The sequence below is a fragment of the Pseudorasbora parva genome, chromosome 3 (assembly GCF_024679245.1).
Source record: "Pseudorasbora parva isolate DD20220531a chromosome 3, ASM2467924v1, whole genome shotgun sequence".
Taxonomy (NCBI): domain Eukaryota; kingdom Metazoa; phylum Chordata; class Actinopteri; order Cypriniformes; family Gobionidae; genus Pseudorasbora; species Pseudorasbora parva.
In genome coordinates this window covers 32,090,663-32,642,372 of record NC_090174.1, presented here as the reverse complement: position 1 = coordinate 32,642,372, position 551,710 = coordinate 32,090,663, and the positions used below count along the sequence as shown (strand labels likewise).

Below are 551,710 nucleotides of genomic sequence, written 5' to 3'. Positions count from 1 at the left end.
CTCTGAGTAGGTACTTCTTTTAAATAAGTAATTACTTTGTAACTGCTAAGAAAACAGTACATTTGATATAGTATGTAATCTGGACATACTACATTCACCACGTTGTCATTTTCATGTGACTTACAGCATTGTTTGTGTTGCTTCACTGCCATTCACAACTCCAGTCCTCTCCCGTGGCCTCATGGTACAATAAAGTGTCCCTTAGATGTGCACTTTAGAATTTTGACGGAAGTAGTTGGTCATTTGGGCACTTTTCACCAACACTCTAAAAATGCTGGGTTGTTTTAACCCAATGTTGTGTCAAATATGGACTAACCCAGCAATTGGGTTGTTTTAACCCAGCGATTGGGTTGTTTTAATCCTCCGGTTGGGTTAAATATTTGCATAAGACAACCCAATCACTGGGTTAAAACAACCCAACTGCTGGGTTAGTCCATATTTGACCCAACATTGGGTTGTTTTTAACCCCTTCACCTATTGGACATGTGAAGTGGCAGAATGATGCTGTAGCATTAGTACATTGTGAAATCCATCCATGAGTTCGGCAAGGATGTTTCTGTTGTGCAAAGAAAAATCTGGCAATGGCTGGTACAAATGTTGTAAAAACAAGTATATGTCACCACCAAATCTTTCTTGAGAGAGGAGAACCTTTCAGAAGAACAACCATCTCTGCAGCTCTATCATACGCGGATCGGTCCACGCAGGGCCGATGCATCTCGAACAAGCCTGGTGTGTTTGTATTTCCCGCTGCCTCGCTAGCATTGCTAAAACGCTAGCGAGAAAGATGAGATGTATACAATGACCTATAGCTCTGTAGGCCTATCGCGATAGTCGATAAATCAATTAATCGCACGATAAAAAAAAATGAGCTCAATCATTTTTCTGGCCGCGATAATTGCCATTTGCATGCTTTTTTGCTTTCCTCGTCTCTCTCGTTGACTGCGCGCGCCTCGTCCGTTTGGGGAGGTGCCAGATGTGGGCCAGTTCTGCTTCATGCGTTTTGTTCATGGCTGACATGCGGCATTGTTATGGCTTGATTGTGGCCTAAATCTGACAAACGGGAGTGGACCGCCCAAGTGCCATCATTCCACGCGGGTAGTGGGCCAGATGAAAGTGTAAAGTGTGGGCCGGATCTGGGCCAGAGCAATTTTGCTATCTGGGCCAGATGTGGGCCAGTTCTGCTTCATGCGTTTTGTTCATGGCTGACATGCGGCGTTGTTATGGCTTGATTGTGGCCTAAATCTGACAAACGGGAGTGGACCGCCCAAGTGCCATCATTCCACGCGGGTAGTGGGCCAGATGAAAGTGTAAAGTGTGGGCCGGATCTGGGCCAGAGCAATTTTGCTATCTGGGCCAGATATGGGCCAGTTCTGCTTCATGCGTTTTGTTCATGGCTGACATGCGGCGTTGCTATGGCTTGATTGCGGCCTAAATCTGGCAAACGGGAGCGGACCGCCCAAGTGCCATCATTCCACGCGGGTAGTGGGCCAGATGAAAGTGTAAAGTGTGGGCCGGATCTGGGCCAGAGCAATTTTGCTATCTGGGTATACTCGATGCGCAGACCGGGTGCGGCGTGATGAGACATTCTCTGCCAGCACATTCGTCTGGAACTCGTGGCTCTTCGGTTGCGGAGCCAAACGCAAAGTTACGAAATTTGACATGCACAACGGCAAGCGAAATGGGGTCTCGCTAAGTCGACGTCATTTTTGCCGCGCGCACCCTCGCGCTCGAGCGGACGCGTCGTGTATAAACGAGGCTTAAAGCTACACTGAAGTTTGATAAACGCAAGTTAATTCTTCAGTTCAATCTTTGTGTGCTAAAAAGGCACATAAGTTCCTGTAGAGAGAGTAATACACATTCTCCTTTTTTTGCCAAATAAATGAAACAAAAGCATGTCATCAATAGCTGTGTCTCATTTCAGAAGGCTGCGTCCTCCGGAGGTCGCATTTGAAGGGTGCATATGTCATAAGGCCTTCTCATTTCAAAAAAGTGAGTAGGACACTCCAAATACGACCTTCGAATGTGTCCTTCTTTCACAGGAATTCGAAGTGTGCATGAGGTGTAGCCTTCGCAGCTAGAGATAACCACAATTCTTTACGTCTCCGTTAACAACCGTCTTTTAAAAAATATATATATTATATGAAAAAACGGCACCACCGCCAGATATACATGCGAGCGTAGATGTGGTGTTTAAAATAAGTCGTTCAAGCTTTTTTTTTTTTTTTTTTAAGCTCTATTACCTCAAACAGATAGTTTTGGTAAACAGGATTACAACTGTTTAGTGCATTTTAAACGTTTAGAACAGTACATTGCTGTCAAGACAAGAAACATTTCATAGTCATTTTCAAGTTATAAATCATTTTCATTCATATAACTTGAGAGCACAACGAGGCTGAACTTGTTGGCATAGCAACGTGATACTTCCTGCCTGTGTGTCCTACGATGGACGTCTCGTTTAATTCTGATTGAGGACACTCCTTATACTGCATCCTGCACAGGACGTGTCCTCCGGAGGATGCAGGCTTCGAAATTAAGCGAAATGAGACACAAATGTCTTCTCTCTTGCTGCATCAAAATATCACTTTCCTCAGAGATGGTCAAGTTTAGTCTGTGCATGATTAGGCTAGGATATAACAATGTTTTTAATACTGTATCCTAAATTGTGTATAATTAATAAATGCTGAAGTACATTTCTGAAAAAAAGAAACAAAAACCGCACAGAACGAAAAACCATGACCCGAGCCGAACCGTAGGTTTTGTGAACCATGCCGCCCCTAATATGCTCCTAAAACACAATCATCCGTTGCAGTTTTCATCCATTTTATTTATTGTTTTTGGTACTTATTTAAATGCATTTTTTAAACAGACTGAGAGTCCAGTGCTTTTATTGTTTTGTTCATTTATTGTGGTTATTTAAAATGTTTTCTGTTTTATGTGTTAAATAGTCTTTAGACATTAAAGTTTATTGATCTTTGAAAATGTGTACCTGCATTTTTATGCCTTTATCGTTATTTTAGATGAAAATGGTCTCAGAACGACAATATTATCGTTTATCGTAATAATTTCTTGGCCAATTTAGCATTCAGCAAAATTTGTTATCGTGACAGGCCTATAGCTCTGTGGTGGCTCTCAGCATGTGGAAAACCAAACAAAAAAGGCTCTCAATTCGAACCAACTTAGAACTGACACTAGCACTGGCTCTGAACTAGCACCCGGTTCATTCTGGTAGAAAAGGGGTATGAGTGTTTGGCGTGGTGGATATGACAATGTTGATATGTTTGGTCTTGGAGGAATAGATTTGCTACTCTGCTGCAGAGTACGGTACTTTTGTTCCAGCCAATACATATATATGACCAAGAAGCTGATTGTCATTCAAGTTGAGCTCCATGATCATATATGGTGACTGGAGAAACGTACAGAAGGACGATCTGGGCTTTTTTAGTGCAGAGTTGCCAGACTCAAGCCTCTCCTCAGTGAAGACATATGAAAACCTTGAATGAATTTGCACCTAAAAATAAAGCACCTAAAAGGACTTTCAGACTGTGAGAAACAAGATTTTGTGGTCTGATCAACCTCAGTTCCAAGCATCATGTATGGAGGAAACCAGTAACTACTCATCACCTGCTTAATACCATCCCAAAAGTAAAGTGTGGTGGTCACAGCATCATGCTGTTTCTTGTTGTTGTTGTTTTTCTCAGCAGGGACGGGGGAACTCGTCGGGGTAGAAAGAAAAGGTCAAGTAAATGATAGAGATAGCTTTAGTGAAAACCTACACTGTAAAAAAAAGGCAAATTTTGAACTTTTGCAGTAGAATCGACTTGGATGTTTAAGTTATTTCAACTTAAATTATGTTAAACTGACTTTAAAAAATGAGTTACATCTTGTACAAATAATAAAAACAAGTTTAACATTTCTTAACTTATATTGATGAGTTAAAACAATGTAAAAACATATGTTGTCATAACTAATTGAACATATCATTTTTTACAGTGTAGGCCAGAGCACTCAGAACCTTGGACAGGGCAGAAGGTTCACCTTCCCACAGGACATTGACCCTAAGCACAGCTAAGACAAATGCAAGAGTGGCTTATTGACATATCTACCAATGTCCTTGAATGGCCCAGCCAGAGCCCAGACTTTAACTGAATCAAACATGAGGAAACCTGAAAATCTCAATAATGTGCACTGATCATCCCTTAGATGTTTCTACAACATAATACAGTCAGTTGATTGGACATGATTTGGAAAGGCACACACCTGTCTATATAAGGTTCAACAGTTAACAGTGCATGTCACAGTAAAAACTAAGCCATGAAGTCCAAGGAATTGTCTGTAGACCTCTCAGACAGGATTGTATTGAGGCACAGATCTAGGGAAGGGTACAGGAAACATTCTGCAGCATTGAAGGTCCCATTGAGCACAGTGCCCTCCGTCATCTGTAAATGAAGAAGTTTGGAACCACCAAGACTCTTCCTAGAGCTGGTCACCCGGCCAAACTGAGCGACTGGGGGAGAAGGGTGTTAGTCAGGGAGGTGACAAAGAATCTGATGGTCACTCTGACTGAGCTCCAGCATTTCTCTGTGGAGAGAGGAGAACCTTTCAGAAGAACAACCATCTCTGCAGCTCTCCACCAATCAGACCTGTATGGTAGAGTGGCCAGACGGAAGCCTATCCTCAGTAAAAGGCACCTGAAGGACTCTCAGACCACAAGAAGACTAAATTCTCTGGTCTGATGTAACAAAAGCCCCGTTTCCACCACAGGAACTTTACCCAGGAACTAGGAACTTTGGGTGGTACTTCGTGTGTTTAGACCGCAGGAACCAGGGTAAAATTGAAGTTCCGGGTAAATATTTCCCCCTCCAAACGGCCCTGCTCGCGAGGTAGTACTTTTTCAAAGTTCAGGAACTTTCGAGGGCGGGACTTGGGCGCTGAACATGCTGATTGGTTGAGCTCACGCAGTTCAACCGGCATTTTTAAAAGTCTTTTGCGAGGTTCGTTCTGCGTTCAGTAAATATCAGTCTTTGCTCTCTGTCTGGTGGCGCGCGGTCGTCTCAGCCATCTCACGTTCAATGTCCGTAATAGCTGATAATAATATACATTGTCATTTTAAATCTAGCTTTACAAGCTTTCTGAATATGCTGCAGCTGCATGCTGCTGAATCTGCATATTAGTGCTCTTTTCTGTCGTTGTTAATTACCTCTTTAGTAAACCTATACATAACCAGCAAAAGCAGCAAAGCTTGAATCTCTTCCATACTCGTTATTAATTTTTTTTCACCATGTAAACGACCTGACCGATTACTTTTAAGTGTGTGTCCTTACATGACGTGACGGCGCGCGCCGCGCTCATGTTGACAAGAGAAGAAAGCTAATTTTTCTGAGGGGTAAACTTTTTATTTCGTAAGTTATGAAGATAATGTTGGAGTAATGACACAGCGTATATTGCCCCAGGCAGTTTTTACTTTAACTGCGCCTGACAGAAGATTTTTTTTTCTGAGATGATTATTACACTTTACAACAAATAGCTATAAATAATACTGTATTAGTCCTGGTGGCCGTTAAGAGTTGCTATGGCTACAGTTAACACACTCCAGCTGCTGGAGAAAACAGCGTTGACATTTTTGGTGCGGCAGACAAACTGCATGTGACAAAATGATTGCGATTGAAAGTCATCACATGTAAACACCAGATCGGTTTAGATAACGTCTCATGTAAACAGTTCACTAAATCTTTCAATCGGTACACACAAAAATGATTACTGTCCTTCACTGATTTTGGAGGAGCAGATCGCGCGCAGTCCTACATCACCGGACTAATTTGCCTAATCTTCTCGGAACTTTATCGCGGTCGAAATTGCAGACAGCTGCAGGTCTGGGGGGGGAGAAAAGTTCCTGTAAAAAAGTTCCTGGTACAAATTGTTCCGGGTAATTTTGGTGGAAACGGGGCTAAAGATTAAACTATTCGGCCTGAATAGAGTGTGCTGTGTGTGGAGAAAACCAGGCTGTGTGAACAACTACGGTGAAGCACGGTGGTGGCAGCATCATGCTGTGGGGATGTTTTTTTGGTGGCAGGAACTGGGAGACTAGTCAGGATCAAGGGAAAGGTTTTTCCTTGATGAAAACCTGCTCTGGACCTCAGACTGGGGTGAATGTTTATCTTCCAACAGGACAATGACCCTAAGCACACAGACTAAATAACAAGTGAGTGGATATGGGACAACTCAATAAAAGTCATTGAGTGGCAAAGCCAGAGCCCAGACTTGAATTGATTGAACATCTCTGGAGAGATCTGAAAATGGCTGTGAACCAACGCTCCCAATCCAACCTGATGGAGCTTGAGAGGTCCTGCAAAGAAGAATTAGAGAAACTGGCCCAAAATAGGTGTGCTAACCTTGTAGCATCATACTCAAAAACACTTGAGGCTGTAATTGGTACCAAAAGTGCTAAAACAAAGTACTGAGCAAAGACTGTGAATACCTATAATATGTACATGATCATCTTTCTTTTTAATAAATCTGCAAAGATTTTAAACAAACTTCTTTCATGTTGTCATTATAGGGTATTGTTTGTAGAATTTTGAGCATTGTGTCATATTGATTTTCACATGAACTAACCTTATACATTATTGAAAAGTGAGAGGTAAAAAAAATTATCCATTACTGATAACTTTATAACTGAACAGCGGGACTGTGCAGGTGTGTGTGTGCGCGCGCGTTTCTGAGATCCGTTTTGAGGCTGCTCTGCAGCGCTGTGCTGCACTGAGTGTGGCAAGGTTTTTTTTTTTTTTTTTTTTTTTTGCCTTTCTGGACCAGTTCCCACCAATGCTGCATTTCTTCCTCATCAAACACACACACACGCACACACACACACACACAGAGAGAGAGAGAGAGAGAGAGAGAGAGAGAGGGAGAGGTGTCCTCTGCTGGTGCAGCAAAGAGTCTGGCAGGGGACGAGCCTCTTTCAGCACTATGGTATACCGCAGTGAGTGAGCAAACACACGCACAGTCAGGTTCTTTATTTGGTTGAAACAATTGAAAATCTATAAAATTAAATTACTCCTTTTAAGTCTACGGCTCGTCAGCTCCTCATATATCTCAATCCCCCCCCCCCCCCTTCACACACACACACACACACACACACACGTTTATAATAAACAGGCTCATGACTGACCTCAGATCAATGTAATTTAACACAAGCAGTGATATACTGTCTCTCTCTGTCTCGCAAACACATGCTTTTAGTCTAAATGCTTTATGCGCTAAATAAGCTTTGCTACAACAACAAACACACATGCTTGAGTTGATTACAGCCTCAAAAAAAATGTTTAAATAAAAAAACCAGGAGCATGTGCAAAGATTATCCATTTGTGGGAGAAGGATCTGTTAAGTGTATTGAATGAAACGAATTTGCGTTATCAACATTTTATTACAGACTTGTACATCCACCAGAGGGTGCTTTTCCACCCATCATAATTAACACTGCTAACTGAAAAAACCTAGAATGTTAGGTGTGGTGCATTTCCTTTTGGAAAACAAACACTATAATGGAGTAGTTAAACGTGTTATCTCATCCTCCTTTTCATAGATCTAAACTTAAATGTTTGTAATTCAAGAAAGCTTTGGAATACAGACCTATGTTTTTTGTTTGTTTAAAGACACTCAGAGTCAGCAGATTGTTGCAGAAGTGAAAACAGCTTGAAAAATGAACGTGGACAAAACTATAGATGTTTAAGTGTACTGTAAAGTAATTGCAAGAAAACTTTTTATTTTATACAAAATATATTTTACTAAATAAGTTGGACTTTAAAATTGCTAGAAAAATCAAAGCCATGTCAAACCAAGTGTAAGACATTTGATATCACAAAAATGTTTGCTAAAAGGTAAAAGTATTGTTTTTATGGTCAAGCACTGTCCAATTTTGACAAGTATCGGTCCTTCTTTAATTTTTTTTATTATTATTATTATTTTTTACCATGATTAGATCGGTCTACTTTAAAGCTACACTGTGTGATATTTCCCCCCCATCTAGTGGTGAAAAGGTATATGACCATCCAGTGAATATTAGTTTCTGTTCCTCTCAATTCTGATTTTGTTTTAATTCCTACGGTGGCCGATTTAGTCCAAGATTAACATGGCAACCCCCCTCTTCACATTCGACACGGTGCCATCGAGTGTTAAAACGCGAAAGGCGAAGCTTGAATTTATGGGTATGTCCCTCTTTGGCTAATGTACTTTCAAGATGGAGGGGCAACATGGCGACCGGCATTCAAACCCCTCACCCGTATGTATTTTCAATGGCATATTATAAACTTACGAGAATACTTTATTACTTGAAAAAAGTAAATATACATTAATGAGCACATATATGTTTGAAAGAAGTAATTGTTTTTAGCTAAGAATAAACTAAAAAAGTTACACAGTGTAGCTTTAAATAAAGCATAATAAAATCTGGAAATGTATTGAAAGCCCAAACAAATACTAGGAGAGCTAAAGTTAGAAGTCCAGCATAAACTGGCACACAACCAGATTGATTGGCAGCACAGTTGCTTATAAAACCGGCTTTACAATGTCAAAATTTCAAAAGAGAATGTAACATCCACAAAAAACATTTTTTTTAAAAAATGTGTCAATAAAATCTATCAACATTTTGGTAAAATGTAACAAATCCAACATGAAAATAAAAGCCTATTTGTGGTCAACATAAATTACAGTATTTCATTTTAAACGAGGAATAATGGATGGATTTACTCATTTGAAAGGAATGTTATAAATATCAAAATCTTACTCAGCAGCATTGATGAACAGAGAACCCCAAAACACTAAAGATTTAAGTCTCAGGCAATGATACGGGCAGTAAAAAGAACCATCAGTGTCCAATTAATGTCCAATTTGTTCAATAATTTTTCATGCAGATTATTTTTCATCCATCCATTACATTTATATTTAATTTTTTTTTTTTAATTGAATTGCTCTTTTGAATGAAGAGGGTTTTTTCCGCACAGGTTTGTGATCCACATATAAATGTGTTCATACACAAATGCACACATGTATATATGAATATTAAATACATGCGTGACTATACAAACTGCTATAAAACACACAGAAAGTAGAGTGACAAATTCTCAATCATACCTATAGGCAGCAAGTCCACAGAGTCTGGTTCTGTATACATATTTGAACTGGTATTTCATATCTTTAAACATACAAAGATTTCACTTTATGCATTAAAAGGCAAAAAAATACCTTTTCCCCATTCTGTTTTCATACATTAAAAAAGTCAACAAATACAATGTATAAAAAAAATATGGTATGTAAAGATTACTAAAAATTTGTCTGTAAAATTCTAGATAGTGGAGAATACTGTGGCTTAATGTTATTTCATGCATTACTTCTCACTAAAAGCCCAAGTCAGGCGTTCTCTCTCAACATTTGGTCCTTTGATCTGTGGTCCTCCATCTCAACATCCATGTCATTGTCCCGTCTCCTGAATACACGCACAATGATATAGATGATGAGGATGAGGAGAACGATGCCAATGGATCCACCCACAGCTACAGCCAGAATTCCAATTTCAGAGAATGTAACTAGAAGAAGAAGAAAAGAGAGAGTATTCTTTATACTCATTGCAGTTTATTTTAGTACATTGTAAATTGTATGATGTTGATATTATTACCAGTAATAGCATCTTATTTTCTTTATTTATTTCTGTCACCAATTTTGTCGTATATACTAATGCTTTGACAAAATTGGAAGTAAAATAATCTTGCAAATAATGTACTTTAAAACTAAAACGGATGAGGATGAGACATTTTTTTCAAATAACAGATGTGGAAAACGTGGTCAGCAAACTGAATACCACTCACTATTGTTACTTTTATACTCTTCTTGTCTGTATCATTACACTCTCAGAGAAGTATGTCTGCTATTCTAGCCCAGTTGATTAGATACTCCTGTCCTTCAGCTGCTGGGATCAAAGAAAGAACACAACATCCTGCTTATGTAACCTTCACCTCTACTGCTATACTTGTGGGTGAGCAAATGAATGATTTTTCGAGCTCATTTTTCAAGTCACAGCATCTACTCTCACCTTTTTGAACAACTCTGAGGCTGATCTCGCCTGAGAAGCCCTGGATGTCAGGCGGATTTCGCACTTGGCAGCTGTAGGTACCATTAAAGCTGAACTGCACATTCTGCAGCGTGATGGATGCGTCACCCTTCATTACATCACCAGACCATACAGCATGATCCTTAAACAGGCCTTCTGTTGGGGGATATGCAGCTATCTGGTAGTGAAAAAACTATGAGAGAGAAATGTTGAAAGTTAAATGAGAAGAACGAAATATAGCCCACTGAAATGAGGTTAGAACTGGGGAACTAAATTGAAGAGAGGAACAAGGGGCAGAAGGAAAAGGGGATAGAAGATTTTTGAGGAGAACAAGGATTTAGGAGCACATGTGCTGTACACACCTAGTGAGAAAATATTTCTGATATATTAACCCTATAAAGCCTACTGTAACTCAAAATGATCAACATGATCAAAATATTACTGAAAAACATTTTGCACCTCATAAAACTTGTCCCTCGACAAAACTGCTGATTTGTCATTAAAAAAAAGCATTCAAAAATCATCTAAGACATTATTAGGAGATATAGAGTGGCTGATATTTATATGCAATTTATTAAGTAGTCTGTTATTATAAAAATCTCATTGATTTAGATTAGATCATTTAGCAGATGCTTTTATCCAAAGCGACTAACAAATGAGGACAGCAATAGAAGCAATCAGGCAAACAAGGGGGAACAGCATGCAAGTGCAGTAACAAGTCTCATCTAGTCTAGCACAGTAGTTGTTGTTTTTTGTTTTTATTTTTTTAATAAACAGAAAAATGAATAGAATAGTTAAGATGCTAGAACATTAGAAGCTATCAGACTTTCATCTTAGTTTGACTAAAATGTAGGTATTTTTTCCAACTCAGATGTGAGCTCCATATTCTTCTATATCATACTTGATGAGCCATAAACAGTCGGATGCATCACATTTGATACAACAAAACACCTTCGCACTATGTAACAAATCCTTGCCTTATAGGAAATTTTACAGCACAAAATTGAATCTACCAACATGTCATATGCCTTCTTAGGATGTAACAAAATGTACTGCGCAGGAATAAACTTTACAGGCAAAAACACTTTTCAGACTGGATAGCCATCTCAATGTCAAACTGAGATGTAATGTTATGTCATAATGTACTTCATTCTAACGTGTTTTATATAAAATGAACTTGTGAAAAAAAAGGTAATGCCACCTATATTATTATATTATACAGGTCCTTCTTAAAAAATTAGCATATTGTGATAAAGTTCATTATTTTTCATAATGTAATGATAAAAATTAAACTTTCAAATATTTTAGATTCATTGCACACCAACTGAAATATTTCAGGTCTTTTATTGTTTTAATACTGATGATTTTGGCATACAGCTCACGAAAACCCAAAAGTCCTCAAAAAGAAAATGTGCATATTTCATCCGACCAATAAAAGAAAAGTGTTTTTAATACAACAAAAGTCCACCTTCAAATAATTATGTTCAGTTATGCACTCAATACTTGGTCGGGAATCCTTTTGCAGAAATGACTGCTTCAATGCGGCGTGGCATGGAGGCGATCAGCCTGTGGCACTGCTGAGGTGTTATGGAGGCCCAGGATGCTTCGATAGCGGCCTTAAGCTCATCCAGAGTGTTGGGTCTTGCGTCTCTCAACTTTCTCTTCACAATATCCCACAGATTGGGGGGTTCAGGTCAGGAGAGTTGGCAGGCCAGTTGAGCACAGTAATACCATGGTCAGTAAACCATTTACCAGTGGTTTTGGCACTGTGAGCAGGTGCCAGGTCGTGCTGAAAAACGAAATCTTCATCTCCATAAAGCTTTTCAGCAGATGGAAGCATGAAGTGCTGCAAAATCTCCTGATAGCTAGCTGCATTGACCCTGCCCTTGATAAAACACAGTGGACCAACACCAGCAGCTGACATGGCACCCCAGACCATCACTGACTGTGGGTACTTGACACTGGACTTCAGGCATTTTGGCATTTGCTTCTCCTCAGTCTTCCTCCAGACTCTGGCACCTTGATTTCCGAATGACATGCAAAATTAGCTTTCATCCGAAAAAAGGACTTTCGACCACTGAGCAACAGTCCAGTGCTGCTTCTCTGTAGCCCAAAGTGGCTTGACCTGGGGAATGCGGCACCTGTAGCCCATTTCCTGCACACGCCTGTACACGGTGGCTCTGGATGTTTCTACTCCAGACTCAGTCCACTGCTTCCGCAGGTCCCTCAAGATCTGGAATCGGTCCTTCTCCACAATCTTCCTCAGGGTCCGGTCAGCTCTTCTCGTTATGCAGCGTTTTTTGCCACACTTTTTCCTTCCCACAGACTTCCCACTGAGGTGCCTTGATACAGCACTCTGGGAACAGCCTATTCATTCAGAAATTTCTTTCTGTGTCTTACCCTCTCGCTTGAGGGTGTCAATGATGGCCTTCTGGATAGGGTCGGGTCAGCAGTCTTACCCATGATTGCGGTTTTGAGTAATGAACCAGGCTGGGAGTTTTTAAAAGCCTCAGGAATCTTTTGCAGGTGTTTAGAGTTAATTAGTTGATTCAGATGATTAGGTTAATAGCTCGTTTAGAGAACCTTTTCATGATATGCTAATTTTTTGAGACAGGATGTCTCTTGTTTTGAAACATATTTCATGACTTCTATGGCCTTATAGCTAGCCTATAGCTCTAGCAAACAAGCTGTCCCGCTGTGTCCTAAAGTCATTTTCTCTTCTGTATGCATCCAGATGCTAGACTGACGTGGTCATACTCAATTCTAGTCAGAATATGAGTCTGAAACTGCTCCATTGAGCTGTAATTATGGGGCGTTTCAACCGAACCAGGAAAGACCTCAATTGGATAGACCTACAACCAATCAGAGCAACGAAGAGACGCAAGGTTAGTTGTCAAATGTCAACAGAACTTAACTGCACTGTGTTGCCAAGTCTGTGGTTTTCCCGAGGGTTGTTTTCCATGTCCGCGGGTTGAAGTGAAGTGACCTCAATTGTGTGATATTTAGACCCAGGAATTTAAAAATAGCTGCCAAAATAACACACATTTTACACACCAAGCGCCATTTTTTTCTGGAGAACGCTCCAGAAAAGCTATTGTTTTGGGCTAGTAGTTGGCGGGTTTTGTTGTAAAAACTTCTTAAACCCTGTCTGCACACATGCTGGAATAAACAATCTTTTGCCGGTGTTGTAGAAAAGAAGAATTTAAGGATACACAGAGTAAACTTACCAACATGATCATCCTTTCTGAGAGAAATAGTGAAGGTGAATGCATACGAACAAGTTCTCCGTTTAGGATTAGAACATATTCAACCAAGCGCCTTTGATGACATGGATGTTTATCATCTGTCCATCATCGTCTAAAGCCCACCCTGACAATTTCATTGGTCCAAACAGTTTTTGTTCGGGGCATAATCCCTCCTCTATGGATCAAGTCCAGACCGAACTGCCCGAGCTCAAATGTTGTGAGCGGGGCTGAGTGCGGCTGGCTTCCAGGCTATCCAGATGCACATGTAGACATTATAAAATATTTTTTGGTCAAGGTTTAGCATTTTTAGTTTGAATTTTGAGCATCTTTAGGTTGTTTTGTCTACTAAAGCATTCCTCGCAATTCATTCATTTATGGATGTCAAATTGACCGGCTAGTGAATAATTTGTCACTTTGTTTTTCCTTTGTTCCACAAAACTCCTTGAATCCAGTCAATGTGTGTTTGTGGTTCAAGTGTGACAAAAGTCATAGGGTCTTGGACCACTCAGATTAAAAATTTTTTTGGGTCATAATGACCTGTCGGAAAGGTGTGGTTAATATGTTAGACGTTACAAAGTTAACTCATTAACTTAGTCTCACCGATTGTGATGTTTTCGTTCCGAGTGGCTGGAAGCTCCACGATACAGAGACTGATTCTTCAGAGAGCGGAATGGTAGATTTAAATGTACATTTGAGCCGTACATTTGTCCCATTGACTGCCTCCAAATCTGAAGATGTAACCACCTCCATTCCCTCCACCTGATATACACCTGGTAACCATGGATGAATATGTTACTAAGAGAAGAATATAACTAACAATTAAACATACAAAAAAACTTATTTCCAACTAAATTTACATTCTCTAACCCTAATTTGCCACCAAAATCTAAATTCTATGTCACCTTCTACCAAACATAGAAAAGGAGCTATATCAAACGAACATGACAGACAGATAGGTAGACATGTAAGTAGACAGACGGACATATACGTTCATTCAATGAGTACAGATAGCTGACACATTCATGCCATAACTCTCTTATTTCTTGATTCAATCTACTGAGAGTTTTAACTTTTAAACAGCTGATCTTCAGTAATTCCCGCTAAAAATGCACCATCTAAATAATTCATGCAGTATTAAATGATGGCAATAGTTAATCCAAATCTACATCATTCAGTCACATTATGGGACATATTCTGCTCTAACTACCCAGAACTATTTATTAAGCATTAAGGCAAAGCTTTCACGGGTCCTGCTGTGATCAGGATGTTTAACTCTGCTTAAGCTGAGACTGCAGCTATTCAATCACTAGGTCACTCTCACACTGCAGTTATAGTAGATTGTTTGTTAATACATTTCAATATGTTTTAAAATATAGTATATTTTATGTCTACTACATTTTAGATTTAATTTTTATATAAAAAAAAAATACAGCATTTCTTCAAATTGTTACCTATGGTTAATCTTCCTTATTCCACCTGCTGTCCACTTCAGCTGCTGTAATACCAGCATTAACTCCCCGAGGATCAATCTAATCTCGTATAATCGTATTTTACCAACGACAGCACCGTGTAAATCTTATAAGCGTGTAATAGGAGCCGCAGAAAGACTAAAAATGAGTCATTGTTAAACCATACCTGCTTGCGACTGGTTTACGTAACTACAGTGCCATGTATAAAGTGATCACACTAATTACAAATTGACACAAAAAAAGAAGGCAGCGAATCTAAAACCACAAATAATTACTTGACAAAATAATTATTTATTCACATTAAGCTAATCAAACATATTATATTTTTTTCTGAAACCAAAGGTGAATCCAGGAAGTAATTTAGGCTAAACTCACCTGACAAGACAAGCGCACACAGTGCGGAAAACAGGTAAATCCAGATTCGACTCATAAGAAAAGTAAACGAGAGCTGAGGTCCTTTGTATATATTAGTCTACCGTTCGCCTAACTATATAGCAACTTACTGTATTACCCCAAATCTCTAAATATTTATTTGAACTTCGGAACTCCTGCGTACAGCGGCCATGCTAAACCGCTCACACAGCACTATATGCGTGAGTGAAAGAGGAGGAGTTCTCAAATTTAAAAGGCGTAACGTTAAACAAACCCTGTGAGACACAGTGCACAGACTGACAGTTTCCCACAAGTACAAGTAATCGGCCCTCTTTTATGTACGCCTATCCAGTGCATGTCACTGCATGTTTCTCAAAGGCAGTAAGACATGTGGCAACATCTACTCGAAAGGTTAATTGGCAGGGATTTGCTTTAGTTTCATTTGTACAAACAGTTGTCGGTCACATGCAGTTTATTAAACGAGAATAAGATATTTCTTCTTTCTCGACTTGTCTTACATAGCCTTCTACTAAAATCATACAGTGACAGTCACAGAAAGCATAGCCTACTAAAATCAGGTGTGACATGCATTGGCTCTGCTGCCATCTTGTGGAATATTGAAGAAGTGCAGCTTCAGCTAAGTGACGTCATTATTAAAATTATAGTCTATGTCAATTATTTAGGCACATACAAGCATTTTCATCTTGTAGTTTTAAATGTTGTAAATATATCTGGCCTTTTTTCATGCACAGACAAAAAAAAGAAGTACTATTTGTATTCACTTTTTTTTAAAATTGTATTTGCAATAAGCACACACATAATAATTCAGATAACTCCTTTCCATACAAGAGTAAAGCCTTAATCACACTAGACTAGACCAGTGTTTCCCAACCTTTTTTCAGTCATCATGGCAACCTTTGAAAGTTTTCTAAATTTTGTGGCACCCCCTCACATATGTTACGCTAGGGGGGCATACATTTTGCTAGAGCAGATAGCTCATGGTTCTGTTTCTATCACAGTTTTAGGTTCACGGTTTCGGTAAAGTTCGATATTTGCTATGTTCAGGTAGCCTGACAAGCCAGACCCACATCAAGATGTTTGGTCTGGAAACTCACCATAGACAGGGCTCAATCCGACGGGCGGGATAAACGGTTGTCTTTCAAACTCCCTCTGCACGCGATAGGATAGCAATACAACCAACCAGAGCAACGAAGGTGAAGCAGAGCTCGCTGACTGATTAAACATTCGCCGTATCCGGTCGGCTAAACTCCGAACACATCTTCCCTTTTTAAGAATGACTTCAGTGCCGCTCTTGGTTCTTTTCTCAGAGAAAAGCTTAACTCCAAGTCTTCCAGGATCGCGGTCAGAGCTGATTCGAAAGACCGCCGCCGTTCACCAGTTTCTGTGTTTACTAGAAGCACGCAAACTCAACTCGGCCGTCGTCATTATGGCCCCGCCTGCCGACTCTATACACGATGTGATTGGGCCGTCCAGATTCTGAGGAATAGCCTACAGCTCAGAAGGGTATTGAGAGTTCCTATGACACTTGCGGGAACAGAGGTCGGAGCCAGCTGCAAATGGGTGGGTCAGCAGCAAGTGGGTGGAGCTTTAGCTTAGAGGATTTTAATTGGTTATTGAGTAACCTGTGTATAGCTATTGGTTGGTGGCGGTAAGGTAAGTTTTGTTGCGATCCATCAGAAAACAAAGAAAGAAGAAAACACTTTCACGTGTTCATCATCGTTAAATTGAAGGGGTAAGCTTGTTGTTAATTTTTTTAGTTTAGTAAAAATGCATTATAAGTTGTGAAAAAGTATATAATGGTGTTTGTACACTGTTTTTAGTCTTTAAAAAGAATAAGGGTAAAGTGTATCCAAATTATTTCTGTAGTTTTTTTAGTAGCACACATAAATTACAAAATCTGTAACATCCATTTCTACAATTTGCTCTCGATCATGGATTTTGAAGACCATAAGAAGGTATTATTGTGTGTTTATGGAGGTATTAAGCAGTGTAATGTTTGTAATTTTGTAGTTAATTCAATTTTTTGTATTGACTAGTCTTTACTGTAATTTGTGATCAATTTAATGCATTCTTGTATTCAATTAATTTTTATATTGTACTGCTAATAATTAATTAAATAATTAATTAAAAAGTAATGGATAATTGTATCTTTTTTTTTATTCTAATCCAATTTCAGAAGAAGAATGCTCTGGACTTCTCCCTGAAACCTGTGGCAATACAAAAATACACTATGCTGGGTTTCTAATTATGGAACTATAATATTGCTCAGCTAATTTTAAATTACTTAATTTTTACTAGATAAAATTAGCAAGGTATGCATAATCAACTTTAATAATGATTTAAAATGTGTATAATATTACAACTTGAATCCACTTTTTCTTTAAGGATGAGGTGTTAAGAAATGATGAACCTTCGTCATGCTTCATCTTCAAGTAGTTGAATAATGTTATATAATGTGCTTTTTTAATGGCCTGTGCTAACTGTTGCTATCTTTTCAGTTATCAGGAGCGTTGCTTAAGAACATATTGCTTGAAATTGTTCTTGAAGAAAGAGATGCTGCCTACAAGCCCGGCATTGGTTTGCTCTATAGGTTCAGGGACATAGTTGGGGAATAAAAACTGAAAAATCAGGCACACTTCTTATGGCTAGAAATGAAATATTGACATTAAAAAATAAAACCCATAACAAGAACAACACTGATAAAGTTAAATGTTATGTTACTTTTTTTTTTAATTATTTGTAAAATATTTTTCCCTCTGATGTTGCATGTAGGAAAAATAAATCTTCACACTACAAACAGCTCTTATGGAAAATGTACTCCATCTCCACTTGTTTGGAGTGCCAGTTTGAGTACAAATGCTGAACACTTGGTACATTTTGTGTAAATTGGTGATGAATAAACTAGTTGTTAGTCTAGGTGTGGCATTTAAAAGGAATACTAAAAATAGTAATAAAGTCTGATTTACTTATGTCATCGCTTGGAGTTCTGGACACCATTCACTTGCATGGCATGGACCTACAGAGCTGAGAAATTATTCTTAATGTTTGTAATTGTTCAATGTCAACATAAACCCTAGTGCTTTATTGCGCTTCTTGTGTCTCCACCAGGTTATGCTGGGAAGGGAAAGCGAGGCGAGCTCCAGGGCATTTATTCAGAAACATTCCACCCTGGATTTTGCTGTGTTTACTGCATGTAGATGAATTCCAATGTGCTGCAATAGTGTTTATACAAATAATAAAAAAACACTAAAAATAATACAATTGAGGGACTTGTACATGATTTTATTCATTAAAAAATAATTTATCCACCCTGAGATTTCAATTTAATATGTGTAATCTTAGTCTGCTATTTAAAAAAAAATGCAGTAAAGATGAATGGTAACAACAACAAAAGTTTACATTAGCCAACTGTTTTTCATGCATTTACAAATTCACTTCGCTGAGTGCAATTGCATCTCATTGTGATATTGTAGATTGTGTAGCTAATATTGAGAAATAGGCTTGAGGAAGGCCTATTACAGCCTTGAATTTAAAACAGCATCACTTTAAGTATGGCAAAAGGTGTAAGTGACTTCATCGTTTACATTGAGTGGTAGCCATACTGTTCAGTACCACTCAATGTAAACGATGAAGTCACGTCGAAAGCCAGTCTGGACACACGATAATAACAAAGACGTAAGAAATTAAACCATGATATAGAACCTGATATTTAATGGTCTCATTTCATTACTGTCGTTACTTCCTGCCTCTCTCATTCCTCTCACAATGAGGTCCTCGGCCTCAATGACGCTTGGGGATTTCTCATAGACTGAAAAGGATTTCCACATACGTTTGTGAAATCCCTCCTACTTGCGGCATAAGCCCCTCCCACTTGCACATTTGTCAAAATCCCTCCTACTTGCGGCATAAGCTCCACCCACTTGCAGCGTAAGCTCCTCCCACCTGCAGGTCTCCTGGCTGCAGCGAAACATACATGGAGTTGCGGGCAAATTAAATTTGCTGCCGCTAGGGTGCGTCTAGATTTCTAGGCTAATGTTCAGGGGGGAAAAGGACTACTTTCAAATAAAGATAAAGAAAATAAGATCAAATAACTTAAATACAAGCAACACAAATAAATACTATCGAGCAAAGATACTAATAAAATAAACAATGCTTTTTATGTTTTTCAGGTAGGTCTAACATTAGTTTTCAGGTACAGAAATTGAATAAAGTAATCAAATGTAAAATAACTGCATATTTAACTGTTTCAATTAAAGATTAATCCTTATTTAACTTACAAAATCTATGCAATCAAGAGCAGTGAGTGATTTTGTTTGACATTAAATAGACAGCAGTAAAGGCTACTGCCCCTTTAAGACCTAATGCACGGATATGCGTCTTTTTCGACTGCAAAGTTCACTTAAGACATACAGACTGCTGGTCTGCTCTGCGTGGATAGTCATGGATAGGTTGACATACTTGTTGTGTGAGTTTGTCCGTTCACATGCAAGACTTGAAAAAGAACTCAATATTTGCTCGCTGTGAGACGTGTGTGGGCTTTCGGATGAGTGCACAGAGACAGATCTTCTCACAGCGCGCGTAAGTTTTCATTCGCGTTTTCTGGCACTACACCCGGGTTATGACGGCAAAATTGACTTCTCATTTGAACATAAGGCAGCACTCGCATGCATTGAACAAAGTTTACAAAGAGAGACAGTTTTGCCCACGTTTTTATTTTATTATCACTGTTGTAATGTATCACTGAGGAGCCAGCACGTGTATCCATCGACAGAAACAAGTGTTATTTTCAAGTTACAACCCATATTAAAGATTCGTTACACGGCACCCCTGCTCTCGTCAGACGGCACCCCGGTTGGAAAACACTGGACTAGACAAATTCATTCCCAATGTGTCAATACTGTACTCTCTCTCACCAATACTGCATACAAACCTGCGGCTTAAAAAAAAAGAAAAAAGTGTTATTTGAATAATGGTCAAATGTTTCTGCACTATGCAAATATGTATTTTACAGAATTTGGAAAAGTTTTGTTGTTGTGTTTGGAATTAGAAACATGTTGAAAATTCCTCTGCTCACATATGAGGCCCCAATTTACTTTTGCGTTGCTTGGTAACACACAAAGCTTGATGCTTTAGATTCGATTGACTATTGAGATGATTTTTGCTGGCAGAGAAAAAAAACACAAGGTGCATCCCAATTTAAAATTCAAAAAATTAAATGTGGCAATTTTTGGAAATTCTCCGATGTTGAATGACAAAATAACCTCAACAAATGAGCACAATACAGCAGGTCTATATAGTAGGCTAGAGTTTGAATACACCTTCTGGTGCTACTTGGACACGTCATCAGTGAAAAACCCGGGGTCATGGGGTGTTTCGGGTCTTAAATCTTCATACACCCTCACCCGGGCGACCCAACCGGGGGTGATCAGTCCCCGGCTTGTGTCCAAGTGGCATGTTGCTCCACGGATCCCCCCTGCGGATCCACAGCCACCGGGAAGCCCTCTCTGCGGCCTCTAAGATGTTCGTGGTGGCTTTTTTCAATTGCAGTCCTTTCACCCCAAGGAGTTTGAGGGTTCGCAGGAGTGAGTGGCCAGCGAAGCCTCGGCACCCGACCTCGACTGGCTCACAGTGAGTTTTCCAGCCGTTGTAACGGCACTCCGAGCTGAGCCCTGCGTACTTAGCCCTCTTGCGCTCGTGGGCCTCTTCAATACGGTCTTCCCAGGGGACAGTTAGTTCCAGGATAACCACTTGCTTGGTAGATTCAGATGTTAGCACCATGTCTGGGCGGAGAGAAGTGACTGTGATGTTGCCTGGGAACTTAAGCTGTCTTCCAAGGTCAACCTGAAGCTGCCAATCACGAGCAGTGGAGAGGAGCCCCCCCGTAGAGCTATGCCGATGGAATTGTTCTTTCTGCCCAGCTCTAATGAAGGTGATTGTCTGTTTGGGGGCTGCCTGGGTCTTACTGAGCTGGATAGCTGTGCAGATGGAGTCCGCCAAGGCCTTTAGCACCTGGTCGTGGCGCCAGCGATACCGCCCTTCCCCTAGCGCTCTTGAGCAGCTGCTCAAAATGTGCTCCAGTGTGCCCCTCTTCTGGCACAGCTTGCACTCGGGAGTGTCTACCAGGCCCCAGGTGTGCAGGTTGGCTGGGCTTGGGAGGACGTCATAGACGGATTGGACAAGAAACTTGATCCGAAATGGCTCTGCTTTCCAGAGCTCTGCCCAGGTTATTCTGCGTGGATCTGCATGTTCCCACCTGGTCCACGCTCCTTGTTTGGACATACTGGCCATTTTGGTATAGCGTTCTTCCTCCACCTCTGCTCGTATCTCGTCCTGAATCAGTCTGCGCCTCTCTTTTCCACGAGCCAGATCGTAACGTGGCTTGGGAAAACAACCAAGACCTGCTCTTCCCATTGCCACGGAGCCCAGCAGCGTTTTGTGCCTTAGTCGTGCCTCAGCTTTAGTGACGGCTTCTTGCGCCTGCCACTTTCTCCCGGTCTTCACAAGGATTCCTGCTGCTGCTACTTTTGTGTCTTTTGAGTCCCTGTACATCAATACCTCTCTGGACCGGGTGACTTTAAACTCCTCTGCTAGTCCACTCAAAGGAAGATGCAACTTGGTCGTCCATGAAGGCTCTTATGGGGGGCTGACGGGTCCCAGATTTTGACTTGGGACCTCTGCATTCCACCTCGGCCGACTTGACAATCATGTTCATGGCCAATGAGAAGAGAGATACCGAGATTGTGCAGCCAGTGATTATCCCCTTTTCAAGTTGATGCCAGGAGGATGTTACTTGGCCTGAAGAGACTCGTGCACTAAAGTTGTTGTAATAGTCCATGATGAGGATGCGGATCTTGACAGGAACATGATGTTTTACCAGTGCGGTTTCAACGAGCTTGTGTGGAATAGACCCGTAGGCATTGGCCAGGTCAAGCCAGAGAGTTGCCAGATCTCCTTTGCTCTCCTTAGCCTCCCGGATCAGCTGTGTCACCACCCCTGTATGCTCCAGACATCCAGGTACTCCTGGAACTCCTCCCTTCTGGACTGAGGTGTCAATGTAGGAGTTCTTCAGGAGGAAGTCTGTCAAACGTTGGGACACGATTTTGAAAAAAATCTTGCTCTCAACACTGAGCAGCGAGATGATGCGAAACTGATCGATGTTGCAAGAGCCCTCCTCCTTCGGGATCCAGACTCCCTCAGCATACCTCCAGTGCGCAGCGACTTTCCCTCTCCGCCAGATCACCTTCAGGATCTTCCAGAGACGTCTGAGGAGCTGCGGGCACTGCTTGTAGACCTTATAGGGGATCCCGCTGGGACCGGGAGCAGAGCTGGATCTTGCCGCTCTAACGGCTTCTTTCACCTCTTTCAGCGTGGGTTCAGCACTGTCAAATTGGATCCCTGGTTCAGGTGGCGCCACCAAATCCCTGCAAGGTTCAAGGTCATGGTCCCTCAAGGTGTCACTAAAAGTGGTGTGGAGATGGTTGTCAATCTCCTCTACCGGGAGAGTGAGGTGGCCACTTCGCTTCTGACCCAGTAGTTCCTTGATAAAGCTGAAGGGATTGCCAATGAACGCACTACGTTTCCGAGCCCTTTCCTTGCCCTTCCTTCGGTGCCGTTCCGCTCTCCTCAGTGAGATGAGTCTCTTCCTTATGATGTTTGTGAGTTCTGACAAGGCAGTCCTTTCCTCTTCCTTGGCCATCTTGAACTGACGTCTCAGGGATTTTAGTTCTTGTCTCAGCTGACTGATCATGGCTTCTCGCCTGTTGAGCTTCGCTGGATTCCTATCTCCTCTTTTTTCCTGGACACCAAACCGCTCTACCCCCATGTTCATTATGATGGTACACATGGTCTGGAGTTTCTGGTCGACACTGCCCTTTGAGATGGATTCCAGACACTTGTCTACATCCTCGTCCAACTTAAGCCACTCCTTATTATTTGCGGCAGGCCACTTCACCCTGCGATGTTCCGATTTCCTGCTTGGTGGGGGGATTTGTGTAGCTTGGAGGTTCCAGGTACTGTGGGGAGATTCCGGACCCGGATCCTCCTCCGTCTCACCAGGTTCAGCCGCCGGCGCGACAGTAACTGCTGCCCCAGCTGCCGTACCTGAGCGTAGCTTCACTTGATCCCTCCTGAGACAGGCCATCTTTGCCTGGTGGATCTTCAGGCCCTTCAGGTTTTTGCAGACCTTGCCGCAAATACAGACTGCGCTCGTATTCCGTTGTCCATTTGCTTGGGTCATTACCGGTAATTCCGTCCGATTGGGATGCTCATTCTCCCCCCCTCTCGGGTATCCCTGGGGGTATATTTCTGTGGGGTTCTTCGTAGCTTGTTGTGGGTGCTCCCTCTCAGGAGCTGCAGGTCGGGGGGCTAGCCCTCCCTGCCCCGGTTGCCGTCTTTCCGAGCTGTCTGCTGTCTCTCCAGCCGTCACCACTCTATTCGTGGATGTCATCCAGACTTTCCTGGAGGTCACTGGCTGTGCCAGATGGGATAGAGTTTGAATACACCTTCTGGTGCTACTTGGACACGTCATCAGTTTATAGTGCGTCCTTTGGGACACAACAGACACAGGCCAAATTTTATGTTTGATATCAGGCTTTTATGGCCCATATATTTAGAATTTGGAGCTCACATTTGAGGAGGGAAAAAACACCTTCATTTTATCCAGAGGACCAAACTAAACAAATTATGTTTCGTGCAGATGTTGTTTATTAATGGCCAAAACGGAAGATGAAATTCTTATAGATTATATTGTAGTCTACTTTATAACCTAAATCAATGTAATTTTTTAATAGTGTAACACACTGCTTAGATTACATAGCCTACAATGTGGTTATAATTGTAACATTACTAAAATAACATTTCTACACATAAGTCTATTTAATAAGTTATGTTTATATATTTAAAAAAATAAATAAGTTGGGCTTATCAGAGTTGTTTATTTGCACATTACATGGCAATTGGGTTTGTTAGAAAAGTAAAGTAGCCTATACTAGGCCTACTATAATAAAACTTACACTTAAAATAAAATATAGCCTAACTTATAATAAAACTTACACTTAAAAACTGTTCCTAGTTTGTTTAGTCACAGTGTTGATACGATTTGGAATTATTTTTAGAATTACATTTTTCATTAATAAGTTAAGCAAACCCAATGTGTTTGTCTGAGATTCATTTTAGCATTGAATTCTGGCAAAACACATGACACACTGTACTGTAAGATATTTTGACTTTAGAATGCTTCCCCCCCCCCCCCTTGTTTTCCTATAAATCACCAACATTCCTTTCTTTTGTTTAAGTTGGCAAACTCTAGCGATATTATAGCGGTTTTCATTCAGATCAGACCGTGCATATTTCCCTTCATCATGAGGCGGTACGGCGCTGAATGGGAAGTGCGTGACGATGGCTGCAGGCGGAAGTGAGGCTTCCAGAAAGTGCGAGGGCGGTTGCGCAGGGAAGTGGGGAGGCGGTTTGGTTGGATGCTATTCGGTTTACATAACCCAAACATTTACTGTGATTTATTTAATAGTCCACGCGCTATATACCCACAGAATTAAAACAATAAACATTATTATTATTATTGTGTGGACTAAGTCAGTTAAGGTTGCATTGCTTTCAAAGGGAGAGCTGGATAAGCAAAGTCGAGGTGCGCGGCTGCAGAAACAGTCATCTGCATCTTCCCCGGACAGTCAGTCAGTCGATTGCGGTGCTGCTGTACGTGATTGAGGGAGCCCTGCCCTGCTGCACACACACCCGCAGCTTACTCACTGCAGACGGGATTTGCAAACCCTGTAGCCAGGTTAGTCAAGAGGAGGTGTGCATAGAGAAGGACGTGTGTGTGCGTGATGCACCCAGGAATGTTTTCCTTTTGTCCCGGCAGTTGATTCATTCTTCTTCGGTAGCTATACCGTCCAGCTAATCATTACTGGGATCATCATCACTGGCCCTGTCAGTAGCAGTCACTAAAGCACTTCTATGAAGCGTTAATCTTTACTGCACAACATCTGCTGTGTTTTGGCTTCATCCGGGGTCCATTATCTTCATCCTCCTCATCCTCCTCAGGACTAAAAGCAAAACGCGCCCTTTGTGCCGCTTTACTTAGCGTTTTGATATGCGTGCTTGGCACGCGCGAAACTTCCCTTTCCATTAGGCTATCTATATTTGCTCGGAGAGAATATTATTACAGTTACGATATTTGGACTCAGTTTGAACTAGTCAACAATTGCCATTCATTTCCATTACGTCAGCACAGCTGCTCATCAGTTTTGTTGGTTTACAACCTGTGTTTGTGTTGTAGAGAATGAGCGCTGAGGAGAATCCCGCTGCTGAACCTGCGCCTGTCATCGACGTGCAGGGAGACGGACGCTGGATGTCACAGGTGTGCTCTATTGCGAAAGACTAGTCTTCTGTAGTCATTGTGCATACTTGGTACATCTCAGATCTACATCTTTCATAACACCTCAGTCCGATTAAGGATTAGTGTAACATGCTCGGATTTGTTCTGTGTTGTTGCAGCACAACCGTTTTGTGCAGGAGTGCAAGGATGCGGAGCCTGATGTTCTGTTTGTGGGAGACTCAATGGTGCAGCTTATGCAACAGTACGAGGTGATTGTTATCTCGTTAATGAGTCGATCCATAATAGAGGAGAACTATTCGGATGCGATTCCATTTGCTCAGTAAGACTTCCAAATACAAATCAGAATAGCAGAAGCAGTGAATCCAAGATAGAACAAACTATTACTGTTCCCATACTTAGGCTATCTTACAAAAATCTTCCAAAAGTAGAACAGTGCGCTAGAGCAGAAGTGTATAAAATGTTAAAAATGCACTGTGTAATGGTATTGGGCTAAGTGGTTTGCAAGCTGAAATATAATTAACATTTGCAATTATGAACATATATAAAAATATTTTATATAAAACTAGTGTGTTTTTGTTGTTGTTGAAATATTTGGAAGCGCTATATGACATTTCACATGTATTTATATCCAGTTTTTTACTATAACAGAACTATGGTTCATTTTCGTAAGGGTTTGTTTGTGCTTTATGTGGAAAAAAAGTTTCTAAGAAAAATAAGTTTTAATCCATACATTAAAATTATATTAAATAAAAACAAAAACACAAATCAGTGTTAGCAGATTAGAGGAATGTTCTGTTGGAACTGCTGGACACAGTTACTGTCATTGTTTCATCCTGTAGAAACGTCTTAAATTTATATTCCAGTTACATGCTGTTGCCCCTTTACAGTTACTACTCTCATAAAATATTTGAATTGCATGTTGACTTGAACTAAATTAAGCGTCCAACAGCAAATATTTACAGCACAGGGTATGTTAAACTCTCGCTTGAAGCTTAAAATAAACAATTCTCATGTTTTGTGCGTTTTGATCATGTACCTTTCCTACTCCACTGTTTCTAGATGCACATTTTGTTTATAAAAATGCATTATTCAGTGCTGTCATTTGGCGTGACTGGTGGAAGCTTATTCTGCACAGAGGGCAGACCTGACTAATCGATAATGAGTGTTATTGATTTTTATTATTAGTTATTATCGATTTTATCAACTGGTTGTTGCAGCCCTAGAATAAATTAAATAAATATTTCCTCTAAAATATATGTGGCAAAATTATTTAAAAATAAATAAATAATAAAAAACACAAATAATGTACTGGCGGAAAATTCCATTAAGCCTAAAACACAACACAATTAAGTTCAAAATAAAGGTAAAACCCCCGTGGAAAATAAATACAGAAAATTTGGACCTCATCAGAAGTTATTAAATACATACACCAGTCAGGACTTCATCAGACACATACTGGATAAGAACATACTGTTCAAACCTGCCAGATCCAACAAAAAATACAAGTTGAATTTGCACTTAATTTGGTAAAAGGCATTTAATGTTTGCGAAGTCTAATAAAGAGAAATAAACTATTATCATTGTTGGAATACTTGCTTCCACTATATGGGCAATAATTAAGAAGCTCAAACTGTATTCAGACCTCACCTATATAACCACAACTTGTTTGGGACAGTTGCAATAAAAAAGCTTTTGGTGACATCAAACAGCAATCTCATGCCCGCATTCGCCAAACGTTATTAGATAATGAGACTGGGTTTTATGGTCAGATGACATAAAGCTTTTTGGCAAAATAAAGTTTTTTGGGAAAACACCAGAGGTGGGTTTAAAATAGACAAGAACAAAATAGGCCCGTTTCCACCAAAATGATCTAGAACAATTTGTCCCAGGATCTTTTTTCCCTGGAACATTTTCCCCCAGACTTGTCGCAGTCTGTGTTTCCATCGCAGTCTAAAGTACCGTGGAGATTAGTCCAGTGTCATAGGACTGCACAAAATTTGTCCTCTGCATATAAGCGTAATAATGCCTGAACCTCTTTGTTGGTCCATAAACTTCATTGTTGATTTAAATAGAAAACTTTTAGACTTTTAAAAATGACTTTTAAATAAGACTTTTAAAAATGGTGGTTGAAATAAAATGCTGCGTGAACTCAACCAATCAGCATATTTACCGCCCAAGTCCCACCCCCAAAAGTTCCTGAACTTTAAAAAAGTACTACCTCACAAGCAGAGACTTTTTGAGGGGGAAATGTTAACCCAGAACTTAATTTAGACCCTGGTCCCTGCAGTAGATACACACCTAGTACCACCCCAAAGTAACTAGTTCCTAGGGGAAGGTTCCTGCAGTGAAAACACAGCTAGACATGTAAAAGTGCCTCATCCCCACTGTGAAGTATGGTAGGGGATCTTAAATGGTATGGGGCTAATTTTCTTCCAAACACTCTGGACAACTTGTTAGGATACACAGTATCATAAACTCCAAGTACCAACGGATATTTAATCAACACCTAACTGGGCCGTGGTTGGGTCTTCCAGCATGTCAGTGATCCAAAGCACATATCAAAATAATCAACAGAACAATTCACTGACCACAGAATGAAGGTTTTGCCTTTGACATAGCAGACCCCTGACCCAAACAAACCCCATAAAAACATGAGCGGAAGAAAAGATTCCACAAGAATGGACTTCTGAATCTGAAGAGATCCAGACATCCTGTATGGAGGAATATTTCTTGCCATATGTAAATAAAACTTATTACACATTTTAGGAGAAGATCCAGAGCTGTTATCTTGGCAAAGGGAGGCTGCACAAAGTACTAAATGAAGGGGTGCCAATACAATAAGGGGTGCCAATACTACAATACAGAACTTTTTTACAGGAACTTTTCTCCCCCCCCCAGCAGAACTGCAGCTGTCTGCGTTTCCACCGCGATAAAGTTCCATGAAGATTAGGCAAATTAGTCCGGTGATGTAGGACTGCCCGCGACTGCTCCTCCAAGTCAGTGACAGACAATAATAATTTTTGTGTGTACCGATTGAAAGATTTAGTGGACTGTTTACATGAGACGTTATCTAAACCGATCGGGTGTTTACATGTGATGACTTTCAATCGCAATCATTTTGTCACACGCAGTTTGTCTGCCGCATCAAAAATGTCGCCGCTGTTTTCTCCAGCAGCTGGAATGTGTTAACTGTAGCCATAGCAACTCTTAACGGCCACCAGGACTAATACAGTATTATATAAGCTATTTATTTGTTGTAAAGTGTAATAATCATCTCAGAGAAAAAAAAAATCTTCTGTCAGGCGCAGTTAAAGTAAAAACTGCCTGGGGCAATATACGCTGTGTCATTATTCCAACATTATCTTCATAACTTACAAAATAAAAAGTTTACCCCTCAGAAAAATTAGCTTTCCTCTCTTGTCAACATGAGCACGGCGCGCTGTCACGTAATGTAAGGACGCACACTTAAAAGTAATCGGTCAGGTCGTTTACATGGTGAAAAAAAAATTAATTACGAGTATGGAAGAGATTCAAGCTGTGCTGCTTTAGCTGGTTATGTATAGGTTTACTAAGAGGTAATTAACAACGACAGAAAAGAGCACTAATATGCAGATTCAGCAGCATGCAGCATATTCAGAAAGCTTGTAAAGCTAGATTTAAAATGAGAATGTATATTATTATCAGCTATTACGGACATTGCAGGTGAGATGGCTGAGACGAACGCGCGCCATCAGACAGAGAGCAAGACTGATATTTACTGAACGTAGACCGAACCTCGCAAAAGACTTTTTAAAATGGCGGTTGAAATAAAATGCTGCGTGAGCTAAACCAATCAGCATGTTCAGCGCCCAAGTCCCGCCCTCGAAAGTTCCTAAACTTTGAAAAAGTACTACCTCGCGAGCAGGGCCGTTTGGAGGGGGAAATATTTACCCAGAACTTCATTTAGACCCTGGTTCCTGCGGTCAAAACACACCAAGTACCACCCAAAGTTCCTGGTTCCTGGGTAAAGTTCCTGTGGTGGAAACGCGGCTATATATTTCAGAAGAATTTTTTTCCCTTTGAATTATTTAATTTAATTAAAATTTAGGATTTTTTGTAAATATTTTGAATGAATAAAGAAATATTTGAAGGGAAATGGCAAAAACAAATGTACAGTCAATTTAGCAAATATTTGTGGAGCCCACTGTATGTACAGTAACTATAGTAGTCTCTAAGCTGCTAAAAAATAAACTCATGTCATGTTTATTTATTTATTTTTGTAATTATCCATACGTGTAATAGTATATCATTGCAATAATGACGCTTAAATACAAATTTTACCTTTCCAAAATGAAAAAGGTATGACTCTTTTGCTTATACACGTTGTACATATTGTATACCTGTTTTGTGTCTGTTGCAGGTTATTGTTTGCTATAAATAATAATCAGCATTTAATTGTTTCAAATAAATGTACATATTTTGGTTTACATTTGGTTTGCACCTTTTATTGGTGCTGGTCTCAGGTGTGGAGGGAACTCTTCTCACCTCTTCATGCTCTGAACTTTGGGATTGGTGGAGACACAACCTGTAATGTGCTGTGGAGACTACAGAATGGAGAACTGGAGAACATCAGTCCCAAGGTGCGGAAGAGTTTTTGTTTTTTTGTAAATAGCTTTAACAACATCTACCATAAAGCGAAATGTGTTCACCAGTACACCATTTTGTTTTCCACAGGTGGTGGTTTTATGGGTAGGTACCAATAATCATGAGCACACTGCAGATCAAGTTGCAGGAGGAATACTGGCCATTGCCCAGTTACTTTTGACTCACCTCCCCAAGTCCAAAATTATTGTTTTGGTGAGTTACCTGAATCGCCATGTCTATTGTGCTGTTGTAATGAATGTGTATGCAAAGTATAAACTCTCAGCAATTCAGCTTTAGATAATTTATTTCTCAAAGCTGATTAGTCGTAATTCCTGTTATTCAGGGCCTGTTGCCAAGGGGAGAGTTTCCTAATCCCCTGAGGGAGAAAAATGCATCAGTGAACAATTTACTCCGTGTGTCTCTTCCTCAACTCGGCCCTGTTCAGTTACTTGATGTGGGAAGTAGTTTTGTCCACTCAGATGGGACTATTTCCTCTCGAGACATGTTCGACTTCCTGCATCTTACCGCTGGTGCATACAGGACCATATCGACAACTCTCCATGAGCTGCTGCTTCAACTGTTGGAGGAAACACCTCAGGAGAGGCGGGCCTCACTGGTTTAAAAAGGGCACAATGTTGGTCAATCACTGGAGAGGCAGGGTTAAGACCAGTAAGACATTGGCCAATTTTATATGAAAAGTATAAACTGTGTATATGTATCTAAAATGCATAATAGACAACAGTAAGAGAATGAAGAATAGATAAGAAATATTTGACAAGAAATAGTTTTTCTTAGGACGCGTTGCTTAGCGGGACTGGAATCTCTTCAAAATCCCATTGTCACAGTCTGAACAACCTTTAATAGTAGCACTTACTCTGCCAGCTTCTCTGTGCCTTCATACATGCACTCAGTCACACTCACAGCTGTTTTATAATGACAGCTACATGATTCAGTTCACACAAGAGAAATCATGCCTTTGAAATATATGCTTATGTCTTACTCCCATTTTAAATTTTGGTTGTTTATTTTTTGGCACAGAAGCATCTAAAACCTCCTCTTTCACCCTTTATTCACAGTAACACACATATGATATATTAATGTAAGACTGGAGTGATCAAACCATATCATTCCTTGTGTGTGGGGTTTGAGAAAGCTCCTCCTCTTAAGGGTCTAATGCACAAAGGTTTTCAGTGTTAATTTTTATCTCACTTGCATCCATGTTTTTGTGTACATGTCCAAGCAATCTGTAAAATATTATGTGAAGAGTTGAGTATGAGTAAGTATGGTAGAGCAATATAGTGATATATACATTTTGTGTGTGTGTGTGTGTGTGTGTGCGTGCGCATCTATCTGTGTGTGTATGTATATATGTGTATATATATATATATATATATATATATATATATATATATATATATATATATATATATAATCTGTTAGTATTGATGTACTCTGTGCAAGTGCTTATTAAGCTGGTGCTAGTGTATGTGAATGTTTTTGTGTTCGAGTGTAAGAAACCAACATCCATAATTATTTGTATGGTCCGCAAAGCGTGCACTATTACTGCGGCACAACTGCCACATGCTTCAGATCCAAGCATTCCAATAAATTAACAGGGATCTAAGCTCATGTGTACACTTTCTTTCACATTCACATGCTGTTAATATGTGATACTCATTTCACTTTCTTCTGCAGCGTCAGAATGCTATCATACATTTAACCAAAGCTTTAATTCAGATTCACAGAAAAACGACTTTCTGCATCCAAATTCAATGTTATTTTGAGAGTCTGCTTGAATATTCAGCAACTGATCTTTCTCAAATAATAGAATGTGAGCACACATGCACTATACAACAAGAAAAGTCAGGAGGACCATGTATCATACTGGAGGCAAATAGTTGATAGATATTCCAACCTGTTCCAGCATGCAACAACAAAAAAATTAGTAACCTCATTTGACATGTAGAGGGAGACATAGCACAGCAACCTGTAAAAATAACCTACTGCAGAACTATGCAGATAACCTAATATGGTTTATATTCTTTTACTGTTATCTGAAAGGATATATTAAATGATGGGCAATAAATGAAAAGTCTGCAAAATGAGAAAACAAAAAATGGTTTATTGAGAAGCAGCTCTTGAAAACAGTTCACAAAGTAGGCTACTACAGGGCAAAGGCATGCTCTGCTTGAAATACATTTTGGGTTTTGATAATGACAGGGATTCCTACAGGTTGCATGAACTCTAAGTGATAAGTTACTGCTGATGATGACAAGCTCATTGAGCTCTGTTCTGATGATACAGACTTAAGCCACTTAGATAACATCTTTCTCTGTATGTTAGCATACAATGCTCTCATAACCCATGTTTGACCCTCTCTGTAAAGAGAGAAGGTGGTAAGTCTACAAAAAAAGTTAAAAGCTACACTGGGTTGACATATTCATAGAGTTTTTCAAAGACGTGCACATGCACTTTGTCAAAAAAAAAAAAAAAGTTTTTAAATTATACATATTAAAGTTGTTTTAGGTGTATTTTTTGATTTATTTAAATAATCATTATTTAAAATTTACGTCCAGCACATGTGTAGTGTAGCAGGAAGTTAGTCATTGTATATACACTGTAAAAAATAAAAAATAAAAAGTTGTTTTTTGTTAGTTTAACTTTAAAAAGTAAGTAACCTGGTTGCCTTAAAATTTTGAGTTTATTGAAATAAAAAAATTGGGGACATTTGTTTAATAAATAGAAACTCAAAATATTATTGTATCTGAACCACATAAAAAATTTTTATAAATCATGAAAACGCACTATTTGGCATGTTTCACCGTGTCATCAGAAATAAAACACATAATTACCCAATACGCTTACAAAATCTTTTAATAATATTTTAATAAAGGTTGTCGAATCTCAAAAAATGTTCATTGTATTAACTCAAAATTTTAATTTCAATGAACTCAAAGTTTTAAGGCAACCAGGTAACTTTTTTTCTAAATAATTTTTTACAGTGTATATATATATATATATATTTCTAGTTACATTTCTGTAACTAGATATCAGTTTTATGGTTAATGTCCTTAGTTTTCAGTCAAAATGCCACTTAGCATAAGCTAATAAAGGTAACTTTACTTGAGAATGTGTACAGTTGAGTAAATCAAGGGACAAAGATAACGCATTGATCAATGACCCCTGACTGGTGATGGACTTTTTCCCATGACAACAGTTGATAAAATTTGATTTGGAGCAGAAGGAGGTGGAGATCAAGGTTTGCTACACGTTGCCAAACCTGTTATGACACTGAGATGTAATCACATAGATTTGTTCTGTTCAATAACAAATTGCTTAATCACAAGCTAATAAATGCCATGTTCTGCAACAAGCATAACAAAATCTAATTGTCAAAATCTATTTTTAATTGCTGAATCACATTGACATTACTGAATTTACAGTTTCCTGCCCCAATGCTGCTGTATTAGGGAAGAATAAATTAAATACTTGTCCTCAGAATCATTGTTTAGATGCAATTTAACATCTAATTCACAGTGGATTATCAAAGCAATGTCTGAAAAATGACTTTCAGAAGATTGTTTACTAAATTCAAGTTAAAAGATTTTATCTGACAGAAATAATATCATAGAATACTTCACATGTAATTTGTTTGGAGTCTAACAGTACATTAACGTGTCTAGATATCTAGGCGTCTCTTATTGCACCTACCCTTTGAACCTCTGATGTGTAAGAGGACAGGGTTCCAACTCCACATGCACCGTTCCTGCCCTATATAAGACCTCTGCCTCTGCTGTCTGTCCTCGAACATTCAGAGCAGCACCACTCAGGTAAGAGCTCAAACCAGCAGGAGAGGAGGATTGGGGCAAGACTATTCAGAATACAGAGGGCAGGAGTAAATATAGAAACAAAGAGAACATAGATATTAGCAAAGACACAGTTGATAATATTATAATATTGCTCTTTTCTATTTTTTTTATTACATAGACCTTGGACAAAATTCATTTGATGGTAGAATATGTGTATTCTCTTTCAGAGCGCAACCATGAAATTCGTGGCTCTTGCACTGACTCTCCTCTTGGCCGTGGGTAAGTAACATGCCTTGCTTCACATTTCGCTTAAATGTCATCTCAGTTTTCTTTAGAGTTAAAAGTTCAAACTATTGAATTTAATGCTTTGGTTTTTGGTGGTGACAGTTGTTTTTACATCATATGCATTTTCACAAAAAGTTTGAGATAGTCTTTACTGTGGTTTATGAAGCTTTTCCTGTCTCCATAGGTTCCCAGGCCCGTTTCATGCAGGCTGATGCTCCCTCCCAGCTGGAGCACTACAAGTCAGCAGCCTTGGTGTACCTGACCCAGGTCAAGGATCAGGCTCAGAAGGTTCTCGACAATTTGGATGGAACTGACTATGAGCAATACAAGTAAGAGACACGTGAGCATGATAACCTCTACGTTTTCATGTCTCTCACTCTTTTGTCCTTTGCTCTGTCATGTCATTTTTTACTGTCTGTCTTCTGCATCTGATTTTTTCAAATCAAATCAGTTATGTATATAGTGCTTTATACAATACAGAATGTTTTCCAAGCAGCTTCACACACTCAGGGAAATAAGAGTGAATGTAAAGTTAATTCATTACGAAACAAATTTCATTTCAGCTGTAATGTTAATTAAATAACTCTGTCAGTGCTGCATAGCTAATTCATTATGAAACAAGTTCAATTAAGCTATAAGCAGCTCTTCAAAGGCAACAGTAACAAGAACCCAAGGAATCAAAGCTTCATTAGGTGACAGTATACTACAGAGTAAAGCTTTGGGAGAAACCAGGTTCAGTCAGGAAGCCAGTTCTCCTCTGGCTTTCGTGAATGAGCACAGTGTGATTTATGATTCCTGGCATTCACCTCCAGCTTTATCTAAAGCAGTTTGTGTTTGAGTATTCTAAATTTATGTTCCGTTTTCTTCAGGGTGCAACTTTCAGAGAGCCTGACTAAGCTTCAGGAATATGCCCAAACCACCTCCCAGACTCTGACCCCCTACGCTGAGACCTTCTCCACCCAGTTCCAGGAGAACACCAAGCAGCTGCGTGAGCGCGTCATGACCGACATCGAAGACATCCGATCCAAGCTGGAGCCCCACCGCGCTGAGCTTTACCAGGTGCTGCAGAAGCACTTTGATGAGTACCGTGACAAGCTGGAGCCCCTCTACCAGGAGTATGCCACCCTGAACCGTGAAAATGCTGAGCAGATGCGTGCCAAGCTGCAGCCCCTGTTGGATGACATGAGGCAGATGATTCAGAGCAACGTTGAGGAGACCAAGTCCAAGCTTGTGCCGATGGTCGAGGCCGTACGCACTAAGCTGACCGAGCGTTTGGAGGAGCTGAGGACCATGGCCGCCCCCTATGCTGAGGAATACAAGGAACAGCTGGTGAAGGCTGTCGAGGAGGCCAGAGAGAAGATCACCCCACACACCCAGGACCTCCAAGCCCGCATGGAGCCTTACATGGAGAATGTGAGGGCCAGGTTTGAACAGGTGTATGAGACCATCTCCAAGGCTGTCCAGGCATAAAAATGCACAAGGACTTTGCACACTCGGATCCTCAGACAACAGCAAAGAATAGATTTTCTAGTGTTTGGTGACAAGGATTGTAGGTGCAAGGGTTGTGTGATGAATGTTTATGTTCCTTCAAGATAAATTATCTTTGATGTAACAATGCAAATAAAATGCACAAAAATGATTTCTTTGAGTAAGTGTTTTCTTCTTTTCTGAAACGTATATTATGCTAATACAGTTTTTATTTTCAACATTATAATTTTAATCTTAATAAATCTTAAAAAAGGATGACTACAAGTGATTACACAATATATATGAATCAATTATTTTGTTCCTCTTTAATGTGTATAACTCTCCACATAAAGGCCTCTGTTGATCCTTGGTTTAATAAAATACAGCAAAATTGCCAGCAACATTTTCCAGTTAAGAAGTTTTATATAACTTAGAAAAACTGAAATGACAGAAACATTTTATTCTGTTTTGTATTTTGTGTGCATATTACATGACCCTTAGAAAAGCTTACATAATGAGGATTATACTTCAGGTTAAAGTTTAAATCTTTGGAATAACAAGGAATACTGAAAATGTACAATTCATATAGCAAGGATTTCCATTGATAAGCAAAGTTACAAATTAGTGTAATAACATACTGTCCTTTATAAGAATAATCAATTCTGACCAGGAATGGACCAATTTGTATTCTAACATTAACCAGATAGTTATTATGGAATTATAATACTTAATTCACTTAATTTTTTGCAGGTACTGGCTCAACTATAGGTGTGATTGTTTTCTCAGTCCTCATTTGGATGGGCAGAAAGGACAAGAGTTATTCTTGCTGGACTTGAGCCAAACACTGACACACTAAATGAAAGCAGAAACGACAACTTATTAGAACACAGACAAAGCAAAAAATGTGCTTACATTTGTATTTTGTGATGTTCACACTCACTTCTTTGTGCATTGTATGGGAGCAGTTTGTGTTGTACTGACTTCCAGTTTCTACAGGATTCTGACACATCAAACAAAACTTCCGCATAGCAGACTGACAGAGAGAGACAGAAGAAAGGTTTGTTTATATGGTTCCAAAAATAATGAAACCTGTTTCAATACATTCAAATAATCTGATTACTGATTGTTTCCTGGTTTGTTTATGGATACATTTTAGGAAGTAAAATATAGTAGGGCTTTAAGATTTCAAAAGAGTAATTTTTTCTTTCAAAAATAAAAAAATTATGTGCATATTTTTATTCAAACTGCAAAAACTTCCACATATAACGTGGGGCAATTTGTCTCACTTTTTACCCAAGTCTTATTATTATGACTCTGCTTTCTTATTTAAGGTCATAGCAGACATCCTGCATTAAGTATATTAGGTTTTATCTTTGTATCATTCCTCCTTGAAGGAATTAAGGGACAGTAAAATATGGCACAGCTTACCCCACTTTCCCTTATAGTCCAGTGTATTTTGTTAAATGTGATTTAAGAAAAAGGGTTCTACCTGTGGGGGTCTTGTGTGGAAAACCTGAGCAACCGGGGGACGGAAATGATGCCGCATGGGATGCTGTGGCTGGGCTATGGGACGCTGGATTGGGCCAACTGAAGCAGGAAAGGCTCTAGATCCAGACGGAGGTGCTATAGGTCCTGGTGGCTAAATCAATAAAGTAAAGAAATTATTCAAACGATGCAAAGGAGGAAAGTAACAACAAAAACACAATGAGGAAGAGTGAGAGGAGTGTGCCGCCGCACCGGTCTTTGGTTCTGCGCAAGTCTCTGTGCAACTTGCTGAGTAAGATCATCCATCGACATGCCAGCCATAGTACCGCGCTCACTCTTGATTTGCTGTAGAACACGCGTTAACTGATCTCTAATACAGACAGAAACAGAGAGGCCACTTTAAGAAAGCAATCCTTAATCTTTGGCAACTTCAGAATCAACAAACTGTCAACAGGACAAAAACAAAACAAAAAAATTCTACTAAAATTATATTGTCTGCTAAAAATTTATTGTAAAGTAACCAAGCTTATGATTACAGTGAGTGTATAATCTCAGTACCTTGTGCATTGTGGGAAATGCGAGCCCAGTCTCTCCAGAAGCTTGTCTAATTTGCCTGCAGGTGCAGAACTGGAGGGTAGGGGCTGGGGGGAGGAGTTACGTGTAGACGTGGTTTGCATGACTGTTTGGGGAAGGCGCACTGCAGCTTGGGGATGAAAACTGGCTCCTTGATTATTTGGTAATCCAACAAAGGTGCCTGCCAAAGCAACTGAGGGTGCAAGGGAGACGCCTCCATGTGTCTGTGGAAGGATATGTGGGGCTGGCGTGACAGGAGCATAGGATGAAGTTTGAGGCCTGCAGATGGTTTGCATAGGGATTTGAGGGGCAGGTGCATGAGTTGTCATAGGGACATAAATGTTTGGGACGTGTGCAGATTGTGTACCTATAGTAATGGGTGCATATTGTGTGTTTTGAGGAGACGGGGCTGAAAGTGGCGGTGTGCCTCTTTGCGGTGGTGTGACCGAGGGGTGGAATTGGGGATGAACTATAGGAGGAGAATTTGTGGTAGTTGGTGGACCACTGCTGAAAACTGGATGAGAAGCAGGATTCTGAAGTGGATTGATTATCATCTCCAACTTCGGAAACCGAAAGATAAAAGAAAATGTCACAAAAATATACATTACATTCTTCAGTTTTAAACTATGAAAAATAATTATAATACAATTAAACTGTATTCTATCCTAAGCAGCAACTCTACAGAGCATGCAGTTCTGTTTTAAAAGATGACGCACCACCATATTAGAGGTAATTGGCATGTTATATTTACATAATCATACAGAAATGCTTATTTTTAATAAACCAGTATATTCTACAAATATAAAGATAAAGAACTTAATTAGGAATTTGACTAACGCAAACCAAAAGATATATATTACAAACCCGATTACAAAAAAGTTGGGACACTGTACAAACTGTGAATAAAAAAAGGAATGCAAATTTCATAAACTTATATTTTATTCACAATAGAATATAGACAACATATCAAATGATAAAAGCGAGACATTTTTAAATTTCATGCCAAATATTGGTTTATTTTGGATTTCATGATTTTGCTGGACGAAAAATTGGCCAAGAAATTATTGTGATAAACGATAATATTGTCGTTCTGAGACCATTTTCATCTAAAATAATGATAATGGCATAATAATGCAGGTACACCTTTTCAAAGATCAATTAACTTTTATTTCTAAAGACTATTTAACACTGAAAACGGAAAAAAATAATAATATCCACAATAAATGAGCAAAACAACCAAAAACAAAAAACATTATCGTGGGTGGAAAAGTTATCACGCTCATTTTTTTTTGATTATCGCGACAGGCCTAAAGGACACCCCCCCCCCCAAAAAAATGGCCAGCCTGCAGTCCAGATATTTTCCCCATTGAAACAAAAAACATTTGCCGCAACAAAGAGGAATATGCGACAAAGAAGACCTAAGGCAGTTGAGCAACTAGAAGCCTGTATTTGACAAGAATGGGACAACATTCCTATTCCTAAACATGAGCAACTTGTCTCCTCAGTCCCCAGACGTTTGCAGACTGTTTTAAAAAGAAGATGGGATGCCAAACAGTGGTAAAAATGGCCTTGTCCCAACTTTTTTGAGATGTGTTGATGCCATGAAGTTTAAAATCAACTTATATTTCCCTTAAAATTATACATTTTCTCAGTTTAAACATTTTATATGTCATCTATGTTGTATTCTGAAGAAAATATTGAAATTTGAACCCTTGACATCATTGCATTCTGTTTTTATTCACAATTTGTAGAGTGTCCCAACTTTTTTGGAATCGGGTTTGTAGATACAAGATATATATATACAATTAATCAAGAGTCACATTATATTCACAAAACATATTCTATATATAAATTAGACAGGATGGGCGATGTTTGAACTAGGGCTGGACCAGAATAATTGAATATTGGAATATTCGTTCGGTGGGTTGGTATTCGATTTACAATTTTGGGATTCAATTTTTTTTTTTTCCGCAAACTCAGCATCCCCCTCAACACGGACAGTTAAATAGGAAACCAACCTCGTTATGTTTAATAAATATATTTGCTTTTTATTTGTGTTCCGAGTAGTTTCTGTCTAGAGTGCACAACTGCATGAGCTTATATAGAAGAAGTGCATGCCTGAGCTTGCATTTTGAGTTACCATATTTTCCGGACTATAAGTCACTCCGGAGTATAAGTCGCATCAGTCAAAAAATGCGTCATGAAGAGGAAAAAAACATATATAACTCGCACAGGACTATAAGTCGCATTAGGGCAGAAGCAGAGCGGGAGCCGCGTGCGCATGCATGCATGCACCCACTCGCCTGCACTCGCTCACACCCGCTCACTGTGCATAACCGAGCAGAAGAAAGAAAGTGTGAAGTGAGTGAGAAACTTGTGAGGGACCGGCGAAAAGCAGAGGCTACTTTAACTGTAATGAAGAAAACAAAGAAAGCGAATCGCGGACAGTAAGCAAGATGGCCAGAGCTGAAGGAACGAGTCCAGAGATGCTTGAACTCTCTGCCGGGAGACGCGTGAGACGAACGCTGTGTAAATCGATCTCCGCTGCATATTTTACAACATGCAGTTTGTATTTTGTAGAATAAGATTTTCTTTATGGGGGCATTTTGTTTGTTTTCAGTCTTTCTAAATTGTTGTCGTTAAGTTAATATTTCAGTTAAGAGTTTTTTTCTGTTTTCAGTCATTTTTTTCAGGGGTCGGCTACAGAAGCAGCATAGAGCGCCCTCTCGCGGCTATATGTTTATTTTTGTCAGTCAGTATGAATTAAATTTGATATACAAGTCGCACCTGACTAAAAGTCGCAGGACCAGCCAAACTATGAAAAAAAGTGTGACTTATAGTCCGGAAAATACGGTAAGTTGCGTTCGTTTGTCATTGTGGAAAATAGACTAATAGAATCAAAATGTATTAGCGTTTTTACCCGTTAGGAATGTGACGGTAAGAAATTTTTCCCTCAACGTAACATTACATTGCTTGTGCACTGAGCGGCCGTGAACGAATGAGAGTGCGGTCATGCCCTTTTTAGTTTCGGTTTAGAATTAGCGCCAATTCAGTGGCGGGTTGCTTGAATGGTGGGTTCTTTAGCCTATTATTCTTAATGAAAAACATAACAACAAAACAGTACAATGACAAACTCCTTAAATCTGTGCTTTTACATTTCACATTGTTGAAAAAAAGGTCTTCAACATTGATGCTAATAAGAAATGTTTCTTGATCACCGAATCAACATAGATTTATTTCTGAAGAATCTTGTGACACAGAGGACTAAAAGTCTTAAAACCCCCACACTTTTGAATGGTAGTGCACCGCTATCCCTAGGCCATATATAAATAAATTGTAAACACTTACTGTAGGCACTGCTGGAAGTAATGGGAGCGGGATTGAGGGCAAACTGTCCAACTGTTCACCTCTCTGCAGGAGTTGATGGTTTTCATTAAACTTATTCTATGAAAGAAAAAAAACGAAAGACAGAGTAAGAGAAGCTGCAAACTCCATACACCTGTAATCCCACTGGATCATCCCCTCACCTTTAGTCCAACTAGACTGCCACGGACCATTGCTACATTGTGCTCCCACTTCTGCTGCCGGTGCAGGTGCTGCTGGGAAGGATTCAATCTGTCCAGAATAAGCACAAATCCCTAAGAAATCATATCACCTTCATGCATGTGGACATACTGCATTTGCATACCCGTCAACAAACATTAATTCACACACAGTACCTGAGAAAATTAAGATATTTTTCAGCGTCTACAATCCAGTCCTCCACTTGAGAAAGCGCAAGATCTTTCTGCATCTCAAGTGCAGCTATCTGCTCACACATGAACCAATACACAGTCAGACAATAACATACATGATTCATTACACTATCTGTGAGTTTTCTAGAAGAGATGTGCTGTGAAGATTTACCTCATCCTGAAGAACGGTCTGACTGGCTTGCTCTGCCTGTCTGCAGAGTGTTTCCATTTCCACCCTCAAGTCAGCTATTTCCTGCTCCCAGGAGAGCCTGCACAAACAAGCACAAAAAAACAGATAAACACACAGCTCCAGAGGTATTTGGGTGTTTCTCACTTTACGTTTTGAATATTTTACTTCTCTTGACTCTGTTCCTCGATCAGCATCTTGAGTTTCTTTTCTGTGTCCTCCAGCTCCTGAGCCAATCTAAAACACGTAAATATCTTTTAAAATTCAATAAATAAGATCTATCCAATATTATATAATATTGTTTAAAAGTTTATGGTCAGTACAATCAATGCTTTATTAAGCTAGAATTCATAAAATTGACAGTAATGACATCTTTTGAACTATCTATACATCAAAGAATCAACTGGGGAGAAAAAAATCAGTTTTCAACATTGATAAGAAATATTTCTTGAGCACCAAATCAGCAAAATAGTGATTTCTGGAGGATCATGTGACACTGAAGATTGGAGTAATAATGCTGAAAATTCAGATGTGTCATCACAGGAATAAATTACATATTAAAATATAATAACTTAATAGATTTCACAATATTACTATTTTTACGGATTTTAAATTAAATAAATGCAGCATGAGCCTAAATGGTGAGCCTAAAAGTCTTCCTTCAAAAACATATTACAGACATTTGAAATATTTCCTATGTTCTGCCCACAGCAGACAGCTGAATTTAATTAATATAACATATATGTTAGTAGTATACCTTGTTTTCTCCTCTTCCATTCGATCCTTCTCTGCAGTAAGCTCTTGCCGTTTTACCATGAAATTTTTTCGTGTGGTCTTGCTACTATTCAACTCCAATTTAATTTGCAAAGACTCAATTTTTTCAATAAAACCCTGTACAAAGGATAAAAAGCTACATTTGAATACCAATTAAAATGTTGGCTTAAAAAGTACAGTAATAACAAAAAAAATTAAAAGGGCACTGCACAAAGTATTACCATTACATATCAAATCAGATTCTAAAAACTTTTCTTGCTATTCAAATGACCATGTGTAGATATCAGAACCTATATACATTATATGTATACAATATTGTTGTTTTTGTGATGTTTAGATGTGATGCTAAACCTGGTACTGATGATTTCTGTCATCTCTTGTCTTTTCCAGACTGTGGACACAGATGTTATGCTCCTCCTGCTCTGCTGCATGCTGCTTCACAAGAGCCTCATACTGCTCATTCAACTCAACACTGCAGTCTTCTAAAGCACGCTAAAGAAAGGAAAATATATAAAGATATGTAAGAAATATATACACTAAGTCTGAGATTATTAACTGACAATTAAAATCAGAAAAATCATACTTTATAAAGTATATTCAAGTATTTTTCCTATTTCAAGGTATCTAATTTAGCTAGTTTAAGGCATTGTCTATTTATACTCTATACAAAATGATACTCTTACTTGGATTAAAAGGATGCTCTTTAAAATTGTGTAAATTCATGCAAATGTATTAACGTTTGTTTTGTTAATATTATGTAATGAAACATTTGAATTAAAGTAAGATTAGAAAAATACAAAAAAGAAACACTTTCCAAAAACATTTGTAAGACATTTATAAACTCCACGAACAATAAAAAAGTGCAGGAAGCCAAGGCTGAATTGTTTTCTATTTCATATTTGCTAGAAAAATAGATAGTATGACATTTGTGCAACAAATGCCTTTTGTGACATTAGCCTTGTACTGTTGGACAGAACAAACTTGTTATTGTTCTGTCCAGCAGTATAAGACTAATGTCACACACACACACACACACACACACACACACACACACACACACACACACACACACACACACACACACACGTTGGTTTCAAGTTCAACATCAACATTCTAAGCCAATCCTGTGTAAAATGTAAAGCAAATCATGATTTTAGCATTTCAAATAGCAAAATCCCTTTTTAAACACATTTCACTATATTTGTGAGTAAACTTTGTGCTTACTAGTATAACTTGTACCCACATCGTGGTCATGAAGAAAACCTGCTAAGGTACTGAAAACTTACCATATCTGATTCCCAGTCCTCATTCGTGTTTGTAGATCTTTCCTCTGTCCAGTCCTCGGTCTATGGTGGACATAACTCCATTTAATAAATAAACTACATTTAGATGATCACTTTTGTGAAATATATCATTAGGAGGTTTTTCAGACCTGTACGTTTTGGCTCTGTGTTTCATTACTGTGTGTAAAAGTGCTGCAATCTTGCTCTTCAGCATACTGGTTGAATACTGTTGGGAAGCTGCTCTCAGTGGCCCAGGGCCCGGCCGATGAGCTCCATAGTGAAGGATCCGGCGGAATCACTACAGACACGGGGTCCCTGCCAAAAGAACAAGTGATGATGAACCATCCCACCTAGAAACACTTTCAAATTCACTTTAAGATGTTTTGTACTTACTGAAGCAAGTTTTCGTCTAAAGCTGAACTCCACTCGCTGTGTATTTCACTTTCCATTTAACGTTACAGGCAAAGTCAGCGACAAAAGACTCTGAAAACATTATTCAGATTTTAAACGTTAGTGTAAGTATTTTATATACTTAATTTACACATGACAACACACTGATTTTAAATGACGAAAGTTATATTTCCAGTGAAATATAAGCGCCAAAAGCAAAGTTAACGAAAGAGCACATGAAACCAAAACTCACACTAAACATTAAAAGAGCTGGTCGTGATGGTCAAATACGTAACAGAATACGCATAGTATATGTGATGTAAATAAATTAAGAGAATAATGGTCTTTTTTAAAAGGCAGAGACAACTGGCGCATTTTTCATGACGTCATCTAAACCGGTTTTACTTCCGGTGTTACAATCTATATAGTTCGTGAAATATTTGGTTCCATGTTCAGTTCCCGTTAATAATATACTTTTAGATTAGGGTATCTTGGAGATGAGTCTAAAATCAAATTGTGCAGATTTGCACTCTACAACAGAATGAACTGATCAGAAAAATCTGATCCTTCTTATGTGAGCATGGATTGGTAATTAATGAATTAATAATTATTTAAATACAAACAATATGCAAGTTATTTATTTACTATTATTTACAAATGCAGGAAACCAGCCCAAGTAGGCAGCATAATCGTGTTAGCTGCGACTGAGTGTCTGCTCACTCTTGGCCGTGTTCTATAGCGTAACGTTACCCCAGTCAGGAGTATATTGAAAGATTTTAATGTTGCTGTGCAACAAAGACATGTGACATAAAAGTAAGTGTGCATTTACTTGAATGATAATTCGTCATAAATATCAATAATAAAAGAAAACATTTGTAGTTTGGTGTTGATAAAGGGTAACATTACGTGATTGGGGGCTATGTTCTGTTATCAGCATGCTCACAGGTGTTTTTTTTTCTTTTCTTTTCTTCTTCTTTTAGGCCTATCTATATTGGAGAATTATATTTACTGGCCCACACTGCATGAATATGGTAAAGTTGACTGAAGCAGGAACGTAATTCACCAGTGCATACACTGTAAAAAAATATTTAGAAAAAAAGTTACCTGGTTTCCTTAATTTTGAGTTCATTGAAATTAAAATTTTAAGTTAATACAATGAACATTTTTTGAGATTCGAAAACCTTTATTAAAAGATTTTGTAAGCATATTGGGTAATTATGTGTGTGTTATTTCTGATGATGCAGTGAAACATGCAAAATAGTGCTATTTTCATGATTTATCAAATGTTTTATGTGGTTCAACTTCAGATACAAAATATTTTGAGTTTATATTTATTAAACTAATTTCCTTCATTGTATCAACTCAAATTTTTAATTTCAATAAACTCAAAATTTTAAGGCAATCAGGTTACTTACTTTTTTATAGTTAAACCAACAAAAACTACCACAAATTTTTTACAGTGTAGGAACACTAAACACATAGGAAAAGCCGTTCACTTATATTTATTTATTTTCAGGCGTATAATTTTGTACTCAAAATGTGCCTTTGTGCCATTTATATTGTTAACTATTTTCTAAATAAACTTGTCATTGAAAAGGGTCATGAAACATTTTTCTTTCAGTAGGCTAAAGCATTGATTTTATCTGGCATCCAATGATTTTTTCTTGGTAGATTATATGTCTCACATTCTTTCTTTTCTTACCTGAAATGCTCATTATGTGGCTCTTTAGAGAATCACAGCATTATTCAGGATTATTCATAACCCAACACATTGTATTTCTAAACAAAAAAAAGTGTCTGTTGTTTCATGTGAATCATGATTTTAACATAATTTTGAAGCAAAAACATCTTGATTAAAAATTATCAAAATATTTTCAGTTTTTTGGGCTTCTGTGTTTTCATCAGCATGATATCAGAGCAAGTCGGACACATTTGGGTGGGGATCGGTTCTGCACAGATTTTGCTCATCTTAAACAACCCTACCCAGCTAGCAATAGCCATCAGCCTAGACATCAAATTTTATCCGTGTTTGGTATGTTTAGATCGAATAATTATTTGTCAGAAATATAATAACATAATCCGATACTTTTTATGCTGTCAAAATTAGTTGTCTCATGGTCCGTAATCTGGACGAATGTGGCTAAAGCTGAGGACACACTTAACGTCATCTAGCTGAAACACTCTGTGACTGAATTCAACACGCATAAAGACTGTTCCCACTCAACTAGAGCAGATTGTAGTCTTTGACAGTCAGAGAAGTGGACTAATCTAACGACTGAGTCAGTCTTTACACAACACAATTAACGATTGGTGAGTCATCATGGAACATTCTGCCGAACTCAACTGTGCAAGATCTTGTACCGAAACAAACACTCCCAACAATACTGGTAGTTTTATTTATTAATTGGCAAACAAAACTTGAATGAAATACATTTAACAAAGTCCTATTTTTCTCTTTTAAGTTTTCTTTTTGCCATATTGCCTGAGATGCATTGCATTATGCATTTCTAGTGCTGTTTTTTTAAAACCTATAATTAAGCAACAATGAAAAATCTGCACATCGAAGGCCTAGCCAAACCTGGTTACCATACTGGGCCGGAGCTGGCTCACTTTTGGTGAGCCGCTCCCAGAACACGGCCAAGAGTGAGCAGACACTCAGTCGCAGCTAACCCGATTATGCTGGCTACTTGGGCTGGTTTCCTGCATTTGTAAATAATAGTAAATAAATAACTTGCATATTGTTTGTATTTAAATAATTATTAATTCATTAATTACCAATCCATGCTCACATAAGAAGGATCAGATTTTTCTGATCAGTTCATTCTGTTGTAGAGTGTAAATCTGCATGATTTGATTTTAGACTCAACTCTAAGATACCCTGAAGGGCTAGTTTTATATAATCAAAACAGCAAAGTGCAGTTCCCATCTATCTATCTATCTATCTATCTATCTATCTATCTATCTATCTATCTATCTATCTATCTATCTATCTATCTATCTATCTATCTATCTATCTATCTATCTATCTATCTGTCTATCTGTCTGTCTGTCTGTCTGTCTGTCTGTCTGTCTGTCTGTCTGTCTGTCTGTCTCTCTCTCTCTCTGTCTGTCTGTCTGTCTGTCTGTGAAGGAATAGTTCTCTAGTCTATAGCATTGTACTTCAATGTAAATGAGGTGCAACTCAGTGGGAGTTCAGATAGTAATGCTGCCTGATACTGATGGAAAGTTTAGAGTAGAAAAACCCTATAGAAATCAATAATACAGTGACCTGCAAAGATTTAATTGCTGTCCGTGTGAACAGAGCTCTTCTGGACACTAAGTAAATGCAATTAAGGAAGACTGATTTTGGTTTCTCATCTGCTTTATTTTATATTTTTCAGAGTATGCAACATGTTTTTTAATGGTCATCAAGTTATGGTTATACCTCTTCCCACTGCTTCCTGTTTGCGCCTATTCTGAGACTTAAACTGCATAGCTTTCAAACCATCATCAACTGATGTCGAGAAATGTGGTCTGACTTTGGACAGAAAAGGAAGTGCTTAAGAGAAAAGAAAAAGCAACACTATCATTTTAACACGATCAACACAACCACATTCAGTATTTTTAAGTATCGTCACTAGTTTTTCAGTCTCTGGGGGTCTGATACATGATTCTTGTTACTGCGCGTATGTGCCGTTAAGTGGTTGAGAGTGATGGAGCTGCAGGAGCGTTTTTCTGTGTGCATAAATGAATATGAGTTAGGTGATGGAGATGCAGAAAACAGAGAGACACAGAAAAATGATGCTGTTAAAACAGAAGACATTTATCAAACTCTTCAGAGCCCACCTGCAGACCAAGGACCTAACGGTACGGCACTGATCTCAGGTGAGACAGATGAAATTCTTGGAGCCAAACGTTCATGTAGTTTACAATCAGTATTTCTGTGTTAACCTTTATTCATCTCTGTTTAACAGAGTGTCATCAAAGGAAGTATGTGTTTTTACTGTTTGCTGTGAACATTCTTATCTCAACCATCACCCTTACCATTGTGGGTCTAAATTGTAAGTTTCATGGCACAGCATTTGAAATGTATTAATGATTGACAAAATAAATGTTTGTGACAGCAGTAGGCTAATGAGTACATTTAAATGTAGTTTGACCAAATATTTATGAATAACATATTTTTCTCCCACCTTAGACTCTCACAACAAAGAAACACAACCAATGAAAGGACAAAAAGGTTATTTTACATTTTTTTTAGCTGTTGAGAACTAATTTTACTCACTTTACTCATTCTTCACTGTGTCAGATGGGTTATATGTAAGTGTGTAAATGCTCACACATTTAATTGATCTTAATTTTGGCTATTGTGTGCATCATCTGAGCTAAAACTGAACTGTTAAAATTGCTCTTGTTTTGCTCTAAAACTATCCTGGCAGAATAGTAATACAAGGCATTTTCTGTTAACTAACAGATACGTAATACTGAATGTTCTTTGTTTGTCTTTCAGAAGTCTGGCTTCTCTATAACAATGCGTTTTATTTGTTCTGGAGTGTCAAGAGTGACTGCCACACTGCTGAGAGCTTCTGCTCTAAGAGGAATGCCAGCCTTGCCGTGTTATCTGCACATAACAAGGTACAGCATCTATTCATCCGCTTCTCTTTTTTTTCTGCATGACAGCATGAATACACAATATTGGTTTAATTTTGCTTATTTAGGAGAAAAAAGCATCAAACAATACCAGCAGTACAACATACCTGCATTTAAGACATGTTCAACAAATTCCAACATGAAATAATAAAGTAAAAATTACTTTACATAAGGAGCCAAATTTATTAAGCAAATTTAGCCAGACCACATCAGGCTACATGAGAGTAAAATTATTAATTAAGATCAGGGTAATTCTACCTCATGAATTCATTATTATTTATTATATGGTTAAAGGTGCCATGTGTAAACATTGAGGTAAAAATATCCAAAAAAAATGACCTACACGCATCAAAAGAATGAGAAGAAATAAGGGCGTTGATGTCATTAAAAAAATGTCAAGTTATAGTGCTGCAGAGATATCAACCTTAATTAGCAGTAGCATTACTATCCCCAGCCCGACAGGTGTCGTAATACCAGTCTCGGCCATGGGAGGCGGTATGTGGGCAACATTACCACCAGCCAACCTGCAATACACGAATAACTCGCACGGCTTGTGGGTGTGTACTTGAACCTGATGTCAGTCGTGTGGAAAGTACAGCCCACTACTTCAGTTCAGGGAAGAGAGCGGACGGATGGCCGAAGCCCTTGGTCCCTTAAATGTATCTGATATGATAAAAATACAAGGGGGTAATCTAGAGCTCGGAAAGCGTTCCACCCCTAGGGGCTGCCATTGCTAACCAAGCCATCACCTGCTGTTAGCATCCCATTCATTTTTGAGTCACTTTGACAGTGAATAACTTTACATCTGAGACGTTTAAAGACTCCATTTGTCCATTGTTTATTTCTAAAGAAGCACGACAATGCATAAAAGGCTCCATTACCTTGTATCTTACACTATCGCCCCGCAGAAGCTGTTTTTGTAAAAATAGGCTAACGATTGCGTCATAACCAACGCGACTCTGTCGCACAGTTGAGAAATTACCGTATAGACCTAAGGAGACGCTCGCAGGCAATCTTCTACTGTCTATGAGACAGTCGGGGGGACGTGGAGACATAAAGTCTGATAAAGTCAAGGGGGAAGAATGGGGAGAAGCCCATAGTGAGCCAAAAGCAACGGGAGAAAATATTTAAACAACGTGATTCAGCTTTCACTTTCCACAACTACTAGAAGACCTACAGCTGTCAGACAGGAGGCTCACGTCACATCTACGTCCTCAAGCTCAGTCTGAGCCTGTGCAGTTCAGTCAGCCATTAGGAAGTGAGTGCCCCTAGGTTGACTTCATTATTTCGCCATTGACGTCAATGGGATCGCTCTTTTACTGTCTATGTAAAAATAGAAAGTGCGGGCGACTGTGTCCCGTCCCGTCATAATAAAAGTCCCAGTACTCGCGAGCCGTTTAGAATAGGCGCCCTCCAGTGGACGAAAAGTTGCATAGTGCACCTTTAAGACAAAGTTTTGAAAGTGATTTGGTTCAGGAAATGTGCGACCAGGATGGTGTGTCCATTAACACAGTTGATCCAGTACTCAATCTATACACATGTATTGTACACATCAGCATGGGAATCAGGCCATAGTCACAGGGAATCAGACAGAATCGGATATTGCATGTTTTCTAAACAAATTAACAAACAATCTTAAAGGTGCCCTAGAATGATTTGAAACAATATGTTAAGTTGTTCTCTGGTATCTACATAGAGGGTATGTGGCTTATTTAAGGGCAAAAATTGTCCAGATACAGTTTTACAGGTACATTTATAAACCTATAAATTGTCCCTAGGATGTAATGCTCTGTTTTTGCTTTATTTGGAAGGGTCATGAATATTAATGTTGAGCTCTGCTCTGATTGGCTTATTTCAGCAGCTCACAACAGTTTAGCTGTTCAGCTCGTGAGTCCTGACCTTCCTGACACACTTTAAGCAAAACATCTCAAATGGAGACTGAGATATTGCAGCTTACGAGAGAGCGCGCGGTTTGTGCGGTTGCCAGCTTTCAGTAATTAAATGCCCCAAACAGAGCTTTTCTGTGAAAAAACCCGTAGGATATACAGTGTTATAAACATGTACAATCTGGCAACCATATGCACGCGAGCTCTCTCTCTCTCTCGCGTGCCGGTGAACGGAAAATACCAAACAAGTAAGCTGCATTTTATCAATCTCCATTTGAGATGTTCTGCTTAAAGTGTGTGTCGTTCAACTGTCACAATGTCTAACGTTACGCAGTGACTGTGATATAGCCTAATCTGAAATACAAATAGGCAAAAACATCATAGGAAACACCATACTTCAGTTCTCAAAAATATAAATATATAACTTATATTTTTACAAAATGAATAGCCTTTTCAAATGACTTTTTAACGTAGCCTAAGTTATGTTGGAAAAGGTGACGTTTTCTAGAAAGATCCAGTGAACGATCTAAGCAAATAAGGTTGTACTTTGTAATAGCTACAAAATTACCCTTTCATTAGACACACTGCTACTTGGTGTTTCCTATTGTTACTGTACTAGCATCTTTCGTTATCTAGACAATGCTGTCTCTCTAAGAAACTTTCAATTTAATCAGAAATTGTTTAAACAGTCAATAAGGGGATAAATCGCTACTGCTTGCAGGAATATAGTTGCCACTTTCTTCAGTTTAAGACGCTGAGTGAAACTTGCTTAATGGGCCGAACAAACGAACGATCTTGAATTAAATTGTTGTGGTATCTATCGATTTGGATTATAAACATAAACCATATGACTGTTGACATTTTTTATCTGTGGGAAGGGACAAGTCTCCTGCACAGCCTGGAACATGACGTGTGTCCATGCGAGCAGCTTGTTTTGATGATTCGCTCCATTTCCGCCTGACAATGCACATGTTTGGACGGATGCAAATGTTGGTGGCATGCATATAAATGATCCCCAACGCTTGCGTCATGGTTGGGTTTATGTTGAGAAGCACCTTTTCCCCCTTGTGTTATGGATTCACGAGATTTACATAAGAAGTAGGGGGCAATGATGTTTGAATGTTTGAGACTCACAGTATGTGATCTCCATGTACAACACATTCTCACACCCAACTCGTCACATATGGACGCTTGACCAGGACCCCTTGTCGTCACTTTTCAACGAACTGGGCGTACCTTTATCGTCAATTTTTGACGCGCTGGGTGCTCCATTCATTTCAATGAGAAACCTTTGGCGTCATACACAGACGCACTGGGAATGGGAATATTATCGTCATGGTGAAATTTAATTTTGATTTATTTATTGAAATTATTTATTGGTTTATAATTTTGCCATTATAACATGTTGGAGTGTGATTCTCAATTAAATCAGAAAGCATAATTTCATTTAAATTTATTTTATTTACGCTATTTAGACACATTTTAACATGATTTCATTTACATTTATTTTATTTACGCTATTTAGACACATTTTAACATGTAACCCAACCCCACCCCATCCCTTAACCTACCAATTTGTGTGAACATGATATAAAACACAGGATATAACATACGACTGCATCCACGAGTTATTCAAAAAAGTTAAATAATCCAAGTTTTCTGAGGCCAAACGATTGATTTGCATGAAGAAAATCCCCAAAAGCGATCAGCATCTCCATCCGCCGAAGATCATGAACAAACACATCAAATTTCAAATATTGCCGCTGTCATGACCATAGACAGTAAAAGAAATGGACAGAGCTATCCCATTGACTTCTACAGCGTTAAGTGATGTCAGTATAGGAGCACCTTACTTCCTGATGGCTGAGCGAGCTGCGCAGGCTCAGACTGAGCTTGAGGACGTAGATGTGACGTGAGCCTCCTGTCTGACAGCTGTAGGTCTTCTAGTAGTTGTGGAAAGTGAAAGCTGAATCACGTTGTTTAAATATTTTCTCCCGTTGCTTTTGGCTCACTATGGGCTTCTCCCCATTCTTCCCCCTTGACTTTATCAGACTTTATGTCTCCACGTCCCCCCGACTGTCTCATAGACAGTAAAAGTTTGCTGCGAGCGTCTCCTTAGGTCTATGCGGTAATTTCTCAACTGTGCGACAGAGTCGCGTTGGTTATGACGCAATCGTTAGCCTATTTTTACAAAAACAGCTTCTGCGGGGCGATAGTGTAAGATACAAGGTAACGGAGCCTTTTATGCATTGTCGTGCTTCTTTAGAAATAAACAATGGACAAATGGAGTCTTTAAACGTCTCAGATGTAAAGTTTTTCACTGTCAAAGTGACTCAAAAATGAATGGGAGTCAATGGGATGCTAACAGCAGGTGATGGCTTGGTTAGCAATGGCAGCCCCTAGGGGTGGAACGCTTTCCGAGCGCTAGATTACCCCCTTGGTCATGACTAATCCTGTCCCCCTGTGAAATCGTGTCCGCAAGGACCCCAAGAGCGATTCTATTGGCTGAAAGAAATTTGAATAGGTAATCTGTTCAGAGCCTGACTACAATTCTTACACAATCGCGTTTTGATTTTTGCTGTTTAAATTGTGTTAAAATAGACTTTAATGTCGTACAAAGCATATGTTTCATATATTAGTATTATATAACTGAAGCTATAAGTGCTTATATAAGTATATAATTCAGAACATGTTTTTGCTCCCATTATAGCAATCAATTAAATATTTTAAATAAATGTTTTGCTTGTGTACTTATTATGGCAATGAATTCATGGTTTATTAGTTTATTATTTAGTTATTTTTAAACAATTAATTGTCCAGAACCATGTATAACAACTTTTGATCAGGCATTTAAAACCGCTACCAGCGGACACGATTTCACAGGGGGACAGGATTTGTCATGACACCGCCCGTACTTCAGATTTCATAGTGAAATTGCATTGGCTCTCATATGTCTTGTGATCAATTGCGTCATTACGTCAGCATTGATTGTAAAATGTCATTGGCTCTCCTGTGTCTTGTGACCGATTGCGTCATGCTCAGGAGTCTTTTGAATTATTTGAATGAGATATGAATGAGTTTGTTCACGGGGCAGCGGGATCATCATTTCAGCGATTAAAACATCAAGATCAACTCTGTTCTTCACATGAAGACATCTTATGACTTCAGAAGACTTGGAATGCAACATGAGTAGGGCTGGGATAAACGATTATTTTTTAAACGATTAATCTAGCGATTATTTTTTCGATGCATCGGTTAATCTAACGATTAATTTTTCCTGTCCGATTCGGTTACGATTCGATTCGATTACCGATTATCTCCCCATTAATTGCCTAATAGCAATTTATACATGTTGATTTAATTATCTGAATGAAAAAACGAATTCCTTAACATTGCAATATATGTTTATTGCTCTTAAAATTCCAAAGTAAGACTATACAAGAGCAATGCATTCAATAAAACCTTGAAAACATAAAGTAGGCTACACACACACACACACACACACACACACACACACACACACACACACACACACACACACACACACACACAAATAAATAAGTATAAACCTACAACAAAGAAACATATTATACGATTTTTCTATGCATGCAACTCAGCCTACAGGCTATGCCCATCGATTAAATATCAACAAGTTGGTTAATCAAATCCAGGGACACACTGCAAGCGTGAGCGTCTCGGCTGCGTGGCGTGTCCGTTTTTGTTTCGGCTCCCATGTTAACAGGTTGGAGTTTACACACTGACTTTGACGCGCGGAAAACGCGTGCATGCTAGAAATAGAAGAGCGCCTATTTTTCACGTGTTGGGAGCGTCTCCAGGCAAAATAGAATAGGAAAAGATGTTTATATATCATTTTGACACGAATACATATTATTAAATTACATTTTCATGTTTGAAAGTCTGTAGGTTTACATTGTAATAATAAAAAACGTCAATTATCGATTTTGAAATATTGCAACTGTCAATAAAGAACGAAATATTCTGTAGCCTATTTTGCCGTCAATACCAGATATGTGGCTACTGCCAACGTTTTCTTTGCTGTATCAGTAGGCTATTTATGTTTAAAATTAGGAATAGGGCTTCCCTCCGCATCAATAGCAGCAGCAGCGCCGCGTCAGACACGTTTCTAGTGTGCAAAGGCAGAGAAAACGCCACGCAGCCCAGTGGCTGACCCGCAACAGAAACCCACGCGCATCCGCGGCATGACAGTGAAAACAGTTACATGTAGCGTGCATTATGGGCGCCAATATTCCGTTTAAAACCGGAATAGTCCTGGGATGAAACTGCTCACTTAGAGGATGGATACCCTCGGTCACATCAGCGCGATTAGACATTGAACATTTTAAATTTAAAACAGCTTATTATGTAGGTAGCCAATGTGTCCGATGCTTTCACTTGATGCAAACGTTTGTTTTTGTGATTAAAATACATCAAATATTACCAAAACATCTGTCTTCCTGTGTGCAGAAATTTGTTTATGTAGCCGTGACAACAAAACGCGTGCGCGCATGCCTGTGATGCTCCCTGCGCACCGCGCGCCAACCCCATAGACTGGCCAACCCGCAAGCCTTGCACTTCTGAAAGTCCGAGGAGCCACTCGAGTTGCTACCATAGATATACATAATAAATAATATACTTAATTACATAATATACTTTATTATGTACATCTATGGTTGCTACTACTCTCCGGCGCCGCCATCTTTATTTTGAATCTGACGAATCGACGCGCATATTTTGCGTCGACGTATTTTTTGCGTTGTCCCAGCCCTAAACATGAGCTAATACTTTTATACTCTTTTGGTCAGATTTTGCAATAAATCCATGTGACTGTACATTTATTTGCCTGGTATGTGTTTTATATTGTTAAGATGTGGGTAGGTTTAGGGTAGGAGTGGGGTTAGTTGCTCCAAAATATAAAAGTAGCCTTTAAATATTAATAAAATCATGTCTGCTTTTACAAACGCAAATAATTAAATGCGTTTGTGTATGACGCCAAAGGGTTCTCATTGAAATGAATGGAGCACCCGGCGCATCGAAAATTGACGATAAAGGTAGGCTACACCCAGTTCGTTGAAAAGTGACGACAAGGGGTCCTGGTCAAGCGTCCATATGTGACGAGTTGGGTGTGAGAATGTGTTGCCATGTACTGAACTCTTATTATTTCACCATGGCAAGGTTAAATCAATTTCATTCTAGGGCACCTTTAAATACAATATAACACCATAGAAATGCAACCAATAAGTTATCAATCACATAATGCTCTACAGAAAGCAAACCCCCCCCCCCCCCCCCACACACACACACACACACACCGATCAAAGGTAATTTTTTGTTGTGTGTTCATGGGCAGGTCTGGTTGATGTCTAGAACCAAATTAAAGCAATTTCTGGTGTCAAAAGGCTCATCAGAGGGATCTGGAGGAAGTGCTTTTGAATTTAAGGTATTATTTATCTTTTTAACTTTTTAAACCATTAAGATATTTGTGAATTTTTTTCCTGAACAAAACAATTCCCAGTTGAAAAGGTTTAAGTTGAAAGGTTGTAAAATTCTAGATCTTGAAAAAAAATGGCTGTATGTATATGTGATGAAAGTATCTACGGTTTATCTGTGTGTGTGAATTAAAAAAGTATGTGTAAATAAAATATTCAAATTGTAATAAAATAGAAAATAAAACAATCTGTCCATAATGTTTTTAATTTTTGTTCAAATTAATTTGCAAGTATTATTATGTAATTTTTAAGTATTCTAATATGAATTATTCAATTCAGACTCAACATGAACATCATTTTGATACATTTCTGTAAAAATAAATTTCTGACTGTTTTGGTTGTGTCTCAGGATGCTGAAGATGATTATGAGTGTGGCATCATTACATCTGATGTTGATATGGATCATGGAGATGGGTTTGTGTGTGAGAGAGTAGTGAGGTAACTCACTTCTTCACTGACAATGGCCTGAGAGCCAAATTGTTTGTGCTTTTCTGCTTGTATAAATTAAAACAACAGAAAAAAAACCTCTGAATTCTGAGTGCAAATTAGTTGAATTTTTGAGTAGTGAGTATATTTTGAGACTCGAGATTCATGTTGTCTTTTTCTTCAAGCAGCACTTGTCTTCATAACTCCAGCAGTTTGCAGTGATCTAGATCTGTGTGCTATTAATGTTAATATATGTTGTATAGGACAGTTCATGGGTCACAGTTCAGTGTCCAAAGAGCAAATATTAAAATATTTTGTTATACTTGATCCATATATTATATATATATATATATATATATATATATATATATATATATATATATATATATATATATATATATATATATATATATATATATATATATATATATATATATATATATATATATATATATATATATATATATATATATATATATATATATATATATATATATATATATATATATATATATAATATATATATATATATATATATATATATATATATATATATATATATATATATATATATATATATATATATATATATATATATATATATATATATATATATATATATATATATATATATATATATATATATATATATATATATATATATATATATATATATATATATATATATATATATATATATATATATATATATATATATATATATATACAATAATGTGGTTTTGTTTCATTAATAGTGTATAGCCTACTTTTTTCTTGATTTACCCCAAAAGAATAGAAGTGAAATGTGACAACATGCCCCATGGGTGGGGCACATTGTAATATGACCAAGTGACATAATCTGATATTATAATAAAAAATATGTACAAGACAAATTAAAATATTTGATCAATAAAATGCAATTATCACCTTTTTCATTTAAAATATGTGCATTTTTAAAAAATGAAAAATAAACTTTTTTTTTGTTTGACAATAAACACTGCTATACAACATAGTTCAAAACATAATATCAGATGTCTAATTATAAATAAACACAAAAAAACTGAAATAACGTGTTTTTTTTTTTTTCTAAAAAAATGTGCATTTTTTCCCCCCATTTTCTCTCTCTTGGCTATATACCCAGTGTTGATATGTTAACTGGCAAATACAGGTTTTGTCATGCTGGCATATGTAGGAAGGTTTCAGGGTTCTCCCCCAGAATTTTTTTTTATTTCGTAGATGTTATTTCCTGCATTGTGGTGCATTTGAGGCCATGTCCCTTGCCTATACCAATAAAAGAATTTAAACCAGTCAATACCAATAGTATAATAAAAAAGACTGCTGCCATAGAAATCAACAGTTTCACAGGTAATGATAATGAACAAGTTGCTTGTTTATTATGCTCCATGTCCAGATAGAAAAAGTGCAAACGCATTATGATAAATGATATTAGAGATATGTTTCAGGTCTGTGTCCACGAGCTATCACACTTGTTTTAAACGGTAAGAAAGGGAAGCAAAAGATTGCCTTGACAGCTAGTTAGCCAAGCCTTTCAATCGAGCCAACCTTGGAAAAAGCTTCTACAAACGTATGTAGAAATCCTTTTCAGTCTATGAGAAATGCCCAAGCGTCATTGAGGCCGAGGACCGCGGTGAATGAGTGAGGCAAGAAGTAGCGACAGTCTCAAAAGAGACCATTAAATATCAGGTTCTATATCATGGTTTAATTTCTTACGTGTTGTTATTATCATGTGTCCAGACTGGCTTTCGACGTCACTCCATCATTTACATTGAGTGGTACTGAACAGTAGGCTACCACTCAATGTAAACGATGAAGTCACCTTTTGCCATACTTAAAGTGATGCTGTTTTAAATTCAAGGCTGTAATGTAGGCCTTACTCAAGCCTATTTTTCAGTATTAGCTAGCCTACTTATTCTACAGTATAAAAATTTTTTTGTAATGTTTCTGAATAAATGCCCTGGAGCTCGCCTTGCTTTCCCTTAGCATAACCTGATGGATACACAAGAAGCGCAATAAAGCACTAGGGTTTATGTTGACATTGAACAATTACAAACATTAAGAATAATGTCTCAGCTCTGTAGGGCCATGCCATGCAAGTGAATGGTGTCCAGAACTCCAAGCGATGACATAAGTAAATCAGACTTTATTACTATTTTTAGTATTCCTTTTAAATGCCACAACTAGACTAACAACTAGTTTATTCATCACCAATTTACACAAAACATACCAATGTTCAGCATTTGTAAAAAATGGCACTCCAACAAGTGGAGATGGAGTACATTTTCCATTAGAGTTGTTTGTAGTGTGAAGATGTATTTTTCCAACATGCTACACCAGAGAGAAAAATATTAATAATAATGAAATAAAAAAAGACTGTTTTTGTTATGGATTTTACTTTTTAATGTCAGTATTTCATTTCTAGCCATAAGAAGTGTGCCTGATTTTTAAGTTTTCATCCCCCAACTATGTCCCTGAACCATAGATAGCAACAGTTAGCACAGGCCGTTAAAAAAGTTAAACAGCACATTATATAACATTTTTCAACTACTTGAAGATGAAGAATGATGGAGGGTCATCATCTCTTAACAGCTCATCCTTAAAGAAAAAATATAAGTGGATTCAAGTTTTTCTATTATACACATTTTAATTCATTAAAATTGATTATGCATACCTTGCTAAAAGGGGGGGGGGGCACAACTGGGGTTTTATATAAAAATTAAGTAATTTAAAATTAGCTGAGCAATATTATAGTTCCATAATTAGAAACCCAGCATAGTATATGTATTTGTGTATTGCCACAGGTTTCAGGGAGAAAAGCAGAACATTCTTCTTCTGAAATTGGATTAGAATAAAAGATACAATTATCCATTACTTTTAAATTTGACTCTCTATATAGCCTATATAGAGTCCCAAGAAATGGGAGCAAGAGGAAACGGGTGATGTATGTATCAGCAGCCCATTTATCAGCAACAAAAACAAATTAAAGCTGCAAGCAGCATTTAGCAGGGTTCAAGCATTTAAGGCCTTTAAACAGTTACAGTCTTTTGCATTTAAAGCCTTTCAGCGGCAAAATAATTAGAGACAGAGTAATAAAGAGACAGAGACGGACAGACAGACAGACACACTTCTGTTTTACATAAAGATATTTTAAATAAATTATTAGTAACAAAATGCTTACTCCTAGTCTTGTAGTAATTTTTACACATTAATCATACCATCATTTTGGCAGAATTGTCAATACCACTGCTTAAATAAAAATGAATTGATCAAATTTGACAAAATGTAATTGTACATCTTATAATAGTGGTTTTATAATTTCCAAATATGAATTATAGAGCAACAAGATGACAAAATGACTTTTTTTAACCAGCAGGTGGCAGCAGAGAACCACTCATTAGCTCATTTGAAATGGTTGTTTATCATTAATGGGCACATTTTCCAAGTGAATGCCCTCAAACATGTTAACTCACAAACACATTTTGTTGCAGATATAGATATTTGAAATACATGATAGGTAACAAGTTGCTTATTCCAAGTGCCTCCGAACTGTCCTATGAATACTTCGACCTCATCTAACATGGCGTTAGACAAAGTCTCCACCACAATACTGTCGCTGCGATCGCGGAGAGGTCCACGGTCAGAAGACGCGTGCTTCATGGTGAGCGCGGTAAAAATCTCTCCCGGTGTAGTGCCGAATTCTGACCCTGCCAGATTATTACCCCCCTACTATTGGTAGGTTTAGGGTTAGTTGTGGGGGAGGGGTTAGGATTAGGGGTGGGGTTAGTATTAGGCAATCAGTGACTTCAATGAGAGGGGTAATAATTTGTCAAGGGGTCAAAATTCGGCACAACACCGGCTGTGCCTCGTTCCACATAACACTAATACACCTGCTAACTTCGCGATGAACACTCCGACCAAGGGAAACATTGTTCCCACCACTGACATTGGGCAAAGGACAATCTACATTGGGCAAAGGATTCACCGTTTGTGCTTAGTACACTCTAAAAACTCCAATTAATAAAATGTTGGAAGAGCAAAAAAATATATGTTGAACAAATTTTCTTACTTGTGCTTAGTTAAGAAGACTAATTATATTAAGTCTGCAGAAATATATTTGAAAAACATTAAATGAATTGATGTTTTCAAATCCAGTTAACATTTAGAATTGCAAATGTTGACTGGACTAAAAAACGCGAATCCAGTCAACATTTTATAAAAGTAGGCTATATGGCCAACACAATATTTTACTATGGTAAATAGATTTTGGTTTGTGCTGTTGAAATGGGCTGTTAGAAACATTTGATAAAATAGCCTATATCAGAACAATATTTGTGAAATTAGATATATAGTATTTTCAATGTTTCTGCATTATAATGAGAAGATGGATCCTACAACACTTACATATTACATATTTAATATACATATATAATTCATGAACATATGTAGTTAATTGTGGCATTTAATCTGCCTAATTTTAATTAATAGCCTACGTACAAGAGCTTGTCTGACTACGCGAAAGGATCTGTATTGCTCGTTTGATTTCGCGGACGCATCTCTGGAGTACTTTGATTTCGCGAAAGGATTGAGATCAAAGGACTTTGCGAGGTTCACCGAGAGGCAGCAGCAGCAATTTTGAGGATGCAGTTCACGCGTCAGGTAGGCTAAGTGTTAATGATTAAACTGCAGACAAATATGTCGAACATATTAGGCTTGTGTGGATATTTAACGTTAGAAGTGAAGTAAGAAGTAAATTAGAAGTAAATATATCCAAGGGAAATAGGGATTATTTAGGCCTAAGTGATGTCTACGTCAAGTTCACTCCTCATCGAATAAATGATTTACGTTAGGTTAATGTGGTCTTTAACCATGTTTAAGTAATAATACATAATTTTGTTTTAAACTATAATACTATATAATGTATTTTAGATTTAATCTAAGCGTGTTGTGTGCTATTTTTGTGTCAGACAAACTTTCTCTCATTAACGTTAGCTATATGCTGTGGTGATATTTATACGTGCAAATTTACTGAAACATGTCAAACGTGTAACTTAATGTAGGCCAAATAATGTACGCTATTTAGTGTTACGTCTTACGTGGTTGTGTTGAATGTGATTTTTTTCGCGTTCCAACTTTTGAAATTGTCCCGTAAATTAAGGGAACAACACAACCATGAATACTATGATAAAATGGCGCTCATTTCATCGTCCTCACAAGTGGGACGAATTTTAAACTTTAGTTTAGTCACACATGGAAGTAAATTCTTAATATTGATAAAATGTATAAAGAATATAATTTTTATTATTATTATTATTATTTTTTCTGTTTCTTTCTCCAACAGGGTGTGACCAAGATATCCATTGATGCTGACTCGTTGCAAAGTTTCTCATCCAAGCCAGTCAGTTCTTCTTAAAGGGATAGTTAACCCAAAAATGAAAATTCTGTCATTTACCCTCATATTGTTCCAAACCTGTATGAGTTTCTTTGATCTGCTGAACACAAAATAAGATATTTGGAAGAATGTTTGTAACCAAGCAGATAGAGCAACCAATCACTACCATAGTAGGGGGGAAAATACTATGGTAGTAAATGGTTGCTCTATCTGCTTTGTTACAAACATTCTTCCAAATATCTTATTTTGTGTTCAGCAGAACAAAGAAAATTATACAGTATTTGAACAACATGAGGGCGAATAAATGAAGACAGAATTTTCATTTTTGGTGAACTATCCCTTTTCCAGCTGAAACACTGACAAGTAGCAAGAATGCTCCACTGTATCTACTTTGACTGTGTGTGTAGTTTCAAAACTAAAGGTGCATTAAAGACATTAAAGAAAAGTGACACGGGCTTTGGTCATTTTTTATTATTTAAAGAAATTTGAAATTAATTCTTATGAAAATGTATTGTTTGTATCCCAAATGTTATAAATGCAGATGATACAATGTGCTTTAATTTGTTTTTATCCTTGCTATAACATGTTGTAACTAGTTCCACCACTGCAATTTCTAGTAACAATTAAAACCATTTAAAAATGAAACCCCCAATTAAAACGTTTTAGTTGAATTAATTATAAAAACAGGTTGAGTAAACGTACATTTTAAAGTTGAAGTCAAGTTTGAGCCAACTAAAAATTATTAATTCAATTAACTTTAAAAATAATTGAGCAAACATACATTTTAATGTTGGAGTCAAGTTTGAGCCAATTAAAAAATATTAATTCAGGTAACAATTTCTAGAACAAAATTGAGTGAACGTAAAATATCTGTGGAACTAGTTACTAAATAATAATTAGTTGAAAGCACTAGAAATTTTTTACAGTGTATAACGTGAGGGTTAGTTTCACTTTCAAAATCACTGTCATCTGATATTCCACTTCAGAATCAGGGTCCGCGAATGGAAGACCCAACACTTCATTGCGGTTAAGCTTTATTGATGCCATTAGAAAATAATAATAGTAATAGGCTAATAATCTAATGCAAATACTCGCTGACGTTGACAATGCTCTGATAAAACAGCTCACTCGCACACCAGCTCCGCTTTTGTTCGCACTGATTCAATGTGCTCTTGCTCGAAGATTTTGTGTAGAATCATGATGTTTGTTTGAGTCGGGGATGAAGTATGACATGTCTAGCATCTAGTGGAGGGGAGGGGAGGAAATTTGACACCCTATTTGACAAAATCGGCTGTTTTATTTAGTGCGGCATCTTGTCGAGTAAACTCGGCTGTGGCGCAGAGGGTTAAAACATATTTTCAGGTGTTATTTTTATTGTCATGTAATATTATTGTAAAAAATAAATTAACAAATGAATTGTAAATTTTGACAAAATGGGATTTGCAATGTTATTATATAATTTTATAATGTTTATATATGCTTAGTGAGCAGAATGAACCAATGAGTGGTCTTCTGCTGCCCTCTGGTGGCTTTATGGCAATTTTAGGTATAAAGCTTTGGCACATTGAGATTGAAACCTTTTTACCTGTTATAGAGGCATCTAATAGCCCGATCTCCATGAAATGTTGCATGCTTGTTTAGAGTCATATGTCACATGTACTTACCTTTTTTCGAGAAGATCTAAACATTAATTGAGGAGTTAAAGGCTTTCAGGGACACTTGGTCAAAATCACATATTGCTATGAACCTATTATAGCCATCCAATTGCAAAAGTTTTTTTGTTGTTGATAATTATTGACCTAGAGTGTCAGAATGAGCAGATCTAAAAAATAATTTGAACATTATAATGGATGGAAAAGACCATTTACAGCTAATACAGGAAATTTACCCTAGGAAATACATTGCTTTAAAGCTTTTTTACAGTTATAGCGCCACCTATTGTCTGATCTCCATAAAATGCTTGCATGCTTCTTTGGCATGTTATGTCACCAAACAATTTTAGAGTTTTTCTGAAGTTTTTGAAAAGTTTTGAAATTTATGAGTTTTTCCTAAGTATTAATAGGCTTTTGAGTGTATTTTGCCAAACCTCTTTTGTAAATGAACCTGTTATAGCCATGCAAATGCAAAAGTTCAACTTTTTTTTTTGATAATTATTGATCTAGAGAGGCCAGAGACTGATTTGGTTCAGATCGGGCAAAAAACCAGGGACCAGTTTGCAAAAGTACATTTTTAACATAATCGCGAACATTTAATGAACGATTTGATTGACAGCAATGGTTCGAGACGCAAAGTTGTTCAGTATTAGGGGGATCTATCAAATGATATGCATATTTTGTGGAAGGGTGCAACACCATGTGATTACAGAGCCATAAAACTTGTTAGCGCCAGCTAGTGGCCGATTTCATTCAAAGTTTTTACAGCCCTCTAGGATCATGAGTCAAACATGCCCGTCAACTTTCCCCAAAATAAACCTAGGGAGGTTCTCACAAAGCGTGCTTCGTCATTCAAATGCGCTAACGGACTCCATTGTTGTTCTATGTATAACGTTACACTAGTCTGACGTGCAAAACCGTTTTGCTTGCTACTGCTAAGGTCTAGTCGCATAACGTACAATAGTCCATAAACCGAATCATGTCCTCATAAACTGCGAGTAAACACACACAAATGTTGACAGGCCACTAAATACAGTACATACCACAGAGACAGACGTCCTGCTGTTGTTGCTTCCCCTGTTCAATTTATTTCAGCCTCCGGATCTGATTCTGGATCATATCTGTATTAGTTAAATCTGGGTAGCGTTTTCTTCTCCACGCTTGAGGACGTCACTGCCTTGTGTGCGCTTGTCATTCTTTAGCTCCGCCCACACGATACGCCTCCAGGCGCTCGTTTTTTTCCAGAAAGACTCGGTACAGCCTATATTTATTTTATAAATATAATAAGACTAAAGACTAAAGACTTTTCGGAGATGCATGAAGGATGCAATACTACTGTACTCAAGATTGATATGAGATTGACTGAAACAATCATGATTGACATGAGATTGCCCCTTAAAGATAAAGATACTTACTAAATGTTTATTTAACATCTGACAGGAATTTTTGTTAAGTATTGCAGATGAGCACATCACAACATAAAACTGTTGTCAACTCTGCTTACATGAACCTGAGCAATGTGAATAAACGGATCTACATAACCTAACTAAACATAAGTTATCAATTTAATTTGTCCATTAGGACTGTTGATAAACTGAGGAACATTAACACATCAGCAACTACATTTAAATGTAGTATTGAACATAAATCACAGGTGTGTGTGTGTGTGTGTGTGTTTATCTGGTGGAGAGCTGCTGATGAAGGAATGCTGTCATCAAAGGCTTTGAGTCAGTATCCTACAGAATAAAACGTCTATTTAAATCTTAAGTTGTATTTTATTTCAAACAGAGTTATTTCAGCACTTTTCTGATTCTTGATTGCTTTGCATTTGCTGCAGAAATTTGTGGTGGAGCAGGGCCTGCAAGACATGGGTGGAATGTGTGGGGAAAACCTGAAATAAAAATATAAAGTAAGATAATTTAGTTACTTCTAAAACAGAAATCAAATGACCATTGTGCTATTTAAATGAGTGCTTTTGTATTATGTTTGTGCATTTTTGTAGGATCTGAGATGTTGGCAGATGGGCTTGAGCACTGAGGATCCTAGACCCTCCATCACTTCACCTGCCCTTAGTGCCTCATCTGGGCCAGATGTTGCTGTGGTCTCTTCATCCTCAGTTAACTCAGAGCCAGTGAATCATCAAGAAAAAGACCAAAAGCGACTAACAGTGCACTTATTACAAGGAATGATCCCCCTGGAGCTAAGAGCCTTGCTCAAGGACACACTTGTGGTGACGGCTATCAAACCAGAAAGCCCACTACACCGCAAAAGTCAAAACGCTATGAGGGACACAATGGATTGCTAGGACAGGTGAAGGTGTTCGCGGTGGACTGTTTCATTAATATAAAGCTGCAGAACTGGCACAGCTGTGTTGAGACGGCAGCAGATGTGGCATTCACCAACTGTAAATGTGTGAGAACAATTTGAATAAAGCTTTGTTTCACTTGTTGACTTTTATTCATTTATTGTGATGTTTACTTTTATTAATTATTTTACTGATTCATTCATTTGTCCAATTTTTGTCAGTAAATACAATTACAATATGTTAGGCTATCGTAGATGGTCTATTTCCCTGTTATCTAGCGAAAAAGGCTATGATCGTTTTCTGTTGCTCGGTCGGGGTCAGATCAGATGGCACAGACTTCTGACGGTCAGAAGGATAGCGTGCTGTAGACTATAGCGCTACTCCGCTAACGTTAGGCATTCACTCAAACTAAACTCCGTGATGATGAAGCCAATGTGGTACACGCATCAATCATCCATCAGCCTACAACTATGTTTTGCAGTTTGTTTTGAATTTTTTCCATTGAATTCGAACAGTAGCCTATGACACGTTCAGACTACTTTTACTTCAGGCATGCAGTAACTGGCAATAATTTCGATCTTTAAAAGAGATCTAAAGTTTACTAATATTAGTCTTGAATTTTCCCAGCTGAAGATAATTATGCTCTGCTATGATTTTGTAGATGGACCGTTTTGAGAATACTTCTCTGTAGCGCCACTTTTGACGACGTCCACTCGCTTTATAGCCTCCTCACCCACAGGTTTTGCTGGATATATTTACTTTTTTTCTGAAGGAAATCGATACAATCCTACACCTTTTGCTGTATATCTGACGGGGCAACCCAAAACACGTTTTCGTCATAGTTTCAACTTTAATCAACAACGATGTTTTTACTAGGCCTAAGTTAACTGTTTACAGTAGCCGGCTGGATCTCTTCAGTTTGTCAGTAGAAGATATCTTGGTGCCCGATTGTTTTCAAACATTCTGAAATGCCGTAGGCCTATATGAAATGAATATAAACGGATCTAAAATATCTGAAATATAAACGGATTAGACCAACTGGCTGCTGTAGCCTATAAACACCCTGGAAAAAATCAGCAAGTCCTAAAGGAAAATGAGTTTTATCCTGGGTTTTAGCGCCCTCTTCCGGTAATGTTTTGAAGTGCACTGTTTTAACCGTTGTTGCAACCTCTTGTTGTTGAAAAATAACAAAACGTAAATCTAACTAGTAACATCAAGCTAGTATTCTCACTTTTGTATTTATTTAATTAAAATAATGTTATTATATAGCCACAATCTTTTTTACCGTCTTCATCCATGACTGAGTAGCCTACGTTAACTGGTGATCAGAAGGATCAAACAGACCATCATTCAGGTAGAATATGCTACATCAAAGAAACGTCTTAGCCTACTTTATAAAAATATCCTTGTAACTCAAATGTAAAATATTTGTTTAGTTGTTCTGTTTCGTTGCACTACAAAACACACATTTGTTATTTCATAAGAAGTAAAAGTTGTAGGCTACAAGCTGGCTGGCAGCGCTAATCAAACAATTACCAGCATTTATAATGTCTAACGTTTAGTTATTGGTTATTAGTTATTGATCAAACAGTTAGGCCTAAACTTTTAGTCTTTGCGCTGTAGGGATGGACTCAGGAGATTCTCTGTCAAGGTGGCTGAGCTCTGATATTTTCATCGTGTTTGTGGTGTTGCTGTTGCTCCTGTTGCTGGTCATCTTTGCTGTATGCTGGCTAATGAGACGACATCGCACAAGACCCACGGAGTACTAAAACATACACAAACTCATATGCCTTAGATATGATTACCATAAACACAATATCAATCCCACGCACACTGTAGCTATCTGGGGTAGCCTAGGCCTACTCATTCCTGTTCTTGATAATGCAGAGGTCAGAGCCCTGGTCCAGCTAATTGTAGCTAATTGTCAAGTGTTCCTTAAAGCCCTCATGAAATCAAAATCTTATTTACTTTGTTAGCACATATTACAGGTCTTAGGGTGAACAATTAATGTGTGCAAGTTAATACACAGAAAAAAAAATTGTTTGCCGTAGACCCTGATGTGCCTTGAAACGCGCAACATAGTTTCCTCCTAATCTCTAACATTTTATTATCATAGCCTCCTCCATATAGCTTTGAAAAATTGAAAAACACCATTCTGTGCAGAATTTAAATGTGCCCTATTTAGTTTTGTTGTCTCCGCCGACTCGCGCACAATCCGCGCGGCGCTCGTGTCTCTTTAATCAAAGGATCTGGCCTAGATGCGTGAGGAGTGTAGCATAGAAATCTAGACGCACCCTAGCGGCAGCAAATTTAAACTGCCCGCAAGTGTCGTCTAAGATCTCTCATTACCCTTCTGAGCTGTATTCCCCTAACTCTTGCCGGACCAATCACATCGTGTATAGAGTCGGTGGGCGGGGCCATAATGACGACCGCCGAGTTGCGTTTGCGTGCTCCTAGTAAACACAGAAACTGGCGAACGGCGGTGGTCTTTCGAATCAGCTTTGACTGCGACTCTGGAAGACTTGGAGTTAAGCTTTTCTCTTAAGAACAAAGAACGGCACTGAAGTCATTCTTATAAAAGGGGTGTGTTCAGGGTTTTGCTGACCGGATACGACGAATGTTTAATCTATCAACAAGCTCCGTTTCACCTTCGTTGCTCTGGTTGGTGGTAGCGCTATCCTATCGCGTGCAGAGGGAGTTTGAAAGACAACCGTTTATCCCGCCTCTCGGATTGAGCCCTGTCAATGGTGAGTTTCCAGACCAAACAACTTGATGTGGGTCTGGCTTGTCAGGCTATGAGGAGTGCGCTGCGGCGGGGCGCGTGAAAGCAGAACTCGTTTGGTTCAATTTAAACATATATTTTTACACTGTCTGAATAATTTCCTATTGCATATATATTGGGCAATCTGCCTCTCACCATGTAGAAAATAGTAAATGTGTGAACATAACAGCTGATTTCAGCTACAGCTTCAGCAGTAGGCCGCGGGACGATTCAGATTAGTGATGCAAAGTCCAATTCATTTCACCGAACCGGTTCTTCTCGGACAGTTCGGCTCAATGACCCGGTTCAAAAAGCCGATTTATAGGTTCCTGACGTAATCATGCAATGATGTCACTATGCATTTATTTTATGCTTTTTAAAACATTTCGCTGTTTCATGTTATATCAAGAGAACATTCAAATTAAGTATGTAGCCTTATAATCTGTATCAATGCATATTGAAACAATTGAATAGTTATTGCCTTTCATTCACTTAATTGTGTTTGTGTTGTGTTCAGTTAATTAATTTACCAATCGCGTCAGATTCAACTGAAAATTGAGCAACTACAGTAGTCTACACATAGCCTATCAACAAACACGGATATGTTAGTATATAGAAAGAATAAACCAGTCTTATAAACTTATAGGCTACATTTCGCTTAAAGGGTTACTTCAGCGATTAGCATATGGCTTTGTATCAGTAGAAACCCTGGAGTATAATCAAATTATTGTGCTTTCCCCCCTCTCCCTGAGACAAGAGATTTATGCATTTTATTTCTGGAAAAATTCCTCCTATGATGCAAATTGACGATTTTTGCATCATAGGAGGAATGTTTGCCCAAAGGCTAAAGACTACAGCCAGCAGAGGGAGCCATTTCCGCATGTTTTGAATCCGCGCTTGGGGGATGGGAGATAACACTCGGCTCACAGGGAGAGCTCAGCTCAGCTACAGGCACTCATTTAAACGGAGCTATGGTGTGCAATGTAAGTCTTTTAACTTCTCAAATTAATTTCTATGAAAGTTAAACTTGTAAAGGCACGAACTAAAACGCGCCAGACTGAACTCGCGTTGTGAATGTATGCCGCGAGTGTAGTCGCGATTACCTCAGCTCTCATCACGAGAGCTCATTCAGCTCATTTATCTCACTCCTGCAGTTAGTGCTCAGTGCTGTGAGACTCGCGCGGTGACTCACTCATTATATTGAAGAGACACGTTGAGTTTTTAATTGTAGTGTCTTCTCTAACTCAGTCACTGTAATCAAGTTGGTGGCGTTGGGAATGGCACGGGGCAGCGAAGCATTCTGGGAATTGTAGTCTTTCATCCCCATGGGACAAAAATACATTTTCTGTCTTTTCTCAGTCTAGAAGACACCAAATTCAAAAATAATTTCACATTTCTACTATATTGATGACCCAGTTTAAATACAGATTCATCTTCCCAGCGCTGAAGTACCCCTTTAATAATAATCTGCATGCACAATAAATTACAGTAAAATGTAGGCCTATGTTTTTTTTGCATGTTTTAATAAAATGTTATTTAATAACAGCTGGTCATCATAAGCATATTTCCAGTAGTCTACGTGCCTCAGTCACAAACTCAGTCACCCTCGGAAATCCTCAGTAAACTTCGACAGATGTTTGAACCGCCTCAATTCGTTCTTTTTCAGTCAGACGTGCGTCATCATCAAGTGTGTGATATTTTCCCCCATCTAGCGGTGAAAAGGTATATGACCATGCAGTGAATAATAGTTTCTGTTCCTCTCAATTCTGATTTCGTTTTAACACCTACGGTGGCCGATTTAGTCCAAGATTAACATGGCAATCCTCCTCTTCACATTCGACACGGTGCCATCGAGTGTTAAAACACGAAAGGCGAAGCTTGAATTTATGAGTATGTCACTCTTTGGCTAATGTACTTTCAAGATGGAGGGGCAGCATGGCGACCGGCATTCAAACCCCTCACCCGTATGTATTTTCAATGGTATATTATAAATTTACGAGAATATTTTTTACTTGAAAGAAGTAAATATGCATTAACGAGCACTGTTTTTAGTGCTCGTTAATGCATATTTGCATTAACGATGTTTGTTTTTGTTTTGTTTTTAAACTCTGATGTTTGTTTTTAAAACTCTGATATCATGTTTTTGAAAAATGTTTGTTTTTAAAACTCTGATATCATGTTTTTATGTGTATAAATTATGTGTGAATATTACCAAACTCTCGGACAGTGCGATCTCTCTGTGGGTTATGTAATTGTTGTCATATCTATAAAAACTTGTATGTAATTAAAGTAAAAATGCTTGATAAACAAGTCTTTCGAATGGAAATAAATAACAAAAAATGTGTGTGTCTTCATTATATTTATTTTCATATAGGCCCAAAAAAAAAAAACCTGAGCTTAAATTACATCCAGTTTATCCGCAACAGTGCACAGGAGTGTGAATCCCGCGATATCCGCAACTGATCTCGTAGGTGTCTGATCCACTACGAGATGAGAGAACTGTCCTGCACTTTTTTCACCCCTCCCCTCACTGTAGCTGCCTAGTCTTGCCTTTATTTCAGGCGAGGCAAGGCGCATCTCAAACAAGCCTATTTTAACGGAAGTGAGAGGCTGTAAGTTTTGAATGCTTATATCCCCTGCAAATGTTGTCATTTTTTGGAACACATCAGCGTATTCCTAACCTTAAGGCTAACATAGTCATACTAAAAGCTAAAAAAAATTGATTTCAGGGGGCCTTTGAGAGCCCAATCAGCTAATTCAATGTATTTGAATATTACTGGAGCTAAAATTTTAAGTAAGGTAGATTTTCAGGAACAGGATTGAGCACCCCAGCTATATCATGACAATATTCTTTGACCTATATGTCTGACCTCGCTTTCTACTTCTCAAGGAAAATGGCTGAAATAGAGATTATTCCAGTTGATGCTGCAGACTTGGGGAACTCAGCCAGATTTACCCTGAAGATTGTGACTGAGCAGACACATGCAACGGAGCTTGTGGAGATGTTAACTCTTAGAGGTCACTCTGTTGAGGCTTCAGATCGCCATTGTAACCCCTCTGTCTCTGCTGTTACAGAAGACGATGACGACAATCAAGATTACACCGATGCGCAACAAAATATATAAATCTGTAGTTTTTTGGTTTTTTCAATCATAACGTTTAGTTTTCTTTAATTTTTTAAATTATAAATATCTATAGAACTATATAAACAAGTTAATTTGTTATTTTGTATGCAACAAGAACTTCGACTGAAAGAAATATTATTTTTTTATTTACAAGACACTTGAGTTTACCCATGGGCTCCATGCATCCCTGCCGCCCTAGGACAAGCGGTTTGGAGAATGGAAGGATAAATCTATACTGTATGTATGTAGTAGGCCTATCTGTAACTTAAAAATGACAAAATGAGGCTGTAAAATGTACAATGTAAAATTTAGTTGGAGGATTTAATTGGCTATGAATACACACACATTCCAAACAAAATGAAAAACTAAATTGGCCTTCACAACTGACATTGGTGAAGATCAGGAAAGTACATGTAAAATATGAATATATATAAAATTAATCTGTGCTTTTTAGAAGATTGTACATGTCTTTGATATTTTTTTCCGTTTCGGTGGCTTCTGTTCATGAGTCATCAGTTCCTTTTTTTGCACTCGTTTCTGAAGATTAAATGTAAAACAGTTATCTAATCTGGCTTTTATAATAGTATTGTTATCATATCAAATTAGTAACAAACTAATTAGTAACCAGAAATAAATAAAAAATGTGAACCAAATGTTTGAGTTCTTGAATGTTAAATCTCACAAACAAAATTAATGTATAAATAAATAAATAAATTAAATAAATGCACAGGCTAATGTGGTTGCCCCCATGCATGCATTAATGTAGAAAGTGGAAACTTTTAAAAGGGTATTTTAGCGCTGGGAAGATGAATGTGCATTTAAACTGGATCATTTATGTAATAGAAATGTGAAATAATTTTTGAATTTGGTGCCTTCTAGGCTGAGAAAAGCCAGAAACTGTATTTTTGGCTCATTTGGATGAAAGACAACAACTCCCAGAATGCACTTGCTTTGCTGCCCTACGGGGCCACTCCCAAAGCCACTGCTACTGGATCACTTGCCGACAGCTGCAATGGTATAAATAGTATGAATGTAACCTAATCATTATGCCATTATCATTTGACCTACTAGCTTCCATTCACGGCCATTCACAATTTTTTCTCCTGGAAGTAGGTCATTCAGGTACATTTAGTCTACTCTTTAATGAGTACTGTGAATTCAAACATACTTCTTTTGTCACATATAGTACTTTTTCACCTTCTGTATAGTAGGAAGTATACGATTTCAGATGCAATTGTAACGACAATGACTAATGAGTTTAATGTCTCGGGGAATAATTAACTCAAAAGGGATTTAATATTCAATATTCATGAATTTATGAATATAATTTGCTAGTCGTTCATTACGTATTAAAATTTTCCGATAGGGAAATTTTTTTAATTAAATACAAGTAACCCTTTACGGAATTGCTTGAAATTATCCTACTAAGTTTGTCCTGCAAATTAGTTATAGACTTTTCAAATCAATTCTCAATAAGGGATTACTGCTTTACGAGCACATAAGAAACATTAACTTTACTGATCAGGACAAGTTCAATATTTCAAATGGTCATACAGTTTACTTTACTAACATAGTAGCATAAGCAGTTAGGTAACATTAGATCGTAAGTTTCATTGACTTTGTGTATGTGGGAGAACAACAGACTCAACTCATTAAATGTCTTTTGGAGGTTTAATAAACACAGACTAAAAATAACACTACGATTCACACAGAAAGTACACACTAAATATGCATCAAGAGAGTAGAAATATAGATATTAACGAAAGAATACAGAAAAGAGGATAATGAATAGACTGAAATTAGAGAGAGATAAAAGAGAGAGAGAGATGGGACAAAGAATTAGGGATAAGAAGCAGCTTTCCTTCAGTTTATCAAATACAACCTTCACGGAGTTAACTTGTCCCAACGGGAAAATAACACACCCTCTTTACAGCAGTTTGAATCTGGAAGATAAGAATACTTGCTCTAGTTGTGGCTTCTCGCGTGTGTGCGTGTGTTCCGAGTTCAAATGCCCTGCGTGTCCGGCGGTTCTTTCCGAGGTCGAGAGGGAGCGGCTGGTTGCTTTCTAGAGACGCTCCGTGTCCTCCTTCTGAAGAATGCCCTTGGGGCTAGTAAGTTGATGAGGCAGTAGGGAGGCGAGGAGAAGAGGATTGTTGAAGATCGGATTGTAGAAGAGAAGATTTCGGAAGAGTGTTGGGGCCTGCTTGGAGGGCCTGCATTGGTGGCCTGGCTCAATGGCCAGGCACCGTGGCGTTGGTTCCGCCAGAGAGAGCAGAGAAAGAGAGTTGGAGAAGTAAGAGAGGAAGGAGGGCATCTGAGCACATCCCTTTTAAGGGTCTGGAAGTAGTCCCACCCTCCAGGGTTAGACTTAACCAATGAGATTGTTGGGATTTCCAGGCAGGAAATTCCTCAGCAGATTTTATGGCTCTTTGTTTCAAAGCTCGACTCAGTGGGTCTCTGACCATTCATACTCTAATTAATGCAACAAACACACACTGCATTTTCTGAATAAGTGATATACATGGAAGTGTAAGTCGTGAAGTGAGCATTAATTTGATAGGAGACATGACATATATGAGGTTATCTGAACTAGTAATTTGTTAAGACAAAGACAAAAAGATGCAAAATACCATACAGAAGAAACATTTTACAAGACAGTTATGTGTTTACATATAATGTCCTGGGGTGCATGTTCATTTATAGATGGTTGTCTATAATTTGAGGCAAACGCGTGTGTTTTACAAGCCTCGTGTCTTAAAGTCTTTGTGTCTAAGACACTTTTCTGTGGCCAAATTCTTTTGGGCCATAAAACATCTTATCAGATGGTTTCCAGGGTAACGAAGAATCTTTCTCTGTTGTGTTGGGGGAAGGTCTGTTCCTAAGCACAAAGCATTCAAAACATATTTGTTAAATGTAACTGGCGATTGTGTGTTTGATTCGCCTGAGTCGCTACACAATCAATCTCTGGTATGGATCTGCACTTTGGATTCTAACAGGAAAAAGGTAGACCATCCTGGTATCCTTAGAATACTAATTTCAACATTATACGATTTGGGACAGACACGATTCTGACAGATTGTAACCCACCTTGTTTGCATACAAATTGTCATATTCGTTACATTTTCCCTACGTTTGTTCTGTTGAATGTTGTTGCTCATAAAATCTTTAAGGGCAAAATATCACAACTAAATGCTGAAACCGCCCAGTGAATGCTTTGGCAGAATGCAAAAGTGAAAGTGTTTAAAATGTCAAAGTCATATTTGAAGTGACACAAACCAAATTAACCAGACAACAAGTAAGAAAGAAAGCTAGATAACCTTCATAGGGCTATTAATATAAATGCATGTGACTTGACTTGATTTAATGTATATAAGGTTACACATTATATTTTTGACAGTTTATTGTATGGATCTAAGGTCTTGTTCAAAATAATAGCAGTACGATGTGACTAACCAAAATAATCAAGGTTTTTAGTATATTTTTTATTGCCACGTGGCAAACAAGTTACCAGTAGGTTCAGTAGATTCTCAGAAAACAAATGAGACCAAGCATTCATGATATGCACGCTCTTAAGGCTGTGCAATTGGGCAATTAGTTGAATTAGTTGAAAGGGGTGTGTTCAAAAAAATAGCAGTGTGGCATTCAATCACTGAGGTCATCAATTTTGTGAAGAAACAGGTGTGAATCAGGTGGCCCCTATTTAAGGATGAAGCCAACACTTGTTGAACATGCATTTGAAAGCTGAGGAAAATGGGTCGTTCAAGACATTGTTCAGAAGAACAGCGTACTTTGATTAAAAAGTTGATTAGAGAGGGGAAAACCTATAAAGAGGTGCAAAAAATGATAGGCTGTTCAGCTAAAATGATCTCCAATGCCTTAAAATGGAGAGCAAAACCAGAGAGACGTGGAAGAAAACGGAAGACAACCATCAAAATGGATAGAAGAATAACCAGAATGGCAAAGGCTCAGCCAATGATCACCTCCAGGATGATCAAAGACCGTCTGGAGTTACCTGTAAGTACTGTGACAGTTAGAAGACGTCTGTGTGAAGCTAATCTATTTTCAAGAATCCCCTGCAAAGTCCCTCTGTTAAAAAAAAGGCATGTGCAGAAGAGGTTACAATTTGCCAAGGAACACATCAACTGGCCTAAGGAGAAATGGAGGAACATTTTGTGGACTGATGAGAGTAAAATTGTTCTTTTTGGGTCCAAGGGCCACAGGCAGTTTGTGAGACGACCCCCAAACTCTGAATTCAAGCCACAGTACACAGTGAAGACAGTGAAGCATGGAGGTGCAAGCATCATGATATGGGCATGTTTCTCCTACTATGGTGTTGGGCCTATTTATCGCATACCAGGGATCATGGATCAGTTTGCATATGTTAAAATACTTGAAGAGGTCATGTTGCCCTATGCTGAAGAGGACATGCCCTTGAAATGGTTGTTTCAACAAGACAATGACCCAAAAGACACTAGTAAACGGGCAAAGTCTTGGTTCCAAACCAACAAAATTAATGTTATGGAGTGGCCAGCCCAATCTCCAGACCTTAATCCAATTAAGAACTTGTAGGGTGATATCAAAAATGCTGTTTCTGAAGCAAAACCAAGAAATGTGAATGAATTGTGGAATGTTGTTAAAGAATCATGGAGTGGAATAACAGCTGAGAGGTGCCACAAGTTGGTTGACTCCATGCCACACAGATGTCAAGCAGTTTTAAAAAACTGTGGTCATACAACTAAATATTAGTTTAGTGATTCACAGGATTGCTAAATCCCAGAAGAAAAAAAATGTACAAAATAGTTTTGAGTTTGTACAGTCAAAGGTAAACACTGCTATTTTTTTGAACACACCCCTTTCAACTAATTGCCCAATTGCACAGCCTTAAGAGCGTGTATATCATGAATGCTGGGTCTTGTTTGTTTTCTGACAATCTACTGAACCTACTGGTAACTTGTTTGCCACGTAGCAATAAAAAATATACTAAAAACCTTGATTATTCTGGTTAGTCACATTGTACTGCTATTATTTTGAACAAGACTGTATGTATTCAAATGAATCATGTGGGCCATGGGACTTGCAGGTAGAATTAGCAGATGAGGAGCTGGAGATGGGTGGTTGAGCCCTTTCTCTCGCCCTTTATACCGACTCTTTGGACCTCATTCTGAATCCTGAAACAGTCTAAACTAAATGACTGCTATATCAACTGACCGGGAGCAACCTCCTCACTACCATCTCCCGCTCTTTCTGAATCTTCACAGGGCACAAGGGCCACTTGAGTATACTCTATGGTGCTCAAGGCTCTCCTCCAGAACTCCCCAATCTCACCTTCTGGCCTATTCGACAACGCAATCAACACTATCATTGACAGATACCAGGAGTCATCCCAGGAGAGACAGATGCTTACCCTAAAGTTTCTCAGGTTCGATTTCATGGATGAAGCATAACAATATTGAGTTCTTCCCTTTTGGCTTAGCTCTATCCCCACACACATTCACCAAGTGCATGGATGCTGTTCTTGCTCCTTTGTGACTCTCTAGGGCATCCATGTGCTCAACTTACTTAGATGATTGGTTGAGCAATACTTTGCATGTTAACCATATCATCAGAAGAAATGTATTTTTTCCCCAAAAAATCTTTATATCTCTGGAACACCGGTGCGCTGTGTTCAAACTTCCCACCTTCAGGGCATGCTGTCAATAATCCGTACCTGATTTTGTGCCGATATGTCAAATATATTGCATATTCCTCAGATTTGCATTGACACAAAGGTATATAGACATGATTTTCTGACAAACTGACAATTTTGATATCTCATGAGCTGAAGGAGGCAGTGTTCCCAACTGTTTCATGTCCCATCAGATCATGGTTCTGATAAATAATACCAATTTTCATTTTGACTGATCAAAGTTTGGTGATACAGCCTCTGTCTGAACCAATTTGGGTCAACATATTTAAGTTCACATCATCATAACTTTTAAACAAAGATGAATAAAAAATAGTTTATTGACTGTTTATTACAATTTATAAAAGTTACAACCTTTTCAACTGAATTTTTTAACTGGTGGTGGCACTATAGAGCTGGTCACAGAGAACCCAAAGTTGGTCAGATTACTATTCATTACCATCACTAAGTGTGCCAAATGTAATAATTTTACTACTTACATTTCTCAGGACTGCAATAGACTCCCTTTGGGGAGAGAGAATAATAAGAAAACTAACAGACACAATAGAGGCCAAGCCCCTATCTCTCTTTAATAAAGTGAAATGAAATACATAAAGTATAATTGTATTATTTAACCGTTTAATTATTTGCAGGTTTGCATAGGCTGCTACAATTTTTTGGGAAGTTGCGTAGGCTACAGCTTCCGTTTCACTGTTTTTACTGAATATAGGAAAACTGAATAGGCCTACTGTTTTTTTGTTGTTGTTGTTTTTTGGCATGCTCACATTTAGTCAAGAACTACTACTTTAGAAAGCGCACACACTTACTCTCGATGTATCATGGGGTCAGGAGAGTCAGTTAATAAATGGTAAAAAATTAACTCAGTAAATTTAAAATGCATTGCTTTATTAATTTATTAAAAGTAGGTTTTCTAAAACGTAGACATAACTCGAGTTACTTGTAATGCGTAAATCCCTGAATATCACACATCTGAGACTGTCACATGTCGTTGCGGCATTTAGATTCTATTGAAAAGAAAAACAGTTGATGTTTTTCTCCACACTATCCACGCGGTGTCCTCATAGGCCTTACATTGGCACACAGACTTCCTGAACGCATGTGAACGTTCCTGTCTTTCCGTGCAAGGGATAATGTTGTTGTTGGTTTTTTCATGGGGTAATGGCCGCCTCGAGTCTCTGAAACGCGGACCTTGCTTGTATGTCCACAAACGCGCACGCACGCGCGCTCACGTTCACACTCATACCTATTATGAACATGCGTATTGGCAGGTGGTTTATCCTTGAAAGTCATTTCAGAGGCTGGTGTCTGTCTAGACTTCAGCCACACAAGCACATGCTCTCGCGCGCGCGCACACACACGAACCTTTTTCAATATGGACGACAATCTGATAATAAAAAAAGACACGGGACACTTATTTCAGTTCTCTCATTCTTTTTTCATTTTTCCATAAATTGGAGTGACATTGTCTTAATCACAGGCAATAATCATTGAGGAATTTCTGAATTTAACAGACATTTCTACTATATCCATACCATACAGTCTCCCATGCCCACCCGAGCCCAGTATTTCCCCTTATTCACAGAACTATACAGTAGCCCACAGCCTAATAACTCTCTTATTAAAACCCCTTTATACACAATTGTCATTTAATTTTTCATAGATATACAGAAAAACAGATCAACGTTGTAACTTTACACATACCCCTGATTGTGCATATCAGACCCTTTTTCCCAATAACTTGCAGGTATTATTATAGACAATAAAGGATTACTTTTTCTTTCTTTTTTAGTTTCTTTTTTCTAGACTTTATAGATAGTCCTTACCTACAGTATACATATGACCTTGGCTGTATTTCTACATCACTTAATACCATGTTAATGTTTTCTGGAAAGAAAGTTTGCAGGGACATACAATTTTATACACCAAACCACTCTATAAAATTGTCAGTCTGAAGAAAGAAAAAAATCCCACTGCTAGAATGCAGAATCTTGAAACTTCCCACTGATCTAGAATAAAAAGCATCTTTTACAGCTGCCGTGTTTTAAATAAGACATAATAAAGACAATAAGGCAATCAAAATATCGGAAAGAAAATACATGGAGTAAAACAGAATAGCCAAACACACTTTGCAGTTGGACTGGACCGACAGAAACAGACAAACACGCACACACAAACACAGTTTGATGCGTTCTTTGTTTTTGTAATGGTCTAGCCATGAGGTGGATTTAAAAAGGCATATGTCCTGCTCAGGATTAGACGTAAACACAGAGGTTTAAACTCTTAAGGGGACGTTATTAAGCCCACCTCACATTATAATCACCACCTGTTGTTGTTCTGTTTTAATCCTTAGTACATATTTTGAAGTATGTGAACATTTCAGGTGAGAGGTATGCATGTTATCTGTAATCATTGACAACCACTGTATAAGTGATGTGGATGATGAATATTAACACTGTAAGGAAATGTCACCTCTATTTAACAATTAGAAACACTGCACTGAATGTCACGTCTCACGTATAAATGAACCTGTATATAATAAGCATAACCTAAGGAGGCTTTTATTTGTACATGATAGAAAAGGCATTCATAAGCACTATAAGGCTTCATGTTTTGATTCCTGGTAACTGAAGGCAGCTGTTCTGTACTATGTGAGATATGAGTTTACATTAGCAAACAAGTGATAAAAAATATGCAGATTGTGCAGGCAAAAGAGAAAATTATTGGTTACTAAAAATCTGGTATTAAAAAGCATGTTTCGCGTATTTTCCTCAGTGCTTGAACAATAGTTAGTTAGGAATTTGGCACTAAAACAGGATCATTTCCACACACACACACACACACACACACACACACACACACACACACACACACACACACACACACACACACACACACACACACACACATATATATAGTGAGGAAAATGGAAAATAAGTATTTGAACACCCTGCTTTTTTGCAAGTTCTCCCACTTGGAAAACATGGAGGGGTCTGAAATTGTCATTGTAGGTGCATGTCCACTGTGAGAGACATAATCTAAAAAATAATAATCCAGAAATCACAATATATAATTTTTTAACTATTTATTTGTATGATACAGCTGCAAATAAGTATTTGAACACCAGTTTATCAGCTAGAATTCTGACCCTCAAAGACCTGTTAGTCTGCGTTTAAAATGTCCACCTCCACTCCATTTATTATCCTAAATTAGATGCACCTGTTTGAGGTCGTTAGCTGCATAAAGACACCTGTCCACCCCATACAATCGGTAAGAATCCAACTACTAACATGGCCAAGACCAAAGAGCTGTCCAAAGACACTAGAGACAAAATTGTACACCTCCACAAGGCTGGAAAGGGCTACGGGGAAATTGCCAAGCAGCTTGGTGAAACAAGGTCCACTGTTTCCATTAGAAAATGGAAGAAGCAAAACATGACTGTCAATCTCCCTCGGACTGGGGCTCCATGAAAGATCTCACCTCGTGGGGTCTCAGTGATATTTTGGAGGTGTTTTTCTGCACATGGGATAGGGCGACTGCACTGCACAGAGGATGACTGTGGCCATGTATTGCGAGATTTTGGGGAACAACCTCCTTCCCTCAGTTAGAGCATTGAATATGTGGAGTGGCTCTGTAAGAATCATATCAAGGTTCTGGCGTGCCCTAGCCAGTCTCCAGACCTAAACCCAATAGAGAATTCTTGGAGGAAGCTCAACTCAGTGTTTCTCAGCGACAGGCCAGAAACCTGACTGATCTAGAGAAGATCTGAGTGGAGGAGTGGGCCAAAATCCGTCCTGCAGTGTGTGCAAACCTGGTGAAAAACTACAGGAAACGTTTGACCTCTGTAATTGCAAACAAAGGCTACTGTACCAAATATTAACATTGATTTTCTCAGGTTCAAATACTTATTTGTAGCTGTATCATACAAATAAATAGTTAAAAAATCATACATTGTGATTTCTGGATTTTCTTTTTTAGATTATGTCTCTCGCAGTGGATCTACGATGACCATTTCAGACCCCTCCATGATGTCTAAGTTGGCTAACTTGCAAAACAGCAGGGTTTTCAAATACCTATTTACCTCACTGTGTATGTGTGTGTATATATATATATATATATATATATATATATATATATATATATATATATATATATATATATATATATATATATATATATATATAAACATGCTACGTTAAGACAGGCACCACTGTCCAGATGGTATGAAAAGACCCTGTTCCCTTGTAACTGAACAAAACAATCAAAAGAACACTAGAGCACGTGCACTATTACAGGGCTAGTGTATGTGTGTGTAAAAAGTAAGTCGCAGAACTGTAAAAAAGTGTAAAACAGTATTGTATATGTAGTATAGTTAACATGTCAGACAGAGAACTTTGATGGGTATCTACTGTTTGGTGTGTGTGTATGTTAAATTTATATAGCAGTTCAGTCTACTAATAATAACAGAGCTGCATTTGAGAGAGGCACAGTTTGAAATCTTAATGTAAGTGTGTGATGGTAGTAAACTGGGGATGATAAATACTACAGTAATACACTACCTGGTCATATGAATAAGGACAATGGACACACACACACACACACACAAAAGCAGTTTCAGATATATTGATCAAACTCCCATATCAGTCATCATATTTTGTTCTCCCAGCCATCTGATGCCATCGTACCCAGATTAATAGAAGTAAATATGGATGATATAAATGTGTAAGTGTTTATCTGTGTTGAGGAGCAGATGCATTCACTAAAATTTAAATCACATAGTGCTATGCAATCTGTGGTGTGTGTGCGTGCGTGCGTGTGTGTGTGTCCAAATCTTTTTTTTGCGTGTGTGTGAACTGAGGCGCAGTATGGCTGAGGCTGGGATGACTGATTACACACACACACACACACACACACACACACACGTACACAAATACAGCACAGTAAGGCAATCTGAATACACAAACCATAGCAAATAAAGCTCTTCCATCTCCAATAGTTTTTCTTCACTCTCTTATACTGTAACTGTTTTTCAGCTTTGTTCAGCATAGCGAACACAAAGGAATGGAAAAGCAAAACAAACAAACGAAAAAAAAAATATATAAAGCATTTTTCTTTTACAAAGCACATTGAAACCTGTGTAAAAATGGCTACAATCAAAAATGAGGCACTTTTATAAAAAACGTTGTATTGATAGATAGATAGATAGATAGATAGATAGATAGATAGATAGATAGATAGATAGATAGATAGATAGATAGATAGATAGATAGATAGATAGATAGATAGATAGATAGATAGAATTTATTCTCAGTAATATTATGTCTGCTATATATTTTTCATCTATCATTATACTATTTAACATCTCTCTTAGAATGATTTAAAGTTTGTGGTAAAGGAAAAAAGGAATTTATCATTGGCTCCTGGTTGGCAGTGGCCCTTCATAAGTGATTGAAGGACACGTCCATTTCAGTGATCTCTGACGGAAATGACCATTAGTCTTTTGGCACAAATTTTATTTTGACTGAACCAATGGCAACTAATGAGAGTAAATGTTGTTATGAGGCAAGGGCAGTTGAGTGTCCACTGCTGAGGGATGTGGGTTAACGCACCGTTTTTCAGATCACATCAGGTGTACAGACAGACAAACGCATTCACGCAGGAAGGACAAGTGCTGACTGGACTGAATGCAGGAGCATATTAACAATCTGCAAAAAAGAAAAAGAGATACTCGATTAAGCACCATAAATGTGTGTGTATATATATATATATATATATATATATATATATATATATATATATATATATATATATATATATACTGCTTTGTTGAGGAAACATAATTATCAATGACCTTACATAAAAAATGCAAATATAACATTCATTGTAGATAAGCAATAAACAAATCAATAAAAATAAACATACTACTACCATTATATACTACTGTTCAAAAGTTTGGGGTCAAGATTTGTTTTCTAAGAAACTAATGCTTTTATTCAGCAAGGATGCACTGATTAAAACGGACAGTAAAGACAATTATAATACAACAACAGATTTCTACTATATTTCAAACAGTTTATATTCATCAAAGAATCCTGATCCTTTTTTTTTTTCTACAAAAATATTAAAACACCGTTTTCAACATTGAGAATAATAATAAATGTTTCTTGAGCAGAAAATCAGCATATTATAGTGATTTCTGAAGGATCATGAGACACTGAAGACTGGAGTAATGTTGCTGAAAATGCAGCTTTGCCAATATATATATATATATATACATACAAAGAACGGTGTGAAAAATTCCTTGTCGATTCTAGAGGTCAGAGGAGAATTGGCCGACTGATTCAAGCTAATAGAAGAGCAACTTTGACTGAAATAACCACCCGTTACAACTGAGGTATGCAGCAAAGCATTTGTGAAGCCACAACACGCACAACCTTGAGGCAGATGGGCTACAACAGCAGGAGAACCCACAAATGCTTTGCTGCATACCTCAGTTGTAATGAGTGGTTATTTCAGTCAAAGTTGCTCTTCTATCAGCTTGAATCAGTCGGCCCATTCTCTGACCTCTAGAATCGACAAGGAATTTTTCACACCATTCTTTGTAAAGCCTAGAAATGGTTGTGCATAAAAATCCCAGTAACTGAGCAGATTGTGAAATACTCAGACCGGCCCGTCTGGCACCAACAACCACTCCACCTTCAAAATTGCATAAATCACCTTTCTTTCCCACATTCAGTTTGGAGTTCAGGAGATGGTCTTGAGCAGGACCACACCCCTAAATGCATTGGAGCAACTGCCATGTGATTGGTTGATTAGATAATTGCATTAATGAGTAATTGAACTGGTGTTCCTAGTAATCCTTTAGGTGAGTATATATATATATATATATATATATATATATATATATATATATATATAATGTAATGAAGTAAATATATATATATATATAATGAACTTTTATCACATATTTATAGTTAAATTCATAGTTAATTTTTTGAGAAGGACCTGTATATATATATATATATATATATATATATATATATAGGTCCTTCTCAAAAAATTAACTATGAATTTAACTATAAATATGTGATAAAAATTCATTATTTTCCATAATGTAATGATAAAAAATAAACTTTCACATATTTTAGATTCATTGCACACCAACTGAAATATTTCAGGTCTTTTATTGTTTTAATACTGATGATTTTGGCATACAGCTCATGAAAACCCAATGTAGCGGCAAAACAAGCTTCAAATTTCCAGTTTTGTCTCTTGTTTCTTGGCCACTGTGAAAGGTGATGATGCAATATTTCGGGCGCGTGCAAAGTAGTATGAATTGAACCCAAGAGGCGTGTTGATGTTTCTTAACGATAACTGAGGTTTATTAAATCAAAATAAAGATGCATTGTAGCATAAAACAAACAAACAACTGCAAGGCCGCTTTCAGGCTTTCTCCATGTGCACGGTCAAAAGACCCCCCTCCTGTCAGGGGTGGCCTATCCTCTTAAAAATTTACGTCACCTATAGAGGGCACACACTCAAAGAAATAAACAATTAATAATACAACAACAAAATTATATTTAAATAAAAAAATTGATAAAAAATTAAATAAACTAGTAACTATGGCTCCTACACCCAAAATTCCTATCTCAAAAAATTAGCATATAATGAAAAGGTTCTCTAAACGAGCTATTAACCTAATCATCTGAATCAACTAATTAACTCTAAACACCTGCAAAAGATTCCTGAGGCTTTTAAAAACTCTCAGCCTGGTTCATTACTCAAAACCGCAATCATGGGTAAGACTGCCGACCTGACTGCTGTCCAGAAGGCCATCATTGACACTCTCAAGCGAGAGCGTAAGACACAGAAAGAAATTTCTGAACTAATAGGCGGTTCCCAGAGTGATGTATCAAGGCACCTCAGTGGGAAGTCTGTGGGAAGGAAAAAGTGTGGCAAAAAACGCTGCACAACGAGAAGAGGTGACCGGACCCTGAGGAAGATTGTGGAGAAGGACCGATTCCAGACCTTGGGGGACCTGCGGAAGCAGTGGACTGAGTCTGGACTGGAGTAATGGGCTACAGGTGCCTTATTCCCCAAATCAAGTCACTTTTGGGCTACAGAGAAGCAGCACTGGACTGTTGCTCAGTGGTCCAAAGTACTTTTTTCGGATGAAAGCAAATTTTGCATGTCATTCGGAAATCGAGGTGCCAGAGTCTGGAGGAAAACTGGGGAGAAGGAAATGCCAAAATGCCTGAAGTCCAGTGTCAAGTACCCACAGTCAGTGATGGTCTGGGGTGCCATGTCAGCTGCTGGTGTTGGTCCACTGTGTTTTATCAAGGGCAGGGTCAATGCAGCTAGCTATCAGGAGATTTTGGAGCACTTCATGCTTCCATCTGCTGAAAAGCTTTATGGAGATGAAGATTTCGTTTTTCAGCACGACCTGGCACCTGCTCACAGTGCCAAAACCACTGGTAAATGGTTTACTGACCATGGTATTACTGTGCTCAACTGGCCTGCCAACTCTCCTGACCTGAACCCCATAGAGAATCTGTGGGATATTGTGAAGAGAAAGTTGAGAGACGCAAGACCCAACACTCTGGATGAGCTTAAGGCCGCTATCGAAGCATCCTGGGCCTCCATAACACCTCAGCAGTGCCACAGGCTGATCGCCTCCATGCCACGCCGCATTGAAGCAGTCATTTCTGCAAAAGGATTCCCGACCAAGTATTGGGTGCATAACTGAACAAAATTATTTGAAGGTTGACTTTTTTTGTATTAAAAACACTTTTCCTTTATTGGTCGGATTAAATATGCAATTTTTTTTAGATGAGCTGTATGCCAAAATCATCAGTATTAAAACAATAAAAGACCTGAAATATTTCAGCTGGTGTGCAATGAATCTAAAATATATGAAAGTTTAATTTTTATCATTACATTATGGAAAATAATGAACTTTTATCACATATGCTAATTTTCTGAGAAGGGACCTGTATACTGTACAAATTTTGAATTCTATCCCTTAAACCTAACCCTTACTGAAAACATTCAGTGTTTTTACATTTTCATATATATATATATATATATATATATATATATATATATATATATATATATATATATATATATATATATATATATATATATATATATATATATATAGTCATAATGTATGACTATTTAAAATCTCAAGGCAGCGAACACAAAATCATGTGTTTTCTCAGAGTTGCCTTCAGATTTAAGGTGTCTTGGTCATTGGAGGACACTGGTGCCAGATCATCTCAATGTTATAACAAACAGCATACCAGAGGATAACACAGTCACAGAGGCACCAAACCACTTTCAGTTTAGTCTACAGACAGGACACAGTGAGAAAAGACTCAGATACACACACACTTGAACAATTTTCAAAGTAAACTGAATAGACTGTAAAGATAATAGTATCACTAGAACCGGATCATCACTTAGTTTTATTTTGTTTTCTCAAGAGTCTCTGTTCTTTCTGTATTTTTCTCTATTCTCCATATGAAAACATCACTGAACAGGTTCCATGGGATATCCTTTTTTTTTTTTTTTTACTGCACGTTTAAAAAAAACATCAAAGTACTCTATTTCTGTACTTTTTACTGTACTGCAATGTGTGCATTTACACATATCCCGTCCGGCGCCCACATGCACAGACATTTGTCTATATGCACAAATAGGCCAGACAGGGTCACAGTCAAATAAGTAGTGCAGCATGTGAACGGCCAACACTCCACTGAGAGGCAAATCACACACAATCGACACGCTGAATATGCAATACACTATGCTCACACTGCAAACATTCTTCCCTATGAAAGTCAGTGTAAAACTCACATACACGTCAATGATTCCACCCTGTCTAAATGTGCATGAGTGCATACTGCATTGAAATTCTCAGGAAACTGAGAAACGGCTGAAACTGTCCTTGAGAGTTCAGGAAAAGTTTTATTTTTAATTGCAATTCCATTTGAAGAGTTTAATGCAAGTTTAAAGATTCAAGAAGGTTTAATATTGTATCTCATATCTGACAAAGTACCAGGTCTGTAACCCCAATAATGTGACATACCCCACTGGTCATTTTTTTTTTTTTCAAGGGCTGATTCTTAAGCTATTTCCTCCAATATAAATGTGTGGTCTTGCAACATACAAACTATCATTTATCATCACTTACTTAGCTCTAAGCATCGCATTATTTAAATCCGTAAAGGTCTTTAGATTCTAGTATATATTTACACCCTAATGCACCTCTAGTTATTAACAATTTCATTTGATGTAATTCAAGAAATAATAGTGACAATTACAAGTTTTTAATTATTCACTTTCGTGCCTATGATACATTTAGAATTCTTATGAAAAAATCAAATGAATGCAATCATACAAGTTTCTGAACATTGTCTCTACTTGCTATCAAAATTTGAACTGAATCATCATGAATTTTTAAAAACTTTTTAATTGATTTAACTGAAAACCAAAACTTGCTGATTTAATGGCATTTGATCATTTAAAAAGTAATGGTGATGAATGTTTTTTTTTACCATATAATTTACCATAAAAAAAATAGTAGCAATAGTTTAGGTTTTATGGCACTGAATGTAAATTTATTGTAAAAACTACCAGCTGTGGTTGGTTATTTTAGTTTGCAAAATATATGGATGTAATTTTTTTATGTTAATTTAAAAACACAAACACTGATCACCATAATAGTGACTCAAATAAAATATTTTCAGTAAAACATCAACAAGAACTGTTAAAATATTTCATAGACATATGACAAAAAAATAAAGTCAAACTGGTTTGTAAGAAGTGAAGCTGGTAATGCTTTTTGTGGAGCTGTTTAATCATCCTCCGTTGAGATCTTGAGACATTTGATGTCTTCTTTTATCTTCAGTTGAATTCAACTAAGGCTGTGGCTGGAATCAGTTGTGTGTCTGCTCGTCTCTTCTCTTTTTTCAGTTATTTTTCTTCCTCTAAATGGACATTCACAGAATTCTATGAGTTGCAATGAGCACATTTTCAAAAATTAGTTATTTTCTCTATTACGCATCAAATGATTTTCCCAACAGTTTACGAAACATATGCTGAAGAGTAAATTCTCAATTCTAAATTCTTAAATTCTTTTATACAAAAGTCAATTCTGTATAAAAAATATGCACACAGTGTGACTCCCTGTGCCTCATAAAACAACTTGGAACAGGAAACACATCCATTTGATTAGGCCATTTTACTCTGATCTGGATTACAACATCCCATTTTCTCTGCTTCCCGATTGGTGGCTCCCTACTCTTCTCTCAAACAGACAGCATCGTCATTGCCAAAGAGAGAGAACATACGAGAGAGACACATTCAAAGGGAGAGGGTGTGTGTGTGTATGCTAGTAGAGGAGAGAGAGAGAGAGAGAGAGAGAGAGAGAGAGAGAGAGAGAGAGAGAGAGAGAGAGAGAGAGAGAGAGAGAGAGAGAGAGAGAGAGAGAGAGAGAGAGAGAGAGAGAGAGAGAGAGAGAGAGAGAGAGAGAGAGAGAGAGAGGAGAGAGAGAGAGAGTCATTGAGTCTGCTTGAGTACATGTGCATTAAGCAAACTATTATGGCTAGGTGTTTACAGCAGCTGCAATTAAAATGCTTATTCACATTTAGAAGTTCGGGGTCAGTAAGATTTTTAAAAAATAAATTCTTAATACTTAAAACTTTTATTCACCAAGGGTGCATTGAACTGAGCAAGTAGGAACATTTGTTTCAAATATGTAACATTTAAAATAAATCTCAAATAAACACTGTTCATCAACGAATCCTAAAAAATGTTTAATGGTTTTCACAAAAATGTTAAGCAGCCCAACTTTTCAACATCATAATAAATGTTTCTTGAGCACCAAATCGTCATATTAGAATGATTTCTGAAGGATGTCACACTGAAGACTGGAGTAATAATGCTGAAAATTCAGCTTTGCCATCACAAGAACAAATTATATTTTAAAATATATTCAAACAGAAAACAGTTAATTTACAATATTACAGTAAAAACAGTAAAACATGATGCAAAAACACTGGCCCGAAACTTGTGGACAGTAGTAGACAGTGTGTTTAGGAGAGACACTTTTATGCCACACAGAGGCACAATTACAAGAAAATGATGCATCACACACACTTGATTCTACAATACTGATATATAATATCAGTAGTCTAAACACATGCATTACAATTCTTACTTTCTCATCCTCTTAAACTATCAGGCTAACTATGCCTATACCCACTCCTGCTCTGAGTGCATACACATGAGTGAGTGTTTGTGTGTGACTGTGTGTGTGTGTGACTGTGTGTGTGTGTGTGTGTGTGTGTGTGTGTGTGTGTGTGTGTGTGTGTGTGTGTGTGTGTGTGTTGTGTGTGTGTGTGTGGATGGTTTGTTAACAGCAGACAGATCAATTGGCTCTGCTCTTGGTACACCCACTTGAGTTAACCATAATCTCCCAGCAGACAAGCACCTACCCACACACACACACACACACACACACACACACACACACACACACACACACAACACACACACACACAATAACATAAATAGCAACATATTTTCCTCTGTTGATCTCTTATGATCTTATCACTGAGTGTCTAGACTGAAATCTTTCAGAAGGTGAGTTCACAAATTCAACGGCAAATTTGTTGGTCCATCATGGAAGGCAAAAGCACAAACTCTAAAATCTTCCTAGATAACGTACTTAAATTATTTATTCACTAGAACAATATATTACTCGAATATTTACACATTTACAACCTGGCTTTTACAAACCTGTCAGTAACTTTCAAATAAGTCTAAACCCTGCTGAAAACTCCACCAGCATAAGGTATGTTTTAAATGCAGGGACCAGCATGGGATGCTGGCTTGCTGGTTATCACTGTGGGAATGCTGGTGGACCAGCTACACCAGTTCAGCATAGCTTGAGAACTTCATGACTATGGTGGTCCACCAGCTAGACCAGCGATACCAGCTCTAACCAGCGTAAACCAGCCTGGACCGATTTGGAATTCATGCTGGTCTGTGCTGGATTTTTCAAGCAGGGAAGACCTTGATCAGCTGGTTTAGTTGTTTGATAAGGTAAATTGTATGATTTTCCCCCATCCAAACCAGTTAAGTGCAAACCCTTGATCGGAACTCAATCATACACACAAGAAACGTTCAGACTTTATGAAGTACAAAGTTTAGAAATATCATGAATGGCTGCAACAAACAGTAATGGTGTATCAGGATGTCCTACTAATGCTAATTGTGTAGGCACTGTGATTGTCATGACTAAAAGAATCTTTAAAATCAGCCCTAGGCGGGGTTTGCGCTAGTGTTTGCAGGTGAAGTTGAAAGATTTTGAGGAGCAGGAGCTTCATACATGATCAACATGCATATTTTTAACAAAAATATTTAAAATGGTGTATTATAACTATAATTAACTAAGTATTAAAACCAATTTATTTAATTAAAACAGCTGGCATAGCAGTCCTAGAGCTGCAGCAGAAGCAATTGTTTGGTTAAGGGCCTGTGACTGTCACTCTGGATTTTACACCTTTGCAGACCTAATGAGTGTGTGTGTGTGTGTGTGTGTGTGTGTGTGTGTGTGTGTGTGTGTGTGTGTGTGTGTGTGTGTGTGTGATACTATTAAAGGCTTGGAGAGGACAGGGACTGAGCTTTGGCTGACATGCAGAGACAGAGAGAAAGAAAGACAAGTGGGGGGGAGAAAACGAACAACAGTCTCATTAGTATCACTAAGGAAACGAAACGGATGAGTCTTCCTTTGACGTAGGACAAATCAAAAGTCCAAAATAAGCATCAAATCTTCTCTTACTTGATTTGGAATAAAGCTGGCTTAAAACTTCAAACTATATCCTTTAAATGGTCAAGCATGTATATTAATAGTAGACTCAAAAACAACTGTCTCAGAGTGAGTCGCAGACTGTTAGTCAGTGGATCATTTTGGGCAGCGGCTATTTGCACCAAGTGTTAAGAGCAACTAGATTGTATTTACACTCAGTGAAAATAACATTTTCTTAGCTATAGATGATATTTACACTAAGTGCAATAGCTGTAGAAGCTATTTACAAGGTGAAAGTTATTATTCTATTTACACCATATAAAAGAAGCAGCTCTTTTGCAATATGTAAATAACAATTACATGTAATTTATACTTTATATTGACAGATACATACTATTTGTACCTCAGTTGTTGTACATTAACAGGATGCAATAATAACAGAGTGTAAATTATTTTCATTTCAATTATTAAATGGATGCTGCCTTAAAGAAACACAAAAAGTCCTCCCTACCACCCTTACAGAAAAACCACATGAATTTCACATATGATCACATGTGACCTTCTATGATCACATGTGAACAACATTTCACCACATGTGAACAACATTTACCACATGTGAATAACATTCACCATATGTGAACAACATTCACCACATGTGAACATGTCAGCACATGTGAATGTCACCATATGTGATTTTAACACGTGAATGTCAGCACATGTAAAGATTTTAACACATGTGAATGTCACCATATGTGTTTTAACACATGTGAATGTCAGCACGTGAAGATTTTAGCACGTGAAGATTTTAACACATGTGAATGTCACCATGTGTTTTTAACACATGTGAATGTCAGCACATGTGAAGATTTTAACACATGTGAATGTCATCACGTGAAGATTGACACATGTGAACATGTCACCACATGTGAAAATTAACGTCATCACATGAACGTCAATGTTGGAATATATTTGCACATGCTGTAATAGGTTTCCTATTTCCCATGTAAAACACATGTGATCCACATATTTCACATGTGCTTTTACCATGTTAAATTCCACATGTGCATGTGTTCACATGTGATCCACGTGTGCTTCTAACATGTTTTTACATGTTAAATTTCACATGTGAAAATTCACATGTACATTTAGTCACATGTGGCCACATGTGTTTTTTCACATGTGAAGTTCATGTGGTTTTTTTTGTAAGGGCATAACCCTTCCCAATAGATGCTTTTATTATTATTATTAAACAATTTGTTTGGTACTTTTTTTTCTTAATTTTTATAGAAAGTAAATGCCTTTCTGATGGGATTTGTGATGAGAAAAGAGAAAAGTGAGCGCTGCAAAAGCCAGATTCGAACCTGTGTTGATCACGTCAAAACAATGATCCATTAGCCATAGGCTTTACTGATTGCACCACTGAAGACATTAAACCACAAGCATTTTAAAAAAAAATGTTGTTTGGCACAACCAGGCATTGTTCGTCGGAGCAATTACAAATAGCACATGCCAACAAAGCACGCTATTTTTGCACTTGGTGTGAATATACACACTTTAATATGCAGGAAAACAAAGACATTCTCACGATAATGGCAGCAGCGATGTCCAGGATGATTTATTGTTACGACCCAAAATAGGGACCAACATAAGAGCCATTCACAAAGGTATATAAACCCAAAAATCGCAAAGGCCATGGTAGTTAAAAGATTATTTATTTACAAATTAACAAAACAAACAAACATACAAAACTTAAAGTAAGGACTGGTGAGCTAACTAACTAATCTAAACTACAACTCAGAGTTAATGCTTTCTTAACTCCCGAGAAACAAAAGAAAATACACAAGCAATCTTCCGGGTCAGCTTCCTTACCTATGCTTTCCCGCTAACCTAATATAACTAGACAAACAAAACTCACCATCCTGTACAAAAGAAACCAGGAACACAAACTTCAATGTCACAAACAACAGGTTTCCTGAGGTAGGCTTCTCCACCAAAAACTGACCCTGCGTCTCAATCAGCTCCCTAGTTCACTAGTCAGGGCACTGATCAGGACATAAGTCAATGGGTTGAAACCCTGATCAGTGCCCTGACAACTGAATTAGGGAGCTGATTGAGACGCACCCTGAAGTTTCACCAGCAGCTCTTAAATAGGCAGAGGCCTCAGGTGTTAGGCATAATCAGGCTCCACCCCCATCCAATTGGCAGCCTTCCTCAGACAGGAAATATATATATAAGCAGGGAATGATGGGAGTTGTAATCTTGACACTGCCAATGCAAATCAATCCGACGGGGGCTCACAAATCAAACAAATGAAATCTTTATTTCATTTCATGAAATAAAGTGTTTATGTCATTCTAATCAATTAAATGCGAGTAATCTAATGCTTAATTCTTAACTACTACATGCAACTTTATTTGTCAGATGAAATTGGGGTTATGCAGCATAGATTAAAAAGGTTACTTCAGCGATTAGCATATGGCTTTCTATCAGTAGAAACCCTGGAGTATATTCGAATGTTCATGCTCCCCCCTCTCATATCCCCCTGAGCAGAGAGATTTGTGCATTTTATTTCTGAAAAAATTACTCCGGTGACGCAAATATTGTCGATTTGTGCCATCGGTAAAATGTTTGGCCAGACGCTGAAGACTACAGCCAGCAGAGGGAGCCATTTCTCGCATGTTTTCAACTCACACATGGGGTCGAAATCACAGCTCTCAGCTTGGCTAAGGCATTCATGGAAACGGTGCACTTGGTGGAGCAAAGTGAGTATTTTATCTTTTCAAGTTAATTCCTATGAAAGTTAATCTTCTGGTGCGGAGATGTGCGTGGAGCTGAGGTGACGCAATGACTATAGACGGCGGATAAATGGCTATCCACCAGTCACCAAAGTAACCACGCCCTTAATTATGCATAACTTTAAAGGGTTAGTTCACCCAAAAATGAAAATTATTTCATTAATTACTCGCCCTCATGTCCTTGGACACCTGTAACACCTTCGTTCATCTTCAGAACACAAAGATATTTTTGTTGAAAGCTGATGGCTGAGAAAGGCTTCAGAAAGGCCTCCACTGGCATTCAGTACATTTCCACTCACAAGACCCATAAAAGGCACTAAAGACTTTGGTACAAAGTCCATCTCACTACAGCGGCTGTACAATAATTGTATCAAGCGGCGAGAACAAAATCGGCCAATCGAAATAATGACTTTATCTGCCAAGATATTGTCTTCCGTGTAGGTCTCGGACGTGAAATCACGCGATAGCAGCGCTCCTCCTCTTCCGGGTCATGTATTCGCTATGATTTGAACGGCGGAGCTGCGTCATATTTTCACACATGCGTCGAGTTCACGTCAATAATTTGGTGGATTATATCGTTATTTTGATTTTTGTGCGCACTAGGGCTGGGCGATATGGCCAAAATTTCATATCCCGATATAGCTCATTTGATATCCCGATAACGATATACATAACGATATAGCAACCTTTCTATTAATTCAGTTTATGAATAGTCTATACAAAATTGCAATGTGGAAATGCAGTTTGAAATGATATACAAAACAAATAAAGGTAGTATGGACTACATTTTTATTTTATTTAGAACCTTTTTTTAAAGCAAGACTGTTAGTAAAGTTAACACCTGCCTAGGGATGTTAACCGATGACCGTTTGACCGATGGTTGACCGTATCAACGTTAACCGATCAAAGTTGTCGGTTAAAATAAATAAAAAAGTGATCTCTAAATTAGGCTATTATAGACAGTGGACTAAACGCTACTACAGGTGGCCGTCTCATTCCAAAATCTTTTTGTGTGATTGAACATATCCCTCGCGCTCAATTTTTCATAACTCGCCTGTTTGTACTTAATAAACCAATAAAAACATTTGGCGCGAGGTCACAGCGTTTGGGTTTGCGCGCTCACAAGGTTTGCAAAAAGTAAACACTCGAGGTTAGAGCCAGGGCAGACGACAGTATGAAGCGTGCATTTCGCTTAAGATGGGCTTACATTTGGAAATATATTACATCTTCATTTCAGTGGTAACACATAAGGTGTTGATCGTCTTTCTTTATTATTGTTAGCAGTAACGTTACCTCAAACTAAAGCGGCGTCTCTTCGGAGCTGTCATTTTCTTAAATGAGCCGCAGCAATGATTCAAATGAGCTTCTAAGGCTGGACAAACGCCTTTATTTTCAACGCATCACCTTGTACCCAAACCATTTCGAAACTAAGGAGCCATTTGTCCTCTGATTACAAACAAGCTCCTCTGCGGCGCGTTTGCGGGACTCGTGTTTCGCGCTGTGGGGGATTTTAAAAAAGTGACGTGAGTGGAAGGGAGGCTGCAGCGCGTGTGTGTGTGTGAGTGAGAGAGCGAGAGAGAGACAGAGGGAGCGCGTTATGTATTGCATGGGCATGCCGTGGCGTGAGGTGCATCTTGACATAAAATTCTGCCATAAACGCCTTATCGTGGCGTAAGCGATAGAGCCTTATATAAAACGATAGACATTTTCTATCGTCCAGACGATATATTTCGTCATATCGCCCAGCCCTAGTGCGCACAATAACTATTTTCGTTGCATTGTAAAATTATTGTACAGCCACTGTATTGAGATGGACTTTGTAACGAAGTCTTTAGTGCCTTTATGGGTCTTGTGAGTGGGTCAGTGGAAATGTACTGAATGCCAGTGGAGGCCTTTTTGAAGCCTTTCTCAGCCATCAGATTTCAACAAAAATATCTTCATTTGTGTTCTGAAGATGAACGAAGGTGTTACAGGTGTCCAACGACATGAGGGTGAGTAATTAATGAAACCATTTTCATTTTTGGGTGAAATAACCCTTTAAGGCTTGATATAACGTAAACGAATGAGTCATACATTTTTTTTTACCCCCCTCACAGTTGTCATGAAGGTCAAAATAAAGTCCTTTAGCCGTATAGGCCAAAACCACAATTTGTACCAGGCTGTAAAAATGTTTTTGCAGTAAAGTTGAGAATTTTAACATGGGGCTCAATGAGATTCTGCTCCATTCTGGACCCTGTCCCTAGTGGCAGGTTGAGGAATTACAGTTTAAATTACTTCCGTATTGGCTTCATAAGAGATTGTGGGAGGTTGCCACTTGAGCTCATCATGATGCGTGTAATCTGACAACTGCTGCGTTTGTGCTGACACTTCCTCACCGGCTAAATCACAAAATATTGAACAAACACGTTCAGTTTTTAATTGTAGTGTCTGTTCTCTAACTGAACTGATTTTTATGAAGATGAACCAGGTTGTGGGAAAGTAAAAGTGATCCAGTAATCTAGTAGTGGTGACTTTGTGAGTGGCCTCACAGGGCAGTGAAGCATTCTGGGAATTTTAGTCTTTCATCCCCATTAGACAAAAAAAAACATTTTCTGTCATTTCTCAGGCTAGAAAGCACCAAATTCAAAAATAATTTCACATTTCTACTATATTAATGACCCAGTTTAAATACAGATTAATCTTCCCAGCACTGAAGTACCCCTTTAAGTGTTCAAAACATTCATATTAAAGGTATATTTGAATGTACCCACAACATTTGCAAAAAGGCTGACTGACTATTCAGGGCTCTAGACCAGATATACCCAAAATAGGGCCTGCGGGCCAAAGTTGGCCCATGATGTACTTTGATTTGGCCCTCCATGTCATGAGGGAAAAATATATTTAAAATTATATTTTTTTGTTTGTTTGTTTGTTTATCATGTGTTATCTGCATTCAGCAACAATCCTAAATCCAATCGAGAATCTGTGGAAAGAACTGAAAACTGCTGTTCACAAACGCTCTCCATCCAACCTCACTGAGCTCGAGCTGTTCTGCAAGGAGGAATGGGCAAAAATTTCAGTCTCTCGATGTGCAAAACTGATAGAGACATACTCCAAGCGACTTACAGCTGTAATCGCAGCAAAAGTTGGCACTAAAAGTAACTTAACTTAAGGGGGCCGAATAATTTTGCACGCCCAATTTTTCAGTTTTTGATTTGTTAAAAAAGTTTGAAATATCCAATAAATTTCGTTCCACTTCATGATTGTGTCCCACTTGTTGTTGATTCTTCACAAAAACGTAGTTTCATATCTTTATGTTTGAAGCCTGAAATGTGGCAAAAGGTTTAGTTCAAGGGGGCCGAATACTTTCGCAAGGCACTGTATATATATTATAAATAAAGACCTAATACTGAAAAAAAATATATTATAAATTGATCTAAAATATTATTAGGAAAATATTTTCTATTGAGCAACATTATTATGTTTTTTTCTACTCATAGAACTGTACTGTTAGATGCACTATTTTCTGGCCTAATTTATTATAGTAATTTTATTTATTTAATTTTTACATTTTAAACACTTTCTTTAAACTCTTTTAAAAAGTGTTAAAATTGACTAAATAAGTCATGAAAGTTTTCTCAGAATTCTAAAACTTTTTATTTAAATGTAAAAATGATGACAAGGTAGTTCATAATAACTACACTATATTTGTATTAAGAAGCAGAATAGGCCTTTGAATAAAATTACACTGTTCCTTTATTCAGTGGATTTTGCTTCATCGGGTCCAGTTAGGTTGCAGGATCAAACTACAAAACCCTCTAATGCAGTTCATATAATGAAACAAAACAACAACAAAAAGAAACCACAAGACGCAAAATCAACACAGAAGCAGCTTACAAAAGGAGAGCAATTTGAGAGATTTGAGCTTTAACAACAAATATGCATGCAGACAAAATATAGCGACTCTAAACTGTATCCCCATGAGAGGTGTTTTACTGGGAAACGGTACACTTGAGGACAAAGTGGATTTTTGTTCCCAATTTTTTTTTTTACTAATGATAATTCCACTTGGGTACTGTAATGAATCACTGCACATACACAAAAAGACACACATTGCCATGCAATAATGCTGGTGTGAGTAAATGCCCTCCTTCAGGTCCACTGTAAAGGAATGTATTCTCCTCAGGGCTGCTGATGGGTCAGCTAGATTAGAGCTACTCTGACCTACAACAACCTGCTTGTCTAGACAGCTTTGGGTTGGAGCAGATTCCCCTCTTATTAGCACCACTGTGGTGACTGGGTTTGTATGAGGTAAAGCCTTCAGAATGTCACTTTGAGTCACACAATACCTGCATTGACGCTCTGACTCTTTATCTGTCTCTGTTAATCTTTCTCTCTCAATCTAGTCTTAACCTTACTGTCTTTCTGAGGCCACATACTCTCTGTTAGTCGATTCATTTGTTCTCTGGTGTCATCTTTCTTTTAACCACTAAAAACAATTCTTGGTCTTTCATACTACTCGTCTTATACAATTTCCTGCCCTCGTATTTAAATCACCCCAGCTCACTTTCAAGTAGTTTACATAAAATGGTTTTAAGGATGCTCATCAAGCATAGACTGAACTCAATTGCACAGTCAAGGATCTGCCTTTTTCGTTTTGTTTTTAACATTTTGGATTAGGATAAATCAAATCTGAGGTATGTGAGTTATGGAAGATTGGACTCAAAATAATTAGTAGTGCATGCACTGCAAAACACACTCAGAACACTTTAGAAACCCCATAGAAATGCCCAAGTAACGCCCTAGCATGGTGATAGTGCTTGCAAACTACTGCATGGACAAGCACCACTCACTTTTTCTACAGAAAACATAAAAATCTAATTGTAGTGAGCCATTTCTTTGCCACTTGCAGCAGCACCAAATGGAATTTCAAATGAAATAGCTGTTTACAAAACACGTCCTGCTATTGTTTGGGGGGGAAAGATAATCCTGTCCTAAAACCATTGGTTGAGTCAATGTTGCCATGGTTGGCTCCTCAAACAATCAGAGCAATGATGAACACATCACAGAGCCATAGTATTTAAACGTTCTGAGAAAATCAATACAATCAGCTATAATAGGAGACAGCATGACACATTAAATCTCTGCATACAGCAGCCTAATTGAGAGAACAGTAAACTCTATGCAGACAGCGATCAAGAGAGTGCAGGGTTGAGATGAGAACTACTGGATTACACTGACCTGAAGCATGTCATAAGAGCAAAAGAAGCAAATCATCTGACTAGTTGTTTTAAGACAGTTATATGCACCCCTTCTGTAGTAAATTACGTCGCACAGCGTAACATGAACTACAAAAATCATATCCTTAGTCCCAATTTATAGTTGAAACATTTTATAAAGGTTAGCTGTTAAGAGTAGTCCATTCTTGCAGAGACAGTCTATATGTTACCAAGAGAGGGATATAGAAGGTCAAGATAAATAACTTAAAAGAAAGAAAGGAGAAAGAAAATGTGAAGAGAGGAGCGAGATGAGTAGAAGCAGAACCACATTCAGGAACATTTTCAGCAAGACTGAAGTTAAATAGCCATAATTATCTACAATCACAGCGAGTTAAATATATATATGCGGATACAGGGCTGCTCAGAGGTATCCCTTATAAACACTTAGATAAGCCACAAATATGCTATATTCTCAATCCACACAGATCACAGGCACACACACACACACACACACACACACACACACACGTATATGTCTGTTCTCACACTGCCCTTATCATGCATTCATAAACTGTAACAAACACATACTCAAAACTAAACCTAAATGATCTGTGGTTATTACTACAATCCAAAAGCTGTCAGGTTCTTCTTTACTCTACTTCACCAACACTTCACAAATGGAAACAGGCAGAGAGCAGTCCAAATACAGAACGAGCCATTTTACAATATTTACTATTGTTCTATAACAAAAGAAAGAGAGGAGTGAGGCCCAAAAATAACCCTTGATAAGCCATTACCATCACTGTGAGCCTCAGAAGGAAAGATTATCATTTCCAGTACAAATACAGTGAATGACAAATGATTACATGAGTCTAGAATGAATGTATGTTAGAAGCATATGTTCGTACAGAATATTGTAACCATATAATCACTGTTATTCTATTAAGGTGATATAAAAAATATGTTAGATGTGCGACCACTGATTATGTGCAGCAGTCACATTGGTAAGGATAGAAAACTAGAGATTAATACTTAAAAACTAAACGAAAAACCAAATGGAACATTATGAAAAGGCAAACATGTGAATTGGGCTTCAGTAATGTAGGTAGCAAATAAAATTTAGTAGTGTACAATGCTTTTACCTTTGCTGTCCTTCCTGCTGCTCTGATGGATTCTCAATTCATCTGATTTGATAAAATCAATGCTGGCATATGTGTTGATGCTGGAGGTGGTGTTTCCTCCTGTGCCACCCAATCCCCCAGTCAACCCTCCTACTACAGGAGAGAAAAATGAGTGAGGGCCAGAAGGTCCATCCACACTGGTTTGATTCTCCTTACTGACCAAGTCCAAATCAATGTAGTTCAAGCCTTGCTCAAGGGTTAAGGAAGATGCCTGAGCAGCAGGAAGAGTTGCCACTCCAGGACTGGCACACTGTGGAGAGGGTGGCTGATTATTAGACCAAAGGTTGCTCTCTAATCCTTGCTGTCGCGGTGGACCGCAATGTGGTGTTTCAGGAAAAGGAGAAGCAGAGGGGGAGAGAGGGAGAGTTGGAGGTGCTATGAATGTCTCAGAGCGATGTCGCCTTCTTGCTGATGATTCCACCCTTACTAAACGGGCACCCTGATCCACATTTGAAAAAGCTTTGGGTGAAGGATAATTCATGTTATGCTCCTGTTCCATGGAGGATGGCAGAGGTGTTTGGCCAGTTTTAGGGGACATGGATTTTTTATCTGTATCCAATCCATATTTCATCTCAGTATAGTCTGTAAAAGGAGCAGCAGTGACATCTGTAGATGTCAAGCCTGTCATGCTGCTCTTCCTGAGTCCTATTTCCAATTCTTGTTTTACTTGAGGAGCTCTGCTGATCTCCTCTCTGACCTTTGGGGCAGGTTTAAAAGAAGAGAGAGGAGTGAGAGAAGAGGGTGAGTTACCCAAATCCATGTTCACATATTCGGAGGATAAAGAGATAGAGGTGGAGAGGGGTGCTGAGAAGCTCCGGGGAAGGTTGGCAGATCCACCTTGACACGGTTGTGGTCGGTGAAAGGCTCTTTGATGTCCATGTGCCATGGAGTTCCCTGGCTCAGCTGTAGTCCTCCCCTTGTTATGTCCTCCTCGCTCACCCTGATAAACAATGCTTACATACTCTCCAGGGCTCTGGGATGCTGTCGGGAGCAAAGTCTCCCTGACTCTCGGCAACGTATTGGCTTTGGACATATCCACAAAAAAGTTGGACAACTTGTCCTTTCTTGGCTGTAAATGACCCTGTTTCTGAAAACCTGGCCCACGCTTCTGCTGGTGATGGTGTTGGGCTGAAACTTTGGGGTGAGCTCCCCCTACCCTGTGTACTGCAGACAGTCTGGTTGCTCTTCCCACTCCACCAACAGACAGAGACAATGATCTGTCTTCAAGGCTTTCACTGCTAGCTGAACTAGAGGAGAAAGACGAGGAGGACAAAGAGAGTTGTCCACCACCACCTGAGCCCACAGGTGTGTCCCCTCCACAATGGTAACCAACTTTTCCTCCCGCTTCACCTCTTCCCATACAAACCCTGTCCAGATCATCTTCAAAACGGGTTGAGAGGGCAGTGTGTTTATATGAACGTGGCAGCGAAAAATAAGAATAGACCATCTTTGGCTGCAGTGGTTGCTGCTCTGGGTGTGATGGAGGAGTACTGCAAGCTGACCTGGCACTAATAGGTGACATGTTCATGTAGTCGCTGCCTGCCCGACTCTCCATGCTGCCCCTGCTCCCCCAAATGCATCCACTAAGGCCATGTAAGTCTGGTGAACAGCTACTGTTCGGAGACATCATCATGTAGCCCTCATTAATGGGTAGGCGGATGTGCTGGGGGGGTGAGACACTACTATTGGGGGTCATGGCCATGTATTCATCTCCCCCTTTTGGCACTACATCTGAACCAGCAACTGATAGTGACAATGAAGCAGGAGGAGCTGTAACACCTGGTAACATAGACATGTAGCCACTGTCAATTGAGGAGTCTTCAGGCCCCCCTTTAGTACTGACACCTTTATCTGCTGAGTTTTCCTGCACCAATGATGTTGTAGCTGAACCTCCCGAGCCTCGTCGTGAAGTGAAAGACTCTCTACTTGCACTGCGTGACATCACTGCATAGTCTTCTTCATCCTCTTCTTCCTCCTCTCTGCGGTGTGGGACCAAACGCTCCTGGGTAGAGGTGGGAGGTAAGGAAGCCCGCTTGCTGAGCAGCCTGCGGTCAGCCTCACACTCGCGACTAGATGAACGACGAAGAACCCTGCGTCCATGAACACGTTTGTGACACCCTTCTCTGTGACCCATCAATATATAACTGGCTCTACCTTCAACAATGGCACCAGAAAGCCCTCCAGCTAGCAGGGAGTGCTCTCCGGGGCTGGAGCCATACTCATCTGAAGAACCATAATCACTGGGTGATCCTGACATGGACACTCTCTGAGGAATTCGAGCATAAGTGCAGATAGGAACTGTCCCAAAGGCAGCTCCACCTAACCCACATTCTGACCCATGACCAGAACTAGATGAGAGGCTGGGAGCTGGGGAAGGTGCAGGGTTAGGGGTGTATCGTGCAAGGCTGAGGGTGATCTTCGCTGGAGTTGGTGCTCGTGTGGGTTTAGGTCTCAAGGTTGGGGTAGTTGAGCAGGATGAGCCATTGAGACTCGGACTTGTGCTGAGTGCCGTTGCTCTGCCCCCTCCATCCTCTGTACGAGCACCAATGCTGGCTGTCCGTGACCTAGAGAATCCATGCCGTGGAGTAGGAGACGTGTTGGTGTTCGAGACTCCAGGGGTTTCCGTTCTAGCACGTCTGGAAAAACCAACCTGGGAAGGGGGAAGATTTGGGTGGTGTCGTCTAGAAGGTACACTGATAGGGTTAGAGGCAGTTCCTCCTCCACAGCTCACACCAACAGTTTGGGATTTGCTTCTTTGACGAAATTCTTCACTCAGAGCCTTCATGGCCTCAAGAAGGGTCTCATGCATGTTCTGTGCCACCACTGAATCCTCTACTTGCATCCAGAATTCTCCAGGGCCTGTCATGGCAGAACGACCAACTTCAATGAAAAAAAAGTTTTCAGAGTGGCCACAGCGTCGAACATTCATCAGCTGGAGGACCACAGCTGCAACATCAGAATTGAGTTTGACAAAGTTGACTGTTTTGTCTGTCAAGCAAAGTCTGTAGATTCCAACTAGATTCCTGGCCTGACCAAGACCTTTTGGCCAGACTTTAACTTGCCAGACCTCCTTAAAGGCAGGGCCAGGGGAAGGCAGTCCACAGTCTCCTCCACTGCCACACTCATCAGGAGTCTTACCTACAGATACAAAAGAAAATATAAGAACACAGTTGAAAAGTAAAATTAAATATACATAGATTTAAAGTATGGTATTTTGTTGATAGTGTCTATATACATAATTCAAATTCGATAATTTCCAATCAAAATTGTCACAAAAAAGTATACGTCCCCACACAGCAAGTCTTGTTAAGCCACACTCATTTAAAAAAGGTTTGGGGAAGAATTTTATAAGTGGAAAAAGGTATTTTTATAAAATTAGAGTCAAAGTTGTGAAAGACACCATATTTTCACCATATTTAGAGCAAAATGTTAAGATGACGTTGCTTTTCTAAGCTAATGTCATCATAAAAGAATGTCATGAATAGGCTACATACGCAATTCACAAATTATTTTGTGTGTGTGTGTGTGTGTGTGTGTGTGTGTGTGCCCTTGTTTATATTTGATTGTGGGGACCAAACGTACATAAAGATAGTAAAACCTGAGATCACCTACATTGTGGGGACCAGCCAGCAGTCCCCACTTTTCAAAAGGCTTATAAATCATACAGGATGAGTTTTTGTTTTGTTTTGAGATAGTAAAAATGCAGAATGTTTCCTGTGATGGGCAAGGGCGTAGGTTTGGTCTCAGCTTTGGTGGGGACATCCCACCAGGTTTGCCCAGATTATATAGCCTATTATTTATTACTGAGTATGGAAATGCACCATAGTTTAGGAATGAATACGATTATTAATTTATGAGGCTTTTCAGCCCAATTTAGTACCATTATAATAATAAAACAAAATACTCTTTAATTGTCAGGTTTATAAATGATTTTAAAAACTGATTTGGAAAAAAACACAGCATGCACACAAAATTACTTATTTTCAATATAAAAAATGATTGTGGACTGGATTTTTTTTTTTTTTTTTTACCTCTTATCACATTATTGAGCATGTCAAAGATTAGTAAGATCTTTAGATTTGATGCATTGTTAGGTTTTGTTACTGTTCGTGGCTCTTTTTGCCCCACTGACTTCCATTAAAACCACATTTTTTGATTGTAAAGCCATAATGCTTTGTAATCATGCACAATCACTTTTTATATTAAAAATAAGTTATTTTGTGTGTAGGTTTTTTTTCCAAATCAGTTTTGAATCAGTTTTTGAAAATCATTTATGAACTTGGCATTTAAAGAGTGATAGTAGTGATAAGAGTGACAATTAAACGATGACAACAGCTCGACAATAAACATGGAATCAAGTAGGCCTATGCAAACTTGCAACAGAACACATTTTATATTATTTTACATTTGATTATTTTATTTATTTCTAAACAACTCTTTAGTAGCCTATATTGGTGCACTTTAAAGGGACATAAATAAATACCCAAAAATAAAGATTCTGTCATCATTTACTCGCCCTCATGATGTTCCAAACCTGTATGAGTTTCTTTGTTCTGCTGAACACAAAAAAAGATATTTTGAAGAAAGTTTGTAACCAGACTGCTTTGGGGGCACCATTTCCTTCCATGGTAGGAATTCAACATAACAAAGAAATGTATACAGCTTTGGAAAAACTTGAAGGTGAGGAAATTGACAGATTTTTAATTTTTTGGTGCACTGTCTCTTTAAGCAGTCATTTTGAACCACTAACCACTTTACTGACAAAAATGTTCTGAAATTCAAAAATTAAATAAAAAATTATTTATTAATTTATTATTATGACTATATTATTATGCAATTATTTGTCCCATTTCTATCTAAATATTTTTTTAGATGTCAAACTTTATATGACAGGATTTTCATTATTAATATAGCCTATAGCTAAATGATAAATTAATAACATTAATCAGGCTATAATCTATTAATTAACCAGACTAATGTCTAGAAAAATACGTCTGCCAAGCTTTGATAATGTATGGGTTATTATATTATTATATTATCCATTAAAAAAAAACAATAGGCCTACCTAGAAGCACGGATGTGTCCGTCATCGCTACTGCTTTCAGTCAGACAGTCTGAGACACTAAAATGCTTCTCTGCAAAGGGTGCAGTTTGTCTTTGGTTCATCGTAAGTTACTGGACAGACCCACTGATACCTTTTTTCTATTCAGCCCTATATCTGGAAATCCTCTTGCGTTTAAACGGTGGACGCGAGCTCGACATTTTTTTTAAAAAACCGCGCAACGCGGTGCAAGTGTACAGCGCATGTTCTCGAGACTCCGTCGCTATGGCAGCAAAGTCGCTAAAGCAATCTTGTGCATGTGCGTCGACCCGTATTGGTTTGATATGGCGGGACGCGTCATTTTGCTTGTAAATACGGGACGAAACGGAATCGATCCATATAGCAGCACGAAGGAGTTTGCTAAAATATTGGTGGGGACAATTTTGCCATCTTAAAATATTGATTGGGACTAGTACCTAGCGTCCCCCCCTAAACCTACGCCCATGGTGATGGGTAGGTTTAGGGGCAGGGGCAGTTTGTACAGTATAAAAACCATTACGTCTATGGAGAGTCCCCACAAAGATAGTGAACCAGTCAACCAGACGTGTGTGTGTGTGTGTGTGTGCGTGCGTGCGTGCGTGCGTGTGTGTGTGTGAGCCTGTTTATGTGGTTAATGAGGACACAAATTTGTATAACTACATGGGTATTACACTATAAATGTGGTTTATGAGGACAATAGCTTAAAAAACATACTAAGTTATGTTTTTTTGAGAAAGTAAAAAAATGCTGAATGTTTCCTGTGATGGGTAGATTTAGGGGCAGGGGCAGTGTAAGGTGATAGAAAATACGGTTTGTACAGTATAAAAACCATTACGCCTATGGAGAGTCCCTGTAAACCACATAGACCAACATGTGTGTGTGTGATCTTCAAGGGCAATATTAATTTGTTAAATTTACGTGACAGCTTTTAGTTACCCTGAAAGCAACATAGTATCGGCTCACATTCGGCCCACATATGTGTGGAATTCACATGTAGCCTACCAGAAGTGGCCCGGGTTCGGGCCGACACTGTCTATGACTGTCTGGGTAATAACTAAATTAGCCCTGTGCCGATAAAACCAGCCCAGGTCGGACAACACTTTTTTGACTGCTTAGTGAATGGTTGTACAAAATTAGTGTAGTATAATATCACACTGATTTTACTGCTGTTCGCCATTTATCTGACAAATGTTGCACATTTCGTAGCGTAGCCTACGTGCTTTTAAAAATGGAGCAAGATGCTCTCCGTGCAGTTGCTGGATACAAACAGTAGCTACAGCCAAGTGAATTAATTATAGCCTTTAAATACGGACCCGAAATAAACCGAGGAAGGCTTATAGAATCGCTTGCTCGGCAACTAATGTCTCCATATCATCACACTGGTGGCCTGCTGTTCAACCCGGTGATCGGTTCATTCAGCGGTGGGGTGGGGGGATCATGTTTTACCAAAACACGAGGGATGGGGCAAGAGAATACCCGTATTCCAATAAACACGCACGGCGGCCGCGGCTCCCCTCCCCGGCAGAAACGCTATGACAGAAATGTAGGTTACACGTACATGCACAAATGTGTAGAAAAACAAAAACAGTCCTGAGCGCTGCAGCAGCACTGCACAATGCGCCACTCTCGCACTACGCACTATAGTAGTTCTGTCTGGTGATAAGAGCATTTGAATATTTTATATGTTACACCTCAAAATTCTATTAATTATTCAATGAAAATCAAATTATGAATTCGTCTATTTGTGGGTGCATTGTAGGTTTCTACAAAGCATGCAATCTGGTCATTTTAATAATACCGCGTGCGTCCACATTTCCAGGTGTGGTGGCTACATTAAACAGACGGGTGGGGTAGAACGTGCATTTGAATGCAAACAGCTTTGCAAATATAGATCCGCTGAAGCCAAGGGGACTCCCCATCATCAACACGCATGCTGATGGGCAGGTTAAGAAACTACAACCACCAAGCGGTCTATATGCTGCAGCATATGAAAGACAGGTCATCCACGAATTCGACTCAAGGGTGCAACATAATTTCTGACTTACAGTTAGATTGTAGATCCAGCATGGCCTGGTACCATTCGTTTTGGACCTCCTCAGTGTCCGCGGCAATGGCAAAGCTCTCCCCGCGGGTATACAGCACTATCATGTGCTTGTTCTTTGAATCTGCCCGTTTGTTGATGTTGAAGCAAGAGTCTAGGTTCACTGCTTTCTTTGGGACTGGTGATTTGCTTCGGAATTTCTTTTCGTTTTCATAATATTCGAGTCTGGCCGGGCCCTGCTCCGATGCAGCCCGGAGAACGAAAAAGCGCCGGTGCATAGATTTCTGCTTGCGGAGATAACCGCTTTTCCGCACGTCCTCGTAGCTCTGCTGCTCCATCGCCGCCTGGTTCTCCATTGCTGGGCGAGTTGCTTGTTTGTTTGTTTTTATCCAGCAAAGCCTGCCTAAAATCGGTGGTACGTTTTGCATTCGTCCATGATAGCATCGGTTCTCTTCTCTCTCATCATGCAATCACGCGCCCTCGAGGAGAGCCCAAATAAGCGCTTGAGATTGTTTTCCTCCTGGTCCAGCTTGTATGGTTGTGTGCACCCAGGCTCCACTGACAGGCGTGCACATGCGGCATGCGACGTCTGCACTAGCATGCAGTTCTAGCTTGCAGTTCTGCTGTGTATCATCATTGCAAGCGTACCAAAATTGTTTACTGTACAGCTCTACCTCGCACACTCGGATGCCACCCTCTGCCTTGCACGTCTATGAGACTCTTGGTAAACCCGTTATGCCAGTGCATGTGGTGTAGCCTACACAGAGCGGAACTGACTGCACTGATTTCAGTGTTTTCTGGATAGGGATTCGTTAAAAGATACAGTAAAACATCCTTTAGGTTTAACTTATTAACACATTTCTTGTGCCAGATTTTCAATTCCACATTGAACGGTTTCATTTAAATTGTCAGTTTGGATATGGAAGTTTAGGGTGAATGCATGTCGGAATTATTTTTCAGAACTATTTCGAAAGGGTAGTAAATATTCACATGATTCTGCTTTTCACGTAGTATTGCATTTTTTTTAATTATTAAATGCGGAATCCCCCTCTCTACTGTCATTGGCAAGTCTCTTGCGCTAGTGCACCATTCATGGTTAGGCGTTTGCGACACCTGTTGGTTGCCTTTTGCAATGTTTTTGTGTCAGTGTAATAAGGCAAAATTCATTTGACAGTTTTCACCTGTATCAAAAATTAGATTAGCCTAATTCAGAAATCTGAAATACAATCTATTTACAACAGAAAGGGTGAAGTCAGCTAAAATGGACCACGCTTTGGTAAATGACTTATAATACCATCAAAGCTATGCATGAGATCTAATTATATTTTATAAATAAGCATGCGTTGTGACTCAACACTTAAATGTGTTTACATTTTAAATGTGAAAAAGTATTGTTTTAAAATTATGAGAGTTAGAGTATTAGCAGGTACCTTCTCAAGCCACGGCATAACATTCAGGTAAAATGGGCCAGCTGTTCAGGTAAAATGGGCCAATATAAAAAGAGAACAAAACAGATAATTTCAGCGGAAATAATTTTATTTTTAACAGTAAAGTTACACTATTGTCTTTAGTGTGCCACAAAAGCACCATAAATGTATTTCATCAAACAGAAAGTTGAACAAATATTTAATTAAAAAAATGCAATTTAAAGGGGGGGTGAAACACTCAGTTTCAGTCAATCTCATATCAATCTTGAGTACCTATATAGTAGTATTGCATCCTTCATATCTCCGAAAAGTCTTTAGTTTTATCATATTTATAAAAGAAATATAGGCTGTTCCGAGTCTTTCCGAGCGCCTGGAGGCGTATCGTGTGGGCGGAGCTAAAGAATGATGAATGCGCACAAAGCGGTGACGTCCTCAAGCGTGGAGAAACCCATCGCTATCTCAGCTAATACAGATAATGATCCACAATCAAATCTGAGGCTGAAATAAATTGAACACGAGAAACGGCAACATCAGGACGTCCATCTCTGTGGTATGTACTGTATTTAGGGGCCTCTGTGTGTCTTTACTCGCAGTTTATGAGGACATGATTCGGTTTATGGACTATTGTATGTGACTAAGTTAGACCTTAAAAGTAGCAAGCAAAACGGTTTTGCACGTCAGAGTCAGACTAGTGTAAAGTTATACAGAACAACAATGGAGTAACCGTTAGCGCATTTGAATGACGAAGCACGCGATCGTGTCGTTTACTGATGTTTACTCACACGACAAGCCAACAGCACAGACATTTGAAGCAGTTTTACTCACCGGCTGCTTCCAAAGCAGGACCGAACCTTTATCGCTGGGACCGCTCTGTCAAAAACACACTTCTTTGGTATGATTTGGTGAAGTCCTGTGACAGCAGTGGCGTGGAAATCCACTGTGAGACGCGACTGAAGTGATGCCTTGAAGCTTCCCGTCATTTCTGCGTTCAAATCGGTTCAAATGCAGCTCTGCCTTCCCGGAATGCTGTGCTGAAGCGTTGAAGTCGCTCGACGTCACCCATAGGAATTAAATTGGAGCGCGGCGCGCGACATAAGTGTTCACGGACGACTGGATCTGCAGCTGAGAGACTGTTTTCGGCGTGCATTTCCTCTCTCTCGATCTAGTCACGCGCGCGCGCACCCTACCGGGGGAAGAGCCCGTACGGCCCATACAAGGACCTTCTGCTCTTATTAACGTCAAGCCGAGCCATACTCGAAAAAAACTCTCCGAAACTTGTGAGAAACCGGAAGGAATATTTTTGACACAAAAATACTCTATCAAACGTCCAACATTAGTTTTTGAAATTTTGTCTATGTTTAGGATGGGAATCCAAGTCTTTAACAGTGTAAAAAGCTCAGTATGCATGATACAGCATTTCACCCCCCCTTTAAAATGAATTGATCATGTGTTTATGTAATTCGGAATGCTCTTTTAAGCCTTTGGCTTTTTGGTCTCTTTATTTTTCTCCGTCCTCTATTATTTTTAGGGCGCCGACGCGATAAACCTCCAAACCATAGATAGACGTAAACAAAACAAAAAAAAGTGTTCATGTACAGTGCCTTGCGAAAGTATTCGGCCCCCTTGAACTTTGCGACCTTTTGCCACATTTCAGGTGTCAAACATAAAGATATGAAACTGTAATTTTTTGTGAAGAATCAACAACAAGTGGGACACAATCATGAAGTGGAACTAAATTTATTGGATATTTCAAACTTTTTTAACAAATCAAAAAATGAAAAATTGGGCATGAAAACTTTATTTTCAGTGCAGCAAACTCTCTCCAGAAGTTCAGTGAGGATCTCTGAATGATCCATTGTTGACCTAAATGACTAATGATGATAAATAGAATCCACCTGTGTGTAATCAAGTCTCCGTATAAATGCACCTGCACTGTGATAGTCTCAGAGGTCCGTTTAAAGCGCAGAGAGCATCATGAAGAACAAGGAACACACCAGGCAGGTCAGAGATACTGTTGTGGAGAAGTTTAAAGCTGGATTTGGATACAAAAAGATTTCCCAAGCTTTAAACATCCCAAGGAGCACTGTGCAAGCGATAATATTGAAATGGAAGGAGTATCAGACCACTGCAAATCTACCAAGACCTGGCCGTCCCTCTGAACTTTCAGCTCATACAAGGAGAAGACTGATCAGAGATGCAGATGTCAGATGAAACCAAAATTGAACTTTTTGGCAACAATGCAAAACGTTATGTTTGGCGTAAAAGCAACACAGCTCATCACCCTGAACACACCATCCCCACTGTCAAACATGGTGGTGCATCATGGTTTAGGCCTGCTTTTCTTCAGCAGGGACAGGGAAGATGGTTAAAATTGATGGGAAGATGGATGGAGCCAAATACAGGACCATTCTGAAAGAAAACCTGATGGACTCTGCAAAAGACCTGAGACTGGGACGGAGATTTGTCTTCCAACAAGACAATGATCCAAAACATAAAGCAAAATCTACAATGAAATGGTTCAAAAATAAACATATCCAGGTGTTAGAATGGCCAAGTCAAAGTCCAGACCTGAATCCAATCGAGAATCTGTGGAAAGAACTGAAAACTGCTGTTCACAAACGCTCTCCATCCAACCTCACTGAGCTCGAGCTGTTCTGCAAGGAGGAATAGGCAAAAATGTCAGTCTCTCGATGTGCAAAAATGATAGAGACATACCCCAAGCGACTTACAGCTGTAATCGCAGTAGAAGGTGGAGCTACAAAGGGGGCCAAAGTTTTTTCAGTTTTTGATTTGTTAAAAAAGTTTGAAATATCCAATAAATTTCGTTCCACTTCATGATTGTGTCCCACTTGTTGATTCTTCACAAAAAATTACAGTTTCATATCATTATGTTTGAAGCCTGAAATGTGGCAAAAGGTCGCAAAGTTCAAGGGGGTCAAATACTTTTGCAAGGCACTGTATGGCGCACTCAGCTTCCGGCTTCCCATATATGGACTTGTAAACTGTGAACGTACAAAAGACAGAACCATATGTATACGTATAGGGGAGAGCAGGGTTGGTTGGCACATTTTTCACTCTCTGTAATATTTCTCAGTCATGCTGGCTGTTAAAAAAGTTTAACCAGTAACAACTGAAAGGTTAAGATCTCAGCTAATCAACAGATACATTTAATGTTCACAAATGATTCCTTTTTTTAATTATTCATCATTAAAGTCATGTTGTGCACTTGTGCCAACCAGCCCAAGTATGGGGGTAAGTTGGCACATGCAACGAGGTTGGTTGGCACAGAGTTACAAAGAATGAGGTGACGAATATAAAGAACTTGAGCATTTAATTCACACATTTAAGCTAAATATTTGCTTAGTGTGCTGAATGGTATTTTGATGTCCTTTGCTATGCTCCTAATACTTTTGTTTTGAGTCTTCATCTGTTTGGCATAATCTGTGCTGGTGTCTTTCCTTCCATCTATTGTTCTTAAATATTTTCTGACCGTTTTGACTTCTAAAAGAAAATTATTTAATACATAAGTTTATGTTCATGATAATTTAACATTCATTCTCGATAAAAATGTAAAGTATAATTATATTTATAAACATACACCATATAATATATGTTTGGCACATGTGTTAAACATATCGAAAGTCTTTAGACGTGCTGGAGGAGACTTTACAGAGTGCTGGGCATAGACCGTAAAAAAATAGGTGCTGGGTGTCAACCAACCCCACCCATATTAGGACACACCTCTTTACTCAAATGATGTTAGCCTCATAGCATAGCTCATCAGAATCTTTTAAATGTCAGATGATTCCTATCTCTATAACTGAAATCCTTACATTTTCTAATATCTTAATTATATAATTTATTTAGTGGGGGACGTTTTTTTTTTTTTTGATACCGTAAAATAGAAAAGTTGTCCTCACCTTAATAGTGACAGTTGGATGATTTTAGTAAAAGGATGTGTTAAGATCAAGATGCCAGTCACTATAATGTTATATTTTTGTGGCAACACCCTTAGTTTATTGGAATTTAACTGCGTGCCAACCAACCCCCCTGACACAACCAGCCCCACTCTCCCCTATACGTCGTAGGCTACTTATACATATCTATGGACAGAACGCTTTCTGATTGATTGAACGATACATCTGACAGGCAGCAGTCACTTTTGATTTTACTGTTTTCAGAGACTGTCATGGAAATCCCAGGGCAGTTTTTAGAATTATGTTTTCTGCAAGGCTTGCTTATAGCTACTACTTTTTCTGAGGCCCCCTAGTGGACTCCGGTCCCTCGGTTGTTGATTATAATTATGATAATGTCCATAAACAAAAAAAAAATTTTTTAAACTTAGCTAGCTATAAAAATCAGCTAAATGCAATTTATCGCGTTTGTATAGCCTACCTATAACACATGTAAATTGAAGAAATGTATACCCTCCTTTACATTAAAAAAAAACAACAAAAAAAACACGGACAACTGTGTCTTATTCCGGAGTTTGTTCAATTCGGTTATATTGGACATTTTGCCAATGTTAACAATAGTGAATTATGTTTTAAAATGTTTTTTGTTTTTGTTTGATTGTTTGTATTTTGATTTTTTTGAAGGGTTAAACTGACTTGATTAAAAATAAGTGCAAATGTTCAGTTGTTTAAAAGCATCCAACGAAGGGAATCATTTGGTTGGCCAGCTACTAAAGGTTCACCACTTCAGGGTTATCCAGAGAACAGTGCGCTTCGTCTCCTCTTAAGATACTGGAATATAGTCGAAAAGTTGTTTTAAACGAGAAAGGAAATGGAGGTAAACGGTGGTCCTGCAAACCCCTCAGTGATTGCTGAGGTATCGTTCTCGTTTCAAGATGAACTGACTTCGACCCTTCAAAACGCGCTCGGTGTTGCGGTAGAGATCGCCGTTGCGGAGATCACCAGACTGCTTGACAGAGCGCTCAGAGATGTGCAGGGGAAGATTCAAGAAGCTCTGCGGGACAACAGCGTGCTCAAGTTTAGGCTGAAAAGAGCTGAAACGCAACTTTCTACTGTGCGTGGTCGCCTGGAGCAACAGCCACATAGACTAGAAGATTTCCCCATTGGTTGTAGCAATCAATTGGTCGGCTGCAGCAAGGTTCAACGTCGGGATCGGCAGTTAAATAACGTTACCCTTAACGTCGGACAACCAACCGAGTCCACTGTAGACTCGGAACATGATTATGAGGTATGTGGATCCAAGGAAACTAATATATTCCAGCGAGGATCAATCTGTGGGAACTCAAATGGAGGCGCACTCGCTCAGACTATAAACTCGGATTCACTTGAGGAATCAACCCACTATAGATTAGATGAAACAAATGGTAAGCTATGTAAGTTTTAAAGACAAATGCATGAATTAAAGTCTTAAATCACTAAAATTACCGACTGTCAATAGGACAAAAACTTTGACTTCAGGTTACCCTCTCCTTTTTTCATGTAAACCCACGTGGGTTGTTATTAGCCATAACAGTGTTGCAGTTTCAGTAGTGGCACTCATGTACACCTTATGACAGTGTTCAAGTTTTACACACACACACATACACACGTCTGGTTCACTATCTTTGTGGGGACTCACCATAGGTAATGGTTTTTATGCCGAACAAATTGTATATTCTATCCCCCTACACTGCCCCTGAACCTACCCATCACAGGAAACATTCTGCATTTTTGCTGCATCCTGTATGATTTATAAGCCTTTTGAAAAGTGAGGACCGCTGGCTGGTTCCCACAATGTAGGTGATCTCAGGTTGTAATAAACAAGGACACACACACACGAACATTTATATATATATATATATATATATATATATATATATATATATATATATATATATATATATATATATATATATATATAAAATATATATTTATGTATATGTATATATGTGTGTGATTTTTGTTTCTTTTTTTTTTTGTTAATAGTAATGCACATTAGGTACATAATGTTAATGGCATTTTTTGTTTTTTGTTTTATGGACAGTTAACTAAAAAAAACAAATTTTGATACTGGTTTATTAACATATTGCTTAATGAAATGTACTGTTATACAGGCACCAATATGTCATCCCTTAGTACCTCAAACATTGGCAGTATTTTTTTGTGGTCAATTTCTGGCAACCACAGCTACCCATTTTTTTTACCATAAACCTCACAATATATTTTTTGTACAGTGTATACATCTATTATTGCTACTGTGTAGTTTGGACAGGATTGATTACATTTAATGAGTCGCTCCCTTTTCAGACATCAAGAATGATCAACACAATATGAACAAAACAGACCAGGCATGTGCTGGGACAGTTACAAGTGAGGGGTCATTCCTTGAAGTGGCTGTAAAGGTGGAGAAAGAAGAGAGTTATGACGACCCTATCCCAGTGTCCCTCTCTGTAGTGGAGGAACCCAACTCAGATAGCCTTTCACTGGCTCAGTCTAGACTATTGGAAGACTGGAGACCTGAGCCATTGTACTCAGAGAGCTGCCAATCAAACATGCACTGCCAGTCCACCAACCAACACCTAGGTTTGTACTACTGTATATATGTAATATATGGCATGTGTCATATATATGTCACTAGCTGTGCCATGCTAGTAGGGTGATATTAATTTGCACTGACTGAGAACAATTATAACATGGGTATACGCCATACTACAAGATTTTTACATGTAGTTTTCCCTTTTCTCTGCCTAGACCTAGATTTCCTGTCATCCTCAAGCTCAGGCCAACACACCCTCTTCCCAAAGCACCACAACAACCATTATAAGATTCCCGGGCACCATGCGTTTCCCCCCGGTCGGAGCCCTTATCATTGTAGCCTATGCGGGCGAGACTTCAACCGTAAACACCATCTCAAGATCCATCAGAGGATCCATACAGGAGAGAGGCCATACACTTGCTCAATCTGCAGCGCACGCTTCCGTCATGCATTGACACTCAAGCGTCACTTCCGCCTTCATACAGGAGAGAAACCTTATGTTTGCGGTCAGTGTGGAAAAAAGTTTCGAAATGATGGTGGATTGAAGGTTCATCAATGCTCATGACAACAGTTTTATAAATGCATTATTTATGGTTGTCTTGTGTTGAAGGATGAATAACCAAAAGGTTATTAAAGGGACAGTTCTCCTAAAAATGTACATTCTGTGAACATTCTCTCACCCATGGTGGCAGGGCCGTTTCTAGCCACTTCGATGCCCTAGGCGAAATCTTTATTGGTGCCCCCAGTCAAATTTTAAAGGTCCCGTTCTTCGCGATTTCATCTTTCAAACTTTAGTTAGTGTGAAATGTTGCTGTTAGAGCATTAATAATACCTGTAAAATTATAAAGCTCAAAGTTCAATGCCAAGCGAGATATTTTATTTAACAGAAGTTCCCTTTCAAAGCCTACAGCGAAAGGCTGCTTTGGACCACACCTCTGCACTTCATGCCAGGAATGACGTCACTAGAACAGTTTGTTGACTAACCCTCCGCCCACAAGAACACGCAAAAAGGGGGCGTGGTCTTGTTGCTCTCCCACGTGGAGAAGAGCGTGCATTCAGCGCTTGCATCTCCCCGTTATGGTAAGAGGCGGGACCTTTCCGGGCAAAGTGCGCTGAGCTGCTGTCCAATCACAACATGGGAAGCACTGGCCCAATCAGAACTCGTTACGTATTTCTGAAGGAGAGACTTCATAGAACAAGGAAATCATCAGGCCGTTTTTAGGACAGAGAAAACAGCGCTGTACAGATAAGTTAATTGTGTGAAAAATACAGTTTTTTTACACGCGAAACATGAACTCATGTTATATTGCACACTGTAAACATAATCAAAGCTTCAAAAACGCGCGAAGAACGGGACCTTTAAAAAGCAACATTGGTATTACTGATATTAATTAATAAATACATACATACATTCCAAACTATATTTGTTAATAAGGATTAAAATTAATACCAGTAATGCCATTGTGTACCTAGATGCCTCTATAGCCCATAGGTCTATGTATATAATAATAATAATATATGTGCAATTCTTAGCAACCCAGTTGCTAAGAAATTGTTCTCAGACATAACTACATCATTATTACATGTTATTATTACATTTCACATGAACGTTATAAGAATAAATACTGATTCAGTGCAATTTTTTAGTCATTGATGCTTGAACTTCTTCTTTTAACGTAACTTGCGTTAAGCACTACTAGAACTGAATAAATCGATTCAGCATTTAAAACTGCAGTAGGTATCTTTTGTAAAAATGTATTTTTTACATATTTGTTAAACCTGTCATTATGTCCTGACAGTAGAATATGAGACAGATAATCTGTGAAAAAATCAAGCTCCTCTGGTTCCTCCCAGTGGTCCTATTGCCATTTGCAGAAATGCACTGCTCCCGGTAAGAAACAACCAATCAGAGCCAGGAGGAGTGTCTTAGCAGTGTCAATCATGCTTGTGTGCGCTGATCACAACACAATCCTCTAATGCACAGCGCAAACAGGAGTGCTTGCTCTAGTAGTGAAAACAATGAGGACAAAATCATATGTGGATACTGGGAGATGTACCATACATCTTCATACTTTACAGGCCGGCAACACACTGCAAGCGTGGCATGTGCCGTTTTTTTTTCGGCTCCCATGTCAACAGCTTAGAGCTTGCACACTGCCCACGTGACGCACGTCGCGCCGAAAACGTGTGCATGCTATAAATAGAAACAACGCCTATTTTTCATGCGACACGCAATCGTGTTTGAAGCGTTTCCAGGCAAAATAGAATAGGAAAATATGTTTATATGTAATTTTGACACTAATATATATTAATAAATTACATTTTGATGTTTGAAAGTCTCTTAAGGCCAGAGACGTGCTGTGAGCGTGGTCTTTCTGTTGTGTGGCGTTTTCTATTAGCCTGAGTGATGTGGTCATACTCAATTCTAGTCCGAATATGAGTCTGATACTGCTCCATTGGGCTGTGTTTATGGGGCGTATTTCAACCGAACCAGGAAAGACCTCAATTGGATAGACCTACAACTAGTCAGAGCAACGGAGCGAAGCATTGTCAAATATCAACAGAACTCAACTGCACTGTGTTGCCAAGTCCGTGTTTTTTTCTGTGGGTTGTTTTCCATGTCCACTTGTTGAAGTGACTATTATTTAGGGGTAGTAGTTGGCGGGTTTTGCTGTAAAAATTTGGCAACCCTGTCTGCACGCGTACTGGAATAAACAATCTTTTCCGGTGTTGTAAAAAAAGAAAGAATTTAAGGATACACAGAGTACTTACCAACATGATCATCATTTCAGAGAGAAATAGTGAAGGTGAATGCATATACAAACAAGCTTTCTGTTTAGTATTTGAACAAATATAATCCAAGCGCATTTGATGACATGCATGTCTAAAGACCACACTGATCATTTCAGTGGTCCGAACTGTTTCTGTTCGGGGATAATTACTCCTCTATTGATCAAGTCCAGACTGAACTGCCTGACCTAAAAATGTTGTGGGTGGGGCTGAGTTCGTCTGGCATCCATTCTAGTTTTCTATGCCTTTGCAGACCAGGAGCGTGTCTGACACGGCACTGCTGCTGCTAGTTGACATACAGGGAAGGCCTATAGTTCATATTAAACATAAATATATAGCCTACTACAGCAGACAACGTCAGCAGTAATTATAAAGAAACTATTGAAGCCTACTAATTCATTGGCTTGTCATGTTGCTGAAATAATGCACTAGCAAACCTTATTTAGCATTACATCAATAGAATAAGTACTTGCATACTGTAACGTTAGTTACTGTTAAATTATCTTACTAGCTTTTTATTACTTAAGTAGTGCAGTGTCATATAGTTATTTTACATGTATTGCAAAATACGTAATGTTTTGAGGACCAAGTTTTGAGGCCATAGTCAATGTTAATCATATTGTTGATGTTTCGCCCGTACCAGTGAATGTGCCATAATGTTTCCTTACTAGCCTGCGTGTTCACGGCCGGCTCCGTTGTGATGGGGAGGAGCTGTGGAGGGAGGCCTATGGAGTGATTTTTGTGCCATAATTAAACAAACCCAGCATTTTGCAAACAAGAGATCAAAATCTTGAAAAGATTAGTATTCTCTGCTCTTAAACGCTGGGGGCGTGTCCGCTGGCTGCGCCGAAACCACCCCCACTCGCGGGAAAGCTACCTCCACCTCACTCAAAATCAAATGCCATACATGTTTGAGTCTCCAAAGCCCGAAACAAACTTAGAGGACATTAACATATTCGAAAACCAACATCATCCCCCTCGATCTGCAACAGAATGGTCCGTGCTTTTTATGCAATTTAGCTAGTTATTGTAACTAGCATAAACATAGCCAAATAAAGTTAGGCTAGCAATATATAACATAGAATTTTGCCACTTTATAGTCACATATCAAACTAAAATATATAATACAGATATTACAGATATAATATATACAGGTTTACAGATATAATAGTTAAAATCATTTGTCTAAGGAATCATATTGATGTAACTTATATAAACAAAACAAAATCACGTTAGAGGGTTGCAGGATTTAGTTACTCTGGACTAATGTTACCTGCTGTAATTATAACACAATAACACAAGGAAACTTGAATCATACTAGAGTTCGTTTCCCTCTTTGGTGCGGTTCGTTTGGTCAGGTCTGAAAGCAGCAATCGCACTCGGGTGCGCACCAAAAGCGGACCAAACAAGCGTACCGAGACCTCCTTGAAGAGGTCTATATTTTTCACCATGTAACGACCTGACCGATTACTTTTAAGTGTGCATCCTTACATGACGTGACAGCGCGCCGCCGCGCTCATGTTGACAAGAGAGGAAAGTTCATTCTGAGGGGTAAACTTTTTATTTTGTAAGTTATGAAGATAATGTTGGAATAATGACACAGCGTATATTGCCCCAGGCAGTTTTTACTTTAACTGCGCCTAACAGAAGATTTTTTTTTTTCTGAGATGATTATTACACTTTACAACAAATAAATAGCTTATATAATACTGTATTAGTCCTGGTGGCCGTTAAGAGCTGCTATGGCTACAGTTAACACATTCCAGCTGCTGGAGAAAACAGCGTTGACATTTTTGATGCGGCAGACAAACTGCGTGTGACAAAATGATTGCGATTGAAAGTCATCACATGTAAACACCCGAGCGGTTTAGATAACGTCTCATGTAAACAGTCCACTAAATCTTTCAATCGGTACACACAAAAATGATTACTGTCCGTCACTGACTTGGAGGAGCAGTCACGCGCAGTCCTACATCACCGGACTAATTTGCCTAATCTTCACGGAACTTTAGATCGCGGTGGAAACGCAGACAGTTGCAGATCTGGGGGGGAGAAAAGTTCCTGTAAAAAAGTTCCTGGTACAAATTGTTCCGGTTAATTTTGGTGGAAACGGGGCTTAAGTTGAAACGATAGTCATTTGACAAGGCTTCTAGTCAATTTGTTAAATAAATAAACATTTTTGAGAACTGAAGTATGATTATTTTGCAGCGGGTGAGTAGTAAACATGACACTGACTGACACTGATTTTGAGTGGCTTCTACATTACTTTGTTTGGCTAAAGAAATCGACTTTTAAATCAGTACTCTACTGTCAAACTATACGTTACTGTACAAACAACATATTTACGCGCTACCCAGTTCGTGATTCAAAATTAAGAAGCTATCATTGTCAAATCATTGCCATGATGGATGGTATAGATGTGTTAGCTGTCATTGAGCAGCAGTGCAGTGAAACAGCCAATCAGAGCAGAACTCTGCATTAATATTAACGACTCTTCCAAATAAGGCAAAAACAGAGCATTACATCCTAGGGACAATTTCTAGGGTTGTAAATGGACCTGTAAAACTGTATCTGGACAATTTTTGACCTTAAATAAGCCACATACCCTCTACTTAGATATTAAAGAACAATTTAACATATTGTTTCAAATCATTCTAGGGCACCTTTAAGATATTTTAAATGAAACCTATTTCTGTCCCTCCATTGAACTTCCTGGTCACCAAAACTTAGAAGATTATAAAAAATTGAATCCATTGCTTTTTATATGATGAACAGATTTAATTTGGTGGAATTTCAGCGCAAGTAAATTTTTTTAGTTGAATTATCCCTTTAAAATAATTTTCCTGCATTCTTCCCTTATCAAATGAATATCCATTGTACCATACAGATTTAAAGTGCCTGACAACAGGGCCCTGAATCTGGGCAGTACTTTAGTCTTTAATATGAACAGATTGAATCTCAACTCCAGAAATATTGGATTTACCAGATTCCATCAGAAGACGTCTGTTCTGTTTTTCTGATACCCAAACCAGCTAACAGAGAATCTTATCTGATACCCCAAATCAGTTAACAAATCTGTATTTTTTCTGGTCCACAAAACTGTATTAACTAAAAGTCTGTCTGAGAGATTGACAGAGGTGTGAAATAGCAATAAGAAGGAGACGATGTGAGGATTAAATACATTTTTGTTTATTGAATAAACTAATTTGCCTATGTTTCAATGCTCAGACTTCCAGACTTCCTCTGAACTTTATCCTGTACTTTGTCTGACCCGCACAAATTATACCAAACTAAAAGAAACGGAAATTACTGCTTTACATCATTGTTCTGTAATGTTAAAAACCTTGAAACAGAGACAACCTAAACTATACTGTACAAATATTGAAACCACACAATCATAAAATTAACAGTAAAAAGCAGTTTTAAACAATGTAGTATAAAATGACATTTGATTAAATGGAATAATAAAACGAGCAGGAAGGTGGCTGGCCGTGCACTGGATTCAATACAGATTAAAAAAGTCTGATAGATAAACATATTTTGATAGACTTTATAGTTTGTATTGAATCCGCCTTGGTTGTTTATTCTCGTCTCTACACACCTGAGGAAAAAATTACTTTTTTTTTTTTGTCAATTCAGAGTGCAACAGTTTTTTCCAGTTTACATTAAATGGATTTATTAAATTATGAAAAAAAAAAAAAAAAATGTATGGTCGCTCTTTTAAAGCTACACACACAGGTTGCCATTAATAATCTTAAATACTTGAAAATCACATATATATCAGTATAATATATATTGTACCATGAGCTGTCATTTTAAATAATAATATTGCAGCATTTTCAGGTATAAAAGAAGTAGTGGCACAGTGGTAAGAGGTAATGTACAGTTAGTAATAACAATATTTTACACAGACACAAGTCCGCTAGTTTCAACCAGTGTTACTTTGTTGAAGTTGTATTCAATATATGGGATATGCTGTTTAAATGTTAATTTCCATACTTAAGTTGTTACACCTGCTAACCAAATATCAGATAAATGTAAGGAAAGGCATATATATTCAAAGCACAGGGAAATGGGGTCAATACTATATATTATATTTCTTTTATAGTCTGAATCAGTTTGTGAAATGAATTCATTTATTTTTTACTTCTGGGAATCTGCACTCTTAGAAGAAAAGGTTCTACGACGCTACGTATATGGAACCCCTAAAAGGTTCTACATAGAAGTATAGTTGAGTACTCAAAAGAATCTATTTATTATGCTAAAAAGGTTCTAAAATGAAAAGAAAGAACCTGTTGGCACTTAAAAAGGGTTCTATAACACTGCAAAACATGAATTTCTTATTTTGTATTTTTGTCTTGTGTCTAATTATCTAAACATTCTCACATAAACAATTACTAGACAATTAAAAATAATTGTCTTTTTTGGGGGGAAATAACTAAAAATAATTAAGAGTTTTTGCTTAAAATAAGCAAAATAATCTGTCAATGGGGTACTTAAAATAATGTTGTTTTAAGATTATTTTACATACCCGACTGGCAGATTATTTTGTTTATTTTAAGCAAAAACTAGTTATTTTTGTTATTTTTTCCCCCAAAAAGACAATAATTTTTACTTGTATAGTAAGTACTTCTTGTTTTAAGATTTTTTAGATGTTTGGACTAGAAACAAGACAAAAAAACTAAATAAGAAATGCATTTTTTGCAGTGAAATTTTAAGGGATCCAAATAGATATAGTGTCGATGGAACCTTTTAAGGTTCTATAGAACCTTTTCTTCTAAGAGTGTGGGATCTGCGTTTAGCAAAATTTTTCCAACTCTGAATGAATCTCTTTTCAGGATTGTGGTGATAAAAATCTCTGTCTTTCTGCTCTCCTCTTTGTGCAAGTTAGTGACCAGTACTTTGCTTGATTCATTCTACAATCATCCTGTAAGCAGATGAAACAGAAACTGTAACAGCATGACGGGCATGTTACAAACTTGCATCCTTTTTCATGCATAATCAGATTGTGACACTTGGGACAGGCTCTGAACATCGGACAACCAAACACTTTACTCTTTGGATCTGATACCACTTCACAGGTTAGCAGTGTGAAGACGAGGGGGCACAGCTTGTTGGTGCAGGCAGCAGACGTGCAGGGGTAGAGGCAGGAGCCACACAGGAGCTGAGTGCTCAGGCATTGAGTACACTGAAGCAGTTCACTAGCAGCACACCCTTTTATACATGCAGGTTTCAGTGCCGAGGAACAAATCGGGCACTTTGGAAAAAATGCAAAACATGAGTGCTTATTAATAAACATTTGCAACTTCTTGACATTGATGGGTTTGGTGCAGTCTGTATTAATGCCAATTCAATGAAGTTAATATGCAGTGCTCACTGTGTTTGTGGGGTCTGGGTTTTTTCCTTCTTTTTGAGAAGTGTTGACGGTTTGGCTATCCATTACTGATAGTGACTGAGAGGGAGGATAAAACACCTTCACAGACCAGAGAGAAGATACAATGACATATGATCAGTTTAATCCAGTAACTTAACCAAAGCCATTACTAGTGTTGCCATTACTGCTTTTAAGGACATTTCTTTCCGACTGGTATAATGCAACATCATAGTTATAAGCTCACAACAGAATGTCTTAAACATAAAAGTGTTCTCACCTTTAAAATATTTCCCTCCTTGGCAAGCTCATCAGTCAGATTGTACACCTGTGATTTTCCTACAGAAGAGCGAGTGGCAATTTTTGACAACATCTGAAATATTATATGATTGACTGAAGCATTGGTTAGGCATTCGTTGTTACATCATACTTTTCTCAGGTGAAAGTGAAAGTGAAATTAATTTTTTTCGATGAATGTGAATATATTTATAAACAAACTTGCTCATAATCAGTTATACATTTTGAATGATAAAGTAATAAACAAAACAATTACCAGCTCCCATCGTGGTCTTTCTTTTTGCACCCCAAATTATAACCGTTTGTCTCACATGTATAGGTTCTTCCTTGTTTGTGTTTATACCTGTGTTTTTCACACAGTTTTTCCTGGTTCTTCTTTTCATCTGATCTTTTTGAGTAAGATTATTAAAAAAAGAATTCTCACTGTAAATATAAATGCTGTGCTGTCGATCCGTTGTTCTGTGTAGAAATGAAAGTGTTTTTCGTTTACAAGACCAACCCACAGCTGAGTTCTGGAAAGTACTGGGGTTACTAATGAAGGTTTATGGCATGATAATCATATCTTTAGTTCTTTGAAATATTTTCTCTATTTGTTAATTAAAGAGGGTCAATAATAAATTCCATAATTTGTGTGAACTGATTCATGAAAGACAATTATTTTTACCATTTCTGTTTAACATGCTGACCAGCTTTAAAGGGGTGATGATTGATGAATTTCCCTTGAGCTTCAGAGCTGAAAACGTCCTTGTTAGTCAAAGAAAAGCTTTTATAGACACCAGGCCCAGAGTGTGCCGCATCTTGACGTCATTGGGTGGCAAAACACAGCCTCTACAGAATAATAAGCATATGTAGTTCAGTAGCCCCGCCCACCGACTCATGGAGCTGTTCGGATCACCGAAGATAGCAAGCTATTCCTGGTTGTGGAAGAACACAGACACTACATACGCTTCATTCAGATCCTAACATTAGGAATGTGTGATACTTAATTTATTTTCCAGCTTGCGCATGCTTACTTTATTTAACTGCGGAATTATTTGTAAACAAGTCTCTGGTCTAGCTGGATTTGCAGACATTGAGTTTAAACCACAATGCTGTACCTTCTATATTGGATCTGACAGGAATGGTGCAACACACTTACGTGAGTAAAACATCTTTTCTATATGTAATAGTAGTCCCGGGCTATGTGTTTTCCAGATGGGCTACTAAAACCAACACGATCTCATGGTAATGCGTATCAATAGTACGAGAGTGAGATCTCGTAGAATGGATACGCCAAAATTAGTTTTCACGTGCATATGATACGCAGTTTATGGCGTGCATGTGACACGCTCTTGGGTAGGATTAGGGTGGTGGGTTCGTATGTATAATACGCCATAAAGTGCGTATCATATGCACGTGAAAAACCACGTAGGCCTACCATATGCACGCCAAAACAAATATTAAATCTTAATTAAATATGCAAATCTAGTCCAATCTTAGCCGTGAGTGTTTACTCCAATGTCTCCAATGCGGCTTGGCCATCAAAACCCAGCATTCAGGAGATTGCCTCAAAACCAGTGTAGAAAATTGCCTATTTCTGATTAGTTATGATGTTTTTGAATGTAAAAACCACACAATAAAATGTAAATTAATTGACTTAAACTATGAATTAAAAATGTATAGTTTATAATAACAAACATAAGTTTTTAGCTGGTCAGAACTTAACTATAAATGTAAATACATAAAAAAATTCTCACATTTTTTTTATACTATTTTAAAAAAACACATTTAGACTATGCTTTAAACTGTAAATAGGGAGTTTTGTTGCTGTCGTTGTTTAGCTCTTTTGTTTATATAAAGATTTAAACTTAAACCCGAGAGATAACCCGCCAAACAGGTTCTTTGCACAGGGCATATACCTGTACTGAAAAGTCAAACATTTGTTTCTGTATGAAAAATTCTTTACTCACACAATTAAACACTTGAAAACAAGCAGTACATTTGTTTAATATTTACCAGCTCGAAGCCACTAGACATTAATTTCCAAAAAAGTATACAAAACAATAAAAAGCTAATGTAACCAATTATAAACAAGCCTGTTTGTTTGTGCATCATTAACAATAGCCAATATTTTGTAGGCACCGAAAGCTAAATATTTGGCCTGCCACCATGCACACAGTGTGGGGAACACGTATGTAATAAAATTCATCCTCTTATGCACCAGTTCATCAAGCTTCACCCACCCCTGTAAACACTGATATATGCATGGAGGAGACTACAAATCTGGTTATAATCCCCTGTCTTGAGCTGAAACCCCATATGTCTGATGGTCCTATGTGGGGAAGTAAGTATTGACCTCTTCTAAATCATAAATAGGACACACTTCTCTCTCGCACGCTCTCTGTGTTTGTATCGGCACCATTGCGATGTGTATGCACCCGGGTGTGTGCAAACAAGCAAGTATGCTTGTGTTTCTGTCTGTCAATTCCTGCCTTTTTAGATTTCACACTACAAATCACGACAAAGGCTTAGAGTCTCCCTAAGGTCTGAACCCAAACTGTCTATTGTGTTCAGCGTGTCTTTGATCTCCCTATAGTCCTGCCAGCGAGCACCGCTATAGCCAGTCAAAACACAAGAAGGCCTCAGATGATAAGATTCCATATGATGTGGCATTAACCGTTTGCAAAGGCAGCTCTCAGTACTCCTGCACATCAATTTGGTCTCTGTGAAGATAAGAAGACACTGTGATTAATTGGAAATAATTTTAACAAACAATTTAAGGAACAAAAGAACGGAAGGTTTACCCAAAAAATGACAAATCTGTCATAATTTACCATTTATGTTGTTACATTTGGCCCCAGTTCCTTTATTGTATGGACACATTTTATTTTTAAAAATCTTATTTTGTGTGGGTGAGTAAAGGATATCATTTTCAGGTGATCCATCTCTTTAAGAGACTATAGTTGTGTATGTCATAAAAGAAAGTTAGTTGGATATGTTTCACAGTTAGCATTAGTCACCTTATCTTTATGGCTCCTCTGGTGAGCCCTGAAGTGCTCAGGGTTTGTGAACATCTTTTGGCAGAATGGGCAGACTAAATCTGGAACCCGTCCGACTGAATTTGGAGAGTTCAGTTGTTCTTCCAGGTGATCTGCCTTTGTCCAGTGCATCTGCTTATCTGTGTGCACCATGCTAATAACCGACGGCCTGGTGCTTCTCACCACCGCTGTGTTGCTCTGAGATCCAGAACCAGATTCTAACCTGGAACCGCAATCTGATCGTAAACCAGCTTCGGGTTTCATAGCACAGGACCTTAAGTTACCTTCCTCTAACCTCTGTGGCGCCTCTGAGGTGTAGGTGTATTGAGGCCTTTCCTCCTTGCCTGAGACTGAGGTGTGTGTGTCTCTTGGGAAAGAAAATGCTGTAACTCTACCCCTGTCTTCGTTGTTTCGACCTCCTGCCTCAATCCTCTGGTTTTTCCTCACGTTCCCAGGTTGAGAGGGCCTTTTCTGCAACCCAGACCCTTCCCGTCTCCCCTCTGCGTTAAAGCTCACCAGCCCTGCACTCCAGCTTTCTAATGGAGGCACGGACAGCTGCTGAATGCAGTGGTGGAGAGAAGGGTAGTCCACATATTTAAACTTGGGCTTTTCCTCCACCTTTTCCTTAGGACTGGCGGGTCTATAGTTTGGTGCCTTTGCCAACGAGCAGGATCCCAGCCAACCATTCAGTGGAGGCACAGAAAGCTGTTGGATGCACTGGTGCAGGGAAGGGAAATCCACATACTGGAAACGAGGCACCTTGCGAGGAACATCACAGAGATCGTCTTTTCTCACACGCATTTGTGTGGAGGTCTCAGGGTCACTCTGCTCCTTCCTGACTGCTTTATCCTTGGTGTCACACTCTGCCGAGGCAGAGCACTTGGGATTTCCACCTCCATCTAGAGGCAGGTGCCTCCTTTCCTCCATTCCTCTGTTAGCACAATGGTGATTTCCTCTCCTGTGACCATAAAGAGATATAAAATGTTGTTACGGTCTTATAAAATATATGTCTCCAAATCAGTTGTGTAATATTGGAGGTATTCCTCATTAAAGGAATATTCCGGCTTCAATACAAGTTAAGATGAGTCGACAGCATTTATGGCATGTGCAGTCACTAGCAAAATTTCAGCATTAGGTTTCAAAAAAGGTGTTTTTATTGACAATATTGCAGTAATGCATGCACACAGATAAGTCACTTTGTGTGGGGAACTTTTCTGCATTTAGGTGAAAGTCCTGATTGCTTGGCTTACCATTGAAATGACTGGATTTCGCCAAATTGAACAGAGCAATGGCAAATGTGACCACACTTAACATTAAAGTTTGATTACCACAAACATTGAATGTTAATGTAGCTTAGAATGAATAATAAAGCTAAGAATTGTATTTTAAAAACCCACTTCTTAAAACTTGCTCATTATTTAAACTGTTAAATGTAGGAATCTAGGGCAGTTATTGAAACAGTTTTCAAACATTGGAAATAACATTCCAAATAATGTTCACAAAATCATGATAACATGCAGTTTATTTATGTTTTGTGGCTGTTCTATTGATTTTTTTGTGTGGATTTTAACGGATTACAAAATGATTCACACCATTCATTTCCATTGTAACGTAAGTGCCTTGCTGTAACTTAGATGTCTTTTAGAAGAAAAAAAAGGAAATGCTCAGTTGAAGCACCTTTTGTTCACTTAACAACTCAGCAAGAATCAACATGACTTTTTCTTTCGTGATAAGTAACCCAGTAATCTGTTCAACAAAAGTAATTCAGTCTCCAAACAGTCTGTGACAAACAAATAATTACAGATGTGGGTTGATCCTTATTACATAGATTAAACAGAAAAGCATTCATTAGGCATGCATGCTTTGATATGTGAAACAGGCTTCCACATGCATACTGGGACCAGACCCTTTAAAAGAATACAGCTCACCTTCACTGCACTCCTGAGGGGGTGTGGATTTCACGCTGTGTGGGTGGGTGGGATTGCTTTCCAAAGGCCAGGCTGGGAAAATTATAATAAAAAAACATATTAAAAAAAAACTGAGATGACAGGAGATGTGTACACATACTGAATGTGTGTGAGTTGAAAGTGTGCATTTGTGAAAGGAGAGATGGTCTGAGTTGCTCCTGTAGCCCTGTGCCATGGGTATAAATAGCTCTGCAGGTATGGAGTAAAGGAGAAAAGTAGGTCAGCTTCAGACTGATCGCCTTCTCCAGGGGGCCCAAAACAAAATATCTGTCACACACACAAACACACCACTACAATCTTCTCCTTCTGTATTCACAATGGTCAAAACCACACAAAACCCTACAAGAGCAGCCCAGCCTGACTTCAGATCACAACACACAACTATTGAAATCGACACTGGCTCACTCTCCATGTGTAATCAACAGGTGAAGAGTTACGCATAGCCTGTGGTCAGCCCACAGGCTATGCGTAAATGGAAATTTGATTTTTGTCCCCTCTTTCTAATCTCTTACAACCACACCCCAATAATTATCTATCTATCTATCTATCTATCTATCTATCTATCTATCTATCTATCTATCTATCTATCTATCTATCTATCTATCTATATATATATATATATATATATATATATATATATATATAGCCCGCTGATTGAAATTGAGTTTATTTAGAGCTGTGGTCAATATAGAGATTGAATCTTATTTGTAGGTTTCAGACAAGTACGTGTGTGCGTGTATGTGTGACAAATGATAAAATAAGTGAGGTAAGTTTTTCAAAACACGTTATATACATAGAAAATGGTCAAAACATAAGCATACCTATTTACCAATTTCTTATTGCATTTGTGTCAATACAGGGAGAAAAAAAATGTAGTGACATGTAAAAAGAGACATCTTAAAAACGTTCGATACCAAGTTACCTACTTAAAAAGCAATTGGATACATTTAACATTTCTTTTTTCTCTCTCTCTTTCATGTGTCTAAAAGGCTCCGAACATTGCTTGGCACAAAGACAAAAACACACAGAGTAGAACCCGCCCTGGAACCGTGCCGGGCGTGGGGGATAATAACCGTGCTCCACATTCACACTCGCTGTGTTGTTCACGAGGAACTGGGTCACGCGCCGTGGCCTACATTTTTAAGGTTTGTTGTCTTCGTTTTTTCCCCTCCCCACATTTATTTGGGCTGGCCCCGCCCTCGCTGGCTGAGCAGTGCAACGGGGGTTGGGGAAGAGCGACGGCTCGCAGAGTTTGAAGCTGGGATCCCGAGCGCTGCCAAGCAGTAGATGCGCCCTCGCAACATGTAGACAAACAGAGCATTCACACGCGCGTGACAGCAGAACAGAGCGCGAGCCAACGAGAAATATGCGCGAGCAGATAATACTACAGAAAGAAGGGCCTGTCTGTCTTGCATATTATCAGGACTTATTATTAAGCCACATATCCCCCTGTACAATATTACACCTGTCATGGATAGCACAAAATAAAATAAGCTCGATACAGCTGTTATTAGCCTAATACGAGGTGACGCAACAATTCAGATATGAGCAAATATCAGGTTTAATCTAATAATTGAATGTATAAGATATAATTCACAGGGTTTACCTTATGTTACTCCGTGGAAGTCCGTGAAGTGCATGTCAAGTGAGTTCTCCGTCGATTTAATCGGAATTGTTTTGGTCTTATTTCAAAGAAGAAAGACCTTTATTATTTACACATTACTTCAAATAAAACAAGGAAATTAGTGCTCTAATGTCAAATTAAGGCGTTTGGTTTCCTCACGGACCATTTAAACTTCTTCCATTTGAAAACAATGACCAAGACAGCACAATCTTATTTATCCTGTGCTCGTATCAGCGACACTTTAGCAAAGACAGTTCCTTAATGTGTAAAATGTGGTTTGGCTGAGGGAGCCGCTATTCGGATTCTGATAGAGGGAGACGAAGGCCAATCATAGTTTGGTCACGTTTCATGACACACCCATGGACTCCGCCTCATTTACGTTTCTTTGTCCAATCAACAAGGGTGTTTTTGATACATGGGCGGAGCTAACATGTCCTAGTTCTAGGCGAATTATAATTCAGCTCAGACTCCGTTTACTCGAGTCACCCGAGCGCGAGTTGACACCCAATCCTCCGTGCGTCTTTATCAATCAGTCATATTAGCCTTGACATATGCACGCAAAACAGAGATGTCTTTCCTTCTTTTATCACCGCACGGATATACAACTTGTTTAAAATAATAATAATCCACCCATAGGCACAATTAACAGGTTCTTTTGTTTCTTGTGTGTTGACATCATGGTTGACATCCATTATACCTGTAACTCTTGACATCATTATACCTGTAACTCTTGTTTAGTGTGGGAGAAACATCCGTGTTTTTACATTATTGCTACTCTCGTGTGCTGGAAGACATGTTATCTGAGACTGTCCACACACACATGAACAAAATATGTGACGACTGAAGAAATCTTACATTTTTAAAATTCCAATACCCGGTACTTTAGTTACTTGTGTAATTCAAAGATACACATTTTATAATTCTATGAAGGTAAAGGTTACTACATAGATTGAGGATTCACTTACAGATATAGAGCTAAATAAGCACATGCACTAGAAAGAATCTGCACACTCACTAAAACCAGCTTTTATTTACATAAGCACAGACAAGAAGATAAAATGGTGAGATTTGCAATTGAAATTCAGCTACATCCTGCTGTGACTGTAGCTCCCCTGATTGTGGTTTAGGTTTCAGGTGACAGAACGTCATCCTGGACAGCCACAGGCGCCAGAACCCTCCTATCTTAATGAAGATATCCAGACCACACATTTAAAATTCTCTCAGTCATGGTAATCTTTCAAATAATGCCCCTTTTGGGGCACATCTATTTACTGAGTGTATGAGCAGGCAAAATAGTGTTGAGAAGATCTTTGGATAAATCTCTGATATGTTTTCTCTTTGGTAATATTTCAGGACTCTAAAGTGGGGTTTGATATCAAGATATTATGCATGGAATGTCCTAAGTATGGAGATAATGTGCCATTCTATTATAAACCTGACAATTTGTGTCTCAGCTCACGAGTTTCCTTTTTAAAGTATCTCTTACTCTTTCTCAAAACTCAAAGAAGACAATTGAGGTAAGCTAGATACCAAGTAACTGTCTGCCATATTATCTTGGGTTTGAAAGATGTTTTCTTGGCCATGAAAACTGCTCTGGATGCATTTGACTTTCTATAAAGGCCAAACAGAGCCACATGAAATGAAATTGAATGAAAGCATTTTCAAAAAGAAAATGTGAAGAATGTGAAGAAGATTGAACTAACACCTATTGTTATTAAAGCCTGATATTCCTAGCAAATAAATTCAACACAGTATTTTAAATAATTTCAACACATGAATATTATTACTGTTATTTCCACTGAATTATAACTAAATTGCCAGGCGCCATTATAGACAAGCACCATCAATTTGTTGTTTAGCTTGTTTCACTTGTGTTTCATAAACAATGAAATAAAGAACAGAAAGTTCTTTGTAGAAGTGGATTGACTGGAGGGATCACATAACTGCAGAGATGAATGAGGCATGTACTGCTGTTCTCATTTTCATGTCTTGATGAGCTGTGATCTCAGCAGTGTCTTTCATTTAGTATTGGATGAACTGCAGTATAAATGCATTTCAGTTTAGAAAAAAAAGTTCTTTGTGACCATCCATAGCAGTTGGTACAGGCCATCTTGTTGGTTTAGATGGACTGGAGTTCAGAGGTCAAGTGTTTTTGCTTCTTGTCAGATGTCCTAGTGAGGTTTTCCACTCTTTTTTAGGTATGAATCGAGTAGAAAAAGGGTAGTAGAGGGGGTTTTGAACACCTCAATCCACTCCTTTCACCCCCTTGCCCCACTTTCTCCTAAATTCAATAGGCTGGTGCAGAAACATGATCATCACAACCTGTTGGAAGGCACAGAAACAGAACTGCATGAGTACAAAAGTTTGAACAACCTTAAGTTGCAGGGCTTAAAGGGACAGACACCTAAAAAAATCCTCTCATCATTTAATCACACTCATGCTTCCAATACTGTATGATTTTAATTCTTTTGTATCCTACTAGTCTCCTACGGCTACTAGTCTCAAATAAATTAGACACAAAACATTGTCTTGAGATTAAATATTTTATTAGCTCTTACGCAAAGCTTCCGCGAAGAAAAACAGTTCCAAACTGCTTTAAGCCTTTATTTATTACTGCTAAATGTTGAAAATGAATGCTAAAAGGGTTAGTTCACCCATAAATGAAACCAAACCTATGATTTACTCACCCTCAATTTATCATAGGTGTATATGGCATTCTTCTTTCAGATAAATACAATCAGAGTTATATTTAAAAAAGTCCAGGCTAACGTTAATCCCAGCAGTAGTTTTAGCTGTTTTTGAAGTCCATAAAAAATGCAGCTGTCCATCAAATAATGTGCTCCACGTGGCTCCGATGGGTTAGAGCTTTCTGATTCGAATCGATGCGTTTGTGTAAGAAAAATATCCATAATTAAAACTTTATAAAGGAAACCCGCCTTGAAGTCTTCCATTGTAGCCATGGCTGTTTAAGTATTTAACAGCTACAAGATGGCGCCAGCGTTAAGCATTGAAGTAGTACCGGTCAAGATAACTCGTAGTACCCGGATGAGCGGTTGTTATCTGGATATATATATATATTAAATCTTCCATAGAAGAAAGCAAATCATGCAGGTTTGAAATGACATCAAGGTGAGTAAATGAATTTTAATTTTTGGGTTAACTATCCATTCAAGTTGCTCTTACAGGACATGTACTGTATAGTTGTTACATCAACTACATTAGAGAATATTGGTGAACCGTAAACACTTTATTCATTCATTAGGCAGAAAATGAAATCATCCAAACAAAGAAATAAACCAAATGTGACTGAAATCCCGGAAATGTCTCTGTTCTCTACCTCAGTACCTCTCTACCTCTACCCCATTTTCTTCTGTCGATCCAGGAATTTCTGCCGCCTGTCAGTTGGAATCTCATCCAAACTGATACCATGGTTACTCGCCCTGTTTGGCACAATACATCAGAACATTAATTTTAGATTATTACTAACATCATAGACATTATCTTTAAGATGTAAATTAAGACAGAAGTGGTTTCTTTTTTACCCAGGAGTAAGGTCTGGCGGTATAGGTAGTGCCTTGTTAAATCCATCTCTTCCAACCAACCAATATGTTTCTTCTACACCTTTACCCTGAAAGAGAACAACAAAAGCTCATATTATAGGCTTCAAGAGGCAATTAGTACAGTACTGTATAATGTAGTGTATGTCCCAGGGTATTTCTGTAGTATATCTCAGGGTATTGAGTTGTTAAAAAACTCTCTTCAAACACATTTTCACCCCTTATATTATTTTATGGCAGACATACATGCAACATTGAAGAATTGTTATTTTTGTCTGAACTTTTATAATTAATTTTCCATCCCATGTCAAATTATGTAATCTGTGTAATAATGTTATGTGGTTAAAATGGCAGTGATGGAAATTGTAAAATTTTTGTTCATTTTATTTTTAGCATTCATAGTGGTATTTGCCTTGCTTTTGTTTCTGTGTTCAAAAAAAATCTTTAAAAACAAGTAAAACTTCTGATAAATCTGTATTAGAGACAAATTTGTCTGATGTGGCAGAAATGGCAGCAGAACTTTGGGACAAATATAATTGTGGATATATTTATTATTTCACACAACAAATATTGAACTGATGATTATTTTACTGCCTGTTTAGATCTTAGTTACCAATATAGTCATTTTAATTATTATATTACATATTTTAGAATATATAAAATTACTACATTCTATATTATATACTATATTTTAATAAAAATCAACTGACACATGAAAATGCATGAACTGAAGAAACACTTGTCTCTGTGTGTGTGTTCATGTTTTTCTATCCTGGTGGGAACAACCTGAAAACATAGTAAACTAGACATACGTGTGTGTGTGTGTGTGTGTGTGTGTGTGTGTGTGTGTGTGTGTGTGTGTGTGTGTGTGTGTGTGTGTGTGTGTGTGTGTGTGTGTGTGTGTGTGCGTGCGTGCGTGCGTGTGTATACCTTGAGCTCTGTCCTGCCTCTAGAATCTATTTTATAGCCAAGTTTGAGGCTGTTCAGGACATCAACTGTACTCTGGTTGACATGAATTCTGTAAGCTGTAGAACCAGGGAGAGCAAAAATATATATGTTTAATTTATTTAATTCATTAAATAATAAATCAAAATAAATAGTTAGAAAAGCATCACTTGATCATTGCCCACACTGGTTTCTTGTGAGTTTATAAAGACTCATGACATCAAGAACATTATGCAGAGTTCCACATGAAGGTAATGTGTTCCCTGAGAAACCACTAGATGGCAGTATGTCTCTAACTGTTCCTTTCGTGAATCCTCTAACTGAATTCATGGTTCACTTTCAGTCTGATGCACTGAACATGTTACATCACTCGAGAAGCTCTGTCACTCTTCTGTTCCTTTCATATTATCAGGGCAACTGAGTCCTAGTCATTTTATTGTGTAGGTGAAATCACACAGCACTAAACGTGTGGCCTTTGTGGCCTAATCTATGATGAAAACATCTTTAATCTTTTCAAACAACCTGATTTTCAAACAAAGCCTTTTTGTATAATGATAATATTTAAAATAATTGTGGTAGCCTAATTTAACTCTAAAATTCAAAAGTTTGAAAAAAGCCAATTTATTTAATAAAAATGCAGTAAAATCAGTGATATTGTGAAATAATATTGAAATATTATGTTATTTATTATTTTTGCTGTTTTTATTTGATTCCTGTGATGGGAATCAGAATTTTCTGCATCATTCCTCCATCAGTCTTCAGTGTCACATGATCCTTCAGAAATCATTCTTATATGCTGATTTGCAGCTCAAGAAACATTTATTATTAGTAAGCAATGTTTTTAATTTTGAAAACAGTTATTCTCCTCAACATTTCGGTAGAATCTGTAATACATTTTTGCAGGATTTAAATAAATATTTTATAATATTATAAATGTTTTTGCTTTCACTTCTGATCAGTTAAATGCATCTTTTCTTGATAAAAGTATTGATTTTTTTTCTTTTCTTGTAAATAAAAGTAGTAAATATTTCATCATATTTCACACATTTCTTCCATGTTCTTCAGCATGAAACGAGAAGTAAATGTTATTGGATAAATGTGACAGAAGGTCTGATTAAAGGTGAGACAGTTCAGGGTGATAGCAGAGGCTGAGTTCTAAGAGGACATTAGCTTTAAAGCAGAATTTTCTTTCTAATTTGGCTTATACTCTTAAGAGATTACAGGGAACTCTGCACTTTAAGCCCTCTGAGCTTCTCACTGACATGCACTCACTGATCAGCACACACACACAAGGTACTAACAACTGATCCTTAGCCAAAGACAAATTCGTGGAATAACCATTTCAGAGACAGTCACAAAAGCTTAAATTGTTACTATCAGACACATGCTGATGTATATACATATACAACTCAAAAGTTTTAGGTGTACTCACGCAACCCTGTGGATTCCATTCGGGAAGCTGTGTTTACTGTGTCCCCAAACAGACAGTACCGAGGCATCTTCAACCCAACTACACCCGCCACCACTGGACCTGTCGAACACACATAAATACCAAGTTAGCACATTAGCGACCAGAGCTGGGTAGATTACTAACAAATTCGAATCAGTTACCGATTCCAAATTACATTACAAAAATTGTAGCTAGTAACGTGATCCATTATATTACATATTTAAGGTTATAAATTCAGACTACTTATAGATTACCGGTATTTATAGATTACTTTTGACCTAACTTGTACCACATTGATATAAAAGAAAGCATTCTTTGTTATCAACAAATGCACAAGTGCACATTTTTGACATTATTTTAGGGGTTTGTGAGTTTAAAGCTGCAGTTCATAACTTTTTGAGCTCTAGTGAACACAAAAAAAGGTTACGGACAGCAGCTTTAGTGAAAAGCTATCAATTGATTAAATTGTACAAATGCTAAATTAAAATAAATACATTTAAAATAAAAACAACAATAATAAAACACTTACTAAAACATATTGTATTTGATTACCTGCATGTCATGTGGCCAGTAACCAATATCAGAGAACCGTGAATAGTGGACTTAATTTTTTGTATCAACCTAATTTAAAAATGAAAATCTCAGGGGATACTTCAGGTAAATATTTTAGAAAATTTCAAACAAAATTTCTGAAAAAAAGTTGAGGAATTCCTGCATTGCATATGAAATGATGTGAATTTGTACATTTTAATTACATTTTAAGACAAAAACCTTCCAAAGACATTAATACATGGTTAAATAACTTACTCAAACTGAGTGATAATTCAAATAAGTATTAATGTGTTAATAAGGAGTTGATTAGATATGCACTTTTGCAATGCTGAGAAAACGCTTGTTAAAAGTGAAATGATTTCTGTAAATCCAGTGATCAACTGCTGTTTGTGCCAGTAACAGGCACATGACTAGTGACTAGGGAAGACCCTCTGAACGTATACAAAAAGTAGACGTTTTTATAAAAGTAAAAATTAAAAGATAAAAAAAAGTAGTTAGGAGAATCAATGATTTGTAGTCTGTATAAGAGTATTTTAAAAAGTAATATAATTTAATTACATTCATTAATTTTTGGAATATGATTATGTAATCCAAACGACGTAATCAGGCACTGTGCAAGCCCCATGTGATCTCTGTTGAGTTGTGGGGTGGGGGAAAGGGCCAGCTCTGTGCTTACTAATTGGATGAATCTGTTAATTGGATGATGCCTGGGATTTACATTTCACTTGTTCTAGGAATACACAGCCATCAGAGGATCAAGTGTAAAACGTATTTACATTTAGCACTAGTTCAGTTTGGTGAAGAATCAATGAAAATTAGAGCTGAGGAAAATTATATGGTTGATTTTTAACTTTGTGAGAAGGGCATAAAGTGCTAGTTAAGTGCTTTACAGTAAAAAATAAAAATCATTTTAAATGTGTAATAATATTTCACAATATTGCTGTTTGAACTGTGTTTTTAATCAAAAACAATGCACTCTTGAGACTTCTCACAAGAACATAAAAAAAAAAAAGTCCCATTGGAGCTGATAGCCTTGTGGCAGCACTCCGACATGTAGAGTCCTGGCTCGGGTATCTTTCCTGATCCTATTCCCCACTGTCTCCCACTTAGCTTGCTGTCAATTCTCTTCTATCCTATCTCATTAAAGGCAACAACAGCCACAACAACAAAAAAAACAACTCTTTGGAACATTATTTGTGTAGGTGTTTGTATGCATTGTGCTTTTCTTACCAGAATGTAGTCCAATGCGTATTTTGACTTTAACGTCTGGCATGTGCCTCATTTGAAATGTTCCGATGCAGTGCAGAATGTCCAGAGACATGTTGGCCATCTCTGCAGCATGGCGGTTACCATTACGGTTCGGCACCCCTGATGCCACCATGTACGCATCACCAATTGTCTCTACCTGTTGATATATGTCATATAAAATGTTCCTTGTAAAAATTATGTTAAACTGTTTGTATGTGCTATAGATATGACCTCAAATTATATCATGTTATATAATAGTTTAATGAAATGTATTCCGTCAAAAGATTCAAATCATTAAAATAATATCATACCAAGGAAAAATATTACATTTTCTCCTTTTTTTATTTTTATTTTTTTACCACAACCTATAAATATGGGCATACATTTTTAAAAATGTACATATGTACACTTTAGGCACTTATATGTACCTTTAGAAGCTAAATAAGGTACAAATGTGTATTTTTTTAAAGGGAACTGCCCCAGTGACATCTTTTGTATCTTTTTTCTAAGAGTGTGCTGAAAAGGATCTCCAGCAAAAACATTCTAAATCTGATATTATGAGATCAGCCTTGTGAAATAATCTACTCAATTTCCACAACAGTATAACATTAAAAAAAAGCTCATGCAGACCTTGTAGACATCGTGGATAGCGATGATTCCATCGAAGAGTGTGTAGAGGTCGTTAAGCAGATCGACCACTTCGATAGGTTCACTCAGAGCAGAGATAGTAGTGAAACCCACAATATCACTGAAATACAGTGTGACATCTGAAAAGTGCTCTGGTTTCACTGGCTTCCCTGTCTTTAATGCCAAGGCCACAGACCTGAAAGACAGAATGACATTATAAGAAACAAGAATAGATTGGGAAAATAATGGTAAAATATAAGCATCTGAAGTGGGACTCACTTGGGCAGCATCTGGGCTAGGAGAGCATCCGTTTTCTGACGCTCTACCTCTAGTTCTTCAGTCCTCTCTCGGATCAGATCCTCCAGGTTTGAGGAGTACTGCTCCAGCATCCTTAACATTGAGTCAATTATATTGGTCTTCTTCCCTTTGTTCACATTCTTAAACTGCAAGTTAGAAAAAAAGAGACAGTACTTTTTTTTGTTTTCTCCCATGTTTTATATGGTGAATATTTTTTGGAGAAAAAAAGGACTGCTTCTTTGTTAGCTTTCTTTTTTAATGTCATGACAGCTTCTTGGAAAAAAATATTTTACAATTTTACCTTTTAAATGTATATCTGCTACATTTTAAAATCATTTAGTAGTATACTAGCATATATGTGACCTCAAAACTAATACATGGAATACAAAACACAAATCTCTTTAATCACATTAATCACATTCATTTCAAATATATATATATACAGCTCTTGAAAAAAATTAAGAGACCACTGCAAATTTATCAGTTTCTCTGGTTTCACTATTTATAGGTATGTGTTTGGGTACAATTAACATTTTTGTTTTATTCTATAAACTACTGACAACATTTTTCCCAAATTCCAAATAAAAATATTGTAATTTAGAACATTTATTTGCCGAAAGCAACAACTAATCAAAATATCAAAATAGATGTAGTGTTGTCAGACCTCGAATAATGGTAAGAAAATAAGTTCATATTCATTTTAAAAAAAAACACAATACTCATTTTTTAACTTAGGAAGAGTTCAGAAATCAATGTTTGGTGGAATAACCCTGATTTTGAATCACAGTTTTTATGCGTCTTGGCATGCTCTCCACCAGTCTTTCACATTGACGTTCAGTGATTTTATGCCAGTCATGGTGCAAAAATTCACGCAGCTCGGATTAGTTTGATGTTTTATGACCATCCATCTTCCTTTTGATCACATTCCAGAGGTTTTCAATGGGGTTCAGGTCTGGAGATTGGGCTGGCCATGACAGGGTCTTGATCTGATGGTCCTCCGTCCACACCTTGATTGACCTGGCTGTGTGTCAGAGCAGAAGCAAGTTTTCTTTCAGGACAACCTTGTACGTGGTTTGATTCATGCGACCTTCACAAAGACAAATCCGCCTGATTCCAGCCTTGCGTAAGCACCCCCAGATCTTTACCGATCCTCCACGAAATTTCACAGTGGTTGCGAGACACTGTGGCTTTTAGGCCTCTCTAGGCCTCCGTCTAACCATTAGACGACCAGGTGTTGGACAAAGCTGAAAATTGGACTCATCCGAGAAGATGACCTTACTCCAGTCCTCTACAGTTCAATATTTATGGTCTCTTGCAAACCTCAGCCTGGCTCTTCTTAGCTTCTCATTGATGAAGGGCTATGTTCTAGCTTTGCATGACTTCAGCCCTGCCAGGAGCCTGTTTCGAACTGTCCTCGCTGTGCACTTCACCCCAGGTGCCTTTTGCCATTCTTTTTGTAGGTCACTTGATGTCATCCTATGGTTGTTGAGTGGCATTTGAATGAGTTGTCGATCGTTCCGGTCAGTGGAGAGTAATTTTCGCCCTCTGCCGGTCTTTAGCTTTGTTGTCCCCAATGTCTGCTGCTTGACCTTGTTCTTATGAACCACTCTCTTTGAAACCAGTAAAGGCACAAAAATCCTTCTTTTTCTCACTAAAACTTCAACTTCAACATTCAGCTGGTCCTACTGCAAGAGGATAGTGATGACCACAGAAGAGTTATTTTATTTTATTTTCCTTTTTAAATAAGATTTGGTTCAGGTGATCACCTAATCAGCACCTCATTCAGTAGAAATACTAAGTTTTTACACATTCGAATCAGAATTGTCGAATCTCTCTATGGTCGACCGATAGTCGAGTCATCTATGTGTGTGTGAATGGGTTGTGAGGGGCACGACACTACTCAGCAGGAGGGTCAAACTATTTTATTTTCCTTTACACACTGCACACAGCAACAACTTTTAAAAAAATGACCAAAAATGCCTGTCATCTGACAGACGAACTGACAGACGAACTTCTTATTTAGGTTTAAATAAAAGGTAATGTGGTGGATAAACATTTTGTAAAACTATAATGTTATAAAACATTTTAAAGCCGCGCTCGAAATATAGAACATCACACAAATATATAAAAGAACATTTTGATAAATAAACCTAAAAAAAAAAAACCTGCCTAGAGAGGAAAATAACACTTTGAGTGTGTTTACATGCACGTTCTTAAGCCGAGGATTATGCCTAAAGAGGGTCGCACACCGGACGCAATCAAACTCAGCGCCGCGTCTCAAGGCATCTCGCACCAGACGCGCACATTATATATGCACAAGCTAAATTTTTAATCGACTTTTGACAGAAGAGCTGCACGATGGATGTATCTTGTAGCACAGGGTGAAATCAGTAAGTAGGCCTACATTGACGATTTAAAGGAAATATAATATACATTTTATATAAAACCTTGAAATGGTGCTCTGTGGCACGGCAGGATATGAGCAACCCCATATTGTCAAAATGGTGAGATTGTGGCAAAGAGTGAGATTGTGAGATTGGTGGTCGAATCCGGCTCCACAGATCGATGCATCGAATCTTCGACTATTGTTTTTTTATGAATGAAAAGCTCCTCAGCCACATCTGAGTTAAGAATGTCTTTGTGTGTGTCTCCTTATAAACCCTACATTGTGGGGACAAAATGTCCCCACAAAGATGGGAATATCCAAAATTCTTGTGTGTGTGAGTATCTTCAATTTGGAGATCTTCAGACACAGGTCTCATTAGAATGTATGCGTGCACGGCATGAGAGAGATAAAGAAGGTGTACCTGTCTGAAGATCTCCTCAAATGTGGGTCTCTTGTCAGGCTCCTCACTCCAGCACTGCTTCATGATCTGAATCACCTCCAGTGGCGCTTCATCCACAGACACAGTGGGTCTGCACAGTGGTGGAGGAGAGCGCACCTTATCTATGATTTCTGCACACAGAGACAGACAACCGAATTGCTCCAAACAAGCTCAGTTAAATCATTGCTATCTTTACCTTTTTATTAATTAGATAAACATGAAAATCGACATGTAAGTGAATATGCAGTGGTACTTGATGGTGTCTGACCTTCAGGAGGCATGTCCAACATGCAAAAGGGTGCGCAGCGAGAGATCACCTCCTGCATGATAATGGCAAAGCTGTATACATCTGCTGCAAACGTCCCCTTCTTCTTCAGATTAGGATTCCGTAGGATCTCTGGAGCCGTCCAAAATTGATCTGTAGATACAGAAAGAAACAGAAATCAGAGTCAATCAGAAAGATTGAATACATAAAAGCAAGTAAAAAACTATATCTTGCTTCTCGTTGCATTTCATTTGTATTATACATACCCTCTGGTTTGCTGTCCTCCAAGATGATGTTTTGACAATTTATAATTTTGTTGAAGCCATAGTCTGTAACCTTCAGAACAAACCGGCCATCTACCACACAGTTTCTTGATTTCAGGCGTCCATGAATCACCTCACGATTATGCAAATACTTCATTCCCTGACAGTATAAAGAGGTAAAGAAGGAATTGAGAGGAAAGTGACAGATAGATGCATGAGAAGATGGAAGCAGATGACATCTTTGACAGTTGATTACTTTACAGCCAGAATTTCTTTAACACATGTCCATCCATATCTTCATATTTTATTTGTTCATCTGTGCAATTATTCAAACTTTTCCTTCCATTGCTACAAGTCCTCACCCTGATCAGATCAAGAAGGAGAGATGATTTGAACATCCAGTCCAGTCTCATTTCCTCGTTGTTGAGCAGGTCTTCCAGGCTACCTCTGGTGCAGTGCTCCGTAACAATGCCAAATATGCCAGTATCCAAGAACAAACCCAGAAACAAGTTCAGATTCTCATGCCGCATGTCTCTCAGCTAGAGAGAGAGAGAGAGGAAGAGAGAAGGAAAACAGAAGCAAAAAGAGGGTACATAAGGCAAGTAGCATTCAGTGTTCCTTTCAAAACCTGTCCACAACGTATTACCGAACTTTTTAGCTAATTTTCATTTCATTTTCGATCACTTTCTCTCTCTTACCTTGATGAAGGTGGCCTGTGTGCTCTCATTGATTTCTGAAATAGAATCTTCATAGGGGCATTTCTTCAACCAGACCCAGTCACCCTGACAACACAGAATAATACAATTTAGTGTCAATACACACAATACAATACAATCTCCTGACTTTTTTTGTTGCATTTTCTAGAATAAATGTCGAGTGTATAATTCTATGGAATTAATTTAAATAAGTTACTGTAAATGGGTTAAATTGGCTATTACAATGACTTTTATTCATTATATAATATTTTAATGCAATATAATTAACATAGTATAATGGACAGTTTGATAAACACACAAGTGATGTGTAGAATTTTGTGAAACAGGTATTTATAAAATTTTACTGTGGAGTTTTCAGTAGATTCTGCAGACTACTAATACATTTCTACAACATCTAATTTACAAAAAAATGCTGTATGTTGTTTATAATAATATACCGGCTACTTTATTCCACAGTCCTCTAATTTGACTGTAAAATTAGTTTGCCTGCAATGATGTACAGATTTTTGAAAATTATAACATTAGCGCTTGCTTTAATCACAGAGCAACCTGATGTAAAATCCAGCATTTCTGGGGCCAGTTGCATAAACTTAGCTGTGCCTTAAAGGAATAGTTAACCCAAAAAGGAAAATTCTGTCATCATTTACTCACCCTCATGTTGTTCCAAACCTGTATGAGTTTCTTTGTTCTGCTAAACACAAAATTAAACAAAGCAGATAGAACAACCATTCACTACCATAGTATTTTTTTACTATGATAGATGCTTTCTTCTAGGACAAAAGGTTCTAAATAGAACCTTAAAAAGGTTCTATCAGCATTTGGAACACCTAAATGTTTCTATATAGAACCCTTTTAAGTGCCAAAACGGTTCTTTCTTGTCATTATAGAACCTTTTTAGCATAAAAGGTTCTTTGTAGTTCAAATCAAAAGAAGCTTTTTATGCTAAAAAGTTTTAAAAAATAGCATTTAGAGTCAACTCCTGAGAACCTTTTATGCTAAAAAGGTTCTATAATGACAAGAAAGAACCCTTTTTGCACTTAAAAATGGTTCTATATAGAACTTTTTAGGGGTTCCAAATACATAGCGCCGATAGAACCTTTTAAGGTTCTATATAGAACCTTTTCTTCTAAGACTATAGTGAATGGTTGTTCTATCTGCTCAGTTACAAACATTCTTTCAAATATCTTCTTTTGTGTTCAGCAGAAAAAAGAAACCCATACAGGTTTGGAACAACATGAGGGGTAAATGATGACAGAATTTTCATTTTTGGGTGAACTATCCCTTTAAGAACTGGAATGACTAACTAGCAGTTAGTGAGGGGTAATCAATCTTACTTTTTTGTTTTAAATTAAATCAATTTTTTTATGTATCTGACTTGAAATACTAATGAGCAGTCACAAAGAAAAAAACTGATGATGAACCAAGTTTTACCAGTTTATGCAACCAGTGCCTGGCTAGTCAGCAGCATAAGGTATGTTTTGAATGCTGGGAACTGTATACTGGTTTGCTGGTCACCAGGATGATCAGTTTTAATTTCCACCAGCAAGACCAGCGCTATACCAGCTCTAACCAGCATAAACCAGCCTGAACCAACATGCTGGTTTATGCTGGATTTTTCAGCAGGGCGTGGAGTAGGAAATGTAAAACCTGAAGGATAACTTCACACTTGTAGCTGCTGAAGAACTCCTTTCAAATTGCTGTTCCATTTTTATGTATTAGGCTTCCTTTTGAACTATTTTCATTGGTAGAGAAATATATACAAACTAACAGGTCAAATTGTTTCTGAAACATTGGTTACCTTCTGGTATTCCATATAAATTTATCTTGTTTGTTTAAGTTTGCTTTAATATAGAATTAAAACACTCTGCTAATCACTATGACAGTACACAAAAATACACAGATTTCACACACCTCAAATACAGCAATGTTGGATGTTTCAGGAGTTGAAGTAATGTAACTGCGACCTGAAACTGAGTGGTGTGGGGTTTTAACATCTAGTTGACTCTTCACCATACTATCCTCATTCAGCTTCTACAGAGAGAATGGAGAAAAATGGATATTTAGTTCATTAAAAATAATGAACGCGCGAGGGAGAATGAGAGACGTTTCATCTATGAAAAGATTTACTCCTGTCTTATTACTCCTATTTATTACAATCCCAATCTCATTTACAATCCCATTTATATTACAATCCCACTTGCAGCAGAGCACACACTAAAAGTATACACACACACAGAAAGAGAAAAATGGAAAGTGAGCGAGACATAGACAAAGTCTATGAGCAAGGCAGACATAGCGAGAGAGAGGGCATTTGTGACTGACCCTCCTGCTGAGCGTGGTGTTGATGAAGACCAAGTCATCCAGTGTCAGCACTATTTTAGTGGGGCTTCCACCTCCAAATGCTCCTAATATCCCCACCTGACCGTTTTTCCTGGACATACACAGTCATATTTGCTTATTTGTTTATCAGTAATACTATAAACTTGTTCAAACCCAAGCAAGTCAGTTCATACCTTACATGGAGAAAAAGTAAACCTCCACCTATCAACACAATGAACAACAAGAAGAGGAAAAAAAGGGTTACTCCATCCATGCCTGAAACAAAAAGAAAGAATGAGAAACAGAATCAGTCATGATGATGATGTCATAAAATGTAATGTAAAGAAATGTGACATAATTCGTTCTACTTCCTCACCTCCACTACAAGCGATATAAGGGCTGAACCAGCAGTTTGAGTCAGTGCTCGGAGACGCCCCAGCAAAATGAATCGCTTTCCCCAAGTACTTCAACCCTCCATATTTTCCATATGTGTGTGGTGCTTCGAGGGCGTGCGTGCGGTGTAGGCTGGAGCCAGAGCCATCTGTATCCAGGACAGCATAACGTGCCTGCATTCCTTCTCCGTCAGTACCTGCTGATATCCGTTGGTTAAAGCCATTGAATTCAAATCCGCCGGCGTTTTTAGCCAGTGCATCACCCGATACCCAGCGCCCACTCGCAGCACGGCTCTGCTCTGCAGCCATGGCTGTATAATAGAGCATGTTATAGATGCTCCCAAAAAATGGAGAAACCTGCCAAGAAAGGAAAAATCCACACAAAAAAATAACACATGAGTATTATTATGGTTCTAATCAATTTCTCATATAAAGTAAAACTTAATAAGTGTATGTTGTTCAATTGATGAAAGTGTTATTTTAGTATCACTATAATAGTTTTTATTAATATTTTGAATTTGTTTTTATATTTATATTCTCCAATTCACGATCATTTTAGTTAAAGTTTTAGTCATTAAGTTGTTTTTATTTGTCAATTTTTGTAAGGATTTGTCTATAGTTGTATTCCTTTATTTAAGTACATCAAGTTAAATAAAAAGAAGTGTTGCATAGACAACTAACTGAAATAACATGTTTTCATTATATTTTATTTTATTTCAGGTAACTTTTATTTTACATACAAATAACAAAAATGTTTTTTTTTTTTGTGTTAACTATCATGATGAGAATCCTTTAGAGACAAAACACCAACCTGCAAATATTTTAGCATACACAAATTATGTACATATTAAATATATAACGCTAAAAGGCTTTTTTCAGTGATAAAAAACATGCAAGATGTCACAAATGTGGCAAAGATTCTTTTTAATAATTATAGCAACTATAGCATTTGCTTTAGCTATCCCTGTTCCTACACTGCTCAATGATACCATTAGGTCTAAAACCATTTGGTAAGGCAAGTTCAAACTCTGTGTGTTACCTCTTCAGCGGGTGTGCTGCTGCGGATGTCATAGGATTCCTGAGCTGTATTAAAGGCCTCATAGAAGTTTTGTTCCCCTTGGTCCATAGTAATTGTTAAGACCCCGTCATATGCTCTTCGCAGTTTGGTGTCATTTGCCAGGACTGGATAGTTCACATTTTTATATGGCAGTGAATACAGCAGTGTGTCATATGGGATGAAGATATATCCTCGGTCAATCATTCTCATGTCCATTGCTGTGGTTAGCAACTGATATTGTTCGTCTCCACCAATCAGAACAGAGTGCATGCACATGATGACAACTGCACACCGACAATGAAGAGGGAGGGAAAAGTATTTAGCCCTATTGTTAATAATTATTAAGACACAGAACGATATAACAAACGTTTTCCCCATTAAAGTAACTGTATGTATGATATGTATTTCAATTAATCATAAAATGGCCCACTAGACATTAAGAAATCATGTTAATTTCAAATACTTATATCAAATATCAATGACAACAGTAGTCCGGACAGAATATTTAAAAGTTGTTGTTGCAGCCCTCAACTGATTTTGATGTTGACATGTTGTGTTTTGGCCTGAAGCTCAATCCTCCAACTATCAACCAATCACAAAGTCAGTAGTGTTTCTGCATCTGGGTTGCCAGATCTGCTCTAGTTACCACAGCTGCAGCTACAAACTGCTGGATCCTGGAGCCAACTGGCAACCTCGAGTCAGGGGGGAGAGGGAAAGGGGATACACCGCTCTACAGTCATTTGAAAGGGATTGCAGTAGCAGTTTTGGCCACAATCTTACATAAACTCCCTTTAATATTTATAAAGTGTCTGTCTTAACTAATTGAAATATTTGTGTACAGACATATGGATAATATATTCAATCCTTAAAGGGTTTGTAAAATTCTGTCATCATTTACTCACCCTCAAACCTGTATCAGTTTTTTGGTTCTGCTTAACACAAAATAAGTTATTTGGAAGAATGTTCAGAAAGCAGAGAGAGCAACTATTGACTACCATAGTAGGGAAAAAATACTATGATGGTCAATGGTTGCTCTATCTGCTCGGTTTTCCGAATAACTTATTTTGTGTTCAGCAGAACTAAGAAACTCATACAGGTTTTGAACAACTTGAGGGTGAGTAAATAATGACAGAATTTAAATTTTTTGGGTGAACTATCCCTTTAAATCCTCAAACCAAACACTACTCACTATTTTAACTGAAGTTCTAAAAACTTTTAAGAGTTACTTGCTGAGCATTTGAAATATACATTTTTAAACATAATTCAAATATAACTCAGAACTCACCCCTCAATCGATCTGTCTCTCGTATTGCCTTTAGGGCTCGTCGTGGTCCCTCCTTGTCCCCTTCCATGGTAACAACCGCGCCAACTGGTAGACCAAGAGCACGCAGGGATGCTGCAAGTTCATGCCCGGTCGCTTCCCACATGTCGCTCTCCGCTGTTATAATCCCAACATGTGCCCAGCGGAAAAAGCGAAGCACAGAGAAGAGCACACGAGAAGACAACGGGAGTGGCCGAAGAAAAGTGGGATACATTTCCTCATTCATGTCAGCCTTCAGGCAAGCCCAGGACAGGATGCCCTTGTTCCAATTCTTTGACAGCAGTGCAGCAGCAGTGCAATAGCCAGGGTTTGCTGGTCCAAGAAAGGCCGAACCGTAACCCTCCAGCTCGGCAAAGCGTGCCAGACCTCTCGAGCTCAAGCAATCCTCATTAATTAGTGTGTAATCATACCAGTAGCCTTTGTTGAGGTTGGGGTCTTTGTTGATGCGGCTAATGGCTAATCGGGCAGCTAGGTCTGGCAGGGCTTTGGAGTACATAGGGTCACATGCCCATGGTCCTACAATTGCAATTTTAAAGGTGGTGCCCCAGGCCTCACAGGGCAAGTATGATAGCATGACTAAAGGAAAGAGTAAACAGTTCCCCCACCAGCTGTGGTGGCGTAGTACTGGGGTCGAGGACGCTAAACTCACTGGACCATGAGGGTTTGTTGCTTTTTGCTTTGAGGTTGGTTTTTGTCGTCGCTTTTCTGCTGAAGACTGTGGTTGCCATCGTGGGTGATGGGACTGGCAAAGAAAGCTAGAGTTTCTGTGGTCATCCAATCCCATTTTTTTGTACTGTTAAATGTCCAGGACAATGAGAAAAGAGGTGGCACTGAGAGATGTTTTAGGTTTATGTGAATATTTTGTCAGCGACAGTATGAAGGCTGATAAAAACACGCTGAAAACACCCAGCTCTTGATTTGAGTTCTACCCACTGAGGGGCACTAGCCCAAAACTATTGCACAATAACCAGCCATCACTGTTTGTTATAGAGATGAAGCAAATGTTGTGTTTGAGAGACACAATAAAGGTTTGGTGAAAAAGAGGGAAAAAGACAAGGGGCAGAAACAGACAGAAAAAAAAGACAAAAGTTAGTTTTGTTTTTGTTCTTATAATTAGTGTAAAAGCATCAGCATCAGGGTCATATAATTCATTATGGTACCAAGGTCAACAGATCTAAACTACGGTTCAAAAGTTTGGGGTCAGTAAGAGTCCCCCTGTGGTGAAAATCAATTTTTTTTATGTTGTTTATGTCTATATATATATATATATTTTTTTTAAGACAAACCATGTGCAAAAGTCAACATCATTTAGTAGTTTCTCTTTAAAACATCAGTGAACCAAAAACTCTAAAATAAAAAAAATAAAAAATAAAACAATTTCGACAATGCTGGTGTTTCTGATGTCACAAACTACCTTGAAACCTATGGAGCCAGAATGGTGACTTTAAAATTTGGCATCACAAATTAAAATTGTCATTGAAAACAAAAGCAGAACTGAAAAAGGAAACATTGGCATTGAAACATTTGCATTGAAAACAGTTGTATTGGCATTGAAACAAGTATTGGCACTGAAAAAATAAAAATATTAAAATATTACAATCGTATTTTTATTGAATTTGGATTTATTTGTATTTTTCAATGACAATCGTCAGATTTTATCTTCATGTCACTCTTTTTCATTGACAGTTTTTTTTTTACAATGTCAGTTTTTTTTCAATGTCACTGATTTTCAGTTTCAACTTTCTGTCACTGTTTTGGCGTGGAGAGGGGCGGGGTCTGAGGGGAGGGGTAAGTAGAGCGTAGTTTGCATATCATTTGCATATAGGTATACTGAAGCCGTCACCAGCTCTGAAGCTGCATTACTAATGTCCAGTTTACCGGGAACTTCCAAGCCGCAAGTTTAAGTCTTTTTTTTTATATTTTTTTATCTGCCATTTATATGTTTTCTCGTGCAACCTGGCCGGCTTGGTTAACTTTTAACGGCCGGTATGCTGTTTTGTTTTTTCCGACGTTGACTGGAACATGTAAATTAGCCTACTAACATTAGCCGTGTTGGCTAACTTAACTGTGGTTAATGCGGCTGTGTAAGTTACACTACTGACATCCCCAACCACACACACACACACCGGAGACAGACGTTACTCCTAGGGCCGCGAGTGTGCTTTTATCTGTATTTAATTTAGTTGTGCTCATAAGACCTCATAAACGTGCTAACGCAAAACGTTCAGCAGTATCACACCAGCACAGCAGAATCCAGTGCCGTCACATGAGCACCATTAAATACAGATAGAAGCACATTCGCGGCCCTAGGAGTTACTGTGTAACGCTGCGTTTAAGCCGAACTAGCAGCTCTCCTGTGTGTGTGTGTGTGTGTGTGTGTGTGTGTGTGGTTGGGGATGTCAGTAGTGTTACACAGCCGGCGCCCTGCTGATCATGTCAGTGTTAACGTCACAGGCTGTTACTGTTAGCCACTGTTGTGATGTACTCGACAGACACCTAACGTTAATTATTTTTTTTGCCAAACCGGACTTTTAGCCTTATTCTGTGCATATGGTGACCGGTGTTTATATTTGACCCTGCATTAACCACAGTTAAGTTAGCCAACACGGCGTTAGTAATTTACATGTTTCAGTCGGGGGTGAGACAGCATAACGGCCGTTAAAAGTTAAGCAAACCGGCCAGGTTGCACGTGAATAAACATGTAAATGGCAGATAAAAAAAAAACAGACTTGCGGCTTGGAAGTTCCTGGTAAACTGGACATCTGTCATGCGGCTTCAGAGCTGGTGATGGGTTCCTATATACCTATATGCAATGATATGCAAACTACGCTCTACTTACCCCTCCCCTCAGACCCCGCCCCTCTCCACGCCAAAACAGTGACAGAAAGTTGAAACTGAAAATCAGTGACATTGAAAAAAAACTGACATTGTAAAAAAAACTGTCACTGAAAAAGAGTGACATGAAGAAAAAATCTGAAGATTGTCATTGAAAAATACAAATAAATCCCAATTCAATAAAAGAATACGATTGTAATATTTTAATAATTTTATTTTTTCAGTGCCAATACTTGTTTCAATGCCAATACAACTGTTTTCAATGCAAATGTTTCAATGCCAATGTTTCCTTTTTCAGTTCTGCTTTTGTTTTCAATGACAATTTTAATTTGTGATGCCAAATTTTAAAGTCACCATTCTGGCTCCATAGAAACCAATCACTGGCAGGCTTTAGCATAACTATTACTGCTCTGAAGCAGGGGTGTCTTAAGAGAAGCCAGGTTATCACAGTATATTTGTTGTTGATATAAAAAATCGGTAGATTTTGCAATATAGCGGGTGAATTATGTTTTGATGTATATTACGATGATATGATGAACTATATGTCTTTCTCCTCTTACTTATGATGTTTAAAGCATTTCTATAGGTCTACTAAGACTGAATGCAGATTGAGATGGCATACGAGAACATGGTTTTTGTAACATTAGCAACAAATTATTAGCTGTTTAATAAAGTAGTCGAACAAAAGAATAATCAGCGTTTACCTTAGCAAGTTGGCCGGCAGCTCGTGCGAGTGAGTGAGTGAGTGAGTATGTAGTTACGTTCAAGCTATTCCAAGGCACAAAGTAATTTTTCACAGGAATTTTTTATTATTATTTTTAAATATGTAATTTTGGTTATCAAAGATGACTTTTCAGGGATAAAACTATTGATTACATGGGAGGATTTAGTACTTTTATTCAGCAGGACACTAATGTTGATAATGTTACCAATGTTTAAATAGGCCTAAATGCTGTTGAATTTTGAATTTACGATTCGTTAAATAATCTTGAAAAACATGTATCACGGTTTCTAAAAAAATATTAAGCAGATCAACTGTCACAACACTGGCAATAATAAAGTATAGCCTAAGTTATTCCTTTAATTTATTCTTTAGAATTATTAAACAGTGTGTAGTCTCTCTCTAGTCTCTATATATTTGCATGAGTCTGTGATGCACTGAAAAGTAAAGCCCATAGCCACCTAAAAAGTATAATGGCTTTATATCTTGCTGAAGTCATAATTGTGACTTTACATCTCACAATGGGACTCAGTTTCTTTTAAACTATCTTGCAATTACTTTTTTTTATTTTTAAATATGAGGCAGAAATATGGTTGCTGTTAGGTTTGCTAATTACTGTTTTGTGTGACCAAAGTGACACTGAGATATAAGAATCAGGAGAGATCTTCATCAACCCATTTCTCATATTGGCCTTTCCTCTGCAATCCTAGAGACCTGATCTCTCATTGCAGGCGTGTTCTGGTCAGCTGACCAACCACATCCTCACCTGACTCAAGTGCCATCTGTGTTTAACGGTGGAGCTGGGGTGAAGTGTCACACAACTTGTACCAGGCTGTCTGCCTATTCCTCCCTCTCTCTGTCTCTATCCATTGCTCAGCAAGCAGAAAGCAGATTACAATTAAAGAGCTCTGCCTTCATTAGCCCTGGCCATAATAACTGCCAAATAACGTGAGGCTTAAACAATCTTAATCTTAATCAACCTTATCTCTTTATACCATCATCACTCTGTCTCTATTGACCTGTAGAAATCTTTTCTCTTTTGATTTTTTGTTTTGTTATTCTTTAACCTTTAATCCATGTTTTTCCTCTCTACCCTTCATGTCCTATTAACAGTCTAGCTTTTTTCTTCTTCTTTAGACCTTTAGCCAGCACTGAAATAACTCAGGATTACAGCAGATTGCACAGGACCTTGTTGTCAGACTCATGCTACTCCTGAGTTTGAATGATTTACTGCCTGTGAAGCATAACTGGGACACCACAGCCATTTTTATGTATGGCATAACAGCACAATAGTTTCATCAGATAAAGGAATTTTAAATCTCTTTTAAAATAGTTTTTCAATCTTTAAATATTCCTCATTACTAATAACATTGGTTAAGGTTGCTTTCTGCTATTACGTTCAAAGGGGATGTCCTGTTACATACTGTCAATGCGCCAATGCTAATATTATAGATAATCATTGGCTGCTGGAAATTACTGCTTTAATCTCATGATCTGAACCTGTAGGCTATGGATCTCATTTCATGTCTTCCGATAGATATTAAGCAGTAACGACCTCTACATTGCCTATTTTTTGGGATTTTGTTACCTGGATATGTATGAAGTATGTAATATGTTAGTTTAAGTGGCTAAGCATACAGAAACATTATAGTGAATGGACACCTGTAATAGAAAACAGTAATAATTCTTCACCACAGAGAGCCATATCTTTGAATGTTGGTGAATGCTAGCATAGTTAGCAATTGATGTCTTTAGTAAATTGATGTTTTGATACCGGCAGTCGACATTTAACTACTTAGGCCCAATGCAACGACATAGTCTAAACAACATTTCTTTGGCTGATAAGAAAACTAAAGAGAACTAAGAGAAATAAAACAATGCATATATTATATTGAACAAAATTATTTAACAAACTCTGCTTATACAAAGAGCAAAAAAGCCAAAGCATGAATTGCAAACAGTCTTTCCAAAGATGTTGTAACAACCTAAGATTACTTGGCATCCCTCAGGAAAGTGTTATAGTTCTCTAAGCCTCTAGGATTACTCAAGCAAATGTCATATTGAGAACTATTTATACTCTTTGTAAAGGACTGTTTAATAGAGGAGCAAAATATTGGCTAACCTGTGTGTGTGCTAATTGAGAGCCATGATGAAAGCTCGTCCCATTAGAACACAGAGAGTCTGGGAAGAGCCAGCAGTAGACCAGAACAGCACTCCCAGAGTGGAAATAGTAATAAGAAATCCAATTTGAAAATGTGAGAGTCCAAATCAAAGGTGGAGAAAGGACAGATATTCCATGTAAAAAACAAATAGAAGAGCAGTCTTAAAAAAGTATTTTAAAAAAAAGTATTTCAAAAGAATAGTATAAAAAAGTATAGAAGTAGAAATCCACCTTTCTCTTTTTACAGTGGAGAGTTGATTTTTGGTTTGTGGTCCCTGGAGGTCGAAGGCCCTCTATTAGACTTAAGTCCTGCCCAAACTGGAGAGCCTAATGGGGGAGGCCACTGGAACAAGAGCCTCTCTGAGTCCTGGGTCTTACTGGGAGCAGGCAGATTACAGAGAGAGCGAGCGAGAGATAGCGAGAGACAAGAAACGAGCAGAGGAGAAAGGAGGGGCAGGCCGAGAATCCAAGTGTGACTTCTTAACCCTCTTTAGCCTATAATCCACACAAGGCAAAAGGCATTTTGTCTCTTCAGTATAAATGTGAGCTTGTGGCCCAGAAATGCATTGATTGATTATTTTGAAGCAGATTGAAATATCCACCAAACTTATTTACTCACACTGTCAGTCACATTAGACATTATATACAGTATATATCATTTTAGCTATCTCTACTCTCTGAGTTTTGAACTGTAAATGGTGGGTTTTGGCTGACTTTTTCATTTTTAATTCAACACCATGAAAGACATTACAATAGATAGGTTGCGTCATGGTTTATAATTAAGCTGCATGAGAAATTGATCCCACTGTCTGTAGGATTATCAACGGTGGGCCAACAAATGTAACAGATTTGATCTGTACTGTCTTGCAGTCACCCAGAATGCACTGTTCACAGTCAGCCATGATTAATATTCCAATATTAAAAAGACAATAGTAACCAAAATAAATAAGTGGTATGGCTGGTTTTGCTTAATTACTAACATGTCTTATTATTCAGATGCTATTGATTTATTTTGGGGGAAAAACTTTGTAAATGAGGAAAAATATTAATGTATCTACATACATCTATGTGACAGTAAACGAGCATCAGAAAGACAGAAAGATTAACATTATTTATGAAGATCACACAGCACAACTTCTGCAAGAGTTTTAAGATGATGGTGTTAAACCATAAGTGTAACACGTCCTCATGTCACACTAAAAAATCTCAAGTGTCAGCGTGTCCCTCCTTCTTTCCTGCTCCTCCTCCCTTCTTGATCTTTCTTGAGTTTATAAGCTTGGCTAGGAATGCCCAACAGGTGAAAGGAGATTTGAGTTCCCAGGAAGCCCTAAGCCACGATACCTTTGTTCATTGTGACATTGGGCCCTATAGCACAACACTATTACACTCTTCTTATTATAGCTTGCTTTGACATAAAAACTACATTTCAGCCTGATATTTGTGGGTCAGTCATAGAAACGCTTAATGGGGCTCTGGGGTAGACCACCTGAATAAAAAGTTACAAGCTCACCAAGCTGTTATTATGAGAAGCTGTGTAAAAAATTTTAAAAAATTAATCAAATGATAGAGATACATAAAACAAGAGAGGGAGCTATGAGGTAGTCATTCAGAGCTTGTGCAGTGGTAAGTGCTCTAAGGTTAAAGCCTGTAAAGATTACATCCCGACTATATCCTTGAGCAGTCCTCCAGAACTGGAGCAGTACTCTGAACTATTTTCAAATTTATACAAACTAATTTATGCAAATTAGTTTGACCAAAATATTGATTTGTAAATAAGAACTGGCCCAAGTCAATAAAATGGTTAAATTTGATCATCAAGTCACACATCGCCAGATTACAGTGGTTACAATGATAGGTGTAGGGATGAATGAAGGATGAAAAGGATCATTTATATTATAATACATATTGTATGTGGATATTATTATACTGTTTGGAAGTATGGGCCATAACCTTTCATTTTGCAGCATGAAATTGATCAAAAGTGACATTTTTAATGTTACAAAAGATTTCGATATCAAATAAATGCTCTTTCATAATTTATGTTCTTTCTTTTTTTTCAACATTGATAATAATTAGTCATGTTTCTTTAGCCCCAAATCAGCACAGTAGAATGATTTCTGAATGATCACATTTACATTTACATTTAATCATTTAGCATACGCTTTTATCCAAAGAGACTTACAAAAAAGGGGAGAGCAATAGAAGCAACGAAACAAACAAGGCCAACAACCTGTAAGAGCTGTAAGAAGTCTCAGTGAATTAGCACAGTACACAAGATTTTTTTTTTTTTTTTTTTTTTTTTTTTTGATCACATGGCACTGGCAAATTCAACTTTGCCATCACAACAATAAATTACATTTTAACCTTAGTGAGCATAAGACATAAAAAAAAAAAATCATACTCCAAACTTTTGAACAGTGGTGTATGTTTTGGATCATTCTTTTCCCTTGAAGTAAAGTAATGGTTTGGTCTCTTTTTAAATGTCGCTGCCTGTCACTTGATCCTGTTAAATCTTTCCTTCCCTTTTACTGGCTCAATTAATGGTACTAACAGAAAGAGGACTTCTGTGCAGCCACATAGAGCCAATATTGGCTATTTGGCTTAGCTTTGACCACAGCCCTATTAAACACTATGTGGTCAGCTCACATTAATCAGAAGGCTGTTGGAGAACTGGAAACAAAGTTCACCTTTTGACCCAACACGTGCTATGTGCTGGGCAGAGAAGAAAGATAAAGCGTTTATATCTTTTGTCTCACTCTCCCCCCTTAAAACCGCATTCACATTTTTATTAACTATTAATTTACTTGTACATCAGGAAGTGTTACAGCACTGTTACAGTCTTGATTAAGGTCATAATAATGTCAAGAGGTGGAAGGGACTTTCACTCGGTCATGACTGTTTCCTGCCCTACACTTTTAACTTGTTACTGATTGGAACAAGTGTCTGATCTTACTAGCACTAGGCCTGCTTGTGTGTGTGTGTGTGTCACGCTAGCTCATGATTGATAGAAGTCCATTTTAAGATAATCAGATTAGTCAGATTGGGTTGTGCTGTACTGAGCTTCAACCGGCAAGCCTCTTACCTCCGATCAGAGAGAGAGAGAGAGAGAGAGAGAGAGAGAGAGAGAGAGAGAGAGAGAGAGATGAGGTGGGAGGAGACAGGTCATAATTTGTCTGAAAGAATTATTAGCACATTGTCATAGGAAAACTGTTAAAGTTTTACAAATAATGTGTAATAATTTTGTATTTAAAACAAATTCACCCATCCTGTAATTATTTACTCACCCTCATGTCCTTCGAAACTTGTATGATTTTCTTTGTCTTTTTTTCTGAAGATATTTGTCTTCTATGGAACACAAAATAAGTTCCTATTTGAACAGGAACTTGCACAGCTAACAATATGCTATGGGGAACACCTCTAGTTTAGGCATGTTTCCAAACACGACAATTGTATTGGCTGGAGGCAGCCTATGATGCCTCTACCAGTGCAGCCGCGAATATAAAAAGGGCATCTGGAATCTACTACTTCGTCTTCAGGAACTATTTGTTTATGTGTATGGTAAGCAATTTATTATGTCTAGTGAAACTAAGTGCTTCAGGAACACGTTATCTGACACTAGATGACACACACACATGGTTTGTTTGGGCAAGGAGCATGTGGAACTGTGACAAACGCCTGTACCCCGCGGTTCGAAACGTGCTCTCGCGGAAGCTGGGAGGAGACTGAGATCATGGGGGTCTCAGGCGGAACTTGCTGAGGAGTAGAAGGAGGTGTTGTCTCTTACATCCCCCAATTCGGCAGGCAGTGCTCTTTTCGCTTTGAGCCAGGATTAGCAGGAAGTGGCTGAAGAAGGTGAAGAAGTAGAAATGTCTGATACTTCTCAGCCTGCCTGCCCGCTTATGCTGAGTTTTTAGAGGTTATGGAATGACCCGACCGATCTGCTGTGGAAGCGTGAGAAAGAGGAAACCACTCTGGGTCCTGATTTTTACACTGAGATCGAGAAAGCATGGAAGAATCCAGATTTGGCCCGCACCAGCAAGCTTATTATGAAAATATTGAAAGGATGCATAAACATGGATACATGTTGATGCCTCCAATTGAAGAGATGTTTGCAAGCTATCTCTCTTTAGGGTAAACGTCAACACTGAAGGCTCAGTGGCTAATGAGAGTGAACTGCGATAGGAGCATGTGGCCTGCTTGTGTGCAACTCACATCCTCTGATACGGCATAGGGCTCGGCTGGCTTCAAGCCAGAATGAGAAGGAAGTGGCTGAAGAAGGACATCTTGCTTGAATAGCAGGGCATACACAGCAGCAGGTCAGGCTGGGCCAGCATTGCATACTATGGCAGTGCTTCAAGCATACCAGGCTTGCTGAAATACTTGGACTAAGGCCAGGGTCTTTTCCCTGAGGTGGTAGCCAAGCTGAGTTGTGCCACAGATCTGGCTCTCCAGGCAACTAAAGAAACTTCTTCCGCAATTAGTAGATCAATGGTAGCAATGTAACCACGAAGACACTCCTCTGTTTGAACCTGGCTGGCATCAGGGAGAAAGAGAAGGACTTTCTTCTCTGTACAACAGTTTTGCCTTGTGAGCAGATTGGCACATCGAATGAGGGGGTGGGAGGGAAGTTCAAGGAGGTGAAGGTGCGCTCGGCTGAATTTAAAACCGTTTTAATGCACCGATCTGAATTCACACTTAAGCAAACAGGACCTGGCCCATCTCAGTCTGAGGATCAAAGACAGGGACAGAAGAATAGCATTGCTAACTGTACCCCTTCTCCACCGTGGAGAAGTGATTCAGTGGAGCCGCATTCAGCGCCACAGAGTCAGTAGAGGTAAATAATATCGTCCCTTTGAGGGTTACAACCCTATTCCTGGAGGAATACCAACACTTTTGCACTTTTCCTAATTAAACACACCTAATTCAACTCAATTTCCAAGACCAGAAATGGATCAGATAAACGAGACATCCAAAATGTGCACTGTTGGTGTGCTAGACTGCCCTAGAGCTCCACATAGATGTAGGATGTAGAGTTTTTTTGTGAGCCACCTTGACAACACTATCCTCTTTACATTTTGGAGTAATTTTGCTGAGGCCTCCGCACTTAGAGCTCCGTGCACATGATAGCTTAAAGCTGCAGGCTATTGAGGTTATTGATCCCTTTTCCCTTGAGTATGGTCAGACCTCCTTTCACTTCAGAGAGTCATCATGCTAAGGCCTTTGCTCCCCAGAGCTCTGCATAGATAGTTGGTTCCATAGAGTTTAGTTTGGCCTCCTCTGACTTGGGAGTGTCGTTCTGTATGGTAGAGTGGCCAGATGAAAGCCACTCAGTAAAAGGCACATGACAGACCACCTGGAGTTTGCCAAAAGGCACCTGAAGGACTCTCTCTGAACTTTATTCAGAGTAATTAATATGTTTAATTACATGTCAGACACAATAATGTTGTGATAATTGGTCAGTTAGTTAATACTTATTAATGAGGCTGATCTCAGTCAGTAATTATTGATTACTTTATAAGGAACTATCTCATAAATTCATTGTTACTTACTGATTAGTTCAGCTTGTTTCTATATCAGTTAATAGTAGTAGCGGAAGAGTTAATGTACTGCTACTTATTAGTCCTGCATTACTTCCTGCATAGTTGTCTATTAATAACGGACCATTATTCTAAAGTATTTTTTTTAAAGATGTTTATTGATATAAATATGTAGTATAATGTAATCAACATTTCATATATGAAAAAAAAACCCAAAACAAACAAAGAGATAATCTGAATCACTTCTAAATCAACCAGGGTACATTCATTAATCTTTTTCTGATCATATTACAAGAATAGCCATTTTTACAATAACGTTCACATGTAAGATAGACCGTAACTGTGTATTTTTCATTAGGTAGGCTTGTGTAATTTGTCTTTTATATGTTAAAACTTTTTCATTACAGTTCAAAAACTGTGAGACTCTGCTTGTTGTCGACCACTCTACATGGACCTATCTCATTATCTTGAAGGAAGGACATTCTGTGGGTAAGAAGTGCAAAGGCTTCAATATTTATTGCCCCAAAACAGATTTGACGCAGGCAGCGGAAGCAGAAGTGTCTACCACAATGAGGGCAGACGATATTGGGGCAGCCTCTTCCGGAGTGTGTAAGCAGGGCCTTGCAACCTGGACAGGCCCTGAAATATGGACATCCTCTCACCGAGCTGTTTGGGTCACTGATTTTTGTGTCGCTGAGGAGGGCAGCACGGAGCGCACAGTTCGGCAGCATGCAGGAGTTGGTGGGTGAAGCATTGCTTGGCCATTCTCTCTGACATGCCAAGCAGAACTGAATCAAGCTCCGCTTCGATTTAGAGCAAGTCCTGCAGACCGCACACTGGCCGTCCAGAATGCCAATATCAGACTGCTGACAAATGGGACACTAGAAAAGGGGAAAATAATATGTAGGATTTGGTCACACAATAAAATAAAGAGGGGCTATACTTCCTAGAATCCATTCACTTGCTTTTCCACTTAAAAAAAACATCCAACTAAAGATGTATTTGACTGAACATTTGCACAACATTTACAACTTCCATAAACCTTTTTTTTTTGTTATAAATTGACTTATAAATCAAGAGGCAGTTATGATTTTATCATTTAAGTAAGTTTGATGAACAAACTGTACAAAGCTACCCGACTAGGGCTCTATGGACACCAGATGGTAAAACTCAATAATATACAGTATATACATACAGAGGCATAGCAATAGGGCAGGCAAAGCAGGCCATTGCCTGGGTCCCCACAGTTTTTTTTAAAAATGTAATGAAACGATAACAAATATTAACATAAACATGCAGCAACATCCCTGCATACCCCCTTAGTGGACCCCCTCTCTTGTTATTACCGCCTCGCTCGTGCCTTTTTCAAAACCAACACGGTAGAAAATGCATGGTATGATTTGTTCAAAATAAAGACGACTTATCCATTTGGTGTGGCCGTTCACGCTAACGTTAACCTATATAGAATAACGCTATTATTAGGTGCCTATCCAAGTGTGTGCGGAGTGTAGAAGTCACAGAGGTGCCAGTGTGAAAAACTGAAAATGTAGATGGGATCCATCATTAGAAAATGTTAATTTGGAAAAAAAACTAAAACTACTCAATTTATGTCCATACAATAAGAGTGATATATCATTCAAAACTGTAATTTTTATTTGTGTTAACTGCCGGTAACAAAAATGTGTGCTTTTGTAAAGAAATCAAACAGAAAACCATGAACTGGAGCTATAAATCTCAAAAATTATCAAAAACTCAGCTTATAGGCTATACTTGCATCACAGACATGAGAAATATACCTATAGAAATCTCAGAATGTCTACTTTAAAAACTAACCAGTCCAATAATAAAACAAAAACTCTCTGATTATGTAATCTGTATGAGAGGTGCATTTCTTTCTACTGTACTGTGGAGATGGCGAGTCAGCATTGTCAACTTTATCTTTGCAGCTGACACTGACTCGTGTAGGAGCATTGCTGTCACCACTACAAAAAGCATCTTGGGTTACTTAACTGTAACCCTGTTCCCTGAAAAAGCGGGAACGAGATGATGTGATTAGCACTATGGGAACACATCTTAGTGTGACCATCTGTGAATTGTCTGTGTAAACATGTCAAAGAATTTGGCGTTGAAATTGACAGCCTCTGACAATGCCTCTGACAGCCAGGAGTGCATGTTCGTAATAGGCTATAATTAGATGCGCCACAGGTGCACCCTCAGGTATCGCTTTTTTTGAAGAGCTGTCCAGGCACATCCTCAGTTGCGGCCTTGTATCGCAGCATCTCGTTCCTACTTTTTCAGGGAACAGAGTTACAGTTAAGCAACCCGAGGCCTTCTCTTTGAAAAACTACTCTCAATGATCTGCTTAGCACCATGGGAATGAAAATTCCCTCGCTGGGCAAATACAGAGGGTGTCTGGGCCCCTCACAGTTGTGCCTCTCTCCTCTGAGAAGGATCAGGCAGGGAATGGGTGGCCAATGGTGAGATGATACAGACTCAGGTGAGAGATATGTGAGTGTCTCTTCTACATCTTTCTATCATCGCATAACTGTGATGTGTAAGGGTTCCCCCATGAGCGAGATATCTCATCATGGAAGTCCTCAAAGAAGGGGAGAGATTGTTTGTGAGACCACTCCTCCTGGCCACTGAACAGAAATCTCTCCTCTAATTTAGTTCCTGTGGTCAATCCAGCTGGCCACAGCACGAATCACTACCTCGGGTAGCTCCTCTTGCGTCATCCTGAGCACTCAGAGGCGGTGGACTCAAGTTCCATCTCATCAGAAACAAGAGAAGAACTGACCTCCACCTGAACTGAAGAGGCGCCTGAGTCAGGCAGAAGCCTCTTACCCAGATGAACATACCAGCCCCACAATCTCAATGTGGGTGCTGGCTCGTGAAAGAAAGCAAGGTGAGTATAGCACCTTAACTGTGAAAACTTCACAGCATGCTTTTCCAAACAAAGCAAAACTGATATGTGTCGAGTGATTGATCTGGACAATGAACACAGAGGAACACCGAACTTGCTTATGATGCTCATGATCCTTTTGAATCAGAAAATAAGTTCAAACAGAAAATGTAGGTAGCACACGCACAAGCACACGCACACACTTTATGGCTCTGAAAACAAAGAAACCTTAGGGTGCACCTGCGGTACATCTAATTATAGCCTCTAAAGAGCATGTGCTCGAGTCATATCACTCATTCGTTGGCGTGTTTAAACCATAGATCCTAAAAAAATATGGACGAAGTGTCCATGGATTCTTCACCCGTAGGATTCTGAGAGCAGTTTTGAAGCGTAAAGTAGGGTCAAAAAAGTAGGGTACTAGTGCACCCGTATTGTAAAGTGTTACCAGAGTAGTTTTGAAAAGGAATACCATTTTTAAGGTGACAAACAGTTCGTAATAAATATGAAGATTGTACTGTATCTTTAACATTATTGTATAGGCTCTTATTTTCCTTAAATAATGCTCTAGTAGCCTAATTAAGAACAGTTTTGGTATTGGAGTACTCATGTACTTTACAACCCAAATCTGAAGCATTAACCCTCACACAGTTACATCATACGCTTATTTATTCAACTACAGAATCAAAACTTCAAACAAATTCTTACTAGTAGCCTTAGGGGGACATTTTCCAGAATTTTTACATCTAAAATAGAACTAAAATGATATCTATAGCTCAATGATCCTAACCGTTTTAACCCAGGAAGGCTCTTCTAGACACTTATCAATGGAAAACTGCGTCACAGTTAATCAGACCCCTTGACATAGTGTGCTAAATGAAGTCTAAGAGCTTAATTCCCCTCCTATACTACTCTGTGTCAGAACAAGTGCCTAAAAATAGCGTGTACGAAAGGTCTGACGTCATGATGGATCTCAGAGCTCTCGCGTCGCGCGGTCAATCTACCTTTGGAACGTCCATGGCTCAAATCCTCCTGGAACACATTCACAGATGACACACCTGCGCGAGAGAGAGAGAGAGGTGGTGGTGGTGGTGGAGGATTAGAAAGGAAAAAGTAAGACAAAGGTATTGAGAACTGTGCTGGCAGGGAAACCGAGGACACTGACACATATAGCATATACCACGAACGATTCACTTTATAAACATTTACCAAGTACACATATAAGGTGCACTTCAAACATAAATGTTTTTGCCAACAAGAAAATATTTGATTTCTTCCTAAAAGTGTGAATTCCAAAAGTATGCATTATTTTCAGGTACTTGCTACAGGCTATAAGAACAAAAACCAAAAATATTTTTGAATCAGTACATACCGGCGATTCAGTGTTCTGTCCACTTCTTTGTGCGTAGAGACACACAAAGTTTCTGTTTATTTCCTGTAAGCTTTAAACGTATTGAAGGGGAATACCAACAGACCTGCTTCTTTCACTTTCAGTCGTTATACAGAAAATGAAATAGATACAAAAATATACTCTATCGACTGCCTTCCAAAACATGACCTGTCATCTGAGAAATTAAAACATGAACTGTATTCTGTATGTGTCGTAGTTTGGCAGTGTTTTTGTTTTGTTTTTATTTTTTATATATTTTACATATGCCAGATTACCTCTATGCAGATTACACGGGTGGTTCGTGATTTGGGTTTATATAGCGACATCTGCTGGACACTGGAGGAAAGTTCTGGCTCTGGCTGGCCCTTTGTATTCTATTCTATTTATATTCTGGTTCTGACCACTTATCAATGTTGTTATTGTGGATCTGTTTTACTGCATGCTGATATCTTTATGTTATGTGGTACTTTTCCATTCTTGAAAAAAAGTCAATATTCACTGCAGCTTTTACAACAAATCTGTAAGATAATCTTGTTGCTTATACATTTAATTAAAATAAATTAGGGTACATGCAGAAGTATACAGGCCTTATTTGAATCATCATGTTTACAATTTAATCTAAATAGGCTATTAATTTCTGCACTTCTGTATTAAAAAGAAAAGACAAAAACAAGCTTTTTGAGTAAAAAAAATGTTTTCTTTGGAAATTGAGAAATACATTTTTTTAAATGTGGAAATACAGTGGAATACAGTGTTCTCTTTTCCCTGGCTCATTATTAAACCAATTACATTTAAATGAATTGTTATTTTTATGAGTTTATTCAGAGTTATGAAGTTTATCCACTACATGAGATGTCGAAGGGTTTCAGTGTTATCCACTATCACACAGTGCTCTGGCACATGATCATGGTCGTCATCGTCATATTCCTCGTCGCCATATTCATCAACGTCATAGTGATCAATGTCATAGCATTCTGCATGCAGGCAGCGAAAGCAGAACTCCTCGTTGCAGTGGGGACAAATTATGTTAGGGCACCCCTCACCGTTGTGTGTTAATAGGGCATGACATCCCGGACAGGCCCTGAAGTACGGGCATCCTTTCACAGAGCTTTGCGGTTCACTGATCAATTCCCCGCTGAGAAGGGCAGCACGGAGCGCACAGTTCGGCAGCATGCAGGAGTTGGTGGTCGAAGCATCCTGTGGCCACTCCCGCTGACATGCCCAGCAGAACTGAAACACGCCCCGCTTCGATTTAGAGCAAGTCTTGCAGACCGCACACTGGCCATCCAGCTTTCTGATATCAGACTGCTGACAACAAGGACACTAAAAAGTCAAGACAGACAGTGAACATTCAGCCTTTAGTGACTTGCAGGATACATTGTTACACCAGTACAAGGTGGGGACACATGACTTTTGTCACTATGAGCCAAACACTAAAAAGTATGGTCTATGTAGAATGAATGTGTGTTGTATGAATAGCCTATAATTTGTCGGGCGTAGTACAATCAGCATGCTGTGACCTAGGCTACTGTCCCAGCATCAGCTGCATCGCTTCCCTTCCTTTCTGGAAAGGTGTGGTCTCATGGAATATTAAAGTGTCTATCATATGCAAGCTTCAGAATCTTGCCAGAAGTAGTAGGTCATCCACATACTTTTTGCCTACTCTTTTTTTGAGTACTATGATGAATTCGGACATAGTTCTTGTCACACTTTTATCCAGGCCTACTATAGTAGGAAATTATGTGATTTCAGATGCAGCCATTTTCATTATAATGACAACATGGCAGACATAGTACATTCAAATTTCATTCACGCTACACACATTTATTTGTCTGGCTATCATCAGACCAAGCTTAGTCTTTTAAGATTGAACATTGGTCTGGTTAGGCTGCTCTGAAATGATGGGGAGTCGACTCCAAAAGAGTTGATTCCTCAACTCTGAATAGCCCCAGAGTCAACTCTGTTGCTGTGTCCAAAATTGCTTACTTGTTTACTGATTCTTGTAATCTCTATATAGTTCATGGCAATTGAGTTCACTATATAAGAAAGGAGAGAATGAATTGAAGTGAGGAAATCGGACACTGGCATAGTACACCGTCAGAGAGCTGTCGCAGAAACTTTGTCACGCATATTTATCCTGCATGTAGCCTACTGTTAGACTGGGTAAACCAAGCCTGATCTGCTGGTGATTTGATTTCGCCCTGCAACTCAGTCTGGAAACCTGCACATTAATTTCTACTGCTTCTGTTACACTTTTGCTTTAACACAATGATAGATAGAGAAGCAATGGGACAGTGCCCGTTGATCACGCCTCTTGTGGTCTGATTGGTTGAAGGACTATCCAATTGCATACAGAGTCATTTGAATAATGCTTGTTTATAACACCTCTTATGCAGTAGAAAATACAGAGCAGACTCCCCAGACCAATGTTCAATCTTAAGTTGAGCTTTGGTCTGGTGATAGCCAGACAAGCCTACTGTAGCTTACTTTACAAATAGATAACAGGCATAGTGACTTTAGTCTGTAATTAGGCTTCCTCCATGCTAGCTTTAGTTTAATTGATGGTATATTAATGCAATACATAAGTATAGATTTGGTTTTCAATTTGTTTATAATCATTAAATTAACAATAAGTCTTTAAAAAACTCCCATCAAAAATAAACACATCAAAAAGTGTACATTATTGTATGCATTTTAGTACTTAGCATTTTTAACTCACCTTTGAAGACAATGATCATGAGCATTTAGTGCTATCACTCGACAACAGCTGTTTTTTGTGACTTTTTCGAGGGAAATAAATTAAGTGTGTAACAATGGTATAATTTTGTAAACTTTTTTACCCTATTTTGATGTAAAGTAAATTGAGTCGAGAAGTCACTCCTACAGTGGGAGTCGGGAATTGGAGTCGACTCCAAAAAACCTGTAATTGAACACCCCTTCTGCTCTTTATTTTCTTCTGCACAAGAGGCGTGATCGACGGGTATAGTTCAAATGATACGCAATTGGATAGTCCTTCAACCAATCAGAACAATGGCCCGGGTGAGGTCCTTTGCAGAGCAGTCGAAAGTAAGGTAAACACCTTCTTTTTTTGTGGTTGTAAGTTTCTGTTCCGTTTTCAAAGAAAACCTGCCTTTGAAATCACAGCAAAAAACAGCAGCGACAGCAGCATCAATGGGTTGCTGCGCTTCGGTGGCCGCTGTCTTGAATGTAAACAAAAAGCTGCTTGCCGACACTTCTCTATCGTCATTGTATTAAACCCGTGGATAAGCCAGTTTGTGATTGGTCTTTGCAGATTTGTAACGGAAGCAGGACAGAAACATTTTCAGGTTTCCAACCTGAGCTGCAGGGCGAAATCAAAATGCAGGCAGATCGGACTGGGTTTACCCAATCTACACAGCTTTTTAGTGGTTGTGGAGCAAGTTTAAACAAAATGTAGTACTTTTACAGTATGCAGTTTCGAACACAGCCACTGTGCTTATGATTCAGTCATTGCTTTATTCACTCAAGTGATTTGTTCAAAAATACTGAATCATTCAGTAACAGGGCTAGTGATTTCTCTGTATCAGTGTATAAATTGACTAGCAACATATTGTGATGCATACAGGTCCTTCTAAAAAAATTAGCATATTGTGATAAAGTTCATTATTTTCCATAATGTAATTATAAAAATTAAACTTTCATATATTTTAGATTCATTGCACACCAACTGAAATATTTCAGGTCTTTTATTGTTTTAATACTGATGATTTTGGCATACAGCTCATGAAAACCCAAAATTCCTATCTCAAAAAATATGCATATTTCATCCGACTAATAAAAGAAAAATGTTTTTAATACAAAAAAAAAAGTCAACCTTCAAATAATTATGTTCAGTTATGCACTCAATACTTGGTTGGGAATCATTTTGCAGAAATGACTGCTTCAGTGCGGTGTGGCATGGAGGCGATCAGCCTGTGGCACTGCTGAGGTGTTATGGAGGCCCAGGATGCTTCGATAGCGGCCTTAAGCTCATCCAGAGTGTTGGGTCTTGCGCCTCTCAACTTTCTCTTCACAATATCCCACAGATTCTCTATGGGGTTCAGGTCAGGAGAGTTGGCAGGTCACTTGAGCACAGTAATACCATGGTCAGTAAACCATTTACCAGTGGTTTTGGCACTGTGAGCAGGTGCCAGGTCGTGCTGAAAAACGAAATCTTCATCTCCATAAAGCTTTTCAGCAGATGGAAGCATGAAGTGCTCCAAAATCTCCTGATAGCTAGCTGCATTGACCCTGCCCTTGATAAAACACAGTGGACCAACACCAGCAGCTGACTTGGCACCCCAGACCATCACTGACTGTGGGTACTTGACACTGGACTTCAGGCATTTTGGCATTTCCTTCTCCCCAGTCTTCCTCCAGACTCTGGCACCTCGATTTCCGAATGACATGCAAAATTTGCTTTCATCCGAAAAAAAGTACTTTGGACTACTGAGCAACAGTCCAGTGCTGCTTCTCTGTAGCCCAAAGTGGCTTGACCTGGGGAATGCGGCACCTGTAGCCCATTTCCTGCACACGGTGGCTCTGGATATTTCTACCCCAGACTCAGTCCACTGCTTCCGCAGGTCCCCCAAGGTCTGGAATCGGTCCTTCTCCACAATCTTCCTCAGGGTCCGGTCACCTCTTCTCGTTGTGCAGCGTTTTTTGCCACACTTTTTCCTTCCCACAGACTTCCCACTGAGGTGCCTTGATACAGCACTCTGGGAACAGCCTATTCATTCAGAAATTTCTTTCTGTGACTTACCCTCTCGCTTGAGGGTGTCAATAGCCCCGTTTCCACCAAAATTACCCGGAACTATTTGTACCAGGAACTTTTTTACAGGAACTTTTCTCCCCCCCAGACCTGCAGCTGTCTGCGTTTCGACCGCGATAAAGTTCCGAGAAGATTAGGCAAATTAGTCCGGTGATGTAGGACTGCGCGCGACTGTTCCTCCAAATCAGTGAAGGACAGTAATCATTTGTGTGTGTACCGATTGAAAGATTTAGTGATCTGTTTACATGAGACGTTATCTAAACCGATCTGGTGTTTACATGTGATGACTTTCAATCGCAATCATTTTGTCACATGCAGCTTGTCTGCCGCACCAAAAATGTCAACGCTGTTTTCTCCAGCAGCTGGAGTGTGTTGACTGTAGCCATAGCAACTCTTAACGGCCACCAGGACTAATACAGTATTATTTATAGCTATTTGTTGTAAAGTGTAATAATCATCTCAGAAAAAAAAATCTTCTGTCAGGCGCAGTTAAAGTAAAAACTGCCTGGGGCAATATACGCTGTGTCATTACTCCAACATTATCTTCATAACTTACGAAATAAAAAGTTTAGCCCTCAGAAAAATGTACTTTCCTCTCTTGTCAACATGAGCGCGGCGCGCGCCGTCACGTCATGTAAGGACACACACTTAAAAGTAATCGGTCAGGTCGTTTACATGGTGAAAAAAAATTAATAACGAGTATGGAAGAGATTCAAGCTTTGCTGCTTTTGCTGGTTATGTATAGGTTTACTAAAGAGGTAATTAACAATGACAGAAAAGAGCACTAATATGCAGATTCAGCAGCATGCAGCTGCAGCATATTCAGAAAGCTTGTAAAGCTAGATTTAAAATGACAATGTATATTATTATCAGCTATTACGGACATTGAACGTGAGATGGCTGAGACGACCGCGCGCCACCAGACAGAGAGCAAAGACTGATATTTACTGAACGCAGAACGAACCTCGCAAAAGACTTTTAAAAATGCCGGTTGAACTGCGTGAGCTCAACCAATCAGCATGTTCAGCGCCCAAGTCCCGCCCTCGAAAGTTCCTGAACTTTGAAAAAGTACTACCTCGCGAGCAGGGCCGTTTGGAGGGGGAAATATTTACCCGGAACATCAATTTTACCCTGGTTCCTGCGGTCTAAACACACGAAGTACCACCCAAAGTTCCTAGTTCCTGGGTAAAGTTCCTGTGGTGGAAACGGGGCTATAGATGGCCTTCTGGACAGCAGTCAGGTCGGCAGTCTTACCCATGATTGCGGTTTTGAGTAATGAACCAGGCTGGGAGTTTTTAAAAGCCTCAGGAATCTTTTGCAGGTGTTTAGAGTTAATTAGTTGATCCAGATGATTAGGTGAATAGCTCGTTTAGAGAACCTTTTCATTATATGCTAATTTTTTGAGATAGGAATTTTGGGTTTTCATGAGCTGTATGCCAAAATCATCAGTATTAAAACAATAAAAGACCTGAAATATTTCAGTTAGTGTGCGATGAATCTTAAATATATGAAAGTTTAATTTGTATCATTACATTATGGAAAATAAAGAACTTTATCACAATATGCTAATTTCTTGAGAAGGACCTGTATTTTGGTGAAAACTGTTTTACACTGATCCTTTAAATGTGCAGTAAATTGACAAATGTCTTACCGGAGGATGATGCTACAATGAGGGCAGATTGTACAAATTCATGAAAATAAAATGAAAATGAAAATGAAAATGAAAATAAAAGTGCTACCTTTGGACTGTTCATGGTCAAATTTTTCCTGTTCCACACACAGAGGAGAAACCTGCGAACAATACAGAGAAATACTGGTCATTTACAGCAGCATAAAGGTGTTAATTTACTAGAGAACAATATAGGCATATTCAACACAGTCACAGAGGCATTTATTCATTCCTAGAGTACAAATCAACTCACAAATGTCAATTCCTATGAACTGAATGTTCACAATGATAACTGAACAATTAAAGTGAAGTAACTAGGGAGAGAAATCATTAAAAACAAACAAATACCTTCTTTACTGGCAGTTCCTAAACACCATCCTCTACGCTCGTCTGTGCCTAAGCCTGTATGTTTCTGTTTGTAAACGCATGCAGCTTGAATGAAGGGGAATACCACAGAATGTAACTTTCACTTTGTCTTCACTAATCTCAAGCACAAACTTATAACCTTTTTTTCACTGCTTCCTAACTGATTATGACAGGGTGGGATCACCTTAACTGACACTAACATTGAGTGCAAGATGTATTGTCTGTTCAGGTTACAAACTGTCATTTATGGGACATACTGGCTTGTATTTTTAATGTAATATGATCTGCAGTTAGTTAGTTCATATCTTAAAACTAACAAGAATATTTTTGTAGTTATCCCACATTTCCATTTTAAATTTTAAATTTACACTTCAACATTTTAAACAACCAATTTATATATTTGAATAAATAACATTTTAGCACATTGCAACTGTTTTTAACTGAGCAGCCTGAGAAAGTCGACATCGCCATCTTGTGTTTAAATAAACAAACAAACGATTCTAACGAGAAACTGATTATGTTCTACATACTCTGAACTGTACCACATTTGGTTTGTATTTGTCTGTAATTGAACTAACAACAACAACAACAAAAACAAAAACATAACAAAAACAAACTGTGGGCCTATATGTTCTGGCAGGAGAACATATTGTAGGCTATAGGTCTAATAACTAATTTGATCTTTCTTTTTTGTAGCCTACTTCTGATAAATCCATGACATGAGTTAAATCACAACCAACAATTAGATAAACTGTACAAAAGGTTCGAAGTGCGCTACCAATAACAGTGATAGCCACAGTAAAAAGTGTTCATGATGATGCCATTCTGTTAGGTGTTGCCAAATTTCAACTCCCTGCCAAAGTATTGCCCACCTCACTGAGGCCGCTACCTGGTTGCCTATCATAAATACACCCACACCTAATCCTAAACCTAATGTGGACTAATCTGGCGGGGGTCAGAATGCGGCACAAGTAACCTGTTGTGCACAACACCGTTCAAATAGCCCAGAAGACTACAGCAAAAAGATTGCGAAAAATAATTTATCTATTTTTATTTTATGTTTTTGAAAGAAATATCGGAGGGTGTTCTATGCACTCTGAACCGTGTCCGAGTGTGTTTGACCCCCAAAGCCCCGATAGTTTGATAATTGTGAACGCTCCGTCCCATGCCCTAGCTGGCGCGGTTCATTTGGCCGGCCCTGGCCCGCTTGGAAGAGGTGGGTTCCCTTTCGAATGGTCAGTCGTACTGCGTCTTTAAGACGCAATGGGAAATTCTTTAATTTAATTATTGAAGCATTTTTGTAGCCTAGAAATCTAGACACACCCTAGCGGCAGCAAATTTAATTTGCCCACAAGTGTCGTCTAGGAACTCTCAATACACGTCTGAGCTGTGTTCCTCAGAATCGGGACGGCCCAATCACATCATGTATAGAGTCAGTGGGCGGGGCCATAATGACGACGGCCGAGTTGCGTTTGCGTGCTTCTAGTAAACACAGAAACTGGCGAACGGCGGCGGTTCAGCTCTGACCGCGATCCTGGAAGACTTGGAGTTAAGCTTTTCTCTGAGAAAAGAACAAAGAACGGCACTGAAGTCATTCTTAAAAAGGGAAGATGTGTTCGGAGTTTAGCCGACCGGATACGGTGAATGTTTAATCTATCAACGAGCTCTGTTTCACCTTCGTTGCTCTGGTTGGTGTAGCGCTATCCTATCGCGTGCAGAGGGAGTTTGAAAGACAACCGTTTATCCCGCCCCTCAGATTGAGCCCTGTTTATGGTGAGTTTCCAGACCAAACATCTTGATGTGGGTCTGGCTTGTCAGGCTAGCATTTTTGTAAAATCCTCCAGTGCTACTTCCCAGTCAAAACAGTGTTGAGACATCTCACACGCTATTGGCTGGCCAGCAGGAACTGCATGAACCAATGGCAGAGCAGCGCCTGCACACAAAACACTGTTGAGAGTGCGGCTTACGTCATAGCTATTTAATCCATAGTGGCGTCATAATAGCAGCCAAGCCCTTTGCTTCTTTAAATCTCTACCACTTCTCTCAGTCCCCTCTATTCAGGCGACTGGAGAGGTTCATCATTGCAGTTAACAAGCCTGTTATGAAACATGCACACCTGCACACAAAATGCTGTATTAACGGCCATCCTAATAAACAATTAGTAGATTTTTCTCTGTTATGAGTGTAGGCAGTGTGTCCCCTATAGTGCGCACCCCTCATATAAGCACTGTTAATTCAGTACAATAAAATCACTCAAGAACACAGGAAGCAGTGACATTCTCTCTCCACGGCCCATTTTAGTTCTGGCCAGGGAGAAAATGTTATTTTGAATGTTGAGTGTAAACTGCGAGCCTGCTCTAATACGTGCTCCCTTGCATTCTGCCGCTATAATGGCGAATTAAAAAACAAAAACAAAAAAAAACAAATGAATGAGTTTGTTCTCTTCCCCACCACATGGAAGTCGGCACCCTGCACAATGCGCCGCATTCCCACACTATAAAACCCCTGTACAACCAGGCAGAGGCTTGGAAAGTCATCCCCGGAGTGTCACAGTGGGCTAGAAGACAATTCAACGAGGTTACTCGCTCCAATTTGCTCCCAAATCACCCCGTTTTACGGGCATAGCGCTTCGGTGGAGAGCAACGTGAGCCTAGGGACAGTTTTCCAGATGAATGGTGTTCACCACGGATGCCTCCAACACGGGTTGGGGCACTCTGTGCGAGGGTGAACCGGCCTTCGCTCACGGAGTCACGGTTGCACATAAACCGCCTAGAAATACTGGCAGAAGTGCTAGCCCTCGAGACCTTTTTACCACGTCTCAGGTCACCATGTTCTAGTCCACACGGACAACACTCCAGGGGTCTCGTGTCCCCAGGGGAATAGACCCTTCATCCCTAGACAGTTCAAATGATATGGAATGTTTTTTGGGAAGCCAGAGGTCAACCTCTTCACCTCCGAAAACAACTGCCCGTTTATTTTTCAAAGAGGAAGGATGCACTGGCCCACGAATGGCCCAGCAGTCTGCTTTATGCTTTTTCTCCAGTCCTGCTTGTGGCTCCACTTTGGCGAACCCACCACTGGTTTCCTGAGTTAATTCAGCTAGTATCAGCAGCCCCATGGCCAGTTTCACTGAGAAATATCTCCTTTCTCAGGCAAACAGTACAGTCTGGCACCCCCCGTCCCAAACTGTGGCCACTACATGTCTGGCCTCTCAAAGGGACCTTGAGTACCTTCCAGTGAGTTTTCCTGATCACTATCAGTGAAGCTAGAGCTCCATCTACTAGTTGTCTCTATGCCCTTAAATGGTCAGTGTTTGCTGAATGGTGTTCAGCCAGGAACCATAACCTAGTGTCATGCAAGATATCATACTTGTTTTCTACTAGAGATGTTGGATGCAGGACGCACTCCATCCGCTCTCTAAGTCTACATGGCAGCTACAGCCGCTTCTCATGCACCGATAGCTGGCCAATCAGGCAGACATGACATGGTCATAAAATTCTGAAAGGGAGCCAGGAGGCTCAACCAACTCGGCCTCCTACAGTGCCAGCCTGGGACCTTTCACTGGTCCTACAAACACTAAAAGGATCTCCCTATGAACCGTTTCATAAAGTGATTGTAGAGTCACTGTAGTGAGATGGGCTTTGTAATGACGTCTTTAGTGCCTTTTATGGGTCTTGAAAGAGGAAATGACATTGGTGTCAATGAAGGCCTTTTCTGAGCCATCAGATTTCAACACTATATCTTCATGTCTGAAGATGAATGGAGGTCTTACGGGTGTCCAACGACATGAGGGAGAGGAATTAATGACTGAATTTACTTTTTTGGGTGAACTAACCCTTTAAAGCAGCACTAGGTAACTTTTCAACCTTCATAATATATTTTTTAAGACTCTTGTGATGATAAATCGACTTACAATAGGTTGAATGACACGTCTCTCATAGCCTGATGGGGTCTGTATCGTTTTTAATCGTACTTTTAAACTTCGGGTTTCGGGTACTAACCCGAGAAAAAGAAAAGAACTACAAAATTCGACTGCTTTACGGCATATACGTCACTTCCACAAACACACACACACTTCCTTACATTCAGACGTGCGAGCACAACTTTGTTCGTCGGATAATATAGTCATGTCCGAAGCAGCACAGACACATAAGAAAGAAAAGGTTTTGTTGGAGGAAAGCAATAAGAGGAAACGAAAAAGTGATGGGATTAAAGGCAGGGCGAGGATCCACATGTGACCAGCGTTTGCTCATCGGCGTGAGCTGGAGGAGGCGTGCCCGACCGATGCTGTCCTGCTTGTTACGGTGAGCTACCACTCAAACATTGAACTGAAGTATCATATAGATTCTGTAAAACGGTAACCAATAGACTACTATAATGACGCTGGCTTGTAAAGTGAGCATCGTGATTATTTGGCGTTTGAAAAAAATAAAAGCCATGAAATTATATTCATATGACATGCTGAAGCATATGCCACTGACTGTAACGTTACCTGGGATGAAGACATTTCACACGCGCCGCCAGAAGAACTCGAAATCCTCTTGCAGTGTTCAGGGGAACTGTTAGTGCTGACCCGCGGGACGCTTTTATGAAGTTATTTGGCCCGCACCGCACCACTGTATATATTTTTACAACCCGCCGCGCCCCGCGACCATTAAGTGAAGTTCACAACATAATTTCGGGAGGAGTGAACCCATCTAATCTTTCAATTAGCAACGTACACAAACGCAAGTTCGAGAGGCGTGAACCCATCTAATCTTTCAATCAACCACAAAGCATAAAAGCAGCCTCCTACCTCTTTCAGGCATCAGTCGTTTTGCTCCCTCCACCTCCCCAACTCCACCTACTTACATTCATGTTTACCTTTCTCTTCTTCCTAGCACTAGTAGTCCCCGGGGGGGTAAATCTAAGCTCGAGTTGAAGCAGCGCCCTCGAGCCCCTCCACCGTGGACAGCAAGCCAAATATGTTTAAACCTTATCAGCTAAAGAGTATATGGGTAAACGAACTCGTGAAATAGACATACGGGGTCCGCGGGTTATGAGACGACCCACGCATCACTAGTTCAGGGCTATCAGGGTTGTCATGTCAACAAATGCACGCTCGATGGCATCCCCTGTTGTAGGATTACAGCGCTTACGACAGTAGTTGAGGACATTATTTTTTCCAAACTGTAGGGGGACCCCGAGAGCAAAAGTAGCCAAGTGGGGCTTTAAGATAAGATTCTGCAGGTAAAATTACAATAATAAGGTGAATTGACTTGAACTTGACTTGACCTACAGGACTTAGTAGTAGCCTGTGACTTGACTTGACTTGCTTAGGAAAAAAATTAGGGATGTCCCGATCAGGTTTTTTTGCCCTCGAGTCCGAGTCATTTGATTTTGAGTATATGCCGATACCGAGTCCCGATCCGATACTTCTAAAATACATAAAAAAAGAAGAAGAGCGAAAAAAAGGAAACAGGATGTTCCTTATTTTTTATTTTATTCACCTTATTTTAACATTCAACAACTCTAACAAACAGAGCACTTCTGTGAGCTTGAACAATCAAGTAAAAAATAACATAAATTCTTCACTTTTGGATTTTAGTGCAACAGTAAAAATAGCACTGTGAGACGAATGCGCGCTTTGGGACCAGGGATGGAAATTAGCACCAAATGCGGGTGATTTTGAGTTGTGGCGGGTAAACTCGCTTCACCTACCGGCCACCGTGGCGGGTAAATACAAATAGCATACTGTTTCACGTTTCACCCCTTTGTAAACTTTGTTTAATGCATGCGAGTGCGACCATATGTCCGAATATGACTAATCGTTTTCGCCGTCATTACCCGGATGTAGTACCAGAAGACGCGAATAAGAACTTGCACGCGCTGAGAGATGATCCATCACTGTGCATCATCCGAAAGCGCGCACATGTCTCACAGCACCCAAATATTGAGTTCTCTTTCAAGTCTTGCGCTTAAACGGACAAACTCACACAAGAAGTAAGCCAACATGTCCATCTTGATGAGTATCCTAGCAGACAGTCTGAATATGCCTCAAGTGAACAGTATACAATCGAGAAAGGCGAGCATATCCCTGCACTAGCTTTTAAAGGGGCAGTAGCCTTTACTGCACTGTTTAATGTCAAAATTACATCACTCACTGCTCTTGATTGAATATCTTTTGTAAGTTTAATAAGGATTAATCTTTAATTTAAACAGTTAAATATGCATTTATTTTACATTTGATTACTTTATTCAATTTCTGTACCTTTCTGCAGGCCAGTAGGCCTTTACATTATTATTTAATGTACACATGAGTGAGGTCAAGTTAAACATTTTAGTTTGAATTTTATTTTATACTGTGGATTGTTGCAATTTGCTAAATAAATATTTGCATAATTTGTAATTGATTTATTATTTGAAACTTTAATATGAATTAATGCAATTCCAATACCTTGATTTTTAGTAAAGTTACACAGTCATAGCATTAGCCATAAATGCAATGGTACTAATAATTGGCATAATTTCTTTTGGTGTTTCGGTTTCGGCCAAGAATTTTTATTTCGGTCCATCCCTACTGACAATGTTCTGCTCGGTATGTCGTCAACACGCTTCAGAAGATGCCAAAATGTCAGTATTTCATTGAGACTTGAGATTAAATAAACTGCTTAAGTATTGTAGAGCTTGTAGTATTAATTTTTCACATGCAGTTACACATTGTCGGTTAAAAACAAGAAAGTGGCTGGTAAAAACATTGAGTGGCTGGTAGATTTTGAAATCTACAAAAAAGTTCATTTCCATCCCTGTTTGGGACGAGTGCACAGAGACAGATCTTCTCACAGTGCACGCGAGTTCTCATTCCTTCTGGCGAATATACCCGGGTGATGATGAGGGAAATGTTTGGTCATATTTGGACATACGACAGCACTTGCATGCATGAACAGTTTACAAAGTTAGTTAGAATCTCTTGAAGCATCGAAAATACATTTTGGTTCAAAAATAACAAACTACGATTTTATTCAGCATTGTCTCGGTGTTTGTTTTCAATCCTCAAATAAAGATTTGAACGGTTATGAATCAGCGTATTGATTCATGATTCGGACCAAAATGTATTTTGGATGCTTCAAGAGATTCTAACTAACTAACTGATGTCACATATGGACTACTGATGATGTTTTTATTCTCTTTCTGGACATGGACAGTATAGTGTGCATACACTCTTGGACTAAATATAAAATATCTTAAACTGTGTCTGAAAATGAACAGAGGTCTTACGGGTTTGAAACAACATTAGGGTGAGTCATTATGACATTTTTGGGTGAACTAACCCTTTAACAGATAGTAGTTCAGGGAGCTCTACCTAATGAGGTGAATATCTGAATCAGGTTTGTTGAATAAGGGAGACATACATGTGCAGAGAGGTGGGTCCACTGGACCAGGATTGAAAATCGCTGGAAAAACTGTCCAAATGTACCATTTGTTATATAGGTGTGCTTGTTGTTGTTTTTTAATCACCTGTTTTAATGCATTTTTCCCTGTTTATTTAATTAAAATTTGTGTTTTTGTTTTTTTCAGTGCTGCACCAGTATTGAAGGCGATCTCGGAGGGAGGGAGGGCCAACCAGCCATTCTTACTGGGATCAGGATGGATCAAGGGTAGGATCGACCACTTTTATGTGGACAAGCACCTCATCCCTTGTGCTGGAACCAGCTCCTTGAGTGTCTTTGAACTTTTCACATGACACAAACTGGGTCAAAATGATGGAACTGAATATAGACAAGACTTCATTGTATGCAATGAAATACCTGTTTTTAGTCAGATTTGGAAAATGTTCAAAAAATAATTGACAGCGCTGTGCATTTTATTGTTGATGTTTTTCTGAACATAATACGTTTAAAGTATAGAGATGCTGTGAGTTGGGTGAACTTTTAAAAGCCAACAGCTTAAAGTTCAACATGGTCTTTTGATCTGCAGTGTTTATATGGGTCAGGTGGTGATGAATGCATTGTACCTTTTTCTGTTTCTGACAAATAAAATTTCTGACAGTACAACCAAACCGATAGTGTGTTGACTTACTTTAGTCAAATACAGATTGCACTTAATTACTTTAATCAGGGTTAGTATGAACACTATATTAGTTTGGAACTATATTTCTTGGTGTTAAGGTATATAGACACACCTAGTGTAGATTCAACATTAACTTTGTGTAAATTTGGCAGAGGGGGAACACAAATGGTGTTAACAGTGAACGCTTACAGTGTTATTACACTATGCAAGTGTTAAAATAAGAAACACTAATTCAAGTGTTAGTTTAACTCTATTTAGTGTGGGCCTATATAAACCCCGAAAAAGTGTTATTTTTCACACTGCGAGACTTAATTTAACACTTTCAAATTTGCTGTGTAGATAGATAGATAGATAGATAGATAGATAGATAGATAGATAGATAGATAGATAGATAGATAGATAGATAGATAGATAGATAGATAGATAGATAGATAGATAGATAGATAGATAGATAGATAGATAGATAGATTCTCAATGGCTTTGATGTAGTAGATTTTTTTTTTTTTATTCCACTATAAAAAAAAGAAATATTTATTTAATTTTTTATCTCGTAGCCTACAATAACAGGGTGTCATTCAGAAGTGATAAACTAATGAATGGCAGGTCGAATCATATTCCAAACGTCGCACTTAGGCAAGGGGAACATAATCAGGGAGATGTGGAGAGTAGCTACAAACAAGGACTTCTTACGTTTAATACGAACTATGTGTTTGTTACGAGGCGGAGTAACACGTTTTAGGATCTGATAGTCTTAATAAATATCCATGTTCTGTAATGCCGACCAATGACGGACAGACCTAAAACGCAATGGGAGGAGCATGCATATAATATATACTGGTATACATACCCTATATATATAGCCCAAGCGTTCGTGTGTGATTGGAGTTTTTCCCCAACTCTAAACTCTGGACCATATCAGAGGAAGTCCATTTCATTATATAAGTGTGACACAGACGCATAGTAAAAGAGTAAGATGGGAGACATTTCAGAGTGCAGTTGTTCATTGGTGCTGTGTTGCATCGGTTTCGTTACGGTTGTATATTTCCTACTGAGGTGGTCATGGCAGTGTTGGTATGGATTCAAGGCGTACATGATCTCTGAGATCTGGCAAACGGACTTGAGGACATATGGCCAGTGGGCTGGTAAGTCTTTCCTCAAAGCTGCAGAGTGGGTTCCTTTCTCGTCCTGAGGGCTAATGATACTATTATCCGTTGTTTCGTAGATGCAATACAGTGGAAGGAATAATTGTAACCAATTGCCTAATGCCTATATATATATTTCACTTTGAATGCTATGGCAACCCGTTGTAAAAATGTATTCCATTCACAATTTTTTATGATTTTTTTATGCGTTATGAATACTTTTTATTTTTTGTCAAAAAGTTATTATACAAATGTTCATTACAAATGACCAATTTTCCCATTTTGGTACCTATTCTAGTTTTACTAGCAACTAATCGTCACACTTACTTGTAGCCTATAAGCCAGTGGTTCCCGAATCTGTCCTGGGGACCACTCACCACTGCACATTTTGTCTTTCTCCCTCATTAGCCACACCTAATTCAAGTCTTGCAGTCTCTACTAATGAGCTGATAAGTTAAATCATGGGTGTTAGATGAGGGAGCCATGCAAACCGTGCACTGGTGGGGGGGTCCCCAGGACAGGTTTGGAAACCACTAGCCTAGGCCCTACTTATGTTAATTAAGCCCTGTCCCAAATTGCACCCTAAACCCTCATGACTCCGCACTTTCACGGCGTAATGCTGCTTTGACTGCCGGGTAGAAGTCCTCTGCATAGCTCGAAATCTTGCGGGCTCAGCTGAAGTGCGCATCAAGGGCGCATAGCAGCCGCAGAGGGGGCGCTCATTAGCACCCTTCTTTAAGCTTAAATGGGACACCCTACGGTGTTATGGACTTAACGGACACGCGCACGCAATGGCCATTGCAAGTCCACAAGACCGAAAAGTGCAAATGAAGTGTGCCATTTAGGACATGGCAACAATTACCCATTTATTATACACTATAGCAGTAGTGACGAACTCCCGTCCTGGAGAGCCTGCAGAGTTTTGCTTCAACCCTAATCAAACACACCTGAACAAGTTGATAAAGGTCCGAAGAGTTTCTAGGAAGCTACAGACAGTTGAGTTTTATCAAGGTTGGAGCAGCGTGTCATACACGCCATAAAGTGCGTATCATATGCACGCCAAAATAAGTTATGGCGTATACATTCCACGACATTGCACACTCGTACTATTTATACGCGTTTACATGTGATCGGGTTGGCAGGACTGAGGCGCTATCTAGGATCGGAATTTGCCACCCCTGCACTATTATCATTTTAAATGGTAACTGGTAGCTTATGAGTAGGATATAAATTTGGGATGTTTTTGAACAGAGAAACTGACACTGGTGTTCTAAAATAATTTCAGTTAAAGTTACATACAAGCTGCCTAAACTAATTTACTCATGTAAATGAAAAGTTGTCTGCTATACTGCTCTTTACAGGGAACTGGGTTTCCCACTCATCTGTGTTAGATGATAGTGATTAATATCTTGCCCCTACTGTTAATAAAAAAAATAAAAAAAATAAAAAACATTAAAGTGGGGATGAATTGAGAAATCAACTTTCCCTTGAGATTTTGCTATATAAAAGGTCATGGTAATATAAGAATATCATTAAGTTTCATAGCTGAAAACGTCCTTGTTAGTCAAAGAAAAGCTTTAAAGACACCAGGCCCAGAAAACGATTGTGTTCGCATCTTGGCGAAAAACCGCCTCTACAGAATAATAAGCACGTGTAATACAGGAGCCCCACCTTCCGACTCATGGAGCCATTCGTACTGAGAAATAAATCATTGTGATTGTTTGATAAAGACTTACTTGAATCATTCCGGTTGCCGCTTTTGAAAACAACCCCTCCCTCATGTGAACTGAACAGACAGGGGCATAGTCATAGATATGACAAGAGCTGAACCTCATTAAATATACAAATCTTATCCTATCCTAGCCGTTTACTTCCAAGTCTCCAGTGTGCCATGCCTATCACAACCCAGCGTTTTGGGGAGAGCCTCAAAACCAGTGTACAAAATAGCCTATTACTTACTAGTTATGATGTTTTTGAATGTAAAAAACACATGAACGTCATTAGTTGACCTCAGACAACAGTATACATTTTTCACCTCGAGAAGAGGTGACCGGACCCTGAGGAAGATTGTGGAGAAGGACCGATTCCAGACCTTGGGGGACCTGCGGAAGCAGTGGACTGAGTCTGGAGTAGAAACATCCAGAGCCACCGTGTGCAGGAAATGGGCTACAGGTGCCGCATTCCCCAGGTCAAGCCACTTTTGGGCTACAGAGAAGCAGCACTGGACTGTTGCTCAGTGGTCCAAAGTACTTTTTTCGGATGAAAGCAAATTTTGCATGTCATTCGGAAATCGAGGTGCCAGAGTCTGGAGGAAAACTGGGGAGAAGGAAATGTCAAAATGCCTGAAGTCCAGTGTCAAGTACCCACAGTCAGTGATGGTCTGGGGTGCCATGTCAGCTGCTGGTGTTGGTCCACTGTGTTTTATCAAGGGCAGGGTCAATGCAGCTAGCTATCAGGAGATTTTGGAGCACTTCATGCTTTCATCTGCTGAAAAGCTTTATGGAGATGAAGATTTCGTTTTTCAGCACGATCCATGTGCTGTGCTCAATTGGCCTGCCAACTCTCCTGACCTGAACCCCATAGAGAATCTGTGGGATATTGTGAAGAGAAAGTTGAGAGACGCAAGACCCAACACTCTGGATGAGCTTAAGGCCGCTATCGAAGCATCCTGGGCCTCCATAACACCTCAGCAGTGCCACAGGCTGATCGCCTCCATGCCACGCCGCATTGAAGCAGTCATTTCTGCAAAAGGATTCCCGACCAAGTATTGAGTGCATAACTGAACATAATTATTTGAAGGTTGACTTTTGTTGTATTAAAAACATTTTTCTTTAATTGGTCGGATGAAATATGCAAATTTTTTGAGATTGAGGAATTTGGGGTTTTCATGAGCTGTATGCCAAAATCATCAGTATTAAAACAATAAAAGACCTGAAATATTTCAGTTGGTGTGGAATGAATCTAAAATATATGAAAGTTTAATTTTTAGTATTACATTACGGGAAATAATGAACTTTATCACAATATGCTAATTTTTTTGAGAAGGACCTGTATAGGAGAAATACAGCAAAGTCATTTTGATGTGCCACACTTCCTTCTGCCAGCAGGTGACACTTTGTCTGTAACTGAATATTGCAGTGTAGATGTCTTCAGGCAGGGACTAAGTTTTGGGCAGATCGGATGTTGTATGCCTGAGTTACAACAGCTTCCTGTTTAGTGATGTTAATTGCGTACATTAGGATTTATCAAAATTGTGCATGATTGAATGTGTTTATAGCATGTTTGGTACTTCATTGCATATTTAAATGATTTTCTGGGAGTGAATTACAATTTAAAGCATGCCATTTCCTGATTCCAGCAGGTGGCACTATTACTGAATATTGGCATGTAAAGGCCAGGCCAGCACTCTTATCAAACGTGGAGTTTGAGGCAATTGGACATTATATGCCCAAGTTACAACAACTTCCTGTTTTATGGTGAAACATCAAAATTTGTGAGGCCGCCACGGACACGGCCTCCAGGGAAAACACAAGATCTTTGTTATTTAATGTCACAAAGGCCTTTAGATTAGACTGTGCAAATATTATGTTAATCTGATTAACTCTCTAGGAGGAGTTTGTCAAAGTACAACGTCTGGAAATGGCAAAAACATATGCAGAGAAAATTCAAAATATCTCACTTCCTGTTGGGTTTTTAGATTTCGCACCCATGGACTTTATTGTTGGTATTGGGCTGTTATATGTGTCTAACAAATTTCATACTCGTATGTGAAACGTAGCTCGAACGGCACTTAATTGAAATTTTGTAGGCGGCGCTATCAAGCCATTTTGCCACGCCTTATTCTGAAACCCATATCAGATGTAAATTTTTACCACTTCTGACACATCTGCAAAGTTTCATGAGTGTGAGCATGTTTAGGCCCTCAAAATGCGATTTAATTTGGAATAATACTAATAATAGACTGCGCAATTCCAGGTCCTCACACAATCAGTGCTCAGGCCCTAAAAGAATAAAATAAAAAACCCAGCATTCATGTCCATGGTCCAGGTTTGTAGCACTCAGCACAAGTTTTCTGCTGGTGGACCATGCTTTAACCAGCAAAACCCTTGATCAGCTGGAGGACCGGGGAGGCTGTCAGGCAAGTGAGGTAACAGGCTCTTGCTGTAGCAGGACAGATGTTTGTGGTAACAGCATAAATGGGCGTCCCACCAACATCTAGGGTCACATCTAGGGTCACAAACACAACATGTGATTGGGACCTGCTTTGCTATTTTTTTCTGCAGTGGTGTTCTATTCATTGATTGGAACATTTAGTACTCATTCTGCTCAGGGCATCAACACAGCCAGAAACTCATATTTTCTGCCTGGTCAGACTTTTTATTTTTTACTTAAAATGTGTCCAGACAGGCATTCCAGGGATAATCAAACCCCTTTGAACATCAGATAATATTGAAAGACAATTATAGTGGTTAAATGTGGGTGATCTAATGATAACGGACAGCAGAACACAAAAGGGGAAAGAGTGCTGATGTTTGAAATGCAAATATTTCACAAAACTTTCCTCTGTCTCTCACAGTTGTAACTGGAGCAACATCAGGGATTGGTCGAGCATATGCCGAAGAGGTCAGTAAATAACTTTTTTTGGAAAGCATTTATTATGTGGCAGGCTTGAGTACAATTCAGAATTGAATTGAGAATGACTCCCAAATTCCAATTAAATTCTTGAATTTGAATTGATGTCAAAAACAGGATCTAGAATTACAATTCAAATTTGAATTAAAGTAAGCAGAATTTAAATTCAAGAAAAATTCAGTGAAATTCATATACATGTCCATCTTGCCACAGCTGCAGACTCAGTGATGAAACATTTGAGTGATTGAGAAATAGATGCATAAGTGTTGCTCAGTGAGTTAGTTTTGCATTGGAATGAATGATAATTGCATTTACAACAACTTTGTGTTATTTGATTACTTTGAAATGAAAATAACATTGTGAACAAAACTAATTAAACTACATTGAGGGGGTCATTTATTTCAATTGATCATTATCTATATTTTAGAACAAAATGTATCCAGGGTAGAGGAGTGACACTAAAAATAATGTGTATTTTTTATTATATATATATTATTAATTATTTATAAGAAAATTGTGGTTCAGTGTTGTATAGAAATAAAACCAAGAGATACACATTCCTAATTTCTTTTAAGGAAATTAAAGGGTTACTTCAGCGATTAGCATTATGGCTTTGTATCAGTAGAAACAATGGAGTATATTCAAATGATTGTGTCCCCTCATATCCCCCTGAGACAAGAGATTTATGCATTTTATTTCTAGAAAAATTCCTCCTATGACGCAAATTGACGATATTTGCATCATAGGAGGAATGTTTGGCCAAAGGCTAAAGACTACAGCCAGCAGAGGGAGCCATTTCCGCATGTTTTGAACCTGCGCATGGGGGATGGGAGATCACACTCAGAGCTCAGCTATATAGCAGCTACAGGCACTCATTTAAACGGAGCTATGGTGAGCAATGCAAGTCTTGTCAAATTAATTTCTATGAAAGTTAAGGTGTTTGTGTGTGTGTGTGTGTGTGTGTGTGTGTGTGGGGGGGGGGGGGGGGGGGGGGGGTGAAATGCTGTTTCATGCATACTGAGCTTTTTACACTGTTAAAGACTTGGATTCCCATCCTAAACATATGACAAAGTTTCAAAAATGAATGTTGGACGTTTGATTGAGTATTTCTGTGTCTAAAATACTCCTTCCGGTTTCTCACAAGTTTCGGAGTTTTTTTTCGAGTATGGGTCGGCTTGACGTTACTAGAGCGGAAGGTCCTTGTATGAGCCGTACGGGCTCTTCTTCTACTACAAGCATACAACCTATCCAGTATTAATATTTAACCCCCCAACATGTGTTTTAGCCAGATTGTCAGCTTAGATTTTTTTGTTGTTGTCCATTTTAACACTATAATCTTAAAGGTGGTAAAAGCAGATATTCCAAGCAGAATATCAGCAGATCCCTAGGCTAATGGATCTGTTGGAAGGCTAATGAAAACAAACCAACATTTACCTTCTGGCGACAATACACTGTAAAAAATGTTTGTTGGATACAATGAAGGAAATTTGTTTAATAAATAGAACCTCAAAAAAATTGATAAATCATGAAAATAGCACTATTTGGCATGTTTCACTGCATCATCAGAAATAAAACACACACAAAATCTTTAAATAATATTTTAATAAAGGTTGTCGAATCTCAAAAAATGTTCATTGTATTAACTCAAAATTTTAATTTCAATGAACTCAACCAGGCAACCAGGTTACTTTTTTTCTAAATAATTTAATACAGTGTACATGTATCTAGTGTCTATTCTTTTGGCATTCACATGGGCACTGAGATGTGTTGACCAGAAGCTTTACATGTCAACCTTCAAGATCATGATGCCCTGGTTTGCTGCATATGATCACACAAATGGGGTGCTGTACAGTATTCATAGCAGTATCTGGCACAGACGGCACCACGGGTCTACCAGGGATTCCTAGATCGTGATTCTGTAGCCAAAGAGGCCAAACACAGCTTCAACCAGGGGTGGTAAGTAATGAAGTAAAAATACTTTTTCGGGGATCTTTACTTGAGTATATTTTATTTAGATCTACTTTTACTCTTACTCCACCACAATATTAAAGACAAAGTTTACTTTTTACTCCAATACATTTCCCCATGCCCGCTCCAAGTATTTATTACACTTGCTTTCCAAACCGGTCTGCTCGGTCATGGATGATCCAGTCGGGTATAGACTTGGAAAAACTGACAAGTCAGGCTTGCCACAGTAACGCTAGCTCAGTGTTTCCCTTTATTAAAGAACTTTATTTCGCGGCACACTATTTACTATGAAAACATCGGTAACACTTTACAATATGGGTGCACTAATATGCATTAATTTATGCCTAACTAAAGCACAGATAATCATGAGTTAATGTAAGACTCATGAAGAACTAAACCATTTATTTATGATTACTGCATCAGCAACTAATGAACATTCTATATGATTAATGGATTAAGTAATATATGAATTGCTATTAATTAAATATGACATCATTAATTCCATAATAACATATTACATTAACTAATAATGTAAATAAATGTATTAAAATGTATTCATTCCTGGCCAAGTTTGCCCATTGGCCCCTGTCCATCATGGCCTCATCCCCATATCCTGATTGGTTTCATCACTAGGTCTCCTCTCCACCAATCAGCTGGTGTGTGGTGAGCGTTCTGGCGCAATATGGCTGCCATCGCATCATCCAGGTGGGTGCTGCACATTGGTGGTGGTTGAGGAGATTCCCCCCTTCAATGTAAAGCGCTTTGAGTGCCTTGAAAAGCGCTATATAAATCGAACACATTATTATTATTATTATTATTATCATTGCTCATCACCTGTTTGATGCAGCTAATATAATGTCTATTTCAAGTTTAACCCCTATACTGCGTTAAGCTGCTTCATTGTCTCTTATGAATTGCAAATCCAACAAAATTCTTAATTGCAGTATAATCTTATAATTTGTTCAATTAAAGCATTACATATCACTCCCAAAAGAATTTATCTGCTTAATTATTGATATTTACAGTTAATTTGAATATTTACTTTTTACTTTCGGTACTTGAGTACATTTTAAATCGGATACTTTTGTACTTTTACTCAAGTGATGTTTGAATGGAGGACTTTCTACTTTTACTGGAGTCAATTTTTTATTTAGGTATATATACTTTTACTCGACTTTTGAGTACTTTTACCACCCCTGGATTCAACGAGGTGCCATTTGATCTTTGCCTTGAGCACATCAACAAAACCGGAAAGGTTGCTTGAGGATTGGTATGGCATCACTTGAAATAAGACAGACATGTGATGATGAAGACAACCACCAAGACTGCCTTCCATCAAGACTCAGAAGAGATAATGATGATGTCATTCGACTTGTAGACCAATTACAGAGATAATGAATTGAGTCCCTCCTCCAACCACCAGTCTTGGTGGTTGTCTTCATCATCTCCATCATGTGTCAGTCCAAACAGGGATCTAGTGTCCTGTGATAGGTGTTGGACCAAGGGTTTCTAGCTGTATCATTTCGAGTAATGCCTCCTCCAGCAACCTTTCCGGTTTTGTTGATGTGCTCAAGGCAAAGATCAAATGGCACCTGGTTGAAGCTGTGTTTGGCCTCTTTGGCTACAAAATCACCATCTAGGAATCCCTGGTAGACCCGTGGTGCCGTCTGTGCCAGATACCATGTCTGCTATGAATTCAGCACCCCATTTTGTGTGATCATATGCAGCAAACCACAAGATACATGTACACTGTAAAAAATTATTTTGAAAAAAAGTTGCCTGGTTGAGTTCATTGAAATTAAAATTTTGAGTTAATACAATGAACATTTTTTGAGGTTCGACAACCTTTATTAAAATATTATTTAAAGATTTTGTGTGTTTTATTTCTGATGACGCAGTGAAACATGCCAAATTGTGCTATTTTCATGATTTATCAAATTTTTTGTGGTTCAGATACAATAATATTTTGAGTTTCTGTTTATTAAACAAATTTCCTTCATTGTATCCAACAAACATTTTTTACAGTGTATTGTCGCCAGAAGGTAAATGTTGGTTTGTTTTCATTAGCCTTCCAGCAGATCCATTAGCCTAGGGATCTGCTGCTTCATGCCAAATCACAGCTGTGCTGACACAACAGTCCCCTTTGTGGTGTGTTACTCTTGTGGTATTTATTGATTATTATTTTTTAATGATCATGCTTGCACATGGGGGGGGGGGGGATCCGCTTTTAAGATTATAGTGTTAAAATGGACAAAAAAAAACATTTTCTAAGCTGACAACCTGGCTAAAACACATGTTGGGGGGTTAAATATTAATACTGGATAGGTTGTATGCTTGTACCAAAAAGTGTCCGACAAAGTTTTAATATCAGTTTTGGCCTCCTGACTCAGTCACAGTAATCAAGTTGGTGGCTTTGGGAATGGCCTCACAGGGCAGTGAAGCATTCTGGGAATTGTAGTCTTTCATCCCCATGAGACAAAAATACATTTTCTGTCTTTTCTCAGTCTAGAAGGCACCAAATTCAAAAATAATTTCACGTTTCTACCACATTGATGACCCAGTTTAAATACAGATTCATCTTCCCAGCACTAGATTTTATGTACACACACAAAAAAATCAGTTTTTAAATGGAAATTGAAATCTATGCAGTTTTATAAATGAGACCCCTGATGCGCATACATGCTTTGTGGCGCTCTTTTTATAATACTTTTGCGCTATAAAAGATTAATAATAGTCTTTCTTGTTCTGCCCTATCTATATGTTGCTGCCTCATTAAAAAGATACTTGTAAAGTTATTATACAGTTATTATACAGATGAAAAATGAAACCTTAAAAGCAGTAAAGAAAAACATTGTCTGAACACGTTTTTTTGTTTTAAAAACATTCCTTTACCCATCCACATTATGAGGGAAGGAACCTCTAAAGGATTAGAACAATTATACTTAATAAATAATAATAATAAAACAAATAAATCTGCACATATTCAAACATGTACTCGTAACATTAGCACACCTACACCTGAACAAGGGTGTAAGCTTGCACATATAGATTAATAACAGGATTCCAAATTTTATAAAATGTATCCATTGAGCCCCGTATAGAGTATTTACATTTTTCAAGTGACAGGATTGACATTAGATCCTTTAACCAAGAAGTAGATGGGGGTGGAGTTGGACACTTCTAGTGCAGCAGGATGCACCGTCTAGCTAGCCTAGAAATCTAGACGCACCCTAGCGGCAGCAATTTTGATTTGCTCGCAAGTGTCGTCTAGGAACTCTCAATACCATTCTGAGCTGTGTTCCTCAAAATCTGGACGGCCCAATCACATCGTGTATAGAGTCGGCGGGCGGGGCCATAATGACGACGGCCGAGTTGCGTTTGCGTGCTTCTAGTAAACACAGAAACTGGCGAACGGCGGCGGTCTTGCGAGTCAGCTCTGACCGCGACTCTGGAAGACTTGGAGTTAAGCTTTTCTCTGAGAAAAGAACAAAGAACGGCACTGAAGTCATTCTTAAAAAGGGAATATGTGTTCGTAGTTTAGCCGACCGGATACGGCGAATGTTTAATCAGTCAGCGAGCTCTGCTTCACCTTCGTTGCTCTGGTTGGTGTAGCGCTATCCTATCGCGTGCAGAGGGAGTTTGAAAGACAACCGTTTATCCCGCCCAGTGTTAATTTCGTTGACGAAGACTATGACGAAAAATATTCGTCAACTAACCTTTTTCACGGACGAAAACTAAATAAAAACTAAATAAAAAGTCAGATATGATGACGAAGAACGTGACGAAATATAACTGGCACTTTAGTCAACGAATAAAAATGAGACGAAAATATATGGGAGGTACGAATGGAGAAGAGATCCAATCATAAGTACTCTTTTTGTGGGCCGTGTTGGGCAGAAATCCAATCAGAGCGAATCTTTGAGGGTAGGTTGATCTATGCAGAAGCAGCCGAGAGCCATTTAAAAAAGCCGCGACAAATGCAAGCGCAACAGCTAAACAAACGCAGCAGCAGTTAAAGACAGAACAGAAATGTCAGAGGCACATGAGTTACATGCCAAAGCACGCACGCCAAGTTTATTTTATCAGATAAACCACCGTGTTTCCGCTAGCTGCTAAACTTGGAATAAAATAGAAGCTAAAGAAAAACACGTCTGACCTGTATTGATTAGACCAGCGTTTCTGACCAGCGTGCGTGTAAAACGCACTTGCACCGCGGTCCATCTTACATCTGATGATGACGCATCTTTGATATGGGTTGTAACTTGGAAATAATGCTTTATGTATGTTTCTGTCGATGGATACACGTGCTGGCTCCTCAGTGATAGGCTACACTACAACAACGATAATAAAAGAAAAACTGGCAAAACGGTTTCTCTTTGTAAACTGTGTTCAATGCACGCGAGTGCTGCCGTTTGTCCAGTCATTTCGCCTTAAACGGACAAACTCATACAAAAAGTATGTCAACATGTCCATCTTGTTAAGTATCCAAGCAGACATAGTCTGAATATGCCTTAAGTGAACTTTATACAGTTTAGAAAGACGACGCATACCACTGTCTTAAAGGGGCAGCAACCTTTAATGTCAAAGAAAATATGAGGACTCACTGCTCTTGATTGAATAGCTTGTGTAAGTTTAATAAGGATTAATCTTTCATTTAAATAGTTAAATAAGTAGTTATTTTACATTTGATTATTTATTCTATTTCTCTACCTAAAACTAACGTTAGACCTACCTGAAAAACAGGAAATGCATTGTTCATTTTATCAGTATCTTTGCTCAATAGAATTTATTTGTGCTACTGCTTGTATTTAAGTTATTTGCTCTTATCTTCTTTATTTTTAATAGTCCTTTATTCTGTGAACATAGCAAATACCGAACCGTACTGAAACCGTGAACCTAAAACGTTATACAAACCGACCCGTGAGACTAAGACTAAAACTCTTATGATATTTAGTCGACTAAAACTAGACTAAGACTAAAAGATTTCAGATGACTAAAATGGGACTAAGACTAAATGGTGTGTTATTCAAAAGACTAAGACTAAGACTAAATCTGAATTTGCGGTCAAAATTAACACTGATCCCGCCCCTCAGATTGAGCCCTGTCTATGGTGAGTTTCCAGACCAAACATCTTGATGTGGGTCTGGCTTGTCAGGCTACCGTCTAGCAGTAAGAGAAGCGAAAGCGATAACATCAGCTTTCGGTCTTGAGAAAGGTGCCGAGTGATAAACACCAAAAATGGCAACTATAGGACATGGAGAAAGAGAAACGGGCAGTGCTCTATATAAAATATATACAAAGAAAGAGGCCCAATATGAGGCTAGTTTTGGAAAGCTAAAGAATGTATGGGTATGATCAGTGGGAGAGAAGGAGTATCTGGTACAGGAGTCCTCTGTTTCTGGGGAAAATGTATAAAGTCTAGCATTGGTGAAAATAAATTCGATGAGTGAGTATAAATTTTTAAACAAAACTGCATTGATATCGGTTCAGTATCAGTATCGACCGACACTCGGATCGGATCAGTTCTGAAAAAAATGGTATCGGTGCATCCCTACTTATGTTGAACTTTTATTAATTGAATTTGTTACATTTATATAACGCTTTTCTAGGCATTCGAAGCACTTAACATATAAAAGGGGGAATCTCCACAACCACCACCAATGTGCAGCATCCGCCTGGGCTGCGTTCCAGTTCGTTTTTTTTATGCCCTTCACTCGCTAACTTCCCTCCGTCTTGTTCACTGGGTTGTGTGTCATTGCTTACGTTGCATGAGTGCCCACTACTAACGGAAACTTTGCAATGGACTGAACTGGAGCGCCATAAAACCCTTGATCACTTGGAATCCATTATGGTGTTGATTTATTAATAATTTTTTTCCTTTTTTAACATCTCATCCAAAAGATGATGCCTGTTACAGTATAAATGGTAAATGGACTGCATTTATATAGCGCTTTTATCCAAAGTGCTTTACATCTTGCCTCACATTCACCCATTCATACACTGACGGCGATGTCAGCCATGTAAGGCGCCAACCAGCTCGTCGGGAGCAGCTGGGGTTAGGTGTCTTGCTCATGGACACTTCGACACTTTGTCAGGTGGAACCGGGGATTCAACCACCAACCTTCTGGTTTGTAGACAACCTACATGAACCACTGAGCCACTGCCACCCAGTATAGTGTCCCCATCACTATACTGGGATGTTAGGACTCACACAGACCACAGGGTAAGCACCCCCTGCTGGCCTCACTAACACCTCTACCAGCAGAAGCCTAGTTTTCCCAGTTGTTCTCCCATCCATGTACTGACCAGGCTCAGCCCTGCTTAGCTTCCGTCAGTCTTGGGCTACAGGGTGATATGGCTGATGGTCAAATTATTCTTGTATTAACAGATGCTGTATTAAGCAGTTAAAAAAAAAGGAATGAAAATGTCTCTGAAACTTCTATGTATTAACAAATATTGCATTTATTTCACTTCATCTGTGATAAAGTACACAAATGCAGTTGTGTGAGTGTCACTACGGAAGCAGAAAGTTTCCGTTTGCAGCTCCTCCCCACCTGTACCCGGCTACTCTCGCCAATCGGTTGAATCCAGCCGCAGTCGATGTCGAACAAGCCTAAACACAAGCAAAACAGACTGACATACGCAAGAGTTCAAACACATTGTATCTCATCAAACTCCGGTGATTGACTAACACAATGGAATTGATATGGACAAAAAAAGTTGAAAAGCACAGCAATAAATATCATAATTATACTATTGCCTCTATATACAAGCATATAATGTTTATTTTATGTATTTTTATCTTAGCTTGCCAAACGAGGATTAAACATTGTTCTGATCAGTCGCTCAGAGGAAAAGCTTCGCAGAGTTGCCAAAGAAATAGGTGAGCTATAAAGTGGAATTAATCAGACACTAATTTATTTGTGTGCATGACCTTGACAACATTTTCTGAGATTTTAGAATAAAAACAGTCATAATAGTTTTAAACTGTCATGAACCAAAGTCAAAAGAATGGTCTGATGATATTCAGCAATTTTTTAATCCATCTATAATATGTGTTCTTCTAGTCAGACTAGTTTTCTGTGAGGAAAATTTGTTTAATGTTTACAGAGTAAAAATAGCATGATCGCCTTTTACTGTTTGTGTTTGTTCCAGAATCTCAGTGCAAGCGACAGACACATGTGATTCAGACAGACTTTACAGAAGGTCATTCCATCTACCCCGTTATCGCACAACAGCTAGCAGGGCTGGAGATCGGAATTCTTGGTAAGGCGATCAATAATGATGTGTACAATGCAGTGAGGATGGTGTAAAAGAATAAACTGAATTTTGATAAGCCTTATAGGGTCATCGCCTAAATGTGTTTCATTTGGATCCAGAAATTCGTCATTTAGATTTATATGACCACTTTTTAAAAATCCTTTTTTGCTACTGCGAAGATTACACTTTAATGTAAATGAATGAAAACTAAATGTTGACTACTAGACACTAAGGATATATTTCACTATAAACAAAATTGGAAATTTAAAATCAATGTCAGCTAATCTTTTTCTGTGTTCGGTCATTCTTCCCCCATATTTTACTTTCATCAGCAGTTCCATAACTGGAATAATAGAATCATAATCTTCACAATCATGTTTTTTTAGAAGCAAAGGTGCTTACCTCTTATTATTTCATTGCTATGCGTAAATATTAACACAAATGTATTAATGTAATTATCTCTGTAAAGTCAAAGATGTCTTTCTCTTATTTTCTATTTTGTAATGTCAGATTTTCTTAGCAGAAGCTCAAAGCAATCAACAAGTAGAAAAAAGTCAATAAATAGCTGAAGAGAGGTATATAGATTATTATTGTCTTTTCTTCTATCCATAGTGAACAATGTGGGTATGAACTATATTGGGTTTCTGGCAAATTTCCTGGATGTTCCTGATCCAGACCAGGTTTGAAACGCCTTTTCTACACCACAGCTTGATTTTTGTTTTTTTAGTAACCTGAATCCCATAGTATGAGAGTTATTTATAGCCTATAGTACTTTCTTCTTTTTACAGAGAATCACACAAGTGATAAACTGTAACATGCTGTCTGTCACTCAGGTAAGAAAATCTGTATGCTGTCTGTCACTCAGGTAAGAAAATCTGTATTTCCTCTGTCATACAGCATATTTCGTATATCATCTTGACATAGTACTAGCTTACATTGTATACATAGGTCATTCTAAAAATGGGTGGCATTTTGGGTCCTATATATGCATGTAAAAATATGATTAATGGATATAACAATATATATTATATAGATATAATCCAGTTTAGTACTGTCACTTTTCGAATAGTTTGGGGTCATACATATGCATGTAAAAATATGATTAATGGATATAACAATATATATATTATATAGATATAATCCAGTTTAGTACTGTCACTTTTCGAATAGTTTGGGGTCAGTAAGATTTATTTTTCTTATATAAATTTAAGCTTTATTTAGCAAGGATGCGTTAAATTGATCAAAAGTGATTTTCTTTTATATTTACAAGATTTCAAATGCTGTCCTTTTGAATGTTCTATTTAACAAATAATGGTTTCCCCAAAACTATTTTTAACATTGATAATAATAATAATAATAATAATAATACAATTTTTTTTTTTTTTTTTTTTTTTTTTGAGCAGCAAATCATCATATTATAATGATTTCTGAAGGTTCATGTGACACTGAAGACTGGAGTAATGATGCTGAAAATTCTGCTTTGCCATCACAGGAATAAATTACATTTTGAAATAGTGGTGGTCAAAATTGTTGGTGCCCCTGGTAAATATGATAAAATATGGCTGTAAACAAAAATAAATCTGCCTTGTTTGTCCTTTTGATCTTTTATTTTTAAAAAAAATCTAAAAAATCCAACCTTTTTTTTTACCTTATGGGGGCTAAATCACATTATGAAAAAATGCTTTTCTCCTAAGCACATTGGCCACAAAATATTTGAAGTATATTTACATTAATATTATTTACATTTTTTTAGCGCATCAGGGTGACAAGGAACATGAAATTGTCCAGCTATGATGTCTTGTTTCACAGGAGTATAAATAAAAGGAAGCATGTTCTGATGTGCAGCAAAAGATTTTTGAGCTTCACAAAATAGAAAGTGGCTGTAGGAAAATGGCTAAAGCATTGAAAATCCCCATTTCCACCATCAGGGCAATAATTAAGAAGCTCCAATCAACTAAAGATGTTAGGAATCTGCCTGAAAGAGGACGCTTTTTCTATATCGTCCTAATGCGTTTGAGTGGCCAAAGACTCTCAAAGGATCACAGATGGAAATTTGCAGAGATTAGTTGAGTCATTGGGTCAGAAAGCCTGATTTATATATGATAGGCCGAATTCAAAACAATGTTTTGAACGGTTATGAATCAGCGTACTGATTCATGATTCGGATCGCGTGTCATACTGTTGTAAATCACATGACATTGGCGATCCCAATCATGAATCAATACGCTGATTCATAACCATTCAAAACAGTAGTTTACAAAACAGTAGATGTCTTTAGTGCCTTTTATGGGTCTTGAGATAGGAAATGACATTGATGTCAAAGAAGGCCTTTCTGAGCCATCGGATTTCAACAAAAATATCTTAATTTGTGTGCCGAAGATGAACGGAGGTCTTATGGGTGTCAAACGACATTAGGGTAAGTAATTAATAAGAGAACTTTCATTTTTGGGTGAACTAACCCTTTAATGTTGGCCTATTTTTTTGCTGGAGGTCTTGAACATCTTGTTCAGATACATGGTATAATGGATTCTAGTAAATACCAACAGATAAAACAATTTAAACCTGACGGCCTCTGCTAGGAATCTAATACTGGGACGTGGTTGGATCTTCCATCAGGACAACAGTCTAAAACAAACATTAAAATCAAAACACAAAATGAAGCTTCTGCCATATTCGTCTGTTATGTCCTAAGACGTATTTTATTTGTAATTGTTTTATTTGCTTTGTGGTGTTTGTTTCTTTTGTTTCTTTCCATGGCTACATCCGAAAACCTAGGCTGCTGACTCGTTGCCTTGCTTCCTCACTGCCTCACCAGACAATGACTCTGCAGGCAGCGTTTGTGCATGAAGGCACCTCACAGAACCAATTTCGGACAGACTTCTATGGCAGTGTAACAGTTTAATGATTTACAGCTAAATAGAGAGAGCTTTGGTGAGAACTAAACACATATTTAATTACTAAAGAAGTGATTTCTCGCTAGAAATGATATCAGAAATGTAATATGTTGGTAAAAAACGTACATTTACACACAACGACCTGCAAATGCAACATCTGGACGCCATCTTCTTTCCCCAGCTCAACTGTCACTGAATGGAAAGCACAGGATTGTGGGAATCAAAGGCAGCGAAGGATACATGAAAGATGCCTTCAAAAATCAATCAGATGAAGGCATCTCAGGAGACAGGAAGTAAAGCAAACATTAGATTCGGACATGGCTCGATGACTTCCTGCCTCGAAATGTGTCCTCCGAAGGCAGCATTTTCCAGGTTTCAGATGCAGCCTATCCCTGCGTCCCAATTCGCATACTATCCATCCTAAATAGTATTCGAAAATAGAATTAGTATGTCCCAAATCGTAGTATGTTGAAAAGAGTATTCCAAAGATTCCCGGATGGTTTACTATTTCCGGTCCGAATTCACAGTATGGATCGATGGGCACTCTAACGGCTGATATTGCCCACAACCCATTGCGAGTTGGCCGAGGATTCGATTAGAACTACAAACGCGGATAAAAATTAAGCGTTAATAAACTACAAACATGACGGATGTGCGAGTTCGACGGATAAGTGGAGAAGTTTAGATAAAGGGGTTTGAGTGACCAACTGTCAATATTTAACCTGACAAAAATATATTTATTCAGTGTTGTCCACATTATATTTTACATGCAGCAGCATTGAGAACTTTGGTAATGACACGTTTGGCCATTAACTTTTAAATGCATCATTATATTTAAACTGCAAACACATGAGGAGAGTCTCTGACCACAAAGACACACACATGGCAGATCAACGAGCGGCTACATTTCTCTCCGATACGGTAGGAGATTAAACTGAATGTGGAGGATTTGATCTGTGACGAATCTGACGATGATTGACAGGGCAGATAAATGGTGACGGGATGCACGTAACTAAGCGACAGAGTCCGTTAAAGATGGCAAAGTAGTATGTCCCGAAGCTTGCATACTTTTCTGCTACACACTCAAAAGTATATACTTTTTCTTCACAAAAAGAGTACATACTTTTAGGACGTAGTATAAGTAGGCGAATTGGGACGCAGCATATGTCTACTGTCACTATGCTCGTGCAGATGATTGGGATCACCTGTTGCTGATTTGCTGCCCATTAAGCTCAGCTCCACTGATTGGCTGCAGCCAAGAGAAAGTCAGCATATAAAGCCAGCACCATCTCACAGCAAGGGAGAGACAGACCCTGCGTCCCAATTCGCATACTATCCATCCTAAATAGTATTCGAAAATAGAATTAGTATGTCCCAAATCGTAGTATGTTGAAAAGAGTATTCCAAAGATTCCCGGATGGTTTACTATTTCCGGTCCGAATTCACAGTATGGATCGATGGGCACTCTAACGGCTGATATTGCCCACAACCCATTGCGAGTTGCACGAGGATTCGATTAGAACTACAAACGCGGATAAAAAGCGTTAATAAACTACAAACATGAAGGATGTGCGAGTTCGACGGTTAAGTAGAGAAGTTTAGATAAAGGGGTTTGAGTGACCAACTATCAGTATTTAACTTGACAAAAATATATTTATTCATTGTTGTCCACATTATATTTCACATGCAGCAGCATTGTGAACTTTTGTAATGATACGTTTGGCCATTAACTTTTAAATGCATCATTATATTTAAACTGCAAACACATGAGGAGAGTCTCTGCATTAAAGACACACAAATGGCAGATCAACGAGCGGCTACATTTCTCTCCGATACGGTAGGAGATTAAACTGAATGTAAAGGATTTGAACTGTGACGAATCCGACGATGATTGACAGGGCAGATAAACGGTGACGGGATGCACGTAACTAAGCGACAGAGTCCGTTAAAGATGGCAAAGTAGTATGTCCCGAAGCTTGCATACTTTTCTGCTACACCCTCAAAAGTATATACTTTTTCTTTACAAAAAGAGTACATACTATTAGGACGTAGTATAAGTAGGCGAATTGGGACGCAGCAAAAGAGAGGGTTGCAGATGCTAACTTGCACCATGGACTTCTTTTCCTTTGCTCCAGTTAGAGTCATCCTGTTGTGTTGTTAAAACCTGCTAACAATTGGTGCACTTGTAGATTTAGTTGCAGACTTATAGTTTTGTTTGGACTTTAAAGGGTTAGTTCACCCAAAAATGAAAATTATTTAAATAATTACTCACCCTCATGTCATTGGACACCCGTAAGACCGTTCATTTTCGGAACACAAATTAAGATATTTATGTTGAAAGCTGATGGCTGAGAACGGTTTCAGAAAGGCCTTTCAGTATATTTCCACTCACAAGACCCATAAAGGCACTAAAAACATCAATACAAACTCCATCTCGCTACAGTGGCTGTACAATAATTTGATGAAGCGACGAGAATACTTTTTGTGTGCAAAAAAAAAATCAAAATACTGACTTTATCCGCTAAGTTATTGTCTTCCGTGAAGGTCTCTGACGTGACCTCACGCGATAGTGGCGCTCCTCCTCTTCCGGGTCATGTATTCGAACGGCAGAGCTGCGTCATTCGCGCGCATGCGTCGAGTTCACATCAATAACTTGGTGGATAAAGTCGTTATTTTGATTTGTGCGCACAATAACTATTTTCGTCACATTGTAAAATGATTGTACAGCCACTGTAGTGAGATGGACTTTGTATCGATTTTTTTAAGTGTGATTTTCACTTGTGAGTGGAAATGTACTGAATGCCAATGGAGGCCTATCTGGAGGCCTTTCTCAGCCCTCAGCTTTCAACAAAAATATCTTCATTTGTGTTCAAAAGATGAACGAAGGTCTTACGGGTGTCTAACAACATGAGGGTGAGTAATTAATGAAATAATTTTAATTTTTGGGTGAACTAACCCTTTAATATTTTCTTTGAAGGAAACCTGTAGGGAGCTGGGTGCCATTTTTGTTTGACTTTGCTTTTCTCCTGGTTACGTGTAGTTAGGGAGAAAGAGAAGTTGAATTGTTATTTATTTTATTTTTTATGTTTAGTTAAGTTATGGTTTTGCTTGTTTTGTTGGCCTTTGCCCCCTCCTGAAGTTTGTGTCCGTTCCTTTTTCTTTTGATTCAATAAATACTTTTCTTAAGCTCATTGGTTTTGGATGCATGTTACTGGGGCTGGAGACAAGAAGTTATTGTGCTCTCTCTCACCAAAACTTTGTTACTGCTATGCCTATAACCCTAGACTAAAAAAGGCTAGCACGTAATATGTCCCAGATCTGAACCCGAGTGGCTGAACTGAAAAAAAGAAGCAGCAACATGGATCTGTGAAGCTGAAGGATCTGGGGAGGTTCTGTATAGAGGAATGGTCTCCGATCTCTTATCAGGTGTTCTCCAAACTCATCAGGCATTATAGAAGAAGATTCAGAGCTGTTATCTTGGGAAAAGGTTAAAGAAAGTATTAACTAAAAGGGTGCCAATAATTGTGGTCAACATATTTCTGAGAAAAGCATTTATTTCATAATGTGATTTACCCCCCATTTTCAATTATTTTACTTCAATGAAAGGTTAGATTTTTTTAATAAATCTTTTTGAATAAAAGATCAAAAGGATAAACACTGCAGATTTACATTTGCCATATTTACCAAGGGTACCAACAATTTTGACCACCATTAAACCAGTCATTTTAAATTGTAATCATATTTAAGTTTTAATTGTATATTCGTTTCATAGAAAATACCTCATAACATATACAGTATTTGCATTAACATTTTGATCAGTGATACTGATAACAAATGAGTTTGGTGTTGACAACAACAGTGATATTCATGATGTTGTTGTTTTGTAGATGAGCAGACTCATTTTGCCAGGCATGGTTAAAAGGTAAACACGCAGCCTGCTCTGATCTTATATGTTAAATTATGAAAATTGTGTTTAGACATTTAATGAGGGCTTATCTTTACTCTTAGAGGGAAAGGCCTCATTATAAACATATCATCAGAGGCAGCCTCTCAGCCCCAGCCAATGCTGTCCGTGTATTCTGCCACGAAGGTACAACTTTTACAAATTTCAAAGGTTTCTATATTTGAATAAAATGCAGCCTTGCACCAACACGAATAACAACTCTAAAGTGACTAAAATGTGTCTTGCTCTTTTCTCTCACACCCAGATATTTGTTACATATTTCTCTCGCAGTCTGGATGCAGAATACAGGTCAAGAGGAATCACGGTTCAAGTATGTCCAGCACTAGTAAATATCTTGTACACACATTGTTTGCCAAACCTTGACGATGTCTCTTCTTTTGTCCAGTGTGTAGCCCCATTTGTAGTGTCCACAAATATGACTCATAACATACCAGTGAATGCACTGGTAAAAAGTGCTGCTTCTTTTGCTAGAGATGCTCTAAACACTGTGGGTTACACAACATACACAAGTGGATGTTTAACTCATGCGCTGCAGGTAATCTTCACACACAAATCAGGTTGTACAGTGTACAAAATACACATTTCAAAAGTGTGCACTATATAAAGATAAAGGGTTAAGTGATTATGTAGAAAGCTGAATGTTATAGAAAGATAACTTGCCATCCTTTGTTGTTTCAGCACATTGCTCTGTCACTTTTTTTCCCGGGCTGGCTGCGTCTCTCATCCTTTTGTGTACAATGCATGGCAAAATTTGCTCGTAGCATTGAACCGAAAGTAAGGGAGAGGATGGCGCAGACAAACAACAAACATGGCTGACATAAAGCCATGCACCTCAGAGATGAACAAAATACAGAATCATATGCCTAATGATATAAATAATAAGAACTATAGATACAGTTTCTCCTGCAGTGACGGGTAATCAGATGCATTATGACAAATACAAACAAACACATACATTTTCTGGTAATTTGACAGATCTAAGTACAACTAACATTAATTCATGAGTGTATATAGGAATCAGCAGAACTGTTGCACAATATTCTGAATTGTCAAATGATCAAAAAGAGGCACAAATTCCTTTATGTGGGATATCCATTTACCCTGCCGTTGTTTTCTTCTGTGTTCTAAATTTGAAAATGTGAAAAAGATCCATTAGACAGGACTTGAGCACGTAACTACTTTTTAATAACTAGTTTATACTGTTCCCTATGACTTTTACATACAAAATGTATTTATTGCCCTTCCATAATGTGACACACACTCATTTATGAACATAATTTACGCATAAAGAACGAGGCAATGAAGGAAAAAGATGACTGAAAAGTTGTTTAATCAATTACAAACTCATTTAGTCTCATTTATGATTGAACTATTGTACAGTCTATACTAGTGCTGTGTAACTGCAGTACATCCTAACCTCCTTTTGATAATCAATGATCATGATTTTATACTGTTATTGTATGAATGTGTATACAAATAAATTTATATTTTTGATAATAATGCACCTTAACCATTTTTTAAATACACCAGATTATATGTAAACTGGATTGTGTAATTCAATTTTAGCATATTCAAAACTTTTTAAAGAAAATTACGTATGCACAAATGTAATTATTGTACAGCTATAATAAAAGGCTGATATTCTTAAGCTTCTGCATTGTTTTTTGTGAATGCTAACAGCTTAACACATGCACACATGTGCAAAATATTCAAGTATTATTTCAAGCCAGAGTCCCTTTGCTGTTCAAACGACCAGCAGACTCGATACAAATATCATCAGCTCTAAACCAATCAGATGCCATTCATGACGTCTCGCCTCTGCTTTTAGCCATTCAGAGCATTTAGAAGTACAAAAAGCAAAATGGAATTTTGAACTGTAAAAATGGCAAGAAACACACAAACTCAACAACAGAAGCTAATGCAAAATGACTGAGGAATTTCATTAGCCAGAATATGAAAATTTATGAAAACCATCAGACACACTTTCATGCCTTCTCCCTGTTTTCTCATACAAACACACTCACAGAGAAGTAATAATAATAAATAACAGACAATCACAGTACATACACCATGACTGCACAAATCCACCGTAAGAACTCTAATCGAAAAGATGGGAACAGCACTTCTGCCATTACATGAACAATGACTCAAACCAATGAGGAGGACTCATTGGCCTGCAAGCTTTACCTCAAAACAGGGTCAGAGGGTCTGTTTCATTCTAAGAAAAAGCAGAAATGATTAACAAAATGCCCCAACAGTGCATCACAATAACAAAAAGCAAACAAAAAGTAAGTAAATAGGTTAACTTCACCCTATTACGTCTTATTCAGACAAACTTTCCATCCTAATTAAAGTGAATGCTATTTTTTACATACAGTGACTTGCATAAACACAACAACATGGATCACAGGGTTGGTTTAAAGATTTACACTTACTGTCTGACACTTATGAACACAATTAGCCATTTAAATTTATATGCAGACACTCCCTTTCCACATACACACCATTTTCTGTTGATGAGATCAAACGGAGATGCATGAAGTTTGCAAAAATAACTGTACACTGTAACATGATTTAGCAGTATATACCCATAAACCCAAACTCCATCCATATTACATAACATTTTATTATTATATTATGTTATTTATTTTAAATAACAATAGCACATACTCCACCCATTTATTATGGTCTTCAAAATCCCCCACCATTTAAGGAGTACTTGTACACTTGTATTCCACTCACCAACATTTCTGATGTTCCTCTCTATCACACAAACACGCTTTGGTTATTGTTTCTCAGAGCTCAGTGCATGTGACTGGTGTGACCCCGTGAATCAAGAGAGCTGGGCCCAGGTCTCTTGTCAATGCGTCTAGCTGCGTCAGGTACTGCTGTGACAGCTCAGAACTGGAGGGAGGGTGGGGCAAGTACAGAAAGCGCACCACTGCAGTAGAGCTGTGTTCCTTCAACAGGGCATTCACGGCACACAGGAACTCTTCAGACACCTTTTGCCTCTCTGAGCCTTCCCCTCTAAACATGCGTGCCACGTTATCCCACGCCACAATCTTAATAGAGGCACGAATCCTCAGCTTGCCCAGCAACTCTCTAAATTGCTCCTCTTTAGCCAGCCAGCCCTGGTCTCCCAATTCAGACTCCACACAGACAAATATACGTAACCTTGCACGGCGCCACCTGCTGGCCATGTTTAACACGCACGCCATCTGAAGCAGGAAAAGACTGCACACGTCTGCGTAACTGGCGCTGTCTGGGGACAGTAGGTTTGTCGGCCAAACGTCGATGGTGTCCACGCTGTCGTTTCCCCTTTTGCATGTTACACCTTTGCTCTCAGGGGGTAGCTGGAAGAAGTACCTGGCTAAACAAACATTCTTGCCCATTTTTATGGCATCAAGGATGATGCTCACATACTCCTCAGGCTGCAGCGCGCGAGGGTTCTCCACATGGCGCACCAGTGGAAAATGAGCCTGTAAGGATGGGAGGTCAACCCCAAAATTATCCCCCTCACCCCTATCGCCCTCACAAAAGACAGGGTCCTGCAGGAAGTAGTCCTCTGGGTAGGAGTTGTCATAGAAGCCCAAGACCAGGGTATTAGGCTTCATACCTCCTAGAAAAGAAGAGGAAAGTTTTTGTTGTTATAGCGGCCATTTTGAATATATATTGTTAAAAAAAGAAATTCTCTATATCAGGTCTTCAAATCTGCTCCTGGGGACCCACTGTCCTGCAGAGTTTATTTCCAACCTGATTCAGCAAACCTGCCTGTGTATTTTCAACAAGTGATCTTGAAGAGCTTGATTAGCTTCACCTGTCTTTAATTAGGGTTGGAGCTAAACTCTGCAGGACAGTGGTGCTGCGATCCAGTTCGTTTTTTATTATGCCCTTCACTCGCTAACTTCCCTCCGTCTTGTTCACTCGGATATGCGTCATCGATTACGTTGCATGCAGTGTTCGAACTATACTTTGGCCTTTGGGGGAGCCCACTTTTCGGGGTGGGGGGGGGGGGGGGGCGTGCATCCCTATACACAAAAGAGGACGTGTATATTCCTTCACACACAGACGAACGCGTCAATCTATTGCTTAATGCATTGCGGAGACTCTTAATATACAATTTACAATCATTGAAGAACATCTTTGATTTTAATGAAGGAAGAAAAAAACAAGAACTGATAGGTCAAAAAGCCCACAAATCTATAAACAAAGCATCCGGCTGTCTTTGAGTTCACATGAACAACGGTTGAAGTTACTCGTCAGGCTACAGAAGAATACCATAATTCAATCGATAGTCGCGCAGACCTATATCAACCCAGCCACAACACATAATTGGGAATAACATGCCTTAACACAGAATCGACCACAGAGGCTTGAGGTCAGCTTCATTTGCTGTTCTTCCAGAAATCCAAGATCAAGAAGTGGATATTCGTTTTTGTTTTTTCTACGAATCTTTGCGTTGACATGTACTAAACATGAGTGGAATTTGCACCGCAGTGCCACCACACCTTGATGGTCATGACAAGAACAGCAAGTTATCTTTATTGAAGTGAATTAGATTTAAACTGCCGTCATGCATGAATTAATTATATATTTTTAGCAATTTTACAAATAATAATCCACAATGATTACATTACATAAAAATGAAATTGCACCTCAAAATAACACAGTGTCAATATTTTTGAGACCCCCCAAAATTTCACAAATCACGTTTTCAGGGGAGCCCATGTCTTATTTAGGGGAGCCGAGCTCCCCCTAGCTCCCCCGTAGTTCGCACCCTGGTTGCATGAATGCCACCTACTGGCGGAACCTTTGCAATGGACTGAACTGGAACACCCCAAACCAGGGGTCCCCAAACTCGGTCCTGGAGGGCCGCTGTCCTGCAGAGTTTAGCTCCAACCCCAATCAAACACCTGAAACAACTAATCAATGCCTTTATAGAGGGAATGCATCAACGTCACTTTCCCGCTGGAACACGCCCCCTCAGCCAGGGCTGAGTGGCAGAAGAGCTGCTGCGTGACCGCAGCTATTAAAGGAAAATGCGAGTATAGCTAACAATTATCAGTTTAAACTAAAGGTTGGGCTCGATATAGTGGTCCTTACAACTTACCACATATTCAGTGATCCATGGATAATGACATGCAGCCAGGAATCGTCTTTTCCTGACATTTTTATGTATATATATGTATGTATATTTATGTATATGAGCCTGATTTCAACATGATTATTTATAACTGATCAGTCATCAAATTTTTCGAGTGAATCCCACTTGTATATATGGATGGGTCAGTGTATTGAAGCGTGTATGTGACCGCTTGTCACAAATGGAAAACAAAGGTTTATTCAAATTCTGAATATAAGACCTATTAATAAAAAATAAAAAATAATTATATTGCCCAAACAGCGTGCAAAGAGTGCTTCCTTTATAATCACTAAAAGCTGTCACTCACACACTGTATCACAGCTGATACACACTGTATCATTTGCTAGCTCCTTTTCGCTAATAATATGCTATTATTACGAATTCTTACGGAGGATTACATATCCTAGACAAGCAGTTATGGGCAGCGTTTCCCTCTTAAAGCAGAAGCAGCAGCAGGTTGGTGGTTTGAGTGAGAAAATTGCACGCTGTTATCTAGTCCATCTCAAGCTCGGAAGAGCGATGTCCATTGGGTCCGTAGACAAGCCTCCCCCTACTCCCCTCTGGCACCGGGCCTGGTTTTGTGTGTTTTCGCTGCATTCATGCTGTAAACCAGTGCTGCCTCTCAGTCTTTCTGCCACTCAGCGGGCCATAATCACAGTCGCTCTAGCTGACGGTGACGTCACCTGCATTCCCTCTATGGGACCTAGTAAGACATTGATTTGCTGGTTCAGGTGTGTTTGATTGGGGTTGGAGCTAAACTCTGCAGGACAGCGGCCCTCCAGGACCGAGTCTGGGGACCCCTGCCCTAAACCCTTGACCACTTGGAATCCACAAAGGAGATGATTTATAAAAAAAAATAAAAAAATCTTGTACAAAATTGTTTAATGCATCATTCTATAAAAAAAAATTTCAATATCAGAGTTGTTTGTGGTGGGGTAAATTAAATGGGCTATGCTGCAATGTCACAATCACGTTGCATTGTGGTACATGAAGCTGCCTGAAGTGTACATATGAATTAGACTCGCTCCCTCAGTCAAAATCCAGGGAGCAAGGGTCTGTCCATATAAACTTCCCTTGAACACACTTCAAAATGGCTGCAGGGATTGTGCTTGAGGGGAAGTGCTTAGGGAAGTTCACAAGTGCGTGTCTAAAAGTGGAGTGGAATGCAGCATATGGTAAATATGCATATGCAGCATATGGACTGCATTTCTATATCGCTTTTAACAGACCCTATGGCCATCCAAAGCGCTTTACATCTTGCCTCACATTCACCCATTCATACACCGACGGCGATGTCTGCCATGTAAGGCGGCATCCAGCTCATCGGGAGCAGTTGGGGTTGGGTGTCTTGCTCATGGACACCTCGACACTTGGTCAGGTGGAACCGGGACACCGTTAGCCTCGACACCTCGTTAGCAGTATATACCCTGACACCCTGACACCTCGACACTTGGTCAGGTGGAACCGGGACACCGTTAGCCTCGACACCTCGTTAGCAGTATATACCCTGACACCTCGACACTTGGTCAGGTGGAACCGGGGATCGAACCACCAACCTTCAGGTTGGTAGACAATCTACATGAACCGCTGAGCCACTGCCGCCCCTAAGGGGCGCCCTGCATAGGTCCCCATGAGCAGGGTTGAAGACCTCTGCTCTATATGTTAAAGTTGGCAAAGGACTGGCCGAGGAGGATTGAGAAATCAGGACTTCTGGGGAATTGAAAAGCATGGCTGTACCAACATGGACTTCTGCCCAGACATGTTGCTGTTGACAGTGAAATCAATGGAGAGTGGAGAGGAAGATCAACAAGTACCCCTGGAGGTGGCTGGGAATTCATCCAAGTTTCACTTTAATAGGCCTCTATACAAGATCAGGGCAGCTACAGTTCCCACTTGTTATCAGTGGTGGAAGAATTTAAGGTGGAAAAATGTGTAATTGTAATGCAGAGACACGCAGGATGAGCAAGTCAGAAATGCCGACTTTACAAAATCAGGACCTAAGTGGACCGCCAATACCTCTGTTGCATAAGCTGAAAGAATGCTGAGGCTACGTGACATCATTGAACTGTCATGCACAGGGATAGAGGGTCTTGGAAGTTCACCATTTCAAACAATGACACAACAAAGATAAAGAGAGGAGAACCATGATACAGGAGGAATTACAGTACCTGGACAAGGAAGGACGTTGAACAAGAGCTGTGAAACTAGCACTCCAGGGAGCCTGGGCTAGATGGAACCTTCCCAAGAGGAAGACCACATTTATTAATGGAAATTGGAGCCTTTCTGTATATCCTTCCTGCTACCGATCAGTATATGACACACTTCCAAGTCCAGCAAAATTGCATAAGTGCATTAAGAAAACGGACCCATAATGCAAGCTTTGTGGGGTACCATGGCACACATCCTGGCAGGGTGGGTTGTAGAACAGCACTCGCCCAGGGAAGGTACATGTGGCGCCATCATAAGGTGCTCATGATGCTCTGGGGTAGGAGAGATGCAAGAGATGGCAAACACATGGGAAACCAACACAATTGATCAAATTTGTGAGAGAGGTAGAAAAACCATCAACCACATTAAGAACAACAAATCACTTTCTTCAGATGGCTTAAGTCTGTGAAAAACTGTATGATCTGAGGAGAGGAAGATGATCATCTTGGCTGAACTTACAGTCCTGTGATAAAAAGGTTGTGATCAAGGTTTTTTAAGAGTGTCAAATACCAAAATAAGGGGAGAGGGAAGAAGAGGAAGTTCACTGTTCGCAGGATGGGGTAAGCAACAGAAAGAGCTTCTTGCTGGATAGGGAACAGGAGAAAGGAGCTAAGATGGAAGCCAAACGGAAAAGATGGGCAGTGTTTTGGCCACCACTCCCGACCTGCCAACTGAAGGGGGTTACAGTTCAGGGTATAGCCAAAATACCCAATGAACGTTGGATACCATCTGATGGCATCAACTCCTTCTGGCCAATGCTACATTCACAAAAATGTAATAAGAGAAGCATCCTTTAGATGTAATTGTTCTCGTAAGTTTTACAGAGCAGACTCAGAGTTTCAGACTCATTTAAACTGTTCATTAAAGGAGTTCATAGTTTTCAGTCAAGTGACTGTCGCAGATAGCCTGACAAGCCAAACCCACATCAAGATGTTTGGTCTAGAAATTCACCATAGACAGGGCTCAATCCGCGGGGTGGGATAAACGGTTGTCTTTCAAACTCCCTCTGCACGCGATAGGATAGCGCTACACGAACCAGAGCAACGAAGGTGAAACAGAGCTCGCTGACTGATTAAACATTCGCCGTATCCGGTCGGCTAAACCGAACACATCTTCCCATTTTAAGAATGACTTCGGTGCTGCTCTTTGTTCTTTTCTCAGAGAAAAGCTTAACTCCAAGTCTTCCAGGATCGCGGTCAGAGCTGATTCGAAAGACCGCCACCATTCGCCAGTTTCTGTGTTTACTAGAAGCACGCAAACGCAACTCGGCCGTCGTCATTATGGCCCCGCCCGCCGACTCTATACATGATGTGATTGGGCCGTCCAGATTTTGAGGAACACAGCTCAGAATGGTATTGAGAGTTCCTAGACGACACTTGCGGGCAGATTAAATTTGCTGCCGCTAGGGTGCGTCTAGATTTCTAGGCTATGTCGCAGAGCCTTGGAGGGCAAAATCTCCATAGAACTCCATATAACTGCAGCACAAGCCTGTCAAATATCCATCTTAAAACAAAAATATGTGAAAAAGATGGACGTTTTGGGCACTTGTGATCCATATAAAGCGCCTGCTGCAGTATTTCAATCACTACTAACAGCAGGACGTTTTTAAAATGCTTAACATGAAAAATACTAGGGTGAGTTGCACCAATAATGATACAATTAAGCAAAGTTTAACGCTAATCTAGGATTTGTTGATTTGGGTTTTATTTTACATTGAGTTGTTGCACCACTTAATTTTAAACACAGATAAATTACGCAGTAAAACCGTTATCGAGCGGACCAAGCAGCAGACGGAGGGTGACCCGACACCAGGCTAAATAATCCTTATCAGTGCAACCCACCCTTAAAGTGCCTTAATGTACTAACGGTGATATTAAAAGATTAAATTCAGTTAACATCTTTTTAATGATGCATACTATATACAGGCATATAGATGAACCAACACGTTTCTTTATAATAGGTTTCGATGGGGAAAACACCTAATGAGAAACCTTGCACTAATATTCTGTGTTCATCTGCTTTCCTGTATAAAGTATGCAACATCAATACGGTGTATATTGAATTTGGTATTTTAATATCACTGTCTTACTGCATTAATACTGACTACAAACCTGGTAAAAATGACTGGCGGGCAATTGAGGTAAGCCTTGTTTTGCCCTCCAGGTGGGCGTTCCTATAAGTGTGTGACAACACGTGAAAATAGTTTTTGATTTACTAAAAAGAACTGGCTCACAAGAGTCATCCATTTCTGAAATCGACTACACTGGTCCTGCTGTATTTTCTGATTCACTGAAAAGAGCCAGTTCACAAGAGTCATTTGTTCGTGAATCAGTTTACAATGGTTGTGCTGTATCTTTATAAAAAAAGAACCAGCTCCCAACAATCATTTGTGTCTGAAATGGACTACAATGGTTGTGGTGTGTTTTTGATTCACTAAGAAAAAAAAACAGCGCATAAGAGTCAACTAATGTGTTTGTTTTTACATGCAACCCATGAGGGCAAAAGTTGATGAAGTCGTTTCTTTTTTTACAATCAAATGGAGCACAGACCACAAAGTCACTCACAACTCAGATTAACTGTTTAAAGAAATGTGATTTATCAGAAAATCTGTAAATGCATAGCCCCAAAAGTCTGACTGACACAAACAGTGATTCTTTACAGCCAACTCAAGATTATTTGCAGCTAAACTTAAGGAAGCACTTTCTTTAAATACCTTTAAAGTTCTCTTACAAACTTCTCTTAAGGGAACATGTTGCTTTTTTCCCTTCTGATTTGAGTACTTTTATGGTATTTTAAGCAGTATTTAATTTAATCAGTAAAAAATTATATTTTTTTTATGTGAAACTATTTGTGCTGCCACTTTGTCTAGGAACTTTTTTCACTGGCTATGTACTTGTATTTTTGTAGAATAACAATGAAGATTTGATTGTTCTGGCTGTGTCAAAAAGATAATCAAGAAATGTCTCACCCAGTCCAGTGATGCGGAGCAGATGTTGAGTGCCCTGTCTGACGGAAGGAGAAAGAGTCAGATCCACAAAGGCTTTCACACCCAACTTATCCACCAGACTCAACCAGAAATTATACTGCGGCTGCACCGGGTCTGAGGGCAACACATCTGTGAGAGAGAGTTCAGAGAGATTACAATTGGTCATTTATTCCATTCCTTTTTAACGACCCAGCCGGATCTTACGAAAATGCTCATATTGCCGTGTCTATGCCACGCTGTTTTGCGTGTGCATATGATACGCACTTTATGGCGTATTATACATACGAACCCCCCCACCCCACTACCCTAAACCTACCCAAGAGCGTGTCATATATAGGTCATAAAGTGCGTATCATATGCACGCAAAAAACAGCGTATCATATGCACGCCAAAATGAGTTTTGCCGTATACATTCCCCGACATTGCACACTCATACTATTTATACGCATTTACATGTGATCGGGTTGAACGACCAGTGTACAACAACATGATAAAAACGAGTAATGGTAAAATGAGTTTACAGGAAGAAGAGAGGAAGACTCTTTAGTATATTAAAGGGATAGTTCAGACTAAAATGAGAATTCGGTCATCGTTTTTTTGAGATATTGAATGTTTTTTTGTTCATACAATGGAATGTGGTTTACAACATTCTTCAAAATATCTTTTATGTTTATGTGGTGTTATCAAAACACGGCTCTATTTGTTTGAGCATCCTGACCAGCCCTGCAAAGCAACAATGACCCCGTTTAACATAAACTTAGGAAATGTTTGGGACTGCTGCTTTCTCCAAAAACTCTGACAAGGAAGATGAGTAGTTGTTTTTTAAATTATTTTAGTTTTTTTTTCTTATGCACAAAAAGTATTTGCGGTGCTTCACAACATTACGTTTGAACCACTGTAGTCACATGGACTATTTTATGATGGCTTTACTACTTTTTTGGGCCTTGAAAATAGTAATAATGCTGCAGTCTATGTGGGGTCAGAAAGATCTTGGATTTTATCAAAAAGATCTTCATTTGAGTTTAAGATGAACGAAGGTCTTACAGGTTGAGAATGACTAAATATGACAGAATTTTATTTTTTGGGTGAACTAACCATTTAAGAGGAAGCTGGAGATCATTACTGAGGAAACTAGTAAGTGTTGAAACTTTTGGTCTATGGGTCTTGTGAAACTTGGCTTCTCTCATACAATTGCTGTCTGAACCTAACATCCATTTTGTCCTACCCAGATCTCCAATCTGCACATGTCCAAGAACAAACAGCCCTCCTTTCTTGAGCTGGTTGACAAAGCAGATGAGCTGACAGGAGGAGCGTGGGTTGGCCACCATCAGTAAGACCTGTGGCCGCCAGAACTTCACATGATCCTTACGGGAGTCTAACATCAGAAGGTACTTCCTCACCTGAAAGAACACAGAAAGAATCTCATGGATTTAAAGTTTATTGCATTCACATGTGTTTTTGTGTGTCCATGTATGTACCTGATGGAAGATCAGTGCTTGGCTGATGTAGCCCCAGCTGCTGGTGGGAGAGCGGTAGTGCAGGATCAGCAGGAGTAGAAGTAGAAGTACGATGCTGGCCGATGAATACACTGGGTTGATCACGAACATCATTACCACACAGCTGACAATACCCAATAAACATGTGTGCCAAGAGAAAAACTGAAATGTTGGCCTAGAAAGAGAGAAGGGAAAAAAAAGAAGTAAAATATAGAAATATATAACCTATTGTTTAAAAGTTTGGGACCATAACAATTTAGAGAAATTAATACTTTTATTCCACAAGGATTAAATCAATCAAAAGTGACCATAAAGATTTTCATTTCATGCTGTTCTTAGTCAGCAAAAGAGACTACCAAAAACAGACTACCTACCCCAAACTTTTGAAAGGTAGTATACCATCAGGTAAATAGTAAATAGAACATGTCCTTTGAGTAATTATCATTCATTAATTCAAGTAATTTTTAAATAAGAATCATAAATTGTGAGAAAAAGTCATGAAAACACAATTACAAGAAATAAAGTTGCACATATAAGACAAGTCACATTACAACATATTAGGGCTGTGCAATATATCTAAATTATCGCAAATGTACATATCGCAATATGCATATTGCAATGGCACGCAATATCGGAATGATTTTAATATGTTACTTCAACATTGTAAAAGGGTACGTTTCAGGTCGACACATACAGCAGAGAATAGACTGGGCATACGACTGTTACATATGTGACTTGCTTGACGTTAAAAAGAGTTATTAAAACAACTCCTTGCAGTCTTGCGTTGTCTGACACACACAGCGAAACGTGCACACAAGCTGCCTCTCTGAAAGTGTGTGATCCCTTCAGTTCTGTTTAGTGTCTTGTTACACACTCAAAACTGTCCAATACACACACGATTAAGTCAAAATGGCTGTCTTGATGAATATTCATGTAAACCCAGTCGGTTATGCTTTAAGTGACTGATATTGTCACGATATTGACTGATATGTAAGAAAACGAATGCGTGTCAATAGGAAATGTGCATTAGGTCTTAAAGTGACAGCGGCTAATACAGTAAACCTGCCGCTGTGTGTTAAACAACAGAAGAACAAGAGAAAATCACTCAGTGCTCTTGGCTGAATAACCTTTGTAGCTTTATAATGTATCAGTGTCTATTTAATTCATGTAAAGACTACTGTTTTTAGTTCTTATTTTTAATAACAAAGATAAATTAAAATAACACAAATAATCATCCACCCCTTGTTCAGGTGTCTTTGTTTACCTGGATGTTCTTGATGTTACGTTTTAGGTTGATATAACTGTATATCACTAAGTCGAGCAAAGAGTTTTTGGTATTTAAATATTTGCATTACATTTTTTGTTTGTTTACATTGATGTTAAAATTATATTGTCAGATTTATGACATTCTTTTCCGTTAAAACACTGCTGGTTACTTTCAGAAGTTGTAGCGATGCTTTCTTTTCCCAGAAAGAATGTAAAACAAATAATATTGAATATAAATAATATCATTCTCAATTATTAAATTCTTTTTAAAAATATAATTTAAATAGATTTTACACACTAATAGCAATATCGTATCGCATATCGAATATCGCATTATTCAAGTAGATCGCATATCGCATTTTTCTTCAATATCGCACAGCCCTACAACATGAAGTCACATTGGCCCTCATTTATCAATCTTGCGTAGAAACGGGTGTATATGTTGGCGTAAGATTATGCTTACACTCCTCTCACCGCCTGATTTATGAAACTGTGCGCACCTCTGCAATTCAGGTGTACGCAATACTTGCCCTTGATAAATCCCACGGCTGAAAACGATCGTCATTAGAATAACACGCCCCTATATATTCAAGTCTCCGCCTCCCGCACGCCCTCATTTTACGCCATGGACAAACAGAAGACGGCAAAGAAACGAAACTTCTCCGACGTGGAGATCGGGCGCGCTCAATCATCTCACTAGTCCACTAGTCAGGGCACTGATTAGGACATAAGTCAATGGGCTGACTCCCTGATCAGTGCTCTGACTACTGAACTATTGAGATGATTGAGACGAGCCCATCGAGACCATCACCAGGGAAGTTGAAAAAAAACCCCGAAATTGTTTTATTTGGGAGTTTAAAGAGTGGGATTAAAGGCGCTCACAAAAACAAAATATGGACCCAAATTACGAGTAGCTACTGTTAGTGTGGGGGTTGAGACGCGCACTCCAGCAGTTTAAATAGCTGTTTGGATGATAAATTACCATCACAATGCATTATTTTACAGCACGTTTTGAAACAATTAGCATTTAATTTCGTATCACGGCACATGTATTGGGGTGTACAATAGTGATGATGTATTGTGGAGTAAGATTCATTCACATTAATAATTACATGACAATTTGTAAGATTCTTCTTCTTATTATTATGATTATTATTCTTAATGACGCTTGTTATTTAGAAGAAGAATGTTGTTTTTATTGATTTTATTATTATTTAAAAGAAGAAGGCCATTTTTATTATTTTGTCAGTCTGAATTATTTTAGTCCCAGTCCGTGCGCAGCTGCCGGGCCAGGAAACGTCAGATAAAGCGCACAGGCTCGCGACTGGAGGAATACATATGCCTACAGATCAAACGCTTTGGTAAAGTCACACAAATTAAACATTGACGTTCATGTTGCACAAAAATAAACACTAAATGTTGTTGTTGTGGTTTTTAACAGTGGGTCATATAGCATATCTTGTCAGTGCGTTTTGTGGTGTTAGGAATTGCTTTTCTGCGCATTTTCGCTCTAACTCAAAACGTGCGTACACCACCTCCTGAGCTGGCGTAGGATTTGAGCGTGCCGTACGCCAACGTCCATATTGATAAATCTCAAAGTCACCGTGGGTTTGGGTGTACGCAAGGTGTACGCTGGAAATTTGGTGTACGCACTTTTGATAAATGAGGGCCATTGTGAGGTATAAAGTCACAATTACCTTATAAATAGTTACCACATATATTACCACAGTGCATTACCTAAAGTTTGGAGCTGAGGCCCATTCCAGAGCTAGACAGGCCAAATCAACCGCAGCATACGCCAACAGATAAAACACTGTCACGATACCAGCAATCACATTCAGCTGTCCTGCAAACAGCGTACACTACAACACACACACACAAACTAAATCTTAACAAACAGACAGACATACTCTTTACGTCACGAGTCACAGAAATATCATCCAATGACAAATGCACACAGCTCCCTGTACCTGCACCAGGCCCCAGGTGTAGAGCACAGACACCCACGGGTTCCCAGAGCTGGAGGTGACTGCGGCCGGAGCCAGAGGCAGACCTGAAACCAGATCACAGCAAAGATCAACAAACCCCTGATGCACTCCAAGAGAGCAGTGACATTGTTTTACTCCAGGATACTATTACACTATCATATCATAAGATTCTCAACAAACCCAACAATGTAACCTTGTTCCTGCGTCAATGGGTGCTTGACAGTATGATTTTATACAGCCTTTTTAGGGAATTATATTGTTTTATATAAACACTATTTTTTCAAAAAGTGAACACTTTTATTCAGCAGAGATGCATTAAATTGATTAAAAGTGAGAATAAAGTACTTTTATGCTGTTACTAAAAAAATCTATTTTGAATAAATGCTGTTCTTTTGAACTTTCTATTAATTTAAAAATCCTGGAAAAACAATGTATACAAAACTTTTTGAGCATACCATAAAGTGGTTATAATAATAAATGTTACTTGATCAATAAATCGGCATATTAGAATGATTTCTGTAGGATCATGTGACTGAAGACTGAAGTAATGTCTGAAAATTCAGCTTTGCCATCATATGAATAAATTATGTTTTAAAATGTACTAAATAAAAAATAAAGTAATATTCAGTTAATACATTTCACAAAATTTTGCTAATTAATAATTAATTGATAAAATAATTGTACCATATTTTTGATTAAATAATTGCAGCCTTGGTAAACATAAAAGACTTAAAAAAACTTTTTCTTTTTTTTTTTAATAAATCTTGCGGACATCCAATGTATAATGATACTGAACTACTATTTGATTATCATTGATAAAAGAGCAACCGTAAACAAACAGATTCTTATTATTTTACTTTTTATGCAAACTTGGATAAATATATATATAGATAAATGTGTACTGGTGTTTTGAATTCTGGAGATCTTACATTTATGCTGTTTTACTCTTGTTTATTCCTTAAATTTAAACTTTTAAAGATGCTTTACATAACATTTCTACAATAAATTGTTTAATTCCATCACCACAACCCACAGTGTGAAACATTTTCTGTGATTTCTGTGAATACATTTTTTTTAATGTCAATGTTTTTGTTTAATGTTAATCAATAAATTCTAAACAAGTAAAGATTGTTTAATTTTGATTATGTCAATTAACCGACTTCAGTAGAAAATGATTGAAGGAAATGAGTGTGATTCTTTAAATTGAATGTTTTACCTTCTTGTACAGAACATATGAGATCTCACACCATATGACAGCCTAGAAAATGTGACAAATTAAGCAAAACTGAAAAATATTGACTAATAATTTTTCTAAGGAACCATGAGATACCATTTTCCAAGTATTGCTCACTAATGTTTTCCCATAACACTTGTGGAGATGTCAGCAACCACAACACTTATTACCATTTCAGTATTAGTTTCCAGTCTAAATCCCTCAAATACACACTAACCAAAAAGCTTGTCCAGTGCAAGAGCGTGGAGGATTCGAGAAGCTCCTATCATGGAGCACATAGCAGCTGAGAAAGACGCGCAGTACACCCCAATCGTCACAAACGGAGGCCACACGTTCACACGTTGGAACACTGCATAATCATTGATTAACAACAACCTGTGTGAGAGAGAAACCAAGAAAACCACAGGAGGATTAACGGCTAGATGAATAAGTGGGAAAACAAAGCAGTGTGAATGCATATGATTTTCATGTTTTTCCATGTGACTTGAGTGTTATTAATGGCACCTGTCGCAGGTAGAGCTCAGGAGCATGTAGAGAAACAAGTAGACAGTGAAGGTGTATGACACCGCTATAATGGTTCCTTTAGGTATCGACACACTGGGGTTCTTTAGCTCACCTGAGGATGAGAGGCTAAATCAAATTACATCATACATTATAAGAGTTATGTCAGTATTGTAAAACAAGGTAACACAATTACATCAGAACCAAAAAGAGAATCTAAATAAAGTAATTTATTTGGACTACACAATGGCGTGTGTGGTTTTGTACCCGACATGTTGGCTCCTGCCATGATGCCCGTGCAGCTCGTGAACATCACAGCAAATACAGTGGCGAAAGACATCATTGTGTTGGTACTGTAGTCCAGAGAGTAGTGCGCTACGAGGGGAGACATTTGGACAAAATTCATGCCAGTGCAGAAATTATTATGGTTGCATTTGAGGTCATCAATAATCTTCAGAGTACTCTGCAAACTATTGTGCATTTGTGATTAGAACGGTTTTATGATTTTAGTGGAAAACTACATTTTCTTACATGTCTATACTTGTACCACACCACAATAATGTCAACACCATGGAAATTCATGAATAATTTGCATAGATAATTTGCTGTCAGTGTTTGTCCATAGGTCAAAGATAACTTCCTGTTTCTGCATTTTTTGTACTTATTGATGTTATGTTAATTATAACTGGTCAAGTCTTTAAAGGGTTACTTCAACGATTAGCATATGGCTTTCTATTAGAATAATCGTGCTACCCCCTCTCATATCCCCCTGAGACGAGAGATTTATGCATTTTATTTCTGGAAAAATTACTCCGGTGGTGCAAATATCATCGATTTGTGTCTTCGGTAAAATGTTTGGCCAGATGCTTCAGACTACAGCCAGCAGAGGGAGCTATTTTTCGCATGTTTTCAACTCGCACATGGGGGATGGTGTCGCATTCACAGCTCAGCTCGGCTCAGGCATTCATTGAAACGCTGCGGCAGGCGGAGCAAAGTGAGTATTTTATCTTCTCAAGTTAATTCCTATGAAAGTTAATCTTCCAAAGGAATGAACTGAACACGCGCTGAGAACTACTGCCGCAAGCGTGGACGCGTTTACCTCAGCTCTCATCTCGAGAGCTCATTCAGCTTACACGATGCGTGTAATCTGACTCATGCTGCGTTTGTGCTGACACTTCCTCAGCGGCTAAATCCCATTATATTGAACAGATACTTTCGTTTTTTAATTGTAGTGTCTGTTCTCTAACTGAACTGATTTTATGAAGATGAACGCGGTGGTAGGAAAGTAAAAGTGATTCAGTAGCGGTGGCTTTGGGAGTGGCCTCACAGGGCAGTAAAGCATTCTGGGAATTGTAGTCTTTCATCCCCATGAGACAAAAATACATTTTCTGTCTTTTCTCAGTCTAGAAAGCACCAAATTTAAAAATAATTTCAAATTTCTACTACATTAATGACCCCGTTTAAATACAGATTCATCTTCCCAGCGCTGAAGTACCCCTTTAATTTTACATTTGATCAAATGAATGTGTCTTTGCTGAATGAAAGCTTTAATTTCTTTAAAAGAAACTAAATGGCAGTATATACACAAAGTACATAAGCAAAATCTCATTACACAATTCAATATTTCACTGACTGTCCAGTTAACCTCTTTTCCCACTAAACGTATTATCGAACAGACAGGACTCCATTAATGTGATCAGTCTCGTTTGCAAGTATTTTAAAATATAACTTCTAAATTATGATCTTGTCACTCACGTCCAAGGTTGTTCTTTAATGTGGTGCCATTGAAGCCTGTGTAGCCGGGGTTGACAGTGACGCTGTGGTTTTTCCCGTATGTGTGTGTGATGTTGAAGCGCTGCGGACTGACAATAAGGGGGCTGATGATGATGGAGATCAGTGACACCGTCACAACCAGCAGAATGATGAAAGAGGCTTTGGCGTAGATATGAGCACCGACCAGACACACCACCAGACATAGCAACAGCACTACAGAGGAGTACAACACGGTGTACCAGTAACCCTGCGGCAACACACGCAGCCCCTGTGCCACAGTAGAGCCTGGAGAGAAGAAAACAGAAGCAAATTAAATCAGAAGCCATCTGTCTTTTTACTTCTAAGATTGCAAAAATTTGCTTAGTACAATGTGCTTCATGCAGCGCTTACCTGGATCCTTCCCGAAGACATCCAGTATGGCCTCCACCAGGCCGAGAACATACACGCCACATGCACATACCTTCGCCAAGTAAAACATCAGGCCGATACTGCCTCCAAACTCTGGTCCCAGAGAACGACTGATCATGACTAAGACTTAAGAGTTAAATGTCAACAACAACATGCAAACACTCACGAACAACAAACGCCAATCGGAAGTGAGCATCCCTATGCCTTACTCACTCTGAAGGGCAAAGCCCTTGAAGTTGGGACTTTTGAGGGAGGAAGGCACTTGTTTGTCAAACTGTAGCCACTAGGAATGCACTTGGCAGGGAGCAATGAAAGACAATGTAATTTCTTCATTACCCTTATATTAACCCAGGTTTTATGGTTAAGGTTATAATTAGGTAAAGCGGGGGCCCAGTTTCACAGTTTAAAGGCCCAGTTTCACAAACAGGGCTTAAACTAGGATTAGGCATTAATTCAATTAGGATATTTGAGTAACTTTTATAAACATGCCCGAGAAAAAAATCTAAAGACAATGTGCATCTGAAGACAAAACAATAGCACTGACTTATTTTAAGTTATACAAGTGCAAGTTTCTTTCAGTTAAAATAACTCAAACATGCATTTTAGTCTGTGACTAGCTTAAGCCTCGTCTGTGAAACCGGGGAATAATGTATGGACTGCTTCGTAGAAAAAATTCATGGGGGGGAAAAAGGAAAATATTTTGATGGTCGTGGAGACAATGAAGATGGACTTTCCATGTTACAGCATGAGCTGAGGTGAGTCTCCCGTCAGCTCCCTTTTTGATTGGGTATTGTTTCATTTCACATAATAATCAGAGCATGGGTGTGTTTTTCATCTGGGTTCCCTGTTGAATATTTACAATTTGAGATCGGGGAGCCTCAGACATTCTTCCAAGTAGATTCAGTCACTCTTAACGCACCACACAGAGGAGGTAAAAACCGGAGGTAAAAACTACAGTGATTTTCTAAATCAGGAAATTTATTTTGAATGATAATGTATACAAATTTAAGACAGATCTACTGTGAGCTACGAGGTTGTATTATTCATGGTATTTGCTTCTGCTGAAGCCATCAGCCTGCATTATTTCAGTTTATTTTTAAATTAACCCTTCTTAAAAGTGTAATTCCTGATGAAAAAAACATTACCAGAGAGTTAAAAAAAGCAACCTGCTCGAAATAGCTCTATAGCTCCGCCTACTCCCAAGAAGCGCATGCGAAGCACGTAATTGAGTCACTCTCTTTACACTCCCAAAATAGAGAAATGTTTGTATAAATATGTATTTTTTTGCAATAAACTTAAAAATATATTGTTTTTAAACATAATCAACATTTGTAAAGAGTAGTTTTATATTTCTCCATCGTTTTTAATTTGATTATGCTGTTTGCAATGCTTCATGGGTTTGTAGATCTTTCCACTCACTAAAAGTTTGTAGTGTTGCGATTCACCTCATAGCTGATTGGCTTGGTTCAGGGCTTATAACTCTTCAACAATGACTATTTTAAAATCCCTACGGGATAAAAAACAAAACAAAAAAACTTCCGGAACCAGCGCCTCTAAAAAAGGGGGAAGGCACTGTTGCACTCTATTGCTCTTCAAGGTGTAAAAACAGCATTTGGAATTCATCCTGCAACTAGCCCTATATAAGGCAGAGAGATTGGTTAAGGATACAGTAGGCCCCGCCCCCTTCCACAGCACCATTCGTTGAAATAGCACATATAGACAGGATTGTCAACGAAATGATGAAGTAGGCCACACACAGCATGAGGAGACCATGGAGAAGACCGGCATGACCCACAACAAAACCTGAAACACACGACACTTGTCAGAATTATGCACAAAAACACACCTAGAGCCACACAGAGAGGGGTTACAATGTGATACATCACCACGCTTTTTGAAATGTCCTGCCATGCTCTTCTGTCTTTACTGACTCACCTGTGCGAAGAAAGAGCACAATACTGAACATGGAGAGGATGGTGGGCACCATAACCCCAAAGAAGGTGTCGAGTTTGCGGGGGGTTGATTTGGGGGATCCCTCTCCTGTCACTGCAGATCCACCCCTGGAATCTTCAGCATCTCCTACCATGCTGTACACCCCATGAACAAGAAGAGGCGAGTGCTCGTTTGCCATGGTCTGCAGAAGAAACCTGTTCAGTTTCTGTTCAGTACAAAAAATGCATTTTTTTCAGCTATTAAAAGAGACTTGACTTTTTATTATTATTGAAATATGCATAATGATAAATACTAATCAAAAGTTTCGGTCAGTACATTTTTTGCATGGGCCCACTAAAGACTTTTACAAAGTTAAACAAAAATGTTGATTTCAAATAATTTCAAAGAATAGAAAAAAATCTATCAAACATATCTGTTTACATCATATAAAATAACCAAATTAGCAAATTATTCACAAGAACACACTGCTAAGAATTGACTTAAGAGTAAAAAAATTCTTGGCTCAAAACTGCGCTTAAAAGTTAGTTATCAAGCATCCCAATCATACTTTAAGTAAAGTGTAGGACTAAATATTAAGTGTCAGTCTTAGAGTTGATTCACGACACTTTGCTGTGCCACAAACGGGATTTTGGGTGATGACATAGGCATGAACCAATCACTGAATAGGCCTAGATGTCCTTATTTAAGAATATTTTCAGATAAATACACATTGAATTGTGAAATAACTATGTAACCTGTGAGTTTACATTCAACACACATTTGACAATAAAGAGTTTTCAAGAGAATACATTATAATATACATATTTGAAATGAAAGATAATCATGTTTTCCACCATATCTTAATTAAAAGTTTTAAACTGGTGTGCTGTTAACTGACCTACCTATATAAAGCCTAGATATTTTTTTTATATATATATAATCAGCCGCCATGGATTCCAAAAGAAATCCTAACTGGCAGGAGGAAGCAGCGATCGCTACTGCTTGCTGAATTAGTCAAATAGGGTTTTTTTTAATTATAAAGCCCAACATTAACCAACACTGAAAAAGATGATGCTGGCTCTGTCCAAACGATACCGCTTGATTAACTATTGTTTGTCGTCAAACATTTTAAAAAAAAATTCCCTCTCTTGAAAGATTTGCGCATGTCTCTGTCTCATCAGTGCCATCCCAAGCCCCTACTGGCAACTACTAACCACTTGAGAGACCACTCGAGCTGTCTTAAATGACTGGGAGAGTAAGAGTGATACTTAGCTTTAAGAAATTTGATAACTTGCTTTTATACTTAAAGGGGGGGGGGGGGGGGGGGGGGGGGGGTGAAAAACTCAGTTTCAGTCAATCTCATGTCAACCTGGAGTACCTATTGAGTAGTATTGCATACTTCATATGTCCGAAAAGTCTTTAGTTTTATTATATTTATAAAAGAAATATAGGCTGTACCGAGTCTTTCAGGAAAAAAAACGAGCGGCTGGAGGCGTATCGTGTGGGCGGAGCTAAAGAATGACGAGTACGAACAAAACGATGACGTCCTCAAGCATGGAGAAGCCCATCGCTATCGAGCTCAGCTAATAGATATATAATCCATAATCATTCGGAGGCTGAAATAAATTGAACAGGAGAAACAGCAGCAACAGGACGTCCGTCTCTGTGATATGTACTGTATTTAGTGGCCTGTCAACATTTGTGTGTGTTTACTCGCAGTTTATGAGGACATGATTCGGTTTATGGACTATTGTATGCGACTAAACAGTAGCAAGCAAAACGGTTTTGCACGTCAGACTAGTGTAACGTTATACAAACAATGGAGTCCGTAAACGCATTTGAATGACGAAGCACGCGATCGTGTCGTTTACTGATGTTTACTCACGCAACAACAGCATTTGAAGCAGATTTACTCACCGGCTGCTTCCAAAGCAGGACCGAACCTTTATCGCTGGGACCACTCCGTCAAAAACACACTTCTTTGGTATGATTTGGTGAAGTCCTGACAGCAGTGACTTGCTGTGCTAAAGCGTTGAAGTCGCTTGATGTCACAGATAGGAATAAAGTGGAGCGTGGCGGGAGTGTATGGGCGTGCATTTCCTCTCTCGCTCTAGTCACGCGCGCGCGCACCCTACCGGGAGAAGAGCCCGTATGGCCCATACAAGGACCTTCCGCTCTAGTAACGTCAAGCCGAGCCATACTCGAAAAAAACTCTCCGAAACTTGTGAGAAACCAGAAGGAGTATTTTTGACACAGAAATACTCCATCAAAAGTCCAACATTAGTTTTTGAAACTTTGTCTGTGTTTAGGATGGGAATCCAAGTCTTTAACAGTGTAAAAAGCTCAGTATGCATGAAACAGCATTTCACCTCCCCCCCCCCCCCCCCCCCCCTTTTAGCTTGAAAGTAGGAGTAAATTTCATGATTTATCCACACTTAAGACTAAAATAGCACTTTGAGAAGCTTGATAAATACAGGCCCAGATCTCCATGTAGAGAATACCGGCTGTTATCAAGACTCCTTGTGCATACAAAAATAAAAAATAAAAATATTTGCACCGGATTATTACAATTAATGGCAAAAGGAATGTTCATAATGTAAACTGATATTTCCTACTGATACACTACTGCAAAATACACAAATAACAGGTTAAAAAAAGTTTTTTGTGTGGAAAAATACTAACATGCCAAAGTATTATTGCAGGCAATAAGGCCTAAGGCTGTTGCACAGTACTGTATATTCAAATAAAAATATTATTTTAAATTGCAATAATAGTTCAGTGTTCCTTGCATATTTGTACTGTATTTTGCCATTGGTGACCGTAAGAGACTTCTTTCAAATAATAATAAAAAATATATATCACCTGGTAAGGTTTCGGTAAGGTGTTGGTATGGTAAGGTGTTTTTTGTTGTTGTAATCTATTAATTATTATTTTAAAAATTGGGTCAAAGTGAATAAAAAAATAGATTAAAAAAAGCAAAGTCATGTCAAGTTCATGATCGGATAAGGATTTGTTACATATGCTAAATATGTTATTATTTTACAAGCATAAGTCATTAAATGTCCACCATATTCAGTGGCTTAGTATTGTGTTAATTTTCAATTAGCAACTGTAAATCAGTTTTCAAATAGCCCGACATTTCAATGACAGTGGGAACCCAGACTACAATACATTGAATGTCTTGAGTGTTGTTACAAGTCATTGTTACAATGTTGCATCGTTTAAGTAACGGAAGTAGCCTACATGGCAATGTAAACATCCGACATACGTTTTTGAAAAACAAGTGTTAGTATGTCCTATAAAGGTAAAGAGAATAATCTGCCCATAAAATACCCCGCTGCCATATAACAACACCACCCAAGTTTGAATAATCTAGCAGACATGCATTGCAGAAAACTAGGCAGCTTACATTTCTATAAGAGAGGGAGACCTCCATCTCTTTAAGCGGTCACAGATGCCTAGCTGGGCGTGTAAGGTTAATATGATACATATAACGGCAAAGTGCAGTAAGGAGGTGGAGAAACAAACCCAACATACCTGTCCTTCATAAACAACAGCGGCGTCGCCGATCTAAGAGCGGTATATGACTTCCGCTTTTAGGAAGAAACTACACAAAACCACAAGGAAACCGAACTACTCGTTTTGAGAATGTGGATGCAGGATGTCCTAAATTCGGCAAGTTTCATCAAAGCATCATGTCGAGTTGGTTTCGTTTCTTTAAAGAATCGCAGGTAGAAAGTTCTCAGATCTCGTGATCAAACCCCCGGGACATGACGGATGGTGTGACCTCCGTGGACCTGACTATGATGAACAACCGACACCAAGACCTAATGAAAACATAAATCTATTATGTAACGCTCCACAGAGAAGTGATAATCGCAACGCGTACTTTAATACGGCAGCACGCCGGGACTGAGCTGCCTGCCTCTTCATTTGTTGAAAGAAAAAAAAAAAGTCACGGGACAGAGGAAGTGCCCATGTGACCACGGAGATGAAGGCTGAAATATCACAAGACGAGGGAGATCATTATAAGTATAACACGAGAGAACAGTGTTGTTAACAACACATACATACACATTTTCGGTTTTAATAAACACATTATGTGTTTAAAAATGCAAACAAAAAAGTATTACGTAAGGACTGGCTAATTTAACATTTCCCCGTTGTCAGGTCAAAATGTTCAACTTTATGCATTTATATCAAGTATAAAAATAATTCGTTTCAGTTCTTATTTATAGAGGATGCATTGTTGCATGAAACAACAGTGAGTAAAATGAATTCTCAAACCAGAAAATGCATTCGTTTATTTAGTATACAGTTGTGTTCAGAATCATTGGCATCCACAATGAGTGGGGTGAACTGAAGGAAAGGGAAGAAGCACTAACATTGATCTGGGAATCTGGAGAGAATCTGTATGGAGAAATGGTCTCTGATCTTTTCAGGTGTCAGGTGTTCTCCAAACTCATCAGGCATTATAGAAGACCACTCAGAGCTGTTATCTTGGTAAAAGCAGGTTGCAAAAAGTATTTTATAAAGGGGTGCCAATAATTATAGCCCAATGCGTTTTAGAGAAAAGCATTTATTTCATAATGTGATTTATTTCAGAATGCACAGCTCCTTTTCCATCAACCAGCTGAAACTGATGACAAGTGCCTATTTGCTGCATAATAAATCTGTCCAATTTTCACATTAATCTGAACTTAAAGGCAGACCAGCTGAATGAAAATGTAAATTGACTATGACAGAAGGTGGCACTTATGGAAAATCATAACGATCAAATACATATTAAGAACTTAATATTTATTAAACACTAAGCATTTGTTTACACTTGTACATTTCAATCTGGACTAAAACATGCCTGCCCAGAAAAGATATCCAGACAATGGTTGAAAAATGTTCTGGTTCTTTATAATTGAGTTCTTTTGCAATTTAATCTGTTTGCAAAATGTTCACTTAATTCACAATAAAAACATACATTTTATGTAAATGCTCCAGGTTATTAAAATGGCAAGTTTATCATTTCAACCTGTTTTTGTAACGTAATTCAATACCACCATAATACCAAGTTTCCACAATTATCATGCTTTGAAAATGTGATATTTGATGCCATCACATGCCTAAACTGGATCCAAAGACTGTGTGTTGAGATGTGGCCAGACATAGGAGGGCCCGGCTGGGAGGAGGGGGAAGGTGGGATTGGCCACAGGAACAAATGTGGGTGAGTGTTTGAGTCTGTGCTTCTTGAGTTGACCGAGTTCTCTGAAGCAGCATCCGCACTCTGCGCAGCGGTACGGTCTCTCTCCCGTGTGAATGCGCTGATGCTTGTGTAAGCTGTCCAAATGGCGGAAGCGTTTCTCACAGTATCTGCAAGGATACGGCCGCTCTCCTGTGTGTATGCGCTGGTGTGTTTTTAAACAGTAGAAACGTCTGAATCCCCGGCCGCAAATGTTGCAGCGGTGCACTTTATCAGGACTCTCGGCAGTCCCGCTGAACCTGGAGTCACTCCCCACAGGTGGAGCCAAGGCCAGCAAAGCGTCGCCATCGCTCTCCGGCACTGGAGGCGAGGAGATTCGTGGTAACTCTGGCATGGAGTTGGACGAAGAGGCTCCAGCTAGGTTTGAGGAAGGAGGCTCTAATGTGAGTGAATCAGGATCGCTCTCAATTTTAATGGTGCCCTGTTTGACATCATCAGAGTCCTCCATCACTTGTATCAGATCCAGCTCATTAACATTCCCAGCAGGTGTGCTCATTTCAAACTCAAACTTCGTCATGTCAGACTGGTCCTCTGGTGGGTTTGCGGAAGGGCCTGAAACTTCTGGGTCTTCTCGTCTCCTCTCAGTGTCTGTTACTGCAGAACTGTTGTCTTTAAAACAAAGAAAAGCTCACAGTATAGATATGAAACTATACTCTGACCAGAGAATCTGGCATTCTCTTAATCCTATAAAGCCTACTGTATCATATTTGATACAATTGTTTTCTAAGCCCTCTAAATGTTAAACATGAATTAAAAACATTCTAAAGTTATTTTAGTATAATTAAAGGGTTAGTTCACCCAAAAATGAAACTGATGTCATTAATGACTCACCCTAATGTCGTTCCACACCCGTAAGACCTCCGTTCATCTTCAGACACAGTTTAAGAGATTTTATATTTAGTCCCGAGAGCTTTTCTGTTCCTTCAATGAAAGTGTATGCACACTTTACTGTCCATGCCCAGGAAGGTAATAAAAACATCAAAGTAGTCCATATGTGACATCAGTTAGTTAGTTAGAATCTCTTGAAGCATTGAAAATACATTTTGCTCCAAAAATAACAAAAACTACGACTTTATTCAGCATTGTCTTCTCTTCCGTGTTTGTTTTCAAACCTCAAAATTCAAACGGTTATGAATCAGCGTTGATGTCACCAATGTCACGTGATTTCAGCAATTTGACAGCAATCCGTGTGGAATTCAGCAATCCGTGTGGAATGACATTAGGGTCATTAATGACATACATTTTTGACACTTTTTTTTGGGTGAACTAACCTTTTAAGTACTTCATGGCGTGGTACACATCTTTTTGCTGTGAGATCTTGTGATTTTTATAAAGTAAATATTTTTGAAGATGAAAACTTACTGGACTCAAACAACTTATCTATATAAAAATATGTAAAATGTAGGTTAAGTATCAAATATGACACATTAGGCTTTTGAGAAAAGTCATTTGTACATTTATCAATCATCATGGTATTGCATTACACTGTTATTATTGCATGAATTGCAATTAACTGCATTATCACAATAAGAAAGACAGGGCCTTGATAATAAAACTAAGCTTTTAAATATAATCTTACCACGACATATTGGGAGATATGAGAGACAGACTGACATGTATAAAATTCTCACTGATTTACATTACAGGCTATGAGAATCTTACTTTTTTGGCCTTATAAAGAACATCTGCATCAAATGTTTTTGCTCAGTTTCGGTCTCAATAGAATTGTGAGCTCCATATTTTCACTATATGCAATCTTATAAAATGGTTCCTTTTCAAACAGTTATGTCTTGCTATTGTTTCATATTTCAAACTTTAGAGGGCTAATAAACATCTATGATCATTAATCTATGGAAGGGTTTCTCAAATTCGGTCCTGAAAGGCCACAGTTACTAACCTGCAGAGTTTAGCTAAAACCCTGATCAAACTCCCCTACCTGTGATTTTCTACCAATCTTGGAGATCTTGCTTAGTTTCAGATGTGTTTGGTCAGGGTTGGAGAGGTAAACTCTGCAGCGCATTGGCCCTCCAGGGCAAAATTAAAGGAATCCTGCTCTATGGTCAAAATAGTTTGGCAGTAGGGTACAATGGGGCTAAAGGCACACCGTAAGAAAAAAAGTGCTTTTCACTACTTCTATAATGTATGATATACAGAAAAATGTACATTTTTGTATTGAACATTTAAGAAGCAACACATTTTGAGTGAGAATACATCATAACAGTTGTTTATTTCAAAATCTTAAATGTATGGGGTGTCGGAGGAGGCATTTTACCACACATATAGTAATAAGATATATTTTATTATATATGATTAATATCACATTTTTAAATATGATGGTTTCATTATGGTGATTAATATGGTGATTATCTCTAAGGTGGACACCCAAATTAATATACACATTCTGAATCTAACACATGTCAACAAATGTCAGCACGCTGTTTATCATCATGTTGAATATATGGTGCCTTTTACCCCAAATACCATACTTTTACATATTCTTCTGTTACTGAAAAACAGTTGTTTTAGTTACAATGAACAAAACTGACAAACATTAACAATACCTTTAAAATATTATCAGACATATTTCCACGTGCATCTTGAGAAGAGGACGTTTTGGGAAGTTCTGAGGCTAGGTTGTGTGCCATCTAGTGGTTTAGCATAAAATAAAAAAGGAGCCTTTTACCCCATGGAGCATTAGCCCCGTTGTCCCCTATATGTAAATGGAAATAATATAATAATAGCAACAACTAACCTTTTTCACACCCATTCGTGATGTAAAATTGGCCCTCTAGGGTCTCATCTTCTGGTTTGAAGAGAACAGCATTGTTTTCCAGAAGTGTTTGTACAGGCGCGGGGTCACTCGGGAGTGCTGAATTGTTTCCAACTGAAGACCCCCGTGTCTTTCTGCGGTTGACACACTCACGAGGCCAGTCTGACTGTACGGTGGGGAGACAGAGGCCAACGCTAGGGAGATTTTTAGGACTGTGGATTCTTGCCGGTGAGTTTCGGAAGGTCTTGCGGGAGGATTCTCTGGTCTGCGTCTGTGATGTGGGGCTGCCATCCGCAGCACGTGAGGGAAACACAAAGTGTCCGTCGTCTGCGTGCACGATATTTGACCCAGGCAGGGTTCTGTTGAGAAGTAAACACTGTTTTATGTTCTTTTCAGCTGCGGTCATGTAGTAGCGCACCGCTTTCAGCTCGCTCTCGGAGATCTCCAGTCTCTCGCGCAGGCTCTGGTTCTCTCGGTGCGACTCAGCGGCAGCACTACGAGCCGCGGCCAGCTTTATGCCAACAACTCGCGCTGTTTCTTTTAACACAGATTCTACCGCGCATCTTACCGCATTGTCGATAGTGGAAGCGAGTTCACACTTGAGAAAAGAAACGCTGATGTCCATGCTCAAAGTCATGGTTATGATCCACGGCAGTATTTCACTTGGGCGTAATGTTACATACGTTGGATGGTTTGGGTTTCTGTCTTCGCTAACTAGGGACTAGAATAGAATAGTTTACGGCCTCACTTCCATCATCATTACTTCGATACGTTACCTGGCTATAATGTTAAAAGCACAGACACATAAAAGTGTTTTGTAAATCTTCCTCAAGCTGTCGCGTTCTGCTATCATCACAAGTACTGTCGACGAATAATGACGTCAACAACAACATGGGATTTGTAGTTTTTATTCTTTGAGCTGTTAGACGTTGTAAGGCTATACGCCAGTGGTTGCCTTGCTAACCGCGTTCCTGGAGGCCCACCAACAGTGCACATTTTGCATGTCTTCTAAAGCCCTTAAAACTGTCTCACTGTGTCATATGTATGATATTTTTCTGTTTGTCTAACCTGTAATTACGCTCCCAACTGTATTTACCCCTGGCATTTATTATGCATGTTCTTTGCATTAATAATAATAATAAAAAAAAAAACATTTTGCATGTCTCCTTTGACACACCCACATCAGATTTTGGATTCACAACTATTGAGCTGATGACTTGAATCCAGTGTGTTTGATTGAGGAGAAATGCAAAATGTGCGATGTTGGTGGGCCTCCAGGTACGTAGTTGGGAACCACTGCTATACGCTATATATTTTTTATTAAATATTGGTTGAATGTAAAAAGTGGATACATACATACATGAATGAATGTGCTTTTTATTGAAATGAAAAAGTAGGCTATGTCTTGGAATGATTCTTGTTGTTGACAGAAGCAATGCTCCGTAATGTATTTTATTTTATTATTATTATTTTTATTAAATGCACGAAAGAACAGTAGGCCTAACAACAATTGACATCATTGTCATACTTCAGTAGGCCTAATACACCAAAGTCTTTCAGTCCAGATTAAGTGCCAAATTCTTAAACAATATTCACTTAGCTTTTAAGTGTTTAGATAACTCAGTAGATTCAAAATACATTTTCATCTCAAGTTTAAATTCCATGATGTGGTTTATTTCGTACAGATAGCCAAATCATTTGTCATGGAGACAAAGGGGAAGTGTATTTCTCTGAGTAGCCTACTGCATGGACTAAAAACAACTACCGTGTCAAAAAATCTGGACAATCTGTAAATTCTGTGATTTGAAAATAGATGTTTTGCCCACATTTTGAGTGGGGAGACAGGTTGTGAAACTACTGTCTATGTCCTGCTGGACATTGTTTGATTAAACTCACATCAAGGTTAAACATTAGATAGATAGATTGAAGCGGAATACTAGATAAATCACTGCTAGGCTACTCTATTCCAGCTTTTGGTTGGGGTAAAGATCAAACAACAATAACTTCCTGGAACAACCAAACCATTTCAAAGAATACTGTCCATTTCACTTCATTTCCCCCCTAGTTTTGATAGTTATTGGAAATTAACTATCTTCAAATGTAAAACTTGTACTGTGGCATTTGTTCAAATAATTCTCAAATACTACTACTACTAATAATAATACCCCCAAACATGCTGTAAGAAAGAGCAACAGCGCACTCTAGAGGTCGACAAATGGAATAACACAAACTCTATTTATTTCAGACCTAATGTTTGTTGCACCAAAATCTTCTCTGTCTGACTCCAGAATTGTGAACCGGCCTCTTTCTCTGCCATCTGTGAATTTGAGCCTGTAGCCCTGTTTAGCCCATGTGGAGAGGAGTGTGATCACACTGCACTGCTCCTCGTCACCAGAATCCCTCCGCTCATCATATATGTTGCCAGAGGGAAGCATAAAGCTTTTAAATACATTTATATGGTTGTATTTTTGTTGTTTATAGTCATGGAGTTAACTATACATCATATACTGGGAAAGCTATTATGTGACCTACCTAAATGTCATTAAATACATGTGTGGAGGATTAATGCAGAACGGTTCATGTCCATCCAACCACATACTATACTGCTAGCCTGGTTCTCTGGAAATGGTGTTGCTGGGCAACCTATCTACAGCTACTACAGTACCTTATAGGGAGTATGGGCAGGTGGAATGTACCATCACTACATTTTGTGAGGGGAGGGATGCATGCTGAAGATAAACCACATTTCGCTACCCTACCCCATAATGTGTGGTGCACAGTTATAGATTTAGATGTAAATACAAATAAAAAGCAACTGTTGATCAATCATACACAGAATTCAGAGCGCAGGTTTTTTTTTCTTTTTCGTTTTTTATACGGACCAATCAGCAAGTGCACAGTAATAAAAAGCATAATCTGTCTGTGCCCCTCCCCGTAACGTGTAATTATGGCAGGTGTAATTAGGAGTGTGTCTCCAGTGGGTGGCAGCTTATGTCTCTTGAGAGAAAGTGCGCATTGCATTACTGAGTGTCCTTACAGGGGAATTTTAATTACAGCTCTAAGTAATTTAAGAATTGTAAGGTTGTTGAACTTATCTGGGTAATAATAAGATCAATGTGTATTTTTTAATGGAAATAAATGTATTATAAAAATGTGTTGAAGAAGGATGGTAATAGCATATGTTTTATAAACTGCATGCAATCTTTGAACTTAAGGCCTTATGACGCATGGTTTGCGCTCAGACGGTGTTGCCATGTCCGTATATTATACTCTAAACTTGTTATTAAAAAAATCTTTTTTTTTTTTTTCTTTTTTTTTTTAACAGTGCAGTTTTAAAAAAATATGGCCAGTTTTTTAAAAACATTTTCTGAATATGCAGTTGCATTTTTTTATTGCTGGTCCTTGTTTATCCAAATAAACTGCAAACTAAATGCACTCCCAGACAGCAGTCTACCCCAACTACTGTTAGAGCCTACTCTTTATCATGTTGTCCTCGTTCAGCTCTGCTATGTATCTTATGGGAAGTCGGCTTATTTATTTATTTATTTTTTCAGGCCAGTTTTTTCTCCCTGCGCGATCTGGCAACACTCTGCTCATGAGCGCATTCATGTAGTCACTGAGCACCGCGCTGGGGGAATTCTTTAGAATGACACTATTCTCTCCAAGTCATTTATTTGTCCATTTTTGCAAACATTTAAAACGGAGATCTACATATTCTCATTTCCACATTTCATGAAAGAACTGACATTTTGCTTTAGCGGCCTAAACTCGAGTGTTTTCCAGTGCGAGGTGCTGTTCACCCCCCTGAGCCGCTGTTTGGCGGTGGAGGTCTGCGCTGCAGTGGTACATTCGCAATAAAATGGGTGTGGTTGAATCGCGCTTATGTGATGCTACGTGTTTCTGGTGCAGACCGAATGATTTCATATGGGGCTGAATTGACAGCAGAGTGAGCGCACATTATTTGAATTATTTAGAAAACAACTGTACTGTTGTTTATGTTAAATTCACCCCGCCTCCTATCCTGGCACAGTCACATTTGAACTGATGGATGGGTTATATGCTGCTCCGGAGAGATAGCCAAGTCGATTTTGGTAACTTTGTTTTAATTTTTTGAAGGGCCACGGGGTGCCTCGCATTTTATTGAACAGGACGTTTTTGGACGCGACGGCGAAAACGAAGAGACCAAAACGAGACGACGGAGGAAGAAAGCACTAGGAAGGAAACAGGCGAGAATTAAGCAACGCTATATAAAGACAACGACGGCTTGTACTTAATTCGAAAGCTTTACTGTATTTGGACAATACATTTGTCGCTAATTATATTGCTTGAGGCGTTTTTTTCTCTCTAAAAGCAAAGTGGAACGACATCAGGAATACCGTGGAAAAGGCTTCTTCCCATCCTCCCTAAACGATCAGAGGGCGACATGGTGGCTCCATATTTTTTGATAACATCGTTTTGATTCGTTTCATACATGAAACACAGAGTCGCTGAGGCCTAACAAGCACCAGGAAAGAACCGAGAGTATGCAGTCCTAATCATTTTCCAGCAGAAAAATTCCCTGCGAATTACTTCCGCCACCCACTTCAGCATTCCACTCACTTTACGCGAAGAGTGACTAAAACCAAACAGGAAGATTAACAGGTACTATAAATCCTAAGATTCATCAGAATGGTGGGACCCAGATTAGACATGACGGAAAGTAGGAAGGGTATCAGAGTTTTAAATGATTAAAATGTTTGATGTCAAATTGTAATGTGGGGATCAACTTTATTTTCGATCATTTGGGATTTGAGTTCAAGTTTTCCCCAAATCACATCAGTGGATTGTTATACACAATCGATAGGAATATAATGGAGATTTTATGTCATATTTCATTTGTATTTAAAGGTACTGCATGTTTTATTTTAGCCGTGAGTCGTGAATTGATGGAGCAGAAGCCTCATGTTCTTCAGCTGGCCGCAGCCTCCAGCGCTTTACTCACGCCAGCTCTGATTATGGCAAGCTGTTTTAACAATGATTCCTTTATACTAAGTGCTAAAATTAATTAGATATTTTTCTGTAATTATTTTCCTCCTTAATTTTAGCCATTAATTATAGACATTTAACATTACAGTATAATTGAAAGCTATCAATTTTAACATTTAATAACCTTTAAATGTTGTCTACTTTTAATTTAAGTGAACTTAAAACATTTTTTTTCACACAAATCCGTCGTAATGCCACATTTAGCTGTACCTTTAATATATCAAGTCTTTGTTTTTGACCGATGTAACCTTGTGCTTTAAGATTCTCAGGTAGATTTAACAGGTAAATATGCAGGAATTGAATAATCAAACATTGCATAGTCTTAACTGCATAAATTATAAATTTTATGTAGATCAATCCTTATTAAAGCTACACAAGTTATTCAGAGTCTTTTGTTCTTTGATCAACAATATTGATGGACAGCAGCAGGTTTATTAGGCACTGTCACTTTAAAGGAATAGTTCACCCAAACATGTAAATAATCCCATAATTAAACCCTCAAGCCATTCTAGGTGAATATGACTTTCTTCTTTCAGACGAGGACACTCAAAGATATATTAAATAATATCCTGGCTCCTCCGAGCTTTGAATAGTGCCCTCGTTTTTTAAGCTCCAAAAAGCGCATCAATCCATCCTAAAAATAATCCATATGACTCAAGTGGGTTTAAAAAAATACTTTCTGAAGCAAAGCAAAGGGTTTTTGTAAAAAAAAAAAAAAAAAAAAAAAAAATTTTTTAAAACTTTATAAAACACTATAATCAATGGCTTCCGGCAACGGGCATACACAAAGGAATATGTACAAGAGTTACATGGTTTTCGTGAGAGGCATTTATTCTCAACTAAGCTTATGCTGGGCCTACATCATACATCAGGTCAGAGTTCACCAAGGTCCGCCAGATCTCAACTCTCATGAACGAGTGTATAGCCGTTGCTGGAAACCAGTAATTATAGTTTATACATTTTAAATATGGATATTTTTCTAACAAAAAACAATGGCTTCTCTTCAGAAGGTATTTATTAATTTATAATGACACTGGAGTCATACGGATTATTTTTATAATGGATGGATGCACTTTTTGGAGCTTCAAAAACTCCAGGATAGAGCCAGGATATTATTTAAAATAACTCTGCTTGTGTTTGGCTAAAAGCAGAAAGTCATATTCCTTGAGTGGCTTGAGGATGAGTAAATTTTTTCAGGCAAACTATTCCTTTAAGATTGCAGTGCATTCAGACATAAATCGCAAAAAGAATAACTAGTGTGCTGTTTTCTATGCACACATACAGATCTGTGCAGACAGCACGTGAATGCCTCTTTTTCCCCTCTTTTGAGCTTAAATGGACATGTGCATGCAAAATGAAGTCAAAATGCCCGTCTCGTCGAGCATCCTTGTAAACACAATCAGTTATGTGCTGTAAACAATTGAAAAAGAAAACGCATGCATGTCATTTTATATTAGGTCTCTGCATTCGTCTTGAAGGGACATCATCCTAAATTATGATCCGCAGCTGTTTGTGTCGCCAAATGTGATCAAACAACAAAGGAGTAAATTACTTTTGTAGCTTTAACAAAGATAAACTGTATTAGTTATTTATATTAGCTATATTTAATTTATATAGTGAAGTCTGTTATATTTGATTATTGAATCATCTTTATCTTTCTTCTATTGTATTTATTGTATTTATCACCCTAATAGTGACTAGTATCATTTTCACTAAATACTGAATTCACTGGATACTTACTATTCACTAATAGGCATTCCAGTTGTTTCTGGTACATCTTTCAGTTTTTACTATTTATTGGGTACTGATATATTTTTTTTGTTTGTTTAATTGGGATAGTTACTAGTATCTATTCCAGCTTTACCAGTATATACGTATTTTAAATTATTTAAAGGGTTAGTTCACCCAAAAATTAAAATTGTCATTAATTACTTACCCTCATATCGTTCGGCACCCGTAAGACCTTTTGTTCTTCTTCGGAATACAAATTAAGATATTTTTGTTGAAATCCGATGGCTCAGAGAAACAGCCTTTATCGAAAGCAGCAATGACATTACTCTCAAGACCCATAAAAAGGTACTAATGACTTCATTAAAAAGTAAATATCAATTCAGTGGTTGTGTGCAAAAAAAGTCTAAATAACGACTTTATTCAACAAGTCATTGTCTTCCGTGTTGGCCTCTGACAAGAACTCACAAAGCATCACAACGCATGTGTGAGAATATGATGTAGAGTTGGGATCTGGACATCCAGGAAATGCACACTTTGGCACCATTTTGAGCACTAAGCCAAGATCTAAAGCACAATCAATGTATAATTCAACAGCTTAAATATGGTGCGTCTTCCTCTGCTTGTAAACAAAATTCCTTGCTTCTGCCGGCTCTACATCATATTCTCGCACATGCGTTGTGGTGAGTTCACGTCAGAGGCCCAGACAGAAGACAAGAATAAAGTTGAATAAAGTCGTTATTTTTATTTTTTGCGCACACAACAATTTTATTGTCGATTTTTTGTAAAACCACTGGAGTGATATTGACTTTTTAATGACATCTTTAGTATCTTTTATGGGTCTTGAGAGAGAAAATATAATTTCTGCCAATGGAGGCCTTTCTCTGAGCCATCGTTTTTCAACAAAAAATATCTTAATTTGTGTTCCGAAAATGAACAAAGGTCTTACGGCTGTCGAACGGCATGGGGTGTAAGGAAGTAATTACATAATTTTCATTTTTGGGTGAACCAACCCTTTAAAAACTAGTTCCTTTTGATAAGGCTAGTATTTAGCCCCACTTTTAGCATTACTTATTTGTTACCCTGTTGACATTTGCCTTTTTGCTTGGCATGTAATAATTAGTCAAATTTGCTATTTTATTGTTAAATTAAAATCTTATTGGTCGATAAAATACTTGTAACAATTTGAATACTCACTAGTGTCCAATAAATGGCAATTATGTTCAGTAAGTGCTAGGAAAACTGGAATAGAAACTAGTAACTATCTTAAAAGTAAATAAATAATAGGCACTAGTGACTTATGAAATTAACTAGATCACTAGATATTGGAATACATACCAGTTAAAAGTAAATAGTTAATATCTTATACACCGATATATACCGATCCCCATATTAGATACTAGTACTCGATTACACAATAGCATAGATTTACAGTTACAGTTAGTTATTTAAGAGCTACATGTTAAAATGGCTTGCCATACGCATGTCAGTAGCAAGAGAAAGAGGATGTTAACCGTGCATGTATGTTGTTCTGGGCGTAGTAGGACGATCAGACTGAAATATAAACGTAACCCATGTGATCTAGCAAACGCACGTTTTGCAGCTGTCTCCCGGGTTTAAAAGGATGCGTGGTTTAAATAGGTTGCGGTTTCCGTGAAAACAGCGGTTGCGGTCATGGTGCCAGTAACGATAGAAATGCCGCTTACTTTTCTCCCTTTACTCGCAGTATGCAGTGCTTATGGCACTCTGCATTAAGCTGCAGGGGTGGGGCCAAGCTTGTAATTTCTTTATAGTTAATGCTATCATAACTCCGGCTAATACATAGACACAAATCCCCTGAACATATGATCATTGGCGCGTTTGTGTCGGTAATGGAATGGAACGTTGGTGTAACCGAGAATGGAACAGACCCGCCATTCTGCGGCGACGACGTGATATGTATGGTGGAAGCCGAATGCAACACGCTGTTTCCCCATTTTATCTGTTTATAACTGTCTGTATGTGAAATAGTCGCTTAAACATTTGACCGTGTTTCATGAAAACGGAGAAAACATTTGCCTACTCCGAGGCGGTGGCCTTGTTTGGTGCTTATCAGCTGACAGCCCCCCCTCAAGTCATGTTTAATGCATTAAGTCGTGTTATTTTACATAGTGCTGACAAAAATATAGCACAACTGCAAAGAAGGAAGAAAACAGCAGGTTAATAAATATATATTATTTGATCCTAAGGTTATTTCTAACCAATTTATACCTGATTTCAAACAATACACATCAGTCGTGAAGGCATTGGTGCACTATGGACTGGAGAATAACTAACCCCTCTCCCCTTAACCAACTGCTCATTTTTTCCCAACTTGCTTGAAGACCTTAAAAGGTGACAATAGGTTTTCAGTCATGTAGATTATCCAAGATTTTTTAGATCTTAGCCATTTATCTAAATGCTATAGGTTTTTTGCGTAAAATGGGATTAAACATAATTGCGTCTTCTTTCTCTATGATTGGCTCCGATGTAAGTTTTAAATTGGCTATTTGTAGCTTTAATGCTCTTTCTGTAGAATTTTCTTACATATTGACTCTTATACATTGCTTGATTTCTTTCCTATTGTTGTGGTGTTGTGTTTATGTGTGTTGAGGGAGGTAAATCTCCCTGATAAGTATGTGTGGTATGGTAAGATAATAATAACAATATTATTTTGCATTCGTGTCTCACAGCTCTCCTTCAGCATTGATACAATAGCCCTACCGAGATCTGTGACATTAACTGAGAAACATGCAAAGTAGAACTGTTTATACATTCCAAAAGACAACGTGATTGGTTGATGATTCGTGACATATTTGACTGTAAAAATGAATGCAAAAATCCTGTGTGTTTTTTGCATGCCAGTTTGAATGTGTAGCCTTATGTACAGTTTCAGGTTATGCAACCTTTTCTTCTCTCTCTCTGTCTGAGAAATTCACTTTTATTCACCATCTATTATAATCCTGATCTTGTTTCTGTGTTTGGACTGGCTCTCTGAACATTAATCCTATTATTTTATATATTCTTAGCCAGATTACACCAGATTAAAGATTATGCTGTAATGTTAATCTAAATCCTGCTGCACATCTGCACTATAAATGACCAGTGATGAACTAATATTTTATACATATTTTAGTAACAAAACTCTTTATACAGAATGATACACATCATTTAGTTTTCTGGGTGGGAACTTTCCTCAAGTGATCAGTATTGTGTGCAGTATGTACAGGATTACTATTTCTCGTTTTCTTTTGTAAAATCTTTTGAGAATAAAAAAGAAGAAGAGAGGTTCTTATTTCAAATACCATCTGGAAGACTTCTATTACAATGTTATTTTGCTGGTCAGCTTGTCAAACTTAAAAAAACAAAAACAGCAACAACAAAAAACCCTTGGTTTAACAGGAACACTGTGACTATTAACATTATTCATGTGCCATGTTTTATTCTACAGGTGTCTGAGGGAGTGAGAGTCAGAGGGTAAAGGTTAAAGATTATTTCAAGATGAGTGAGCTCGAGCAGCTTCGTCAGGAGGCTGAGCAACTACGTAATCAGATCAGAGTGAGTCCCAGCACTGATACTGCTGAAAGACACTGCTCTTTAATTTGCACTCTCTGAATTGGGGTCAGGGTTTATGTTGCCATAAGGACAGTTTGCTGCAAATGTATCATGTCAAAGCTAAAAACATTTATATGAAATTTAATGTATGACTGATCCTCCTTTTCTAACTGCTCTAAAAACTTGAATTGAAATATTTAAATAGAAAATAAGGCACACAAGACCCATGTTTGAATTTTGCATCATTATTTGGATTAACTTGAATGAAACGTTTTTCAAGGGTATCAAGAGGATATTGTCAGAGGGCTAGAAATATGCATACAACATGTTTAGGAAAATCTAATCCATTTAAATATTTTCAGTGTTGGTGTAGTTACTGTGTTTGCATTTTAGAGCAATATGGGTGCCATAAACTATTTCCAGTGATGCTATTGTGGCTTTCCATGGAATTAAGTGTGCATTGAGAAACACTGACTTGAGAAACAGGCCATACCTCTACCTGAAAATGGTGAAAGCAGAGTGATTCGGCTAACATTGTCTATTGTCCCTCAGGATGCCAGGAAAGCATGTGGAGATTCCACACTTACTCAGGTAAGGCATAATTACACATAGGATCTGAATGATGTGATCTCCAGAGGTGTACTGGTTCTCTCATGTGGTATGTGTGTGTTTTGTAGATAACGGCAGGCCTGGACCCAGTGGGGAGGATACAGATGAGGACGAGGCGCACGCTGCGTGGGCATTTGGCTAAAATCTACGCCATGCACTGGGGCTCAGACTCCAGGTATCCCTATCTGCAGCCTTCTCACAACTGTGCCAAAAAAGTTAAAAGTAGCAAATGAGCATGACTCAGCGGGTCGTGACTTGGCTTTGGTTTTGAACCTGTTGGCGGCAGAGAAGACAATGTACAACACTACACGCTGACCACATGTTAACTCGTCGTTGTTAGCTAATCATCTATGGCTACACTAGTGTCACAATCAAAATGAATCAAAAGGAAGACTTGTCATTTTCTTATGCCTGTATTTCTTGTGAGGGATACATGATTGTAATTTTTTCCTACTTTGGAATGTAATAGTTACTTTTCTGAAATAAAGCAGCCTCAATGACGGATGCAGCCTTTGAAATGAGACAGCTTTTGTGTCTGCATATTTGTGTGCAGACAAAAATTGATATGAGTGCTTGAAAAGAAAGGTCCATTAGTGCGTTTGGGCCAAATGGATTTATCCATGCTCATGGTCAAAGAAATATACTTTGAAGGTCTTACATGCTCAACTGTGTTTGACACGGAGCAGAACGTGGAAAATTAAGTATATCTGGGCTTTAAGTAGAGCATTGAACATCATAATTGTTTTGAATAGTAAATATTACCATATTAATTTTACCATAGAATGAAATTTATTTTAATACAATAGTAACAAGACCCTGTATATGTTATCTACATGATATATAGATATAGTAGCCTGACAAGCCAGATCCACATCAAGATATTTGGTCTGGAAACTCACCATAGACAGGGCTCAATCTGAGGGGCGGGATAAACGGTTGTCTTTCAAACTCCTTCTGCACGCGATAGGATAGCGCTACAACCAACGAGAGCAACGAAGGGGAAGAGGAGCTCGTTGATAGATTAAACTTTAACTTTATCCGGTCTGCAAAACTTCGAACACAACTTCCCTTTTTAAGAATGACTTCATTGCCGTTCTTTGTTCTTTTCTTAGAGAAAAGCTTAACTACAAGTCTTCCAGAGTCGCGGTCAAAGCTGTTCACCAGCTTCTTTTACAGTCTGTGGTGTTTACTAGTAGCACGCAAGTGCAACTCTGCCGTCACTAGGTTAAGCCCCGCCCACCAACTCTAAACATGTGATTGGCCTGACCAAGTTTGGTTTTTACAGCTCAGAAGTGTATTGAGAGTTGCCAGACGATACTCGCGGCAGATTAGATTTGCTGCCGCTAAGGTGCGTCTAGATTTCTAGGCTATATATATATATATATATATATATATATATATATATATATATATATATATATATATATATATATATATATATATAGTGATTTCATGAGGGAATTTTAACATAGCATGCTAACTGATAAAACACAACTATTTGTTGCTTCTCTTATATAATATGTAATATCTTGTAAATCAAACCCAAAGGGTACTGGATTCTGGCCTGGCAATGTGATCAACGGGGCACCAGACTAGTAATCAGTTGCTGCTGTGTGAAGATAGAAAACACAGGGCCAAATTAGTGTCCTAAGAAAAAAAAAAACCTGGAAATCAATTTCTGGGTAAAATTCATAAATTGGTGTCCCTTTATGGTGCTCTTACTCTGCATATATAGAGTGGTACTAAACTTATAAGCAAATAACAAATAACATAAGCTTGGTGATTAATGTTTTTTTTTTTTGCCCACTAGCTAAATTTAGTTAGAATAAAGAAACAGAGAGTTCAACTCAAAGCTGTAAATGTATTTTCCCTTAATTCAATGTTGCCTCTGTAAAGTAAATAGGTGTGTAGCATGAACTGTTTCAGTAAGACCATCAGCCATTTCCCTGTCTTATATTCTTTTGTCTGTTCTTCCTCCCATCTTCTCCTCTCCTCAGGCTTCTTGTTAGTGCCTCACAGGATGGAAAACTCATAATCTGGGACAGTTACACTACAAACAAGGTCTGTAGCGCCATCGTAATGTTGCACATTATACATCACATTATGATGACATATGGTTATGGTAGATCTGAACTGGTAACCAAGCTTTTTAGGGAAAGTTCACCCAAAAATAAAAATGTGATGTTTATCTGCTTACCCCCAGGGCATGCAAGATGTAGGTGTGTTTGTTTCTTCAGTAGAACACAAACAAAGATTTTTAACTCCAACCGTTGCTCGTATATTGCATGTCAAAATCGGTCGGAAACCGAACAGTGTTTATATATATTTTTTTTACCTCAAATACAACACTATGTACATCAGCCGTCGTTTCGTGTCTCAAGACATCAATGTATCACCATGAGCTGCAGGGTTTAGATTGGATTCGTATGTGTTTGTGTTTTTTAACTCTTGTAGAGACTCTCATAGAAATACAATCCATTAACTTGTTTTTTGTGAGCAACGGTTGGAGTTAAAAATCTTCATTTGTGTTCTACTGAAGAAACAAAGACACCTACATTTTGGATGCCCTGGGGATAAGTAGATAAACTATCCCTTTAAGTTAAGCTTTCCATGAATTATCACCATTGAGTAAACCAATGGCAGGTTGTCCATGTAGTAAGTGCATTGTTAGGTCACATTAAAATCATCTGGTAAACAAATTATTATTACTAACACTGCCAAAAGGGCAGTTATATATTATGTTGTAAAGATTACCAGCATATGTGATTTTCCTGTCATTATCTGACAATAAACCCGTTTTAACCTTTGAATGTATGAACGAATGATTCAAATGTATGCATAATATTATAAACTTCAGATGCACGCCATCCCGTTACGGTCATCATGGGTGATGACATGTGCGTATGCGCCATCTGGAAACTTTGTGGCCTGCGGTGGACTGGACAACATTTGCTCCATATACAGCTTAAAGACGCGAGAGGGCAATGTTAGAGTCAGCCGGGAGCTGCCTGGCCACACAGGTTTGATAACACACGCAGGACCTCATTTATAAAACGTGCGTACCGTACACACAGATTTCAACTTAAACTCAATGGTAAAATCTAAGGCTGTTCGTATTTATAAAAATGGTGTTTGACGTGGCAATGTGCTTAGCGCCACGTCAGGGTGTAAGCAGACGTATGCACATGACGCTAGAAGTCGGATTTTTGGCAATCACCGTTCTCAAGTAAAGCATTTTGATGGTGCTCCTTTATAAGTTAACAACATTAATAACAGGGCATTTACAATTGATAGATTTCACTTCTGGAAGAGAGGTGTACACATGTTCTATGTTTGTACGCTCGTTCTCTGAATCACATACTCATTCGAGAAATGCTTGTAAGATCAAGTATAGGGAGCGATTTCTACGCAACATTTTATAAATGAGGCCTACATACTTACACCTTCATTTACAAAGAAAACTAAGCAATATTATAAACATTAGGGCTCCTATAAATGTTTTATTTTTTTTGAGTATTAGATCAGTTTGTGTATTTTTTGCATGCAGTATTGTTGTTGGTGGTAATTAAATGTACTGCTCACGACTGTTTGTTTCTGTATGTGTGAAAGAAAAGGGAATCGGATGGCAATCAAGATGTTTCGTTTTACCATTATGCAGTTTCAGGGTGTGACATGTTGACTTCCTGCCTGTTCATTTCCTAGGTTACCTTTCCTGTTGCCGTTTCATAGATGACAATCAAATTATCACCAGTTCAGGAGACACAACCTGGTAAATATGACACCCTATACTACAGTGGTTCTCAAGTGGTTTTGCTTCAGGACCGAGATTTGTGGCATCCCAAAATAGTACCAACGTTTTTTATATACAAATGCAAAGAAATGTTAAAAACAAATACTGTTCATTTTAAAGTTCCCATGGCATGGATTTTTAAAATTATTTTATAATGTTTCCTGAGGTGTACTTATATTTTTAGTATGGTTTTTACATCAAAAAATGTCATAATTTATAAATAAAAGGCATTTTTTCTATACTGATATACCCCTCTGGCTGGAATGCTCTGTTTCAAAGGGGAGTGTCTGTCTTCAGTGAAAACACCCACTGTTGTGATCAGTTATCAAAAATCAATTATTAGCTATATGCCTACTAGCTAAAAAACAAACAAAACTATACACTTGTTTGTGAGGAAGGTTGTGAATGAACTATTTCTGTATCCGACACGGCTGCCACGTCACGTGACAAAAGAACGAGACTCAGACCGAAAGACTGAAGAGAAAGAATCATGTCTGTTTCCGGTACAGACTGCATAGCCTTGTCTATGGGACTGGGACTTGATGAACGAATGATTCAAACCTGGACTCGAAAGATCGGTTCCCTGTATAGATATGGGATGTTGCGCATGTGCGGTCAACACAAAATGAACGAATCGCTCTCAGAGAAAACCCATCGTTCTCGAGTCATATTAAAGATTTGTTCAAAATGAACGAATCGTTCATGAACGACACATAACTAGCTGCCAGTCCAGAGACGGAAAGCTGGGGAAAGATTGTTAAGGAAGTGTTATTGTACCGAGTTGTTGAGGGTGCAAATTTATTTTGTATGTATCTGAGAGATCTGAATAAACACGAGTGAACTTTGCAGCGTTATTTCTTTCACAAAATGCTTTCACCACAGCTAACAGCAAACACACGACATGAATACATTAAGAGCTTCTGTTTTTCAGCTTAACGGCGGCAGTTTGGACGTGTGCAGACTGTGCACTGCAGATATACGTGTGATTGACAGCTTCAGACATTATAAAGAGTGTTCTTTGATCGCTCTCTGTAGTTTAATCATTTAAATAACAGATTTGTTTCATGCTACTAACAGAAACGATGTGAAGTTGATGGTTTTAGTCACTGGCTTGATTCACTGATGCATCAAGACGGCCTGCGGCGGGGCTGACCGTATTAAACGATTTAGAAAGAAAGTCTGTGTGAACTTGAATAATTAGCTACACATCAGAACTCACCGATAACAGATCAGGCATTAATGAACACTGTTACTCACTGTTTGTGGTGGTGCTGTCAAATCCATATGGTAAAGCCTGTGATGACATTGTGACTGATGAACTGAATCCATTCTCTACTAATTCTCTGGGCGGGCAAAGCAGAGGAAGGGGAGGAAAACTTTCCTGGTATGACGTCATAACAGGAGAATTCAAGATCAGCTCGTCTGAGCTCTCATTTTCTCAAAGACAGAGAAAGACAGCTAGAACTCGGTTTACACCAATCAAAACTTCTAGCCACTTGCGGACAATATTCAGGTTAGGGGAACTCATATTAATGTTGAAAAACCTCATAAAATGAAAATTTCATGCCATGGGACCTTTAATAATGTAAATTTGATTAACCATTACTATTAAAGGGATGGTTCACCCAAAAGTCTGCCATCATTTACTCACCCTCATGTCGTTCCAAACCCATGGGACAATTCATTCATCTTCAGAGCACTAATAAAGATATTTAAATGAAACCTGAAAGATTTCTATTCCACTTTTTCATGTTGGTATTGGTAGCTTTTACTAAGTGACAGGTGAATTTAGTTTGGACATCAACAGCAAATTATATAGGAAGTGTTTATCCTCTTTTGAAAGTTTATAAGCCTGTTTATCATTTATTGCATTTATCATAGTTTGTTCCCTGCCGCCCATGTTCCTGTGACCCACCAGTCGAGAACCACTGCTGTATTCAAACTTTCAGTTACAGCTTCTTTTGAATTTACACAAGAGTTCAATAACGCATGCACAGGTTGTACGTCTTAAACTTTAGCGTTTGCGTTTGTTCCAGTGCTCTGTGGGACATCGAGACTGGTCAGCAGACCACGCTGTTCTCGGGTCACAGTGGAGATGTGATGAGCCTGTCACTGGCTCCAGACTCACGGACCTTCATCTCTGGGGCCTGCGACGCCTCCATTAAACTCTGGGACATCAGAGACAGCATGTGCAGGCAGACGTTCACTGGTCACGAGTCAGACATCAACGCTGTCTGTGTGAGTGAACGCACTGCTTAAAGGAATGCACATTACTGATTTTTCTGATAATTCACATTTCACTTTTCTCCTTTGTCTCTCAGTTCTTCCCCAATGGCAGTGCATTTGCAACCGGTTCCGATGACGCCACCTGCAGGCTGTTTGACCTGCGTGCAGATCAGGAGCTGTGTTTATACTCTCATGATAACATCATTTGCGGCATCACCTCTGTGGCCTTCTCCCGCTCTGGCCGCCTGCTGCTCGCCGGATACGACGACTTTAACTGCAACATCTGGGACGCCATGAAGGGAGACCGAGCAGGTGAACATGCTGGCGTTATTATCATCCGGCAGTACCTGTAACCATTTGCACAGTGCTTGATTTGTAAATTGCAAGGTCCCGTAACAATCGTGATGTAGGATCTAGGAGTTTATGCGGGTTGGAGGATTGCTCATTCCGGTATTTGTGGAAACATAAATGGAAAAGTTTAGCACCAAATTATTGTATCAGATTATAGTATGGGAACTATATTGTTCTCGTCCCATTAATATCAACAAAGCTGTCTACTGTGCAAGTTAGTTTTGTTGCATTGTAGTCCTCATTATTTATTTAAATGCTCATTATGAACAAAACACCATAAAAAAAGGTTTTTTTACATATAGATTGAGACATTAGCATTTTTTAAAAATGAAATATAGAATTCTGTACCAAAAGTTTGGGTTATAATTTTTTTAAAAATTTAATTGTATTTAGCAAATATCTATTCAGTTTATCAAAAGGGGCCGTAAAAACATTTGTTACAAAAAAAAGTTTGCTTTTGAACTTTTTATTCACATTACATTTACAAAAAATATTGTGCAGCACAACATCGATGAGAAATGATTTCTGTAGGATCGTGTCACTGAAGACTGGAGTAATGATGCTAAAACTACCGCTTTTGCCATCACAGGAATAAATTGCATTTTAAAATATATTCAAATAAAATATATAAACAATTCTAATACTATTTCACAACATATAAATAGTTTTAATTATTTACTTTGTTTTGCTACTGTTGAGAAAAAGAAAAAAAGAAAGAAATGCAGTCCCCAAACTGTGGATAGTGCATGTACAGGTCATACCATCATATTTTTTAATGGCGCATGAGGTGGGAAATCCACTAAAATGTTTTTGTTCTGGCCCAGTCTAAACCCTGTTGTTACCCACTTAAATTACAGGAGTGCTGGCTGGCCATGACAATCGTGTGAGCTGTCTTGGGGTCACAGATGATGGAATGGCCGTGTCTACAGGTTCCTGGGACAGCTTCCTGAAGATCTGGAACTGACAACACACAGCTCACATATTGTACTCATTATTTACTCTTCATACACACTGTATGTACTTTACTGTACATATGATGTACACTTGCCTACACAGACACACATGCCTGACAAAGAACTGTACATACTATATATAATGGCAATTAGTTAATATACGTTTACACCGAATCTTTTCAGTGCCACATCATTGTATACATATACATTTACGCTATAGGTAGGTTTGGACCACGAGTTTGAAATAGGAATGTTTACACACACACACACACACACACACACACACACACACACACACACACATTTTTCCCTTAAGCTTTGCTGGACCTACACGGTACCTTTACTCACTAAGAGACACGAGTGCATTTGGAGGAATGTTTGAGCGAGCGAGTCGTTTAATTTGAGCGTACAATCCAAAACATTTATTTAAAACACTTTTGACATATTTTTGATCATTTTGAGACTGAACCTTGGGAGTTGATCCATTGAAGCGCTTTCATTTTTATTTTGACTTCCTGTCATTCTGTCTTCTATACTCAAAAATAAGCCTAAAGTACTGATGTTTCTATGAGCATGTAGACCCTGAGACAGTTACCCACCAGGAATGTCCTGGGCTGCGTCTCTCAAAAGCACTGTGAGATGAGTTGATCGTAGAGAACATTGGTGTCTCACAATGCTTTTGGGAAACGCAGCCCCGGTTGACACTTTATGTAGTACATGTTTTTATAGATGCGTATGCCGGCATATTCCAGTATACAAGTAAATATATGATGTTTGTCTTTCATTTGTTTAGATTTGACCTTTTTTAAAAGCTTATTTTATTAATGTTTTCCTGTGTGCCACACCCTAAGGAGAATAAAGAAAGCTGTAAAAAAAAGTGACTACAGGTCGATCACATATTTGCGTAAATCCTTCTTAGAAATGACTCGGTTCATATTGACTGTTCTTAACTGGTTTTGCTTTAGGACCCAGACATTGGGCATCAGGTAGTGAAAACCGTATTACAAATTGTCCTTAAAGTCAAGCATTAGAATTAGCGCAGGCCCAGCAAGCAAAATTATGCATCTGTCAATGCTGTCAAAGCATATACAACAACAGAATTGTGATTATCTAATATATGAAACAAATTAGCCATATTTGTAATTATAAATTTGCCCCTAAATGCAATAAAGTTTGATTTGATGCACATACTTTAAATGTCAACATGAGAAGATCATTTTCTATTTATAACCCAGAACCACTGGTTTACAGTTCTGTCTCAATGTGTTTATTGTAAAACATTTAATTGACTTCTACTTGATTTACTCTGTCATAAGATTTAACATGTCATAAGATTATATAAACACATGCTAGCATAAGCTAATAACATGAACAAGTTCATCAAACAAGTGGATTCAAATGAGCTTGAATGAATAAAAGGAGTTACACAAGTAACAGAGATCAAGTTATTTTAATTCTCAAATAATGCTGTATTGAGACATTACAGACTTATGAATGCATTCAATCTTTAAGACTTAAAATCATCTGTTCATGAAATCATCTGAAGCATTCCCTCTCCTAAACAGAAACACAAAAAATGTCTGAACATCTACTTTTTTTTCATCTGAAAAACAAAACAAAAACTTAAACTGTAAATGAAAAGAATAATAATCAACCCATCACAGAGGATCAACTTTGTCAAGACCTCCAAAACCAACCTTTAACCTCTCCTGACTACAGCTATAATATTGAACCAAAAGCAAAGTAAAAGAACTACAAATGATGAACTCTTTTTTTTTCCTTTGTAGTAAATATTTTACAAAAATCATCTAAGGGATTAATTTGTATTACTAGAGAACGACTAAAGAAATGCCACTTGTTAGCATAGTGCTAATAGCACAGAGTAGATAAATACCTCAAACACAGCAGTAAAGGCCTTAAAACAAAAACCAGACAGCTCCACGTCTCTCTAAGAACGCTACACACATGACCTGGTCTAGCTTTTTAAAGACTGACTGTTTTGAAATTATGCTTTTGTTGGATATAAAAGAGAATGGCCGTTTAATGATAAACATTTGTTCAAATCTGTTGTAGACTAGGAAGGGGGTGGAGTGTTCAATATTATCTGTACAAGTGTACCTAAACCATGGATTCTGTAAAACTCTTAACAAGCCTTCAATCCAACAGATCAGTTTAATAAACCAGAATAAAACAACCTGATTACATTCAATAACGTCTGCAATAAAGCCAACAATGTGCACCTTCAAACCACCCTTCTGGCATTTGAGATTTTGCGTCAATATGAGCTTTTGTACGAGATCAGCTGGTCAGCTGCTGTAGAATGACCAAATGACGACCACATTTTAGTCATCGGTGGCATTCACAAACATGACCGGAGTCGCATCCGTGGCTCGAGTCCAGTGGTGATGTGTGTATGTTTGACCGTACTGGTCCTCAATAGCTTTCAACTGGTCTTGTTTTTCCTTCGCCCCCCTGCTCTCTTTCCTCTGAGGAAATAATGAACAGCACACATGCGGATATACACGCAAAAATAGCTCTCCTATTCACACATGCAGTCGCACACCCACACGCTCTCTTTTATAACACTTGCTGGGAAAAAGAGGGGAGAGAGACGAGTCTAACTGAATGTACAGCTTTGTGCTCCAAAAATGCTCTTGCATACATCAATGCAATTGTTTATTCATTTCTACTGATAAGGTTACGTTCATTAAATTCTTTTGTCAAATCACATCCATTTAGGTCAAAAATAAGAATAATTCAGGGGTTTTATATACACACACACACACACACACATTTCCTCCTTTCATTTCCATTCATCTCGACAGGCCATGGTAATCCAAATATAAACTCTCCATCTAATTTATAAAGCATATTATCCCTCTATTTTTAATTTTGTTGTTTATTATATCATAATTCTGCTATAAAAACATAAATTCTGTCAATCTGTTAGCATTAACGCTTTTATACACATTTACTATTAAGCATAAAGGCAAAATCTCAGCAAATTCCAAGAGCTCTTGGGATGCCGGGGACTGTTACATCAAACGCATGTGAGCAGCTCCTCACCATGACAACCTGAACCTTTTGTGAACCTCCGGCATAAAAACCAGAGGCTTTCCCTGTTTGGCAAAATGTAAGATCCACTGAAATGGGAGCTGCAAGCATCACCATCACGCACTTAGGAACAAAGAGCTTGTCGTGTCACGTAACTGTAGGGCGTTTTAACTGTAATATGGTGTTAAATAAACATCTAAATACTGCGGAGGAACGCACTGCCTTCAAACCGGAGGAATGAACTCTATATGGCATGGCTTTGTGCTAAAACAGAGTGAGAGGAGCCTGTCTTGGTGCTCTGGCTATTGTCAGTTTAAGTGCACTTTGTTGGCACAAGACCTATAACTGCGCACTGGACTATTCTCTTCCCTGAACTTCAGTTCTTATTGAAACAATCACATGCTCTCACACACACGCGTGCGCACACAATCAATCAAATACACCCAACCCTAATCCAAGGCACTGTTATTTCAGTAAACATGGCAGTTTGATTTACTAAGCAAGAAAATGCTCAAGTTCTATAGCAAGCAAGAGATGAGGGGCGAGAACAAATAAAGTAAGTCTCAGAGAGAGTGAATCAGTCATAATGGCACATTAGTGTTCAAGTTCAGTTTGATTTTGCTTACCTACAGGAGACGAAAAATCAAACCATTCGTCTCCGCCTCTCTGAAATGTAACTATTTATAATTATTTGTCTGAAGTGTTGCGCCGCAATGACTGACTGAATGTGTCATTGGCATTTAGTTCTCGTCTAGACTGCAACGGCAGCCAATAAGTCCAGAAGGAGGGGAGGGGCAATTAGGTAACCGATGATGATTGTACCGCCACAAGCTACTATACAAATCAGTGCTAAAAATCCTTTAGTGTTAATAACTAGAAAAATGTTCAGGAAGGACCAGTGTAACAAATACTTCTGTGATTAGAGTACACACAATTGTTACAGTGATAAAACGGTTTTCGACCAACTTTGTCAAATAGGGAAAGAGAAATAAAAAGACTAGACTGTGAAGGTGTTCTATTCACGTAAAATGTTGATTATCTGCATGGAAATGAGAGAGAAGCTTGAGAATAATCTCTGGTCTAGTATTGCAGAGCTGGAGACAGTAACACCAGGCACAAACCCGTCACTAATCCTTAAACTATTGCTTTATACTGATCCTACTGTATCTTACCGATTAATATTTCCCACTGATAAGCTCACACACACACACATACACTTCATTTGCACACTGTCAGATAAACAAAAGAATATTCTTCCTCCGATCCACCCAAGTCTTTGTCTAAAACATGACGTTTCTGTTGCTAAAAAAATGGTGGGGTCCAAATATTAAACAAAAAAGAAAAGAAAAAAAAGTCTGATCATATGCACATGTCCCTGATGAACTACAAGCCTGCCTAAAAAAAAAAAAAAAAAAAAAAAAAACACTTCCCATAAGCAATTTTGACAGCACAAACACAAAGTGTATTACGCAGTTGTGTAGTGATTAAACTCCTAAAAAAAAATCATGTGCCTACTGAATACAAATGAGACTTCTCTAAATACGATGCTATGTACAATTTACATTGTGACAACCGAACTATACGTTTATGCTGCCAAAAAGTGCTTTCAACCATATCCGGAGTAACTTACTGCATCTTCCCGCCTAAAAATCAGAATAACCCAAGGGAAACTCCCTCATGAAACTTCGAACAAAAACGAGCACACAGCACGTATTGCAATAGAACAGCTATAGAACAGCAGTTAATAAAAGTAGGAATAATACCAAATACATTTACGTACGGAGAATATTAAACTGTAGTATATATATGATGATACTTCTCACATAAAAAGAAAAAAAAAAGTGCTTTGAATAGCGAAACCAGAGACTGTTGCTCCATTGTGGGTGACTTGGTCTCACCAGCTGACTAGCTGGAAAGTAAAACGCTAGGTTCTGCTTCGTAAGCAGCCACCGACATTTCCATCGAACAAACAGTTTGGTGACATAGGCGTCAGATTATTGTTTATACATCAAGAAAGTGAAAACCGTCCCTCGTTCGGAAGGGAAGCCGTCTCAGAATATGTTAAAACTCATATTTTTAAATCAGTTTCTAAACTTCTACATGTTGAAAGAAAACATATCACTTTTATCTGAAACTCTGAATGCAACCATTAACAAACAACTACTACATTTTACAGTGGAAATGGAAAATTACAGATGTTGCAGTACCACCTCACACCACTGGAGTTTCAAGTTGTTTCTGCTGCTCAAAGTAGCTTATAAAGTCTCTCAAACACACAAAAACACACCGCTGCTGCGTCACAAGACGCGCAACAATTGAATGATTCTCGTAGTTTACACACATTTCTAGTACAATAATGTACAGTTATCCTTTGTGTCTGGTCCTAAAAACGTCAGAAATATTAGCGGAGAGGAACGTTGGCCCCAGTGAGCTGAAAGCTAACCCATAAGTAGATGAACACAACATTGAGGTCAGCAGCGTGGCAGCTCACGACACGAATGCCTTGTACAGTTGGCTCAGAGATCACAGGAGAATGGTGAAGGAGTGTCTTCAGGAAGATGTGTGAGAAGTAAATAACTATGTGTGTTATGTCTGTAGGTTTGTGCAGTGTGTGTATTTACACAGTGAGAGTGTATGCGGGTGGTGTAGTGTGTGAGGACTATCTCTTCAGTGTTTGTATGTGTGCACACAGCAGAATCTATGTTTATGTGGCAGCTCTTTCACCAGTTCATAATGCAGTTTCTGTTGAGGGTCATAAAGTAGACCTGACTGCTGCCGCCAGAACGCACTGACGCAAAAAACACCTGAAAGAAAAAGAAAACATGATTACAGTAAAAAGTGGATGAGATTTGTGAAAATAGTATTTTCTGTGCAATTCTACCAAACTGATATTCAGTTAATAGTAGTAAATAATTAGGACTGTCAAAATTAGTGCAAGTTCATTTTAAAGGCACTCATTTTTTATTAACGCACGATTAACACAGCACACATTTTCTGTTCCTTGTAGTTTTCCGTAGTTGGCAAAATTGAGATCAGCCATAGTTAGGGATGCAGCAGCAAACATTCGCGATGTGCGATTACACTGCAAGCTCACTCTCGCTCATATCCAAGGTAAATCATTAACACCCATGGGCGTCAGTTTGGTTTGAAATGTGCTGGGGACAGAGACACATTCAGAAGTGTATTTTCAGAAGTGCTGGGTACAATGATGCATTTTTTTTTCTCTCTCGCGCACAGGTCATGTTTTGAAAGACGATGTCCTGTAGCTTACTAATGTAAATAAATAAAAATGTATACAAAAATCTTTTCATTAAATTGTAAAATTCATGTTTAGTAATGATTTATAAAAAAAGAAAACTAAAACCAGAGTGAAATAAATGTTAAAAGCAGGAATAAGACATTCATTGTAGGCTACATGATTCCCTACTTTTTCAGGTACTAATCATCTGCAAAGTCTGGTGTCCACAAATAACAATGGACCTTTTCGCAAAAACACGTACGCGTTCGCAACGTTGAAGCCTATTAACTGGTTAACCGTTAACCATCAAGAATAGAGAGAGAGAGGCAAGTCACGTATGTCGCATTTGATTGCATCCATAAATAATACCAGTAAATAAAGCGAAATAATGTACACTACAAACATTATAAACAAACAGCTATAGGTTATTTTAGTTCCCCTCACTCCACAACAAATCCTTCAAATTTAACGGTATTCAGAACAGATCAAACAATATTAGTAGGCTAGCTATAATTATAAAGCCAAAACAAAATAATTTAATAAGGAATTGAAAGTAACCAGCGTTATGCTCACGCAGCCTAACTCTCTCATTCGAGTCCAAATGATTCCATATTTGCGATGTATTTGGATGCTAAACCATTATTTATATAGCCTAGGCTTTGTACTTCACTTGCATCCAAATTTCTTTTGAAAAAAGTTTCACAGTTTGTGTGAAATGCAGTGTGTGTGTGTGCGAGAGAGAGAGAGAGAGAGAGAGAGAGAGAGAGAGAGAGAGAGAGAGAGAGAGAGAGAGAGAGAGAGAGAGAGAGAGAGAATATCAAAGAAATAAGTATCACCTTGTCATTTCTTTCACACAGGAACTTAAGCCTCTGAGCTCTCTTGTGCATGAAGACTCCATCCAGGTGTCCCGTCTCAACAGAACGGATCTCAATGGCTTTCTCTCCCCAGCCCATAATCTGATTAGAACAGATGTGGGCTATATGCAAAACACAAATACAGAGACATAAGAATATTTTATCATTAACATCACTAGTTCTAAGGTTAATCACTAAGGTTCATCTGCAACAAACAAATCTACTGCAGCAAAATCCTCTGCTGGATAATTTGTGTTTTTGAAACAGCTTGTGCGGTTTTATTCAGACAAGACTATAATAACGCCTTTCCCCATTATTGCAATCCTGCAGTGAGAAGAACTGCAGAATTTTTCTGTGCGCGCACACTCACCCACTGAAGTAGGCATTTCTCCCCACTGCAGCACCACATCTTTAATAATGCGTCCGTATGTGTTGACGTAAACACCCTCATCCTCATAACACAACAGCATCTCCATCCCGTCTGAATTGGGCAGGAATACAATGGCGTGAGGAGTCACCTGTGACTGGATCTACCGCGACAAAAAGAGAGTGAAAGAGAAGAACAGAGATAAAAGGAGATTCATTTCTCTGTAAGTGTCCATTAAACTTTCTTCATTTTCCAATTGATCAACAAATCGCCAATCGCTCCTGTGCAATCTTATGAAAAAGTCTTGGTGCATGTGACAGCGTAACTCACATGTACAGGAATGTAGATGTCGTAGTTGTTTCCAGAGTCAACATCAATGGCATGGAAGCCAGCACTTGATCCATAGATGACTTTTAATCTCTGACCCTCTTCCACTGTGAGGTCAACCAACAGAGGTCTATGTGGCAGGTCTCCAAATGACTGGGAAGAAGCACATACACGAATGAGTAGAGACCAAAATTAAAAAGATTATGTACATGATAAAGTAACTAATGTAACTTATTTTGTAAAAAGATTCAATCCAGTGTTTGTGTAGTTTGCTATAATATTGTAAGGTTCTTGCTACTTTCTATTAATATTTATATATAGTATAGAATTATTTATTATTACTTACTGCCCTTTACAAGTTTAAAGTTGGGAAGATTTTTTTTTTAAAAAGTCTCTTATGCTCACCAAGTCTGTTCATTTGATCAAAAATACAGAAAAAAAAACAATATTTTGAAATATTTTTTAAATGACTTATTTTTAGTGTCACAGATGCTTCAGAAATCATTGTAATATGTTGAACAAAAAAACAACTTGCTGACCCCAACATTTTTTTAAAATTGGAAGGCCCAGTAAACACCATGTTAGTCGAGTACATGATAAATGAAACAATCTGTCACTAAGACAAACTTGTGGTCTACCTTGAAGGCCATGAATTTGTGGTAAGGTTTGGGAGCCCAGGCGTAAACCTCCACCGCATTCTTCAGAGCGATAACCAGAAACTTAATCCTTTCATATTTCACTGGGAAAATAAACACACGTTCACAGAACCTTTAATAAATGTCATGAAGTAATTTAGAAGAGTAGGAGTTCAATGATAAAAGTACCTTGCTTGAGGTCTTCTGAACTAAACAGTGGTATTGTACACTCTCATTACTCTCAATATTTCACATTGTGTAGAGTACATTGTATATATTATGTGGAATTTTTTTGATGCATAATTTAGTAGAAATGCATCAATGCATTGGGCAATACTGATTATTTATGATGATTAATAATAAAATAAATTATTTCACTATAAGCAAATTGTTTAAAAACCAATGATTTTTCCCCTAGATCAAACATTTGGCTGTTTAGACAGTTATGCTTCCCATATAATAATCATGAAGAGTTTTGTGCTTTGTTACTTCTGATAGGACACAAACTCTGATTAAAAAAGTTTTCAAAATTCAAACAATAAATGTGTTTTAATGCTCTTAAAGGTGCACAATGTAGTATTTTTGCAGGCCCACTAGGCCAGTGTTATATATTTTGTTGTATATATATATATATATATATATATATATATATATATATATATATATATATATATATATATATATATATATATATATATATATATATATATATATATATAAAATAATTATATCTTGATATCTGGCTCTGATATCTATAACTTGATATCTGGCTCTGCAAATTTTGAATAATCGGCTAATTGTATCGGCGGAGAAATGTCATTTAAAATAATAGAATTAAAATAGAATTAAATATAATTTAGCAGGCTAATTGTACACTTACCCACTTTGTAGTGGACACAGCCCTCCATTTCCCCTACAGTGGTCCAACCTTGTTTCTTCTCCACTTCTGGGTCATTGTGGAGAATTTTATTCCTTAGCCAGGCCAGATAATACACACGCACCTTATTCTTCTTGCCTGAGAAAGAGAGTGGAGAGAGAGAGAGTGGAGAGAGAGAGAACATGAAGATCCTCTAAATGAAGGTGTGCTTGTATGTAACCATGTGTCCTGACAGAGTGATGAGTAGTAGTGATGGGAAGTTCGGTTCTTTTCCGCGAACCGGTTCTTTCGGACAGTTCGTTTCCATGAGCCGGTTAAAAAAAACGGATCACCGGTTCTTTTACGTCTTTACGTAATGACGTCATTTCTATCATCCCGGCGGATGAAAATACATGCAAACACATCCATATAAAGTATTTGTAATCAAAACTTAGTATAGTAATAATTATAATTGACATCATCATCATCTTGGAAACATTTTTTCATTTATGTTTTGCAACAGCACTAAATACAGTTCACCAAATCGAACTGAATCGATTACAACATCTAACTTACTTCAAGATATTAGTTTTATTTCTAGTTTGAGAGACTGTCACTGTCACTGTCGTGCAAACACTGATGTTTTACACGGATTAAATAAACATACATTGACATAATAGGCCTACTTACACAAATCCTCAGTGTTCACCCGGGCTCGTATTATCAGCATCAGCTGTCCCAGTCCGAGAGAAACAATTCGGTTACGACGCTCTCACGCATGCTCAGTATCGAGAACCGCTGTATCTGTGTGTGTGTGTGTGTGTGTGTGTGTGTGTGTGTGTGTGTGTGTGTGCGTGTGTGTGTGTGTGTGCTGAGCACAGGGTGCTGAGCTGTGAACTGCTGCAAGCTGAATAGTCTATATCAAACCTACTGTTTTGATTACATGTACTTTAAAATATGTATCGACTTAGAAATTAAATAAGATAAAAGCTGTTCCTGAAAATATCCTGCATTATTGATAAAACAAATAAATGTTTAATTTGACCGTTTTACAATCCATTGTTTCCAAAACTTTAAAATAATACAGTGACAGCTTTGTTATGTTTCCAAACGTGATTAGTTTTAACTGCATTTCGTTCCTCTGAACAAATAACACACATGCGCGGCTCATCGGTTCTCAGTATCGAACGTGTCCGACAGAAACGGTTTTGATTCTGTACTGCTGATCCGACAACCGGTACGTTCGGTTACACGCGCATGCTCAGTATCAGCTGCTCGTGAGTTCATCAGATCTCTCAGCAAAACATGTCTCACTTCAGCTAACGATTGGAGTTACAGCATCTACTTCAAGATATTAGTTTTATTTCTAGTTTGAGAGACTGTCACTGATGGCAGAAAGTTAATAACTACAGTAACTTGTGGGATCAGCCCTGATTTGAGACGCGAACCGTTTAGAACGATTCAGTTCGATTTGGTGAACTGGTTCGACCGGTTCACTATAAAGATCCGGTTAAAAAGAATGATTCGTTCGCGAACCGGACATCACTAATGAGTAGATGCACGTATGTATAAAGTGATTAATAAGTCCGTGTGTAACCTGATATAGTGATGAGGAGGTTCAGTCCCTCCAGAACATCCATCTGCTGAAACCTGCGTGAGTTGATCAGTGGATAAACTTTACCCTGGCCACTTCGATCCAACAGCTTCAGACCGTTCTCTGTGCCTACCAACAGGTTCACACCTGACAGAACAAACACAGTTATAACACACACCCTCATGACGTATAACACATGCACACAGGCAGTGTTTGGGGAGCTACTCTAAAAATATAGCTTGTCAAAGCTTTGGGCTACATTGAATTTAAAGTAGTTCAGATGTAGCAAAAAATATTACAGTATTGCAGTTTATCAAAACTATCAGCCTCTGTAGGAGCAGCAGCAAAACAACTAAAAATAAAAATGAATAAAAAAATAAAAACATGTTCAAAACGGCAGAATACTTTATGGTGAAACTTGAAATTCAGGTCTCTAGAAATATTTGGAGCTAAAAACATGACCCAATGCCAAATTATTCCACTTTGTTATGCCAAGTTATGCACTTTGGCCAGTGGGTGGCACTGCCAGCAAACTAGTATTGCACATTCAGGGAATGAAGGCAATGACAACATAAAGTTCATATCAGTACACCAAAGTGCAACACAGATATAGTCATACTTCCTTTATGAACTCGTATTGCGCCAAATACTGTAAATAAATTTTGACTGCTCAGTGACAAGCTGATGACAGCAGGATTCATTTGGAAAACATTTGGGCAGAAAATTTCAATGTGCAGAAAGTCGAAACAAGGGTAGACATCAGTTGTTGCACTGGCATCACCGCAGAACCAGAGGAAATGGTTCTGTTTCTAGGGCTCTCTCTTCAAGCGTTTTAGCTAAAATGTGCATAAGATTTTGAACAGTTGGTACTCGAGGGTTTGAGACTAAAATTAGAAAGGGTCACTGAGACGCTCTCATCAGCGTGCCAGATTGGGCACACATCATACAATAACTTCATTACCAAAAAAGACCATGTAAAATGCTAAGTGCCTGAATTTTTTCTAATTTAAAATAAACCACTCAAACAGACAGACCAATGAGCTAAAATTACCCGATGCTACTTGAAATCATGAACATTTTAGAAAAGTGCTCTTGATGCGCTACTGTTTTGTACGCCATCTCAAGTTGTTAGCAGCTCTCTTAATGTGTTCATCTACACGTGTTCAGATTGCAACACTGAATTGTTAAAGTCACCATTATATCAAATCAGACAATATTTATATTTTTATGGAATATCGCAGTATTTATAAAAAAATATTTATCCATGCAATTTTTTTTTTTTAAATGCATGTGCCCTCATAATCTTTAAATCAATTGTACTCCCTCTTGTAGCAACATTTCTTCTCTGATGACGCGTTTACTGGCACAAGGCAAGAACAACCGGTCACCTGATTTTCGATGGACAAAATCAAGTCGTGTCTTACAGTTTCACTCAGATAAATGTCACAATAGGGAAGATAAGACTATTACATCTGTTTCATGGCAACTTTAAAAAAAGACAGCTGATAAACTGAAAAATGTCAGTTTATCATGTCATGAAAAATGTATTAAGTTAGTAATATAAACACTGGCAAGCTTACACACACACACACACACACACACACACACGGTTCACTATCTTTGTGGGGAATCTCCATAGTCGTAATGGTTTTTATACTGTACAAACTGTACATTCTATCCCCCTACCCCTAAAACTACTCATCACAGTAAACGTTCTACATTTTTACTTTCTAAAACCTCATCCTGTAAGATTTATAAGCATTTTGAAAAGTGGGGACCGCTGGCTGGTCCCCACAATGTAGGTGATCTCAGGTTTTACTATCCTTATGGGAGATATTTGGTCCCCACAATGTAATACACACACACACACACGCACACAACTCTAGTTCAGCTCTTACCCCAGAGAGCAGCACAGAGGATTTCAGAGTTGAATCTCTTTTTGTATTTGCGGATTTCAGGAGTGTCACTAACTGGACGAGTGTTGGTGGGATTGACATTGACCATGGAGCCTTTCCTCACCTCCATCTTCAGTTGCTCAAAACGAGAGCCCAGACCTACAACACCCACAAACGACACAAGCACAGAACCGAGAAGCACAGCAGTGAGTGATTGAGTCATCTGTCAGCAGCAGCAATGATCAGTTCTTAAGACATACTCCAAAGACTTCAAATAAACAAAAACAGTACACTCATATTACTATGAATGGATAAAATAGGAGTTGATGTTTTGTGAAGGCAGTCAAATGCAAATGTGCAGTGTGACGTCACAAACGGACGGAAGAGGAAAACAAGTCGTTTTGGCTGCTAGGTTTTAACAATTTTTTTTTTTTTTTTTGCAGTGAGGATGAATTTTTAAGTATTTTTATAGCACAATGACCTCTTATATGCCAAGAGATCAAAGAAAATGTGATTCCTTGTGTCATGACCAGTTTTGAGCACATTTATGGGACAGTTCATGTGAGACTGTAACAAATACCCAGTAATTGTCAGTCAATTTAATACCGTACCTCCAACAGACATGTTATCTCCTGTGCCCCCTGATGGCTGGTACATTCCTAGGTCCACAAAGGTAGTAAAAGAGGACTTTCCAGAAGCCTTTACCAATCCCCTGGACTGATACTGAAATTGATTGCATGATCTGAGTTAACCAATCAACTACACACATCTTGTTCAGTGTATCTGTTAATGACTCAAACAAAGTGAGAAAACATGATGAAATTATATATGGAGGAGAGAATGAAGCTTTAAAAGTTAGGTGGGCAGAGCTCACATCATAGGTAGAGTCCTTCCCGGGGGAAGAGTGGGAGGCTGAGTCCGTGGGAGAGTGGGAAGGCTGAACCACATCAGGCAGGTTGGTGTATCCATTATGACTACGCTTCTCTGGAGTCTGCCAAAAACAAACAACAAAAACAAACACATATTGGCACTGGTGTTAACGGTCTGCTTGCTTTCACATAGGAAAAAACATTCCATCAAAAGCAGAAAAAACATCTTTTTACACATGCACACAAAATGATCAAAAGAAAATAAGAATAGGCATTGAGGGATATCACTGATTGAAACAAACTGATTCGAACTGTAGGTACTTAACCACCCCCAAACATAACCCTCACAGAAAACTTTTAACATTTAAAAATTATTTACATTTTTTTTAGTGGGTTTATTTAGCCATTTGAATTGCAGGTACAGCTAGATGTCCTCATAATAATAATATAGGTAAAACCAGTACAACACACACAAAAACATCTAGTGATTGGGGGCATATGACCAAAATCTCATATCACGGTATAAGTATTTTTTTCATGTTAATAGTTAAAACAATACAGCTATAGTTATTTTAACCTGAAATAAGGTTATGTGGTGTGTTTCGGGCTTAAGAATGACTACACAGATCCAATATGCTTGTGCACTTATATAAATGACTGTTTACGTGTTACATGCATAGACATGGTCACTTTGAGTATGTGTATTTAACCATTCAAGCCCAGTTAGTCAGCAAAAAGCACTCAATTCCGTTGTCATGCTCTTCATGAGCAGCGGCTTCGGTGCTAAGAAACAGTAAATCTGACAGCCTACGCATATAGTGAAATAAGTTATGTTGTTTCGCTGCTTACTGTGCTTCAAAATAACTTGTTTTTTTAACAGCTATACTTAAACGCATGCAAACTAAAAGCTTGTGACCGCGTAGTACAGCAACATCACAAGTCCAGAAACTCTACAGGCCGACGCATTTCGATCAGTTAATAGAGTCTACCAGTATATCGGCCACCCCAATACACATCTTACCCTCTGTACAAGCATGGTTTGGTCTCCATATCCTCCCGCACGTTCTTCGTCTCCTCCTTCCCCTTCCTCCTCCTCATGGACCACCATAGTGTTTACAGAGTCAGAATCTGCATCACGTGGGCTTATGCACACATTAAAAGAAAAATATGAAAACCAAAAAACAACAAATCACCCAGACATTTTTTTTGTATCTGACTGAAAACATTGCACATCAATGTCTCCTACCGATCAGTAGGGCTTTCCTCTTCTGCTCCCTCTCCACTCTCACTCTCTTCACTGCTTTCGCTGCTTTCTGATGAAGAGGAGTAGTCATTAGCCTTCACCGGGGGCCGTGGCTGCTCTTCTGCCCGCTCCTTAGAGTACAGACCATGATCCTGACACATTTACATAAAGGAGAAATCAACAAGCAAGTGAGCAACATTTCATCACGTCCCGCATCGAGAGTCACTGTTACATTAACATCGGATCTCCCCAGATTGAGTCGGACCATGAGATTTTGATCATGCATTCAGTCTTTCAAAAGCTATCTAGAGTGTTGAGGGTATAGGAATGGGATCTTGGTTTGGAAAGGTAAATGTGGGTATACAAATGAATGTCCCTCTACAGATGATGATGGTTGTGGACTGGTGTTCAGCTGAAAACAACCGGAGAGATTTCAGAACAAAAATGTGAGGGGATACGGCTACACAATGGTCTGTGATGTGTACATAGAGCGTCCTCTGTAAACCGCTCTTAAAGGGGTTGTTCACCTAAAAATTGACATTCTGTTATCACTTTCTTTCTTCAGTGGAACACCCCAAAAAAGTCCTTTTAATAATGTCCTTGCATGTCACATGTTTAAATGAAACCCAAAGGAGTCAAAAATGATACCTCATTGATTGATTGTATGGGGGGAAACATGTCAAATATCTTATTTTGTGTTCCACAGAAGAAAGAAAGTCATACAGGTTTGGATTGACATGAGGGTGAGTAAATTATGCCATTTTTTAGGGGGTGAAACTCGGCTACAAAATGGTTTGATGTAGACACTTGTTGTCTATTTAACGCTTTTCTCATCTGAAATCATCTTCATTGGGATACATTTGTCAGAAAATACACAGTACTGTTCAAAAGTTGGTAATATGTTTTAGAAAGAAGTCCCATATGCTCACCAATGCTGCATTTTTTGCATTTTAATCCATTTAATTTAAAATATATACAGGAATTACTTGTAATTTAATTCTGAAATCACTGTCACATAAATCAATGTAATATGCTAATTTGCTGCATTTAAAAAAACAAATCATTGCTAAAAAGTTGTACTGCTTAAAATATTTGTGTAAAAATAAAAAATAAACTTCAAAAGTAGAAGTATTTTGTAACGTACTGTATAAGTCTTTCAAACAACAAACAAGCACTGACCCCAAACTTTTGAACAGTATTTGTATATATGATTATTATTAATTCCCTTGATTTATTCATCAGCATTTACTGTGCACAGTAATTTACTTGACTGATAGACTTCATATTTTTATATTTTAAACCTTAATTTGATTTGTGCAGATAAACCAGAATTACATATTTATTATTCATAATTTTCAGCATGTAATGCAAAAACACATGTATTTGACACTTAGCCTCATCATGAAAAAATGTAAACATGCAAGAACATACACCGATACAGACTGATACTCATGCGGATACACACATACAGGCACTGACCTCTCCTATTGCTCTCTTATAGCTCTGAGGGCAGGAAGAGGGAGGAAAAGAGATTGATGAGAGGAGAGAGGGATGAGAAGGATATGTAAGGAACAGAGGTTAGTGTTTAGAGGAGGGCCGAGTGTGTTCATTCTATACAAGACACAGGCGAATGATTTGGAACTCTATGTGCATGAATGCGTGTATTTTAACATGCAATTCTTTTGTTTACGTCTGTGTGAGTGTGTGTGTGTGTGTGTGTAAGAGAGAGAGAGAGAGAGAGAGAGAGAGAGAGAGAGAGAGAGAGTGTGTGTGTGTGTGTGTGTGTGTGTGTGTCGGCATCTCACCGCTGGCCTGCTGGGCCTTGATGAGGTTCGTGATTCTCCTGGTTTGTGTCGGCCATCATGAGAGAGGGTAGGGGAGGAATCCATCTTGGACGAGCCTGAAAGGAACCCGCAACAACATTATACACTTCATAATTGCTGCAGACAAACCCTGTTTTCCAACTGTTAATGTCCCCAGATGTTCCCAAATGGAGTTGTCAGATTTATCTATCTTTTATTAGGATTAAACATTCATACAAACCTTTTTTGCATTTCGCATTCTCATGTGTATTAGGCAGTCCCACCAGGATTTCATGTGAAAGCAATTACCATCACAGACATACTCATAATTCTGCTTTTCTGCAGGACAGGTGATCATGTATTAATTAATTTGTGTGCGATTTTGATTAGCTAATATTGCTTTTCTCCCTCTAAAAAAATAAGACAAAAAGTTTGAAGAGCAAAACAACTACAAAAAAGGGAATTATTAAGACATTATTTAGTATGGTTATTAAAGGGATAGTTAATCAAAAAATGAAAAATCTGTCATTAATTACTCGTTCCAAATTATGTTCCAAACTTGTAAGACAAATTAAGTAAACACAAATTAAGATATTTCTGATGAGATCCAAGAGCTCTCTGACCCTTCCATAGTCAGCTATTTAATTACCACTTTCAAGGCCCAGAAAGATAGGAAAAACATTGTTAAAATAGTCCATGTGACTCCAGTGGTTAAATCTTAATTTTATGACGTGACAAGAATACCTTTTTGGGCAAATACAAACAAAAATAGGGACTTCATTCAACTATTTAGTTCTAGCATGTTTCAGTCTTCTACGCAGTTTACGAAGGTATTAGTGTTTGGAACCACATGAATTTACATTCTTGTTTGGAATTTACATTCTTTTTTAGGTGAACCCTTCAAGCAACATTGGTGATTTCAGGGTTTACTATTCGTGGAGACAATTTTGGCAAAACATGACCCACACAACACTCACTGAGTATGCGGTGTCTCTCTAGAGAGCCGGTCTGTGGAAGGTTGGACATGATGCTCATGCTGTCTCCTCTCTCCCAGCGCTCATTGCGACTCAGATCGGGATTACTGACATGGAAAAAACACATGGTGCAGTAGTCAGTGCGGTCATATGATTTGCGTCACTTTAGTTGAATGTGCTTGCGTGTGTGTGTGTGTGTGTGTGTGTGTGTTACCTTGCTCGGACTGGATGTCTGATACCGGAGGAGAGATTTGTGTTCAGTGCAGTGGCTATGGAGGCTGTTCTCTGAGGAATCTAAGGGAAAGGAGTTATGGAAAAATTATACATTAAAAATCCCAATGATATGAATAATCACTAATTACATGGGTCATGTTTTGTTAGTTTTTGTTTTAGTTTTACACAAACTATATTAAATGATGTCTTCTTATATTCTGTCTTACTTTAGGAGGCTGTTCAATCTCAGGAAGACGGATCCAAGGTCCCCGGTCATCTCTCATTGGTCGAGACTGGGGGGCGGGGGTCTCTGAGGTGGGGTCAGAGTTTTGACGGACTAGCTCTCTGGAGTGTAGAGGACGAGGTGTGGGTGTGGGAGAGGGATCCTGGGTGGGGAAGGCGGACATGGTCTTAGTGGGCTGATCGCAAAGAGACTGAGAGCGAGGGACTGGCGCAGCGTACGGTTTTAATGGCACCAGGTGGGCCATCTGGAACTGCGGTAGATGGCGGGGAGGATGAGAGGACAGGATAAGAGATGAGACAGAAAAAAGTATGTTGGCGTGAGCCAAAAACAAAGTGGGAGGGAAACAGTTAGGCCAATTGGGCAAGGTTAGATTTTTATTTGGTAAGTGAGGATGTTTTTTTGCAAAAGGGGTTTTAGAGAGAGTATTTTAGAGAGCAGAAATCAGTAAAGCAGTTTACAGGCCATCAGGTTGAGCAGCAAGGTAGAAGATCCAGTGCAGGATATGCAAGTGAAGAGGATGTTCCCAAAAATGATGGCGGATTAAACAGGAAGCGAGTGGGACCCACAGGAAAGAAAAGAAAAGAAAAGAAAAGAAAGAAAATCATTGAACAGAGAGTAAAGTGTTAGCCAGAGCATGCATTAAAGAACAGAAATGATGGAATCCTACTGCTAATAACTGTTTTTTTTTTTCTTATCAAGGCTTTTTTAGGTTTAATATTAGTACATTATAAATATCAGTTAATTCATCAAAATATTCGCTAATAACAAAAAATCTATATTTGCTGATAAAACCCTAAATGTACACTACTGTTCAAAAGTTTGGGGTCAGTAAGGTTTTTTTTTTAGAGTATAAAATTTCTTAAGGTATAAAATTGACTAAAATAATTGTAGTAAAGAAACATTTAATGTTACAGCATATCTATTTAAAATAAATGCGGCTCTTTTGAACTTACGATTCACAAAAAAAAAAATTGATTACGATTTCCACAAAAATATGAAGCAGGATGACTACTTTCAACATTGATAATAAGAAAAGTATTTTTTTTTTGAGTGACTGTTGGCTGTTTTTAATAAGACATTTTACCAACCCACACATTTGAACGATAGTGGACATCACAATTAAATTACTGAAATGTACACTTATAAAACATGTCTTCAGAAAAATCTATATATTGTTTTGTATTTGCGATTTCATAACATGAAACGCAAGACATTAACTCGCATACAGAGTCTACTCTGCAGTCCCCCAATAAGCTTTCAAATTTTATTATTCCAAAGCTGGTGGAGTCCATCAGACTCACACAGATGTATTCTTGTATTCTCTTTGTGCGCTATTTTTTTAATTATTTCGCTATTTTACTATTAATATTTTAAACAGTAGTCTTATTAGTCTCTTTAGTCTAATATGGCCGCTGAGATCTGACTGATTTAAAGGGAATAAAAATGACAGGTTGCACACCTTTCCCTGCCCACCCTGTGGTTCCACAGGTCTCTGCATAGGTGGAGTCTGTGAAGCTCCTGATTGGTTGATAGATTCTGAACGGGATTGGATGTTGGTGTCAGAGACTGTAGTGCAGATTTTGGGAGAGCCCTGTCTGTTAAGTTTACTGCGTTCTTCAACCTTTGAAACAAAGCAAGAGAATTAACATTATGACGGTCCACTTCAGAGCATTGTTTTCAGTAGGGTGCAGGCGTACCTCCCTAGCCCAGGCTGGTTTGTTGTTCTCTAGGTTCTTGCTGTAGTGGTACATCTGTGGTTTCTTGTCTTGTTGCTGCTGCTGCTGTAGAGAGACGAGGTACGCATGCTCCTGCTGCAGCTGTCTCTGAAGTCTCTCCGACTGTCTCTGCTCCTCCAGCTGTTTACGCTTGTACTCCTACACACACATGAACACACAATTAATAACTTATTAACTAGCAAAATGTGAAGTCATTGCACTGCAATTTGGAGTCACAGGAAATAATTAACACATAGAAGGATACCGTCACATGCACAAACACATACAAATATGTAAAACATATGCCCCTTCCCAACATGCAAAGGAAATAGTTATTAATTTATGTATAATTAAATTATTTTTGATTATATTGAGATCATAGCTCACATTCTTTAAACATTTTGACAAGGTACAGTGTTTATTGTACAAACAAAACATTTCCCTTAGTTGTACAATTCTTCCATCAAGAATTTCAAGTTATTAAACAATATGTAAAGCAGCCTTATTTATTGGGTTCACAGAGAGGTAATTATCCTGTGTAATTACGTCACGTTGTATTTTCTTTTGATATTTTGACCTGGTAAATTATACATTTAAAATGAAACTAATCCAAGCAATATAATCAAATTCTCAAATCAACCTATATGTAAATAACTTATAAATTGTGTTATATTGAATGAAACCCACACAGAGCAGGGAAGACACACGAGTCAAGTTTGATGAGTCTCATTTCAGCAAAGGTGTCTAAGAACAGGGGTCTAAATGTCGTTTATACTTTAGTGTTGTGTTTTCATTTAGAAATAAACTACCATTCAAATGTTTTTTTTAATTAATACTTTTATTCAGTGACTTTGATCATGTTACAAAGGATTTCTATTTTAAATAAATGCTGCTCTTTTGAACCTTCTATTAATCTAACAATCTTGAAAAAAAGTATCACTGTTTCCACAAAATACAAAGCAGCAGCACTTTTTTAGACAATGATAATTTTTCTTGATCAGCATATTGGAATGATTTCTGAAGGATCAAGTGACACAAGACAAAAAAAATGCATTAAAAAATATATATTAATATAAAATAATCTTAATTTAGAAGAGACAATGAAACATTTAGCTCAACATGAGCTTCTTAACACTAGCTTTGGGTGAATTTAAACACAATAGTGTATTTTTCTTTAATGCATATTTTCATAAAATTAGTTAAAGACCAAACAATAATTAAAGACCCCTGCTCCAGAGCAATACAAAACCCTTCTTCCCATTCTGAAACCAGGAGGATTCGGCTCATACAAGCACAATCTTGGGGTCCAGTAACATGAGACACATCAACACTGTCTGTGACTGACAGAGGGAAAAGAACGAAATAAATGTTACCATTAGCAATGCCTGCTCCTGCAGTAATTGTTGCTGCAGTATCTCTAACTGCCGCTGTTCTTCTTCCAACTTATGTCTTATAAACTCCTACAGAGAGAGGGATGGGGAAAGAGAGAGAGAGAGAGAGAGAGAGAGAGAGAGAGAGAGAGAGAGAGAGAGAGAGAGAGAGAGAGAGAGAGAGAGAGAGAGAGAGAGAGAGAGAGAGAGAGAGAGATGGAGACAGAGCAAGAGAGAGAGAAATGGGGAGCAGAGGAGGAGGAGAAGGAGAAGGAAGAGATGGATCAGAATAGACTCAAAAGGATGGAATAAAAAGATATTTGAGGGAGCGGACAGATACACCTGTCTGTGCAACCCCTGAAGATAGAGGCAGACATTTTAAAGAAGTGTTTCTGATGAGCTTTTTAAAATGGCTGAAGACACCTCGACAGAGGGAAGAGATTTGTTCCACACGCTTCATTCACTTACTGCGGTAGAGCCGTAACGTCACGCTGCTTTTATAATCTTTAAATGGCGCGCAGTGAGTGTTTACAAGTAGTTCCTGTCACTCTGAGGAATGTGTTGCTTATGCGTGTTTCTCCAGTCATTTAGAGGAGGAAAACTGAAGGAAGTGTGATGTGAGGCATGTACATGTGAGGTCGTTTTGAAGAGTGTGTCCTGTGACACACTGTGCACTAATTCATGCTGATTGGTCTTTTGTGATTCTGTCAGTTTGAATTGTATTGAATGTAAGGCTGCACACGGCTCGCCCACACACACATACACTGCATTTGAGAACCTGCTGCCATGGCAACCACTCTACAGACATTCCAGGGCCAGAGCTGTGCTGAGTGGAACACCCACGCTAGGCTGCGATTGGCCAGCTGGCTGCAGGTCTGTGGCTGTGATTGGTTACCTGCTCTCTCTCTGCCATCCTCCTGTCCTCCTCTCGTCTCATGTCATCGAGTCTCCGATGAGGAGCTTTATCCTGTTGCTGCCGCACCATCTCTCTCTCCTTCCTCTGTTGCTGTGCGTGTGAGAGATAGAGAGTGTGAGTCACTTTAACATATTTGGCTGAAATAATGAGAGCCTTCCTATTGGTAAAAATCATCTAATGCTTTTGAGAAGGGAAATTAAGGGGGAGAGAATGGCTAATAGAGTCAGAGAAAGGAGAGAAAGTGAAAGTGACTAAGACATTGGGCACAGTTATGGTGAGAGAGGGTGAGTATAGTGATATTTGTGAGTCAGTGCAATGCGGTTCTTGTATTCAGTCGGTTAGTGGCTAGATGGTGCTGTGCCACCCTGTACATGGCCTATACAATACGTAACACTGAACAGTATAATTATCCGTTTGAATCTAAATATCAACTGATAACAAGACAAATTGTGTTTGTGAGAAATTATGGGATTTTAATAATGATGTCCAATTGTGTGTAATATATATATCAATATATTTAACTGGCTTCTGTTGTAATATATTTTAAAAAGTAATTTATTCCTGTGATGGCAAAGGTGAATTTTCAGCATCATTACTCCAGTCTTCAGTGTCACATGATCCTTCAGAAATCACTATGTTAATCTGGTGCTAAAGAAGCATTTCATATTATTATTTATGTTGAAAACAGTGCTGCTGCTTAACATTTTTATGAGGACTGTGATTTTTTTTCTAGATGTTTTTTGATGAATAGAAAGTTTAATTTTTTTTAAAATTATAAATATAATTTGTTTTTATTAATTTCAAAAAAATATCTTTACTGTATTTTTTGGTCAATTTAATGTGCCTTTGATAATACCCCAAACGGCAGTATAATGAAAAAAAAGCATCTATAACCGTTTTAAAAACTTGATGAATGATTTCTGAAAGATCATATGACAACGGAAGAACATTCAACTGATCAAATGACAAATTATGTTTTATGATTAGGGAGCTAAAAATCGTGCAGCAGAGTAAAATATTAATAAAATATAAAATTATTAATATTATTATTATTATTAACAATCATTATTATTATTTCATTCTATCATATACTACCATTTAAAAATTTGGTGAGTAAGATTAAATGTGTTCAAAATAAATTGTATTTATTTTCTATCTTGAAGTATTTGATCAAAAATACAATTAAAACTAATAGTGTGATTTTTTTTTATTTTGTGAATGTGAATGTGATTTTTTTCCCAATTTGAATATGTTACTGATTTTGAGCTTTGGACACAATTCCTATTATTACCAATGTTGAAAACTTTTGAAGACTTTTTGGTAGTGCATTACTTATTTCAAATATTATACATTTCACCTCAAAATATTCCTTTGCTTAAAAAAAGGATTGCAAATTTGGTCAGCTTTTTAACATGGTCTCAGACTTTTGTACCCTACTATATATAGTTAATTAAGTGCCGTATTCTATAGCCCAGAGCAAACATGTCTTGATCCCACATGGTCTTGATTTAATTAGCTTAGCTGTGAGGGGCTTGACTTTGGGAATCTATCCTAGTGTACAAAGGCAGACATGAATATAATGGCTTATGATGCTCACTACATAACAAATACACACACACGCTTTGTTTTGTGGCCTATTCATCACCCCATGTGTCTTTCAGCTAGTGCAAGACTAATCAGGAAATCATGCTAATCATGTCCTTCCACAGTCATCCAGTGACAATTACCACTCAAACTAATACAATTAAAAGTCTGACTTTGCAAAGTATGTAGAGTTCTTACTCATTTACCCGTATTGTCTCTCAAATTCACCTACATGTACACAAAATTCCACAAATACCTTCCTGTGTTCCCTCTAAAGAAGAAATGCCAGCTACAGATAAGAGAAAAATGTTCAGCACTTCAACAAACACTGCTGTAAATCTTCTGTCATGTTTTCTGGCAAACACTGAATATTCCAAATTGTTCTACTCATATAAACTCAGCCTCATTTAGCCCCAATCAATGAGGAGTTCTGATCTATGTTCAGTCCAACATTTATGGACAGGAGATAAAATCTAAAATACTTTAAGGATAAGCTCACTAAACAATGAAAATCTTGTCATTATTGACTGTTATTGCAAAAATCTTTTTTTCTGTGGAAACTAAAATAATATACTGACCATGTTTTTAAATTGAATGACAGTAAATGAAGACTGGAGCCGTTATTCTTCAAGGAAGGTTGCAAAAAGCTACATAAAAGATTTATAAATGCTTATAGGGCTGAGTGATATGGCCAAAACAATCATCCCTGAGTATTTTTTGTTTTTGTTTTTACTGAATGGCAGTATATTTATATACAGTACTGTGCAAAAGTCTTAGGCGCGTTAGGATTTTCACCCCAAAACAATTTTTTGTTTTGTTTTCTGCAGTAGAACTGCAGCAACGCCTCCAAGACACCTAAAGAAACCTAACTGCAAAGCTACTAAAAACTATGTGCAAGTGTACCTACAACATAAGCAGTTTTAAACACAAAGGGTGGTCACAGTCACACCAAATATTAGTTTGATTTAGTTCATAGAAAATAACTGATAAATAAAATCTATTTAAATTCCATTGTTTTGGAAGCATCCTCACTTTACAGCACTTTTACCCAAGTGCCTAAAACTTTTCACATTACTGTAGCTTTGCAGAAAGGTTACTTCAAGTATCTTGGAGACATTGCTGCAGTTCTTCTGGATTTAGTCTGTCTCAGATTTTTCTGTTTCTTCATGTAATCCCAGATGGACTCAATGGCAGTGAGATCAAATCTCTAAGTGGAGCATTTAATGGTAAATGAATGGCAAAAGGAATGTTTGGAAATGTAAACTAGTGGGTGCAAGACACTATAATTAATTTATAAGTGATGGAGTAAAGTAAAGTAACAAAAAGTAAACTGTGACATGTTAAACACAAAAATTATTTACACAGTGACTACCAGTAAAATTTATAAACATGGGGGAGCAAAATAATTTAGAAACTTTGACCATGTTTTTCTTAAGTGTTTTTTCTTTAATTGCTAATGCGACCTTTTAAACCACAGACTAAACAAAACCAAGCATTGCTTGGCAATTGACCTAATTTGGTATTATCTAATTGTGTACTACATATGGGCTCATCCACTTTTGACCGAAAAATGGTAATTTTTGCACAACTTTCTAACATTCACAGATGGAAATTAGAAAATACCACATCTTAAAAAGAGCAAGAATCTATCAGTCAGGTATACAGATCACCTTTTATGATGGGCAATCTTCCCATATAATTTCCTATGATAAAAATAATGATGTTCAGTGACTTTTACGTGCACACGTAACCCTGTGTACCTCCTCTAAGCGACGCCTCTGTTCTTTCTGCTCCTCTATCCGTTTCTGCCGGTCATGCAGCAGCTGGCGTTTGTGCTCCTCGGGGTCTCTGCGCTGAGCAGCGAGCTGCGCCTGCTGTCTTTTTAAGGCCTCTGAACGCTCCTTATTCTCTTGCTGCAGTCGCAGGAAATCCCTCCGCAATGTCGACTCACCAGGAACATTCAAAATAGAGCTTCACAGAAACAGACAGAAAAACAGAGGAGAGTCAGCTGATATAAACAGTTAAGGTTTGCAAGAAGGACGATGTTAATTTATTTATCCATTACATCAAGGGAATGTACTCATGTGCAAGTTAGTAAAGGGGTTGAAGGTGCAAAGTATTAAACGTGCACTAGAATGAGTTGAAACTAATTGTTCTCTGATATCTATAGGATATAGCATATAGAATATGTGGGATAGAGGATATAGGATATGTGGCTTATTTAAGGGTTAAAACTGTCCAGATAAGGTTTTACAGGTCCATTTACAACCCTAGAATTTGTCCCTAGAATGAAATGGTCTGTTTTTGCCTTATTTGGAAGGATCATGAATAATAATGTTGAGCTCTGCTCTGATTAGCTCATTTCAGTAGCTCGCACAAGTGCAGTTTCTTCTACTAACACAATTGCAAACAGTAAAAGCGGCTCGCAAGTCATGACAGAACACACTGACAGAATGACACTTTAAACAGAACATCTCAAATGGAGATTGCTGAAATGGAGCTTACTTGTTTATTAGTGTTTTAAGATAATCCGCACACTATAGAGAGCTTGCATGCACATGGTTGCTAGATTGCACAGGTTTAAGTAAAACCCCGGATAGAATACGTGCTCTTTTAAATGACTGAAATCTGGCAACTACAAGCACAAAAACTTTAACACTCTTTTTCCCCACCGACAAAACCAAAGAGGGTTTTTTGTTTAAGTTTTTATTTTTTAAACTAGATTTTATTCTAGTCTTTTCTCTTCAACGGTATTGCATGTTTATATTGTCACAATCGTTTAAGGACATTTGTGTCATCTCATCTCGTCTTAGTCATGTAAAAAATATCATTTTCAATGAAATTGAGCAAACTAACAACTTTGACTTCAATTAGTGCGGTATCCGGTAATAGATAAACATCAACCATGCCTGCTGATTCTTAAGTTCTGTAGGAAAGCTATGAAAAGTCCTCAAATCCCCTGCATAGCCTGAAACTCAACATTTATATCCATGATCTGCTGTTTTCACTATATTGTCCTCATCTTCACAATATCTGCAGAAATTCTGTTGATTCGGTGCATGTTCACATTAATACTGGCCTTGAACATGGGCTGGTTATATGCAAATTGGGGAAGGCATAAATATTAATGCGGTAATGATGCTCAACGGTTACGTCACAGTCTGTGTTATGTTGGGATTCGCTTTTTTCAGTGGTCTTTTTTCAAGCACAAGATTTATATATATGGAGAAGGAAACAATGGTGTTTGAGGCTCATGGTATGTTAGTTCCATGTACAGAACTCTTATTATTCAACTATGCATTGCCAAGGTAAATACAGTTTTCCATTCTAGGGCACCTTTAATGGAGCATAACAAGGAATCATCTGTGCACATACAAGACTTCCCAAAACAAATCCATTAAGGGTGAAGGGAGTCATTTCCACCCCCAAAGCTCCAAGTACAATTGCAAAAATAATGATTGTTTTGAAACAGCAGTTGTCATGATTTGATTATCCCACCTCAAACAAAGAAATGGCTTAATTATTATTGACTCACTTTGACATGTATAGAAAGTCAGACAAAATACATTTAATTCAAGCCAAGTCTCAAGGCAGTTATCTACCAGTTTATGCCAAGTCACAAATTAGTCATCTACTAGTTCAAGTCAGTTGTCAGTTATAAACTAGTTTCAGTCTCAATTATCTACTTTTATTCAATTCTAAAAGAACATGGATTACCTTATCAAACCTCAAGTGAAATGATCTACTAGTTTGTGAAGTCTCAGAACAGTTATCTGATCATTTAAAGGTGCCCTAGAATAAAAAATTGAATTAACCTTGCCATAGTGAAATAAAAAAAGTGTTCAGTACATGGACATCACATACAGTGAGTCTCAAACATCATTGCCTCCTACTTCATATGTAAATCTTGTTTGTGAAAAACACCACAGAAAAACAGGCTATTAAACTGAAAGTTTCTTAGTAAGACATCATTACGATAATATCCCCTGTGTTGTCTAGATCTAACGCAAGATGCTAGTATCGGAAACTCCAAGTAGCACACATAACAGTTTGTCAAATGTCAAAAAATGTTATATTATTTCCTGCCAGTGTTGTCATAAAATACAATTGTAGACACGTATGTCGATCCCTTTTGACAGATTGAAATCTAAATTAGCCTAAATTTCATCATTAACACAACTCAAAAGCGAACTACGTTTACTACTACTGTTTAGTTGCTTTCAGATCGCTCACTCAATCCTTAAAGCTAACGTCACCTTCACAATCTAAGTTGAAACGATAGTCATTTGACAAGGCTTAGTCAATTTGTTACATAAATATACATTTTTGAGAACTGTAGTATGATTATTTTGCAGCGGGTGAGTAGTAAACATGACACTGACTATTTTGAGTGGCTTCTGCATTACTTTGTTTGGCTAAATAAATCGACTTTTAAAGCTACACTGTGTGATATTTTGCCACATCTAGCGGTGAAAAGGTATATGACCATCCAGTGAATAATAGTTTCTGTTTCTCTCAATTCTGATTTCGTTTTAATTCCTATGGTGGCCGATTTAGTTCAAGATTAACATGGCAATCCCCCTCTTCACATTCGACACGGTGCCATCGAGTGTTAAAACCCGAAAGGCGAAGCTTGAATTTACGGGTATGTCCCTCTTTGGCTAATGTACTTTCAAGATGGAGGGGCAACATGACGACCGGCATTCAAACCCCTCACCTGTATGTATTTTCAATGGCATATTATAAACTTACGAGAATACTTTATTACTTGAAAGAAGTAAATATACATTAATGAGCACATATATTTTTGAGAGAACTAAGTGTTTTTAGCTAAGAATAAACTAAAAAAGTTACACAGTGTAGCTTTAAATCAGTACTCTACTGTCAAACTGTAATGTTACTGTAAACAACATATTTACGCGCTACCCAGTTCAGTTTGTGATTCAAAGTTAAGCAGCTATCATTGTCAAATCATTGCCATGATGGATGGTATAGATGTGTTAGCTGTCATTGAGCAGCAGTGCAGTGAAACAGCCAATCAGAGCAGAACACTGCATTAATATTCATGACCTTTCCAAATAAGGCAAACACATCCTAGGGACAATTTCTAGGGTTGTAAATGAACCTGTAAAACCATATCTGGACAATTTTTGACCTTAAATAAGCCACATACCCTCTATATAGATCATACCCTCTATATAGATCAGAGAACAATTTAAAATATTGTTTCAAATAATTCTAGGGCACCTTTAAGTCAAGTTGCAAGACCATTTTCTTTCCACTTTAATGCAGCTTGACCCTAGAGTTTGGCTACTGTAGAGTTTCCATCTCTGGTCTCTATACATTAAACTGTGATAGGAGAGTGAACATCACAAATACCTCCCCAAGTATTTGAACATCATAAAATTCACACACTTTATATAGTGCTAAGTTAGTAAGATGTCAACAACACTGCCCTGTTGTGTAGTGCCAAGTAGGGTTGTTTAAACACAGATGCTGCTGTTTACCTGGATTCTCTCTCATCTCCTCTGTTCTCATCCTCTTCATCACTACCGCTGTATTCATACTCTGTCTCCTCTGAGAGGAATCAAGACAAAATGAAAGAGAGAAAGTGCAGGAAAATAAACACAAAAGACTTTAGGCATTAATATAATATGGCTCAACACAGTTTATGCATACTGCAGCACTTTAGAGTCTAAATCATCTGCACTCTCTTCCTTAACTGATGCTGTATGAGCTCTGATAATACTGAACTGATGAACGCTGCCGGCTGGATGCTTCCATTTTAAGCTGTTCCTCATTCTTCATATCCAGCAAGAAACAGTTCAAGCCCAGCTGTGCTATTTGATTACAATACTAGCCACCGATCTCAAGAGTTACTCTAAGCTACACAAAGTTATGCACAAACTCCCTATTTGTGGTCCAAAGCAATGATGAGCTCTGATTTGACGGGAGTCTTGGTGACTTCACCGCACAAATGCAAGTAAACAAACTTTATTAAATATTCTGTCCCACCACAAAAACTGATTTGGGTCCTGAAATGTGTGGGGCTACCATGATTAATAAAGCTCTATTCTTATATTTCATAAATCATCTGTAAAGGCAACATTAAAGAAAACAGGACATGGCACACACCTTTTTCGCCGCGTTTCTTGCGCGTACGGTCGATGTGATCTTTGAGCTGGATGCGGACCTGTCTCTCAGTGGGTTGGTCTCTGATGAACGAGTGCTTCAGTAGCTGTTCTGTGGATGGACGACTCGGATATGACTTCACCAGACAACCCTCGATGAAGTCAATAAACTTCTTAGACCTGAAAGAGACCGAAAACCATGTAAGAAATTAATGTATTAGCAAGAAAGTCCATTCAAGAAACAAAAAAGAAGAGATTATATAATGCTATTGTGCAGGCAAGAGAAGTAGGGAATGCCTCACAGGCATCAGGTCAGGGGAAAAGAGTGACTTTTGAACAGTGTATATATGTATATATTCTTTCTGACACAAAAAAGTATTGCAAAAAACTAATATTAAACAAGAAAAACTCCTTGATAAGCACCATTATAGTTTTCAATATAATGTTTTAACGGAAAAAAATAATCAAAATCAAACTAAATCAGTCAGACACGCTGAAAAAAATGACAACAAAGCAGGCTGTTTTAACCAAGAAGCAAAATATTACAAGCCATTGGTATTAAGACATTAAAACGAAACATGGCCTTTTGAATTCAACCCCAACACATGCTCCATCTTTACTTATATAACCAGCTGTTCAAGGGCAGGGCTCTGACCAGAAGGACCAAAATAACTCCAATCTGAAAACTATAGCATAGCATGCCAATATATATGACAACTGCAACCAACCGGGGAAAAAAGACAAAAACATAGATGAACTGAATGTAGAAAAGAGAACATTATTCATCATGCAACAGCACTCCAACAGTGTGAGGATGTAAGTGTGAGATCAAACCCTGCAACACCTGTATGAAAAACATTATTAAACGAGAAAACCCTGTACCAAAAGGGAAGATATATGGATGACAGCAACCATAACTTAGTATGCAGTGCATGTATATATAGACGAGGGAAAAAAGGGAGGGAAGGAAGAAGGAAAATATAGCTTGATCTTAAAATAACAGCTAAAACAGCATGTCCTCACCATTTCTTGGACTTCAGTTTAGGAGGAGGGTTCCGTGGGATAAGGAACAAAGCTCGCATGGGATGCATGTCACACAATGCTGAGGGAAAGAGCACAGAAATCAAACATGCTGATAAAAGACTCTTTCACCCATGTGCCCAATTATCAGACTCAAGAGGTGACAACAATTCATGAAACAATTCACGAAAGTAGAACAGTGACTGGGTCACTGCTACACGCTGTCCGTGTGAGTGTGTAAGAGAGAGAATATGACTAAGTGTTGTGCTGCATAAGTTATGACAATGATCGACCTCTGTTACTCTATTACTTCTTTTGTTTCACTGCCGTAACAGGTATGGGAAAGAGGAAGGTTTAGTATTACTGTTTGTTCGGGTTGTAAAATGTGAAATGTTTTAAAATATTCTTTAAAAACTGAAAAATAACTGAATATAATATTAAAGGTAGGAATTGGTTAAAAAACTTTTTTTCCAAATTTGTTTAAACGTTCTTTATATATCAATACATAATTAAAATGTAAGTACTCTGAAAAAGAAAGTATAAAAAATTAGTGTCTGTAGACCTCTCACGACTGTTTTAAAGACAGCTCATTATTTCCATTCACTCCACCTTCTCCCTTCTGGGCTCTTTCCAAAGCCACACCCCCAAAACACAAACGCGTTACACCGGCCACTCAGCCAGTGTTGCCAACTTGGCGACTTTGTCGCTATATTTAGCGGCTTTTCAGACCCCTCTAGCGACTTTTTTTCAAAAAAGCGACTAGCGACAAATCTAGCGACTTTTTGGACAAACGTCAGCTACTTTAGTTTACAAATGTCGCTAGTACTGTCCTGCGAGCGCGAGGTCTTTTTTCCCCTCTGCCGTCACACACACACCTCTCTCTGCATCTGCCCTGTTCAGTGAATGGCTGAGGGGAGCTGCAGGCAGCGCATACCGGTGAACGTAACGTTACACAGACAGCAGCTGACAGATGTGAATGAGTGAGCTACACGAGCACACAGGTTTGCCACGGATTTTCCCCTTAATGTTATCTGCTTCTTTTGTTTTATATTTAAAGAAATTAGTTATGAGTTCTATTCTTCTCTTGTGCTTATCACTTATATAACTCACTATCACAGAGCTTTATTTTATCCTGTTTCTCAATTCAGACGCATGACGTCTAGCGACATTTAGCGACTTTTTGGGCAGGCTTTAGCTACTTTCCTTGGAAAATAGTTGGCAACACTGCGCTTAGCTGGAAGACACATTATTTACCTCAGACGAGCAGTGTGCATGTAGTCACATCATGTCAGAATTACATGTAATAAAATAAAAATAAAAAAATGAATATGAATATAAGACAAATACGTCTTTTAGTACTCACCATCAAGCTAGAATACCGGTACTGGTAAAGTTTAAAATATATTTTTGTTTGATTTGGTAACAAGCTAGCTATATTCATAAGGTAAAGAAAACGGGTAGCATCGATACATGTTTTTCCTATAACATCAGTTTTACTGCAATGAAGATGAATTTCGTGTAAGATTCATAACATATACTGTGTTTTGCATGTAAGAGTTTCCATGATGAAAGCATCGTTGATTAGTAGTAGCTAAAGCTAACTTAGTTCTAAAAAAAAGTTCCTGGATGCGGTGTACTAGCTTTTACACAAGCATTTTGTTATCTAAAGTTAAATTTTGCGAAATTCAACACAACAGCGATCGACTTGAGCTAAACATATTGAGTATTTATCATCTCTACTAATGGCTAAGTGTATAACATTGTAACTTTATGCTAAGTAATGTTCTGTTAGCTATATTAGGCAGCTTCATTTGCTCTTGATATATGCTTCATGAAAACATAAACCAATAAAATGTATAATCAAAATGAAAGAAAATGATGAGAAGAAGACCTGTCCAGCAGAAATACAGCCAGCAATGAGTCGTTTTTCAGGTCCTTCAGTTCTTACCATCGTTGAAAAGCCACGCAGATATTTACTCGCATTTGATTTCATTGTTAATCCAAAGACTTTCTGTCCATTGCCTTTTCTCGTACTGTCTTCCTTTTTTGCATTGTTTGCCTTCGCTGACTGTAAAACCCTACACTGTGAATTTTGAATGCTCTTTCTCTGCCATTATTTTGCCTAGGTTTCTTGCCTCTTGAACTGCTCGAATCAAACGAGCGAGCGCATGTGGGCAGATCCTGTATCCTGATCCTGTTTCGTCCCGAACGAAAATAATGAGCGGTGTTTATTGCAGATTAAAAAGTCTAGAGTCACTCGATTTTTATACTCTCCTTTTCAGAGTACTTACATTTTAATTATGTATTGACATATAAAGAAAGTTTAAACAAATTTGGGTAAAAGTGTTTTAGATCAGTCCTACCAATCCCACCTTTAAGGACCATTTACACCAAGGACAATAACTATAATGAAAATTATAAAGTCTTAATAATCATTTTAATTCGGTAAGAATAGGGAAGTCCACGCAATAAATATAATTATAACAACAGAGGAACGATGTCACTGGATTTTTTTTCCAGCTGATGAACGATAAAACTTTGACAGCCCATCAGAATCCACCTAACTCTAAATAGCTTAAGCATTCAAAGCATCAGATGACATGCGCTTATAAAAAAACAGAACGTTATCGCATACATCACTCCATTTGCCTTTTAGACCAGAGTATGTGAGTGGTAAGCATTAACTCTGCAAACTTTTTTAAAACAGGAGCTGTAATTGCGATTGTACTATGAGTGTTATGCTGCCCATACATGGGACTGATAATTATTTTGTTCATATTAAGGTTTGGATCCACACTGTAATGTGAGGTTGCATCTGTAAACACACAGACAGTGTACTTACGAGGTGCTCCTTCAGCCATCTCTATAGCGGTGATTCCCAGAGACCAGATATCACTCTGTTGTAAAAAAGAAGAAGTTTTTTGTCATTTTATTCAGACACGCATGCACACACGCGCACACACACACACACACACAAGCAAAATAATGGGCAGGGATGGGTGGCTTGATCACCATAAGATAGCAGGGCTTTGTGAGATCTCAAAGTGGCCACTACCATTAGAGAAAACCCTCTATGCAGCTATTTCTAGACCACCACTGGTCTGTTAAACATACTGTAAAATATATTCATCAAAAGTACCAAATTAAAAATTGGAAAAACACCTAGCATACTTTTTTGTAGTTTCCAATAGGGATGATTAAAAGTGACAGTACTTTTAAAACCACTCTGTTAAATCAAAGCATAAAAAAAACAGTTTCTACACAAAATATTAAGTAGCACAACCTTTTTCAGTATTAACAATAATAGAAAATGTATTGAGGATCAAACCAGCATATTAGAATGATTTCTGAAGGATCATGTCACACTGACTGGAGTAATGGCTGCTGAAAATTCAGCTGTCACCATATGAATTAATTACATTTTAAAACATTATTCACAATATTACTATTTTTATTGTTGATTAAATAAATGCAGTCTTGGTGAGCATGAAATACTTCTTTCAAAAAATAAAAATCTTTCCAAGCCCAAACTTTTGAACAAGGGTGTACATCAACAGACAGAATCTCATGTTACCCTGTAATCATAGGTGGAGTCAGGATTCTCATCACAGGCAATGACTTCTGGGGCCATCCAGTACGGAGTGCCAATGAAAGTGTTTCTTCTGCCCACTGTACGATCCAACTGTGCGCTCACCCCAAAATCCACTGTGGAGAAAAGAGGAAGCCATCAGGGTCTGTAATGTTACAGGACACATTTTGCTTTCAAGTCTTAAGAAACCTGTTACACAGTGGAAATGTTTATATTCATCTACGCTAATTGCTTCCTTCTCATATACACAGACACACTCTTCCACTTCTACCCACTCTCCCTCAGGTTGTGGTGTGTGAAGATATTTTTGTCGTGGTGTCAGGCCTATATTAATGAGCTTCGGTGCTTTGCTCTAGTTGTTAAAAGATAGTGTTCTCTAATCAGACAGTATATAGGCTAGACAACACACTCAAAACACGCAAAGCAGTGCTCCACAAATCAAATATCACAGCAACAGAGTAAACGAGTTAGTCTGTTTTTTTGTGTCAAGCAAATATCCCACTCACCAAGTTTAACCTCTGCGTTCTCTGTAAGCAGTACATTCTGTCCCTTGATGTCTCTGTGGATGACTTTATGAGCATGGAGGTGAGACAAACCCTGAGGAACAGAGGCCGTGCTTAATGGCTGTGCAAAATTACATATAATTTCATCCAAAACATCAACTCAAGTAAAGCTGCTGTTAGGCATCATGTAACAACCATGTAATGTCTATTGTTAAAGGGTCATGAAACCCCCCTGCTGCATGAAATTAAAATTGTGATTGTCTTTTTTTCCCTATGTTGTGACATACAGGTTGCTGGAAGGAATGTATAATTGTCCCACACAACTGGTGGTGCACGTGTCATCAGATTAAAGGGCACCCATTATGCAAAATTCACTTTTACAATGTTTCAATGGTGTTGAACGTAAATGTGTGTTGGCAGTGTGTGTACGCAACCACTCTATAATGGTAAAAATCCATCCACTCTTTTTTTTTTTTAAATCCCCAAATTATAAACAGTGTCGCAGAACAGGCCGTTTGCAGATTCCTGGTAACATAATGTCACATTTCACCCTGCCCACGAGTGTTGATGGACACTGTTGTATTAGCATAGACCTTGCCCTCAGAGAGCAGTACACAGTCTCCAGAATATTTAACAGCAGCATTCAGGTTAGAAACGTGTTCTTAATAAAGCTACTGAAGTTCATTCAGTTAAGAGCAGTGACAGATTTTAAGTAAGTTCATCTTTTGTTGTTTGTTCATATTAAAGGTGGGGTAAGTGTTATTTCAAAAGGGGCGAGTCCAATTATAAAACTTGTAGCCAATGAGTCAGGAGCATGTCTACTAATGATGGTGAGAAGAGAGAGCGCTCAGTGCACGTCATTCAGAACACATAACGGACATTAGCAGAAAACTAATGCTGGCTTTTGCTCGTGTTATGTTTGCTTGATTGTTCATTTGCGATCGTATTGTGGCTCACTTCAGTGATGATAAAGACATGTTCATTTCCACACCGTATGGCGCATCTAAATCTCCTCACAGTCTGTTTCAAACATCAGCTTATAAAATGTGTCCGACAAGAAAGATACTCTACTCCTAATATATGTTTGTTTCTTCTTTTTATGATCTATATAACCCTTATCCGGTCATAATTGGAATATGCCGTTAGTTGGACTGTCGTGCTCATGTAGGCTGGGCCACTATTGAGTTGTCATGAGAATGGTTTGTTTTTTTGTGATCGCTATAACGCTCTAATCTGGTCATAATTGTAATATGTCGTTAGAGAACAGTTTTTTTGTGATGGAAGGGATGACTTTTTATTGACCTGGATTAATAACACACAGATTCTTCCATAGTTGTTGCCTGGATTATGCATGTGTGGGACGGAGCTATCAAAATAAGGGCGTGTTTGTTTTGGTGATTTGAAATAACAACAACTGTTACCAGGAAGCACTTACCCCACCTTTAACAGCAGATATAGCAGTAGGTACTGTATATTACACTGCTTTCCCTTGAGTAACGTCACACATATCAATATACACACAGGGTTTCTGTACTTGCTGCATATGTGCCGACATAACCAGCTGTTTCCAGGTGAACTTTGTGTTTCTGACAATCAATCACAATAAGACATGAAAAATAACTACCGTATTTTCCGGACTGTAAGTCACACTTTTTTTCATAGTTTGGCTGGTCCTGCGACTTATAGTCAGGTGCGACTTATATATCAAATTAAATTTCTAATGACTGACAAGAATAAACGTTTAGCTACGTCTATAACCACAAGAGGGTGCTCAATCTATGCTGCTCCTTTAGCCTACCACTGAAAAAATAAACTGAAAACAGAAAAAACTGTTAACTGAAATATTAACTACAACTGTGAAATAAAGAAAACAACTGAGAAAGAGTTGTCCCCCCCCCCCCACCACATAAAGAAAATCCTATTATGCATATTGCAAACTGCATGTAGTAAAATATGCAGCCGAGAACAATTCCCACAGCGTTTGTCTCGCACGGCAGAGCGTTGTTCAAGCACTCATCTGTGGACTCGTTCCTTCAGCTCTGCCCATCTTGCTTTCAGTCCATGATTATCTTTCTTTGTTTTCTTCATTACAGTTAAAGTAACCTCTGCTTTTCGCCAGTCCCTCACGAGTTTCTCACTCACTTTAAACTTTCTTTCTGCTGCTCGATTATGCACAGCGGCTCCAGCTCTCCATGCTGCTTCTGACCTAATGCGACTTATAGTCCAGTGCGACTTAAATATTTTTTTTTTCCCTCTTCATGACTAGGGCTGGGTAAAAATAGAGTCATCAATGCATCACAATTATTTGTTTCTCAATTCAATATCGATACATCAAATCCTATGAATCGATTCATCCCACCGGCCATTGGCGGCGCTGTGGACAACACTCTAATGAGAGCGTTCAGTGCTGTACAAGACACTTTACCAAAACAGCATCTGCACTCCGTTCTAGCCAAGCCTGCAGCACCCCTCTCAGAAACTGAAGCTTTCGCGCCTCGATCGCCCCCAGGTGACCGGTCTCAGTATAGTCGCCCCTCAATTTTTTTCCGTTTATGGTTCAAGCCTTAAAAGCCGACGTTTGGGCTCATTTTGGATCAGCTGCTCAGTTGTTCAGTGTTCTTGCGCCACAGAATCAACACCGGCCGTGTTGGCAACATGCGTTCAACTTGCGGCAACATGCGCGGTCATGTAGATCACGGCGCTCTCAATAGTTGTAAAAAAAAAAAAAAACTGTGCTCTCAATACATATGAATGGCTTAAGCGGACAGACAACAGCTTCACTACACTATACAGTTAATTGCTTTCGAATCTGTGGGAAACACTTTGTAATGTTATAATATCAATGGTTGCACTTTGTTTTATGAGTATGCACATTTTGTACTTCTGTTTACATTTCTTTTATAACTTGAATGTATAGAAAGAAAGAAATATACTTACTACTTATTACAGTTATACATGCACTTTAGAGGTGTTAATAAAGTGCCTGTTTGTTACAGGTGTGGTTTGTATTCAACACGTAACAATATTGTACAATTTATTGACAGGAAACATGCATGGGGCAATTTTTCTTAAACATTGATAATACTGCACACATTTAAAAATATACTTAATTACTTAAGTACTTAATTACTTATGTATTTACTAATTAATGAATCGATATCGAAGATTATAAATCAATATCGAATCGAAATTGAATCAAAGCCTCAAGAATCGAAATCGAATTGTGAAATTCCTAAAAATACCCAGCCCTTTTCATGACCAATTTTTTTACTGATGTGACTCATACTCCAGAGCAACTTATAGCCCAGAAAATACGGTAGTCTAGTTTAATAGCCTTCTCCCGGACGTGCTGACATCCAGCTCTCCGTGCGCATGCAAGTTCTGTGTCCTTAAGTTGAGAGCATAGATTGTAAGGTTGAGAGTGGCTTTATATGGCTTTAAAACAAATGCAGGTGATAAGTTTTCATTTGTGTGTTCACAAGCTGTGAAGACCCCACCCCCTATGGTGGGGAGCAGCAATTAATTTGCATTTAAAGGAGACACACACAAAACAGCTAATTTTTCTCAAACTCAAAAATTTGCATTTTCAAAATGTATATTAAATGATTTGTTAGGAATTTTGATCTGAAACTTCATAGACACACTCTGGAGACACCTGAGACTTATATTACTGTGGCGAGGTGGATGAGCGAGAGACATGGGAGGGAGCGAGCGAAACCATGGCGTGAGTGCAAATGAGTGTCACCTGAGAGCCACACCGGTCTCGAGTTCTCTCATGAGGGAGCTCGGAGGCATATAAGGACGAGCGACACCAGTGAAGGAGAGAGGACCAGGCCTGGACTTTACGTTGAGTTTTGTTTATGTTTTATTATGCGTGTGCGGACAGTTGTCCATGAGGGGCTGCCTATGTTACTTCTCGTTTTATTTCGTTGATTAAAGTCTTTGTTGAATGTTCGCCGGTTCCCGTCTCCTTCCTTCCCGTATTTATGAACTTTGTTACAATTACATCTTGTAAAAAGGGGCATAATAGGTGTCCTTTAAAGACTACGAAGGCACATGAATTTAAAAAAGAAATGATAGGCACAGAGAAATCATAATAAACAATGCAAGAAGATTTGTCAATTTGATTTCATGGTACTGTTGTCAAAAGTACCAAGCTGTAATCGTAAACTGCTGATTTTAGCCAATCACAGACATATTTGATGAGTGTGTGAGCACAATGGCCAGTCAGAGATGTTTACGATTCCGCTCAACAGCGCTCAAAGAGTCAATTTTTTAAATTGTCAATACCGATTTGGTATTGTGGTCTGTACTTTTGACAACACTACTACTTAGCCAGATAGTGACTTAAGGAATCTCACTCTCAGTATCTCTCTGCAGATATAAGCAATCCAGTCTTCTTTCAGAGAGTTGCCCTTTGTGTTCTTCACCAAGTCTGTCACCGAGCCGGCACCACAAAACTCCATTACCAACTAAACAAAAACACACAAAATATACATTTATGAAACAGCAAGCAGATACAGGCAATTTTTCTCAAATCAACAAGGTCCATAATCTTTAAATATCAATAATTAATGTTTAACCATTTTAGTTAATGCAAGACTATAGATGCATTTATTCGATTACAGTGTAATAATGCAAGACTTTTAGCAGTTATGAGATCAGTTATAAGTTCAGAAGTCACAGGTTATACTGGTCTGAAGAAGCACAGACCCAGAGCTGGTCATCGTGTCCGGGCGGGCTCTTCTTCACAAAAGCTCCGTAGTAGGTGGCGATGTTTCTATGGTGACTGTACTTCTTCAGCATGTTAATCTCAGCTTTAATCTCTTCCTCCTCTTCCTCAGTCACATCCATGACCTTTATGGCCGCCAGCTGACCTGTCTTTACATGACGACCCTAAGACAGAAATAATTTCAATAGCAAGTTAGCATATAAATGACTAATTTAGTAACTTTTAATAATCAGAGATAACAAATTTAAATTAACATGAGCAAAAATGCATAGGCGTAGCAGTATGATGGAAACTGGCCCTGGCATTCACAAGTGTGAGATGAGTATTTTTTTTAAAGAAATTAATACTTTTTTTTCAGCATTTGAGACAATAATAAATGTTTATTTTATGACATTTACAAAATTCATTTCAAATAAATGCTGTAATTTGAACTTTCTATTAATCAAAAAAAAAAATCCTGTATTTTTTAAATCACAAATGTTGCTGAAGAGCTTTAATAAGCATATCAGGGTTTCTGCAGGTAAACTCACAAACTTAAAGGGGTACTTTAAGTTTGTAGAAGATGAATGTGTATTTTTAACTGGGTCATTTATGTAGTAGAAATGTGAAATTATTTTTGAATTTGGTGCCTTCTAGGCTCAGAAAATTCAGAAAATGTATTTTTGGTTCATGTGGATGAAAGACAACAACTCCCAGAATGCACTTGCTTCGATGCCCTACGAGGCCACTCCCCAAGCCACTGCTACTCGTTCACTTTCCCACCGCATCACCACCCCTAAAGTTGTTTTAATTTTCATAGTAATATAAACATTTAGTTCAGTTAGAGAACAGACAGTGCAAATAAAAACTGAAAGTGTCTGGTCAATATAATGTGAGTGAGCTGAGGGAGTGTCACAGCACAAACTCAGCAGGAATCGGATTACATTCATCACGAGAGCTGAGGTAAGCATGGGCCTACATTCACAACGCGTTTTCAGTCTGGTGCGTTTTCAGTTCATGTCTATGCTCATGCCAAAGCTTAACTTTCATAGGAATTCATTTGAAAAGTTGAAACACTCGCTTTGTTCCTCACTGCTCTGTTTAGGGATGCACTGATCCGATACTCAGGATCGGTATCGGCACCGATCCGCCATTATTTGCCGGATCGGGTATCGGACAGACAGGACCAATCCAAATTCGATACCGTGCGCATAACATTCTGTGTTATTGTTAAGCCCCAGTGCCCCACAAAAACATTATAAAGCATCATCAATGATTCGTGCACTATAGGTCCTTCTCAAAAACTTAGCATATTGTGATAAAGTTAATTATTTTCCATAATGTAATGATAAAAATTAAACTTTCATATATTTTAGATTCATTGCACACCAACTGAAATATTTCAGGTCTTTTATTGTTTTAATACTGATGATTTTGGCATACAGCTCATGAAAACCCAAAATTCCTATCTCAAAAAATTAGCATATCATGAAAAGGTTCTCTAAACGAGCTATTCACCTAATCATCTGGATCAACTAATTAACTCTAAACACCTGCAAAAGATTCCTGAGGCTTTTAAAAACTCCCAGCCTGGTTCATTACTCAAAACCGCAATCATGGGTAAGACTGCCGACCTGACTGCTGTCCAGAAGGCCATCATTGACACCCTCAAGCGACAGGGTAAGCCACAGAAAGAAATTTCTGAACGAATAGGCTGTTCTCAGAGTGCTGTATCAAGGAAAAAGTCTTTCAACAGACTTCTCAGTGGGAAGTCTGTTGAAAGGAAAAAGTGTGGCAAAAAACGCTGCACAACGACAAGAGGTGACCTGACCCTGAGGAAGATTGTGGAGAAGGACCGATTCCAGACCTTGGGGGACCTGCGGAAGCAGTGGACTGAGTCTGGAGTAGAAACATCCAGAGCCACCGTGTACAGGCGTGTGCAGGAAATGGGCTACAGGTGCCGCATTCCCCAGGTCAAGCCACTTTTGAACCAGAAACAGCGCCTGACCTGGGCTACAGAGAAGCAGCACTGGACTGCTGCTCAAATTTTGCATGTCATTCAGAAATCAAGGTGCCAGAGTCTGGAGGAAGACTGGGGAGAAGGAAAAGCCAAAATGCCTGAAGTCCAGTGTCAAGTACCCACAGTCAGTGATGGTCTGGGGTGCCATGTCAGCTGCTGGTGTTGGTCCACTGTGTTTTATCAAGGGCAGGGTCAATGCAGCTAGCTATCAGGAGATTTGAGCACTTCATGCTTCTATCTGCTGAAAAGCTTTATGGAGATGAAGATTTCGTTTTTCAGCACGACCTGCCACCTGCTCACAGTGCCAAAACCACTGGTAAATGGTTTACTGACCATGGTATTACAGAGCTCAATTGGCCTGCCAGCTCTCCTGACCTGAACCCCATAGAGAATCTGTGGGATATTGTGAAGAGAAAGTTGAGAGACGCAAGACCCAACACTCTGGATGAGCTTAAGGCCGCTATCGAAGCATCCTGGGCCTCCATAACACCTCAGCAGTGCCACAGGCTGATCGCCTCCATGCCACGCCGCATTGAAGCAGTCATTTCTGCAAAAGGATTCCCGACCAAGTATTGAGTGCATAACTGAACATAATTATTTGAAGGTTGACTTTTTTGTATTAAAAACATTTTTCTTTTATTAGTCGGATGAAATATGCAAACGTTTTGAGATTTTTGGGTTTTCATGAGCTGAATGCCAAAATCATCAGTATTAAAACAATAAAAGACCTGGAATATTTCAGTTGGTGTGCAATGAATGAAATGCATGAAAGTTTAATTTTTATATTATGGAAAATAATGAACTTTTATCACAATATGCAAATTTTTTGAGAAGGACCTGTATATTATAAGTGTTCTGAAGCCATTCCATAGTTTAATGTGAGGTACAGATGAATATTTAAGTCATTAAACTCAAGTTCACGTCAATGCATGCTCCCTCCGCTGCGGCTGGGATGCACATACGCGCTTTGTGCCGCGCTATTATAATAATTTTGCTCTATGAAAGCCTTATTAATAGCCTTTCTTGTTCTGCCCTATCTATATGTTGCTGCCTCATTAAAAAATATGCACTATAAATTTAAAATAAATGTAATTTCTTAGTATATAGGAGTATTTCTATTTCCTATTTCTATAAATATATTTGCTTGGTTTTCATGAATATATTTTGTGTAACATTTTACCAGATTTACAGCTACACATTCACTTTTGTGATTTCCTTTATTTTTTCCCCACTAAATGTTTAGATTTTATACAATTATTGTGCACTCGTGATTTTGTAACTTTTGCTGCTGAACTATTCACTAATCTAATTTATTCACCATCTATAGAAGTAGGCTATTTTTGTCATAGATTTTGATTTTATATATTTTTTTTAGTTTTCTTTATAATGAAGTCTGTATTTAGTTGATTGTGTTTTTACTCAAAAAAGTGTGATTCTATGATTCTATGTGATTCAAATTCTATGTAGAATTTCTAAACCTTAGTGTGTTGATTTGAAAAACTCACAAAAGTGTGATTTTCAATTCAACACACTAAGGTTTAGAAATTCTACATAGAATTTTTAAATAAAACTGCATTGGTATCGACCGATACTCCGATAGAATTTTTAATATCGGATCGGTTCTGAAAAAATGGTATCGGTGCATCCCTAGCTCTTTTTACATGCCCACAGCCAGACTTCTACTGATACAAACAAAGCTTAACGCTAATCGTATAAGTATCCCTTTAAAACCAATTAAAGAATATTTAATCAATAAATAAAATCGTACATAACACATCAATATGTTCTCTGAATGTAAATGTCTAGAAAGCACTTCATGACATCTCAAAGTTTGAAAATATAGTTTCCTCCATAATTGTTTTATTAATTTTACAAAAAAAGCTTAACATTTTGAGATAATCTTATGAAAGTGATTTTATTATTAAAACAAGAACAAATATCTGCCTTGATCATAAAAATTGTGAAATATTGTTCTTCTTTTAAGCATACACTCAATTTTTACAACAAAACGTAAATTTCCCAAATAACAAGACTTAATTTCTTCATTTTGCATGTAAAGTAAATAACTTGATTTAAGGATGTTTTGAATTTGTACTCCCGAGGAAGAGCAATTTTTTGCAGTGCATGCAATTTATTTGCACAATTAAATTTAGGGCCTTATGAAATTGGTTTTATTTATTGGTTAAATAAAATTTTACTGATTTACTCTACTTTTAATCTTAAATCTAAGAATTTAATCTTTTCATCCAAATTTGACATGCCATACCGCATTATACAGTACATTCCATTTTTATGAATGGATTCTGTGATTTCCACATTTTCTGCATCGCAGAAATCATAAGGCCCCAATTTACTGCCATGATATTGAATTTAAGACTTTCTGCTCCAATTGAAGACATTGTGTAAAGTCAAATTAAGATTTTTTTTAAGACCCGCATATTGATTTTTGAAGGACCATGTGACACTGAATACTGGAGTAATGGGTGCTGAAAGTTCAATAAATTACAATTTAAAATAAATACATTAGAAACTGTTATTTTTAATTGTATAAATATTTTTTAAAATATCACTTAATTTTTTACATACCATTTTTTCAGTACTTTTGAATGGTACTGTATGTACTTTTTTCACACAATATTACACTCTAAAAAATAATTCAGTGGCTTAGTAAATATCACAGTAGTCATTAACTTTATTAACTTAATAAAATCTCTCAATATCATTTACTTGATGGTTTTAGTTAAACATACCAAAATAATTGACTAAAAATCCAACAGTTAATTTTGTCTAAAATGTCTAGTTATATTTAAGTTTTTTTTCACTAAAATAATTTAGTATTCAAATAACCAATTATTTATTTTAAATATACTTAATACATTTGTGAAATTTATTTCAAAATATTTGAGAATGGAGAATTAAACCGATCTGTTTCAAGAACCACAAATATTACTTAATTAAAATTAAGATTATTAATATTTAACACACACTGAAGAAATTGAGTAAATTTACTCCATGAATTTACAATGCACCCCTCCCCCACCCTCTGACGTGATGTCAGCTCGACGGTTGAGTGAGTGTGGATATTTGAATTCTCCTCAGTCACCAGAGCAGTTTCTTCTTCTCAGAGTCGCAGCATTTCCTCTGTTAAATTCAGGTTTGTATGCTTTTTTTATTTATCTAAATAATCATTACTGTGCTAAAAGGCATTTTATTTAATTCAAAACAACATACAGAGACAGTGTGAGTCACCTTAAGTTAACGTGTGGCGTTGGTCTTTGAAACGCCTGCTGTGTTGCTCAAAACACACAACTTTAATTCGTAAAGATAATGAATTTGGATGATAAAATCTTATTAAAACTGGGCACTGTTTGTTTATTGTCAGGTTATGGAGTCTGGCGCCTGCAGCATCTTTCAGCTACGAAGGAAACGCAGGACAGCGGTCTCAAGTTCAAAGTCCACCCGCAGACCGCTAAAGTTAGTCCATCTCAGGCTCGAGAAACAGCGCTGATACGGTGGAAATGGGATAACAGACCGGTTGATTACACTTGAATTACTTTTAAATGTTTAATTTTTACTTCTAAAATGTTTGTTACATGAGTTTAAATATTGTAAAATAACTGTTATTCTTTACATGTCAAAACAGTATTATATGCTGTAACGTTATTGCTGTACTCGTCGACAATAAAAGCCATGTCATGTATAAGTGTGTTTGTGTGGACTGTGGAGTATTTTACAAAGGTTTAGAGGAAATTAAAGTTATACTAAACAAGTTAGTAATACTCGTAAATAAAAGCTGTTCATATTAGTCATAAATATTGTTTTTCAAATGCTTTTTACCCAATTTTTTCTACTTAATTGAATTTGTTAATGTAACAAATGCAGTTACTCAGATCTACTTAATTTTTTTTACTTACATTTACTCAGTTCATATGGTGTCTATAATTGATTTCACTGCTTTAAAATGTACTAAAATTTTTTAGTGTAAAAATGTTTCACCAAAAAAATTGAGTAAATCATAGTATAAGTTTTTAGAGTGGATTTAATCATTTGTTAAAAAATTATTTTTGTCTGATACAAACAAAGGTATATTGCATATATAGTATATTAATCTATAACATAAACAGTACATTAAAGGGTTACTTCACCGCTTTTTCATATTAAACTATGTCATTCCCTTAACTAAAACGAGTTGATACATACCTCTCTCGTCTCAGTGCATGCTCTTAATCTCTCTGACGCGCTGTGACGATCTGATAGCATTTAGCTTAGCCCACTAAACCCAGTTCAGTCACTATGGTACCAAACAGAGATCAAGTTCGAAGTGACCAAACACCTCCATCTTTTCCCTATTTAAATAGTTACACGAATAGTTAAACGATCAAGTATGGTGACAAAATAAAACGTGGTACTTGGTACACTAATCGGATTAAAAAGGAGAATTATAATGTATGGCGGATTAGCACTTCTGAGAGTACTTCGGCTCGGCGCAGTAAAAAGTCCCGGCCGAAACATCTTCCCTCACACCTCCCCCTCACTCTCTCATTTCTGTCAATAGGGAGATGTGAGGGAAGATGTTTCGGCCGGAACTTTTTACTGCGCCGAGCCGAAGTACTCTCAGAAGTGCTATTCCGCCATACATTATAGTTCTCCTTTTTAATCCGATTAGAAACGCGCCACGTTTTATTTTGTCACCATACTTGATCGTTCAACTATTTGTGTAACTGTATTTAAATAGGGGAAACGTGGAGGTGTTTGGTCACTTCTAACTTGATCTCTGTTTGGTTCCATAGTGAATGAACTGGGCTTAGGGAGCTAAGCTAAATGCTATCAGATCGTCACTGCGTTACAGAGAGATTAAGTGCACGCACTGAGATGAGAGAGGTATGTATCAACTCGTTTAAGTTAAGGGAATAACAGTTTAATATGAAAAGGCAGTGAAGTATCCCTTTAATATATATTAAAAAAAATTACAAAGACTATACATCTGTTCTTCACCACTCATTTACATGCCCTTTCAAAATTACTGTGGTAAAAGCATAGACTGTAAAAGAAATATGGACGTAGTGTCCTTGACGTCCCCCATAGGATTCCGATAAGCAGTTTTGAAGCGTAAAGTAGGGGCGAGCTGGGCGTCACCATCTTCCTAGTGCGTCATCGCGTACCACTCCCGGCTAACAGAAAATGGGCAAAGAGGCGGGATGTGGGCGGGGCTTAGGTGACCATGACTTTAGACAGCGGATAAATGGTTATCCTCCTGCTACTTAATGTAACCACGGCCTTAATTAGACAGAACTTTAAGGCTTTATATAATGTAAACGAATGAGTTATAAAAAAATTCAACCCCCTCAGAGTTGTCATGAAGGTCAAAATTAGCCGTATAGACAAAACCAATTTGTACCAGGCTGTAAACATGTTTTTTTCTGCTGTAAAGTTGGGAATTTTAACATGGGGCTCAATGAGATTCAGCTCCCTTCTGGAGCCTGTCCCTAGTGACCAGTTTAAAAAACAGTTTACGTTACTTCCGTATGGGCTTCAAGAGAGATCGCAGGAGGTTGACGCTTGGGTAAAACCATAGTACTTTGCGAAATACCACAAAAAGACACATTGTATACACTGGTCTACAAACATATATTCAACACACAACACTAAGCTTGATAAACTACCTCAATGTCTACCCATAAGCTAAACACATCTCCTTATAAACTGCAGTACATACTCATTATACACCATGACAAACTATATCTCACTACAGTCTATAAACGACACATTTTCCAAGCAATACAGCCTGAAGTACAAATTACAGCCTACACACTCTTTAAAAGGCGGCTTATGCCATACATTGCAATAATTACAGAGGCCTTTAGGGTTAAAATCACTATTTGAGTCTGTAAGTATAATGACTTATTACACACTACATGTCATGTGTGTATTTTTTTCTTATGTTAAAATACTCCTATAAAAATATGTCCTATACCAGCCAGTAAGCCATTTGTAGACCAATTTATCCAAAAACTGTAATACCTGACAAAATAGAAATAACACTGGTTTAACCTATAAAGTGATTTTGGGGCAGCACTATATGCTTGACTCACCAATAGTAGATGAGAAGAGTTAATAAAATCTGTCTGAAAACCACAATTATTTTTCCAATTCCTCTTGGTGGCACTAGTAATATAGAAATTACAATATTTAGCTGAATTTATTTCCATTCATTCTGTTCTTTTAGGTTCCTCCCCTCATCCAGGCATTTTCATCTTAACAGCGAGTATTGACAGGTCTGAGCACAGCTGCAGTAATCTGAGGTACTCCATGTTATTACACCAAGCTGAGAGTGCAATGACATTCTCACACATGCTCTGACGTACACATGCACACAACTGCTTTAAACCCCTTCTGTCTTCTGTTACTCATGTACCAGCATCTTTAATCCATCTCCCACTGAATCCACCATCACTCTTGCACTCAAACACACACAGTAAATAGCTTTTCTAAGAACACAAATGGGAGTTTTATTTATCATTTGAGAGGCCATCGCTTCTTGCTGAGTAACAATAGATAGCATTTACTCCTAACAAATATCGCCATCCCCCATCCCTCTTTCTCCCGCCCTCCATCTGTATCTCACCTTGTACACTTGTCCGTAGGTGCCGTTGCCCACGACTTCCACCAGTTCAAAGATTCCTGCTGGGTCCTGATGGAGAGAAACAATTTTTAAAATCATGAAATCATACAATCATGTAAACCCCTTAAAATAAAGACTATAGAGGAGAAATCATTTGGATTTACTTCCGTCCAATTACATTAACATCCCCGAATAATTTAAAGGGTTAGGCCAGAAACATATTTTACTCAAGAATGTGAACGTAGATGCCAGAACTTGACCAACATACTGTCAACAAGCAGTCTATTTGAACATGCCTTGATATGTGCTCTTACATTTGTAAAGCAAACCTCAGGAAAAGGTAGAGGTACCTAGATTTGTTTAAGTCTATGCCATTAAAACTCTATTGTAAAAGAAAATGTGTTCCTTTTGTTGTTTAATATTAAGTTATAAGACCGATTATTAGATTATGTCATTTCTAAAAAGAATCTCTAAAAAGATGAGGTCAATAAGTAGTTACATATTAACTTTTCTATTTTTTTTAGAGATGTAAAAATAAAATCTAATAACTGATCTTCTCAAGAACTATTTTAAATTTATTTTTGAAACCCCATTTAATTAAACAATGGGTAATGAAACCATTAACTAACATATTTAAGATGAATCAAAATAAAATCATTTTTGATTAAAATGGCAGATTTTTGTTTAATCATATTGTGATGTATGGTTGAGTAAAGCGTTAATTATTGGGGGGGGGGGGGGTAGAGCAGGGACTTGGCTCCATTTATCAGTTGTGGATTAAATGGCAGCCTTTTTTGAATGCGGTCTTGCCATCAACTGTAAGAAAGGGGCAGCATTTAAGTAGACAAATTGTTTAAGATCTACAAAGTCAAACTCTAAAATAATAATAAAAATAATAAAACATGCAAGGATAAATAATTCAAAATAAGACCCACACCATGCATTTTGAAAAAGGAGGTGCATTTTTTTTCCATGCTGAACTGAAATTCTTTTTTTTTAATTATTATTATATTCATGCTAATATAGTTATGGGACCCTTTGTGGCAATGCTAAAAAAATGAATATGGTGGTCAGACATTTCCAAAGCTAGCATAGCAACAACTGTACATTTGTATACTTGCGTTGGGTGTGTTTTGAGCCTTATCAGTTAGAACGTCACACTCCGCACCTTCTTATTCAATCAATCTCAGTGGAAAATATCCAAGCTACACGATTTGAACTACGTTTATGCTGATCAGGAAAGAGCATATTTCATGTCCTAAATCAAGCTTAATTTTGGAAATTGTTTCTCTCTTTTAGACAAGCGGCTCCCTGCTGGCTCAGGATGGAAATGACAGAACCATTACCTGCTCAGCCATTGAGAACAAGACAACCTTCAAAAAGGGAGTTTATGCAGCATTGTTGTGTATTAGGACCCATTATACAACTCTCAAGCAGCGTTATGTACCTCTTGTGTGTGGCTTCAGCTGGGGAACGCAGCCAAAAACTAGAATGAGTAGAGGGTTAAAAACAGCCAGCGCAGCACATACACACACACACACACACACAGTGTGATTCAATATGGCCTCGGTAACAGCTCTGTGGGTGGACAAGGCTAACGTTCTTCCTAGCTCTCACACATATACACACCACGATCATCTCGCTCTCATCTGCCTCCAATAACTGCAATCTTTTTCTCTCTCACTCTCTTGATCTCCTTTTCATCTTTCCCCCTCTCTTTCTCTATTAAAGAGATCTGGAGTGGTGAGCTGCAAGTGAGCAACATGCTCTTATGTGAAACATCAGTAAGAGGTTGAGGTTGAATGGAAATGAGAACAAACAAACAGGATTAAAAAACAAGAAGTTTTTTTTTACATAAAATAGCACGTCGTATCAAATATTATACTTTAGCGCCCGTATAATATTCAACCTGAGCTTACAAAGATCATCAAAAGAAATTAGTCTATAGAGAACCTCTGTCTTAGAGAGAGAGAGAGAGAGAGAGAGAGAGAGAGAGAGAGAGAGAGAGAGAGAGAGAGAGAGAGACATAAGAAGATAAATTAATAAATGAGCCAATGAATAAGATGATAAACAGATAATAAGGCTTTCCCTGGAGACTGCAGGGAGGACACTAAACAAAATACAGGATAAATCTTTCAAATGAGTCATTGTATGTCCATGCATGTGTGATGAGTGTCAGGACAGCACATATAGAAATATGCCAGTATAGGTCAATGTTAATTGAAAAACACATCTGAAACATCTTCAAAACAAATACAAAACTTTTTATTTTTTCCTCATAAAAGATTAGGAATTACACTATTAGACTAAAAAAACCTAACTTTAAAGTTAAAAGATTCAGTCTCTCTAAACCAGGGGTGCCCAACTTTTCTTGAACAAAGATCTACTTTTATATTTGTCAGTGTGCCAAGATCTACCCTTGCTTAAAGGGTTACTTCAGTGATTAGCATATGGCTTTGTTTCAGTAGAAACCCTGGAGTATATTCGAATGATTGTGCTCCCTCCCCTCATATCCCCCTGAGACAAGAGATTTATGCATTTCATTTCTGGAAAAATTCCTCCAAATATAGTCAATTTGTGTCATTGGAGGAATTTTTGGCCAGAGGCTAAAGACTATAGCCAGCAGAGGGAGCCATTTCCACATGTTTTCAACTCGCACATGGGGGATGGGAGATCGCACTCACAGCTCTCAGCTGCAGCCTCAGGCATTCATGTAAACAAAGTGAGTGTAACAAGTGAGTAAACAAACTAATCAGATTAATTCCTATGAAAGTTAAGCTTCCAAAGGCATGAACTGAAAACGTGCCAGACTGAACATGCGAGGTGAATCTATACCACAAGCGCGGTCACGTTTACCTCAGCTCTCATCACGAGAGCTCGTCCATGACAGTGAATGTAATCTGACTCCTGCAGCGTTTTGGGTTGTGATACTCTCTCAGCGGCTAAATCATATTATATTGAACAGACACGTTCAGTTTTTAATTGAAGTGTCTGTTCTCTAACTAAACTGATTTTATGAAAATTAACGTGGTCGTTGTGGAAAAGTGAAAGTGATTCAGTAATCTAGTAGTGGTGGCTTTGGGAGTGGCCTCGTAGGGCAGCGAAGCATTCTGGGAATTGTTGTCTTTATCCCCATGAGATAAGACAGTTAAAAAAAAAAAAAAAAATTCTCAGTGTAGAAAGCACCAAATTAAAAAAAATAATTTCAAATTTCTACTACATTAATAACCCAGTTTACATACAGATTCCTATTCCCAGCGCTGAAGTACTCATTTAATAGTGTACTAGCATACTACTCTTGCTATATCTGCCATATATTTATATTAAAGAGTATGAGTAGTATGTTTTATTAATTAGTTAATGATAAACCAATCATTTACAAAATATGACTTTTTTTTATAACTTGTTAATATATGGCATGTTAACCATTTACATATGTGCTGTTATCTTAAAATCATGAAATCAAAACAGAACAATAGTAGATGTTTGATGAGTTATTAGTTGATACTTTATTTATAACTTATAAATCATCATTTAAATATTTTTGTTAAAATAGTTTTAGTATCATCTAAATAAACAATGGTTAATTACGAACAGACCACTAGGGTAATTTATTTGTTTTCAAGGGGATAAATATTTTTTAATTTCTTATAACTTAATTAACAAAACATTTATGAAATGTTAGCATATTACCCATTAATAATTTATGAATGTTTAATCATGTTTTGTAAATGATCAGTCCATAATTAACTAATAAGCGACTTAACTAACGCCTATTCAGACTGCACGATTTTTAAACTCGTCGGGTCACTGCTCTATTAACACTGCATGACTATCTGTCTGGTATCATTCAGTCACTGCTGTGTTCACACTGCACGATGGTTTGACGACAGAGGAGTTCACACTGCATGACTGAACAAGAGGAAGAATCTCCGACAACTCTCTCTCTCTCCGGTGTGAAAACTACGTTTCCCAAACACACGTGCGATGTGACAATTAAACAACGTTAATTGTCGTTAACTTTGATTATTCACACTGCGTGATTGTCACTCGCGTGCACGAGCACCGATTTGCCTGTGATCTCGGGCATTTGTCAGCGATTTCACAAAACCTGTCGGCGACTCAAAATCGGGGCAAAAATCGGGCAGTGTAAACTAGGCTTAAATGTTATTATTAAGTGTTACTAGTTTTTTCATAAAGCAATGCTACTGGTCACACGTCTGTCAGTGGATTTTATAAATATTTAACCAATGAAAAGCATTATCCTCATGGCTCACAGCTCTGCCCCCTCCTCCGTCACACATACAGCGCAGAGTAGGGATGTCAACGATTAATCGATGATCGATTAATTGTCGATAAGACATTTGATCGATAAGAGTTATCGATCATCAATTAAGCAGGGTCATGCGCGTGCGTGCGGCTCAACCACAAAACGGGAGGAAAAATGATGCGAGCGTGCCCGAGTTCTATTTGAGACCATTTTACAGCTGACCAGAGTTACACACCTTCATCATGACTGCAAGTTTGCATGTGCATTCGCAGCCTTTTGTTTTGTGCAAATGTAAGTTGTAATATTGTGTTTATTTTGTGCATGCCAATCTATAGCTGATTTAACTCATTAGGATGCATTTGGTTAATAATTAATGTTAGAGGCGAGCGGTAGTAAAAGCGTGGCGGTGATCAGCTTCAGCTCCTCCAACAGCAATGCACAGCTAATAATGACTATGACTATTACACAACATTAATGAGAACACTACTGTAATAAAACATTATGATTGTTAAGTATTTGGGTTTATTTGCCGTGTGTTTCATTGCGTTGATCCAGCAAGAGCGCATGCACAACATGAGTCACGCATTCTGACATTCTGACTCACGCATGTAACGTTAACTAGTTCAAGTTAACTTCTGCATTCGCATCAGATTGTGCTGAAGTAATTTGTAGTATTACATTTATTTTGTAACGTTATATATGTGATCAATCATATAGGATGCGTTTCTTTTAGTGAAATAAAACACACTAGTAAATGGCTTCAGTGTAACGCATGACTACTGGTTTTCATTTAGTGCTTCGGCTTTAGTGCATACAGAGGAATGCATAATAACTATGATTGGGACTGTCATAACAGAAATGAGAACACTATTTTAATAGATGGTTGTAAAGTCATTGGGTTTAGGTGCCGTGTTCAGAGCGTTGTTCCTAGAGCGCGTACCACGCGTCTCCCATTCTGAATATGAATAAAGCAACTCAATCCAAGTTCACTTGTGCATTCACATCATTTTGTGAAGATATATAACTTATAATGTTGTGTTAACTTTATTTAAATCTGATTAATCTCATATAGGAAGCTTTTTGTTGAGTTAAATAATGCGCTAGCAAAGAGCTTCAGTGTAACTTCAGTGTTGATTCAGCGCATCAGCTTCAGCTCACGCAGTTCAAACAGCATCGCGTGACTAATAACAACTATGATTGGGACTTTCACATTACATAACATTAATGAAAACAATATTTAAAAAATCATTTGGAATTAATTGGGTTTAGGTGACGTTTTAGCACGTTGTTCTTGGAAGAGCGTCCACACATTCTGAATAACAGATCTGAGGCGGCGTTGGTGTTGTATTAGCTACAGGTTATATTTGGTTATTAAATAAGTAATTTAATTAAACTATAAATAACATCGACTAATTTTACAATCCCATAGCCCTTTGTTTAAATTAAAAAATCCTTCTCATTCATTTGGTGAAGAACATAGTGTTTTGAGCAGCATTGCACATACTGTCATGCTGTCGCCTATAATGCGGTCACTGCTTTAGACGCATATTTCAGTATTATGGTTAACGATTAATCGATTAATTGATCGTTAATTTAAACGACGATCGATCATGGGAATTTGTGAAAATTGACATCCCTAGCGCAGAGGTAAACGTAATCAGATCTTGTAAGGGTCAATTTTTAAAATAAATACAGCGTTTTCTTAACTCAAGAAATAATATGTCTATAAAGGTTAATATTTTATGTATTTCTTTTCAGCGTTCCTTCGTCTCAGACCTTTATGTATTTGAGGTCTGAGACGTGGGAACGCTGAAAAGAGAGAAAGGGCAATTTACTCTCATGTTCGACTGGAAAGCTGTCTGCGATCGACTGGTTGAGCACCCTTGCTCTAAAGTTTAGTGTCTAAACCCTTCTGTGATTATACCCGGCCCAGTCTGTTATGATTGGTTAACTGCTTGCAGCGTGATGGAAACAAAACACCTTTTACATCTGAATTTTAACTCCAGAGTCTTCCTCAGCACATGATAGAGTGAGCGTGCGTTTACATGCACACCAGTGGGGTGATAACTCACAAATATCAGCTTATTGAAATAACCAGTTTTCCCCATTTACATGCAAACCAGTAAACTGACAATGCAAGTAAACCGCGTTTACTCGCTTTATTAATAAACCGGTTTATTTCCTTGAAGTGCCATCAAACATAATAATGTCCGTATCTGAGTTTTTCAAATGTCACGTCAGTTGTGATGTTAAATAAAGTGGGCACCGTGTCAGTGGAAGATTTACGCCTCATATTATCCCTCATGCTGCATGCAGTTATGCAGCGGTGAATCGCATTATTTTCAAGTTACAACCAATATTAAAGATGCGTCATCAGATGCGAGATGAACCTGGGTGCAAATGTGTGCCAGGCACCTTTCACACGGCATCCCTGCTCACGTCAGCCAGCCCCCTGTTTGGGAAACGCTGCGATAGTGTACTGTATAACATACCGTTTAATTGTCTGCTTTTAATCTGAATCGCCCCGCTCTGTGCAGTGCGCAGCCTCGCGTCAAAACAAACTCCACGAGGAATCAGTGATAGTTTTAATTTCACCTCTAGAGGTCTCGCTCTTTCGCTGCGTAAAGACAGCGCACCCTTCTCAGCCGCAACAGCAACCTAGAAAAACTATCGGTGTGAATTTTTGCCAATAACCGATTGTTCCAGGCAGCAATCAGTTATCGTGGCAATTGATCTGTAAATCAATCTATCAATCAATCGGTCGACCTTTACTTTAATACCGGCAGTTAGCACAGCTAGTCTACTCCATATGTGCTACATAACATGCCTCAATAAACCAACTTACGGTTGGAAAATAAAAACAGCTGGGAAATATTCAGCATGCTGTTATTTGAAATATTCAAATAACAGCATGCAGCTATCTGACAGAGAGATGAAGGGCCATTAGCCATTAAAATAATGCCCATCAGCCTATATACAGTTATCAATAAGTATTACTAGATCAAGTTACATCATTAACTTGCCACCTCATGTATACAGATACCGATTAACATTAATATTTTCTCCTTGCTAATGTAAGGCAAACATCTGGCTTTTTATGCACGAGCACTTCAGCTAGTTTATTCGACAGCTGGTTTATTTTGATTAGCCAATGACAAGCTTCTGTTACATTTTGTAAGGTATAGCAGATTTTCCTAGTCATTATGCATATTCATTAGTTTGTGTTTAACCAAATATCTTACATCATTATTACTATTTGATATTTTGGTTTCTGTTATAATGTTATTAGCATTTATGTCTCATTCATACAAGCAACCCAACTTTCAAATGACTGCTATTATGATTATGTAATAGACAAATTTAAATGTATGATTTTCAGGCACCACCAAATAGCTTTGCCTGCTGCTTCTGTGTCAAGTTTGATGCTCTGGCAAGTCAATGTATTTAAAAGTGATCCTTACAAGAACTGAAACTGAGATGACCACAGGTGAACTGGAGAGCAGGTTACTCTCAAGTTCAAAAACAATACAATGAAACTATAAACCACCTCAGCCGTGTGCGATTCTAGCTAGAGGGCCACATGTAAGGCAGAGCCCTTGAGATAGTCTAAATGTGTTTTGCTCTTCTAAATGTGCATCTATGAGAGTGTGTGAGAGACGTGGTATGTGGGTGTTATATAGGACAGCTATTAAACAATGAGCTTAAATGAATCATCGTGCTCTTTCTCTCTCTCTAGGGGCAATATCAGACACATCACACCCTGGAGAGCCGTGCCCAGGAACTCACTGTACCAACACACAAGAGATATAGAGTTACAGCCAGAGCGCTAACATTTATGGTATATTCACAACTCCAGGAACACACGTAACTGCTTAATGTCAAAAGAATGGAGTCCCATCATGTTTATGTTCAGTACGCAAGTTTAGGAAGGACGCATTCCTCTGCAAACTATTTAAAAAAAAAATGTTTTATTGAAATAAAGCTGGAAAATAAAATAAATTAAAAAAGGTAATGCTGCCTTGGCAACAAACTAAATGATTGGAGAAGTCTAACATACATCACCAGAGAGAATGTCATTTCACAGGAAGATAAAGTTACTTACTGCATGATGACATTTTGAATAATCTAATTGACAGCTAGCCTAAGTAAAAATGGCAAAAGCACATACAATTATTTTGTTTCTTTGTGAACGACAGATATGTTACCTTGTATATATGCAGGAATTCCCCTAATTAGTGAGCATAATTAGCCCTAAGACACTGGATTAGCCACCTGCTAACATACACTAAGCTAGATGACTAGATTAGCCTTCTGCTCGCACATTAAATACACAGGGACTATTCTAGTATACAACACAATAGCTATTCTGAGGCTAATGTGCAAAGTGCAAAAGTTTGGGGTCAGTAAGATTTAAAAAATTATTTTTATACGGCAAAAGTGCATTCAATTGAGTCAATGTGACAGTCAATACATTGTTACAAAGATTTCTTTGTATTCATCACAGAATCCTGGAACACAATTTAAAGTAAACAAATATTTCACAATATTGCCGTTTTAATGTATTTTTGATCAAATAAATGTGGCATTGGTGAACAGGAGATAATTCTTACTGAACCTAAATTTATGAATGCTGGTGTATTAGGTAAGAGACTGTTTAATGCTAACATATACAAAGCTGGTTTCGTGCTAAAATAGACTTTGGTAAAGAATTATCATCTTTTCTTGACATGTAGTCTGGATTAATGTCAAGATTATATTCTGCATACTAAGTGGGCAACTAATTTTCTCCCCCTCACAAAATGGACTCGTTGCTGTAAATATATAATTTATCCATTAACTGAGACTTTCCAGCCATTAGGGGACTTTGAGTTTTTGTTAAATAAATAAACTGAGAAGCCATTAAAAAAAAAACATTCAATCATTATCATTCCTTGACATTTGTATTGTATGTAAACACAAAAAGAGTGATGACCTAAATGGAAAGTTACACTAATGTTTTGCAGGGCATTCCCCATACAACAAGAGAGCTTTTCTAAGATCAAGCCTATTCAATGTCAACACTTATTTGCAAGGTAGGCCCTCCCAAAAACAAAAATGTAAGTGTGTGTGTGTGTGTGTGTGTGTGTGTGTGTGTCCTAGACTTGCACACACAAAAATACATAAACACTCCAGGCCACACAATACGGGCCCAAGTCTCACCTGATCGCAGGAAATAGATTCACGAGCTAGTAAACATTTAAAAAAGCTCTTTGATATATATTATCCTCATAATCCATAATTTCGGAATAAATCATACTATTATGGATTTGTTTGGGTGTGAAGGCCTCTGGGGGGTGCAGGCAGGTGAACAACACACACTCACTCACCCGCAGGGCGGCCAGGTCGATGTCATCCAGACTCCGCGTAGGTGCGTTTTCAGTCATTTTTGCAACGATTTCAGAAGGAAATTCAAAATGCGTACTCCAAACCTGCAACTATGACCGCGTTATTTTTATTTTATCAGTATATTTCTTTCAAGGGACAGTTCAGAAAAACTTGTGAGGTCTCCGGAGAAACATTTGGCTCGTCCCCGCCGCGACCAGTTTAACCGACAACAGCTGCAGGATTTCTGACCATAAAATGTTTCTTCTTTATCGGAGAACAAAGGCTTCTTTAAGGCTAAGTGATCCGGTTCTTCGGGCAAGTGTTCGAGGAATGCCTGCGAGCATGTATCGACGATAAAGGCTGAGGTTGAGCCTATAACGTTAATCCTGAAGATTGCATGGCAACATTTTCACGAGCTTGAATCAGATGTGCCACACTGCGCTCCGTCTCTACACTCATTTTGGCAGCACTGCGTAAGTTAAGCCAAGTCAAGCCTACCTCAGTCAAAAGCAGTAGATAATATATACACGAGCAGTATAAATCACAAAAATATGTAAATAAAGAGGCAGAACTTCAAGCTAAGTCTAAAGCCGAGCTCCAAAACAGCGGCGCTCGTGATATCCGCGTCAATCTACCACAGCCGTCATGTTACGGCGCTACCCACGCACACGCCTTAAACAGGATTTCTGTGCGGATTTCGATGTCACTGTTCGGCTCAGGTAGTGTCCACACTTTTTAAAAGTCTCTAAAATGTGTATCGGGTTGAAATACACGGTCCTGGTGTCAAAAACAAGACGTGTTTACGTCGAATAAAATTCCGCCCGCCTGGCAAACTTTCATTCCCTCCTGATGTCAGTCAGCGGCACCTCCCGGTTGTGCGCAAAACCTCTGCCTATTTGTTGGAGAGAAAGAAAGGGGGAAGAACGGGAAATCATAAACAGCAGCTTGTTTTCAGCCCGGACCCTTTAAGACAGCGATCGTCACGATGCATACATAATATCATTATTATTATTAAGATATTCGCCAACGAGTCGCCTCGATAATCAACTTCGTCCTTTAGCTGTAATCTCATTTGTTTTGATGTGTCAGATTGAACTTCTCTCTCCTATCTTGGTATGATCCTATTCCTACTTCTGCTGTGGTCGGGCTGTGACGTCCCTTCTCTGCAAGAATACACAGCACTGTTTCCAGCCACTTAATTTTTTTCCCTTCCTCCCTTCCTCCCTCCCCTTCACTTCTCACTCCAGTCTTCCTGGACTGTTGAATTGCTACGGTGCTAGAACAGGGACAAACTACCCGAGTTTCAGTGGAGACAGGTGGTGCCGGGAATACCTCCCTAACTAGTGCACATGTTGTTGTTGTTTGTTGTTGTAATTTTGGAGACTTTATATAGACTTATACTTTTATACCAAGCTAAGGATTTGTTTTGTTCTCATGCCTAACCCTCACACTTTAAGACGGTTTTAAAGACATTGCTTAGATTAAGCCAAGAGTAGTTCAATTAGGACATTTAAGTATTTTTTTTACGTGCCTTAAACACATGAAATGTCAGTAAAAGTTGTTTAAGTTTAGTCCAGCTTAAACATGCATTTTAGTCTAGGAATAGGCTTAAGTCTTGTCTAATCAATGGTAAAACTCTAATAATTTAAGACATAATTTAATATGTTTATTAAATGGATGGTTAATCTAAAAAACAAAACAACAACAACAATAATAATAATATAATAACATTCTGTCATTTGCCCTTGCGTTGTACTTGACTTTTTTTCTGGTAGAACACAAAAGATAGTGGTCAAGTTTTAAAATTTCTTCTATTTTGTTCAAGTTTTAAAATTTCTTCTATTTTGTTCTGCAGAATAAACAAATATATACAGGTTTGGAATGACATGAGAGTAAACTTTTGTGAGAGTAGTTTTTTAGTATAATTTACTTTTGCTTCTATGATGGTCTCCCTCTAAAATTCATTGCTACCTTTTCACTTTATTTACTTATCTTGTTTCAGATATTTACCTTGTGTTCACAATTTTTGATTTGCTCGTTCTTTAAAGTGACAGAGTTTGACAAAGGTGCTGTATAAAGAACCTTTATGGGACTAATTGGTCCTCACAGTGTAGGCAAAATCACACATACAGAGAAAGCATCTGAAGAGAATGAATACATTAGTATATTTATTCAGATGGAGAACAGATTGCTCGTTATTGATATGTTATTGATTGCTCGTTTGCTTACAAACAACTATGATATGTCATTTATATATTCCAAAAATGTCATACATGTAGACAAAAACACCATAAAACAGTTTTGAAAGTGAGTTTTGAAAATTACACGTGATCTAGGATTTTTATAGAAAGCATGTCATTTAGATTGCAAGTCTGTCCTTCACAGCCTCGTTTACATCTGAAGAAAATTCAATTCACCGTCTATCCTAGCTAAGGTCTATAGTAGACGTATGGAAGTTGTGAAAACACATAGTGTTGGCAATGATTCATTTAAGTATTAGTCCATGAGCTCAGTATGCTTTCAAAATAAAAGCAATTGTATAGACCTAAAAAGTATAAAAATGTGCAAAAGCGATTATGTCAATATCTGAACAGGTATAGAGTGATTTTTAAAAAGCCTAAATGTCATTTCATAAAGGTGTGACAGTATATTAATGGCTGTGTCTCTAGTGGTCAAACCCTAAAACATTATCTTCAAGTGCAGATAAAGTCACCTACAACAATTCTACAGCATTACATGGGCAGATTAGTAATCATTTACAAAGTGGGGCATTGACAAAATTAGCTTTGCTTTTCTGGCCTCCAGTGTGCTCTCCACTTGTGTCGAGTCGACACCCCCTCCAAAATAAACCAAAGTGGAATCTTCTGAGCCACTGACATTATTACATAACAATAATTTCTTCTGGTTGTCATGGAGATGGGGTTGGGGGGGTGATAAATGTTGAGCTGAGACTCCCCCTGAATATCTCACCATGTTTGATGCCCCACCTGATCCCTGCTACGTAACACTCCCCCCTACCTGTTTAAAAAAAAAAACATTACATAATTTTCCTGACCAAGTACGCCAGCACCCACAGTTCTCCCTGTTTTTACGATTTGTCTATTTTTTCCTGCTTCTTCTCAATCTTCCTCTCTCTTTCTTTCGTTCTCTCTATCGCTCATAAGCAGCCAAGACCAAGTCAGCTCTTTATACCCGTCACCATAACAACCACAAATGTTCTGACAGATTTGCTGCTACTGCATTGCGAGGTGTAGTGCACGCAAGAAAGAAATAAAGAGAGAGGGAAAAGAAGGTAAAGCAATGCCATCCACCCACACATATTCACAACAATAAATGTACGTTCTGTTCCTTGGTCTATCAAAAATACTACTCTCTCTCTTTTGCCTGATTTTCTCTTCTTTCCTTTCCTCATCCCATCCTCACTGTATATGCAGCACTTTACATTCTCGGCCACCTTAAATACTCAGATTATGACGTGTGTGGCCGTAACGGGCATTTGGGGAGAAGATTGATGTCATTTCATTGTTTCTTCATAAAATTAGCAAGTGCACTGTGATTCTCTTGGTATAAATTTATATAAAAATTATATAAGATCAGCCTGTGTTTCTACATTGTATTTGGGTTAGTGTTCAGAGCTAATCATCTATTTACTAGCATTACTTTAGTCCAAACTGAAATGGACAAAAAAATGGTGGCATTTGGCCACAGTAGCTTATAGCTTAGTCAGTAGATGTGTGATATTTTAAGCTCTGAAATCCAGTTTTACTGGCACACAATTTGATGCTTTTCCCTGCTAAGTCCACACGTCCATAGGAACCATTCCTTCTTTGCTTTTAAGTGGTGGGAGCAAGTTCTCTTCGCACAGGAAATGCAGTGGGAAATGGACCAGAATGCCCTGGGTGGCCTGTAGTTCTTCTCTGGCTTTCTCCGCATCAGTAAGACTGAGATTCTTCGCGTTCATGTGCCCCGTTAACTCACGCAAGTTACGGATGGAGTCCAGTGGAAGACATTGGAATACCTGCACAGTGAAGAAAAGGCCAACGTTTATATTAAGGCTAAAACATTCGGGAAAACTAATCCATAACTAGTACATGCAACCATCGAGATCTCTGGGATTAGCAGTGTAAATATATGGGTAATGATAGCACAGAAGTCTATGGGAGTGGTGCTATTGTCTGTGTGACTACCACACAACCTGCAAATTACAGTAATTGCAGGTTGTCATAATTTAGACCTGCATTCAATGCATTTGTATCAGTTCAAACCATAGGTTCAAACCCAGCACAGTGACTTTTAAATGAAAACCTTTAGTTAAAGACATCAGATTCATAAATGTCATAGATGGGGTATGGAGTAATTCAGAACACAAGCCGTCCCTTACCTTCTCATAGATGACAGCATTTGTTCGGGCAATTTTGTTCCAAACATCGTTGAAGAAATGATCACTGATTGGATCATCAATGTCCAGAGTAGGGTCAGATTTTGTTCCAAGAAGTACACTGAGGAGAGGAGTTAAAGGGTGAATTTAGATAGTTACAGTTACAAAATGTTCAACAGCCCTTCTATCTACAGTAAGGGCATTTTCACAACTTACATCATTTGTTTTGTTCCGAAAGAGGGACTTCATTTGTTACAATGTTACATTTTCTTCTTGGTTCGGTTCGTTTTTACAAGGCAACCTTTCAAACCGTACAAAAATGTGTTTATGCAAGTCACATGGGAGTACAACTGTACAATTACAATTGGTCTGAGTTCCCTCTACGTCATCAATCAAGATGACTGACAAGTTCGCTTACTGTGGCTTTATTCATAACTGTCGAGACATGCAAACATTATACAAATGTAGCCGTCATACCTGCTGTTAAATTATATTCTACATTTACACAACGCAATTACACAACATTTTAAAGGGTTAGTTCACTTAAAAATGAAATTGATGTCATTAATGATTCACCCTAATGTCGTTCCTCACCCGTAAGACCCGTAAGATATTTTATATTTTAGTCTCAGAGCATACGCAGTCTATGCACACTTTACTGTCCATGTCCAGAAAGCTAATAAAAACGGGTGCGAGAAAATGGTTTAGCGAGGTCTGCAGCGAAAGAGAGAGTCGGGAGACAAACGGTAAGTGAGTGGGTTGGACACAAACTACCAACACCTGTGTCTCGTTTTAATTGCCGCGGAGAGAGTATAAAGCGCCAGGAGAGACGGAAGCTGAGAGAGAGAGATGGACTGCTGACGAGAAACGGACTGCGGGCGCGAGAGAAGCGTGAGAGGAAACCGGAAGCCAGTAACCCGGAAGTGTTTACGAGGAGTTATTCATAATAAGAGTCCCACGTTGTTGTGTGGGGATAATTTAAGTTTTTGAGTATAAATAAATCCGTCAGCAGTCCAGTCGACCCCTGTGTCCTCTTCCTTCCTTTCCACAAACTACTACACTGGTGCCGAAACCCGGGAGGAAAAAGGACCGTCGCCATGCGGTGCTGCACCGCGAACAACACCAGGCCCTGCTGGACTTAAGGACGGATCAAGAAAGGCGTTTCCAGGCCATCGTCCAGGCTCAGCAGGAGGACTGCGAGAGGTTCCGGAGCTGGATCGATCGGGAGGTTCGCACCGAGGCCGCCGGGCATGCACGTGCCGCTCCACAAAATGGGCCCCCAGGACGATCCAGAGGCCTCCTGGAGCTCTTCCAGAAATCGGCAGAGGCATGTGGGTGGCCTCGCGAACAGTGGCCGGTGCACCTCATTCCCTGCTCTCTGGCGAAGTCCAGGTGGCCGCGTAACAACTTCCGGTAGCGAACCTCCTAGTGTTCGACGACCTGAAGAGGGCCATCATCCAGCAGGTCAGCCGGTCGCCCGAGCAACATCGCCAGCACTTCCGGTCCCTGGACTGGGGCGATGCCGGTCGACCCTTGGCGATGGCCTAACAGCTCCGGGACTCCTGCCGCAAGTGGCTACTGGCCGAGGGAAGCGACGTGGATCAGGTGATCGATCTGGTGGTGCTGGAGCAATTCATCGCTCAGCTACCCAAGAAGACAGCCGAGTGGGTCCAGTGCCACCGCCCCACGTCGCTGGACTCGGCCATCGATCTGGCAGAGGACCACATGGTGGCGTGCCCAGGGGTCAGCGAACCCCTGCCTGCTAACTCTCTCTCTCCCCCTTCTCTCTCTCGCCCTGTCCCTCTCCCTAGGACACGTCCACCGGGCTCTCCCCATGCCCAGGACATTTCGGGAATCCGAGGGCTCCGCCCAGGGGAGCGGGGCTTATGGCCACCGGGGGAGATAGTGCTTCCGTTTCTCCGCTCTCTCCGCACCAATTCTCCAAACCACTCCCTGCCACTGGAGCGGCGGGTATGTCTGGGCTGGCCTGTTGGCGTTGTGGGGACCCGGAGCATTTCGTGGACAGGTGTCCCGTGATGGAGGTAGGGACAATGATCCGGGTCCCGGACGTCCCCCAGGTCACCCCCGGTCAAGCTGGCGAGTACCAAATACCTGTGAGTATCAAGGGTGGTATGTAATCGGCCTTGGTGGATTCAGGATGTAACCAAACCTCAATCCATCAAAGCCTGATTCAACCGGGAGCATTGGATACAACCCGCGTGGTTAAGGTGACGTACCGCACCTTAACCACGCGGCTTGTATCCAATGGGGATGTGGTGGAATATCCGGTTGTCCCAATTACTATTCAATTTCGGGGGGAAAAGCATAGTGTAGAGGTGGTGGTTAGTCCCCACCTCCGGCATCCGATAATTTTGGGAACGAATTGGCCCGCGTTTACGTTATGTGTGGATGCCTCTTGGGAAAATAGGGCCTGGAAGGAGACAGCGCGGGTACAGGTGGGAGAAACTGAACCAGGACCGCGGGATTCACCTTCAGAGGAACCGAACGCGATCGGGAGACTAATTCTCTCGGAGCGTGATGACTTTCCTCTGGAGCAGACACAGGATGAGACATTAAAACATGTATCGACAGGTCCGCTCCATCGATGGCCAGTCTCTCCAACCTGCCCTTCCGCTCACCTATCCGTATTTTGCCATTTTAAAAGATCGGTTGTATCGAGGGACCCAAGACACTCGGACAAAAGTGAATACAACCCAATTGTTAGTCCCAAAGAGCCGCAGGGAAATGCTTTTCCATGTAGCTCATTCGAATCCTATGGCAGGCCATTTGGGACAGGCGGCCACACTGAATCGTCTCATGACCCGTTTCTTTTGGCCGAGCATTCATGACAACGTGCGCAGGTGGTGCACGGCTTGTCCGGAATGTCAGTTGGTGAACCCACCGGCCACCTCAAAAGCGCCGTTGCGCCCTCTTCCATTAATGCAGGTCCCCTTTGAGAGAATTGGCATGGACCTTATCGGGCCATTAGAGCGATCGGCACGAGGGCATCACATTGTGTTAGTCATAGTTGATTAAGCAACACGATATCCTGAAGCAGTGGCCCTCCGCAACATTTCCACGAAAAGTGTTGCGGATGCCTTGTTTCGTCTTATCTCCCGGGTGGGGGTTTCAAAAGAAATCCTCACTGATCAGGGCAATACACTACGCAAACTATACGGGTTATTGGGCGATTCGAACTAGCATCTATCACCCACAAACGGACGGCCTGGTCGAACGGTTTAATCGCACTCTTAAATGATCCGTAAGTTCGTTCAGGAAGATGCCAAAAATTGGGATAGGTGGCTAGAGCCCTTGTTATTTGCTGTGCGAGAGGTTCCGCAAGCCTCCACGGGGTTTTCCCCCTTCGAGCTTCTCTACGGATGCCAGCCCCGAGGGGTGCTGGATGTCCTGCGAGAAACTTGGGAGGAGGGACCATCTCAGGGCAAAAACGAAATTCAATATGTGCTGGACTTGAGAACAAAACTCCACACGTTGGGGCGGCTATCAAGGGAGAGTTTGTTACAAGCCCAGGAACGCCAGAGTCAGCTCTATAACAGGGGAACTAGGCTACGCAAATTTGCACCAGGAGAGAAAGTACTTGTATTACTCCCAACGTCGAGCTCTAAATTGATGGCTAAGTGGCAGGGACCATTTGAGGTCGCACGACAAGTCGGAGATCTCGATTATGAGGTAATACGGTCCGATAGGAACGGGGCCCGTCAGATCTATCACCTCAACCTCCTTAAAAAAATGGAATGAGGCCGAATCAGTGATGTTGGCCACGGTGGTCGGGGGGGAGGATGATCTCGGTCCAGAGGCGAATGTCAAACCACGATCCCTCGCCCTGGCCCCCGGGGAAGATCACCTCTCGCCGTCCCAATTCACTGATTTGACAAATCGCAGCCGGCCGTATCGCTTACCTGAGCATAAGAAAAAAGTAGTTCAGGATGAATTGGGCGCTATGATTGACATGGGGGTAATAGAAGAATCCAACAGTAACTGGGCGAGCCCGATAGTTACGAAAATGGACGGCTCAGTCCGGTTCTGCGTGGATTATCGCAAGGTGAATGCTGTGACGAGTTGCTTGATCGGCTTGGCACGGCTCGTTTTTATTCGACATTGGACTTAAGAAAAGGCTATTGGCAGATCCCCTTGTCTCCATTATCCAGAGAAAAGATGGCTTTCACAACGCTGTTTGGTTTACACCAATTCATTCATTTATTCACCAGGCCGGACGGCTCCCCAGCCTGAGATGGGCGGTGGGCGTATATGGCAGGGGGGCAGTGGTTTAGCGAGGTCTGCAGCGGGAGAGTCGGGAGACGAACGGTAAGTGAGTGGGTTGGACACAAACTATCAACACCTGTGTCTCGTTTCAGTAATTGGCACGGAGAGAGTATAAAGCGCCAGGAGAGACGGAAGCTGAGAGAGTGAGATGGACTGCTGACGAGAAACAGACTGCGGACGTGAGAGAAGCGTGAGAGGAAACCGAAAGCCAGTAACCCGGAAGTGTTTACGACGAGTTATTCATAATAAGAGTCCCATGTTGTTGTGTGGGGATAATTTGAGTTTTTGAGTATAAATAAATCCGTCAGCAGTCCAGTCGACCCCTGTGTCCTCTTCCTTCCTTTCCACGAACTACTACAGTGACATCAGTTGGTTGATTAGAATCTCTTGAAGCATCGAAAATACATTTTGGTCCAAAAATAACAAAAACTACGACTTTATTCAGCATTGTCTTCTCTTCCGTGTTCCTCAAATAAAGATTCAAACGGCCATGAATCAATTAATCGATCAATGATTCAGATCGCCAATGTCACGTGACCAAAATGTATTTTCGATGCTTCAAGAGATTCTAATCAACCAACTGATGTCACATATGGACTACTTTGATGATGTTTTTATTAGCTTTCATACTAGCTAATAGTACTCTTAAACATAGCTTTACATGGACAGTAAAGTGTGAATAGACTGCATATGCTTTGGGACTAAAATATAAAATATCTTAAACTGTGTTCAGAAGATGAACGGAGGTCTTACGGGTGTGGAACAACATTAGGGTGAGTCATTAATGACATCAATTTAATTTTTGGTTGAACTAACCCTTTAAGGTGAAGAGGAGCTCTACTTTTTAGTAGGTTTTCAACTGTGATGTGCTGACTCACAGAAACAGACACTACTGCTGTTTATACAACACATTTACAGACCGTAGGGTGTCCCATTTGCAGTAGCGTACCGTGGGGTTTCAGTCAGGGCCTTCACTAACGAACAACACACACACACACACACGATCAACAAGCCCCACGCCATGTCGCCATAACAACACACACACACACACATACACACCCCCACACGCACACATTTGTTTTTGTGACATATTGGGACATTCCATAGGCGCAATGGTTTTTATACTGTACAAACCGTATTTTCTATCCCCTTACACTGCCCCTAAACCTACCCATCACAGGAAACATTCTGCATTTTTACTTTCTAAAAAAAACCTCATCCTGTATGATTTATAAGCATTTTGAAAAGTGACATGGCCAATGTCCTCATATTTCACCCTCTCCTGTGTGTCATAATACACACACACGCAAAATACAATAATGCACTGTACGCAATACTACTACGAACTTTGCTTTCATAGTGTTCGTTGGGAAGGGGACAAGCAAAAAGTACACGCAAGACAAAAAGGTAATTTGAATATTTATAGATGATACTGCACTCAAGTGTCACCGTTTATTAGGCAAATGGTGAAAAGAATCAAAATCAGCTGGCACAAATACTCTTAAACAAACAAAAATACGGACCAACAGAACATCCAAAGAAACAGAAAAAACACTGCTTGTTAGCTAACATTACCGGCTTGACATCATGATCGATCATTCGCACGCAGCCTGTCATCCGCGGCGGCCATAGTTTATTTCACACAGAATTCTAACACCCCGCGAAAAGTTCAGACGGCTGATGACATCAGCAGGGGGTAGCACACCGACACATCGCTGGGCCTCTGGGCCGTTCTATCACTACACATCAAATTTTGATTGGCTAATGACCCACGTCAGTCAAAGCTATGGTCCAATGGAAAATAGCAGCTTCAATGGAAGGCAAGCTATTCTACTAGTGCTGGTCCTCGGGGCTGTGATGCGTTTAGATGATGACATATTGAAAATACACCAAAAATAAATACATTCTTTCTGGAAATATAATCGTAACTATATATATATAATGATTTTGACAGGGCCAGCAGAGAAGGCCCTGCTGGCCCTGACGGCCCACCACTGCCCATTTGTCATTTCAGATTTCAAAAGGAAGCACAAGTGTCCCCTTTGTGGTCGATACTGGCCCTCGATGCACACTTTTGCAGAGCCAACACTGAAGCAAGCTCCGCAGCAAACTTCTTCCAGAGAGATAAAGCACCATTACGTCACAAAAGTGTGGACTCGTAAGAAGGGGGAGTGTTTAGAGTGCCATTTGGGACAGGGCCAAAGTGCAAGTTTTTGAAAACAATACCGTTATTGTCTCTGTGTAAACTACAAAAATGCAAAAAAATTAAAATGGTGATGTCATGCACATGCATATTATGTGTTCAGTTTTTACAAAGTAACATCGGCAACTACTGGCCTGGCATGCATATTGCAACCTTTTTAGTAGTTTTCACAGATCTGTGTAAATAAGGATCTAGTTGACAGCGTTGTCGTCTGTATGCAATTTTTAAAAAATGTTTTAAGTACATCAGTGCTGTGTAAACATGTTATTAAGAGCTTTTAATTACGTTTCACAAGGCAACGCTTCAAAACGGACCAAAGCATGTTGATAAATATCATATGAGAACCCCTCCCCCATTGGTCAGACTGTTGGTGAGTCCTTTAGTTTTGGGATTTGGTTCATCACAGCATTTGTATATTTTAAGACTGATAGACAACAGCTCTGCTGAATCAGCATTCTCCCCAAGAGTGACCCTTTCCAGAGTTCAAATCAAAAGGGTTTAAGTCTGTGGATCTGAGTGTGACTGATTTTATATATATATATATATATATATATATATATATATATATATATATATATATATATATAAAATATACACTCACCTAAAGGATTATTAGGAACACCTGTTCAATTTCTCATTAATGCAATTATCTAATCAACCAATCACATGGCAGTTGCTTCAATGCATTTAGGGGTGTGGTCCTGGTCAAGACAATCTCCTGAACTCTAAACTGAATGTCAGAATGAGAAAGAAAGGGGATTTAAGCAATTTTGAGCATGGCAAGGTTGTTGGTGCCAGACAGGCCAGTCTGAGTATTTCACAATCTGCTTAGTTACTGGGATTTTCACACACAACCATTTCTAGGGTTTACAAAGAATGGTGTGAAAAGGGAAAAACATCCAGTATGCGGCAGTTCTGAGGAAGAAAATGCCATGTTTATTCTAGAGGTCAGAGGAGAATGGGCCGACCGATTCAAGCTGATAGAAGAGCAACTTTGACTGAAATAACCACTCGTTACAACCGAGGTATGCAGCAAAGCATTTGTGAAGCCACAACACGCACAACCTTGGAGGCGGATGGGCTACAACAGCAGAAGACCCCACCAGGTACCACACATCTCCACTACAAATAGGAAAAAGAGGCTACAATGTGCACGAGCTCACCAAAATTAGACAGTTGAAGACTGGAAAAATGTTGCCTGGTCTGATGAGTCTCGATTTCTGCTGAGACATTAGAGTCAGAATTTGACGTAAACAGAATGAGAGTGGAGGGTGGTGGTGGTGGTGTAATGGTGTTGGGAGATGTTCTCTTGGCACACTTTATGCCCCTTACTGCTAAATGGGAATCATTTAAATGCCACGACCTACCTAAGCATTGTTTCTGACCATGTCCATCACTTTATGACCACTATGTACCCATCCTCTGAAGGCTACTTCTAGCAGGATAATGCACCATGTCACAAAGCTTGAATCATTTCAAATTGGTTTCTTGAACATGACAATGAGTTCACTGTACTAAAATGCCCCCCACAGTCACCAGATCTCTACCCAATAGAGCATCTTTGGGATGTGGTGGAACGGGAGCTTCGTGCCCTGGATGTGCATCCCACAAATCTCAATCAACTGCAAGATGCTATCCTATCAATATGGGCCAACATTTCTAAAGAATGCTTTCAGCACCTTGTTGAATCAATTAGTAGCATGAAGGCAGTTCTGAAGGCGAAAGGGGGGTCAAACACAGTATTAGTATGGTGTTCCTAATAATCCTTTAGGTGAGTGTATATAATTTACTTCTTACATTAGGTACAAGTAAACATCAAAAATGTGTTCAGCAAACTCATTTAGACTGATACAGTGCACCCTTGGGGTGTGGAATGCTTGCAGAAAGTCTAATAAAGCAAATAGAAATGTGAACTGTGGAATCTTTTATGTGAGGAGATTAGTGTGGAATAATTCAATCAAATCATAGGACCCAGAGACAAACATTAACACAATCACTTGAGGTCACATCCCAAGGCCAGCAGTGAAAGGTGCTGCAGACACACGCATCATTAGACGCATCGCACTGTTTCCCTTGGCAACCAAGAGATGTTCTGGTAGCTGGCAGTATGGAACGCAGCGTGCCAACACAAATTGCTCTGCTCACACACGCGCACACCTCTCTCTTTCACTCACACACTCCTACACAGACAGGGGAGAAGTTGGACAAAATGGGAAGCTGATGTGCTTTACTGCACAAACAAAAATCGATCATAGCTACAGAACCATTCTCATGTAGAAATGATGGATTACGATTATGTTAAAAGAATTTCATGGAGAGATGAGATACAAAGTGATTGGCTATTGACTACTAATGATATCATAGTCATATCTCTGTCACTCATTTCCAATGAACCGTACTTACCATAAGATAGCATATCATATCACCCTGTAGCCCAAGACTGGTTTCCCACTGAAGCTAAGCAGGGCTGAGCCTGGTCAGTATCTGGATGGGAGACCAACTGTGAAAACCAGGTTGCTGCTGGTAGAGGTGTTAGTGAGACCAGCAGGGGGCGCTCACCCTGTGGTCTGTGTGGGTCCTTACGCCCCAGTATAGTGATGGGTACACTATACTGTCAAAGAGTGCCGTCCTTCGGATGAGACGTTAAACCAAGGTCCTGACTCTCTGTGGTCATTAAAAATCCCATGGCACTTCTCATAAAAGAGTAGGGGTGTAACCCCGGTGTCCTGGCCAAATTCCCTTGATTGGCCCTTACCAATCATGGCCTCCTAATAATACTGTATTGGCTCTATCACCCTCTCTCCTCTCCACCTTTCGCTGGTGTGTGGTGAGCGCACTGGCGCCGTTGTACTGTGGCTGCCCTCGCATCATCCAAGTGGATGCTGCACACTGGTGGTGGTTGAGGAGAGACCCCTGACATGAGTGTGAAGCGCTTTGGGTGTACAGTAGTACATATGAAAGCGCTATATAAATGCCTCATTTATTCATTCATTCATTCATTCATTCATTCATTCATTCATTCATTCATTCATTCATCATGACAAACTACGTTAATTAAATACTTTCATTTGTTACAGTCATTAAGGTCAGCTATTATTGCAAATATTTCTGCCTAACAGGCAGAACGGCCTAATCTCATAATGATTCACATCAGTAAATCATAAGTTTGTAATTCAGCCCATAAGAACTAGACCATAAGACATGACAAGACATAAAGCATTTACTAAAATGATAGTAAATGCTTTAAAATGGCAACCAAAATCAGAAAGTCGTGGAAACAAACGGGAAACTACTATTGGAATGGATTGAAGAATAGCAAAAATGGCAAAGACTCAGCCAAAGACCAAAGATCGTGAAGCCAAGCTATCGGCAAGAAGCCCTCGCAAAGTCCCATTGTTGAAAAAACGGCACGTGCTGAAGAGGTTACAATTTGCCAAAGAACATGTTGATTGGCCTAAAGAGAAATGGAATGAAAGCAAGATTGTTCTTTTTGGGTCTAGGGGCCGCAGATAGTTTGTCAGACAACCCCAAATACTGAATTCTCGTCACAGTACAAGTGAAGACAGTGAAGCATGCAAACATCATGATCTGGGGATGATTCTCACACCATGGTGTTGGGCCTATTTATTGCATTCCAGGGATCATGGATCAGTTTGAGTAAATCAAAATACTTACAGAGGTCATGTATGCCAAAGAGGAAATTCCCTTGAAATGGGTGTTTCAACAAGACAACGACCACAAACACACCAGTAAGCGAGCAGCATTTTGGTTCCAGACCAACAAGATTAACGTTATGGAGTGGCCAGCCCAATTCCCAGACCTTAATCCAATAGAAAACTTGTGGGGTGACATCAAAAGTGCTGTTTCTGAGGCAAAACCAAGAAATGAAGAGGAATTGTGGTATGTAGTGCAATCATCCTGTGCTGGAATACCTGCTCACAGGTGCCAGAAGTTGGTTGACTCCATGCAACACAGATGTAAGACAGTTCTCAGAAACTGGTTATACGACTAATTATTAGTTCAGTGGTTGACAAGAAAGCTAAATCATCAAGCATGTTTCAGTTTATATAGTAAATGTTTGACTTTGTAAAGAAAAATGCAGACACTGCTATTTTTATGAACAGCCTAATATTCCTTTTTCTTCACTTTCTGTAAAGTAATAACAAATTTGATACATTTTTCTTCATGTTTTGATTTAAAATAGAATCTGCAGTGTTCCCAATGCATTTGCGTGTATTGAAATAAAAGTTATTATAAGGATTTTGAGCTTTACTTACTTTTTTAAACATTCTGCTATTATTTTGAACACAACTGTATATTTATAATGTTACAAAAGATTTATATTTCAAATAAATTCTGTGTTCTTTTGATCTTCTTATTTAACAAAGAATTCTGGAAAAAGATGACAATGGTTTGTACAAAAATATTAAGCAGCACAACACGTTTCAGTATTGATAAGCTTCTTGAGCATCAAATCATCATGTTAAAATGATTGCTGAAGGATCATGCGACACTGGCTGCTGAAAATTCAGCTTTTCAAAATATTACTGTTTTCTTTTTACTGTATTTTTAAATCAAATAAATGCACTCTTGTGAGCATAACAGAATTCTTACAAAACCAAAAATATCTCAACCCAAACCTTTAAACGGTAATGTACACTGGTTGCACTGTTATTGTTCATGCTTGCAGTTTTTGAAGACAGCTCAATAGTAAGACATTTTGTCTTGTCTTTATTTTTGGTACACACACAGCCTGGTTATCTCATCAGCTGATTCAGACTGAAAACTCACAATGCTGTGGCGATGTAGATTCAGTGCTGGAAATGCTGGAGCATCCAGTTTTCTGAGCCTTCATGCAAAGCAAATCCAAAGAAATTTTCATTCACTATGGAAATTTCCATGACTTTTCCAAGCTGTGTTTCAAATTTCCAGTTTTTCCTGTTATACTGCTCAATGTAAGTTTCATATATGTGTTTGATTAGCACGATTTGTTTTGGCTGGTGATTTTCCGACTTCTTCACAGAAAGCTTGATAAATTTAAATATATGCTTTGGTGCATCTCTGTTGCCGATTTGGACACAAGTATACACACCTGAAGCACTCCTTTCGTAAGGCGAGTGCTAGTGGTCCGGCCTGGTACTCCTCTCCATTCATGACCGAGGGAACGCTTTCCTCGTCCTCAACCAGCACTGCCAGCTCACTGTCACGACTGCCCAGCATGCTCCTGTCATTGATGTTGGCTGACCCTGATAACAACAGGAGAGGAAGGACATTTTGAAGAACTTTAGATTTGAACGCACAGGTGGATTATGGCATTCAGTTCTTCATGCAAATAGTAAGTATCATGGGTCAGTGATTTACAAATCCCATTCCAAGGTACAAATACCCCAAAGCTACTTTTAATATTTTGCTTTGTTAAACTTATATAAAATAGAAATTATTTAAAGATGTTCATCATATAGAAGTTGAGCTTTGATGATAATTTCTACCATTAAAAAGCACCTTTCTGATTGGTCTGTGTGTGTGTGTGTGGGGGGGGGGTGCTTTGAAATAGGTCACTTGTGCTAAACAAGGCTGTATTTATTTGATCAAAAATACAGTAAAGCAGTAATATTGTTAAATATATTATTATGAATTGACAGGACTGTTTAATTTATTTATGTGAAGAGAAATCTGAATTTGCTGCATTATTAAAGTCACATGATTCTTCTGATTTGCTGCTCAAGAATGATCATTTGAACAGTTTAAAACAGTTGCTGCTTAATATTTTTAACAGTGATATTTTTGATGCCTAGATTCATTTAAAAAATAAATCTTTTGTACATTTACAAATGTCTACTGCCACTTTGTATAAATTGAATGTGTCCTTGCTAAACAAATGTTGTAATTTCTTAATTTCTAATGGTATTGTAAATTTTAAAAAATGTTCTGAACCATTTTCCTGGGACACAGACAGTCACTTGTCTTATTGTATTAATCTGAAGACTAATGTCTTACCTATTATGTAGCAACGATCATCAGCGATGAGGGCTTTGCTGTGGACGTAAATGAGCTCTGTAACAGGGCATTGGCCGAGCTGAGAGTGTGTGCGCAGACCACACAGAGAAATATACTGTGTCCATTCATCCTGCACTGATGAGAAGATGAAACAGTCATTAAAACAATAAATGGCAAACCATCAGTGTGATTGGTTAATGGGTAGAGTGCTATAATGCATGGCTAAAAAAAAACAACATCAGATAAACTAAATAATTTAGTCACTTATAAACAGACAAATGAGAAATTAACAGATGGAGAACAAGACAGGATACAAAAATGTACTCTACAAGAGTGGCAGAATTACAGACAGCTAAATATGTTTCTGCCAGATACTTACTTTTTTCCTTTAATCTTGAAAGAATGGAGTGTTCTCCTCGATTAATCGTTCTACACACAGAAAAAGTTCTGTTAGCAAAACACGACTGCATATTTTGGGTGGTGATTGGTGAGAGTGTGTATTAATGTAGATGTTTGTTTGGCTGGGCTGGAGTGTGTGTGTTTGTGTACCTGTAGGTAAAGTGCAGTATAGCCTGAATGGCATTTCCTCCGCCCTGACTGATGTCACCCTCAAAGCCAGGCAACAGGGGAATTACAACAAACACCCTGTACTTCTTTCCCTCACTACAACAATTCAAACAAAGCTTACACTTCAGGCTAATAAAACACAAACACTGTTGAATACGTTTTATTTGACTGAACTTGGATCTCACAGAGATAACAAACCTGTGAGCCCGTAGGATCCGTCTGACAATAGCATCGCCGATGGTGTTGTGTACATACTTTTCATCTGAGCAGCTGATAAAGAACTGATTCTAAAAAAAGGAGAGACAGAGAGGGTTTGGTTTCATTCGTCTCACTTTTTTGCTCAACTCTGGGCATCTATTTCCAGTAAATCTGCTTTACTAAATGTTCTACTGCCAGGAGCCAGATTCACAAAACATTCTTAGGAATAAAATCCATATAATTATTTTGATTTTCCTGTAATGGCTTATTCACACCACACCTACATATGTCAACCAATGGCTATATTCCCAAAATACATGTTTTTTTAAATTTTTTATTACTCATCCTGATGGCATACCAAACCTATATAACTTTCTTTATTTTGAGGAAAACTAAACATTTTTTTTTGAAGTATGTAGGTTAAGCAAACAGTTTTGGTGATCATTGACTTCCATAGTATGGACAACAAAACTCTGAAATATTTCTCAAAATAATCTTCTTTTAGGTTCCACAGAAGAAAGAAAGATACAGGTTGGAAATGACATGAGAGTGAGTATATAATGACATAATTGTCATGTCTGCACAAACTATCCCTATAAAAATCACTAATCACAAATAAATAACTAAATAAAACACAGAGTTAGGATAGTCTCAATTTACTTCTATAATCTAGAATAATAGTAGACTAATCAGATGCCTGCCAATTTTTTAAGAAAATAGATAATAATGGCAAATTATGCACTTGGTAACAGTCTTATAAAATACCTAAATATATTTTAAATAAATTCACGAATACATTTGAAATAGTTTTTTAAGAGTTGTAACGTCCATCTTAAATCATTAATATTTATTGATATCCACATTAAAAAAAATACAAAAGTAAATTGTTGTCTAGACAATATCAGTGTTTGTTGATGAATTTAATGTTTTTAAATACCCAAATATAAAAGTTTTAGCTTTCAATGCTTGTTACCATTTTTATTATTATTTCTGTATGAACAAAAACATTTGGACGTGAGGGAATATCTGTTACATTCTTCCTAATTTGACTGACTCGCATTAGGACCCTGTTTCTGAGCGTGAGGCAAGAGCAGAGGGCTATTGTGTGTTGCCAGCTGAATGCAGTGGAATCACATGATCCTAGTGGGAGAGAACACTGTAAACAACTCCACAACTGAGACTTTGTGTGTGAACAGAGCACAGTGTCTGTTCAGCTGTGTGTGCGTGAAGTCTTATGAGTCAGTGGCAAATGTTTTTGGTAGGGTCATAGAGTGAGTGTTACCTCTAGATAAATATAATGCTTGCTGTTCTCAATAACATGTACATAGGCATTGAGGATCGATTGTTCAAATGTGCCAGCGGACCAGCGATCGACAGAACGAAGAACCTGGGTGAATAAAAGAGGGGAGTATGAAAGAGAAGCAGACATGAATAAATGATGAAAGCAAAAAAACAAAATAAAGTAAATGAGGGGGGAAAGAGGAAGAGAAAAGGCAACTGTGTGAACACATATGTACCTGTACAGAGGCTTTTGTGGTGCCAGGGATTGTGAATGGCAGCTTATCTGCTGTGTAGTGAGATTTCGGCAGCAGGTACGGGTAGAAGTCATCCTTGTACTTGTTCTTAAAGATCTTAAAAGATATATGGAATATAAGAAGAAAAGAAATCAACGATAGAAGTGTCTAGTGTGCACATAGATTCAAAAGCAATCACTAAAATGAGTCATTTGATTTCTCACCTTAGTGAAGTTCCAGCGCTGGATGAAGTGTCGTGCAAGATCTCTGGCTGCTTTCCCATGATGCACCGCACCCAGGTCTCGCCAGGGGATGCGTGGCACCTGAGTTCTGTCAACATTGTCTGAGGGGGAAAAGCAGAAGCAACATTACTGGCTATACCCACATTCAATGTTCATGTATTTTTGACTTTTCTAAGCAGAAAAATTATTTAAAAGATAATCATAATAAGAATTCTGTCCTTTTCAACTTATTATTCATCAAAGAATGACTTGCTTTCCACAAAAAATATTATGCAGCACAACTGTTTTCAACATTGATACTAATAAGAAATGTTTCATAAGCAGCAAATCAGTTGTCTGGCTATCACAAGACCAAGCTCAATTTAAAATGTAACATTGGTCTGGGGAGTCTGCTCTGTTTTTTCTACTGCACAAGAGGCGGGATCAACAAACATTATTTGAATGACTCTGTATGCAATTGGTTAGTCAACATGCAACGACCCATCATTTCTCTATCTGTCATCATGTTAAACCCGCCAATAGTGTGCCAGGTGGATAAGCCAGTCTGTGATTAGTTCCTGCAAAAGTGTAACAGAAGCAGTAGAAATTAATGTACAGGTTTCCAGACTGAGTTGCCGGGCGAAATCAAATCGGCTAGGTTTACCCAGTCTAGCAAATCAGCATATTAGAATGATTTCTGAAGGATCACGTGACACTGACTGGAGAAATCCTGCTGAAAATGCAGCTATATATAATACATATAAAATGTTATCTAGCAGACAAAGATATCTTGTTTGACAACAAGCAATGCATAGCCTATCTGAGTTTATCTTTATGTCACTATGAACTTAGAGGGAACATTTCCCACATCTAACACATCAAGTAATTTCCAAATTAACTGGGTGCTCCGATTGATCAGGTGCCATTCGTTATTGGCCAATACTAGCTTAATAAATTGATCTGTGGTCTGTATAAAGGCTGATCAAAAGAGCCGATCAGATGACCCAAAACCTATGAGACAATTTTCTAAGCACAGCTAAAATTGCTTCACTACATTCACCGGTCTGGCAGTTCTACCAGGTGCCTGAAAAGGACAATACATTTGCAACGTCTTTGCAGAGAGCGGTGAAATTGCAACGACAGCAACCCTACAGCATAACAGCAAGAAACTAAGGCTGTACATTTTTTGTGCATATCTTTCCTTCACAGCGGTGCACTTTCATTCTTCCCTAAAAGCCCAAACTTAACGTCAGATCAGTGATTGTAGTAAAATACAGTCTACTGTTGCTAAACTGCAGGATGTACTTAGTAATAAAAAGAGTTGCTTTTTAGTAATCTTAGTAATAAAACTGCACTAAGCAGCGAAAGAGATACTGTTCCCCAAACGGTTTTCTGTGAGCATGCTACGAGACAGAGTGGAATGCTGCCAAGTGAAGTAAACTCTGAGCTTCGGGTTCACATCTAAATGGTTAAATATACACATAAATATGTTGAAATGTCCAGGTGAGTATTTGATGAAATACTGTCGGTTATGTCTTACGTGAAAATAAAAGAGTTGGTAAATAAGTTGCATGTATAACAGTACATTGGATCCCTCCATTAGGTCTTAAAGTGACAGCAGCCTAATATTCATGCTGCCGTCTGTGTAATTAATGTTAATCAAACAAGAAAAGACAAAGAGAAAATCACTCACTGCTCTTTAGTCAATTTTGTAGGATTCATCTATATTTAATTTCTACAGTGAAGACTATGAAGTGTTGTTTTACATTTTCATACTATCTACTGATAAAAACGTTTCTGTTTTTCCTAATCACCTCTAAGAGAAGGAACGGAATATGCTGCACATGTAATTTGCCATTAAATTAAGAGTTGTCAATTCATGATATCTCTTAAAATACATTGTTGTTAAGAATAGCTAAATAACCACAGTGGGTCTATTTGAAGCCTTCTATTTATCGTGTAGTATTATTTATTTTAGTGATCAGCATCAGTGATCGTTTTGACTAATACTGCATCCTCTGATCAATAATCATTGGCAAGTCCCAAAAACCCTGATTGGAGCACCCTCAAGGTTGTAGTTCAAAAATGTCGTTTTTATAAAAAGATCTATATAAGTGTTAGAGGGGTGATTTAAAAAATATATATAGGTAATTATGTAAGTCTACACTGGACTGTGTACCTTGATAAGGCTGATCCAGCTGTGTCCAATCTCTTTTGATAAAGTTGCTGTAATCTTTTCCTAACCACAAGAGGGCATTACAGCTCAGGTCGACTTCATCCTCACACTCTGACGCAGATTCTGTCAGAGGAACCGCAGAGCCATCCACAGTTTCAGACTGAGTCAGGAAGAGGGAGTGAGTAGGTAAGTGAGAGATATTAAACAGGGAGAGATGAAGAGTATCGGATCATTTCATCATATCTACTGAACACAACTGTACCTCTGGGCCTGCCTCTGCATGATTGGCTGGTTTTGGGGGTTCCAAATCACTCAGCCTATAGTTGCTGTCGTCCCACCTCCCAAACGCAAGATCCAACCCACCCACAAAGGCCACTGATTGGTCGATGGCAACCATTTTCTCATGATGGGCCCAGAGGAACACAACTGAGGCCACATGATCAGGGTGACGCATAACCTAGTGCAAAATAAATGTAGAATGAATCATCTATACCATTTCCTGGAAAAAGAACACATTAAGATTAAGCTGTCATGATGTGAAGAAATAACAAAATTGGGAGGCAGAAGAGGACAAACAGCAGTAGAGCAGAGGTGTATATTAAATCACACCTTAATATTGGGATGCAGGTTCATCAGCGTTCTCTTGCTGTAGCCGCTATTGATACCCAGAGCCAATTCCACCTCCTTATACAACAACACACAAACCTTCACTCCCTGTTCCTAAACACCACACACACACACACACACACACACACACACACACACACACACACACACACACACACACACACACACACACACACACACACACACACACACACACACACACAAGGTAATGTTGAAATTTTATAGCCATCAACATATTATACTTACATAGTTTGGCAGATGGACTGCTTTTAAAGATATATAGTGGAGAGAATTAATTAAATGTATAAAGGAATACATGTAATGTAAAAGGGTTTTCCCCCTTACTGCTTTGCGTTTGAGAATCTTGTCCAAGCGCCAGTATGTTCCTGTAGCTGGACGTTTGAGGAAAACCTCTGGACTGAGCCTGCAGAGAGAAAACTCAAATGACTTCACAACACTTACTTCAGCTATTTTCATAAATTAAATATACAGTTATATGCTAACACACAGAACAATGACAACACAATATTGTACAACTGAATCTAGATACTCCCAGCATATGAATATCTATTTTCCTAGTAGTTTGTAAAGTTTGGAGTTTGTAAAATGTGTTAATATTTTTAAAAGACGTTTCTTATGCTCACCAAGTCTGCATTAATTTGATTAAAAACATAAAAAAAAATTATGCCAACATGGTGGAAGCAGTATGTCTGGATTGTATTATATATATATATATAAAAACAAAAAAAACACTTTTTTTTTTAATCAAATGTAGTATTGGCCATGTACTGACCACCAATCAGTGATGAAGATCTCCTCCTTGGCCTGTTCCAGTGCATCAGCCAGGTCTGAGAAATAGCCATTTCCGTTAACATACCTGTCAATCAACCAGCAAGTCATTTACTCGGTACCCACTTCATTAGACTAACTAATAAATTAATACATTTTCTTTGAACAGAAGCACCACCAAGGACAAATGCACACACCACTTTGTGAGGGTGCCCGGCCTGGGTGGGGCGAAGCCTTTGAAGCGATGGGTCTGGTGGAAATCACATCGCTCAGAGAGACTCCGAATCTCATGACTCCACCACTGGGCCTGCCTGTAGCTACTACACTTAATCACCAGCTTCCTGTAAAACACACACACCAGCTGTGGCTGCATACACCTCTGTAAAAGTATCAGTAGTGGGAGGACTTCCTGATATTGGTCCTCACCCAGACTCCACTGTTTTACCTGCTGAAGTTCTCGATGCAGACGCCATACTTGGTATCAGTGTAAACACGTCCAACCAACACCTGCAGCTCAGGGTCAAACAGCAGGACAAACGACACATTGCCAGGATCTCTGCACATACAACAACAAAAATCAATTACAAAATGAGTCACTAGAATGTAACATTAAATATAAATCCACATTAAATATGAGTATTGTAGTAAACAATAACACATGCTGAGTCTATTCAGAGCAGAGTCCAGAAAAAAAGTAGGCTATAAAAGGATGGGCAAACTCCATATTAAACCCTACGGATTAAGAATGGGATGTCATTAAAGTTCATGTGCATGTAAACTTTTGGCAATATATACTAGAGTATGTCAAACATTTAGATAAACAACATATTGTGAGCAGGTCCACACCCAGATGAGGCCAGTCAACCACAGAGACAGCACCTCTGATTGTTCTTTATGAAAATAAGTAAACAAACATGACTTAAATGTCCTTATACATTGGAAAGCAGTCCCTGACAAATATATTTTATGATGAGGTGCTCAGAGTACCAGCAACATGTGAGAAGTGCCGGTACACAAGAAAAAGTGAGAGTACACTGCAGTTTAAAATATAGAAGTGCCTGTACTGCATACCATTGTGTGCCAGCCTATTTTGAGTACTGCCTTCAGGACTTTTTGCTGGCACACAGTAAAGGGCTGGGCAAAGTGTCACCTCTGTTTTCAAGGAAATCATTCTGATTTCTAGAGCAGTTTGGCATACAGGAATGATGCATTACTGCAACTAACTTAAACAGGCTCAAGCTACAAAAGAAGAAGGAAAAATTATGAGTCATGTTGTTTCCTGAATGCTGTTAAAACACTGACGGGGCATTCAAGTCCACATTAAGATTGTAATTTAATCACATAGTTTTTGTTTAATGACACAATACAGATGACCTCTAGAACTTATATAGTAAAGGGAAGAACCTGTTCGACAGGCTTCTAGTCCTATATTATCTTTAACTAAAGCTTTAACCTTTCTACAACCTTCCGTGATTTTGATGCCGGAAGTAAGCTGCAGGCTGAGACGGATCAATATTTGTTTTGAAAGACCGATCATTTCCACCCTACATTGTATAATACTGCATAAATAAAACATGCAAGATGTAGCATTTCTCGGCTGGATGTGGTAATCAGTATTTTCTGAGGGTAAAATTAGAGGTTTGCCACATGACAATAAAGGGTTCTGGAAAATATGACTCATGCTGATGAACAATGAATAAAAAAAAGCTGGTAAAGTAAAAAGAAAGAAATAGCTTGCAAGGACAAGGGGCTGTGTGTTCTCATCCATTCACAGCTTTGATATAAAGACGTGGTAACATGAAACAAAGAAAAATAGCATGAAGAGGTGTCAGATAAAAGAACACAGGTGGATTTTTTTTTTTTGTAGTGAACTCACCTGGACATATACAGGAGGAACGAATCCTTCACCACAAGCCAGCGGCGGGACCAGCGGAAACAGAACTGATGGTGTCCGATACAGTTGAGTCCCTGGATGCGGTGACCCCCGGACCGTTTCAGAATATAGCCTTCTCTAAAAATTAAAAATTAAAAATTACAGAAAACCATGCAAGCAACAATGGAATAGTACTAAAATCACAAAATAAGAAACATATTTTGTCTGTACTCACAGGCCTTTGGGTCCAAGGTCTCTGATGAAGGACAGCGGACTGATTGCCAGGAAGTCTAACTGAGAGCATGATATACACACACTCTTTACTATGTATGTATACAAGTGTGAGAGGATTAAAGGGATAGTTTTCCCAAAAATGAAAATGTGATGTTTATCTGCTTACCCCCAGGGCATCCAAGATGCAGGTGTGTTTGTTTCTTCAGTAGAACACAAATGAAGATTTTTAACTTCAACCGTTACTCGTATAATGCATGTCAATGGGGCAACGGTTGAAGTTAAAAATCTTAATTTGTGTTCTACGGGGTTCATCAAATTTTCATTTTTGGGTGAACTATCCCTTTAATTTGGACATATGCATTATTTTTATTATTATTTAGTAGACCCAATATTGAAGGACAAATAACTGTCAGTATATAAAGCAGAAAAAGTATTCTAAAGGTATATGAATATCGGTTGAAAACATATACCACATACCAGTCAAATTTACATTTATTTAAAAAAATATATATTTTAATTCTAAAAATTAAAAGGTTTTCTTTTAGGGGTAGAGTAATTATTATACATATAATATATGTGCATGTAAGTCTTCTCACCATCACATGATAGCTCTTGTAGAATGTGTTTTCTAGCAAGTTGTTTAAATATTCCTCCAGATATTTCTGGAAAATACAAATAAAAACACCTTAAACAACACATTGTGTACAACTTTTGGAGGGAAGTGATGCTTTGCTTATATATATATATATATATATAAATAAAGCAAAGCATCACTTCCCTCTATATATGTATATATGTACCGGCTTGCTAGACGTTCTCCTGATTCTATCAGTTCCATGTAAAGTGGGCATGTCCTCTGTCAAAGATGCCAGCTGTTGTCTCTGAATGGCAAATCTAATTCAAATCAAAAGCAAAATGAAAGGAAAGGGAAACACTAGGTCGAAACTCCAGGCCAAACAAATGAAGCATTGTGAATTTGCTTGTGCGTGTGCGCTCACCTCCCCAGAGGCAGCAACTGCAGCAACACTTTGTGTTTGTACAGGTCTCTGTGGAGCTCCTGGAAGTGCTTGTACTTTTTTTTCACCGTCCATGTGAACTCACCATGTGTCAGACGGACTGTGTACAAAGTGCACACATGTACCTACAAACGGAATATTTGGACTGTCAGGTATAACCCAACCATACACCGTTAAGTAAAAACCCACAAACGCACCTTGGAGCGGGTGGTATATCGCTCCATGTTTTCCACTTTGCAGGTGATAGGCGTGCCATGAATGAGAGGAGAGATGCATCCCTCCTTCAGGTCTGCCAGATGATGTACCACAAAAAAGTCCCGCTCCTCTGATAGAAAGACACAGAAAGACAAGAATAAAGCCACTTTGCAAAAATGCTTTTTTATTTGTCTAATTTAATACTAAAAATGTCATAATAAATTATTAGCAGGACAATATAAGTGGAAAGTCTAATTGAAAAATCATTATGAACTTCTGTTTTTATGAAAGCAAAACACTCAAGATGAATGAACCCCCCCCACGTTTGTGTAAAACCCAGTGTTATAGTCGAGACCAGCTTACTCGAGTTTGAGTTTGAGTTAAGGCAGAGACCAGAAGGAGTGTCAAGTGTAAGTCCACTCCATATGCTCCAAATTTCATAACAAGACCAAGCACCAAGGCAAAAAAAAAAATGCTCTCGGACTCAAGATCTTCAAGGGGAGGTTGATTATGATTTAACTTTTTTAACTTTAGTTAGTGTGTAATGTAAAGAACATCTGCAAAGTTACGATGCTCAAAGTTCAAAGCAAAGGCAGAGATTTTCTTTTACAGAAATCGCTTTTTAAGGACTACAACAAACGGCTTGGTTGGGACTACAACAAGCTTCTTCCCAGGGTTGGTGACATCACAAACCTTAAAATTTACATAAATACTGACCCCTGGAACATGCAACAAAAGGGGGTTAGGCCATGTTTAGAAGAGGAAGAGTTGTTGTAGTAGAGCACATTTGGGAATCTACTCAAGCAGGGCATCCATCTTTTCACATTTATTGCAATACAGTACATAATACAAATGCAATAGCATGTCATAAAATTAAGTTGACAACATATTATAACCATAATTAAACTAAACTACCTGTTCTATCTTAATCCAACATATATACTCTGAAGACATCTTACAAAAGCTGCCACACGAGCGATTTTTAAATGATCTAATCAGAATAAGCTAATCGATGACTTGAAGATAGTTACCTCCACATTAGCAACATAAATTCATCAACTAACATTCAGAAACGTCCTGTCTCATTCTACACGTCACTTTTTATTGAGTCACTCCTTTATTGTCTGACTCCAGTTTGAAAATAAAAGGTTGAACAGTTTCGGACATTTTTGAGGTCTGCATGAGGTAGGCTAATCAGAGCTGCTAACTTGAGCTCTTGAAACCGCCCTCTTTTAGAAATGGGGCCGGGTGTCGCAGATCATTTGCATTTAAAGGTGTCATGAACTGGCTTTTAAAAAATATATATATTGTTGTCTGAGGTCAACTAATGATGTTTGTGTGGCTTTTACATTCAAAAAATCATAACTAATAAGTAATAGGCTATTTTCTACACTGGTTTTGAGTCTCTTTTCTGAACACTGGGTTTTAATGGGCATGACACATTGAAGACTTAGATGTAAACACCCATGGCAAGGATTGGTTTAGATTTGCATATTTAATGAGCTTTAGCTCCCCTGTCCCCTCCCCACAGATAACTAGATTGGTGACCTAGAACATTTTTATTTTACACCATAATGATTGTTTATGTTGGATTTTGAATTCCAGACTTTGGCCCCTTCGTTACTCATTGTGTTTTGAAGAAGAGCCACTGTGACAGGCCTCAGTATCAACAATGTTATATCAGCAGAGGTCAAAGATCAGATGAGTCACTCAGTTTCAGTGTTGTGCTCAAGAAAACAATCCTACTAGAAGAATGTGAATGAGAGAAAACAGCTCTGAAGCCAGTCAATCCTCTCTCTGCATTCTACACATTTCACAATTTTTTTCACAGGGAAGTACAACGACCCATTGTGAAACTTTCAATACCTGTTCTTGAAGCATGACTGACATGTGGATGTGGCATGAATAATCTTTTGTCCTTAGAGATAAACCAGTGATTGAAAAGGAGTCTGTAGGTTAACTGTGAATTGTGAAGCAAATAACTAATAACTGTTTTTTCTTTAATAAAATAAATACTAAGAAAATGTCACAAGCATTATGCCTGTCCCCTGCAATTCCTTAGTTGCAAAGACAAAATGGGCACTGGAATTATTTGATCACATAATACCTTGTTACACTTTTTTTAAGGTGTCCGTGTTACAGTGTAATTATACAGTTATGTTCTAGGTAATAGTAATTAACTACATTTACTTACTATGTATTTAGGGTTAGGATTAGTTGCATGTAACTATGCATAACTGACTTTTATTACTATGGTAACTACACGTAAACATACAACAGGGACACTGTAAAATAAAGTGTTATCAAATATTCTTACAGCTCACATTGTCATTGTCATAGTCTTAATTGTCTACAGTGGGGATCAAAATTAGAGAACAATTTAGAAACATTAGATTTTTTTCAGAAATATTGTTGATATTCATTGCTTGAAGTTTGAAGGACGATTAGCTGCCTGTGGGTATACCATTGTTCTGCTAGCATGTTTTACAAAATACCAAGGTACTTCAACAAAAACCTTTATTTTGTCAAAAACACTGCAATCAAAATTAGAGAACAATAACCAATGCAGCACAAAAAAAAACATTACAACTAAAATGTGATGCTTACAGCAGTCAAAAATTTGTAGGAATTATAGAGGCCCTTGCTTTGAATGAGCTCTGCACATCTGCTGCCACAGGACACCACTATATACTCACACTGCTCCGCTGTGAACTTGACCACTCTTCTTCCAGTCTCTTTGAATTTGTATTGCGTGAGGCTACCTCCTTCTCATTTCGGACTTATTACAAAAAGCAGAACCATTTCTAAAAGATGATATGTGACTAGGTGTACAGCAAACAGGCTAAAAAACACATACCTACGTTTTTATAAGGAGATAAAGGTGGATACAGGCAATAAGACGTGAAGCTTCAGCAGGAAGAATGGGCCAATTTTGGGATCCTGACACTTAGTATGTCTCAGTATGTCTATGTGTGCAGTAAACATGTTGTCAAATATCCAAATGTCAGTTTTATATATTATATTTCCTGTCGCTGATTACTTTCCCATCCAGTGGACGTAGTTCTCAGTGTAATATAACATGTTGCGCTCTGTCTTAACTGCCTGTATCCACTTTTAGGTCTTTAAACACTCGTTTTCTGGGTCCACAGCTTATAAAAACTTCTGGGGTTTTTGGTTCTGGGTTCTTTAGCTTGTTTTCTGTACACCTTGTCACATATCAGCTTTTAGACATTGTTAGATTTTTTTTTAAATAAGTCAGAAATGATAAGGAGGTCGCTTCCCACAATAGAAAGTCAATGGAGACGGTTGGTTTGTCCCAACCCCCTGCAACCCACCCCCACCCCCCGGTGGGCGTGGCTTTCAGATAATGACGCATGCTGCTCTGTCTCAATGATTTTACATAGATTTTCAATGGGGTTTAGATCAGACTCTGGGCTGGCCATTTCATTATTTCAATGTTCTCATGTTCAAGGAACTGCTCAACCCGTTTTGCAGTGTGATAGGGGGCATTGTCTTGCATAAAAATTGCGTGCTTATTAGGAGAGGCTCGCAGTGAAGAAACCACATGTTGCTGAAGAAGGTTCTGATAAACAGGTTCTGAGGTTCTGCCATGTAGCTTTATAATAGGCCCAACTCCTACTGCAGAAACATCCCCAAAACCATGCCACTTCCTCCAACTTTCACTGACTTCTTTGGGCACTTTGGGTTCAATCTTTCCCCAGTTTGATGCCAACATAATGTTTCCCATCAGACACAAATAAATTAAACTTGCATTCATCACTAAAATAAACTTAAACAAGTTCTCCTCTGTTCACACAACATGCCCCTCAGCAAAGGTTAGTCTAGCCTTTTGATTCTTTCTGCTGATGAGAGGCTTGGTCACTGCAGAGTGAGCATTCAGTCTGAATTCTCTTAAATTAGAAGACACTGTATGGCAAAACAGATCCTTACTGTGTTCAGCTCTGAACTGGCGAGTAATTCCAGCTGCAGTGTTGAACCGATTCCACATTGAAAGTCTCCGCATTCTCCTGTCCTCTCGTGCATTGGTCTTGCGTACCTTTTTGGGTACTTGAATGAATTTGTGTCTTTGTAAAGCTTTAATATTCTAGAAATTACAGATTTGGAATGAACAACTTCTTTTGCAATAGCTGAAAGGGTCATCCCTTTGGCCTTCATCTGGACACCCTGGTGTCGTAGGGTTTCAGTAACCTTAGAGTGGCTTGACATCTTGCAAAGTCAGTGAAAATTGGAAAGTTTGCTTCAAGTTAAATAGGGTTTGCCAGATTATTACGGAAATTAGCACCAAGTGCCAGATTAACACCCAAAGCTTGAAAGTATCTGAAAGTGTTCTCTAATTTTGACCAGCGTTATTTTTCAATTGTCTTATTTAAGTTGTAAATACTGTACTTCAGAATATATTTAACTTGTGAAATATGCTTCAAAAACTGCCCTTCTGCTCCTGTTAGGATAATGTCAAAAAGGACTAAGCAGTGACCTTAAAATTTAGGAAATTGTATGTTGTTTGCTAATTCTGATCTCTACTGTATATCAGAAAATAATGTGTGTTCTTGGTACATGACACCACCTGCAAATATAAACTGTAAATGTATTTGTCTATGACAAATATATGTTTTAAAAAAAGCTGTTGTGCTCTTGGGATAGCCGACTTCTGCCTGCATCGGCCTCAACTATCAGGAATGCGGTAATATTACTATTTTAGCCAACACCAATAAACCAATAATTATTTTCATGTTGTTCCATTTAAAACCGATAAATAGTTAACACTAAATGTCTAAACTATTAATATGTAAACTACAATGAGTAGTTTTGAATTTGTCCATTAAGGTGTGGACAGGCAGCAGCAAGAAAATAATTTACATAGTGAACAAGCTAAAAAGCCAATGAAAACTGTGTGCCCAAGAGGTGCTCATTCCAGCTCAAAGTAAAAACACATGAACTAAACGATCAAGGTCTTTGAGTTTACTTGAGAGGACAGGGTTCAAACTTTTATCTGTTAACATAAAAACTATTGTGTGTGATTGGTCTCACCACTGTTGTCTTTGATAGACTTTAGCTGATCCTCAGTAAGGTTGCACAGCACGGAGTCCACACATTTTCGCCACCTTTGAGCTGCATTTGTCTCAGGGCTGGCCATAAGGCTTCTGGACCATCACACACCTGTGTAAACACACCAACAAATGAACACCCATGCACACAAATTCACTTTGTTTTTTTCAACAGTTAACAAAATGCAAAAGTTACCATGACAAAATTAGATACTAGAAGCGAGCAAACTATTCTCCAGATGTGTCAGAACAGCTGATGCAAAACATAATGTACATCCTGACACCTATATTATTGTACTGGGGAACAGCAGGGATGTGTGCTGGGACCCCTGCTCTTCTCTGTTTACAGCAGATCGCATGGCTTGTCTTTTAAGTGGTGAGAAAGTGTTGCATGTTCTCTGCTACTTAACATGATATGTGCGATTTAACTTGATCTATAAACTTGATCTTTAAACAATTAAGTTAAGAAAACGCCTGAAAAGGACAAATCTAAACAGTAGCTTAACCCTGTGGTGCTGTTTGGTCATTTTTACTGAAACATTGTTTTAGAATCAGAAAAGGTTAAATGGTCCTGAAAAAAATTGTCACAAATGTACTGTTTTCAGTCAAAAATTATCGCATTGTAAACTAATGGGAAAGGAAATGAATCTAATGGAAATGTTTGGTACTGCACCTAAATAAAATCTTAGCTTATTCAGCCTCAAATGTGGAACAAAACTTGCTTAGATTTATGGCTTTGCTTTTCTCACATTTTTAAAGTAAAACATGTTTTGGAAAATACATATTTAAAAATAGTATATAAATGCACAATAACAAACTTATGTTTTTTTTTTAGCTATAACCTGCCAACTGTCTTCTTTAAGAAATACCAAACGTGTGTTCATATCATATCTAGATCAGATCATATTTATTCCATAAGTATAATTTTGTACCATAAAATCCCCTAAAAATACAAAATATGAAATAAAAAACATTATTAAACTAAAATATAGTATAGTCATTTAATTGAAATAAAAAAAAATCTATTGGATAGAGATCTGAGTTTCCAACACACACTCCAGGAACTAAATAATCATCTTACCGTTCATACCAGCCATAGCTTCAAGATAAATCTTTTTACTTTTTGCTATATTTGAGGTTCTTCCGATTGGAAACCAGTAGTTCCATAATCTTCTTTGTATTTCTTCATTGATGTATTATTCTCCATTTATTATTAGGTTATTTTATTTGCTGTTTGTTTTTTATAAATGCATTTTTCATATTTTGGCAATTTGTATGCAATTTAATTGTAAAGCAACTTAAGCGGCATAGTATAATATGTATGAAAATATGTATGATTAAAACAACATTATTCCTCCTATTACTGTACATGTATATTATATTCACAGGTGCAGGATTTGTCTGCACTTTTGTTATTACCATCACATAATCTGTATTCAAGCACAAGTAAAAATAACTAGGACAAAAAAGCTAAAGCGCTTGTGGCTGTTGGACTCAATCCAGATGGTCTTTGGGCTGAACTGCGTTGTATTTCTAAAGCAACTTTGCCACTAAAACAAAGGAGCACAGCACTCAAGCAATAAAAAAAAATCTTCACTCTAGCTGTGGCACAGATGATTCACTAATCTATCATTAGTGAATTATTGGGTTGAGAGTAGACAAATAAAAAGACATATGTGAAATATAATTGATATCAGCTGATTTGACAGTGGATTTTAATTCTAAAGTCATGTAGAACAGCTACTGTGTACAAAAGTGCAGTAGTTACTATAATTGCTTTGCGGTCAAAAAAAGTACGCTATTGAATGAAACGTACAAAACGTGCATTGTTGTCACTGTAATCTGATTTACAGTGTCAGTTGCGTTGCTTTTTTGCCATTCACAACTTCTCTCCCGCGGCCTCATAGGATAATAAATTGTCCATTAGATGTGCACTTCAGAATTGAGCTGGACGTACCAAGTCACTTTTCAACTGCTATTTTATGAATACTATAAATTTGGACATACTTTTGGCTCACATACTATTTTTTCGCCTATTATATAATATGGAAGTAACCATATTCTGACACAGGAATTGATTTCCAACCCTGTTCCAGCATGCACCTCAAAAGGACACATTTTAGATCAAAACCTAGTCAAACCTGGTTCAACTCATCAGCGCATTAGTATCCAGCAAGCAATAACCGTCATTTTACTGACCTTGTTTAACTAGACCCGATATAGCCCAGCTATGAGTAACCCACTTCAAGCTAAAATAACCTTGAATTCGGTTGCATGTTGTTTTTGCTGCAACATGTCCTCCAACCAATACGCCTATATAGGTCGTTTGTAACTTCCCTGAAATACGACCTATAGGAGCGTTTAATAAAGTTGCGCCCCTATCGTCAACAGGACACTTTCTTTTTAATGCATTGTTCCCTTTTATCTGCATAATATTTCGGGGTTTTGTGTAGCTCAATTGATATAGCATTGCAAAATACAACATCATGTGATCATGCAATCGTGGGTTTGATCTCAGGGAACGCGTGTGCTCATAAAGTGTATGCACTATAAATCACTAGGTAGGTTTAGGGGTGGGGTGAGTGAAATTGCTAATAAAAAGATTTTTAAATGGAAATATGACAAATGGTGGTAAAAATTAAAAAGTCCACACTTTGCATTTAAATGAACACACATTCTGATTGGTAACGACAGTCATTATTTTTACGCCAGCTAGAGGAAGCATGTTTTTAAAACGTAAATAAAGTGCTTGAAAAACGACCTATAGAGTCATTTCTCTTTGGAGGACAGTCTGTTTCGCCATCTTAAGAGATGTTTGATATTCAATCATGTAAGCAAAGTCAACAATGATTACAGGGTGTTTATGATGACAAGTCTATTCTTGGGCTATGGTTAAATGTCCATTACATTTTACTGAAAGCCCAAATTTTGCCTCGTTTTTGCCTTGATAGCCTTTTAGCCTATTAGACGTCTTTTAAATGCAAAATTGCTTGCTGGTTTTGTTAAGTCTCAAGTAAGACTTGAGACTTAAACACCCAAACTAGGCGTGTCTGACAAGGCATTCATAACATTGTGGGGAACCTCCAGAAACAGTCTCTGAAACAGTGCTGTTATAAGTAATTAACAAAGCAGAAGATACCTTAGGTAATATAAACCATGTCTACCTGATACCTGCTATTAACGATGTCTCTGAGTTTCTATAACGACACTGGATATAACTCTAACATCATCACTGACACAACTGACAGACATTTGTTTGAAAAGAAATGAATACTAATTGATCAGAGTGACATTAAATCATCTACTGAGATTTCTGATTCTTTCAAACTTTATAGTAATCTAAAAACCCTGAAAAAAAATCCTGAAATCTCATAAATGTCACTTTCTCCACAAAAATATTAAACAGTATTGATAGTAGTAGGAATGCTTCTTGCGCACCAATTCGTATCATGCATTGTATTAAAATGATTTCTGAAGGATATGTGACATTGAAGACTGGAGTAATGATGCTGAAAATTCAGCTTTGCCATCACAGGAATCAATACAATTTTAAAATACATTAAAATATAAAACAGGTTTTTAAAATTGTAATACTATTTCACAATATTACTTCTTTTACTGTATTTTTGATCAACTAAACAAAGCCTTGTTGAGAATAATAGACCACCTCAAAACTTTTAAACAGTTGTTATTATAAATTCAAATATTTGAAGTAAAAAAGGAAGAGAACATTTTTAACAGGAATGAAAGCAAGGCTGTGAGGGATCGACATACATCTCTTCAGTGGTTTGTATGCTATTTAATGTGTTTTTGGATTGCTCTGCTGACAAAACTGTGCAAAAAAAGTGGAAAAATATCTTTACAAGAAATTTCAGTAGACATAAAACTCCAGGCAAGGTGAGCTGTGGAATTAAATGAGTGATCTAGGAGTTTATAGAGCTTTTCAATGCAAATTCCATTGAAAACATGTTAAGTCTATCCCTCACAGTCTCTCTTTCATACCTATCATAGTGCTGCTCTGAATAAGGTCTATGAGAGGGTGTTGCACTGGCTGACTGTGCCCACTGTTGCCAGGCAACCAGGTTCCAGGTGAAACACTAGAAGGCACAGTGGGAGAGAGAGAAATTAAAGTAAACTAGAAAGGGGCTGGAAAAAAGGGAGGGAGATATTAAACACATCATAAACATAAAAAGATACGAGATAAAACCAATCATAAAACCATGTTTGAATAAAATGATTTGACACTGTATTTCACTCTTGAGATACACTGTCTGCAGCTATTTGCATTTGATTTCCAAATGAGCAACTCTTTTGCCTAGATATGGAAACCAAAGCTACAAATCACTTTTTAGAAGGAAAAAAGTGCTGTCTTACTTAATAATATGTAATTTCCTGAAGAGCAATATAATTAACACCTGATAACAGCCACCTTTGTGTGCTGTCAGAGATAAGAGATACTATGGAAATGTTTAAGTCTGTAAAATGTTTTATTATGAAGGGTATATCACAGGCCTACGTTACTATGTAAGTCCAAATCAAACTATGCAAATGCTTTCAATTATTTTTTTCCCAGGACAGACAGGAATGTGATATGACTGATCTATCCAGCATCTCCTGTCCCATGAGAACACACATCCCAGACGCTTTCCTCTTCAAAATATCTCCAAACCTGAATTCTTTCTGGTAACCCGGATGAGGCGTTTGTCCACTAGTCGAGTCGAGAGAGGATGTGGGAAGGAGTGTTCATGATCTGCTGGCATCACGCGTTTAAGGCGCACCAAATGCTGTCCAGACAGCCAGCTAACTAGTTTTTGAGACACATCCATTTTTATGCATCAGTGATCTTTTACATTCGTGACCATTAACATTCCTGTCTCGTGTTTGATGAGACACTTTCACTCGCCAAATAAAACGAAACTCAGACAGAAAATCTATTTAACTAGCTGCTTTACAACACCGTATGAGATTTATAACAATAAAGGGTTTCAGAGTGTAAGGACAAGCTTAATAAATACATTTCACAATTAATTCTTGAAAATGTGCGTGGAGCAACATTACTCCGATGCACGCGATCAGGCTACTAAACAAGATTTTATTAAATATTACTCACCACCAAGAAAACTGTCGCGATTAAGTGTTCGTTTTGCCCTTTGTAGTTTCGAAGGTTGTTATTTCCCAATTAGACTCAAACTTCTGGATAACTTTTCCTCCATCACAACTCCCAAGGCGTAGGTGGTTTGCTGTAACATTCAACGTAGACAAACTTGAGAGTTCGAATTTACCGTAAAGCCCCGAGAATGATCCCCAGCATAATGAATCCATAAGTGCGTATGCATCTACCTTTTACCTGAACGTTCTGGCGAATATATGAATGTGGTCCGTTTAGGGAAACATTCCATAAATAGATGATCTCTTTAAGTGTTGGCTGGTTTATTAAAACAAGCCACCAAGTGTGTTAGTAATGTGCGCAAACGTATCACGACCACACCGTAATTTGCGTAGATGCGACGCGTGCAGCTGCAGTAGCCTATATAGCCTACACGCGGAGAGTCTTGATGCAGAATATCCTCAGAGGCGCCGAATGAGCATCTCTAGCTGGGACATTGGTTTTATGAGTAGGCTACTCAGACAACACACACACACACACACACATCAGAAGAGACACAGGGTAAGCTTGGATAACAGCAAGCAAATACACGACAGAAACCTCTGGGTATGGCAGGAAATTAACACCCTCACTGCACCAGGGCTAGACAGTACAGGAAATACTCATTGTGTGGAATTTAAAATACCGATTAAACAATAGGCTCACCCATTTCTCGTGAAACCATTTGTGCACTGTTAACATTTGTCTACACCCTAACTTAAAAACTAAAGTTTAACTGATGCTGAATATTGGTTCCAAAGTTCAAGATCCAATATCCTCCACTTTTTTATGGAGACAAACATAAATACATAGACCTAAATACATATATTCAAAGAGATGATTGTAGGCCTACTGTGTTGTAGTTGTTCTGTAACTATAAACCACTACGTTTTTTCTGTAGGCTACCTTTAAATATTGAGATCCATATTAAGGTAAAACTGCTCTCAGAAAAGAAGAAAAAAGCAGAAAAAATGTCTCTGCGTTCTAAACTTTTGTCATTTATATCCTTCAAGAGTTTTCTACTTTTTAAAGGAGTACTGCCCCATAGACAGCTTTTGTACCATTTTATTCTGCAAGTGTAGTCGAGATCAAATATTAATCAGACAAATCTTTACCATGAATATGTCAATTATTTTATTCTCCATCTTTGGTTCATGTAGAAAAATCAGAACAGCACAGGGCTTAATAAGGATTTAAAGGTGTTCTTACAAGCAGACTTCAAACTTTCTTCTTGTGAATTCGCAGTGCATATCTTAAGACAGTGTTAATTAAGAAAATCCATTTAATCACTGCACATTTTTTCACAGGCCACATTTGTGTGTGTAAAGTTTATAGTAAATAATAAACTTAATGTAAAATTGCATAAGTAAAATTAAAAGAAAGACCATTTTAAATGACAATGAAATACATAAAGATAGAACAAACAAAAATGAACATGCATCTCTATAATACTAATGCTAAATACTACAGTACAATCAGTTATTTTAAAAAAAAGTGTCTGATGTAACACACTGTGAACAGTAACACACTGTAAACAGAGACGATAACCTGGGCTAGGGCATTGCAAATGCAGCCGCAGTGAACAGGAGAACCATTACATTGTATGTAATGAGCTGAAATCCTTAGCTAATTTTTTCCTTATTATTTCATTAATCTTTTTTTCACAAGTATAAGCAAAATGTAAATTTCTGTAAAAATCCCCCTAGTGTAAGTACTATTTAGTACAAAATGTTAATGCATGCATGGACACCCGGTTCCTATTATCTAATATAAGACAATATCACATAACAGTGTTGGGAAGGTTACTTTGGAAATGTAATAGGTTACATATTACAAGTTACCATATTTAAAATGTAATAAGTAGTGTAACTTTTCAATTACTTTATTAAAGTAATGTAACTGATTACATTTGGATTATTTTTCTATATTCCGGCACTGAAACACATTTTTTATCACTCGCCATGGTGGCAACTCTCAGACGGGTTGTAGCCTAAAGCTTTCAGCTGCAATGTGGATTGATCTAATCGACAGACACTGCAAATTCAAACAAGAGCCAATCAAAAGCATCAGAATAGCATCGCTTTACATAACCTTTAAATGGCAGGAAACATGCTTTGTGTATTATTCAACATAGCGTTTTACCGAAAACAGATGTAACCCCCCTTTGTAATCATTAATATATTTATAAGTAATTGTCATTTAATTACATTTTTTTTTCTCAGTGACTGTAACTGATTACAGTTACATTTGTTTTGTAATTAAATTACATAATCTAATTACACGTAACTAGTTACTCCCCAACACTGCACATCAAGTCGAACGATTCTGTTCAAATCATGTACAGCTTGTTGTACTCTAATTCCAGCAATATAAAACTTTTCCTGGTATTTATATTATGTACCGAATAAGCAGAAATCTGTCTTCAGAGCTTCTTCTCTACTCTGGTAAATACTTTTTTTTCTCCCAAGAAAACGGGTACTCGGGTGCCTGGTTGAAGTGACCCATGAGAAAGATGGCCACTGTTCCAACAGAGAATAGCAAGAGGGCTGCCCAGAAACAAACTTTGTCAATCATCTTTCCAATCAGCACCCAACTCTCCATCTCCTAAGAGAAAAAAAAGAGAAACAAAGTGACGAAAAAACATGAATGAGAAGGGGGGGCTGCACTCATAGGATGTTTATAAAAATGTTTGGAAGGGCACAAATACACACTTACAGATCCAATGTCGTTCTGCTGCTTAGTGGATTCAGCAATGAAGTTACAGGCATCCACACATTCTTTTATTTCTGGTGCTGTCTTTGCCAGACTCTTGTAAAGGTTTGCTGTACTGCTCACATCAATTTCATCCACTAGAGGGAGACATACACAAAAACATTAAAAGCTACAATGAAATTAAATGTTTTGTCACACTACACTACTAACTGTTAAAGTCAGCATGAAACAGAAATTGCAATAGTCTTTTCTTCCCTATAGCCGAGTGAAACGGCTTCTGGAATGAGAAAAAAAGATTTGAATGCCACTTTATAGTCAGTTGTGGGGGATATATATCTCTCTTGCAATGGCAATCTTTGGGCTGTCAGTGAACATGATGGGATATCATACATCTCACAAGTTATTTAGGCAAAAATGACAAGTTTAAGGTTATTTTGTGGGTTACTCACACCATACCATACCGGGTCTATACCAAGCCTGCAGTCTCCCTCTCAGAAATTGAAGCTTTCGTGCCTTTTGATTGGACAGAAGATTTGACGAGAAAGTGAAGTCTCCGATGATGTCACCAAAATCTGAGATTCGTTTTAACGGAAGTGGGAGACTGTACATTTTGAAGGCTTATATCTCCTAAATGCTAATTTTGTCATAGTTTTGGAACATACCAGCTTATTCATAACTTTAAGGCTAACGCAGTCATACCAAAAGCTAAACAACTTACATTTTGATTTTAGTGGACCTTTAACTAAGACGGTGAAATTACGGCGAAATTATGAATTGCTTGCTGGGTTCTCTGACTGGAGCTCCAGGGGTTGGGGGGATGGGCAGGAGGTAATGGCTATGCAGTGAGTAGCTGCACCTGGTCCAAAACGCAGCAGCTCGAGTTCTTACTAGAACCAGGAAGTATGATCATATTAGTCCAGTTCTGTCAACACTGCACTGGCTCTCTTTTAAGCATTGCATACATTTTAAAATCTTACTTATTACTTACTAAGCACTAAATGGTTTAGCTCCCCAGCACTTGAGCGAGCTCTTAACACATTATACTCCATCATGTCTATTGCGGTCTCAAAACTCTGGCCAGTTGATAATACCTAGAATATCTAAATCAACTGCAGGCGGTCGATCCTTTTCCTATTTAGGCCCTAAACTCTGGAACAGTCTTCCTAGCATTGTTCGGGAAGCAGACACACTCTGTCAGCTTAAATCTAGACTAAATACGCATCTCTTTACTATGGCATACACATAAAAAATGTTTTACTTATATTATTCAAATCAATTGACTGATTGTTAGGCTGCACTAACTAGGTCAGCCGGAACCGGGAACACTTCCAATAACACCTGATGTACTCGTTACATCATAAAAAGAGTGGCATCTACGCTAATGTTAGTCTCTCTGTTTATCCCAAGGTTTGCTGCAGTCAGCCGAATCTTAAACCTTCTGTGTTTACTCGATTTTTGTTTATTCCTATTTTTGTTTAATCAACGCGTCATCCTCAATAAACCCGTCTCTTGTGTGATAACTAGAACTTTTGAATATTCCGATCTAATATGATTTCTGACCTGTAAGTTTGCCAGAATAATAATCATACACTGTTTGTTAATAGGCCAGAGGAGAACTGGCACCCTGACTAAGCCTGGTTGCTCACAAGGTTTATTTTTCTCCATTAGTTTTGGTTCCTTGCCACTTGGTTGCCTTTGGCTTGCTCAGTTGGGGACACTAAAATTTCTAATATCCAAATAAACTTAATTACTAAATGAATAATATCAACTATATCACTGATCTCCCCACATTGTGGCTATATGATAAATTGAAATGAGCTAGATAACATCACCGTTTTCTTCAGAGCGACTGTACAGCCAAATCAAATTGTTGCAATATTTTCCTATTCACTGGGAAGCTGCTTTGAAACAATTGTCATTGTAAAAGCGCTATATAAATAAAGTTAATTTGACTTGACTAGCCTCTCTTTTCACTTGGATATACGTTACAATAAGGGAAGAAAAGATTATCGCAGCTAACATGACTATATTTAAAGGTTGTGTAATTCATCGAACTGCACACATGTATGCATCTGTAGTTCACTATATTCCAGTATAATAATGTTATGAATGCTTTAGCTAAGTGAATGTTTGAATTTGTTTTACCAATTGAGCGCATGAGTCCATGTCTCTCTCTCTGTTTATCAAACATCATCTCACTGCGTGGCTGTTTCAAAACATATTCCTCTGCCCTCTGCAATAGTCCAAACGAACTGCGGCGCCTTTCCCTCATTTCATACGTCCTACCACCTGGCTCCTCCTCATCCACAAATGAGGTCATGCCAAGGAAACGAGGGACCACCACAAGGAAAATCTAATGGGTATAAGAAAAGTACAATAAAAAAGGACTACAGATTCAGTGATATTTAATTAGGAAATACTAAATATTTAGGAGAAAACACAACTAAACGCACATGTTTGATGGTGTGCGACATGTTGTGTGTACTAGGACTGCGGAGGGAGAAGTTGAGAACAATAATGCAGTTGGTCACAATCAGTGTGGTCATACACATGACGAAGATTAAATACCTAAAACAAAGCAAGAAAGAGTGGAATTTGATTATTAAAGCCAGTAAGAGTGATAAAAGTTGGGTTTAAACTAATTTAACTGTCTACACACGGACACTCACTTGCCAATAAGAGGCACGGAAAGTGACGTTTCTGGAATCTTCTGAGCGATCAGGAAGAGAAACACAGTCTGAGCCAACAGTACAGAAATGGACACAGTCAACTTCTGCCCTCCAGCTTAAAGATAGAGGAGACAGAAAGAAAGACAAAGAGTGTACTGAGACAGACAGAGTGCAAAAGTGATATGACACACAAAAGAAATACCAACACTGTAAGACGAACAGAAAGGGATCCTAATATTTTGAGTACTGTACATTGACCTCAGAATATCTGCACATGCAAACACCTTTTGCAGGTAGAAAAAAGGCCAGAACAACCAGAGAGGAGATAAGAGAGCAGGGCAGGATGATGTTGATGATGTAGAAGAGTGGTTTCCGCTGGATGATGAGGTTGAAATACACCTCCTGGTACTCCAGGTCATCGGGGGAGTAACGTGGGTTCAGCAGCTTACGGGCAGGCCGGTGCTTGATTGCCCACTCTCCGTTTTCTGTCAGAACAATAGAAAAAAGACATGTTTTAGCCTTTAGTTAAATGCAATTGTTATTTTTATTTCTTATGCATATGCTGTGTTCATTAATTTACAGTTTTTCTCAATTGCTAAAACACTAAATCCCATCGGCTGAACAAATTTCTCAGTTGCCTGAACTCCTTTAGCTAATTGTGCAGTCTGTTGTCAATACCTTAAACCATTTCACATGGTAAAACACAATTTGCAGATCTCACTTAGACTTTTCAGCAAAACTCTAAACACATTCTCATTGTCAAGACACATTCTGCACTCTAATGCACATGCCTTCATACGGGTTAACACAAGTGGCAACAATCAAATACGAATGGAGAACACAATGCCATTGATTAAACACAACCACTCAAAACTGATTTAATCTGTTTCAAATGATGAGACACAACCAATATAAGTACAGTGCATTGTAGGCTGTATACTGTACAATTAACAAATCGTATTGCCCTGAACATGTTGCTTTCCAGTTGTTTACAGTACTGACTGCTCAATAGATTTTGACTGATTGCAGGTTCATATCAACAAAGAACAAAGGACAAGTTTTTGAGATGCAGAGTACAGTACTGTAAAAATCAGCCTAATCTAATGAAAATGCATATCTATAGCACAAATTGTATTTATCGTGCGATTTATATGCCAAAATTAGTTTTTATGTGCATATGTTATGCATGCAGTTTTCGTGTGCATATGATATGTACTTTATATTGTGTAATGTGCACATACTCCAAACAACTCAACCTACCCAATGGGGTGACAATGCAAATCATATGCACATACAAAATAATTGTGCCGTATAAATCGCACAATAAATACAATTTGTGATGTATATGCATTTCATGAGAATGAGTTGGTAAAAATAGGGCTACAAGCAAGAGTAAGAACAAACAATTGCAAAGCAAAGCAGAGTAGGAATAATTTCTGACCAATTTTGAGCTATTATGATCACAAGACAATGACAGAAAAATATGAAATTTGTTTTGAGATTAAAAATGTACTTCTGCCTGAGAACTATGTTTTGAACAATGTGTTTTCTATTTTTTGCTGTATTGTTTACTGATTGCTTGATAGTGTTTATCATTTTGATCACTTTGTTTATGATTTGAAAGCAGTGTTTGATTTTGAACACAGGTAAAACTGTTTTGAGGCGAAAGTTTCATTTTGCAAGAGGAGTCAGAGGTTTTGTGAATAGTGCTTGAAGAGGAGGTTTTGTGTTAAATGGTTTCAGAAAATGGAGCAAGGTTTCAGAAATAGTGTTTAAGCAATTGAGAAAAACTGTAATACCTTTTATATGTAAAGCAATTTAAATTACCATTGTGTATGAAATGTGCTATATAAATACAATTTATTTTCTTAGCTCTTAGTATTAAATGTGATGTAAAAAATATTGGTCCAGTTTTGATGCTAAGGACAGGGGTCAGCATGGGCACTCTGACTGGTCTGTGGCTATGCAGCCCCATTTGCAACAAAATGTGATGTATACTGACACCTGTCTATCAGAACTAGTCTGTTTGATCGGACTACACAGGCCAGCCTTTGCTCCTTACGTGGATCAATGAGCCATAGCCACCAATGACCCTAATGTCGGTTCACCACTGTTCCTTCCTTGGACAACTTTTGATAGATTGACCACTTCAGACCAGGAACACCCCACAAGAGCTGCAGTTTTGAAGATGCTCTGACCAGATTGTCAACCCATCACAATTTGGCCCTTGTCAAACTCGCTCAAATCCTTATGCTTGCCCATTTTTCCTTCTTCTAACACATCAACTTGAGGACAAAATGTTCACTTGCTGTTGAGGAAAAAATTGTTGAGGACAAGGCATGTTGATGACAAGCTAATGTTGAGGACATTGTCGCTATATGATAAATTAAAATAAGCTGATAACATCACTGTTTTCTCCAGTACGACTGTACAACCAAATCTAATTTTGTCGCAATATTATCCTGTTTGACACTGTGAAGCTGCTTTGACACAATCGTGATTGTAAAAGCGCTATATAAATAAAGTTGATTGATTGATTGATTGATTGATTGACAAAATGTTCACTTGCTGCCTAATATATCCCACCCACTAATAGGTGCTGTGATGAATATATATATATATATATATATATATATATATATATATATATATATATATATATATATATATATATATATATATATATATATATATATGTACAACTACCTTCATCAACTTTACTGACCTTGAATTTTTGAACGGTAGTGTAATTTATTCAAATTTTGAAAAAAAAAACAAAAAAACTAAATTTGTAATTTGTTTCAATGAACCGATTAAAATTTTTTCTAAATACTGTACAAAAAAAATGTTTTCCTGTTTGACACCAAAGTGTGTGTGTGTGTGTGTGGGGGGGGGGGGGGGGGGTATGGGTTATATATACCCATAATGACATGGGTATGACATAGTTATTACAAGGAGAGGGTGAAATATGAGGACATTGGCCATGTCCCCACTTTTCAAAATATAAATCATACAGGATGAGGTTTTTTTTAGAAAGTAAAAATGCAGAATGTTTCCTGTGATGGGTAGGTTTAGGGGCAGGGGCAGTGTAGGGGGATAGAAAATACGGTTTGTACAGTACAAAAACCCTTACATCTATGGAGAGTCCCCACAAAGATAGAGAACCAGACATGTGTGTGCGTGTGCATGCGTGTGTGTGTATGTATGTGAAGAATAAATAGTAAATTGTGCACCTGTAAAGGCCTCAGGATCGATGTCCACCCACTCAATAGGCTTCCCTGTATCTGCATCTTCTGCCAATACCATATCAATTTCATTTGCACTGTATGTCTGAGACCTGCAGATATTAAAATAACTTGTAATTTAAAATGCATACATGCCAGCTTTAAAGCTGCACTATGTAATTTTTCCGTCTGCTAGAGGGTGCCTATTCAAAACAAAGGTGTAGTTTGATGATGCCAACTTTGACCTCAGAATCTTGGGACATGTGGTCTTCACCTCACAGCCAGTGGAAAATAGGACTCATGTTCTTGTATGTGATTATTAACGTCACTGTAGTGTGAAGCAGAGCAGGACCGAGTGTTGTGGAGCTAAGCAAGGCCGCTGGAGTGATTGTTACACAAACACACGGCTCGTGACCAGCGGGACTTTTATTATGACGCCCGGTCAAGGGGCATGGGCGCCATTTCCGCTTCTCCGGTCATGAGTATGAGGTAACGCAGCTCTGTTTATCATATTCAATACATTTAAGTGTGTTTATAATGATGTTATGTCGTTACTCTGTGTGTTCGCACAGCAGCTGTTTTGACACTTGATGCACACTGCCAAGAGTAAAGCGTTTCTGCAAAAAAAAGAATGGAAACCGAGGATAACGCAGATATGACGCAATTGACAGACGACATCCTCAGACATGGTTAAAATAGCCATTTTCTCACAATTTACAAATAGTTAGAAACATACATGGGGTTTTGTAAGAACTCAACTGAACAAAATATATAACACTGGCCTAGTGGTTTTTGGATATTTTACTGCAAAAATACTACATAGTGCACCTTTAAATCCAAAAGAAAAATAATAATTTTCACCTAAAATGTGTCATGAATCTCCATGAGACTTGCATTTAAACCCAAATCTCACTCTGTGCCAACCTGAAGACTAGTGTGCAGTTCTGCCAATCAAAAGGGAAGTAGGTAATCTCAATAGCACAGGTACTGCGGTAGATGGCAGGGGGCAGCCAGTACATGGAGCCGTCACTCGAAATCAACACATTAGCGTAGTATGCCACATCAAATTTGCCATCAATGCTGTGAAGAGAGTAGAAAAGAGGTCACATTTTTCAAGTGACAAGAGAAAACAATGGAAAACATGCTCTTTAACTGTTTACTCACTTGTTTTCCAAAACTATATCTGGTAGCCACACAGTGTTGTATGGCACACGGATCATATCAATGTCGTGATACTCAGATGTATTCCATGCAAGACGGTAATCCTGCCATTGCTAAAGAGCAGAAACATGAAAGAAGAAAAGCAGGAATTGACAGGGCATAGAACAGAAATGCAGGCAGACCGCATTATAAGACATTATAGATTATAACTGTGAACAAACTAATGAGCAACAATAGGGAGAAAAAACAGAAAAAGTAAGAGTATAGGAAGAGATGATGCAAAGGAATAAGATTTTTGTATTATTGTTATTATTATATTATTCATATTATAAAGGCCATTCAAACCAAACGTGTTTTTTTATTCCTATTGCATTGCGTTTATATTTTTTTATGTAAACACACAAGACAGACATCTTTAAATGAATATTTTCACAAATGAATAAAATGCCATGTCAAGTGAAACTTTTAATGCTTTTTTATAGGTTCACTTATGTATATACGTTTTAAGCCCATCATTTTTTAAATCAAAATTACATAATTCAGTGTTCCAGTGAAAAGTCAGACTTCTCTCTTGTGATGTATGCCTGACTTCTATAATCATTTAATTTGCTTAAACCCGGACCCTTTTTTTTTATTTGTTTTTACAATGGACTGCAAGCTCTCATTCAGTATTGCCTCTATCCAATCAACAACCAATATACATAAGATAGTATTTGTTCTTTGAAAACATTATTTTCTTTTTGGATGATCTGTTTTACACAGATGTATGAAAAGATCTGTCGTTATTTCTCGGACTTTAAATGTAAAAACACGTTTTGTGTGAGCGGCCCATAGGTTGCATAAAATACTCACAATCTCAATCCAAACATTTGTAGTCAGAGTCTCCGCTTTTTCATTCTGTTCAGGGAAGGAACATTTCTAAATGTAAATAGTCTCTAGCTATTGCATTGTTCACTATTGAATAAATAATTGAACTAAAATTTTTTTTTAAATATAACCAAAATATTTTATAATATAGTACATGCAAATAAATAAAACAAATTGTTCTATTTTAGTTTACATTTATTTTTGCTCCTATTTATGCATAACATTTAGATAACCAATATATGTTTGTTCACAAAAAACAAAACAAAAATCACAATACTTTTTACTGTTAGCAGGGAGATTAGTTACCAAGGAGATGAGGTTGGTGAGGGTTAACTTGACTTGAACCTTCACTTTTTCCTCAATGTTTCTTGCTGGTCGAATATTTTTATTGTAGTTCTTAAACTTATCTGCAATCAACTGCCTCTCCTCATTTCCACTAACTGCAAAGTAAAAGAATGAAAGACAGAAATTAGCTTTAAAACTTACTAACAAAAACATTGTAGGTAGACAAGTCGAATAAATTAGTGAAAGTATAAAAAAGTTTTTTTAGAATGGCCGAAATGGCCATTACAAGCAATACACCAATTTAACATTGTAATATAGCTCTCTCTCTCTATACACTGTACAAAAATTCTAGTGCTTTCAACGAATTAATTATTATTTATATAAGAATTATTATTTAGTAACTAGTTCCACAGATTTTTTACGTTCACTCAATTTCGTTCAAGAAATTGTTACCTGAATTAATTTTTAATTGGCTCAAACTTGACTTCAACATTAAAATGTACGTTTGCTCAATCTGTTTTTATAATTAATTCAACTAAAACGCTTTAATTAGGGGTTTCATTTTTGAATGGTTTTAATTGTTACTAGAAATTGCAGTGGTGGAACTAGTTACAACATGTTATAGCGAGGATAAAACAAATTATAGCACATAGGATTATCTGCATTTATAACATTTGTCATACAAACAATACATTTTCATTCAAATTCCTTTCAAATTTCTTTAAATAATAAAAAATGACCAAAGCCCTTGTCACTTTTCTTTAATGTCTTTAATGCACCTTTAGTTTTGAAACTACACACACAGTCAAAGTAGATACAGTGGAGCATTCTTGCTACTTGTCAGTGTTTCAGCTGGTAAAGGGATAGTACACCAAAAATGAAAATTCTGTCATCATTTACTCGCCCTCATGTTGTTCAAATCCTGTATAATTTTCTTTGTTCTGCTGAACACAATAAGATATTTAGAAGAATGTTTGTAACAAAGCAGATAGAGCAACCATTTATAGTATTTTTCCCCCTACTATGGTAGTGAATAGCTCCATCTGCTTGGTTACAAACATTCCTACGAATATCTTATTTTGTGTTCAGCAGAACAAAGAAATTCATACAGGTTTGAAACAACATGGTTACATACGTAACCTGAGACGTTCCCTATCTTGAGGGAACTTCGAGCTGCGTCGAAACGCTAGGGGACCTCAATACCCACGCCGCCAGAGTCCCAAATGTCTGTATGTGTGAATCAACCCAGAAACACCCGGGACCCCGGGTAGAGTCTACATCTAGATTGTAAAACCTCACAAATGTATGCGGAGAGGACCACCCAGCCGCATCACATACCTCTGACAATGAAACTCCCGAAATAAGAGCTATAGAGGCAGCCATACTCCTAGTGGAGTGGGCGCGGACCCTCATTGGTGAAGGATGTCCGGCAGACTCATAAGCGAGCGAAATAGCCTCGACTATCCACTTGCTAAGTCTCTGCTTTGAAGCCGGTTTTCCCTTGCTCGGGGACCCAAAACACACAAACAACTGTTCTGAGTTTCGCCACAGGGCAGCTCTGTGGACATATGCATCTAGGGCCCTGACCGGACATAGCAGATTTAGCTTCTCTTGGTCTTGACTAGTGAACGGAGGCGGACAGAAAGCCTGCAGCATTACTGGTCCCGGCACATTAGTCGGGACCTTGGGAGCATATCCTTCCCTCGGGAAGAGAAATGCTTTTACCATTCCTGGTGCAAACTCCAGACAAGAGGGTGCCACTGCCTAAGTAGGCACCCTCGAGCGTGCCGCAGGTCTGAGCCTCAAAGTACCACGAAGGAAACGCATGACCCAAGGGTGTTTCCCCAATGATGCATTATCTAATGGAATATGATAAGCAGATATTGGCGACACATATACTTTCAGTGTCGACGGGGATAACCCTGTGGAGAATTTTTCTTGTAGGAACTCAAGAACTGAATCGACCGGGCAGTTAACAGGGTCCAAAGCCTGGTGCGTACACCATGCGACAAAAACTCTCCATTTGAGTGCGTAAAGTCTCCTTGTGGATGGTGCTCTGGAGTGCAACATGGTCTCTATCACCTCAGTAGATAGACCCGTGTTTATGAACTGGGCCCCCTCAGGGGCCAAGCCCACCGTTTCCACAGTTCCGGGCACAGGTGCAGCACTGACCCCCCGGCCTACGAAAGAAGAACTCTCCTGATTGGGATTTCCCAGGGAGGACCTTCTAGGAGAGACATAATGTCGGCGAGCCATACTCGGCCCGGCCAAAGCGGGGCTACCAAAAAAAGCTGAACCCCGTCCCGGCAGACTCTCTCCAGCACTGCTGGGAGCAACGCCAGAGGGGGGAAGGCGTACAGACGCAGCCTCGGCCACGTCTGTACCAGGGAGAAATATGCTGGACAGTGTGTCGTCTCTAAAGACGCAAACAGATCCACCTGGGCTCGCCCAAAGTGGATCCACAGCTCCTCCACCACCTCGGGGTGGAGTCTCCATTCTCCCGGCATCACTCCCTGCCTCGACAGGGAGTCTGCCGCTACATTCAGGACCCCCGGGATGTACATCGCCCTGAGCGAGAGCATCTTGCCCTGGGCCCATGTTAGCATGTGATGCATCAGCTTCCACATCCGACGCGATCTCAACCCCCCCTGGTGATTTATATACGAGACCACCAAAGTGTTGTCTGACCAAACTAACACATGGCGGCCCCGCAGGTCTGAAAGGAAGTGTTTGATTTTATGTGATTGAAACACAGCCATCAGCTCCAGCTAGTTTATGTGCCAGGAGAGCTGACGGCCGCTCCACAGACTTTGGGCCGAGCGGCCACTCATAACCGCTCCCCAGCCAGTTAGGGAGGCATCCGTCGTTAGCGTTACGTGACGACAAGGAGCCCCCAGAACTGGACCTTGCGACAGGAACCAAGGATCTTTTCACTTAACTAAGGCACGTAGGCAGCACCGCGTGACCTTGATCAAGCGAAAAAGGGTTTCCCCTCGGGGAGAACCCCTTGGTCCTAAGCCACCACTGTAAGGGTCTCATGTACCGCAGGCCAAAAGGTACCCCGTTGGACGCTGCTGTCATCAGCCCTAACACTCTCTGAAAGTGTTTCACAGTGAGTGACTGACCTAGCTTTATCTGGTTCACGGTATCCAGGATCGTTTTTATCCTGGGAGGGGATAGCCGAGCCGACATTATTTTCGTGTCCCAGACTACCGCCAGAAAAGTAGTGCTCTGCAGCTTATAGGTGCCAGCACACTTTTCTTTCCGTTCAACCTTAGCCCCAACACTCTCCTATGGGCGAGAACAGCATCTCGATGCTGAACGCCCGCTGTTTCAACTATGCTAACACCAGCCAAGCGTCGATATAGTTGGGCACGCGAATGCCCTGGAGTCGCACCTGAGCCAGAGCTGCATTCACGCACTTGGTGAAAGTGTGGGGTGATTAAGCTAGGCCGAATGGCAGCACTCAATACTGGTAAGCTTCGCCCCCGAAAGCAAACCTGAAGACCTGTCTGTGCTGCGGAAGGATGGAGATGTGGAAGTATACATTTTTTAGGTCTATTGTGACACACCAGTCCTCGGACCTGATGTGACACACAATCTGTTTTATCGTGAGCATTTTGTTTAGCTGATGCAGATCTAAAAATAGGCCTTAACCCTCCATCCTTCTTTGGAACTATGAAGTACCGGCTGTAAAAGCCAGACTCTCTGCAGAGGGGAGGGACCCGTGTATAGCCTCTTTTCGCAGAAGAGTCTGTACCTCTCGTTCCATGACCAGAGCCTGCTCGGGGGTTACTCACGAGGCTGGTCTCTGGATTTTCCTGGGTTGTCAGCCCGGTGTCCTGTAACGGATAACCGGCAGGTAGCAACCGAACTGACCGCCCAGGGGCCCTCACGAGAGGGCACCAACATCACCAAGCCGCTATGTTTCCGGGCGGACAAGGAGATATATGTTCGAAGCACCAACGGTGCCCCCAACGGTCTGCTTGTTTTATACGCTTGCCGCCTGATCTGCTGCCGAATATGCCCTACCCACAAAGCCGACTTTTTTTTTTTTTTTTTTACCGGCTTGTTGTGGGCAGCTGTGGGGCTGTGTGACGATGCTGACTCGGGGGAGAGATAGCTCGCAAGCGTCTATTCCTCCCGAGACATCGTCGCTTCTGAATGATAGATGCAGACCCATCTATAATAATCTACGCGATGCCTCGGCAAACACGCGATCTGAGCCACTAGACTCAACCCCGTAATCTACACGCTGCCTCGGCAAGCGCGAGATCCGCGATCGAGTCATAGAATCTATATTGTAGACCCGTGATCTACACGCTGCCTCGGCAAACGCGAGATCCGAGCCACTAGATTCAGCCCCTCGTAATCTCAAACATGCTGTCTGCTCGCCATTATATTGTTCTTTCTCTTTCTTATTTTATTTATTTATTTATTTATTTTTTGGCGAACCTCTTGACACTCGGCCGTCTAAACTTAACCTGGACACAGCACGAGTTACACCAATAGCTCCTCTTTTTATGAGTGTGTGTGTGTCGTTTTCTTTTGGCAGATCATCATCAGTGCTAACAACATCCAGTTCCTCCGGCTTTGTGCGGAAGAAAACCGCAGAGCGTGCTTCCAACTCGCTAACTGAGGCATGAGATCCAGCGGGTAAGGGCAGAGATAGGGGATCACCCGTCTCTAACCCCGCCACTAGATCCAACTGCGATCCCCAGGACGCGAGCCTTCGCTGCGCCTCGGCAACAGCGGGACCCGAGCCCTGAGGACCGTGAGCCAAAGCACTCTTCTCGAAGAGTGCCTGGCGTGATCTTAATATGTGCATTGGGAGTCTCTCACAATGCTCGCAGCCAACCCCCTCGAGAGCTGACTGGGCATGCTCGAGCCCCAAACACATCACATATAGGTCGTGTGTATCCCCACCCGTGATGTAACGTGGGCAGGGAGGAACACAACGCCTATACGGACTTGCCATATTTCTTTCTTTCTTTGAACACACACACAATAAATGGACATACAATTCACACAGAGCGCTTGTGAAGACACAGAAGCTAGTGACTGTTTGGTCCAGGTGTGCTTTATAGCTTCCTGGTCGATGACGTCACCCGCCCGTGACGTATCGTCCCGCTATTGGACTGATTACACAGGTGCTTCATGACATGGTACGCAGAGGCGTCCCCTAGCGTTTCGACGCAGCTCGAAGTTCCCTCGAGATAGGGAACTGACTGGCTTGGATGAGAAACTTTGCAACGACAAAGCATCAATGGATATCTTGGTCACACCCTGTTGGAGAAAGAAAGAGAAAAATTTATTTAAAAAAAAAAAAAAAAAAAATATATATATATATATATATATTCTTTATACATTTTATCAATATTAAAAATTTACTTGCATGTGTGACTAAACTAAAGTTTAGAATTCGTCCCACTTGTGAGGACGATGAAATGAGCGCTATTTTATCATAGTATTCATGGTTATGTTGTTCCCTTAATTTACGGGACAATTTCAAAAGTTGGAACAAGGAAAAAATCCCGTTCAACACAACCACGTACGTTAACCCTAAATAGCGTAGGCCTACATTATTTGGCCTACATTAAGTTACACGTTTGACATGTTTCAGTAAATTTGCACGTATAAAAATCATCACCACGGCACCTTGGCCTATAGGGCTTGGGCACCGCGTTGCATTCTGGGACGTCGCGGCCATGTTGATGGCCTCGCGAATGTAAACATACAGCAAGTCGAATGAGGAGAAGCAGAGTTGGGAGAAAGAAAAAACATGTTAAAATCCTGAAAGGGATGTGGAATTTACCGGGATACGTTAAATAGGGAAGGCAGGGACCGCTATAGAGACAAAATCGGAACTATTAAAGTTTTGGATCCACATGCATTTCCAAAGAAAGAGCGGAGCACCGACGACGACGAAAACTTTATTTTGTTGGTCCCCAACAGACATTCTACTGACTATAAGTAACTTTGCAACTACAATTTAACTTATTCTACTAACCCGAACCCCAACACATATAACCATAACCTACAGTCTACTAACAGTACAGTTAATACTCTAATTAGTGTTAGTTGACATGCTGTTGAAAACGTACATAGGTAGTAGAATGTTTAAAGTGGACAATCGAAATAAAGTCTAACCGAAACGTATATATTATTATTATTATTTTTATTATATAAGAAATTGCTCTGCCTCCGTTTTTATTTGTTATTGCAATGTTATTGTTTACTATATTTATAATTTGCACTTCCTCCATTTCTGTATCTTTTGTTGTTATTTTATAGATACCTATTTATTTGCTTATATAGTATTGAAATAATTTATTTTTAAAAAAAGTGTATTTATTATTGTTATATAAAGTGCACTCCGTTATATAAAGTGCAACAACTTGCACTCCGTTTTCTGTGTTCATTTTTTATTTGTAACCTTTTACCTTGAAGCATTCCACATTTCTGTGTTCTCAGGTTGCACTACTTGCAAATAAACACTAAAAAAACATCTGATTGTGTGACAATTCTTGCTTTTTGCACATCGTACTGTTATTACTTCTTGTCCGTGGTTGCGCCTCCAAGCATGAAAGCGGTGGAAAGTTAATCCATTTTCGACATTTCCCATGGTGATTATGTGTTGCGCTGTTACACCCCAAAATGCAGCAACGGTTTACCATAGTTGAAATAACGCCAAAATAATCAAATTAAGACACACGACTGAGAGGGAGTACGTCTATAAACAGTGCACAGTAGTCCGATGCTGCGTTCCACTCCACTTTAAGACATGCACTTGTCTTCCCTAAGCACTTCCCCTTGGGGGAATCCCCGCCGCCATTTTGAAGTGCGTTCCACTTCATGAAGTGAACAAGGGAAGTTTGTATGGACAGACCCTTGCTCCCTCGATTTTGACCGAGTGAGCGAGTCTACTTCATATGTACACTTCAGGCAGCTTCATATACCACAATGCAACGCGATTGTGACGTCACCACATATCGCGTTTAATTTACGCCACCACAAACAACTATAACTATTTTTAAAAACATTTAAAACAACCCAAACACATCCATATACATATAGAATGCTGCATTAAACAATTTCAAAAAGGATAAAAATAAATAATAAATCAACTCCATAGTGGATTCCAAGTGATCAAGGGCTTAGGGCGTTCCAGTTCAGTCCATTGCAAAGTTTCCGCCAGTAGTGGGCACTCATGCAACGCAAGCAATGACGCACATCCGAGTGAACGAGATGGAGGGAAGTTCGCAAGGGCGTGATAAAAACGAACTGTGCTGCGTTCCAGTTCATTTTTATTATGCCCTTCACTCGCAAACTTCCCTCCGTCTCGTTCACTCGGATGTGCGTCATGCCTACGTTGCATGAGTGCCCACTACTGGCGGAAACTTTGCAAATGGACTGAACTGGAACGCCCTAAGCCCTTGATCACTTGGAATCCATCATGGAGTTGATATATTATTTATTTTTTACCTTTACGAAATTGTTTAATGCAGCATTCTAAATGTATATGGATGTGTTTGGGTTGTTTTAAATGTTTTTAAAAATATCATAGAGTTGTTTGTGGTGGGGTAAATTAAACGCGATATGTGGTGACGTCACAATCGCATTGCATTGTGGTATATGAAGCTGCCTGAAGTGTACATATGAAGTCGACTCGCTCACTCGGTCAAAATCGAGGGAGCAAGGGTCTGTCCATACAAACTTCCCTTGTCCACTTCACGAAGTGGAACGCACTTCAAAATGGCGGCAGGGATTCCCCCAAGGGGAAGTGCTTAGGGAAGTTTGCAAGTGCGTGTCTTAAAGTGGAGTGGAACGCAGCCCTGGAACGCAGCACGAGTAGTAGTAAAGGATGCCATCAACATGGCCGCCACGCCAAGTAATGACGTCATGACGCCCAAGCCCTATAGCTAATGTGAGAAAGTTTGTCTGACACAAAAATAGCACACAACACGCTAAGTTAAATCTAAAATACATTATATAGTATTATAGTTTAAAACAAAATTATGCATTATTACTTAAACATGGTTAAAGACCACATTAACCTAATGTAAATCATTTAACGTTATTCGATGACGAGTGAACTTGACTTAGACATCACTTAGGCCTAAATAATCCCTATTTCCCTTGGATATATTTACTTCTAATTTACATCTTACTTCACGTCTAACGTCATGTCTAAATATCCACACAAGCCTAACATTTTCGACATATTTGTCTGCAATTTAATCATTAACACTTACCTGACGCGTGAACTACAGCATCCTCAAAATTGCTGCTGCTGCCTCTCTGGTGAACCTCGCAAAGTCCTTTGATCTGTATCCTTCCGCAAAAACAACAAGTACTCCAGAGATGCGTCCGCGAAATCAAACGAGCAATACAGATCCTTTCGCGTAGTCAAACAAGCTCTTGTACGTATTAATTAAAATTAGGCAGATTAAATGCCACATATGTTCATGAATTATATATGTATTAAATATGTAATATGTAAGTGTTGTAGGATCCATCTTCTCATTATAATGCAGATACCATCATAAACAAACCATCGAAAATACATCTAATTTCACAAATATTGTTCTGATATAGCTATTTTATCAAATGTTTCTAACAGCCCATTTCAACAGCACAAACAAAAATCTATTTACCATAGTAAAATATTGTGTGTAAAATATTGTGTTGGCCATAGCCTTTTTTTAATAAAATATTTATGGATTCGCGTTTTTTAGTCCAGTCAACATTTTTAATTCTAAATGTTAACTGGATTTGAAAATATCAATTCGTTTAATGTTTTTCAAATATATTTCTGCAGACTTAATATAATATGTCTTCTTAACTAAGCACAAGTAAGAAAATCAGTTCAACATATTATTTTTTTTAGAGTTTTTAGAGTGTGTGTGTGTATATATATATATATATATATATATATATATATATATATATATATATATATATATATATATATATATATATATATATATATATATATAGCCTAAATAATAATATGTGTTACAAGACTCCAAATCATTACACAATATTATTCATATTAGGCTATACATTAGCAATTTAATACTTCACTGACTGCAGTCTAAAACCCACACAGTAGCTTATACTGCAGTGACCCCTAAACACAATGTTAATGTTTGTAACAGCTTATTATTTTTTATATTAAATTATCCACAATATAGAAATTACCTTTTTAAAATAGCATGCCCTTAAATATAAAGTATCCCGCAGTTACAGTGCAGTGGCAAGTGTGAGAAAGACAAGCGAGCCAAGTCAGTCGCTCAGTTTTGAAGTACACAAGATTACGTACCTTGGAACACCAATACAGTGGCCACGAGCGCAAACGCAAATACACACGTCCTGCCGAACCTGTCGGCCATGGCGATGGTCGCCAAAAAACGTTTTGGAAAGTTGGTAACAAAAGAGACAGACACGTTACTTTCCAACAGTAAGTAACCGAGCTCTCTCTATACTTTGGTTCCACAGCTGTCACTGCACGAGGCTCGAGTTACAGCGCTGGAGCGCGCTCTTAAAGTCACATTCACGAATCACCAATATCATAATGCCAAGCAGAATCTCATTATGTAGGTGACTTCTCAAGTATTAGTGTAAGTGTGCTCGGATATTATGAATAGAGCCAAAAACACGCAGACAAGAGCGTCAATTTTAAGTGCCAATCCCAAGACTTTGGCTCTTCGCGAGCTCATGATGATGCTGACAGTGGTGCATTTCGAGTAGCCTATCAAATGGCTAATGACGATACGTATGACGGTTATTGATAGTGTTGTGCAACCCCAAGGAATTGTATTTCAGTCTGAAGAAATTATAAGCAATGTTAACAGGTGTAGGCTACGGATGGGGTGGGGGGCTTAAGGGCCATAATGTGAGCTCCCATGCACATGGGTATAAATAACCAGTGTCTGTCTGGACAGATCTGTTCTGATATCACTAGAACAAAGTAAATGTAGGGGTTATAGAGCCAATGGCAAGTTCTGTTGTATTATTTGTTGACACAAGAAAAGTCTGTTAAAATAGGCCTCAATGTAGGCCTACTTCATTTTCCATATTGATTTTTTACAGGCATTTTACCCCCATTTTGAATTATGCATATTGGCATGGTGCTGTTTTCAGGTTAAATGAAATGTCCGTAAACTTGATGTCCTGGCAGAAAATTACCTTAACATATTACAGTTTTTCTCAATTGCTAAAACACTATTTCTGAAACCTTGCTCCATTTTCTGAAACCATTAAACACAAAACCTCCTCTTCAAGCACTATTCACAAAACCTCTGACTTCTCTTGCAAAATGAAACTTTTGCCTCAAAACAGTTTTACCTGTGTTCAAAATCAAACACTGCTTTCAAATCATAAACAAAGTGATCAAAATGATAAACACTATCAAGCAATCAGTAAACAATACAGCAAAAAATAGAAAACACATTGTTCAAAACAGTTCTCAGGCAGAAGTAAATTTTTAATCTGAAAACAAATTTCATATTTTTCTGTCATTGTCTTGTGATCATAGTAGCTCAAAATTGGTCAGAAATTATTGCTACTCTGCTTTGCTTTGCAATTCTTTGTTCTTCCTCTTGCTTGTAGCCCTATTTTTACCAACTCATTCTATTGAAATGCATATACATCACAAATTTTATTTATTGTGCGATTTATACGGCACAATTATTTTTTATGTGCATATGATTTGCATTGTCACCCCATTGGGTAGGTTGAGTTGTTTGGAGTACGTGCACATAACACAATATAAAAGACATATCATATGCACACAAAAACTGCATGCGTAACATGCACATAAAAACTCTTTTGGCATATAAATCACACAATAAATACAATTTGTGCTAAAGATATGCATTTTCATTAGATTAGGCTGATTTTTACAGTACTGTACTCTGCATCTCACAAACTCTTTCTTTGTTGATATGAACCTGCAACCAGTCAAAATCTATTGAGCAGTCAGTAGCCTACTGTAAACAAATGGAAAGCAACATGTTCAGGGCAATAAGATTTGTTAATTGTACAGTATACAGCCTACAATGCACTGTACTTATATTAGTTGTGTCTCATCATTTGAAACAGGTTAAATCAGTTTTGAGTGGTTGTGTTCAATCAATGACATTGTGTTCTCCATTTGTATTTGATTGTTGCCACTTGTGTTAACCCGTATGAATGGCATGTGCATTAGAGAGCAGTATGTGTCTTGACAATGAGAATGTGTTTAGAGATTTGCTGAAAAGTCTAAGTGAGATCTGCAAATTGTGTTTTATGATGTGAAATGGTTTAAGGTATTGAAAACAGACTGCACAATTAGATAAATGAGTTCAGGCAACTGAGAAATTTGTTCAGCCAATGGGTTTTAGTGTTTTAGCAATTGAGAAAAACTGTACTACAGTTTTTTTTTGGTTTGTTTTTCTCACATTGTACATAGGGATCATATGTCCTCACAATAATAGTAAAACCTGAAACTATATATTACATTGGCATGTACTTATGAGGTAAGTGCCCTTGGTAAACACTCAAATGACTTCATAAAATGCAATAAAGTTTGGCATTAGTGTTGGGGGGCAGATGATATTAGGTCAATAGATTAAAAGAAAGGTCAAAAGAGAGAGAGAGAGAGAGAGAGAGAGAGAGAGAGAGAGAGAGAGAGAGAGAGAGAGAGAGAGAGAGAGAGAGAGAGAGAGAGAGAGAGAGAGAGAGAGAGAGTTCTTTTTGTTCCCAGCAGGTCAAAAGTTCAACGGTGAGTTATGAGATGTCTGAGGGGTGAGCTCATGTGCAAAACTGTCCTGCGTGTCAGGTTTTAAATGATTTAAGAGGTCCAGCACACACTATGATAATTGGCACTAAATGTTGTCTGAAAACATAAAAAAAAAAAAAAGACTTTAAAAGCAGAAGAGGTCATGATATTTGGTACCATTTAAATTATATTATGGCATAATCATGTTGTTTAGTTCATGGATTTTTGTTTTGTTTACATTCTGTATAAGCCAAAAGGCACCCATGCATTGCATGGCCAGTTGCTTGCCACCGGGCTTAAGTGAAACATGGTACATGGGCTTAAGTGTTACTGGATTGCAAAGCTTGTTGGTAGGCTTACCGGAGCATGAATTCCTGTCTCCTTTGTGAACTATTAATATGACCTGAAATTGAACCTGTTGCATGTGGGTAACCGGAAACTCCCCCATCTGGGGAAACGTGACATACTTGCAAATGAGAATGTCAAAGATGCATGTGATAATGATCAATTACTTTTTGTCTTAATTTTATAAATGTCTTACCAATTCATCACATTGGGACCACAGGTCTCAAAACTTTAATCTTACTACTGAGCATGTAGAAAACATTTCAAATTGTTATACAGATATACAGTCCTCCTGCAAAAAATGGTATTCAAGGGTCGCTTGCATCTCCGCACCTCCTCAACTCCATATTTATTAAAAAATCAGCAAAAAAAAAAAGTCCAGCAGGGGGAGCACTGTCACATTCTAAAATAAAGGATTTTTAATTGTTCTCAAAAATTAGCATATTGTGATAAAGTTCATTATTTTCCACAATGTAATGATAGAAATTTAACTTTCATATATTTTAGATTCATTGCAGTCCAACTGAAATATTTCAGGTCTTTTATTGTTTTAATACTGATGATTTTGACATTTATCACAATATGCTATTTTTTTTTAGAAGGACCTGTATGTACTTTAGAAAACAAGAAACAATCAGTGGTTCTCTTAAAGGGTTAGTTCAAAATAAAAATTAGATATTTATCTTCTTACCCCCAGTGCATCCAACATGTAGGTGTGGTTGTTTCTTCAGTAGAACACAAATGAAGATTTTTAACTCCAACCGTTGCTGTGTGCCAGTCATATAAATTATATATATATATATATATATATATATATATATATATATATATATATATATATATATATATATATATATATATATATATATATATATATATATATATAATCTTCATCACGGATCGGTCAAATGAGGCATCTACATGGTACATATCTATGATCACGACAGCTTGACCTCACCAGACGGAAGTAATAGCCGATGGGAAAACTTGATGAGCCTCATCGGGATATGAGGTTAAAAAAGTAACATAAATACTGTTCGGTTTAGTTCTCAAAGAAATCTATCGGTTGGTGTTTTAAGAAATCAATGTGTCATCAGGAGCAGCAGGGTTTTTGTGCATGTTGCCTAAGCATGTTTTTTTATTTGTATGTTTTGCTCTCATAGAGCCTTACCCATTCACATGATTATATGATTGGCACACAGCAACGGTTGGAGTTAAAAATCTTAATTTGTGTTACTGTAGAAACAAACACACCTACATGTTGGATGCACCGGGGGTAAGAAGATAAGTATCTAATTTTCATTTTTGGGTGAACTAACCCTTAAAGCAAAATCTTTAAAATCATGATAGTTAAATATTGATTAAGGCTTTGATTAAGAATATAATATATATATATATATCAAACTGGGGCTTTGGAATTTGTCAGCCCAACCAGGGGGTGATGTTTTTAGGGCATGACAGCTTTTTTTAAGGTCCTCTCTGACATTTCAGGTCAGAGTGACTCTCCAGTGTTGACTTGGTTAACATTGGCATTATCCTGCAATTCAACCCCTCTAAATTTACAAACATCATGGTCAAGTGTGTCAGCTTCACTAAAAGGATACTAATGTATGAATTTAAGGTAAGTAAAGAATAAAACCCAACATTATTTAGCCACCTAACCAGAACATTTGAATGTGACGCATTTGAATTCAACATTTGACTGGGACATTTGAATCTTTCAAACAGTGCATAATATATGTTCAAAGAAAGAAATCTCTCTCTTTCACCGAGAGATGCACATATTAGACAAATAAAACTGGGACCTTTCACTGCCGACTCAGGATTTCACAATTTATTTGTGACATGCATTATAGAAGTGTGTAGCGCTTAGTGTAAAGGTTACTACAGTTTGCTTAGGGCTTGCCTAATAAGGAGTGATTTGTTGTTCCTGACTAATCTATGGACTCTCAGATTGAGCAACACCATTGGAGACTGACAATACAGAGAGAGCAGGACAGGAGATGAAAGAAAGAAAAACAACAATGCAAAGATCAACTTAGCATACGTTAAGTTGGTGGAATGAACTGGAGATGCAGAGAGAGAAGAGTAACACAAAACAGGAGGTTACATCGAGATTGTGTCTGTATAGTGTAAATACATGAGGGAAAGGATTCGCCTGGCAGTTTGTGTTTTGTGAAGATTGAAACCCAGTCAAAAACACTGTGTAAGAAAAGAAAGGTACTGAGCACAGTGGTGGTGGTGTAGGAATGCTGAGGAGAGAGTGTGAGTGAAAAGACCGAGAGAGGCCACCCAAAGAGACGCAGCAGAGAGGAGGACAGTGGATCATCATGGGAGTCAAATTCAGGGCTTCTGTTGCTATTGTCTTCATCATCCTTTTGCTTGGCTCATTGTGGCTATGTAAGTTTTGCCATTTTATTCAGATTTTTTCATAAACAGACTGAATGATATATATTTGGTCAGTGTAGAATTGGTTTATAGGTCAGATTTTCTTGCACACCAAAGCTGGGTTCAGGTTAATAATGTTTTATAGGTATTGTTTTCTTATACTCATTTTAATAAAGCTTGTAATTACTTCAATATTGGTTTGGTGATATAAGGTTAAACTTGTCCATCAGTATAAGAGCTGATTGACCATCACACTGTAAAAGATTTCCACTTATTTCAACTGAAAAACAAAGTTTTAGTTCACCCAAACATGCAAATTCTGTCTCATGCTCATGTCCTTCCAAACCTGACTTTGGTTCATCTTCGGAACACAAATGAGGATCTTTTGAAATCTGAGAGCTTTCTATCCCTCCACTGACAGTCTACGCAACTTCTACTTTTAAGCCCCAGAAAGGCATGGCATCATAAAAGTAATCCATGTGACTCCAGTACATGGTTTAACCCCAGTTTTAATGAGTTCCGCAAGTACTTTGTTTATGCAAAAACCGAATTTACCACTTACAAAATATTAATCTCCATTGCTCGTTCATGAGAGCACCGAGACATACATTGTGTTGACATGAGAGCAGACTTTGTTGTGCGAACACATGTTGGAGAACAATATTTTGTCAAATAAAGTTGTAAAATATGTTTTTTTTTTCACACAAAAAATCACTCACTTCGCTTCATAAAATTGAGGTTAAGAGTCACGTGGATTACTGTAACGATGTCTACTACTTTAGTTATGTGGACTGTCAATAGAGGGACAGAAAGCTCTCCGATTTCATAAAAAAGATGAATGATTAGTTTGGAATGACATGAGCGTGAATAATTAATGTCAGAATTTACATTTTTTGGGTGAAATAACACTTAAAATTCAGCAGCTGCCTTCAATTATTGAGTATAATCATATGGGCTTTCCATGTCATTTAAACTTAAATTATATTAAACTGATTTAAAAACTTGTTGAATCTCATATAACTCATATAATAAGTTGAATCTCATATAACAAGTTGAAATTGCTTAAATTATTTTTGATTAGTTATTTAAAAAGATATGTGATGACTTATTGATCATATTTTTTACAGTGCACTCATCAAGTGCACTCAAGGAAATAAACCTGAACAGATGCTGAAAATAAGTTTGATTTTATTTCTTATAAATAAGTTTACAGTTCTTGAGATAAGAAGCAGTGTCCGAATGACCAAATGTTGTTAATGATTAGTATACGATTCGTTCATGAATCGGAATGATTTAGCTCTCGAGTTCAACTCACCGGCTCGAGAAGCTGGTCTCAGCAATAATTTTGTTTTCCATGAAATAAGTAATACATGTGACCTTCTGGATGCATTTAATCAACTTCAACTCAGTGATTTCACTATAGTATAACTTATTTTCTATTCCTTTTAAAAACATTTGTTCTCTCATCCTCTGCCTCTCATTGTAGATGGGAACCTGGAGCACCCCTGGGATACTTGTCCGATAGCTTATAGAGTAAAAAACAAGGTAAGAATGGTGAAATATAAAAGAGAGCTGTTAATATAGGTCATTTTTAATCTGTGCGTGGCAACAGGAACTTTGCCCATTTATTGTCACTCATTTTATTGTATCACTCTAGAATTCTGTTCTCCTTACCTCATGTTTCCATCTCTTGTCTTTCTTCAGCCTCTGCCTTTGACTATAGTTAATAGTACCGATGAAGGTGTGGCTCCACTGAGGGTGTGTCCTGGTGTCCAGAGGTTTCAAGTTGCCGAATTGCTGGCTCACCTGCAGGCAGCACCAGTCTCAGCCAATGACGTGCTGCTAAAGCCATACCTAGCAAGCTGGGATGAGCTTATCAAGTAGGTTAACGTACATGCATAATCTCATCATATAGCAACAGGCTAGGCTAACCTAAATATTCCAAAACCATATCATGCTAGCTAGAATGCAGCACGACCACAAACTCGAATTTCAGTAAACATAAAGTTAATACTGAGTATTTTAGACACATTATTTTGCTTTTTTTCCACCAACAAGTAGCAAAGTGACAATGAACCATTGTGTGTCTCCGAGCAACACACATTAGTTGGGTTTGTTTCCAGAAGAAAACAATGTTGTTGAACAAATCGGTTAAATGAATGAACCGTCGCCACCAACTGGAGAACGGATTCAGAAGAGTTACAAGCTGCGCCCAAAATCTCATGAGTGTATAATACGTCGAGACCATTTAAAAAGTTTGACCATAACCAATTCTGTGTCTCAATGTTATGTGATAATGCGTCAGCGTCAGTTGTGGCCCTTCACTGTCATTCACAACTCCTATCCTGCAGAAGAGTAGTGTCCATCAGTTGCAAGCTTCAGAATCTTGCAGATGAATAGGATTAGCTTGACGTGGTCATACTCAATTCTAGTCAGAATATGAGTCTGAAACTGCTCCATTGGGCTGTGATTATTGGGCATGTTTCAACCGAACCAGGAAAGACATCAATTGGATAGACCTACAACCAATCAGAGCAACAAACTTAGCGACGCCTAACATTAGTTGTCAAATGTCACCACAACTCAACTGCACTATGTTGCCAAACCCGCGTTTTTTCCCGTGGGTTGTTTTAGCAGGCAACCTTGCCAAAATAACACACATTTTGGGCCCCCCCCCCCCCACCACGCTGAAATAAACGATCTTTACCGGTGTTGTAAAAAATAAATAAATTGAAGGATACACACTTACCAACATGATGATCATTTCAGACAGAAATAGTGAAGGTGAATTCATATACAAACAAGCTCTCCGAGCAAAAAATTAAACAAAAAACCAAGCCCCTTTGAGGGCGTGCATGATTACGTTACTGTTTATCATCTGTCCATCATCGTCTAAAGCCCGCCCTGATGATTTTATTGGTCCGAACAGTTTCTGTTTGGGCATAATCACTCCTCTATGGATCGAGCTCAAATGTTGTGGGCGAAGCTGAGTTCGTCTGGCCTCCAGAGAATAGGATATGAATAGGCTACTAATAGGCCTAGTTGTGCCCAAAATGACACACTAAACCAGGGCTTCTTAACTTTGGCCACCCTTGAGGTTCACTTCCTGAGGAGTTTAGCTTGAACCTTGATTAAACTCATCTGTAACTTTCTAGTAATCCCAAAGTTCTTTATTCCTTTGTTCAGGCAATTAGGATTGGAACAAAACTCTGCAGGAAAGTGGACCTCATGTGCCAGAGCTGAGAACCCCTGCACAATACACTATTCACTTACAATACACTACATGCATCAGTCTATTTTATGAATTGATAAGGTTATTTTGTCATCCAGCATCGGTGTCTGAGAGCTGTAAGAAAAGCTGTGACAGCGCATGAAGTGTACAATATTTCACACTTTTTTAAAATGTATTATTAATTAATTGCGTCATCTGGATATTTTAAGTGCTTTTTCTTTGTTGGAATTTTTATTGTAAACACACTCCTCACACTACTTATACTACAAAACGGGTGTAGCTAGTGCACAAGTATGTGAACTGGGACGCATCATATGAATTTGGATACTAATTTCACACACAACTGACCAGTCAAATAAGAGAACTGCAACTCTCTGATAATATATCAATATGTATCTATTGTATATCAATATATATGTATATCAATATATATAAATATATGTTCAAAATATCTATCCTCTTTTCTGTGCATTTAAGGTTTTTGGAAGCCTTGGGGCCAATGGTGGGTTTAATTTCACAAGAAATTGAGTCAAAAACCACCATCATCCGTGACCTGGCCCAAAAAGCGGAAAAAGAGGCAGAGAAAAAAATGAAAGACAGAAAAAGAATGACTCAGCAAGTAGACACAGCCATAGTGTCAGCTCATGACAGATCTTCAAACTACTCCGAAATGGCTCTCTCATTTGGATACACTTCTGTTCGGTCTATGATTAAATGGGAGTTGGAGAATGGTTTAGTGGATTTTCACCAGCAGACGAACTCAGGCTGCAGGACTCTGCTGCGCTTACACCGTGCTCTGCTCTGGCTGGAAAACTTCCTGCAGGAATTAGGGAAGGATGCGACCGAAGGTGAGCGTCTACGTAGGCCTTCTGACCTCTGCAAAGAGACTTACAGGCGCACGCTGGCCCAACATCACACCTGGTTTGTGAGGCAGGCAGCAGAGATGGCCTTTCTTGCTATGCCTGAACGACTTTATTTCTACAAGTTGGTGTGTGTGGGAACACAGGCAGAAGCCACTGTGGTGCTGAACAGGGTAGTGAAAGCGATGAGAGAAGTGTACGAGAGAACTGAAGTTGCTCTTCAGGAACATGATATGCTGGATCTACCCTGAGCGTAGAAAGAGTGAGGGAAATAGAGTGGGACCAACCTGAAGAACAGGATACTAAAATCCAAGATTAGAACTATTAACCCTTATAAGAGAAGAATGAAGACACAGCTGGATGAATACAAGGGTTATTTGGGTTATATTAATGAAGAAATTCATGACAACTGGAATAAGCAATTTTGTCTGAAATTTGTTAGTGAAAGAAGATGAAAGTAGAGTGCCAAGTAAGAAAAAAAATCAAACATCTTCCTATAAACCAAATGGACCACACAATGTAATATAAACCTGAGATCACCTACTTCATGGGGACTAACAAGTGGTCTCCCCACAATGTAAATGGATTATAATAGATTTATAAACACACTAAATTATGTTTTTTTGAAATATAAATGCAGAATGTTTCCTGTGATGGGTAGATTTAGGGGCAGGGGCAGTGTAGGGAGATAGAATGTACAGTTTGTACATTATAAAATCCATTATGCCTATGGAAAGTCCCCACAATTCAAGCTGAGTTTTTACCAAAAAAGTTATATTTTTGTTTCATCTTACAATATGACATTCTCATATTATATATATATATATATATATATATATATATATATATATATATATATATATATATATACACAGTGGGGCAAAAATGTATTTAGTCAGCCACCAATTTTACAAGTTCTCCCACCTAAAAAGATGAGAGAGGCCTGTAATTTTCATTATAGGTACACTTCAACTGAGACAGAATGAGTAAAAAAAATATCCAGAAAAATCACATTGTCTAAGTTTTAAAGATTGTATTTGCAAATTATGGTGGAAATACGTATTTGGTCAATAACAAAAGTTAATCTCAATACTTTGTTATATACCCTTTGTTGGCATTGACAGAGGTCAAATGTTTTCTGTAAGTCACCACAAGGTTTTTACACACTGTTGCTGGTAGTTTAGCCCAATCCTCCATGCAGATCTCCTCTAGAGCAGTGATGGTTTGAGGCTGTTGCTGGGCAACACAGATTTTCAAAATTTCAAAAACCCTCCAAAGATTTTCTATGGGGTTGAGATCTGGAGACTGGCTAGGCCACTCCAGGACCTTGAAATGCTTCTTACGAAGCCACTCCTTCGTTGCCTGGGCAGCATGTTTGGGATCATTGTCATGCTAAAAGACCCAGCCACATTTCATCTTCAATGCCCCTGCTGATGGAAGGAGGTTTTTGCTCAAAATTTCACAATACATGGCCCCATTCATTCTTTCCTTTACGTGGATCAGTTGTTCTGGTCCCTTTGCAAAAAAAAAAAAAAAAAAAAAAAAACTGCCTCAAAGCATGATGTTTCCACCCTCATGCATAGTGCAACTGAGTATTCTTTCTTCTCCAAATATGACAAGTTAAGTTTTTACCAAAAAAGTTATATTTTTGTTTCATCTTACAATATGACATTCTCCCAATACACTTCTGGATCATCCAAATGCAGGTCTTCTCTCTCATCTTTTTAAGTGGGAGAACTTGCACAATTGGTGGCTGACTAAATACTTTTTTATGCTGTGTATATATATATATATATATTGTTCAATGGCAATGACCAACACTTAAGGTCCCTTTTTGCATAAATAAAATATAATAAGGTACATTTTGTTTTACATCATATTGAATTACATCTAATTGTTTATTATATCCAAGCACTTAAGAAACCTGATGAAAAAAAAAAGATAAGCAGACATATATTTTGTATTATAATTGTCAGTATAAAACCATTTTCATAAATACAGAATAAAAATCATTAATAAATATTGTTTACATAACTTTTTATAGTAACTAGGCAACTGGTAAACACGCTGTGCTCAGTGTTTGTTATTATACCACTCAAGGTGGTTCAAATTGGCTCCCTATGAAGAGCACAAAAGGGTATGGAACAGAAACACTGCTCAATAATATATTTGACAATCATTTTAAACACTAAACTTGTAAATGCACTGAAATGTATTGTTTAAGACAAGCATTTCTTTGAAAATATTTGAGATTATATATGATAATGAAAATATTTATGAAATGTAATCATATTGTATTTATTCAAATGCAAAATGGATATTTAACCTTGCATTAAGTCACATATGCATATTATTTCAGAATTTATTATTCCAAAGCTCATGCAAATGAAGAAAGTTCCTTAAATCAATATTTGCATATTTATTGCAATGAAACTGGCCATGATTCGGAATTAGCAGAGACAGCTCTTCATAAAATTCCTTATAAGGGCCACTGCTACTAACATGCATGAGCCGAATTTATAAGGGCAAACTTACACATACATATTGCATTCATATTCTCACATGGACAAAGGAAATATTGAGCATGCAAACGTGCATCTCTGCTCTTTAGTCTATTTTAGTTCAACAAATGTAAACTTGTGAAACTTAACCCTTTTTGAACCCTTTTTACCTTTTTAGAATTTCTAACGCAAATTATACTGATGAAGAGCAGACAGTGTATTTTTGTTCATTTTATTAAGTTTGTTATTTCAATACATTAGATTAAGCATATGAACATATACAGTATAAGGTGTCTATATAATTAATTGAACTAATATAATTTCACCCTTTTATTGTTCCTCGAACAGTTCAGGACAGTTTGCACAAGGTTCAGTTCTGTGTGAACCTCTGAACATTGAGCTATATTGAATGAACTGTTTTGTTCTACAGTGCTGGGTCTGTTCATTCACACAACCCACTCCATCTGTGCAAACACATCCAAACCACATATACTACAAAACGGGAATATATATAGTATAATATATATATACTACAAAAAGTAGTATATATATTTTTTTGTAGTATAATATATATATATATATATATATATATATATATATATATATATATATATATATATATATATATATATATATATATATATATATTCTTCATATACATTCGATGCATGACTTGACATCTTGTTTTCATAAAGCTGTTCAGTTAATTTGGTTAATATGTTCATAAAGGATAAAGGAATAAAGGAGACATTGACATGAATAGTTGTATTATTTTCGTGTTTCAAAGGCTACAATGAGATCCAGACTATTAAAGTGACAATGAATTATTACATTCTTGGGCTAAGTCTTGTGACCTCCTTGTATTTTATAATAATCACAGCAAAGCTTAATAGCTATCATACATTTCCCAGCTGCTACATGCTTTTTCATAAAATGGTCAACAAAATAGAAAATATAGGTTATTTGAAAATATACAATCTTTTCTATATTGCATGTGATTTTAAAACACACATTGCCATTCTCATCTATATATTTATTTGAATATAGGCTAAATAATACACAATTATCTTTACATCAGCCATTCTAAAGGTAAATAAACACATTTTATGCAACTTTTTTATACACGAAATGGACAATATATATATATATATATATATATATATATATATATATATATATATATATATATATATATATATATATATATATATATATATATATATATATATATATATATATATATATATATATATATATATATATATATATATATTAGAAGATTCCAGTATGTTGATACATATGCTAATATTAAATGTGTAGTTCACCCGTAGAAACGGTTGGTGGCGTGGGGGCGCTGTTCACAAAATCTCCAAAGCCTGTATGAAACAAAATCTGCATTTACAGCTGTTTTCATTTGCCTTTTTGTGCATGGTATTGAAATATAAACCGCGTTCTCAAAAATAAATAAATAATAATAATAATAATAAATTGAACAATGAAGAGAATTATGTCGATTTTTCAGTCCAGAATATACAGGGCTAATTGTACAGAATCAAGTTAAGGATCTGGGGCCTGAGGTAAATTAATATTTAATTTTGTTGATGTGAAGCTTTCTCTGCTGGGTCAGAGAACATCCTTATCGTGCACATACACAAAAAACACACAAAAAAGAGAAAAAAACCAACACCTGTAGGCTATACAGACATCACATACGTAGGCTACATGTGAACGTGATCAATCGTGATGAAGCATTTTGTCTCTCACTTAGGTAAATGAGAATTTATGTAAGTAAATATAAGTTCATAAGTATTCTTAAGTAAATGAAAATGTATGCCTGAGATAGACACAGACAGATAGATAGATAGATAGATAGATAGATAGATAGATAGATAGATAGATAGATAGATAGATAGATAGATAGATAGATAGATAGATAGATAGACAGATAGATAGATAGATAGATAGATAGATAGATAGATAGATAGATAGATAGATAGATAGATAGATAGATAGATAGATAGATAGATAGATAGATAGATATACACATTCAAACTCTTGTCAACTACGACTCAGAGAAGTATTGTGTATATTAGGTGATCTATTCTCAGTATGACTAAAAATTAAAACTAGACACTTCACAGCATGGAGCATGAGGTGTGCTCAGAGAGCGAGTTTTTGTGTTTAAAAACATAAAAGAGAGAAATGAGATTTCAAAAAATAATGAGAAATGAGGTGGGTGAGCATGTTTTTGCTTGTTTTATTGACTCATGCAGGGTAAGGACTGGGTTGGATCTCCCTTATCAGCAGAAACATAAGCCTGCTGTTCCTGCTCTTAGAGCCTCTCTATACGTCTATGAAATCACTTAAAACAAAATCAAAAAATCCTCTGAAAGTAAATTGTGCACAAAGATTAACAGAAGAAATTAAATGAAATAAAATAAAATAAAATAAAATAAAACAAACACACACAAATCCATACGTATTCTCTCACACACATATCAAACACACTTTTTCTATCTATTCTCAGATTTTGAACTGAACCCAGACCTGTTGTCATCCTATGAGCCGGTGCAAAACAATACAAAACATCATATCCCCTCACCATGTGAGACAAATCAGATTACACATGCAAAAAAGAACAAAAAATACAGCAAAAATTCTATTTATACATATAAACAAACGTAAATAGACACGCCTCATAATAAATGAAACGTGACGCATATGATATTATAGTCTGTGCTGAGACCAATAGGAATGCAGAAAGGTTTGTGAATGTATGTGCTGGAGAGGAATTTAGAGCAGACTTCCATCAGTGTTTGCTACATTTTGGTATAAAATATCCTCTTCACTTATAAAGCCACAAATCAGACAGAGGAGAGGTTTCAGTACCACTCTTCACAACTGATACATGCATGCAAAAAAAAATCCTAGCACTCCAGAGCATAAGATCCAAACATGAGATCTCGCTCCGAACATGAGATCATGCCAGCATAGCGCATTAAGTCAAAGACATCTGCTTTGAAATGATAATAATTAAGGTCTGCTAAATTAATACAGATACTAATGGAAGAAAAACAGCATGTTTTTAAGTTCTGATTTTTTCTCCTTTAAAAAAAAAATGATATCGCTTTAATCTTAATATTGTTTAATAGAATATATTATTTAATAATTAGCTCTGATAGCCGAGCATGCAATTAAACTTTTGTTTCAGAAAATAAATACTGTAATATCTCAACTCACACATGCAAACACACGCACACACAGATGTACACACATTGATACACACAAAACCACAACCTTGCTAACTCTCTACAACCTCACTACAGTCTCAAATGAAAAAAATATATATTTCTTTGAAATTTTGAAGTGTTATTCTCTGATCTGTCTATGCTGAGGATTGCTGTGCTGTATCTCTGGCTGTGCCTTCTGTGCATAACCATACACTCTGTTGTGTGTGTGTGTGTGTGTGTGTGTGTGTGTGTGTGTGTGTGTGTGTCTGTGAGTATGTGTAGAATAAAGGAACACACTTTCAGCTATTTAATCTCTGGAGTTGATCCTCAGTTTGAAGGAAATGCGTCCAGCAAACTTGTCTCGGTCAGTGCCTTCGGGAATGTTGTTAGCGTTGATTTTGCACTCCACGTTGATGTCCTCGTTCCTGGTGATGTTGAGGAACTTAATGGCCACTAGAGGCTGAGAGTAGTTTACCTACAGCAGAAGAAAAGCAGCATGGCTGTTTTATTAAAGGTGGCCTAATTGATCTGTATTATTTTATATTTTCTCATGGGCGCCAACATGTTGAGATCACATGACCTGCTGAATACAACTAGCTGTATCACAGTGGCATCCTGTTACTGGACACTATCAAACTGTGCATATCGCATTTCTACAATAGCATTGGTAACTGACTGCTTTTTCTTTCTTTTTTCTTCCTTTGATGCTACATCCACATTACTAGGTGTCACTATCATATTAATACCATATCAGGACAATATATACTGACTGCACCTTTAAATTCAAATTTGGGAATGTCTTTTCTTCCATATTGTTATGTACATCAGAGTAAAACAAATTATTGCGGAAAAAAACCATGGAGTTTTTTGGGGACTATTCTTCTATCATTTGTTTATCGGATGGTAGCAGATAACAAAGGAACGGGGTTTAAAGGTGCACTGTGTTCACTTTAGCATCATCTAGCGGTAAGGTTGCAAATTGCAACCCCGCCACCGATCACACCTCCCTTCCCAAGCACGGAGAAGCTACGGTGGCTGACACAGGACAAAGATGTCGTGGTCTGAGACAGCAGAGAGTAGCTAGCGCTTTATAGAGCAGTTTGTCCATTTAGGGCTACTGTAGAAACATGGTGGCGCAAAATGGTGACTTTACTGTAAGAGGACCCACAGTGTATGTAGATAGAAAGAGCTCATTCTAAGGTAATAAAAACATAACAGCTCATTATGCACACTACAGAAAGCATTATTACGTATATTATATGTGACACTGAATCACAAAACCAGTCACAAGTCGCATGGGTATATTTGTGGCAATATAGCCAACAATACATTGTATGGATCAAAATTAGCCATTTTTCTTTTATGCCAAAATTCCATATTAAGTAAAGATCATGTTCCATGATATTTTGGATATTTCCTACAATAAATATGTCGAAAATGTATTATTAGTAGTAATATGCATTTCTAAGGACTTCATTTGGATAACTTTAAAGGCAATTTATCAATATTTAGATTTATTTTGGCAGATTCTAGATTTTCAAATAGTTGTATCTCTGCCAAATATTGCCCTATCCTAAAAAAACATATATCAATGGAAAGCTTATTTATAAATTTATTTATTAATACATTTTGAAAACTTAAAAAATGACCCTTATGACTCCATAGGTTTTGTGGTCCAGGATCACACATTGCATTTCTGTCAATAGATCCTCATAAATATTACACACTGCACCTTTAAGTGGACTAAATGATTGGGGAATTCCAGCATATGTCACCAGATAAATGTATGACATTTTACTGGAAGATCCAGTTATTGCATTTTTATTTACAACTGTCAATAATAATATATATTTTTTTAACATATATGAATAAACATGCATTCGGAAAACGGCAAATTTTTATTTTATATCGATTTTAAGGGAAGTGTGTCTGCTTGTGCGCTTACAGGTGCATTCTCCAAGTGTGCATGTGTGCATTGTACCTGGGATTTCTTTCCATAGTATGGATAGTACATAAGGTTGAAGGTGCCATTGGGGGGAAAGTACGCCAGTTCGCCAAGTTTATCTGAGTCATCCGTCTACAGGGAGGGAGACATTCAGTTCATCTCAGCTCAGCATTTGATCTGAGGGTATCAACCTGTTCTAATACCAAAACTGCTACTACTGTATAATACTGTGTGTTACAAACAAACAAACACAAATACGAATTGCCCCTTGAGATGATCGTATGCTGGAAATATCTAGCATATGATCTGACTATGAATAATCATTTTATCTTTTGCTGCTAGAACATATAAACTTAAATAAAGATTTTAAGTTTGATAAAATTATCCAATATTTCTCTCATTGCAGAATATCAAAGCTGTAAAATACAGCTAGTAAAATATTCTGTTAAAATGATTATTCTTTATTCTTTCTATTATTCTTACCCACTCGTCTTTCCCAACTTTGTATCTCTGATAAGAATGGAGGGGGAGAACAGATGAGACAGAAAATAAAACAAAACAAATCATCCACATGAAACATAAATGAAGATGATGAGCAATGGTGTAAAACAACACACATTGAACAAACGCTGAAAGCAACAATTAAATTACAACAATACAGAACACAGGAGGAAGAACAATGTGTCCATGATGGAAAAAATGACGTTTTGAAAGGGGAAAAAAGGAACATATCTGCATGAGCCTGAGTGGCACAATCAGATTAAACCACCGGTCAATATCCAGTCACAAACATACTTGATTCCAATGACACACACTATTGAGAAAGAGCACGAAAACTTCCGCTCTAATGCAATACAGATTTTGCTATCTGATAATGTGTGGGTAACAGCAACTTAAACTAACCTACAGTATGTGAAGACAAACAAGCGAAACATTTTCTAAAACTAAACATCATTTTCTTTCATTCAAATAAAGACAAAAAAAGAGAAATGTTGAATAAAATAAAATAAAATAAAACTAAACAAAACCTAATAAATTTGAAACGAATAAACTGTTTTAACATCCAGTTGACACATGCCGGATAAATATCTGCTCAATTAATTATGCAAATAAACTTGTCTTGTCTTAAACACGCCCACCTCTCAGTCTCAACAGTTGATAGAGACTGAATTTAGCATGAACTATTAAATGCTGAATGCAACAAAAAAAAGAAAGGAAAGGAAAAAACTCTCTCATTTCTCATTTCAGTTTGTTTCTTTATTGCGTGCGAGTCGCCAGACGCATAGTCTGTCATGGCAGCTTTTCTCTGATTACTGGCTAATTTAATCTGGTGGCCTTGTTGAATGGCTCATGTAACTTTAATCTGAAATCAATCCCTCTCTAAAAGACTGAAGGATAAGAAGAGAGTGAGAGAGTGGGAGACTGAGACAGAGCGCTCTTACCTTGGCACCACACGTGACGTAAGGAGGCTGCCCCTCCTTAGAAGGCAACAGACCGATCACCTGCAAAAAGAAAAAAGAAAAAAAAAGAATATAGATAAAAAGATTGACATAGCAGAAGATCCACAGATAAAAACAAATTGTAAACAGGGATAAATAGGTCAAATTGGGTCACATTACAAAGATAAAATAAGTCTGATTTACTATTTTAAACACTATCCTTAGTTCTGTGATTTCAAATCAGACATTTATTTGTATTTGTACTGTGACCCTGGACCATAAAACCATTCATACAATGTAAAAAAAGAAAAAAATGGCTCCAATTAAAATTTTTCTAGTGACTGATCACATCAAATTTTTTCAGTTGGCCGAATTGAAATTCTGTGAATTGATGCAATTTAATTAACAGAAATTCAATTTGGCTAACTGTGGCTAAAGGCTACAACATACTCCACAAGAACAGAGGAAAAAGTTCTTGCTCCCAGGGCTTGCGAGAACAAAATGACGTCATTGGTTTGGGAGTTCTGGCAGCTCGTTCCCGACACATCGCCTGAGCAGAAATTTGTCCGAGAACTATTGTGTGATTGGTCAAACATTTAAAGTGGGCATGGTTAATGTGGAGAAATGTAGATGATCGGCACCTGCTTCTCATACTTATAAAGTATGGAATTTATTTATGAAGTTTATTCTTGTTCTTGCCACCTCGAGAAAACAAACTCATTTCTTTGTTCTTGCAGAGTATGTCCCAAGGGTTAGTTCACCCAAAAATGAAATTGATGTCATTAATGACTCACCATAATCTCATTCCATACCCGTAAGACCTCAGTTCATCTTCAGACACAGTTTAAGATATTTTATATTTAGTCCGAGAGCCTATCCAAGTGTATGCACACTATACTGTCCATGTCCAGAAAGGGAATAAAAACATCAAAGTATAGTCCATATGTGACATCAGTTATGAATCTATCTGCGGATTCACAACCGTTTGAATCTTTATTAGAGGTTTGAAAACAAACGCGGAAGAGAAGATAATGCTGAATAAAGTCGTAGTTTTTGAAATTTTTGGACCAAAATGTATTTTTGATTCTTCAAGAGATTCTAACTAACTAACTAACTGATGTCACATATGGACTACTTTGATGTTTTTATTACCTTTCTGGACATGGACAGTATAGTGTGCATACACTTGGATACGCTCTTAAACTAAATATAAAATCTCTTAAACTGTGTCTGAAGATGAACGGAGGTCTTACGGGTGAGGAACTAAATTAAGGTGAGTTATTAATGACATCAGTTTCATTTTTGGGTGAACTAACCCTTTAACTGTGCGAACTGTGATCAGTCACTTGAAAATGTTCAATTGAAGACCTGAATTTTTGTTTTACAGTGTAAGGGTCAATTTTTTGAATTTCAGATTTACACATTATAAACTAAAATAAGCTTTCCATTGATTTTTTTTTGGGATAGGACAACATTTGGCCTAGATACAACTATTTGAAAATCTATAATCTGAGGGAAGTTGTCCATATTAAGTCCTTAGCAATGAATATTACTACTAATAATTATTTTTTATATATTTACGGTAGGAAATTTACAAAATATCTTCATGGAACATGATCTTTACCTATCATCCTAATGATTTCCTAAAGAAATTGATAAATTTGACCCATACAATGCATTGTTGGCCATTGCCACAAATATACCTGTGCGACTTATGACCATATAAGTCACATATAAGACATATTCAATTAGATTTGCTGGAAGAGTCTGCAGGAATCCTTGACTCTGATTAAAACGGTACAATATTTTTGCATTATGAACTGTAATTTGACCATTGTCCATTTGTAAGTGTTTCTAACAAAAACATTTCACTATATTCTAGTCCACATCTTACACGGTTGAGCTTGATGATGACACAGGGCTTGCCCACGTCGTAACCATAATAACGATCTGTCATTCCAGAGCAATCCTCCAATATGGAGCGTTTGAACTGGCAGGAACGCTTGGGGAAGTTTTTCAAACTGCCGCTGTCCTCCTGGATGAAGTACTGATCTGGTTTACACTCGTAATTCTGCTGGGCCTGAACTGTGTCATTATAGGCTGCATAAAATAAGCAACAGGACATGACCTTCTGTGAACTTTTTGCTGAATGACATGCATCATTTCAATAGTAAAACAACTGCAGCAGTTTCTCTGTAATACATAAAACCTCAGGGTACTCACGTGAGAGGAAGTTATTGAGGGCCTGGATATATCTTTCCCAGGTCTCTGTGAAGTCCACTGTGTAAGCGATCTCCAACTGCTCACCTTTAGGTCTGATCATCATCCCTACGAAACACAGAAAAGCAATAAGAGAAACACACAGACTCGAGGTACAGAGTCTGTGTGTGTGTGTGTGTGTGTGTGTGTGTGTGTGTGTGTGTGTGTGTGTGTGTGTGTGTTTTGGTCACCGTGGTTTCAAAGCACATGTTCCTGGATCAACATTCCAATCAACCAATCAGATTCGAGGGACAAGTTTACAGTTTATGTCAAGTTCAGGCTTACAAGCAGGGTTAGGTGCTTCATAAATATTATAATATTCACAACTTATGAGTAGGGATATGGTTAGGGCTACATTTTCAGGCAGGAACATGTCATACTTGGCAAAACCACGGTGATCGAAATAACAATCATGTTTGCATATATTTAGCATTTATTATACTTAAAAAAGGCTAATGAATAGACTAATTAATGGCAACATTAGGGTACAGTGGTTAATATTTTCTTTATTTAAGAACATATCTATATAAAATGTTTCCACAAGTCTGTGTGTATCACCTGGAGTTGCAAGTCTATCTTGGTATGTTGGTCTGTGGTCATCAAGTGTCTGCAGCATTACATACATGGTGAGGGTAAATAATCCAGCCAGGAAAATGTAGAATGCCAGATAAAACAACAGGATCAGACCTACAAGGACACACACATTCAAATCCAAACTCTAAATAAACACACACAGCTCTTAAGCTCTTGGAAATTCCCCACACATGCAAAATGTGCCACTGGAACACTGGTCAAACTTAGCCTTGAAATATATTAATTTTATGGGAATTCTGAGAGAATAATATAAAATTATTAATAATTACTACTACTTCTACTACTACTACTACTACTACTAATAATAATAATGAATTATGTCTATTCATTTAAATTCACAAATAAATAAAGATGTATGCATCAATTATTGGATGACAATAATTCATCCAATATATCAATAATTTTGATGACATTAAAGGTTTAGTTCACCCCTCACGTCGTACCAAACCAATAAGACCCAATGTTATTAACACTTTCAAGGCCCAGAAAGGTAGTCAAGACATCATTTAAATAGTCCATGTGACCAGGGTGGTTCAACCTTAATGTTATGAAGTGGTGAGAATATACTTTTTGGGTGCAAAAACAACAGCATTGCTTTTACAATGTGAACAGCATCAGAGAAACGGAAGAGAAGATAATCTTTTGTTTGGTTTTTCTCACAAAAATATTCTTGTCGCTAAGGTTGAACCACTTTAGTCACATGGACTATTTTAGCGATGTCTTTACTACCTTTCTGAGCCTTGAAAGTGTTAACAATACTGCAGTCTATGCGGGGTAATATCTTAATTTGTGTTCCGATGATGAACGGAGGTCTTACGGGTTTGGAAAGACATGAAGCTGAGTAATTAATGACATTTTTTACATTTTTGGGTGACCTTAACCTTTAAGCATTTTTGAGAGATACAATGACAATGGCAATGCACCCTAAATTTCAAGAAGGCATATGGATAATGCCTTTTTGATGCCCCCTACTGTCCGCTCAGCAAAAGCTAATTTTACACTTCTCCACATACTCCCAATTTATATATGTACAGTATATTAGTTTTTAGGATTTTTATTTTATTTTTACCATGTCTACAGTAATAGCTGCAGAATGCTGATTACATACATATATATACATACAAAATACAGATTGAACCACAGTCCTGTCATTTTTAAGGTTCTCACTGTAATTAAATTGAACCCTTATATTATTACTATACTAAAGTTGTTTATATATCTCATTTAGTTTAAGAGTTACAGCATTTCAAGTGAAAGTGGCCAAAGCCAGTACATTTATTTTGGTACAGTATGGGGCAGCCACGCTGAATGAAATGTTAATATTAATGAGTTATAAATGTTATTGTTAATTGAATTACTGCAGGGCAGATGTGCTGACATTTAGGGGAGGGATGGTGACAGAAGGAGGAAAAGCGGGCAGATTAAATCACAAGGGGGATTTTCGGGGAATATACTGTATGGTTTAGAAACTCCAGAGTCGCCAATGTCTCTACAGACAGTCACGCAAACACTCATGATTAGAAATAATCACAAAGATTATTGTCTGCGCTTAATAGGTCTCTATACAGGATGCAGCACTGGCATAATGGGTTAATATTTCGCATTGCCATAGAAGAACGGCAAAATGACGCAAACGGTTGTTTATTCATGAGGAATATAATGTCTCTATAGTAATGTTGTAAAATTATGTAGCACCATAGGGTTATTAAAGAGATAGTCTAAGAATTGTTTTAGTCTTTGTTAATGTCAATGATAGAGGCAGTCATTTTGGATAAATAAGTATGGTTTATGAGCCATTGATAGATTGGTAAAATCCGTAAACTGTAAACCGGAACAATGAGTTATGATGTTGCCAATTTGAAGAAAGAAGAACTAGTTTTGAGTTTACTCTTACATGTTAACTGCTCCAAACTTGAAGTACTGAGTTAGCGATCTCATACATTCTGATCGCAATTAACATTAAAGATTTAGTAACTTAACTTTTTTATTTTTAGTGTTTGTAAAATAAAAGGTAACACTTTACAATAAGGTTCATTAGTTAACATTAGTTAACTACATTTGAACTGCACTTATAAATCATTTATTTATCTTTGTTAAGGTTCATTTTAACATTTACTAATACACTATTAAAATATTGTTAACATTAGTTAATGCACTGTGAACTAACAAGAACAAGCCATGCTGGATTTTTATTTACTAGCGTTAACAAAGATGAACAAATACAGTAACACTTGTACTGCTCATGGTTAGTTCATGTTGATAATACATTAACGTTAACTAATGTCCATTATTCTAAAGTGTTACCCAAACAAATTCAGAAAATGTCAACCTGCTTATTTGCTAATGTGTAACAATACCATGGTATAGCACTTACTGAGTGAGTAGAGGAACTTAAAACATGTAACTTACCTGCTCTCAAACCAAGCAGCATGTGCCACTTGTCACCATGATGGTAACTCTCCAAAAACCCACGTTAACAGAAAATCTTCTAAATTAGCATAAAACATTAATCACTACTAAATATCTCTTACCATTAATCTTGCACAAAATTTATATTGTAAACAAACATTATATAAAATTTTATTTTAGCATTAACTCCATGGGCAAAGCTGAGGTTTCACACATCAAACTTAAGTTAGTCTAAATTAAAGGAAATGAGTTCATACAACTCAAAACAATGAAACAGTTCAGTTTACTTGAAATATGTCAGTGCTGTGAACGCTATATATATATATATATATATATATATATATATATATATATATATATATATATATATATATATATATATATATATATTTAATACTCACAATCGTTAATTTAACTGAACAAAATAGTTTAATTTAAGTTTATCTTACTCAAACCAATTAAGTATTTTGAGCATTAGGGTTTACAGTATATGCTAATAGTTAGTTAATGTCTAAAAGTTTAAAATGTATATATACTGTATTACTGCATGTGTACAGGGGAAATGCATGATATTATCCTTTTTTGCAATAGACTTAGTATGCATAATAAATATAATTATACAATTATTTATAATAATTATTACACTACAATTCAAATGTTCAGGGAAGGATTTTTGAAACATATTTTCTGCTCACAAAGACTGCAATAAATTGATGAAAATACATTAAAACAGTATTATTGTAAAATATTACCACAATTTAAAATAATGGTTTACTATTTCAGTTAAAATGATTTCTGAAGCATCATGTGAGTAATGGTTGATGAAAATTCAGCTTTGACATCACAGGAATAAATTGCATTGTAAATATATAGGCTGGTTTGGTGCTCACAAAACATCAGTTGTGCCGCTGAAATGTTCAAAAGAACAGCATTTATTTGAAACATCTGCTCAATTTCATACTTGATAAATATTGTACTAATCCCAAACTTTTGAACAGCAGTGCACACATGGTATTTATATTATATATCAGTATTTTTTTGTTCAAAATATACCTTGCAGGACAGGTGGACTGCCTCAAATTTTCCATTTTCCTTTGTAATAACAATGTATTCGGAAACACATTCACCAACATATTAAATATTTTATGGTTGCTATTTTGAACAGACCAGGCTCTATTATTCCATAGAGGGGATATGAGGGATAAGTTTGCAAACATATAAGTGTGTGCTTCTGTTATGGTGGCTAGCAGCAGTGTGTATGCCTAAGGAGAGCTCATTAAGCTCCAGGACACCTGAGCTTCACGGAGCGAGGCCCCATGGGACAGTCGATCCGGTTGCCCCGGGCCGATGGAGGAGGGATACCGGATCTCTGCCCCCTGTTCTGCTGCATCCAGGAGCTCCCCGCACAGACAGGCTTTCACTGATCAATAACAGCAGTGCAATTTGAGGTTACTCTACAGGCTAGGATTACACAGGAGTGTGTGCTAATATGCCAGGTGAAAAAGGACGCAATGGATGCGCAAGAGAGAAAGCGAGCAAAGAAAAGGTGAGAACGCTGCCTCATGCAGAGAGACTAGCAAAGCCCAAATGATCAAATCATTAAGCACTACTTAATCACACAGCAGGAGAGCTTTAAAATAACCTCCGTCTCTAAGGACACCACAAAGTACCTGCATTATCAAACATTACTTGCTAAACTTGGTTAAAATGTTGTCCAGCCTCATTAGCTGTGCTGGCTCTCCTCACGATCCGTGTATGTGTGCGTGTGGCGAATTCTGCACCGGGTGAGAGTGATACACTATCGGTGCTCTTCTGTTTCTTTATCTGTCTCTCATCATGATGAAAGCCACTCTCCCTCTTTCAACCCTCTAATTTGAACGCAACCTGAAAGACGGGAGCAAAATGTGCCGCTGTGATCTGTTCATTAGCACAGGCACGAACCCTACAAACGGCCTCTTTAGATCTATGCCCACATCCTTTCTGATTCATCAGTTCCAAAGTCCTTTAAACCTACCAGGCCACCATACTATTAAACACAGCTTCTGAGGAACACAGAGCTGTGATGTAGACAAAGGGAGCAGTCCGTCCACTGTTATTTCTGAATATCAGTTTCCTGTTTTGGCAGCAAAAACTTCGTAGTGGACGGAAATAAATAGATAGTAACTATACTGAAAATATTTAACTTCACATGGTTACTGAATTAATTGATTTTATTGAAAGTCAAAAATATTTAACATCACTGAATCAACCAAAATACATACACTGTAAAAAAAGAAAAGTTGACAAAACTTAAAATTGTAAGGCAACTTGTTGCACAGCGTTTTTGAATTTACTCAACTTTTACACAAAGTAGTTCACTCAACTCAATTAACCGAGTAAGGTCACGTCTCCCAAGATCTTTTGTTCAGCTGATTGAGCTATCGTTTTTTTTTATTTTTTGTTGAATTTCTTTGTATTTTTTTACGTCACCATCATGGTGATTAGTGTTTTCTTTAGATGGGCAGTTTGAGAACATTTTTATGTTAGTGTTTCTCTGGTTTCTCAATAAGAATTTAAATCATTGTGTGGTGGTTTAATGCACTGAGTTTATGACTGAGTTTATTATAAGTAATATACTCTAAGCTTTGTTTTATTGTGATGCTAGAAAAGATCCAGGACAGTTTTAATCAGAAAAGCTGAATAAGGTTTAAACCTGTGGATTGAGGTTTGACCTCTTGTGAAATTTACATCAAGAATCAGCCCATGAATCTCAACAATGGTGACCCGATTCATGTCGCAATGCATGCTGGGAGCTGTGGATGAGTTTTGCATGATGCGCCCAGAATGCTTCTTATATGCTTGTTAACTTGCAATTACAAATCGAATTTACAATGAAAACAAGGTTGGTCCAACAATTGTTGAACCAACTTATTTTCACTCGTTAAGCCAACTTTTTTTTATTTAAATGTTTAGTTAACTAAAACATAATCATTAGCCTACATTTTTGTGAGTTGGATTTTTTACAGTTTACGGTTACACCAGGTTTTAAAAAAAAGAAGAAAAAAAAAGCTCCCCAGGGTAACTATAGCAGATTACTTTATATTACAGAGATCTGGAATACTTTATTTGAACATGCACGGTCATCCATAGCAACGCTGTAGTTTACTATACATATTCGGAAACTGAACTGAAACTGGCGCTACTTTCAGAAGACGTCATATTAATATTACTGTAATATTGTTACAGTGTTTGACATGCAAGGCTCATTAGCAGTAGACTATTTAGTGCAATATTAAGGATAATATGCAGGTAAAATTACATAATTTAATCTTCATGCATTTATTTATGATGTGTGCAGAGGTATAATAAGCTTGATAATATTCATTTGAACAAGAATTTTGTGACTAAATTCAACAAGAGGATCTTAAAACTGGCCAGCTAGAACAGTGCTTCTAAAATGGGTTTTTGCGGGACAACTGCAATGGGAGCTAATAATAATTTATATATTAATTATTAATTATTTATATATTAATATATATGTACAGGATAAAAACACTACATATATATATATATATATATATATATATATATATATATATATATATATATATATATATATATATACATATATATATATATATATATATATATATATATATATATATATATATATATATATATATATATATATATATATATATAGGATATATATATATAGGATATATATATATATACTTGTTGTTGATTCTTCACAAAAATCACTTGTTGTTGATTCTTCACAAAAAATTACAGTTTTATATCTTTATGTTTGAAGCCTGAAATGTGGCAAAAGGTCGTAAAGTTCAAGGGGGCCGAATACTTTCGCAAGACACTATATATATATATACAGTGTCTTGCGAAAGTATTCGGCCCCCTTGAACTTTACGACCTTTTGCCACATTTCAGGCTTCAAACATAAAGATATAAAACTGCAATTTTTTTGAAGAATCAACAACAAGTGGGACACAATCATGAAGTGGAACGAAATTTATTGGATATTTCAAACTTTTTTACCAAATCAAAAACTGAAAAATTGGGCGTGCAAAATGATTCGGCCCCCTTTCCTTTCAGTGCAGCAAACTCTCTTCAGAAGTTCAGTGAGGATCTTTGAATGATCCAATGTTGACCTAAATGTCTAATGATGATAAATAGAATCCACCTGTGTGTAATCAAGTCTCCGTATAAATGCACCTGCACTGTGATAGTCTCAGAGGTCCGTTTAAAGCACAGAGAGCATCATGAAGAACAAGGAACACACCAGGCAGGTCAGAGATACTGTTGTGGAGAAGTTTAAAGCCGGATTTGGATACAAAAAGAGTTCTAAAGCTTTAAAAATCCCAAGGAGCACTGTGCAAGTGATAATATTGAAATGGAGGGAGTATCAGACCCCTGCAAATCTACCAAGACCTGGCCGTCCCTCTGAACTTTCAGCAACATGAAAAGCAACACAGCTCATCACCCTGAACACACCATCTCCACTGTCAAACATGGTGGTGGCAGCATCATGGTTTGGGCCTGCTTTTCTTCAGCAGGGACAGGGAAGATGGTTAAAATTGATGAGAAGATGGATGGAGCCAAATACAGGACCATTCTGGAAGAAAACCTGATGGAGTCTGCAAAAGACCTGAGACTGGGATGGAGATTTGTCTTCCAACAAGACAATGATCCAAAACATAAAGCAAAATCTACAATGGAATGGTTCAAAAATAAACATATCCTGGTGTTAGAATGGCCAAGTCAAAGTCCAGACCTGAATCCAATCGAGAATCTGTGGAAAGAACTGAAAACTGTCCAATAAATTTCATTCAACTTCATGATTGTGTCCCACTTGTTGATGATTCTTCACAAAAAATAGTTTTATATCTTTATGTTTGAAGCTTAAAATGTGGCAAAAGGTTGCAAAGTTCAAGGGGGCCGAATACTTTCGCAAGACACTGTATATATGTGTGTGTGTGTGTGTGTGTGTGTGTGTGTGTGTGTGTGTGTGTGTGTGTGTGTGTGTGTGTGTGTGTGTGTGTGTGTGTGTGTGTGTGTGTGTGTGTGTGTGTGTGTGTATGTGTGTGTGTGTGTATAGAATACATAATTTTAAACTAAAAACAGTCAAAATGAAATACAAAAAAATGATGCAGTTTTTTTAAAACCTGCATTTAATGTGACCGTTAACAGACACCAGAGAACCATGCTCATGCAAATGTGAAATAATTTAAATAAAAACTTAAAATCTAACTTATTTACTTTAAGTATATATTTTATGTCAAGTAAGTTTGTCTGATAATTTTTTTCTAGGAATCCCTATAAGCTAGAATATCAGTCCTATACCATCTCCCAAACTTCTCTAGGCAGTTCATTTCCAGGAACCCTTGCTTCTTTGAGGATCTATCCTATGCTGCAGTATGAGCTGTAATTCTCACGATTGGTTTATAGATTCACTTACAGCCTTTGAAAGAGTGATGTTTAACAACAAGACGGGACACAGGCTCTTTATGTTCCTTCAGAGGGCTGTACTGAGATTAGGTTTAAGTGCTTTTATCGGATGTATTGACCCCTCTGTGTCCAATGGGTCCTGAAAGCAACCCTGGAAATGTTTCAGTAGAAGTCACAGCTGTATGAATGTAGCTGCAGCTTCCGCCGTCCTCCATAGGTCACTATTAAGCTCCAGTAATGAGGATGTACTTTGTTAAAGAATCTAAGCATATCCAGGTTCACTCTGGTTTGGGCACAGACAAAAATAGACTAATTAAGGAGTCTTAGAGAGTACACTGGCTTAACTAGGCAGTTAGTCCTCAGAGCACCACACACACACACACACTCAAACACACGCTCAGTGAGGTGTCACACACTGAGCTCCCTAGAGCAAAATGTGCTGGCATACATGGAAGTCTTGAGGCCAGTGATCTAGCATTTCTCCAACTTAAGCAGACACACACACACACACACACACACACACACACACACACACACACACACACACACACACACACACACACTCACACACACACACACACACACACACACACACACACACACACACACACACACACACACACACAGTATCCCAGATGAGATGCCCGGCGGGCAATTTTGGAGTGCTGGAGCTTTAATGCCATCAGACCATGATTAAAAGATACATTCAGTTCCAGAATTAATCTATGGCCCTTGAATAGGCTGCGTCTCCACATGATAGCCTCACCAAGGCAACCAATGAGCCTATTAGTGAAGGATTACATCTTAATTCACAAACCCCTGCGCACACACTCAAAATGGCCCTTAGCTAGATTAAATCATCTCAATGTCACTACAAAAGATAATTTGCAGCAGTATGCAATGGGCTAAAGGCGAATGGCCAAGTCAAAGTCCAGACCTGAATCCAATCGAGAATCTGTGGAAAGAACTGAAAACTGTCCAATAAATTTCATTCAACTTCATGATTGTGTCCCACTTGTTGATGATTCAACAAGTTTATGGCTAACTTCTATTTAGTGGTTTGGAAAGTTTAAACAGGTTTAAACAGGTTTAAACCACATGGCAGAATGTTAGTTTTTATAACAACTGACAGCTGATGATAAGGTAAGAGTTGGCATTTGGTGACTGTATATTTTACATTTCCTAACAGGTGACACATTGTAGCTTAAAGTTGGCCTCTCTAGCAACTTTTAGGGTAGCTCGGGTAACACGTATGACAGTAAAATAATGCAATAAACATGATAAAATACATCATAACGCCCTCCCATCTATATAACTGCAACAAAGAAAGAAACTTACCATCTTGATATATATGCAGGACATTTTGAGTGTACCTATCCCAATTAAAGTGATTCATACTTTTAACAAAAGCCCCACTAATACCAAATTTCACTATATTTGTACTGCCTCGTTGAGTATAATCTTGCACAAAAATATATATAATAACTCATGCTGTTTAATTCTATAAACAATTGTGTACAGTAAGATATTTAACACATTGCTACTGCAGAATTTTAACACTCTTTTGCGGTTAAAATGACTCTTCTTGACAGGATTTGGTTCAGAAACTAGTGATGTGCGCAAGCCTTTAGACGTTCTGCCTGAAGTGCATTGTGTAGTTTTGCAGTGACTCGACGCATCACACCTCTCCGCGCTGTTCATTGGCCGCAAAGTCTATAAGACCATAATGGCTGAATACAATAACCCTAATCTATCAGTAGAAATACATTTCGTTCATTTGACAAAGATACACACATACTAATGCTAACGTATTACGTTTTACAGCTGCAAAACGCGCGGAGGAGAGGAAGCGCATGTGACGCATTATAGCCCGGCAACGCAACTTGAGTTTCAGCACCTCGGACAGCGACGAGTCTGTTCAGTCAACTTCTCAGCACTGACCGTCAGAATCAAAGTGCTAATGATGAACGCAGTACATAGTATAATTGCTAAATTATGTGGCACTAATTTGCATACTTGCACATTGAATGTAATCCTGTCAATGCAGTGTAAAACTTACCCCAACTGCTCCCGGTCCTCCCGCAGAACTCGCGCGTCCTCGGGTTCCAGAAGAACTCTTTCCACGCGCCCTTCTTTTCATCTTTTGCCATTTTTACTGGACGAAATAAATGTGCACTCACAGAGTCAACGCCTCGAGGCTAACACTCTCTTTGAGAGTAATAAAGAGCTATTCAACCCTTGAATAGTGCAGAGAAAGGGTTAAAACGATCTTTAAATCTCAATGGAAATCGTTTTTAAATGAAAAGCTGGGTAAAAGCGATTCCCAAGGCACTCTGCCGAAACCTGAGCACTCAAGCAAGAACTGAGTGTGAGTAGATCTCGCTCCTTCTGTAACGCCCGGCGTTCTGCCCACCCACCAGTGCAGTGCGCATTCCGCAGAGAGAGAGAGAGAGAGAGAGAGAGAGAGAGAGAGAGAGAGAGAGAGAGAGAGAGAGAGAGCAGTGCAGCATTAATGCGCCGATACTGCAGTAGAACAAGCTCTGCCTGCTTAGCCCCGATCACACCCCCCACCCCACCCCCACCCAAGAACGAGCCCCTCCCTGTGCAAAACTCAAGTCACTTTTTGGCCAATGGCAACGGCATGCGAGGCATTTAGCCCCGCCCCTCAGTAAAGTGACAGAAAGGCTGTGATGGCAGAGACTTATGGGGGCATCCGTCAGTATCTCATGTGGCCGTTGCCAAGGAGACACTCTCGTGCCCTGCTATGGGAAGTCTCAGGTGAAGTCAGGGAAAACTCCTCTCAAGGTGCAATTGGTGTTTCGTGCAAAGACTCCCAGTGGCCTCAGATTATCAGATGAACTGTAAAAACATAATCTTAAATCAAGTAAATGGTACTGAAAATACCCCCCCCCCCCCCCCAAAAAAAAAAAAAAAAAACATTGACTTGATTATTGTAGCTACAAGGGGTCATGAATTGAGAAATCAACTTTTCATTCAGCCTTTGATATATAAAAGGTCATGGTAATATAAGAATATCCTGTCGAAGCTGAAAACTTCCTTGTTAGTCAGAGAAAAGCTTTTTTTGACAACAGGCCCAGCTGTGAACCAGGCTGTGATGTCAGAGTGTGGTGAAGCACCACCTTTACAGAAGAGGAACAACAATTGATTCTGTAGCCCTGTCAATGGTGAGTTTCCAGACCAAACATCTTGATGTGGGTCTGGCTTGTCAGGCTAGATTATAGGTAAGTGTCTAACTGAACATTACTTACGCGCTGTCACAGACTGGAGAATCCTTTATTGTGTTGGAGGTGTTGTTGGTTCATTGTGCTGTGATTCCGGATCAGACTCGGACATAAATGGGCCAGGGGGCCCAATGCCCCAGGGGTATGTGTTTTCCGGACGGGGGAACCAAAACGGAAGCCTGTCGGCAGGCCGGGGAATCTTAAAAAGTGAAATAAAATTACTTTCTTGATCTGCGTTGCTCACTCTCTTGACTTGATATTCAAATGAAAAATACAATCACAGAAGTTTTGATCATGCTGATTTGTCTGATTCTGCAGTAAGGCTTGTGTGTGTGTTAGTGATTCATGGTTCACAGTTATATCCACCGATCGGGTGGGCCAAGTAATAAAAAAATAACATTCCAATTAATTGCAGGTCGATGAGAAATAAATCATTGTGTTGGTTTGATAGACACTTTGCGAGCCCTGTAAGCGAATCATTCCAGTAGCTGTTTTCCCATATGCTTTTAAAACAATTCCTCTTGAGTTCATCGATCCATGGGCATTTACTTCCAAGTCTTCAGTGCGGCACACCCATAAAAACTGAGCGTTCCATTAAAGAGGCTAAAACCAGGATAGAAAATAGCTTATTTCTTATTCATTATGATGTTTGTGGAGTGTAAAATCAATGCAAACGTAATTAGTTGACCTCAGACAACAGAATAAAATAAAAAAGCCAGTTCAAGACCTCATAGAGCAACATAAGTAATGTAACGATGCAGCTTTTGCATTACAGTGTAGGCTACTCTGATTGTCAGCTGGCAGATAGATACAATTCTTTAAGTTCAGACAGCGTTACACTGAAAATTAATTTGTGTTCAAATATTATTTGCCATCTTCCCAGCATGCACTGGGGCATTCATACTTAAATAGCATATGTGGTGAATTCGGAACTGCCTACTATCCCAATTATTACTGTCACAGAAAGATATTGTGAAAGTATTAATAATAATATGTGGTTCCGAATTCAGCATGGGCCACACTGTTTGGCCCCTTGCAAGTTTTATTTATATTGCCATTGATTTTATCATGTTCAAAACCTTGTCTTGTCAAGAATTAATTTTTAAATGATAGCAGATTCATGGCAACTCGACATTTTACGTTCATTAAGATATTTATTTTAAATCATTAATTATATAATGAAATTATAATATATAATGAAATATTAATTTAGTATTATTATTAATTGAAGAAAAAAAAACATTCAAACTCTCAGTTTTATTTTTGTTAAGTTCTACAAACATCCCAATTTTACAGTGCAGATAAAAGCAATACCATTTGTCCTAATTTAGGGGAACTAAAAGTACTGGGAAGTGGCCAAGCAATCTTTTTACCTAAGTAACTATATTGGCTACTTAATATTTCTGAAGCTTTGGACCGCAAATCATTAAGTATAAATCCAACACGTCAGCAATCCAGCTTCAGAAGTCTAAATCTTCCACTCTCTGTACATCACAAAAGTCAAATAGCATCTGTAATAAAATTAAGAAGACAGATCAGGACCAACAACATCTTATACAGGAGGCTGTGGAACAACAGATCTTGTATGAGAGCTGTATCTTTGATACAGGACATCAGTGAACACATTTCTGCAACAGGCTGTTGCTGTTACAGCACCTTGTTTTCATGATGCTGACACACGAGTAAGGAACAATTGCCCACAGTGAAACTGGATGCTGAAACAACAAGCCTAGAAGGTCAGGATGAAGAGAGAGTGAATGAATGAATAAAAACATTACCACATCAGGCTGTGATAGTAGATATCCAATTGATCGTATCATGAGTAGGAAAAGACGACATTAAATCCATGTGGTTTGCAACAGTTTCTTTTACTCTCTCTCTCTCTCTCTCTCTCTCTCTCTCTCTCTCTCTCTCTCTCTCTCTCTCTCTCTCTCTCTCTCTCTCTCTCTCACACACACACACACACACACACACACACACGCACACACACACAATGTTATGTTCATCATATAAAATTTATTTCATGACGATATCAATGCAAATATAGCACTACAGTGATTTCCAAGGTACACCGTATCTTACCATACCAATATATTATGGCACTCATAATATGGCCACCGTTTATGTAGACACGCAAAGCCGACAGTTTCTGTAAACTAGTTTACCCAATAATACTTAAGTTACCCTTTTCATCTTAATAAATTGCCACTAGGTAATTATTTATTATATCTGAAGTACAAACTGGGCACAATTTATATAGACTGGGACGCAGCCCAACCGTGAACTGAATCTTTAAGGGAATCCGTCAAGAATCCCCAGCATGCATTGCACCAGCCCTCCTCTACTGTGGTCCTCCGCACTGTTTGATAAAGACTGTATTTCAAAATGGCCACCCGGGTGGTGCAGTGAAACCCCGGTGTCGTGGTGACAACATGTCAAACCCTCGGCAACATCACTGCAACGTTGCTGTCACATTTACAGTAGTGTTGCCAGGGTGAGAACTGTACAGGTTGGTGCTGTTAACTATTCAAAAAAATAACAACAACTTTTAAATACAACCACAACAACAACTGAGAAACATTCAATTGCCAACAGTTACAAAAGAACCCATTCCCCGAAACTCCATTGCATGATCTCCCCCCCAAAATTAAAATAAAATAAAATCATAGAGCACTCGAAAGAATGAACAAGAGAAATGAAAAAACAGCAGTGAGGGATATGTAAGCAAAAGTAGAAATTCAATATAGCAGCAGAAGTACTTCAAAAATATCCAACTGATATTCCAACGAGCCAGGTGGAGTGTGTTCATGAGGGTGTGAATGTGATCAGACGTAAGTTGCTTAAAGGGACTTGCATGACACTAGCTGGAAAAACACTGGTGTGTGTGTGTGTGTGTGTCTGAGACTGTGCCTTTAGTAGAGAGGGCTCGCCTTTCAGCGGTCCATTCAATACAGTGTAGACAGGTAGCCACAGATAAAACTACTAAATTTCTTTATAAAACAATTAAACACCTTGTACTTTTATACATTATATGCTACAATATATTTATTGATTACAAGTATGAAAGTGGAAATAATTGCTACATAATCAATACAGTTGTACATGTTTATTTTACAGATTTAAACACTTGGGTATTTTTTTCTGGTTTAATCTCGACGTCATGTGGTTTCGCTTCGTTTTGTGCGGAAAGTTCCAACATCGGTCTGAGGAGCGCCACCGCATATTCATGTTCCCGAATAGGGCGCTGCGATTGTGTGCGTTTGCGTGTATATGTGTGCATGAGCATTGGACAGTGTGGAAGTTTTGTTTTGTTGTTTTATTCTCTAAGAGACAGGGTGACTGGATTGCTCAATCATACTGTAATTAAGATGCAACTGACAACGACCTTTTATATATATGTCACTATATCTTATTAAACGCTATGGCAACCCCAGTTGATTGACACATGAGACTATGCTGCTGACTAAAAATACAGTTAGATGTTAGCTCCGGATATGCTCAGGTACAGATTAAATGTAAACAGATGCATAAATATGGTGAATACAATGACACCTCGTGTTAACGCAGCCTGTGCATTGGTCCTCGCTCTCTATGCTATGGTGGGTTTTGTAACGAAGCTCATCCTATGATCTTACTGATTGCTATTTTCATCAACTGATTTTCCCTTGCAAAATATTGCAATGTGGATCTGACCTAGGTGTCATTGGTTATTTTTTTTCTTCATTGTGATTTCATATCGGACTGGGCCAAATGATCAGTCTCCCGCTTGAACAAGTATTGCTACAAAAGTCACGAAAAACTTCTGATGAACAGCTTCTCTTATACTGACTCCCCAGATACGCAGACACACACGTCTCGGCACTCAGCAAATTGGCACTCGATCAATAGGCAGTAATTAGACTTCAAATGGATCTCTTCTACAATCTACGACAGTAGCACACAACCCTTCACCATCTTTTCCATCATCATGTCTGAATGTGTAAGCAAGAGTTTGGATGTTTTTTTGGGTGTATACATATGTATGAATTTTGTGTTTTATTGACGTTTCCCTGTACTCCTTGCAATTTTGTCTGAATGCCTTCTCGTCTCTAGTCTACATCCAACCTCACACACCTCTAATGCAAAGATACATCTACAAAGTTCACCATGACAGCACACACCCGCCCACACACATCCGCACACGCGCACACACACACACGCACGCGCACACACACACACGCACACGCGCGCACACACACACACACACACACACACACACACACACACACACACACACACACACACACACACACACACACACACACACACACACACACACACACACACACACACACACACATTCTGACACTCTTCTGGAATGTAAAAAAACATCAGTCTAGTGGATGCCCAGGAAACAGCAGCATAACTGAGTAAATCTGGTCAGTAAAAACACACAAGCCCAAAGTCACAGAGTTTATGATATGAGGAAAAGCCTCACTATAAGCTGTCAGCGTCTCTTCATTCTTTACGCATCGGGTTTTGACCATTTCTTCGATCCTTGGAGGGGAAAAGCATGTCTATTCTCCTCGTTAATGGATTATATTTAGAGTACGGACATTACGATGCTCCAAAGGTTTCCAGTGCGTTTCAAAAAGGTTGTAAACTCAGCAGCACAAGTTATATTTGCAGCAGCTCAGAGAGAGTTCAGACTCCAGTGTCCGTGTATTGGCTGCTGCATCTATATGGCACATAAACACTGTGTGAACACATTTGTTCTCCTGCTTCTACAGAGAGATTTAATCTAAATCATGCTATTCTCTCTTGGTAAAATGCTCCCGCTTTGTTTTTCCAGTTTTATGTTAATCTCTTCACTCAAAGGCCACTTCTCTCATTACCCCCGAAATTCCCATTTGTCTGTTTCACACCAAAAAAAAAAAAAAAAGCAAAGATTTCCGGTTCCCCTGTCTCTATCAGTCATGACTTTCATAGTCCCTACCCTTTCCTCTCTCTACCTCGGTCAGATGGCCGTGTCCCACACCACAGCCTGCGGCCTCTGGCAGGGCGGCGTTCCAGTCTTGCGGGGCTCCGGCGTTCTCCTCCAGCTGGGTAAAATAGGCATACTGTCCTGCTTACATAAGCTCTTATCTGGCCGGCGATGAGCCTTAATCTCCTTACACAGGCAGCGCTTTCTCTCGATCACCTCCAGGAGCTTGCCATCACGCTGGGCCGGAGCTGCGGAAGTGCCGGCTTTGCCCGCGCCGATGGGTACCTGGGCCTGCGCAGCAAGCTGAGCCAGCTGCTGGAACTGGAGCTGGACCTGCTGCTGGTGCTGGTACTGCTGCTGCTGCTGCCGGCTCAGAGATGGACTGCAGGGAGCCTGAGACTGAACCTGCGAGAGAGCATGGAACTACAGACGGTACAGATGGTTGAGAGGTGAAAGGGAGAGAAAAAAATGTTGAAATAACTTTAATAAGCATATTTTAGAGCAAATGAAATACAGTGGGTGGTCATGTGACTGCATTATATAGAGCTGGTTAGCATGTCCAGTTAGCCTCTGCTGGTAGATGCCATAACTACACCATCTGGCTGCCAAAAGAAAGAGATGCATTGAGGGTGATCAGTACTATTTTACTAATATTTATCAACTATTATTGCAAATTAGCTTTTATAATTTTATCTTAATTTTAGTTTCATTCATTTTAGTTTATATTTTATTGTTACATTTAAATTTGTGTTTTTGTCATTTGTAAATTTAAAAAAATATATTTCTATTTAGCTTTAATGAATCAGTTTTAGTTAAATAATTTAACTACTTTTATTTCAACTTATTTATTTTAGGTTGTAATTTTTGTTTTCATCTGATATTTTATATTTATATTTTATTTCAGCTTTTTCAATATGACAATTTATTTCAACTGAAAATAGCTTTAGTTAACAATAACATTGAGGGACGATTCAACAGCAACACTTAAACTGCAAATATTTTATTACATATATTATAGTAGATATTTCACCATTTCCCTCTTTATATTGTAATATTATTTTTTATAGGATACAGAATATTTTAATCACAATGCTTCCCTTTTATTTTGACATCAAATATCAAAGTGAAAACCCAGTTTCTTGTTTGACTGCCTGATTCATCTTCATTAAGAATATAGAGTTTTTGGACAAGGTTCTAGTGAATAAAGGGGAGAAAAGTAGTGCAAGTACTGTAGAGCAAGTACTTTCCAAAGTTAACTTTTTGCAAGCCTGTCAGGGATGGATGAATTGAAAGCAGGCCATATTTATAAATGTTATATATGTATATATATATGTATATGTATATGTATATGTATATGTATATGTATATGTATATGTATATCTATCTATCTATCTCTCTCTCTCTCTCTCTCTCTCTCTCTCTCTCTCTCTCTCTCTCTCTCTCTCTATATATATATATATATATATATATATATATATATACATATATATATATATATATATATATATATATATATATATATATATATGATAAAAGTTCAGTATTTTCCATAGGTTCCGCATTCCCCAGGTCAAGCCACTTTAGGGCTACAGAGAAGCAGCACTGGACTGTTGCTCAGTGGTCCAAAGTACTTTTTTCGTATGAAAGCTAATTTTGCATGTCATTCGGAAATCAAGGTGCCAGAGTCTGGAGGAAGACTGGGGAGAAGGAAATGCAGTCCAGTGTCAAGTACCCACAGTCAGTGATGGTCTGGGGTGCCATGTCAGCTGCTGGTGTTGGTCCACTGTGTTTTATCAAGGGCAGGGTCAATGCAGCTAGCTATCAGGAGATTTTGGAGCACTTCATGATTCCATCTGCTGAAAAGCTTTATGGAGATGAAGATTTCGTTTTTCAGCACGACCTGCCACCTGCTCACAGTGCCAAAACCACTGGTAAATGGTTTACTGACCATGGTATTACTGTGCTCAACTGGCCTGCCAACTCTCCTGACCTGAACCCCATAGAGAATCTGTGGGATATTGTGAAGAGAAAGTTGAGAGACGCAAGACCCAACACTCTGGATGAGCTTAAGGCCGCTATCGAAGCATCCTGGGCCTCCATAACACCTCAGCAGTGCCACAGGCTGATCGCCTCCATGCCACGCCGCATTGAAACAGTCATTTCTGCAAAAGGATTCCCGACCAAGTATTGAGTGCATAACTGAACATAATTATTTGAAGGTTGACTTTTTTTGAATTAAAAACACTTTTCTTTTATTGGTCGGATGAAATATGCTAATTTTTGCATAAAAAAACATGGCATACAGCTCATGAAAGAGTTTTCATGAGCTGTATGCCAAAATCATCAGTATTAAAACAATAAAAGACCTGAAATATTTCAGTTGGTGTGCAATGAATCTAAAATATATGAAAGTTTAATTTTTATCATTACATAATGGAAAATAATAAACTTTTATCACATATGCTAATTTTTTTAGAAGGACCTGTATATATATATATATATATATATATATATATATATATATATATATATATATTTTTTTTTTTTGTCAGTCACCAATTGTGCAAGTTCTCCCACTTGAAAAGATGAGAGAGTGAGATGAGGCCTGTAATTTTCATCATAGGTACACTTCAACTATGAGAGACAGAATGGGAAAAAAAATCCAGAAAATCACATTGTCTGATTTCTAAAGAATGTATTTGCAAAATATGGTGGAAATAAGTATTTGTAAGTAGTCACCTACAAAAAAAGCAAGATTTCTGGCTCTCACAGACCTGTAACTTCTTCTTTAAAGGGATTTAAAAGGGACGTGGCGCAGTAAAAAGTCCCGGCTGAAACATCCTCCCAGATGTTAAGGACGATTTTTAGTCGAAGTACTCTCAGAAGTGCTATTCCGCCATACATTACAGTTTCCCTTTTTAATACGCTTAGAAAAGCACCACGTTTTATTTTCTATCACCATACTAGGTCGTTCAACTATTCGTGTAACTGTATTTAAATAGGGCTTCGTGCCCTGGATGTGCATCCCACAAATCTCCATCAATGGCAAGATGCTATCCAATCAATATGGGCCAACATTTCTAAAGTATGCTTTCAGCACCTTGTTGAATCAATGCCTCATATATTTAAGGCAGTTCTGGAGGCGAAAGGGGGTCAAACACAGTATTATATATATATATATATATATAAATATATATATATATATATATATATATATATATATATGCTAAAAGTATTCCTTATAGTACTTTTAAAAATATATTTTAGTATTTTTTTAAATACTACATTTTTAAATTGATTATAATATGGCAGTTACGTCAGGAATCACTCATGTAAAAAATATAGATATTACGATTCAACTTAGAAGTATTATTGGCATTTTCTGCTTAATATGTGTATTTTTATGGACTCTGGGTGTGTGCTTTATGCCATATCAAAGAACGCCACCAGATAGCGGCATAGCGCCAACTCACACAGCATCCCTCCCATCCCCCTGCTCTGAGAGGGAAGGTCATATCAGCTCACCAAGTCAATCTCTGTGGTGTACACACACACTATGACTGCGTCAGCACGTGAACTTTTGCCAAGAGACAACGGCACACCAGGGGGAAAGAACAGAGGCTCCTGTACAGCCGCTAACACTCAACAAGATTGAAAATGAAAGATTCTTTCCTGCAAGTTGCCAGTTTCAAATCAGTCTGTCTAACACAACCCACACGATGCTAGATCTATAAGAAGTGGAATATCCCTGTCTGTTAACACACAAAACATGAGCTGCTTTGCATGTGCGCAGTCTCAATGGATTCTCCTTGTTACTTTTTGCACATTCAATATACTGAACTCTAAAAATGTCTCTTTAACAAACTGCTGACAGAGACAGTCAGACGGCAGAATCAAAGCCCGTCAGCGACGTGGTTGCAAAGAGACACGGGCAGCGGCACTAGGTTTGAGTTTGATCATTCACAGAATGTTTGTCTGCCTGCCACAGACTGACAAAAGACACTCTTTCTTACTGCTACACCTGTTTTCTCCGCCCGTGTTCTGCATCTGTCCCCTCTCTTTCATTCTGTCGCCTCTTTTTCTATTCTGTGCTGCATTTTCCCCCCTTTCCCTCTGTCTGTCTTTCCCTCTGCTGCATTTCTCTGCCTGGCTCCCACTCTGTATTCATCCCCCTTTTTCTCTGCACTCATTGACCCTGCAGCGTAGTGCAGTGCAGCTACAGACATGTTTGGGTGGGGATGCTGGTGACTCAATGGGCTCCGTGATTTACCTAATGACTGTCTGGAATAGCAGCCACAGGGGCACAAATCGGAATGAAATTAGTTTCAGATCACCTGCCGTAACTGTCAAGCTTGGTGTCAATTACACTTACGCATGTTAACCAGTTGAACTGAATTTAATTAATTACTGCAGTATCTACACCGACTGAAGCCGAACAAGCCTGTGCGAATTCAAAGCATTTCCTGAATACTTTGGACTAAAAAGCACAATATGCTAATACGCCCATCTTGGGTTTCCTCAGAGTGTCAGGTTGGTGTACGAGGTGAATTAAAGGTCATTACAACAGCATCCGCAGTACTATACGAAGGCCCAGGCAGAATATGCAGGCTTGTTTTCCAATTTGAGTTAAATATGGTTCAACTTTTTACCCTGTTGCTACATTTAATAATAATTTAATTTTACGGCATTTATTAAAGTCAACAAAAAATAGAAATGGACAACTCTTTCTTATGGAATATTGCAGTGTTTATTATAAATTATTTATCCGCGTATTATTAATACGTATTATTTATACTTATATAGTATTATTTATAATTTGTTTAAAATGTTTAGTTTTCCCCTTCCCCTGGCAACATAATTTCTCTGATGATATGATCACAACTTCTGTTTCATGCCAACCTTTATCTTGGCTAATGTTAACATATTTTCAACATACATTTTTATAATTTTTAGTTATATGAACTAAGATGAGTTAAAGGAGTAGTTCACCCCCCAAAATTTAATTCTGTCATTGTTTACTCACCCTTATGTCATTGCAAACCTGTATGACTTTCTTTCTTCTGTGGAATAAAATAGAAGATATTCTGGGGAATGTCTCAGTGTTTTTTGTCCCTACCATGAAAATCAACGGCTTGATTTTCATTGTATGAACAGCACCAGTTGAAACATTCTTCAAAATACCTTCTTTGGAGTTCTGCCGAAGAAATGGATGCAGGTCCAAAGTAATTTCATACTCAAATTAAACCTAATGTGATTGCAGTTTTACACGGATGAGTGTGTAAACAGGACAGGGGAAACTATAACACTGCAGGTATTTAATAACTCTCTGATGGTGTGTTTATGTGGAGTTAGTGACAGCTTTAATAGTGCTGGCATGTTTTACCTGGTTGAGTGCTTCTCTGGCTGGCAGGCTGCTCTGCCTTTGAACGTCACCCCCTGCTTGTCTCACCCCTGATGTGGAGGAAGACCTGCCAAGGCGACCCAACTCTATAAAACATCACATACACAGAGTCAAGTTATTGTTTTGCAAGGTTAAGTCTCAAGAAGTCAAATCTAAAATAATGATAAAAATAGTACATCATTTGAAACTGAGAAAGCCGAATTAATGTGGTTATAAGTGTATATGACAACATTCAGGGGCATGGAGGGGGATATCACTAAGACTATGCCCGCTGACAGCATTGTTCATTTAAAGGAATCATGCAAATAAGAGCTAACATGGACAAAAATGAAGGCTGATGCAATTTGCATGGTGCAGTTCCATAAGGTTGTGGAGGATGGGATGCAGTACACCATGATCTGGCATGCCTGACGTGCATGCTGGGTCTGTACAGCATCACGCCATCACTGCAATCCAGCCACCTAAATCATTCTGTAAAATTGTAGAAAGAGGGCTAAAAGATCCACCTGGATATGTGCTCGTTTATACCACACTTATGCTTTATTATCATCAATTGATGAATTGTTGCTGCCTTGATGAATAGAAGCAGTACACAAACTGTTTCTACAACAGATATTAATGAAATTCTGTCTTTAGCCTGCTTTCCACCCTACTTTCCACTAATAGCGCAACATTAATTGCGACAAGCAAATAACGCTGACGTCTGTGAATGCATTGCATTGTATAATGAGGCTCATTTGCATTGAAAGCAGGTGTGTTTGCATTGTAAAAATGACACTGACTTAATTTAAATATGCACTGCACAATGAAATGCATATATCGCTTGGTTAAGTTAGACCGTGTGTGGTATGTGAATTAAACGCATGATGTGCAATGCAATACTGCATGGTTCAAGTGTTTAGTCTGTTCCCTCCGAATGTATCAAGGCATACAGTTATCAGTTATCAATTCTTAAATATCTAATAATTCAAGTTATATATATATATATATATATATATATATATATATATATATATATATATATATATATATATATATATATAGCTAACTTGCTGTGTGTGTGTGTGTGTGTGTGTGTGTGTGTGTGTGTGTGTGTGTGTGTGTGTGTGTGTTTTTAGCTAACACTGTGTGCTGCTTAGCATGATTTTTTTTATTTTTATTATGGTTATAGCACGTTAAAGTAAAAAAAAAAAAAAAAAAAAAAATATTCAATAACATTATTGGTATCAAATGTGATGTTTTTCAAACAAATCAGTGCACATTGATCCTAGCAGCAGCATTAGTTATTATCAAATTATGGCCTATAAAGCAACTGACCCTTTCAATCAGTTGTTTATGAGCTAAGCCTACAATTTATTTGACCTCTAACCTAAACATGCTTGATCTACAGTATATCCAGAACTTTAACTACTGAGGTCATGGCAGAAAGCCTGTACTAATGTCATTTCAACTGGATCTCACCTCCATTGCGGCATGCTGGGAAGGTTTGGCAGGGTAAGGGCAGGCCTGCTCGTATCAGTCCTCTCAACCCTGGTGGTCCATCCGCCCCAGCCAAACTCTCGCTGTGTCTCCCTGTTGCCCGCACAGGTATTCCAGAGTGTCCGCCACACCTCATGGCTGCTAGATCATCCCTCTCTCTCCTCAACAGAGCATCTGCGCTGCCATTCCACACACCTCCGTCTTCCTCTACAGAGCATTAGCAAAAAAAAAAAACACAATTAAAAATCTACGATAATGTAATAAAAAGTGACCTCCCACAATAATCATCCCTCATACTCATTCCACCATCCCTACAACAATTACTCACTCTCAGTGTCTCGGCTCCCATGACTGAATGATAACTTTCGGTGCATGGGCCAGTAAGCCTGTTCTTCTGTGAGCCCCAAGGCAGCTGCGCTCTCCCAGGGAATGAACCCGGCCTTGGCCTGCAATGCCTGGGCTACAGATCCAGTTTTATTGGGGTCTGTGTGCAAGGATGGCAACTGCGAGCCCCCGCGCAAGCTATCGTAGGCAGGTGGTCGGCGGAAGCCAACCGAGGGGTAGGTCCAGAGCAGGGGGCTGTCAGAGGGGGGAGGTTTGTAAGAAGGAAGGCCATGAGACAAATGCGGAGTGTGTGACCGGTGCATGTGAGAGCGAGATGGCGGGCGCTGAGAGGAAGAAGAGGAGGAAGGTGGCGTGGCTGCTGTGGACGATGATGGTTGACTCTGAGTTGGAGTGGTACTCGTGCCGGTTTGAGAAGTGTGCGTGTAAGTGTTTGAGGAGGAGGTCTCAGTATGACTGGATGATGGCGTGCTCAGGTCTCTGTCTCTGTCTCTGTCTCTGTCTCTTTCTCTGTCTCTGTCTCTGTCTCTGTCTCTGTCTCTGTCTCTGTCTCGATCTCGATCTCGATCTCGATCCCTCTCTCGATCCCTTTCCCTCTCCGATTTTTCGGACTTGAGCAGGAAGCTGACGGACTTGCCCTCCTTAGGCTGTGTTTGTGTCTGGGTGGAGGACTGTCCTGACCCCTTGCCCGCTGACGACATCTCTTTCTCAGGCTTGCGGTAATGGTGATAGTGGGAAGGCCTGTGGTGAGGGTGGTGGTGATGATGATGGTGGGAATATGGAGAGGAGGACTTCGACGACGGTGGCAGAGGAGTGGAATGACTGCGGGCTCTGAGTCCCGGTGTCGGCCCCAGGTGTCCTTCCCTCCTCTCCTTCTCTCGTTCTTTCTCGACTCCAGTGGAATCTTTGGAAGTGCTGGTGGAGCTTGTGCTGGAGGACGTACTGGTAGATGCTGGCAGGCTGGAGGCTGATTGCACGCTGATCTTGGCTGAGCTGGTCTTGTGTTGAGCCCCCACCCCACTGGAAGCAGCGGCCGGCTGAGGAAAAGCTAGGAGAGGGGGTTTGTGTTGGAGCAAGTTGGGGAAGGGTGCCGGGATCTTACTGCAGCTAGGCTCATGTTCAGACTTGGACCCTGGCAGCAAGAAGGGCGTGGGTGCGCGGGGAGGGTGTGGTGAGGAGGAGAGGGCTTGAGGTACAGGAGTGGAGGATGCAGAGGAGCAGGATGAAGGCAGAGGAGAGGAGTGTGAAAGAGAGACGGTAGCTTTAGGCTTGGAGGAGGAACAGGCTGGAGAAGAGGAAGAGGGGCGCGGAAGTGAGGAAGAGGTGGAGGATGTGGAGGATGAGATTATGGAGGAGTGGTACGCTTTAGAGGACTTCATACGCTCGTGTTTGAGTGGCAATCGGCGGTGGGCTTCTCGAGCCGCGTCGTCTGGGAGGGGGTACTTCATCTCTTCATAAATGGCCTCTCCTTGGTCTGAGTCAGAATCAGGCGTGGTGGCGGAGGGCGTGAGAGGGTGAGGAGTTGGGGCGCTGTGAGTCTCTCGGGTGAAGACCTGGCCCACCATCTCAATGTAAACCGGCTCGTCATCTCCACCCTCGCCCCGTGGAGAGGGCTCAGAGCTCTGGAAGGGAAGGGGTGTGGTCGAGGGTTGGGCCCGAGGGGGCGGGGGATCAAAGGAGAGCTGTGTGCTTGGACTCCGTTTGGGCTTCAATGGAGGAACCTTCCGTCCCGACATTTCACCCGAATCAGATTTTTTCATTGCTGTTTAACAGAGAAAAGCAGAAAAAGGTGAAAAATTAGTGACACCAAGGTAAAGATATGTTTTTTTTAAAGAGATCACATGCCAGCTGACTCTTATTGTACATGACTTTATTCAAATTAAAATGGCATCACTTTTTTCTCACAATGACTCAAAATGATACTGAAATACAAAAAGAGGCGCTTCTTTCATAGATTTTGTCTCATGAAAAAAAAAATTCCTGAGCTAAAAAAAAAAAAATTTCCTTAATTAAAAATAATTCATTTTTAAAGGTGCACTATGCAACTTTCCGTCCACTGGAGGGCGCCTATTCTAAACAAATGCGTAGTTTGATGACGCCAAGTGTGAGCGCAGTATCTTGGGACATGTGGTCTTCACCTCACAGCCGGTGGAAATTAGGACTCGGGCAGAAATCCTGTTCATGGATGCGGTTATTAACGTTACTGTAGTGTAAAGCAGAGCAGGACCAAGTGTTGTGGAGCTGAGCACGGCCGCTGAAGCGATTGTTATACAAACACATGGCTTGCGAGTAACGGGACTTTTATTATGACGGGACAGGACACAGTCGCCGGGCGCACGCACTTCTGCTTTTTCCGGTCATGATTATAAGGTATTAGATACATTTAAGTGTTTTTAAAATGATTTTATGACGTTACTCTGTGCGTTCGCTCGGTGCTGCTGTGACATGTTCACACTGCTAAGAGAAAAGCGCTTCTGCAGAATAAAACTGAGGGTAACGCAGATATGACGCAGTTGACAGGCGACTCCCTCAAACGCTATGCTGACAAGTCCCGGGTCCTTGGTTAAAATAGCAATTTTCTCACAATTTACAAATAGTTGGAAACATTTGGGATATTGTAAGTACTCAACTGAACAAAATTTATAACACTGGCCCAGTGGTTTTTGGATATTTTATTGCAAAAATACTACACAGTGCACCTTTATGTATTCTAATTGTTCTGTAGAACAAAGGCTCAAATTACAATTTCTGTACAATTTTAAATAATAATCATAATATTTAAATCAAAAATATATATGAATGACTCACAATATACTGTTAGGAAACAATGGATGGTTTAAAAGTCAAGAATCATTAGCACTTATAATTAAGAACTAGACATACACAGTTCTCCATTTGGCAACAAATTCACTCATTTTAATGCATTTAATAACAAACATTATACCCTTGAATCTTTGCCTAACTTTTTTTGTGTTCCAAGTTCTATCAGTAGTAGTACCATCTTTTTCATATTTACCCACCTCTTAACTTAAGAATAAGTTATATTAAATGTGAGTCACACAGCCCCTTATTGATATCTCAGATATATATTTTGAATACATTTTTGAATCACATCCTTAATTTTAACAAGAATATAAAATTGGTTTGCTCATTTACCATTCCGCTTCTCTGGGTGTTTGTTTGGGTGATTGGGAGGTGGAGGTGGTGGAGTGTCAGGTGGTGCGTGGACCCCACGGGAAGAATGCTCCTGCTGGGCCGTCGAGCTGAGACGAGTATTGGGGTGGCGTTTAGGCTTGGCTGGGGGGCAACGGGATGGATTTGACTGGTTTTGGGGGTCTGAGTCTGGATAATAACCGTTCTCTAGCTCCTCTCCCTCACCGGTGCCCACAGCATGGCAGGATTGAGAGCGTGGGGCCATAGCAGCCACACAAGAGTGAGGCGATAGGTCCTGGGACGCTGGCATCGTCATAAATCCCATTCGGAAATGACGCCGAAATGACGCCAGATCCCGAACCTTCCCGACTGTTGCAGAGGAGGCATCTTTATAGTTAGAGCTAAGGGAAATGGGAATAGAGAAATAAAGATCAGGGAATGAGAGATAGGGTCAAAAATGGAGGGGAAAAATAAATTATTTCTCTGTGGAGAGATTCTTTATAAGATAAAAAAATAATACATTGGTTTCTCATTGTGCTGTAGGCCTCCCACTTTCTCCTCTTTTCTTTCCTCATTTCTACTGATAAAGGCTCTATTAATAGCTCACAGTCAATTTCATTTTTGTCTCTACAGCCCCCGTTAAATATACTCTCATCCTCTGCTCATTTCCGGAGTTAAAACATCTCCCCTACTACTGCAGTCAAACAGACCAATACAAATAAAACATGCACTGTGTCATAACAGGGATTTTCCACTGACTTATTGTTTTTAATTAGTTAATTATTTCTGTATTTTAAACCTAAAACCCTTTACAGACATACAAGATTTTTAAAACCCTTACAGACATGCATTTGCATTTTCATTAAAATAATATTCAATATGTTCATTAAGCAGTTTTGCTTTGTTTCCCACAAGGTGATTTCAGGTTTTACTATCCTTGTGATAGTAAAACATTTGGTTCACACAATGTAAGAAAAACCAGAACACACGCATGGTCAGGATGAATGATGAGAGAGGAAACAGTTCATGCCAGCCTGTGAGAGACCCAACAGCCTCCTTCACACTTCCATCCTTCTCTTCTCTTCTATTGTCCTGAGGTCCCCTTCCTTCTTTCTTATTCTTTCATTGTTTTTCTCTCATCTTCTCCTTCTTCAATTCCCCTAAAGTCAGCATACAATCACAATTTACCCTATATATTTTCTATATATTTTCTAAATTCATTTTATTGATCTTATTGTGAATGATCTATGTATATGTTCATTTTATTTATTTAAAAAAAAATCAAAATGTCATAAATGGACCTTCCGGTTTAACAACACTTTCCTCTCTGGTGTGCAGGACTTATCAGATCATTTAGTATGCTTAAACCCGCCCCTGCAACCTTGATTTCATCTACCTCCTTTTCTTTTTCAATAATCCATTACACTCTGATATACGTCACCAAATGGAAGAGAAGATTAAACCCTTTTGTTTGATTTTGACTTTCTGCTTTCTTAGGGACAGTTCATGCAAAAATGGTGGACCTATCCCTTTAATTTTTGCTCATGACATGTTTGCAAGCATTGTTTAATCAGCTGATCTTTTGCTCTCTTTCTTTCTCTCTACCCGACACAAAAAAGACTTTGTCCACAGGCCCTGTCCTTTCATCCCTCTCTCTGCATCTTTTCTTATTCTCCCGAATCTACTAGTATGCACTCTCCGTTTCCAAGGCAACTAGCCTGTCATTTGTTTATTGTTTGCTGATTTTTTTCCTCCTCTAAACACACAAATTCAGAGCACACACTGGTATATGTGCATGCACACACACACACACACACACACACACACACACACACACACACACACACACACACTAATTCAGGTGTGGCTAAGCAGCATATTGTGGGTGGTAAATAGTGGGCTGCCATTAGTGCACACACACAATTAAAGAGAAATGAATCACTGATGCTGTTTCTGGCGATGGGGTGAGTTAGAGGATTATTGGGAGATATTTAGAGACAGAGATGTTTTTCCATGTAACAGAACCACCCAGAGGAAACTGATATTGCTATTTTTCTAGCTCATGACTTAATGGAGTTTCAGCTAAGTCTCAAGTGTTTTCTAGATGTTCTAACATTTATTTGAATTAATAAAAAATGAGAACAGAAATGAGACTGCTAAATTTACAAATATAAAGCAATATTATTAGCATGGATATAAATAAAACACAGAAAATGTTGTTTTTTCGAGCATTTGATGAGAAATGTATGATTTTATATTAAAATGATGAACTCAAAAAACTAACAAAAAACAGAAACGTCTCCATTCAATCTCAAACAATTACAACAAAGTAATCTCAATGGTGATCTATTTTTTCTTCCTATGAGCATAACAGTGCATTGGAAAGTATTCACAGTGCTTCACTTTTTTCCCTCAATTCTAACTATACCCCATGACAACGTGAAGAACGTTTATTTGAAATCTTTGCAAATTTATAACAAATAAAAAATGAAAAAATCTAATTTACTTAAATATTTACAGCCTTTGGCATGACACTCAAAATTGAGATAAGGTGCATCCTGTATTCACTGATCATCCTTGAGATGTTTCTACAACTTGTTTGGAGTCCACCTGTGGTAAATTCAGTTGATTGGACATGATTTGGAAAGGCACACACCTGTCTATATAAGGTCCCACAGTTAACAGTGCATGTCGGAGCACAAACTAAGCCATTAAGTCCAAACAATTGTCTGTAGACCTCTGAGAAAGGATTGCATCGAGGCACAGATCTGGAGAAGGGTACAGAAAAAAAAACGACAGCATTGAAGGTCCCATTGAGAACAGTGGCCTCCATCAGCCGTAAATGGAAGAAGTTTAGGCCCACAGGACTCTTCCCAGAGCTGGTCACCCGGCCAAACTGAGTGATTGGGGGATAAGGGCGTTAGTCAGGAAGCTCATCGCCTGGCCAATAACAAATGTTTTTCAGTGACAGGAACTAAGAGACTAGTCAGGTTTAAGGGAAAGATGAATACAGCAATGTACAGAGACATCCTTGATGAAAACCTGCTCCAGAGTGCTCTGGACTTCAGACAGAGGTGATGGTTCATCTTCCAACAGGACAACAACCCAAAGCAAACAGCCAAGATAACAAAGGAGTGGCTACGGGACAACTCTGTGAATCTCCTTGAGTGGCCCAGCCAGAGCCCAGATTTGAACCCGACTGAAAATCTCTGGAGAGATCTGAAAATGGCTGTGTACCATTACTTCCATCCAACCTGATGGAGCTTGAGAGTTACTCAAGAGAAGCTGCCAAAAAATAGGTGTGTCATGCTTGTGGCATCATACTCAAAAGACTTGAGGCTACAATTGGTGCCAAAGGTGCTTCAACAAAGTATTGAGCAATGGCTTTGAATACCTGTGATTTTTGTTTTTTTATTTTTAATAAATTTGTGAGGAACTTTCACGTGTCATTATGGGGTATTATTTTTAGAATTAAGGAACAAATGATGTATTTAATCCTAAATAAATAAAAAGGGCTGTAAAATAACAAAAAGTTGCCTAAGACTCTCCAAGGATCAGAGATAGAGCATTGCAGAGATCAGAAACCTTTAAAAAAATGTTTATCAAACAGCACCTATATCACCATACGTTGTTTGGGAGGGTTTCAAGAAAAATCATCCTTGCTCATCCAAAAACAGACTCCAGCATATTCAGTTGTCAGACACAAGAGGAACTTCAAATGGAACTCTTTCTATGATCAGATGAAAAACAAAACAACAACAACCTTATTTGGCAACAAACCAAAGGTACCCCACCCATGGTTAAATATACAGCTGGGTCTTTAATGTTGTGGGCTTATGTTTCTACTGGAGGTCCTGAACATCTTGTTCCAACACGTTATCATGGATTATAGCAAATACCAACAGATAACAATATAAAAACCTGAGTGCTTTTGCTAGAAATCTTATAATGGGCCATGGTTGGATCTTCCATCACGAAAATGACCCTAAACAAACAACATGCACAAACACAAAAATGGGTCACTGAGCACAAAATGAAGCTTTTGCCATGGCTTGTCTCAGTCCTCTAACCTGAACCCTATAGAGAGTGAGTGGGGTGAACTGGGAAGGGAAGAAGCACCAATATGGAGCTGGGAATCTGAAGGATCTGGAGAGATTCTGCATGAAGGGATAGTGTCTATTGTCAGGTGTTCTCAAAATTCATTACATTGGGTGCTAATAATTGTGGCCAATGTGAACTAGAGAAAAAAATCCTAATGAAATTTCCCCCCTGTATTTCAATTGTTTTATTTCAGTGAAAGGTTAGAATTGTGTTAATTTTTTTTAAATAAAAGATCAAAAGGATAAACAATGCAGATTTATTTCCCCAGGCTTCTTTGCTCATATGTACCAAGGGTGCCAATTTTAGTGGAGGGCATTGCATTAGAAATTCATGAACTTCCTCCTGTCAACTTTTAAGATGTGAAAACATTGTCCAGAGACTACCGTGTCCCCCTCCTTTGACCTTTATGAAGGTTGATGTGCACAAAGTCCAGATGGAAGCGACTCATCAATACACGGTTCTGCAGTGTGTGTGAGTGTTCATGTGTGTGTGAGTCTCTGTTGTCAGGCAGAAGGCAGAGAAGATGCTGAGCTAGTAGAGTGTGACACACACGCTAACAGAAAAGAACAGCACCACAGGATATGATGTGCAGGGAGGGCACGGAGCATACGAGTTGGCAATGGAGACCTCGCAGTACAGCTGTCTTCCAGGTATAACCTGGAAAAAAAGACCTGAATGTGTTTCAGCTGCACACACCATAGTCATTTATTTAGAACAAACCACTGGACTGAATTATTTTCTCACATTGTGTAATGTTTTCCATACTCAACCTGAAAAAACCTCGTATTCCACACTAGATCTATGTATCAAATACATACATGTCAGTTCTGGTAGATGGTGATACAATCAGTGAAACATCCTAGTGCTGGAATTACGCATTTTCAAGACAAATTAGAAGATTGAAACAATATATTGCATATTACCGTTCAAAAGTTTGGGGTCGTAAGATTTTTTAAACGTTTTTGAGTCTTATAACCCATTCATGCCAAAAAATGGAATGTTTGAAAGAAAATCCATCTTTGTCTGAAAGCGATATGAGAGAGTCATATGAGGTATTCTCTCATAGCTGAGGATTTTGGGTTGTTCGCTTTTATTTGACACGATGATACACATGGCAGAATGAAAGCTCAAAGGTACGGGGAACAGAAGCGATTCATGTCTGCTCTATTTCTGTTGTTTTGCTTAAGGCTGCACAACATGTGGCTCTTCTCGAAATCTTGAGTTTAAAGGCACATTAGAGTGCAGAATAAGTTTTCTAACATGATCCACTTCACTTGATTCATTTGCTGCCACTCAAATGCAGAGACTGACAGCGAGATGCAAAAAAAAAGCAGAGGGGAACAGGAAGAGATTGATAAATGAATGAGAATCATCTGCATTCAGCAGAAGAGAGGAGGAGGAGGATGGAGGGATTGAGTGGGAGGACGAGAGAGGAAGTGGACAGATCCTCCAGACAGAAAGCGAGCATGCGTGGGTGACCTCTTGTGTATCTTTTTACGTCTGTAAAGGGGAGAGAAAGTGCTGGAAGAAGACTGAGATCACTGCTTAAAGATACTGTGCATGTATCAAAGCATGTCTGATGTGACAGCACATGTCTGTCTCCATGTGTGAGCAGTTTATACTAAAAGCAGGCGTGTTAGTCTGAGCTCAGGATGTGTTGTGGGTTCCGCGTGTGTCATGAATGTAGAACACAGAGCGGATGAAAAGCGCTTTGATGTCCATTTGCACAGGTGTCAGAGACAATCATCTAAATGCATTCTCCTCTTCATCCAAAACAGAGACAGAGAGAGAGTAACTCAAAAAGGCGTAAAGGCTGAAATCAATCCTGTCCAGCTAAAAGGAATTAAAGAAGGAAAATGCAATCAAAAGAACACGTGTAAACAAAGCATTGCAGAATATGGCAATATACAGACTTATTATGAAACTTAATGTGTCGTTTAAGGATAGATGTGGATTTAGGACAGGAACTACACACACACGTTTGTTTTTGTGACATCCATAGGCGTAATGGTTTTATTTTATATCGCCTTACACTGCCCCTGCCCCTAAACCTACCCATCACAGGAAACATTCTGCATTTTTACTTTCTTTAAAAAACTGTATAATTTATAAGCATTTTGAAGGGGGGGGGGGGGGGGTATGTCCTCATAAGTCACCCTCTCCTTATAATACCTGTCATACCCATGTCATTATACACATTTGTGTCCTCATGTCACAAAAACATGCCCACAAAAACATGCCCACACACACACACACACACACACACACACACACACACACACACACACACACACACACACACACACACACACACACACACACACACACACACACACACACACACACACACACACAATTTTCCACAAAATGTCATGACTCTCCATTGGCATAATGGTTACCTTAACCCTTAACCCTACTACTAAACCTTTCCATCACAGAAACCTTTCGGCATTTTTACATTTTCAAAAAATATTATTTCATATGTTTATTAATCAATTTCCCTTGTGGGGACTGCTGGCTGGACCCTGTAAACCCATAAATCCGACTCCTAATATTTAAATAGTTAAATGTACTATAACATAACAGAAATTTTCCCTTTTTACAATAAAAATTACTCAATTATTAGCCCCTCAAAAGGAGAGTTTGTTTTAGCTAATTTTTGAGTACAAATTTGTCCCCCATCAATAAATAGGCACACACATTTACAAAAAAAAAAAAAAAACAATGTTGGGATACATGATATTAATACTATATCAGTATTATATTGTAGATTGATATATTCGAGATTTTAAGTATCGGTCGATATTGTATATTGTATTGTTTATCTTTGTGATCATCTAATGTAATCTTGTCTCAAAACTAACATTCATTTTTCATACATCATGTTGTGATGCCTTAATTTCCTTGCCACATTTACAACAAGTGATTTTATTTTTTAGTCTTTTATTATATAAAAGACAAAAAAATTATATGGGTGCATGATTTACCTGTTGATACATTTAAACAATTAATAATAAAAAACATGTAACATTATTTTAAGTTAACTAATTCAAAGTAAAAAGTGGAATAAATTGATATGGATAATTGTATTTATAATTAAACAAAAAAGGCAAGAAAAGTCAAAATCTCCAGTTGCTGATCCACCGAGACACCAGAGGGGCAGATTGTGTTGAATATATCCTCCTGTCTTTCTGTCTCTCAGACGGAAAGAAGATTTGGATGCTTTGCATAAGATGTGAAAGACAAATGTCTCTATTCCAGAGTTAAGACTTCTCTTAATCGTGTCATATTCCTCCATTTAGCTCTCTCTCTCTCTTTTCTCCTTGATACTCTTTTTCATTCTATATGCTCCTCCTTTCCATTTCACCTTTTTCTCACCTCCTTTATCAAGTCAGGATTTTACTAATCTTCCTCTCACTGCCTTTTCCCCTTTACCTTTCATTTAAGCTCTGCAAAGCCTCTCTATAACCCCTTCTATCGTTCTGTCTACTCACATATTCCTTTATTCTCCTACAGCAGGCTCATAGATTTTTCTTTTTTCTTTTTATTATTCTCTCCATCTTTTACCTTTTCTTGCTCTCCTGATCTCTGTGTCTCCAGTCCAGTCGACTTTTCCGATACAGCAGGTTCATGTCGCCACGGGGATGCTCCTCCTCACAGCCAATAACAGCGCAGTGCAGCCACTGGCCCCGCCTCTCTATGTCACGCAGGAAATTCTCCACCGCCACATCCTGGGCGGAGCCAGAGCTCATGGTATAGAGAACCAATCAGGAGCAGGGGAAGGTATTTTAAAGCTTCCCCTGTTCCAGTTACCTGTAAAGGAGGGAAATGCAGGCACTTAGTTAAAGGGGCATTTCACCACAGGCAAAATGGGCATTCAATAAAACGTGGCTGTCTAAGGCAAATGTTGCAATGGGTGCTACCTGACAAGAAAACAGAGCAAAACAAGGCAGTTGTTTTCCCTTTTTACATATAGGCAGGAAAACTTCAACACCCGTAATGAACTGGGCATGTTGCTGTCCAAGGCAACTCCCACCAGTCTGCCATGGATATACTCTCTCTTACTAGAGAGAGAAACTCCCCCTTGCTTTAGTAGGAAATACTTCTTTGAAAACTTTTAGTCATAATGGTGTTGACTTGTATTGTTCCATTGTGTTCCATTTTTACCATAATGCTGTCTAAAGAGTAGACAAAATGTAATTTACAATAATAAACCTACCTTTGCTAACTATCTTTCGATAACTATTCTGTTAATAACAATTTGAGGTTTCGACAAAAAAGCAGAAGTATAAACCATAGTTTCCTGTCACTGTGCAGACTTTTGCTGCCAAATAAATGTACATTTCTCCGCTCAGGTAACACAGAGAATGAGTAATTGTTCATTTACATATACTGGCACCAATACTTAAAAAGTAAGTAAATAAAATCAGTTAAACTTACATAGTTTGCATTTTCAATTGTATGCAAATTAATTTAAATATTTCTGATAGCATAAATCCTAACTGTCCAAATGAACTGAAACTAATGAACTGTCCAAATTAACACAGCACAGACGTTTGGTGGAAGTGTTTCATTCGGTGTTCAATAGGCCTACTCCATTCCCTAGTGCTGTCCATATTGCTCTTGGAAAAGGAAGACAGTTTGGACTAAGTGATCATAATAGAGGGTCTAAGGTTGAAGTACCTTCAATTCAGTCCCAAAAAATAAATTCATTGTGATTCGCTAATTAATTATTTATACAAATTTATAAACCAGTTTGACTAAACTTTTTGTTAATTGAAATAATGTTGAAATAAAATACAATACAAATATTAGAAAAACACTATTATAACTTTAAAATATTAAAAGTATTAAAAAAGAAAATCCTAAAGTTAAAAATTTTGCATTGGCAACTAACTGATAAAGTTGAAAGAACTACAAAAAAAAGACCTACTGGATATATACACTGATCAGGCATAACATTATGACCACTGACAGATTTTGTGAATAACACTGATTTTCTCTTCATCACGGCACCTGTAAGTGGATGGGATATTAGGCAGCAAGTGAATACTTTGTCCTCAAAATTGATGAGTTAGAAGCAGGAAAAATGGGCAAGTATAAGAATTGGAGCGAGTTTGACAAGGGCCGAACTGTGATGGCTATGACTGGGCTAGAGCATCTCCAAAACTGCAGCTCTTGTGGGATGTTCCTGGTCTGAAATGGTCAGTGTCTATCAAAAGTGGTCCAAGGAAGGAACAGTAATAAACCGACGAAAGGGTAATGGGTGGCCAAGGCTCACTGATGCACGTGGGGACCGAAGGATGTAGTTCAAAATTGCTCAAGAAGTTAATGCTGGTTCTGATAGAAAGGTGTCAGAATACACCAGTTTATGGCATATGGGGCTGCATAGCCGCAGACCAGTCAGGGTGCCCATGCTGACCCCTGTCCAAACAGTATTCCCTGGTGGCTGTGGCTTCTTTCAGCAGGATAATGTGCCCTGCTACAAAGCAAAAATGGTATGAAGAGCACAACAATGATGGCAACGTGGCCTCCATATCTGTGGGATGTGCTTAACAAACAAGTCCAATCCCCAACTCGCAACATACAGGATTTAAAGGATCTGCTGCTAACATCTTGGAGCCAGATACCACAGCACACCTTCAGGGTTCTAGTGGAGTCCATGCTGTTTTGCTGTATTGGCAGAAAAAGGGGACCAACACAACATTAGGAAGGTGGTCATAGTGTTATATCTGATTGGTATGAGAAGCATAACAAACCACAACTAAAATTGAAAATACAAAAATAAGAGCCAAATAAAATTATGAATATGTATAAAATACTATAATATATATTATAACATATTTATAATACTAAAATAACACAATCTATAGAAATGACGGATCAAATCTGTGCTGGAAAACTTCTAAATATCTTAAAATACTTTTCACAATTTTGCCTTCACAGCTGTCTTACACATTTAAACATCCAATGTATAAAGAGTGAAAATTTCAGCTTGTGACTTAAAATTACCATCACTACACTCATTTTCATCTTTATCACAGAGGACTGTAAAGGGCATGCTCCATCGCTCTCTCTGAGAGGAAGATCTGAGTAAGCATGAGAGGCTCAGTTGGCTGCAGGCCCCCGGGCTGCCCCGGCTTTGCCTGTGTAAATCTGTGGTCTGTAATGCAGCCTGTCACATGTAGTACACAGGCATTCTGGCAGAAGAGAGAACAAGCTAGCAAGAGAAGAAGAGAGAGAGACAGTGAGCGTGTTCGAGCTGCTTGTTGTGGGGCAGATATTGTACAGAGTGCTCTGAGTTTGAGTGCCGGGTAGTACGAAAGAGAGCTCTGATTGGCTAAAAAGGATGCAGCTGTCAACTGCTGTGCTTTTCCAGTGTTTTTCCAGCACACAGAAAAAGGGAAAGCGCGGGAGAGGAGGAGAGATAGGGACTGAGAGAGATAGAGAGCAATGATGAGAAGAAGGTGAGTGGGTTAGCTGAGTATGCTGAATGTGCAGATACGTGCATGTCCAGCGCAGCAGTATTGCTATGTAACAGGAATATAGCTGGACTCTAATGTTTAGTGTCCTAAAGACAGCAAACACATTTAATACTCACAGATAATGCACACGCAATAATGATTCATGTGCTCCAAGGCACCCACTTATGCAGTCGTGCATCACTAACCAGTTCATAAAGTCAAACATGACCAAACACACATGCAAGCACGCAAGCAGATTATTTTTATCACACGTACAGTTTTCTGTGGTCTTTGCCTAACTGAAGGAAGAGCTATGAATGAAAAATAAATGAATTTATATAATTACTCATTAAACCCATGCCTGCAAGTTAAACTTCATAGTAAACTGGGTCAAGTAGAGGGGAGCAAAAGACGAATACGGAAGCTTAAACTGCATCAACTGAGACATATACTGATATGACTGAGAAAAAGATAAAATAACTCACAAAGTCACCTTATGGATTGATGGATGAAGATCCTGACATATTCATACAACCCTGACATTAAAAATGTTAGACAAACAGATGATTTGAGCATTCCTATGCCAAGAAGTTACCTGTGTTAAGAGTTAGCCATGCTTCTGGGATCATTAACAGGGGTGTCAAATCCTGCTCCTGGAAGTTTCTAGTGATCCGAAAGAGATTCCATGCATCCAAATATTTTAGACCATTTTAGGTTCTAAGGTGAACATCCACTTTATTATCCCATGTGGCAACAGGAGAGGATTAGTAAATGGCAGCCACAAAGAAGACCATAGGTTATGACACACAACAACATCTGGAGTGTATGAAGTAATTTCTTTCATATACACAATCATACTATATAGAACATACTTTTTTAGCGGTCGAAAGCAAGTTTCAAACCACATGTAGCATCTAATACAGTACACAATTTGGATGCAGTGTTTGATTTAGCTGATTTAGATGTGTTTAACACTTAGCACTAGAGTTGAGCTCTGTTGGAAGGTGGCCTTCAGGAGCAGGATTGGACACCCCTATGGCCTGATGTATAAACGTTGTGTACACACACACGCACACACGCGCACACACACACACACACACACACACACACACACACACACACACACACACACACACACACACACGCACACACACGCACACATGTCGTGTTTCCATGTTTTATGGGGACTTTCCATAGGCATAATGGATTTCATACTGTACAAACTGTACATCCTATCCCCCTACACTGCCCCTGCCCCTAAACCTACCCATCACAGGAAACATTCTGCATTTTTACTTTCTCAAAAAAACTCCTTCTGTGTGATTTATAAGATGTTTTCCTCATGGGGACCTAAAAATGTCCCCACAAGGACAAGGATTTCGGATATTGCCATCTTTGTGGGGACATTTTGTCCCCATAACATAGGGATTACCAGGTCTCACACACACACACACACACACACACACACACACACACACACACACACACACACACACACACACACTTTGTGAAATGTGGGGACATTCCATAGTCGTAATGGTTTTTATACCGTGCAAACCATATTTTCTATCCCCCTACACTGCCCCTGCCCCTAAACCTACCCATCACAGGAAACATTCTGCATTTTTACTTTTTTTTAAAACTCATCCTGTATGATTAATAAGCGTTTTGAAAAGTGGGGACATGGGTAATGTCCTCACATTTAACCCTCTTCCTGTAATAACTATGCCATACCCAAGTCATTATACACATTTGTGTCCTGATATCAGGATTTATACAAAATAAATGTATGTGCACACCGACCACACACTCTAAACCACTCATTTACTGGAGTTAGTGACGTAATGAAGTCACTTATTAGAATTTTTATATACACATTTTAGAAAAAATATTCCACTCTCAATAATGGAGTTACGCACTCAAATTAGTCATTATCTAGAAGTTAAACAAAAGTTATATGAATTTAGTGGATGTGCTGCTTTTGAACACAATTCCGGTGTCATGTAATACTGTCTTTACGATGAGGAGTTCCTCTTTAAATTAAACTGCAGACAATATCTGACAAATATTTCAAGCGATAATGAGGATCAATGATGTGCACTTGACTCTTGACATTATGGCGGACACTGCTGAATTTGTTTGTTGGTGGAACGGTTCATTGGCCGGTTTGAATTGGTCCAATGACAATACTGTACAACCACTGCTGCACGGAGGTGTGTTGTTGTTTCAGGCAGACAGTAGCCTAATAATGAGAACTCTTCCTGACATTATGAAAAACACCATTGTATTTGAAGGATATAATTTAAAGGAAATTGGAAAGTAAGACTGCATGTTTTTTCTTTTTTTTAATGTTTTGTCAGTGGCATGCTTATCTGTAAAACAATATGCATCCATGCTTTTATGGATATTTTGATATATTCTAAAACAAGACAAGGATACTAAATGATGTTTAGCAAATGTAGTGTGATGGCACATGGCATTTAGAGTCTGTATATTTTCATAATGTCTTGTACAGTAATCATGGACGTTATGCATAGTAAAACTAGCCGTTGTAAGCTCCATATATATTTATTTTGGGGAGGAGATACATGTGCGCACAATGTTCCACTGATTGTGTTTTACAAAGGGAATTTTGCACAGGTGCTGGCATATGCATGTATTTATCAATTTAATTATTTAAATACATTTTTGTTCAATTTTCAGTTTTTATATATGGCTTTAACAGCTCAGTCACATCCGCAGTTATAATTCAAATGAATAAAAAATACAAGGACAGCTCTCTTTTTAAGTTACCTTTCAGCTGTTTTCAGATGTCACCTTTTTGCTCTCTACAAACACAAATAACTGTATTGTCTGTCTATCACTAAACCAAGCTCAATCTTTTAAGAACGAACATTGGCTGCTCTGTATTTTCTACTGCACAAGAGGCGTGATCAACGAGCATAATTCAAATGACTGTATGCAACTGGATAGTCCTTCAACCAATCAGACCACAAGGAGCGTGATCAACGGAGATAGATCCATCCTTCCCTATCCATCATTGTGTTAAACCCGCTGAAAACGCGCAGAAGGAGAAGTCCATCTGTGATTGGTTCCTGCAAATGTATAACAGAAGCAGGATGAATTAATGTACAGGATTCCAGCCTGAGCTGCAGGGCAAAATCAAATTGCCGGCAGGGTTTACCCAGTCTAAGAACTTTACAAAATAGAGACAACATCTGTGAGACTATCAGCAATATAATCAGTAGAAATCTATCAAGGTTTGGAAGCAAGGTTGGAAAGTGCTCACCTTCATTGACTTCCTCTAAAATAAGTCTTCAACTAACCTGAATTCCACCTTGTAATCAACACTTAATGCTCTTTGCACTAAATACAGTTGTTCTGCCATCTATCTATCTATCTATCTATCTATCTATCTATCTATCTATCTATCTATCTATCTATCTATCTATCTATCTATCTATCTATCTATCTATCTATCCATCCATCCATCCATCCATCCATCCATCCATCCATCTATCCATCCATCCATCCATCCACCCATCCATCCATCCATCCATCCATCCATCCATCCATCCATCCATCCATCCATATGTCTCACTGCTAGAGGTCACTTATTCAAAACAATATCAAAAATGCAACTTGATGATGCCGTAATGGAGTGCGATATCACGGGAGTTATGTTCAATTTTTTACAGCCATTTTTGCTTTATAGAGTTATTGGGGGCTGCAAAAGATAATGAATAATTGTGATCCATCACAAAATGTTAAAAACAAAGTGTTGGTTGCTAGACATTACCATATAATATTGTTATAATAATGTTATAATAATAACAAATTATTTAGAATAAAGTTACCTGGTTGCCTCAAAATTTTGAGTTCATTGAAATTAAAATTATTAGTTAAGGCGAGACACTACAGGTGAATAGGGAATTTTTTAAATTACAAGATATCACTATGAAACTTTTCCAGTTTGTTACTGGCATAAACTTAATACAATGAACATTTTTTGAGATTCAACAACCTTTATTAAAATATTATTAAAAGATTTTGTAAGCATATTGGGTAATTGTGTGTGTTTTATTTCTGATGACGCAGTGAAACATGCCAAATAGTGCTATTTTCATGATTTATCAATTTTTTTGTGGTTCAGATACAATAATATTTTGAGTTTCTATTTATTAAACAAATTTCCTTCATTGTATCAACTTAAATTTTTAATTTCAATAAACTCCAGGTTAACAGGCAACCAGGATACTTACTTTTTTAGGTTAAATCAACAAATATTTTTTTACAGTGTATGCTTTGATGCTACATCTACTACTACTCCATTTTTTTAGGGAGCACAGTGTTTCTCCATGGTTTTAAACAACAGCTGAGGGTATATGGATATAGGGATATGATGCCATTGACAGGTGATGCAATGACACGGACCATTTCGATGATTAAATTTGCAGATTTCTCTGGATTCAAACATTGTGGGAAACATTTGGGATAATGTATACATAAGTCAAAAATATATATAGCATTGTTCTAGTGGTTTTTGCTATGTGGTTTTTAATGCAAATATCTTATATATTGTACCTTTAAGCATTTATTTCCTACTTCTGTCTGAACATACAGCACAGTCAGTACAGTACAGGTACAGTGCTTATAAAGAGTAATTGTGCTTGATAGCCACAAATGGTAATAAAATGAAAGGCACTATGAAAAAGGACATCTAGCTTTTTCAAATGCTGTTCATGTATAACATGCATCAACCCCTGAACACTTCCACAGAAGACCTCATTACATACCCCACCTTTCTTCAAAATCTTCCAAAAAAACACACAAATCAACAAACACATGAATGAACAGTTTTGTCTCTATTTAACGTATGCCCGTTTTCCACCTTCTCATCTTTCTCCATCCTCCCCCACACCTCATGCCTACACACTCACTGCTGAAACAAACACAGAGTGAAATATTTGAAAGTGGCCAACATTTGCAACTCCACCAACACTGACACTACCCACCGCGTGGTCAAGTCATCCAACCCCACTGATGACGGTCATAGATGAGAACATATTCTAATTCTTCTGGAGATTTGGAAACTGTGAATTACCCTGAAATTTCCTTGTGTTCTACCTGAAATGTTTTAACTACAAAGTCATCTGGAGAGCTCACTCTGTTCACATGCTCACCACCTGAACAACATCCATCCATCCATCCATCCATCCATCCATCCATCCATCCATCCATCCATCCATCCATCTTCAAAATAAATAAAAAAATGTGACAGTTATGTTAATGGCTTTGAGATCCCTCTTTTACATTATATATTACAGCTTTCTTACACCTATGAACTCTTGAACCATAAACTTATACAGGGACTGTCATACATAATCATATCAGGTATTGATTTGTACGCATGTTCGTGTAACACACATGAGAGCTGTGGAGGGAGTTAGACAGGTTTGTTTTGCTGTCTAATAGAGACACTTGGAAATGGAAATCAATAAAGGCTCCCCTAGGCTATAACTATGGTAAGACAGACAGATATGAAGAGAATTGTGGAAGTGTGTATAGGCTATAGTTTTTTTTTTTGTTTTTTTACAACATGCTCCCCTCAAAGTTTTTTCTCCCAACTCCAACAACAGGGTAGCCTGACAAGCCATCAATGGGAGGAACTCACCATTGACAGGGCTCAATCCGAGGGGCGGGATAAAAGGTTATCTTTCAAACTCCCTCTGCACGCAATTGGATAGCGCTACAACCAATCAGAGAAACGTGAAGCGGAGCTAGTTGATAATGAAACTTTCACCGTATCTGATCGGCAAAACTCAGAACACATCTTCCCTTCTTAAGAATGATTTCAGTGCCATTCTTTGTTCTTTTCTCAAAGATAAGCTTAACTATAAGTCTTCCAGAGTCATGGCCAAAGCCAATTCGAAAAACCGCTGTTCGCCAGCTTCTTTGTTTACTAGAGGCACGCGGAACCTTCGCAACTCTGCCATCATTATGTTAAGCCCGCCCGCCCACCAGCCAGTTTGGTTTTTCCAGCTCGCAAGTCTATGGAGAGTTGCTAGACAACACAGGCTGCAAATTACATTTGCTTCCGCTAGGGTGCGTCTAGATTTCTAGACTAACAACAGGGCTGATGCCACAATAATTAGTGTACAATAATCTCTACAACATGAATATATAACTATAACACAGAGCCTGAGAAAACACAAATACAAACAGACCATTACAAACACGGACACAATTTCAAACTGCACAGAAAGTGACAGACTAATACTGTAACTGATACAACATACTGATCACAAGGGTGGGCCTCAGAAGAAATTCAGGATGTAACGATATATTGTTAATTGATACATTGCGATATAAAAATGCAACGATATGTAATGCGACGATACAGGCGTTCAAATGATTGCAAACAACATGAGAATAAATGCAAAATTAAACGTTTTGGATGAGCTAAACATTTACACTTTGGGAATAGTCATTTAAACACTTTTTCTTGATTAGAACTGATTGATTGCATGGATCATCTGAAGCGCATGTGCCGGCGGAATGACACTAATCAAAGTCAAAGTACAAACATCATTTAAAGCAGCACTCCTTATATTGAAAGCACAAACATTCATTCAAATCACCAGATCACATTTGGTTTTAGTAGTATGATTATCCAAAGCATTTTAGATGGTTTATTCATTATGTTCAGTGCATTAATGGAGAGGTGGGACATTGCGAGCACTGTGAGAGAATGCTGCCTGCATTCAAAAGCGCGAGTAATGCATGAGGGGAAAGTTTATAGAGTTTCAGTGACATTACTATACATTAAACAACTAAATAATGTTAAATATAATGCATAATGATGCAGTTGGGGAATATTTGTGGGTCCTGATAATAATACAATAATAAAAATAGTATTGTTTTAAAGGGATGATGAATTGAAAAAATAAACATTCCCTTGAGCTTTTGATACATAAAAGGTCATGGTATTATAAGATTATCCTGTAAGTTTCAAATCTGAAAACGTCCTTGTTAGTCAAAGAAAAGCTTTTATAGACACCAGGCCCAGAAAACGATTGTGTGCTTCATCCTGATGTAATCTAGTGGCAAAACACCGCCTCTACAGAATAATAAACACGTGTAATTCAGTAGCCCCGCCCACCGACTCATCGGATCACCCTAACCAGCAATAAACACATCCAAGAAGATAGCAAGATATTGTGGAAGAACAGTCGCTGCATAAGCTTCCTTTAGATCCTAATATTAGGAATGTGTGAAACTTCATTTATTTATTTTTAATGAAGTTCCAGCTCACGTGGGGAAGACTGTTTGTGTGTTTGCTTCAATTCACTGCGGAATCGTTTGTAAAGTCTCAAGGTGCTGGAATTGCAGACGATGTTGTGCCTTCTAATTTGGATCAGACAGGAATGGTGCAACAAACTTATGTGAGTAAAATGTCATAGTAGTTACGGGGCTGTGTGTTTTCCAGACGGGCAAACAAAACGTACGCCCGTCGGCAGAAATAATATTTCTTGATCTGGGGGCACGCACGTGTGTGTGTGTTCACGCTTATATCCACATATTATGCAGGCCATGTAATACAGAAATAATATTCCAATCAACCGCGGGTGGATGAGAAATAAATCATTGTGTTTGTTAGATAAAGACATTTATGAGCCCTGTGAGAGAATCATCCAGGTTTCCCCTTTAAATCAATCCCTCCCTCATGTGAACTGAACTAAAAGGAGATCTGGAGCTCACTTCCAAGTGAGCTCCAGACTTGGCGTTTACTTCCAAGTCTCCAGTGCGCCACGCCTATCAAAACCCAGCGTTTAGGAGAGAGCCTCAAAACTAGTGTAGAAAATAGCCTACTATCATAACTAATATTACTTATTAGTTATGATGTTTTTGAATGTAAAAAAAAACACACAAATGTCATTAGTTGTACTCAGACAACAGTTTAAAAAGAGAAAAAAAAGCCAGCTCATGACACCTTTAATAATACATTTTAAAAAATAAAATAAAAATAAAATAAAAAATATATCGATACAGACATACAAACAGTATCTCGATTTAGATTGAAATGTGAAGTGTCTAAGAACAAAGAACTTTGAGCATCACTAAAAGACACATTTACTGATTTATTAAAGCATATTTTATTTATAACATAATTAGTGAGACGTAATAGAGGCCAATCACATCTACATGTATTAGAATTGTTTTATTTATTTAAATATAAATTTAGAATATACATCAAGCATCAAAAGACCATCTAATGAAAATGCTTCCATGATTTTTTTTAAAAACATTTTTATTTAGTCAGCATGAAATAAAAATTCACCCTACAGTATCTATTTTTATTTTTAAATAGAAAAACCTTGTCAAAGTGCCTTTTTACCCTGTCAAAGTGCCTTAACTTGATATTCAGTTGAAATATTACTTTGGTCACATATGTTGGCTTCTCCCATCAGCATAACAATTTAAGTGATAAGTTCAATTGAAAAATAATATTTTCTGTTTGAAATGACAGCAGCACTCAAGCTGCATGAACACCACAAGTTTGTGTAAAAGCTGTTCTGTCATGATCAATGTTACAAATGTACAGGTCATTACAGGTTATGGTGTCCTTTACTATATTACTTCAAAAAATAAGTGCAAGTGTGTTCATGTTGTAGCAAAACTTTTCCTGCTATTGATGTGGGATACGGGTAAGGTTAAGGGATGAGTTTGGTTTTAGGTTTGGGTAAAAAGGTAAGGGAGGGGTTAACAGTGTAATTATAGATGTATTTACATAAATTAATTACAGCTGTAATTACATGCAGGTATTATTTTAAATATAAGTACAATGTAAAAACATGTATATAGATACACAAGTGCATTATATCAAATGATTAATTTATGTATGTTAATACAAAGTAGTTAAAAACACCTATAATAAAGTGGGACCAATTAACCTAATTTAGTTAAATGAATGAGATATTTATTCTTCATTTTAGATGTACTGTATATAAATGATATACACAGACATACTCAAGCACATAACATTCCTTCAAGCAGTTCATTACAGGTGCAACATCCAAGACACACACACGTTTATATAGATGTGTGGGTCATAAGGTCAGTGATACAGATTATTTAAGCTGAGCAGATGGCATTTGCACACATCATACACACGCAGGGCAATACATCCACTGCTTGAATAAACAACCACATGACAACACGCAAAGTATATTACAAAAAACACAGACAAATGTTATTTGTGTGTAAATTTGATCTTGTATTTGCATTTTGCAGATCTTCCCAAAATCTATGCATGCGTGCGTGCATGTGTGTGTGTGTGTGCGTGTGTGAATTAAAGTCACATAACCCGTCCCTCACTTATTATCCTGTCCCTTTACACTGCACCTGGCTGTTGTCATGGTGACCGGCCAGCTGTCGCTTTGGCGCCTGCTCTCCTGTCACTTCAGAAGCTCAGAGCGATCTCGTGCCGAACGACAGAGATGAATTAGACATATAGAGAGAGAAACCGGGAGAGAAGATAGAAAAGCTGAAGGAAATGAGGAAGGAAGGAGGAGACCACATTTAAGAGGTTGGGGAAGGTTAAAGAGTCTGGCAGGAGGTGCTTCAGAAAGACGTAAGGAATCTTTCGAGGAAGCGAGAGAGAGAAAACAGATACGAGCAGATAAATAGATCAGAGCAGGCAGACAGGAGGACAAGTGGGGAAAGATGAATGGAGGGGAATATGGAGACAATGAACGCAGGAACAAGAATGAAAAACAGGCGGAGTGAAAAGGAAGTGTGCTATAGGGATGGGGGAGGGATGTGAAACCATGTCTCTCACACCAGTCACTGTGTGCGGTCTCCTAGCAACACTGTCTACTGCCGTCCACATCCCTCTCTGTCTGTCTCCATCTCTCGTCTTCTAGTTCAATGCTCACACTGTAGGATTCCAGTCTGTGTGAGCGCGCGCGTGCATGCTCGCTTCGCTTTACTTTATCAAATGCACAATCTGTTAGGGCTTTAGCTTTGCTATTAAAACACACTCAGCAACTCAACCACTGAACTGTCACGAGATGGAGTCAAAAGCAGGGGGAATGATAGATGCAAGCAACGACACACATGCTGGGAGTGTCACCCACAGGGAAATCAGGTGGTACATACACCGCAGCACCTGTGTGCATGTGTTAGCAGTGTGTGTTCTATAAGACTACCGATACCTATTCAGGTACTATAATCGAGACAAACAGCGCTCAATACTGCAACAGCACAATCTAACTTAAACAGACAGTTCACCCTTCCCCCCCCCCCCCCCAAAAAAAACACTTTTTTCTCATGATCCAACATTTTTTCCAACATGATCTAAATTTTTTCTCACACACTTATCCAAACCTCTCTGACTTTCTTCTGTGGATCACAAAAGAAGATATTGTGAGAAATGTTTGAGAAACCAAAACTGTTTGGTCACCACTCACCAGGTCTCTTCAAACAATCTTCTTTTCTGTTCAGGTTTGGAAAAGGCCGAAAAGGGCTAAATCAAAATAATGTGCAAAGGTGCAGTCACATTTACCATTGCTCTGCAAAATTTTAACGAAAAAACCCATTCATTCCAATAGATATCCATGTGATTAGGAGTTTTAAGCAAAGTTCCCTGAACAGCTTTCCCTCATTTTCAAGTTGGTTACATGAATTCTCCTCACCGATCAACAGAAAATTGCTTGGTTTTAAAGTGACTTTAGACAGTTTTATATTATTAAAGGGATAGTTCACCCAAAAATGAAAATTCTGTCAGCATTTACTCACCCTCATGTCGTTCCAAACCTCCAAGACTTTCATTCATCTTCGGAACACAAATTAAGATCTTTTGAAATCTGAGATATTTCTATCCCTTCATGTAGGACTGACTGCATATCAAAATTATCGAAATATCGCAAAATATCGATATGCATATCGCAACTGCACACAATAACCGAATGATTTTAATAGGCTACTTCAACATTGTGAAAAAGTGTATGTTTTAGGTCGACACACAAAGCAGAGAATCGAATGGGCACATGACCGTTTCTTATGTTACTTGCTTGATGTTATAAAGAGTTATTAAATGCAATAACTTGCGAAACTCCTTTAAGTCTCAAGCCGTCTGCTGTCTAACACACACCAAAACGTGAGCACAAAGAAAGCCTCTCTGAAAACGTGTGATCCCTTCAGTTCTTTTTATGCCTTGTTACACACTCTAACTGTCAAATACACACACCTTTATGTCAAAATGGCTGTCTTGACAAGCATTCATATTAACACAGTCGGTTATGGTTTAAGTGACCGATATCAGTCGGGGAAAGAAAACGAATGCGTGTCAATAGGATCCGTGCATTAGCTCTTAAAGTGACAGTGGCTAATACAGTAAACCTGCCGCTGTCTGTCAAACAACAGAAGAACAAGAGAAAATCACTCAGTGCTCTTGGCTGAATAACCTTTGTAGCTTTATAATGTATCAGTGTCTATTTAATTCATGTGAAGAATACTGTTTTTAGTTCTTATTTTAAATGTAAAAAAAAATACGGTTCTGGTGTTTTTGTTAACCTGGATGTTCTTGATGTTAGTTTTAAGCTGATATAACTATATATTACCAAGTCAAAGAGATTTTGGTATTTAAATATTGGTAAACAATTTTTTGTTTGTTTACATTGACGTTAAAATTATAGTCAGATTTGTGACATTTATTTTTGCTAAAACATTGCAGGTCACTTTCAGAATTTGTAGCGATGCTCTCTTTTCCCAGAAAGAATGTGAAACACATAAATGGTAACATCCTCGGTTTTTTATTTAATTTTAATATAATTTTAAATACACTTAAAGCAATATCGTATCGCAAATCGAATATCGCATTATTTAACAAGGTATTGCATATTGCATTTTTCTTTAATATCAAACAGCCCTACCCCCATAGATATTTGCAGCTCCAACTGACACTTGGGTGCTTAAAAAGTTCATAAAGAGATAGTAAAACTAATCCATATAAATTGTGAGGTTTAGTTAGACAGATAAAAGTCTCATCAAAAAAATAATTTGTGTTCTGAAGATGAGCAAATGTCTTATGGTTTTAGAATGACTAGTAATGAAAAACATTTGCCTCCAAAATTTGTTGACATTTCGTTAGTCACCACACCACACCACCTAAAAATGCTAAAAATCGTGCAAATGCCTAAAAAAATAAAATTATCTCAAAATCCATTATTGCAGGTCATTGCAAGTCACAGCCAATCAGGGAATTGCTGATGTCTTTACTAGTAGCTCTTCTACTCCATTTTCCATTTTCCTCGCTTTATTATCTTAACTATCACCACCTAGTGATAAAGTATACAGACTGTATTCCACAGTTCAAATAGGGTGTAATTCATCCTGTTTGTATCCCCCAGTAATTTAATTATGAAACTTATACAGAGCACAAAAAACCCTGTTAAATTTATGCTAAATAAACTGGCAGCTGTGTTTGCCACACATTCACTGTAAAAGAATACTGTGACAATGTTTTCCATTTTACAGGATGCCTGTAAATAATTGAACCATATGTTCATTAAATTATATAATGTTAATATACCTACTCTAGAAATGTAAAGATCACCACAATAATACAAAATGTGTCACAAAAGAAAGCCACATGATGAATCAGTTCATCATATCCAGCCTATATAAAATAAATAAAGACAAACCACCATCAGGGTAACAGACGACACTACAACAATACACACTAAATAAAATAAAATGTAACAAACTAATGTACATTAATGATAAAATAAGAAACAATAATAATTATTTATTAAACAATAATAATATGCCATCTGAAACAGGGACTGAATCTTCTTTTACTGTTTTTTTTTTTTTTTTACCTTACATAGTAACATTTTACAGTATTTATCAGTAAAACTATGATGTAAACCATTTTTTTAATTCACTGTTTATGGTAATGTTTTTACTATAGCATGTTACTGTATTTTTCTGTAAAAATCATAAACTTTTGTTTTAGTGTACAGCAGTTTTAAATGTCATGGAAGGGGCAGGAATAGGTTTGGGGGAAAGTTTTTTAACTGATTACCATATAAAAGGTTTGATTGTATAATCAATAATTTATTGCATTTTACCCTCTGGCTATTATTTCATACTTTGTAAGAACTGAAATCAATATAATTAAGCCTTCCAAACATTTCATACAAGAAATATAGAATAAATGTATTTATTAAATGATGTTTTTTTCTACAAGCAAAACATGTAGGAGCATTGCTTACTGCAAACAGACCCTTCTCAGTCATTGGCTTGGTGCTGTGTCCTTCTGTGCATGTGCATGCTCTGTTTGTTCATGGTGACACACTAACCTGCTTTGATCATGTCCTTACATATAATGCTCACATGATATGCTAATAAATCATATCTACCCTCTATTTCTCTACTTTTCCCTCATACACCAACATTTTGATTTTGTTTATAAGGGGTATTGTGGGATACACCCAGAATTCTGTAGCTCATGGTTTTCCTAACTTTTTGTGTCAGTTTAAACCCTAAGATGTACTACATAAAATAATCTAAATTTAGTACCACCTAAAGGATATTTGATAAGTATAATCATTTTATTTTACACATTACAATACTAATATTTATGTCATAATTTCTTCATTTTCAAATGGTGAAACCTCATAGCTTTTAATATTTCAAATGCTCAAGTTTTAATGTTGGTAGAATAATGGTGAAAAGCTGTAAACATCTGTCCAATGTGCGAATACATTGCATTCCCAAATGTACACTATATACTGCCAAAAGTATTCGGACACTCCGCCAAATCATTGAATCCAGGTGTTCCAATCACGTCCATGGCCAAAGGCGTATAAGATCAAGTACCCAGGCATGCAGACTGTTTTTACAAACATTTGTGAAAGAATGGGTTGCTCTCGGGAACTCAGTGAATTCAAGCATGGTACTGTGATGGGTTGCCACCTGTGCAACCATTCGTGAAATTTCCTCACTACTAAATATTCCATGATCAACTGTTTGTGGTATTATAACAAAGTGGAAGCAATTGGGCACAACAGCAACTCAGCCACAAAGTGGTAGGTCACGTAAAATCAGAGCGGGGTCAGCGCATGCTGAGGCTCCCAGTGTGCATGAGTAGCCAACTTTCTGCAGAGTTATAGCTACAGACCTCCAACGTTTGTGTGGCCTTCAGATAAGCTCAAGAACAGTGTTGTAGAGCTTCATGGAATAGGTTTCCATGGCCAAGCAGATGCATTGAAGCATTACATCACCAAGTGCAATATAAAGCGTCCGATGCAGTAGTGTAAAGCATGCTACTCTATCTGGCAATCTAATGGACGAGTTTGGGTTTGACGGTTACCAGGAGAACGGTACTTGTCTGACTGCATTGTGCCAAGTGTAAAGTTTGGTGGAGGGGGATTATGGTGTGGGTTGTTTTTCAGGGTTTGTGCTTGGTCCCTTAGTTCCAGTGAAAAGAACTCTTAATGCTTCAACAAACCAAGACATTTTGGACAATTTTATGCTCGCAACTTTGTGGGAATAGTTAGGGGATCACCTCTTCCTGTTCCAACATGACCTTAACCCAATATAACACCTTTGGGATGAATTAGAGCGGAAACTATGAGCGAGGACTTTTCGTCCAACATCAGTACCTAACCTCACAAATGTGCTTTTTAAAAGAATGGTAAGCATTTTGCTTTCACACTGGCAGCGTTTGCCACGCTCTCTGAAACGCGGCTTGTGTACTGCAAATACAGGCGAGAATCACCCATACTGTCACCTTTTCCGGTGTTCTCCTCCGACCACTGTCTGTCTGTCTGTCTCATGCTTTGATTTATGATGGGCAGCATCTGCTGTGAATACGACCGTGTTCCTCTCTGTCTCAAACATACATGCATATAACATGCTGTATATAAGTATTTCACATGATACAAATAACATTAAAGTTAAGATATGCCGCTAGTTTTAATGATTTAAACATGAAGTTTGGGCTAAAATGTCTGGCAGTTGTGTGTTTTATTTTTGTCCATAGCGCTGAATGTCATATGGTAATTGTGAAACATTGAACACTTCACTACATAATTTCATTGTGAAATTTGTTATTTTTCTTGTTTCAATTTTGATCAAGAACAGTGCACTATGGCTTTAATTCATATAATGAATAATGGAGCTCTTTGGAATGTAATACAAATGCATCAGTCGTTGCCTTGGAAATGCAAAGGTTTAATGGTGATATGAGATTGTAATTAGCGGCTGTGTTATGTAGGACTATTAATTTGTGTTAACGTCACTCAAATAGCTTGATTAGTCAGCTACAGAGAAACAGGTAGCCAGGCAACAGACAAGTGACCAATTCTTAGTTGCAACGTCACTAAATAAATTCTACCAGCACAGTTAGCCAACAGTGCTGAGATTTCAGGCCAAGAACGGTTTATAATCGTGCAATGCCAAGCTCAAATGAAAATACAACCGGAACCGTTCCTTACCATTTTTAGAACCGCTCACATTCCGATGGTAGAAAAGCGACTAAAGTGATCATTCGCATAGGGTTAATGGGCACTTGTGAAGCATAAGTAACAAATGGTAGGGAAGTCAGCAAGAGAATGGCATACAATTTTTTACTTAAATGCATCCTTGATTTGTGGATTTTTAGATTTTGAATAAGTCATACATTTATTTGTATTAAGCAATTGTACTCATGGAAATGCTGGCAGCACTTCACAATGAAAGTGACTTCAGTTTTTACTATACTTGTAGGGACATTTTATCCACACAATTTAGGCACAACTTGACCCACACTCAAATACACATAACTTCACCACAGACCAACAACATACTCCGATGAATATTTAATGAAGTCTGTACTAAAAATATCCTGCTCTATCCAAATTGCTATCTCACACATCAAACGTAAGGAACTATTCTGCATCTCCACGATGCTAAAACAAAATAATCATGACACACAAACTGCAGTCTGTTTGTCCAGCAGAGTAACGCTCCATAGAGATACTAGCTGTGTCTGATTTTATGACTAATTAAATTCAATTACTACAAATAAGAAGCGTGTAAAAACATCTCATGCTGAAAAAGGTGATTTGTAGAATTTAATGTTTTACTCTCAACGATGTTGTTTGTATCCCCAAAATTCAGTTTAATATTAAATATCATTGTATGTTTTTGGGAAAGCTGAAAAAAAGAAGCTGTGTCTGATTGTACCGTCTGGAAAACACCCATACACACAAGCAATCACACACTGAGCACTGCAGCAGACTGCCAATTAGTGAGGAACTGTGGAGGAGCAACCGCTTCCTTACACGCAGCACTCATCTGAACATGTGTCCAAGTGTGTTTTGTTGAAACAAAGTGCACAATCACCACGGATTACCAGTATTTGCCTTATTCTGCAAGCTGACTAAATATATTTCCTTGTCCCGTTTCTAAATCACTCCTCCCTTCCACTGCTGTTTCACTCTGTTCTGTTTTCTGCATCCAATTTTCACTCTCTCTCACTTTATTCACGGAAGCACTCACTGACCTCCTCTCCCCCTCCTCCTTGCTTCACTCCTTTCCTTGTTCTCTCTCTTTTTCTCCTAGTTTGCCCTTGGCTTCATGATGCTCACTGGAATCTGCAGTAATCAAGGTGACACGCTACATACACATGCTTGTCAATACATATGCAAACGCACATATGCAAACACGTGGAGCAAACACGCTTACACACGTGCTGCGAAAGCAGAATTGTGAAGATAATGGAAAAAGGAAACACAATCTTACACTGGAACATGTGTGTGTGTGTGTGTGTCTTTGCGTGCACCATACTAAAAATCCTTCTCAAAACATACATTAAACCCTTTTATTAAAAAGAATAAAGATTTGGATTTTAAAACCGATGTGTGTTTTGGGAAGTGTACATGCATTATATATACATGTACAAAAATAGTGTACACACAAACACAGGCAACAGTCACACATGATAAAGTGGGGCAGATGGTGGAGTAATGCACCCCTTCACATGCTCATCCCTAAGGAAGACTTTGTTTTGAGTATTGCTTTGTATATGGTGTAAGTGTGTGTGTGTGTATTCTTGCACATCATGTGCTGAGTATGTAAGCAAAGGCCTGCTCGTCTGTATGTGTATTCTTCATGTGTGTACAGAGGTAAGATGAGGACAAGGAGGTGGGTGTTGTAAAGACAGAAGCAACCATATTTTTTACTGCTATAAGCTCACAAAAATTAAACAATACGAGGTTGGAAAAATGCTGCCTGGTCTGATGAGGGTCTGCTGCCACATTAAGATGGTAGGGTCAGAATTTGGCGTAAACAACACGAAAGCGTCGATACATATTGCCTTGTATCAACAGTTAAGGCAATTGGGCACCAAAAGCTTGAATCCTCTTGAACTGGTCTCTTGAACATTTAATGAGTTCACGATACTCAAATGGCCTCCAGTCACCAGATCGCAGTCCAGTGGAGCATCTTTGGGATGCGGTGGAACGGGAGATTTGCATCATTTGCAGCCGTCAAACCAGCAGCGCCTGCATGTCATGCTGTCATGTCAATATGGACAAGAATCTCTGAGGAATGTTTCCAGCACCTTGTTGAATCTATGCCACAGAAGAATTAAGGCAAAAGGGGGTCCAACTCTTTACTTGCAAGGTGTATACACCGATCAGGCATAACATTATGACATAACACTATGACTAATTTTGTGTTGGCTCCCCTTGGCTCCCCAACAGTCCTGAGCCGTCGAAGCATGGACTCCACTAGACCCTTGAAGGTGTGCTGTGGAATCTGGCACCAAGATGTTAACAGCAGATCATTTAAATCCTGTAAGTTGCAAGGTGGGGCCTCCATGGATCGGATTTGTTTGTTCCGCACATCCCATAGATGCTCAATTGGATTGATATCTAGGAAATTTGGAGGCCAAGTCAACACCTTAAACTTGTTGTTGTGCCCCATTCCTGTTCATTGTGGCATTATTCTGCTGAAAGAGGCCACAGCCACCAGGGAATACAGTTTCCATGAAAGGGTGTACATGGTCTGCCACAATGCTTAGGTAGGTGGTACGTGTCAAGAAACCTCCACATGGATGGCAGGAGCCAAGGTTTTGCAGCAGAACATTGCCCAAAGCATCACACTACCTCCGCTGGCTTGCCTTCTTCCCTTATGCATCCTGGTGCCATGTGCTCCCAGGTAAGGATGCACACGCACCCCGCCATCCCCGTGATATAAAAAAGAAAGCATGATTCATCAGACCAGGCCACCTTCTTCCATTACTCAGTGGTCCAGTTCTGATGCTTATGTGCGGTGGACAGGGGTAAGCATGGGCACCCTGACTGGTCTGCAGCTATGCAGTCCCACACGCAATAAACTGCGATGCACCATGTAATTTGACACCTTTATATCAGAACCAGCATTAACTTATTGGGCATTTTGATCGGACCACATGAGGACACAACCTTCAATGAGGCCGCCCATGACCCTGATGCCGGTTCACTACTGTTACTTCTTTGGACCACTTTTGATAGATACCGACCACTGCAGACCGGGAACATCCCAGAAGAGCTGCAGTTTTGGAGATGCATTGACCAGTCATCTAGCCATCACAATTTGGCCTTTGTCAAACTAAAATTTTCCTACTTCTAACACATCAACTTTGAGGACTAAATGTTCACTTGCTGCTTTATATATCCTACCCACTAAAAGGTGCTGATGAAGAGATAACCAATGCTATTTACTTCACATAGTCATAATGTTATGCCTGATATATAAGTTGAGTGTGTCTACAAAGTGCAAATTACATATACATTTTTATGCAACAAATGTTTACAAAGAAACATTTAAATTTAGATAAAAATAAAATTTAGATTTATTAATCTTTTTTTGTTAAATTATAGATTGATACAATTATTGTGTTTATATATATATATATATATATATATATATATATATATATATATATATATATATATATATATATATATATATATATATATATATATACACTTTTGTTCTGGTAAATAGATTTAACCAGGCAAAAAAAAAACTAAAAAATGTAAATACCCTTTGGGGTTACATGCACCTCTGGATGGGAATCTCTCCCATAAATAAAGCAAAGTGTTAACCTGCTCTGCCCCAGTTGTGAAGGACTCCCCTGGTTCACAGCAACACAGTGCCTGCTTCTGACAGATGCCAGATCCAGCCACATGATACTCCTCCAGTAAAGCAAATCCCCCAAATATTTAGTGCAGAAAACACACTAATGCACACAGAACTATTCCAAAAACCACTACCCGTCTTCCTTGCTAAGAGCGTTGGACTCTCTGACCTGAAAGCGTTTCTGTGTTACACTGCAACAGATATGACATATTGTGCAACCAAGTGGAAGACAGAGTGAAATATTTGACTTGTTTTACGTAGCAGTAGCTATTTTGGACCTAGAACACACAACTTGTGTGCTGGTAATTCTTCTGTTGCTTTTAAATTCCTTCAGTAGAAACCAGGTCCACAAATCTAACTAAAACCATGAAAATTTAATGCCCTCCCCTCTTGTTTCCTCAGTCTGTATACAAGCTGTGCTCTATTGAATCTGAAACATTGATGTTGCTCGTGAGGGTCCCCAATGACGCTGGCCTCTCCTCCATGTTCTTTCTCTTCCATTCTGTTTTATTTTCTGCCTGGAGTCCTGAGCAAAAGATGTTCTGCACTCAGTAGATCCAGTGCTCCTCTCTTTAGCTACAATACCTCCAAAGACAGATTAAGGGCTGGTTTACACAGAAGGTGTTTTAGCAAGGTCTAGAGAAATATTACATTAAAAACTGAACTTCTTTTAACTTGAGTGCATTTTCAAATGCCATGCCATGCGTGAGATGTGGCAAGAGACGCGAGTCCGATGGTTAAAGACATGCATCTAATGCGTTTACATTGAAAAACAATGGAAAAGTAGCGCAGTATAATGGAAAAACGTGTTCTGTGTGAACAGCCCCTTATAGTAGTTGGAAGTGTATGTGCAGGTGTGTGTACATGAAAATCCACATAGTTGCTGTCGGGTAAAATCCTTAAAACAACCATTCTGTCTGAGAGCACTCCTTTACAGTGCTGCATTAAAGCATTATGCTTTACTAACCAAGTTATATTTTACATTAGTATGCTAAAGCACTTCACTAACAGAACATTACTGTGAAATACATGGATCGCTACTCTGCCAAGCATACAGTAAGCCTCAGTGCCTGAAGGGTTCATTCTAATGTACACCTAACCCAGCTTTCCCTTAATAAATCTGTCTTGCGTCACATTAGCGAACATTCATCTTTATTCATCATCACTACTTCTTCACCCACCCTTCCTACATCTCATTTGATTTAAGCTTAAAACTACAGACATCATACTGGTGCTCAGATGCAAACATGCCATAAAAACTCAATTCGATCCTTTCAGGAAATCTACAGCGTAAAGCCTGAGCCTGGATCATCCGGACAGAAAGACAGACAGGACTAAAGCCCAACCCGAAAAATGAGCTTTACAAGGGAACATCTGTCAAAGTCTAATCAGGGCCACACAAACATACAGTCTCCCCATCTGTCCAACATACTCACATGTATTCTGCTCGGTTCCTATTCTGATAAATCCTCAAGTCTCCTTAGATCATTTGATGTTCTCTCTACCTTGTTCACAATTGCATTTCCATTCTCTTATTTTCCAATTACACAGTCTTTAAAACTATCTGCTCATTATCTTATTATGCTTATTCACCCTTTCCGCTCTCCGCTAATGTCTCTCTCTCTCTATCCCACATGCCGTTGTCATATGCTGTTTCATCAAATTTCAAAAACAAATTAATGGGAGCTGAGAGACGTGGAGCTGGTGAGAGATGGAGATGGAGAGACAGTTATTCTCATACCATCCACTAGAAGTCACTCTTATTGTGCTGTGGATTTGACTGAAGTTGCTATAGATTTTAGTCCAGAGGGTCAGTGGTGGTACTGCAAAATATTATTACAATAAATATATTAAATTTTTCATTTGAATAGAATTCAATTATAATAAAATAAATTTAGATATATTGTATTAAGTTAATTTTCTAATAGTTTATTCAGCTAAGTGTTTCATTGTCCCTCCCACACTGAAATGTATTCTGATTCTGCAAAAAATATGACTAATAGCTATACAATCTGAACATAATAAAGCATGTTGATACACTATGGCACTATGTATAATTTTCACCGCTAGAGGTCACTTATTGAAAACAGGCGTAGCTTGATGACACCGCGAAAGAGCACGGATTAATACGAGTTGTCGTCTTCACCGCCACTGATGGAAAGGAATCTGATGGACTCATGCAGAAATCTTGTTTGTGGATGAGAGACACCTGTGATAAACACCGGTCTCGAATCCAGTGGAGCTTTTATTATGCGCTGCAGTCGGCCGCTTCTGCTCTTTTCGCCGCGTTTGTAAAGCAGCGCTGTTATACATGATTAAAAATCTATCATTTGAAAGTGTGTTGAACTATCATTTGAGTTTGTTGAAAGTTATGTTATAACTTAACTCTGCGTGTTCGCTTGGTGGCTGGTATGAGACACTTTGCTTTATTAAAGTGACACTTTGCATATTAAAGTGTCATTGGTGATTCCATGGTTTCTACGAAATTGAGGGTAACGCTGATATGACGCTATTAACAGGTGACACAATGGCACAGCCCATGTCCTGGTAAAATAAAATAAAAATTGGGGATATTTTAATCTAAAAATATTACAGATTGTGCCTTTATTACAATTCTACACATATCATAGGACAGTCTTATTAGACAACACTTAATTTTATACAGTGAGCGTATCTGTCCTTATTCCAATAAAGGGTGTGTTTGATCTGAAACAGGTTGAAGACACTAGGACACACACACACACTCACTCTCACACTCCCTCTATATATACACATATACACAGACTCCAATCTGAGAACACACCCATCCCTTAAATGTATCACTCCCAAAAGGAAAATACACATTGCTACAACTGCTTGATTAATTGAGGAGGATTGATCGAAGGTCTTGTCATATGCATCCTGCATATTTTCAAATAATGTTTATAGGCTATTGTAAAAATGTATCATAATATGATGATGGCTCATTAATTATTCTTGACTAACTGATCAAATTCGATTAGTATTGTTTTAGACAATACTAGTCTAAAACTAGTACTAGTAAAACCCTGTGTGAAGCTTCCACAGCCCCCAGCCAAGGTGGGGCTGGTCTCCTCATGTCTGCAGTGTACTCCAGTCTACACCTCCTCGCCCAACTGGCTTTCCTCGTGCTCACCCCGCATTTCTTGCTTTTAATCCGCGAATAATGTCTCCGGTGGTCATTATAATTTAGTGCTATTAACCAGTTATAGGATACATAAGACCGATCCGGAGACGTCCAGGTTCAAGCCACAGACATACACGCGCACACACGCAGCCACGCCTCCCATCTACTATCACATCACGACTGTAATAAAATTGGCTGCAGTTGTAGCTTGTCGCACGTGCCATTGGCATTCTGATGCCACCTTCACGCGCGATTCGTGCAGACGTTACGTGAGACGAATATTTCTGGAGACGCTGGCACAGGTCAGGTTAATCACCAAAGTCTACGAATGACTAAAATATGGGGGGAAAGGGTCAAATAAATCCAGACAAAAATATAGGGGAAAGGGGGGAAAAAATACAACCAGCATTATTTTAGATAATGACATACTTTATGGATCATAAATCACCAGTTAACGGCGTGTCCTACGTAGAGAACTCTAAAACTCGCGCGTGCACTCTACCTGAAGACGCTCCTCGAGACGCGTCACTTTTATACGCTCAAATGAACACAAACCCGCTGCCTTTACACATGTACTCGTTTACATTCTTTAAGGACTCTGTCGGGTTTTGTGGAGGAAATATCGACGTTGTAAGCAATTCATCATGCGATACATAAGCAATTTTTCTTTGTTTAAAAAGGACGTGAATGAGTAAACAAAATACACTATTGGTTTTATGGATTAGCTTTTATCTTAAGAAATACAACACATGACCTATAGGTAGTCAATGCGAAAAAAAAAACATTTAGCCTATATCGACAAACACGCTAATAGGCGGTTGGTCAATTCCTCTGTGGGAGATCATATTGCCTTTCCTAGATGTTTGTAATTATATTTCCACACACAAGTCAATAACAATTGAGGCCGAATTTCATAACAATTTATATGATTTAAACATATCCGTCTTCGGTGTATGTAGGCTACAAGAGAACGAATGGTACAAAATAGACTGACTTACATAAACGGCGTGAAGTCGAATTGCAGAGGACAAGTAGTAAAATCAGACAACAACAAATCCACGCCGGTCTGCTGACGATGACATTGCCCTCTTCATAGAGGAAAGACAGAGGTGACAGTAATTTCCAAACGTGTCATAAAAGATTAGATGGAAAAAATGTAGCCTAGATATATTCGGGGAAACCGAGCATCAGCGCGCTGACGGCTGGCTGCTTTTTGTAAACAATCCTCATCCCCATTCACCCTCCGCGCGGAGCACGATGAGAAAGCGCTTCGCTATCCATGGTGCAGTTCACTGCGACGTTAGGGAAGAAAAAAAACATCCGTTCAAAGCAGGCCCATAGAACCATTCACAAATGCAGTCTGTTGGTGCCATCACACTATAACACCGAGATGACTTCCCGGTAAAGAATGCAGAGTCCGCAGATAAACAGATATTTCGGCGGTGGCGGCGCACTTCGCGCTGATATTAATATTAATACTCTTGCTTTCGAGCTCGTCGGTCACCAGAGGAGAAGCAGATGCCGAGCGACTGACTCCGTTCTGATGCGCGCCTCGCTCTCCTAAAATGACGTTGTTTCATGCTGCTGTTTTGTGAAGGGAGACATTTTCTGCCCCCATACTAAATATAAATTCCACCGACTGTTGTTATGCCGTTGTTACGTTTACATTATTATGCCTGCCCTTGCCTCCACCTTTCTGACAGCTGATTCGACGAACGTATTTACAATTTTGTCCGCGTTCTCCGTGTGCAGACGTAAGCAGTCTGTCAGCGCGACAGCATTGTAGTCATTGCTGAATATTCCATATACTCTCAGATTGATCTCTTTTTACACTTGCGATTATCCTATATAAATTTAGCACCTTGCCATTTTATGGTAACTGCCTAGACTGTCAGATCGTGCCATGCAGGTAGCAGGGAAGTTAGTGAACATTCCCACAACTTCCACTAATGTTTTACAAAGGTTATGCAAATATTAAGATTTAATATGTTCTTTAAATAACATGTATATGATGTTGTGAGAAACGTTCTTAGAACAAGGTATTTTGGAAATGTTTTCACAAAACGTTCTCTTAACGTTCAACTTTCTGAGATTTTTCCCTTTGAACATCATGATCTTATATGCACTTGTTAATGTTATCATTTTTGGACTACTAGCCTACAAAAAAACGTTATTATAATGTTAAAAAAGGAGGATGTTGTAACATTGTAGCCAAACATTTTAAATAATGTTGTAATTGTCACATATCAGGTTTAGTGGGGTTAGCTTCTGTAACAAGAAAACTGGACATTGTAAAGTTTTAGAAACATTGCAAATCATACAAAATCATTTTAATAACAAATTTAGCTGGGCAATCACCTATTCACTTGAACAGTTATGGCACTCATCCACAATATCGCCTACCCGTCACAGACGATTTATTCTTGATGACAGGCCTATATTTTCTCCCCAAACCTAGGCATTCTCCTTTTTTTCTCTCACTCCATCCCCACACTTCCATCACTTTATTATTAGATGCACCTCTCCTTTGTGTGCTATCCATGCCTGGAGTGAAAAAACGTTGAGATTTGAGCGAGAGACAAGCGAGAAATGTGAGAAGTGAGACTAGGAAAACAAAAGATAAAAATAACAGTGAAGTACTCACACTTCAGGATGGAGAAGAGTCATCGTGTCATCACACATTTAATTAGCGTAGCTCATGCGCATACGGCATGAGACTGCATCACAAGAATAGTCGGAAAGCAAAAATTGAACCATTGATCAGTAATGAATCACACATTGCCTTTTCACAATAGATCAACTTGGTATACACTAAAAATAGCATGTGCTGCCTCACAACATCAGCTGAGTAATGGGTAAAGCTTTGTGAACACTATTGGTGTCCTAGATTATGAGAAACGCTCTGGATTATCTAACGTCTATGACTGAGTTCAAACATTAAGAATAGAAATTAGCTTGGCTAAGAGAGGCTAGTAAGTAAGAGCTTTCCGGGTAAACCTCACTCCTGCTCGGAGTGGTGTAAGTAGAAGCGGAGGGGTTACACGCTGTCCTGATCTCATGAGGCCCTGCAGCTCACTGACTGAACATATGGTGAGCTGTGAAATCACAGGTAAAAGATGGCAGGTGTAAATCATAAAAAAATATTATATAGTCAATAAATAATTAGTAATACCTGATGTGTATGCGATTAAATTAAAATTATAAGATGGATAAAGACAGACAAGACAACAGACTACACTAGTAAACAAATTCACTTGGTTGGAGGGGATATGTTTCATGAAATTGGGTCATACCTCAAATGGCTGCTGAACTTGAATTGTGTCCATTGGGAATTGATTTGGATCAATTGTTGTTTGCTATTGCTGTGATCTGGGAGTGAGGTTGTCCCTCCCTCGTGCCAGTGAACACGTCATCTGAGAAGAGAAGAGATGTTGCTGCAAGGGGGGGGGGGTTATATAGATTAAAGATTACGAGGTACTGCAATGTTCCATGAAAAAAAAAACAAGAATTATCAAGTAGGCTATGAGCTTGTGGTGATTTTTCCATTTTAATTTCATAAGTTAAAAGGCAAATCTAGAAAAAATAACTAATTAGTGAACAAGTGAACAACTTTTGAGTCCGATCTTTTTGCTGAATCACTGAAACTGGCATGCACAAGACTGAATCAGATGTTAAATGTTACCTTTACTAATGTTCAGATCTAAATGATGGACTATTTGATGTGTTCAAAGGAAAGCTAAAAATGATGTTGAATCCAATAATCTATACTCAAGGCTAAATATACTTTTCCTTTGATTGACACCAACCAGAAGGGTGAAGTCAAATCAAATAGCTAAACCATGCACAGTATTTAAAGGAATTTAGTACTTCTACATTTAACTCAGTTTTGTCCAATTTCAGACCAGTTTCCCATCTTCCTTTTTTTTCAAAAGTATTAGAAAAGGTTGTTTTTACACAATTACATTCCTTTTTAGAAAATAACTCTCTGTTTGAGAAATTTCAATCAGGATTCCGTTCGCGACACAGCACTGAGTCTGCACTTTTAAAAGTACATAACGATATTGCTTGATTTGTTGATGCCAAGTGCCCAGTTATTTTAGCGTTACTTGATCTCTTTGATACAGTAGACCATGCAATCCTCCTGTCTCGCCTGAAACACTATGTTGGCATTAAGGGTACTGTGCTTCAGTGGTTCTCCTCATATTTGACCAACAGAACCTTTTCTGTAGCGATTGGGAACTTGTCCTCCTCTTCCACTTCTCTCTCAAGCGGGGTGCCACATGGCTCCATTCTAGAGCCACTTTTATTTTCACTTTAAATATTTCCTCTTGGGCCCAGGCATAACATATCTTATCACTGGTATGCTGACGATTTGCAAATCTATTTGCCTTTGCTTCCAAAAAACACTGAAGCAGTTGGGTCACTAATTGATTGCATTGATGATATTAAATTATGGTCAGAGCAAAATTTGCTTCATTTGAATGCAGAAAAGACTGAATATATTCTATTTGGTGAGTCTGCAACTTCTGATCTTTGTATGCTGACTTCAAAGCTTGGACTGACAACTAGAAATCTTGGTGTAACTTTTGATAGTAGTCTGAAATTTGACAAACAGATTGATAGTGGTTAAAGCTAGTTTTTTTTAGCGACGTCTATTAGCTAAGATCAAATAATTTTTTTAATCGTTCTGACCTGGAGAAAGCTATTCATGGTTTTATTTGTTTAAGATTAGACTGTTGTAATGCGCTTTTATGCTGGTGTCTCACAGTCATCACTCAGGCGCCTTCAGTTGGTGCAGAATGTGGCAGCCCGTCTTTTAACCAATACGCGCAAACGTGAGCATATAACTCTAATTCTCTCATCGCTTCACTGGCTTACAGTTTGTTTTAGAATTGATTTTAAAATTCTATTATTTGTTTTTAAAGCTCTCAATGGCCTTGCTAGCCTAGAAATCTAGACGCACCCTAGCGGCAGCAAATTTAATCTGCCCGCGAGTGTCGTCTAGGAACTCTCAATAAACTTCTGAGCTGTATTCCCCTAACACTTGCCGGACCAATCACATCGTGTATAGAGTCGGTGGGCGGGGCCATAATGACGACGGCCGAGTTGCGTTTGCGTGCTTCTAGTAAACACAGAAACTGGCGAACGGCGGCGGTCTTTCGAATCAGCTTTGACCGTGATTCTGGAAGACTTGGAGTTAAGCTTTTCTCTGAGAAAAGAACAAAGAACGGCATGGTGTAGCGCTATCCTATCGCGTGCAGAGGGAGTTTGAAAGACAACCGTTTATCCCGCCCCTCAGATTGAGCCCTGTCTATGGTGAGTTTCCAGACCAAACATCTTGATGTGGGTCTGGCTTGTCAGGCTATGGCCTTGCGCCACAGTACATAACTGAGATGCTAGCTTTGCGTCAGCCAAATAGGACTCTTAGATCAGCAAACCAACTTTTGCTGGAAGTCCCAAGGACACGGTACAAACACTGCGGTGATCAGGCTTTTTCCGTAGCTGGGCCCACACTCTGGAACAAGCTCCCTGCTGATTTACGTACAATCACTGACTTGGGTCTCTTTAAGGCGAAAAAACGTATTTATTTAGAATGACTTTCAATGTTTAGCAGTTGCTGTGGCATTACGTGTATTCTATTGCTGTTGGTTTCTTTTTAAAATGTTTTGTTTTATTAGTTATAAACTAAATAAATAAATGCTGATTGATTGATTGATTGATTGATTGATTGATTGATTGATTGATTGAATGATTGATAGAATGATTGATTTAGAAAATAAGACACCACATTGGTAAATATGTGAACATTAACCTTAGTTGAGCACATTGCATTCTCATAATTGTCACATTAATATGATGGAGAAAAAAATAAATACCTGTAGATTTCATCTCACAACAGCTGCTTGGCTTGACCATACAAATCCAGAAGTATACACAACCTGCAAATCTTTGATTCATGGGCACATAGTCAGATGACAACTTTTGAACCAGCTGCAGTCATACTGATTGATGATCACCCTGCAACCACAAGAAGTTATGTCATGATTTAAGTGCTTTATGAATAGCTATTTCCAGCTATCTCGTAAAGCACACAACTACCACAGTAGTCTATGTGAGTTTATAAGGTAGCCACCAGAGAAACTGGGTTATAATTGTTTCACACCATGTGCATTGAATTTGGATTAGTGCAGGTTAACTCACAAGTTTATTTAAAGTTACATTGGGGAAATCTCATCCGTTGCAGTCGGTCTACTACAGCCAAGAAAAAGAATGGCCTGGTTTCACAGACAGGGCTTAGATTAAGCCAGTAGGGACTAGTTTAATTAAGACATTAAAAACCTTTTATAAATGTGCCTTATGAAAAAACATGTGCATCTTGAGACAATAGGATATGGATTTAGTCTAGACTTAAACCTTGTCTGTGAAACCAGGGTTATGAGTTATTATGATCCAAGTTATTTAACTAATACAAATTAAATGAATTCTTTAGTTCTTATTTAATTCTATAAACTATAATACTGATCTTCCAACATTGTCGCTATATGATACATTTAAAATAAGATGATAACATCACTGTTTTCCCCAGAACGACTGTACAGCCAAACCAAATTTGGTTGCAATATTGTCCGGTTTAACACTGTGAAGCTGATTAAACAATCGTCATTGTAAAAGCACTATAAAAAATAAAGCTGATTGATTGATTGATTAGTTCTCATATTTCACCCATGAATGGAACAGGACACTGGACAAAAGCCTTCTCATTTTACAAGTACACCGTACATGCCAATCATATTGATAGCCTATGCAATATAGAACATTTCATGCTGAAGAGAGATTCATATTTTTTTTTAAAGTAAGGTAGCTATTTGATCTAAGGTCATTCTTTAACAAGAAAAACAGGTTGGACCCGTTACAAAAGAGAGATTACAACATTTCCCGTGAGCTCTTCATGAAGCAACAAGTTGCAAGGACTAAGCAAAAATGTTTTCAAATACAGCGACTGAGCGCGCCACTCTGTACGTGCGCGCACACAGTCGCTCCTCCTACAGCTGTCCACTCCGCACGCGCGCAAGGAGCGTTCATTCAACCAAACCGCGCCGCTGGCCGTGCCGAGCAGCAGATATATTTAAAAGAAATCTCACGACACCGTGTATTATTTGGGAGTAAGAGTAGGACTTTGTGGAGTTTTCGATGCCTCTGCGTGACAACAAAGAAATGCTTTCTTCGTTGCTTTCAAACGATTCCTGTTAAATCAAAGGGTGATTTAAACGGTTTTGAGTCATGCGGACGCGGATTCATGAGTGGTTGGGTTGGAGATAAACACCAGATAGCCAGTCCCGAAACTGCCCACATACATTTACAATGACGCGATTAGAAGGCGATTTGTTATCTGTTTGACCAATTGAACCGATCAAAGTGCAAACAAGAGAAACGAGGCTTCTGTCAGAGAAGGTGAGGAAGAGGAATCGTTTGCTACAGGGATCACTAAAATTCACCACTTAATGGGCACAGATAACGGTAGGCTCACGCGAATGTCAGTACTGTAAAAAGATTTGACTGGAGAATGATGATATAATATTCAATTGATGAAATTATTAAAAATGCAGGTTTAGCAGCAAAGTTTAAATGTGTAGGCATCTGTTAGCAACAGTGTAAATATGGTCAAACATTAGGCCTAACTTCAATATCTAAATATCATAATTTCGTTGGTCTGTCGTAACGCTTTATGTTGCACGGATGTAACGTTACGTATTTTCCCAATAAATCTAACTACGGAATTGCTGATGTTTAATATCGCTGCGGGATCAGATTGTCCATATAACGATACTTGCTTATATTGTCATTACAATGAAACAAGTTTTCAAATGCCACGTTTACTTAAAACGATTTAATTAGCCTAATGAAAGGCATTGTGGGATAGCACTATACATTTACCATAAATGTAAATTCCCAATCTATTTGAAAAAGTACAATCTTCTGATTGTGGTGATGCTGATAAACGCCATAAAAGCAGGCTGTAAATAGAAAGCATGTAATGATTGAAAAGTGATTTTTACTATTAAAGTTGCATAATATGTATATATTAATTTATAATGATAATTCATACTTAATAAATACAAATTTGTTATATTAAGTATTTTTTTTATTGTTCAGTATGTGATAAGGTGACTTAGTTATTTTTGAAGTAACATCATTCCATTCTTTTCCTGTACAAATATTGTTTATCATAAATCCGGTGTGCATCTTGAATCTAAAGATAACACCTAAAGCTAAATGTCTAAATCAAAATGTTAATTGTAGAATTCCAAAGAAAAAAAGTGGTTTGCTGATTTAGGAACAATATGATGCCACATTGATTTTTGATGAAACATTGCCATTTAGGTCAAGTCAACTTTATTTATATAGCACTTTTAAAATGACGATTGTTTCAAAGCAGCTTCACATCGTTAAACAGCCAAGCCAAAGGTGAGAGTGAAGGAACCAAAATTACTTCAGGGCATGATGGGGAAAAATAAACCTTGGGAGAAACCAGACTCAGTCAGGGTGCCAGTTCTCCTCTGGCCTATAAACAAACAGTGTATGATTATTATTCTGGCAACTTTACAGGTCAGAATCATAAAATTTACCTCAGTTATCAGACAACTAAGTGATGGGGTCTGCTTCTCGAATGATTAAGTGTTTTGCTCTTGTTTACAACCCAGGTGCAACAGATCCCAGCTCACTGCTGAACTTCAAGTTGCCCTTACCACCTTCTGTTGTCAGAAATTAATTAAGTGGCAATATTTTCTCCTGGACTTGATTTTCAGGGGCATTTTTTTCTTCAAAGTATAAAAAGATTATTTGAGTGAGAAGGAGAGGAAATCAACTTAACAATAATGGCTGTTAGCTGTAAACTCAAATCAACATCAAGTTTATAGCTGTGAATAATTTTCAAGATATACTATAATAAAGGATAATAAAGGAACTATTCAATTATACAGTTAATACTATTCATGTAATCATGGTTTAATTTTGAGTTGTGAATATTTTCTTCATGTTCAGTGTTCATTAAAGACTAATATTAGCTACACATTAAAAGAGACAGTAAACCCATAACTACAAAAGGCCTGTAATATAATATAATGAAACGCATCAACTGTTAGATGGCAGAAATGAAAGACATTCACAGGTTATTTTTGTGTTTCCACATTTTAGATATACAAGGCATTTTAGTGACTTTGTGTGGCATATTTATGCTAACCAAAGGTTGATTTCTGATCTTTCTGCCTAAAGAACTGTGACTGCCAGATTGCCCATTAAGGCACTTCACCTTGTATGACAGATTTACAGTGAGTGAATCTGACGGCTGATGTCTCTGTCACCTGCACAGGTTCAGGTCAATGGTCCAAATACAGGTCCGCATATTGTGATATTATTTTCCATAATGTAATGATAAAAATTAAACTTTCATATATTTTAGATTCATTGCACACCAACTGAAATATTTCAGCTCTTTTATTGTTTTAATACAGATGATTTTGGCATACAGCTCATGAAAACCCAAAATTCCTATCTCAAAAAAATTGCATATTTCATCCAACCAATAAAAGAAAAATGTTTTCAATACAAAAAGGTCAACCTTCAAATAATTATGTTCAGTTATGCACTCAATACTTGGTTGGGAATCCTTTTGCAGAAATGACTGCTTCAGTGCGGCGTGGCATGGAGGCGATCAGCCTGTGGCACTGCTGAGGTGTTATGGAGGCCCAGGATGCTTCAATAGCGGCCTTAAGCTCATCCAGAGTGTTGGGTCTTGCGCCTCTCAACTTTCTCTTCACAATATCCCACAGATTCTCTATGGGGTTCAGGTCAGGAGAGTTGGCAGGCCAATTGAGCACAGTAATACCATGGTCAGTAAACCATTTACCAGTGGTTTTGGCACTAAGCAGGTGCCAGGTCGTGCTGAAAAACGAAATCTTCATCTCCATAAAGCTTTTCAGCATGAAGTGCTCCAAAATCTCCTGATAGCTAGCTGCATTGACCCTGCCCTTGATAAAACACAGTTGTTTCTACTCCAGACTCAGTCCACTGCTTCCGCAGGTCCCCCAAGGTCTGGAATCGGTCCTTCTCCACAATCTTTCTCAGGGTCTGGTCACCTCTTCTTGTTGTGCAGCATTTTATGCCACACTTTTTCCTTCCCACTGAGGTGCCTTGATACAGCACTCTGGGAACAGCCTATTCGTTCAGATATTTCTTTCTATGTCTTACCCTCTCGCTTGAGGGTGTCAATGATGGCCTTCTGGACAGCAGTCAGGTCGGCAGTCTTACCCATGATTGCGGTTTTGAGTAATGAACCAGGCTGGGAGTTTTTAAAAGCGTCAGGAATCTTTTGCAGGTGTTTAGAGTTATTTAGTTGATTCAGATGATTAGGTTAATAGCTCGTTTAGAGAACCTTTTCATGATATGCATATTTTTTGGTTTTCATGAGCTGTATGCCAAAATCATCAGTATTAAAACAATAAAAGACCTGAAATATTTCAGTTGGTGTGCAATGAATCTAAAATATATGAAAGTTTAATTTTTATCATTACATTATGGAAAATAATGAACTTTATCACAATATGCAATTTTTTTAGAAGGACCTGTACTGTACTAGTGCCTGCAAATATTTTCCTAACCCCAAATGTACTAAAATTTGACATTGTGACAAAATATTTTTGTTAGTTTTGGTGAATATCCTGTGTTTAAAAAAAAAGTTCAACTGGAGTAGATGTGATCAGATTCAGCATTTAAAACACTGACCAACATTAAGCTTTATACACTAACAAATACCTTAATCGATTTTCTCTTCCTCTCTGTTCTATCCCTTCTTTGTCAGATTCAAAGTTAAAGAGGAAGGAGGCGAAGTCTCAATGGAAGGAGTTTATCGAGGATATCAGTGTTTTACAATTGGTGCTTTCATTTCTGTTTTTAGGTGAGACCTGTTACACACACACACACACAAAAAGGAAACAAGTTACTTTTGGGTGCTTTATGGAAATTTACATGATGCTTCTCACTGCCTAGTGTGTTGTTGAGATGACATTGCAACATTACTATCAATGCTATATGTGTGTGTATATGCAGGAGTGGCCTGTCTACTGTTGATGATCTACTTGATGTTCACCTCTCTGTGGTTCATCCCCGTTCTCTACTTCTCCTGGCAGATCTATGATTGGCAAACACCCGAGAGAGGTCAACCTATGACTTCAACACACCATTCCTATTAGTCACACACATGGATTGTTAAAGGGATCACCCAAAATCATTTACTAATCATCCTGTCATTCAAAACCCGCATGACTTTCTTTTGTTGAACATTCTGGGAAATGCCTCGATGTTTTTTTCCAAGTCGATGGTCACCAAAACTGTTTGGTTAGCAACATTATTTGGTTTTACAGAAGAAAGTCAGTCATACAGGTTTAAAAAGACATGAGTGTGAGTAAATGATTTATAGAACTTTCAATCTAAATTCACAGGTTGACCTAAAATCAGATTACATTCAATTTAAACGGATAGTTCACCCAATGTAATAACCTTGTGATTTACTCACCCTCAAGCAATCCTTGGTGTATATGACATTCCTTTTTCAGACGAATACAATCAGTTATAAAAAAAAATATGTCCTGGCACTTCCAAGAATTATAATGAGCCTAGAAAAATGTTTAATTGTCTGTATTCAACTAAGCATAACTTGCACAACGACAACGTTGGACAGCACAAGCATTTTGAACTGTGAGAGGTGCTACAATTGTTTTTCATAAGTTGAATACAGAAGGTGGTCTGATATTTTACTTAATGACGTGCTGAATATAGATATTTTTCTTCAAATGTTTCAAATTCACTGCCATTATAAATCTTGGAAAAGCCAGGACATTTTTTTAATAGATAACTCATTGTATTCATCTGAAAGAAGAATGTCATATACAACTAAGATGACTTGAGGGTGAGTAAATCATGGCCTAATTTAAAATTTTAGGTGAACTCTCCTTTTATTATGTATTAAGAGTTTAAATGGTCTGATAAAATTGAAAAAGTTAATGTTTTCTCTGTCCACTAGGTGGCAGAAGAACAAAGTTTGTTAGAAACTGGGAAGTATGGAAACACTTCCGAGACTATTTTCCTGTGAAGGTAAATAACAATCAGTATACCCAGTTACTGCCGTAAGACATCAGTTGTTCTTCAGCTTCACCTCAATCTTTTTCTCCAACCCTTGCTGTTCTCTATGTCCCTCTTTAACACAATATTCCTTTAGCTGGTAAAGACTGCTGAATTGAAACCCAGTAAGAACTATATTTTGGGTTGTCACCCCCATGGCATCATGTGTGTGGGTGCGTTCTCATGCTTCGGCACAGACCGTAATGGATTTGCGGAAACCTTTCCTGGAATACGCCCCACCCTCGCAATCCTGGCTGGACTTTTTCGCATCCCTCTCTTCAGAGAATATGTTTTATGTGCAGGTCAGTAAAAAATAGCTACAGCAAAACTCACTGAGAGAGACAAGAAAAAATTAAGTTTTTCTCCATCCATTTCTCGTTTTCAGGTCTGTTGCCTGTCAGTAAGAAGAGTTTGCATTATTTGCTGAGCCGTACTGGTGTGGGTAACGCTCTGGTCATCATCATTGGTGGGGCAGAGGAATCACTTACCTCGTCTCCAGGATTAAACACTGTAGTCATGAAACACAGGAAAGGCTTTGTACGACTGGCCCTTGAACATGGGTGAGAAAGAGACCAGAACAATAGAAAGAAGATTGAGTACTAGTTGATTGAAATAAAAGCCATTGGTTTAACCATTTGTTCTCAACCAGGGCCTTTGAGTCAAAGATTTTACGAAAAACTAGTTTCCTTTCCCTGCCTAAATGATCCCATTCCTGAATGCTCTAAATGGGTGGTTCTCCCTTTCTGACTTCAAAAAGTCCTAAAATGTGTGACTTCATTGTCAAAAATAACACCAAAGACCACTTTCTGCTGTAATAACAGAATTGCTCATTTTCAAACTCTTACAGAAACTATGAGTGGCAATAATATTAAAATATTTAAAATTAAAATATTTATTTTCAGGATTATTTTGAATATACTTTAAAACTTCTCTGTTCAATTGCAGTTACATTTGTTCATATTTATTAATGTATTGTCTCACAAATAGCAACTACTCTAATATTTTAGAGTTAGATATAAATAGACACATTTCTATTAATACCATTTAAAATTTCAAATACTTTTTTCAGGTCTTTAAATCATAAATTTCCCAAGACCATGAGAACCCCTTTTCTTAATATAAGTTGTAGGGGAACAAAATAAAATAGGTACAGAGGGCCTCATTCATGAAACACGAGCAGGACGAATGTGTGTAAATCGTTCGTAAAGCCGCTCTGACGTAAATTTTCAGATTCACGAAAATGTTCCTATTTTCAAAATGTTAGTTGGTACGAGAGAAATTTACACCTGCTCCCTACCACGAGTAAATTGTGCGTATAACATTTGAACGTTCTGTGTTCCAATTAAGGCAAACTGATGACATTGCATTTTGATGTATTATGTAGGGCAGGCCTACCATAATAATATTTCAGGAGTTGATTTACCCCGTCTTAATTGTTTTGTTTGTACTGTTTAACGTTGGGTAATAGGCAGGCTCATCACTGTTCTTTTTTACCAGGCCGTCCAATCACAGTGGAGAAGGGGCGGGACAAAAACTACACCGACCAATCATCCCATTGTACACGAACCAAACTACAATAATAGAGAATACTGTTTTTTTTTTTTTTTTTACTGCATTTCTAAATTCTGAAGAAGTAATATTCTTCAAAATGAGATACTAGTATCACATTACTGCCATGGATATTCTGTATCATAGCTAGCAAAGTTTCTCAGCTGGAAAAAATGCTGCCCTTGCAAAGCGATTTCAAGCGCCACCAGCTGTCCATTTTCAGAAGAGCACCAGGTGTTTAGCTGGCTAAAACATGCTTTGGTGGACACACGATAATTGAATATTTATTGCTAGTCATATGGCCAATTAGTCTCTTCAACATTTATGCAAAATCCTGGATCCAAACCTGAGAAAGAATTCCAGGAGAGTCCACAGCGTTCCTGGTCACGTCATTTTCATGTGTAACTCATGGGTGGGGAATATGCAAATTATGAATAAGCGTGCACGCGCATCATTTTTACACATGTTTGGAATTCACTAACATACACACGTTTAACTAACAAATCCGTGGTATACGAAGCATTTGTGAATCTGGAGCAGAGTTTTCGTGAAGGTCCATTTTATGCGCAAATTACTCCGAATTTGCTCATATATTTACAAAAGTTTCATGAATGAGGCCCAATGAAAGCACATCTGGCTGTTTTTTGTTATTTTAAAGCTTAATTTGTCTTAGTTTATATCATCATAAGTTTTGGAAGTTTGCTGACTCCCCCTGGTGGGTCCCACCCCCAGGTTAAGAACCACTGCTCTAAATAGCGGATGGCATACATTTACTTGAAAGACAGGAGGTAGAACGAAACAGTAATGGAGAAATCATGGGAATCAATTGGTAATAAAATAAGGTGTGGGAACCTTGAAAAATGCAGCAGTAGCAACTTGAAAGGTGAGCCTAAATGTACACATAAGCAGCAACTGCCAAATTAATAATTATTTTTCACATTTAACTTGACTACATCCTTTTCTTGCTGTGTACTCAGGGCTGACCTGGTTCCTGTATACTCCTTTGGTGAGACCGAGCTGTTCCCGCAGGTGGTTCTGTCTGAGGGCAGTGTGGGCCGACGGCTGCAGGCTCTTTTTAAGCAGATTATGGGTTTTGCTCCATGTCTCTTCACTGGTGGGCGCTGGCTGCTTCTGCCGTTCAGACGTCCTGTCACAACCGTGGGTCAGTTCGAAAGACTCATCACATCAATATTTTCTTCTTATTTAAAAATTATTTTTCTGGTAGTGACACTTACCATGTCTGCTGCTGAAACACTGAAAAGTTGTCGTATGATTGCTAATATCTTTTTGTCTTCCAGTGGGCCATCCCATTACAGTGCCTCAGGTTGACAGTCCATCTCAGGAACAGGTGGATCATTACCACAGTCTATACATGAAGGATCTGTCTGAACTTTTCCACAGACATAAGACCAGATACGGACTGGCTGACACACACGAGCTGCGCTTCATATAGAAATGTTGGAATACACAAAGTTAATAAAACAGCTGTCTGGAATATAATGTGGGACGGATGCAAGAGGAGGAAAATGTACTTATTTTTGTACTGATGTCATGTCAATATTTTAGCTTTTTAATTCTCCGAAATGATGCTCAAAGCACAAAATGAACCAAATGAATGAATGCAAATTGGGGTGAAATTCACAATAATGTGAATAATTCATATGGAGCTGTATATGTGCCTAAAAAACAGTCACCCAGGTTAAAAATCAAGTGATTGCTCACCATCAGTTCTGTTTTGATGTCCTCCCTGCTGAAGCACTAGAGATGTAATGTTAGTTCTCATTATGAAAATATGTATTGGGGATGGTTTTTTATGTATAGAATTATTACCAGTTCAGATTGATTTTAATATCAAAAGCATGGGTGATTTATAAATGTATTATTTTGATGCTTTTAATCAAAATAATAAAATTAAATGTATTATGATGTATAAGCATTAAGTCTTAAAAGTATTTCAATTTATGCAAAACAGATCATAAAGCCAGCACATTTTTACCACTTCTATTTATTTGTTTGTTTGCTTCAGACAACAACATTTTATAAGAAACAATTATGTACATATATTTACATACAAAATTTTAAAGAATTTCTTAAATTACAAAACTTCATATACAAAAACCATTGGGTTCCTTTAATTAAGATACAAGACATCCCTGAATATGAATAAGCATATTGTTTTTCATACAAGACGTTTTAGCATGTGTAAACATAAGATGTCTTTTCTTTCTGCCAATTGGGGTAATTTATTCCAAAAACACTTAAATTGCAGTTTTCACTGTAATGCTCTATATTTAAGAACAAGCCAAAGCTTACTTGCCACAGAATTAACTCAAAACCTGTTATTTTTTATGAGGGGTCAAACACTTAATCCATTTCATCTGATTATATGAAATTTCAACTGAAGTACAGCCTATTTGTTGTAATATATACCTCAATATTTTTATTGTGCAGGTTAATGGTTGTAATGCTTTCGAGGAACATACGATTGTAAGAGTGCATGACCCATAAGCTTGCTTTGATTTTGATAGGAGTTCAGGACAGATGAATCGATCATACCGTCCACTTTAGACACCTGAAAGGACAAGGAGCACAATTTACACTCATGTCATCTTGTCTAGACCCATCATTTTATCATATGCCATATTGGCATTTTATCTTGACCTTAAAAGAAGGATAAAAATTGCCATTATTTATTCATCCTCATGTTCTTCCAATACTGTATGACCTTTTTTATTCTAGGAAAAGAGTTCAAAAATGTAATCTCTTGTCTTCCACAGATATAAATTAAGTCATACAAATGAGTAAATTATGACAATTTTGACTATTAATAAGTCTGTCATCTTTTCTAGTAGTGTTTGTGAGCTTGTTTGTGTTGTCTTGTGTTACTATTACCATTTTTGAGGAAGTGTGTTGCCTACTACACACACGTGTGAGGCGAGCAAGTGTGTTACCTGGTTTCGTGGTGTGTTCCTAAACATCGCACACAACAGTAGCGAGCTCCACATGATATGCAGGTGTAGTTTGAAGGGAAGCCGCACACTGCACAGAAATGACGCTGAGGAAACTTAGAGGGCTCAGCACATGCTGTCAGATAGTTTGGACCCTCACTAACACTTAAGTCCTGAAAGAAAAAAAAAATTATATATATTTTATATATATATATAATATATATATATAATATATATATATATATATATATATATATATATATATATATATATATAATTTTTTATAACCCATTACATTAACGCAATAACTGACCTTTATTCAAACGCTACCATGATTTATGAGTAATTTACCATTTAATTTACTGTCTTACAAATGGGCACATGCTCTTTATGGAAAATATAGCTTAATTTTGCCAAATGTGATTAGGTGTTTTTTGTTGCTAGGTTTCGCTATGATAGGTTCTGTAACATTCATCATAGAAAAGAGGGTATGTAGTTTTCTCAGGGGATGTTTTTCAGCACACAGAGTGATAGATTGCGTTACCTCCTCCTCCAGAAGCGTCTGGAAGTTTTTGCGGAACCTCTGTTTAAAATGATCACCCCTTGTCTTCTTTCTCCGCTTGCCTTGAAAGCAAAATAAATGCGTCAAACCCCGTCAAATCTAAAATTAGATACAGTTCGTACAGATATAGGCTACGTGTAAATGAATGGGGACTGAATGATGCACAACACTGACTCGATTCGTTGCTCTCGTCGAACTGCGGCAGCCGCTTGACGAGCTGCGGGAGGCTCGCGTGAGGGTCGTCCTGGAAATTGTCTTTCTCGAGCGCCTCGAGCTGGCGGGTCAAACGGCGCTGGCGCGTGGCGCTGTCCAACACGCGCCGCTGGCTGGGATCCTGCGAGCGGACTGAGAAGGACAAATCATCTGAATGTGAACTAATTTTCAGCTGGATTTACAACATTACATAATAGGACTGATAGTGTGATGCATATCAAGGTTGTTTACATGTTCTCCTGCAAATAAAAAAAAAAATATAGGTCTGGAAACAAATGTACAAGTATTGCGTTATATTATTTAGGGCTATTTTTCTTTTTACCACGCACTATTATACACAGGTTTACTTGAAATGCACACATACCGGCAATTTTCTTCTCCGCCATGCCCGGAAGTTTAAGACAATCCACTTCTTCTTGTGGTGTTGGTTCGCAACCTGCGTGCGCACTACTGACATCTAGCGAACTGCGTGCTAAAGCCGTGGACCTCAACATTATGAAGCTGCAGACTCGGAGCCTGCATCCACAGACCCGCACTCAGAGTCCCGCATTCTCAGACCCCTCGTTTGTAAGAAACAGCGCCTCCTGCTGTTCTGAAGATCGTATAACACCCTTATCCAAATAAGATGCAATATTACATTATCGTTTCATTTAAAGTTTTCATTTAAAAATAAATTTACACAAAATAACGCTTTTGCAAACATCTTTGCATTCCCAAAAAATGTCATTGTTTTCTCTGACTAAGTACGCAGTAGATTCATTTATTTATTTAATAAAAAGTGTGGGCAATTGAAAGAAAAATACTGATGAATACTCAATCAAATTACAGATTGAACTATCCTCTGAAAAATATTATGTGATATATCGCTACAATTCTTTTTTTTGTTCAATGTTTCTTTCAGGTTCACATGCTAATGGTCTAATTAACATATCATACGCAATGCTAACATTACAAAACCATATTTTTTATATCTGGAATGCTAAGCATAACTCACACAAGAATAGACAAAACACCAATAATGGACGAGTCTGTACTTTAACTATCACCTAAACATCATATTGCGGTAAACAGGACAAAGCAAAGAAAAAAGGAAGAAAGAATTGTGTTAGTGACTGTACTTTGCATCTTCAATTGCATAAGGTAAAATAATAACTACTGTAAATACTACTGTAATACCATTTTTGAATTGTACAGATTTGTTTATTATTGGTGTTTTGTCTATTCTTGTTTGAGTTTTGCTTTGGATTCCAGTTATCAACAGGTTTTTTTAATGCTAGCAATGTATAATATGTTAATTAGACCATTAGGTTGACCTGAAAGAAACATTGGAATTGGAATTAAAAAAACATTGTAGCAATATAATATCACATAACATTTTTCAAAGGATAGTTCAATCTGTAATTGTATATCTTCCATCAGTAATTTTCTTTTATTTAAATAAACAAAAACAAAAAACTACTGGGTACTTTGTTAGTCAGAGAAAACAATGACATTTTTAGGGAATGCAAAGATGTTTGCCAAAATCGTTAGGCTAATTTGCTTATATTATTAAGGTGTCGTTTCAATTAAAGTTTTCCAAATAAATCTATCTTATTTGGATAAGGGTGTTATACGGTCTTCAGAACAGCAGGAGGCGCTGTTTCTTACAAACGAGGGGTCTGAGAATGCGGGACTCTGAGTGCGGGACTGTGGATGCAGGCTCCGAGTCTGCAGCTTCATACTACTCGTGGACCTCGACTGGCGCCACTAGATGGCCCAGTAGACTTACAAAGGGGTCTTACATTTATTGTAAATAGTTCCATTATAAGAATTACTCCTGGGTCTGCTAATATATATATAAGTGCTACCTGACACAAATTCTGACATTTTTAGCCTAAAGATTAACATCTTTGAAAAAAAGTGTTTATGCAGCCCATTTGAGCTGAAAACTGTGGCCAATTTTAGCTTAACCAGCCATTTCTACATAAAATTACCCTTTTCACACAAAAAAATCGAAGTTTATTTTATAAATTAAACTTTTTTATTTTATTTGAAAAAGGAAAATACAAACATTCATAAACTTTTTTGTTGGTAGGCTTAATTGCTTATAGGCTACACTTATTGATGGATGATTGACTATGTCAGGCTCACCTTAGGCCTAGCCTACTATTTCTCTTACAAGCTTCATGTAGCCAACTGCTCCCAATCAAAATTGTTACATGTCAACCAGTGTCTAATTGAAGATCAGGTAGTTTGATTGGCTGTAAAAGTTTCAAGAGATATGACGCTAAAACCTTATTTGGCCCATTTTAGCTGACTTAATTCACCCTATGTGTATTTTGGGATTTTACATAAATGCTGGATGGAAACGTTGAGATGCGCATTCTAAAAATTGGCCTCTCAGTTAAGTTGTTATAATGTAGCCTATTTATCAGATAAGAAGCAGGCGCAAACTGATGTCAATATGCGCCTGTCTTCTTAAACTATGATGTTTAACATAAACTATGATGTCTATTTGTTTTATTTAGTGTAGAGAATTACAGAGAATTTGAGTAAACCTAGAATAATAAAGAAACATTCATCTTTTGTTAAAACACTAGCCTATCTCACGCTTTAATTTAGCCTATTGCCTAACTATTAAATAATAGGCTATTCAATCAAACATTTATTTTTAACTGTTTATTATAAAACAGACGCAGCCTAATGTGCTGTATAACTGTAATTTGTAGAGGTTTATTAGCGAAGCGTCATCGAATCGAAAGTGAAGCACGTTAAGGTTGAATCAACTGAAAACGAAAGAGTTGAGTGACTCAGCGCTCAGACAGCACACAGCCACACACCACTTTCTCTGGAGAAGAAAAACAGTAAGTCCTTCGTTCATTTCTATGTATTTAAAATATTAGGCTGGAACTTTACCTTGGTAGCCTAATTGGTCCTGCACACTGTGCGATTTTTCAAAATCCTTTGCGAATGTCTATTGTCAGACTGTACGAACATGATCCCCGATGTAAGCCATCCATGTCACACTGTAAGATCTCAGTTGGCATTAATGTCAGACTGGACGATAGTGGAGGCGCGCTAAAAACGGACGCACACAAGAAAACTCGTCCGGAGTTTTATATCATCAATGAATGACGCGTTCGGTGACAGTGAGCTGCATTACACGCGGGACTGAAATGGAGGCTACAAAGAAATCTCTAGCACTCGTTTTGGTCATAGTTTGTTTTGAAAAACGGAGATATTTGACTGTCATCGTAGGAGAAGTAACACTGCTGGATTGTGTGCCAAATCTTGCCAAATCAAAACCGCCCCAGTGACAGCACTGTTTTCTGTGAGGATATATATACATTTCCCCCTAGAAATTCAAAATAAAAAAGATTTCGAGTATGACAATGAACACACTGCAAAACAGCTATATAGCAGGTCAAAACAGTCCAGGCAAATATAGATGGAAGAAACACATTCAGAAAAGCACAGAGCTGAACACAACATGCCCCTCCCTCCACACACAGCATCCCATGAACAGAAGCCAGACAAACCAGAGGATGCTGTTCATTTCTGAATATTCTGGTTCCTCCTCTCAGTCTTTATCCACTTGTTAGTCATGTTTTCTCAAGATGTGTTTAATGCACCACTTGGGGAAAGGAGAAGAAGAAAAAAATCTCATCCAGTTTCAGTGCAACACTCCTGAGGCCTGCTTAGACCCCCAATTCTGGTTTATTAATTTTACTGACTGATAAGCTAATCATCATTAACTAGGTATCATTGAATTGGAATTGAAAGCTTAAATTTTAAAAAAAACATCCTGTTTCGCATTATAATTGCTAAACTAACACAATACATGAAGAACGCTTTAGCTAACACAACATTAAAAAGTAACAGTAGTTGCAAAAACTGTAATTGAGTTAATATATATAGGCTATAAAAACACAAACCAACACATTTTCACCTGTGAAAGGTTATCCCATTTCTTTGGGAACTTAAATCACGCCGGATTTTACAACCAGGCGTAGCATTGTGGCATCTTGGATTCTCAGTTTTTTATATATATTTTTTTACTAATAGCGCCTGAAGTATTGACGTATTGACCATTCCAAATTGCTGTATCTTGAGCGGTTGAATGAGACGTATATCTATGACGCGTCCTATCTGCACAAAGCATTAAAGATGCAGTGTGTATAGGTATAATATTTACGAGGATCTACTGATAGAAATGCTATAATACTTAACTATGTGTTCTGGAGACCTTACATAATGAGCCACAATGTTTATTACCTTAGACCGGTGGTCTCAAACCACCAGCCCTGCACTTTTTGTATGTCTCCCTATATCCAACACCCATTTCAGATCTTGCAGTGAGCTCATGAGTGGAATCAGGTGTGTTAGATGAGGAAGACAAAATATGCAGGGCTAGTGGTCCTCCAGGACAGGTTTGAGAACCACTGCTTTAGAATGAGACATTTCTACATACAACACGGGTCCCCTTACAGTGAGGTCGCCATTTTGTGCTGCCATGTTTCTACAGTAGCCCTAAATGGACACTGACATTTTTGTCCTATGCCAGCCACCGTTCCAACAGCATGAACCGTTCTTCCGTTCAGAGCCAGTGCTAGCCAGTTCACAGTTGGTTCGACTGACGAGCATTGAATCGGTTTGTCTTTCCACATGCTAGAGCGCAACCACAGAGCCAGGTTTTACATCACTACGTCTCATCTTTCTCAACAATGCTAGTGAGGCAGAGGAATATGCCGTATGCTCTCGTTGTACTTTGATGTCATACGTGATCATTCTGCACAGCAGGCATTTCGAACAAGCCTTCCATCAACAATGTTGAACGTTGCGTTACTATTGATGCGCATGGCTTTACGATCCTACATCAGCTTCAAAACACAGCGAATCTAATGCATTTGTGCAGCTCGCGGTAATTTGCATAGACGGAGATTACAATCGAGCAGCTATTAGCTCGATTAGCGATTTGAAACTATAGGCCCTGGCTCCGAACCACCACCACTGTCTTGATGGAAAAGGGGTTTATGTGCTTCCAAAGGAAAGGGTAAGCAATTTGCAACTTCACAGCTAGAAATTTACACAGTAACAATTTACACCACTCAAATTTACACAGTGCACCTTTAAAGAACAATCTCAACTGTTAAATAACAGATATAAGATTAAAATAGTATCACAACTGTCTCATTTTAAACAGATATAAAAATAACTTTTTAACAGTTGTCCGTTTAGGGCTACTGTAGAAACATGCCGGCGCAAATTAATGACATCACTGCAAGGGGACTCACTGTGTGTGTAGATAGGCTCATTCTAAGTTAATAAAAATATAGCGGTTCATTATGCCAGGTCTTAATACACCACTGAAACATAGTTATGTATATTATATTCAATTTCTGTCCACAGATCCTCATAAATATTACACACTGGACCTTTAAAATATTTAATAAAATAACATGAAAGTATGTGTTCTTAATAGGCAAGATGCATCTAAAACACTGTCTTTATTAGGAATGATAAATTGTATCTGTTTTTAAATTGTCCCCTTTATTTTGGACTCAGGACAGACAATGGATAGTGTTCAAAATCAATTCAAGAAAGTTCTTCGTAAAAGAGTATCTGGTCTGAAGGAGGTCTCTTCCCCTGAGAAATGTCAAGCCATACTGTATTTCTGCCCCATTGCTTCTCGTGCTGGAACTGACATTGACATGGCGATGAATCAACTTAATCACGTAAAAGGTCACTTAAGCCTAATGATAAAACTTAATGAATTAAACCAATTTTTTTAATGATCCAATTAACAGTCCATTTTTAACTGCCTTACAGCTTCCACACCAGTCATCATGGTGATACTCTATCATACATTTGACCCTGAGAAAATTGTACCAGACAACGACATTGCTAGAAAGAGGGAGAACACATTTGCAGTGGACTGTCTGTTTTATGAAGACAAGTTACTGAAATGTAAGAAGAATGATGATGCATTTGATAAAACTAAAGAGTACTTCAAATCAAAGGTAGGCCTGATGATCATCATGGACCCTTTTCACAAACTGTGATGATGTGTTTATCTTTATCTCTTTGTTTTTTTTCTCGTTCAGAAATCTGTGAAAAAGCTTTCATAGATTTTTTTTTTTATTACACCAATCAGGAAAACAATTATAATATTTACTGTAATGTTAGAAGTTTACCCATTCATGATAACTTCCGCTTCAGAGAAGTTGTGTGAAACGCTGAAATGTGTGAAAAGAATCCAAAGTGAAATGATTAGTTGACTGTATGTTTTATAGGTAATGCAAATATATTCATATATTAATTTCCTTTCCAGAATTTGACTTCATATTATTGCTTTAACAGTAAGTATTCCAAACTTTACATTCTTAATTCAGTACAATTTTCACTCTCAAAATGTAATATTGAAATTAATTATAATTATTAAAAGAAAATAAACAAATGTGAAGGAATAAAAAAAAAAACCTATGGTATTGTTTTATATAAGCTGTCTTTAATATTCTTGCAGCAGATCGTGAAAAACTAAATCTATCCACAGACCCAGATGCAGAAAATCATCCCTTAATCAATGGTGAAGACTCACACCCCAGCCGAACTCAAGAAGACACTTGTTGTTTTGGTTGCTTCCCTAAATCATGTTTCCGGAGTCGTTAATGTTTTCCTCCGGAAGTCCTTTGATTGTTCCCAGACATGTCTTGTTTGCCCATTACCCCTTTAAAGCCCTGTTCCTTGTGGAGTCATATTGTTTATTTTTATTTGTAATAGGCATAGGCATAGGCCTTATGAATGAAAGTGAATGAGTGATTTTCAGTAGGAATTGTCAGCTGCTCAAATTATCCTATAATGACAATAACATGAAATATCACAAAAACTACACGTATAATGTACAGCATTGAGAAAATAAAATTGTGAAAAGGCAACTAGTTCTATGATGATGCTTAGAATGTGAGATGTAGTTCTATTGGAAAGAAGTATACATGAACTTCACCTTTAAAATAATGATTGAATAGTTGAGGCACAAACACTCAACTGTCACTTTCAAATGCTAATGTTGCATGTTTAATGTTGCAGTTTAATCATGCTACGCCTATAATCTGTGATGAAGAGTGTAACTGAGTTTCTCTGATTCTTTTTATTTGTTTGAGATCTGATATAAAGGCAGTTATAAGAAAACACATTGTTAAAAAATAAAAAATAAACAGCTGTTTACCCCCCAGTGAAAGGGGGATTCTGAAATCCACTGCTGCTTCAATGGCACAACTAAAAAAAATATTGGCCAAAATTGAATTTCTGTAAATTAAATTGCATCAATTCACAGAAATTCAATTTGGTCAACTGAAAAATGTTGATGTGATCAGTCAGTAGAAATGCTTCCTAGTTGTTCCTCTCACTGAGAGAAAGCACGTTATCAGCATGTTTTGGGAAACATTCGATTTAGAACTGGAGCTTAATCAACTCCAACCTTGGAGAGGCTGTATCTATGTATGTGCGCAAATACATAATTAAAATGTAAGTTCTCTGAAAAGAAGAGTATAAAAACCGAGTGACTCTAGACTTTTTAATCTGCAATAAATACCGCTCATTATTTTCGTTCGGGATGAAACAAATGATTGGCTGGGGCGAATGTCACTCTCTCTCGCTACCATGGCGACCACCGCTTTCGCTACAGGATCCGCCCACATGCGCATGCTCGTTTGATTTGAGGAGTTCAAGAGGCAAGAAACCTAGGCAAAATATTTGGCAGAGAAAGAGCATTCAAAATTCACAGTGCAGGGTTTTACAGTCAGCGAAGGCAAACAATGCAAAAAAAAGGAAGACAGTACGAGAAAAGGCAATGCACAGAAAGTCTTTGGATAAACAAAGAAATCAAACGCGAGTAAATATCTGCGTGGCTTTTCAACGATGGTGAGAACTGAGTGACCTGAAAAACGACTCATTGCTGGCTGTATTTCTGCTGGACAGGTAATCTTTCATTTTGATTATACATTTTTTTGGTTTATGTTTCCATGAAGCATGTATCAAGGGCACATGAAGCTGCCTACATTTACATTTACATTTAATCATTTAGCAGACGCTTTTATCCAAAGCGACTTACAAAAAAGGGGAGAGTAATAGAAGCAACGAAACAGACAAGGCCAACAACCTGTAAGAGCTGTAAGAAATCTCAATTAATTAGCACAATAAACAACAATTTTTTTCTTTTTTAAAGACATCTACAACAAAAACTCACGTACGCAAAATGCCGAACACTGGATTTTGATAGCTATGATAACAACCCATATGCCTAATATAGCTAATAACATTACTTAGCATAAAGTATACTAAAAGACATCTTATTAGTTTATATTCATACTCGAACGTCATTCCTTCGTCAGACGTTAAACCGAGGTCCTGACTCTCCGTGGTCGTTAAAAATTCCAGGATGTCCTTCAATAAAAGAGTAGGGGTGTAACCCCGGCATCCTGGCCAAATTTGCCCATTGGCCCCTGTCCATCATGGCCTCCTAACAATCCCCATTTCCTGATTGGCTTAATCACTCTGTCTCCTCTCCACCAATCAGCTGGTGTGCGGTGAGCGTTCTGGCGCAAAAAATGGCTGCCATCGCATCATCCAGGTGGGTGCTACACATTGGTGGTGGTTGATGAGATTCCCCCCTTCTATATGTAAAGCGCTTTGGGTGTCTAGAAAAGCGCTATATAAATGTAATGTAATGGGGAAAAAAACTGAAAAAAAAACTGATAAATTGCGATTTTTTTTTTTATTATTACATGTGATTGTGACATGTTGTCACCAGTGGCGGCTCCAGACAATTTTGATTGGGGGGGCAATGGGGGGTCCTGGTCATTTCAATGGGGGTCTCATGAAAACCAACAAAAAATACAGTGGACACAGCTGATAACTGCATATTACGGCTACTAAACAACAAAAACAACACAACATATCAACTACTTTGTTTTAAATTTGCAGTTTGCAAACCATATGCTCAAACTTTAATTGCCATAGCCACACCCATGTCAGAGAAAACAAAATGTTTAGCTCCAAGCGTATCAGTTCTTGCGGGTTTGTTGCAGCGCCTTGAACGCAAGGAAGCAATGTGCAGCAACGTTCATAGTGTGGCGCAGTAATTGTTTATATTTTTTTGAGGGCTGTCAATCGATTAAATATTTAATCGCATTTTAATCGCACATTCTATCAGTTCTAAATGTACCTTAAATGAACATGTTTCAAGTTTTTAATACTCTAATCAACATGGGTATGGAGAAAAAGGCATGCTTTATGCAAATGTATGTTTATTATAAACCATACTAAGAGCATGAAGACTAGACATGTACCAAAGGTCACAGATGATTTTCAAAGAACTTGTTCATGTCTCTTAAGCCAACAATTCACAATAAGTAGTGATTTCTCTCATTTTAAGAATATAAATAAAGGGAGTTTTTACACTGGCAGTTTAATTCAGAACACGGCACAGTTCAAAAGCTGTAATGCGGACTTGTGAGCACATCATTTTCCACAAGTAGAAATATAGTGTGGCCCCTTTAAGAGATGCGCGTTCCTGCCCACATGTCTATATGTTCCTGCTGGTATTTTGTGTGTGCGCCGAGCTGTGCCGCAGTGAGAGAAACATGCATAGACAGTAAAAGAAATGGACGGAGGGATCCCATTGCCTTCTACAGCCTTAAGTGATGTCAGTATAGGAGCACTCACTTCCTGATGGCTGAGCGAACTGCGCAGGCTCAGACTGAGCTTGACGACGTAGATGTGACGTGAGCCTCCTGTCTGACAGCTGTAGGTCTTCTAGTAGTTGTGGAAAGTAAAAGCTGAATCACGTTGTTTAAATATTTTCTCCCGTTGCTTTTGGCTCACTATGGGCTTTTCCCCATTCTTCCCCCTTGACTTTATCAGACTTTATGTCTCCACGTCCCCCCGACTGTCTCATAGACAGTAAAAGATTGCCTGCGAGCGTCTCCTCAGGTCTATACGGTAATTTCTCAACTGTGCGACAGGGTCGCGTTGGTTATGACGCAATCGTTAGCCTATTTTTACAAAAACAGCTTCTGCGGGGCGATAGTGTAACATACAAGGTAATGGAGCCTTTTATGCATTGTCGTGTTTCTTTAGAAATAAACAACGGACAAATGGAGTCTTTAAACGTCTCAGATGTAAAGTTATTCAATGTCAAAGTGACTCAAAAATGAATGGGAGTCAATGGGATGCTAACAGCAGGTGATGGCTTGGTTAGCAATGGCAGCCCCTAGGGGTGGAACGCTTTCCGAGCGCTAGATTACCCCCTTGAAACATGGACTCGGGAGCGCTCTTGTCCAGAAAAGTAATCTGCTGCTTATTCGTTTTAACCAAGCCTGCAGTCTCCCTCTCATTTACTGAAGCTTTCGCGCCTCGATCGCCCCCCGGTGACCGGTCCCAGTATAGCCGCCCCTCTGTGCTTTCTAATGGACGCGAGGCAAACTAAATAATAAAAATACGCTTCAAAAATTTTCCCCCAAAGTTAGTTTATGTCACTGAAGGCAGTTATCATCACGATGATTTCATTTCAGGTGTTCGTTTTAAAAATAAGTTTAGTTTGAGTTAGTTATTTGATGCTATAAAAACGGGGGTGTGACGTCATGATTGACAGCTGAGACTGACGGCTTCTCTGAGTGAAGTTGTCACTGAGGCACTAACGGACTTTTTTCGAAATTTTTGGGAGCAGATTAGAGCTTTAGCTTTAATTTCTACATTTCCATAACTGTTTATTTCACACCAACATAATTAATTGTTCTGCATCTGCGAGAGTGTGGGCAGGCTTTTGATATCGGAGCTGTACTTCCTGCTCTACTTCCTGCGCTCTACTGCGCAACTCCGGTCCCGAAATCGCTACTGCGCAGACTCGGTCCCAAGATGTCCGCGCCGTGCAAGGCTGCCTGAAAGCTTCAAATATGGCAAGCGGAAACGGATGATGTCGAGTCGTCCATATTTTTTTACGGTCTATGGTTTTAACCGATTGTAATGTATTTAGTTCAATAAAACACATGTACTGTACTGTAGTAGTGATGATGGTGTTAATGATTTACCTCAGATATGAGCGAGAGTGAGCTTCAGCATCGCGCTCGGACTGCAGAGAATGTTTTTTGTGAAAAAAAAACAATTTTCTTTCGACCTGCGGAGCCTAATAAAAGTTAAGCAGTAAATATGGTAGCTTATGAAGGCAATAACTGCACTTTCAGAGGCTGATCTAAATTACTGAATCTAAATTTAGATCACTATGGCTGATCTAAATTTCTCTGATAAGGGCGGATCAAAAAGAAAATGCAATCGCAATGTTAATCGCGCGTTTATATGTTGAATAAATATTGTTCTGCGTAGTTTGAAGAGAAACATTTTTAAATCTTTATCACGGATATATATAGATAGCCTATTTTTTTTTTAATCAGGAAGAGGGTGGGTGGGGGGTCAAGGCGTTTTTTAGGAGGGTCTTGAGACCCCCCAAGACCCCCCCTGACGCCGCCGCTGGTTGTCACTACATGCACACCGCATAATGCGTCTTCCTGCAGAGCGGCCAGTGTAGCACGTTCATGTATTTTGGGGGCGTGGCTTTGGAAAGAGCCCAGAAGGGTGAAGGTGGAGTAAATGGAAATAATGAGCTGTCTTTAAAACAGTCGTGAGATGTCTACAGACACTCAGTTTTTATACTTTCTTTTTCAAAGTACTTACATTTTAATTATGTATTGATATATAAAGAAAGTTTAAACAAGCTTGGAAAAAAAGTTTTTTAACCAATTCCTACCTTTCCTACCTTTAACGCTGTCTCAGCAAAGCTATGCAGTTTATTTAGGCCTATAAATGAGATTATAAATGACCATTGCTGTAGGCCTGCTATACTTAGTCTAAGCCTGTCTTCATCTGAAAACCTTTCTGAACTGTGCAGTTGTTTTATTGTTAACACTGTCTGAAATTATGTGTGTATGCTTTGTGAACAGTGTGTGTGTATATCTGGGTATGGGTAAATGTGTGCTTATCCGTGTATATTTTGTACAAACAGTAATCGATTCAAAAGCTGAATACTGTGTAAACATTTTTGGTGACGGCAATGGATGAAGCTTTAATGTACGTACATCGCTGAAACTTTCCAGTGTTCATTTGTCATTGCAGCACTGTCCCTAAGATCCAGCCGTCCTGAGACATCGCTGATCAAAACTGCATGTATTAAACTTTTTGGCTGTGTGTGTGTGCTCATCTCTCCAAGAATGTCACACTGTTGTGTTTTATGAAAGAAAAATGCTAAAGTATATAATTGTCATATTTTGTTAAGGTAATAAAGATGTGTTGAAAAGTGTCAATCTGTAGGACATCCTTATTAGAATGGGAAAAGGATTTAATTCTGGCTATGAAAAAGGACTGGCCAGATGTGATTGTTAGATTTAGATATAGAAAGATTCTATATCAAAAACATTGTAAGTATTAATGAGTTAGTTCACTTAAAAAGCGTTAATCAACTACTCACTCACCTTCATGTTATTCCAAAGCCGTAAGACCTTCGTTCATCTTCGGAACTCAAATTAAGATATTTTAAATTTAATCTGAGATTTCTGTCCCTCCCTGACATCAGTCTACATTGACAACTACAATGTAGAGTTAATAAAGAGATTGTTAAAGTACTTCTACTTGGTTCAAATTTTTTTGTTAAAAAAAAAAGGTAAGTAACCTGGTTACATATTTGTTTTTTATAGTTCAATTAACTTAAAAATTTGAGTTAATACAATGAAGGATCTGTGTCAGATTGCTTATGTCCCTTTATTGTAAGTTGCTTTGGATGAAAGCGTCTACTAAATGCTTAAATGTAAATGTATGACACACACAAACAAGTTTGCTCTTCTTTTACACTCTATTAAGTCTCGACCCTGAAAATGGGTTGCAGGTCAACACGGCAAAAATGCTTTTCTTATTCTTACTAAAAATTCTTAAATCAAGATGTTTTTACTAGATAAGTAAAATGATATATTTCTCTTGTTTACTATATATAGTAAAGTCTAGTAAATTCATCTTGTTTTACGAATTGTTAGATATTAAGACACTGGAAGGAAGACAAAAATACTAAGTAAGACAAGCGTGTTGTTGTTGTTTTTGTTGTTGTTTAGTTTTTTTGCAGTGAATATCCAAGCCAATATTTAAGAGTCCAAAGCAGAACTCACTGACATCAGATATAGTAGGCCTATAACTCAAAGTAATAATTTACTCAGACTCGTGTTGTTTCAGACCCATAGTATATGACTGTTTCTTCTGATGAACAGATCAGAAATAATATTTCAACTGTTTTGTCCATGCATTGAAAATACCAAAACAAAATAAGACCATGTTGACCTGATATGGATGAGGAAAAACATTTTCTTATTAATATGGTTTTAAAAATAATGCCTTTTGTCTTGATACATAAAGATATATTAAAATACCATCAGACAATAGAAATGAAACTCAGAAAAAGGACAACTTGAATAAAGAAGACTTTTATTAATTATTTTCTTTCTTTGAGCTTGATGCTGTTTTTCATGCCGTGATTGTTTTAGTGTTTTACAGTTTTTGTTTTTCACTAAATTAAATGTTTATGTTAGTTCCTTTGTTTGTGTATAATGTTAATAAAACATTGGAACAAATTCTGTTCTTTAAATGCATTTTGACAGGGGGAAAAATTAAATATAGATTGAGATTTATTTTACAATTACACTTTCAAAATCTGTGATTATTTGTGATTACATATTTTAATTGACTGATAGCGCTAGTTTTTATGTTTAACATGGACATTTTGATTATTCATGATAATCAGTACATTATTATTATAATTATGTCACAAAGCACTTGCTTTATTAAGTTCTGGTCTAAGAATTTTAGATGACTAAATTACTACTACCCATTATAAATAGTAATTGTTTAATTTATAGAATTTTCACTGCTCTAACCAGTGGTACTTACATGATCATATGCCTAAATTTAGAAACATTTTCAGAAGAGATTTATTTTTGATGTTTACCATGTAGAAGCTGTACCAGCTCCATTCACCAATGCTGCATCCCAATTCGCCTAATACGACCTAAAAGTATGTACTCTTTTTTTAGAAAAGAAAAAGTACAGCTTTGGGACATACTACTTTGTCATCTTTAACGGACTCTGTTGCTTAGTTACACCTGCAAGCCATTACCCTCGTCATCTCACTTTAGAAGCTATGCGTGTGATGTCACCATCGGCCAGAGTTGCTGCAGTCACCATCATCACCTCAGGGTCTAGTCTCATGGTTACTATACCTACTCTAGCCTGACTATCTACCTACCTGTGTTACTTACCTGAGATCACCTTCATCTGTCTTCTGTCATCAGTCTTCTGCTAAAGTCCTCAGTGGTCCGGGTCTCCAGATTCCGGCTCTCCATTCTCATCTTCAAACAGAAGGAACTCCGAAGGAACCCATCCAGCGAAGTCATCTGCAAACTATCAGACTGCTGCGATACTGACCATCGATTCACTCCTGCTTCTTCTCTGCTTTCTGCTCTAAAAAACAACTGTACTTTATACTTACCTTGTTTGTCTCCTTCTGTTGCATGACGAAATAATCATTACCGTCCCTCAGATTTGACTGACTGAATGCTGTTACAGTGCTGAAGAAGGAATGCATCCTTGATGTACACCTTTTACTAATATTAAACCATCCTGTGTTTCCTCATTCTGTTCAAACAGATCCATCGATGACTTCCATCAAAATTATACCAGTTTAAAGTTTCTTCTATACAGGTAATTCTAGTGTTGTTGCTGTTGTCACAAGACAGTGATCTTCTGCCAAGAACATCAGGCCAATCTTCTCCTGTCCAGAAGGTGGTTTGTCTTCGTCTGGCATCTCGGCTGAGACCTGTCCACTATGGGTGACCCTACCAGTAGTTGTGAAGTACCAGTGGCGTAGCTCTCGGCATCACCGATGCACACAAGCCCTCACAGCACGTCAAGCTGCAAACCATATGAGGGACCCTAACCTACCCTAACCAAACTGCTCAAAAACAACCGCACATAACCAACCAATCTAAACATCCTAACAACCACATATCAATGCACGAAAAACCACTCCGAAAATCCAGCAACCGTTCCATAACATGCTAATAACCTCTCAGAAAACCTTGCCAAACATGTCAACACCATCCCAAACACTGTGACAACCGAACAGCAATACCTTAAAACCACTTAGAACAACCTAGGAGGAGTCACATGACATCAAAAGCGTCCAACCAATTTCACAGAAGCATTCTTAAAATTCACCACCATAACTCAATATTTACATACGTAGGCCCCGCTGTGCGATACTCCAGCCTCCATTTGACACTTTGATGACTCAGTGTCTGGGCTTCTTTCTTCTGGGTTCCTCAGGCAGGGGCTCTTCACTGATGTCCAAATGGATTCGTGGAGCGAAGCTTCTGCTGGGTGCGGAGAAGCTTTCACTGATCAGGACGCGTCCGTCAGGCTGCTCCGTCTCCACCAGTGAAGGGCAGTTGAGGGTCTCCCACAGCCGCTGCTTGATCTTCAGTCCCAGCTCAAGGCTGTAGGGACGGTGCCGACCAGAGCGCGTCATCTTCATTGGCTCCACCACAGAGCGATAAATGTCCTGGTATTTCTCCACGCTATAGCCGTGGATGGAGACAGGCTCTTCCTGCTGACACACGTCCACTGAAGAGACTGAGGGTGCTGGATGAATGTCGGGAAGGACAGCTGCGTTCTTTAGGTAGCGCTCGTCCAAACCGGTGGGTCTTTGAACTTCATCCGAGATGCAGCTGTAATTGTGATCTAACTTGATTGCAGCTGCTAACTGTGAAAGGTCTTGAATGGAAGAAAGGCCCTCCACCAAGAATCCCCTCAGGTGTGTGGGACAAGCCCTGGTTCTTCTTGAGCGACGCTGTTCCATGCTGATGACTGAAGAGCAACTTCCCAAATTAGACAAATTGAAGAAACGTTCTAATCTGAAGAGTTGTAAAGAGCTTGTAGCATGAATGATCAGACTTCAAGGTTTGTTGTGTTGATTTCAAATGTCAACTGCAGTTGCTACTCGATTAGAATGTTGAGGCTCGTTCAAATGTAAACAACATTTGATATCAGCAGCAAGTCAATTAGAGCAGCATAAGCACTACATTAATAAAGTTATATGCTTCTCTATTACCATTATCATCTTTATTTACATTATTTAGGGTGCATTCCTCTTCTGTATATGCAGTGGTGTCAGCATTATTTGGAACTGCTCTGTGTTTGTTCACTTTTTTGGACATGATGAACTTATCTCTGTGTTTAATTGAATCTTTTAAGTGAACGAATCCTTGCATTGACTCTTGCATAAAAAATATCTTATAAATCACTCATTATACCATATTTTCACCCAATCTTGGATTAAATCTTTTTGTCAACATGTTCTCTTTCAATTAGTATGTGTGTGAGGTAATGTCAGATGCATAAATGTATATTAGATGCAGGTTAGGGTAGGATCAAATTTCTCTCTGTGGGAAAGAATGTGTGTAATACTCAACGTTTGTGTGTTTTAACGTGTGTGTGTCTGGGTAGCGTGTGTATAAATGTATCGATACATGCACAGGTCCATGGGCTCGATGCTTGCAAGCACATATGCTCATATGTGTACATGAAAATAATGAATATGCTCCTGAAAACTAAATTGTTCTGTTATTTTCAGTCTCTCCCATTCACTTTCAATGGTCGGCTATTGTGACCATTTTTGACCATGCCTACTCTCAGATAAATGTAAAAAAATAAATATAAAATCAGTCCTAATTAAAAGAGAACAAGTTGACAAAAAGGTTGAATCCAAGATTGGGTAAAAATATGGTATAATTTATTGATATAATTGCTTATAATTTGAGTGATTTATAAGCTATTTTTTATAGGCCGGGAACACCACAAGTGTGACTGTGTGCCATATTTAAAAAAAAAAAAAAAAGTTTCAAAACAAAATTCCTGGTGAAACATTAGAGTAGACTAGTGTGATCAACAGTAGCCTTTTTTTTTTTTTTTTCATATTTCCAAATTTACTCATAAATTATTAGTTTTTTACTCAAAAAATGAGATGCCTACTCTCAGATAAATGAGGCCCACGATTAATCAGATTCAAACAGAAATATAAAATCAGTCCTAATTAAAAGAGAACAAGTTGACAAAAAGGTTGAATCCAAGATTGGGTAAAAATATTGTATAATTTATTGATATAATTGCTTATAATTTGAGTGATTTATAAGCTATTTTTTTATAGGCCGGTCATTTTTGACCGGGAACACCACAAGTGTGACTGTGTGCCATATTTTTTAAAAAAAATAAAAGTTTCAAAACAAAATTCCTGGTGAAACATTAGAGTAGACTAGTGTGATCAACAGTAGCCATTTTTTTTTTTCATATTTCCAAATTTACTCATAAATTATTAGTTTTTTACTCAAAAAGATGAGATGCCTACTCTCAGATAAATGAGGCCCACGATTAATCAGATGCAAACAGAAATATAAAACCAGTCCTAATTGAAAGAGAACAAGTTGACAAAAAGATTGAATCCAAGATTGGGTGAAAATATGGTATAATGAGGGTTTTATAAGATATTTTTTATAGGCCGGTCATTTTTGACCGGGAACACCACAAGTGTGACTGTGTGCCATATTTTTTACAAAATAAAAGTTTCAAAACAAAATTCCTGGTGAAACATTAGAGTAGACTAGTGTGATCAACAGTAGCCATTTTTTTTTTTCATATTTCCAAATTTACTCATAAATTATTAGTTTTTTACTCAAAAAGATGAGATGCCTACTCTCAGATAAATGAGGCCCACGATTAATCAGATGCAAACAGAAATATAAAACCAGTCCTAATTGAAAGAGAACAAGTTGACAAAAAGATTGAATCCAAGATTGGGTGAAAATATGGTATAATGAGGGTTTTATAAGATATTTTTTATAGGCCGGTCATTTTTGACCGGGAACACCACAAGTGTGACTGTGTGCCATATTTTTTACAAAATAAAAGTTTCAAAACAAAATTCCTGGTGAAACATTAGAGTAGACTAGTGTGATCAACAATACCAATTTTCTTCAGATTTTATTTAATATTTCTAAAATTATTCAAAAATGTAAAAAAAAAAAAAAAAATCAAAAAATGAAATGCCTACTCTCAAATAAATGAGGCCTATGATTATTCAGATGCAAATCAAAATATAAAACCAGTCCTAATTGAAAGAGAACAAGTTGACAAAAAGATTGAATCCAAGATTGGGTGAAAATATGGTATAATGAGGGATTTATAAGATATTTTTTATAGGCCGGTCATTTTTGACCGGGAACACCATAAGTGTAACAAGGTAACAAAACTCCCACAATAAAGTAAGAACATTTCCCAAACGTTTTTGAGATTTATTTATACCCTTTGGGAACAAAGTCACTAAGTTTCAGTCCAAAGTGATAACATTAACTAGTATTTTCGTGGAAAAGAATATCTTCTCCGGGTCAAATTGACCTGAAAGAGCTTTTTTGGGTCGGGTTGTGAAACTGAAGCTTATGATACACGGGGCAACATTTTGAGCAATGTTGCTGAATGATGTTGCTGTGTGTGGACATTTTCCCATTGAGAATGTGCAACACATTTCTTTTTGGATATCCAGATAGAAATGTGTTGCTTCCACAAAAATATTAGCAACAAATAAGAAATGTTTCTTGAGCACTATACACTGTAAAAATGTTTTTTGCGATTTTGTTATTTCAACAAAAAATTTTCAGTAGAGATAACTAGATTGTCCAGACAACAAGGCATTTTAAGTTTTCTTGTCCTCAACTAGACTGAAAGTTAAGTGAACAAGTATAATTGTTGTTTTAACTCAAAAACATATGTTGAAATAACTACACTGGATTTTCTGTTGAATGAACAAGTATAATTGTTGTTTTAACTTAAAAACATAAGTTGAACTGTTCTGGATTTTACTCCAATTATACTTTAGTCTATTTATTTAACTACAGTAAACTACACTTAATCTACTATGTATGTGCAGCTGATTTATATACAACACTCTAATTATATAGATATGAGCACATTTATTTAACTTACCGTATTTAATACGTACCATTTTGTATTAACACGGCTAGTGAAAACAGCGCCATCTGGCGGAGAGGATAATTATGTACATCCAGGAAATGCACGTGCTGTATGCGCGCGCCCCCGTATCCCCTCCCCCACCGACTGACAAACCAGACGCCATTTCCATTCAATCGCAATGCTGAGCAAATGAGTAGTGTTTACACCGGCATAGTGTTTTATCTCATTAACAGTATGAAGTTTATAACATTATATTGTGGTAGGATGGTATGTATGTGTGTGTGTGTGTGTGTGTGTCCGTGCGCACCTAAACTTAGAGATATCTTCTTTGACTCGCAGGTGCAGAGCGGAGGATAGAAACAGGCGACTGAGGCGAGAGAACTTTTTTACAGGGAAATATTATAAAGTAAGTGTTTTATCTCATTTACCATTTGTTTTTCATAATTTATTGATTTATACCAATATGTAACTTATATGCTGTGCGCGTTTAAACGAGCCAAAACTTTTCTCTCAGGGGACATAAGTTAACTCACCGTGCAGTGCAGACATGGAGTTTACTTTTAACCAAGATAACACAAAGTAAGTTACGTGTTTAACCTCATCTACAAAGTGTATTTATGACATTATATTGTTTTATAATTATATTTGTGTGTGTGTGTGTGTGTGTGTGTGTGTGTGTGCGTGTGTGTGTTGTGCTCCCAGAGCCGTTGAAATACAGAGTTCCTAACGTTAACGTTACACGCTTTTACCTCGCGGGGTTCATGGAGCTCTCAACAACTCGCTGTCTATTTGTTCGAATGGGTGGAGGTGGACAGCAGTTTCACTATATTTGCTGCAATTTCTGGTAAATATTAACTTTATGAATTTAAATAATATCAAATTGTGAAATTTGAAGTATTCAGCCCTAATTAAATCACATTGAGTCATTGTACAGTGTAAACATTGCAACATGTTGTCAATAAGCCTATAAAAGGTTTTTTTTTTATTTGTTATGTTTTTATCTATTGCTCCTTGACAAGAAACTGAACTGGTTTACGGATCGGATGAAACTACATCTCGCTTCACTGCATGGTCTCTCTCTCAGATCGCCATCAGATACAGATAAGTTTCATTAAAACTCCTTGAAAATTATTAAATGTGAGTTTGAATCGATACAGGTAAAATAAATAACTATTAAAGGGTAAGTTCACCCAAAAAGGAAAATTACCTCATGATTTACTCACCCTCAAGCCATACTAGGTGTATTCCAGACGAATACAATCGGAGGTATATTTAAAAAAAATCTAAAGCATTATAAATGGCAGTGAATGGCAGTCCAAATTTTTAAGCCCAGAAAAAAGTGCATCCATCCATTGTAAAAGTAATCCACATGGCTCCAGGGGGGTTAATAAAGACATTCTGATGTGAATCGATGGGTTTGTATAAAAAAAAAAAAATCCATATTTAACAAGTTATAATGTAAAATATGTAGCTTCTGGCGGGACGGTCTTCCGTATTAAAGTTATGGAAAAAGTGTAACTGGCATTGCGATGTCGTCGGACGTAGAGGGGAAGAAAAACGCAACTGGCGCAGCGACGGCATCGGACATGGTGTAAAAAAAAACGTAATTGCCGCGGCGATGACGTCGGACGTAGCGTAAACCTTTTGAACTTCGAGAGGCATTACACTTATTTCGTAAGTTGAAGGCGGTCCGCCAGAGGATTATTTTTTATCCGGAGCCTTCTGGATTATTTTTAGGCCATCCTTAAAAATATTCTTGTTTGCCGTAACCCGACCGACCCTGTCAATTTAGGGCCGACTCAATTTTTTATTTTTTTTCCCTTTTAGTCCGACCGACTTGCCGGTTCTTAAATTGGCTTTAAGACCGACCAATTTCTTTTTTTTTTACTTTTCAAACAACTATACAACAGTAATAAAATAATATGAATTATATTTTATTAAGTATTATAAATGTATAAATTGCCTGGGCCATACAAACGAAGGCTACGTTCTTTCGTTTATAGAAATACCCGTGACGTCATCTATGTTTACACTATGGTTAACGGATGTCACACTATGGCCTGCCAAGGGGGTAATCTAGCGCTCGGAAAGCGTTCCACCCCTAGGGGCTGCCATTGCTAACCAAGCCATCACCTGCTGTTAGCATCCCATTGACTCCCATTCATTTTTGAGTCACTTTGACAGTGAATAACTTTACATCAGAGGCGTTTAAAGACTCCATTTGTCCATTGTATATTTCTAAAGAAACACGACAATGTATAAAAGGCTCCATTACCTTGTATCTTACACTATCGCCCCGCAGAAGCTGTTTTTGTAAAAATAGGCTAACGATTGCGTCATAACCAACGCGACCCTGTCGCACAGTTGAGAAATTACCGTATAGACCTGAGGAGACGCTCGCAGGCAATCTTTTACTGTCTATGAGACAGTCGGGGGGACGTGGAGACATAAAGTCTGATAAAGTCAAGGGGGAAGAATGGGGAGAAGCCCATAGTGAGCCAAAAGCAACGGGAGAAAATATTTAAACAACGTGATTCAGCTTTCGCTTTCCACATCTACTAGAAGACTCACAGCTGTCAGACAGGAGGCTCACGTCACATCTACGTCGTCAAGCTCAGTCTGAGCCTGCGCAGTTCGCTCAGCCATCAGGAAGTGAGTGCCCCTAGGTTGACTTCATTATTTCGCCGTAGACGTCAATGGGGTCGCTGTGTCCATTTCTTTTACTGTCTATGTGGCCTGCACGTGCGTTCGTTTCGGTTCGGCTCATACTCTCATTCACTGAAACGTTACTGTTAAAGTCCTGTCGGAGATTTCGCCGCATTGTGTGACAGGAGTCAAGACCATGGACACGTTACACACACCAGGCAAGTGCACTGCAGAGGGGAGGGCTTTGAGCCCCTTCCCTTTTTGAAAATGAATCAAAAGTGCCCCTCTCAACATTTATCATTACTATATTGTGGCGAATAAAACAGATTTTGAATTATAATTAATATAACAACGTGTACAAAACAGTAACAAATGACGGAAAAGTCGTTTATCTTGTCTCTGTCAGTCTGAAATGTCGTTGTCATAACGCGTTGCTATGGGTAGCGTGTGTTCTGCTCGACCCCAGCGCGTGGTGGGAGCGGCGGCACTGGTTGTAACTTGAAAAATAATGCTTTATGCATGGTTCTGTCGATGGATACACGTGCACTACAACAGCGATAATAAAAGAAAACGTGGGCAAAACGGTCTATCTTTGTAAACTGTGTTCAATGCATGCGAGTGCTGCCGTATGGCCAGTCATTTTCGCCATCATCACTCAGTATATTCGCCAGAAGACGCGAATGAGAACCCTCTGCAGTGAGAGAAGATCTGTCTCTGTGCGCAGCGCGCGCACGTCTCACAGCGCGCAAATATTGAGTTCTTTCAAGTCTTGCGTTTGAACGGATAAACTCACACAAAAAGTATGTCAACATGTCGATCTTGATGAGTATCCATCAGACAGTCTGTAAGTTATATGGCTTAAGAGAACTTTATATAGTTGAGAAAGACGAGCATATCTCTGTATTAGGTCTTAAAGGGGCAGTAGCCTTTACTGCTGTCTGTCAAACAAAAGATAAGGACTCACTCACTGCTCTTGATTGAATAGCTGGTTATAGCTACTTAATTAATTGAATTCATAAAAACAACTTTTTGCTTTTTAATATTCAAATGCACTAGTCTATATCACCAGATGCGTTGGTCTGGCAAGAAGTGCAAGCCACTTCAGAGACACAGATAGTTGCGTGTTCAGATTTAACACAATCGAGCGTAAAAATAAGAAACATATTACGGGGAAAATACTAAAACGGGAAGACAGCGGGAAAAGAGCTAAAATACGTGAGAAACCCGGTTGTTACCCGGTAGAACAAAGGGTTGACAGCTTTGAGTCAATGACAGCTAGCTTTGGTGGTTGGAGCCTTTTCTTAAAGAATGCACCTGAAATTTATGCAATAAAAATGTTTTTGACAAATATTTCAATTTGTTTGTGGTCTATATAGCCTGCAATTAGCCTACACGCCTGAAGGCACGGCTTGAAGACCCAGTCAGTGATGTCACGATATGCCAATTTGTTTAAATTCATACCTACGTAATCACCATCACCAAAAATGTACTTTTTTTTTAATATTAAAATTTGAAAAAAAAAATATAGACCTACCTACCGACCCTTTTTTAAAAAAAAATTACTGTTACTGCAAACCAAAATATTTTTAAGGATGGCCTTATAATGGATACAGGGCTTGACATTAAGCATGTTCATGTGCTTGTCCGGAAAAAAGTTTGATATTTTGTGTGTGTGTGTGTTTTAAATATAATTTATTCTGAAGCAATATGCTGACCAGTATTCAATCAGCTTGGACATATTTAAATCTGCATATTTGTGAATTTTTTAATTATTATTTTTTACCTTATATAAAGGGCATTTCCCCTCTAATCTTATTAAATATAGGCTATGCTTCAGGTTTCATTTTATATTGTAAAATTTGATCAATACATTAATTTAAAATAAGACACTATAAGGGCTGTTACCAATCACATTAAATAATTTACACTGAAAAATTTAATTTGCATTAAATAATGTTTTGAAATTTGTATTTTTGGATAGACCAATAATGTTTAAACATCAAACCAAACCTCCAGTAGGTGGTAGCAGGTGGCCGTTTTAATGAGTGAGTCATTGAGTCGTTCATTCAAACGCTGAATCGTTCAGTAACACACATGTTGCTGTGACGTGTTGCAGTTCTGTGGTGAATGATTTTCACTGCTGAAATAGAACAAAACATTAAATATTGCTTCTTAAATGTAAGTGACTTTAAGTGAATGTTAATTAATTGTTTTGCTATGAACTGTCATATGAAGTCAGTGTCATTTTCAGTCGTGGTGGTATTCAGGAAAACAGGTCAAGTGTTGAAATGTCTTCTCTAGAGGCTGCACAAGTGTCAACAGCGCGACCTTGTTATCGTCAGTTCATTATATATTTTTATCCACTATCAATCGCCACTTACACTAAATTAATGCAATCATTCTTGCATATTGGTGATTCGCTAGCTATTTTTTGTTTTAATCAGGTCCATCGGGCAAGTACAATTCTCTTTCACTTGTCCCTTCGAAAAATCCACAAGCGTTAATGTCGAGCCCTGGGATAGATGCACTTTTTTTCGGGGCTTCAAAATTTGGGCAGCCATTCACTGCCATTTATAATTTTTGGATTAGCCAGAACTTTTTTTAATATAACTGATTCAGGGCTCGACATTAACGCTTGTCTGGGACAAGTGGATTTTTTGAAGGGACAAGTGAAAGAGAATTTTACTTGCCCGATGGACAAGGGCCTGATTAAAACAAAAAATAAACTAACGTTAGCGAATCACCAAAATGCAAGAATGATTGTGCATTAATTTAGTGTAAGTGGCGATCGATAGTGGATAATAATATATGATGAAATGACGATAACAAGTTTGCACTGTTGACACTCGTGCAGCCTCTCGAGGAGAAATTACAACACTAGAGCCATTTAAGCTGTTTCCCGAATACAATCACGACAGAAAGTGACTCTGATTTCATATGACGGTTCCATAAACATTACATTACCATTCGCTTAGTCACTTACATTTTAGATGCAATATTGAGTGTGTTTGTTCTATTTCAGCAGCGAAAATCGTTCACAGCAGAACCATAACGCGTCTCACAGCAACTGAACGATTCAGTGTTTGAATGAATCGTTTGAATGAACGACTCAATGGCTCACTCATTAAGACGGCCACCTGCTGCCACCTACTGGAGGTTTAGTTTCATGTTTAAACATACTTTCTAACATTTGTATTTGTCTATTCAAAACTACAAATCTCAAAACATTATTTAATGTATTTGTGATTTTTCAGTGTAAATTATTTTATTTGATTGGTAACAGCCCTTATATTGTCTTATTTTAATTTAATGTATTGATCAAATTTAACAATATAGAATGAAACCTGAAGCAGAGCCTTTATTTAATAAGATTAGGGGGAAAATTCCCTTTATAAAAGGTAAAAATATCATACATTTCAAATGATTCAATAATTTTTTTTTAAATCACAAATTTGCATATTTAAATATGTCAAAGCTGATTGAACACTGGGAAGAATATTGCTTCAGAATAAATTATATTTACAACGCACACACGCACGGAAAAACAAAAAAATATCAAACTTTTTTCCGGACAAGCACATTTTTTATTTGGCCAAGTGAATGAACGATTTACTTGTCCGAAGGACAAGCACATGAACATGCTTAATGTCAAGCCCTGTGATTGTATTCGTCTGAAACAAGAATGTAATACACCTAAGATGGCTTGAGGGTGAGTAAATCATGGGCTAATTCTCACTTTTGGGTGAACTAACCCTTTAATATGACAGTGGTTTTAAATGTTGTTTTTGTTGCTTTTTTGCATTTGAATATTGCACTTTACTAGTAGATACAGCATGAAATAAACATGTATGAACATCAGAGAATATGTTTAAAGATACAGTACAATGTATGAAATCTGTATTGTCTCATGTAATCGCAGTGTTTCAACTGCGCAAACATTAATAGACGCCAATAAATAGCTTTTAAGCAATGTCATGTCACATTTACCTCAGAAAAAATATTCTGTCAGCTAGAAAAAGTATATTTACTATATTGCATAGTTATTGTATTGCTGTTCTTTAGTATTTAATGTATGTTTGAATAAATATTTTATGACAGCACCACTTAAAATTTGTGTCTGTGTCTCATTTTTTTCCAGCCAGATGATGATGAGAGAGACATTGTTCATGGGGTTAATGTAGGGCATCTTGACCATGAGTGAGGACATCAGACATGACAGTGCCTTCCCAGATGATGTTGTGGATGTGGATGTCATACTGGACGGAGATTGTGGTCATGGATCTAGAAGATGCCCTAAATGCCTTTGTCACACTGTTTGGGCTCCTTTATGCTTTGAACAATGACTGTCCTAAAGAGCTATGAGGTTATCCAACTTTTTATTTTATTTTTATTTTTAATCTAGGTTTAATGGTTGGGGAGAGCTGCAAAGCTGAAAAAAATGCAGTGAGGCAACACTGGTGCATATGTGCTGTTTATGCTCATTGATAAATGTACTAAAGCTTGAGAGCTTACACATTGTTAATTAAAATGAACTTAAATTAAGTTTAAATTAAAATGGTATAAAGCCAAATCAGAGGTGTTTAACAGTCTGTGCCGTTTCTTTTTGCAATTTTCTGAAGAAAGGACATTTCAGACCTTTTGTGTGGTTGTTTTTGGTGTTTGTTTTTGCAATAAATATAAATGTGTACTGATATGTGTTGCTGTGATTTTAATTTGCTATAGCTTTTATTCTAAATCAAATGTAATTTACAAATCAATATAGTAATGCAATTAATACTTATTCAAGCAGCTTTGCAACCAACTGAAGTGAAGTTATGATGACTAGAACATTTAAGTTCAGAAAACTAAAGTGAAGTTATGATGACTATCAAATTTAGGTTCAGAAAACTAAAGGGGAAGTTTTTATTACTAAATGGAATTAGTTCAGATAACTTATCCAAATAAGTAAGAGAAACTTAAAAAAAACCAATGCAAAAAGATAACAAAATATATTAAGTCAACAAATAATTGTTTACAGTGTAATGATTGCTGAAGGATTGTGACACCTTGAAATTCAACTTTGCCATCACAGGAATGAAATAAATTTTAAATTATGTTATAACGGAAAACTTAAAGACCTCAAACTTGTGAATGCAGTATATCATTTTTTGTTATACAGTTGTGTCTTTTGTATTCCATATCTAATGTCTTCATAACAATATCTAAATACTTTCCCCTACAATGAAACGTGTTCGATATGTTCAGCAGTAAATTAACAATTAAACCACATTTTAATGTCACATTTTACAGTTTAGCTTTTGCAGTCAGTGCCAAAGATAGAATTCTCAGAATAACACGAATAATAGTATTAATATTGTTTTGATGTTTTGAACGGTCTACAATAAGAAAAAAGTCAGTAAAATAGACCTTGTTAAAGTATAACTGACAAATTTTTTAAATCTGATTTGGCTTCCAACTAACCAAAGTGGCTGAATATCCAAGCCAATATTTAAGAGTCCAAAGCAGAACTCACTGACATCAGATATAGTAGGCCTATAACTCAAAGTAATAATTTACTCAGACTCGTGTTGTTTCAGATATGACTGTTTCTTCTGATGAACAGATCAGAAATAATATTTCAACTGTTTTGTCCATGCATTGAAAATACCAAAACAAAATTAGACCATTTTGACCTGATATGGATGAGGAAAAACATTTTCTTATTAATATGGTTTTAAAAATAATGCCTTTTGTCTTGATACATAAAGATATATTAAAATACCATCAGACAATAGAAATGAAACTCAGAAAAAGGACAACTTGAATAAAGAAGACTTTTATTAATTATTTTCTTTCTTTGAGCTTGATGCTGTTTTTCATGCCGTGATTGTTTTAGTGTTTTACAGTTTTTGTTTTTCACTAAATTAAATGTTTATGTTAGTTCCTTTGTTTGTGTATAATGTTAATAAAACATTGGAACAAATTCTGTTCTTTAAATGCATTTTGACAGGGGAAAAAATTAAATATAGATTGAGATTTATTTTACAATTACACTTTCAAAATCTGTGATTATTTGTGATTACATATTTTAATTGACTGATAGCGCTAGTTTTTATGTTTAACATGGACATTTTGATTATTCATGATAATCAGTACATTATTATTATAATTATGTCACAAAGCACCTGCTTTATTAAGTTCTGGTCTAAGAATTTTAGATGACTAAATTACTACTACCCATTATAAATAGTAATTGTTTAATTTATAGAATTTTCCCTGCTCTAACCAGTGGTACTTACATGATCATATGCCTAAATTTAGAAACATTTTCAGAAGAGATTTATTTTTGATGTTTACCATGTAGAAGCTGTACCAGCTCCATTCACCAATGCTGCGTCCCAATTCGCCTAATACTTAGTTACTTAGTTACACCTGCAAGCCATTACCCTCGTCATCTCACTTTAGAAGCTATGCGTGTGATGTCACCTTTGGCCAGAGTTGCTGCAGTCACCATCATCACCTCAGGGTCTAGTCTCATGGTTACTATACCTACTCTAGCCTGACTATCTACCTACCTGTGTTACTTACCTGAGATCACCTTCATCTGTCTTCTGTCATCAGTCTTCTGCTAAAGTCCTCAGTGGTCCGGGTCTCCAGATTCCGGCTCTCCATTCTCATCTTCAAACAGAAGGAACTCCGAAGGAACCCATCCAGCGAAGTCATCTGCAAACTATCAGACTGCTGCGATACTGACCATCGATTCACTCCTGCTTCTTCTCTGCTTTCTGCTCTAAAAAACAACTGTACTTTATACTTACCTTGTTTGTCTCCTTCTGTTGCATGACGAAATAATCATTACCGTCCCTCAGATTTGACTGACTGAATGCTGTTACAGTGCTGAAGAAGGAATGCATCCTTGATGTACACCTTTTACTAATATTAAACCATCCTGTGTTTCCTCATTCTGTTCAAACAGATCCATCGATGACTTCCATCAAAATTATACCAGTTTAAAGTTTCTTCTATACAGGTAATTCTAGTGTTGTTGCTGTTGTCACAAGACAGTGATCTTCTGCCAAGAACATCAGGCCAATCTTCTCCTGTCCAGAAGGTGGTTTGTCTTCGTCTGGCATCTCGGCTGAGACCTGTCCACTATGGGTGACCCTACCAGTAGTTTTGAAGTACCAGTGGCGTAGCTCTCGGCATCACCGATGCACACAAGCCCTCACAGCACGTCAAGCTGCAAACCATATGAGGGACCCTAACCTAACCTACCCTAACCAAACTGCTCAAAAACAACCGCACATAACCAACCAATCTAAACATCCTAACAACCACATATCAATGCACGAAAAACCACTCCGAAAATCCAGCAACCGTTCCATAACATGCTAATAACCTCTCAGAAAACCTTGCCAAACATGTCAACACCATCCCAAACACTGTGACAACCGAACAGCAATACCTTAAAACCACTTAGAACAACCTAGGAGGAGTCACATGACATCAAAAGCGTCCAACCAATTTCACAGAAGCATTCTTAAAATTCACCACCATAACTCAATATTTACATACGTAGGCCCCGCTGTGCGATACTCCAGCCTCCATTTGACACTTTGATGACTCAGTGTCTGGGCTTCTTTCTTCTGGGTTCCTCAGGCAGGGGCTCTTCACTGATGTCCAAATGGATTCGTGGAGCGAAGCTTCTGCTGGGTGCGGAGAAGCTTTCACTGATCAGGACGCGTCCGTCAGGCTGCTCCGTCTCCACCAGTGAAGGGCAGTTGAGGGTCTCCCACAGCCGCTGCTTGATCTTCAGTCCCAGCTCAAGGCTGTAGGGACGGTGCCGACCAGAGCGCGTCATCTTCATTGGCTCCACCACAGAGCGATAAATGTCCTGGTATTTCTCCACGCTATAGCCGTGGATGGAGACAGGCTCTTCCTGCTGACACACGTCCACTGAAGAGACTGAGGGTGCTGGATGAATGTCGGGAAGGACAGCTGCGTTCTTTAGGTAGCGCTCGTCCAAACCGGTGGGTCTTTGAACTTCATCCGAGATGCAGCTGTAATTGTGATCTAACTTGATTGCAGCTGCTAACTGTGAAAGGTCTTGAATGGAAGAAAGGCCCTCCACCAAGAATCCCCTCAGGTGTGTGGGACGAGCCCTGGTTCTTCTTGAGCGACGCTGTTCCATGCTGATGACTGAAGAGCAACTTCCCAAATTAGACAAATTGAAGAAACGTTCTAATCTGAAGAGTTGTAAAGAGCTTGTAGCATGAATGATCAGACTTCAAGGTTTGTTGTGTTGATTTCAAATGTCAACTGCAGTTGCTACTCGATTAGAATGTTGAGGCTCGTTCAAATGTAAACAACATTTGATATCAGCAGCAAGTCAATTAGAGCAGCATAAGCACTACATTAATAAAGTTATATGCTTCTCTATTACCATTATCATCTTTATTTACATTATTTAGGGTGCATTCCTCTTCTGTATATGCAGTGGTGTCAGCATTATTTGGAACTGCTCTGTGTTTGTTCACTTTTTTGGACATGATGAACTTATCTCTGTGTTTAATTGAATCTTTTAAGTGAACGAATCCTTGCATTGACTCTTGCATAAAAAATATCTTATAAATCACTCATTATACCATATTTTCACCCAATCTTGGATTCAATCTTTTTGTCAACATGTTCTCTTTCAATTAGTATGTGTGTGAGGTAATGTCAGATGCATAAATGTATATTAGATGCAGGTTAGGGTAGGATCAAATTTCTCTCTGTGGGAAAGAATGTGTGTAATACTCAACGTTTGTGTGTTTTAACGTGTGTGTGTCTGGGTAGCGTGTGTATAAATGTATCGATACATGCACAGGTCCATGGGCTCGATGCTTGCAAGCACATATGCTCATATGTGTACATGAAAATAGTGAATATGCTCCTGAAAACTAAATTGTTCTGTTATTTTCAGTCTCTCCCATTCACTTTCAATGGTCGGCTATTGTGACCATTTTTGACCATGCCTACTCTCAGATAAATGAGGCCCACGATTAATCAGATTCAAACAGAAATATAAAATCAGTCCTAATTAAAAGAGAACAAGTTGACAAAAAGGTTGAATCCAAGATTGGGTAAAAATATGGTATAATTTATTGATATAATTGCTTATAATTTGAGTGATTTATAAGCTATTTTTTATAGGCCGGGAACACCACAAGTGTGACTGTGTGCCATATTTAAAAAAAAAAAAAAAAGTTTCAAAACAAAATTCCTGGTGAAACATTAGAGTAGACTAGTGTGATCAACAGTAGCCATTTTTTTTTTTCATATTTCCAAATTTACTCATAAATTATTAGTTTTTTACTCAAAAAATGAGATGCCTACTCTCAGATAAATGAGGCCCACGATTAATCAGATTCAAACAGAAATATAAAATCAGTCCTAATTAAAAGAGAACAAGTTGACAAAAAGGTTGAATCCAAGATTGGGTAAAAATATTGTATAATTTATTGATATAATTGCTTATAATTTGAGTGATTTATAAGCTATTTTTTTATAGGCCGGTCATTTTTGACCGGGAACACCACAAGTGTGACTGTGTGCCATATTTTTAAAAAAAAAAAAAGTTTCAAAACAAAATTCCTGGTGAAACATTAGAGTAGACTAGTGTGATCAACAGTAGCCATTTTTTTTTTTTCATATTTCCAAATTTACTCATAAATTATTAGTTCCCTTTCGAAAGGGAACTCGAGCTGCGTCAGCTGACGCTATGGGGGAACGCCTCCAGCGTGACCGGTGTCTGAGCTACTATCAAACCACAGCAATCCTATTGACCGGCGACAGCCTATGATGTCATCAAGGTGCGACCAGGAAGTATATAAGGGCGCCTTGCAAACATGACACCAGCATCTTCGTCTTCAGGGACTGTTTTTTGTCTGAATGCTTCAAATCAAAGGTAATCCAGATTCATTTATTTTCTGCCTGGGATTAAGAGCATGCACAGTCAAGCTCTTGTGGAGTCATTTGTTCGATTGTGTGTAATGTGAGCGAAGTTTTCAATCCGAGATCGCTCCGTTCTCGTCTAGCGCTCTTCCTGAGGGAAGAGCGTTTTTTCATCTGAGATTAGTGATGTGATCCCCGCTCACGCTGAGGCTGAGCGCGGATGCGCGTCACATTCCCTCGGATGGGGTCGCCGATCGCCGCGAGGGGATGTTTCCCTCCGGCGATCTAGCGACTGACGAGACTAATCACGAATGCTCGTAGGGATGGCTGGTGAGAAGGGAAATTAATTCCTCAGCCATCCTGACTGTGTATGCTGAGCCGATGGCTGTTATGAGCGCGCTGCATGCAGGCTGCGGCCGTCATGTGGGCGCATTAAAGGAGAGATCGCTCGTTTAAATGGAACGATCGATTTCTCCCCGGCCATAAAACCGTCGGCTCAGTTGAGCTTTTCCATTCCTTCCTGATCTCCTGACTGAGATCGTGAGGGTATGGAAGAACCCATATTCAGTGTATTCACGGACATCAGCGGGTGTTAAATGCTGATGTTTGGAGGATGGGTGGATATGGGTATGTGTTCTAGCTCCAACCCTGCCATCTGAGCTTCTTTCAACTATGTTTCAAGAGGTTTAGATGGCGGGGCATACACGGCAGCGGGTCAGCCTGGTGCTACTTTTACGCCATGTCGGTGTTGCAAGTATACTGGGAAGACCTGCTGAGGGATCTCGATCAGGGAAAATACCCTGACCCGCGGCGCAGCTGTGCGCCATATCAGCGATAGCAGGGCCTGAGGGCCAGTGTCACAGAAGCGCGGGTGGTGGTGTCCGAGGACCCGCACACCGCTGAGATCCGGGTCCCAGGCAGGCGGGAGGCGTCACGGTATACGGACCAGTGACGGGGCCTGAGTGCCAACATCGCCTCTCATGCTCCCCGCGGTTAAGGGCGGGGCGCAAAGAGGCGGACTCCCACATAAGAGGAATAGTATCACAACGCTGTTGGCGTGAATGAAATATCTCTCCCTTAGGTGGGTGAGTTAAGAATTACATCTCAAATTTACTGCTCTTCTTCATTTTCTCCCCAGGCGCTTCTTACATCCGGCCCTGAGGGGGGCCATGACGATGATACTCTAGACCCCGCCTGGCTGGGCTGTGAGAAGTGCACCCTCAGGCGGTTGCGCTCCTAAACATGCATACTGTGAGTAAAACTTATGTGTGGATATCGTCGCGCAGGAGGCGAGCTGGTAAGTCCCCCTTGCGAGGGAAACATTTATTATTTATGTTGTGTGAGACTTCATGCTCCCCGCCAAGGGTTTGGGGATCACGGTATCGATGGAGGACACCATAGGGCCCTGTAGTTCCCCTGTCCGGTGGCTAGAACGATTTTTTAGATGCCGTTATGTGGTATGTCTAGAGCTAGCTTTGCTAGGAGAGAATAGCCGCCGTTGTATGTACAGCTGTGCGAATAGTTTTTTTGCCTTCTCTCTGTGTGATGAAGCAGTATTGAGGCAACCGCTCATTCTTGTAGGAATGGGCTGTTGTTTTAGGCGAGTGTGCTCTCCTAGTCAAACAGGAAGCTCTTAGCCACCCCAGGGTAAAGCGGTCAACGTTGCCCCTCATGGAATTTCATAGACGGGAGGGTGAGTTTAGGCTTACGCACGAACTACAGATTTATGTCTAGCCTCGCAGGGCTTGGACGGAGTATTATTGAGGTTGTTTCGCTCCCCCGAGCCGCGTATAATACTCTTATGTAGGCTGGCCCTCTCCGGGCCACTGCATCGGTTGGCCTAGGCTTTTGCGGGATGGGGGGCATTTCTTTCCAAAGAAGGAAAGTAATTATCGCCCGAGGCCCTCGGTTTGAATATTGCAGGGCATTTTCTTTCGCATCCCTAGTCAGCCTCCTCTTACATTAGAGTCGTCCGGCCAAGGCCCGCCCCCTTCTCTGCATTTTGGGGTTTTTAGTAATGCAGGTTGGTGTGAAGCAGAATGAACAGCGACTTAGCCAGTGGTCGTGGGGCGGGGTTTGGTGTCCCACGCTTGTACGCAGGTGGGCTAGTTTTGCGAAAACCCCGCTTTCCAGAGCTTGTTGTGGCTGCCACCTTCTGGCGGCCCCTGGCCCCATCCTGGAGGATGTTGGGCCGGTGGGTAGCATATTTGTGAATATTTTTTGCCCTCTGCTCTGTGTCTTCTGCTCCACCTTTTAGGGCTCGGGTTGAGCTGCACTCGCAACCTGCGTGCTTCGTAATGGTTCGGTCGGATGCTCCCCTGGAAGCCGAAGCATTGCCATGGCTGACGCCCTAGCGTGAATGGTAGGCCGCTGCATGAAGGAAGAGCGGCCGCCCTGACGCAGGTGACGTAAGTTGTACTCCCCTCGCTTTGAGGGTCTAGGTACTTTCTGCTGAGTACACTGCTTTTGGCAATGTGTTTAGGCTATGTCTGTAGGCACTGCCGGATGGGACTGCGTCATCGCATGGAGGACCCCGTGAGCCTCCGGGATGAAGCCAGCCCCGGGAGGGGCATGGGCTACCAGCTGGCTGTGAGCAGCCAGCTTGGGCAGTCCTGGCAGTGGACTCTGAGCAGGAGGCCTCAGCAGGCCTCCTTGCGGGTGAGTCGCGACATCGGGCCAATGTGCGCCTGGGAGGAATATCCCCGACGATGTCGGCTTCAGCAGTACCTCGTCGACAAGCAGGACCATCATGGCCTCCCTGGGGTGATTCCCCAGGTGGTAACTGGATGTCTAGGTCTTCGTCAGCCAAGCAGACAGCCACTGTCAGCCCGACTTGGAGCGGCCAGCATTCATCCGACCTGCCAGCGAGCATTCGTCGCTGGCATGGCTACAAGCCCAGTTAGTAGGCCTCCCTAGGCCTCCCTGAGGGCCTGCTGGGGTGCAGCAGGCCTTGCCGGGCTTCCCTTGAGGGGGTATTCCCGTGCTTCAGGTGTTAGACGGCAGGTAGTAGGCCTCACCAGGCCTCCCTGAGGGCCTGCTGTGGTAGCAGTAAGCCTCGTCTGGCTTCCCCCAAGGGGTCGTTCCTGGGCTTCAGTCACTGGATGATAGGTAGTAGGCCTCGCGGGGCCTCCCTGAGGGCCTGCTGGGATGCAGCAGGCCTCCTCTGGCTTCCCCTGAGGGGGTACTCCAGGGAACTAGCGCTGGATAACAGTTCCTGGGCTCCAGTCACCAGATGGCAGGTAGCAGGCCTCACCAGGCCTCCCGGAGGGCCTGCTGGGTTGCAGCAGGCCTCATCTGGCTTCCCCTGAGGGGGTGGTCCAGGGCCTCGGCCACTGGGTGACAGTGAGTAGGCCTCGCTAGGCCTCCCGGAGGGTGAGCCCCGGTTCCCGGTTCCTATGACAGTGAGCATGGTTGCTAGCCAGGGCGGCTAGCATGATCTGCTATCAGGTAGCAGGTCTCACCAGGCCTCCCTGAGGTCGTTCCCTGGTCTCAGTGCCGGCTACGAGTAGCCTGGCAAGTAGTAGGCCCTGCGGGGCCTCCCAGGGGGAATGAGTTCCTTGGACGGAGACACATAACTGGCTCAAGCTGACAGCTAGTGGTTCCTGCCATCAGGCTTCGGTCCTAGCCGGCAGCACCTGATGGCGGGCGCATACTCTAGCACGACGAGTTTACACTGCTGCTATGCGGTCCTTACAGGACAGGGACTTGCATAGGTTGCCTACAGCATGGTACCTACCAGGCAGGCTTAAGAGCTCCCCTCTTAGGAGGGTTGTCTGTGAGCTTACGGCCGCCTGGGCCTGGTCAGTTGGTCGTAGGCCCCTCGGGGCCTCCCTGTGAGATCAGCCTGTAGGCCTTCTCAGGCCTCCTGAGCACCCCTGTAATGTATGTGCTCGGTAGATCCTAGGATCGAGCAGCTGACTCCCCTCGCTAGCAAGGGTGGGAAAGCACTACGCTGAGCGCTGTTCTCCAGGATAGCCCGTCTCTGAGTTCCGGCCTGAGGCGGACACTGCCAGTTCGCAGTCCCTCAGCTTGATGCCTCTCCAGAGGCGAGTTTCCAGAGGCTCTGTTGTTAACAGACTGGGCTGGCAGACGGAAGCGTCCCGCATAGTGACGCCAGGTCAAGCCTCCCTGGTGGCATTCGGTGAAGTTCTTCCCGAATAGTGACTGGCTGGGGCGCCCTCGGGTCCCCTAGCCACATTCCCTTAAAGGAACCCCTTCTGTCGAACAGGTTGGTTCCAGGCCTTTGAGCGGCCGGGGTAGGGTACATGAAGGTGCCCCGAGGCCACAGCTCGGGCTATGACCGTAGGGAATGCTGTCACTGACAGCCTAATGTGACCAGAGGGGGAGTGGTTCAGGCATTTCAGTTGAATTTGCTTGTCCTGACAGTTGTCACTGCCAGTAGGCATGCACTCCCCTCGGCATGGCGGCGTGGGTATATCGTTCCCCATAGCGTCAGCTGACGCAGCTCGAGTTCCCTTTCGAAAGGGAACGTCCCTGGTTACGAATGTAACCTTATTTCCCTGAGAACAGGGAACGAGACGCTGCGTCACTTTTGCCATGCCTCGGGGCCTGCCTGCGAACAGTCCCTTCAGACGAAGAAGCTGGTGTCATGTTTGCAAGGCGCCCTTATATACTTCCTGGTCGCACCTTGATGACATCATAGGCTGTCGCCGGTCAATAGGATTGCTGTGGTTTGATAGTAGCTCAGACACCGGTCACGCTGGAGGCGTTCCCCCATAGTGTCAGCTGACGCAGCGTCTCGTTCCCTGTTCTCAGGGAACTAAGGTTACATTCGTAACCAGGGACGTTTTTTACTCAAAAAATGAGATGCCTACTCTCAGATAAATGAGGCCCACGATTAATCAGATGCAAACAGAAATATAAAACCAGTCCTAATTGAAAGAGAACAAGTTGACAAAAAGATTGAATCCAAGATTGGGTGAAAATATGGTATAATGAGGGTTTTATAAGATATTTTTTATAGGCCGGTCATTTTTGACCGGGAACACCACAAGTGTGACTGTGTGCCATATTTTTTACAAAATAAAAGTTTCAAAACAAAATTCCTGGTGAAACATTAGAGTAGACTAGTGTGATCAACAGTAGCCATTTTTTTTTTTTTCATATTTCCAAATTTACTCATAAATTATTAGTTTTTTACTCAAAAAATGAGATGCCTACTCTCAGATAAATGAGGCCCACGATTAATCAGATTCAAACAGAAATATAAAATCAGTCCTAATTAAAAGAGAACAAGTTGACAAAAAGGTTGAATCCAAGATTGGGTAAAAATATTGTATAATTTATTGATATAATTGCTTATAATTTGAGTGATTTATAAGCTATTTTTTTATAGGCCGGTCATTTTTGACCGGGAACACCACAAGTGTGACTGTGTGCCATATTTTTAAAAAAAATAAAAGTTTCAAAACAAAATTCCTGGTGAAACATTAGAGTAGACTAGTGTGATCAACAGTAGCCATTTTTTTTTTTTCATATTTCCAAATTTACTCATAAATTATTAGTTTTTTACTCAAAAAATGAGATGCCTACTCTCAGATAAATGAGGCCCACGATTAATCAGATTCAAACAGAAATATAAAATCAGTCCTAATTGAAAGAGAACAAGTTGACAAAAAGATTGAATCCAAGATTGGGTGAAAATATGGTATAATGAGGGTTTTATAAGATATTTTTTATAGGCCGGTCATTTTTGACCGGGAACACCACAAGTGTGACTGTGTGCCATATTTTTTACAAAATAAAAGTTTCAAAACAAAATTCCTGGTGAAACATTAGAGTAGACTAGTGTGATCAACAATACCAATTTTCTTCAGATTTTATTTAATATTTCTAAAATTATTCAAAAATGTAAAAAAAAAAAAAAAAATCAAAAAATGAAATGCCTACTCTCAAATAAATGAGGCCTATGATTATTCAGATGCAAATCAAAATATAAAACCAGTCCTAATTGAAAGAGAACAAGTTGACAAAAAGATTGAATCCAAGATTGGGTGAAAATATGGTATAATGAGGGATTTATAAGATATTTTTTATAGGCCGGTCATTTTTGACCGGGAACACCATAAGTGTAACAAGGTAACAAAACTCCCACAATAAAGTAAGAACATTTCCCAAACGTTTTTGAGATTTATTTATACCCTTTGGGAACAAAGTCACTAAGTTTCAGTCCAAAGTGATAACATTAACTAGTATTTTCGTGGAAAAGAATATCTTCTCCGGGTCAAATTGACCTGAAAGAGCTTTTTTGGGTCGGGTTGTGAAACTGAAGCTTATGATACACGGGGCAACATTTTGAGCAATGTTGCTGAATGATGTTGCTGTGTGTGGACATTTTCCCATTGAGAATGTGCAACACATTTCTTTTTGGATATCCAGATAGAAATGTGTTGCTTCCACAAAAATATTAGCAACAAATAAGAAATGTTTCTTGAGCACTATACACTGTAAAAATGTTTTTTGCGATTTTGTTATTTCAACAAAAAATTTTCAGTAGAGATAACTAGATTGTCCAGACAACAAGGCATTTTAAGTTTTCTTGTCCTCAACTAGACTGAAAGTTAAGTGAACAAGTATAATTGTTGTTTTAACTCAAAAACATATGTTGAAATAACTACACTGGATTTTCTGTTGAATGAACAAGTATAATTGTTGTTTTAACTTAAAAACATAAGTTGAACTGTTCTGGATTTTACTCCAATTATACTTTAGTCTATTTATTTAACTACAGTAAACTACACTTAATCTACTATGTATGTGCAGCTGATTTATATACAACACTCTAATTATATAGATATGAGCACATTTATTTAACTTACCGTATTTAATACGTACCATTTTGTATTAACACGGCTAGTGAAAACAGCGCCATCTGGCGGAGAGGATAATTATGTACATCCAGGAAATGCACGTGCTGTATGCGCGCGCCCCCGTATCCCCTCCCCCACCGACTGACAAACCAGACGCCATTTCCATTCAATCGCAATGCTGAGCAAATGAGTAGTGTTTACACCGGCATAGTGTTTTATCTCATTAACAGTATGAAGTTTATAACATTATATTGTGGTAGGATGGTATGTATGTGTGTGTGTGTGTGTGTCCGTGCGCACCTAAACTTAGAGATATCTTCTTTGACTCGCCGGTGCAGAGCGGAGGATAGAAACAGGCGACTGAGGCGAGAGAACTTTTTTACAGGGAAATATTATAAAGTAAGTGTTTTATCTCATTTACCATTTGTTTTTCATAATTTATTGATTTATACCAATATGTAACTTATATGCTGTGCGCGTTTAAACGAGCCAAAACTTTTCTCTCAGGGGACATAACTCACCGTGCAGTGCAGACATGGAGTTTACTTTTAACCAAGATAACACAAAGTAAGTTACGTGTTTAACCTCATCTACAAAGTGTATTTATGACATTATATTGTTTTATAATTATATTTGTGTGTGTGTGTGTGTGTGTGTGCGTGTGTGTGTTGTGCTCCCAGAGCCGTTGAAATACAGAGTTCCTAACGTTAACGTTACACGCTTTTACCTCGCGGGGTTCATGGAGCTCTCAACAACTCGCCGTCTATTTGTTCGAATGGGTGGAGGTGGACAGCAGTTTCACTATATTTGCTGCAATTTCTGGTAAATATTAACTTTATGAATTTAAATAATATCAAATTGTGAAATTTGAAGTATTCAGCCCTAATTAAATCACATTGAGTCATTGTACAGTGTAAACATTGCAACATGTTGTCAATAAGCCTATAAAAGGTTTTTTTTTTTATTTGTTATGTTTTTATCTATTGCTCCTTGACAAGAAACTGAACTGGTTTACGGATCGGATGAAACTACATCTCGCTTCACTGCATGGTCTCTCTCTCAGATCGCCATCAGATACAGATAAGTTTCATTAAAACTCCTTGAAAATTATTAAATGTGAGTTTGAATCGATACAGGTAAAATAAATAACTATTAAAGGGTAAGTTCACCCAAAAAGGAAAATTACCTCATGATTTACTCACCCTCAAGCCATACTAGGTGTATTCCAGACGAATACAATCGGAGGTATATTTAAAAAAAATCTAAAGCATTATAAATGGCAGTGAATGGCAGTCCAAATTTTTAAGCCCAGAAAAAAGTGCATCCATCCATTGTAAAAGTAATCCACATGGCTCCAGGGGGGTTAATAAAGACATTCTGATGTGAATCGATGGGTTTGTATAAAAAAAAAAAATCCATTTTTAACAAGTTATAATGTAAAATATGTAGCTTCTGGCGGGACGGTCTTCCGTATTAAAGTTATGGAAAAAGTGTAACTGGCATTGCGATGTCGTCGGACGTAGAGGGGAAGAAAAACGCAACTGGCGCAGCGACGGCATCGGACATGGTGTAAAAAAAAACGTAATTGCCGCGGCGATGACGTCGGACGTAGCGTAAACCTTTTGAACTTCGAGAGGCATTACACTTATTTCGTAAGTTGAAGGCGGTCCGCCAGAGGATTATTTTTTATCCGGAGCCTTCTGGATTATTTTTATAATGGATACAGGGCTTGACATTAAGCATGTTCATGTGCTTGTCCGGAAAAAAGTTTGATATTTTGTGTGTGTGTGTGTTTTAAATATAATTTATTCTGAAGCAATATGCTGACCAGTATTCAATCAGCTTGGACATATTTAAATCTGCATATTTGTGAATTTTTTAATTATTATTTTTTACCTTATATAAAGGGCATTTCCCCTCTAATCTTATTAAATATAGGCTATGCTTCAGGTTTCATTTTATATTGTAAAATTTGATCAATACATTAATTTAAAATAAGACACTATAAGGGCTGTTACCAATCACATTAAATAATTTACACTGAAAAATTTAATTTGCATTAAATAATGTTTTGAAATTTGTATTTTTGGATAGACCAATAATGTTTAAACATCAAACCAAACCTCCAGTAGGTGGTAGCAGGTGGCCGTTTTAATGAGTGAGTCATTGAGTCGTTCATTCAAACGCTGAATCGTTCAGTAACACACATGTTGCTGTGACGTGTTGCAGTTCTGTGGTGAATGATTTTCACTGCTGAAATAGAACAAAACATTAAATATTGCTTCTTAAATGTAAGTGACTTTAAGTGAATGTTAATTAATTGTTTTGCTATGAACTGTCATATGAAGTCAGTGTCATTTTCAGTCGTGGTGGTATTCAGGAAAACAGGTCAAGTGTTGTAATGTCTTCTCTAGAGGCTGCACAAGTGTCAACAGCGCGACCTTGTTATCGTCAGTTCATTATATATTTTTATCCACTATCAATCGCCACTTACACTAAATTAATGCAATCATTCTTGCATATTGGTGATTCGCTAGCTATTTTTTGTTTTAATCAGGTCCATCGGGCAAGTACAATTCTCTTTCACTTGTCCCTTCGAAAAATCCACAAGCGTTAATGTCGAGCCCTGGGATAGATGCACTTTTTTTCGGGGCTTCAAAATTTGGGCAGCCATTCACTGCCATTTATAATTTTTGGATTAGCCAGAACTTTTTTTAATATAACTGATTCAGGGCTCGACATTAACGCTTGTCTGGGACAAGTGGATTTTTTGAAGGGACAAGTGAAAGAGAATTTTACTTGCCCGATGGACAAGGGCCTGATTAAAACAAAAAATAAACTAACGTTAGCGAATCACCAAAATGCAAGAATGATTGTGCATTAATTTAGTGTAAGTGGCGATCGATAGTGGATAATAATATATGATGAAATGACGATAACAAGTTTGCACTGTTGACACTCGTGCAGCCTCTCGAGGAGAAATTACAACACTAGAGCCATTTAAGCTGTTTCCCGAATACAATCACGACAGAAAGTGACTCTGATTTCATATGACGGTTCCATAAACATTACATTACCATTCGCTTAGTCACTTACATTTTAGATGCAATATTGAGTGTGTTTGTTCTATTTCAGCAGCGAAAATCGTTCACAGCAGAACCGTAACGCGTCTCACAGCAACTGAACGATTCAGTGTTTGAATGAATCGTTTGAATGAACGACTCAATGGCTCACTCATTAAGACGGCCACCTGCTGCCACCTACTGGAGGTTTAGTTTCATGTTTAAACATACTTTCTAACATTTGTATTTGTCTATTCAAAACTACAAATCTCAAAACATTATTTAATGTATTTGTGATTTTTCAGTGTAAATTATTTTATTTGATTGGTAACAGCCCTTATATTGTCTTATTTTAATTTAATGTATTGATCAAATTTAACAATATAGAATGAAACCTGAAGCAGAGCCTTTATTTAATAAGATTAGGGGGAAAATTCCCTTTATAAAAGGTAAAAATATCATACATTTCAAATGATTCAATAATTTTTTTTTAAATCACAAATATGCATATTTAAATATGTCAAAGCTGATTGAACACTGGGAAGAATATTGCTTCAGAATAAATTATATTTACAACGCACACACGCACGGAAAAACAAAAAAATATCAAACTTTTTTCCGGACAAGCACATTTTTTATTTGGCCAAGTGAATGAACGATTTACTTGTCCGAAGGACAAGCACATGAACATGCTTAATGTCAAGCCCTGTGATTGTATTCGTCTGAAACAAGAATGTAATACACCTAAGATGGCTTGAGGGTGAGTAAATCATGGGCTAATTCTCACTTTTGGGTGAACTAACCCTTTAATATGACAGTGGTTTTAAATGTTGTTTTTGTTGCTTTTTTGCATTTGAATATTGCACTTTACTAGTAGATACAGCATGAAATAAACATGTATGAACATCAGAGAATATGTTTAAAGATACAGTACAATGTATGAAATCTGTATTGTCTCATGTAATCGCAGTGTTTCAACTGCGCAAACATTAATAGACGCCAATAAATAGCTTTTAAGCAATGTCATGTCACATTTACCTCAGAAAAAATATTCTGTCAGCTAGAAAAAGTATATTTACTATATTGCATAGTTATTGTATTGCTGTTCTTTAGTATTTAATGTATGTTTGAATAAATATTTTATGACAGCACCACTTAAAATTTGTGTCTGTGTCTCATTTTTTTCCAGCCAGATGATGATGAGAGAGACATTGTTCATGGGGTTAATGTAGGGCATCTTGACCATGAGTGAGGACATCAGACATGACAGTGCCTTCCCAGATGATGTTGTGGATGTGGATGTCATACTGGACGGAGATTGTGGTCATGGATCTAGAAGATGCCCTAAATGCCTTTGTCACACTGTTTGGGCTCCTTTATGCTTTGAACAATGACTGTCCTAAAGAGCTATGAGGTTATCCAACTTTTTATTTTATTTTTATTTTTAATCTAGGTTTAATGGTTGGGGAGAGCTGCAAAGCTGAAAAAAATGCAGTGAGGCAACACTGGTGCATATGTGCTGTTTATGCTCATTGATAAATGTACTAAAGCTTGAGAGCTTACACATTGTTAATTAAAATGAACTTAAATTAAGTTTAAATTAAAATGGTATAAAGCCAAATCAGAGGTGTTTAACAGTCTGTGCCGTTTCTTTTTGCAATTTTCTGAAGAAAGGACATTTCAGACCTTTTGTGTGGTTGTTTTTGGTGTTTGTTTTTGCAATAAATATAAATGTGTACTGATATGTGTTGCTGTGATTTTAATTTGCTATAGCTTTTATTCTAAATCAAATGTAATTTACAAATCAATATAGTAATGCAATTAATACTTATTCAAGCAGCTTTGCAACCAACTGAAGTGAAGTTATGATGACTAGAACATTTAAGTTCAGAAAACTAAAGTGAAGTTATGATGACTATCAAATTTAGGTTCAGAAAACTAAAGGGGAAGTTTTTATTACTAAATGGAATTAGTTCAGATAACTTATCCAAATAAGTAAGAGAAACTTAAAAAAAACCAATGCAAAAAGATAACAAAATATATTAAGTCAACAAATAATTGTTTACAGTGTAATGATTGCTGAAGGATTGTGACACCTTGAAATTCAACTTTGCCATCACAGGAATGAAATAAATTTTAAATTATGTTATAACGGAAAACTTAAAGACCTCAAACTTGTGAATGCAGTATATCATTTTTTGTTATACAGTTGTGTCTTTTGTATTCCATATCTAATGTCTTCATAACAATATCTAAATACTTTCCCCTACAATGAAACGTGTTCGATATGTTCAGCAGTAAATTAACAATTAAACCACATTTTAATGTCACATTTTACAGTTTAGCTTTTGCAGTCAGTGCCAAAGATAGAATTCTCTGAATAACACGAATAATAGTATTAATATTGTTTTGATGTTTTGAACGGTCTACAATAAGAAAAAAGTCAGTAAAATAGACCTTGTTAAAGTATAACTGACAAATTTTTTAAATCTGATTTGGCTTCCAACTAACCAAAGTGGCTGAATATCCAAGCCAATATTTAAGAGTCCAAAGCAGAACTCACTGACATCAGATATAGTAGGCCTATAACTCAAAGTAATAATTTACTCAGACTCGTGTTGTTTCAGACCCATAGTATATGACTGTTTCTTCTGATGAACAGATCAGAAATAATATTTCAACTGTTTTGTCCATGCATTGAAAATACCAAAACAAAATTAGACCATTTTGACCTGATATGGATGAGGAAAAACATTTTCTTATTAATATGGTTTTAAAAATAATGCCTTTTGTCTTGATACATAAAGATATATTAAAATACCATCAGACAATAGAAATGAAACTCAGAAAAAGGACAACTTGAATAAAGAAGACTTTTATTAATTATTTTCTTTCTTTGAGCTTGATGCTGTTTTTCATGCCGTGATTGTTTTAGTGTTTTACAGTTTTTGTTTTTCACTAAATTAAATGTTTATGTTAGTTCCTTTGTTTGTGTATAATGTTAATAAAACATTGGAACAAATTCTGTTCTTTAAATGCATTTTGACAGGGGAAAAAATTAAATATAGATTGAGATTTATTTTACAATTACACTTTCAAAATCTGTGATTATTTGTGATTACATATTTTAATTGACTGATAGCGCTAGTTTTTATGTTTAACATGGACATTTTGATTATTCATGATAATCAGTACATTATTATTATAATTATGTCACAAAGCACTTGCTTTATTAAGTTCTGGTCTAAGAATTTTAGATGACTAAATTACTACTACCCATTATAAATAGTAATTGTTTAATTTATAGAATTTTCCCTGCTCTAACCAGTGGTACTTACATGATCATATGCCTAAATTTAGAAACATTTTCAGAAGAGATTTATTTTTGATGTTTACCATGTAGAAGCTGTACCAGCTCCATTCACCAATGCTGCGTCCCAATTCGCCTAATACTTAGTTACTTAGTTACACCTGCAAGCCATTACCCTCGTCATCTCACTTTAGAAGCTATGCGTGTGATGTCACCTTTGGCCAGAGTTGCTGCAGTCACCATCATCACCTCAGGGTCTAGTCTCATGGTTACTATACCTACTCTAGCCTGACTATCTACCTACCTGTGTTACTTACCTGAGATCACCTTCATCTGTCTTCTGTCATCAGTCTTCTGCTAAAGTCCTCAGTGGTCCGGGTCTCCAGATTCCGGCTCTCCATTCTCATCTTCAAACAGAAGGAACTCCGAAGGAACCCATCCAGCGAAGTCATCTGCAAACTATCAGACTGCTGCGATACTGACCATCGATTCACTCCTGCTTCTTCTCTGCTTTCTGCTCTAAAAAACAACTGTACTTTATACTTACCTTGTTTGTCTCCTTCTGTTGCATGACGAAATAATCATTACCGTCCCTCAGATTTGACTGACTGAATGCTGTTACAGTGCTGAAGAAGGAATGCATCCTTGATGTACACCTTTTACTAATATTAAACCATCCTGTGTTTCCTCATTCTGTTCAAACAGATCCATCGATGACTTCCATCAAAATTATACCAGTTTAAAGTTTCTTCTATACAGGTAATTCTAGTGTTGTTGCTGTTGTCACAAGACAGTGATCTTCTGCCAAGAACATCAGGCCAATCTTCTCCTGTCCAGAAGGTGGTTTGTCTTCGTCTGGCATCTCGGCTGAGACCTGTCCACTATGGGTGACCCTACCAGTAGTTTTGAAGTACCAGTGGCGTAGCTCTCGGCATCACCGATGCACACAAGCCCTCACAGCACGTCAAGCTGCAAACCATATGAGGGACCCTAACCTAACCTACCCTAACCAAACTGCTCAAAAACAACCGCACATAACCAACCAATCTAAACATCCTAACAACCACATATCAATGCACGAAAAACCACTCCGAAAATCCAGCAACCGTTCCATAACATGCTAATAACCTCTCAGAAAACCTTGCCAAACATGTCAACACCATCCCAAACACTGTGACAACCGAACAGCAATACCTTAAAACCACTTAGAACAACCTAGGAGGAGTCACATGACATCAAAAGCGTCCAACCAATTTCACAGAAGCATTCTTAAAATTCACCACCATAACTCAATATTTACATACGTAGGCCCCGCTGTGCGATACTCCAGCCTCCATTTGACACTTTGATGACTCAGTGTCTGGGCTTCTTTCTTCTGGGTTCCTCAGGCAGGGGCTCTTCACTGATGTCCAAATGGATTCGTGGAGCGAAGCTTCTGCTGGGTGCGGAGAAGCTTTCACTGATCAGGACGCGTCCGTCAGGCTGCTCCGTCTCCACCAGTGAAGGGCAGTTGAGGGTCTCCCACAGCCGCTGCTTGATCTTCAGTCCCAGCTCAAGGCTGTAGGGACGGTGCCGACCAGAGCGCGTCATCTTCATTGGCTCCACCACAGAGCGATAAATGTCCTGGTATTTCTCCACGCTATAGCTGTGGATGGAGACAGGCTCTTCCTGCTGACACACGTCCACTGAAGAGACTGAGGGTGCTGGATGAATGTCGGGAAGGACAGCTGCGTTCTTTAGGTAGCGCTCGTCCAAACCGGTGGGTCTTTGAACTTCATCCGAGATGCAGCTGTAATTGTGATCTAACTTGATTGCAGCTGCTAACTGTGAAAGGTCTTGAATGGAAGAAAGGCCCTCCACCAAGAATCCCCTCAGGTGTGTGGGACGAGCCCTGGTTCTTCTTGAGCGACGCTGTTCCATGCTGATGACTGAAGAGCAACTTCCCAAATTAGACAAATTGAAGAAACGTTCTAATCTGAAGAGTTGTAAAGAGCTTGTAGCATGAATGATCAGACTTCAAGGTTTGTTGTGTTGATTTCAAATGTCAACTGCAGTTGCTACTCGATTAGAATGTTGAGGCTCGTTCAAATGTAAACAACATTTGATATCAGCAGCAAGTCAATTAGAGCAGCATAAGCACTACATTAATAAAGTTATATGCTTCTCTATTACCATTATCATCTTTATTTACATTATTTAGGGTGCATTCCCCCTTCTGTATATGCAGTGGTGTCAGCATTATTTGGAACTGCTCTGTGTTTGTTCACTTTTTTGGACATGATGAACTTATCTCTGTGTTTAATTGAATCTTTTAAGTGAACGAATCCTTGCATTGACTCGTATCTCCTTTTGTTCACTGAATTCTCTACTTTTTGACGTTCATTATTGCTTTGGTGACTTTTCTGTCCTCCAGAAATTGACTATAGCACTATATGACTATTAATGAAAGAGCTTTTTTGGGTCAGGGTTGTGAAACTGAAGCTTATGATACACGGGGCAACATTTTGAGCAATGTTGCTGAATGATGTTACTGTGTGTGGACATTTTCCCATTGAGAATGTGCAACACATTTCTTTTTGGATATCCAGATAGAAATGTGTTGCTTCCACAAAAATATTAGCAACAAATAAGAAGTCAGTCGGTGCCAAATAGAATTCTCTGAACAACACGAATAATAGTATTAATATTGTTTTAATGTTTGAACAGTCTACAATAAGGAAAAAGTCAGTAAAATAGACCTCGTTAAAGTATAACTGATACATTTTTTTAATCTGATTTGGCTTCCAACTAACCAAAGTGGCTTAAAGGTAGGGTAGGACGGACTGATCTAAAACACTTTTGTCCAAATTAGTTTAAACTTTCTTTATATGTCAAATATTCTGTGTTACAGATCAGTGTTAAGAAGGGGTACAATGGGCACCTATAAGATATGGGTGGACTTGTTGTTCTGGGCAAGCTGGAAGCCCTAACACCAGTTCTGACCAGTTTTCCAAGGAAGAGACATTCCATTATTATAAACGACTGAATGCTCAGTGCTGCAAAATAAACAACATCAATTTGTCTATTGAGTCTGTATTCCTATAACATCAATTCAGTTCATTTATATGTATAGCACATTTCATAATACATATATCAAAGCAGCTTTACAAAAAATGCATGCGTCTACATTACAGTTTAAAGGTTGCATGTGATTTCACTTTTTTAACTTTAGTTAGTGTGTAATGTTACTGCTTGAGCATAAACAGTATCTGCAAAGTTACAGCTGTGAAAGTTCAATGCAAACGAAGATATTGTCTTTTAAAGTTATGGCAGTTTATTTCCTACAAAAACGGCTGGTTTGGACTACAACGAGCTTCTTCCCGGGTTGGTGACATCATAAACCCTTGCTAGTCACAGCAGATGTGACTTCTGCCCGTAATGATAAGGGGCGTGGTGTTTCCGGCAACCTGTGCTTGGCACTTCAGCCAATAAAAACACATCAAACTACATTTGGCCATATAACCAATCTAAGACCATTGTGTTTTTCGGAGGGATGGGCTTCATAGAAGCAGGAAGCAAACGAGCCGTTCAAAGGACAGTGGAGACAGCGGTGTGGAATAAAGGTAAAATATAAGAAAAATGCAGCGTTTTAAGAAAAAGAAAGAAGTATTAAGACATGTTATACTGTGCCCTATAAACACAACCAAGCCTAGAAAAAAGCACGGAACCACCCCTATAAAGTGATCTGTTATCAGAGGTGACTGTGTCCAATTTATGTATTTCAGAAATGGCAGAAAAGCAAAAGGAAAATAATTCAAATAGCTGGTTCATAACATTATGCAAAGATAATGACGTGCATTTGATCTGATATAACTGGAGTACACGGTTATGAGATGCATTATGTGAATGCTTGGCTAAAGAGATTAATTTAGATTTAAACTGGGAGAGTGAGTCTGAGCCCTGAACATCATCAGTAAGGCTATTCCAGAATAGCTATAGGGGCCACATGTGAAATTGCTCTCCCTCCTTTAATGGACTTATCCTATACTACCAGAAGTCCAACGTTTTTGTGACCTTGAAGAGCGTGATGGATTGTAAGATGTTAGAAGTTTGGTTAATCAGACAGGAGCTATACACACCTTTTAGCCCCTTGAAGGTTAGGAGCAATACTTTGTAATTGATATGGAACTTAATAGGTAGCTAGTGTAGAGATTATAAAATTGGTGTTATATATTTATATTTTCTTGATTGTTTATTGAGGATGCTGGACAACCAGCTAATACATTACTAGCCTGACAAGCCAGAACCACATCAAGATGTTTGGTCTGGAAACTCACCATTGGCAGGGCTCAATCCGAGGGGAGGGGAAACAATTGTCTTTCAAACTCCCTCTGCACGCGATAGGATAGTGCTATAACCATAGACAGTAAAAGAAATGGACAGAGCTATCCCATTGACTTCAACGGCGGAAAGTGAGGTCAGGAGGACTCACTTCCTGATGGCTGAGCGAACTGCGCAGACTCAGACTGAGCTTGACGACGTAGATGTGACGTGAGCCTCCTGTCTGACAGCTGTAGGTCTTCTAGTAGTTGTGGAAAGTGAAATCTGAATCACGTTGTTGCAATGTTTTCTCCTGTTGCTTTTGGCTCACTATGGGCTTCTCCCCATTCTTCTCCCTTGACTTTATCAGACTTTATGTCTCCACGTCCCCCCGACTGTCTCATAGACAGTAAAAGAGTCGCATTGGTTATGACGCAATAGTTAGCCTATTTGTACAAAAACAGCTTCTGCGGGGTGATAGTGTAAAAAGATACAAGGTAATGGAGCCTTTTATACATTGTCGTGTTTCTTCTGTCGTGTCGCTAACAGCAGGTGATGGCTTGGTAAGCAATTGCCGCCCCTATGGGTGGAACATTTTCCGAGTGCTAGATTACCCCCTTGAGTAGCTGCACCTGGTCCCAAAACGCAGCAGCTCGAGTTCTTACAAGAACCAGGAAGTATGACCATATTAGTCCAGTTCTGTCAACACTGCACTGGCTCTCTTTTAAGCATTGCATGATTGAGAGTTGCTAGACGACACTCACGGGCAGATTAGATTTGCTGCCGCTAGGGTGCGTCTAGATTTCTATGCTAATGCATTATCCAGTCAAGAATGCATGAACTAACAGATAGCATGTCCGTAGCTTAGAGATGTTAGAGAGGTGGAATGAAACTTTCAAATAAAACTTGCCCACTTGATTTTTATCCTCACCTTCTTTCTTAAATGTCTTAACACCTTTTTATTTGTTTTTTACACATTTTTCATAGTCCACACATAAATGGGTATCTTTATATACAGAGTTTTTCCTCCATTTAAAAAAAAATGGCATCCACTTGAAAACACAAAAACATTTGATCAGATTTTCAAGACGAAGGAAGCCACTTATTGTAGGTATAAGGGAATGACAGGCGTTCCCTATACACCAAGTTACATATGTAACCAAGATGTCCCCTTTCATAGGTTCACTCAACGCTGCGAAAGCCATTGCTATGGGAATGATAAAACATAGTGCCTTCACATACCTGAGAGTAACTGGAAGACCAGGTAAAGTGTCCACTTCAGCAGATAAAACCCGAGAGCCAGCAGCCATACTCATGCCCATACTGTAGAACTTGATAAAGGTGTTTGAAGAAGATATCTTCTAAGGAAAGCATTAAAAAAGAGCCTGAGAAGATGAGGCCATTCCTCTGGTGGAATGAGCATGCACACCTAAAGGTGAAGCCAAGCCACGCTCCTCATAGGTCACAGAAATAGATTTATACCCAAAAATACATTTTCTGTTTGGTGATGGCAGCTCCTCTGTTTTTACTGCCAAAACAAAAAAATAATTGTTTCAGTCTAGGCCACTGGGATGAACGGTCGACATAGACCTTTAATGTCCTTCCCAGGCAGAGGCTGCAGAGCAGGGGGAGAAAAAGCCTCCAAGACCATTTGCTGGAAGCAAAAGAGGGTCGAAACAACCTTATAGACAGGACATTAACCAACCCAGGATCAAAATCCATACAAGAAGAGCTAACTGAATGAGCCTATAAATCCCCAATTCTGTTAAAGGAACTGTATGTAAGAAATGTATTTCAATTAATCATAAAATGCCCTGATATGTCACTAGACATTAAGAAATCATGTTAATTTCAAATATTTATATCACTTATAAAGCACCACACTCAGGGGCCACACCCAAAACTTCCACATTGTCCGTAGGGGGGGTGCCAAATCATACCCTGGGCCTGAGTCAGCAGGTCTGGTCTTAGGGGAACCTCCCAATGAGGGCCGACTAATAGACTGACTAGGTCTGAGAACCAAAAATTGGTGGGTTTACCCAAAATAAAATTATTTGTGGTCATCCAGTTTGAAATGTTTGATATAAACAGAGGTTTTTCAGATTTTCAGTTGCTGCGGTTTGACGCGTTAGATAAAAATACCTTTTCCTGATTGGATCTCTATACCCATGTGGCGGTGGAAAATTTCCCTGTGGCGACATGAACCTGCTGTATCGCAAAAGTTGACTGGACTAGAGACACAGAGATCAGGAGGGCAAGAAAAGGTAAAAGATGGAGAGAATAATCAGAAAGAAAAAATAAAAGAAATCTGTGAGCTTGGTGTAGGAGAATAAATGAATATGATTAGACAGAAAGATAGAAGGGGTTATAGAGAGGCTTTGCAGAGCTTAAATGAAAGGTAAAGGGGAAAAGGGAGTGAGAGGAAGATTAGTAAAATCCGGACTTGATAAAGAAGGTGAGAAAAAGGTGAAACGGAGGAGAGAGAGAGAGAGAGAGAGAGAGAGAGAGAGAGAGAGAGAGAGAGAGAGAGAGAGAGAGAGAGAGAGAGAGAGAGAGAGAGAGAGAGAGAGAGAGAGAGAGAGAGAGAGAGAGCAGAATAGAGTAAGGGTTAAAGTAAAAATATAACATGATTAAGTTTTAACTCTGAAATAGAGACATTTGTCTTTCATATCTTATGCAAAGCATCCAAATCTTCTTTCCATCTCCTTCCGTCAGAAAGACAGGAGAGAGAGAGCAGTGACAAAAAAAGAGCAGTGTACCAAGGAGAACACTGTTGGGGACAAGCAGTTAAGGTGGCAACAGGCGGGTTGGTTGGCATTTGGAGCTTTTTGCAAAGTTCAAAGCACACACACACACACACACACACACACACACACACACACACACACACACACACACACACACACACACACACACACACACACACACACACACACACACACACACACACAATTTTAGTTTTTTTTTAGTTCCTGAAATATGAGGGTCACAGAAACATGGAAACAACATTCCACAGTACTGTGCAGATCTGCAACCGGAGCTTCATAGAAGAAACTTTGGAACTACTAATATCACATCTGCTTTGTGTTGGGCGTGTTGGAGCCTTTACATGACCTTTACAACTCCATGACAGTTATGTAATGCATTGATCTGGAGAATGAGTTGAGCACAGCAAAGCATTTCCAAGAAATCAAAACTGAAACAATTGTACCCCATATTAAGAATAGAACCAAAACTGAGGTTTTCTTTCCTTATAAGGTGATTTACAGGGTTTTTATCTTATTTGCTTTGGTATTATTTTTACAAGTAAAGTGTACATTTTCAAAACTCTTAGTGCAAAAATCCAAACTGATCACACTTGTAACACAGCTAGTCATTCTGTCAAAACCTGATCTCATGCTTTTATTCAGTTGCACATATTTTCAGTCCACATTATCATTGTTTCAAACACAAGATTATTGTAATATGTAATCAGAACATTTTTTTAATTTAGTACTTTTTAACAATCCATTCATCCAACAGCAAACAATGCAAGATACATGTTTCAAATCACCCTCGTTGCTGAATTAATTACAATAACACAGGCTTACAGATGCCACATAAGAAAATATGCTTGCATTACCTAACTTATGTAACTGAATCCATAATATTTGTAATAGTATCTATTCAGTGTGTTATCAAAAGATGTGATAAAGTTATGACCCAGCCACGAGGTCCTGGGCTATAGAACAGAGTTTGCTGCCAATGGAGTAATGTTCTCACTGTGCCCAATGACTGAATCTATACTGATAAGGGTGAGTTATGCTGAATGATATTAGCACTATGAGTTTTGAAAATGTACACCTTGCTTGTGAAAATAGTACCAAAGTGAATTAAAAAACTGTAATAAGTCCAATATTAGTAATTTAGGTGCAGTCATTTTCTTTATTTTTTTGGACTCAAATGTACCCTTTTTGTACCCTTGTTCTGGACCATGTACACTACAAAACAGAAGTGTAATGGCTAACTTTATTTTATTTATTTTTTTTTGGTATTTTGTAATTATCCAAAAATGCGGCTCTCTATTTAAGAAAGACTTAAATTTAAATGTGTCTTATCTATGAAGGGCCTGAATCATTTTTTTGAGTGCATCAGGAAGCAGAATAAGGCACTGATGTCTCTGTAGTTGTTAAATATGAGATATAATTTGTCTTGTGTAGATCTAACAGGGGATTTTGGTCTCGTGAATCTATAATTTGTTCCCTGGCAAATAGTTTTGGCTGAAGGAAAAGTGAAGCTTCATAACTTTAGCCTATAAAGTGCTGACCTTGTAGGTTTGACTGAATTGTTTGTGAACACACTATGTAAACACAAACAACATTTTCCCCCAGCACTATATAGTAAATTTTATACTTTTATATACAAATTTTATATACACTTTGTTAATTTACTGGATTATATTTACTATAGTACGGTTCAAAAACACTATTTAGAGTCATTTTGCTATAATATCCTATGCCCTTTTATCATGTTATATTGAGTTTAGAGTTTGTTTTCAGCCACAGGAGTACTGTAACTATTGCATTACTTATTTTAATGTAGGCCTACCTCAGGTTGTACATTTAAAAATGTAAAAGTAACGCAGTAATCTTTTTTTTACTCACGTTACTTGTAATGCATTATCCCAACAATGTAAATCAAACTAATAAAAGTACCCTTTGTCATACATTCAGACTAAAAGCTGCTGAAACAATTACATGATCAATACCAGAAATCACCTGTTTCTCATGTTAGTTTGAAAGCAGACTGAATCTAAAAGCATTTAGGCACACTTGATTGATCAAAATGTAGACATATAAAAAAATATACATTCCGATATTAAAAGATAACATTCCGCCACCTTGCGGTATAGGTTATAGGCCTACCTCATTTTCTATCGCAACAATGAAAGTGAAAGGACTTTCATTGTCAGAGACAGCGACACATCGAGACTAACAGTAAGTAGACCCGATTCAGTCTGCAACCACACAAATATGCATGTGTTTTTATAGTAGGCTATGTGTGAGTGTGTTTATCATTGAGTTCCGAGAAACATAAACACAGTGACTGAATACCGTGTTAGACGTTATATTAAAATCATTGAGAGATGAAAGCTTTTGTTAAATATCGGTCTTATTACAATATTTTGAGAATGTTATTTCTATATAAAACACATATTTCATGTTAGACCTACAGCAAACCTACTCGGCAGGCTAATCATAAAGCTAACTATAAAAATAAAAATGAAAGCGATAAAGGGATATTAAACATGCTATTTTAGTCTGTCCTACAGATGGCAGTAAAAAGCAGCACAATACAGCAGTCTCGCTGACTAAGGTGATATCATGGCCATGGACATATTAATGATAGAAGCAGAATCAGATACATATAGGCTGGTGACACGTAGTTCTCACTTTATTTTTCATAGTGATGATCAGCCAATAAAATGATAGTCAAACCAAGTGTATTTAAATCTGTTTCAGGGTGACTAAACAACACTCTGTTTAAAAAGAAAGAAAGAAAAGCAAAAAATGATCAAGCTCCAACTCCAACAAAATGAAATTACCAAAGGTAAGATTTTTAGAATAATAAATGATGGGAAAAACATTATTCTTTACTGTCTTTATTATTAACTAATTACTTGTCAAAAATACTATAACCTTGTACTGAAACCTGAAGTTCACATTCCAATATATATATATATATGTGTACACATTCACCTGAAGTTCACAATTCAAAAATACACAACAAATAACACACTATGTTCTCCATCTTAAAGGAAAATACTTCGTAATTGAGACAGGCAAGTCTGACGATACACGGAAGCAGATTTTACATCATCTCCTTCGACAAAGACCTGGTTTGAAGGAGGTGCACAGTTTGAGCAAGTGTGATGTGATTCTGGTTTTCTGCACCATTTATTCACGGACAGGAACTGACATTGATGCTGCACTGAATAAACTTAAATGTTCAGGTAACTTCAAAAATGTAAACACAAGGACTTAGATATGAATGTATATACGTAGAAATATTATGTACAAATTTATCTTGTGTCTTTATTAGAAACAGAATTCAAACCAGCTATTTTTATGGTGCTTCATCACACACTTGAGCCAGAGAAGATCATAGAAGACAGCAGCCGATATGTGACCAGGATGAATACACTCACTGTGGACTTTCTGTTCCATGAAGATTCGGGTTTGCTGAAATGCAAAAGGAACGATGAGGCGCTTACCAAAATTGTTCAACCTTTTAAGCTTCAGGTATAACTCTGAGTTTATTTTTAACCTTGAGTTTTGTTTTTACTTCTATTATTTAATTTGTAAAAACGAATTATGTGGACATTAATTAATGAATTAATTAATAATAATGAACTATAATGTATAAGAAATGTGGGCACAGTAAAAAACAGAGTTCTTTTCCCAGACTTGCTTGAGCAATGTATTGAATTGAACTGACATTTTTTGATTACAAAATTAAGACTTTACCTTTGGTATATATATATATATATACACACACACACACACACACACACATTACCTAAATGATTATTAAAGGAACACCTGTTCAATTTCTCATTAATGCAATTATCTAATCAACCAATCACATGGCAGTTGCTTCAATGCTTTAGGGGTGTGGTCCTGGTCAAGACAATCTCCTGAACTCCAAACTGAATGTCAGAATGGGAAAGAAAGGTGATTTAAACAATTGTGAGCGTGGCAATGGTTGTAGTGGGAAATCACATTTCTTTCCCACTACAACCATGCCACGGTGGCATGGTTGTAGTGCTATAGTATTTCACAATCTGCTCAGACTTTTATGCACAACCATTTCTAGGGTTTACAAAGAATGGTGTGAAAAGGAAAAAAACATCCAGTATTCGGCAGTCCTGTGGGCGAAAATGCCTTGTTGATGCTAGAGGTCAGAGGAGAATGGGCCGACTGATTCAAGCTGATAGAAGAGCAACTTTGACTGACAACCCATCGTTACAACCGAGGAATGCAGCAAAGCATGTGAAGCCACAACATGCACAACCTTGAGGCAAATGAGCTACAACAGCAGAAGACCCCAAACATCTCCACTACAAATAGGACAAAAAGGCTACAATTTGCACGAGCTCACCAAAATTGGACAATTGAAGACTGGAAAAATGTTGCCTGGTCTGATGAGTCTTGATTTCTGTTGAGACATTCAGATGGTAGAGTCAGAATTTGGACTAAACAGAATGACAACATGGATCCATCATGCCTTGTTACCACTGTGCAGGCTGGTGGTGGTGGTGTAATGTTGTGGGGGATGTTTTCTTGGCACACTTTAGGCCCCTTAGTGCCAATTGGGCATCATTTAAATGCCACAGCCTACCTGAGCATTGTTTCTGACCATGTCCATCTCTTTATGACCACCATGTACCCATCCTCTGATGGCTACTTCCAAAAAGGTAATGCACCATGTCACAAAGTTCAAAGAATTTAAAATTGGTTTCTTGACCATGATAATGAGTTCACTGTACTAAAATGGCCCCCAGCCACCAGATCTCAACCCAATAGAGCATCTTTGGGATGTGATGGAACGGGAGTTCGTGCCCTGGATGTGCATCCCACAAATCTCCATCAACTGCAAGATACTATCCTAACAATATGGGCCAACATTTCTAAGGAATGCTTTCAGCACCTTGTTGAATCAATGTCACGATTAATTGCATTGATTAAAGCAATTCTGAAGTCAAAAGGGGGTCAAACACAGTATTAGTATGGTGTTCCTAATAATCCTTTAGGTGTATATATATATATATATATATATGTGTTTGTATTTTTCATATTATGTTCTGAATGTTCAAAACATTATCTAATAATAATATGCCGGTCTCCTTTTAGAAACGATGGAATATATATTCTGTCATCACCTTCATCTGTATCTCGACTTCCTTTGGCCTTTTGCTGTGGTACAGGTGAGAAACTTCCAACAAATATGAGTAGATGACGATGAGTAGAAAAAATGTTTATTTGTGATGCGATATCCCAATAGAACTATTTAATAGTTTTCATATTATTGTCTGTACAGCTTTAGATTTTCCTCCTTAAATGGAGTGGCAAAATGAGAAATTAATACGAACAAAGAGATGCTTAACAAGTCGGAATTAAACTCCAGGACTGGTGAGTATCAAATCAGAATATTGGGTGTGGTCATCTTTTCATTTTCTGCATTCATTTTCTAAATTCAAGTTCTGCATTATTTTTCTACAGATAAGATGCATGCAATGGAACACAAACAAATGAAGAGAAAGACCATTTATTGCTTAAATGACAAGATAGATTGTAACTCATTATCACATTGTCATTTTATCAAAAATAAATTATAACATGCTCTATAACGTGTTAAGCTTTTTAATGCATGCAAATAGATAAATGTTATACTTTATAGCCTGAACACTCAAATTGAGAAATTCAGTGTCACAACTGAATTACAGCTTAATTACTTCCATTGTAAGTGGAAATTAAACTATAACATAACAATATATTTACTGTTTAGTTAATTACTCACCCTTGTGTCATTCCAAACCCGTAGGACCTTCCTTGTTCTTTGGAACACAAATTAAGATATCTTTGATTAAATCCGAGAGCTTTCTGACCCTTAATAGACTGCAAAGTTATTACCACTTTTAAGCTAGAATGGTATAAAGACCAATCGAACCACAGTGTGATAGATACTATCACAGGGTGTTTTGGTGTTGGTTACATGTTTTAAGGTTTTGATGTTCAGCACTTCCTGGTTTTGTCATATGACTATGCCCTCATTTGTTCCTGCATCTTGTCATTGGTTTATGGGTTAGTCATTGGTTTATGGGTTAATCATTGTTCACAGGTGTCCCTGTCTTGTCATCATTAAGCCCTTGTGTATTTGAGCCCTCATGTTTGCCATACCCTGCGTCTCAATCAGCTCCCTAGTTCACTAGTCAGGGCACTGATTACATAAGTCAATGGGCTGACTCCCTGATCAGTGCCCTGACAACTGAACTAGGGAGCTGATTGAGACGCAGCCTTAGTCTTTGTCGGTTATTAGATGTGTATTCTACTGTTGGTCAGTGTTTGGTTTTCCAAGTCTTTGTTTCATGTTTATGATTTTGAGTTATGTTAAGTTTGATTTAGTTAAATAAACTGCACTTGGGTTCATCAACCTTGCCTCGTCAGTGGAAGTTGTTACAGATACTTAGTCATGTAAAATATTTTTGGGTGCACCGTCCTCTTGCACATAAGTACTAGTATAGGGATCATATAGAAATATAGGCTGTAAGTTTAAATATTTAACCATCAAAGCCTGCAGACTAACAAGAGAAAGAAATAAGTGAGTTGCTTCAAGGACCCTAACTTTTCCTTCTACCATTCATTTGTAATATTTATTCTATCACCATTGGTCCTTTGAATAATGGTTAGGATTATTTAAACAACCAGGTTGGCAATCAGGGTGACTTCTTTTATTTATTTTTATCCTGTATATATTTTATATTTGTTGACTGAGGCCTCAGGAGGCCTCAGGATTTATTGATTGTATAAGATTCCTGCAGCATGCTTATCAAACAGAATTTCAATTAATTTTTCTGTAACACACAACTATGCAGGTAAATGAGCGTAATAGAAAGCTAAATAGCCTGCAACTGTTACCTTACAAAGTGATTTCTACATATAAATTAGTTTTGTTGGTAAATAAATGAATACATTTTAGTTCATAATATTTTTGATGTGAATAATAAAGCCAGTTAATTTAGCTGTACCTGCTTACCACTTTTTTCAGTGCATAATTAAAACTTACAATTATTTTAAAATAATTTAATAATGATTAAAAATAATAATTACTGATTTCAAGAATTAGTTTTTACTTGACATTCAGTTGTTGATATCAAGAATATAAATGCAATACGGTGTTTTTGAAGTATGAGTAAAAGTAATTAGTTTCAATATAATTAATTTATATATTATATATATTAAACTAATTTACAATGTAGCCTACTCTGTATGGTAAACAGGGTGAAGGTAAACAGGTCAGCAAATTATTAAAGATCATAGCATAGGCTACTACTGGAGATCAGAGACAAGCCTGTAAATCTTAAGAATTGTACAAAAAATATATGAACAGTCAGAAAACAGTAGCCTACATGTTGGAAAATGTTTAAAAAGTGAAACCACTAGCAACGAAATAGAAAAGTAGGCTATCACAGAGAACTACTTTACAATCTCGAACAGACAAAAGCGAAAGAAACGATTAACGCGATGACGTCAGAACGAAAGCGAAAGATCATTTTGTTAGAAGAAGACGGAGAGACGAGAGAGAGGAGCTGTCCGGGTGAGTAGCAGCAGAGCAACTTAAACCGTGCCGTATTAGACGTATAACTCTAATAACGTTCCAATAACTACACGTTTGGTAAACCGTTGTGTTCAATTCATGCATGAATTTGAAAAAAAGCATGAATATCGGCTAAATTATTTGCCAAGATTATGTTGACACGTTTTAGTATTTATTAAGACCATATAGCTTAATACAAATGAAACCATGCATAGCTTATCTGCACTACATAGACCCTTTTATATTTGTATGTGTTTTATTTAGCTTACTGTGATTTAGGCTACTGTTAAGCGACATCTAGTGGATGGACATTTTCTTAAAAAGACTTAGTCATCTTCTTACTGACGTCACATGCATGATTTGTGTAGATAGATTTTAATGTTTTTTTAAACCTTGTCCAAGAACAGACCCAGGCTATGAAAATATAAAATATATAACAAATATGAATTATTTTAGAATAATGATCTAAGCAACGATATAGGCTATACACAATGAAAATGAAGGTGCAAGCATATTGCTTTGTGTACTGTCAATTTCAGAACTAAACTAAAATGGAAACGAAAACTGATACTAGTGAAGACGGCCAGCAGCTCTCTTTGGAGAAAAAGACGGAAGAACCCGGAGATAAACCTCATATGATTAATGGTGACATTAACAGAGCTCAGTGCTCTTTTCTAAAGACTTGTTTCCTAATTAGATTGTTAAAAATAATATATGCATCTGGATGACTTTATAGTTTGAGATGCCTTATCTGAATTATGTTACATTAACCAATGGTTTTATTTCTCTTGAAGGAAGAAAATTTTACATCATTGGGAAGCATCAAGAGTATTTAATGAAAAGTATCATTAAAGAAACAGGTCTACAGAAAGTGTCTACCGTAGAAGAGTGTGATGGCATTCTGGTTCTCTGCACTATTGTTTCGAGGGCAGGAACTGACATTGATGCTGCACTGCAGGAACTGAATGACCTCCCTGGTAAAGCACTCTTAATGCAAAGCATGATGTAGCAACTCATAGTTTTTCATTATTATTGTAATACAATGTTCATAATGTAGTAATTTTCTTAAAATTGAGCTCATAATATAGTACAAATGTTTACATTATGAGAAATGTATTACATTCTAAATTGTTATATTGTCATAATAGCTTTTAAAAAATATTCCCATACAGTACATTTAAAAAAAAAAAATCTAAATCCAATCTTAAACTACCTGCAAAATGGAACAGATTTAAATATTTATGTCATTATTATTACTACACATAAAGCTTTTCTTTACAGTACATTTAAAACATCTAAATTCAGTCTTAACCTGTCTACAAAATACATCGGATACTACTATTTCTTATATACATAAGGTATACATACTTTTATGGAAAACAGTGCTAAATAACAACACTGTGTACAAATAAAAGATAAAATATAGATAGATAAAATAGAACTTTTGTACCTTTAATGGGCAATCACAATCTATGCAATGCCACTGAAAAATTGACTTCATAATTAATCATCGGGTTCATGTGTAAAAGTACATGCCTAAATTCACCTGAAGAGACTCTGATTAACTCCAAAGAAATCTCAGCTGTTCTTGTAAGACTTTAAAGAACATTTAAAGTCTTACAAGACGTAGATAGTTAGACGTTATCTTGATCGCTACACTTTTGTAGTTTAAGAGGCTACAAAAAAATTATTAGATATACCATAGAACACAGTGACAACCGAGAAAGTAAGTGTCCTTAGTAGTCAGGGCACTGATCATGGAGTCAGCCATTTTAAGGTCCATCTTAAATAATGGTCCAACGAGAGGCCTACAGCAACATTAAAAGAGGTGCAGTACTTTCTGGCAAATATACTGGTTGCTCCCTATGTGACAACTATCTTCCATATTCTCCACCTGCCTGGGTTTTGTGACGCAAACCTTTTCTGACTAAAAAACATCCAAACTCAGCTAAACTTTGCAAAAACATATTTAGTTTCCCAAAAGCATGTGGAAATGTGTTTTGGGCTGCATTTCCCGATAACGTTGTCTCTTAGAGCGCTACGAAGACTCTAAAGGTTTAACTTAGCTGAAGGTATACCATTTCTAGGTGTGTTCCCCGAACTTAGGAGGTCGCTTAAGGTATACCTTCTTAAGTGCGACGTTAGCGGGTGCTGTCTGTGGCGGTGGTGCTGAATTGGCTTATATCAATGGCTCAATAATCGATTATTTACTCTATTCAGGGGCTGTTTCACTGCGTTATGCGAAAAACATATGTTCTCATGCTCAACCGCATCATGAGCATCACGCGTCATTTAAATTATTACAATATATTTTCCACAGTGTCTTGATTTACTCCACAACCAGGGATGATTGCCCATGCAGCAGCTGCATCACATTATTGTGTAAACTAAACTAATTTATATTATTAGATGGCCTAGTCAATAAAAACGCAACACGCAAAACATATAATCAGCTGCTACTATATGGCGGAGAAAAAAGAAAGAAAGAGAAGAGCCGCCAGCAGCTGATTTTAGGGCTGAGCAGCTGTCTCGACAAAGTTGGTCCAACAAGATCTTAAAGCTGCTGAATTTGCTTTCGTGGTAGGCGAAATTTCTTTTAATAGCAGCTTCTGATATGGTAGCCAGGGGACTAAATTTTTCATGTATAAAATAGTGCACATACACTAAATGGCTCCGCGGACGGCGCCGTCTTTGATTTAGCACAATTCTATTCGCTGCCTCCCTGCCAAAGTTTGACTAAACTCTCTTCCACAATCATTCCCTTTAAATAGACTCCTAAGCATTTCCTGTCTAATGGTTTGCCAACTGATGTACCTTTAGATAATATCATTAAAAAGCTCACAACCATCAGTGTTTGTAATGACATTTTTATGACAATTTTAATCCCTGCATAAAAAATAAAAATAACTAAAAAAACAAACAAAAAACAAAACAAAACAAAAACAGAAACAAAAACAATTCAACTAGCTTTATTAGACACTGGGTGTATATTGCAACTTCGGAATTATATTCGTATAGACTGACATATAAAGAAGCTTTTTGCACAGTGGTGGCCACTAGTGGAATTAACTGTTAATAGTGATAAGGTATAGCTAAGAGTGGTCCAGACCAACCTTACGAAAGTATGACTTAAAGAAGGTATTCTTGACTAAGTTCGTTTCGGGAAACGCATATCAACGTTAAGGGATACCTTAAGGTATAACTTAAGAATGATGTAGAGTTAAGAACGTTTCAGGAAATCCAGCCATGGTCTGACAAGACCAAGATTGAAGTTTTTGGCCAAAAAGGACATTAACAACAATTAACATCAGCACAAGAATACCACACCCATGGTGAAGCAAAGAGCTTACAGATGGTGCAGCATCATGCATTTGGGGCTGCTTTTCTTTAGCATGGGGATTTAGTGAAGGTTGAAGGAATCATGAATAGCTCAAAGTACCAATCAATTTTGGCATAGAACCTTCTAATAATTTTTTGAAAAAAAGTTGCATGTTTTTCCTGTTTTTAGCATTCTACCAAAATAGTGACATGTTTAACTATTAGGAATACATATTGGTCAAGGTCAGGGACCCTTTTAGGGACAAATACATAGTTATCACAAAATTTGAATAATGTAGATGTTAAACAATACCAAGCTTTTGTTGGATAGTATATGTCCCTAATGTCATCATAGTATTTTTTTATTCTTGAAACAATAACAAAACAATTATTGATAAATAGAATGTCTTGAACGGGTACTGGTCTGTACCCATTTTTGCCAACCGGTTGGTGAATAAAAATAAGCTTAAAAACACACACTCTAAAAAAATGCTGAATGTTAAAAACAACCCAATTTGGGTTGGAAATGGACAAACCCAGAAATTGGGTTGTTTGAACCCTAGCAAATGGGCCCATTCAAACAACCCAGGGTTCTGGGTTTGTCCATTTTCAACCCAACTTGGGTTGTTTTTTAACCCAGCATTTTTTAGAGTGTACTTTATATGTTGTTAATGACCCTCACCTCCCAAAATAAGACATATACAAAACATTTGACATTGCTGTCAAATTATTATTTAAAAATGACTTGTCTAACAGGGTGAAAAATTAAGATAAGTTTTAAGAAAAGTCAACATTTAGCTTCTACAGATAAACAAATATTTTTATTTTATTTATTTATTTTACATTTTTTGACCTGACAGACTTAACCTAACTGGGTGGAACATTTAGATTGGGACAAGCAGGATAACATTTGAAAAAATATTTAATAATAAATTAGGAGTGAGAGTTGAAGCTTACTCCTGTTTGTACAGTTGAACCAGTTATTTACCGGTTGTTTTGTAACATCATTAGTAGTTTAACTCATTTTTAGTAATGAATATAAATGACAATTATATGAACACTCTATTTCAACAGAGTCTAAACCTGCTGTCTTCATGGTGCTACATCACACATTTGACCCAGAGAAGATTGTACTAGACAGCAACAAATATGTGACCAGGGAGAAGACACTCACTGTGGACTGTCTGTTCAACGAGGATAAAGGACTCTTCGAGTGTGAGAGGAATAAGAAAGCTCAACAAGAAATTGAAGAATGCATGCCAAAAAAAATTATGGACAGGATTTACCATAAAATGAAATCATTAAAATTCTACTAAAGACTAAAATTAGTCTTTCTGTGAAATTATCTAAAATCATGACATCAAAATTTTGTAATATGTTAAATTGTGTTTCTCTTATAAACGTGATTTCTTTGCTTTCGATTAATGTAATTCTCTAAAATGTGGAATAGATTTAATTATTTGGGGTGAATGTGAACCAATGAAGTACCCTATAGTTCCCAGCATGCTTTGCTTGGGACATGACGAGTAGAATAAAATTGTTGAAATGAAGTGTTATTTTGTGTGTTTTTGGGCAAAATGAGAAAATGGGGAGACTCTATATTGTTTAATATTGAATTATGTTGGAATTATTAGAACCATTCAAATTACCGCATGTCATTGGCTTAAAGAGAATTTCATACTTAGCACTTGGTAATGTGCTATTGATGGCTAATAGAATGGAAGCTATACAGGCTTAGACATCAGTCAAATGACAACAAAAACCTCCATAAAATAAAATAAATAAATAAAAACTTTTAAATCTCAAGCACCCCTGTGCGCACCTCTTTTGTCAGAGAGCCATATTAATATCATTGTGAGACTACTCAACTTAAAAATTACTTAATTCTGTGATGTTGAAATTATGTGAACAAATGATGTATGTTTGTAACATAATTGAATCACGCCACTGACCTCGTATTACAAATGTCAGAAGCGGCACAGAAGAGAAGATCCAAGACTTCCAAACACAATGGGTTTTATTCAGAACAGACTTCAAACAGAACACTTCGATATAACATGTTAACATCAAGACCGGACAAGGAAGAACTGAACACGAGGGAACTAAATACACACACTGAAGACTAGACGAGGGGAACAGGTGATACAGATGACAATACACAGCTGAATGAACTAAAATAAGGAAGGGACACAGACACAAACCAAACATGCCTGCACACCCACATTTTCTTTGAAGTATCTTTGCTGAAAATATCATATTATGAGTATTATGTGAATAAAATAGATTTAAGTGTACATAATCAGTGGATAATTAGGGATCACTCATGAATGAACCTTTATGTTTTATTTAAAAGGTCACTGGAAAAGTTCACCTATTCTGAAACTATATAATGAAATGCATTTTAAAATAATTGTCATGTGACAGCTTCTCTTTATAAATAAAAGCTTTAATTTCTCGGTATAGATGAAGGAAGCTCTAATGAAACAAAAACTGACAGTCATCTCAGTGGCCAGACCGTAACAGTATAAAATAGAGTTGCTGAAATCACTTTATTCATCATATCATCTAGTAGCCTGACAAGCCAGACCCACATCAAGATGTTTGGTCTGGAAACTCACCATTGACAGGGCTCAATCCGAGGGGCGGGATAAACGGTTGTCTTTCAGACTCCCCCTGTACGCGATAGGATGGCGCTACACCAACCAGAGTAACAAAGGTGAAACAGAGCTTGTTGACAGATTAAACATTCGCCGTATCCGGTCAGCAAAACTCCGAACGCATCTTCCCTTTTTAAGAATGACTTCAGTGCCGTTCTTTGTTCTTTTCTCAGAGAAAAGCTTAACTCAAGTCTTCCAGAGTTGCCGTCAAAGCTGATTCGAAAGACCGCCATTCGCCAGTTTCTGTGTTTACAAGAAATACGCAACCGTCATCATTATGGCCCCGCCCACCGACTCTATACACGATGTGATTGGCCCGACAAGAGTTTGGCTTTTACAGCTCAGGGTATTGAGAGTTCCTAGACGACACTCGCGGGCAGATTAGATTTGCTGCCGCTAGGGTGCTTTCAGATTTCTAGGCTAATCATCTAGCCTGGATGCCAGCCGAACCTAGCCCCGCCCACAACATTTTTAGGTTGGCAGCTCGGTCTGGCCTCGATCCATATAGAGGAGTAATTATCTCCGAACAGAAACTGTTTGGACCAATGAAATCATCAGGGCGGGCTTTAGACGAGGACGGTAAGATGATAAACAGTAACGTAATCATGCACGTCATAAAAGGGGCTTGGATTATATTTGTTTCGAATCCTAAAGGTAGAGCATGTTTGTATATGCATTCACCTTCACAATCATGTTGGGTAAGTACTCTGTGTATCATTAAAAACTTTTATTTTTTTACAACTCAAAAAGATCAAAGATTGTTTATTTCAGCGTGCGTGCAGACTATTATTTTTGTCTTCCCTTAGCAGAAACACACAGCAGCCCGCAGTGTGAATCAAGCATAAGAGCCAAAGTCCTGATCCACCTTTGACGAATAATTTTGAAATCAGCAACCAATTTTCTAAAAATCATCTACTTTCATGCATTTCAAATGAGACACAATTTATACTTTAATTTAATTGAAAGGCTGTAAAATACACAATGTAATCAATGTACTAGATAATAGATTTCTGCTCTTCTGATGTCTTCTTTGGAAAAATAACAGTTCTAACAAACACCAATTTTTTCTTGTAATGTCTTACTTTACTTTACCCTATTCTCACACTGACAGATGCTCTAAAAATTGAATTACTGTACTTTCCCCACGGAGAATCTAAATTAAATGAAGTACAATATCAGTTTCACTTGACTGTCTGCATTGCAAACCTTAAGTCATTACATTTATTAAAGCACATCCATGAAACAAATCCTAAAGTGAAAATATTTGAACAGTTCAGTACTTTGATGGGAGGCACACTTCTTGCTTGAACATTATACATTTAATTAAATACCTCTCTCTTTTTTGAAAAGTAAGAGAGCGCTCATTGCTTATTATAAAGCAGAGCATTTATCAGAAATACTTAGTTCTAGAGGAAGTCTCAGGTTACATGTGGCCACCATGTCATCAAAATGCTACAGAAACACAGTGCATTCAATTTCCTGTTTACTGACCACTGCTCTAAAAACATAAATGTACATTTACAACACTGATGGTGCAATGCCGGGTTGTTGATCTTGTGGCATGAAGTCCTTTATTTGAAGGAAGCCTAACTTCGGTGGGGTTTACATTCATTTGTAACATATCTCCATTTTTTTCATGAACACTATTCAGCTTTGATTTGTTATCTAACCAAAAGAAGAAGAAAAAAAAGACTAATATTAACATTAATTTGAGGTTACATTATTAAAAGGAAGAAGTAAAAACAAACAAACAAACAAACAAACAAACAAACAAACAAACAAACAAACAAAACTGTCAATACAGAAAGTCTCGGTTTTATTAAGTCATTTGCAATAACTTGCGAATTGGTAGGCCAGAGTGTTGGAATGCAAAAAAACAAAAACAAAACAACCTTAATAAAACACCTTAACTTTCCATTTCTCAGCTGCTTAGGCTACTACACTATTGAATGAAATATGGCGAAATATGGCGAAATATGGGGAAATATGGAGAATCCCATGAGCCCATTCAGACAGGGACACACACACACAGAATAACTTGGAAAATGTCCAAATTAGGCAAGAGCTGGTTAAAGACTTTGCTGAGTAATACTGAAACTTCCTTGCCATGGCATTACAGATGGCTATTAAAGGGGTCATGAACTGAGAAATCAACTTTTTAACTTATATTATTGTAATATTATGAATGCATGGATGAACTTTTTTTTTTTTTTTTATGAATATCCAGCTCACATGGTGAAGACATTGTGTGTTTGTTCATTCATTGCACCACAGATTCATTTGTAAACAAGATACTGGATTTGCAGACAGGATGAGATTACATGAATGGAGAAAGTGACATGGCATCTGACTCACAGAAGTCAATGGCGGCACATGCCAGTGAAGACCAGATGTGCCAGTGACATGTGCCGCCATTGACTTCTGTGAGTCAGATGCCATGTCACTTAATGTAAATACTGCTAAAGGAGGTGGAGGTGGGGGGACGGCACTAGGCCACTCTCTCATATCGCAATGTTGAATCGCTCGCTCTAATGAGGATAGTGAAAATAACATCAGAGCACTTCATATTAATATTGCTGTAATATGATTGCAGTTAGTTTGATAGTTTTGAACACTGATATGGCCTAGTGAATGTGATTGTTGTTCCAGGAACAACATTCCGATCGACCAATTAGATAGGAACAAGTTTATGTCAAGTTTAGGCTTAGCTACAACCAGGGTTAGGTGCTTTTACATCAGTGTTATTTACCTATATAATTTCCCTCTGATTTAGGGATAACTTATGGGTAGGGTTATTACAATACAATAACCCCAAACCTGTGTCCGGCACAATGACTCTGATCCTTCAAATATTCATATTCTTGTGCAATCGACGCGTCATCCTCAAAGAACCCGTCTCTTGCGTGATAGCTTGCGTGATTTGGCTTGGCTTGCTCAGTTGGGGACACTCAAATTAATTGTATCAACTATAATACGGCTCAGCCAACATTGTTGCTGTAATAAATTCAAATTAAGCTGATAACCGTTTTCACCAGAACGACTACAGCCGAATCAAAATTTGTTGCAATATTGTCCTGTTTAACACTGTGAAGCTGCTTTGAAACAATCGTAATTGTAAAAGCACTATGTAGGCCTAAATAAAGCTGACTTGACTTGACTTAACTAGGGTTATAAGGATAGGTCTAGGACTACATGATTTTCTTACGTGGCAAAATTGTGGTGCAAAAGCTTTAAAATATACAGGGGAAAACATTAAAATAGCATTCAGATTAACATTAAAAAATATATGCACACATTTTAAGATAAATCATCCCTTTTAAAGAAAAGAAAAACCAAAAAGGGTTTTGTACTTCCTTTTAAGTTCTTCAGTTTAAGGTTGTCATGAGGTGGCAGCATCAGGCCAGTATGATGTCACTTTTGACAATGGAAATGAAAGGGAATTCCCAAGGTATATGCCTATAAAACCTTAGATTTACATTCACATTCACATCTCGTATCACATCTTGGAGAAGCATGAGCCGGACAATCTTTCTCCTGTCCTTAATCTTCCTGATCTGCATGGCTTTCACTGAGGGTAAGAACTTTTTCACATCTTATCTCGCCTTTCAGCATAATGTCATGAAATTAAGCCTACACTTGTAGCCGACTACATCATCTGCTACATGCTTTATGAGTGGAAGTTTGAGTACCTGTTTAGATCCAAAATGTTTTTGCTTTTGCCATTATAGCGAGCAGACAAACATAAGTCTAAACAGGTCCCCTAAATAATTAATTAAATAAGCTAGATATTTTACACTTGAGCAGCAACATCCAGATATGGTAGCATCTGTTTTTTTTATTAATATCTCTGCTTTAGGCCAACGGATGTTCATAAGCAACCGATGCCTGTGTACCAGAACATATGACAGCCTGCGGCATAAAAACATCAAGGAGTGGAAAGTGCACAAACCAAGTGCATTCTGTGACACCACCGAGATTGTGTAATGCAAAATTTTTATTTGTATTTTTATGGTGTGTGTGTGTGTGTTTGTTTTTTTGTGACATATGAGGACACAAATGTGTATAATGACATGGGTATGACAGAGGTATTACAGAAAAAGGTGACTTATGAGGACATTCCCCATGTTCCCATTTTTCAAAAGACAGAATGAGGTTTTTTTTATTGTTGTTGAGAAAGTAAACTGTGCAGTTTCCTGTGATGGGTAGGTTTAGGGGTAGTGCAGGGGGAGAGAAACTACTGTTTGTACGGTATAAAAACCATTAGGCCTATGGAATGTCCCCACAATTCACAAAAACAAACCTGTGTGTGTGTGTGTGTGTGTGTGTGTGTGTGTGTGTGTGTGTGTGTGTGTGTGATCAACGGATATTTGATCAGTGTAAACTGTAAACTAAATGCTCCATATTTCGCCAACAGTGTGACTTTGAAGAAACCCCGTCATAAAGTCTGCTTGAATCCTAATTCACAACAAGGAAAACGACTACAAATGAATTAAGACACTCTGGACAGCTGAGCACCAAGTACACGTCAGACCATCCATCAGATGACTAATGTTCAGGGTCTCTTGTTATTGTTATTTTGTTATTGTTATTTGATGATGTCTATTCAGCTTAAATTGTTTTGAAGTATTGTAAAAGAAGAGACTTGAAAGGAAGGAATTAGACTGCCAACACATTCTTCTGTTTCGGTGCCAGGATGCTCTCATTGGTCTTTATATGTCATTCGCTTTGTTACATAGTTACTATTGTCTGTTGTCTGATTTAAAAATTAAAAAAAAGGTTTTTAGACTGTATGAAGAATTAAATTATGAGTATGAATTTGTTATTATATATACAGTATATATTTGGTCAACATATATATATATCTGTAACTTCCTTCATGTTTTTCAGTAAAGAAGCTTAGAAGAATTGGGAAAAAATACTGCTTGTCAAAGAATATGTTGATGTAATGTTAAGTCAATGTTTGATATTTAATGTTATTTATTTTAAATGACTGATAACTGAAATATTTTTTTCTTCCAAAGGTTGTATTACAGATGTTATATATATATATATATATATATATATATATATATATATATATATATATATATATATATATATATATATATATATATATATATATATATATATATATATTTAAATATGAGTCAAGTTTAGTTAGAAACTGATCATTAATTCATGTCAGAGTGTCTTTATTCAGTTGGTACCCTTTTGTTTAACAGAGATCAGCTCTGAGACCGAATGAATTCCAAAAGTTTGTGTAAAACCTGATGATCATGTTCTCCAGATTTGAGATGATCCATTGAGTCTGTACGAGTCACATGAAGATACAAATGTACTTTTTTTGCTTACTGACCTAGAAATAGTGCATCATCGGAAATATGTAGTATTATTTATTCATATTGTTGTTTTAGTTTTTTAGTCAGATTATGCCCCCTACTGGACATGATTTGTAAAGGACACAAACTGCACAGTATGTCAATAAATAAAACATATATCCTCCTGGGACCCAGTAATAGACTTTTGTCCACTGTAGTGGACATTATATTTTAGTGAGTTTCTATGACATCACACACGTCACAGTTTTGAGTCAGGATGTCCTTTATAGAGCACATTCAGGGCTTTGCACAGATACCAAATGTTTGGAGGTTTCACCAGGACAACAACAACTTCTTGGTCTTTAAAAATGGCTGACAATAATGTTTAGCACTCTTATGGAAATATGATAATATTTTGTAATTATAATATAAATCTGATTAATTTTCTTATTGTTTGTTATAAATCAACATCTCAGGAAAATGCTTTGGGGTTTCTAATCTAAATATGACTCTTTGTTACAAAACAGGGCATTGATTTCATAAATGTCCACTGTAGAGGACACCGGGACTTAAATCATGTTTATCAGGCATTTTGGAGACACAACAAGTAAATAGGGAAATAAATTACATAGCAATATTCCTATGAAATATTACATATTATTATGAAAATGTTGCCAATTATTACTCCCCTTATTAGACTTCTTTTTTTTCATTACATGTTGCACCAAGAACACAATAATATGCAAATTAGATGCAATATACCGATACATTGTACTGAATGGGAAAATCCAACTATGGCCATTTTACCCACATATTGCATAAAGTAAGATGGTATATCAAAGCATTCAGTTATATCTTTTATAACATAGCTCAGAATCATCTTTAAAAAAAGTTTGTTTTAAAAAAATCCTGAAACTTAAAAATGTATTCGTGAATTAAAAATAAATCCCATTGTTTTTGCCTATACATGCAATTTCATTTCATTAAATTTTTTTAACAACTGAGTCCTGGTGTCAACTACAGAGGACATATCATAAAATATGAATACAATATAATTTTCCAAAAAAATAATCTGTCCATTTGTTTCTTATGCTCTAAACAATCTAATGACATGAAAAAATACAAAATTCAAAAAACTTTTTTTTTCTGGGTCCAAGGAGGACATAGTCTTTAAAGGGGGGGTGAAATGCTGTTTCATGCATACTGATCTTTTTACACTGTTAAAGACTTGGAATCCCATACTAAACATAGACAAAGTTTCAAAAGTTAAGGTGGACGTTTGATGGGAGTATTTCTTTGTCAAAAATACTACTTCCGGTTAGTCATAAGTTTCGGCAAGTTTTTTGCGATCATGCGTCCCCTTTGACGTTAATGGGGGCGGAATTTCCTTGTATGGGCCTTACGGACAATTCTACCGGAAGCTCGTGAGAGAGAGAGAGGGAGAGAGCGAAAGTAACAGGCTACCCCCATTAAAGCTCTGGCTCTTAGGCTGCCAGGTGATGTGCACATAACAATGTCACCAAAAAAGTGCGTTTTTGGTTGCCAGACCAAGACAGTCCTGCACAGATTCCCCAAAACCCCGCGTTAAGGCAACAGTGGATGTAATTTGCTTTTCCGGATCAGCAACTGAGTTGCGCGAATGTTTATATCTGTTCGCTGCATTTCGGTGCCGACTGTTTCAAGGCCCAGCTTGACGCTGGCTTTTCCAATCGCCTAATGCTGAAGGATGGAGCAGTCCCAACGATAAAGGTCCCAACGTTAGAACCGCAGGCGGTGAGTGAGACTGCTTCAAATGTCTGTGTTTTTGCCTATGCCCATCAAGTAGCCCAAACATGATCACGTATAGTTAATTGATCAATGGAGCATGCGATGTGTAGTGCGTGTACATTTGTTTAGCTGGCCACTATATGTGTAACTTTATGTTTGTGTATTGTAAAAGCACTCCAAACAACAATACACAAAGAGGGGGGAAATATGTTGAACTAAATAAGCACGCTTCTTCATTCAAATGCGCTACTATTCCGTGTCTTTCTATGTAAACACTAACTTAGCCTGCCGTGCAAAACCAGTCTGCTTACTAACGTTACAATTGTCTACACAAACCACGCGTAAACACACAAACACACGTGCACAACTGCACTTCCCACATGTTCACCTTCAAAGACAAAAATACGACGATATAATTCAAGTATAAATATGTAAATAACACAAGCCGCTAAGCATATTATATAGTTAGTGTATAACTTGTACCACATAGAGACGTCCTGCTCTAGTCGTTTTTGCTGCTGCTCCTGTTCAACTGCAGCCTCTGGGTCTGATTCCGGATCATAGATGTATGGCTGTATCTGATTAAAAGCCATATTTTTATTTTGAATAAAGTTTTTTTCCCGCTGTTAGGGATGACACAGCTTTACGACGCACTCGACTCAACACAAAAGCAGCAGCGGGCACACGTCATTATTTAGCTCCGCTCACACGACACGCCCCCACCCGCTCAGCTTTTTTCGGAAAGACTCGGAACAGCGCATCTTTCTTATATAATTATAAAAAAAATAAAGACTTTTCGGAGATATGCAGGATGCAATGCTACTCTATAGGTACTCAAGATTGACATGACACTGACTGAAACTGAGTGTTTCACCCCCCCTTTAAACTAGATTTAAAGGAACACTCCACTTTTTTTGAAAATAGGCTCATTTTCCAAGTCCTTTAGAGTTAAAAAGGGGAGTTATACCGTTTTTGAATCCATTTAGCCGATCTCTGTATCTGGCAGTACCACTTTTAGCAAAGCTTAGCATACATCATTGAATCATATTAGATCATTAGCATTACGCTCAAAAATGACCAGACTTTATTTTTTCAAAGATAATATTTTTCCTATTTAAAACTTGACGTGTATACTATCATAATGTTTCACAGAATACCAAAGAAAAAAAAGGAACAAAAGAATCAGTGATATCAAAACACCGATAGATTCAAATACGATTTTGCGTGCTTGCTCAAAGCATTTGGGAGCAGATGACTATTTGGAAAACATGGACAATGTTACTATGGTATGGCGTCTGGATATGGCCAGACAGGGCGAAGTGGATCATCCCCCATGGCTGTAAGTATAATGAATGACCAGATTGAAAAGCACTGCTGTTGTCTTTAGCTAGCGTTACCTGTGAATGCAATCACTAGCGTGGGGGGTTTTGCGGCCATTTGGTTTATACAGTATATAACGTTAGTAGTTTTGTTGTAGAGTTCTGGTGAGGTATAGTTTGATTAAAATAGAATGTGGAATTGCCGGTATTGTATATCTACAGTTTCTGTGGGACAAAACACTGTTAGTGATGTTACGTTCTGTACCAAGGCTTAGGAGCGTGTTTACTGCATTGAAAATGATTTGGTGGCCGCGGTTTGTCCTGTCAAAGCCTTATTTGATGAGTTATTGTGATTTATGAGTGATGTAGATGTCAGGGCGCACAGTTAACTGACTGACAGAGAGAAAGAGCAGAGCGCACGCACTCTCTCTGTCTTCATAATAAGCAGCACCGTCTTTCATTTATATAATACCACCGCATATTTCATTTACATAATACGTTAGTCAAAATCAAAAGGTCGGAAGACCGAATAAATATCGGACCATCTTTCCTTTTTGACTCTTCTCTGACTCACAGTTTGAATCTGCTCTCCTCATCCCTTCTGCCCCAGTCTTTTCAGTCACACTTTCTCTTTCACATTTCAAAAGCTTGTCTTCAGTGTAAAACTGTTATTCCAGTTCGGAGGGATACGAGATACGGAGATACGGTTCGGGATCTGCACCTAAGTGAATATCTTCTGAATGGTCTCTCACAAACGTCTCCATGGTTACATGGCCATGGAGGGAGGGATAGACCTCTCTTTGCAAGCAGATTGTCATGCTGGTTATGTTGACGGAAGTTTGCCTATTTTCAGGCTCTGTGTAATATCATTTTGCCGCTGCACCCATGATGGCCGCAAAGTTCATATACGCAGGAATGACAAAATATGTCCTAGCTATAACGGTCTAAAAAAAATCGCAACTTTTAATTTTTTGTTTTAAAAAGGAAAAATATAATAATAATAATATTGTTACATGTATACCTGTCCGTTTGTGTTTTGAGTTCAGACCCCGTGACCTATGCTGCGTCCCAATTCGCCTACTTATACTACGTCCTAAAAGTATGTACTCTATTTGTGAAGAAAAGGTATATACTTTTGAGTGTGTAGCAGAAAAGTATGCAAGCATCGGGACATACTACTTCGCCATCTTTAACGGACTCTGTCGCTTAGTTACGTGCATCCCGTCACCGTTTATCTGCCCTGTCAATCATCGTCAGATTCGTCACAGTTCAAATCCTTCACATTCAGTTTAATCTCCTGCCGTATCGGAGAGAAATGTAGCCGCTCGTTGATCTGCCATTTGTGGATCTTTAATGCAGAGACTCTCCTCATGTGTTTGCAGTTTGAATATAATGATGCATTTAAAAGTTAATGGCCAAACGTGTCATTTCAAAAGTTCTCAATGCTGCTGCAGGTGGAATATAATGTGACAACACTGAATAAATATATTTTTGTCAGGTTAAATATTGATAGTTGGTCACTCAAACCCCTTTATCTAAACTTCTCTACTTAACCGTCGAACTCGCACATCCGTCATGTTTGTAGTTTTTTTAACGCTTTTTATCCGCGTTTGTAGTTCTAATCGAATCCTCGGCCAACTCGCAATGGGTTGTGGGCAATATCAGCCGTTAGAGTGCCCATCGATCCATACTGTGAATTCGGACCGGAAATAGTAAACCATCCGGGAATCTTTGGAATACACTTTTCAACATACTACGATTTGGGACATACTAATTCTATTTTCGAATACTATTTAGGATGGATAGTATGCGAATTGGGACGCAGGGCTAGTTTCTCCCCAGTCTTCCTAATTAGTAATGTCTATCACCTGTGTCATGTCAATCATCTTGTTAGCCCTGTGTATTTAGTTCTCAGTTTTCCCTCAGTGTTAGTCCGTCGACGTTCCTGTAAAGTGGTGTTTTGTCCGTTCCTGAGTTGTTTATATTAAAGTTTCCTGTTCCAAGTTCTCCTGTGCCTCCGTGAGTTTGACATTTGCACCACAGTCCGTAACAGATCGACGGACCGAAACCGGTTTTTTTTGCGGCGTTTTCTTTCTGTTTGTTTTTGAGTTTCCCCATCCACCCATGTCTCTCCCTGACGTCCAGCTTCTCTGCCTGGAGCAGGGAGACCACTCGGTGGAGGCACACACCAGGGACTTCCTCCAGCTCGTGTGCCTGTCCCGCTTCCCGGACCGCTCGCTCAGCGTTTTCTACAACGCCGGGTTCCAGCGGGTGTTCCAAGGGAAGACTTCGCCGCATTCGTGGAGTGGGTACTGGTACACAACCAATCGCCATTCACCATCGGCCCCGCTGAAGAGGACAGTGGTACCAGTCCCACTCCACCACCGCCAAAGACCAGCCATCCACGACCGGCATGAGAGAAGTGCCTGAGCCAACCGCAGACCATGGAGACCGGCCTACCGCGATTGCTGAGCCCGAACCCAGGCAGAAGTTGAGGAGTCATCGCCCCGGAGCCCGGACCACAGCGAGGGTCTGACCAGGTGCGTGAGCCGGCTACATCATCCGTCATGGAGGGAGTCCTCGTGGAGCTTGAGGGTTGGGATAGGAGCCCCACCCATCAGCCCACCGCGTTGGATGTGATGAGGACCTCTGGCGGCCATCTCGAGGAACTGTGCAACATCTTTGAGGCAGACCTCATTGACTGGTACTCACCCACTACCCCTGTCTCTCCAGTAACTCCTGTGTCTCCTGTATTCCAAGGTTCTCCTGAGCCCTCAGAGTTCCCATCCACCCTCCCTCTTCTTCCGCCTCTGTCTACCAGCCCTAGCTTCTGCCTCGACCACACTGCTGCCCGTCATCCCCTCGGCTCCTCCCACTAGCAGTGTGGATACGCCTCGAGATGTCTGTCCAGCAGTGGCACCTCGTCCAGAGGATCTCCCCCTACACTCCACCGCGGCCCGTCGACACTTCGGCTATGCCCTGGCTCCTCCCTCCCTGGGTTCCACCGGACAACCTCAGCCATACGGCTTCTCCGGGCTCCCTCGTCTCTCCGGCTCCGCCTTGGTCAATCGTCGTCCTTCCTCCACCTTCGGCTTCGTCTGGCTCCTCCTTCCCTTCTGCTCCGCCTTCATCATCGGTCCCACCGGCTCAGCCTCTGTCCTGCGGTTGTCCGTTTCCACCTCTGACACTCGTCGCCATGGCTCCACCTCTGTCTCCTGGGCCACCTAGTTTCTCCCCAGTCTTCCAAATTAGTAATGTCTATCACCTGTGTCATGTCAATCACCTTGTTAGCCCTGTGTATTTAGTTCTCAGTTTCCCCTCAGTGTTTGTCCGTCGACGTTCCTGTAAAGTGGTGTTTTGTCCGTTCCTGAGTTGTTTATTAAAGTTTCCTGTTCCAAGTTCTCCTGCGCCTCCGTGAGTTTGACATTTGCACCACAGTCCGTAACAGATATGATAAAAATATAATAATGATAGCTCCAGGGTGATAAAGAAGAATCTAAGTCGAAGATACATTTGTGGAAATGGAAAAAATCTATAAGGAGTGAGCAAAAAAATGGCCAATGACATGTGCTCAAAATGGTTGATTATACACAGGGACAGACGGGGGCTAAAAACAACCCTGGACTCTATCCCAAATAGGCCCATTACTTGGCCATTCACCCCTAGCTGTGCGCAACAGACACTGTGCTACGGTCTACTATGTACTACACTGTACTTGGCCTTCTTTTTTTAAAACTTTTTCCCATCCACCTTTCTCCTTACGGTTTCTGCTAGCCATTCTGCCGCGATTTGGTTCCGTAAATCCAGGGACCAATCACAAACTGGCTAGTAGGCCGATTCGTCTTTCTCAGGGTTTTGTTTAGTTTTTTTTGCACGTAGCAGTATTAATTGTATTAGTGCCCTGCTGATGGCTGTTCATATTGTGTTATTACTACACTTTGTTTTTTTTGACGGCCGGGTGACGGCACTCAGCTGGACAGCCGTTCTGGACTTTTCCAGGACGCACAGATTGCCAATCCGTCCCTGATTATACATTACAATGTGATTGACTAAGAAAGAATTAGGCACCACCACTGCATGTTTTAACTGTCATGTTAGACCAGTAGATGGCAGTGAAAGACTAAACACCATTCAAGATTTCATTTTACTGTCAGGGCAGAAGATAGACAGACGTTCTCCTTTCAGGTATAGCCTACAAAACAAAGACATATCTATGAAATATATGTGGTCAGATCCAGAACGAGGCACGTTTAACAAAGATAGCATATCTTAGAAAAGCTGAAAATGAACCTAGTAAAGCAAAAAAGGTGTTAAAGATTTCTTATCAAACTAAATTAGGGGTTAGTTGTAACACACTAAAACTTTCCACACAGACACGATACACTAAACTATATTGTAAATAAAATGTATTTGTATTTATTAAAATGCAAATGTATTTATTACCAGTTGCCATATCAACACTATATGAAGAAAACATTGCACCAAAAATCTCTGGAAGATATTACTGAAAATTAATGTAAATAAAAGTAAATTTAGTTAAAGTTATTTTTTTTCCATCTCTGTTTTTTGTGTTTATTTAAAATTAGACAATAGATCTGATATTATTTTAATCTTATATCTGTTATTTAAAGGTGCCCTAGAATGAGTTCAAACAATATGTTAAATTGTTCTCTGATATCTACATAAAGGGTATGTGGCTTATTGAAGGGCAAAAATTGTCCAGATACAGTTTTACAGGTCCATTTACAACCCTTTAAATTTTCCCTAGGATGTAATGCTCTGTTTTTGCCTTATTTGGAAGAGTCATGAATATTAATGTTGAGCTCTGCTCTGATTGGCGTATTTCAGCCGCTCACAGCACACAGCAGTTCAGCTGTTCAGCGAGGCGGCTTGTGAGTCCTGACTTTCCTGACAGAACACAAACAGACTGAATGACACTTTAAGCAGAACATCTCAAATGGAGATAGCTAAAATGCAGCTTACTTGTTTATTGGTGTTTTCAGATCATCCGCGCGCGAGAAAGAGCCAAATGCACGCAATCTCTCTTGTGCGCAGATGATCTGAAAACACCAATAAACGAGTAAGCTGCATTACAGCAATCTCCATTTGAGATGTTCTGCTTCAAGAGTCATTCAGGCTACATTTTATCTCTCTAAGAAACTTTCAATTTAATCAGAAATTGTTTAAACAGCTAGTCAATAAGTGGATAAATAACTACTTACTGCTTGCAGGAATATAGTTGCTCCTTTCTTCAGTTTAAGACGCTTGTGCGAAGCTTGCTGGAAATGGGCCGAACAAACGAACAATTTTGAAATAAATTGTTGTGGTATCTGATTATAATAAACCTCAACCATGACTGTTGACATATGAAAAGTCCTCAAGTCCCCTGCACAGCCTAAACATGACGTGTCATGAGAGCTGCCGTTTTTGCTATCATCAAGTGTCTTGTTTATACCTGCAGTCCCGATGATTCGGCTCCATCAGTTCCGCCTGACAATGAACATGTTTGGACACATGCAAATGTTGGGGGCGTGCATATAAATGATTCCCAACACGTGTGTCACAGTTGGCGTTATGTTGAGAAGCACTTGTTATTCCTGGTGTTTTTGATTCACGAGATTTACATATGAAGGAGGAGGCAATGGTGTTTGAGACTCACAATATATGATATTCATGTACTGAACTCTTATTATTTCACTATGGCAAGGTTAATTCAATTTTTCATTCTAGGGCACCTTTAACAGTTGAGATCTAACAGCACAAGACACACAAAAGCTGGGTTTAAAAAATCCCAGTTGCACAGGTGGGGCATGACGTAACTGCGTTACATGAGGCTGAGGCCAAGCCCACAGTTTCCACAACTCCGGGCGAGAGTGTACGAAGACACCGCACCTGAGAGAGAAGGTCCCTCCTGATCGGAGAGAGGGATACAAGTCTGAGAACCATATTCGACATGGCCAGAACGGGGCTACTAACAGAAGACGGGCCCCGTCCCGGCGCACTCTCTCTAGAACACCCGAACCAAATTCTGGCTCCCTGGGATGTACATTGGCCTTACTGACAGCAATTTCCCTTGAGCCCAGAGGAGGATAAGGCGCACCAACCTGTATAAGCGACGGGACCTTAAACCTCCCTGATGGTTATGTAGGAGATCACCGATGTGCTGTAAGGGCATACAAGCACACGATGACCCCTGAGATGTAGCTGGAAGAGCCTGAAACATGCCAACATTTCCAGGTAATTTATGTGCCACGAATGCTGGCGTTCCTGCCACAGACCCTGGGCTAAGCGAACCTCGCTCACCCCCGCAAAATTGTTTTAAAATGCGTATTATGTGTATTTCAGATCCTTCATATTTTGCAAAGTCGCCACCACAGACCATCTGTTTGGACATTTAACCGAGCTTCTGAGTGGTGGGATGTGATTGTTCCCGGTTTTACAAACACTCAATGGCTGGAGAACTTTAAAATGTCAAAAGAAACCTTTGCTTACTTGTGCTAGTGCGTCCTGCCGTGAAAAGATGGGACACAAACTTTCGTGTTTGTGTACCTCTAAAGAAGAGAGTAGCCACATCGCACCGTGGAAGCTTGCAACCGGTTCTGAATACAGAAGTGTTGGACATCTTTTTCAAGGAAGCATAACAACTGTTTGTCAATGTGTTCAGGAGTTCAAGAGATGGCTGCCCACATTAAGAACAGACGGGGGCTCCCACAGTGTATTGATGCTATTGATGGATCACACATACCCATCATAGCACCAACACATAGCACCAAAAATGCTGGGTTAAAAACAACCCAAGTTGGGTTGAAAATGGACAAACACAGAAATTGGGTTGTTTGAATGGGTCCATTCACTGAGTTAAAACAACCCAATTTCTGGGTTTGTCCATTTTCAACCCAACTTGGGTTGTTTTTAGAAAGGATTTTTGAAAGGATTATAGCTGTATTATAACTGTGACTATTTCAACCGTAAAGGCTGGCTCTCCATCATCCTTCAAAAGGTTGTGGATGGAAAGGGACTTTTCTGGAATGTTTTTACAGGACTGCGGAAGCCTACATGATGCTCAGGTTTTAAGACTGTCCATACTGTGGGAGTTGGCAAGTCGTGGAAATCACATACCAGCTAAATCCAGAAACATTGGTGGGGTGAATGTTGGCTACTACATTCTAGGAGATTCTGCCCATCCCTTGCTGCACTGGTTCTTAAAACCATTCTTTGATACTGGACGGCTAACAGCAGAACAGTAGGTGTACAACATCCCAGGCACATCTAGTTGTGGAAAATGCCTATGGATTAAAAGGAAGATGGCGTTGCCTTATGAAATGGAATGACTTTGCGGTCGACCTTGTGAAATCTATGGTCCTGACATGCTGTGCCCTGCATAACCTTTGTGAGTCATGGAGAGGCTTGTGAGAGTGCATGGGATTCACCTTCAGCAGCAGAGCCTGTAGTGGCACTGGCAAAGGCTGTAGAGGAGGAGGGCAGGGATGTACGTTAGGGTCTGTTGCGTTACTTGAATACATTTACATTTAATCATTTAGCAGACGCTTTTATCCAAAGCGACTTACAAAAAAGGGGAGAGCAATAGAAGCAACGAAACAAACAAGGCCAACAACCTGTAAGAGCTGTAAGAAGTCTCAGTTAATTAGCACAGTACCCAGTTTTTATTTTTTTTAATTTTTTTGGACAAACAAACAAAAATTTATGGATAGTTAAGTGCTATTCTTTATTGGTCAGGTAGAATTGGAAGAGATATGTCTTAAGATGTTTTTAAAAAAATGGCTACAGACTCGGCAGCACGAATTGAGATCGGCAGTTCATTCCACCAGGTGGAAACGGTCCAGGAAAATGTCTGTGAGAGCGATTTCATGCCTCTTTGGGATGGAACCACGAGGCGCTGCTCACTCGCAGAACGCAAGCTTCTGGAGGGTGTGTAAGTCTGAACAAGTGAGTTTAGGTATATTGGTGCAGAGCCAGTGGTTGTTTTGTAGGCGAGAACTAGTGCCTTGAATTTGATGCGAGCAGCCATTGGCAACCAGTGCAGTTTGATGAAGAGAGGCGTAACATGTGCTCTCTTCGGCTCATTAAAGACCACTCTCGCCGCTGCATTCTGGATCAGCTGCAAGGGTTTGATAGTGCATGCTGGAAGCCCAGCCAGAAGAGCATTACAATAGTCCAGTCTGGAAAGAACAAGAGCTTGAACCAGGAGTTGTGCAGCCTGTTCTGATAGGAAGGGTCTAATCTTTCTAATGTTGTATAAGGCAAATCTGCAGGACCGGGCTGTTGCAGTAATGTGGTCAGTGAAGTTAACTATTCATGTTGTCTGTCCTGTCAAGTGGATTATTAATAAACTAAGTATTTCAAAGTATTGTCTCGCTTTTTTAAAACATTATTAAACAGGCTTTGTTATTTATAATTCACATTTATCCATTGGTACAGTACATGCATTAAGAAAGTAATAAAGTACACATGTTTGTTAAGTACCCTTTTTATTGAAAAACAATTGTAAAGGTTAAACTGTAAACATCACACTTTAAACAATGTGGAAATATAGTGCAAAGAATATATACATGGCATAAGAAATTAAGTAAAATTGTAAACAGGATATGTAAGCAATGTGCAAATGTATGTAGTGCAATACATGTAGCCTATACATAAGAAAAAAAATTTTTTGTGTCAACAATGTACAAATTGTATTTAGTGCCAAAAATACGTATAACATATTGAAAAAGTAAAAGTGAAAATGTCAGTGAACATAATTTTTTTTTTTAAAGTGCAAACATGCATGTAGTGCAAAACATTCTTAAATGGGTACTTCAGCGCTGTGAAGATAAATCTGTATTTTAACTGGGTCATCAATGTAGTAGAAATGTGAAATTACAGAAAATGTATTTTTGTCTCATGGGGATGAAAGACCACAATTCCCAGAATGCTTTGCTGCCCTGTGACGCTATTCCCAAAGCCACTTACTGGATTACTGTGTCTGAGTTGGAGAACATTTACATTTTACTGTACTGTACATCTTACAGAAGACAATACAATTAAAAACTGAATGTGTCTGTTCAATATAATGAGTGAGTCACCGCGCAATGTATCACAGCACTGAGCACTAACTGCAGGAGTGAGATAAATGAGCTGAATGAGCTCTCGTGATGAGAGCTGAGGTAATCGCGACTACACTCGCGGCATACATTCACAACGTGAGTTCAGTCTGGCGCGTTTCAGTTCATGCAGCACTGGTTCTTAAAACCATTCTTTGATACTGGACGGCTAACAGCAGAACAGTAGGTGTACAACATCCCAGGCACATCTAGTTGTGGAAAATGCCTATGGATTAAAAGGAAGATGGCGTTGCCTTATGAAATGGAATGACTTTGCGGTCGACCTTGTGAAATCTATGGTCCTGACATGCTGTGCCCTGCATAACCTTTGTGAGTCATGGAGAGGCTTGTGAGAGTGCATGGGATTCACCTTCAGCAGCAGAGCCTGTAGTGGCACTGGCACAGGCTGTAGAGGAGGAGGGCAGGGATGTACGTTAGGGTCTGTTGCGTTACTTGAATACATGTACATTTAATCATTTAGCAGACGCTTTTATCCAAAGCGACTTACAAAAAAGGGGAGAGCAATAGAAGCAACGAAACAAACAAGGCCAACAACCAAGAAGTCTCAATTAATTAGCACAGTACGCAATTTCTTTTTTTTTTTAATTTCTTTTTTTATTATAGCCATCTACAATAGCCACCTACAACAAAAACTCACGCATGCAAAATACAGAACACTGGATTTTGATAGCCATGATAACAACCCATTAGGACTAAGGCTGTTGCCCCAACTGTTGTCATTAATGCAGATTCAGTGGCCCAATGGGTTGGTTTTGTATGGCATTCTAGCTAAACGCGCAGCAATAGGCATCTACAACAAAAACTCACGTACGCAAAATACAGTACACCGGATTATGATAGCTATGATAACTATGTAACACACCCAATCAAAGACGCGATCAGAGAGAAGCACCGACCGCCGACGCCGGTGAGATATTTGGCATGCTAAATATCTGGACCTGTCGGGATTGAAACTCCTGCTGTGTGAACTGCGTTCTGACTGAAAATTACACCGACAGCCAATGAGAGAGTGAGATACAGGGCAGCAGGAGGTTCAGGGAGGAGTTATAGAGCAGAATATCAGTATTTTAATAGATATATTTACTATTCTATCAAACAGAAACAAAGCCCAAACATTTGCACATCCAGCCACAGCACTAGCGCATTACAAACTTGTTTATTTACCTCAAACTGTCTTTGCAGAACACAATCCTGGCTCCCTCTGTCTCTCCAACAATTTCTTCCGCCATAATCTTTTTTTCTTTTTCTCCACAAATCAGCGTACATACAATTTGAAGCAAACTTTGTGCAGTTTATCATTTTTAAAAACAATTCCGGTCTGACGCTATTTTTTTATGGTCTATGGTCTGACGCACGTGTGATCTCGCGTTGTTTACTTGCTGAGCTCTGAGTGTGATCTCCCATCCCCCATGCGCGGGTGTAAAACATGAGGAAATGGCTCCCTCTGCTGGCTGTAGTCTTTAGCCTTTGGCCAAACATTCCTCCTATGATGCAAATATCGTCAAAAATCGGAGGATTTTTTTCCAGAAATAAAATGCAATAATCTCTTGTCTCAGGGGCATATCAGGGGGGAAAGCACAACCATTTGAATATACTCCAGGGTTTTTACTGATACAAAGCCATATGTTTTTTTTGGTACCACATGGGTTTCTTTTGAGGGCGGCAGTGGCTCAGTGGTTCATGAAAGTTGTCTACAAACTGAAAGGTTGGTGGTTCAATCCCCGGTTCCACCTGACCAAGTGTCGAAGTGTCCATGAGCAAGACACCTAACCCCAGCAGCTCCCGACAAGCTGGATGGTGCCTTATATAGCTGACATCGCTGTCGGTGTATGAATGGGTGAATGCGAGACAAAATGTAAAGCCCTTTGGATGGCCATAGGGTCTGTTAAAAGCGCTAAGCGCTATAAATGCAGTCCATTTACCATTTCTAGTCAGGCAGAGAGTTCTGTTCTTGCCAGCCACTTATTGCCTGTACAAGAATCCCCATAACGTTGAGGAAGGCTTGGTTGAATCCAGCCGTTTGGGCATTTTCCTCTGCCCTTAAGGACGCTTCTTGTTCCCTTGCTAGCCGGGCCTCCTTGATTGCCATCTGCACATGACGGCCCCTCTGTGTCCGGTTCAGCTCCTGCTGCTGAATATCTGCCACCTGCATCTCTCTTAAAATAGAAATATGCTCCTGATGGTGCTGCTCCGTTTCCTCTTGGCTGGACAAAAATGAAGAAAAGCTAGAAATGTGTTGGTTTTTAATACGTTTTTTACAGTGATGAACAATTTTTTGAGAGTACACACACACACGTAGGCAACGTGGGGGTGAGGACGCTGGCGTTGTCTGTTCGCCGCTTCTCCACCCAAAAATCATGTTTTTCATCAAAAAATCAGATTTAGATTTTATTTTATTTTCTTATGTTTGTGCCTAGGCTAACAGTCAGAGCTACAATTGGGACTGTTGCTGATCGCTGGCAGCTACTCTCTTCTGGATGTCGGCTGCTCACTGGTGGTATCGGTGGTCTCCTTCGGGCTTGAGGTGCATGGTGGCTGAAGTTTGCACTGGGCAGCGTCATCAGCGTCCGGCATGATGTTGGGATGTTCCGCTTCTCGGCTGCTGAGTCTCGGCTGCGCCGCTGTTCCACATTGCAGCCATAGAATGGCTTGGACTTCTGTGTCCACAGAAGTGCCCGGAAAACTTTGTTTGCCTCCTGTGTGGTGCTGCTGCGACCTGCATGAATCGTCATGAAGACCCATCATCTGGTCTTCAGCTGTCATGCCTCGACGACGTCATCAGGACACTGCCGAATTGGGAATATGTAATAGAGCCTCTAGCGCTGGGAGAAATGTAATACATGGAGTGGACCACAGTGTACTGGAGCTTACAGAGACTTCCACCATCAGCTCTGTTTTCTGTTCACCATCAGCTCTGTTTTTCTGTTCACCATCAGCTCTGTTTTCTGTTCACCATCAGCTCTGTTTTCTGTTCACCATCAGCTCTGTTTTCTGTTCACCATCAGCTCTGTTTTCTGTTCACCATCAGCTCTGTTTCTGTTCACCATCAGCTCTGTTTTCTGTTCACCATCAGCTCTGTTTTCTGTTCACCATCAGCTCTGTTTTCTGTTCACCATCAGCTCTGTTTTCTGTTCACCATCAGCTCTGTTTTCTGTTCAACATCAGCTCTGTTTTCTGTTCACCCATCAGCTCTGTTTTCTGTTCACCATCAGCTCTGTTTTTTTGTTCACCATCAGCTCTGTTTTCTGTTCACCATCAGCTCTGTTTTTCTCTTTTCACCATCAGCTCCGTTTTTCTGTTCACCATCAACTGTTTTATTCTATATTTTTTACTTGTAATTCATTATATATATATATATATATATATATATATATATATATATATATATATATATATATATATATATATATATATATATATATATATATATATATATTAATTATATATATATATATATATATATATATAATTAATATATATATATATATATATATATATATATATATATATATATATATATATATATATATATATATATATATATATTTTTTTTTTTAGTTACGTTTCCTTTCAACCAAGTCGTGCCAACGCTACTGCTGTGGCTGTTACTGCTTGCAGGTTTGATGCTGCAAATCCAATGACGCTAGTAATGATGATTCTCTCTGACCAATCAGTGATATACCAAAACTGCTTCACAATGCACTCACGCAGAGGCGTTCCCAGTGCAGTGATGCAGCCTGAGTTCTCATGAAAGGGAACGTTACATTTCATTTGTTTGACTGGATTATAATTTTTGAGAACCTGTTATATTTGAGTGAAAAGAATCCTTTATATATATATATATATATATATATATATATATATATATATATATATATATATATATATATATATATATATATATATATATATGTATGTAGTCATTCATTAGCTGACTAGTCTAATGACTAGTCTATTCCTGGGCTTTGGTAGACGTCTATTAGATTTTCACAGACAGCCCAAATTCTGCCTTGTTTTAGCCTAGCCCAGTGGTTCTATAACCTGTCCTGGTGGCTATAACCCTGGTGGCTGGTGGTCCTCCAGGACAGGTTTGAGAACCACTGGCCTAGACCCTGTATATTAGACGTATATATGTAGTTGTTCAATAGCCGTCTAATTTATGATGTCTATTCTTGGGCTATGGTAGACATCTACAGTGCCATACGAAAGTATTCGGCCCCCTTGAACTTTACAACCTTTTGCCTCATTTCAAGCTTCAAACATAAAGATATAAAACTGTAATTTGTGAAGAATCAACAACAAGTGGGTCACAATCATGAAGTGGAACGAAATTTACTGGATATTTCAAACTTTTTTAACAAATCAAAAACTGAAAAATTGGGCGTGCAAAATTATTCGGCCCCCTTAAGTTAATACTTTGTAGTGCCACCTTTTGCTGCGATTACAGCTGTAAGTCGCTTGGGGTATGTCTCTATCAGTTTTGCAGATCGAGAGACTGAAATTTTTGCCCATTCCTCCTTGCAGAACAGCTCAAGCTCAGTGAGGTTGGATGGAGAGCGTTTGTGAACAGCAGTTTTCAGTTCTTTCCACAGATTCTCGATTGGATTCAGGTCTGGACTTTGACTTGGCCATTCTAACACCTGGATATGTTTATTTTTGAACCATTCCATTGTAGATTTTGCTTTACATTTTGGATCATTGTCTTGTTGGAAGACAAATCTCCATCCCAGTCTCAGGTCTTTTGCAGACTCCATCAGGTTTTCTTCCAGAATGGTCCTGCATTTGGCTCCATCCATCTTCCCATCAATTTTAACCATCTTCCCTGTCCCTGCTGAAGAAAAGCAGGCCCAGACCATGATGCTGCCACCACCATGATTGACAGTGGGGATGGTGTGTTCAGGGTGATGAGCTGTGTTGCTTTTACGCCTGTAAGGCACTGTATTACATTTTTTAAGGACAGCCCAAATGTAGCCTTGTTTTACTCTAGAAGTCTGTGCTGTGTTTTGACGGCTATTAGACGTCTTTTAGATGCAGTATTGCTTGCTGGGCTATGTCTTTTGGTTTGTCAAGAGATTTGTCAGAAGGTGTCATGAACTGGCTTTTTTATTTTTTTAACGCCTACTGTTGTCTGAGGTTAACTTATGATGTTTGCATGGTTTGTACATTCAAAAACATCTTAACTAATAAGTAATATGCTATTTTGTACACTGGTTTTGATGGGTGTGCCGCATTGAAGACTTAGAAGTAAACGCCCATGGCTAGGACTGGATAATATTTGGATATTTAATGAGCTTCTGCTCATCAGTGCATGTGAGGGAGGGATTGTTTTGAAAGTGGCCGGAATAATTCTCTGACAGGGCTCAGATTTATCTCTAATCCACCCATTGATTTAGATTTTTATTACTTGGCCTGCCTGATTGGTGCACTGTAAAAAATTATTTAGAAAAAAAGTTACCTGGTTGCCTTAAAATTTTGAGTTCATTGAAATTGAAATTTTGAGTTAATACAATGAACATTTTTTGAGATTCGACAACCTTTATTAAAAGATTATTAAAAGATTTTGTAAGCATATTGGGTAATAATGTGTGTTTTATTTGTGATGACACAGTGAAACATGCCAAATAGTGCTATTTTCATGATTTATCACATTTTTTATGTAGTTCAGATACAAAAATATTTTGAGTTTCTATTTATTAAACTAATTTCCTTCATTGTATCAACTCAAATTTTTTATTTCAATAAACTCACAATTTTAAGGTAACCAGGTTACTTACTTTTTTAAGTTAAACCAACAAAAACCACCACAAATTTTTTACAGTGTGGATATAAACGCGAACCATACACACACATTTTCAAATACAACGGAGATCAAAAATGATTTGGTAGTGCCTGTGACAGCGTGCTGGTATGTTTGGTTAGACAGTTCACGTACACACATAAACAATACGATCTGTAACAATGCAATGCTATTGCATATAAAACACATTTTACTCACATGCTGCACCATTCCTGTTGTATCCAATATAGAAGACACAGCATTGTGTTTTAATCTCAATATGTCTGCAAATCTCAATTATCTTGCTATCTTCGGCGTGTTTATTGCTCGGTAATGCGATTATTTTAGCTCCATGAGTCGGTGGGTGGGGTTACAAAAGCAGCACACATAGAGGCAGCGTTCTGTTTTATTTCTCCTGACCACCAGAGGCGGTGCAAAGCACTAGTGGATAATCGCTGTGCCAACTCGATAGGCAGAGAAAATAATAACAACAAAGTCACGTCATGACGCAGACCGAGCCGCGAGGATATAATCCCCTGCAGCTCGTTGCCCAGCCTCTTTTGCTTTCTTGCTTATTATAGGTCGTTGTTTCGCGCTGTCCCGTGCAGTTTACCTGAGTTGCAAGGATTCTACATCCTAAGCTGTGACAGCACACTCTTCTCTATCATCGGAATGGATATCTCGGATTCCATTAAGTCCATTTACATAAGTAAATACTATTTTATTATTGTGTCGGCCATACCCCATGCTTTACGGTACTACTGATGGCTGGTTTCAACCGCACTCGGGTAGTGTTTCATCGCAACCTATATACTTTCTTTCTATCCTAGACATTATTAATCTTTCGGTTATATCTGAAGATTTGAGGGATGTCTGGTCTTTCTGAGAAGTTGTTATAACAGTATAATGAGTGTATATGGTGCTTCCGAGGACATGCTATTGACGGAGTCATGGATCATAGCCCTCTCATCGCCGTTTCAAGCTGCAAATTGTGTCCAAATACAAAAAATCTTCCTGACAACAGACATGATCGATACCCATCTTCTTTAGGGATTCAGCATCTGAAGGAGGCTCTAACCGATCCGTGATTGCATTGTAGTATGCTACAATGGTCAGAAAGGCAGCTTCACCTGGCTGAATTAGACTCTAAATCGCCTGTTAGCCTGGCACAACAGCCACGCGGAAAAAATGTCACGCGTCAGCTGCTGCTGGCGCTCCATCAAGTAAGAAGAAGTCTTCACGACAGACGAGACTTCAGAACTTCAGATCTGCTATCGAAGACCGTTACTACTCTCTTTTTAAAAATGGTGAAGATGAAACGTCTTCTTCAGTCTCTTCAACACACAGTATTAACCACTCATACTGAGAACACAACAGTGGATGAGAGTGATCTCCAAACCCCACATGATATGAATATGGACGCTTTTCCATGAGCGCGTCTAATCACATTTTCTTGATGCAGAATTGGTGGAATCTGCCATACAACCCACCCTCCCACATGATGTTTTTTTCAACCTGTCAACTGCAGTTGGTTCAAGTGGTGGGTTTGTACATTCATTGGGCGCAGGCCCATCTTCTCCAGATGATATTTTATCTATTCTGCAGATGGCTGTGGCTCGTTTGGGTTTTGATGAATCACCTGTACAGCCTGTTCAAGCCGATGTGTTTTTCAGACAAGCTGCTGATAGTAATGTGTTTGCAATGCCACCATGTGATGGATTCTCCAGTGCACTTGCAGGTGCCAATGTACCTAGAAGAAGGTCAAGGACAGCCGGCACCCTTGCGTCAATGACCGAAGCTGACTCCATTGATGTAGGACGGGCACCTGAAATTGAACAACCAGTGGCAGCACTAGTGGTATCACCGGATGAGGTCACTGCTCTATGCATGACTATCTGGAGTAGCATTCAGTCACTGCTTTGTTCACACTGCACAATGGATCGGTGACAGAATGTTTCACACTGCATAACTGTACAGGAGGAATAATTGCTGACAGCGCTCTTTCTCTGGTGTGCAAACTAATTTTCCTAACTAAACGTGTGATGTGACAAGTCAACAATACGAGATCACACGTGCGTCAGACCGGAGTTCTTGCACAAGACTTGGAATTGTTAAAAAATACTAAAAATGATAAACTGCACAAAGTTTGCTCCAAATTGTCTGTGTACTGATTTTTGGAGAAAAGGAAAAAAGATTATGGCGGATGAAATTTTTTGGGGAGACACAAGGAGCTAGGTTTGTGTTCTGCAAAGAG

General features: G+C 38.4%; 25 protein-coding genes, 3 long non-coding RNA genes and 1 pseudogene across 48 annotated transcripts; 11 read left to right on the top strand and 18 right to left on the bottom strand.

The window, feature by feature from the left end:
• Positions 1-8,616: 8,616 nt before the first annotated feature.
• Positions 8,617-15,429, bottom strand: mpzl2b (myelin protein zero-like 2b). Its single transcript, XM_067438475.1, has 4 exons — positions 15,192-15,429; positions 13,948-14,117; positions 10,085-10,295; positions 8,617-9,581 (listed from the first exon to the last, which is right to left on the bottom strand). The coding sequence occupies exons 1-4, from the start codon at positions 15,244-15,246 to the stop codon at positions 9,406-9,408; spliced, it is 612 nt and encodes a 203-aa protein (XP_067294576.1). The 5' UTR covers positions 15,247-15,429; the 3' UTR covers positions 8,617-9,405.
• A 5,205-nt stretch (positions 15,430-20,634) lies between these two features.
• Positions 20,635-23,364, bottom strand: LOC137071638 (uncharacterized; annotated as a pseudogene).
• Positions 23,365-24,616: 1,252 nt separating this feature from the next.
• On the top strand, positions 24,617-31,551 carry pafah1b2 (platelet-activating factor acetylhydrolase 1b, catalytic subunit 2). The gene is made up of 6 exons (XM_067438474.1): positions 24,617-25,002; positions 25,501-25,581; positions 25,719-25,808; positions 30,063-30,179; positions 30,274-30,396; positions 30,527-31,551. Exons 2-6 carry the CDS (start codon positions 25,504-25,506, stop codon positions 30,803-30,805), a joined length of 687 nt encoding a protein of 228 aa, XP_067294575.1. The 5' UTR covers positions 24,617-25,002; positions 25,501-25,503; the 3' UTR covers positions 30,806-31,551.
• A 2,359-nt stretch (positions 31,552-33,910) lies between these two features.
• apoa1a (apolipoprotein A-Ia) lies at positions 33,911-35,916 on the top strand. Its single transcript, XM_067438472.1, has 4 exons — positions 33,911-34,013; positions 34,220-34,271; positions 34,462-34,606; positions 35,147-35,916. Exons 2-4 carry the CDS (start codon positions 34,229-34,231, stop codon positions 35,745-35,747), a joined length of 789 nt encoding a protein of 262 aa, XP_067294573.1. The 5' UTR covers positions 33,911-34,013; positions 34,220-34,228; the 3' UTR covers positions 35,748-35,916.
• A 268-nt stretch (positions 35,917-36,184) lies between these two features.
• Positions 36,185-64,903, bottom strand: rnf214 (ring finger protein 214). Of its 2 annotated transcripts, none has more exons than XM_067438471.1 (16): positions 64,721-64,903; positions 44,174-44,263; positions 43,930-44,095; positions 43,784-43,843; positions 42,849-42,989; positions 42,481-42,614; positions 41,892-41,960; positions 41,709-41,805; positions 41,522-41,610; positions 41,330-41,417; positions 41,151-41,246; positions 37,788-38,362; positions 37,482-37,599; positions 37,234-37,383; positions 36,685-36,777; positions 36,185-36,596 (listed from the first exon to the last, which is right to left on the bottom strand). In XM_067438471.1, exons 2-16 carry the CDS (start codon positions 44,227-44,229, stop codon positions 36,534-36,536), a joined length of 1,995 nt encoding a protein of 664 aa, XP_067294572.1. In that variant the 5' UTR covers positions 44,230-44,263; positions 64,721-64,903; the 3' UTR covers positions 36,185-36,533. The 2 variants fall into 2 exon arrangements, with proteins under 2 accessions (XP_067294572.1, XP_067294571.1); XM_067438470.1 differs by lacking the exon at positions 64,721-64,903 and adding an exon at positions 44,424-44,591.
• On the top strand, positions 47,685-66,071 carry LOC137070921 (uncharacterized). Its single transcript, XM_067438473.1, has 8 exons — positions 47,685-48,034; positions 48,124-48,210; positions 48,348-48,389; positions 48,660-48,784; positions 56,054-56,143; positions 56,542-56,630; positions 65,515-65,586; positions 65,680-66,071. The coding sequence occupies exons 1-7, from the start codon at positions 47,863-47,865 to the stop codon at positions 65,570-65,572; spliced, it is 663 nt and encodes a 220-aa protein (XP_067294574.1). The 5' UTR covers positions 47,685-47,862; the 3' UTR covers positions 65,573-65,586; positions 65,680-66,071.
• A 1,138-nt stretch (positions 66,072-67,209) lies between these two features.
• si:dkey-111e8.4 (uncharacterized protein LOC793802 homolog) lies at positions 67,210-71,868 on the top strand. The gene is made up of 3 exons (XM_067440120.1): positions 67,210-67,336; positions 67,606-67,744; positions 71,634-71,868. Exons 2-3 carry the CDS (start codon positions 67,608-67,610, stop codon positions 71,866-71,868), a joined length of 372 nt encoding a protein of 123 aa, XP_067296221.1. The 5' UTR covers positions 67,210-67,336; positions 67,606-67,607.
• Positions 71,869-81,743: 9,875 nt separating this feature from the next.
• Positions 81,744-110,677, bottom strand: si:ch211-284e13.4 (insulin receptor substrate 1-B). Of its 3 annotated transcripts, none has more exons than XM_067438467.1 (3): positions 109,912-110,677; positions 100,500-103,676; positions 81,744-83,253 (listed from the first exon to the last, which is right to left on the bottom strand). In XM_067438467.1, the coding sequence occupies exons 2-3, from the start codon at positions 103,465-103,467 to the stop codon at positions 83,246-83,248; spliced, it is 2,976 nt and encodes a 991-aa protein (XP_067294568.1). In that variant the 5' UTR covers positions 103,468-103,676; positions 109,912-110,677; the 3' UTR covers positions 81,744-83,245. The 3 variants fall into 3 exon arrangements, with proteins under 3 accessions (XP_067294568.1, XP_067294566.1, XP_067294567.1); XM_067438465.1 differs by lacking the exon at positions 109,912-110,677 and adding an exon at positions 107,664-108,813; XM_067438466.1 differs by lacking the exons at positions 81,744-83,253; positions 109,912-110,677 and adding an exon at positions 107,664-108,813 and having other exon boundaries at positions 100,536-100,631; positions 100,699-103,676.
• A 2,962-nt stretch (positions 110,678-113,639) lies between these two features.
• si:ch211-284e13.5 (uncharacterized protein LOC793850 homolog) lies at positions 113,640-117,096 on the top strand. The gene is made up of 3 exons (XM_067438468.1): positions 113,640-114,424; positions 115,347-115,622; positions 115,791-117,096. Exons 1-3 carry the CDS (start codon positions 113,872-113,874, stop codon positions 116,138-116,140), a joined length of 1,179 nt encoding a protein of 392 aa, XP_067294569.1. The 5' UTR covers positions 113,640-113,871; the 3' UTR covers positions 116,141-117,096.
• Positions 117,097-122,908: 5,812 nt separating this feature from the next.
• Positions 122,909-125,714, bottom strand: LOC137071906 (uncharacterized). Of its 2 annotated transcripts, XR_010904543.1 has the most exons (4): positions 124,290-125,714; positions 124,017-124,109; positions 123,743-123,838; positions 122,909-123,622 (listed from the first exon to the last, which is right to left on the bottom strand). It is a non-coding gene; the product is annotated as an uncharacterized lncRNA (long non-coding RNA). The 2 variants fall into 2 exon arrangements; XR_010904542.1 differs by having other exon boundaries at positions 124,017-125,710.
• Positions 125,715-125,944: 230 nt separating this feature from the next.
• si:ch211-284e13.6 (uncharacterized) lies at positions 125,945-130,935 on the bottom strand. Of its 4 annotated transcripts, none has more exons than XM_067438462.1 (5): positions 130,805-130,935; positions 130,624-130,699; positions 128,979-129,284; positions 127,033-128,008; positions 125,945-126,735 (listed from the first exon to the last, which is right to left on the bottom strand). In XM_067438462.1, the coding sequence occupies exons 4-5, from the start codon at positions 127,975-127,977 to the stop codon at positions 126,724-126,726; spliced, it is 957 nt and encodes a 318-aa protein (XP_067294563.1). In that variant the 5' UTR covers positions 127,978-128,008; positions 128,979-129,284; positions 130,624-130,699; positions 130,805-130,935; the 3' UTR covers positions 125,945-126,723. The 4 variants fall into 4 exon arrangements, with proteins under 4 accessions (XP_067294563.1, XP_067294564.1, XP_067294562.1 ...); XM_067438463.1 differs by having other exon boundaries at positions 128,979-129,206; XM_067438461.1 differs by having other exon boundaries at positions 128,979-129,050.
• An 822-nt stretch (positions 130,936-131,757) lies between these two features.
• gucy2d (guanylate cyclase 2D, retinal) lies at positions 131,758-154,449 on the bottom strand. 3 transcript variants are annotated; one of them, XM_067440118.1, is made up of 21 exons: positions 154,424-154,449; positions 154,154-154,212; positions 148,440-149,452; positions 147,137-147,438; positions 146,082-146,454; positions 145,900-145,981; positions 145,709-145,817; positions 145,298-145,417; positions 143,369-143,452; positions 143,033-143,209; positions 142,674-142,830; positions 142,411-142,560; positions 142,125-142,273; positions 139,300-139,463; positions 139,024-139,216; positions 138,376-138,550; positions 136,576-136,674; positions 135,129-135,223; positions 134,184-134,269; positions 133,979-134,081; positions 131,758-132,963 (listed from the first exon to the last, which is right to left on the bottom strand). In XM_067440118.1, the coding sequence occupies exons 3-20, from the start codon at positions 149,257-149,259 to the stop codon at positions 133,997-133,999; spliced, it is 3,420 nt and encodes a 1,139-aa protein (XP_067296219.1). In that variant the 5' UTR covers positions 149,260-149,452; positions 154,154-154,212; positions 154,424-154,449; the 3' UTR covers positions 131,758-132,963; positions 133,979-133,996. The 3 variants fall into 3 exon arrangements, with proteins under 3 accessions (XP_067296219.1, XP_067296218.1, XP_067296220.1); XM_067440117.1 differs by lacking the exons at positions 154,154-154,212; positions 154,424-154,449 and adding an exon at positions 152,015-152,052; XM_067440119.1 differs by lacking the exons at positions 154,154-154,212; positions 154,424-154,449 and adding an exon at positions 152,015-152,052 and having other exon boundaries at positions 133,987-134,081.
• Positions 154,450-159,891: 5,442 nt separating this feature from the next.
• Positions 159,892-164,341, bottom strand: LOC137071904 (E3 ubiquitin-protein ligase RNF144A-like). Its single transcript, XM_067440116.1, has 3 exons — positions 164,001-164,341; positions 163,633-163,686; positions 159,892-160,610 (listed from the first exon to the last, which is right to left on the bottom strand). Exons 2-3 carry the CDS (start codon positions 163,645-163,647, stop codon positions 160,131-160,133), a joined length of 495 nt encoding a protein of 164 aa, XP_067296217.1. The 5' UTR covers positions 163,648-163,686; positions 164,001-164,341; the 3' UTR covers positions 159,892-160,130.
• Positions 164,342-164,724: 383 nt separating this feature from the next.
• Positions 164,725-184,654, bottom strand: si:ch211-284e13.9 (uncharacterized protein LOC566600 homolog). Of its 3 annotated transcripts, none has more exons than XM_067438459.1 (3): positions 181,770-184,654; positions 170,547-170,598; positions 164,725-165,341 (listed from the first exon to the last, which is right to left on the bottom strand). In XM_067438459.1, the coding sequence occupies exons 2-3, from the start codon at positions 170,559-170,561 to the stop codon at positions 164,862-164,864; spliced, it is 495 nt and encodes a 164-aa protein (XP_067294560.1). In that variant the 5' UTR covers positions 170,562-170,598; positions 181,770-184,654; the 3' UTR covers positions 164,725-164,861. The 3 variants fall into 3 exon arrangements, with proteins under 3 accessions (XP_067294560.1, XP_067294559.1, XP_067294558.1); XM_067438458.1 differs by lacking the exon at positions 181,770-184,654 and adding an exon at positions 180,361-180,445; XM_067438457.1 differs by lacking the exon at positions 181,770-184,654 and adding an exon at positions 170,825-170,920.
• hsd20b2 (hydroxysteroid (20-beta) dehydrogenase 2) lies at positions 179,765-202,399 on the top strand. The gene is made up of 11 exons (XM_067438456.1): positions 179,765-180,033; positions 184,610-184,656; positions 193,441-193,516; positions 193,789-193,899; positions 194,506-194,573; positions 194,682-194,726; positions 200,675-200,709; positions 200,796-200,877; positions 200,996-201,061; positions 201,137-201,286; positions 201,430-202,399. Exons 1-11 carry the CDS (start codon positions 179,865-179,867, stop codon positions 201,565-201,567), a joined length of 987 nt encoding a protein of 328 aa, XP_067294557.1. The 5' UTR covers positions 179,765-179,864; the 3' UTR covers positions 201,568-202,399.
• slc12a9 (solute carrier family 12 member 9) lies at positions 202,063-225,605 on the bottom strand. Of its 2 annotated transcripts, XM_067438450.1 has the most exons (14): positions 225,224-225,605; positions 221,690-221,888; positions 221,423-221,557; positions 219,737-219,874; positions 219,329-219,631; positions 217,841-217,948; positions 217,577-217,688; positions 217,290-217,447; positions 215,821-215,903; positions 215,588-215,712; positions 212,567-212,759; positions 212,314-212,488; positions 211,071-211,217; positions 202,063-204,370 (listed from the first exon to the last, which is right to left on the bottom strand). In XM_067438450.1, exons 2-14 carry the CDS (start codon positions 221,883-221,885, stop codon positions 203,547-203,549), a joined length of 2,697 nt encoding a protein of 898 aa, XP_067294551.1. In that variant the 5' UTR covers positions 221,886-221,888; positions 225,224-225,605; the 3' UTR covers positions 202,063-203,546. The 2 variants fall into 2 exon arrangements, with proteins under 2 accessions (XP_067294551.1, XP_067294552.1); XM_067438451.1 differs by lacking the exons at positions 221,423-221,557; positions 221,690-221,888; positions 225,224-225,605 and adding an exon at positions 219,968-221,387 and having other exon boundaries at positions 219,737-219,880.
• Positions 225,606-225,884: 279 nt separating this feature from the next.
• LOC137070911 (zinc finger and SCAN domain-containing protein 5B) lies at positions 225,885-230,571 on the bottom strand. Its single transcript, XM_067438452.1, has 2 exons — positions 229,693-230,571; positions 225,885-227,549 (listed from the first exon to the last, which is right to left on the bottom strand). Exons 1-2 carry the CDS (start codon positions 230,345-230,347, stop codon positions 226,804-226,806), a joined length of 1,401 nt encoding a protein of 466 aa, XP_067294553.1. The 5' UTR covers positions 230,348-230,571; the 3' UTR covers positions 225,885-226,803.
• Positions 229,901-249,155, top strand: gnb2 (guanine nucleotide binding protein (G protein), beta polypeptide 2). Of its 3 annotated transcripts, none has more exons than XM_067438454.1 (10): positions 229,901-229,938; positions 239,933-240,039; positions 240,589-240,627; positions 240,714-240,820; positions 242,643-242,706; positions 243,503-243,665; positions 244,348-244,414; positions 246,472-246,673; positions 246,757-246,973; positions 247,870-249,155. In XM_067438454.1, exons 2-10 carry the CDS (start codon positions 239,983-239,985, stop codon positions 247,974-247,976), a joined length of 1,023 nt encoding a protein of 340 aa, XP_067294555.1. In that variant the 5' UTR covers positions 229,901-229,938; positions 239,933-239,982; the 3' UTR covers positions 247,977-249,155. The 3 variants fall into 3 exon arrangements, with proteins under 3 accessions (XP_067294555.1, XP_067294554.1, XP_067294556.1); XM_067438453.1 differs by lacking the exon at positions 229,901-229,938 and adding an exon at positions 233,413-234,351; XM_067438455.1 differs by lacking the exon at positions 229,901-229,938 and adding an exon at positions 233,618-233,656.
• A 241-nt stretch (positions 249,156-249,396) lies between these two features.
• On the bottom strand, positions 249,397-307,147 carry mink1 (misshapen-like kinase 1). Of its 5 annotated transcripts, none has more exons than XM_067438443.1 (32): positions 305,948-307,147; positions 296,315-296,380; positions 287,672-287,854; positions 287,320-287,430; positions 282,962-283,052; positions 282,441-282,571; positions 281,709-281,763; positions 278,870-278,948; positions 277,851-278,026; positions 277,223-277,292; positions 273,476-273,686; positions 270,111-270,221; positions 269,219-269,305; positions 267,828-268,004; positions 267,590-267,751; positions 266,114-266,380; positions 265,888-265,967; positions 265,677-265,780; positions 264,703-264,797; positions 264,377-264,400; positions 262,901-263,049; positions 262,676-262,796; positions 261,660-261,776; positions 261,397-261,508; positions 260,789-260,944; positions 258,894-259,037; positions 257,321-257,455; positions 256,444-256,544; positions 255,809-255,958; positions 255,482-255,641; positions 255,094-255,233; positions 249,397-253,823 (listed from the first exon to the last, which is right to left on the bottom strand). In XM_067438443.1, exons 1-32 carry the CDS (start codon positions 306,002-306,004, stop codon positions 253,740-253,742), a joined length of 3,906 nt encoding a protein of 1,301 aa, XP_067294544.1. In that variant the 5' UTR covers positions 306,005-307,147; the 3' UTR covers positions 249,397-253,739. The 5 variants fall into 5 exon arrangements, with proteins under 5 accessions (XP_067294544.1, XP_067294547.1, XP_067294546.1 ...); XM_067438446.1 differs by having other exon boundaries at positions 266,114-266,272; XM_067438445.1 differs by lacking the exon at positions 269,219-269,305.
• Positions 307,148-308,087: 940 nt separating this feature from the next.
• Positions 308,088-342,901, bottom strand: pld2 (phospholipase D2). Its single transcript, XM_067438441.1, has 26 exons — positions 342,631-342,901; positions 342,394-342,523; positions 337,267-337,395; positions 332,220-332,347; positions 332,005-332,147; positions 331,807-331,900; positions 331,603-331,668; positions 331,008-331,066; positions 330,776-330,910; positions 329,345-329,455; positions 329,097-329,240; positions 328,904-328,987; positions 328,456-328,534; positions 328,093-328,203; positions 327,746-327,940; positions 327,487-327,643; positions 325,311-325,429; positions 325,090-325,203; positions 324,855-324,959; positions 323,573-323,661; positions 323,357-323,470; positions 323,187-323,236; positions 322,808-322,942; positions 321,903-322,056; positions 310,327-310,444; positions 308,088-309,963 (listed from the first exon to the last, which is right to left on the bottom strand). Exons 3-26 carry the CDS (start codon positions 337,370-337,372, stop codon positions 309,739-309,741), a joined length of 2,835 nt encoding a protein of 944 aa, XP_067294542.1. The 5' UTR covers positions 337,373-337,395; positions 342,394-342,523; positions 342,631-342,901; the 3' UTR covers positions 308,088-309,738.
• A 649-nt stretch (positions 342,902-343,550) lies between these two features.
• Positions 343,551-363,038, bottom strand: chrne (cholinergic receptor, nicotinic, epsilon). The gene is made up of 12 exons (XM_067440115.1): positions 362,673-363,038; positions 353,369-353,502; positions 353,048-353,092; positions 352,199-352,308; positions 351,959-352,114; positions 351,044-351,147; positions 348,095-348,295; positions 347,811-347,925; positions 347,595-347,709; positions 347,287-347,494; positions 345,145-345,278; positions 343,551-345,033 (listed from the first exon to the last, which is right to left on the bottom strand). Exons 1-12 carry the CDS (start codon positions 362,740-362,742, stop codon positions 344,866-344,868), a joined length of 1,560 nt encoding a protein of 519 aa, XP_067296216.1. The 5' UTR covers positions 362,743-363,038; the 3' UTR covers positions 343,551-344,865.
• A 4,380-nt stretch (positions 363,039-367,418) lies between these two features.
• Positions 367,419-372,760, top strand: gltpd2b (glycolipid transfer protein domain containing 2b). The gene is made up of 4 exons (XM_067440114.1): positions 367,419-367,856; positions 369,331-369,389; positions 369,549-369,724; positions 371,554-372,760. Exons 1-4 carry the CDS (start codon positions 367,787-367,789, stop codon positions 372,185-372,187), a joined length of 939 nt encoding a protein of 312 aa, XP_067296215.1. The 5' UTR covers positions 367,419-367,786; the 3' UTR covers positions 372,188-372,760.
• Positions 372,761-375,718: 2,958 nt separating this feature from the next.
• On the bottom strand, positions 375,719-394,182 carry atp1b2b (ATPase Na+/K+ transporting subunit beta 2b). Of its 2 annotated transcripts, XM_067438440.1 has the most exons (8): positions 393,815-394,182; positions 383,869-383,997; positions 383,275-383,379; positions 382,946-383,151; positions 381,055-381,114; positions 379,649-379,744; positions 377,965-378,142; positions 375,719-375,813 (listed from the first exon to the last, which is right to left on the bottom strand). In XM_067438440.1, exons 1-7 carry the CDS (start codon positions 393,903-393,905, stop codon positions 377,975-377,977), a joined length of 855 nt encoding a protein of 284 aa, XP_067294541.1. In that variant the 5' UTR covers positions 393,906-394,182; the 3' UTR covers positions 375,719-375,813; positions 377,965-377,974. The 2 variants fall into 2 exon arrangements, with proteins under 2 accessions (XP_067294541.1, XP_067294540.1); XM_067438439.1 differs by lacking the exon at positions 375,719-375,813 and having other exon boundaries at positions 376,010-378,142; positions 393,815-394,181.
• A 2,775-nt stretch (positions 394,183-396,957) lies between these two features.
• LOC137070908 (neuronal tyrosine-phosphorylated phosphoinositide-3-kinase adapter 1) lies at positions 396,958-444,987 on the bottom strand. 2 transcript variants are annotated; one of them, XM_067438448.1, is made up of 7 exons: positions 444,223-444,987; positions 418,004-418,249; positions 410,339-410,736; positions 407,169-408,944; positions 406,823-407,047; positions 405,344-405,447; positions 396,958-400,383 (listed from the first exon to the last, which is right to left on the bottom strand). In XM_067438448.1, exons 2-7 carry the CDS (start codon positions 418,186-418,188, stop codon positions 399,994-399,996), a joined length of 3,078 nt encoding a protein of 1,025 aa, XP_067294549.1. In that variant the 5' UTR covers positions 418,189-418,249; positions 444,223-444,987; the 3' UTR covers positions 396,958-399,993. The 2 variants fall into 2 exon arrangements, with proteins under 2 accessions (XP_067294549.1, XP_067294550.1); XM_067438449.1 differs by lacking the exons at positions 410,339-410,736; positions 444,223-444,987 and having other exon boundaries at positions 418,004-418,126.
• A 5,300-nt stretch (positions 444,988-450,287) lies between these two features.
• Positions 450,288-458,885, top strand: mogat3b (monoacylglycerol O-acyltransferase 3b). Its single transcript, XM_067438437.1, has 8 exons — positions 450,288-450,742; positions 454,083-454,178; positions 454,331-454,438; positions 455,304-455,374; positions 455,499-455,703; positions 455,787-455,961; positions 457,927-458,111; positions 458,248-458,885. Exons 1-8 carry the CDS (start codon positions 450,727-450,729, stop codon positions 458,400-458,402), a joined length of 1,011 nt encoding a protein of 336 aa, XP_067294538.1. The 5' UTR covers positions 450,288-450,726; the 3' UTR covers positions 458,403-458,885.
• A 51-nt stretch (positions 458,886-458,936) lies between these two features.
• znhit1 (zinc finger, HIT-type containing 1) lies at positions 458,937-462,422 on the bottom strand. The gene is made up of 6 exons (XM_067438438.1): positions 462,405-462,422; positions 461,037-461,158; positions 460,634-460,804; positions 460,442-460,521; positions 459,901-460,070; positions 458,937-459,521 (listed from the first exon to the last, which is right to left on the bottom strand). Exons 2-6 carry the CDS (start codon positions 461,056-461,058, stop codon positions 459,500-459,502), a joined length of 465 nt encoding a protein of 154 aa, XP_067294539.1. The 5' UTR covers positions 461,059-461,158; positions 462,405-462,422; the 3' UTR covers positions 458,937-459,499.
• A 37,020-nt stretch (positions 462,423-499,442) lies between these two features.
• On the top strand, positions 499,443-500,939 carry LOC137071901 (uncharacterized). The gene is made up of 4 exons (XR_010904541.1): positions 499,443-499,551; positions 499,660-499,719; positions 499,833-499,974; positions 500,151-500,939. It is a non-coding gene; the product is annotated as an uncharacterized lncRNA (long non-coding RNA).
• A 14,996-nt stretch (positions 500,940-515,935) lies between these two features.
• LOC137071900 (uncharacterized) lies at positions 515,936-518,516 on the bottom strand. Its single transcript, XR_010904540.1, has 3 exons — positions 518,383-518,516; positions 516,964-517,020; positions 515,936-516,044 (listed from the first exon to the last, which is right to left on the bottom strand). It is a non-coding gene; the product is annotated as an uncharacterized lncRNA (long non-coding RNA).
• An 11,146-nt stretch (positions 518,517-529,662) lies between these two features.
• Positions 529,663-530,872, top strand: LOC137071899 (C-X-C motif chemokine 11). The gene is made up of 3 exons (XM_067440112.1): positions 529,663-529,728; positions 530,011-530,134; positions 530,569-530,872. Exons 1-3 carry the CDS (start codon positions 529,668-529,670, stop codon positions 530,645-530,647), a joined length of 264 nt encoding a protein of 87 aa, XP_067296213.1. The 5' UTR covers positions 529,663-529,667; the 3' UTR covers positions 530,648-530,872.
• Positions 530,873-551,710: the final 20,838 nt, after the last annotated feature.

What these genes read in the sequence shown, in the direction of transcription:
- gnb2 (XM_067438454.1), top strand. Translation starts at nt 239,983, where the DNA reads ATGAGTGAGCTCGAGCAGCTTCGTCAGGAGGCTGAGCAACTACGTAAT. An exon ending in AGTTCAGGAGACACAACCTG is followed by an intron (nt 244,415 to 246,471) that starts GTAAATATGACA and finishes CGTTTGTTCCAG; the next exon opens with TGCTCTGTGGGACATCGAGA. An exon ending in CATGAAGGGAGACCGAGCAG is followed by an intron (nt 246,974 to 247,869) that starts GTGAACATGCTG and finishes CTTAAATTACAG; the next exon opens with GAGTGCTGGCTGGCCATGAC.
- mpzl2b (XM_067438475.1), bottom strand. Translation starts at nt 15,246, where the DNA reads ATGAGTCGAATCTGGATTTACCTGTTTTCCGCACTGTGTGCGCTTGTC. An exon ending in GAACGAAAACATCACAATCG is followed by an intron (nt 10,296 to 13,947) that starts GTGAGACTAAGT and finishes TCTCTCTCATAG; the next exon opens with TTTTTTCACTACCAGATAGC. An exon ending in CCTCAGAGTTGTTCAAAAAG is followed by an intron (nt 9,582 to 10,084) that starts GTGAGAGTAGAT and finishes TTCTTCTTCTAG; the next exon opens with TTACATTCTCTGAAATTGGA.
- chrne (XM_067440115.1), bottom strand. Translation starts at nt 362,742, where the DNA reads ATGGCCGACAGGTTCGGCAGGACGTGTGTATTTGCGTTTGCGCTCGTG. An exon ending in TCACCAACCTCATCTCCTTG is followed by an intron (nt 353,093 to 353,368) that starts GTAACTAATCTC and finishes TTCCCTGAACAG; the next exon opens with AATGAAAAAGCGGAGACTCT. An exon ending in CAAATGTTTGGATTGAGATT is followed by an intron (nt 352,309 to 353,047) that starts GTGAGTATTTTA and finishes TCTGCTCTTTAG; the next exon opens with CAATGGCAGGATTACCGTCT.
- LOC137070911 (XM_067438452.1), bottom strand. Translation starts at nt 230,347, where the DNA reads ATGACTTTGAGCATGGACATCAGCGTTTCTTTTCTCAAGTGTGAACTC. An exon ending in CACGAATGGGTGTGAAAAAG is followed by an intron (nt 227,550 to 229,692) that starts GTTAGTTGTTGC and finishes TTTGTTTTAAAG; the next exon opens with ACAACAGTTCTGCAGTAACA.
- hsd20b2 (XM_067438456.1), top strand. Translation starts at nt 179,865, where the DNA reads ATGGGAGACATTTCAGAGTGCAGTTGTTCATTGGTGCTGTGTTGCATC. An exon ending in GACATATGGCCAGTGGGCTG is followed by an intron (nt 180,034 to 184,609) that starts GTAAGTCTTTCC and finishes TGTCTCTCACAG; the next exon opens with TTGTAACTGGAGCAACATCA. An exon ending in CAGAGTTGCCAAAGAAATAG is followed by an intron (nt 193,517 to 193,788) that starts GTGAGCTATAAA and finishes TGTTTGTTCCAG; the next exon opens with AATCTCAGTGCAAGCGACAG.
- znhit1 (XM_067438438.1), bottom strand. Translation starts at nt 461,058, where the DNA reads ATGGCGGAGAAGAAAATTGCCG. An exon ending in GGCGGAGAAGAAAATTGCCG is followed by an intron (nt 460,805 to 461,036) that starts GTATGTGTGCAT and finishes TGTCCTTCTCAG; the next exon opens with TCCGCTCGCAGGATCCCAGC. An exon ending in AGACGCTTCTGGAGGAGGAG is followed by an intron (nt 460,071 to 460,441) that starts GTAACGCAATCT and finishes TTTTTCTTTCAG; the next exon opens with GACTTAAGTGTTAGTGAGGG.
- rnf214 (XM_067438471.1), bottom strand. Translation starts at nt 44,229, where the DNA reads ATGGAAAGTGAAATACACAGCGAGTGGAGTTCAGCTTTAGACGAAAAC. An exon ending in ACAGAAATCATCAGTACCAG is followed by an intron (nt 42,615 to 42,848) that starts GTTTAGCATCAC and finishes TCCTTTGTACAG; the next exon opens with GGTTTTATTGAAAAAATTGA. An exon ending in TACTTCCAGCAGTGCCTACA is followed by an intron (nt 38,363 to 41,150) that starts GTAAGTGTTTAC and finishes CGGTTTCCGAAG; the next exon opens with TTGGAGATGATAATCAATCC.
- gucy2d (XM_067440118.1), bottom strand. Translation starts at nt 149,259, where the DNA reads ATGGGATTGGATGACCACAGAAACTCTAGCTTTCTTTGCCAGTCCCAT. An exon ending in CTAGCCCAGATGCTGCCCAA is followed by an intron (nt 139,217 to 139,299) that starts GTGAGTCCCACT and finishes TCTGTCTTTCAG; the next exon opens with GTCTGTGGCCTTGGCATTAA. An exon ending in AATGGAATCCACAGGGTTGC is followed by an intron (nt 135,224 to 136,575) that starts GTGAGTACACCT and finishes CTGGTTCTACAG; the next exon opens with CTTACAGAATTCATGTCAAC.
- si:dkey-111e8.4 (XM_067440120.1), top strand. Translation starts at nt 67,608, where the DNA reads ATGGACTCAGGAGATTCTCTGTCAAGGTGGCTGAGCTCTGATATTTTC. An exon ending in CATCGCACAAGACCCACGGA is followed by an intron (nt 67,745 to 71,633) that starts GTACTAAAACAT and finishes CTACTTCTCAAG; the next exon opens with GAAAATGGCTGAAATAGAGA.
- gltpd2b (XM_067440114.1), top strand. Translation starts at nt 367,787, where the DNA reads ATGGGAGTCAAATTCAGGGCTTCTGTTGCTATTGTCTTCATCATCCTT. An exon ending in GCTTGGCTCATTGTGGCTAT is followed by an intron (nt 367,857 to 369,330) that starts GTAAGTTTTGCC and finishes CTCTCATTGTAG; the next exon opens with ATGGGAACCTGGAGCACCCC. An exon ending in CTTATAGAGTAAAAAACAAG is followed by an intron (nt 369,390 to 369,548) that starts GTAAGAATGGTG and finishes GTCTTTCTTCAG; the next exon opens with CCTCTGCCTTTGACTATAGT.
- slc12a9 (XM_067438450.1), bottom strand. Translation starts at nt 221,885, where the DNA reads ATGGCAAACGAGCACTCGCCTCTTCTTGTTCATGGGGTGTACAGCATG. An exon ending in ATTAAAGAACAACCTTGGAC is followed by an intron (nt 217,949 to 219,328) that starts GTGAGTGACAAG and finishes CTCCCCTCGTAG; the next exon opens with CGCACTACTCTCTGGACTAC. An exon ending in AAGCACTGATCTTCCATCAG is followed by an intron (nt 212,489 to 212,566) that starts GTACATACATGG and finishes GTGTTCTTTCAG; the next exon opens with GTGAGGAAGTACCTTCTGAT.
- pld2 (XM_067438441.1), bottom strand. Translation starts at nt 337,372, where the DNA reads ATGGCCAGCCCTGAGACAAATGCAGCTCAAAGGTGGCGAAAATGTGTG. An exon ending in CAGTTGCTGCCTCTGGGGAG is followed by an intron (nt 331,901 to 332,004) that starts GTGAGCGCACAC and finishes GATTTGAATTAG; the next exon opens with ATTTGCCATTCAGAGACAAC. An exon ending in ATGCAGAGGCAGGCCCAGAG is followed by an intron (nt 327,644 to 327,745) that starts GTACAGTTGTGT and finishes TTCCTGACTCAG; the next exon opens with TCTGAAACTGTGGATGGCTC.
- si:ch211-284e13.6 (XM_067438462.1), bottom strand. Translation starts at nt 127,977, where the DNA reads ATGGAGGAAAGGAGGCACCTGCCTCTAGATGGAGGTGGAAATCCCAAG.
- LOC137070921 (XM_067438473.1), top strand. Translation starts at nt 47,863, where the DNA reads ATGGAGCTGCAGGAGCGTTTTTCTGTGTGCATAAATGAATATGAGTTA. An exon ending in TACCATTGTGGGTCTAAATT is followed by an intron (nt 48,211 to 48,347) that starts GTAAGTTTCATG and finishes CTCCCACCTTAG; the next exon opens with ACTCTCACAACAAAGAAACA. An exon ending in GTGTGTGAGAGAGTAGTGAG is followed by an intron (nt 56,631 to 65,514) that starts GTAACTCACTTC and finishes CATTTGCTGCAG; the next exon opens with AAATTTGTGGTGGAGCAGGG.
- LOC137071899 (XM_067440112.1), top strand. Translation starts at nt 529,668, where the DNA reads ATGAGCCGGACAATCTTTCTCCTGTCCTTAATCTTCCTGATCTGCATG. An exon ending in CTGCATGGCTTTCACTGAGG is followed by an intron (nt 529,729 to 530,010) that starts GTAAGAACTTTT and finishes TCTCTGCTTTAG; the next exon opens with GCCAACGGATGTTCATAAGC. An exon ending in TGTGACACCACCGAGATTGT is followed by an intron (nt 530,135 to 530,568) that starts GTAATGCAAAAT and finishes TTTCGCCAACAG; the next exon opens with TGTGACTTTGAAGAAACCCC.
- LOC137070908 (XM_067438448.1), bottom strand. Translation starts at nt 418,188, where the DNA reads ATGAGCTCTGGCTCCGCCCAGGATGTGGCGGTGGAGAATTTCCTGCGT. An exon ending in ACACCCAGAGAAGCGGAATG is followed by an intron (nt 408,945 to 410,338) that starts GTAAATGAGCAA and finishes TCTGTTAAACAG; the next exon opens with CAATGAAAAAATCTGATTCG. An exon ending in TGGGAGCCGAGACACTGAGA is followed by an intron (nt 407,048 to 407,168) that starts GTGAGTAATTGT and finishes AATGCTCTGTAG; the next exon opens with AGGAAGACGGAGGTGTGTGG.
- apoa1a (XM_067438472.1), top strand. Translation starts at nt 34,229, where the DNA reads ATGAAATTCGTGGCTCTTGCACTGACTCTCCTCTTGGCCGTGG. An exon ending in GACTCTCCTCTTGGCCGTGG is followed by an intron (nt 34,272 to 34,461) that starts GTAAGTAACATG and finishes CTGTCTCCATAG; the next exon opens with GTTCCCAGGCCCGTTTCATG. An exon ending in ACTGACTATGAGCAATACAA is followed by an intron (nt 34,607 to 35,146) that starts GTAAGAGACACG and finishes CGTTTTCTTCAG; the next exon opens with GGTGCAACTTTCAGAGAGCC.
- si:ch211-284e13.5 (XM_067438468.1), top strand. Translation starts at nt 113,872, where the DNA reads ATGGAGGTAAACGGTGGTCCTGCAAACCCCTCAGTGATTGCTGAGGTA. An exon ending in TAGATTAGATGAAACAAATG is followed by an intron (nt 114,425 to 115,346) that starts GTAAGCTATGTA and finishes CTCCCTTTTCAG; the next exon opens with ACATCAAGAATGATCAACAC. An exon ending in GTCCACCAACCAACACCTAG is followed by an intron (nt 115,623 to 115,790) that starts GTTTGTACTACT and finishes TTCTCTGCCTAG; the next exon opens with ACCTAGATTTCCTGTCATCC.
- mogat3b (XM_067438437.1), top strand. An exon ending in GAGACTATTTTCCTGTGAAG is followed by an intron (nt 455,375 to 455,498) that starts GTAAATAACAAT and finishes ATATTCCTTTAG; the next exon opens with CTGGTAAAGACTGCTGAATT. An exon ending in CGACTGGCCCTTGAACATGG is followed by an intron (nt 455,962 to 457,926) that starts GTGAGAAAGAGA and finishes CTGTGTACTCAG; the next exon opens with GGCTGACCTGGTTCCTGTAT.
- atp1b2b (XM_067438440.1), bottom strand. Translation starts at nt 393,905, where the DNA reads ATGGCAAAAGATGAAAAGAAGGGCGCGTGGAAAGAGTTCTTCTGGAAC. An exon ending in ACGTCACGTGTGGTGCCAAG is followed by an intron (nt 379,745 to 381,054) that starts GTAAGAGCGCTC and finishes CCCTCCCTGTAG; the next exon opens with ACGGATGACTCAGATAAACT. An exon ending in ACTATGGAAAGAAATCCCAG is followed by an intron (nt 378,143 to 379,648) that starts GTACAATGCACA and finishes CTTCTGCTGTAG; the next exon opens with GTAAACTACTCTCAGCCTCT.
- pafah1b2 (XM_067438474.1), top strand. Translation starts at nt 25,504, where the DNA reads ATGAGCGCTGAGGAGAATCCCGCTGCTGAACCTGCGCCTGTCATCGAC. An exon ending in ACGGACGCTGGATGTCACAG is followed by an intron (nt 25,582 to 25,718) that starts GTGTGCTCTATT and finishes GTGTTGTTGCAG; the next exon opens with CACAACCGTTTTGTGCAGGA. An exon ending in AGCTTATGCAACAGTACGAG is followed by an intron (nt 25,809 to 30,062) that starts GTGATTGTTATC and finishes TGCTGGTCTCAG; the next exon opens with GTGTGGAGGGAACTCTTCTC.
- mink1 (XM_067438443.1), bottom strand. Translation starts at nt 306,004, where the DNA reads ATGACTGAAAACGCACCTACGCGGAGTCTGGATGACATCGACCTGGCC. An exon ending in ACAAATTCATGGCCTTCAAG is followed by an intron (nt 255,959 to 256,443) that starts GTAGACCACAAG and finishes GCTTCTTCCCAG; the next exon opens with TCATTTGGAGACCTGCCACA. An exon ending in AGAAATGCCTACTTCAGTGG is followed by an intron (nt 255,234 to 255,481) that starts GTGAGTGTGCGC and finishes TTTTGCATATAG; the next exon opens with CCCACATCTGTTCTAATCAG.
- si:ch211-284e13.4 (XM_067438465.1), bottom strand. Translation starts at nt 108,087, where the DNA reads ATGCAAAACGTACCACCGATTTTAGGCAGGCTTTGCTGGATAAAAACA. An exon ending in GCTGGATCTACAATCTAACT is followed by an intron (nt 103,677 to 107,663) that starts GTAAGTCAGAAA and finishes TTGTATCTGTAG; the next exon opens with GTAAGACTCCTGATGAGTGT.